Raw genomic sequence first — 570,772 nt, forward strand, 5'->3', positions numbered from 1 at the left:
AGACCAGCTTCGCAATGGTCGACCAAATTAGGTGACAACTCCAGAAATGTTAAAGAAAATCCTCAAAGCGTTACTGGGTGATCTTCGATTGAAAATGCGCTAAAAGACCTAGTATGAATTTCAAAAAGTGCCGTACACTTTCAATGCCTACCGTGACCGTACTCTTATCTATGAGGTGCCACCGACACGCCTGCTGTGTCCTATCTTCTAAAAATTATTTCGGGTTGGGAATTCCTGGATAACGCGGATAATGATTTGTTATAGGTCCGGTCATTTAGTCTACGCATTGTAGTAATAAAAGTTGTACGTAGATTTTCATAGTTGTTGAAATCACACGTGTTGGTTTTAACGAAATAGTAGGGCAGTATTTGACGTCCATTTTGTTGGCTATGGAGGATTGCTGTGAACCATCCACCTCGAAAAAGAGAAAACCTGTTAAACTAACTGACGAAGAGTTGTTAAGAGCTTTGGAAGATTCGTATGATTAGTTCTAGATTGACTCAAACGAGTCAATCTAGTGATGAGGAGTTATCAAGTGTTGAAGAAGAAACTATGGCACAAGATGTTGATATTCGGCAAGATCGTACTACCACAGGTGGATGTTGCCCAAGGACAAACTTGGTCAACAGTGGCACCAAGAAAAGAACACATACTATTTGTAAAATTACCAGGTTTGAAAATTAATGTTGAAAATAAGACGCCTGTTGAATATTTTAACATTCTCGCCACGGAAGAGTTTTATGAATTCATTATTGAGAACAAAAACAGCGGAAAGATGTTACTAGAGAAGATTTGAAACGTTTTCTCCCACTTTTATTTCACATTGGTACGATAAAACTAAACAGACTTAACGATTATTGGAAAACCAATTGTCTATTCCAAATTCCAATATTTGGGAAAATTATGAGCAGAAATCGATTTCTTTTGATTCTTCGTGCCTTACACTTTAGTAATAGTGACAATCAACAAATCAATATAGATAAAATTACGCCATGGATTCATTTCTTTAACGCAAGAATGAAAGATGTATATAATCCACATAAAAAAATGTCCATCCATGAATCAATGGTGTTGTGGAGAGGTAGACTTAATTTTCGCCAGTATGTCAAAGGAAAACGCCACAAATACGGTATAAAATTATACAAAGTGTCCAAAAAAAGTATCGGCTATTTGTTTTCGCGCCACATTCGAAACGGCGCGACGAAAGGGAACGGGGAAGGGTTCTTGGCGTCCGCCATTTTGTGGAGTTTTAGTCACGATGGAACAGTACTCGGAGACGCATCGCGCATTTTGCGTACGAGCGTATTATCGTAACGGTTATTCAATAGCGAATAATCAACGTTTGTATCGTGCGGAATATCGTACACGCCACGCCACACCCACGATAGCATTAGGAAATGGATCAGGATGTTCGAGAATACAGGTGCGACAGTTAAAATTCAAAACTCTGGTCGCCCTCGTTCAGTTCACGATGAAGAAGTTGAGGCGTCGGTTCGTCGAAATCCATCCGAAAGCGAATCCAAGCGTTAAACATCAAAAAATCGTCCTCACATTTGATTTTGAAAGAAGATTTGCATTTAAAAGTCTATAAAATTCAATTGGTTCAAGAATTGAAGGGTGCGGACTATGCTAATCGATTGAATTTTGCGAACGAAATGATGCAGCGATTTAACAACTTTGAAAACATACTGTTCAGCGACGAAGCAGAATTATCGGTACTGGGCAGTCGAGAATCCGAGACGAAAGCATGAATGAACCCTGCACAGCCCAAAGATCGTTGTTTGGGTCGCTATGTCTGCTAAAGGAATTATTGGTCCTTATTTTCATGAAGATCAACGAGGCCGAGCAATCAAATGTGAATAGTGACCGTTACTGCGATAAGCTGCGAAATTTTTTGGTCCCAGAGTTGCAGGAGTTTGCAGGTTTCAACTCAAGAACGTGGTTCCAGCAAGATGGGGCCATTTGCCATACCTCGAATGACTCGATGGAAGTTGTGAATGAATTATTCCCTAATAAAGTCATTTCGCGAAGGGGTAACATCAACTGGCCTCCCAGAAGCCCCGACCTTGGCCCGCTTGACTATTTTGTATGGGGATACCTTAAAAGTAAGGTTTATCAAAATAATCCAACGAAACTAACCCAATTGGAGGAAATCATTAGGTCAGAAATGGCAGCAATATCAAGAGCTTTGTGTCGACGTATTATCGTCAATCTTCGTTCCCGTTTAGACGTAACGGTCATCATTTGGATAACATCATATTTTCCAAATAATTTGCCAATTCATATGGTATCAAAAAACAATAAAAATTTTTATTGCTTATAAATATTTTTTGTTTACTTGAACTTACAAATACCCGATACCCTTTCTGAACACCTTGTATATGTTGGTAGAAAACGGAATTGCATATAATATTTTGGTATACGGAGATTCCACTGACCAAAATGTAGGCGGAAGAAAACACGTTCCAAAGGTGGTATTAAAGCTTCTGGAGGACAAAATTAATATGGGTCCCTCGATTTATTTAGATAATTTTTATACTAGCGTCGAATTATCTAAAAAAAACTGTTGCAAGGTCAACACTTATTTGACTGGAACTTTACGACCAAAACGTGTAGGAACTCCTTTAACTGTTACAAACAGGCAAAGACCGTTCCATTGTCAGGCAATATCATAGCGTCAGTTTTTTGCGCGTGGGATAATTTCCATTATCTTGAAAAAGGAAAAACTATCAACTGCGACTATTACGCGAACTTATTGCAGCATTTGAGCGAAGAAATCAAGCAAAAACGGCCGCTATTGGCTAAAAAGAAAATGTAGCTACATCAAGATAATGCACCAGTTCACACATCAGTTATTGCAATGACCAAAATCAATGAATTAAAGTTTGAATTGCTACCTAATACACCCTATTTGCCAGATTTAGCTTCCTGGTATTATTTTCTGTTATATTGACGATTCTTATTATAAAACTACACTGAGAAAAGTGTAAGGAGCTGAAAGAAAATTCCGTTAACTAGTAAATACATCTGGAACCATTCTCGTATATACTATGATATAATAAACTATACGGGTGTATATAAATAAACTTGTCTCATTAAAAATTTATATTAATTTTCAATTATATCTTTATCTGATTCCAATTAATTGCGAAGATGAGGTATAGAGATATATGATATCATAATTATGGAGGTTCAATGCATTCATCTGTCCCCTATAGTAATAAAAAGATTTTTACGTGTATACTTTATGCAGGCGGCTCTGTACATTAGTTAAAACGTTGTAAGATCGATGTAAGAAGTTTGTTGTAATACTTAATAATTATATAACGTACGGGGTGACTAATTAGAGTGATAAAGTTTGGTGCTTCTTCTCTTTTTTGAGGAATCAATTTGAAAATTCAATTGATTATATCTATCATTTGTCTTCACATTTCAAAATTATTCCCAATCTTACAGGGTATTCCAGAATGCTGTATTTGGAAACATCTTGACTTCCCCATTATAATAATGGGTTTTAATCGTTCATAATTAACTGCACCCGAGCGATTGATCCGCTCCATCGATCTCTACAAGCTTGCTTTGTAGGTTGTCGTCTTCCAGGAAAACTTTCTTGGTATGTTTTGATAATATAGTTCTTCCAATATCAATTGCAGATTATAAAAACCCTTGTCAACAATTTTCTTTGATATACCATAAGCGTAGAAACCTCATTTTATAAATTTATATAAATACTTTTAATAATATTATACCTTTTTAACTTGCTACAACTGAATATTGAATTATAAAACGTAAATAGACGAGTAAAATGTACCTGCCTGTAAGGGCGTTTGGCTTAAACAGGGTACCAGACGTGATCTGACGCAATGTTTCTAAACTGGTATAATTTTATTCTGGATAATCTGCTACGTTTGGCTGTATTACTTCTAATGTCTCTTATTTAAACTATAAATTGTCCTACATATAAAATCATTAGTACATTTGTCAAGTTGTCGGTCTTGTGAATGATCCACAGCAACTCTTTTCGTGGATAAATGGAAAATTTATTAAGATTGCATTATCAGATAGCTGAATATTTTCCTTTTTTTAAACATTCGAATAAATTTAAAATAACTTGTATAACTAAATCTTTATTATTAAATCCATACCTGTCTTTATTTTCACTATACTGTGCAATTTCTTTGTCTTCATTCGCCCATAGTCTAAAGAACGCCATATTTCTATTTATTTAAAGAAATTTATGAATTAACTTAATCTCACAAAGCCACGCCACTGCTTATCGCAGACCGTCGAAGAAATTGTGTACAGCTTCGGCCAATAGAAATGCATTTATGCTTATGATTCGATGTTTTCGTTGGTAAACAGTGAAGAGGATGAGTTCACGTGGACTGAGGGTTTGTTAACGAATTTTATACTAGGAGTAAAAATTATTTTTCATTTCTTAATTTGGTATGAATGCCGTGCGTATTTATGAAATATTGATTGTTCCTCGTATAACTGTCTTCTGCAATTGATATTGAAGGAACTATAAATGAAGTAGGGGTTAGATTAACTTTAAAGCATCATGGAGGATGGCTATTCAATACCTAGCCAGAAAAACACGTCGAGAATCTTAAAAAAATAACGTTTCTAATAACATCAATCTATTGAAAAACCAGTTGAACTTTATACTGAAATGGATACAAATGAATCAATCCTCAAGCCCAACAAAAATTTATTGAAGAAATATTACCATCAAGTATAATATTTAATTAATTTGGAATCAGAGTCTTGGAAGTGATATCCACTCTATTTTTTGTCATAAAAAATGAAAAAACTGATATTTTTTTCATTTTGTTCATTTTTGGTGCATTTAAGATAGAATTAGACCCACATTAAAAAAAACAAACAATTTTTTGGTTATAAATCAAATTATTAATCGTATTATTCGTAAGAAACAAATTTCGATACACTCAAATCACTGGGACATTTAAAAAGGGAATCCTAACCTAAAAAACTTTTAATAATTAGTAAAAATTGCTTAAATTATGATTATCAATTGTTTTTATTCCATTTCTTCATTTTTCTATGTACTTTCCGGAAAAAATACGACATTCTTTAAAAGAAACTTCTAAGTACAAATAAATCGGGGAATTTACTGTTTTTGGATTTTTTGTAAGCTAGAAATAGACTTAAATTTAAAAACAAAAACGGTTTTTTGGTTGACGAAAATATATAAATCAAATTATTAATCGTATTTTTCACAAGAAACAAATTTCGATACACTTAAATCAGTGGGACATTCAAAAAGGGAATCATAACCTAAAAAACTTTTAATAACTAGTAAAAATTGTGTAAATTATGATTATCAATTGTTTTTTTTTTGGAATTGTTAATTTTTTAGATTTTTTTTAGGCTAGAAATAGACATGAATTTAAAAAAAATCGATTTTTTGGTTAACGAAAAATGTATAAATCAAATTATTAATCGTATTATTCACAAGAAAAAAATTTCGATACACTCAAATCACTGGGACATTTAAAAAGGGAATCCTAACCTAAAAAACTTTTAATAATTAGTAAAAATTGCTTAAATTATGATTATCAATTGTTTTTATTTCATTTCTTCATTTTTCTATGTACTTTCCGGAAAAAAATACGACATTCTTTAAAAGAAACTTCTAAGTACAAATAAATCGGGGAATTTACTGTTTTTGGATTTTTTTTAAGCTAGAAATAGACTTAAATTTAAAAACAAAAACGGTCTTTTGGTTGACGAAAATATATAAATCAAATTATTAATCGTATTATTCACAAGAAACAAATTTCGATACACTTAAATCAGTGGGACATTCAAAAAGGGAATCATAACCTAAAAAACTTTTAATAACTAGTAAAAATTGTGTAAATTATGATTATCAATTGTTTTTTTTTTGGAATTGTTAATTTTTTAGATTTTTTTTAGGCTAGAAATAGACATGAATTTAAAAAAAATCGATTTTTTGGTTAACGAAAAATATATAAATCAAATTATTAATGGTATTATTCACTGGAAACAAATTTCGATACACTTAAATCACTGGGACGTTCAAAAAGGCAATCCTTGTCCAAAAAAGTGTTGAATTCTGATGTTTAAACTTCGGTCTCATTTTTATTTTAAATTCATAAATTTGAAATTATTGAAAATATCAATTTTCCGTTTTCTTGTGAGCAATAATATAACCTCAAATTTATCACCAAATAATCTACTACGATTATTTGTATTATTATTAAATAGTCCATTCTTAACACATATAATACGTTCCATGTTTACTTTTCCACTGAATTTCTTCTAGCACATTTTACAAATACACCTCACTAAAAATACATACAACGGAAAGCATAACCCCGAAAAAGAAATAAACGAAATCAACACTAACCCCACACCATAATCATCACGTTAGATGCGTCGTCGTCGCTGCCCTAAATCTTCGTGTTAATACAAACCAAGCCATCAACCTACATCACATACAACACGCACGCAAATGATTTAAGAGATTGTTGGTTACCATGACAACGCCCATATTTTAATAGCGATGTTGTCGGTTATGTGAATATTTACCAGCACTTGGAATATTTTTTTTAATTACCAAATATTCATATATTTATTTATATTTAGTCGTAGTAATATTTGTAAACGAATTTCGTAAAACTTTCAAAATTAAAATTCAAAAAAGGGAGAAAGTGAAAAAAATTATCGTCAGCCAAGTGGTTTGAACGAACAATTTCAGCCTCAAATTAATTAATTGAGTGATCAACTTATCGATTTTCCCCATATTATATCATGAGATAATTCTTTAAAATATAGTTTATATTTCTACTTACACATTTGATACTGTTTCGATTTTAATAATTCGGAAACATGGTCTGTCGTTTCTCGACGAATATTGAATCATGTCTTCTCGAATCGATCAACTTTTTTGTTGAAATCAGTTATTGCAAATAGTTGCGTTTACCGGTTTCGGCATCTCATCAGAACATACCAACATAATTTTATATCTAGTATAGTTAAATAATCTCAAACAGACGTCCTCATGTAACTTCCTTAATTCTTGTGGAGAAATTTGTTGATTAGATATGATATTATTTGAACTTTACAAAACAGAAAAATCGAGGGAAAGTAATCTGTCATTTTTTTGACAGTACAAAATGACAGTTGAAGTTTACGATCCATAACAACATATACACCTCTCGATTTTGTTTCAATACTGATAAGTCAAATACTCTAAGGTGACGAAGAGGAATAGTTAATTTTATTATGTTGAATTGGAATTCGTATGTTCTTGAAGTTTGGCAACACGGCTGCAGTAACAATCAGCTGTACCTTAAATGCGTACAGGCTGTTTTTATATCTAAGAAGGTCCGTGCTGTGACGTTTTGACCGGTATTTTTGAACATCTGTGTGTGTGTGTGTGTGTATACATATATATATATACGTCGTTCTACGATCTATTGCGATAGCCTGCAGCGGAGAGGCAGGTCGGCAAGGCGGTTTCGGTTGCCCCTCTCGTTTCGATTTCTTTGTCCTTCAGATTGTAAAAGAGAGAGAGAGAAAGTCTGCCATCGACCCACTCCTTCGTTCGTTTGTTTCCTAAATACAGTGGCGTAATCGGTTTATGAAAAGGGAAATTTGGAAAATATATAAAAAAAAGAGGGATCGGATAGTATTGTCGCTTTCTTTGGGTTGAATTCGTTGAAAGTTAAATTTTCAATTAACAATGTAATCACCCTCGTTATCAATAACATTTTGCTCTCTTTGTAAACCATCTAATTTTTTTCCAAATAAATAGAATAAATAGAAATCCAATAGTACGAGGTAGGGCGAATATGTTCGACTGAAATTTATTTAAATAATCAATTCTTTTGGTATTATTTTACACACGTACCCGTTAAGAAAATAATATTGAAGTTCTAAATATATTTTTTACCTTCGCAAATTTATTTTTGTGCTACACTGATCCCGCTGTGGGCTCAAATGCCAACTGCCAAGTGTTTGTTTAGGGAGACTGAGAGATGGGTGAATGGGTGGTTGGTAAGGGGGTGTGAAGAGGTAAGAGGGGGGAGGTGAAAATGCTGGTTCAAGTTTCAAGTTGAAGGACAGGCCCAAAACTCTGAGCGGTCCGAAATTTAGAATCTATATTGTTGAAGATTGTGTTTCTTTCTTTTGTGTTTTTTTTTTCGGAAACTTGCGATTTATACAGAGTGAATTTTAAATAAGGAAATTTTAATGTATTATTAGATATTAAATCTTGTAGTACATGGTATATACTTCCAAAAACCATTTCGTAGAAATTGCATGATGTTTTCTAGCTTTTTAAAATGATCGTTTCTTTTTTGGGAAAGATATTTCCATTCAAATAAAATCTGGAAAAGATATTTTGAACAAAAAATATGGAAAAACAATATTTTGTCCAAATTATGTCCAATTAACGTTGGAAAATTTATTTTTTGATTTAATTGAATTGGGAAAAGCGAATTTGTCCAAATTAAGTTTGCAACAACAATTTTTTCCTTAATATTTATTGATACTGGCAAATTTGTTTTAACTTTAACCGAAAATGAATCAAACATTTGACGAAATCCAACCCAAACAACCACTTTGCATCCAAATATAATCATAAACGCCCCCTTTTGATAATATTAGGTCTGCAGAAGCCGTTTTTTCTCAAACTATTCTAGAAAAGTCATATTTTGTCTAAATTGTGTTTGGAAAAGCGTGGTTCTCGAAATCAAATTTGGAAAAGTTAATTTTTGTTAGATTTCATTAGAGAAAAGCTTTTTTGTCTTAATTATATTTGGAACCGTCGTTTTTTGTCCGAAATCAAATAAACAAATAAATTTGGAAAGCAACTTTGTCCAAATTGGATTTGGAGAAGTTTTTTTTGGAAACAAAATTTAAAAAATTCACTTTTCATAAAATTAATGGAGGAAAATTTGATTCAACTGAAACTGTACTAAGAGAAGTTACTTTTTGACCAAAATTAAACCCAAAACAACCACTTTGCGTTCGAATTTATTTTGAAAAAAACTATTCTGTACAATTTATATTTTGCCCAAATTGGGTTTGGAAAAGGAAAAATTTTGTGTTGGGATAAGCTTTTTTTCGCATAAATAAATTTAAAAAACACGAAAACCTATTTTTTGTCCAAATTTAAATACGCAAAATCGAATTTTTATCAAATTATGGTTCGAAAAAATATTTTTTGTTCGAATTGATTCCGTAAAACACATTTTTTGTTTGAATTGATTTTGGAAAAGACATTTTTTGTTCAAATTTGATTTGCAAAAGCTGAATTAGAGCAAATTTGACCAAATTATATTTGGAAAAGCTTTTTTGTGCAAATAAAATTCGATTCGACCTAGACTGGAGCAAAAAAAACTATTTTCTGGCAAAATTAAATCTGAAATTACTATTTCGAGTCCAAATTAATTTTGAAAAACCTTTTTTTGTATAACCAAAATCTGAAAAAGTTATTTTTGGACAAATTTAAATCTGCAAAATCCGTTTTTCTCTCAAACTATTCTGAAAAAGACATTCTTCGTCTAAATTGGGTTTGGAAAAGCAAGGTTCTCCAAATCAAATTTGGAAAAGCAAAATTTTGGATGATTTAATTCGCAATAAGACTTTTTTCGCCTAATTAACTTTGAAAAACCTAAAACCCATTTTTAATTGTGGTTCGAAAAGAGATTTGTTGTTCAATTGCATATTTGGAAGAGTTATGTTTTGATTTAATTAATTGCGGAAATGCCATATTTTATCTAAATTGAGTTTGAGGAAGCAAATTCGTCTAAATCAAATTGGAAAATCCAATTTTTGTTCAAGTTAAATTTGAAAAATCCATTTTCTATATTAAAATTTAAAATTTTGACATAACTGAATCTAAACCAAGAGAATTTATTCTTATCTCCAACTGGAAAAGCTCTTGTTTGGCCAAATTTAATTTGGAAAAACCTTTTTTTGTCCAAAGTAGATGTGTAAAACTAAAATTTGTATAAATCAAAATTAGAAAAACTATTTTTTGTTCAAATTAAGGTGTATCGCCAGATTTAAATATGAAAAGTCATATTTAGTCCAAAATTTGGTGCGGAAAAGTCTTTTTCCTTTAAATTGATATTAGATGGGACATTTTTCTGTAAAACTGTAAATTGGAAATTTATTTTTTATGCCGCAGACTTTGGCCGCAGACTTTGGAAACGTTATTTATATCCAAACTTGATTTTTAAAAGCTAATTTTTCTTTGGAAAAGCCATTTATTGTCTAAATTAATTTGGAAAAACCCTGGAAGCATCATAGTTTGTCAAAATAATGATTCGAAAACGTCTATTTTTATTAAAAGATACATTTTTTGTTCAAATTATAATGGGAAATTTATGTTTATGCAAATAAATTTGCAAAATACAGTTTTTGTCCAATTTAAAGAAAATGTTCAAAATATATTCTGGAAAAGTCATTTTTTGACCAATTTAAATTTGGATGGGCCATACTTTGTTCAAGTTAAATTAGGAATTGTCATTCTTCAATTTAAACTCTGAAAATAAAATTTTGACCGAATCTAATTTCGAAAATGCATTTTTTATCAAAATAACATTTGGAAAAGCAATTTTTGACCATTAAAAACTTATTAATTGATGAAATTCAATTAGGAAAAATGATTTTCAGTGCAACTATAATCTGAAAAAGCCTTTTTTTTCCACAAAATTAAACTTGTATGTGCCATACTTTGTTCAAGTTAAATTAGGAATTGTCATTCTTCAATTTAAACTCTGAAAATAAAATTTTGACCGAATCTAATTTCGAAAATGCATTTTTTATCAAAATAACATTTGGAAAAGCAATTTTTGACCATTAAAAACTTATTAATTGATGAAATTCAATTAGGAAAAATGATTTTCAGTGCAACTATAATCTGAAAAAGCCTTTTTTTTCCACAAAATTAAACTTGTATGTGCCATACTTTGTTCAAGTTAAATTAGGAATTGTCATTCTTCAATTTAAACTCTGAAAATAAAATTTTGACCGAATCTAATTTCGAAAATGCATTTTTTATCAAAATAACATTTGGAAAAGCAATTTTTGACCATTAAAAACTTATTAATTGATGAAATTCAATTAGGAAAAATGATTTTCAGTGCAACTATAATCTGAAAAAGCCTTTTTTTCCACAAAATTAAACTTGTATGGGCCATACTTTGTTCAAGTTAAATTAGGAATTGTCATTCTTCAATTTAAACTCTGAAAATAAAATTTTGACCGAATCTAATTTCGAAAATGCATTTTTTATCAAAATAACATTTGGAAAAGCAATTTTTGACCATTAAAAACTTATTAATTGATGAAATTCAATTAGGAAAAATGATTTTCAGTGCAACTATAATCTGAAAAAGCCTTTTTTTCCACAAAATTAAACTTGTATGTGCCATACTTTGTTCAAGTTAAATTAGGAATTGTCATTCTTCAATTTAAACTCTGAAAATAAAATTTTGACCGAATCTAATTTCGAAAATGCATTTTTTATCAAAATAACATTTGGAAAAGCAATTTTTGACCATTAAAAACTTATTAATTGATGAAATTCAATTAGGAAAAATGATTTTCAGTGCAACTATAATCTGAAAAAGCCTTTTTTTTCCACAAAATTAAACTTGTATGTGCCATACTTTGTTCAAGTTAAATTAGGAATTGTCATTCTTCAATTTAAACTCTGAAAATAAAATTTTGACCGAATCTAATTTCGAAAATGCATTTTTTATCAAAATAACATTTGGAAAAGCAATTTTTGACCATTAAAAACTTATTAATTGATGAAATTCAATTAGGAAAAATGATTTTCAGTGCAACTATAATCTGAAAAAGCCTTTTTTTCCACAAAATTAAACTTGTATGTGCCATACTTTGTTCAAGTTAAATTAGGAATTGTCATTCTTCAATTTAAACTCTGAAAATAAAATTTTGACCGAATCTAATTTCGAAAATGCATTTTTTATCAAAATAACATTTGGAAAAGCAATTTTTGACCATTAAAAACTTATTAATTGATGAAATTCAATTAGGAAAAATGATTTTCAGTGCAACTATAATCTGAAAAAGCCTTTTTTTTCCACAAAATTAAACTTGTATGTGCCATACTTTGTTCAAGTTAAATTAGGAATTGTCATTCTTCAATTTAAACTCTGAAAATAAAATTTTGACCGAATCTAATTTCGAAAATGCATTTTTTATCAAAATAACATTTGGAAAAGCAATTTTTGACCATTAAAAACTTATTAATTGATGAAATTCAATTAGGAAAAATGATTTTCAGTGCAACTATAATCTGAAAAAGCCTTTTTTTTCCACAAAATTAAACTTGTATGTGCCATACTTTGTTCAAGTTAAATTAGGAATTGTCATTCTTCAATTTAAACTCTGAAAATAAAATTTTGACCGAATCTAATTTCGAAAATGCATTTTTTATCAAAATAACATTTGGAAAAGCAATTTTTGACCATTAAAAACTTATTAATTGATGAAATTCAATTAGGAAAAATGATTTTCAGTGCAACTATAATCTGAAAAAGCCTTTTTTTTCCACAAAATTAAACTTGTATGTGCCATACTTTGTTCAAGTTAAATTAGGAATTGTCATTCTTCAATTTAAACTCTGAAAATAAAATTTTGACCGAATCTAATTTCGAAAATGCATTTTTTATCAAAATAACATTTGGAAAAGCAATTTTTGACCATTAAAAACTTATTAATTGATGAAATTCAATTAGGAAAAATGATTTTCAGTGCAACTATAATCTGAAAAAGCCTTTTTTTTCCACAAAATTAAACTTGTATGTGCCATACTTTGTTCAAGTTAAATTAGGAATTGTCATTCTTCAATTTAAACTCTGAAAATAAAATTTTGACCGAATCTAATTTCGAAAATGCATTTTTTATCAAAATAACATTTGGAAAAGCAATTTTTGACCATTAAAAACTTATTAATTGATGAAATTCAATTAGGAAAAATGATTTTCAGTGCAACTATAATCTGAAAAAGCCTTTTTTTCCACAAAATTAAACTTGTATGTGCCATACTTTGTTCAAGTTAAATTAGGAATTGTCATTCTTCAATTTAAACTCTGAAAATAAAATTTTGACCGAATCTAATTTCGAAAATGCATTTTTTATCAAAATAACATTTGGAAAAGCAATTTTTGACCATAAAAAACTTATTAATTGATGAAATTCAATTAGGAAAAATGATTTTCAGTGCAACTATAATCTGAAAAAGCCTTTTTTTCCACAAAATTAAACTTGTATGGGCCATACTTTGTTCAAGTTAAATTAGGAATTGTCATTCTTCAATTTAAACTCGGAAAAGAAAATTTCGACCGAATCTAATTTCGAAAATGCATTTTTTATCAAAATTAAATTTTGAAAAGCAATTTTTGATGATTTCCGGTGCAATTATAATCTGAAAAAGACCTTTTTTCACATAATTATATCTGTGGAAACTTTTTTGTTCAAATTAAATTTGAAAAAGTCCATTTTGCACCTATTTCTATCTAATCTATAAAAGAATTTATGCCCAAATTGAATTTAGAGAAGTTAAGCTTGTTATTATTATTAAATTAGCAAGAAATATTTTTTTGAAATAAGTAGATTTTTTAACTATTTCTATATAAAGGATTATAGGAGGAATTTTTTTACGAAAAACAGTAATTCATTGGTAATTAATTATTCTCGTTCATAATTTCCTTACAAATCTGCCATAATTATTTTCCAAAATCTCTTGGACGAAATATATCTCACAAAGGTGATATTCATATGTTTTTATATAAAAAAAAAACAAAGTAATTCACCCTAATTCAAATTGTACGAAAAGTTTTTTCGTAATTTTTAAGTTTTGAAATGTTTTTTTCTCATTTTCTAATCACCACAAGAAGAAACGTGTATGATGGGATTTTTTTTCAATGGTCCTGCAAATGCCACACCCTTGCATTTAAAAAAAAGTGAGTAGGGATGCAATTAAACTTTTCTTATCAACCAATACGTCCAAAGTAAAATGTGTCAAGTTTTATCCAAACTTTTGCACATCTCTGTATAAAGTACATTGAAAGTTGTCAACTGTGAGAGTTAGAGTTTTATAAGTTTTTCGGTTTTAGATTAAACAATTTTGTCTCATATAAATCTACAATTTATAGTAGTACGTATCTAGTTAATTTACTGAAAATACTTTGGAATACAAAATAACAAACAAAGAAATCTGATCTTTGACTTAATTAACAGGAAAAAGAACGTAATTAATATCAAAAAGGTCTTTTGATTAGACTTTGAGTTGTCACGTTATCCCGAATTCTGTGCCTCCGGATATTTCGAGGTCATTCTAATGATACTAATGGGCTTGTTTTTTTTTCTTTCCAGTGGCGAAATACGCAATTTTCATTTATTTTTAACGAATTCGAATGGAAAACTGGAAAAAAGCGGACGGAACTCCTCCTTATCCTTCTTGTAAATTACCGCCGAGAAAGAGATTAAGACAAATAATAATGAAAACGATCGTGGATTTGCAATTAATTTCATTCTCTGGTGTAATCTGGGGGTGAAGTTATTGTCGTTATGACGAACAAAGATGAGGGGCATTTCAAGATTGATTACACTGGTCAACAGTGGTTTTGGTGCTGAAGATTTTGGAGGTGATTTCTTATGAATTTGAATATCAACATTTTTGTGAATTATACATTACACCATTTTAAAAGAAAAACTATGGCTTAAAGAAACAAATTAAACAAGGAATTTTTATGATATTACTCAGATATACAATAGGAAACAGAAAAAATCATCATTCAAACCAATTACTCACTAAACATTTCGGAAACTTCTTTTGCGTGACATTCTTGAACGTATTTTAGAACAATCTGGTTTTAAAGACCAGCAGTAATCTGCCATCATGTGAGTATCCCATCTTCCTCGATAGCGATCCTCCATACATTTTATATGTCGCCTAAAATATCAGGAAAACGGTCCGAGTGGCTGTGTAAATAGTGCACCTTAATGCTCATGTTACACCCAAATGATCTGAAATTATTCAGCATCTCATTGACTAATTCAACATAGTTTTCAGCTTTGTGGTTACCCAGAAAAATTTGGACAACTGAAACAAATGAATTCCAGGCTTTTTGATCAATCTGAATCATTGAGTTTATCAAATATTTCTGATTTAATTCTTTCTTTACTCAGCTGTGGCATTTTTTTTCCCCATATATGCAAAGCATGATCCATTCTTATCAAGAGCTTGTACAAACTGTTTCATTAGACCCAGCTTGATATGCAGTGATGGAAAGATGATTTTCTCTCGTGGAACTAAAGGATCCCCAACATCCATGTTTTCTCTCCTAGGCTACTCTGTTCCAACCCAGTGTTGCGTTTTGTCTTTGTTATCCCAGAGGCACAAGAAACAAGGATACTTGGTGTGGCCACTTTGCTGTCCAAGGAGAAAGTTTACCATTTTTAAGTCTACACAAATCACCCATTGGTGTTCATGATACTTTATTTTTTTCCAAAACCAAAGCTATGATGTCATATTGCTCTTTCATTTTCGTTGAATGAGCGATTGGTATTGAGCCATATTTGTTCCCATTATGTAGATGAACACATTTCAAACTTCGTTTTGAGCTGGCAATAAATAGGCGCCAATCATCCGGAAAATACTCAGGAAGACCCATTTATACCAAGAGTTCTTTAATAGCATCGCCAAATACAAGATTTTGTTCTTCAAAGGAAAAAGGTAACAGATCTTTCTCCCTTGTGCGATAAAATGTAATTTTCGTTCCTGGTTCAGGCAAATTTTTTTCCTTTAAGCTCCAGAAGCTTCTTTCGATAGGTTGAAATCTCTAGTGAAGTCATTTAATTCATCTTGGTTCAAACAATCACTGTAACCTTCAGTAATGTCAGAATTCTGATCAAAGAGACAATATGTGTCCTCATAGAGTTCTGGTATCTGGTGAAAAGTTGGAATTGGCACTTCTTCTGAGTGAGGGATGAGGCGTCTTGCAGATACTAAATCTGGATAAGTCCACTTGTTACGGTTCTTTCGATTGATTCCATTGAAGTGATTTTTTGGTTCTCTCCAAACCATTGGTACTTCGAATTTCAGACTTTTCCTATTCCTCACTGTCGTAAATGTTCTGTACAAGTTTTACGGACAATATGTGGTGCCCAGGTTTTATCCTGATCACCGAGCTTAACACCAAAATATCCTAGATAAGCAAGGCTCTCTTTACAAAGTCGCTAATAATTTTTCTGTTTTCCAGTATTCTCTGCATATGTAGCAAAAAATATCAGGATGATGTACACAGCTTCTTCTACTTGAACTCATTTTATTACTATTCAAGAACACAAATACAGCAATTCACATTAACAATCTACGTTTTAGATTTACTTTTCAACAACTCCTTACTATCTATCTGCACCGCGGGAATTCACAAACTAACCTCAACTCTCAACAACTGCAATTGAAGTTTTGAAGGTCACTTCAGATACTGGACAGCTCCGTCTATCGGATTTCTATGGAACTAACTGGATGACACTAATAAGTAGGATTAAAACCCACTTGTTAACAGTTTTTCAACCAATCAGTTATATATTTCATATTGTTAGTCTTTTTGTAATAAATGAATTAATATAATAATTATTTTTTAACATAATAATAAGTTATTTCATAAATTTCTTTATTTTAAATTAAATTTGTTACAAAAGAAGACTGTAAATAAGGAAAATATACAAGAATCTATTCCCCTGTATAAATTTTACAATACTCATACTTGAAAGTATTAAATAGAAAAAAGCATTGATAGATAAGTGAATTTATCTAAAAATCTAGAGCTGATACAGAAAAACTGCTTTCATATTTAGATTCAGCAATAAAAATATAGTTGAAATCAAATTTTTTGTTGGCTTGTGTTACAGATTATAGTAATACAGAATAACTGAACATTCCGTACGTAAATTGGATGCTTCAAGTAAGGGATGAATCAAGCAGAACCACGGGAATTTACACAATTAGCCTTAAAAACAAATCAAAAATATTGTGAGTTATCGCGAGACATTTTCCTAGTTCCATGAACACTGGTGGGAAAACCAAAGCATTTTATATTTATTACTTAATGTATAATAAACATAACCTTTCAAATATATCAAAAAACATTATAACGTAAAACGAATTGCGCTGCCAGCATTTTGATTTATAGGTAAATTTTTCTTCTTTTCCATCAACTTCTGGTATTCGAATGAAACCCATCCACATTCGTACTGAGGTCTACCATTTTCCAAAATACGTAGCGTACATTCAGTTACCAAAAACCTGCATATTCGAAAAACAAATTGTTATTTGTTACTTGAAAGATAAATCTTATAAAACATGATTTCTAACTTTACCTTTATTAATTTCAATCAACCTCAACCGTCAACCACCGTGAAAACAATTCGCAGTTTTGTTATAGTCTTAGGTTATCTTATTATTGCGCCGGATCGTAGCATTTGCGAACTACGCCTGCGCCCAACGTCCCACCATTGTCCATGACCTAAAGCTACTTTTACATTTGACAAGTTTATTGTAGTAACGACCACTAAACTTGCTTAACAATTTGTGTTTACATATTTTCAAGTACATTTATTTGCTTGGTAATGAAATAGAAATCTCCAAGGACCGTGGTCCGTACTGCTGTCGAAGTTGTTGCAAATGAAATTACCAGAAGTTGGAGTTAAACATTGGATTAGACGCAAGTACTTTGGGTGTTTCAGAACTACTCTTAAAGATGTTATCAATTGAGGATTCCGATTCCTATACCATGTTGTTTATCTTTTCTTGTTTATGATCATGATCATGATCATGGTTGCTTGAAAAATACCACAGTTTATACAGCACATGTTCCGAGTTCGAAGACGCCACGTTGTTTAGTATTTCATTAGCAACCATCAATAGTGAACGTTTGGTGAAGACTCCAGAAATGTTGAAGAAAATCCATGAAACGGTACTGGATGATCGTCGACCGAAACATAGTAAGCATTTCAAAAAGTACATTACATCGCATATTAACTGAAAATTTGGATATGAGAAACCTAAGCGCAAAATGGGTGCCGCGTTTGCTCAATTTAGAACAAAAACATCGTCGAGATGATGATGTTTCCAGCGTTTGGCAATGTTTTAAACAAATAAAGCCTTTTCATAACCATGGATGAAACTAGGGTCTATCACTCAACAGTCAAAACAACAAGAACCGACTCCAAAGATGGCGTCGATTTTAAGAGATGTGCGTGGGATAATTTTCATTAAAAAAGGAGAAACTATTTTGTGAATTTATTGCAACGTTTGAGCGAAGAAATCAAATAGAAATGGCCGCATTTGGTTAAGAAGAAAATGTTGTTTCATCAAGACAATGCACCAGGTCACACATCCGGCCAAAATTAATGAATTGAAGATTGAATTGCTACCATATGCACCCTATTCGTCCCCCTTGGATTATTTTCTGTTCCCAGACTCAAAGAAATGGTAAAATATTTTCCAACAATGAAGAGGTGATGTCGGCAGTTAATGACTGAAGATTCCTATTATAAAAAGGGTATTGAACTATTTGAAAATCGCTGGGAAAAATATATGGAGCTGAAAGGAGATTACGTTGAAAAATATTCCAAAATTTTTATGTTTTCTTTGTCGGGTCAGGTACTTCTGGAACCATCCCTGTACTGTGATGTATTTGACAAAATGGACAAATAATTATCTCCAAGAACAGTCGTACGAAGAAAAAATTTTTTAGTTCTTTATACAATCCAACATCCTCACTTTTTACCTATTTGACGTGTTTCTTTTTTCATTTTTTTTATAATAAACGTCTTACGTATATCACACCATTAAACTTGAAATGTCTAAACCTCATTTAATATGAAATGTTCGAAGTTACGATTTATTCCTTCATTCAAACCTGATCTGGTTCTATCTGATTATTTTCTATTCTCTAATTGAGCGTATGTCAAGTTATTACGGACAAATGAAAAAGTTAGGTTAGGTTAGAATAATTTAAATGTTCTTATAAATATTTTTTTTCTCATAGTGAAACTAAATAAATCCCTTCAATATTTGTATTCCAAGCTGCAGATACATATTTCGAACATCTGCTACTTTTTTACCAAATTTTTCATCTATCACAACAGTACATCGTAATAACTTGTGAATTCCCTATATATCTAATTTTATATTTCGTAAATTGCATAAAGGGGCAGGTAACAAACACCCAAAATGACATCCCCTGCATCCTAAAACACGATAATGCAATATCGTCTGCTTTCTGAACTGAATCGTACAATCCCGTAATAAATCGGTAAATGTTCGTATGTAGGTCATTGGCCCCTCACAGCTGATCGATTGTGATTCAGTTCTCTCATGAATGTTTCAAGTTAGTTGGGACGTTCGGCGGAGGTACAACGATGGCAGAGAGAGACACGACGAAGAAATTTAAACTTTGTTTAATAGATATTTTTTGTCAGCTGTTGGTGTGCAACGTTTATTAATATGATTCATTTCTGTGATTAGTGATGATATTTTGGATTATTATCATAAATAAAAAAAATTGTGTGTAGTTATACAAGTATGTATTGAGATAGAAATCGAAACAAATTCAAAATGGAAAGTAAACCTGTATTGATTGATAATTATCTATTATCTATAGGTAATTGTCAATAATATGATAAATTTTGTTTCCGATCTTTTGTAATTTGGGTATAGTGAAGTTTTACTGAAAATCTAATTCTAGTTGTAACCAGAATTATTCTAATCGACCTTAGAATTGATTTAGTGACGGAAAATATTTTATTTCGAACGATAAAAATAATTAAATGATTTTATTTTTCAACATTTCGTATACCAGCATACCCAGGCTGGATTAGGTTAGGTTAAATTAAAGTTATATTTGTACTTAATTCATACACTATTTTCGTTACTATTATATTCGTACTATAATATTGATAACCTAACTTTGAACTGACTTAATCTAACCTAAACAAACAATATTTTTCGTAACGTCGATATGAATCGTGATGTACCAATACGATTATTTCTTTTTGAGTTGTTTACTAAAGTTAGGTTAGTTTGAGTTAGTTCAAAGTTAATTATATTAGAATTTGTACATAATTTATTTTTAATGGTAAAGAAAAGAGTGTATAGGAAGTTGCAACGATACAACCAAAAAAAAGGGGAATGAATTGAGTATAGCCCCCCACATTTTGCACTCAAAGTGCACCACTAGAAAGTTAGGTTAGGTTAGGTTGATATATACAAATATTAAATAAAAATAAATTTGTCAAACTTCAAGTATCGATATCTCGAAAACAAAGCGAGATATCGAAAAATTTTATTTTTCATTTTCGACTCATTTTGGGTCGATTTACAAAATGGCAAATCCGGGCGCCACGGAAATTGTCCTCGTGTCAAAAATCGATTCTTATCGATCGTAATGCAATATTTTCCGAGACCAGATCGATCGGAGAGAAGCAACCGCGAAAATTCAAAATATTCAATCAACATTTTATCAACATCATCACCACTATAATTATTTTATCTTAAATTCTCATTAGTTCTTGTCTATATAAATGACGTGCTCACCCCTTGATAGAGGGCGGAATCCTAAAACGTGTACTTGTAGCTATTTTCCGAGCCATTGCACAATTCAATTTCCCAAAAAGTACTAAATTCAATATAAGATCCTCGTCATACTATCGGTAATGACACTACATCAGCAAACATAAATCTTAACGGAAATTAACGACGTCAATAATTTCTTAATCTGAGTATTATTCATATATGAGGTAAAATATTGATCGTAAAGAAAGTTGATGATGGTGGAATTTCATTATAACGAATAAGACTTATATCAATATATCGAATTTATGTTATCTGACATCAAGGGACACCATTTCCTACTAACAACCCGCAACTTGACTTCTGAATTTCTTCAAGAAACCACCAGTCATCTTTCCTTTCCTCAGTTCCTCCCTTCCTTAGTTTTTTATATTCATTTTGTGACATATTTTCCAATTTTCTTTTGTTTGCAACATTATATATATACAAGGCTTCGCATTCTGTATATTATCACTATTTAATTAGAGCTTAACACATGTTTTTGAAGCATCGAATATTATTCTCCATTACTTTGAGTCCTGCATCTGTTTGTTCCAGTCAAGTACTCCTGGATTTTTCATATCTTGTAAAATCTGATCTTATTTTCTTGTTCGTTCTCTATTCTGTAATTTTCCTTGTACCCTGCCGTGTTTCCATTCTTTTAACGTGTCCAAACCATTGTATTATTTTAACTGTATTTATATTTACTTCATTTTCTAATATATCTACTTACTACCCATCAATTTAGGTTTTAATTTTCTCTGTCTCAACGTTCCTCCTGTTTTGAGATCAGTTTCCAAAGAACTGAACTTATCCACATCCTTAACACTTTATTAAGCCCTTATTGAGTCGAATCTCCGATATACCATTCCCTTTTGGGGTACCTGTGGTGCCATTCAATTTGAGCTAATCTTGAAACTACAAAATAGAGCTGTTAGATATTTGGTTAGGTTAGGACTAAACAGCAGGTCCCACTTTATGTATGAAGTCTTCTTCTAACGGTCCATTCACTAACGTTGACGTTTCTCACTTCTTCCAACTGATTTCGCTTAGTTGCTGTCCTATTCCGCAAACTTGTGGACACCAAAAAACGGTCATCTCGTTGAGTGGTAACACTTTTTCGCCCAGACCCTGGTCTTCTAGCGATCAGGCCAGTTTCCGGAAAGCTCTGGTACACCCTTTGCACACCACAAAGACCAGCACCAACAATTCTTGCAGTTTCACGTTACCCCCGACCATCTGGTAGCAGCGCAACAATTCTTGCCACAACAATCGGATCTAAAGGCATTAAGGGCCTGTTGAATCATTACACTTTGCAATCGTTAGGTTTTACACAAAGAATCAACAGTAAAATGGAAAACAAGCAAAGGAAATGTGAATGTTCAATTAGCGCAAAGGCACTTTTTCCATCAAAGTCGTACTCTAATACATCGAATGACAGTTAATGATAGTTGTCAAGTTTCGGAAAAAATTTGCTTCAATGCCTACTAATCCTTATCAAAGTTGACGCTAAAATTATCAATTATCAATTTTTAGTTGTAGTTAGGAAAATTGCTATTTGCAGGATGATTCTCCAGTTGATTGAAGCCTTGCTCCTACAACAAACAGCAGATAGATACCCAAAAGAGATTCTCCGAACACTAATTGTTCTTATGCAGATAAAAGAGACCAGAGAAACTAATTTATTTTGGCAAATTTCTAATCTTTAGTTCCTCATTATCTCCCCGAAGGTAATAAAACCAGCAGATCTATCATGTGCGACGTATGAGAGTCATTACTTAAGTTTTGATACAACCCAACCCATAAATTCGATGTTTTGAGTGTTCAAAAATGGTTCGACGTCTTTTTTGAGCGATTGCTAAATTATGCGGTATGCAACACGAACAAATCTTTTTGACCACTAAATTTTGGTGCAGTATTGACTGAATGCTAGTGGAACTAATGCCCAAGTATGCCAAAACCTCACCGTATGTTCATGACGATCTTGCGATATCAGTTTAAGCACAGCATCGATGTTTTCTGGCATAACGGCCGATTTTGGCCGGCCTTCACAATTGCACTCGTATGGCAACACGTTTTGAGTACGTTCACCATTTAAAATGTCACATTTGACATAGTGACATATCTCAAAGTACCAAGTACTTAAGTACCAATCCTCGTGCTGCTCCAACTGAAGAAAGATATTTGTTGACAGCTCAATTTTTTCCTCACACAATGCTCAAACAAAAGCTAAATGACTGAAAGTGCTGACATCAAGTTGTATTTGGTTCAATCAACCCTCGTATGGGAGGAATTTTGTCCAAATGATCTTATTACATAAAAAAATTTATAAACTTCGATTATCGCTTCCTACCACTTTTATTTTATTGATGCTTCCCAATGTTTTTTCCGTTTTTAAAATTTGGGGGTGCATAATTTTGTTTTTAGCAATAATTTGATATAAATATTAATTTTTCAGCACCCTCCATTCCCTTAGATTCTAATAAAGAGAATTTGGGCCTAGCTATGATAATTTTACAGGGGTTGGAAGGTATCAAAGGGCAAAATTTCAACAAAACATCCCAAAAAAAGTTTTTTATTACCGGGTTTTTATCATTAACTTAATATATTTTATTTTGTCGAATACGCAATATTTAAAACTTTGTATGACACGTCCGTTTATAAACGAATCCACTTCAAATTCAATATTCCTATCAAATGCACACACCCTTTTAGGTATTTTTGAATAAGAAAGGAACGTGGGTATATTTTATTCCAAAGGGCATATTGATGACGTGAGTGTTTTCTATAGAAAAAAAAATCGAAGAGGGTGAACATTAGCGAAACGTTGAGTTAGCAGATTGATGCCTTCTTTGGTTAATGATGTATAACACCGATAGAATTTTGTACTGAAAAAATCTAACATTTGAGAATAAGGTTTTCATTTACAATCGTAGAAGTTTGAACGCGACACACATTGAGCTATTTTTTTTAACATCTATTAGATTGTGCAATCTGTTAGACCAAATAACATTTAACAAAATAGTATGACTTGAATAGAAACATGGAGGTCAGTAACCCATTGATTACTGCTCTTTTTAGTGTTAGCTAGAGATCCGGCATCATATTTTCAATATACTTATCTAACACATAACTAATTAAGTCGTGTGACTAAATAATAAAAAGATTGAGATTAGCGAAAAGCCAGTAGTCATTGGCGGCCAGATCTGGACTATACGGTGGATGAGGAAGCATTGGAAGTGTTATACGTTCAATTCAACCATCGAATTGTGCACCGTTGCATTGTCTTGGTGGAACAGCGGTTTTTTAATCGACATATGAGGCCGTTTCTCGTTAATATTTGCATCCAAACATTCCAACAAACTTTTGAAGATAATCGATGAACAATCTTCCATGCGCATCCCAAAATACTGAAGCCATAACTTCCCCAGCTGACTGTTGTGCCTTTGGACGCTTTAGACGTGGTTCACCGGTTCCAGTCCACTCAGATGATGATCGTTTTGATTCTGGAGTGAAGTGTTTAATCCATTGTCACATATCGACGCGAAAAACCTGATTTATTACGTATAAACATCGCCAAATAGTACTCTGAATCATCAATACGTTGTTGTTTTTGATCGACTGAGTAAACGCGACACCCATTTTGAAAAAAGCTTTCTCATGGTCAAATATTCTTGCATAATTATAAACATACTGGCTTCTGGTTCTTTTCGACGTGTCAGAGTCTGGATAATACTTTTGAAGCCATTGCTGAGCTTGTACAGTATTTTTTCATCAAGAAGCAACACACGAAATTGTTTTGAATCCAATTTGACACATAGTCTTTTGAAAGTTGGTACTTCATAAACGTCATATGGATTTGACAATGACAGCGCCATCTGTGTGTCAGTCACACGACTTATGGAGTGATGTCTTAATTTGACAACATTTATTTAAAGTTATTTTAACATTTACCCAAATCTATGAACTAAATAATGTTTTTTTACGCGGTTTAGTTTATGTTATTCCTGATTAATGTCTAGTAGAATGATTCGAGTGTAGTTCTAGCCTGCTAACATAAGTAGCCCCGGAATTACACTCTCATGATCTCGAAATGTTCGCACTCCAAATTCTAACATTCTACGTTTGCCAGTAGCACATCTAACGGTCAAAAATGGTACTAAATCCTTCAACATTCTCTAATAAATTATCTTCATTCGAAGATGTATGAAAAATTCAAGGTCTTTTTAAAGAATACACTTATCTAAATAAACATTTATCTACGTATCCAATTATTTATTTGCTTTCATAAATCAAATTACAATTGGATGTGTCGTTTCCATTATTCCCAGAAATATCAGAAATAACACATTTTGCAATGAGAAGGAAACTAACAAGTGATTATCGGTAATCCGAAACACATTTCTTCTTATTTTTCTCTACAACAAAAACCGAGAACATTATCATCTTCGGCCAGTCGTGTTCCTAATGATTGTACGTCGACTTTGAGAAATGCCGCTAGCCTACAATACAGGGACGTCTTTTGCGTAATGGAAAACAATGGAAATATGATTGGAACAAAATATTTTCTGTTTGAAATTTTCCTAATTCCAATAATTTCATGTGAATCATTATACAAACGAGAACGGTTCCAAAAATACCCGGCTCAACAAAATTTTGGAAAAAATATATTTTTTTTCAACGTAATCTCCTTTTAACTCCTTCCCAGCGATGCTCAATATCTTCGATATCGTTTTTATAATCAGAATCGTCGAGCTTCTCAAAAAAGCAATTATCTGCCGATATCCAACTTTGTTTTGAGAAAATTTTTGTCTACCAAGCAATTTTCTTTAAATTTGGGAACATAAAATAATCCGAGGGGGCTAAATCTGGCGAATAGTAGTAATTCAAACTTTAATTCATTAATTTTGGCCATGGCAATAATGGATGTTTGAGCTGGTGCATTGTCTTGTTAAAGCAACACTTTCTTCCTAGCCATACGTTATCGTTTTTGCTTGATTTCGTCGCTCAAACGTTGCAATAAGTTTATATAGTACTTGCCGTTGATAGTTTTCCCTTTTTCAAGATAGACAATGAAGATTATCCCACGCGTATTCCAAAAAACCTACGCCATGTCCTTGCCGGCAGATGGAACGGTCTTTGTCTTCTTTGGAGCTGGTTCTCCATTTCCAGTCCATTGTTTTTCCTCTTTTGTTTCGGGTGTGAAGTGATGGAACCATATTTCAACCATGGTTATGAAACGACTCAACAATTGAGAATGAAACATTACCAAACACTCGATGGAAACATCTTCACGACTCTGTTTTTGTTCTATTGTGAGCAAAGCGGCGCATAACTTTCTCGTGATCAAATTTTGAGTTAATATGCGATGTACAGCATGCCTTCTATGTCTACTAGTTCGCGCACTTTCTGTCGATGATCATCCAGTGGATTTTCTTCAACATTCCTCGAGTCGTCACCTCATTTGGTCGACCAGTGCGATGCTGGTCTTCGCAGGTCGTAAAGGCCTCGTTTTAACTCCACCAAACAATATTTTATGTCGATAACGAAGGAGTAGTCTCACCCAAAGTAGAATCTAGTTCAGCTTTTGTATTGGTTTTGCTAACGTCTTTCAAATAAAAGTTATTGTATCACATATATCACTATTGATGGTTGCTAATGAAATACTAAACAACGTTGCCACTTTAAACTTGACACATATGCTGTAAATTTATGTAAATGTAAATTACGACCTCATTAGCACCAGGATTTTGCTATGCCATTTTGTAAATCGACCCAGAATAAGTAGAAAATGAAGAATAAAATTTTTCGATATCATCGCTTCGTTTTCGAGATATCTTTGCTAAAAATTGAGAAAACCTAACCTAATCCCGCCGGGGATTCGCCTTTGAAAAGTACTTTTTTCTTGATAAACTTTTTTCGCTACATGTACAGACCGTCATCGTTGCAGAACTCCTTCATTGGTTAAATATTGAATTGAATTGAATATTTGAACAGAGCCCGTTTGCGTTAGACCAGGACTTAATAGTAATGAGATTTTGGCCCTTGGTAGAATGTAAACCTAACCTAACTAATCCAATTCGTTTAACCTAACTATCGTTTGGTTGGGACTTCAAGTATCGATATCTCGAAAACGAAAGTCTAATATCATCTCTTATTTTCAATATCTAAATGATTGCTTTCTAATACTATATCTTCATTTCATATTATTGATTGCTTGTTATTTTCACCCTCGATTAGTGTACTAAGTAATTTTGTTTAAAAATAGTTGAACGTTATCAATTATTTTAGAAATAAATCACTAAAAAAAACGATAATTCTGTCTTAAATAAGACTGATAGTCGTCTTACCAATACACCCACCCTATCTATCATTCTTATCATGGTTGTCACTTTAAATCACTGTCAATTTATCCAATTGAAAGATTAAGCTGAAAGTAAATTACATTTTATTTAACTAGCTAGTTATTTATTTATCCAAAAGCGACATCGTTCGAATTTCATTACGAATAATCAAAATACTTCGCAAATCTTCAATACGCCGCCTGTTAATACGATAACGCACATATTTGGCACGTTGTCCTGTGCTGTAGATGTTTTCCGGGCACTTGGACGTGGCCCATCGAGACGGCCACCATCGGAGGAAGAAAGTCACAGCATTCAAAGTCCGATCCTACGGTAGCCGTTTACTAGAACTGGGGAAAAGGAAGTAGTCCACGCGCGAAACTGCGACGAAAATGAGGACCCGTCCAAATGGCAGGAGGTGGTGCAATCTCCTTCTTCGCACCCATCCGCGGATTTATCCTTGGATGCTTAGAGTAATATGAAAATTAGAAAGGCACTATCCAGAAGATGATATCGATTTGATTTCAATTGGCAAGTGATTGTGCATTTTTTGCCTCGTACAATATTGAGCCGTTAACTAATTCTGAACGTGGAGTAGGTAGGTAAAAGTCGTGCTCTGCGTTCCTAAGTGCAAAGACCTTTCTGAAGCGTGCTTACAAATTAGGCAAACGGATCCAAAGATAAATAAGGAAGAGTCAGAATTTCTAATCTCTTAAAGAAATTCCTGTAGTTCCAGAGGGTAATGAACTCATAAAATTGGCCTCTTACATGCAGTACTTCAGTACTTATCTTAATCCATCATCTGGGGTAGTTTTTAATATTCTGCTAAGAAAATCTTTCGTATAAACCTTTATTTTGAGTCAACATGTTTTCGATTGGATTTCTTTCAGTCATTCCATTTATTTTTTTGAGTTTATATCCAGCTGTATATTTTTTGATTATAGATATTTTCCAAATTTTCATTTTAGTTTGCTTTTGTTACAACTGGAAGAAAATAACTTTTAACAATTACAATTTGTGTTCTTTTAGGTTCGTCGTCTGACTGTCCTTCTTCGAGATAATTTTTCATACCTTGGACTTTCTCATACACACCAGAACAGTTCGTAGGATATAACAAAAAATATTTTTTTGTACAAAACCTCACAAGCCTTTAATATTTTGATGAATTCATCATGTGAGCTTCTCATTTTCCAACTTTTATTGTAATTGTTTCCGTTTATGATTTTAGTATCATTATTTTAACTAAATTTGCATCTAGCGCACTCTGTCTGTGTCGAAACAACGAACGTTTTTAATAATGATTATCATTAAGACAAAACGAAAAACCATCATCAACATCTAAGATTTTTAAAAATAAGCAAATATTGAACAAAAATTGATAGAAAAAATGATTTTTTCTAAGAATGAGTGCATTTTAGGTTAGGTTAGGTTAGATTCGTTTAGTTTAGGTTAGGTTAGATCAGTTTAGGTTAGGTTATGTTAGAAAATTTGATTTGAGGAAGTGAGTCCAAGAGATGAGCAAACGTACGAACCTTTTTAATAATTATTATCATTAAGACAAAACGAAAAACCATCATCAACATCTAAGATTTTTAAAAATGAACAAATATTGAACACAAATTGATAGAAAAAATGATTTTTTCTAAGAATGAGTGCATTTTAGGTTAGATCAGTTTAGGTTAGGTTGGGTTAGAAAATTTGATCTGCCGAAGTGAGTCCAAGAGAAGAGCAAACGTACGAACCTTTTTAATAATTATTATCATTAAGACAAAACGAAAAACCATCATCAACATCTAAGATTTTTAAAAATAAGCAAATATTGAACAAAAGTTGATAGAAAATATGATTTTTTCTAAGAATGAGTGCATTTTAGGTTAGGTTAGGTTAGATTCGTTTAGTTTAGGTTAGGTTAGATCAGTTTAGGTTAGGTTATGTTAGAAAATTTGATTTGAGGAAGTGAGTCCAAGAGATGAGCAAACGTACGAACCTTTTTAATAATTATTATCATTAAGACAAAACGAAAAACCATCATCAACATCTAAGATTTTTAAAAATGAACAAATATTGAACACAAATTGATAGAAAAAATGATTTTTTCTAAGAATGGGTGCATTTTAGGTTAGGTTCGATTAGTTTAGGTTAGGTTAGATCAGTTTAGGTTAGGTTAGATCAGTTTAGGTTAGGTTATGTTAGAAAATTTGATTTGCCGAAGTGAGTCCAATAGAAGAGCAAACGTACGAACCTTTTTAATAATTATTATCATTAAGACCAAACTTAAAACCATCATCAACATCTAAGATTTTTAAAAATAAGCAAATATTGAACAAAAATTGATAGAAAAAATGATTTTTTCTAAGAATGAGTGCATTTTAGGTTAGGTTAGGTTAGGTTCGATTAGTTTAGGTTAGGTTAGATCAGTTTAGGTTAGGTTGGGTTAGAAAATTTGATCTGCCGAAGTGAGTCCAAGAGATGAGCAAACGTACGAACCTTTTTAATAATTATTATCATTAAGACAAAACGAAAAACCATCATCAACATCTAAGATTTTTAAAAATAAGCTAATGTTCAATATCGTATAAAATAATGATAGAAAATTGATAGAAAAAATTATTTTTTCTAAGAATGAGTGCATTTTAGGTTATGTTAGATTAGTTTAGGTTAGATTCGTTTAGTTTAGGTTAGGTTAGATCAGTTTAGGTTAGGTTAGGTTAGCTTCTTCTTTTATTTACTGTAATGAACATTTCAATCTAAGTACAGAGATTGAAGATATCGTCTTTATACCTGAAAGTATGCCCTTGATGCACCCTCGAATCTAATCTGTGCGCTCGATGCACGCATTCGCTTTAATATTTCGTTTGCCATGAAATTGCCACTTATATAATGGAAACTTTTATTTTTTCCTGACGCGGCAACGTTCTGGAAACACCCCGAGACGAAATTTATGTTGTGTTTTGCATCTAGCGCCGAGTTTCCTTAGGGGGGCAATTTGATTGGAAGTGGGAACAATACGAAAATGGACTCGATACGAGTTTAACCATTTTGCTGTGGGTCATTTAAATGCCATGCTAGATTTTGGTGCCAAAATTGAAGAAAAAAAGCAAATTTATTAATAATTGCGATCAATTAATATTATAAATTCGTTAAACTAGACCAAAATATCAAGTGGGTTTTTGGCGTCGTCAAATTAATTTCCCTGATGCAGATCGCAGGGTCCGAGTGGCCCCCGAATGATTAAAAATTTGGATAACAACGCATCTGAGTGATGGCACGATTTCGTGAGGAAATAACTCGATGTGGATTTAGTGCTATAAATGATTTACTGGTGAAAAAAAGGAATTATCTATATATAATAGAAAGGGGAGACTTAAGACTGGAACAAACCAAATTGGAACCTAACATAAAATATTTGTGCAGCAAGCTGCAAAAGTAAGGGACTCACTAAATTTTATATATCAAATTATTATAGAAAAAAATCTTTATTAAAATCATTTCGAATTTGAATTTTAGTTTTTCATTATATCTTTTGAAAATTTGGTTACTGCGTAAATATTGAAAATTATGTGTATGTGACACAGAGCTATATAAGAATTTTAGAAGGGCTTGGGTGGGACAAGTTGGACTCCAAAGTGTTTTTCATATTTATTAATAATTGTGGGTTTTTGGCGTCGTCAAATTAATTTCCTTGAGGCAGATCGCAGGGTCCGAGTGGCCCCCGAATGATTAAAAATTTGGATAACAACGCATCTGAGTGATGGCACGATTTCGTGAGGAAATAACTCGATGTGGATTTAGTGCTGTAAATGATTTACTGGTGAAAAAAAGGAATTATCTATATATAATAGAAAGGGGAGACTTAAGACTGGAACAAACCAAATTGGAACCTAACATAAAATATTTGTGCAGCAAGCTGCAAAAGTAAGGGACTCACTAAATTTTATATATCAAATTATTATAGAAAAAAATCTTTATTAAAATCATTTCGAATTTGAATTTTAGTTTTTCATTATATCTTTTGAAAATTTGGTTACTGCGTAAATATTGAAAATTATGTGTATGTGACACAGAGCTATATAAGAATTTTAGAAGGGCTTGGGTGGGACAAGTTGGACTCCAAAGTGTTTTTCATATTTATTAATAATTGTGGGTTTTTGGCGTCGTCAAATTAATTTCCTTGAGGCAGATCGCAGGGTCCGAGTGGCCCCCGAATGATTAAAAATTTGGATAACAACGCATCTGAGTGATGGCACGATTTCGTGAGGAAATAACTCGATGTGGATTTAGTGCTATAAATGATTTACTGGTGAAAAAAAGGAATTATCTATATATAATAGAAAGGGGAGACTTAAGACTGGAACAAACCAAATTGGAACCTAACATAAAATATTTGTGCAGCAAGCTGCAAAAGTAAGGGACTCACTAAATTTGAAATATCAAATTATTGTAGAAAGAGACATAGAGGGGTATGAGAGTTTTAGAAGGGCTTGGGTGGGACATGGTACAAAAAAGTTGGGAAAAAATGATCTAGCGAAATTATAATTGCAAGGAAATTACACTCCAAAGTTTTTCTCATTTGATTACTCCTTTTTTCCAAATTTCTTCTTTATTTGATTATTTTCCTACACTTTTAGCACCATTTTCGACGTGAATGTATCATAGTTACAAACTTTACTTCAATCTAGGTAGAAGAATGTAGTTTGGTTACGGATTTAAGGATTTTTACCTGCCACTAATTCAGAATTAGATTATATCAAAGTAGATTTTATTGTTGACCATTTCATTATTTTTTTTTAACTATAATCCTTTTTCTTTATGTTTTCTTTCTTACTGGAAACGACGATCAAATAGAACTTTTTCATTCTCAAGTCACGATGTTAAAAATTAGTTCTCCTTTCTTTTCCTCGGGTTTAAATCCTAATCAAAATTTTAATTAACTTTTACTTACTTAAAAATTCTTTTATACTAAATTCTATTTTAAATATCGTGCAGGAAATAAGGAAACTTTCATTTAATTTGTTTCTACACAGGTACCCCTTAGTCGGTTGAGAAATTTTGATGCTACACAACGTGCCAATATTTTTTGAATTTATATTTCTTCATTTTTAATCAACACGTTCGAGGGTTTCATCATCTTTCTACTTCAAGTCAAAAATTTAAGGTTAGGAAACAAGTTTTGTGCTAAATACTTGATGGTACCAACAGAACATACTCTAAGAAGAATTGCAAATATTTTTTCGGATTTTCGATGCCAGTGCCCTCCTTGATACGTGGTAGAACTAATCTATTTTCGCGGTTTATTCAAATTTACAACACAGAATATTTAATTAATGAATTCTTCCGTTATATTATTTGAACTATCTTCTATACATTCAAATGTTCAAATTTAATTCAATCTCCTTCAATGTCTTTCACTGCTTTTTGTTATTCTTCAAATTGCTTTTCAATTTTGATATTTTGGCTACTACATTCCGATGAACATATGATAAATGTCACAACAAAGTTTCTAAGCCTTAGATAGTTATTAATTCGTATTGATTTCAATTTTTCTATGTTTAAGAAACATTTTTGATAGATGGCGGTAGCTTCGCCGTTTGCATTAATGCCCAATATCACTGATAAATTGTTGTTCTGTTAGTAAAATTTCATAAGTACAGATCTGGAAGTATCCATAAATTCAAAGATTCTTTTCTTCAGATGCGTTTTTTCTAGGAAGTTCGGCTGGTTTCTTTCGTCCCGAGGATCGTAGTCGTTGGGGAAAGTGATTAGGGAAATTGCAGTTAATGAAAGTGGGGTGGTAAAATTTGTATAAAAGGGCTTCGGAACCTATAAATTAACCGCCCGGATTGTTTCCCTTCGCTTAAGTACTTTTCGTTTAACTACATCACTTTTTTCGATGCCAAATCCTTTTTTATTTTATCTTCAAGGTTCATTATGAGTGATAATAAAAAAATAGTCGGCGTTGTCACATTTATAAATCGATCTTTACGCGATAATTGGTTTCTATAGACGTAAATTTATGTAAATATTCTTCGTGGGTATAAAAAATACTGTTCAACACTTCCCCACCTCTCCTAATTTCGAAAATCTTAAATAAGTCATCTCTAAATGTAGGGAAAGACATTCCTAAACCCAACAATGGGTCGAAAACACGACGTGCCGGGGCTTCTCCCCCCTTCGGCCTTCGCCGCTATCGCCAGAACAATAAAAAACCCCAGGTAGTCGAAAGCCATCATGACTAGACGATTCTTAAAATGACATATGGCACCACAGGGTCTTCTTTTCTTTACGTGGTGGTTTAGTACGTCCTCTTCTTTTAATGGCCTTGAAAAAAGGAATTTCAAAAATATTTTTAGTTGTTGCGAATTAAGAAAAAATATAAATATAAAATTCGTTTGATGAGTATCAGTATTTATTCTTTTCCTGGTACATTTATGTATATTTGTTATGCTGATGACATAATATTAACTGCAAATTCAGAGGATTAGTAAATATATGAAATATAGTCAGAAAAAAACGAATATTTTGAAATTGGTATAGACGAATAATGTAAATGAATCAACAAGGAATATTTAGACACATAAAGGAGGTTGCCATACGAAAAAAAAAGCAAAGAAGATGCAGCAAACAATGAATAAGGTAAATGAAGAACAGTGGACGATATGAAAATTGCATATGCATGTTGAGTTTTCTCTCAAATTCACGGGTAAAAATGAGGATAAACTTCCGGGAAACGCCAAGAGGAATTGGAAGGTAAAAATTATAGGGAATGGTCACCATCGAATAAAGACTAAAAAAATATACCTGGGATCGTGTGCATGCGCGGAAAAGTGGAAAAGAAAAGAAAAATAACCTATAGCAATTTTATTCCACAAAAATTTAGTCACTCTCTTCATCCTCTTCCAATGGAAGTAGATCATACTTTCCAGAATACAAAAATTTTATATCTACAATGATTGCATCGAATGGATCCACATTTTTTCGCCGGACTCGCCGTCTCCAGAGAAATTCACTTAGATGCAGGTCCAAGTTACTTCTGATTCCCCTCCTCGATATTCTTCTTCTCATTTGCCTCCAGCTAGATTCAATATTTTGGGCGTAGGCCCCTGCTTCAAGGTCAACAAAGTGCTTTTGATGGTTAACTGTAAAGCTCTGGTAGCCTTCACTTTCTAGCGTCAAATATCCTTTCCAGCAGTCAGTATAAATGATAGGCCCGACTTTGACATGCTTCTTTATCAGCTCCATCGATGTTTCGGCATTTCTAGAGTTATCACACCATATTTCCAATCGGTAGCCGTCGCCGCCATGCTCGATCATTCCTAATATCCAATGAACCTCGACCATGTGCCCTTTATTGTATTTTCTTCGTTTATTTCAACGACGCAACCATCCCCACCTTCATCTTCATATGCTCGGTCTAAACTGGCCATGCAAACTTCACGGGCATAGTTGAAGACGTTGCTCAATGATTTTGAGGAAACTGTTGTTCCCAAGATTGAGGCTTCTTTTATCCTCTGTTCATATGAAAATCCTTTTGAAAAACAATAGGCGATAATTATTCTTTGACGGACTTTAGTGTGCAATCGTTCGAACCAAGTGTCTTCTGCCGCTGAATCTTTATGGTCGAACGATCTGCCTTTGATTTTTCCGAAACATCTGAAGTGGCCATCATCATACCATTTAGCAAACTGGTTGTGCTTGCTGCACCATCTATTGACTCGCCCAAGATTATTATTAATGGCCCAAATTTTTGCTTGAGTCTATGTTGTTGCTATTTTAAAAAGGTTCCATCTTTTTGGGAGGATCTGTATTTGGTATGATGTTATTTGTGAATAATATGAGAGCCTAAAAATGAAAAATTAATCATCAATTGACGAAACATTGGATTATTTAATAAGTAATTACATTTTTGAAAGTATTCCTTTTAATTTTAACTCAAAAAACCAAACCACAAAAAATATCTTAAACTTGCAATGGAGAAAATAGTTTTTAGTTAATTTATTTACATGAATCTAAAAGTTAGTTAACTATCTTTTTGAACTTTGCATCCATATTGTCTTACTATGTGTTCCAAGCTCTAGGTTCTTACGTGGTAAGCTTTCCTTTAAAATTAATACCGAAACAGTAGATTTGTTGTTCAATAAACAAACCCTCCTTTGGCATCCTCTCTATTCATTACCTTCTCCAAGTTTTTCCTTAGTCAATGTTTAATACGAAGCGGAAGCAAAACCTTCAGTCGTAACCATATAAAAATGGCAATCAGTAAAATGGTTGGTGAGGTCTCGTTATACCATTTGAACCCCAAAACGCATTTTTCTTCTCTCCAATAACAAGCTACATAAAAGTATTCACTTCAAAAAAGGCTGTTTTTGATTTGGATGGGGATATTATTCAAAGATTCAAAGATTGCTCTGCAGAGCATTCCAAAACTCAAATGTAACTATATAAGATGATAAGTAATCCACAGTATAGAACCTTTCTACTTGTATCTACAAGTGGAATTACGAGGTCCCAAAAGTACCTGGCTTGATCCAAGAAGACTCCACGTTGTTTAGTATTTGTTTGGCAACCATCAAAAGTGAACGTTTTTAGTAAATTTGTACACAAACCAATATAAAAGCTTGACTAGATTCTACTCTGGTTGAGTCTGCTCCTTCGTTATCAGCAGTAAAATATTGGGTAGCACAGTTTAAACGAGGTGGTACGATCTTCGAAGACCATCATCGCAGTAGTTGGTCATATGAGGTGTACACTCCAGAAAATCCAGTCCACTAAAAGTGCGGGAGCTGAAAATTTGAACATGGGAAAGCTGTGCGTAAGATGGATACCACGATTGTTCACAATGGAATAAAAACAGCAACGTGAAGATGTTTGGCAATGTTTCAAAGAAATGAAGCCGTTGCATAACCAAAGACGAAATAAAAAAACAATCCAAACAATGGTCTGAAAAGAGAGAACCGGCTCCAAAGAAGACAAAGATCGTCCCATCTGCAGGCGAGGTCATGGCGCCTTTTTTTAGAATAGGCGTGGGATAATTGTCATTAATCGTTTTGAAAAAGTATTAAGTGAATTTGTTGCAATGTTTGAACGAAGAAATCAAGCAAAAATAGATGCGTTTTGTTAAGAAGAAAGTGTTGTTTCATCAAGACAATGCACCAGGTCACACATCCGTTATTGCAATGACTAAAATTAATGAATTAAAGTTTGAATTGCTACCTCATGCACCCTATTCGACAGATTTAACTCCCTCGGATTATTTTCTGTTCCCAAAACTTGAAAAAATTGCTCGTTGGTCAAATATTTTACAACCATGAAGGGAGTTAAAAGGTATCGAACTTATTGAACAATTTTATGGAGCTAAAAGGAGATTACGTTGTGATTTTTTTGTCGGTCCATCCTGGTACTTTCAAAATCCACTATTAAGTTAAACTTTACTATTATAAACACTGATCTATAATGCGATAAAGTTAAAATATTAAAAATATCAAAATTTCAGACCAAATTACACTTGGAAAAACTAATTCTTGATAGAATGGATCTTGAAAGGAGCAAATTTTCGCCAATTTGAATTCGTAATGCCAATTTTTTACCTATTTAAATTTAGAAAACCTGAAGAAAACCAATTTCTGACCAAATTGAAATAAATAAATCAAATTTCAGACCAAATTACACTTGGAAAAACTAATTCTTGATAGAATGGATCTTGAAAGGAGCAAATTTTCGCCAATTTGAATTCGTAATGCCAATTTTTTACCTATTTAAATTTAGAAAACCTGAAGAAAACCAATTTCTGACCAAATTGAAATAAATAAATCAAATTTCAGACCAAATTACACTTGGAAAAACTAATTCTTGATAGAATGGATCTTGAAAGGAGCAAATTTTCGCCAATTTGAATTCGTAATGCCAATTTTTTACCTATTTAAATTTAGAAAACCTGAAGAAAACCCATTTCTGACCAAATTGAAATAAATAAATCAAATTTCAGACCAAATTACACTTGGAAAAACTAATTCTTGATAGAATGGATCTTGAAAGGAGCAAATTTTCGCCAATTTGAATTAGTATTGCCAATTTTTTACCTATTTAAATTTAGAAAACCTGAAGAAAACCAATTTCTGACCAAATTGAAATAAATAAATCAAATTTCAGACCAAATTACACTTGGAAAAACTAATTCTTGATAGAATGGATCTTGAAAGGAGCAAATTTTCGCCAATTTGAATTCGTAATGCCAATTTTTTACCTATTTAAATTTAGAAAACCTGAAGAAAACCAATTTCTGACCAAATTGAAATAAATAAATCAAATTTCAGACCAAATTACACTTGGAAAAACTAATTCTTGATAGAATGGATCTTGAAAGGAGCAAATTTTCGCCAATTTGAATTCGTAATGCCAATTTTTTACCTATTTAAATTTAGAAAACCTGAAGAAAACCCATTTCTGACCAAATTGAAATAAATAAATCAAATTTCAGACCAAATTACGCTTGGAAAAACTAATTCTTGATAGAATGGATCTTGAAAGGAGCAAATTTTCGCCAATTTGAATTAGTAATGCCAATTTTTTACCTATTTAAATTTAGAAAACCTGAAGAAAACCAATTTCTGACCAAATTGAAATAAATAAATCAAATTTCAGACCAAATTACACTTGGAAAAACTAATTCTTGATAGAATGGATCTTGAAAGGAGCAAATTTTCGCCAATTTGAATTCGTAATGCCAATTTTTTACCTATTTAAATTTAGAAAACCTGAAGAAAACCAATTTCTGACCAAATTGAAATAAATAAATCAAATTTCAGACCAAATTACACTTGGAAAAACTAATTCTTGATAGAATGGATCTTGAAAGGAGCAAATTTTCGCCAATTTGAACTCGTAATGCCAATTTTTTACCTATTTAAGTTTAGAAAACCTGAAGAAAACCAATTTCTGACCAAATTGAAATAAATAAATCAAATTTCAGACCAAATTACACTTGGAAAAACTAATTCTTGATAAAATGGATGTCAAAAGGAACAAATTTTCGACAATTTGAACTCGTAATGCCAATTTTTTACCTTTTTAAGTTTAGAAAACCTGAAGAAAAACAATTTCTGACCAATATAAAATAAAATTATCGAATTGCAGACCAAATTATAGCTGGACAAACCAATTCTTGACAAAATGGAACTGAAAGAAAGCAAATTTTCGCTAATTTGAACTCGGAACGCCAATTTTTTACCAAGTTAACTTTAGAAAAGCTGAAGAAAACCAATTTCTGACCAAATTGAAATAAATAAATCAAATTTCAGACCAAATTACACTTGGAAAAACTAATTCTTGATAAAATGGATCTTGAAAGGAGCAAATTTTCGCCAATTTGAATTCGTAATGCCAATTTTTTACCTATTTAAATTTAGAAAACCTGAAGAAAACCAATTTCTGACCAAATTGAAATAAATAAATCAAATTTCAGACCAAATTACACTTGGAAAAACTAATTCTTGATAAAATGGATCTCAAAAGGAACAAATTTTCGACAATTTGAACTCGTAATGCCAATTTTTTACCTATTTAAGTTTAGAAAACCTGAAGAAAAACAATTTCTGACCAATATAAAATAAAATTATCGAATTGCAGACCAAATTATAGCTGGACAAACCAATTCTTGACAAAATGGAACTGAAAGAAAGCAAATTTTTGCCAATTTGAACTGGGAAAGCCAAACAATGGTCTGAAAAGAGAGAACCGGCTCCAAAGAAGACAAAGATCGCCCCATCTGCAGGCGAGGTCATGGCGCCTTTTTTTAGGATAGGCGTGGGATAATTGTCATTAATCGTTTTGAAAAAGTATTAAGTGAATTTGTTGCAATGTTTGAACGAAGAAATCAAGCAAAAATAGATGCGTTTGGTTAAGAAGAAAGTGTTGTTTCATCAAGACAATGCACCAGGTCACACATCCGTTATTTCAATGACTAAAATTAATGAATTAAAGTTTGAATTGCTACCTCATGCACCCTATTCGACAGATTTAACTCCCTCGGATTATTTTCTGTTCCCAAAACTTGAAAAAATTGCTCGTTGGTCAAATATTTTACAACCATGAAGGGAGTTAAAAGGTATCGAACTTATTGAACAATTTTATGGAGCTAAAAGGAGATTACGTTGTGATTTTTTTGTCGGTCCATCCTGGTACTTTCAAAATCCACTATTAAGTTAAACTTTACTATTATAAACACTGATCTATAATGCGATAAAGTTAAAATATTAAAAATATCAATATAATATATAATATCATAATATAAAAACTTTTTATCAAAATATAAAACTTAAAAAAAAGTCCAAACGTCAAAATTTATATTTCTTTTAAAAATTATCGAAAAAAAAACTAATTTCAAAACAGAAGAGATTTAAAATACTATATTCTTATCTATATATGTTTTTCAAAATATAAATATCAACATCGATCGTATTATTTTCATTTGTAGTATACAACAACTTTTTGACAGGTAGTGTATATAAAATGAATAGGGCTTTGTCGTGAAACGGTCAAGGCTTTATACAGATAACCAAATGGCGATAACGATGAAAAATATTTGCATCTTCTTAAGCTCATATTGTTAACAAACTCATTTTTAGTGCCTTTCTCTCATTCGTGCTTAGAACCTTTCTAAACACATTCTTAGAAACGAAATTTTCAAAAGCTCTTTGTGTGTCAAAGGCACTGCGTGCTATAAAAGCTTTAGTGCGAAAGTAAACATTTGTAGGCGTTGTAAATTTCCTTATTCACACTGAATTTTATTATTTCTAAAGATAGGTCAAATTTCTTTTGGTATTTAAACAGAACTTTTATCAAATTTTACTATTAACAAACCAAAATATCAAAGTGAAATGTGTATACACATTATATAACTCAAAAGAATTTCAAAATTAACTTCTGGTAAAGAACAGATTTGACGTGATACGTTCCTATTTGGGAGGGACAATCAGATCCCGATGTCTCCGATAAATGGTATACGGAAGGATCAAAATCAGCAGACGGAACTGGAATAGGAGTCTACGGGCTCAGAATCAAACACTCTGAAAACCTGGACAACGCACCAAGCATTTTTCATGCAGAAATCTATGCAATTGACAAATGTCTTCACAGGAACTATTGCAAAAAGGAGATCATCATTCTGGTCGATAGTCAAGCAGTCATTAGGGCTCTAAGCCTCAATAAAATCACAAGACAAGCCCTTCATGAGACCCGAACCCTTCTGTGGAAAAGAAGGTGGATAGGAGCAGGCCAATTATTGGGACAACCTAACCTACAAGGGCTGAGACAGGCAAATACTTATCTGGGAAACTATAACCAAAGTAGATCTGCTGAATGTATCAACCCAAGTTAGAACAATCACAAAGGAAGTCCAGAGGACTAGAAGACGAAGATTTCTGGTATTCGAAGCCGACCCCCAAAGGAATGGGATTGATAGATCAGCTCTAAACACTGGGTTCTATAGTATCGCCGCAAGAAAAGGGGACATAATAGATCCTTTGGGTGGCAGTCAAATATATACGTACATATATTTAAATGGAAATTGGTAAAGAAAGTAATTGGTTTGTTTATAACTCAAAGATTTATTAGCAGTAGCAGTTTTTGCTTGTTGTTTATAACAATCTAATTAGAATGCCGATGAGAACAGTTCGTTGGAATTATTTCATCTCTTCTTCTGTGTCATTTAATGTGAAATTAAAGAGTTTTTTACGTAAATTAGTAATAGAAGATAGAAGTTAATTATAAACAACATCGCAAAAACCGTGTAAAAATGTTTTATTGAATTGAAACAATCGAATAACGAAACAAATCACGTCTTGTTCCATTTTGCAATTAAAAAATTTCAATAAATAATCTAAAAGGTAAAAACCAGAAGTTGAATGATCATAAAATATGAGAAGAATTTTTTAATAAAGTAATTTTTTGCATTTACGTAAATTTTTTCTCAAAAGTCTCCTTTTATTTGTGCCCTTACTATTTCAATCAGGTTTAGTTCACTATGATATGGTGTAAATCCAGCCACCAATTTCGCCAATTTAAGATTTTTTGAAAATTTCCATAGTGTGTAGAACGTAGATTTCTCAACACAATTCTTGACAAAACTGAACCAATTTATAACCAAATTGAACTCAAAAAGTTAATTTTTGACCTAATTAGGATTAAAAAAAGCCAACGAAAACTAATTTTTGAATAAATAAATTGTTATTTACCAAACCAGTTCTTGACAAAATGGAACTCAAAAAGAGAAAATTATCGCCAATTTGAACTCGGAAAGCCAATTTTTGACCTATTTTAGCTTAGAAAAGCTGAAGAAAACCAATTTCTGACCAATATAAAATAAAATAATTGAATTTCAGACCAAATTATAATTGGACAAACTAATTCTTGACAAAATGGAACTAAAAAAAGCAAATTTTCACCAATTTGAACTCGGAACAATAATTTTTTACCTATTTAAGTTTAGAAAAATTGAAGAAAACCAATTTCTGACCAAATTGAAATAAGTAAATCAAATTTCAGACCAAATTTTACTTGGAAAAACTAATTCCTGATAGAATGGATCTCGAAAGGAGCAAATTTTCGCCAATTTGAACTCTTAATGCCAATTTTTTACCTATTTAAATTTAGAAAACCTGAAGAAAACCAATTTCTGACCAAATTGAAATAAATAAATCAAATTTCAGACCAAATTACACTTGGAAAAACTAATTCTTGATAGAATGGATCTTGAAAGGAGCAAATTTTCGCCAATTTGAACTCGTTATGCCAATTTTTTACCTATTTAAGTTTAGAAAACCTGAAGAAAAACAATTTCTGACCAATATAAAATAAAATAATTGAATTGCAGACCAAATTATAGTTGGACAAACCAATTTTTGACAAAATGGAACTCAAAAAATGCAAATTCTGCCAATTTGAACTCGAAAATACAATTTTTTACCTATTTGAACTTAGAAAAACTGAAGAAAACCAATTTCTAACCAAATTAAAATAAATAAATCAAATTTCAGTCTGATTTGTAATTGGAAAAACCAGTTGTTGATAAAATGGAACTCAAAAAGAGCAAATTTTCACCAATTTGAACTCGTAATGCCAATTTTTTACCTATTTAAGCTTAGAAAAACTGAAGAAAACCAATTTCTGGCCAAATTGAAATAAATAAATCAAATTCCAGACCAAATTTTACTTGGAAAAACTAATTCTTGAATAAATGGATCTCGAAAGGAGCAAATTTTCGCCAATTTGAACTCGTAATGCCAATTTTTTACCTATTTAAGTTTAGAAAACTCGAAGAAAAACAATTTCTGACCAATATAAAATAAAATAATCAAATTTCAGACCAAATTATAATTGGACAAACTAATTCTTGACAAAATGGAACTAAAAAAAGCAAATTTTCACCAATTTGAACTCGGAACAATAATTTTTTACCTATTTAAGTTTAGAAAAATTGAAGAAAACCAATTTCTGACCAAATTGAAATAAGTAAATCAAATTTCAGACCAAATTTTACTTGGAAAAACTAATTCCTGATAGAATGGATCTCGAAAGGAGCAAATTTTCGCCAATTTGAACTCTTAATGCCAATTTTTTACCTATTTAAATTTAGAAAACCTGAAGAAAACCAATTTCTGACCAAATTGAAATAAATAAATCAAATTTCAGACCAAATTACACTTGGAAAAACTAATTCTTGATAGAATGGATCTTGAAAGGAGCAAATTTTCGCCAATTTGAACTCGTTATGCCAATTTTTTACCTATTTAAGTTTAGAAAACCTGAAGAAAAACAATTTCTGACCAATATAAAATAAAATAATTGAATTGCAGACCAAATTATAGTTGGACAAACCAATTTTTGACAAAATGGAACTCAAAAAATGCAAATTCTGCCAATTTGAACTCGAAAATACAATTTTTTACCTATTTGAACTTAGAAAAACTGAAGAAAACCAATTTCTAACCAAATTAAAATAAATAAATCAAATTTCAGTCTGATTTGTAATTGGAAAAACCAGTTGTTGATAAAATGGAACTCAAAAAGAGCAAATTTTCACCAATTTGAACTCGTAATGCCAATTTTTTACCTATTTAAGCTTAGAAAAACTGAAGAAAACCAATTTCTGGCCAAATTGAAATAAATAAATCAAATTCCAGACCAAATTTTACTTGGAAAAACTAATTCTTGAATAAATGGATCTCGAAAGGAGCAAATTTTCGCCAATTTGAACTCGTAATGCCAATTTTTTACCTATTTAAGTTTAGAAAACTCGAAGAAAAACAATTTCTGACCAATATAAAATAAAATAATCAAATTTCAGACCAAATTATAATTGGACAAACTAATTCTTGACAAAATGGAACTAAAAAAAGCAAATTTTCACCAATTTGAACTCGGAACAATAATTTTTTACCTATTTAAGTTTAGAAAAATTGAAGAAAACCAATTTCTGACCAAATTGAAATAAGTAAATCAAATTTCAGACCAAATTTTACTTGGAAAAACTAATTCCTGATAGAATGGATCTCGAAAGGAGCAAATTTTCGCCAATTTGAACTCTTAATGCCAATTTTTTACCTATTTAAATTTAGAAAACCTGAAGAAAACCAATTTCTGACCAAATTGAAATAAATAAATCAAATTTCAGACCAAATTACACTTGGAAAAACTAATTCTTGATAGAATGGATCTTGAAAGGAGCAAATTTTCGCCAATTTGAACTCGTTATGCCAATTTTTTACCTATTTAAGTTTAGAAAACCTGAAGAAAAACAATTTCTGACCAATATAAAATAAAATAATTGAATTGCAGACCAAATTATAGTTGGACAAACCAATTTTTGACAAAATGGAACTCAAAAAATGCAAATTCTGCCAATTTGAACTCGAAAATACAATTTTTTACCTATTTGAACTTAGAAAAATTGAAGAAAACCAATTTCTAACCAAATTAAAATAAATAAATCAAATTTCAGTCTGATTTGTAATTGGAAAAACCATTTGTTGATAAAATGGAACTCAAAAAGAGCAAATTTTCACCAATTTGAACTCGTAATGCCAATTTTTTACCTATTTAAGCTTAGAAAAACTGAAGAAAACCAATTTCTGGCCAAATTGAAATAAATAAATCAAATTCCAGACCAAATTTTACTTGGAAAAACTAATTCTTGAATAAATGGATCTCGAAAGGAGCAAATTTTCGCCAATTTGAACTCGTAATGCCAATTTTTTACCTATTTAAGTTTAGAAAACTCGAAGAAAAACAATTTCTGACCAATATAAAATAAAATAATCGAATTGCAGACCAAATTATAATTGGACAAACTAATTCTTGACAAAATGGAACTAAAAAAAAGCAAATTTTCACCAATTTGAACTCGGAACAATAATTTTTTACCTATTTAAGTTTAGAAAAATTGAAGAAAACCAATTCTGACCAAATTGAAATAAATAAATCAAATTTCAGACCAAATTTTACTTGGAAAAACTAATTCCTGATAGAATGGATCTCGAAAGGAGCAAATTTTCGCCAATTTGAACTCTTAATGCCAATTTTTTACCTATTTAAATTTAGAAAACCTGAAGAAAACCAATTTCTGACCAAATTGAAATAAATAAATCAAATTTCAGACCAAATTACACTTGGAAAAACTAATTCTTGATAGAATGGATCTTGAAAGGAGCAAATTTTCGCCAATTTGAACTCGTTATGCCAATTTTTTACCTATTTAAGTTTAGAAAACCCGAAGAAAAACAATTTCTGACCAATATAAAATAAAATAATCGAATTGCGGACCAAATTATAATTGGACAAACTAATTCTTGACAAAATGGAACTGAAAGAAAGCAAATTTTCGCTAATTTGAACTCGGAACGCCAATTTTTTACCAAGTTAACTTTAGAAAAGCTGAAGAAAACCAATTTCTGACCAATATAAAATAAAATAATCAAATTGCAGACCAAATTATAGCTGGACAAACCGATTCTTGACAAAATGGAACTGAAAGAAAGCAAATTTTTGCCAATTTGAACTGGGAAAGCCAATTTTTGATCAAATTCAATATATAAAACCCAATTTAATCAAATAAAAAAATTTTTTTTCAATAATTCGACATAACAAAAAAATTCTGACTCCATCAAAAGCACTCAAGTATACGGTGAGCCAAACAACCAGAACTCAACATAGGAAGTCATAAAATGCTGCAATTAATTTTTTTCAACCACCTACATGTCCCAAAACAATACAATCTGTTTTATTTCGACGCGAATCTTGATAGTTATCCATATATTATGTGACAGTAGATGCAATTTACCCCTCAATTAATATGCCATTATTTTTTTCTCTTTCTATGCACACAATTTAAACCCTCACCTAAGATCCACCAAAACGTAGTCCCGCCTACATAACCCTGACGTCTTCTAAATATCTCATCAGAAAAAAATGCTATTAAACAATACATTCCATCTTTTTCTATTCCTTGACGAAATAAAATGAAGACCCAGTTTGTGTACGTACTTAGTGTGTGTGTGTGTGTGTGTGTGTGTGTGTGTGTGTGTGTGTGTGTGTGTGTCGGCCATTTTTAATGATCTGCGTTTAGAGAGCTTGACAAGGGTTCCAAAAATGATTAGTATGTGTGCGCGCTTCTCTTTACTCCACTGCTCCCCTCTGTGAACAGCGTATCTAATTCGGTCCTTATGTATGGCCTCTCTTCGGAGGGATGGGAATTTATGTTCTTTTTTACAATATTCGGGCAACGGAAATAGAAAAAAAAAGTAACTTCGATCGTTTTTTAGTTGTACAAATGACATGTGCGAAAAAAAGAAAGTACAAGTGATTATATTACTAATTACTATAACTTTCAATTGTCATCTTTTATCTATAAATCGATATGAAGTACGCCGAGGGAAAAAGCTAAAAGATTTTGAAATTGATTACAATAGGGGATAACCGTCGAACCATGAAAAGTTCTAATTATATTTTGAATTCATCTGCTACTACGGTTTAAACTTATTTTTGAAAATTCACTTTATAAGAAGTAGATAAAGTTTTTTTTTACACTACTAACTACAACGAGGAAAAATAATTTTCGACCTAATTAACTTGGAAAAGCCAATATTTAACTCAATTAACCCAATTTTCAACTAAATTGAACATAAAAAAGTACTTTTTCAAAAATATATATTTGGGAAGTTGATTATCAATTAGATCAGCCTTGGACAAAGCAGAAGACGATTTTTGAGATAATATGTTTTAAAAATTTAATTTTTGATCATATTGAACATGGAAAAGGCATAAAAAGCCAACTACCGTTGAGAAAGCTAACATTTGACTTAATTAATCCTAGAAAATTCGGTATTTGTTCCAAATCTATTTGATTTTTGACCTAACTATGTATATAAAAGAAAATATTTTACCAAATTGACGTCTAAAAATCCATTTTTAATAAAACATTCATTGGAAAAGCCTATTTTTATTTAATTTACCCTAAAATAACCTGTTTTTCACGAAATTGAACTTATAGATACCAAAGTTTTAACCTGGAAAAGCCATTTTTTTAAGAAAATGAATAAAAAACGCCTTTTTGATGAAGCTGTAATTGGAAAAGTCAGTTTTTGACGAAATTCAAGAATTAACAGCTGATTTTTTTCCTAGTTAAGTTTAGAAAATTCGGTATTGGGAAAAATCTACCAAATCAATTTGATTTTTGACCTAAGTACGTATATAAAAGAAAATATTTTACCCAATTGACGTCTAAAAATCCATTTTTAATAAAACATTTATTGGAAAAGCCTATTTTTATTTAATTTACCCTAAAATAACCTGTTTTTCACGAAATTGAACTTATAGATACCAAAGTTTTAACCTGGAAAAGCCATTTTTTTAAGAAAATGAATAAAAAACGCCTTTTTGATGAAGTTGTAATTGGAAAAGTCAGTTTTTGACGAAATTCAAGAATTAACAGCTGATTTTTTTCCTAGTTAAGTTTAGAAAATTCGGTATTGGGAAAAATCTACCAAATCAATTTGATTTTTGACCTAACTACGTATATAAAAGAAAATATTTTACCCAATTGACGTCTAAAAATCCATTTTTAATAAAACATTCATTGGAAAAGCCTATTTTTATTTAATTTACCCTAAAATAACCTGTTTTTCACGAAATTTAACTTATAGATACCAAAGTTTTAATCTGGAAAAGCTATTTTTTTAAGAACATGAATAAAAAACGCCTTTTTGATGAAGCTGTAATTGGAATAGTCAGTTTTTGACGAAATTCAAGAATTAACAGCTGATTTTTTTCCTAGTTAAGTTTAGAAAATTCGGTATTGGGAAAAATCTACCAAATCAATTTGATTTTTGACCTAACTACGTATATAAAAGAAAATATTTTACCCAATTGACGTCTAAAAATCCATTTTTAATAAAACATTCATTGGAAAAGCCTATTTTTATTTAATTTACCCTAAAATAACCTGTTTTTCACGAAATTTAACTTATAGATACCAAAGTTTTAATCTGGAAAAGCTATTTTTTTAAGAACATGAATAAAAAACGCCTTTTTGATGAAGCTGTAATTGGAATAGTCAGTTTTTGACGAAATTCAACCAATAACAGCTGATTTTTTTCCTAGTTTAGCCTAGAAAATTCGGTATTGGGAAAAATCTACCAAATCAATTTGGTTTTTGGACCTAACTATGTATATAAAAGAAAATATTTTACCCAATTGACGTCTAAAAATCCATTTTTAATAAAACTGTCATTGAAAAACCTTATTTTTATTTAATTTACCCTAAAATAATCGGTTTTTCACGAAATTTAACTTATAGATACCAAAGTTTTAACCTGGAAAATCCATTTTTTTTTAAGAAAATGAATAAAAAACGCCTTTTTGATGAAGCTGTGATTTGAAAAGTCAGTTTTTGGCGAAATTCAAGAATTAACAGCTGATTTTTTTCCTAGTTTAGCCTAGCAAATTCGGTATTGGGAAAAATCTACCAAATCAATTGGATTTTTGACCAGCTATATATATAAAAGAAAATATTTTACCCAATTGTCGTCTAAAAATCCATTTTTAATAAAACTTGACGAGGAAAAATCCATTTTTTAAAAACTGTCATTGGAAAAGCTCATTTTTACCTAAGTTGGCATAGAAAATGCCGATTTTTCAGAAGCAGTCTTTTTTTGATAAAGCCGTAATTGGAAAAGTCAATTGTGGATCTAGAAATTACCGACTCTAAACCAAATTCAATTGAAAAAACTTATTTTCAGTCAGTTGCTCCCAGAAAAGCTGGTTTTTGACAATACGGAATATGGAAAAGCCGTTTTTATAAAACTGTATTTCTCCCAATCAACCATAGAAAAGCGTAATTCAGTCAAGAAAATTTAATTTGGAAAAGCCAATTTTTGACCAAATTAAATCCATTGATACTCAGTTTTACTCAAATTGAATATTGAAAAAAAAACTACCGTGGTGAAGCTAATTTTTGACTATTCAATCTAATTAAGTCTGAAAAAAAATAAGTTTTTGATCTAATTGAGTCTGAATTTGCTGATTTTTGATATAACTTAGTCTAGAAAAAACAGATCAAAATGCAATCAAAAAGCGAATTTTGGATCTAGTTACTAGCTGGAAAAGCTCATTTTCAATCACATTTAATGTGAAAAAGACTTCTTTACTAAATCTTTCAAAACAGCTGGGGAAACTTATTTTAGACTTTATAACCTAATTAGATCCAGAAAAGTCAATTTTTAAGGAAATTCGATCAAGAAACGCCAATTAATGATCTAATTGAGCCTAGAAACGCCAATTTTTGATACAATTAAGTGTAGAAATGACATTTTTTCCAAAGTTCAACCAAAAAATGTGATTTTGGAGATATTTACTTCCGTAAAAGCTCATTTTTGAAAATATTGAATATGGAATAGACTTTTTTAATGAAACGTGTTCGAAAAGTTAATTTTTGTCATAATTAATCTTAGAAAAACCAGTTGTTTTATAAAATTAATACCAATTTTTGACTAATTTGAATAAGAATTTTTAATAAAACTACCCTGGGCTAATTTTCCACATACACAGATAAAACCTGATTTTTGACCTAATTAAGTCTTGAAAAGCCGATTTTTGATTTAATTAAGTCTGGAAAAGCCTTTTTCGATAAAGCCATAAAAGGGAAAGTTAATTTTTGATCTAAATAAACATATAAACTACAGTTTTAGACAAAATTTAATCAAGAAAAGCTAATTACGTCTGGAAAAACTAATTTTTGACCAATTATGCCTATAAAAACCAATTTTTGAGGTAATAAAACCATTTTTTGAAAAAATTTATTCCAATTTTTGACTAATTTGAATATAGAGAATCCTTTTCTAATAAAACCAACCTCGAGAAAACTAATTTTTCACCCAACTACGCAAGTAATTGCCGATTTTTGACCTAATTAAGTCTGGAAAACCGATTTTTGATTTAATTAAGTCCGGAAAAACCTTTTTCGATAAACCTATAATAGAAAAAGTTAATTTTTGATCTAAATAAATCTAGAAACTACAGTTTTAGACAAAATTTAACCAAGAAAAGCTAATTTTTGACCTATTATGCCTATAGAAACAAATTTTTGAAGTAATAAAACCAATAAAACTCAGTTCTTATTATAATTATGTCTGGAAAAACCAATTTTTGAAAAAAATTATACCAATTTTTGACTAATTTCAATATGGAGAGGCCTTTCCTAATAAATCTACCCTCGGGAAACCTAATTTTTTACCTAATTATGCACGTAAATGCCGATTTTTGACCTTATTAAGTCGGGAAAACCCGATTTTTGATTTAATTAAGTCCGGAAAAACCTATTTCGATAGAGCTATAATTTAGAAAGTTAATTTTTGATCTAAATAAACGTAGAAAATACTTTTTTAACAAAGAAAATCTAATTACGCCCGGAAAACTTAATTTTTTACCAAATTGGCCAAGGAAATACTAAATAAATATAAAATTAAGTTTAGAAAACGGGAATTTTTGACCTAATTAAGCCAAAATAAAACAAATTTTGACAAAATTCAATTAAGAAAGCTAATTTTAGATCAAATTCAAACTTGAAAAGCTACTTTCAATAAAAATACCAAGGGGGACTTTTTGTTTTAATTAAACCCAGAAAAGTAATTTTTTTACCCAATTTAAGCCTGGAAAGGTAATTCTTTACTAAATAAAGCTACTAATTGTTAACTGAATCAAAATTTGAAAAGTCAAATTTGAAACAAAATTATGGTTAAAAACTATTTCTCCACAAAATTCTTTGGAAAATACAGTTTCTGACCAAAATAAGCTTAGAAAAACCCAGATTTGACTAAATTGAACAAATAAAATCTGCAAATACGAAAAAAACCTAAAAATGTATCAATAAATTATAGTCAACTCACAATTAATTATTAGACATAGGTACATATAAAGGGTGATTCATTTGAAACAAACCGAGATAATAATGAATGAATGAATTTTGATTCACCCTGTACCATATTCAAGGAATATTAATGATATAAATATTTTTACTACTATTCGAATACTTTGACCGCAACAGATCTTCATTTTTGAATTTCCCTTACATTGTACAGGGTATTGAACTTTTCACGATTTTCATAGAAAATTTGTTATAACTTTTTGAATACCTCGTAGAACACTTTATTATTGCGATGGGAAATTCAAGCTGATTCCAAATATGCAATAAAATATAGGGTGTTTAATTTAAAAAAATGTAACTACGATAATGTACAGAATTCCGGAACATTCTTTAAGATTGCAAATAAGTTTAAAATGTGACTATAGTCCCTTAAATTTTCAAATTGTTACCTCTAAGGACAAAGTTGGCACGGAGCTTTATCACACTACTCAATATTGTATATTGCTTTGATTTGACCAAAAATTAAGTTTCTTAATTGAATATGGTCAAAATTTGTTTTATCTTGCGTTAATTAGGTCAAAAATCCGCTTTTCCAAGTTTTATTTAGTCAAAATTTTGCTTTACAATTGTAATTTTATTAAAAATATTATTTTCTTGGTCAATTTGGTCAAAAATTAGCTTTTCCACACGTAATTAGCTTTTCTTGGTTAAATTTTGTCTAAAACTGTAGTTTCTAGATTTATTTAGATTAAAAATCAACTTTCTCTTTTATAGGTTTATTCAAAAAGGTTTTTCCGGACTTAATTAAATCAAAAATCGGTTTTCCAGACTTAATTAGGTCAAAAATCGGCAATTACTTGCGTAGTTAGGCGAAAAATTAGTTTTCCCGAGGGTAGTTTCATTAGAAAAGGATTCTCTATGTTCAAATTAGTCAAAAATTGGAATAAATTTTTTCCAAAAATGGTTTTTCCAGACATAGTTATGATAAGAACCGATTTTTATTGGTTTTATTACCTCAAAAATTGGTTTTTATAGGCATAATTGGTCAAAAATTAGCTTTTTAGACGTAATTATCTTTTCTTGGTTAATTAAATTTTGTTTAAAACTGTAGTTTCTAGATTTATTTAGATCAAAAATTAACTTTTCCTATTATAGCTTTATCTATACTTAATCAAAATTAAAAATCGGCTTCTTCAGACTTAATTAGGTCAAAAATATGGGGTGTGATATAAGAACAAAGTTGGTACGGAGCTTTATCGCACTATTCAATCACCCTGTATATTTCTTATATGAATTTCGTGTCAACTTACACCTTAATGTAAAGCAATCAAAAATATGGAAAGCTAATTAAATACGTAGTGGCACCGATTTGAGAAGGCCTTGTAAATTTTATTAAAAAAAAAATGGGAAATAATTCGATAAAATATATGCAAAATAGCTGCCATATAAAACGAGTTCGATGCCCACTAGCGGTCGATAAGGTCCCAATTTCAATCTATGCTTTAATTAAAATTTGATCCCGCGTGCAGGAACGCATTTTGATTGCTATCTAACGGTCTGGGTCTGGATTCCAAAGGCGTAGTAGCGGAACGGTCCCACGAGAGCGATCCAGAAAATTTGAAGGTAAAAAGAATAGGGAAATAAATCATAGAATAAGACTGTAGATACAGATAGTAAATACACTGCCTGTCAATATCCATAAATCACGTTTATATTGTTTTATGAAACAGAAAAGCAAGAAGTTTGTTTAATTGAGAATTTTTAGAAACTTGATACCTATTTCAACAGGACAATCTGTATTATATTTTCTTATTTATACAGGGTGTTATACGACCGCTCGTTTCTGAGTTATACGCCTTCAAAGATGCGAAATCAGAACTTATTTTCAAAGTATATTTTCTAAATTATACATTCGAACATCTGAAGACCAGGAGCGGCTCAAGCTCAATGGTTGATAATTCTGTAACTTTTACAAGGACAATCTGTACAATCTAAAGATAATTAAAGTAAATTTTTCAATCGATTTTTTTGACAAAAAGTTAATCTTTATTTAACTCGACGCCATAAAGATACATTTTAAAGAAAATTAACATAAATTCTAATTATTTATTGAACGTACTTACAGGAGGTAAGCACTCCAAGTCTTTAAAGACCTATAACTCAGAAACGAGAGGTCGTATGAGTAATTTTTTTATGTCATCTACTCTATTCTGAATGTTTTGCATCAAATCCCGTAACACCTTGTATAATAATACAACGTAAGTCAATAATTTATGAAAAAACATAGAATTTCTTAAAACAATTTTTGTTCAAAAAGTTATTCTAAAAATGTACTGTACAAATTCCAAACCTACACTTGTACGTTATGATACACTTTGTACTCAAATGCGTCTTCCAGTAGCCTCACAAATAAATCCATGGGAGCTAAATCCGACTATAGAACATCTAGGGTTTATCCGAGTCTATTATTATTGATTTGGTCCATTGAAACAGGCACTTGGCAGACTACGATTCGAAAGCAATGCGAAGATTCCTTTATATTTGAACCACCCTCGTAGAATTGGGCGTTAATAAATTCGGCGAGATAGTAGGTAGATGTATGTGTACACTCCAGGACAAGAAATATTCTAAACGAGCAAAGAATTCATACAAATATAACAGAAAGTTTGAAAATAACGTAAGACATTGTAAAGTACATGGTGAATTATAATACTGAGCAAACGATTTTTCGAGAGTGCGCCAAATCGCCATAAAATTTCTATTACAATGTGATCGTGGTTGTCATGAAGATTAGACAACTCGTGACAGAAGATTATGCAGCTCGGGATTTTAATTATGAAATGAACCTAACCTAACCTAATTTACCTACCTCGGTGTGGCACTTCGCTTACTTATTATTAATGCCTTTTTCAACTTGTCATAACTGTTTGTAGAATGAAGAATGGAGCAAAGGGTAGTGGCAATACTGGTGGTAGAATTTTAACCAATCGAATTATAGATTTTAAAAATTATGGCTTCCATAAATTTTAAAATTTCTTCTCTCTATTGTAATTTGTTTAGTACCTATTCAATGTTATAATGCAATTTAAAGTATTTATAAATTGTATGTTTTCGATTTTCAAACTTTACAAAGTGGTTTAGGTCCTAAATTCCGGGTAATACTCTCAATGAGTCCGTCAGGAGTTGAGTTAAGTACTCGGGCTGCCTTTTCGTTTACCTGAAATATCCCCGGCCCGAGTCGATCATCACGAGTTGTAGCGCACCCGATTTCTCGAACTGAAACCTAACCTAACCTGAATTTACATCCCCCGCTAGAAATTTGCGACTCACGCAGTATAAATTGCCTGGTAGTATCATTCAACACTCACCAATATTTCATAGCAGCTCTTGTAATTTCAAAACCATACCATCTTTCAATGATCGATAAACTATTTATATCAATCTTTCATTGTTCCCACTCCCTGCCTCCGCTCTCCCTTTCGTCTCCGACCTTCAGTTCAAAAGAATGAGTGTCTCTAGGGCGAAAGAGATAAGAACCAAGCAACCAGAGTTTAATGACATATATATTCATGAACGTACGTCAATAATTTAGAAGGGTTTCTCATTAATACCACTAATAATTTTGCCATGGATTTTTGGAACATAACTATGTAGACTTCTTCTTCTTTTCTCTCTTTCTTCTTCTTTCTTAAGACTAAAGTGTTAATGATATCGTTGATTCGAGAATAAGCACGTGAAATGTTGTTGAGAACCTTCAAAAATTCATCGCGTTTGGTGTATGAAAACAACTGTCTGAAGAAGCGAATCGGTTCGAAACAAGACGTGAATCAGTAGAAGATGATTCACTCCCATCAGCAATCGAATCCATACGAATATCGATCGTTTGAGCATGCTGATTACATTATCAACCGTGCTTTGATTTAGAAAGATGCTGAATGTTTGCACAGAGATAATACAAAATGTTCTGCAAGAATTTTTTGTAACGCAGATGCTGGATGAATTATTTAACACGTCGAGCCCCAACCAAACTTGATAAACTTTCCCATGAGTTCAAAAAAGTTTCATCATAGTTTTTTGAAATTTCATCCTATTCGTAGTATTGAAAAACGAAATTTAGTTTTTTATCCTTTGAACGACGATTTATGCTTTTATGGATTAAGGATAGAGGATCAAGGTAACGTGAAGGTGACACAGATGAAAAATTTTAGTCAAATTTGATTCGAATTATGTTGTTTTACAATGGAGTTGAGAATCATGGAAAAAAATCAAATGGGACCAAGTGTAGGGTAATGTTTCAATAGCACATTTAAATACAGTCCATTTGGCCAAGGAACAAGTTTGAGAAAAAAAAATACGTCGTGCAGTCCTTAGGACAGCTCTGGGGAAAGTTCAGTTTCGGGTCTATGGACCGCACCGGGGCTCAAAGTATTAATATATAAGAGCAGTTAGCAGTGGGTAGCGATTAATCGAGAAGGTCTAAAAAAGACGTCCAACTATAGTCAATGTTAATTTTTTTTCGACATTCACGACATAGTTAATCATAAATAAGTTCCCGATGGTTAAACATTGACTTAACAAACCTGTTTCAACGTCTTGGATACCCACCTATTCTTAGTCGATTGTGGAAAAAATATTTGGTAAAAAAATATCGATATTGCCAATTGCAGCTTTTTTTATTTACCCTGACGAAGTTAAACCTCAAAAAAGCTCATCATGGTGATATAGAGGAGGTCACAGAAACTGTGGTTGCGGTTCTAAACGGGTTAACTGCAAACAATCACTTAAGGCGCGCCGGGAATCATGGAAATAAACAGTTAATTTGTTGAAAAAATTAAGGTCCTTCTCCACATGGATGCGGTTGGTTTTATAAGTCATAGTTTGAACTCCCCTTTAGTACGCCTTTGTAATTTCGTTGTTTGGGTGAAAGGCCAGGTGCAGATTCGCCGATGCTGGCTCCAGTATTGTGGCAAATTTTACACATAAAATGGGGTCGTATTTGGCAAAGATTATGGATGGATTAATATTATTGGAAAATGTGTCAATAGTTCGACATAAAGGGGTGAGAGGTTTCGATATTCAATATAATAATAATAAGAGGTTGGTTTACAATAATGGAATAATTTCTATCGATTTGTTCTAATGATTGTGACGCCGTTTACTTAGGACAGATATCTCAGTATTTAGGAAAAAGTTTGAGAGATCATGAAAAAAATGGAACTGACCAAGAAATATCAAAAAAATACATTCCAAAGTAGTCAATATCAAATCATACTTTGATATAGATCGATATAGGTGGTAACGTCAGGTTTATTACCTTTTCAAAAGGTAATTTTCAATCAGAACAGTCCTAAAAACAAAAACATATAAGAGGGTGAAAGAAATTAGATATTTATTGATAAATTGTGCGGACCACGTGATATACTTGAATTTACTAACAAAACCGCGTTGTTGATATGAAGATTTATCTCAAAAATTCACCATTTTTTATCAAATTTTACTATTATTAATTGAATTAGCTATAATTTCTTTCAAGAATTTATTTGCTCAATGATTTATAAGAAAAATGCGTTTACGGTCGCGTGGTTAGGTCGTCGCCTTGCAGTCCAACAGTTGCGGGTTCAAATCTGACTTTTAAATGTGAAATTTTGTTTCCACTTTTTCTCTTATTCTTCAATCGTTTAACATCACTCATTTCAGAAGAATTATTTTTCCTTAAAATCGTATTTAGCTAGCAATGATATGGTGGAGATCTAATCACCGCCCTTCCAAGAATGAATCACAATATTTTAAATTGCAGTACTACGGTTTCGGGGGAACACCTCTCGCAGGGTTTAAATCATACCTTACCAACAGAAATCAGCTTGTAAGGATTGATACAACGATGTCTTCTTGTAAACCAATATAATGTGGAGTGTCCCAAGGTTCAGTACTAGACCCTATTTAGTTTATAAACGACATCGGCTAAAATATGTTTATTTGCAGACGACACTTGTTTCTCTTGGAGGAACCCTGATCTCACGGCACTTCATTGAACCATATCTAGTGACCTAATCACCTTTGGTGCGATTCTAATCTTCTGTGTCTCAACGTTTCTAAAACTAACCATTTAAAAATACATTCCTGGTTTTTTTATTAAATAACACCATTATTGACGTTGTTGAATCTGTAAAATTCTTAGTGGACAATATTCATGAGATCAGTTTCCAAAGAACTGAACTTAACCACTTACATAACTACTCCACAATCAAAATAAATTAAGGGCTCAATATTTTACAATGTAAAAAAATGCACAATCACTTGCCAATTGAAATCAAATCGATATCATCTTCTCCCTCATTCCGCAATCATTTAATGGCATATTTACTGAAAATTGCTTTGGAATTGACTATCTTTTTCCTCTTCTTCTTCTAATGTCTTGCACCTGCAATGCTTTGGCGATTATCTTATGGTCTTTCCTTCGATCTTTCCTTGTATGATCAATTGGGGTATTGTATATCTTTCTCCTCTAAGAACGTGACCCAAGTATCCAACTTTTCGCACCTTGATCAGGTTGAACAACTCTCTATCAGTCCCCGCTCATTTTAGTACAACCTCGTTCTTCACCATGGTAAACGCAACATTCTTCGAAAGGTCCACATTTCGTAGGCTTCTAGTTTATTGATAAACGATATCTTTAATGTCCATGTTTCCATGACTTGCAGTGAAATTGACCACCCATAACATTTGACCATTCTCTAAACAAGGTCTAAGTAATTATCCCTAGATATTCAATTGTCTTCTTATATCTCTGCTGTCGATGTTGGCGCTCTGCAGCTTTTTTATCATAGTGTCATGCTTGACGGTATCAAACGCCTTCTCGTAGTCGATGAATGTGATGTAACCGTCTTTTCGTTGGTCAATACAGTTTTGAACGAGGGTATTTAGGTAGAAAACTGCTTCGCGTGTACCCATACCGCTTTCGAAACCAAACCGGGTCACTCCACTTAGTTCTTCTACCTTTCTGAACATCCTTGTATGAAGGACACGGAGGAATAGCTTGAGCATATGACTCATTAAACTAATCAGTCGATGATCTTTGCATTTTACCGCTATTGATGTCTTAAGAATCATTATAAAAGTTGAGTATAGCCAATCGTTTGGAATGTGACCTGTGCTATAGCTGAAAAAGGTTTACCAACATGTCAATGTTATCGTCTTCGAATAGATGTATAATCTCGGTGGGAATGTCATCTGGTCCAGTAGCTTCATCCAGCTTTGCTACATTTATGGCGTGTTCTATCTCACTTCGGATAAGGGGAGGACCAGATAAGTTTTGGTCCAGGATGTTTTGGTCTCTCAACCCTAAATAGAAATGAAGCGCAATACTTCCATGTCTTAGCCAGTTCCTCCTGGGTATTTATAAAATAATTTTCTTTTTCAATTCAACCATTATTTAACCATGGAGTAGTTGCACCAGGTCTATTTGACCCAGACCTTTTAGTTTGTACTGTAGTTTAGATATCGTGGAGCGTGTCTCTCCCTCTACCTTCCTAACTTGAGGCGGACACTTGAGCCTCGTTGTGAATATTTGACGACTCAACGCGAATAATATGACACACTCGCATTGATTCGAAAGATATTAAATTATTTTGTAGGAAACTGCCAACACCATCTCTGAATGTAGACTGTAGATGAAAAACTTGAGGCATTCAGAGAGTATTGTCCTAGGAACGATTCAACCTATTTCTGGAACGGAAAGAAATAATTACGATTGATTACTGGTTTAACAGCTGCAAACTCGTGGATGTTTTGTTAGAATCACACTTACCGATGAATCTGCATAGGAAAACGATTCAATATGACCAAAACGACCATACTTGACAAAAATCAATGCGTGACTACCTAAGCTAAAAGCAGTAGCATTCATGTCCTCATGTGTACTATTATCAGCCTGCGCCCCACCAGTAGATAAATTTGTCGATCTCGAAAAGGTCTACGACACGCTGTTTGATATATTGAAGAAATCTGACCTCGGCAATGTTTATGTTCGAGGTATTCACGACATATTCAGAAAATCAAAAGGTGTAGTCAAACTAGGGAGTATCAATTGAACCAAGGGTGCAGTTGAAAGTTGAAAGATACATTTAGGAAGCTCTGAGTAGTCGGAGAACTAAAATTGCGAGAATGGTAATTGAGATAGAGTATTTCGCAGAAGACTAAATTGTTTTAGATTGTGACGAGGACGATGCCGACTATATGCAGAGAAAATTGGTCGACGAATATGCAAAATGGGATTTGAAAATGAATATGGTAGGAAGCAGAAGACCCCGAACTGCAAATAAATAGAGTTAGACGATGTTGACAATTCAAATAACTAGGAAGCATAATTTCCGAAGTAGGAACGAGTTCAACGAGGAAAATAAGTTACATGGATTCTGAACTCGTTGCTTCGGACAAAAAAAATTAACCTAAACATAAAAATGACAATATACAAAGTCATAGTGGAGTCCATTCTAACGTATGGATATCCAAAACGAACAATGAAGGATAAGAGATCGAGTACACACGACTTCGGGGATATTACAGACTAAACAACTGCTCTGGTACGGACATGTGATGATGATGGAGCGGAAGAGGTCTTAAGAAAGCATTGACGTATGAACCGTAGAATAGAAGACCACGGGGAAGACCCTTAAGGATCTGGAAGAAAAATATTGGACGGACCATGAAAGAATTTTTATAAAATAGTTTATCTTCGACTTTTAAGAAATATTTAGATTATTCAGTATCTCGTACGTAAAAATAGACTATAGAACCCTTTCCATATTTATTTTCACGAACAAAATTCGATATATGCAAATTCTGGCGTGAATTGTGTGTAAATGACGCTGTCTTTATAGAATGCATCTTTTAATCATTCTCTATGTGTTGTCGTCAAGGTAGGGTCACACACATCCATCTCTTCTTATCTCTTAATGGCATCGATGTTCCTTTTTGCTCAGAATTTATTATTTACTCAAGAATTTCGAGCATCCCGTACTTTAGATTGTGTTTGCTGATGCCTATAGGTAATATAATAGATTATTTAACATTTATCTTCTGATATACAAAAAAATAATTCGTATTAGCTATAGGGAATTCACAATAAGTCCTTAAGGATGAATTTAGGTAATTTATTACTCCATATTTGAGGAGTATCAAAGAAATTACCAATTAAATAGTGACAGAAGAGATATTAGTCAAAAAAATGTAGAAAAAAGAATCTAGACCAAAAGTTCCTACTTTTTGAAAAGAAAACAAAATAATATTGACTACGGATAAATTAAAAAAATGACTGTAATACGGGGTCTTTCAAAACGAGTTATATCACTGCATTAAGCGACAAAAATCGATCAAAAATCACCAAACAATCACAAATAATCAAAGCTTCTGGAACGTTTAAGTTCCTCCCTATCGAGCGGTCGAGAGAGCCATAAAAGTATTTAGATGCTGCCGCATTTTTGAACTTGTGTGATTGTTGGCCGTATATATGGAGATGGAAAGGGATCTGGTTAACCTCAACCAATTGAAAGTGACGACAAAGCAAAACAGGGAGTAAAGATTTGATGAAGTCCCAAAGTTCGAATCCCTCGGAGTGACAAACAAAGATGGTAAAACCAGAAAAACCGACAAGAGAATGGCGAGAGGACAAAACGTTTAGATCCCTAGCAGAACTATTCAGATCCAAAGAATTACGCATTTATAAGATTGTTATACAACCAACGTTATGTTAAACAGGAGCATAACAAGTGGAGAAGACTAAACAACTGGCGCCATCAACATTAAGAGATGTAGGAAAGCAGTAGAGCCTTGTCTCTATGAGGTCTTTTGAGCTGTTTATATAATTTTATTATGCAAACAACATTCAGCAAAATTTCAGACAAAACTTATCTTAGAACTGATTCGGACTTGAATGTCTTATGTGACAAATGAAACATATTTCTTTTGACCCACGATTAGTTTTACGAAAGAGACTTGTTAACTTCGATACCTCATTTATGCGACTTTACAGCATAACTTATTCCATTTAAGGGTTTGTAAAGTCAATTGTGGAATCGAATGACGCACAGCTACAGGTAAACGGACAAACTATTCAAAGAGTGTCCAGCTTCAAATATCTTGGTTGCTACATTACTAAACAGCCGGATTACTCTTCTCCAATGCTAATTTAAAATCCGGAAACGGATGATCAAATGTTCAGTTCTCTTATATGGTGTCGAAGTATGGACTTTGAAATATCTACAATTAAACGCTTAGAAGCTTTTGGAATGTGGTTATATAGACGCATGCTCAAGATATAGTGGACAGCTATGCAAACAAACGATGCAGTCCTTAACACAGCAAATGCCTTTCGTGAGTTAAATGCAGGAAAATAACTTATTTGGGACACATAATCCGTGGTAACCGGTTTAATATCTTCCAGTTGATTACGATAGATAAAGTTGAAAATCGTAGAGGAATTGGAAGGAAACAAGCCTCTTGGTTAAAGAATATTAGAGAATGGAGAAGAAGAGAGCAGCAAAACCACCACATTCTTATTATTATATATCTCAATCATCTATTTGCAGTGATGTCTAGACACACATGGATGGGTCTAACCAATAAATTGCTCCACTGGCGTTAAAGTGGACTGACTACACGTATATTGAGCTGCGGAGGTCATTTTGGAGGACACGTTCCGGACTCGGCTCAAAATTTGTTGCTAATTTTTCACTTGATAATTTATTCTGTAGCTACATGTCAAAATAACTGCGGTAGAATATCTGAGATATATCGAAAGCGCGATGAGCTTGTTTGGCGAAATGACGCGGGTGGGTTTGTCAGAAGTTTCTACAGAATCTCTCGATTAAGCTGTCTTATACCAACAAAATATTCTGAGGAGAAACTAATTTGACTCTCGAATTAAAGCGAATGGCTGCCGCAGCTTAATATCGCAGTAGCAAAGGTAGTTTTGATTGGCAGCGAAAGTTCCTGAATGTTCCATGTTAGATCTGCTGGAAGCAACAAATTGGCAAGCAAAACATGCCGTCTGATTCATCCGAGATGTCGCAGTTGGCTCACTTAATATTACAAATAAACAAAAAATAGAGTTATCAAGAGAGAGAGAGAGAGAGAGAGAGGGAGAACTGCTTTATTGTCGAAAAATTATTACAATTTGTAGACAAAAGCAAGAATTAAACCAGTATGCAGCATGTTATTATTCGAATAGAAGGTGTTTACAGAGTAGAAGGCAATTGGCAAGTGATTGTGCGTTTTTTGCATTGTAAAATATTGAGCCCTTAACTGAACGTGCAGTAGGTAGCGTTCCGTGTAACGAAGAGTCAGAATTTTTAATCTTTTAGAAGAAGTCTCTGCAGTGATCCCTGCTCTCTTTTGTAGTTTGAAGATTCGCTCAAATTGAGTCGCACTACACGTACCCCGGAAGGGACATGCGACTCAATAAGGGCATAATAGACTGTTAAGGAGGTGAATCGGGGAGTATTCCTGTAAAAAATATTAAACCACGCCCGTATATTACGACAGGGGACCACGAAATTTATTGTGAGCGTTTGGAGCGACAAAATCAAATGTGAGCCAGATCTGCAACATGCACTCCAAAATGGCCTCCGTAGCTTAATATACGTACTGACTACTGACTTTGAAACAGGTCACGGTCATCTCAGGTATTACAGACGATATGGAATGCCACTGGTGCAAGAAGAAACTGCAGACAGACGTTATTGGTGGAAGGTTCAAGTGCAGTTGAAAGATTTACAGTTCTCTTGGTGTCTGAGTTGCTATACCAGTGGACTTATAAGAAATCTTCGTCCCTCATCGTCCGTTCAGTTAACTATGAACTCGGAAACCAACGTTTGATGCGTGATTGCTTAAATACAGCCTGTAGTACTGCACATAAGCGATAGTTTTGGCTACTACATACCAGAATACATATTAAAGTGTGCAGAAAATGATCTTTTTTTATACTAAAAAGATATATTGATTCAAAGTCAATTTGAGGTATAGAAAACTTCAATATTTTTATTATCAACTCCTAAAGGAAATCAAGTTATATAAGCAATATGATACTCGCTACACATTTTTTATTTCAACCGAAATTTACTAATTTATATTCATACTAGAAATTTTACTAGAGTACGTGCTTTGAATGCGCTCCATCGATATTTGTTTTTTTTTTAGAATTGAGCAAGAGTAATAAATTGTATAAGAGAATATCCCAAGGAAAATGTCAAAGTTTTGCCATGTTTTTTTTTCGTAACGGTATCAAGAAAACTCTAAATAGGATTAGGAAAAAGAGGGTTGTAAATAATATTATAAGGATTTTCCCCTTTCAAACATCCATGTTAGGGGAACTACTGGGGATAACTTTTGTCATACGTATAGGATAGTATACAAGGGAGATTTATCGAAAACGTCCAGTTCTGAAGCGAAAAAATTTATATTTGTCTAGACTGGTTTCAATATCTGTTTGTAGAGAAGCAGACAATTAGGAATTCCTTCCTAGAAGGCAGTATATTTTGGTCTAGTTTTCTCATAAAATGAATTTATACGCCATCTATTCATCCAGGTGTTTTGTAATTTCTTCGTGGACTTTTCCAACGTCTAATATCATCAGCAAACGTTGTAGTTATATTTTGATCCAAAGTTATTAAAATAGAAAGCGAAAAACTTGATCACCTCAAATTCGCCAATGCAATTGTACTAATAACAAACCATGTCGAGGTCAGAAGTCTGCTTTTCAGAGCAACAAATAGAGGATATGCTTAGGAGGTTGGTGACATTTCGGAAGATGATTTAGAGTCAGATGGAGAAGATATTCCTTATTACCCATCTTTAGGAGCCTTAGCAGCTGAATTAGAGGACGATGAAGACGTTCTTACGGAACAGGACAATTCAGAAGATTTTCTGGAGCCTCCATTGATTCAGGATGAACAGCTTGTGCAAGGCGCACAGTCGTTGGAGCGAGTGGAAGTACAACCGACTGAATCTCTCATGAATTTGAGGAATTTACTGTGGAGAAAACAGTCTTTTCTATTTGATGAGAATAACATCAAATTTAGTGGGTCTGAAGAGTTACCTTCATATCAGATTTTTACCTAATTTTTCACAAATCCGTTTATGGAAAACATTGTTTCTGAATCAGCACGCTATGCTGTCCAGAAACAACCTGACAGACCTGGGTGAACTTCGCAAAAATTTTGGTATTTTTATATTTATGTCTGTTACCATTATCCGAGCACAAGGTTGTATTGGTCTAATAAATTTGGCTTCAGTCCCATCAAAGAGGCAATGCCAGTAAATAAATTTGCCAGTAGACCACGGGTAGCATGTCAGGCTTCATAAATTACGTCCTATAATCACCCATGACCATCGAGCAGCAATTATCCATAGATGAACAGATGTGCGCCACCAAAGTTGGACAATATCTACTCAATAAACCCCACAAATGGGGTTTTGCTTATAGATTCATAATCTACCCTGGGAAAGAAGCTAATGAAGGTTACTCAAACAATCAAAACCTGGGAGTTGTGGGAAAAACAGTTATGAATTTGCTGAGTGTGGTACCCAGGCAAAGAAATCATATCACATCTTTGCCATTGATGGGTATACTTGCTAAGCAAGGTACACACTCACTAGGCACCATTCAAAGAAGCTGATTGGGAAAAACTTGCAAGTTGCCAACTAAGCAGGATGTTATGAAGAGTTTAATTCCAAGAGGGTCTTATGAAGAGTATGTTGCAAATTTTGAAGGCATTAACATGACAACAGTAAGTTGGAAGGACAATAAGCAAGTTGTGTTAGCATCGACATACGTTGGAGCATGTATGATTCGATAAAAAAGAAAAAAAGAGGATTCACGTCCCCAAAGCAGGGAATGTAACATGCACATGGGTGGTGTAGACCTCATGGATTCCTTTTTAGGAAGAAATAGGATTCGAAGGAAGAGCAGGAAGTGGTACATGATTTCACTGTAATAAATTCCTGGGTGGGTAAAAAAAACGACCTGCTTTAGTCCCTTTGGTGCAAGGATCCTGGAATTGCGTTGTACCGTACTAATCCCAGTTTCATTTATATTTATATTGAATCAGATTTAAATTTGTATTTAATCATTAAAGCTTTCAGATTCACAAAAAATATATCGGTTTCTTCTTAATTTCATTAAATGCAGTAATTCTATTTATGGAAGTAGCTTCAGGCCTTCGAAGTGATGTATTTGGTGAAATTATGTTTTATGTTGTTTGCGGTGGCAAAATCGAAAGCTTTTCTTCTCAGAGTTGGTATTGTTATCCCAAAGAAAGCCTTACATGACTTCAAAATAAAATCAACCAGTTTGTTTTCTTGTATTTCGTTAAAAACAGATTTTTTATCTATCTTTGGTATTGTAGAATCATTTGGTCAAACAAAGTAGCTCTAGGAATCTATCTTCTGGTCTTTTATTTCTTGCACAGCTTTTCGTAATGATTCGATGGTGTATTAATTTCATAATAGTTTATTGAATTAGGGGTAATTGCGGACGTCCGTATTTACCCCGCAAGGCTTGTCCGCAATTAACCCAACTGGGTATTTTTAAATCAAAGAGAGAAATTTGTAGGTTATGAAAACGTTCCATAGTAAATAAACATCGGCGATTCAAATTCCATCGACAAAGCTATCCATAGAAAATATCACTTTTTACCATCACTTAGTATACAGACCTGTCTCTCGACTTAAAAAACACTAAAAATTAGATCAATATACACTTTTTTTTTTTAATTTTTTTTTGCATGGCACTAAAATGTCGAAAAGAACTAGATGACAGCACCGGGCTACCGTGAGGGGGGGAATGAGTAGATACTTGCTAGTCCCCCACTCTCCCCTAGTAAGAGAAAAATTCAAAGATCTGTATATAGAAACGGATCCCATTGAGCTCTTGAGCAACCGCAACCTGAGCGTTGGTACCTTCGGTAGAAGACGGCATTGAAAAGAGGGAATTTTCCCGGTGAATAAATCAAAGCCAGAAGCTTTTTCGGTTCGATATTTTCTTTAATCAGTGTGGATGTTTCTTTTGGAATAGTTAAGTTAGATTTTGTATCATCTGCTCCAGTTTCTTCTTTTTCGGTAACTGTAAAAGTGTGTGCTAGATGTTCTGCTAAAATATTTGCTTTTTGCTGATTGTTTCTAGCTACCAACTTGATTTTTGATTGGAGGATTGTCGTTTTTCAATTCATTTAAACACTCACTTTATGGTCTTACTAAAAAATGATGAGGAAATATAAACAGTAGAAAAAATTCCTTTACATTTCTGTTTGTATTAACCTCAGTAGTATTATAGAATTCTAGTCAAATACAATTTGGAATGTTCATATTCCATTTGGATCTAGTCGTTCACGTATCCAAAATGATAAAATTGGGACCATTGAAAGGTGCCAAATGGCAAAAATGATCAAGTGAAAACTGATAATATTCCACATTTCGACGGCATTTCATTTTCTTGGATATCTCTCAATAGGGCAGATTATGGGATCTCAAAGCATGGGGGATCAAATGACATATTCCGTATAAAAGTAATAACCAGTCTCGAAATTGAAGAGAGATCGAAATACGGAATAAGGGGGTAAATATACCCGAAGGATGCCTCTACTTGTCGACGTTTTCTTACCCTTCAGGATATATGCAGAACCGTACTCAATGAACTTTTATTTATATGAAATAAAAACGATTAAGAACTTAATTAAAGTACTTAAAGTATCATTTTGAATAACTATATAAAAAATTTACTAGTTTAGAATACTGTTTAGTTATAGTCCATTAATTTGGCGCGGTCTGAAAGCAATAACAATAAGGCGACACGGTCTCTTTTGAATAAATTTGTAATCGCACAATATGTGGTATCTTAGCTCAATATTTCAAAATTTTGCATATCTTTCATCAAAATTTAATCTTCTGGTGGCGGGGTAATAATTTTAGAACCTCCTAGAACCATTAAAGAAATATACGTGCAAAGTTATGCAAGATCTTTACATCTTTTAGATATTTTTCCACTTAATATCTCGATCGAAATAGCAGTCCATGTAACTGTGTTTGGTAATCGAAAAAACCATCGATGGCTTTCGATAGTTTGAGTAAACAATCGATTAAAAACTACCCATACAAGAAGAAACAACGGGGCCAAATATGGATCAACCTTAGCGCTAATCTGTGCAACTTTGACCCACGTTTGTAAGTCTGGGTTGGTCCAGCCGTGGTAAAAGTCTGGAATGATAACAGGATGCTAGGCTCGATTACTACCATTGGTCCTAGCATCACTGCCAAGGTTGATCCATGCTTGGTTACTTTACTTGGGCCATTTGTACTAGTCAAGACTGGGCCAAGCTTTTAAGCCCTTCTTGGTACAACCTTGGCTAAAGATTGAAATCATAACAGTGTACCGGGCTTGGTTGTTATCACTAGCCCATTATTTTTCCCTTACTGTCCGTTTTGGTTCAATTCTGCTTCTACATTTTGAGGGACTTCATTTGGGAGCATATCATCAATGTCATTTTTATTGTAAATAAATACATTGTCATCGTTAGAATCACTAACTAAGTAACTAATTAGTAGTATCAGTAAATCAAAATTATTGTCACAAAGCGGTGAATCACATGGTTTTGAATCAGAAGAATCACTATTGTCACTAACAAAAATGTTATTAATAGAATCATTTCTTGAATTTATTTCATTTACACCTGAATTATTTTCTTCGTTTTCTTTATTTTGTTTACAAAGAATTGAATTATGAATTTACTCAACTAAGCTAATTGAAATGCAGCCGATGAAAAGACGATTTATCTTGAAAATATAGAAAGAAAACATATTAAGCATGAAGTTGGGGACTTAAACTTCTATGCTAGGTTACCCAGATCTGGCACAAGTCTGGGCTCCCATTGAATTGCCCAACTTAGGCTCGCCTGTCTTGGGCCAAGGCTGGGAAATCACAGGCAAGTCCAAGACTGTGTTACCCAGATCTGAACTAAGTCTGGGTTCCCATAAAACGTCCAACGTTAGGCTGGCCTGTCTGGGGCCAAGGCTGGGGAACCACAGACACAGCCAATGCCTGCCGCAAATTGAACCCAGCCCACGCACAGCACACGCGAGAGCCCATGTCCATGTTTTTTAATAGTAACGCATATTGAACACAGCCCACGCCCGCGATTTCTAACCAAATCCCCATTAGTATACAAGATGACAGCGAGCCAGCAGGTTCTTCTCGATCTGGAGTCTGAATCTGAGGATGACAAAATATTTATTAACTACAAACAATAAAAAAAAAAAGAAAAAGAATTAAAACAAATGAGTATTTGCGAAAAAGAGTGAGTTACGGAGAGCTCAAGTTATCTGGTGAAAATCCAGAAAATGTGTTCAAGGAGGCTAGCTACAGACTACCCACGAAAGTGTGTTGCAAGTACAACTCGGTACCACACGAATCAGGTTGGGTCGAAACTGGCCGTGGGATGGGTTCAATATGCGCCACTCCATTTGAAACAACGTTCTACAAAATAATCCACGCGTGTGCTATGCGTGGGCTGGGTTCAATACGCGGCGGGCCTTAACATCGTCTGCCCAGAACTAGCACCGTTGTCCAACTCTGGGGGGCTTCTGTATGGGTAATCTAATATTCTTTTATAGATATATAAATTTAAGTACAAGGTTCATGTTTTTATATCGATTTTTACCGAATGAAATCGATATTAATCGATAGTTTTCAACAACCAACTTACGTCATGAATCCGAGACCATTTTGCACTAGTATACCGCCATATTTTTATAAAATCGAGTATAGTCGTACAAGATTGTTTGATATTAGTCCTTTTAGATCTTTTGCCAGTTTCTAAAGTTGCAGTCTAAGATTAACTCAAATCCACTCACATACTGATTTAGTGAGTCAATCTGTATATTTTGCATGCAGTATGGATATGCCTGTGGATATCGATGTTGAATTTCTGTAGGATGTAGTGTTCGGAAAAGACGTGCCTTGGTAGCTGACTCCACAAGCTTGCACTTCTCCAAAGAAAGGATAGATTGCAGGCGAAGTCGGTGTCCATGAGTTACGTCTGCCTGTTAAGCAGATTTTGTAGATTCTGCTCTAGGTGGGATTATGTTTTATCGATTTGCTCTTTTCTTTATTAAGTCAAGCATCCTCAGGATATGCTTGGGAGCCGAACAACTGTGTTTCGCTGGTATAGCGCCGATGTTTATCCATTTATAGTAATGAAAATATCATTTTTCCTTTCTGAATGTGTGTGATTACAATTTAGAATTCATTTAAATAAATCGGTACGGTTTATGAAGGTTTACCTTATTTTTATTGCTTTCACTCATATAAAACGCTTTCGTACTACTATAGGCTTCAAAATTCACTTTTTATTGTTGTTCTAAATATTTATCTTGTAATATTGATAAGATTTTGAATTCGTTATTGGCTCTAAAACTTGTATAAAACTACAAAACGATGATGTTAGATTGTTATTGGAGTTAATAGTTTTACAAACGGCTTGTCAATAAAGTGCATTCAAACAATTAAAATGGGCGAAACAAGACGCGTTCGGAAGGTTATTCAATTATGTCTAACGGTCTTCTCCTAGTTTTTTTCCAAGTTTCTAGGGCTTCGTTGTACATAATTCAATTATATCCTTATTCGTTGCCCCCAAAATTAAAATTCCTTTTAATGGCATCCACTTTACTTCATTTGCTTCGAGATTTCAGCAATTATTTATAATTAAATTTTTCCTTAAGCGCGGAAAGTTGGCATTAATCGAAAAAACATTAACGTTGTCGTATGAAAAAATATTAATTTGTATTTATCATACAGAGGGAAACTCCTTTGAACTTCCAGCAACTGTAAAGACAAAATGGTTTCGAAATAGGTCACAATAGGTCATAATTGGTATTAGGTTATAGATTACGTATGACAATCATAGTGTGAAACATTCAAAATTTGCTTTTTTTCTTTTTTTCCTTATCCATCCCGAAAAGATGATTCCTTTACCGATTTATTATCAAAATTCAAAAGAGTCACGTGTCAGTATCAAAATGAATCGTGTCTAGGTTGTATTCAAACTGACCATCGAAAGTTTAGAGGTTAACTGAGTCAAAAACCTGCATATATTACGTAAGGCAGTCTGATACAGATCAAACGATTTCTTTCTACGTCAGAATATCTCATGCGATAAATCTTGGACGTTGTATAACATCAAGCAAGGCTCTTTCCATTACATTATATCTGACACTAACCATGTTTCCTTCAGTTACTTCCCCTTTGTCTAAAAAGATGTACCAGAAGACTGAAAAGTTCTCCAATAAATCAACTGATCTGATTGATATATTGTTGTTATTTTCAGTGGGTTTGGGTTCTTTGTCGAGAAATGATGAAGTCCAAAGTTGACAAAATGTTCAGTTTATTGGACAGAGTTTTGGCGTGTCGCGACAAGATTTGAATACAAAAATAAAACTTAATTTGATACGAAATGTACATACCTTTTGAATCGTTTGACAATACTTGTTTTTATTAACAAAACTCTTGCTAAACAATCGTCGGATTGTTGCTCAATATTTAACAATTCTTGTGATTACAAATTGGAGCACGTTTGCCTGGCGCCATTTCATTTCGTTTTTTCAAAAAGTGCTTATCGTCTGCCAACTTAACCAAATTAAAAATTAACATGAACATGGTTACCAACTTTGGTCAAGGTTGGGATAGGTCGGATCAGCTGTCAATTTGATCAATTCTCAACATATTTGGATGGTTTTTTCAATGAAAACTAATTAGGTTTTTATCTTTAGAAGTATAACTTACAACAAGAGAAGCTTAACTTCAAAATTTGTTTATTCAAACATTAAAAACTTCCTAATTTTGGAAGCTAACTCGTTTTTTGTTTACCAGTTGAATAATTACCATGATTCCTAGATGTTCCACCTTCCTACTATTCATGAGGATGAATAAATTACATTTCCAAAAAAATACTAAAAGTGTGGATTTGTGAAAACTGGTTTGGAATTATTTTTTAATTCTTTTGATTCGAATAAATTCCATTGAGATTTCCATATCATTGACATGGTACAAATGATGGTTCACTCACCTCTACTTGCGTTTTAATAACATTTTGGGGATTGATACGGAGCTGCAGGTGATTTAATTTTCTGGGTATGTTTTTCACATGATAACTCAGCCCTCTTCCAACAAATTTTTTTCTACGTTATAAGGAATCCCTAGTTCAGGCCACGTTTTTTTGTGCCTCTCATTCTTCCAGTCACATATTTTGTGGAATTAAGTGGATATCATTCTAAAAATACCGTAGGTATTAGATTGTAGACTAGAATTCACAATGGAATGCACACTTCATCTAATAAGTTGCAATTGAAATGTTAAGAAAGCACAACTTGGACCTTTTTACAAAATTTCTAGCCATTATTGACAAATAGGGCTTTTGGCCTGTCCAAACTGTTTTCTATAGCTCTGTACAGCTTATGGTTACTCTGCAATATGAGCGGTGATTAGATCTCCACCATATCATTGCGAACTAAATCCTATTTTAATAAAATGTTCAGGGGGGCCTCAAAAATCACCACCGCCGAAGATAAACGTATTTTGTTGATCAACGACTCACGAGTCCAGAGACCGCAGCTCAGATCAATGAATCTGTGGTCAAAGAAAGAACGGATGTTAGATCCATGTGTAATACCGACTCGGTGATGTTTTGGGGATGTTTTGGTGGAGGGGTAACTGTAGACTTGTAGAATTTATAAAAAATATGAAAGGAAAATGTAGTACGTTCTAACCAGCGCCTTATAGGCAGAATAATTAATCATGCAGCGTGACAACGATCCCGAACATGCATCGAAGCTGTGCAAAGAGTATTTCAACGAATTGGAAAGGAAGAATGTACTTAAAGTAATGATATGGCCGTCACAGTCGCCCGATCTCAACCCGATTGAGTTATTGTGGGATAAACTGGACACGGAAAACTCCTACTTTCACCTCAAATATTTGAAATATCTTGAGAAAAGAACGGAATCAAAAAGACGTCTATTATTTGTCGAAATTGCTACAGAGGAGGTCAGAATTGTGTACCGAAATAATAAAAGCAAAAGAGGGTTATATGAATGAATTATAAATTCAAATATGTAACAATAACTGACCGTAGTTTTATTATAACTGTAGGGAATCGTATCTTTTAACTCAATCCAAATTTTTTAAATTTCCAGTTTCGTTTCTTTTTCATTTAGTTATCGTTTTTAGTTTTCGCCCATCTCTATTCTTTTAACTTCGACTAAGTACCCAAGTGTTTTTTGTATCAGCCGACTAGACAATATTCCGACGAACCCATTGTAAGAGGGATTCTGTGAATCCGAAAAACGTACAGTGTCCAGAGGAGACTCAAAAGTGTTGAGCACTCACTGTTGAAGATATTCCATTTTTATGTGTTGTGTTTCACGCAAATATAGGGTGAGCAAAAACTATATATCGGTTATGTATATAAACAAAAACTAGACTCAGTAAAAACGACATAACCTCATTTCTAACATTCCAGTTAGGATGTTCTCGTGGGAAGCTTCAACTAGCTGCACGGTGTCTCCTGGTCAGTTTAGGAGTAGTGTCTAGATAGTTGATGTCGTTTATAAAGAAAAGAAACAAATTAGGCACCAATACTGAGCCTTGTAGCACTCCACGTTCCATTGTTTCTATACGCAGAAAATGATTCAATGTGCAATTGGGCAGGCTCGAAAACATTTTTAATATAAGTCCATCATTTCCAGATGAGTATTTATTTTTAAATCATCAATTGTATTGCGAAAATCTGCTAAAACTACGGGCATAAAAAAGAAACTGTGTAAGTTAGCATTAAGGAGATATGAAAGCGGATCTTGAGAAGAAGTTACAGCATTTCTTCTTCTTCTTCTTCTTCTTATTTTAAGACTATGTCTTGTGTTTTCAAAGTTCTCATACCAGCGCTTTGGTGGTCTTCCAGGCGGTCTACTTGTATTGGGTCTCTCTTCCTTTGCGATTTTCGCCAGTCGATCGTCGTCCATTCTATTGACATGATCTCTCCATGCTCTTCTTCTAGTTCTGGCCCATCTCACTATATCCGGAACGTCACACATTCTTCTAATTTCATTGCTCCTTATTCTGTCTCTTAGTGTTTTCCCTGTGATTGAACGTAATGTCTTCATCTCGGTCGTTCTAAGAATCCGCTTAGTAGGTGCAGTCTCCGCCCTCGTTTCTATGGCGTATGTCATTACTGGTCTGACACAAGTTTTATATATCCGTGTTTTGGTTTCGATACTTAAAAATTTATTCCTCCATATCACGGTTCGAAGGAATCCTGATATCCTAGATGCTGCTGTTGTTTGCGTTTTGACTTCCTAGTTGACAAGTTCCTATTGCTCGTGATGTTAACCCCTAAATATTTAAAAGACATAACCTGTTCTACACTTTTATTATAAATTGCCAGTTTGCATCTTCTTGGTTCTCTCGCTATTGTCAAGGATTGTGTCTTTTGTATCGATATGATCATATTGAATTTTCCTGCAACTGTTTCAAATCTGTGTAGCAGTTTTTGCAGATTATCCTCATCTTCGGATATCACAACCGCGTCATCAGCGTAGCAAACTATCTTAAACTCATGTTTTCCCATTCTGTATCCTCTGCCTGCCGTTTTGACTTCTTTTATGATTTCGTCCATTATAATGTTGAAGAGTATTGGGCTGAGACTATCTCCTTGTCTGATCCCTGTTGATACTGGCATTTTACTGGAGTCCTTTGTTTTATCCTCGTTCTTTTAGTAGCTCAATGACGTCATGTAATCTCACTCTGTCAAATGCTTTTGTTAAGTATATGAAGCACATAAACGCGGTTTTATTGTACTCTATGGCCTTTTCGGCAATCTGTCTTAAGATGAATATAGCGTCTATGCTAGATCTACTTTTTCTAAATCCCTGTTGTTCTTCGCTCATGCCGCTACTTGAGATTTCTTCTGCAATAATTTTTGTTAGTAATTTTGAAGTCGTGCTTAGGAGGCTGATCCCTCTATAATTATTTGGATCTTTCTTTTCCCCTTTTTTAAAGACGGGGATCGTTATGCTTACTTTCCATTCCTCTGGTACTTTTCTCTGGTCGTATATCTTGTTGAACATGACATGCATTTGGTCTATTAATTCATTGCCACCATATTTAAGAAGCTCGTTATTAATGTTATCCAGCCCTGGTGATTTCCTGTTTTTCACCTTGCGCATTATTGCTTCAATTTTGTCTTTTGATATCAATTGTTGTTGGATGTCTTCTCCTTCCCCAGATATATTTTCTTGTTTCTGTTCTGTGGATTGGCTTGTTATTGTGTCACCGTAGAGTTCATGGAAATACCTTTCCCATTCTTTTAACGTTATTGTTTTCGTGTGGATGTATTCATTGATTGGTCTTTTGATGTTCCTTATCATATTCCAGATCTTATATTTATCCCCCATATAAGTCGTTTCCCATGTCTGATGAGTATTTCTCCCAGAATTGTCTCTTAATCGTTTGTATTTCCATATTTGTCCTATTCCTCACGACTTTGTAATCAGCGTATGTAATTGTTTGACTTCTATATTGAAGATACGCTTTTCTTTTTTCTTCCGCAAGTGATTTGATTTCGTGTGTGAACCATGGTTTCGTGTTGGGCTTTCCGTTTAGGTTCATCTTTCGTTTGCCTAATGCCTCTTCTGCAGCTGTCCTTATATTAGTACTTAATCTTTTCCATGCTAGTTCTACGGTATCATCTTTCAAGATCTTGTTTTCATTTATTGCCTTTCTTAGTCTTTGCTGGTAGAGGTATTTTGTGGTGTCATCGCTAAGGCTTTCTATGTTACAGAATTTGATAAACTTTTGTTATCATTAGTAGAGATTATGTTCGATGAATAATCCTGATTTATCAAATTGTTCACAATGGACGTTTTAGGTAATATGAGAAAGGCAAAATCAACCGAAGACTTTTTTGATATATCAAGACAAGGCATTAGCTCACAAATATGTTATTTGTGAACCAGATGTTAATGTTATTTAAATGCCAGATTTAACCGCATTTTTTTGGTCTCAAACTCAGCAACATGCCTCTATAGTCAACAATTTAGAAATAACATCGGCGATTATTTGTACGTGAAATGTATATTTTTTTCTTAATTCTACAAAGCAGCAGCAGCAATCTGTTTTTAAGTAAGCTCTTAGTAGGTACATCAAATTCGTGTGCGTTTTCCCCCGGCTAATTCCTGCCGAATTTAGAGAGTCGGGGATGGAAAACAGAGCGAGAGCTGCCTAAATGCACACGCAATATCGATTTTCTAGTTTCACTCTGAAGACGGATAGCCTTGGAAATGAAAGGAATTTCCGTTAAATTTTTTAGGATTAAAGTAGATAAAATCAACGGGGAAGAAGAGTACGTCTCTTATAAATACAAAAATAAATCAAAGCCCTTCCAATTTATTCCGAGTCGATAGAAGAAAGACAACTTCAATTTATATAGACAGTAATGAATAAATTTTCTCCTACACATTATTTTGCCTTGCACAAGACCTATAACGACAAGACAACTTCAACTGGAGTTAGATGGAGCTCGAAATGTAACAATAACTTTACAAATCGTTTTATTACATGCTGGACTTAGAGCCAAAGATGGTGAAACTACTCCTAAACTGACCAGGAGACACCGTGCAGCTAGTTGAAGCTTCCCACGAGAACATCCTAACTGGAATGTTAGAAATGAGGTTATGTCGTTTTTACTGAGTCTAGTTTTTGTTTATATACATAACCGATATATAGTTTTTGCTCACCCTATATTTGCGTGAAACACAACACATAAAAATGGAATATCTTCAACAGTGAGTGCTCAACACTTTTGAGTCTCCTCTGGACACTGTACGTTTTTCGGATTCACAGAATCCCTCTTACAATGGGTTCGTCGGAATATTGTCTAGTCGGCTGATACAAAAAACACTTGGGTACTTAGTCGAAGTTAAAAGAATAGAGATGGGCGAAAACTAAAAACGATAACTAAATGAAAAAGAAACGAAACTGGAAATTTAAAAAATTTGGATTGAGTTAAAAGATACGATTCCCTACAGTTATAATAAAACTACGGTCAGTTATTGTTACATATTTGAATTTATAATTCATTCATATAACCCTCTTTTGCTTTTATTATTTCGGTACACAATTCTGACCTCCTCTGTAGCAATTTCGACAAATAATAGACGTCTTTTTGATTCCGTTCTTTTCTCAAGATATTTCAAATATTTGAGGTGAAAGTAGGAGTTTTCCGTGTCCAGTTTATCCCACAATAACTCAATCGGGTTGAGATCGGGCGACTGTGACGGCCATATCATTACTTTAAGTACATTCTTCCTTTCCAATTCGTTGAAATACTCTTTGCACAGCTTCGATGCATGTTCGGGATCGTTGTCACGCTGCATGATTAATTATTCTGCCTATAAGGCGCTGGTTAGAACGTACTACATTTTCCTTTCATATTTTTTATAAATTCTACAAGTCTACAGTTACCCCTCCACCAAAACATCCCCAAAACATCACCGAGTCGGTATTACACATGGATCTAACATCCGTTCTTTCTTTGACCACAGATTCATTGATCTGAGCTGCGGTCTCTGGACTCGTGAGTCGTTGATCAACAAAATACGTTTATCTTCGGCGGTGGTGATTTTTGAGGCCCCCCTGAACATTTTCTATAGCCGAAACATATTTTTTAATGTTGTAGTCGAGGTATTTCTAATTTGGCCGCAATGATACGGTTACTTTTACCTAGAATATGAAGACTACTCATCAATTTGGGTTTTTAAGTAACAAATGCACAAATGATGCTATATTCTCCCTCCTAAATAATGTCTAATCTAGCCTAAACAGCCATCACTCCACTGCAACAACTTTTTGTGATTTTTCTAAGGCTTTCGATTTTGTAAATCATATTTTAATCAACAAATTGCAGTACTACGGTTTCAGAGGAACACCTCTCGCATTTTTTAAGTCATCCCTTACCAACAGAAGTCAGCTTGTAAGGGTTGATGTGTTCTTGCAAGTCAATAGAATGTAGAGTTCCTCGTGTTTGCGCTGAAATTAGTTTCCAAAGAACTGAACTTATCTACTTACATAATTACTCCACGTTCTGAATTAGTTCAGGGCTCAATATTTTACTGTGCCAAAAAATGCACAATCACTTGCCAATTGCATTCCGCAATAATTTGAGGGCAAATTTACTGGAAAATGCCTTGTGGTTTTCTTCTTTATATTGAAATTTTATTGTTTTCTTAGTTTTTACAAGCCTTTGTCTACAAATTGTAACAATTTTTTGACAATAAAGCATTTCTCTTTCTCTCTCTCTCTCTCTATGAAGACGATAGCTCTTGCACAAAAAGATGTCTTGGTCCAAAAACTACTAAACTACAATCATAAACACCGAAGAAAACAATTTACAGTTGAAGAGTAATAAACAAATCAGCTGGTATTCGCAAGTTTTAACTTGTGGTGCTCTTAAATAGATTTGGCCAATTTGAGATATGATAAGATACATTTTGAATGTATTTTCAATTCATGTTAATTAATTATTATAAATATATGATTACATAACAAAAAATGAAATTTATACGTAGATGTTTTTTTATGTGGTCATCTTTTATTGTTTCAGATTTGAAGAATAGACGAAGAACCCTTAGGAATTCGAGGTGCGCCGTTTGCTTAAGGCCGACAGGTAAAGTCCGTACATTTTTTAACCTTTTGGCTTTGTTTAGTCAACTTGTTACCACTAAGTTATCACTGATTCACCCACCATAAACTGTTACGTGTGAGATGAAGGGAATTTGAAAAAATTTCCCATAAAAAATCCTTTTATTTCTTTTGCATTTATTTTGATTGGTAATTGGATACATTTGAAAAGTTTTTTCTCTATTTTCATCAATGATTTTGGTTGAAATAAAGTGAGGAAAGTTACCGGTGCACACACGATAAACAACGTAGCAAAATTAAGAAAAGAATGTAAAAAATCATATTTTGTAAAGAAATTATATTTTTTGAGATAAAATATGTTCAAACTAATAGAGATTTAAGTTTAGAATATTTACTTTGTTTCTATATTGAAAGGAACATCTGGTTTGAGTGTCATTTTGATTGAGTGACAGCCACTAGCCGGCGACCACCCAAAATCGTTTCAGATTTTACCCTTTTATGTCATCCCTCCACCGTTTTATAGACTAGGGCAAAAATAAGAAATTTTAAAGCCAATTAAACTAATATTAATTTATTAGCAATAAGACGGATGCAATATAAAATGAAAATTGCATTTTTGCATCTTGAATACTGCATCTCGAATGGTTTGAAAATGAAAAATTCATAACCCCGAAAATATTGCCAGAAATGAAGTCAATGTTACTATTCGGGTATTTTCGAGGTCGTAGTACACGAACATTACGACGGCGATGATCTGAAGGGTACCAGGTACCCTTAGGAAGTGGTTTATGCATCGTCTCCTGAAGTCTCGAGGAAATTCGTTATGAAATTGTCCAAATTTATACATCGTAGTGGTTTTTTGAGGTCATCGAACACGAACATCACGATGAGAAAGACCTGCAAGGTATCTGGTGCCCGCGGTGTCTGGTTTATACGTCGTATCTTGGAACCCCGAGAAACTTCGCCATGAAATTGGACGAATATATACTTCCTGTGGGTTTTTGATGTCGCTGATCATGAATATCACGACAGCAAAGGTACCTGGTGCACTGGGTGGCCGACATCTACGTCATCTACTAAATTCCCGTGGAAAATCGTTATGAAATTTACGAAATTTGTACTTTCTGGGAGTTTTTGAAGTCGTTGAACACGAATAATATGACGGTGATGACCTACAAGTGACCTAGGTGACCTAGTGCCCGAGGTGGCTGGTTTATACTTCGTCTCTTGGAACCCCGAGAAACTTCGCCATGAAATTGGACGAATATATACTTCCTGTGGGTTTTTGATGTCGCTGATCATGAATATCACGTCAGCAAAGGTACCTGGTGCCCAGAGTGGCCGAGATCTTCGACGTCTACTAAATTCCCGTGGAAAATCGTTATGAAATTTACGAAATTTGTACTTTCTGGGAGTTTTTGAAGTCGTTGAACACGAATATTATGACGGTGATGACCTACAAGTGACCTGGTGCCCGAGGTGGCTGGTTTATACTTCGTCTCTTGGAACCCCGAGAAACTTCGCCATGAAATTGGACGAATATATACTTCCTTTGGGTTTTTGATGTCGCTGATCATGAATATCACGTGAAGTCCCGTGGAAATTCGTTCTGAAATGTGCGAAATAGGTACTTGATGGGAGTTTTAGATGTCGCTGAACACGAATATTATGACGGTGATGACCTGCAAGTGACCTGGTGCTCGAGGTGGCTGGTTTATACTTCGTCTCTTGGAACCCCGAGAAACTTCGCCATGAAATTGGACGAATATATACTTCCTGTGGGTTTTTGATGTCGCTGATCATGAATATCACGTCAGCAAAGGTACCTGGTGCCCAGAGTGGCCGAGATCTTCGACGTCTACTAAATTCCCGTGGAAAATCGTTATGAAATTTACGAAATTTGTACTTTCTGGGAGTTTTTGAAGTCGTTGAACACGAATAATATGACGGTGATGACATGCAAGTGACCTGGTGCCCTAGGTGGCTAATCTATACGTCATCTCTTGGAACCCCGTAGAAATTTCTTATGAAATTGAACAAATATATACTTCCTGTGGGTTTTTGATGTCGCTGATCATGAATATCACGTCAGCAAAGGTACCTGGTGCCCAGAGTGGCCGAGATCTTCGACGTCTACTGAAGTCCCGTGGAAATTCGTTCTGAAATGTGCGAAATAGGTACTTGATGGGAGTTTTAGATGTCGCTGAACACGAATATTATGACGGTGATGACCTGCAAGTGACCTGGTGCTCGAGATGGCTAGTTTATGCGTCATCTCTTGGAACCCTTTAGAAATTTGTTACAAAATTCGATAGATATACATTTCCTGGGGATTTTTAAGTTGGATCATGAATATCGTTATGAAATTTTCGAAATTGGTACTTGGTACTTTCGAGATCGCTGAACACGAATATTACGACGATGATAACGTGCTAGGTACCTGGTACATGGTTCATACGTCGTCTCCTCGGAGAAATTCGTTATGAAATTGGCCAAAATCACATCCTGGGGGTTTTTGAGGTCTCATTTTTCATTATAAAAATCAATTATTTTTCACATTTGCCAATGTTTATTATTTGCTGCATTAATATAATGTTTCTTCATTTTCGTCGCTTCCCATTTCATTTTCTTCGTCTGCTGTTTCTTTGGCAGAATATTTATGATACTCGGCGGATCAGGCAATTGTGTCATTTTGATTGGGACTAAAAGCTGTTCTTTTAGTTCCACATTGATCCACGTGAAGCAACATCTTCACTCTTTCCAAACTTATTAAAATGATCTGGTGGGCCATCGTGGGACGCCAAAGGACGACGTAGATATCGGTCGCCATGGACACCAGGTACTCGAAAACCCCCCGGGTACTGACATTGACAAAATGAACTTTTCAAAATACATTTTTCTCCTACACAAAAGTAATTTTCATTTGTGATCTGTAATTTTTGTCACAAATTTTTCTGAGGCTCTTCCGAATCGAATGTACTTTGTTGCACTTGATTCGTGTTACTACTGAGCAACTCCTAGGTTTGTTACTGTAAACCAATTTTTTTATTATTATTCTTACTATAATAATATGCAGCGCCAGGTCTATAATGACCGAAAAACCGACTAAAACCATTACCTACAACAAACTTTATCGCATCGACCAATCGATATGATATTTCAGTCATCGACATCGTCGTTTTTCCCATCTTCAACCGCGTAAATCAAACCCTCACTTAGATACATCAACGGACCCGCTTTGCACTACGCCGGCTTCGGTTTTACGTAATGCGAGTTCATAGGCAGCACGAAATGATAAAGAAACTTCAAACGCCGGCGGTTATTCCCTTCTATGAAATTATATGAACATTTTCACACTTTTATTAATTTGACCTGTTTACCCTTTTCATGAATCTCAGCCATTCGAGGTACCTCCAAAACTTGTGATTTGAACGCATCATCCGCTACTTCAGGTGCGGTTATTTTTGATCTGCGATCAATTCGATGTTTTAACTGTTCAAAAACGTTTTTGTTTGAACTGATGTGTGAGAGCTCGCATTGTCGTGGTGTACCATTCAGAATTGCCCGTTCCACGTCGAAGTTTTTCGAGCGCGAACAACTTTTGTTGAATTTAACTCGATTTTTGCTTAGTTCATATGCATAGATCCATATGTCACGATTATATCGATGTCTTTTGAAGCTTTCGAGCGATTGTAAAATAATATTTCATTTATTCAATATTTATGAACATTTTGTTAGCCAAATGTTTATAAAATATTGAATGTATGCGAGTGGAATTAATGCCCAAATATGCCTCAATCTCACGGTATGTAACATGACGATATTGCAGTATCAGTCGAAAGTCATAGTAAAAAATCACACGAAAATGTCTTAATTCCAATTTAAGGGTGAAAATTATGAGAAAATACAAAACATAGACATCAGGAATCAAAAGTTTCGTAAAGGATTATTTTACTTTCTTGGTTGAAATGCATTAAATCTAACAGATTGACGCTTGGCGACTCACTGATTGTTTTTATGTATTACACGATGTTATAGAAAAACAAATGAGTCTAATTATGTTCACCAACGTGTCCCCCGCTCCCCAGCAACCTTTATATTAGCCTTTCTTTGGATCGTTTTTTGAATGTGTAAATAAGCTGATTTATTATATCCCTACACGACATACACTTTGTATTGCAACTTCTAAACAGAAGATTCTTCGTAGTTTTAATTTATATAATAGATAAATATTGTGGAAAAATTTATCTAAAATGATAGTTTAATTAAAAAACAACATATGTGTACTCAAATTCTATACCCATTCTTCAATTCACCACGTAATGTACTTGTCGACAAAATAATTTCGGTTTTGTAGAACACTTTTTTTTTAATAAAGAATAGTTTTTAATCAATAATTTTGCTCAATGACCTTTTGCCACCTTTATTTCAGCTTCATGATTACGCGCCCATAAAATTTGTAGACCTTATCAGCAAAAAACAGAACCAGGTGCGATTGAAGGTCATCGTCATTTGTGAAAGTTTGACCATTCAATGAATTCTGCAAACTTCAAACTAAATGATAATCAGATGGTACCAGATCAGGGCTGTATTGGGTATGTGGCATCAGTTCCTAGCCGAGCTTCCCACGAGTTGCCAAATATGTGTGAGGCCTTGCATTATCATGGAGGAACTCTAAATATTTCCGATTTCACAATTTTTGCCGTTTTCTTTGATTGCTTCATCCAGTTTCAATTATTGTTGACAGTTAACATCAGAATTGATCGTTCGGTTCCTAGGAAGCAACTCAAAAAACATCTTTGTAAACCCACTAAACTGACAGCATGAGCTTTTTTGTTGTTTTTCAGCTTTCGATGTGGTTTGTGCTGGTTCATCATGTTCACTCCATGATCGTTTTCTAACTATATTACTTTACAGAACCCATTTTATATCTATAATCGATATAAATAATCAATATCAATAATCAATATCGATAATCAATATCGATAATCAATATCGATAATCAATATCGATAATCAATATCAATATCGATAATCAATATCGATAATCAATATCGATAATCAATATCGATAATCAATATCAATTATCAATATCTATAATCAATATCGATAATCAATATCAATAATCAATATCGATAATCAATAACGATAATCAATATCATTAATCAATATCGATAATCAATATCGATAATCAATATCGATAATCAATATCGATAATCAATATCGATAATCAATATCGATAATCAATATCATTAATCAATATCGATAATCAATATCGATAATCAATATCATTAATCAATATCGATAATCAATATCGATAATCAATATCGATAATCAATATCGATAATCAATATCGATAATCAATATCGATAATCAATATCATTAATCAATATCGATAATCAATATCGATAATCAATATCGATAATCAATATCGATAATCAATATCATTAATCAATATCGATAATCAATATCGATAATCAATATTAATAATCAACATCAATATCGATAATCAATATCAATAATCAATATCAATAATCAATATCGATAATCAATATCAATAATCAATATCAATAATCAATATCGATAATCAATATCGATAATCAATATCGATAATCAATATCGATAATCAATATCGATAATCAATATCGATAATCAATATCGATAATTTTTAGTTTGCCATGGTGATGGTTCTACACCAACAGAAAGTAGCGATTACAGCGAGCAAAAATTTTGACCGGGAGAATTTTCGTTTGAAATTTCGGGTGCTTTTACGATATTATGTCCAAATAACGTGACAGTTTAAATGGGACATAAAAAGATAATTTTTCACAAAATTTCGTGAAAAAAAAAGTTGTAAAAGATAAAAATAAATAACCTAAAACTTCCTTTCGTTATTTCAAATTTGCACATAAATTTCTTATCACCTACAACATTGCCATCTACCGTTTTTTCCGTAGCACTTTAAAAAACTTAAAATTAAAAATCAGGATCGTCTTCATCTAAAAATCTAGAGTCAGTAATGTTTGGATCCGGAATTAGAAACAAGCGAATAAAAAACTTTTCAGAAAGAATAAAAATTATTTAAAGAAAGCTTTAAATTTAAAGTTTCCATTAAATATAGTCGCGCTTCTCATAATTGCCATTTAGTCTAAATGTTGTTCTAATTTGAACTTTAAGAAAAAATCAGAAATTTTTCACTTTAGCACATTGAAGTCAAATGCAAACATAGGCTATGTTTTAATTCTAAGCTCACCCAGGTCTCTCTTTAATAAGTTTAAAAAAATAAAAAGTTTATGGCAAAATGGCTAGATATTGTGCTACATTAAGTTCGAGTTATATAACAACTAGTATTTTTTCGAACGATTTCGAATTACGAATAGCCAATTTCCCGTTAACAATAGGTGCAATAAATTGCAATACTTATACAATCAACAGGCGGCGAAGACGAAAAGGCTTTTTTGCATTAAACCTACAAATTGTGTCCGATATTCAGCTTCGTATTTGTAACATTAGGTAGCTGCATTGACAGAACTAGTTCAAAAAGTGTACACTAAAGCGTTCGTTGTAGTAGAACCAGCGCGGTTCTTAGTAGCAGTTCAAGAGAACTAGTTCACCCAGCTCACTTGCACTGGGTCTAGAGTCAGTTCATTCAGTGCAGTGCAAACTATCAAAAAGTACTAAAGCGTTTTCCATTATCGTTAATACTACAAGGCCAGAATCACATCAAATAACCTCAAATACAACAATCAACAAAATGTTTGTTCTTGGTGGCTGCTCTGGCAGAACTAGTTCAAGAAGTGTACACTAAAGCGTTCGTAGTACTAGAACCAGCGCGGTTCTTAGTAGCAGTTCAAGAGAACTAGTTCACCCAGCTCACTTGCACTGGGTCTAGAGTCAGTTCATTCAGTGCAGTACAAACTATCAAAAAGTACTAAAGCGTTTTCCATTATTGTTAATACTACAAGGCCAGAATCACATCAAATAACCTCAAATACAACAATCAACAAAATGTTTGTTCTTGGTGGCTGCTCTGGCAGAACTAGTTCAAGAAGTGTACACTAAAGCGTTCGTAGTACTAGAACCAGCGCGGTTCTTAGTAGCAGTTCAAGAGAACTAGTTCACCCAGCTCACTTGCACTGGGTCTAGAGTCAGTTCATTCAGTGCAGTACAAACTATCAAAAAGTACTAAAGCGTTTTCCATTATTGTTAATACTACAAGGCCAGAATCACATCAAATAACCTCAAATACAACAATCAACAAAATGTTTGTTCTTGGTGGCTGCTCTGGCAGAACTAGTTCAAGAAGTGTACACTAAAGCGTTCGTAGTACTAGAACCAGCGCGGTTCTTAGTAGCAGTTCAAGAGAACTAGTTCACCCAGCTCACTTGCACTGGGTCTAGAGTCAGTTCATTCAGTGCAGTACAAACTATCAAAAAGTACTAAAGCGTTTTCCATTATTGTTAATACTACAAGGCCAGAATCACATCAAATAACCTCAAATACAACAATCAACAAAATGTTTGTTCTTGGTGGCTGCTCTGGCAGAACTAGTTCAAGAAGTGTACACTAAAGCGTTCGTAGTACTAGAACCAGCGCGGTTCTTAGTAGCAGTTCAAGAGAACTAGTTCACCCAGCTCACTTGCACTGGGTCTAGAGTCAGTTCATTCAGTGCAGTACAAACTATCAAAAAGTACTAAAGCGTTTTCCATTATTGTTAATACTACAAGGCCAGAATCACATCAAATAACCTCAAATACAACAATCAACAAAAGGTTTGTTCTTGGTGGCTGCACTGGCAGAACTAGCTCAAGAAGTGTACACTAAAGCGTTTGTTGTAGTAGAGCCAGAGCTGTTCTTAGTAGCACTTCAAGAAAACTAGTTCACCCAGCTCACTTGCACTGGGTCTAGAGTCAGTTCATTCAGTGCAGTGCAAACTATCAAAACGTATTAAAGCGTTTTCCATTATCGTTAATACTACAAGGCCAGAATCACATCAAATAACCTCAAATACAACAATCAACAAAAGGTTTGTTCTTGGTGGCTGCACTGGCAGAACTAGCTCAAGAAGTGTACACTAAAGCGTTCGTTGTAGTAGAACCAGCGCGGTTCTTAGTAGCAGTTCAAGAGAACTAGTTCACCCAGTTCACTTGCACTGGGTCTAGAGTCAGTTCATTCAGTGCAGTGCAAACTATCAAAAAGTACTAAAGCGTTTTCCATTATTGTTAATACTACAAGGCCAGAATCACATCAAATAACCTCAAATACAACAATCAACAAAAGGTTTGTTCTTGGTGGCTGCACTGGCAGAACTAGCTCAAGAAGTGTACACTAAAGCGTTCGTTGTAGTAGAGCCAGAGCTGTTCTTAGTAGCACTTCAAGAAAACTAGTTCACCCAGCTCACTTGCACTGGGTCTAGAGTCAGTTCATTCAGTGCAGTGCAAACTATCAAAAAGTACTAAAGCGTTTTCCATTATCGTTAATACTACAAGGCCAGAATCACATCAAATAACCTCAAATACAACAATCAACAAAAGGTTTGTTCTTGGTGGCTGCACTGGCAGAACTAGCTCAAGAAGTGTACACTAAAGCGTTCGTTGTAGTAGAACCAGCGCGGTTCTTAGTAGCAGTTCAAGAGAACTAGTTCACCCAGCTCACTTGCACTGGGTCTAGAGTCAGTTCATTCAGTGCAGTACAAACTATCAAAAAGTACTAAAGCGTTTTCCATTATTGTTAATACTACAAGGCCAGAATCACATCAAATAACCTCAAATACAACAATCAACAAAATGTTTGTTCTTGGTGGCTGCTCTGGCAGAACTAGTTCAAGAAGTGTACACTAAAGCGTTCGTAGTACTAGAACCAGCGCGGTTCTTAGTAGCAGTTCAAGAGAACTAGTTCACCCAGCTCACTTGCACTGGGTCTAGAGTCAGTTCATTCAGTGCAGTACAAACTATCAAAAAGTACTAAAGCGTTTTCCATTATTGTTAATACTACAAGGCCAGAATCACATCAAATAACCTCAAATACAACAATCAACAAAAGGTTTGTTCTTGGTGGCTGCACTGGCAGAACTAGCTCAAGAAGTGTACACTAAAGCGTTTGTTGTAGTAGAGCCAGAGCTGTTCTTAGTAGCACTTCAAGAAAACTAGTTCACCCAGCTCACTTGCACTGGGTCTAGAGTCAGTTCATTCAGTGCAGTGCAAACTATCAAAACATACTAAAGCGTTTTCCATTATCGTTAATACTACAAGGCCAGAATCACATCAAATAACCTCAAATACAACAATCAACAAAAGGTTTGTTCTTGGTGGCTGCACTGGCAGAACTAGCTCAAGAAGTGTACACTAAAGCGTTCGTTGTAGTAGAACCAGCGCGGTTCTTAGTAGCAGTTCAAGAGAACTAGTTCACCCAGTTCACTTGCACTGGGTCTAGAGTCAGTTCATTCAGTGCAGTGCAAACTATCAAAAAGTACTAAAGCGTTTTCCATTATCGTTAATACTACAAGGCCAGAATCACATCAAATAACCTCAAATACAACAATCAACAAAAGGTTTGTTCTTGGTGGCTGCACTGGCAGAACTAGCTCAAGAAGTGTACACTAAAGCGTTCGTTGTAGTAGAGCCAGAGCTGTTCTTAGTAGCACTTCAAGAAAACTAGTTCACCCAGCTCACTTGCACTGGGTCTAGAGTCAGTTCATTCAGTGCAGTGCAAACTATCAAAACGTACTAAAGCGTTTTCCATTATCGTTAATACTACAAGGCCAGAATCACATCAAATAACCTCAAATACAACAATCAACAAAAGGTTTGTTCTTGGTGGCTGCACTGGCAGAACTAGCTCAAGAAGTGTACACTAAAGCGTTTGTTGTAGTAGAGCCAGAGCTGTTCTTAGTAGCACTTCAAGAAAACTAGTTCACCCAGCTCACTTGCACTGGGTCTAGAGTCAGTTCATTCAGTGCAGTGCAAACTATCAAAACGTACTAAAGCGTTTTCCATTATCGTTAATACTACAAGGCCAGAATCACATCAAATAACCTCAAATACAACAATCAACAAAAGGTTTGTTCTTGGTGGCTGCACTGGCAGAACTAGCTCAAGAAGTGTACACTAAAGCGTTCGTTGTAGTAGAACCAGCGCGGTTCTTAGTAGCAGTTCAAGAGAACTAGTTCACCCAGTTCACTTGCACTGGGTCTAGAGTCAGTTCATTCAGTGCAGTGCAAACTATCAAAAAGTACTAAAGCGTTTTCCATTATCGTTAATACTACAAGGCCAGAATCACATCAAATAACCTCAAATACAACAATCAACAAAAGGTTTGTTCTTGGTGGCTGCACTGGCAGAACTAGCTCAAGAAGTGTACACTAAAGCGTTCGTTGTAGTAGAGCCAGAGCTGTTCTTAGTAGCACTTCAAGAAAACTAGTTCACCCAGCTCACTTGCACTGGGTCTAGAGTCAGTTCATTCAGTGCAGTGCAAACTATCAAAACGTACTAAAGCGTTTTCCATTATCGTTAATACTACAAGGCCAGAATCACATCAAATAACCTCAAATACAACAATCAACAAAAGGTTTGTTCTTGGTGGCTGCACTGGCAGAACTAGCTCAAGAAGTGTACACTAAAGCGTTTGTTGTAGTAGAGCCAGAGCTGTTCTTAGTAGCACTTCAAGAAAACTAGTTCACCCAGCTCACTTGCACTGGGTCTAGAGTCAGTTCATTCAGTGCAGTGCAAACTATCAAAACGTACTAAAGCGTTTTCCATTATCGTTAATACTACAAGGCCAGAATCACATCAAATAACCTCAAATACAACAATCAACAAAAGGTTTGTTCTTGGTGGCTGCACTGGCAGAACTAGCTCAAGAAGTGTACACTAAAGCGTTCGTTGTAGTAGAACCAGCGCGGTTCTTAGTAGCAGTTCAAGAGAACTAGTTCACCCAGTTCACTTGCACTGGGTCTAGAGTCAGTTCATTCAGTGCAGTGCAAACTATCAAAAAGTACTAAAGCGTTTTCCATTATCGTTAATACTACAAGGCCAGAATCACATCAAATAACCTCAAATACAACAATCAACAAAAGGTTTGTTCTTGGTGGCTGCACTGGCAGAACTAGCTCAAGAAGTGTACACTAAAGCGTTCGTTGTAGTAGAACCAGCGCGGTTCTTAGTAGCAGTTCAAGAGAACTAGTTCACCCAGTTCACTTGCACTGGGTCTAGAGTCAGTTCATTCAGTGCAGTGCAAACTATCAAAAAGTACTAAAGCGTTTTCCATTATCGTTAATACTACAAGGCCAGAATCACATCAAATAACCTCAAATACAACAATCAACAAAAGGTTTGTTCTTGGTGGCTGCACTGGCAGAACTAGCTCAAGAAGTGTACACTAAAGCGTTCGTTGTAGTAGAGCCAGAGCTGTTCTTAGTAGCACTTCAAGAAAACTAGTTCACCCAGCTCACTTGCACTGGGTCTAGAGTCAGTTCATTCAGTGCAGTGCAAACTATCAAAAAGTACTAAAGCGTTTTCCATTATTGTTAATACTACAAGGCCAGAATCACATCAAATAACCTCAAATACAACAATCAACAAAAGGTTTGTTCTTGGTGGCTGCACTGGCAGAACTAGCTCAAGAAGTGTACACTAAAGCGTTCGTTGTAGTAGAGCCAGAGCTGTTCTTAGTAGCACTTCAAGAAAACTAGTTCACCCAGCTCACTTGCACTGGGTCTAGAGTCAGTTCATTCAGTGCAGTGCAAACTATCAAAACGTATTAAAGCGTTTTCCATTATCGTTAATACTACAAGGCCAGAATCACATCAAATAACCTCAAATACAACAATCAACAAAAGGTTTGTTCTTGGTGGCTGCACTGGCAGAACTAGCTCAAGAAGTGTACACTAAAGCGTTCGTTGTAGTAGAACCAGCGCGGTTCTTAGTAGCAGTTCAAGAGAACTAGTTCACCCAGTTCACTTGCACTGGGTCTAGAGTCAGTTCATTCAGTGCAGTGCAAACTATCAAAAAGTACTAAAGCGTTTTCCATTATTGTTAATACTACAAGGCCAGAATCACATCAAATAACCTCAAATACAACAATCAACAAAAGGTTTGTTCTTGGTGGCTGCACTGGCAGAACTAGCTCAAGAAGTGTACACTAAAGCGTTCGTTGTAGTAGAGCCAGAGCTGTTCTTAGTAGCACTTCAAGAAAACTAGTTCACCCAGCTCACTTGCACTGGGTCTAGAGTCAGTTCATTCAGTGCAGTGCAAACTATCAAAAAGTACTAAAGCGTTTTCCATTATCGTTAATACTACAAGGCCAGAATCACATCAAATAACCTCAAATACAACAATCAACAAAAGGTTTGTTCTTGGTGGCTGCACTGGCAGAACTAGCTCAAGAAGTGTACACTAAAGCGTTCGTTGTAGTAGAACCAGCGCGGTTCTTAGTAGCAGTTCAAGAGAACTAGTTCACCCAGTTCACTTGCACTGGGTCTAGAGTCAGTTCATTCAGTGCAGTGCAAACTATCAAAAAGTACTAAAGCGTTTTCCATTATCGTTAATACTACAAGGCCAGAATCACATCAAATAACCTCAAATACAACAATCAACAAAAGGTTTGTTCTTGGTGGCTGCACTGGCAGAACTAGCTCAAGAAGTGTACACTAAAGCGTTCGTTGTAGTAGAGCCAGAGCTGTTCTTAGTAGCACTTCAAGAAAACTAGTTCACCCAGCTCACTTGCACTGGGTCTAGAGTCAGTTCATTCAGTGCAGTGCAAACTATCAAAACGTACTAAAGCGTTTTCCATTATCGTTAATACTACAAGGCCAGAATCACATCAAATAACCTCAAATACAACAATCAACAAAAGGTTTGTTCTTGGTGGCTGCACTGGCAGAACTAGCTCAAGAAGTGTACACTAAAGCGTTTGTTGTAGTAGAGCCAGAGCTGTTCTTAGTAGCACTTCAAGAAAACTAGTTCACCCAGCTCACTTGCACTGGGTCTAGAGTCAGTTCATTCAGTGCAGTGCAAACTATCAAAACGTACTAAAGCGTTTTCCATTATCGTTAATACTACAAGGCCAGAATCACATCAAATAACCTCAAATACAACAATCAACAAAAGGTTTGTTCTTGGTGGCTGCACTGGCAGAACTAGCTCAAGAAGTGTACACTAAAGCGTTCGTTGTAGTAGAACCAGCGCGGTTCTTAGTAGCAGTTCAAGAGAACTAGTTCACCCAGTTCACTTGCACTGGGTCTAGAGTCAGTTCATTCAGTGCAGTGCAAACTATCAAAAAGTACTAAAGCGTTTTCCATTATCGTTAATACTACAAGGCCAGAATCACATCAAATAACCTCAAATACAACAATCAACAAAAGGTTTGTTCTTGGTGGCTGCACTGGCAGAACTAGCTCAAGAAGTGTACACTAAAGCGTTCGTTGTAGTAGAGCCAGAGCTGTTCTTAGTAGCACTTCAAGAGAACTAGTTCACCCAGCTCACTTGCACTGGGTCTAGAGTCAGTTCATTCAGTGCAGTGCAAACTATCAAAAAGTACTAAAGCGTTTTCCATTATCGTTAATACTACAAGGCCAGAATCACATCAAATAACCTCAAATACAACAATCAACAAAATGTTTGTTCTTGGTAGCTGCACTGGCAGAACTAGTTAAAGAAGTGTACACTAAAGCGTTCGTTGTACTAGAACCAGCGCTGTTCTTAGTAGCAGTGCAATAGAACTAGTTCTCACTGTACTGCTTGCACTGGGTATAAAGTCAGTTCGGCCAATGCGCTGCAAGTTTTTCTGAAAATCAAGATAAACCGTTTTTTATCCCAAAATCTAAATTATTTTTCCTGTCATTTTTATTATACATATTCTCTTCCTTATCCAATAGGTTTCATCCTACTATAAATTTTTTTCAATTTTTATCATTTTTAAAATCTAGACTTTCATCACCACTAACTTTGTTTTTAATATTTCGCTTAAATATAGTCACCAATTAAGAAATGGTTTTAGCGATCGAAGCGAAAGATAAAGGACGAATGAAGGGAGAAAAGAAAAAAACAACAACACACTATTTATTGGTCACTACCTAAATTAAAATTAAACCGTGCGTGAAAAATGAAACCGGAGGACATACAGATAAAAATAGAATTTGTAAAGGTCGGACGACCACGACAAGTTTAAAAATTGTAGAGATGGAAACGACTGGAATTATTAAAAACAATGGTCATATTCAGCGAAACTACTGCTACCTATCGGTTTATAGTTTTTTCTCTTTTTTAGTTAACCTTTCGTCGGGCGCGACTAGAATATATTTTGGTCTACCGAAGTTTCTTTGTATCACAACAGAGAGTAGACCTTTTAACTATCTTCCCAATCGCTTTCCAAGAGTTAGAGACGCTAAACCTACAGAGGTAGCTGAATTCAAGGAATTTGTCCGATTACTCTATCTGGCTGCGGTACTAAGGAGTGATCGGCAATCCTTGGAAGAACTAAGAGGTTACGACGGATATTGAGTGAAACGGAATAATTGGCAGTCCACCAAATGGTCCAATCATTTGCAAATAATTAGATAAAATTTCCCCCATTATTTGGATCTGGAAATGACGAAATTAGAACCACTGACATACAATCGAATCCAGTGGGGGTTTTCTCGAGGCCAGTAGATTTACTGTACCACTTGAACATACTACTGGATTTAGATAATTTGGATTTTCATCACAATGCCTTATGAATATTTCACAAAATTCCTTTCTCAAGAGTACGTGAACGAGTGGAATTTTGTATGGATACAGTTTTTATACCTTAAAAAACTTTACTACAAACGATATTTTATTGCAAGGCAATTTCTGTCGCGTTCTCTTCTATTGACAGCAAAATATCAAAATTTTCATCGTCGCTTAATCCTGGTCTCGTTAAATGAAACTTATACTTCAAGTAACCCACCGTCATTAAAACTTCTATCCTCTCTTTTTCGGTTAAAGGAAACATAATAAGAAATGTACTTGATCTCTCAGATGAGTTGCGTCCATTCAGGTTACGAATCATATTGCGCCTGTCAGAGGGTTAAAGCTTCTTGTGTAGCTTTATCTACGAACATGTTAGTGTTTCAGTGACACAACAAATATTCTAAACTTCATTTTTTTCTCTTTAGCTAGAATAGTTACACATCCTGGTTCTTTTTCATTTCCAGAACTTTATAATGACATCTTCAAAGACAAACACCTTCGTTTAGTTGAAAATTTTTGGAAACATGCAGTAGAGATACTTGAAACATGGTCCGTCTCTAGCTAAAGCCTTCACAAATTGTTTTATATGGCTCACCTTTGGATCTAGGATTTGAATCTACAAGATTTTCACACCAAGATCCTCAGAAACCAAGCCTGCAAGAAACATATTTCATAAAACAACTTTGCTAACCAACTAGATAGTTTTAAACCAGCACGTTTTACCAACCATTCATCAGTTTCAATACTCTCATTGAGAAATAACTTTACTAAATTCGTCTTGTTACGGATTATCAGGATTTTTTTGGTGTGTAGTCTTCCCCAGAGAGTAGTTCGTCAGCTTCCTAGTCCAGAACTTCCAGAATTCCATATCTTCTTAGTGGTCTTGAAATACCAAGAGCGCTCACTGCTTCACAAGACTTTTTAAAAGTTTTGTGTGCGGCATTGAAGTTTGTATCGCCGGATGGGTGCTCCTAGTAATAATGGCTAAGGAGCTGTTGGTTTAAGAGATATCCGCAATATATAAATTGTAGGGCATCTTTGGGTACTTGTATCTCCAAAAATTCTGGTTCGGATCTAGTCTTACAGTTTCCTTTATCTTAAAGATCAGACCATTCGTACCATACGAATAAAATGTATTATTCGAGAATATGGTTTCAGTGGATTGGCTCCTGTAGGATCCTTGGGTGGCGCATTCAGACTTCTGTTGTACCGAATCCGAACTATTTTAATCCCGATTATATCTGTTCCTTCTAATAGTTTCTTCATAGCGACATCTTGTGCTATCTTATTCGTCTTTAAAAGGTCTACAGGGTTTTTCGCTTCTTTCACAGTATAATCGTCATTATTGGTTTCAATTGATTGATGATACTTGGATATCAGTTATCCTTTGATGATATGTCTTTTTCGTTTACCTGAAGTTAACTTAAATAGATGATATCCTTCCTTTTTCATTGGATATTAAACTGAATCATCAAACTAGAAACATCTGAGCAACACAAAATTGGGAAATTGTTTTTTACTGTCGCCGTTATTAGGTAATTAGTTTATTAAAAACGAAACCACAGATAGGTTCCAAAAGAACGCTATTTCAACATCTCTACTTGAAATATTTAGAAGCAACACCATGCGGCATATAAAGACGCCGAACCCCAAACGTCGAGGTGCAGAGAACCGAGAAAAGGAAAAGGGCCAAAACCGAGGAGGACCTACAGGTGTTTTATACGTTTTTAGCACGTTGTCGGGCACATCCGGTCAACCCTATCCTACTTTCCGGCTTCATCGAACAACAAACCAGAAGTTTTTAACGAGTTACGCTTGCCTGGGTGGCATTTGCTAAAGTTAAATCAAAGCCATTTATGAACATTTAGCATTAATTAAGGTTTAGATTTTTATTTTCATGGTAGGGTAGTTAGACGACGGAAATTATTCTCTGTTTAAGCAATTTGAATACTTACAACATTATCATGTTTTGTCTAAAATAATTTATTGTCATCGATATTTGTTATTTCATGATATTATCACGAAAATTGATACGAATTTAGTTTAAAGCATGTATGTATGTATGGATTTGGGTTCTCGTATACATTGTGACCCAAAGGATCTGTTGCGTTCCCTTTTCTTGCTGTTATACTGAAGATCCCAGTGTTCACAGCTGATCCATCAATCCCACTTCTTTGTGGATAGGGATTTCGTCCTCTGCCTTTGCCTGTCTCAGCACTCGTAGATATTTTGTTTTCTACATTAAGACAAAGGCACTATATACGAGTGCCGTTTTTTTTTTCAACCTCCGATAGGCTATTAATAGAAGATAAGTTCATATAAAAGAATAATTTTATCACCAAAAGATTCGTACTTTCATATATGTGGACAAGGTTTTCAATGCAAGAAAGTTGCCGCCAATGAATTTAAGTAGTACTGGTGAATCAGCGGTTTTCTTTAATCATTCTGTCAGATCGTTGTTTCATCATACACATCATGACCGCCATCTTTAAACTTTCGACACCATTCACGCACACCATTACTCAAGGTTTCCCCATACACACGATGTATTTCTGCAGTACTATGGACTGTAGCCTGTAGAAAACGAATCACACTTCGCAATTGGCGAGAGCAACAATAATGGCGGCTTTAGCACAACGCCGACTGACGCCTGAATGTCAACAATGGCGGAGAGTGTAGTGAGAGAGCTTCGCAGTCGTTTACAGCGCATGCCCGCGTAGCGTCTGCACGGAGCGATCGGAGGTTGCACAAAAAACCATAGAATCTGGCGGTCCACAGTATGGTATGGTATGGGCCCATTTTCAGATACGTATTTGAAAAACTCAATATATGCGCATAAATATGCAAATCATTTAGTCAAAATATGCTTAAAAGTGTTAAAAATATGATAAAAATATTCTCGAATATCAATTTATTGATTCATTTAGCAATAAATAGACATTTTAGGATCCTAAAGTGTTTTTATTATAAAAAGCAAATTGTATTTAGTTATTAAACAGTAAAACAGTAGTAAAACAATAAAAAAATTTTGTCCTTTAAAAATTGTAAACGGAAACACTGAGGAAAATGAGGAAATCATGATCTCCAGGAACAGGCTTAGGAAGTTAAAATTGTTGAAAGAGTCTCTTGTACAAACATGACCACTATCAATGCAATAAAGTCCCTTCCATACTTTTTTTTTTCATAACTACGTTTAATATATCGTTCCCAATCACACACTATTGTTTAATTTTTTTAAACGGTATATTAGTTCATAAAAAATAAGTTTAAATATTTAAATGACGCGCCAAAACGCATTTGTTGTCACATGACTGAGTGTGACGTTGTATGACGTAGAAAGTAAGTAAACAGACTTAAGTGAGGTTAGAAGTAAATACAGTTTAAACAAAGTTATTTAAAAAACACACGCACGGCTGTGAGTATTCAATTTTGTTAAATACAAGACAATGTATTGTTGGTGCATTATACCAGAATGTACAAACTCTAGTATAAAAACACTAAAATAAAATTTTCGTGCAAATCCCTCGAGAGGAAAAGCGACAAAAACAATAGTTTCGAGCTATAAGAATGGATTATGCCAGCTTCAAACCTGCTAGTTCAGTGAAGACCATTTCAATGTAAGTTTTATCTATTGGTATTTGAAAAATGTTGACTAATTGTTATTTTTAATGTAGCTTGTAACATATTAGGAAAATTATATGATGTGGAAACTAACACAATGCAAAAACATTCTAAAAAAACTGCTGATTGGACCAAATTTGATTGCCAGAAAGACCTGAAAAGGGCATTTTGTTAAAACACCTCGTCCGTTGGCCTTGAAACTACAAAAAACCTTCAAATTTCAGCCGAACTAAATAATTGATTATTAGCAAAAGACGTAGCAACCATGAATGTATCTACCTTAGGTAGATTGTCCGATCTTGCTTCGACAAATCCTATTTCGAACAATCATTTCAATTAGAATAGTCTTTGAAATCCTTACAAAAACACAAATCGCTCTAAACAACCACTCACAACAACAAAATGGCGTTTGAAAGGAGGGACGCGGCGGCCACGTTTCGGTATTTACTTACTTTCTACGTCACAATCGCAGTAACCGATAGAAACATGTTTTCTGTCACGTGCTATTATTCAAATTATCATCAATTTATATTCGCGATTTATAATATTTTTAGTTATAATATAATACAATTCAACCTAAATGCATAAATAAATATAAAATTGTTTGTAAAATACTCAAATTACCGACCATTGCAAGGACCTTGGTGGTGTTTCTAACTCTTTTTCCCGTGTGAAGTTATCCAAGGATTTATACCACGAATATTTTTTTACAAAATAAACTGAATTTTGGCAAAAAAATGTTAATAGAGGAGACATTATAAATAAATTGAAGATTAAGTGGATAAAATATTTTTAATCCACGATTCTGAACATATTTTTTCTATATCCAAACGCAGTTCTTTACATGGCTTAATCGATACTGACGCATAACTTGTTTTCGATATTTTATAAAAATTAGTAAAACACCACAACATTACAGTATACAAATCGATGTTATCTCTTCAAAAGCACAAAATAAATAAGAGCCGACACAAATTGGTCTACACCCTATAAGGATCCCCCAACGGAACACAGGGTTTAAAGGTTTAAATCGACTTAGTTTGAATTTCAGACTTACTTTTTCTTTTATCCGTTCGATTAACTGTTCCAAGATTAATTCCTTGGAAAGTATAATTGCTTTATAATATCAGATTTAAAGAATTTTGTCTTGAAACGTCTGCCAAAGCTCTACATCAAATATAAGCAAAAGATTACGAAGATGATCCAGAAAGTACAAGGAAAATACAAATATTTTGGAAAAAAAATATATTTATTTGTCATCTTAACACCATATTAACTCCAAACACTTTTTCCAGCGATGCTCAATATCTTCGATATCGTTTTTATAATCAGAATCGTCAAGTTCCTCAAAATAACCATTAACTGCCGACATCACCTCTTCATTATTGGAAAATCTTTGACCACCGTGCGATTTTTTCAGGTACGGTAACAGAAAATAATCCGAGGGAGTTAAATTTGTGTATGGGATAGCAATTCAAACTTTAATTCATTAATTTTGGCCATTGCAATAACGGATGTTTGAGCTGGTGGATTGTCTTGATGAAACAACACTTTCTTTTTAGCCAATAGCGGCCGTTTTTGCTTGATTTCTTCGCTCAAACGTTGCAATAATACTCGCCGTTGATAGTTTTTCCTTGTTCAAGATAGTCAATAAAAATTATCCTACGCAAATTCCGAAAAACCGACGCCATGACGTTGCCTACAGATGGAACGGTCTTTGCCTTCTTTAGAGCCGTTTTTTCCTTTTCAGTGCATTGTTTTGGTTAGGGGTGAGAAGAGATGGACCCATGCTTCATCCATGGTTATGAAATGGTGCAAAAATTCGGCTTTATGTCTGTGAAACAATGCCAAACATCTTCAAGTCGCTGTTTTTGTTCCATTGCGAACATTCATTTTGCGCAGAGCTCACTCATGTCCAAATTTTCAGTTAATATGCGATGTACCGCATTTTTTGAAATGCCTTCTATGTCTGCTAGCTCGCGCACTTTCAGTCGACGATCATCCAGTGGATTTTCTTCAACATTTCTCAAGTCGTCACCTAATTTGATCGACCACTGCGATGCTGGTCTTCGCAGGTCTTACGGTCTCGCTTAAGCCAATACCAAACAACGTGGCGTCTCCAAATTTGAAACATATACTGTATATATTGTGTACTTTCTAACGCAGTGATATTTTTCAAGCAACAACCACCACCTCTAGACTAGGAACCATTCTCCTATGGTACAGTCGTCACCGTAATTGAGGTTCATGTCACCCTGTATGATAGATTAAAATATTTAATCACAAAAAAATGCTGTAACATTATGTTAGTATCGCCATTGCAAGACATTACCGTTGCTTGATACTCATTTAAAACCACCTTTGTAGATAAAAAGTTGACGAATATGCGGGCGAGGAGACTACGCCTCAAAAAAGTTATTACGGGCATTAAGCCGTTCATAATGGTCCGTTTCTGGAGTCTTTTCTTTTGATGACGTCTCCTTAAGTCGTCGTAATCCTCGCGTTTTCAACCCACTTTGCACGTGATGTTCCCATCAAGTACTCGACGAAAAAAAGAAGCGAAAGGATAGACTTAGAAAATGAGAGATTCGTTTTTTGTGGAAAAAATATTACTAATGTGCAACTAGAGGAAATATTAAGAAATAAATCGAAATTATAATCCAGCGCGCTTTCCATCTCACGTGGAAGTTCATTTTCTACTCGTTCCTGATGGTAGAGTGGACATTTTTGTTGGTCTTTCTTCAATAGGTGCTCATGGGTTAACTCTACTTCTTTAGTTGCTACGCTGACTGTATTTAGGTCCATCCTCGATCAGCAGTATGCTAAAATGTTGAATCATTTCATGTGTAGTTATTAGCTGTAGCGATGTTTTGGTATTTTCATTTTAATAAGAAATTTCCATGTTGCACTACACTTCCACCCTCCCCTCATATTATAGAGATGCTCTATTTGTGAGCTTACAAATAATCCCCATTCAATTACTGCCTCGTTTAGTTTGGGAAATTTCTTTTTCAAATATACAAATCCAATGTCATCATTAGGCACAGCTTTAAAAAAATTTCTAATCGGGCTCAGCTTGAGCACACGTTGAGCCCCAACCAAAATTGATAAACTTTTCCATGGTCCAATTTTTCTTTACTCTTCATATGGGGTGTGATTCCTAGGAAAAACGAAGTAAAAAATTGCGAAAAAATGATATTTTTTGTGTGCGGTCCGTGAGCCAACTCTGGGCCCGAGTAAAAGATTTTTTGCCCTTTTAAATCGAAATAAGTCTTGCCTTTATATTTCTTTGAAGTTACACCTATTTGCAGTATGGAAAAACAAAATTTTGTTCACTTCTTTATCCTTCGAATTTATGCTTTTATGTAGACTGTACAAAAATGGACAAAGGGTTTTTAAGGATTCCATACGAGATCAAAAATAATGCTTTTGGGTGAGATAGTGTGGATAGTCCTCACAACAACATATTTTTCCTTCGGGCCCTGGAGAAGATTTCATTAAAATACGCCGAGTGGTCCATAGGACCGCTCTGGGCTATGCGGAAAATTCAACTGCGGGCCTATGGACCGCACTGGGGCTCAACGTATCGGTGGTGAAAGAATATTAACCGGGTTAATTAAAGAATCATTTTTGACATTTTTATGACTTGGAAACGTTTAATCTAAATCCCAAAAACCTGTTTTTTAGATACATTCAAATCACGCAGGTACTAAATCGTTTAAATCGCTTTGACTCATTAAATGCTGACGGTTTATAACTTGAGTCAATGTATAACTTGATGACTTTGATGACAATTTTCTCAAGAGAATCTGGATATTATGATCGATTTGGAGGCTTTGGCGCAGGCGGTATGTAGGATCGGTTTGTGGGTAAAAAACAAGATTTGATACTGGATAATGTATTTTGACTTAAATTTCATTGTCTCCATTCACCAAAGGTTTAAACAACGCCCATATTTCTATTTATTTAAAGAAATTCGCTGTCTGGCAAGTATATTTCGAAGAAATTGTGTACATACGCCTTCCGATAGCTTCGGCCAATAGAAATGCATTTATGTTTACGATTCGATGTTTTTTATTGGTAAACAGTGGTGATGATGAGTCCACGTGGACTGACGGTTTGTTAGACGTTTACCGAATTATATACGGGGTGTAAACATTATATTTCATTTCTTAATTAGGTATGAGTGTCGTGCGTACTTGAAATATTGATTGTTCCTGACTTCTGCTATTTATATTGAAAAAATTATGATTTTTTTGTTTACTAATGTCTTTTAAACACCCTATCCGTTCACTTTTCAACCCCTAATAGTACGTTTTTATTAGTAACAAGATTGAATCACTATTTTTAGATTTTAGATATTAATTAAATTCAAAACATTGCTTCAACGTTTTTATATTCTATTAAATTATAAGTTTAGCCCTGAGTTCTTTCTATTTTTGTTTTCGTGGTCCATTCTTCTTTATTTTCGACGCTAGTTTTTAGTTGGTGCCTTGGGTCACATACGAATTGCGTCCCGAAGATCTTCCAAGTAATGTGGTACTAAATACTTTTGTAAACTAATTACTTATACTTCCAAGGATAATCGATATATAAAGATTGAGTTCTGGTTAGACATTGTCTTACCTGTAGCTAAAATACATATTGCCAACTTATCAATCATAATACTCCCTCTCATGTTGGGATAACTACCATGAATGGGGATGAATTTGAAGTACTTGGTTGGAATTTTATGACCAAAAATATTTACCTTTAAAAAGTTATGTACTGTAAAAATTCAGTGAGGGTCCGTTGTTGTAAATGTGTCCGAAATGTTAAGTGAAACGGGAAAAGTCTTTTATATTGTATAGATTTAAAAAAATCTTAAGTTGTGAAGTCAAAGTCCAACGATGGACATGTACAAAACCAACGTGTGAAGCTTATATTGAAAAACAAAATGAAATAATTGTGAACTCCATTTTAGAACCTAACCTAAACTAATCAACTCGGACGCAACTAGTATAGGGCCCAATCTAAATGGATTCACTCAACAAAATCGTTGTTTTCGATATTTTGCAAACTTTGGGAAATAATATATATTCATTTTGAAAAAATATGGCCATTTTTATTTTTTCGAAAAACGTTTTTCGAACCCTGTGGTGCCATGTGGAAGTTTACGTCGTGAATACGCTGTTTGAGCAATTCAAACGGTCGCCATTATGGCCGAAATTGACCTATCGGGACCAATTTTTTTAAAAATGTGCGTTATTTACTCTACTTTCAGTTGGTGTTCTCAAAATTAACATTGAATCAAATATTTTTCGGGAAATCCTAATCTAAGCTAATCAACCCGGACGCAACTAGTATAGGGCCCAATCTAAATGGATTCACTCAACAAAATCGATCTTTTCGATATTTTGCAAACTTTGGGAAATAATATATATTCATTTTGAAAAAATATGGCCACTTTCCTTTTTTCGAAAAACGTTTTTTGAGCCCAGTGGCGCCATGTGGAAGTTTACGTTGTGAATACGGTATTTGAGAATTTCAAACTGTCGCCATTATGGCCCAAATTGACCTATCGGGACAAATTTTTTTTCAAAATGTGCGTTTTTCACTATATTTTCAGCTGGTGTTCTCAGAATTTACATTTAATTAAAAATTTTCCGGGAAATCCGGAAAAAATAAAAAATAACTTTTTTCCAAAAGCGATTTCTCAAAAACTCAACTCTTAATTTGCACGAATTTTGGATACGTTTTTCAGGAACCCCTGACGTACTTTTTTGCCGAACGTAAGTTAACCGGAATGCTCCGTTCGGAAAATATGGTCCCTCATCGAAAATGTCGGTTTTGACATATCTAAAACTCACATACGTTGTTTATTTCACTCTCAGCGCTTATAAAGTGGATTTTACCGTAAAACTAACAATTCCATCGTATTTTACGTGAAAAAATACATAGAAAACATACGAGGCGCCTTGTAGGCATGCACTGTAGGCGACTGCGAAGCTCTCCCACTACATACTCCACCATTGTTGACATTCAGGCGTCAGTCGGCGTTGTGCTACAGCCTCCTAAACATTATTGATGCTCCTGCCAAGTATGGATTGAGAAGCGTGATTCGTTTTCTACAGGCTGAAGGCCAGAGTGCAGCGGAAATCCATCGGAGAATGAGTCGCGTGTATGAAAATCGACAGACTCTACAAATCCCCGGAAAAATCCAACATTATTTCCAAAGCTTGTAATAATATTTTCGATCATTTATTGTGCAGAAAAAGAAATAATAGAATGGCAAAAAGATACGTCGGGGATTCCTGCAAAACGTATCCAAAATTCGTGAAAATCAAGGATGGAGTTTTTGAGAAATCTCTTCTGGAAAATTCATTTTTTATTTTTTCCGGATTTCCCGGTAAATTTTTGATTCAATTTCAATTCTGAGAACATCAACTGAAAGTAGAGTGAAAAACGCACATTTTGAAAAAAAATTGGTCCCGATAGGTCAATTTGGGCCATAATGGCGACAGTTTGAAATACTCAAATGGCGTATTCAAAACGTAAACTTCCACATGGCACCACAGGGTCCAAAAAAAGTTTTTCGGAAAAATAAAAGTGGTCATATTTTTTAAAATTGAATATAGATTATATCCCAGATTTTGAAAAAAACCGAAAACATCGATTTTGGTGGGTAAATCAATTTAGATTGGGCCCTATACTAGTTGCGTCCGGGGTGATTAGCTTAGATTAGGATTTTCCGAAAAATATTTGATTCATTGTTAATTCTGAGAACACCAACTGAAAGTAAAGTGAATAACGCACATTTTGAAAAAAAATTGGTCACGATAGGTTTATTTGGGCCATAATGGCGACAGTTTGAAATACTCAAATGGCATATTCAAAACGTAAACTTCCACATGGCACCACAGGGTCCAAAAAAAGTTTTTCGGAAAAATAAAAGTGGTCATATTTTTTAAAATTGAATATAGATTATATCCCAGATTTTGAAAAAAACCGAAAACATCGATTTTGGTGGGTAAATCAATTTAGATTGGGCCCTATACTAGTTGCGTCCGGGGTGATTAGCTTAGATTAGGATTTTCCGAAAAATATTTGATTCATTGTTAATTCTGAGAACACCAACTGAAAGTAAAGTGAATAACGCACATTTTGAAAAAAAATTGGTCACGATAGGTTTATTTCGGCCATAATGGCGACAGTTTGAATTGCTCAAATAGCGTATTCACGATGTAAACTTCCACATGGCACCACAGGGTCCAAAAAAAGTTTTTCGGAAAACTAAAAGTGGTCATATTTTTTAAAATTGAATATAGATTATATCCCAGATTTTGAAAAAAGCCGAAAACATCGATTTTGGTGGGTAAATCAATTTAGATTGGGCCTTATACTAGTTGCGTCCGGGGTGATTAGCTTAGATTAGGATTTTCCGAAAAATATTTGATTCATTGTTAATTCTGAGAACACCAACTGAAAGTAAAGTGAATAACGCACATTTTGAAAAAAAATTGGTCACGATAGGTCAATTTGGGCCATAATGGCGACAGTTTGAAATACTCAAATGGCGTATTCAAAACGTAAACTTCCACATGGCACCACAGGGTCCAAAAAAAGTTTTTCGGAAAAATAAAAGTGGTCATATTTTTTAAAATTGAATATAGATTATATCCCAGATTTTGAAAAAAACCGAAAACATCGATTTTGGTGGGTAAATCAATTTAGATTGGGCCCTATACTAGTTGCGTCCGGGGTGATTAGCTTAGATTAGGATTTTCCGAAAAATATTTGATTCATTGTTAATTCTGAGAACACCAACTGAAAGTAAAGTGAATAACGCACATTTTGAAAAAAAATTGGTCACGATAGGTTTATTTCGGCCATAATGGCGACAGTTTGAATTGCTCAAATAGCGTATTCACGATGTAAACTTCCACATGGCACCACAGGGTCCAAAAAAAGTTTTTCGGAAAACTAAAAGTGGTCATATTTTTTAAAATTGAATATAGATTATATCCCAGATTTTGAAAAAAGCCGAAAACATCGATTTTGGTGGGTAAATCAATTTAGATTGGGCCCTATACTAGTTGCGTCCGGGGTGATTAGCTTAGATTAGGATTTTCCGAAAAATATTTGATTCATTGTTAATTCTGAGAACACCAACTGAAAGTAAAGTGAATAACGCACATTTTGAAAAAAAATTGGTCACGATAGGTCAATTTGGGCCATAATGGCGACAGTTTGAAATACTCAAATGGCGTATTCAAAACGTAAACTTCCACATGGCACCACAGGGTCCAAAAAAAGTTTTTCGGAAAACTAAAAGTGGTCATATTTTTTAAAATTGAATATAGATTATATCCCAGATTTTGAGAAAAACCGAAAACATCGATTTTGGTGGATAAATCCATTTAGATTGGGCCCTATACTAGTTGCGTCCGGGGTGATTAGCTTAGATTAGGATTTCCCGAAAAATATTTGATTCAATGTTAATTCCAAGAACACCAACTGAAAGTAGAGTGAATAACGCACATTTTGAAAAAAAATTGGTCACGATAGGTTTATTTGGGCCATAATGGCGACAGTTTGAAATACTCAAATGGCATATTCAAAACGTAAACTTCCACATGGCGCCACTGGGTCCAAAAAACGTTTTTCGGAAAAATAAAAGTGGTCATATTTTTTAAAATTGAATATAGATTATATCCCAGATTTTGAGAAAAACCGAAAACATCGATTTTGGTGGATAAATCCATTTAGATTGGGCCCTATACTAGTTGCGTCCGGGGTGATTCGCTTAGATTAGGATTTCCCGAAAAATATTTGATTCATTGTTAATTCTGAGAACACCAACTGAAAGTAAAGTGAATAACGCACATTTTGAAAAAAAATTGGTCACGATAGGTCAATTTGGGCCATAATGGCGACAGTTTGAAATACTCAAATGGCATATTCAAAACGTAAACTTCCACATGGCGCCACTGGGTCCAAAAAACGTTTTTCGGAAAAATAAAAGTGGTCATATTTCAAATTAAATATAGAATGATATCCCAAACCGAAGACATCGATTTTTTTGCTTGGTGAATCTATTTAGAATGGGCCATAGAATATTTACAGGTCCGGTAGATCGCGGGACGCAACTAGTGTGCAACGTTTCCTTTTCCCCAATATTTCTGTTATCCCTTCATTCCACAATTTGTTAAATCTATTTTACTACAATTTGTTACTTCTCATGCTTAAACTGGTCTCTTATTTGTCAACTATGTGCCCAAATCATTTTAGCTTGTTTTTTCTCGTTTTAGCTATTGATGCAATACATCTCCTATTCTGTCATTACCTGTCAAGTACTTCATTTCCCGTAATCTGCTTTTTTTCTTTTGGTTAGTACCCAGTACACCGTCTTATATACTTATATCATTTTGGTTTCTTAAAAATGATTTTCTATTTGAAACTTTTTGTTTTTCTCGAGCTTCACCTTGCACTTGGTACATTTTCATTATTTTTTTTTGCTATAATTAGTTGAGTAATCTTCTACTTTATCAAGAATGATTTATTTGCTGGATACACCCTGTTTATCATCCTGGTTGCAACAGGTCAACTCCTTGAAAACGTTGGGGTATCAAAACCCACTGAAACGCCATAAGGAATTAGTCACGTTGAAACGTTTTTACCGGATTTGCGACATCGAGGGTAAGAAACTGTAAAATAGAAAAAATAGCTAATAAAAGAGATTATCGTTTCAATTCTCCCTTCGCGATTTTCTTCATTGCTTCTCGTCAACATAAAAAATGTTTAGTTCTAACAAACTCGATCTGATAAAGCCATTTTGAACATCGATATGACAACTCGCTCACAGTCGAGGGGAATTAAGAGGATTTGTCCTACCGTCAGTTATATATCGACATTTTTAAGTATTCTCGTCATTTCCGATTATTTATACTTCCGTTTACGAATCTGTGTCACACATAATTATTTTAACGTTTAACAATTAATGTAAAAAAATGGGTAATACCCTTGGTACGTAATGGTAGTACCTCTATAAGATGTGGTTCCAAACTCTGATTCGAATCTACGTAGACCTCAATATTATTTCTCTGGGTCTTCGTTCCTGTTATTCCTATAATTAATATAATAAATAAAAAGTCGAAAAAAATTTAATAGTAATAAAAAATGATAAAGGTAGACAGTACTAGAGATGGCAATAGCTCTAGCTTAAAATGGATGAATCCTGTGGGTATCACTGGGTTTGATGAGAGTTTCTACCTCCTAATCTGAAAGTTTTCTCCCACGTATGAAGATTTTGGTCTGCCTGCAGCTATATGGCCGAATATTAGCCTCTGTTGTCCCACAGATTAAATCACAAGTAATGTACTGCAGGTTTGAATCTTATTAGCTATTGAATGGCTCTAAGCTTCAAAATCAGAGAGCAGGGAAGTGAAGGGAAGCACAAAATATGACGATTTGGGGTGATGTACCTCTATAACAAAGCTGCATCCCCGAGAAATTATAATTTTTTTATGTAAAAGCAAGTACAAGAATCGTTAGAGTGGTGTGAAGATGCCTGTGGATAATGATCTTGATCTTCTGTATTGGTTGTATTGTTCGAGAAAGACGTGCCTTGGTAGCTGATCCAATTGGGCGTCTGCAGATGAACTCGGTGGTCATGAGCCACGTCTGCCTGTCGAGTAGATCCTGCCAAAAACTGCTCCAAGCAGAACTTTGTTGGAGAGCTCGGAAGAGCATCTGCTGTAGTAGTATCGCTAAAACAGATCGGCGATCTTTCTTCTATGTTCTAAGCTGTTCAAGTTTCTGGTCAACTCTGGATTGAGTCGAGCATCTTCAGGGTATGCTAAAGTCAAAAATTATAGAAAAATTAATTTCTTTGCAATCCTATACCAAATTTGGTTCACTGTATTCATCTGTTAAGTACCAGGCAATCGAAACATCATGAGAGGTTGATTATGTCTCTAAAAATCATAATATATTTGGTCAACTTTGATCAGTTTTTGCTGAACTTTCTTTCTAGTGAATGATCTTCAGCATTTCTGCTTGTAAATCGCGATAAATGGTAGAAGATGGAATTAAGTTTATTGTTCAATTTGATTCATAATAGCGTATCCTCAATGATGTCTGTTTCCTCATCTTAGGCACTTATGACATTTTTAAACAACTAAATGTATAAAAAAAGTACGTAAAAATAATAATAAAGATACTAAGTACTTGAAAACAGATTTGTGGAGTAAACAAAAGCCTCCTTGTGTGTAACTCTCCCTTAGGGTCCTTATCAGAGGGAGTGAAGCAAGATTTTTTCTCATTTCCTTCCATCGAGCGCAAGCACTCGGCAAAGGAACCTTACCGATCACATAATTCCGATATTACATTCCTGTTGTCAAAATACAGAACCGGCTTACGATAATCCCAAACCTCATATTAAATATTTTGTTTTTGTACATAGGATTAACTACAAAAGAGTTTCAACAAAAGTTTCCTCTTGAAACCAGAAAAGTATTTTGATAAAAAAGCTTTTTTTTAGATATTTAAGTATGTTGAAAGATACACTCATGAAACTAAAAAAAGTATCACACGAACCCTATCAATTTTTTTTATTTTTTAAACACGGCCTTCACGTTGACAGCACTCAAAAACTTCTTGAAAAGTGGTCGAGGAATACTCCTGATCTTTTTATCAATGTTGTTTCTTAAATCTCTAAAATTCGTGGATTATTCTCGTAAGCCCACAAGAATAAATCGGATGGGATCAAGTCGGGGCTCCGAGGTGGCCATTCAATATCACCTCTTCGTGAAACAACGTGGGAACAACTCAACGTGCAATGCAGCTAAAGAGTTGTTGGCGGTGTGCTATGTGGCCCCATCCAATTGGAACAATGTCAGCCTGTTATAATGCAGTTGAGGCCCGAAAAAATTACGTATCATGTCGACATAGAGTGCAGAAGTTCAAGTCTCTGCATGTCCACTATTATCTTTATAAAAGTAGGGCCCAAAAATGCAATTCGCCGACATAGCGACCCACAAGGTGACTATTTTCTTCCCAAAAACGACAATTTTGGCAATTTAGATGAAAACTCTGAAGAACATGTTGGTGAAATTGTTAAATCTCTAAAATTGCATTCAATCCTATTTCATGTAGAGCTTGCACAATTTGAATTTCAAGGTGTAATCAGATCGGATTATGCTTTTGATGATCCCAGTTGAGTCTCACGCTTTCTGACGCAGAGTCGAGGCTGTAGTCTTACAGAATCTGCTACTGACTGAATGTTTCCAAGCGTTCTTGCTGTACTTTTTATTTCATAATTGGTGAATTTTCTCAATTTTGATTTTGTCTTTTAACAAAATACAGATATTTTTTGTCTCAATTGATCCCACCACCATCTATAGTGAAATCAGTTTGTACGTTTTTAGTACTTGATCTAATAGTCAATTTGTTTAAATAATTCGTTTTTATATATAATATTATACAAAATAACTATTTTAGACGACTCCATCTCAAAGTTGTCCGTTCTGTATTCATTTACATACCGAAAGTTGCGTTTTGAGTGTTCCATGTAGTTAAAGTGACAGTTCCGTACTGCAAAACACTTTCAGGACGCTCTGGAGTAACTACCTTAAATGTGACTCTAGCCACTTCAATGTTGACAGTTGACAGTTGGAAGTTGACAGTTGGCAGTTGGCAGTTGACATTTGACAGTTTCGATTCGATGATTTTACATAACCTTAAAGTTTTGTCTAAATTAATGAATAACGATGAATGATGATGAAAAAGAAAACATCAGCGATGAAGAGTTACTCGAATCCACGCCACCTGGTGTTTATAATTCTCTATTATTTATTTTCTTTCCTCAGTGTAATTGAAAAAGTTTTGGATATTTTGCGTCGTCTAAAAAATGTTGTGTACGGCGCGGCTGAAATACAACTTTGTTGGAATAATAACATACCGCAATAATTGCATTAGAAATTTCATTAAAAATTTCCAATGTTGGAAAATAGGTCACCACAAATCAGATTTGTAGTACAATCTTCGAAATGGAAGCTGTCAAATTTTGGATTAATTCCTTTCAACAGGTCGTTCGTTTGATTTATGAATAACCCTTAAGTGTTTTAAGCGATTTATATCCAATTTTTAACAATTCACACTATTTTAACCAAAGAGGATACCTGTGGAAGAGAGCTTTATACATTCCTGAGCTTAAAACTTTTTTCTTTCTATTTCTGATTTTAGCGATTAGTCTTGGCTTTATAATGAGTGGTCCATGTTGCTATTGAGTTGAAATTAACCTATCAATATGTAGCGTTCTCTCCCCTAGCCCTAATAACAGTTTTTACATGGATCAAATAAGTTTCTTTACTCGAATTTGTTCGATATTATCCCATTATTCAATGAGGCTCGTTTTGAGGTCCGATTTCGTGGATGGTGCAGGTTTCCTAGACCGAACTTTTCTCTTAAATACCTCGGTGGGCTCTGGTTAATTTAGGGTGAGTAGAGAAACTTTTTGCCTTAAATCTGGGCTCTTGTTGGACTTGACATCTTTTGGTAACGACGGTGAACTTTGGAAACAGCGAATTGACTCATGTTCAGGGTACTTGTCACTTGCTTCTGAAATTAAGTTAAGCCTTCAAATTACTGCCATCCCATACTATAATATCTCTACATCTGTTCCTTAGTTTTCTCTATTCGATATTGATTTATGTTTCTCTATGTCTCTGATGATTATCTTTCGACCGAAATTTCCTTCGTTTTTCGAAAAATTTTGGAACGAAATAATAACTGGAGAATATGCAACGTCTGAAAGAACTTGGTAGCTTAAATAACTTACGAAGATGGACCCAGAAGTACCTGGTCCAACAAAAAAAGCACAAAAATTTTGGAAAAGAGTATATTGATTTTTCCTTTGATCACGAGCCATTTTTTTCAAGTCTGGAAACAGAAAATAATCCGAGGGGACTAAATCTGGCGAATAATGTTCATGAGGTAGCCATTTGAACATCAATTCATTAATTTTGGCCATTGCAATAACGGATATGCGAGCTGGTGTTCTGTCTTTCTTCTTAGCCAAATGCGGCAACGTTTTTGCTTGATTTCCTCGCTCAAACGTTGCAATAATACTCGCCGTTGATAATTTTTCCTTTTTCAAGATAGTCAATAAAAATTATTCTACGCAAATTCCGAAAAACCGACGCCACGACCTTGCCTGCAGATTTTTTTTGGAACGCGCTTTCAGTCGACGATCATCCAGTACCGCGATGTAGATTTTCTTCAATATTTCTGGAATCGTCACCTCATTTGGTCAACCACTGCGATGATGGTTTTTGCAGGTCGTACACCCTCGTTTAAACCCTGCTATCCAGTATTTTACTGATGATAACGAAGTAGCAGTCTCAACCAGAGTGGAATCACCTTCAAACTTGAAACACGCTTTATACATTGTGTACTTTTTAATACAGTGGTATCTTTCATGTAACCACCACCATCTCTAGTTCAGGCCAGATACTTCTGGAACCATCTTTGTAGTTGTTTAACAGAGTATGGCAATGTACAATGAGTAATTCCAAACTTTCGGAAATTTCCAATTAATTTAATCGCTAAAACGACTATAATCATTATTAGAAGTATATTCCAAGATATGTTATCATTTCCTTTAATCTATCTAGTGATGTAACTATTAAAAATGATTTTGTAAGCAATGTTGCCATATTTTATTGATGGTGCCATACTATTTTTAGCGTAGTGTATATAATTATTTGCGAATGTCGGAAATTCGGTTCTGCAAATGCGTGGAATATCGATCTCCGTGAAATTTCCGAAAGTAAATGCCCCTCGAGTTCGCCCAATAGAGTAGTGCAAGCAGGAACAAACCCGGTGGGGTATAGCGGGACCGAAGCCGCGTAAGTTGGACAAGGAAGGAAAGCGAAAGAGACAACTATGCATTCCAGCTGAGTAATTACACATCCGGTATGGTGTTCGTAATTCCTTCTCCTACAAGAATTGGCCATCGCTGAGAACATGTAGAAGGGAAAATAAGCGATGATATCCCTTATTCGAAGCTAATTGTTTTCATTTATTCAATTTTAAGTGATTAGAAATTCATTCTTCAGTGGTAGAGGTAGAAAAATTGTTTTGTGTCGGGACATCCTGTATATATAATCATCATATTTCATTCATGCACAAACTTTCTTATCACTTTTTTTATATCCTCTATCCACGTTTACTAAAATTTCCACAATTTCATTTTCCCAAGATTTCTTTTGACGTCCTCTTGTCTTGGATTCTGTCTGGTGTTCAGATGTAACTACAAGGTGTCTCAAAAGAAAGTTCATCTTTGTATTGATTAGCGCATGAATGCCAATTAGGGAATTTAGTCGTTTCTCGTGATCGGCGCCTCTAATAACTTCAAGTATAGAGAATACTTGATAAAAAAAGAATTATGTTGATGGTACTTTTCAATATTCACATAAAAAACACGGTGATTCATTTGAAAAAACAAATAATGTATTAGTATTTTGATTCACCCTGTATCAGAACGCCATAACATTGTGGAACACCCTGTAAATGAAATGTGAAGACTAACGATGGCTACAACCCCTTTTCAATTTTCAAATGGATATTTCAAAGGACAAAGAAGGCACTGAACTTTATAATAATAATGAATCACCCTGTATTATATCACATTAAACGTATTCCGTATTGCCGTATTCGAATAATTTGCAATTTCAATTATATTTCACCGAGGTATATACCGTCTCCTTTGAGGTAGACTTCGTAAGTAATCTGGGCGGCAACGCACGCATCTCAGGAGGCGGTTAGCCCAGCGGGCGGTGATTGATGCTTTCTCTTAATGATGTTGCGCCTCGGAACTCGTATAAATACTTTTGACGCCGGCGGTATTGAGGATATCAAAGCCGACTCGGAGCCCATACGTGTGTTGATAAAATGATGAAAGTTTCCTACAATTTCTAATCGCGTGTCGTTCCCTAAACCGAGGAAAATTATATTATATATATCATTGTCAAATGTCAAATTAGAAACGTTGGAAATTATTCTTGGAAAATACGAAACTAATGAATATGAGAAAGTAACATATTATGAGTTCGAGCAACAAGGATTAATTATCCGCCTTAATTTTTTATGTTTACCTGATGCAAAATTTGATGCAAATACATTAAAATCATAAGATCAAGAAACGCCAGATGCAAATATTACGAAAAAGTCCGCGATATGTGCCCTGGAGCCGGTCCTGTCCGGTTGTAGTAGAATTATAAAATTCGGCAAAGGCGCGGCACGTTTGATATACCCGGAATTCGTTTGATGTTTGTTATAGCACTTGATTTATTTACATTGTTTCTTTTGCACTAATTTCTCGAAAGTTATAGTAATTTATTTGTTTTATTTTCTAGAACTTTTGAGAATTTTATTTTTGATTATATAAACGAGTTTGTTTAGTTTATAATAAATAGTCATAGTGAACAAAACGAGGTAAAAAGTAATAGAAAAATTTGAATAAATTATATAAGTTAGCGATAAGTTAGTTGAGTGTAGTGTAAATTTTTTAAGAACCCCACGAATAGAAAGAGTTAAATAAATAAGAAAAGCGTTTTGCAGATCAAATTCAGAACGTTTTGATTTTTTGTTCGTTCGGTAAAAACCTGAAAAAGAAGTTGTGCGTTTTGATCTCCCTATTAATACGAGGGCTGCTACTAAAGTGCATGTGATTTGAACGCTCCTTCGGGTGTAGAAAAACGTTGACCTCTCAATTTATTTTTGATTTACGAGAATAAAAAGAAAACATTAGATTCCAAACAAAGACTGTATCGCGGATGATCCATCAATTCGTTTGATATACCCGGAATTCGTTAGATGTTTGTTTTTTAAATAATTTTTCGTCATAGAACGCGATTTGTTTCTTTTGAACTAATTTCTCGAAAGTTATATTAATTTATTTGTATTAATTTATTGATTTTCTAGAACTTTTGAGAATTTTATTTTTGATTATATAAACGAGTTTGTTTAGTTTATAATAAATAGTCATAGTGAACAAAACGAGGTAAAAAGTAATAGAAAAATTTGAATAAATTATATAAGTTAGCGATAAGTTAGTTGAGTGTAGTGTAAATTTTTTAAGAACCCCACGAATAGAAAGAGTTAAATAAATAAGAAAAGCGTTTTGCAGATCAAATTCAGAACGTTTTGATTTTTTGTTCGTTCGGTAAAAACCTGAAAAAGAAGTTGTGCGTTTTGATCTCCCTATTAATACGAGGGCTGCTACTAAAGTGCATGTGATTTGAACGCTCCTTCGGGTGTAGAAAAACGTTGACCTCTCAATTTATTTTTGATTTACGAGAATAAAAAGAAAACATTAGATTCCAAACAAAGACTGTATCGCGGATGATCCATCAATTCGTTTGATATACCCGGAATTCGTTAGATGTTTGTTTTTTAAATAATTTTTCGTCATAGAACGCGATTTGTTTCTTTTGAACTAATTTCTCGAAAGTTATATTAATTTATTTGTATTAATTTATTGATTTTCTAGAACTTTTGAGAATTTCTTTTTGGTTATATAAACGAGTTTGTTTAGTTTATAATAAATAGTCATAGTGAACAAAACGAGGTAAAAAGTAATAGAAAAATTTGAATAAATTATATAAGTTAGCGATAAGTTAATTAATATAAATTAGTTGAGTGTAGTGTGAATTTTTTAAGAACCCCACGAATAGAAAGAGTTGAATAAATAAGAAAAGCGTTTTGCAGATCAAATTCAGAACGTTTTGATTTTTTGTTCGTTCGGTAAAAACCTGAAAAAGAAGTTGTGCGTTTTGATCTCCCTATTAATACGAGGGCTGCTACTAAAGTGCATGTGATTTGAACGCTTCTTCGGGTGTAGAAAAACGTTGACCTCTCAATTTATTTTTGATTTACGAGAATAAAAAGAAAACATTAGATTCCAAACAAAGACTGTATCGCGGATGATCCATCAATTCGTTTGATATACCCGGAATTCGTTAGATGTTTGTTTTTTAAATAATTTTTCGTCATAGAACGCGATTTGTTTCTTTTGAACTAATTTCTCGAAAGTTATATTAATTTATTTGTATTAATTTATTGATTTTCTAGAACTTTTGAGAATTTCTTTTTGGTTATATAAACGAGTTTGTTTAGTTTATAATAAATAGTCATAGTGAACAAAACGAGGTAAAAAGTAATAGAAAAATTTGAATAAATTATATAAGTTAGCGATAAGTTAATTAATATAAATTAGTTGAGTGTAGTGTAAATTTTTTAAGAACCCCACGAATAGAAAGAGTTAAATAAATAAGAAAAGCGTTTTGCAGATCAAATTCAGAACGTTTTGATTTTTTGTTCGTTCGGTAAAAACCTGAAAAAGAAGTTGTGCGTTTTGATCTCCCTATTAATACGAGGGCTGCTACTAAAGTGCATGTGATTTGAACGCTCCTTCGGGTGTAGAAAAACGTTGACCTCTCAATTTATTTTTGATTTACGAGAATAAAAAGAAAACATTAGATTCCAAACAAAGACTGTATCGCGGATGATCCATCAATTCGTTTGATATACCCGGAATTCGTTAGATGTTTGTTTTTTAAATAATTTTTCGTCATAGAACGCGATTTGTTTCTTTTGAACTAATTTCTCGAAAGTTATATTAATTTATTTGTATTAATTTATTGATTTTCTAGAACTTTTGAGAATTTTATTTTTGATTATATAAACGAGTTTGTTTAGTTTATAATAAATAGTCATAGTGAACAAAACTAGGTAAAAAGTAATAGAAAAATTTGAATAAATTATATAAGTTAGCGATAAGTTAGTTGAGTGTAGTGTAAATTTTTTAAGAACCCCACGAATAGAAAGAGTTAAATAAATAAGAAAAGCGTTTTGCAGATCAAATTCAGAACGTTTTGATTTTTTGTTCGTTCGGTAAAAACCTGAAAAAGAAGTTGTGCGTTTTGATCTCCCTATTAATACGAGGGCTGCTACTAAAGTGCATGTGATTTGAACGCTCCTTCGGGTGTAGAAAAACGTTGACCTCTCAATTTATTTTTGATTTACGAGAATAAAAAGAAAACATTAGATTCCAAACAAAGACTGTATCGCGGATGATCCATCAATTCGTTTGATATACCCGGAATTCGTTAGATGTTTGTTTTTTAAATAATTTTTCGTCATAGAACGCGATTTGTTTCTTTTGAACTAATTTCTCGAAAGTTATATTAATTTATTTGTATTAATTTATTGATTTTCTAGAACTTTTGAGAATTTTATTTTTGATTATATAAACGAGTTTGTTTAGTTTATAATAAATAGTCATAGTGAACAAAACTAGGTAAAAAGTAATAGAAAAATTTGAATAAATTATATAAGTTAGCGATAAGTTAGTTGAGTGTAGTGTAAATTTTTTAAGAACCCCACGAATAGAAAGAGTTAAATAAATAAGAAAAGCGTTTTGCAGATCAAATTCAGAACGTTTTGATTTTTTGTTCGTTCGGTAAAAACCTGAAAAAGAAGTTGTGCGTTTTGATCTCCCTATTAATACGAGGGCTGCTACTAAAGTGCATGTGATTTGAACGCTTCTTCGGGTGTAGAAAAACGTTGACCTCTCAATTTATTTTTGATTTACGAGAATAAAAAGAAAACATTAGATTCCAAACAAAGACTGTATCGCGGATGATCCATCAATTCGTTTGATATACCCGGAATTCGTTAGATGTTTGTTTTTTAAATAATTTTTCGTCATAGAACGCGATTTGTTTACATTGTTTCTTTTGAACTAATTTCTCGATAGTTATATTAATTTATTTGTATTAATTTATTGATTTTCTAGAACTTTTGAGAATTTCTTTTTGGTTATATAAACGAGTTTGTTTAGTTTGTAATAAATAGTCATAGTGAACAAAACGAGAGAGAAAGTAATCAAAAAATTTGACTCTATCGCGGATGATCCAACAATTCGATGTTTCGACTGTTCAAAAACGTTATTTTTCAAACTAATGTGTGTCGCATTGTCGCTGTGGAGGATGATTCGTCTTCTGAGATTGGTTTCCATGATTTTTTCTAACACTTTTGGCAAACAAATGCTGGTGTTACAATTAAAAATTGATTGTTGGTACAATAAACAGAAGTTGTCGGATGTGGTAGTTGTACACGGAAAACCAGATGCAACAAACGATGGAAGGTCAAAATGGTCTTCTAAGATTATCAATCGTCGACTTGAGCAACATTGACGAGCAGATGTTGTAGTTATTGTCTAAATTGCAAGGTTGTATCGTTGGACTTTTGTTTGTTATTAAAACTGATGAGAAAGTTTTGGATTGGAAGAGAAAAGCTCTTCTTTATTCTTCAAATGCTGTCGCTTTTCTGCAATTTCAGCTTTACTTTTAGAAGCAACAGTAGGTGTCACTTTTCTGGTCGACGAAACCGTTTTTCCTCTTTTGGAAACGGACCACCTACAGTATTCACCGGATCTTGCTCGTAGTGACTTTTTCCTGTTTCCTAACCTACAAATTTCACCTACAAAAGAAAGATGTAAACACCTATTTTGAGGAGATAGATGGCAACTGTTAAAAAATTGTGTTATTGTTTTGTTCGGTCGAATACTTTTCGAAAAACCGTCGTATTTTCGTTAATTTTGCTAAATAACTTTAACGAACTGATAATAGAAACGATTTCGTGTCACTCGATTTCATATTTTTCAATTAATCATTCGATCAATACTTCCCCCAATTGAAAAAATAGAATCATCAATTATCGAGGCAATTACATCTGCACAATACCGCAATGAAAAACGAGTTAAACAACATGTTACAATGAGTATCTTCTGAAGATTACTGAATCGTTGATCTAAAGCAAAGGTACCGCTTTTTTTATATAAAATTACCTTTCAGGATTTATGTATATTTATACGAGAAAAACGTTTTTTTTTTATTCGAATGATGAAGTGTGATGTAACACCTATGAAATCAAAATCTGTTTTTGTCCTTTATGATTATTTTATTCGACTACTAAAATTTACTTCGACAAAACCGAAAACATAATAATAAAGTCCTGGCATACGCTGATAACCAAAACAAAACAGTAACTACAGAAAATATTTCAACTGATTGAAAAAACAGCAAAAGGATATTGCCTACGTGGAATGGTAGCGACAACCAGAGCAAAACAAAGAATTTCTATACCTGTGACAGTCTAAAGGTGACGAAATTAAAGATAGTGAAACAGTTAGAGCTCTTAGTCCAAAAGTACTTCCCAACATAACTGACCTTAGTACCTCTTCATTACTGGTATGTGCAGTCCAAGGAATCTTGAGGATTTTTTAATATCACAACATCTCGAACGCTTCGAATGCTCCATACTTAAACCGCGTCTGAGTTTTCAATTAGTTGGTTTCCATTTACTGAATACCCTACGTGTCATTTCAATCCTCGCCCTTACCTCTTCGTCTATATTCAACCAGCTACTCAAATATTTTATCAGTTCAATATGAATTGGAACGAAATCTTTGCCAGCTAGATTATAAGAGTTTAACTAGTGGGATTGTGGCAAAATTAAACACCAAAGTGTACTAATATATTACCGAACTTTCGATTACTTATGTATTCATCGTCTGGAACTGAAATTATAGTCGAGTACAATGTAAAATTATAACAATAAGATAAATTACTACATCAATTGATTGAACTGTGTCTCTTGACAAGACTATCAAATTCAGAAGTTTCAGAACTCAATATTCAAGTGAGAATTCGACATAAATATGGAGTCTATTGATTGATTGATTCGACCAACCTCATGCGCTTTGTCCAACAGCATTGACAATCCTTCCATATTTTCTGCAATGGTGGCGGTATCATCTGCGGACCTTACGTTGTTTTTTTGTCATCTATCTTCACTCTAGCTGACTGCTTTCGATGGGGCATATAACTAGAATTGTGTTTTAAAAATTAAATGTATTATCGTTACCAATAATAAATAGGACGAAGACACAGCGAACTAACCAAATATATTCCGTTAGACAAAGAGATTGAATTGAGAAATGGAAACTAATCAAAACGCATCTTCCTGAGTCACGTAAATGCGAGTAGTCTTAGTAAATCCATTACATGGGGGTTTTATAATGGAGGGGGATAATAAGAAGATATTAAATACAGCTCAACCTTGATCTTTCCCTCTTTATAGTAATGTAAACTTTCGCATTTAAGATTTTATGGGGTGTTCTATATTCTACTATGCTATACCCAATTCAGAGGTGTCTAATTGATCTACAATTGAAATACATGATTTCCACCATCAAATGAAATAATTCAACTACCAAAGACGACCCCTGGATCACCACTAGACAGTCCCTTTCTTCTAAAACAAAGAGGAAACTTCCCTTATAGAATTTTACGATGGGCCCACTTTAGGCCCAGACTTGTCGGCCAAGTATGTACAACTCTGGCCTTAGCTTGGAAGCCATTATTGGCCCAGAATTGGTGGGACTCTCGGATGATAATAATGTCCCTCGCTTGGTTTGCAAACCAGGTCTGGTTGCCTAGATAAACCCGAGACTGCTCTGCAACCGTGGGCCTTTTAATGTTGAGATATCTATTAAGGATAAGATATTAGCACAAAACTTTATATAGTTATTAAGAGTTCTGCCAAGCCTAGCTGACTATAAAATTGCCAGGGCTAAGTTACCCAGACTTCTACCAGGCTTGGGCCATGATTGGTTTGTCTAGGCAGGGTTTCCTAGCGTTAGCCCACGCTAAGCCTCGTCGTTCAAGTCTAGGGGCTCCTACATGGGTTCCTTATCCCCCGTATCGGCAGCTAATCCATAAAATTACTTTACCTTCATCGATAATCCTCCCATTGTCATTACGTGAAGACCTTTCCTAAATCCCATCGTGTAGATCGGTTTTCCTGTATGTTGATGAACCTGTCGAACCGTTTCAACAGCCAAATGGCCGAAGATAAGAGATAATACAGTCGTAGCTGTGTCCGTATTTACTTGGAATAATGATTCCTTGTATCTCAGCCCTGTAGAGGAAAATTCTCCTCTATCAGTGCCATTCGTGGCACCTCTGCATGAAAATCCTCCAAAATAAATCAGTCTCTGTCTCTCAATCTTCTGCAGATGAACAACTCATCACTTTAGTGACTTTATCGTTGATTTGTCAGACCTCGTATATCATTAATTTCAGTGTTGAGGATAAAATCTCTTTTCAATAAATAAGATGCTTTTAATCTATGAACTCAATTTGAACGAAAAATTGATATAATACAGCACAATGTACTTTATTAATTCATCAATTAATTCTGAAGACCCTCCGAGGTAGTTGGTAATCCATTTAAAATTTTCCTTTCGTTCGTAGACGTCGTTTTAACGCATCGCCTTTTTTTCCTCTCCCGATTTCCTTTTGTGCTTTTCGAGGCAATGGCCAAATCGAAGTTTGGCTCAATCAGCAATTTCCTATGAGAAATAATGAGGGGCGAGACGAGCGCGTACGTGATCTACCAGACCTGGGTTAACAAGATTAACTGACAAAATTGGAAAAAAAATTCAACAGAAATCAAAATTCACGTCCAATTGATTCATACTTAGAACATCCGTGTCTTAACCCTCTAACGCTCAGGTGTGTAATCATAAATAGTAAGGGGTGTCGGTTCCGACCCATCTGGGGTTTTCTTAAAAAAAAATGGTTGAGAATCAAGAAAAAAATTTTATTTTCTATAGAACAATACATCAGTCGAGTTACCACATTCATATCCATTTTCCACCACCAATCTGATGAGATTACTTTTGGTGCAGTAGCTAACGATTGTGGTGGATCCCTGCCCGAAATGGCTCCTATTGCGAATCGCAATTCTCTCGAAACGCGTTGATTCTTCATATATGGTTCAACCAGTCCAAAAGCGAGGCGTTTGAGGAACCGAGAATGCATTTACACCTGCCATCTCCAGCTCTTCCTTTTTGTTGTTTTATTGTGGCGAAGTTTGTCCAAGACATCTACACCACCTTTTGTTGAGTTCACCGTTCTCTTCCCCCCTTTGGTGCATCGTTGACAGAAGCGGAACCTTTTTTTCGGTTTTGGTGTATCATGAGCAAGAATCTTTTTGTTATCTTGGTATATGTGTTTGGTAGAACCCTGTGCAGCAGCAGATAATAATGAAGGCGGTATCTGTGGTTTATTTTTGTGTGGTGTCAGTTTTCGTTCAAAAAGGACTTCTGTCAATTCAAAGGAAGTGAACCAGTTATCAGTGGTTACATTCCTATTAGTTCCTGTTATCGTTGAGGTGAGCTTTAGAACATATTGAGCAGGAATTGGCGGATCCGACCCAGCGCCTACTGTAGGCGTGAGAACTAGCTCCAATTAGTGAAATATTACTTACCAGTACAGTGCATCTAGTTCCGAGCGTCCCTCGAGGCCGACTGATAAGATTTCTTCGGCTCTCGTACTACAAATAGTTGGTGGGGGGACGAGGCACTCAATATGGAAGGAAGTGGGTCGGGTGTGACCCATATATAATTTTTCTGGGATCTTGTTTCGTGTCCAGATGAGTTGATGAGTTGGTTTTTTTTTCTTATTTGTTCTCCTCCGTATTTCAACAGCTCAGCCGCTATTCCAACTCCTCCAGGAGCTTTACAACTACGCAGTATTTTATACCTTCTATTACAACAGTTTTCCTTGGACATTTTGCTTCTCCCTCTTCTTGAAATTCATTCTGCATATTCGACACGAATTTTGTCGATGTTCTTGTTTTGACACAAACTTCTTTTTCTTGGTATTGTCATTCACATTGTCAGGGCTTGATATGTCCATTCTTCCCACACCCATAGCATGTTTCTTCATTCTGGTTCTTTACCTCTGCCTTAAACGTAACAGGTTTTTCTTCTTTGTGCATCTTGTATTTATCTTCTTCAAGTGTCAGTCGCTGCATTAATTTTTCTATGGTTTGCTCAGTTTTTGTGATCGAGTCCTAAGCTGTACTGTATTTTACTTATGTTCATTTGAACATCCTTTGATGAATCAAACTTGAAGTTGTAGAATTCTTGTAGCAGCAAGCATTTTTCTCGATCAGTATCTTGTTCCATCCACTATGACCATAAATTCTTTGGTTTGTTATACTTGCCACATCACTATTGTCTATGCTGTTGGCCTTGTTTTGATTTATAAGAGATCTCTAGAGGAATAGGCTACAAGCAACACCAGGGGATTAGGCTACAAGCCACAGGGGAATAGGCTTCGAGCCACACCACCAGGGGATTAGGCTACAAGCAACAGGGGAATAGGCTACGAGCCACACCACCAGGGGAATATGCTACGAACCACGCCAGGGGAAAAGGCTACAAGCCAAACCAAGGGATTAGGATACAAGCCACAGAGGAATAGGCTACGAACCACATCAGAGGAATAGGCTACAAGCCACACCATTTTAAGGATAGATTTATTTCCTTTTTCACTACCAGATGTGGTAAGAGATTTCTGTGGACACATACAGGGTGATCCAACGAAAAGTTTACACCTAGCTTTTCTCTTTTTTTTTTGTAATTAAATTCAAAATGCTCGCACACGACGATTTTGCTTTTGAGGGGGACACTTTTTAAACATATTAATCGATCTGCGCCTTTAACCCACTAGCGGGGATGAGTAACAACCCTAAAATTCTAAATAAAAAGTGGGGTCGACTGATACATCATTTGATAAGGCACAAAATTGTCTTTCTAATGATACACTATTTGTTGAATTTTACAAAAACAGTTAATGCGTAAACGGCTTTAAAGACATTAAGCCGAAAATTTTGGTAATTAACGAAAAATACAAATAAGGTATTTAATTTGAAGGAAAACGGGATTTCAAAAACACGACAATCCAGAACGAGTTGAAACTTCATTTTCAAAATAATAGTGCCTTCATTTGCAGCAAGATGGAGCACTTCCGCACTATGTGGCTCCTGTAAGACAGTTCTTAGATAACCGGTTTCCTGGACGGTGGATTAGAAGGTGGGGTCCAATTGAATGGCCTGCCAGGTCACCGGATTTATCGCCTTTAGACTTTTTTCTTTGGGAACACTTGAAAAATAAATGTTTTGCCACGAAGACCGAATCCATAGAAGATCTTCTCCAACGGATTACAGCAGAGTGCAGATACATAACACCTGATATGTTACAAAATGTTAGAAATAAATTTGAACAAAATCTTATTATTGTATGGAATCAAATGGGTCACAATTTCAACATTTGTTAATGTAAGGTGTAAATAAATCAATTTCACGGCCAGTTTACATTTTTTTTTACAAAATAACAAACATTGGAATGTACTACGACGTGTCCGAGCATTTTTGAATTTAATTAAGGACAAAAAAGAGTAAAACTAGGTGCAAACTTTTCGTTGGACCATAGTTAAACTATAAGATAAGATAAGATAATGGAATTTTGATATTGGTTAAGTTATTGGGGTGACTATTAGACTACACCAGATTCTGTAATAAATTGAAGAAACTTAACCTTGAAACCCAAAATGCAGTTGGTCATGTCTTGGAGATTGTAGATATAGAATTTGTTTACCTTGGAGTATCATGGCGATGCTATTATGGTTTAGTTAAATTCATTCGCCCGAGACTATTAAAAAGTGAAGAAAAACTACTACTCGAACGCTACTTACCATCTTGTAGGTTAGAGGTGAAAGCGTCGATGTAATTTCGAACTAGCAAGTAATAATATGGTAGAAGAAGTAAAAATACCCCTGTTGAGGTTGGCTGGTTGCCTGGGACGTATAAATACCGATAAGATCGTGTTTCCATGATTCCGAAACGAATTTGGAGGCAGACCCAAGTCAAAATGGTTTCTTCGACCAGGACAAGACATCGAAAGTGATAATAGTTCAGGTACATCTTGTCCAACTCTTTTATATCTGATATTTCTGCTCAAATCTATTGGTTATTTGGGATATACCAGCTCGATATTAGAATTTTAATCTCGTATTTTTGATTGATGAAAATCCCACTCTCTCTCTCTCTCTCTCTCTCAGCTGTAAGAAACAAGAAAAGTTATATTAAAGTATCCCCAAGAGGTCTTGGAAAATATCAGATTAGATGCGGTTTTCTTTTGTTTTTTCTTATAGATGTAGAGTTTTTCTGACATTCTTTGTACGGCTGTGCTTTCGTGGTTTTTCCTATAAGTTTTTCTTTGTTGGAATCTCGTGATTGACAGTAATATTGTATCGTCGATTTCTATACAGCACAGCTGACGGAAATATCCAATACGGCACGCCATCTTAATTTTCGAGGTAAAGACAGGACAGGCTTTATTAGTTTATTCAATTGTTTCAAAATGTATTATGAAATATTCGTAATCCGTCCACTTATTTTAGTAGACATTTTTTTGTAGTTAAACCTCGAGTATTTTCGTATGAAATATATTTATATGAATATGATATATCGGGTATACAATTAATATTTACAACAAATTATAACTTCCAAAAAGTTAAAGGTGGAAAAGTCCAATTTTTTTAAAAATGTTTCGTTTTTTTATTATGTCAAACTGTTTATATAGGTATAAGGGATTAAAATTTTATATTCAAAACAACCTTTACGTTTATAAAGCGTTCAGAACAACTTTTATTAGCGAATAGTTACTAATATTTAATATTCAGGGCTTTTGGCCTGTCCAAACCTCTTTCATATAGGATCTGCGGCATATTTGGAATACTAGTTTGTTTTTTGAGGATAAATTTAAGGATAAAACGGGATAGATGAATAAAAATTACATAAAATTATTGACAAACAAATAAACTTTGATAAGGAAAGTAATCGAATGTTATTAAAACTAAAAACCTTATCAAAATGTCTACTTTTCTCCAATTTCTTATTTCTTAGACCTTTTGATATATTAATGCAACTAAATGCTCTTGATTTTAAGTCTCATTTGTTTTAAAATTAGTTTTTTTTTGATAATTTTTAAAAGAAAGATTTGACGTTTCCACTTTTCTTTTAATAAAGACCAGGGCCGGATCAAGATTTATAAGTCTCGGGGCTAAAATAATGACGGGGCCACCTTAAGGAATTCGAAAATCCGAAAAAATTCACAAAATAATATCAATACTTTAGATTCGTTGTATCAACACATTAAAAAATACAGAATGATTTCCAAATGATGGGGCCCTCTTGTACCTGGGGCCCGGGGCTATAGCCCCCCCAAGCCCCTCGCTTAATCCGGCCCTGATAAAGACTTAAAGAAAAGTAGAAACGTCAAAATTTATCTTTCTTTTGAAAATTATCAAAAAAAATAATTTTAAAACAGAAGAGACCTAAAATTCCCACATTCTGTCATAGAAAAACCATTCGACGTCTTCGCCAGCAAGGGCTGCAATATCAGCTCTCATTGCTACGGAGTTTTTTCCAGATTCAACCCCAAGATATATGTCGCATTTCTTTTAATGATCTTTTTTGTTGTTTTCTTCTTATTTTTCTTCAATATTTTTTTCATGTGGTCTTTACCAGACTTTTTGAGTTGTGCATGCTCATGGTCTTTTTTACAACGAGAACTTAAGATGGATCTTGGTGACTTGCCTCTATTGCTAGTTCTCTACGTACCACACGACTCTAACTCTGTGTCATCAAAATTTCTTTACCAAAATAGGATCTTAAGGGTCCCATAAAAGTGCAGTCCAGCAATTGAACTTTATGCGTTTAGTAGTGGTAGTGGTAGGGTCTTGATGTGAGTGTACTGGCCATCGAAAATCAAGAGCTTGATTCTCGATGGCCTGAAGATGCTTGTCACACGGGATTATTATCATGGAATGGACAAATGAAGGATTCATACACATTCCAATAGTTATTGAAGACCCCCGTTCGGCTGACGTCAATACTCTGATTGGTTTCTTTCGTTTTCGAGATGTAATTGGATTATGGAGAGACCACTCTCATCAATGCAGTAGGGAAAGACTTATCAGCCCGGATTCTTTCAAGATTGTCGTAGTATTCGTCCATTCTTTCCTTGATAAATCTAATAGCTCGTGCTTGAGAAGTTCCTTGTCTTGTGGTCACCAGTATCTGCCAACAACCCCATACTTTTGGATAGCCAAACGGCGCAGATCCATTGTGGTCAATCCACCAGTTTTCAATACCTGAGCTTTGACCAACAAGTTATTTATTCAATCGGACACTCTTTATTGTTGACCTGGGATCGTTGAACTGCTTAGCTGCTTCCAAGTATCCCATTCTCTCACAGCGGCAACAGCAGTGGACATTTTCTCCTTGTCCCAAGTTATGTTTGGGGTATAAAAAGTTGGATGATGGTTAACACGTTGAGCCCCAACCAAACTTCCCCGGGGTCCCGAGGATTTGGATCCAAAGAAAAATAATAAAAAGATTTATTTCGAAAAAAAAGTGCGAAAAATGATGTTTTTTATGTGTATTATACAAATTTGGAGTTAGCCGGAAAGCTGCAAGGAAACCAAACCCATTTATGGTTGACGTTGCTAAATAGAAGTGATGTAGACGAGACAATAAGGCAAATCTATACTTAGATGGCAAGCTACAACAATTCTTTGACAAGGACGTCGAAGGGGCATAGGAAAATTGCCATTGAGCTGTTATTTGGTAGAGAAACAGCAATTACTGATTCTCAAATCAGTGTAGCAAAGAAGAAACTAAGAGACGCCAAAACTTGGTGAAAAAATAAGGTCCAAGTAAGAAGAGATTGTGTAGGCTACCCAGGACGGTTTAACCAAACTATAAAACACATTTACATGCGGTCCCTTGGGCCGCGGAGAAGGTTCCGAATAAAACACGTCGTGCGGTCCATAGGACTGCTCTGAGTAGTGGGGAAAGTGCGGATGCGGGTCTATGGACCGCACCGGAGTTCAACGCGTTAATTTTGATATTAGATAGTATTCCAAATTACCTGTAGTATCCCAACTATGCTGCAATTCCTCCACAGCTTATGATTTGTTTTAGATCAGGTACATTTATGAAAATTTATATTATTTATATAATTATAATACATTCTGAATGTATATTTTGGTTTTTTTTTTCTTAGATATATGATAAAACTAGCTTGTAATTGAAATAAATCGTTTGATTAAAAGCAGGTTTGAAACAATTTTCAATTATTCGCTATAAAACAGTTAAAAGTTAGGTAATTAGACACTTTCGCGGTCACCTGGTTTTTTGGCTCTAGAAAATCGAAAAATGGATGGATTTTTATGATCTTGGTCACAAAATGTTCCATTTTACGGCGGATTTATAAAAAAAATTAGTAGAAATATCTGGAATGAAAATTTCTCATAGTTTTACTGTTTTAAATCGTAAAAAAAACGGTTTTGCAAAATAATCCTTTACAAAAAATTATGGTAATTATACACTTTCGCGGTCACCTGGTTTTTTGGCTCTAGAAAATCGAAAAATGGATGGATTTTAATGATCTTGGTCTCAAAATGTTCCATTTTACGGCGGATTTATAAAAAAAATACAAAAATTAAAAAAAAATAAATATTTTTTACAGTTTCATGACTTTAAATGCAAAAAAATGACTTTCTACATATAATCCTTCGTAACTGTTTCTGACGTCGTGGAATCAAGTTCGTATATTTTTTTTTCGCCATTTACATAAAAAAATGAATATTTTGAAAAAAAAAATTTCAAAAAAGTTAATTTTTCGGTATTTTACAGCCTAAAATGTATTCTATTAACAAAAAGGGTAATTATACACTTTCGCGGTCAATTGGTTTTTTGGTTAGGTTAGGTTAGGTTAGGTTAGGTTAGGTTAGGTTAGGTTAGGTTAGGTTGGCTCTAGAAAATCGAAAAATGGATGGATTTTAATGATCTCGGTCTCAAAATGTTCCATTTTACGGCGGGTATATAAAAAAATACGAAAATTAAAAAAAATAAATATTTTTTACAGTTTCATGACTTTAAATGCAAAAAAATGACTTTCTACATATAATCCTTCGTAACTGTTTCTGACGTCGTGGAATCAAGTTCGTATATTTTTTTTTTCGCCATTTACATAAAAAAATGAATATTTTGAAAAAAAAATTTCAAAAAAGTTAATTTTTCGGTATTTTACAGCCTAAAATGTATTCTATTAACAAAAAGGGTAATTATACACTTTCGCGGTCAATTGGTTTTTTGGTTAGGTTAGGTTAGGTTAGGTTAGGTTAGGTTAGGTTAGGTTAGGTTAGGTTGGCTCTAGAAAATCGAAAAATGGATGGATTTTAATGATCTCGGTCTCAAAATGTTCCATTTTACGGCGGGTATATAAAAAAATACGAAAATTAAAAAAAATAAATATTTTTTACAGTTTCATGACTTTAAATGCAAAAAAATGACTTTCTACATATAATCCTTCGTAACTGTTTCTGACGTCGTGGAATCAAGTTCGTATATTTTTTTTTCGCCATTTACATAAAAAAATGAATATTTTGAAAAAAAAATTTCAAAAAAGTTAATTTTTCGGTATTTTACAGCCTAAAATGTATTCTATTAACAAAAAGGGTAATTATACACTTTCGCGGTCAACTGGATTTTTGGTTAGGTTAGGTTAGGTTAGGTTAGGTTAGGTTAGGTTGGCTCTAGAAAATCGAAAAATGGATGGATTTTAATGATCTTGGTCTCAAAATGTTCCATTTTACGGCGGGTATATAAAAAAATACGAGAATTGAAAAAAATAAATATTTTTTACAGTTTCATGACTTTAAATGCAAAAAATGACTTTCTACATATAATTCTTCGTAACTGTTTCTGACGTCGTGGAATCAAGTTCGTATATTTTTTTTTCGCAATTTACATAAAAAAATGAATATTTTGAAAAAAAAAATTTCAAAAAAGTTAGTTTTTCGGTATTTTACAGCCTAAAATGTATTCTATTAACAAAAAGGGTAATTATACACTTTCGCGGTCAATTGGTTTTTTGGTTAGGTTAGGTTAGGTTAGGTTAGGTTGGCTCTAGAAAATCGAAAAATGGATGGATTTTAATGATCTTGGTCTCAAAATGTTCCATTTTACGGCGGGTATATAAAAAAATACGAGAATTGAAAAAAATAAATATTTTTTACAGTTTCATGACTTTAAATGCAAAAAATGACTTTCTACATATAATTCTTCGTAACTGTTTCTGACGTCGTGGAATCAAGTTCGTATATTTTTTTTTCGCCATTTACATAAAAAAATGAATATTTTGAAAAAAAAAATTTCAAAAAAGTTAGTTTTTCGGTATTTTACAGCCTAAAATGTATTCTATTAACAAAAAGGGTAATTATACACTTTCGCGGTCAATTGGTTTTTTGGTTAGGTTAGGTTAGGTTAGGTTAGGTTAGGTTGGCTCTAGAAAATCGAAAAATGGATGGATTTTAATGATCTCGGTCTCAAAATGTTCCATTTTACGGCGGGTATATAAAAAAATACGAAAATTAAAAAAAATAAATATTTTTTACAGTTTCATGACTTTAAATGCAAAAAAATGACTTTCTACATATAATCCTTCGTAACTGTTTCTGACGTCGTGGAATCAAGTTCGTATATTTTTTTTTTTCGCCATTTACATAAAAAAATGAATATTTTGAAAAAAAAATTTCAAAAAAGTTAATTTTTCGGTATTTTACAGCCTAAAATGTATTCTATTAACAAAAAGGGTAATTATACACTTTCGCGGTCAATTGGTTTTTTGGTTAGGTTAGGTTAGGTTAGGTTAGGTTAGGTTAGGTTGGCTCTAGAAAATCGAAAAATGGATGGATTTTAATGATCTTGGTCTCAAAATGTTCCATTTTACGGCGGGTATATAAAAAAATACGAGAATTGAAAAAAATAAATATTTTTTACAGTTTCATGACTTTAAATGCAAAAAATGACTTTCTACATATAATTCTTCGTAACTGTTTCTGACGTCGTGGAATCAAGTTCGTATATTTTTTTTTCGCAATTTACATAAAAAAATGAATATTTTGAAAAAAAAATTTCAAAAAAGTTAATTTTTCGGTATTTTACAGCCTAAAATGTATTCTATTAATAAAAAGGGTAATTATACACTTTCGCGGTCAATTGGTTTTTTGGTTAGGTTAGGTTAGGTTAGGTTAGGTTATGCTAGGTTAGGTTAGGTTAGGTTGGCTCTAGAAAATCGAAAAATGGATGGATTTTAATGATCTTGGTCTCAAAATGTTCCATTTTACGGCGGGTATATAAAAAAATACGAAAATTAAAAAAAATAAATATTTTTTACAGTTTCATGACTTTAAATGCAAAAAAATGACTTTCTACATATAATCCTTCGTAACTGTTTCTGACGTCGTGGAATCAAGTTCGTATATTTTTTTTTCGCCATTTACATAAAAAAATGAATATTTTGAAAAAAAAATTTCAAAAAAGTTAATTTTTCGGTATTTTACAGCCTAAAATGTATTCTATTAACAAAAAGGGTAATTATACACTTTCGCGGTCAACTGGATTTTTGGTTAGGTTAGGTTAGGTTAGGTTAGGTTAGGTTAGGTTGGCTCTAGAAAATCGAAAAATGGATGGATTTTAATGATCTTGGTCTCAAAATGTTCCATTTTACGGCGGGTATATAAAAAAATACGAGAATTGAAAAAAATAAATATTTTTTACAGTTTCATGACTTTAAATGCAAAAAATGACTTTCTACATATAATTCTTCGTAACTGTTTCTGACGTCGTGGAATCAAGTTCGTATATTTTTTTTTCGCAATTTACATAAAAAAATGAATATTTTGAAAAAAAAATTTCAAAAAAGTTAATTTTTCGGTATTTTACAGCCTAAAATGTATTCTATTAATAAAAAGGGTAATTATACACTTTCGCGGTCAATTGGTTTTTTGGTTAGGTTAGGTTAGGTTAGGTTAGGTTATGCTAGGTTAGGTTAGGTTAGGTTGGCTCTAGAAAATCGAAAAATGGATGGATTTTAATGATCTTGGTCTCAAAATGTTCCATTTTACGGCGGATTTATAAAAAAAATTAGTAGAAATAGCTGGAATGAAAATTTCTCATAGTTTTACTGTTTTAAATCGTAAAAAAATGGTTTTGCAAAATAATCCTTTTCAAAAAATTATGGTAATTATACACTTTCGCGGTCACCTGGTATTTTGGCTCTAGAAAATCGAAAAATGGATGGATTTTTATGATCTTGGTCACAAAATGTTCCATTTTACGGCGGATTTATAAAAAAAAATACGAAAATTAAAAAAAAATAAATATTTTTTACAGTTTCATGACTTTAAATGCAAAAAAATGACTTTCTACATATAATCCTTCGTAACTGTTTCTGACGTCGTGGAATCAAGTTCTACCCCCGAGTTTTTCATAAATTCGTCGTAAAATGGAACATTATGAGACCAAGATTATTAAAATCCATCCATTTTTCGATTTTCTAGAGCCAAAAAACCAGGTGACCGTGAAAGTGTATAATTACCAAAAGTTTTTTTCAAAATGTTATAGTTTTGATTGATGACGAAATACCAATACAAGGAAAACTAGGCATCTAACCAATCTCCCATAGGATACGAGAAACCCGATGGTATAACGTTATCTTATCAAATGAATATCTCCCTCTCTCTTCCGTTTTGTTTCCTCGACGATAAGTCGCCATACGTTGAAAATATACCCTACACCGCGTGTTTGGGAACCATTCGCCATGATTAACTCGAAAATCCTTGAAAATAGCATGGCAGACCGTCTCGTATCGCCGACTTTAAACTTTTTCAGTTATCAAACTACGCTCCCTCCTGTCCCCTCTAAATCTACCACAGCGTCATTTTCCACTGTCAACCAATGGCGCAAATGGAAGGGAGAAATGCGCGTTGATTGGTCCGTCGAAGGACGACCAGTAGATTTTAGGAAAGGCAGCGCAGTAGTTCCGATAGTTCGAACCCGTGAAGGTGGTAATGTAGGAGAAGGGATTTTTTTTGTTTTCAAAAAGTGTGTGAACATTTTTTGTGTGTGTATTTGGTGTGTTTGTGCCTTTCTAGTGGATCATAACAACCCCTCTTACTTTTTTTCGTTCTATGATTTCCGTTATTTGGTTTATGTGATATGGAACGGAGAGGTTTTGGTTTTTTCACTAAAAGGTCAGTTTTTGTTTGGTTTTTCATTTATTTTAAAATCTTTTTAAATCCTACGGAGTGGTAGTTGGGAAGAGGAATATTCTATCTATCTAGATAAAACGGTACGTTAGACATTAATATTTCATGTTATTTTATATATGTATACAGGGTTACTTGAAAATATTATCTATCCAAACGACATCAAATCTTACCCAAGATTTTATCTTTTGTGTGGGCGTGATCACAAAAACTGGTAGGAGTGGTATCGGGCTTCTAATAAAAATTATTATTTTTATTCGAAATTCTAAATAACACAATTTTTTGATGATTCAGGATAAGTTTATTTATTTTCCATTACGTATTCTACACTCGAAATTTTAATGAACTGAAAATAGCAATTTGGAACTATACTTCCCCGAGTAGTAAAATTTTTGTGCTATGAAGATTAAAATCGGGGCACTGACTAAGCCATTGTGTAAATCGACTCAAAATAAGTCGAAAATGAAGAGAAAAATTTTTCGACATCGCGATTCGTTTTCGAGATATCATAGTTTCTAACATTCCATTAGATTTGTTACGCCCTTTGTTCACTTATTGTCACTTTTTTAACTGTAAAGTTTTTGAAAGAAGAAATTTATTCGAAAAATTCATTAAAACCTCCGTGTCGGTTCTAAAACGTCCTCTAGTTAAATGTTACAACCCCTAATGGTAATTTTATGACCTTGTTTCTTATAGGTATGACCTAGAAAGTTTTCCTGATAACTTTTCAACTTTGCGTTTTATATATAATGTCCACAAAATTTCGATTATCTTAAATTATTTCTTTTTACTCCAAAGTTTGTATGCCTTTTCTAGGTGTCTCCATGATTATATTTTAAAAAATAATAAATGCCATTTTGTAAATCGACCCAAAATAAGTCGAAAATGAAGAATAAAATTTTTCGATATCTCGCTTCGTTTTCGAGATATCATAGTTTGTAACATTCCATTAGGTCTGTTACGCCCTTTGTTCACTTATTGTCACTTTTTTAACTGTAAAGTTTTTGAAAGAAGAAATTTATTCGAAAAATTCATTAAAACCTCCGTGTCGGTTCTAAAACGTCCTCTAGTTAAATGTTACAACCCCTAATGGTAATTTTATGACCTTGTTTCTTATAGGTATGACCTAGAAAGTTTTCCTGATAACTTTTCAACTTTGCGTTTTATATATAATGTCCACAAAATTTCGATTATCTTAAATTATTTCTTTTTACTCCAAAGTTTGTATGCCTTTTCTAGGTGTCCCCATGATTATATTTTAAAAAATAATAAATGCCATTTTGTAAATCGACCCAAAATAAGTCGAAAATGAAGAATAAAATTTTTCGATATCTCGCTTCGTTTTCGAGATATTATAGTTTGTAACATTCCATTAGGTCTGTTACGCCCTTTGTTCACTTATTGTCACTTTTTTGACTATAAAGTTTTTGAAACAAGAAATTTATTCGAAAAATTCATTAAAACCTCCGTGTCGGTTCTAAAACGTCCTCTAGTTAAATGTTACAACCCCTAATGGTAATTTTATGACCTTGTTTCTTATAGGTATGACCTAGAAAGTTTTCCTGATAACTTTTCAACTTTGCGTTTTATATATAATGTCCACAAAATTTCGATTATCTTAAATTATTTCTTTTTACTCCAAAGTTTGTATGCCTTTTCTAGGTGTCTCTATGATTATATTTTAAAAAATAATAAATGCCATTTTGTAAATCGACCCAAAATAAGTCGAAAATGAAGAATAAAATTTTTCGATATCTCGCTTCGTTTTCGAGATATTATAGTTTGTAACATTCCATTAGGTCTGTTACGCCCTTTGTTCACTTATTGTCACTTTTTTAACTATAAAGTTTTTGAAACAAGAAATTTATTCGAAAAATTCATTAAATCCTCCGTGTCGGTTCTAAAACGTCCTCTAGTTAAATGTTACAACCCCTAATGGTAATTTTATGACCTTGTTTCTTATAGGTATGACCTAGAAAGTTTTCCTGATAACTTTTCAACTTTGCGTTTTATATATAATGTCCACAAAATTTCGATTATCTTAAATTATTTCTTTTTACTCCAAAGTTTGTATGCCTTTTCTAGGTGTCTCCATGATTATATTTTAAAAAATAATAAATGCCATTTTGTAAATCGACCCAAAATAAGTCGAAAATGAAGAATAAAATTTTTCGATATCTCGCTTCGTTTTCGAGATATCATAGTTTGTAACATTCCATTAGGTCTGTTACGCCCTTTGTTCACTTATTGTCACTTTTTTAACTGTAAAGTTTTTGAAACAAGAAATTTATTCGAAAAATTCATTAAAACCTCCGTGTCGGTTCTAAAACGTCCTCTAGTTAAATGTTACAACCCCTAATGGTAATTTTATGACCTTGTTTCTTATAGGTATGACCTAGAAAGTTTTCCTGATAACTTTTCAACTTTGCGTTTTATATATAATGTCCACAAAATTTCGATTATCTTAAATTATTTCTTTTTACTCCAAAGTTTGTATGCCTTTTCTAGGTGTCTCTATGATTATATTTTAAAAAATAATAAATGCCATTTTGTAAATCGACCCAAAATAAGTCGAAAATGAAGAATAAAATTTTTCGATATCTCGCTTCGTTTTCGAGATATTATAGTTTGTAACATTCCATTAGGTCTGTTACGCCCTTTGTTCACTTATTGTCACTTTTTTAACTATAAAGTTTTTGAAACAAGAAATTTATTCGAAAAATTCATTAAAACCTCCGTGTCGGTTCTAAAACGTCCTCTAGTTAAATGTTACAACCCCTAATGGTAATTTTATGACCTTGTTTCTTATAGGTATGACCTAGAAAGTTTTCCTGATAACTTTTCAACTTTGCGTTTTATATATAATGTCCACAAAATTTCGATTATCTTAAATTATTTCTTTTTACTCCAAAGTTTGTATGCCTTTTCTAGGTGTCTCTATGATTATATTTTAAAAAATAATAAATGCCATTTTGTAAATCGACCCAAAATAAGTCGAAAATGAAGAATAAAATTTTTCGATATCTCGCTTCGTTTTCGAGATATTATAGTTTGTAACATTCCATTAGGTCTGTTACGCCCTTTGTTCACTTATTGTCACTTTTTTAACTGTAAAGTTTTTGAAACAAGAAATTTATTCAAAAAATTCATTAAAACCTCCGTGTCGGTTCTAAAACGTCCTCTAGTTAAATGTTACAACCCCTAATGGTAATTTTATGACCTTGTTTTTTATAGGTATGACCTAGAAAGTTTTCCTGATAACTTTTCAACTTTGCGTTTTATATATAATGTCCACAAAATTTCGATTATCTTTAATTATTTCTTTCTTTTCACTTCAAAGTTTGTATGCCTTTTCTAGGTGTCTCCATGATTATATTTTAAAAAATAATAAATGCCATTTTGTAAATCGACCCAAAATAAGTCGAAAATGAAGAATAAAATTTTTCGACATCGCGATTAGTTTTCGAGATATCGATACTTAAAGTTGGACAAATTTATTTTTATTTAATATTTGTATATATCGACCTAACTTAACTTAACTTTTTCGTGGTGCAATTTGAGTGTAAAAAGTTAAAAAATCGTGAACTTTTTACAGCCAAAATTGTCTAAAAAAAATTTCTTCGCGTGAGAATCTGATTGTACAGGGTCCTTCACGACGAGCTGAATCGATATGTATATGGGAAAATACTGCGACTAGTGTTCTGGAAATATGGTTTTTATCAAATTTTTGGAATCTACTCTAAATTTCACTATAACTTTATATAAGGCATCGTATACCTAAAGTCCATCATTTTTTAATTATTTCACATTTTCGAAATTTTTGAACACATGCAGCCATCTACTAAAAAAATTATATTTCCAAGTTGAAGTGGGTCAGGTGCAATATTTTTGGGATTTGGATAAATAACACTCACAGTTTTCAAAATCTGTGAAAACCTTGTCTAAAAGTTATATAGGGTGTTTAGAAAATGTTGTCGAATTTCGCGATCTAATAACTTCGAAGTGTTATTTGTCTAAATCACAAAAATATTAGATCTGACTCACTTAAACTTGGAAATATAATTTTTTTAATGGAGGACTGCATGTGTCCAAAAATTTCGAAAATGTGAAATAATTAAAAAGTGGTGGACTTTAGGCACACGATGCCTTATATAAAGTTGTATTGAAATTTAGCGTAGATTCCAAAAATTTAATAAAAATCATACCTTTCCGTTTGAAATAACGAAGTTTGGGTCCACTTCCGGTATAACCGGAAGTTTCAGAAAACTAAAACTAAAACCCATGCAAGCAAACTTTCAGAACACTAGTCGCAGTACTTTCCCATATACATATCGATTCAGCTCGTCGTGAAGGACCCTGTATATATATTCTTGTCCTGGATATCACTCCACGGACCACGGACTTCCATGGTATTCAGATCATTTGTTACTTGACTTTTTGGTTTACCATTCTGTTATTCTTTTAACTTTATTTTTCATTTTTTTTGTGTCCTGGTCATCTTTGTCCGTCATCCACCTCTTTCGATCCATATATTCTTCGTATTAGAAGATTTTGAGATTTTCTTCGTCAGCTTTTGTTAAATTCATCGTTTCTCCTCCATAGGTTACTGTTGGCCTTATTGCTGGACTATTTATTTTCATTTAAATACGTCTAAAGATTTTTTTGTAATTTCTGGTATCTTTTCGTTTATTTTAGGTGCTTCAAAAATATTGTTTTCAATTCTTGACGTCTCGAATGTTTCTATTTGATATGAAAAAACTCCTCGCCAAAGAAGAACCCCGTAGCTCAATTCTTAGGGGTCGCTATTTGTATTTTAGTTTCCCATTTGATGATGAGAAAATTTCCTTTTTAACTGAAATTGAATTTACACGTAGTTCGCTCAATTTTCTACAAAAAAAAAAACCGTTTTATATACTTAAAGTTGAGTTAATCGAATGGGAAACTAAAATAAAAATAGGGACCGCTTAGAGTTGAGCTACAGGGCTCATCTTTGGTGATGATTTTTTTTATATCAAACAGAAATATTTGTAACGTTGAAAAAAACATTTTTTTGAGGCACCATAATACTAAATCTTCCCTACGTTCTAGATAATCTGATTACATTTTTTAAAAAAAGAAAAAACTGCAACCAACCTGTATCAAGCTTCCATATCAGTCTTGGTTTTACCTAGGAAACCAAGCCTAGCCCAGACTTTTTAATAGTCTACGGTTTATCTAGGCAACTAGGCCTGGAACAGGCTTGCAAACCAAGCGAGGGACATTGTGATTATTCCACCAAATCTAGACCAATAACGGCTTCTAAGATAGAGTTGTACAAGACCCAAGTTCAGACCTATACTGGACCCATCGTAAAATCCCAAGACCAAAACTTGAAATATACAAAAATTGAGCAAAACCGCAAAACAAATTTATGAATTAACCAGTACATTATGATTACTTGGAATTAAACAGTTACGTTGCAATTTTCGTCGGAGGTTTCAAGGATCTACTTCACCTAACGCCATTTGGTACAACATTCAGCTTGTAGCCATCAATTCTAGGTTTTTGTTTTCGATACAAGAATTACAAATTTTTCTTCAGAATGTGCGTTATCTATAACGATGATAATACAAATTGTAGAAAGTTATCAACAAGAAGGTAGATCGGAAAATACAAATCTGATACCTAGTCGCGGTAAAAAAAGTTTTAGATACGCTGGGATAATGTGTTTTGCCTTAATTATAGACGAATTTGTTTCTAAATAAAAACAAAAGTATGTATAGCAAATTTATTATACAGAATTCTTCGTTTCCGAATATTTAAAGATATACTGGTGCCTTTTAAAAACCGAGGTCCTCGAATCTTATTTTTTGACTGTACCTTAACCTCCAAAACTTTTTATCTCAATAATAGTTGATAAAACAACTTGGTAAACCAACTATTTTGTTCTTTTTCTTCTTTTATAAACATTTGTGAAGAAATTCACAAAATTTGGTTTTTGTATCGTCGCTTCTCAAAAGCTCTTCGTACCCTTCGTAATTATTTTTAAAATTTTCTGTACATACAGCCCAACCCTTTCCGAGATATATCCCTTAGAAGGTGGTGATTAAAATCGAGTTTTTATTTTTTTTTTTCTAATATTCCACTAAAAATACAAACTTGAATTTTAGTATTTCCAAAGAACTAACCACGGGTATTTATTCAATATTATGCGGTGGTGAAAATAACAACCCTTGAATGGAAAACAATATAGATGTAGAATGTAATACCTCTTGCCGTATGCAGCAAATGTTTGAGGTGTAGATTAATGATTTGAGGTAACCCCATAAAAAGAAATCACAAAGATTTAACTCTGGAGATCGAGGAGGCCAAATGTTGTCTAGCACTCTGACTGAAGTTTACTGGAGCATCATCGTGCATGTCTTTGACTTAAAGGGTTTATTTAGGTCAAATTATAGGTAGTCAATGAAAAGAAAAATATTTTTTAGTTAAAATTTTGTAGTGTATAGTCCTAGTCCTAGAGATGGGCAAATATACGAACCGACACAACGAAAAATCATCAGCAAGATTTTCCACGTTCAATATTATATAAAATATTGACCAAAAATCTCGTACGGTATATAGGTATGCCAAGTATCATCGAAAAAACGTTTTCTTTTTGTATAGTGCTTTTTTTTATTTTTTCATTCTATATCTCTAGCCCTGCAGAGGAGTAATTCCTACATCAGGGCCAAATCCGATATCTAAATGCTTTCCTTAACATGAAAAATCTCCTGAATCCATCCAAAAAAACCAAGGAACCCTTGAAATAGGGATTTAATTTGAAAATATAAAAAATTAGCAATTATTACATCGTACAATTTGTTACGCGTTTTTCTATGAATAAGTTGGGAGTTTTTTTGATAATACAAACACAGGTTTCACTGATAATTGATATACTATCAATTTTTCATCTTGTAACTCAAATATTATTTTATGAAAACTAACCAATACCTTTCAACGTAAATTGCAGTATGCACTTACAACAAACATTTTTTTATAATAATTTTGCGTAACCCTGTATACATTTGCTTGATGTACATTTTATTTGTTGCTTGGGCACGACTCGATGTCACGTTTTTTTCTTTATTGTGCACCTAGTTATGCATATTTCATACATTAAACGAGGTTGTTTGTAAATGCCTGCTAAATGAATCATCAATAAAAAATTCTTTTATTCTGCTTCACTAATTTTGAAGAACTTCATGTATATCTTGTCAAATGAAGGAAGATCCCCAAAATACCCAGGAGATAAACGAAGAACTGTGTAAAGGGTACGAAAACAATCTTATAAAAAATAACCGATTTCAATATTCAATTCAAATCGTTCCGAAAAATTTTTCGCGTATTTGGGGTTGTTTCTAAGGGTACAAATAGTAAATTTAAGGCGGGGGAGACATATTATTTCAATTATTTTAGACATTACATGGTACAACTTACATATTATAAATCAATGAAACATAACCTAACCAATTCTAAATAATTACCATATTGGTTAGGTTAGGTTAGGTTTCATTGATTTGTAATATGTAAATTGTACCATGTAATGTCTAAAATAATTAAAATAATATGTCTCCCCCGATTTAAATTCACTATTTGTACCTTCAAAAACAACCCCAAATGCGCGAAAACTTTTCTGGAACGATTTTTGCCTGTAGACCCAATTCTAAATAATTACCTAATTTTTTTCTGCTTCAGTGCGTAAATTAGATACTGTAGACACACTTTCCAGTGCATAAAACTTTACTCTACGCTCTAGTGAGTAAAGAAACATATTTTAAGCAGTAGTGCGTGAAGAAAATTATTATTAAGGTCTCCGTAGCGTAGAGGCTAGAGCACAACGCTCACAAGCGGGAGGTGCCAGGTTCAAGTCACGTTAATCCCAATTTTTTTTACTTCTTCTTGATTAACATGTTCAGAATATGAATTAATAAATATTAGTAGTCTTAAGAAAAACAACATAGACTATAAGTACCAACGAGTCATTAAAGAATTTTATACCAGTACCAGAACAAGAATTGAAATTAACTCTCCGAAGAAGTTCGACAGGGAGACAGTCTTAGCCCTATTTAACATCATAATGGATCAAATGCAGGATACAGAATGGGTCACCGCCTTTAACAAGACATAATCAGTGGTAATATCAAAAAATCCTATTAGATGCAAACTGGCAATCGATAGCGCAATAATACACCAGAATCTATGAAACCTGTGTGAGACCTATTCTTACATATGACTCAGAAACTAGAGCCGAAACCTCAACAACTAAAAGAATAATGAAAACCACAGAAATGAAAATACTACGAACCATCCAGGGAGTTACCATCAGGAATAGAATAAGGAGTTAAGAATTGGGCGTACAGGATGTGGTGAGATGGGTCAGGGCACGAAAGAGATTCTGGAGGGATCACGTAGAAAGAATGCCAGAAGTCAGATGGGCTAAAACCCAAGCAGACCACCAAAGAGGTGGTACGAGAGCTGGAGTTCAGCTTCTCAGGAAGATCCAGGAAAAGGGCCAAACGTACAGGATTGAACAGGACCTGATTCTATTGAAAGAGGAAGAAGAAGATAATATATTGTATATGGAATTTATAAAATTGTTATAGTTTGTTTTAACGAAAAATTAAACTTACTTTACGCACTGTGTGAAGAAAATTACCATTATCTGTATTTTGATAAAACTTTCGCTACAAGATAAAAATTTGTGTGTAGTTAGAGTGTAAATGCCTTTTTTCGACTCATGTGATTGTCGAAAAAAGGCTACTTTACACACTTGTTTCATAAATAACTATTTTGAGCATTTTGTGTCAGTTATTTTCATTTCCATTGAACAAATTTGTCGTTTTTTTGAATACAAATATTATATTTTCTAGGCATTTCAATCTTGGTAATCCCTATACAAATAAAAATTACAACAACGACAGATTATTCTCAAAAAGTCTTCCATATTCCATTTAACCATCAAAAATTCCTTGAATGACACTAGAAGCGGTGGATCTTGATGAAACGGGCGCTTTTTCCATTTTTATTTTGGTCCTTAACTCATAATTTGGTTAAGTTAACTTGGTCCGGAAGCTTTTGATATTCCCGCGAGCATTTCCTCATCCAATGGTCTCAGCAATAATCCAATCAAATAGGATTTTAGTGCTTATGAAGCGGCGCAAGAGATTCTTGTCAAGGAGAATTCTAAATTAAGCTTCTAACCATCCTAAATTCCTTGAATGACTTGTTTCTTTCGAAGACCTCACTAGAAGCGGTGGATCTTGATGAAACGGGCGCTTTTTTCATTTTTATTTTGGTCCTTAACTCATAATTTGGTTAAGTTAACTTGGTCCGGAAGCTTTTGATATTCCCACGAGCATTTCCTCATCCAATGGTCTCAGCAATAATCCAATCAAAAAGGATTTTAGTGCTTATGAAGCGGCGCAAGAGATTCTTGTCAAGGAGAATTCTAAATTAAGCTTCTAACCATCCTAAATTCCTTGAATGACTTGTTTCTTTCGAAGACCTCACTAGAAGTGGTGGATCTTGATGAAACTGGTCCTTTTTCCATTTTTATTTTGGTCCTTAACTCATAATTTGGTTAAGTTAACTTGGTCCGGAAGCTTTTGATATTCCCACGAGCATTTCCTCATCCAATGGTCTCAGCGATAATCCAATCAAAAAGGATTTTAGTGCTTATGAAGCGCAAGAGATTCTAGTCAAGGAGAATTCTAAATTAAGCTTCTAACCATCCTAAATTCCTTGAATGACTTGTTTCTTTCGAAGACCTCACTAGAAGTGGTAGATCTTGATGAAACTGGTCCTTTTTCCATTTTTATTTTGGTCCTTAACTCATAATTTGGTTAAATTAACTTGGTCCAGAAGCTTTTGATATTCCCACGAGCATTTCCTCATCCAATGGTCTCAGCGATAATCCAATCAAACAAGATTTTAGTGCTTATGAAGCGGCGCAAGAGATTCTTGTCAAGGAGAATTCTAAATTAAGCTTCTAACCATCCTAAATTCCTTGAATGACTTGTTTCTTTCGAAGACCTCACTAGAAGCGGTGGATCTTGATGAAACGGGCGCTTTTTCCATTTTTATTTTGGTCCTTAACTCATAATTTGGTTAAGTTAACTTGGTCCGGAAGCTTTTGATATTCCCGCGAGCATTTCCTCATCCAATGGTCTCAGCAATAATCCCATCAAACAAGATTTTAGTGCTTATGAAGCGCAAGAGATTCTAGTCAAGGAGAATTCTAAATTAAGCTTCTAACCATCCTAAATTCCTTGAATGACTTGTTTCTTTCGAAGACCTCACTAGAAGCGGTGGATCTTGATGAAACGGGCGCTTTTTCCATTTTTATTTTGGTCCTTAACTCATAATTTGGTTAAGTTAACTTGGTCCGGAAGCTTTTGATATTCCCGCGAGCATTTCCTCATCCAATGGTCTCAGCAATAATCCCATCAAACAAGATTTTAGTGCTTATGAAGCGCAAGAGATTCTAGTCAAGGAGAATTCTAAATTAAGCTTCTAACCATCCTAAATTCCTTGAATGACTTGTTTCTTTCGAAGACCTCACTAGAGGTGGTGGATCTTGATGAAACGGGTCCTTTTTCCATTTTTATTTTGGTCCTTAACTCATAATTTGGTTAAGTTAACTTGGTCCGGAAGCTTTTGATATTCCCACGAGCATTTCCTCATCCAATGGTCTCAGCGATAATCCAATCAAAAAGGATTTTAGTGCTTATGAAGCGGCGCAAGAGATTCTTGTCAAGGAGAATTCTAAATTAAGCTTCTAACCATCCTAAATTCCTTGAATGACTTGTTTCTTTCGAAGACCTCACTAGAAGCGGTGGATCTTGATGAAACGGGCGCTTTTTCCATTTTTATTTTGGTCCTTAACTCATAATTTGGTTAAGTTAACTTGGTCCGGAAGCTTTTGATATTCCCACGAGCATTTCCTCATCCAATGGTCTCAGCGATAATCCAATCAAACAAGATTTTAGTGCTTATGAAGCGGCGCAAGAGATTCTAGTCAAGGAGAATTCTAAATTAAGCTTCTAACCATCCTAAATTCCTTGAATGACTTGTTTCTTTCGAAGACCTCACTAGAAGCGGTGGATCTTGATGAAACGGGCGCTTTTTCCATTTTTATTTTGGTCCTTAACTCATAATTTGGTTAAGTTAACTTGGTCCGGAAGCTTTTGATATTCCCGCGAGCATTTCCTCATCCAATGGTCTCAGCAATAATCCCATCAAACAAGATTTTAGTGCTTATGAAGCGCAAGAGATTCTAGTCAAGGAGAATTCTAAATTAAGCTTCTAACCATCCTAAATTCCTTGAATGACTTGTTTCTTTCGAAGACCTCACTAGAGGTGGTGGATCTTGATGAAACGGGTCCTTTTTCCATTTTTATTTTGGTCCTTAACTCATAATTTGGTTAAGTTAACTTGGTCCGGAAGCTTTTGATATTCCCACGAGCATTTCCTCATCCAATGGTCTCAGCGATAATCCAATCAAAAAGGATTTTAGTGCTTATGAAGCGGCGCAAGAGATTCTTGTCAAGGAGAATTCTAAATTAAGCTTCTAACCATCCTAAATTCCTTGAATGACTTGTTTCTTTCGAAGACCTCACTAGAAGCGGTGGATCTTGATGAAACGGGCGCTTTTTCCATTTTTATTTTGGTCCTTAACTCATAATTTGGTTAAGTTAACTTGGTCCGGAAGCTTTTGATATTCCCACGAGCATTTCCTCATCCAATGGTCTCAGCGATAATCCAATCAAACAAGATTTTAGTGCTTATGAAGCGCAATAGATTCTTGTCAAGGAGAATTCTAAATTAAGCTTCTAACCATCCTAAATTCCTTGAATGACTTGTTTCTTTCGAAGACCTCACTAGAAGCGGTGGATCTTGATGAAACGGGCGCTTTTTCCATTTTTATTTTGGTCCTTAACTCATAATTTGGTTAAGTTAACTTGGTCCGGAAGCTTTTGATATTCCCACGAGCATTTCCTCATCCAATGGTCTCAGCGATAATCCAATCAAACAAGATTTTAGTGCTTATGAAGCGCAATAGATTCTTGTCAAGGAGAATTCTAAATTAAGCTTCTAACCATCCTAAATTCCTTGAATGACTTGTTTCTTTCGAAGACCTCACTAGAAGCGGTGGATCTTGATGAAACGGGTCCTTTTTCCATTTTTATTTTGGTCCTTAACTCATAATTTGGTTAAGTTAACTTGGTCCGGAAGCTTTTGATATTCCCACGAGCATTTCCTCATCCAATGGTCTCAGCGATAATCCAATCAAACAAGATTTTAGTGCTTATGAAGCGCAATAGATTCTTGTCAAGGAGAATTCTAAATTAAGCTTCTAACCATCCTAAATTCCTTGAATGACTTGTTTCTTTCGAAGACCTCACTAGAAGTGGTGGATCTTGATGAAACTGGTCCTTTTTCCATTTTTATTTTGGTCCTTAACTCATAATTTGGTTAAGTTAACTTGGTCCGGAAGCTTTTGATATTCCCACGAGCATTTCCTCATCCAATGGTCTCAGCGATAATCCAATCAAAAAGGATTTTAGTGCTTATGAAGCGCAAGAGATTCTAGTCAAGGAGAATTCTAAATTAAGCTTCTAACCATCCTAAATTCCTTGAATGACTTGTTTCTTTCGAAGACCTCACTAGAAGTGGTGGATCTTGATGAAACTGGTCCTTTTTCCATTTTTATTTTGGTCCTTAACTCATAATTTGGTTAAGTTAACTTGGTCCGGAAGCTTTTGATATTCCCACGAGCATTTCCTCATCCAATGGTCTCAGCGATAATCCAATCAAAAAGGATTTTAGTGCTTATGAAGCGCAAGAGATTCTAGTCAAGGAGAATTCTAAATTAAGCTTCTAACCATCCTAAATTCCTTGAATGACTTGTTTCTTTCGAAGACCTCACTAGAAGTGGTGGATCTTGATGAAACTGGTCCTTTTTCCATTTTTATTTTGGTCCTTAACTCATAATTTGGTTAAGTTAACTTGGTCCGGAAGCTTTTGATATTCCCACGAGCATTTCCTCATCCAATGGTCTCAGCGATAATCCAATCAAACAAGATTTTAGTGCTTATGAAGCGCAATAGATTCTTGTCAAGGAGAATTCTAAATTAAGCTTCTAACCATCCTAAATTCCTTGAATGACTTGTTTCTTTCGAAGACCTCACTAGAAGCGGTGGATCTTGATGAAACGGGCGCTTTTTCCATTTTTATGTTCCTTAACTCATAATTTGGTTAAGTTAACTTGGTCCAGAAGCTTTTGATATTCCCACGAGCATTTCCTCATCCAATGGTCTCAGCGATAATCCAATCAAAAAGGATTTTAGTGCTTATGAAGCGCAAGAGATTCTTGTCAAGGAGAATTCTAAATTAAGCTTCTAACCATCCTAAATTCCTTGAATGACTTGTTTCTTTCGAAGACCTCACTAGAAGCGGTGGATCTTGATGAAACGGGCGCTTTTTCCATTTTTATTTTGGTCCTTAACTCATAATTTGGTTAAGTTAACTTGGTCCAGAAGCTTTTGATATTCCCACGAGCATTTCCTCATCCAATGGTCTCAGCGATAATCCAATCAAAAAGGATTTTAGTGCTTATGAAGCGGCGCAAGAGATTCTTGTCAAGGAGAATTCTAAATTAAGCTTCTAACCATCCTAAATTCCTTGAATGACTTGTTTCTTTCGAAGACCTCACTAGAAGCGGTGGATCTTGATGAAACGGGCGCTTTTTCCATTTTTATTTTGGTCCTTAACTCATAATTTGGTTAAGTTAACTTGGTCCAGAAGCTTTTGATATTCCCACGAGCATTTCCTCATCCAATGGTCTCAGCGATAATCCAATCAAAAAGGATTTTAGTGCTTATGAAGCGGCGCAAGAGATTCTTGTCAAGGAGAATTCTAAATTAAGCTTCTAACCATCCTAAATTCCTTGAATGACTTGTTTCTTTCGAAGACCTCACTAGAAGCGGTGGATCTTGATGAAACGGGCGCTTTTTCCATTTTTATTTTGGTCCTTAACTCATAATTTGGTTAAGTTAACTTGGTCCAGAAGCTTTTGATATTCCCACGAGCATTTCCTCATCCAATGGTCTCAGCGATAATCCAATCAAAAAGGATTTTAGTGCTTATGAAGCGGCGCAAGAGATTCTTGTCAAGGAGAATTCTAAATTAAGCTTCTAACCATCCTAAATTCCTTGAATGACTTGTTTCTTTCGAAGACCTCACTAGAAGTGGTGGATCTTGATGAAACTGGCCCTTTTTCCATTTTTATTTTGGTCCTTAACTCATAATTTGGTTAAGTTAACTTGGTCCGGAAGCTTTTGATATTCCCACGAGCATTTCCTCATCCAATGGTCTCAGCGATAATCCAATCAAACAAGATTTTAGTGCTTATGAAGCGGCGCAAGAGATTCTAGTCAAGGAGAATTCTAAATAGAGCTTTTAACCATCCTAAATTCCTTGAATGACTTGTTTCTTTCGAAGACCTCACTAGAGGTGGTGGATCTTGATGAAACGGGTCCTTTTTCCATTTTTATTTTGGTCCTTAACTCATAATTTGGTTAAGTTAACTTGGTCCGGAAGCTTTTGATATTCCCACGAGCATTTCCTCATCCAATGGTCTCAGCGATAATCCAATCAAAAAGGATTTTAGTGCTTATGAAGCGGCGCAAGAGATTCTAGTCAAGGAGAATTCTAAATTAAGCTTCTAACCATCCTAAATTCCTTGAATGACTTGTTTCTTTCGAAGACCTCACTAGAGGTGGTGGATCTTGATGAAACGGGTCCTTTTTCCATTTTTATTTTGGTCCTTAACTCATAATTTGGTTAAGTTAACTTGGTCCGGAAGCTTTTGATATTCCCACGAGCATTTCCTCATCCAATGGTCTCAGCGATAATCCAATCAAAAAGGATTTTAGTGCTTATGAAGCGCAATAAATTCTTGTCAAGGAGAATTCTAAATTAAGCTTCTAACCATCCTAAATTCCTTGAATGACTTGTTTCTTTCGAAGACCTCACTAGAAGTGGTGGATCTTGATGAAACTGGCCCTTTTTCCATTTTTATTTTGGTCCTTAACTCATAATTTGGTTAAGTTAACTTGGTCCAGAAGCTTTTGATATTCCCACGAGCATTTCCTCATCCAATGGTCTCAGCGATAATCCAATCAAAAAGGATTTTAGTGCTTATGAAGCGGCGCAAGAGATTCTAGTCAAGGAGAATTCTAAATTAAGCTTCTAACCATCCTAAATTCCTTGAATGACTTGTTTCTTTCGAAGACCTCACTAGAGGTGGTGGATCTTGATGAAACGGGTCCTTTTTCCATTTTTATTTTGGTCCTTAACTCATAATTTGGTTAAGTTAACTTGGTCCGGAAGCTTTTGATATTCCCACGAGCATTTCCTCATCCAATGGTCTCAGCGATAATCCAATCAAAAAGGATTTTAGTGCTTATGAAGCGGCGCAAGAGATTCTAGTCAAGGAGAATTCTAAATTAAGCTTCTAACCATCCTAAATTCCTTGAATGACTTGTTTCTTTCGAAGACCTCACTAGAAGTGGTGGATCTTGATGAAACTGGCCCTTTTTCCATTTTTATTTTGGTCCTTAACTCATAATTTGGTTAAGTTAACTTGGTCCGGAAGCTTTTGATATTCCCACGAGCATTTCCTCATCCAATGGTCTCAGCGATAATCCAATCAAACAAGATTTTAGTGCTTATGAAGCGGCGCAAGAGATTCTAGTCAAGGAGAATTCTAAATAGAGCTTTTAACCATCCTAAATTCCTTGAATGACTTGTTTCTTTCGAAGACCTCACTAGAGGTGGTGGATCTTGATGAAACGGGTCCTTTTTCCATTTTTATTTTGGTCCTTAACTCATAATTTGGTTAAGTTAACTTGGTCCGGAAGCTTTTGATATTCCCACGAGCATTTCCTCATCCAATGGTCTCAGCGATAATCCAATCAAAAAGGATTTTAGTGCTTATGAAGCGGCGCAAGAGATTCTAGTCAAGGAGAATTCTAAATTAAGCTTCTAACCATCCTAAATTCCTTGAATGACTTGTTTCTTTCGAAGACCTCACTAGAGGTGGTGGATCTTGATGAAACGGGTCCTTTTTCCATTTTTATTTTGGTCCTTAACTCATAATTTGGTTAAGTTAACTTGGTCCGGAAGCTTTTGATATTCCCACGAGCATTTCCTCATCCAATGGTCTCAGCGATAATCCAATCAAAAAGGATTTTAGTGCTTATGAAGCGCAATAAATTCTTGTCAAGGAGAATTCTAAATTAAGCTTCTAACCATCCTAAATTCCTTGAATGACTTGTTTCTTTCGAAGACCTCACTAGAAGTGGTGGATCTTGATGAGACGGGTGCTTCCACTTATTTACGATAAACTTTCAGTCTATTTGATTCACTAACTGAAGACACAGGTGATAAAAGTTCTTTCTTCATTTGTAGATGTTTCAGTTTCGTCGGAAAGTACATCAATAGCCGATAAACCAGAATATTCATCATATTCGCTGCTATAGGTGTTATATTTTTATCAGAATGACTATTCAAATTTATAATTAAATCTTTTTTTTCCCATAAGTTTTTTCTTGAAACTTCCATTGTTACTTTATAAGGCAGAAAGATCTTCCAAGCTCAAAGAAATATCTTCGGAAGTGTATAAAAGTGCAAGGTGTCCTCGAACATTCATTGTAGTTTTTTTTTTGTTTTTATTTGATAAGTTGTGAACTAACCGACTATATTTTTCTACATTTCAATTTTTTCCTTTTGTAAGTAATTAGAAACGTGAATAAATAATTACAATTTATAATAATTTTCTTAAGAATGTCTCTTTATGGTGAACGGTTTTCTAAAAATCTACACATCTCCTAAACCATAAATTCTATCAAACTAAACAAAGAGTAACTTTTTGTTAAATAATCATTGAAATATCCATTTTTGCTATCTTTAGATTATACAGGTTGTCCCCGTAAAAGTTACGGTTTGTTAAACATTGGACATACGTAATTATCGATTAAAAATCCATAATGTTCGAATGTATAAGTTAGAAAATATACTTTTAAGCCCTATAATTACAATTTTTTTTTGTAACGGCGTTATTTTCACGTCATTTACTCAATCTCGAAGTTTTTGCATCAAGTCCCGAAACACTACATCAATATTTATTTTAAATATTAATGTAATACCACAAATTGCATCTAAAATATGTTCCTACCATTTCCGACGTGGTTCGATGACCTATTCTTCGCCTTTCTGTATCTTACCTGCTGAGAGCAGCTGATTCTTTGGGTGGAAGTCGTTTGGTTCATATAATTTTTGAGAAATGCTTTCATAACTATTCATTTTACTTTGTCAGGTAAAAATTTATCACTGTACAAAGTATTTTCAAGTTTAAATATCGTATTCACAATGTTTTTTAATCATTGTATATTATACAGAGTGAATCACAAAGAAAAAGTTCATTCGTTCACTTATTTAGGTCTTGGACCACTTATCCATAATTTTCCATAAATTTCCTCGGATTTTACGTTATCTTCATCCAAAACTCCATTGAATTTCCCGTGAGTTCATTCCAAAGTTTCGATTCATATTCGAACTACCCTCGTAAGATTATTCGCTTTGTTTTCCCTAATTAATGAAGGAAATAGGAAACATTTTTGCCTCTTCACAGTCTAACAATATTAAAATAACAAAAAGTACATTAGACGGTGACATTTTTACTCATATTATATAAAATACCCCCCCTATCCCACATATTTTGCCTAAAATTCAAAATGGCGCCGGCCGTTGGTTATACGCGCTTTGCCCTATTAATAATAATGGTCCAGGGGGTGTAGACACCCTTCGCTACCCTTACCCACCCCAAGTTTTCGAATGTATCGGAGGGATGGGGTGGCCGATATACAATTACACAATATAATAATCATCGGAAATGTGCAAGGAGTGCGTGTATTCGTGCGGGGTGCATCGATTTCAAACCGGGGATGAAAAATAATGAATGGCGTATAGAAAAAGTTTTTATTTGTGAAATTTTAATTGGATAAAACCCTTTCTTCTTCTTCTTTCTTCCGCAATAGGTTTAACGCCTGTTCCTTCATCGATACCTTTCATCATCCTGGTTCTACATTGTCTCTCCACCCCTTTCGTGCTCCAATCTTTCGTCTGTTGTTGTTTGATGTTTCTGGCGTTATCTCTGATGATTTAATTTTCTCTGATAACCATTTTCAATTCAATCTTTCATTTAGTTTCAATAAGAACCAATTCCTTCACAAGCTATGAGTTCCTGCTGGCATGGAATAACTACATTCGTCGATGGTCTCCTCGGAGACTCTTCTTTAATGGTTTGAAGGCTCTATCCTACTGAATATTGAGATCATTCTTAAGCTACACTAGTATTTTTGGAAGATACTTTAGCAACATTTGAAAGGAGAAGGAATCGTCGTCTTCCTGAAGATAGATCATCAGCTTCAACGTTGAAGCTGACAACGAGATAGGAAATAAAAGCACCAGAATCAAAAAGTGGTGTTCTGAACAGAGTTCGATAACTTGGAACGGATAAGAGTTGTGTAAACCGTAATTTCGTCGGAATCCTATTGAAAATGTTGTAAAATAGATTTAGAATTCTTTAAACAAAGTCAAATACTGAAAAAAGATTTTAAAAAATCATATGAATACGAATAAAAACAATGTTTGTATAGATAAAACAGAATCGCGTCAAGCGACACGAGCTGATTAGATATTTGCGCTGAAAAAGGAAAATCCCAACGAAAATTTACGAAAATTTCGTGGATTTACGGTAATCCGCAGGTATGACTAACATCTGATGTACATGGGTTCCTCACGATTTCAACGAAATGTCTGAAACTTCCCTATAATAAAAAATGAAGCTCAGAACGAAAAATCAATATTTGTAGGTATAATTTGAAATATTGGAGAGGGTAGTGATTGTAGTTAAAAGAACATTTTTACCTGTAAACTATTATTAACAATACCTTTTGGTCGTACAGGTAAAAAGAGCTTAACCAATCCCTAAAAGTATTACCGCCATTTTTAGAAATGCAAATCGGTATTTTCCTAGAAATATATCAAAATTGTTATAGTTTTGGAGGGGATTGGGGAGCAAAGGAAACTTTGTTCTTAAAAATCTTCTCTAATAAATGTGTCGAAAATTTCTTCATCAATAATCATGATGTTTTGCTGAGCAATTGGTAATTTTATACTTTCGCAGTCCCCTTGTTTTTTTTTCGGCTCTAGAAAATCGAAAAATTGTTCGATTTCGATGAATTTCTTTTTAAAATCTTCGTTTTTACGGCGGTTTTACGAAAATAATTATGGGAATAAAACAAAATCAAAACTTATATTGGTTTCAGGGCTTTAAATGTTCATAAAAATGCATTCATTCACGTAAATTTGTTGATAACTTTTCTCCAAATAACCAAATGAAGTTGGTATATATTTTTTCGTAATCTACACAAAAAAACGAACAAATTGAAAAGAAAAATTATACAAAAATGTTGATTTATCATGTTTTTACAATTAAAAATTTCTTTTAAAATTGACCTTTTCTCAAATATAATCGTTCATATTTTTTTTATTGAGTAATCGTTAAAGTTATATGAACAAAAACATTCTTAAAATCATTTATTGTAATTAATTCCGCATTATTATAAGTTAACTTTGACAAATTGAAAATTTTCACCATTTAAAAAATGGTATAATAACTAAGGAAACAAAAATTGAATACAAACATTTTTCATTTTTTTTTCCAAAATGTTCGTTTTTTGTGTATATTAAGAACGAATTATCGAGCAATTTACTTGCACCCAGCAAGAATAATAAAAATAATCGTTTTTTGACATTTCGGATCTGGAATAAATTTTTCGGAATTTTGAAACATAACCTTGTCAAAATTGACCGGGCTATAAGATACGAAAATTTAACTACAGTCGAACTTTACTTTACAGCTACTAATAAAAACATTTTGATAAATAATTCTAAATAATAATTGCCAAAGAATCGTAAATATATAACACTTTGAAATACAATTGTCGTTAAGGCATTTTCTCGAAAACGTTCTCTGAACAAACGGAAAAAAACTCAACGTAACACTAAAGAAAACACCTCATAAAAACAAACGACGTCGATATTAGCAGTTATAAGAAAAACAGAAAATCGTATCGAAGACGGGACGACCATCGTCATAACAATCGCGTAATCTTGAAAATTACCTAACAGTTAATCAAACAGGCCGATATCTCGAACAGTTGTTCTGCGATGGGTTGTATTCCTTTAGTTTATGCGTGCAAGGGAGATAGAACGATTGTTTAGTAAGGGGGCTTAACGAACTATTACAAATATTGTACAAGATTATAATTTTTACAAATTCACATCTAGTATTATCAATATTAACTTATAAATAACCCATAATAAATATCGAGGAGAATAAAATAACAATAACATCAAAAACATTAAAATATTATTTAATGTTCCAGTAAGTATTTGTGCAAATATTCAAAATTACAACAGATTGATCACTACATCGATCAGTTATTATATAAAGGACGAAAAAAAATTGAATAAAACCATCGACCACAGGTGAAATTGAAAAAATGTGTATAATAAAAAATTGTATAAGCTACCATACTAACGGAGGGCAACAGCTAACAGAGTCGGTCGCACGGCACGGCTGCTTGCGAGTAAGCAGAGTAGCGCCGGTTTAAAGGAGATAGACTGGAACCGGTCGAGCTTCTCCTACCTCCTCGGCGGTTCGACTTAAAGGAGATAGACCGTTCGGCATGCGACATGGGCTTTAAGTTGCGATAGTGCCAGTTCCACCGAAATATATTGAATTCGAAAATAGTGATAATTAAACCAAAAAAAAAAAAATAGACGTCACGTTTATGCTCTGTCAATTAAGTAGTTAATATGTGAACTCAACTAGTCTTCTTGATTACATCTATAAAAATCGATTTATTACATTATTTATTAATAGATATTTAATGAAAACAATTCTAGGTATTAGAGATGGTAACGTAAATGCTAGTCAATATTTTCTATTCTGTGTAAATCGTTAGGTAACTTTTTAATTATTTGTATAATTAGATTATTGAATTATTGATTTTGTTTATATTAAATATTCAATCGGTAATGATGTCGTTACTATAAATATGGCAACTACGCACGGAATCAAATTGTTTTCTGAATTTAGAAAGTTAGTAAAAAAAAATCGTTCGGATTTCGAGTTTTTGAATTCAATTGTAGACTGTTCAAATATAAATTCAAATGTACCCTGTGAGGTTAATATGGTTAAATATCTAATATACAAATTTTGAAAATATTTGTAAATAATTATTTAGTACAGAGTGAAATCTAGAAATTTTAGATGTATTTGGATAAATAAATATGAACAAAAAGTTGTATATACATCAACATGTTTGGTCATGAAATTGGTGGAATACATTTAAAGATTATTATTAATGATACAGGGTGGGATAAAAAAATTGTAGGCTTATTTGGATGAATAAATTATATAAATGTACACATAAACACGTTTATAAATTGTTTTTGTCGTGAAATTGGTAAAATATATTCATAGAGAGTATTATTAAAGATATAGGGTGGAAATAAAAAATTGTAGGCTTATTTGGATGAATAAATTATATAAATGTACACATAAACACGTTTATAAATTGTTTTTGTCGTGAAATTGGTAAAATATATTCATAGAGAGTATTATTAAAGATACAGGGTGGAAATAAAAAATTGTAGGCTTATTTGGATGAATAAATTATATAAATGTACACATAAACACGTTTATAAATTGTTTTTGTCGTGAAATTGGTAAAATATATTCATAGAGAGTATTATTAAAGATACAGGGTGGAAATAAAAAATTGTAGGCTTATTTGGATGAATAAATTATATAAATGTACACATAAACACGTTTATAAATTGTTTTTGTCTTGAAATTGGTAAAATATATTCATAGAGAGTATTATTAAAGATACAGGGTGGAAATAAAAAATTGTAGGCTTATTTGGATGAATAAATTATATAAATGTACACATAAACACGTTTATAAATTGTTTTTGTCGTGAAATTGGTAAAATATATTCATAGAGAGTATTATTAAAGATACAGGGTGGAAATAAAAAATTGTAGGCTTATTTGGATGAATAAATTATATAAATGTACACATAAACACGTTTATAAATTGTTTTTGTCGTGAAATTGGTAAAATATATTCATAGAGAGTATTATTAAAGATACAGGGTGGAAATAAAAAATTGTAGGCTTATTTGGATGAATAAATTATATAAATGTACACATAAACACGTTTATAAATTGTTTTTGTCGTGAAATTGGTAAAATATATTCATAGAGAGTATTATTAAAGATACAGGGTGGAAATAAAAAATTGTAGGCTTATTTGGATGAATAAATTATATAAATGTACACATAAACACGTTTATAAATTGTTTTTGTCGTGAAATTGGTAAAATATATTCATAGAGAGTATTATTAAAGATACAGGGTGGAAATAAAAAATTGTAGGCTTATTTGGATGAATAAATTATATAAATGTACACATAAACACGTTTATAAATTGATTTTGTCTTGAAATTGGTAAAATATATTCATAGAGAGTATTATTAAAGATACAGGGTGGAAATAAAAAATTGTAGGCTTATTTGGATGAATAAATTATATAAATGTACACATAAACACGTTTATAAATTGATTTTGTCGTGAAATTGGTAAAATATATTCATAGAGAGTATTATTAAAGATACAGGGTGGAAATAATAAATAATTTCATCAATTAAGCCTCTTTACTAGGTTCGTAAACATTTTTGTTGATAAAAAAGTTTGAAATTGAGACATTTTAATGACGGATTATTCAAATAAGGAAATTTAAAGTACTGAATTTATTTTTGCGTTTTGAGACACCCACTTTTTGTCGTAATATTCAGGAAGGACCAAAACACGATATATAGAAACAAATTTCCATGAAACAATTCGAAACGAAACATTCCAAGTGAAAGTAATGATAAACTGGATATTATAGAGAAATAAAATGAAAAAAAAAACGACACCCCCTCCAATTTCTCTAGCAAATACTACCGCATCTCTGTCTGTTATCGTTACGTCTTTTTCCTTTTCATCTCGTATTCCCTCTTCCCCACCTCCACGCCCCGCTGCGTCGAATCGGTCCCTCGTTATTTTCCTGTCGGTCGCACCCGTTGCACGCAACCTTTTCAGCGGCGTAGGGGAGAAGGTTAAGGGGCTCATTGACCAACCCCTGTTCATCAACTGTCGAATCGTACCCATTGGCTTATACCGAAGGGGAGATTATGAAGTTAGAGTGCATGCACTGAATAGGAGGGAAGATATAGGCTACGAAAAGGGGGTGGTGCATGGGGAAAGAGAATATTCCGTTCATTTAAATAATTGGTTAGAATTATATATAAATTAAAATGGCCCCTAATTAAAAAATAAATAATTTTTTAATTATAATGAATATTTTATAGGATTAAACATTTTTTTTATAGATTGTATTATCAAAACGTACGTACAGGAATAGTTTTGTCAAATTACAATTAACATTATACAGAGCGTTTAGATATAAGAAATCCTGGGTAAATTAACTGTCATTTTTGTGTTTATATTCGACGAAAAATCGAAAAAACGTCTTTGATATTCACAGTACAACTAAAGGTAGAAAAGCAGTATCGAATTAGAGGCTTAAATATTGTAAATTATATACATAACCACAACGTATTATAACCGTATAAAAGAGAAATATTTTATAGCTTAAAATATTGAAAGAAAACCGCGTATTTTCTTTATAATCCTATGTGGGAAACAACCTAAAATTATCACACGTTATCCTAGTCAAATCTTCTAGTTCTTCAATTGGACTACAGCCCAAATTGTACCTTGACCTTTCTCAGTGGTTTCTGCCCTATTCAAATTCTATTTCGTAGTTGTATAAGCTATAATTTGAGTAGATTAATAAGAGATGTTGACAGAGGCTCTATCTTTCGAATTCAGCACAAACTTTTTTTATGTTAACGTCGTTTGTGTCGCTCAAATAGTTTGAGATAAAGTAGACTGTACAAAACAAGTCTGCGACATTTTAAAAGTCCCCCGTAGCCGGAAATATATAATTTCGAGCAAATTTCTCGCTTTCTACTTTTTTTCCATAGTCAATATCGTCAGAAAAACATTTCGCGTCCGAAACAAACACAGTAATTGAAATATGCCGCTTCAACTTCACATAAATATCAATTAAAAAAAAAAAAGAATGTTATCGATTAGATTTACACACGCTCTTCAGATCCACCAATCAGAGTGAAATATGACAATTATTAAATCGTCTAATATATCGTCGGTGTTGCAGGTTTTCTGCGGTTTCCCTGTAACCTGGAGAACCGGAAAAGGAAACACGCAGTCGCAGCTGTACCCGCCCGTTCCCTTTTAAACTTAAAATTAACAAAAAAAATGAATAAAATTTATCAAAAATCGAAAAAACTCAAAACGAGAAGGACCGTTTTTGCTTGCTACCTCTCTTTTCGAGTTCTTCCGGTCAAAAATCGTGAATCACCGCTTTTCCTCTTCTAGGAAAGTTAACAAACACAACCCCGGCGCTGCAGAGGAAAATAAATTCCTATATCTGGGTTTTGTTGGAACCCAATGAAAATTTTCATCATCCAAACTCTACCCGACGAATCTCTCTGTCCTTAAACGACTATCACATTCTCCTTGCAGTTTTTGAATCAATTTTGGAGTTAAATAATATAAATAATTGTATTCTATAGAATTATCCCAAAGTTCGGCAAGATCTTTGAGATCTTGGTAAAACCATTCTTTGACTTATGTGCAAAAGACTATTATTAACAGTACATCGCAGTGGTCGACCAAATGAGGTAAGGACTCCAGAAATGATGAGGAAAATCCACAAAATGGTACTGAATGATCGTGGTAGGCATTTCAAAAAGTGCTAAAAGTGTAAGTTTGCGTTTGCTCACAATGGAACAAAAACATCGTCGTGAAGAGTGTTTGTCAATGTTTCACGGAAGTAAAGCCGAATTTTTGCGCTGTTTCATAACCATGGATGAAACGTGGGTCCATAACTTCACACCAGAAACAAAAGAACAATCAAAACAATGGATTGAAGAGGAAGAACCGGCTCCAAAGAAGGCAAAGATCGTTTCATCTGCAGGTAAGGTCACGGCGTCGGTTTTTTGGGATGCGCGTGGGATAATTTTCGTCTTGAAAAAGGAAAAACTATCAACGCGAATTTATTACAACGTTTGAGCGAAGGAATCGAGCAGAAACAGCCGCATTTGGTTACGAAGAAAGTGTCAATCCACCAGCTTGCATATCCGTTATTGCAATGGCCAACATTGATTAATTAAAGTTTGAATTACTACTATTCGCCAGATTTAGCCCCCTTGGATTATTTTCTGTTCCCACACTTGAAGAAATTAACAATGAAAAGGTGATTTCGACAGTGAATTGTTATTTCGATGAGCTTGACGATTCTTATTGAACATCGATGGGAAAAGTGTATTTTTTTCGAAAATTTTTGTGTTTTTTTGTTGGGTCGGGTACTTCTGGAAACATACAATGTTGCGAATTGTTTGAAATCACTCGTATGTGGTTGTGATAAAACAAAATGAAACGAGTTTCTATTTCTGATTACCAACATCCAGACCCACGAACGGATTCTTGTTAATTGAAATTTGATTATACATTCAGGACAACAAAAAGAGAATAATTAGATGAAATTAAAGCGATGTTCGTAGAATTAGGGTTTAGTTTTAACAAGTTACGACATGTTTTAATTGAGAAATATCAAAACTGTGATTACTTATGAGACATTCCCTGTACAACACGTTTACCGATATAAATATGTTGAGATAGCGTCATCATTACAAAATATAAATATTACATTTAAAAAAATGTCGCCTCGGTCACATGTTGTTTCTAAAAAACACTTGGCATTCTCTCAATTCATTAATATAACTAAGTATAATCTAAGTTCTACATTATTAAGTAGCTTCACGCCGAAATTTTATTTTTTTTTTTTTAGATATTTTTGAAGGTATCTAAATGAAAAAGAAGTTTAGTCTAAAAATATCTAATCCGACGGAAACTGTTCTGTACGACAATATATTTTTCCCTTTAGAATATTATGTTGTTTCAACCGTTGGAATCTTTTACCTTAAGGCCCAATTTTTCAGATAAAGTTTAAACCTCGGTTTAAACTACAGATAGATATCGTTTATTCAAGCTTTACAAATGGCGTTTACCTACAAACTTTCGTTACCAGCGATCTGGGGGTAGTTTAAACTCCAGTTTAACATGAAACGGTTGATCCGAACCTAACTTTTCCAAATTGTTTTACAAGGGTAGGTAGGATGATTGAAGATTCACACTTTGATGAATCTTACGAAGATGATAAAGAAATTACCTCACTTTTTAAAAATTGTTATGGTTCTATCGAAAACATATAGTGTATTCCAGCGCAAGTTTGTTCTTACTGTGTTACCTTCAAAGTACTGAAACCAAGAACAAAACCAAATATAACCGCGGTCTTTCCAAGTCTTTCTCTTGAAATTATGCGAGAAACAATCAATATTTAATAAATTTGAACCGTCAGTCCACGTGGACTCATCATCACCACTGTTGACCAATAAAAAACATCGAATCGTAAACATAAATGCATTTCTATTGGCCGAAGCTGTCGGAAGGCGTTTGTACACAATTTCTTCGAAATATACTTGCCACAAATGTTATGATTGGTAACCACCCTTTTTATGCTTTTCCACAAGTGCTAATTATGGGTAAATGATCTTTATAAAAGGTTATTTACCTGACCAATCACTATCAGTAAGTCATCAAACGATGCACACCTCCGTTGACAAGAATTCTACTTGGAAAATGGACACAACAAGTGATAAAGTTGTTCAAGATTAAGACCAGACTTAGCGAGAAGTGACCAGTGCGTTGAACATGAATCAAACTGATGTTGATGATCGATTAAGTATTCAAGTCTAACAAGAGAAGTTCCTTTGAGTGACTAGACAGTCAGAATAAGACTTAAGGCAGCTAACCCTTTGCCAAAAAGGCCTCAAAAGAATCCCAACCCCTCTACAACATGGTAGCGATAATTGAGGACGAGTTTACAGAAGATTACAGAGATTCCTGAATGGTTTGGGAAGGCATTTCAATGGAAGCAAAAACCGAGTTGGTTTTTATTGAAATTGGCGCTACATGGGGATGATACATGGAAGGGATTTCGTCTTTCCCTACGTCTATTTCATCGGGGGAAACTTCAGCCTAATGCAGTACAATTCCCGTCCACATACTGCAGGTTCTATACGACAGTATTTGAATGATGTCGAATTTGCTCCTGTGGATTGACCGGCGCGTAGTTCGGTCTAAAAAGTTTACCGCATGTCGTCTGTATTCCATAAATTTTGTAACTTTTTCCAAATTGAACTGTCAGCAGAAGCAAAGACGGTAAGTATCATATTCGTTGATAGATAATGAAGAAACCGAGGAAAAATTATGTAAACATTATCTTGAAAGAGCTTGATTACTAAAAATTCAAAAGAATATTTGGATATCTTCAAACGCAATCCAGTTGAAACCATTATACTCCTGTAAGTGCTATCAAAATAGCAAAAAACTATTTTTTCACTTCTTTTAGCTCCATGTACATTTCCCTGAGATGTTCAATAAGTTCGATAACATTTTTATAATAAGAATCGTCTAATCACCTTTTCATTGTTGGTGAAACTTTGACCAGCTAGAAATTTCTTCAAGTTTGGGAAAAAAATAGAGCGCATGAGGTAGCAGTTCAAGGTTTAATTAATTAAGCTAGTGCATTGGTTAAAGACCACTTCCTTCTTAGCCAAATGCGGCCGTTTTTGCTTGATTTTCTCACTCAAACGTTACAATAAGTTCGCATAATACTCGCCGTTGATGGTTTTTGCTTATTTCAAATAATCAATGGAAATTACCTCACGTGCATCCCAAAAAAACCAACTCTATGACATGGCTTGCAGATGGAACGATTTTTGTCTTCTTTGGTGCCGGTTTTCTCTGTTCAATCCATTTTTGTGTTTATACTGTGAAGTGATGGACCCACGTTTCATCCATGGTTACGAAACATTGCCTAAAACTCGATGGAAATATCTGTTTTTGTTCCATCTTGCACACAGCTATCTCATGTCCAAATTTTTCAGTTTATAAACGTTGTCCCATACTTACTATATCTAGTAGCTGGCCCGCTTTAGGCCGACGATCATTGACCAAGCCGGGTACTTTTAGGACCAACCTCGTACTGTTAGTCCAGTCATTTTAGGTAATCCACCTAGGAAAAACGAGATACCCAGCTATAAAGTCGTTTAAACTTGTCCATTTGACATCCTAAAACTTTTATTAAAACGCACAAATAATTCGATGTGAGCAATTTTAAAAATCGGGGGTCAAAAGTCAAAAAAATCGATTTGTTGCACTTTTTTTGCAAATAATTAGTTTCCTATAGGTTTTACGCTATTTGTATTTATTATCAATATTGTAGAGCATTAAATTCTCTACAAATTTTGTTTGAAAAATTTTTTCATACGGTGAATCGTTTCTGAGATAGAGGGCAGAGAAATCAACTGGTAGTCCCCATCAAAATAATAATAATCAGAAATGTATCGAATGACATTTTTTAATAAACATTAATGACATTTTTATTTGTTTCCTATAATTTTTTAGTTATTTAAGAATAATTACTATAAACACGAGTAAGATTTGAATTATAATATTAAAATTTTTCTTTTTATGATTTGATACTACACGGGCAGGTAACTGCTATTAAATGAATTTATACTTGGAAAGGAAATGAATAATTAAGCAAAAAATATTTAAATATAATGTAATTGTTGATAATAAATGAAAATTATTTATAATTATATATTTAGCAATAATTTATAAACTTTTAAAGAGATTATTTTGATCGGGATTTTAACCGCCCTCTATCTCAGAAACGATTCACCGTATAAAAAAATGTTTCAAACAAAATTTGTAGAGAATTTAATGCTCTACAATATTGATAATATATACCATTAGCGTAAAACCCATACGAAATGAGTTATTTGCAAAAAATGTGCAAAACATCGATTTTTTTGATTTTTGACCCCCCGATTTTTAAAGTTGCTCACATCGAATTATTTGTGCGTTTTAATAAACGTTTTAGGATGTTAAATGAACAAGTTTAAACGACTTTATAGCTGGGTATCTAGATTTTCTGAAATTCTTGCCTAAATCTACCTAAAATGACTGGACTAGTCTGTCAAATAAAATTTTGTATCACCAATTTTACAAAAGTATTTTATGGTACTTCTGGTACCATCCCCGTAAATCTAAATTATTCTAAACACAAAGAAGAATAGTACGAGGAAATAAAATTGGGTAATACCACACAATTTTACGTTTAAATTCTCTATTAGTACAGAATTTAACAACGTTTTCATTTTAATGTAGACTAAATTGAAAGTTACAAGTTTAAAATGAAATAAATTGCCGCGTACATCTTGTTCAAATAATCAAACAGTCGTTAATCCCAGTCATTCATAGTAGGAAACAATGGCAGTGTATGTCAAATAGATTAACTAACTTTAAATGTTGATACAAGTCGTAAAATTTCACGAAACTTTAATGTTTTCTATGAATGAGTCAGTAATATTTAAAAAGCGATAAGAAATCGTCACATCCTGTATATTTTTCTAGTATAAGTCAGTTGTAGAAGAGGCAGTTTGTGCTGCTGCTGTTCAGCTACTTAATTTAACGCGTACATCGCCGCTAGATGTCGTGATAGATTTTTGATATTATCCACTTCATTGTCATTTCCTTCTACACAACTATTAGAAGGAAAATCGGAACGGATGAAACGACAGATGGTTTCAAATTTATTTTGTCTGGAGTTTAAATTTTTGTACGCGAAATTTGGGGTTTTTATTATGATTTTTGATACAAATAGCAAATTTTTCTATTCTGAACTATTTGTCCTATAAAATTACGTAACCATGTGTCCTCTTCAATTTATTCAACTGAGGTATTGAAAGAAAAAAGTTTGAAAAAAATTCATATTACATGTTTTATAAGCTCACTCTAACTAGTCGTATTAGTACTAATTAAACTTTCTTAATTAAGACCACGATGAGGAATTTCTAATCTACTTGTTGAAGAACCAGAAATGGAATTACGTAAAGTAAGTCAATAGGGGATTTGTTTGTAATGGATGTTTCCTCGTTTTGGAATGTGAAGAATACAACCGTAATCGTTTTACTGCTTTAAATACTTCCTGATTTGTTTCTGAAATTCTATTTTCCTAATCCTTCAATGGATTTTACTACATTTAGCACAAATTTGAATAAATCTTCCTTCTCTGTCCACTACTTTCTCAGTTGTCCAGCCCTAATACTCTGTAGTACTTCTTTGAGTACTTAAACATCGCTTAGAGCCAAATTTCAACAAATAAGTTAATAAATTTTGCCGTCGTCAGTAATTTTCAAAAGTTTCAATATAAAAACGACACCAAATGATTCAGTAACGAAGATATTTCAGGTAAACGAAAAGGTAGTCCGAATACATAACAAAACTCGTAATAGATTCATTAAAAATATTACCTAGTACCTAATTCGCTTTGAAAAGTTAGAAAATCCAAATATTTAAATCTAGAATTTCTAAATTTTTTAGGTTAGGTTAGGTTTCCTAACCTAAATTCACAATTTCATAAATAATACATATCTTTTGAAAACTAATATTTTTTATTGGACATTTTTTCTAACTAGATCTGAAATAAATTTAAATTGTTTAAAAAATTCAGTTCGCACTTTTAAATACTGTCCAAAGTACTTTTTCCAGTTGTTAACCATACATGGCGTTCACGATCTTTTGCCTTTTACCGTATAAACTTTCAATAATGTACATAATTGAAATCCCAAGCTACGTAATCTTCCGTCACGAGTTGTCTAATCTTCATGACAACCACGATCACGAGCTGGCACATTGTAACAGAAGTTAAAATATTATGGCGGGTATTGAAATTGTTGTTGTTGGTGCACGTCTCTTATTTTTTAGAGATTTTGAATTTTCTTTGGTATTTTTTACTTTCCTGTGTTATCCTGACTTTCTTTCAATTGAAATACTTGCCTCAACTTGCCGACACATATCGTAAATTTCAACAATGTACATAATTGAAACCGCAGGCTACGTAATCTTCCGTCACGAGTTGTCTAATCTTCATGACAACCACGATCACGAGCTGGCACATTGTAACAGAAGTTAAAATATTATGGCGGGTATTGAAATTGTTGTTGTTGGTGCACGTCTCTTATTTTTTAGAGATTTTGAATTTTCTTTGGTATTTTTTACTTTCCTGTGTGATCCTGACTTTCTTTCAATTGAAGTACTTGCCTCAACTTGCCGACACATATCGTAAATTTCAACAATGTACATAATTGAAATCCCAAGCTACGTAATCTTCCGTCACGAGTTGTCTAATCTTCATGACAACCACGATCACGAGCTGGCACATTGTAACAGAAGTTAAAATATTATGGCGGGTATTGAAATTGTTGTTGTTGGTGCACGTCTCTTATTTTTTAGAGATTTTGAATTTTCTTTGGTATTTTTTACTTTCCTGTGTGATCCTGACTTTCTTTCAATTGAAGTACTTGCCTCAACTTGCCGACACATGTCGTAAATTTCAACAACGTACATAATTGAAACCGCAGGCTACGTAATCTTCCGTCACGAGTTGTCTAATCTTCATGACAACCACGATCACGAGCTGGCACATTGTAACAGAAGTTAAAATATTATGGCGGGTATTGAAATTGTTGTTGTTGGTGCACGTCTCTTATTTTTTAGAGATTTTGAATTTTCTTTGGTATTTTTTACTTTCCTGTGTGATCCTGACTTTCTTTCAATTGAAGTACTTGCCTCAACTTGCCGACACATATCGTAAATTTCAACAATGTACATAATTGAAACCGCAGGCTACGTAATCTTCCGTCACGAGTTGTCTAATCTTCATGACAACCACGATCACGAGCTGGCACATTGTAACAGAAGTTAAAATATTATGGCGGGTATTGAAATTGTTGTTGTTGGTGCACGTCTCTTATTTTTTAGAGATTTTGAATTTTCTTTGGTATTTTTTACTTTCCTGTGTGATCCTGACTTTCTTTCAATTGAAGTACTTGCCTCAACTTGCCGACACATATCGTAAATTTCAACAATGTACATAATTGAAATCCCAAGCTACGTAATCTTCCGTCACGAGTTGTCTAATCTTCATGACAACCACGATCACGAGCTGGCACATTGTAACAGAAGTTAAAATATTATGGCGGGTATTGAAATTGTTGTTGTTGGTGCACGTCTCTTATTTTTTAGAGATTTTGAATTTTCTTTGGTATTTTTTACTTTCCTGTGTGATCCTGACTTTCTTTCAATTGAAGTACTTGCCTCAACTTGCCGACACATGTCGTAAATTTCAACAACGTACATAATTGAAACCGCAGGCTACGTAATCTTCCGTCACGAGTTGTCTAATCTTCATGACAACCACGATCACGAGCTGGCACATTGTAACAGAAGTTAAAATATTATGGCGGGTATTGAAATTGTTGTTGTTGGTGCACGTCTCTTATTTTTTAGAGATTTTGAATTTTCTTTGGTATTTTTTACTTTCCTGTGTGATCCTGACTTTCTTTCAATTGAAGTACTTGCCTCAACTTGCCGACACATGTCGTAAATTTCAACAACGTACATAATTGAAACCGCAGGCTACGTAATCTTCCGTCACGAGTTGTCTAATCTTCATGACAACCACGATCACGAGCTGGCACATTGTAACAGAAGTTAAAATATTATGGCCGGTATTGAAATTGTTGTTGTTGCTGCACGTCTCTTATTTTTTAGAGATTTTGAATTTTCTTTGGTATTTTTTACTTTCCTGTGTGATCCTGACTTTCTTTCAATTGAAGTACTTGCCTCAACTTGCCGACACATGTCGTAAATTTCAACAACGTACATAATTGAAACCGCAGGCTACGTAATCTTCCGTCACGAGTTGTCTAATCTTCATGACAACCACGATCACGAGCTGGCACATTGTAACAGAAGTTAAAATATTATGGCGGGTATTAAAATTGTTGTTGTTGGTGCACGTCTCATATTTTTTAGAGATTTTGAATTTTCTTTCTATTTTTTACTTTCCTGTGTGATCCTGACTTTCTTTCAATTGAAATACTTGCCTCAACTTGCCGACACATATCGTAAATTTCAACAATGTACATAATTGAAACCGCAGGCTACGTAATCTTCCGTCACGAGTTGTCTAATCTTCATGACAACCACGATCACGAGCTGGCACATTGTAACAGAAGTTAAAATATTATGGCGGGTATTGAAATTGTTGTTGTTGGTGCACGTCTCTTATTTTTTAGAGATTTTGAATTTTCTTTGGTATTTTTTACTTCCCTGTGTGATCCTGACTTTCTTTCAATTGAAATACTTGCCTCAACTTGCCGACACATGTCGTAAATTGTTTGTCTGGATATTCCCGTCTCAAAAAGTGATTAATTTTGATTATGTTCATAATATTTGACATCGTTCGTTTTCTTTTCAATTTTCAATACTTGAAACTAAACTTTTTACAGAGACGTAATGTTTATACTTTGGACATTTGACAACTTCCAAATCACGATTTCCAACCAAGGGAAATCAAGTTCTTTACAAGAGGAAAATGTTTAAAAGCGTTGGCTAGACATGTTACGAGTATTAAGTTGGGCTAACAGATTTTGCCCGCCTTTTTCTCTTGTACGCTGCTGCATCTGACACATTGAGCAAAAAATCATCTTCAGGGGTAGGGAAAGGAAGAAAAAATGATGGAAAAGTCTTTTGTACAAATCTGACCACTGTTTGGCATTTGTTTTTTGTAATTCTCTAGGAACAATGTGCTAAAATTTTGACAGAATGTCGTCACTAACAACACCTGTTAATCACCTCCCACCTCGACGAAATTCTGCAAACCAATTGTAATCAATCTTCTTTGATTGTGATTAGTTACCAAAAAATGCTTGAAGCTATTCTAATATCTTAAAAAAACAATCCAACTCAGTCAGTTTCTAAATCGACATGGTTTTCGAAATAACAAACGTCAATTTTCAAAATGCTAGTACAACTCTTCAACGCCATCTATTGTTCGATTGTTTAAACAATGCTCTGGTTGGTTTGTAAGGAAACAAATCGAAATTTTTGCCAATTTTTGCCAAATTATAAATAAGTTACTTCAATTGTTGTTATTTATTTATTTTTTTTTTCAATATAAAGAACTTGGATAAGGTAAACATTGTCTAGATAGAAGGATTCAACACATTTGTCTTTAGATTTTATATGCCGAATCCTGTTGATATCCTTAAAAACCCAACTCAAACAAAAACTGCAATGGCAATTTCCCGAAGATAACAACTCCATCCGGCTCGAAGGACCAATTTCTCAATTTTACATTTTCGATGAACGCCAAGGCGCCAAGGTAATACGTTCGGTACATAAACGTAAAGAGGGCTGTTTCTGAAAGTGTCATTTGCATGTACAACGCCAAGAGATCAAAGGATTCGCCGCTAAACAAAATTTGTATGTGATGTGTAGGTGTTTTGTGAATACGGTTAATTTTCGTCCGGGGAAATCTTTATGAAAAAATTCACTTTGTAGAAATGTATTACGGGAAAATAAAATATTTTTTTCCTAATTTCTTTGATGTTTACCATCGGAAAGCGTTCCACTGTTTGTATAATGATTAAAGGAGTAAAAAGGAAATTGAATTGTGGTAAATACGGTTTGTATTTTTGAACGTTCTTTATACAGAATGTCCCTAACGTGAATAACATAAGAAAAAAATCAGGATCAAGAATCTAATCAGGATTATTAAATATTACCGTCTGTTTTTGACACTAGTGCAAAGTTTAAATTAAATTTGATTGATCAAAGTAGACGAAAAAAATACAAAAAAAGGCAGTGACAAACATACAGCGTGTTAGTATCGCCAATTCAAAAACTTTTTTGAAAATAAATCGATTTCGTTGTAATTCTAACGTTTAGCACGCGAAGTATTCAAAATAAGCGGCTAAGTGCTACTACATAAGCTTATTAATAAGCGAACAGCCAAAAACTTACGTAATAGAAAACTGTGTCAACTGTACAAACATTTGAATTAATCTAATTCTTTAAGTGCAGTCGGGATTGAATACTGGGCAAGATATATCCGAATTTGACATAAATATTTGGTAAATACACAACAAAATGTCTAACTTTCTAGTTTTTAATATAAAAACGTCTCTCAACGCGGCAATTTAAGATTATTTGTGAAATGTTTTCATCAGTTCATTAATATTTCCAACGATTCGCAAAATTCAAACAACTAGTTAACGATGCCGACTCGACAAAGTTAGTCTCTTTGATCGAATTGTGCTTGGCAGTAGCCCCAAGTCTAGTATTCATTGTTAAAAGGGCGCTAACGGTATAACACTTTCCGGTTAGTTACTCCCAATTATTAACGGAGCCTTGTTGAAACAATAACGGGCGACTTGCCACAATTTTCACGTACCTATAACGATTCAGAAAGTATAAGAGAGGGAGAGACCTCGTTATCATCTTCTCAGATACAATTCGGAATGCCAGTGGTCGCGGCTTTCCGCCCCCTTGAAACGTACTCGTGATGGAAGCAACCACCAATCACACGTTACGGAATAACTCGTAGAAGGTTTTCAATTCAATAATTTCCACATTTTTTTCTTAATTTTGCTTATTGGGTTCTTCGTTTAGTGACTTCGTGTTTATCACAACTCAATCGAGTTGAAGTTAAACCGTAATTGAATCTTCGCCATGTGTTACAGTCGGAATTACACATGGATCTAATATCTGTTCTTTCTTTGACCTGACACTCTTCTCTTAGATCCAAAAACCTCAAACGTTGACTCAACACTCCATAAAACTCTCACTCCCTCTTCATGCGCCGAATTTTATGTTCTTTGGCCCACTGCAACCTCTTAATTTCATTTGGAAGTCTTAAGAGATGCCAATGCCAAAAAGTCCAGCTTCTTTCGATCTTCTTTTCACTGCAGAAGTACTCAAAGGTAGATCCTTAGATTCATTGATCTGAGCTGCTATCTCTGTGCCAGTCGATCACGTTTATCCTTCGGAGGTTTTTCGAGGCCGTTCTGAACGTTATCTATCGCAAAATCTCCTGGTGTTGATGCATGTTTTTTCACGCTGCTCTGATCTAATTTTATCCTTTGAAAGTTATAGATAAAGAAGAGTATCTCTTATGGGATAAAAGTTGAAGATATGTCCAGCTGCATAGATAAATAACACTTTCCAGAATTGCAATTGGAGATATTGATATATATATACCAAAAATCTCTATTTTTGCACTTATTTCACTATTTTGCGAGAAAATATGCGTCCCAACGAAAAACTTAACCCAGACAAGATGTAGATAATTAAATTTCCTCCAACTTTACCATTGATCATTTTGTCGTACGTCGCATAGTAGAGCCGCTAGAGGGCGCGCAGAAGATTTCAAAACTCATTTCTTGCATTTTCTGGAAAACTATGCTTTTTCGGGGAAAATAGTAAATAGCAAAGTTGTAGCGTACAAAATTTCCGACAACTTTTGTCCGAAGCATTTTTCTGAATAACGCATATTTTCGCCGCTAGAGGGCGCGAAAAAATTTTGTAATTGAAGTTTCGAGTTCTTCAGCGTGGCAAAAAATATCCTCAATATCAGCAGGTACGTCGACTTTTTCGCAATTAATGCAGTTGCCAGTTACCGATATACAGGATGAGCAGAAACAATTCTCAGAAGCCTCTATATATACAGTGTGACATATATAGTCGAATACACGATTTTTCCAGTCCATCCAGCGGTGAAACTAAGTTGAATTGAAAAAAATGTTTCAGACAAAAGTTGTCCGGAGTTTTATTCTCTATAAGGTCGCTATTCAGCTTTTTTCCCTAGGACCCATAGTTTTACCGGAAAATCGGAAAAACTGATTTTTAAAAAGTTTTCGCTCACCCTAGCGGCGTTACTATGCGTTATTCATAAAAAAGCTTCGGACAAAAGTTGTCGAAAATTTTATATGCTACAACTTTGTTATTTACTATTTTCCCCGGAAAAGCGTAGTTTTCCAGAAAATGTAAGAAATGAGTTTTGAAATCTTCTGCGCGCCCTCTAGTGGCTCTACTATACCACGTACGACAAAATGATCAATGGTAAAGTTGGAGAAAATTTAATTATCTACATCTCGCCTGGGTTGAGTTTTTCGCTGGGACGCATAGTTTTACCGAAAAATCGGAAAAACTGATTTTTAAAAATTTTTCGCGTCCCCTAGCGGCGTTACTATGCGTTATTCTTAAAAAAGTTTCGGACAAAAGTTGTCGAAAATTTTATATGCTACAACTTTGCTATTTAGTATTTTCCCCGGAAAAGCGTAGTTTTCCAGAAAATGTAAGAAATGAGTTTTGAAATCTTCTACGCGCCCTCTAGTGGCTCTACTATACAACGTACGACAAAATGATCAATGGTAAAGTTGGAGAAAATTTAATTATCTACATCTCGTCTGCGTTGAGTTTTTCGCTGGGACGCATAGTTTTCTCGCAAAATAGGAAAATAAGTGCAAAAACAGAGATTTTTGGTATATATATGTCAATATTTACGCCCCCTCCCCATTTTCGGGACTGCGGTGGTCTCGTTGCTGCGGGGGAAATTACTCTAGAAAATGTCTAATTTGAGTGGATTAAAAGCGACTGTCAGATGTTGCATGTATTGACGAATACAGTGTTGTCAATTTAGAGTTGTGAATGTTTTTTGAAAGATCCTGTATATATAGCCCTAATCGAAGTTAAATATAGCCGTAACTGTAAATAGTGTGATGGCTTGTCCCACCTTTATTCTTCACCCATCATATATTCACACCGTTTTTCGCGATTTCTGAAGTTACATCCTGAATATTATATCGATCCATTTCATCTTTTTTTTTTCGAAACTACGACGACTACGGTTTTTTTTATCCCGAGCACATACATTATTTATATTGTTTACATTCCTACGGTGTTGAAAAACGGCGATTTAAAAAAAATATCTAAATTATAGTCCTTAATTGGTTGCAGTAAATTAAATCGATTGCTACGAGCAATTTCATTAATAATGCTTTTTGTTTCTGTACTCGATGAGCTTGTAGACGTTTAAAAATAATTTGATAGCTTCATTTGATACATAAAAGTTTGATAAAACATTGATGAAAACGAATAAAATTATAAATTGTTTTATATTGATAATAATTTCATATTCTGTCTGTCAAATAGACCTGGTACGAGTCGTTTACAGAGAAGAAGATACTTTCCAGTAAATATGCCCTCAAATGTAAAGATGATATCGATTTAATTCCAATCGGCAAGTGATTGTGCATTTTTTTGTATTGTAAAATATTGAGCCATTAAAGAAGTCCCTACAGTGAGCCCTGCTGTTTAGTCCGAGTAAATATCTAACAGCTCTTTTTTGTAGTTTGAAGGTTCGCTCAAATTGAGTCGCACCACACGTGCTCTAGTTAAGTAAACTGTAAAGGCGGTGGATAAGTTCAGTTCTTTGGAAACTGATCTCAGAATTTTACAGATTCAACGGCGTCATCGGTGGCCGCAAACCATTTTTATATGATGAAACTCCAGTTTCAGAAACGTTGAGACACGGATGATTGGAATCGCGCCATGCTTTGCATGTCCTCTGCAAATAGACATGTCTGCCATTCACGTCCAATATCTTTTGAAAGAACCGTCAACGGAACCCTGGAACCCTTCTCAGCCAGCAACCACACTCAAAAAATCAGCAGAAAAAGAAGACGCTGTTTTCTAGTGTTTTTTATGGTGTGTTCGTAAGTCGTTTAGTAAGTTGACATTTCTGGAACCCTTGGTGATATTCATAATGAACACACTGTTAACACTACCACTACACTAACACTCGCGATTACACCATTCGGCGCGCGTTTCGATAACCAAGTTATCGTCTTCAGACTCAATTTACCTGAGTTGACCTTCAGTGTAATTGTGGGTGTTGGTGTAGTGGTGGTTTAAACAGTGTGTTCAGTATCGTCGTTAGTCGCAAGATTACTAGAATAATAGAAGGTTTGTGACAATAACAAGATGTGCAGTAGACAAGTGACGTCACCGGTTCTTCACAGCTTCATCACATGTCACAAACTTTCTATTATCCTAGTAACCTTGGTTAGTCGTATGTCGAAGTCTTTCTGTCATCGGTTTGTCTGTCATATATTGTACAGTCATTAATTAAGTACTTTTGGTCTCCGCATTTTTCGTTTATATCGTTCTTAGTTTATATGTCCGCGTCTTATAATAAGTTGACTTGTCTTCTAAGTCAGTCTTGGTTGTGGTCTTCGTACATTTTCGAAGATCGCGAATGTTTCGCGTTCCGTGTCTCATTTTTCTTGCCATGTTTTCAGTTATAGTGTATTTTTGTTGTTGTTGTCGGGTATGTCGAGGTCTAATCTGGGTATGTGTGTGTTTATTTTGTTAGTTTATCAGTAAGCTTCTTGTCCGTACCTACGGTTTATTCTGTTTGTGATAGTTTCCAAGTTCTCTTTAATTTTTATTATTAATTTGTTGGTTGGGTGCCCGCCGTGGAATCAAAGTTAAAGCGTATGTGTTTGTTTTAGTATTTTAGCGCGTTTTCACTTTTAATATCAGTTGCTGTCATTAGTTTTTAGTTTGTTTATGTCAATTGTAGTGTTTATTTCGTATTCTTAAGTCTTTTTTCTCCAGTTTTGTCTCGATTGTTTTGTCATTATCTCTGTCGCTTGCGTCTGTGTATACCGGTATGTCTGGATTATTGTTATTGCGTACTGGATGCTCAGATCTTGAAGAATTTTTCTGTTTTCGTTTTTTAAGTTTTATATATTGTCCAAGCGTCAACGTCTGGTGGTATAACTTCTTCTAGTACATGGAGCGCTGATGTTAATGCGCTCTTATACGCTTTGGTTATTGCTAGCAACTTTTGTTGTATTTGGATCGTCTTGAAAGACCCTTACAGTCGATTGTTGTTTAATTTTGATCTTATAGATCCTTTTTGAAGCACCGCGATCCATTATTTTCTACATTCCTTGGCACCAATTGACATGAACTTTTTTTGTCAAATCATGCGGTATCCAAATCTTTTCGACAGCCAAATGTATAAAATATTGAATGTATGCAAGTGGCAAAACATCCTATAAGTCGAGTTACCTAGGCTTGGGCCATTATTGGTTTACCAAGACGGGGTTTCCCAACGTTGGCCCAAGCTAAGCCCCGTCGTTCAAGTCTGGGACTTCCTTCTTGGGTATATCTCCATTGTTTTTTAACCTATGCTCAGAAATCTTTAAATAAGCTTTATATAAACAAAAATTCGTGGTCAAAATCAACGGTGAAGTAGTTAATATCATTAGATATGCTTAAGATATCGACAAGTTTATGGTCGGCCGCCAGCCATACTACAACGCGTACAAAAGTCAGTTTTCCATCATTACTGATAAAAGTGATTACGAGAAACGAAACTACCTCCCGTATTATTTATAAAACGACATCCCGTATCATATATTATCTTATTTTATCGTTAATCTCTTTTTTACTGGCACGAAGTAAGAGAAAAAAAAACGAAGTTGCTCAAAATGTAGATTCGTTCGAAACACCTGTCGAAACCATAAGGAGAAAAAGAAACGTTGTAATCCTTATATAGACATTATAGAAATTTCACATACATTAACATGATCCGATTGCACATGCTAGTACAGGACAGTATCTAGGACAAGTATTTTTACGACAACCAACCAGTAGCCTAGCCAGTAGAAAAGCTAGTGATACCTAATTACATCATGCAACGCTAAATTGATTTTATGAAACAAAAAAAAAACAGAAAATAAAGTGAACAAATCCAAGAATTCAACGGTAAAATACAGGGTGTCCCACGACGAGTTAAAACTATTCGATTGTACCGAAAGTCGACTGTAACTTTATTATTTTAAATAGAACATCCTGTATATTAATACATTTTTGAAATCTACGTAAAATTTTAGTAAACTTTTGTCTAAAAACTTTTTTCGAAAAATGCGTACTTTTTGAGTTATAAATTTTTTTGTAAAAAATTTGACCGTTGCAGACCCTTATAAATTATTTTTTTACGAGAATACCCCCAAAGATATGGAAATGGTTTTTATTCGATTGCCTTTAACAAAGTCAGACGTATTTGAATCTATCTTCAAAATTTTTTCATTTTATACAGGGTGTGTATTAAAAGTGTTCAAAGTTTAACTTCATAAATATCAAATTTTTTTATTTTTTTAAATAGAACCACTCGGTTTTTTCTATTTTAATGCATTCAGGGGTGAAAAATGTAAACTTTCCTATACCTAAATCCAGATATTAAATATTTTCTGTAAATTTTTGGAGAAGCAGGTGTGGTTTAAATTTTATTTATTCATTAGTTTTAATTTTTTATGTATACTTTTAGTAGGATTTGTAATAAATAACACTTATTTAACTGTCATTAGTCAATTGATCAGTTGATACTTTCGAAAATCGTTCAAATGTTTCGTTCTCTATTTAATAACGAATAATTAAAATTTAGACCACACCTGTATCTCTGAAAATTTACAGAAAACATTTAATATCTGGATAACGGTGAGGTTTAGTTGTGGGTAAGTATTCATGAATTTGCCTTATTTTTCACCCTTGAATGCATTAAAATAGAAAAAACCGGGTGGTTCTATTTGAAAAAAATAGAGAAATTTGATATTTATGAAGTTAAACTTTGAATACTTTTTATACGCCCCCTGTATAAAATGGAAAATTTAGATACATAGATTCAAATACGTCTGACTTTGCTAAAAGCAACCGAACAGAAACCATTTCCATATCTTTGAGGGTATTCTCGTAAAAAAATAATTTATAAGGGTCTGCAACGGTCAAATTTTTTCCAAAAAAATTTATATCTCAAAAAGTACGCATTTTTCGAAAAAAGTTTTTAGACAAAAGTATACTAAAATTTTACGTAGATTTCAAAAATGTATTAGTATACGGGGTGTTCTATTTAAAATAACAAAGTTACAGTCGATTTCCGGTAGAACCCATTTTTGAAAATATTTTAGTTAAAAAGATCGTATCCGAAAACCCAATCGTAGAAATTTTTATGATTTTACTGAGTATTTTGAATTATACAGATAGTTTCAATTCGTCGTGGGACACCTTGTATAGTGATTAATTTCTTATATACGAGGAAACGTCCGTAATTTTTATAATGAAACCCAAAGTAGATCTGCTCGATAATAAGTTTTTGATTCTTTGTACCAATGTAGAACTGTAATGTTTTCTCATATAAAACGTAAATTTTTCTTGTACATATTCAAAAATTTGTATTTGGACCTATAAAGTCGAAACACAAGATATAATAGCGTACCTAACATGACTTAGTTGATAAAATAATTACAGCATGCTTTATATTCGATGTTTTCATTGATAAACAATGGAGATGATGAGTCCACGTGGACTGACGGTTTGTTTGCCGAATTTTATACGAGGAGTAGAAAATATTTTTCATTTTTTAATTTGGTTTCGTGTTCCGTGCGTATTTATGAAATATTATATGAATATGAAGAATACGAAATCTAGTAAATTCTCTACTTTTGTATTTTTGTATTTTGAAAACCTCTAGGAAATAGATATAATTGAAAAAATTTTCGGAGTTTAAAAACTACTGAAATGTGTCGTGCGAGAAGTGAATCGTACGGAAGGGTCAAGGGACATTAAGCTGACCAAGGAGGCGGATCGCTACTACTGGCGACCCGGGACACTGTTTTGAAATATTCAAAAGGGATCGGCGCGGTCGACAGTCCCTGCATCACTGCGTTGGACACACACACGTCCGATATTATCTATATGGAAATATTATTTATTTCCGACGAGTTTGTCGGTGTTTTTGCGACGACGACATTAATTTTTTTTAATTTTTGGAATCATTGGCTTATAAACTGCAAAAATTTACAGGGTATTTCAATGGAATTGGTTTATATCTTAAAATAATGAATAAAACAAAAACGTTAATTTGCTAAATTAAATGGTAATGGTCATCACTTCTTCCACAAATGGAGATAACTTTGTTTTTTGTATAGAATAAGGAAATTTTTATGGAAAATAAGAATTGATATCAATGATTACTCTTCTAGTCTCTGGACAAGTATTGTCGTGTAGCATCTTCTCATGGTACAAGTTTACTAAGACAAAGGTTGGTGTTCGAATATCGGTGTTTGCTACTAAAAAAGACAGTTTTGCTTAATAAAAGAAAGGAATATAGACGAATAACACTTTGCTTTCGGAAAAGACGGAATTATATGATAAATATCGGTGTGCGGTTCGAAAAACGACAAATTTATAAGATAAAGTACCGTTTACTTTTAGAAAAGACAGGTTTCTAATACAAATATCGCTTTGAAAAAGACAATTTTCTAATACAAATAACCGTCTACTTTTGGAAATGACAGTTTTCTAAGAAAAATAACTGACAAATAAGAAATAACCTTTGGAAAAGACATTTTTCCCAGAAAAACATCGATGTTTGCTTCTAAAAAGACAGTTGGAAAACTGTCTAAGACAAATGTCGGTATTTGTTTTCCAAACAGATAATTTTCTATATCAAATAATGGCTTTCATTTGAAAAAGACTGTTTTATAAGACAAATGGCGGTTCGCTTTTATAGACAGTTTTTCTAAGACAAATATCGGTTTACTTTTAGAAAAGACAGGTTTATAAGACAAATATCGCTTTGAAAAAGACAATTTTCTAAGACAAATAACTGAAAAATAACAAATAACCTTTGGAAAAGATATTTTTCTTAGAAAAGATAAGACAGCGTTTGCTTCTACAAAAGACAGTTTTCTAGGATAAACGACGGTTTAATCATAAAAAAGACAGTTTTTCATAAACAAATGATGATTCATTAGATAATAGAAATAACAGTTTCCATTTAAAAAGTACAGTTTCCGTAAGCAAATGGAAAAACATTTGAAAAAATATGTTTTTTGTACAAATAACACGTTGCTTTCGAAAAAGACGTTATTATAAGACAAATATTGGTGTGCGGTTCGAAAAACGACAAATTTATAAGATAAAGTACTGTTTACTTTTAGAAAAGGCAGGTCTCTAATACAAATATCGCTTTGAAAAAGACAATTTTCTAAGACAAATGTCGGTGTTTGTTTTTCAAACAGATATTTTTCTATAACAAATAATGGTTTATATTTAAAAAAGACAGTTTTATAAGACAAATGACAGTTCGCTTTTATAGACAGTTTTTCTAAGACAAATATCGGCGTTTTCTATGATAATCGACGGTTCACTTATGAAGAAGACGGTTTTTCATGAAAAAAAGATGATTTATTAGCTAATGGAAATGACAGTTTGCATTTGAAAAATACAGTTTCCATAAGCAAATGGAAAAACTTTTGAAAAAACATTGTTTTTATACAAATAATACTTTGCTTTCGAAAAAGACGGTATTATAAGATAAATATTGGTGTGCGGTTCTAAAAAAGACAAATTTATAAGATAAAGTACTGCTTGCTTTTTAAAAAGACAGGTTTCTAAGACATACATCGGAATTTGCAAAAAAAAATTTTTGGAAATAAATAACGTTTTACTTTTAGAAAAGACAGGTTTATAAGACAAATATCGCTTTGAAAAAGACAATTTTCTAAGACAAATAACCGTCTACTCTTGGAAAAGACACTTTTCTAAGACAAATAACTGACAAATAGCAAATAACTTTTGGAAAAGATATTTTTCTTAGAAAAACATATCGATGTTTGCTTCTGACAAACACAGCTTTCTAAGTCAAATATTTCTAAGACAAATGTCGGTATTTGTTTTTCAAACAGATATTTTTCTATAACAAATAATGGCTTACTTTTGAAAAAGACAGTTTTATAAGACAAATGACAATTCGCTTTTATAGACAGTTTTTCTAAGACAATCGACGGTTCATTCAAGCAAATGGAAAAACATTTGAAAAAATATGTTTTTTGTACAAATAACACGTTGCTTTCGAAAAAGACGGTATAAGATAAATATTGATGTGCGGTTCTAAAAAAGACAAATTTATAAGATAAAGTACTATTTGCTTTTTAAAAAGATAGGTTTCTAAGAATAATATCGGAATTTGCGAAAAAAAATTTTTGGAAATAAATAACGGTTTATAAGACAAATATCGCTTTGAAAAAGACAATTTTCTAAGACAAATATAACCGTTTACTTTTGGAAAAGACAGTTTTCTAAGACAAATAACTGTTTTGGAAAAGGATGTTTTCTTCTGAAAAAAACAGTTTTCTAAAACGAATCTCTGTATTTGTTTTCCAAACAGATATTTTTCTATATCAAATAATGGCTCACTTTTGAAAAAGACAGTTTTATGAGACAAATGACGGTTCGCTTTTATAGACAGTTTTTCTAAGACAAATATCGGCGTTTGCTTCTACAAAAGACAGTTTTCTAAGATAAACGACGGTTTACTAATGAAGAAGACGGTTTTTCATTAAAAAAAGATGATTTGTTACCTAGTAGAAATGACAGTTTGGATTTGAAAAATACAGTTTCCATAAGCAAATGGAAAAACTTAAAAAAATATTTCTTTTGTACAAATAACACTTTGATTTCGGAAAAGACGGTATTATAAGATAAATATCGATATTTGCATGTAAAAAAGTTTTTTGAAATAAATGACGATTTACTTTTAGAGAAGACAGGTTTCTAAGACAAATAACTGTTTTGGAAAAGGATGTTTTCTTCTGAAAAAAACAGTTTTCTAAAACGAATATCGGTATTTGTTTTCCAAACAGATATTTTTCTATATCAAATAATGGCTCAATTTTGAAAAAGACAGTTTTATGAGACAAATGACGGTTCGCTTTTATAGACAGTTTTTCTAAGACAAATATCGGCGTTTGCTTCTACAAAAGACAGTTTTCTAAGATAAACGACGGTTTACTAATGAAGAAGACGGTTTTTCATTAAAAAAAGATGATTTGTTACCTAGTAGAAATGACAGTTTGGATTTGAAAAATACAGTTTCCATAAGCAAATGGAAAAACTTAAAAAAATATTTCTTTTGTACAAATAACACTTTGATTTCGGAAAAGACGCTATTATAGGATAAATATCGATATTTGCATGTAAAAAAGTTTTTTGAAATAAATGACGATTTACTTTTAGAGAAGACAGGTTTCTAAGACAAATAACTGTTTTGGAAAAGGATGTTTTCTTCTGAAAAAAACAGTTTTCTAAAACGAATATCGGTATTTGTTTTCCAAACAGATATTTTTCTATATCAAATAATGGCTCAATTTTGAAAAAGACAGTTTTATGAGACAAATGACGGTTCGCTTTTATAGACAGTTTTTCTAAGACAAATATCGGCGTTTGCTTCTACAAAAGACAGTTTTCTAAGATAAACGACGGTTTACTAATGAAGAAGACGGTTTTTCATTAAAAAAAGATGATTTGTTACCTAGTAGAAATGACAGTTTGGATTTGAAAAATACAGTTTCCATAAGCAAATGGAAAAACTTAAAAAAATATTTCTTTTGTACAAATAACACTTTGATTTCGGAAAAGACGGTATTATAGGATAAATATCGATATTTGCATGTAAAAAAGTTTTTTGAAATAAATGACGATTTACTTTTAGAGAAGACAGGTTTCTAAGACAAATAACTGTTTTGGAAAAGGATGTTTTCTTCTGAAAAAAACAGTTTTCTAAAACGAATATCGGTATTTGTTTTCCAAACAGATATTTTTCTATATCAAATAATGGCTCAATTTTGAAAAAGACAGTTTTATGAGACAAATGACGGTTCGCTTTTATAGACAGTTTTTCTAAGACAAATATCGGCGTTTGCTTCTACAAAAGACAGTTTTCTAAGATAAACGACGGTTTACTAATGAAGAAGACGGTTTTTCATTAAAAAAAGATGATTTGTTACCTAGTAGAAATGACAGTTTGGATTTGAAAAATACAGTTTCCATAAGCAAATGGAAAAACTTAAAAAAATATTTCTTTTGTACAAATAACACTTTGATTTCGGAAAAGACGGTATTATAGGATAAATATCGATATTTGCATGTAAAAAAGTTTTTTGAAATAAATGACGATTTACTTTTAGAGAAGACAGGTTTCTAAGACAAATAACTGTTTTGGAAAAGGATGTTTTCTTCTGAAAAAAACAGTTTTCTAAAACGAATATCGGTATTTGTTTTCCAAACAGATATTTTTCTATATCAAATAATGGCTCAATTTTGAAAAAGACAGTTTTATGAGACAAATGACGGTTCGCTTTTATAGACAGTTTTTCTAAGACAAATATCGGCGTTTGCTTCTACAAAAGACAGTTTTCTAAGATAAACGACGGTTTACTAATGAAGAAGACGGTTTTTCATTAAAAAAAGATGATTTGTTACCTAGTAGAAATGACAGTTTGGATTTGAAAAATACAGTTTCCATAAGCAAATGGAAAAACTTAAAAAAATATTTCTTTTGTACAAATAACACTTTGATTTCGGAAAAGACGCTATTATAGGATAAATATCGATATTTGCATGTAAAAAAGTTTTTTGAAATAAATGACGATTTACTTTTAGAGAAGACAGGTTTCTAAGACAAATAACTGTTTTGGAAAAGGATGTTTTCTTCTGAAAAAAACAGTTTTCTAAAACGAATATCGGTATTTGTTTTCCAAACAGATATTTTTCTATATCAAATAATGGCTCAATTTTGAAAAAGACAGTTTTATGAGACAAATGACGGTTCGCTTTTATAGACAGTTTTTCTAAGACAAATATCGGCGTTTGTTTCTACAAAAGACAGTTTTCTAAGATAAACGACGGTTTACTAATGAAGAAGACGGTTTTTCATTAAAAAAAGATGATTTGTTACCTAGTAGAAATGACAGTTTGGATTTGAAAAATACAGTTTCCATAAGCAAATGGAAAAACTTAAAAAAATATTTCTTTTGTACAAATAACACTTTGATTTCGGAAAAGACGGTATTATAGGATAAATATCGATATTTGCATGTAAAAAAGTTTTTTGAAATAAATGACGATTTACTTTTAGAGAAGACAGGTTTCTAAGACAAATAACTGTTTTGGAAAAGGATGTTTTCTTCTGAAAAAAACAGTTTTCTAAAACGAATATCGGTATTTGTTTTCCAAACAGATATTTTTCTATATCAAATAATGGCTCAATTTTGAAAAAGACAGTTTTATGAGACAAATGACGGTTCGCTTTTATAGACAGTTTTTCTAAGACAAATATCGGCGTTTGCTTCTACAAAAGACAGTTTTCTAAGATAAACGACGGTTTACTAATGAAGAAGACGGTTTTTCATTAAAAAAAGATGATTTGTTACCTAGTAGAAATGACAGTTTGGATTTGAAAAATACAGTTTCCATAAGCAAATGGAAAAACTTAAAAAAATATTTCTTTTGTACAAATAACACTTTGATTTCGGAAAAGACGCTATTATAGGATAAATATCGATATTTGCATGTAAAAAAGTTTTTTGAAATAAATGACGATTTACTTTTAGAGAAGACAGGTTTCTAAGACAAATAACTGTTTTGGAAAAGGATGTTTTCTTCTGAAAAAAACAGTTTTCTAAAACGAATATCGGTATTTGTTTTCCAAACAGATATTTTTCTATATCAAATAATGGCTCAATTTTGAAAAAGACAGTTTTATGAGACAAATGACGGTTCGCTTTTATAGACAGTTTTTCTAAGACAAATATCGGCGTTTGCTTCTACAAAAGACAGTTTTCTAAGATAAACGACGGTTTACTAATGAAGAAGACGGTTTTTCATTAAAAAAAGATGATTTGTTACCTAGTAGAAATGACAGTTTGGATTTGAAAAATACAGTTTCCATAAGCAAATGGAAAAACTTAAAAAAATATTTCTTTTGTACAAATAACACTTTGATTTCGGAAAAGACGCTATTATAGGATAAATATCGATATTTGCATGTAAAAAAGTTTTTTGAAATAAATGACGATTTACTTTTAGAGAAGACAGGTTTCTAAGACAAATAACTGTTTTGGAAAAGGATGTTTTCTTCTGAAAAAAACAGTTTTCTAAAACGAATATCGGTATTTGTTTTCCAAACAGATATTTTTCTATATCAAATAATGGCTCAATTTTGAAAAAGACAGTTTTATGAGACAAATGACGGTTCGCTTTTATAGACAGTTTTTCTAAGACAAATATCGGCGTTTGCTTCTACAAAAGACAGTTTTCTAAGATAAACGACGGTTTACTAATGAAGAAGACGGTTTTTCATTAAAAAAAGATGATTTGTTACCTAGTAGAAATGACAGTTTGGATTTGAAAAATACAGTTTCCATAAGCAAATGGAAAAACTTAAAAAAATATTTCTTTTGTACAAATAACACTTTGATTTCGGAAAAGACGCTATTATAGGATAAATATCGATATTTGCATGTAAAAAAGTTTTTTGAAATAAATGACGATTTACTTTTAGAGAAGACAGGTTTCTAAGACAAATAACTGTTTTGGAAAAGGATGTTTTCTTCTGAAAAAAACAGTTTTCTAAAACGAATATCGGTATTTGTTTTCCAAACAGATATTTTTCTATATCAAATAATGGCTCAATTTTGAAAAAGACAGTTTTATGAGACAAATGACGGTTCGCTTTTATAGACAGTTTTTCTAAGACAAATATCGGCGTTTGTTTCTACAAAAGACAGTTTTCTAAGATAAACGACGGTTTACTAATGAAGAAGACGGTTTTTCATTAAAAAAAGATGATTTGTTACCTAGTAGAAATGACAGTTTGGATTTGAAAAATACAGTTTCCATAAGCAAATGGAAAAACTTAAAAAAATATTTCTTTTGTACAAATAACACTTTGATTTCGGAAAAGACGGTATTATAGGATAAATATCGATATTTGCATGTAAAAAAGTTTTTTGAAATAAATGACGATTTACTTTTAGAGAAGACAGGTTTCTAAGACAAATAACTGTTTTGGAAAAGGATGTTTTCTTCTGAAAAAAACAGTTTTCTAAAACGAATCTCTGTATTTGTTTTCCAAACAGATATTTTTCTATATCAAATAATGGCTCAATTTTGAAAAAGACAGTTTTATGAGACAAATGACGGTTCGCTTTTATAGACAGTTTTTCTAAGACAAATATCGGCGTTTGCTTCTACAAAAGACAGTTTTCTAAGATAAACGACGGTTTACTAATGAAGAAGACGGTTTTTCATTAAAAAAAGATGATTTGTTACCTAGTAGAAATGACAGTTTGGATTTGAAAAATACAGTTTCCATAAGCAAATGGAAAAACTTAAAAAAATATTTCTTTTGTACAAATAACACTTTGATTTCGGAAAAGACGCTATTATAGGATAAATATCGATATTTGCATGTAAAAAAGTTTTTTGAAATAAATGACGATTTACTTTTAGAGAAGACAGGTTTCTAAGACAAATAACTGTTTTGGAAAAGGATGTTTTCTTCTGAAAAAAACAGTTTTCTAAAACGAATATCGGTATTTGTTTTCCAAACAGATATTTTTCTATATCAAATAATGGCTCAATTTTGAAAAAGACAGTTTTATGAGACAAATGACGGTTCGCTTTTATAGACAGTTTTTCTAAGACAAATATCGGCGTTTGCTTCTACAAAAGACAGTTTTCTAAGATAAACGACGGTTTACTAATGAAGAAGACGGTTTTTCATTAAAAAAAGATGATTTGTTACCTAGTAGAAATGACAGTTTGGATTTGAAAAATACAGTTTCCATAAGCAAATGGAAAAACTTAAAAAAATATTTCTTTTGTACAAATAACACTTTGATTTCGGAAAAGACGGTATTATAGGATAAATATCGATATTTGCATGTAAAAAAGTTTTTTGAAATAAATGACGATTTACTTTTAGAGAAGACAGGTTTCTAAGACAAATAACTGTTTTGGAAAAGGATGTTTTCTTCTGAAAAAAACAGTTTTCTAAAACGAATATCGGTATTTGTTTTCCAAACAGATATTTTTCTATATCAAATAATGGCTCAATTTTGAAAAAGACAGTTTTATGAGACAAATGACGGTTCGCTTTTATAGACAGTTTTTCTAAGACAAATATCGGCGTTTGCTTCTACAAAAGACAGTTTTCTAAGATAAACGACGGTTTACTAATGAAGAAGACGGTTTTTCATTAAAAAAAGATGATTTGTTACCTAGTAGAAATGACAGTTTGGATTTGAAAAATACAGTTTCCATAAGCAAATGGAAAAACTTAAAAAAATATTTCTTTTGTACAAATAACACTTTGATTTCGGAAAAGACGCTATTATAGGATAAATATCGATATTTGCATGTAAAAAAGTTTTTTGAAATAAATGACGATTTACTTTTAGAGAAGACAGGTTTCTAAGACAAATAACTGTTTTGGAAAAGGATGTTTTCTTCTGAAAAAAACAGTTTTCTAAAACGAATATCGGTATTTGTTTTCCAAACAGATATTTTTCTATATCAAATAATGGCTCAATTTTGAAAAAGACAGTTTTATGAGACAAATGACGGTTCGCTTTTATAGACAGTTTTTCTAAGACAAATATCGGCGTTTGTTTCTACAAAAGACAGTTTTCTAAGATAAACGACGGTTTACTAATGAAGAAGACGGTTTTTCATTAAAAAAAGATGATTTGTTACCTAGTAGAAATGACAGTTTGGATTTGAAAAATACAGTTTCCATAAGCAAATGGAAAAACTTAAAAAAATATTTCTTTTGTACAAATAACACTTTGATTTCGGAAAAGACGGTATTATAGGATAAATATCGATATTTGCATGTAAAAAAGTTTTTTGAAATAAATGACGATTTACTTTTAGAGAAGACAGGTTTCTAAGACAAATAACTGTTTTGGAAAAGGATGTTTTCTTCTGAAAAAAACAGTTTTCTAAAACGAATATCGGTATTTGTTTTCCAAACAGATATTTTTCTATATCAAATAATGGCTCAATTTTGAAAAAGACAGTTTTATGAGACAAATGACGGTTCGCTTTTATAGACAGTTTTTCTAAGACAAATATCGGCGTTTGCTTCTACAAAAGACAGTTTTCTAAGATAAACGACGGTTTACTAATGAAGAAGACGGTTTTTCATTAAAAAAAGATGATTTGTTACCTAGTAGAAATGACAGTTTGGATTTGAAAAATACAGTTTCCATAAGCAAATGGAAAAACTTAAAAAAATATTTCTTTTGTACAAATAACACTTTGATTTCGGAAAAGACGGTATTATAGGATAAATATCGATATTTGCATGTAAAAAAGTTTTTTGAAATAAATGACGATTTACTTTTAGAGAAGACAGGTTTCTAAGACAAATAACTGTTTTGGAAAAGGATGTTTTCTTCTGAAAAAAACAGTTTTCTAAAACGAATATCGGTATTTGTTTTCCAAACAGATATTTTTCTATATCAAATAATGGCTCAATTTTGAAAAAGACAGTTTTATGAGACAAATGACGGTTCGCTTTTATAGACAGTTTTTCTAAGACAAATATCGGCGTTTGCTTCTACAAAAAACAGTTTTCTAAGATAAACGACGGTTTACTAATGAAGAAGACGGTTTTTCATTAAAAAAAGATGATTTGTTACCTAGTAGAAATGACAGTTTGGATTTGAAAAATACAGTTTCCATAAGCAAATGGAAAAACTTAAAAAAATATTTCTTTTGTACAAATAACACTTTGATTTCGGAAAAGACGGTATTATAGGATAAATATCGATATTTGCATGTAAAAAAGTTTTTTGAAATAAATGACGATTTACTTTTAGAGAAGACAGGTTTCTAAGACAAATAACTGTTTTGGAAAAGGATGTTTTCTTCTGAAAAAAACAGTTTTCTAAAACGAATCTCTGTATTTGTTTTCCAAACAGATATTTTTCTATATCAAATAATGGCTCAATTTTGAAAAAGACAGTTTTATGAGACAAATGACGGTTCGCTTTTATAGACAGTTTTTCTAAGACAAATATCGGCGTTTGCTTCTACAAAAGACAGTTTTCTAAGATAAACGACGGTTTACTAATGAAGAAGACGGTTTTTCATTAAAAAAAGATGATTTGTTACCTAGTAGAAATGACAGTTTGGATTTGAAAAATACAGTTTCCATAAGCAAATGGAAAAACTTAAAAAAATATTTCTTTTGTACAAATAACACTTTGATTTCGGAAAAGACGCTATTATAGGATAAATATCGATATTTGCATGTAAAAAAGTTTTTTGAAATAAATGACGATTTACTTTTAGAGAAGACAGGTTTCTAAGACAAATAACTGTTTTGGAAAAGGATGTTTTCTTCTGAAAAAAACAGTTTTCTAAAACGAATATCGGTATTTGTTTTCCAAACAGATATTTTTCTATATCAAATAATGGCTCAATTTTGAAAAAGACAGTTTTATGAGACAAATGACGGTTCGCTTTTATAGACAGTTTTTCTAAGACAAATATCGGCGTTTGCTTCTACAAAAGACAGTTTTCTAAGATAAACGACGGTTTACTAATGAAGAAGACGGTTTTTCATTAAAAAAAGATGATTTGTTACCTAGTAGAAATGACAGTTTGGATTTGAAAAATACAGTTTCCATAAGCAAATGGAAAAACTTAAAAAAATATTTCTTTTGTACAAATAACACTTTGATTTCGGAAAAGACGGTATTATAGGATAAATATCGATATTTGCATGTAAAAAAGTTTTTTGAAATAAATGACGATTTACTTTTAGAGAAGACAGGTTTCTAAGACAAATAACTGTTTTGGAAAAGGATGTTTTCTTCTGAAAAAAACAGTTTTCTAAAACGAATATCGGTATTTGTTTTCCAAACAGATATTTTTCTATATCAAATAATGGCTCAATTTTGAAAAAGACAGTTTTATGAGACAAATGACGGTTCGCTTTTATAGACAGTTTTTCTAAGACAAATATCGGCGTTTGCTTCTACAAAAGACAGTTTTCTAAGATAAACGACGGTTTACTAATGAAGAAGACGGTTTTTCATTAAAAAAAGATGATTTGTTACCTAGTAGAAATGACAGTTTGGATTTGAAAAATACAGTTTCCATAAGCAAATGGAAAAACTTAAAAAAATATTTCTTTTGTACAAATAACACTTTGATTTCGGAAAAGACGCTATTATAGGATAAATATCGATATTTGCATGTAAAAAAGTTTTTTGAAATAAATGACGATTTACTTTTAGAGAAGACAGGTTTCTAAGACAAATAACTGTTTTGGAAAAGGATGTTTTCTTCTGAAAAAAACAGTTTTCTAAAACGAATATCGGTATTTGTTTTCCAAACAGATATTTTTCTATATCAAATAATGGCTCAATTTTGAAAAAGACAGTTTTATGAGACAAATGACGGTTCGCTTTTATAGACAGTTTTTCTAAGACAAATATCGGCGTTTGCTTCTACAAAAGACAGTTTTCTAAGATAAACGACGGTTTACTAATGAAGAAGACGGTTTTTCATTAAAAAAAGATGATTTGTTACCTAGTAGAAATGACAGTTTGGATTTGAAAAATACAGTTTCCATAAGCAAATGGAAAAACTTAAAAAAATATTTCTTTTGTACAAATAACACTTTGATTTCGGAAAAGACGCTATTATAGGATAAATATCGATATTTGCATGTAAAAAAGTTTTTTGAAATAAATGACGATTTACTTTTAGAGAAGACAGGTTTCTAAGACAAATAACTGTTTTGGAAAAGGATGTTTTCTTCTGAAAAAAACAGTTTTCTAAAACGAATATCGGTATTTGTTTTCCAAACAGATATTTTTCTATATCAAATAATGGCTCAATTTTGAAAAAGACAGTTTTATGAGACAAATGACGGTTCGCTTTTATAGACAGTTTTTCTAAGACAAATATCGGCGTTTGCTTCTACAAAAGACAGTTTTCTAAGATAAACGACGGTTTACTAATGAAGAAGACGGTTTTTCATTAAAAAAAGATGATTTGTTACCTAGTAGAAATGACAGTTTGGATTTGAAAAATACAGTTTCCATAAGCAAATGGAAAAACTTAAAAAAATATTTCTTTTGTACAAATAACACTTTGATTTCGGAAAAGACGCTATTATAGGATAAATATCGATATTTGCATGTAAAAAAGTTTTTTGAAATAAATGACGATTTACTTTTAGAGAAGACAGGTTTCTAAGACAAATATCGATTTGAAAAAGACAATTTTCTTAGACAAATAACTGTTTACTTTTGGAAAAAGACATTTTTCTTAGAAAAACATAGATGAGTACTAGCAATACGGTTTATTATGTAATAAAAATGATGTTTTGCAAATAACAGTCTTCTGAGAAAGAAAAATGACGATTACCAAAGACAAAAAACATCTTTTTTTCTTAAAAAACAAACATTTCACATCAATGGAAAGTTTTTCCATTAGGATTAAGTTTCTTTTTACATTTAACAGTTTTTTTTTTAAATTTTAAAACACGCCTCACTTATGAATAAACTTATTTTTATTACACATATTTCGAAATTTAAGTGTAAGAACTCTGCTGTGTTGTGTCGCTCGGGGCAGTCTTTTACAATAGTTATAAAAATATAAAATGTAGCCGTTGCACAATAAAAATCTCGTAAAGTTTTATTTGGGACATAGACCCGAATCCAATGCAATAACCCTTTTCCTCTGGTATCTCCAAAAGACTATTAAACATTATAAATATGATTTTTCTAATACAGAATATCCTTAAAGTTTTATACAACCGAAATTGATAAATTATGATGGCCAAATAAAATTTAAAAAAAATTGACAACAACAACATCAAATTCTTTACCTAATTATACTCATATTCCAAAAAAAAACAAACCGTAATTGAAATTTTACAAATACCACGTTATTTTTTAATTGTATTTCGTAATTATATGTCTATTACCCACGTCACTGACGCCTATTAAGGTGGAAATTAAAATAAAAGGAATACAGTAAAGATACAATAAAAGAAGATGTTAGTTTTAATGTTTTTTTTTTAAATAAAACATCGACAGTGAATTTTTTTATTACGTATATATTTATAGCTTTATAATAAAATTATTTCAATTCCCTAAATATTAAAGATGTGCATCCAATATTGAACAAATTACACCGCTGGGGTCCCTCGAGGATCTATACTGAGGCCGGATCTATGGAATAGTCTGCTTAGACTGGAATTGCTTCTTGACGCACTTCTCGTTGCTTACGCAGAATTAGCGCAGCTCAAATTGAACCAGACAAACTCACTAAGGAAAAAACTACAGACAAAACTGCCCAAAGAGATCAGAACAGACGAAATCGAGTCTAGACGAGAAGTAAAGTATTTGGGAATGACCCCCACAAACGGAAGACAGTTGGAAAGGCGGCCTCACTCAATTCTTCTGTATGGGGCGGAGGTCTAGTGGCACGCTATGATAATGAAGAGACTGGCGGCTATAATCCCCGCGGACCTCTTGGATTTCGAGCGTAAGAGGTTACACAGAAACAGCTCAGATATAACACGCCAGGATGCGGCAATCATCGAACGCACTACAACAGTTCAATGGACGCGACAACTAATAAAAGACCTCAGACTGTGGACTGAAAGGAGATGTGAACTTCTGCATTACCCAGCTTCCGACGGTATCTTCCCAAAATGAGAAAAGTACAAATACGTATTGTAAAGACGACTTAGATGTTGCCGAACATCTTCGTGTGCAATCACTGAAGGGGTTTGAGATAGGAAATAGAGAAGACTATAGGCAACATAAACCCTCTAAATATCGTCCTGGTGATGCTGCACAAAGTAGAATGGTGTCAACTGGTTGCTACCTGCACAGAATGTAGTCTTAGGCAAAGTAATGTAGAATGTGTAGGGTCTTGATTGGACGGAGATGACAGAAGATGGCGGTTTAGTGGATAGGCTGCGGGAGTCCCACATATCCATCAGTTTTCCTCGTGGAAACCGTTGCTTGGATCTTGTATTGTGAAAATTTTAATATGAAACTATGAAATTAAAATTAAATAAAAATTTATATACAAAAATAAGTCTTTTCTCTCCAAAATGAGGTTTAAATAAAGCTGACAAGTTTGTCAACTTCCTGACAGTCCCAAGATTGGAAGGATAAGATTTCTTTCTATTGATTCTAATGTTATGTTTCAAAATAAATGTTTTACTTGGATTTAACTTGAAAAACCACTGCCCTGGTGGCTTCTCCAGATCTTGTGTAGCCCTCTATATCAGTCCCAACATCATCTACGGTAACATACCTTTTCAAAACTTTGATGTAATCTCCTGGTGAAATCATAACACAATTCTCAATATTGGCAATTATTTGGTCAGGAGGTATCTAGACTGCCTTTTGAAACTGTTATCAATACTATTGCTATCAACACCTCTAATTTTGCTAAACTACCACATTTTTAAAAAGAACCATAGAACCATAGACCAAGAGCCGGATTTTTTTGTAAAAACGTACGGTAACAGGTATTTTTTTTTTTCAATATATTTAGGGGTGTCCCCTGAATGTAAATCCAAGTGGGTGTCATGGAGGGGGGGGGGGCTTAACTTCAGCCGTCATCTTGAAAAACTCGTTTTATTAAATATCTTTCGAACCGCGCATCGTACGACAAAAATTTTAGAAATCATTATTGTAGATAATTTTATGCTCTACAATTCAGTTACCACCATTTTTAATTTATCATTGAACATTAACTAAATATTTAGTAAAAACTATATTGAAAAAAGTTTGGAGCTTTATAATTAAAAACCTATGCGTTATACAAAAAAAAGTTTAAAATAAAAAAGATGACAAATATTATTATCTACAATAATGATCTGTACAATTTTGGTCGTACTATGCGCGGTTCGCGAGATATTTAATAAAACGTGTTTTTCAAGATGGCCACTGACGCGTGCGGCCCCCCGTGACGACCACCTGGATTTACATTCAGGTGTGAACATATTCAACGTTTTTTTCAGAACCTACTTTTTTGGTTGGAGCTCTTGGACTATAAACCTTATATAATATTTCAAATTTTAACATTCTACAAATATATTCGTGTTGACCGCTACTGAAACTAGACGATTCATATGTCATTAATCACAAAAAACTAAATAACTAATTCTATTTGAGTTTATAGTCCCTGACCTGACCATCCACAGGCTCCAGATACCTTAAAAAACGCCATTAAATTCTTCAAAATTTATTAAATATGTTGAACTGAAAGATACCCTTCTTTGCTTTGTGTAAAAGACTAAACACAAACCTGCTAGTCATATTTTATCTCTCCACATAGTTGAGTTCCATTTCTAAAGACGCCAAAACCTTCATCAGTGTATAGAATATCCAAAGAGGCAGGTCAAAACTAAAGAACCATATTCGATTTAACTATAGCATTCCAGAGACGAATCGAGACAATAACTATATTTAATAGAATCTATTTTTTTATTAATACAGCCATAGAAAACCCTATTTTTTATTTTGTTTCATGTAAACTGTAAAAAATACAATTTACTATATTTTTTTAACCATAAAAAATAAACTTTTTTATCTTAAATTTGTATTCATCTTATGAATTTAACATAACCTAAAAATAGTATATTTTTACAGTGACATAACAGTTTTAAACCTCTTTATAATCGGAGAAAATTGAGGAATTCATGTTCAGCGACCTCAAAAGCCGCCAGGAAGTATATATTTAGTCAATTTCATCACGGAGTTCCAGGAAACGATGTATAAACCATCCACCCCGAGCACCAGATCTCGAAAATCACTAGGATGTATAAATTCAATCAATTTCATATTGAATTTCTACGAGACTTTCAACTATTCGATACGCACTTTTTAAAATGCATTATTTGTTTCTAGACTCTCCCGAATCGCTCTTTGTTACGTCCTGATCCGATTTACTGCTCAGAAATTACCGGTTTTTGCCCTTTTTGTGCTTTATATCTCGACTATGGCGATTTTATCTATTTAAAAATAATTAATTTAAATAAAATGCATATTAGTCTACTTCTAATAAAAAAATAGAAATATATATATCCATTAAATAAAAATGTTTTATTATAATTAACTAAAAATCTAGTAACAAAATATTAGAATACAATAAAAATACTTTAGTCCCTCTCTGTGTTAAAACCACCATATTCGTAAAACGTCACAGAGAACCCATAAAATTCATTTTCGATTCCGACCCTCTCGATAGGCACAGCCTAACCTAACTTTTATTGGTTCTCTGTTTTAACCGGGCAGGTCTTTTCGAAGAAGTTGCACTCGTGATTTTTCTAACAACTCATCGTGGTTCTAGATTTTTTTAATAGTTATTAGTAGTTTGAACACATTCAACATGCGGATATGTGAGAGTCAAACATACCAAATGAGACGCTTTTTTGTTTTAGAACAAAAATATTTCAACGTTTTTTCGATTTTCGTAGAATCTAATTGTCGAACTAAAATGATCGTGGTGCGTAGTATTTGTTAAACCGGCGTGTAAATGCATATATTCAATTTTACTTATTTCAAAACAATGTTAGTGTTATTATATTTGTTAATAGTGATTTTTTATATAAACGATGAGAATGGACCAGGACAATAAACGTAGTGTGAAAGCAGTTTTTAGAGTGAAATATAAAACACCTATGAGAGTTAAAACTCTTAAGGAATATAGAGAATCTGTAGAAAGACGCAAATATGGGGACATTCTGGACGGACACGGGATGTCGTATTCCAAAAATTACTCGTAAGAATAATCAAGTTTTATTATTCAATATATATATATATATATATATATATATATATATATATATATATATATATATAAATCAAATTATCAAACGATTCACGTACAGGTTAGATTTCGCTGATAAATCGTTAGTTTTGTTTAATTATTTTTTACTATTCAAAGCTATTACACTATAAACAATAAGGTTATTTTGCAAGTTAGGTTAGATTACGCTATTTTTTAAATATTTATTAACAAAAAAGGTTTAATAGCTTTAGAAAGATTATATTATCAGTCATTAATATAAAAGTTTTTTGAAAATATAATAAAATTAATATGTAAATGTTGCAATCGAAATATTTTAAACAATGTTGCCAACATCACTGAAAGTTCTGATAAGCTTCAACCGATGTATATATTTTATAATTCAAAATTACTTTCTACATTAATTTTAAATATATATAAGTAGTTTTCATTACTTGAAAATATAAAATTACAATAACATTTATGTACATTCTATTTATATAATAATAAAATTAAGTGTATCTTCTTCTGTACTTGTAAATAAGGCAACGCTGCGCGAATTAACTTTAGTGCTAATTACTGTTATTAAGTATGAAAAATATCTAGTACCTATAAAAACGTTTTTATTCCCACATAACGAATAATTATGTTTTTAATAATAATTATTACATTTGAATAAAATATTCTTTAATAGAGCTTGCATATTCATTACACTAAAAAGTAAGGTTAGGTTGTTTATCAATTTGAATTACAGTAAGCAGATAACAGTTTTTATCATTTAGGCTTGTGTAGTGCCTTTTGATCTTCAATAAAGAGATTTCTTTTCCAAATTTTCCTATTTCTCTCAATTTTATTTCCGATAATTCAGTTTTATATACAATTTTTACGACTAAATAGTTTATAGTCCCAAGATGAGTTCAATATTGCTGGTTGCAAGTTTCAACTAAATTAGAATTACTGAGAACGTTTTTTAATGGAGTTTGAGTTTACTATTATCTATGTAACCTATACTTGTTCAAAGTCTTGTTCTTTCTTAAATTTTTCATGTGGTTTTACGATATGGGTGAATATTGTGGAAGATATAAATCCTATTGTAGTTTATGGTTATTTTTGACTACCCTTAGGGTATGAATGAATAAACAAATGACGTGTATAAGTTAAATAACTCATCCTTCCTTCCACTCTCCCTGATCTTTGGAATGTAGTAACAAAGTAAACAAATTTTAATGACATGCCTTCGTCATCCTTGGTGCACGTGCTTTCTTAAGATTCTAGGGTTCGATACCGGATGAATGTCTAGCCTGTGTGTCTTTTTTTTTTTCATTAAAATTTTGTTATTTAATAAAATTTTATCCTTGTGACTGTCTGAAACTGATATTTTTTCATCAACGGGGTTTAATATTACTGCCATAGAAGTGATGTTAGTTTTATTTTATGCCTCGATGGGGGCTTCGATAAAAAGGTGCACTTAGCACATAACTTCCGGTTTGGTTAAGAATGCACATTGTTGTAATCCGAGTGAAAAGAATGCTTAATCCCAATGCACTATGCAGAATCATAGGGATAAAAACGAGGAAGTTTCGAATTTTGAATAAATTAAAAATGTACATGGAATGTACAGGGTATATGAATCGAATCTATGTACCTATATCCATATTTTGAATCATAAAGATGAAAATTTTCTGGAAACCAAGAAAGGCAAGTCAAAAATTTGTATGAATGATGCTTTATACGTCGTAAATCTTTGAATTTTTTTCAGAGAAATTATACAGGGCGTATTTAAGATAAAGAATGACACCTAAGATTGAAAATCATAATTTTAACACGTTTTTCTCTCCGAAAACTGTACTTACAATTTGTGTTTCGGCGAGATCTATTTTTTTTCGGAAAGTATGAACCAAAACGAACAATTTGAGAAAAAAAAACAATTGAATGTCATAATTTGAACAATTTTTAGAATTTATTACAAATTTTTTAGGTTAGGTTAAGTTTCTCATGTCTTCTTTGTAACGTTGCGTGGATTTCACATTAAAAATTTCTTTCTTGTCATTATACAGGGCGTATTTAAGATAAAGAATGACACCTAAGATTGAAAATCATAATTTTAATACGTTTTTCTCTCCGAAAACTGTACTTAGAATTTGTGTTTCGGCGAGATCTATTTTTTTTCGGAAAGTATGAACCAAAACGAACAATTTGAGAAAAAAAAACAATTGAATGTCATAATTTGAACAATTTTTAGAATTTATTACAAATTTTTTAGGTTAGGTTAAGTTTCTCATGTCTTCTTTGTAACGTTGCGTGGATTTCACATTAAAAATTTCTTTCTTGTCATTATACGGGACGTATTTAAGATAAAGAATGACACCTAAGATTGAAAATCATAATTTTAATACGTTTTTCTCTCCGAAAACTGTACTTAGAATTTGTGTTTCGGCGAGATCTATTTTTTTTCGGAAAGTATGAACCAAAACGAACAATTTGAGAAAAAAAAACAATTGAATGTCATAATTTGAACAATTTTTAGAATTTATTACAAATTTTTTAGGTTAGGTTAAGTTTCTCATGTCTTCTTTGTAACGTTGCGTGGATTTCACATTAAAAATTTCTTTCTTGTCATTATACAGGGCGTATTTAAGATAAAGAATGACACCTAAGATTGAAAATCATAATTTTAATACGTTTTTCTCTCCGAAAACTGTACTTAGAATTTGTGTTTCGGCGAGATCTATTTTTTTTCGGAAAGTATGAACCAAAACGAACAATTTGAGAAAAAAAAACAATTGAATGTCATAATTTGAACAATTTTTAGAATTTATTACAAATTTTTTAGGTTAGGTTAAGTTTCTCATGTCTTCTTTGTAACGTTGCGTGGATTTCACAATAAAAATTTCTTTCTTGTCATTATACAGGGCGTATTTAAGATAAAGAATGACACCTAAGATTGAAAATCATAATTTTAATACGTTTTTCTCTCCGAAAACTGTACTTAGAATTTGTGTTTCGGCGAGATCTATTTTTTTTCGGAAAGTATGAACCAAAACGAACAATTTGAGAAAAAAAAACAATTGAATGTCATAATTTGAACAATTTTTAGAATTTATTACAAATTTTTTAGGTTAGGTTAAGTTTCTCATGTCTTCTTTGTAACGTTGCGTGGATTTCACATTAAAAATTTCTTTCTTGTCATTATACGGGACGTATTTAAGATAAAGAATGACACCTAAGATTGAAAATCATAATTTTAATACGTTTTTCTCTCCGAAAACTGTACTTAGAATTTGTGTTTCGGCGAGATCTATTTTTTTTCGGAAAGTATGAACCAAAACGAACAATTTGAGAAAAAAAAACAATTGAATGTCATAATTTGAACAATTTTTAGAATTTATTACAAATTTTTTAGGTTAGGTTAAGTTTCTCATGTCTTCTTTGTAACGTTGCGTGGATTTCACATTAAAAATTTCTTTCTTGTCATAATACAGGGCGTATTTAAGATAAAGAATGACACCTAAGATTGAAAATCATAATTGTAATACGTTTTTCTCTCCGAAAACTGTACTTAGAATTTGTGTTTCGGCGAGATCTATTTTTTTTTTCGAAAAGTATGAACCAAATCAAACAATTTGAGAAAAAAAAACAATTGAATGTCATAATTTGAACAATTTTTAGAATTTATTACAAATTTTTAGGTTAGGTTAAGTTTCTCATGTCTTCTTTGTAACGTTGCGTGGATTTCACATTAAAAATTTCTTTCTTGTCATTATACAGGGCGTATTTAAGATAAAGAATGACACCTAAGATTGAAAATCATAATTTTAATACGTTTTTCTCTCCGAAAACTGTACTTAGAATTTGTGTTTCGGCGAGATCTATTTTTTTTTCGGAAAGTATGAACCAAAACGAACAATTTGAGAAAAAAAAACAATTGAATGTCATAATTTGAACAATTTTTAGAATTTATTACAAATTTTTTAGGTTAGGTTAAGTTTCTCATGTCTTCTTTGTAACGTTGCGTGGATTTCACAATAAAAATTTCTTTCTTGTCATTATACAGGGCGTATTTAAGATAAAGAATGACACCTAAGATTGAAAATCATAATTTTAATACGTTTTTCTCTCCGAAAACTGTACTTAGAATTTGTGTTTCGGCGAGATCTATTTTTTTTTCGGAAAGTATGAACCAAAACGAACAATTTGAGAAAAAAAAAACAATTGAATGTCATAATTTGAACAATTTTTAGAATTTATTACAAATTTTTTAGGTTAGGTTAAGTTTCTCATGTCTTCTTTGTAACGTTGCGTGGATTTCACAATAAAAATTTCTTTCTTGTCTTTATACAGGGCGTATTTAAGATAAAGAATGACACCTAAGATTGAAAATCATAATTTTAATACGTTTTTCTCTCCGAAAACTGTACTTACAATTTGTGTTTCGGCGAGATCTATTTTTTTTCGGAAAGTATGAACCAAAACGAACAATTTGAGAAAAAAAAACAATTGAATGTCATAATTTGAACAATTTTTAGAATTTATTACAAATTTTTTAGGTTAGGTTAAGTTTCTCATGTCTTCTTTGTAACGTTGCGTGGATTTCACAATAAAAATTTCTTTCTTGTCATTATACAGGGCGTATTTAAGATAAAGAATGACACCTAAGATTGAAAATCATAATTTTAATACGTTTTTCTCTCCGAAAACTGTACTTAGAATTTGTGTTTCGGCGAGATCTATTTTTTTTTCGGAAAGTATGAACCAAAACGAACAATTTGAGAAAAAAAAACAATTGAATGTCATAATTTGAACAATTTTTAGAATTTATTACAAATTTTTTAGGTTAGGTTAAGTTTCTCATGTCTTCTTTGTAACGTTGCGTGGATTTCACAATAAAAATTTCTTTCTTGTCATTATACAGGGCGTATTTAAGATAAAGAATGACACCTAAGATTGAAAATCATAATTTTAATACGTTTTTCTCTCCGAAAACTGTACTTAGAATTTGTGTTTCGGCGAGATCTATTTTTTTTTCGGAAAGTATGAACCAAAACGAACAATTTGAGAAAAAAAAAACAATTGAATGTCATAATTTGAACAATTTTTAGAATTTATTACAAATTTTTTAGGTTAGGTTAAGTTTCTCATGTCTTCTTTGTAACGTTGCGTGGATTTCACATTAAAAATTTCTTTCTTGTCATTATACGGGACGTATTTAAGATAAAGAATGACACCTAAGATTGAAAATCATAATTTTAATACGTTTTTCTCTCCGAAAACTGTACTTAGAATTTGTGTTTCGGCGAGATCTATTTTTTTTCGGAAAGTATGAACCAAAACGAACAATTTGAGAAAAAAAAACAATTGAATGTCATAATTTGAACAATTTTTAGAATTTATTACAAATTTTTTAGGTTAGGTTAAGTTTCTCATGTCTTCTTTGTAACGTTGCGTGGATTTCACATTAAAAATTTCTTTCTTGTCATAATACAGGGCGTATTTAAGATAAAGAATGACACCTAAGATTGAAAATCATAATTGTAATACGTTTTTCTCTCCGAAAACTGTACTTAGAATTTGTGTTTCGGCGAGATCTATTTTTTTTTTCGAAAAGTATGAACCAAATCAAACAATTTGAGAAAAAAAAACAATTGAATGTCATAATTTGAACAATTTTTAGAATTTATTACAAATTTTTAGGTTAGGTTAAGTTTCTCATGTCTTCTTTGTAACGTTGCGTGGATTTCACATTAAAAATTTCTTTCTTGTCATTATACAGGGCGTATTTAAGATAAAGAATGACACCTAAGATTGAAAATCATAATTTTAATACGTTTTTCTCTCCGAAAACTGTACTTAGAATTTGTGTTTCGGCGAGATCTATTTTTTTTTCGGAAAGTATGAACCAAAACGAACAATTTGAGAAAAAAAAACAATTGAATGTCATAATTTGAACAATTTTTAGAATTTATTACAAATTTTTTAGGTTAGGTTAAGTTTCTCATGTCTTCTTTGTAACGTTGCGTGGATTTCACAATAAAAATTTCTTTCTTGTCATTATACAGGGCGTATTTAAGATAAAGAATGACACCTAAGATTGAAAATCATAATTTTAATACGTTTTTCTCTCCGAAAACTGTACTTAGAATTTGTGTTTCGGCGAGATCTATTTTTTTTTCGGAAAGTATGAACCAAAACGAACAATTTGAGAAAAAAAAAACAATTGAATGTCATAATTTGAACAATTTTTAGAATTTATTACAAATTTTTTAGGTTAGGTTAAGTTTCTCATGTCTTCTTTGTAACGTTGCGTGGATTTCACATTAAAAATTTCTTTCTTGTCATTATACAGGGCGTATTTAAGATAAAGAATGACACCTAAGATTGAAAATCATAATTTTAATACGTTTTTCTCTCCGAAAACTGTACTTAGAATTTGTGTTTCGGCGAGATCTATTTTTTTTCGGAAAGTATGAACCAAAACGAACAATTTGAGAAAAAAAAACAATTGAATGTCATAATTTGAACAATTTTTAGAATTTATTACAAATTTTTTAGGTTAGGTTAAGTTTCTCATGTCTCCTTTGTAACGTTGCGTGGATTTCACATTAAAAATTTCTTTCTTGTCATAATACAGGGCGTATTTAAGATAAAGAATGACACCTAAGATTGAAAATCATAATTTTAATACGTTTTTCTCTCCGAAAACTGTACTTAGAATTTGCGTTTCGGCGAGATCTATTTTTTTTTTCGAAAAGTATGAACCAAATCAAACAATTTGAGAAAAAAAAACAATTGAATGTCATAATTTGAACAATTTTTAGAATTTATTACAAATTTTTTAGGTTAGGTTAAGTTTCTCATGTCTCCTTTGTAACGTTGCGTGGATTTCACATTAAAAATTTCTTTCTTGTCATTATACAGGGCGTATTTAAGATAAAGAATGACACCTAAGATTGAAAATCATAATTTTAATACGTTTTTCTCTCCGAAAACTGTACTTAGAATTTGTATTTCGGCGAGATCTATTTTTTTTTTCGAAAAGTATGAACCAAATCAAACAATTTGAGAAAAAAAAAACAATTGAATGTCATAATTTGAACAATTTTTAGAATTTATTACAAATTTTTTAGGTTAGGTTAAGTTTCTTCATGTCTTCTTTGTAACGTTGCGTGGATTTCACATTAAAAATTTGATTCTTGTCAATAGGAATAATAATATGAATTTTTTATCGACTCATAAAGTGTTGAAATTGTGGTTTAAATACTTGTGTCTTATTTTTGTCTCAATTGCGTCGAGAAAAGAACAAAATAGAAAATTGAAAATAACAATTTTTCTATGACCAAAACTAGAATAGACCCCACTTTCAAACACCGATGTTTCTATTCATATATAGGGTGTTTCAAAATAGTTACTCGTCTCTAGAATAGTTACAACAATAAAAAATAATTTACTTACAAAAAACGTTAAAGAAAAAAAATCTAAATTTGGTTTAGGTTCCTTCACATAGTTTTTATGGTTTGAACATTGGAAAATGTAAACTATCTTGAATAATTGATATTTTGCAAATATGTAAACATGTAGACTATGTTTTAACACACCTCCCCCCCCCCCCTCCCCCCCCCCTCCCCCCCCGACCCCAATCTTCTCAAACATTAAATATAATTAGTTACGACTAATGTAATGACACAAATCAATTTCTAACAATAATCATTTATTTACACGTACAAATAATCATCGATTTCTATTGGATAGATTCTTCAATAAATGCTTCAATTCTATTTTAATATAAATAATGTATTTTAAATAGAAATTCCCCAAAATATTGACGATAATGAGATCTAGTTCTTCCTTAACGAATATGTCGCCAAAGTCGCTCAATATTTTGAGTATAAGCCTAACCTAACCTAACTTATCTAAATTTTCAACCTCGAAAAAATATGTCAAGGAATAATTTCCGCGCCACACACACATATATATATATATATATATATATATATATATATATATATATATATATATATATCTTCTTTTTCAGCATAAAAAACTGTCTAACATACTAAAATTTCAAGGAAATCGGGCGTCTGCAACCTAAACTAAATAATTACCCAAATTTTTTACGATTACGCCGAAACTACTGGCAACATTGTAATGTAATTTTTTACGAATTTGTTTTGGGAGCCTGATACATCTCATTATTTTGTTTTTATATTATATTTAGAGGGCGGTAGTTATACGATTAGTACTTACCAAGTATTGACCAAATTATTATAATTAAAACTTTTTCACGAGGGTAGGTAATTCACAGTGAATAACCCTATAGATTTCCTCGTATCCTATTTATACGACAATAATTATTCTAATCTCGTATTCGCATACAGATAGACAGCGATGCGTTGGTCCAAAAGGCAATTACATTTTCTATCCGCTGTTGCCGCCTCGGGGACCACTTTCGTTTTTTTCTTTTTTTTTTACTGCACCCCTGCAGCGGATAGCGAGATAGCGTCGGAAGCATAGGACTGCGTTAAATCTTTATTAGATTTTTCCACAGTAGCGCGAAATATGAGCAATACAATTTTTTTTTTCGAATCTGATTACTAGTCCATTTCAAGGTTATAAAATCCCCTACGTGAAGTTCAATTGAAATGATTAATTTATTCTTAGTATTTTGTTTTAATGACTTGACGTTTATTCTTTAAATAAGTACCGTGTAGAATCAAAAATTAGGTAATTATTTAGAATTGGGGCTCCAGGCAAAAATCGTTTCGAAAAATTTTTCACGCATTTGGGGTTGTTTCTGTGGGTACAAATAGTAAATTTCCATGATTTTAGACATTACATAGTACAACTTACATATTATAAATCAATGAAACCTAACCTAACCTAACCTATTCAAGTTGGTAATTATTTAGAATTGGTTAGGTTAGGTTGAATTTCAAATTTTTCAAAAAAGTGACTTTGTAATGTTTGTCGTGTACCACAGAACATTTAAGAAACTGCATTTCGATAATTCGATAACATAAATGAATCAATTTGCAACAAATACACGATGAAATGGAGGCAAATGACACATCACTTAATAAGTCGTGTGACTAACTAAGAAAAACACCTTTTTGCCAAAAGTAGGCTTCAGTTTCAGCCTTTCCTTCTTCATTTGAGCTGAATTTCTTACCGTCGAGAATTTTTTTGAGATCAGCGAATAACTAGTAGTCAATGAAAGCCAGATCTGGACTGTACGGTGTATGAGAAAGCAATTCGAAGTATAATTCGTTCAATTTAACCATCGTTGCAATCAACTTGTGAATCAGCGCATTGTCTTTGTGAAACAATCGTTTTATCTTCGACTATGAAACCGGTTTTCATTATTTGCTGCATTCGAACAACTCTAGTACTATTCGCTATTGATTGTCTCCCCATTTTGAAGATAGTCGATGACCAATATTCTATGCGCATCCCAAAATACTGAAGCCAGCTGATTTTTGTGCCTTTGGACGCTTCGAACCTGGTTCACCGGCTGCAGTCCACTCAGATGATGATAGTTTTGATTCCGGAGTGAAGTGATGGCTAAACACTGCTCCGAATCATCAACACTTTGTTGTTATTGATCGACTGCGAGTAAACGCTGGACCCCCTTTGAAAAAAGCTATCTTATGGTCAAATGTTTATGTATAATTGTAAACACACTGCCTTCTGATACCCCTACTGCCTCAGCTATCTCACGCCATTTCAATTTACGATTAGATATAACCAATTTGTGGACTTTTCTGATGTTTTCTGGAGTAACCACCTCAATTGGACGACCAGAACGTTCACCATCATCGGTATCTGTACAACCACGTTTAAATTTAGCAAAATAAATTGTTGTTTCCGATAGGGTGGAGTCCGGATAACATTTTGAAGCCATTGCTTAACTTGTACAATATTTTTTTCATCAAGAAACAATTATAAATTTGAAAATAATGAAAGTAGCTTCACTCAAATAGCTGTTACTCCCGTGTGAACGAAACCCAGGAAATTCTAAGTAACTAGGACGTAATACCTGATACATTTTTTGGGAAAAAACAATACCTTCTACCAGCTCGTTGTTCTATACTTACACGAACCCAAACGAGTTGCTTGCAATCGAGGAGAAATTCGGTCTTGAGACATCGAAGCGATCAAATCTCGAATGTCTCAGCGAAGCTACGCCGTTTCTAGAGACGCAGCTCGCGCGACTTAGTTTAATCTTTCGTTATATTTATTACTCTGTATATTGTTTGTTGTACTTGTATTTGATTTGTTTTTAATGCTCAAAAACGAATGATAATTCGCTGCGCAACGGCAGTCGGCACATGACGTTCACTCATAGTCGTAGCACGCGCGTGAAACGTGCGTTCGCGACAAAAAAAACATACAGCGTGAGTCTCGATCATGGATCGCAAAATATGGTACTTGCATACTTACATCAGTTTGAATATTAAATTATTTTTCGTTAAAATGATGTAGAAAAAATATTAAAATGTACCGCCTCTGGTGAACTGCCTTAAATCTTTATTAGGTTGCCAACATAGTACGCAGCGCATCTATATAGACTATTTATTTTAAATCTCTTACAGGTCGTTTTCAATTTGGATCATGTCCTTCGGAAAAGTAACGGAAATTGGAGAAGAGGATCCTTGAAATTTATTGAGTTGTTGGGTAGAGATATGAACATAAAAATGACAAAAGTTGATTTAGAATGAACGATTTTTGCTATTCTAGATTACGGGGGTTACCCTAAAAGTTTCCGACCTCAATCTTAGTTTAAGCCACTTATCTAACAAATCGCCAGAACCGGTCCTGGACTATTAGTCATGGCGATTATGGTTTACACAAGATAAAACAATATATGTATAGAGGGTTAATCAATTTCTATGATTCTAATTCAAACTACTATAAGCATATTTGAATAAAAAGAAGTCATAATATTCAAAAACTTGTCAAGTTCAAGTCAAGTCGTTAAAGCAACTTTTACATCCCCCTATTGAAGATGGAACCAACGTGTGACGTACCACTTCAGCAGTTCAAACGTATAGGAATTTTTTGACTTGTAAAAATCGCTGGGATCGAAATAAGTGTTATAAGGTGGATGATCAAACACCCACCGGACAAATTCCATCAAAACTGCTGTGAGTTAAGCCCTATGAGGTGGAGAAGCACAACACTTGCAGTAAGCAGAATGCTTTATGCATTCAAGAGGCGTGACCTGTCCGGCTGGTATATGATTGATACGACATAGATATGTCACGATTGCGCAATTGACAAAGTTAATTACGTTTACTCAAACAGTTTGATCCTTGGCTAATTTCTTGGTGATCTGGTTAGCAATCTTTGGATGATTACTGAGTTGATTACTTTCGTGAATCCTCATACTTGGATCTTATGTCCATACAAGCTTGAGTATCAGGTTATGAAGCATATGTAGAGTTTTTTTCAATTATTTAGTACATTTACATGCATTTCAGCCCAATCCCTTATCTTTTTAACATTCACTTTCCATTGAACTTTGACGCTAATCTATATGTGATTGAAAGTTTTTTTCTGGATGATTTGCAAGTTTTTTGCTCATTATTTCTAGCCCATTAACCGTCTTACAGTTGTTCAGTAATAAATTTTTAATCAAACGCCTTGTACATATTTTGGTTTAATCGAATTTTATTGTGGTTCAGATAAAAAAAGTAATATCCGTTTCACGACATGAATATAATAACAGCTGTGTTCGAAAAGGAAAAGTTTAGCAATAAAAGGGCCTATAAAGGTCTTCAATAATTTAGTGCTGGCACATATTAAATCCCTACAGGGTCATTCAAAACACACTATATTAAGCTTTCCCCTTTTTTTTCCTTCGGAGAAAACGACTACGATGTAATCTTGAATGTTGGAGATGTGTGTCTGAAAGTGACACGAATTTATTTAATTAAGAAAATTTTGAAAGTACTTTCGTTTTAACTATACGTCGATTCTTAAAGGACATCGGATTTCGGTAACGTCAAGTGGGGCGCGACGGGCCTATCTGAAGGCCTACGACACGAACTATGAACTATACGCCGATTCCTTGGCTTCTCCTTTTAGATTGAATCGAACCGAACCGAAAGGTAGAGTTAAGTTTGAAATAAAATCCTTCTATCTTTACAATTTAATTTTATGATAATTCTGTGATAATTCTGTGCGTAGTTGCCGTTTTCAAGGTCATAGCTCAAGACTTTATCCACTTCCTTCTATTGTTCAATTGATCAAGTATGAAAGTCACTTTACAGAATTACTTTGAGCGTATTCGTTACACAAGTTTCCATAATCGAATTGTTGACTATAATTAAACTTGACAACGTCGCACATAGTTAAATTTATTAGTATACAGCAGATGGCACAACTGTATCGCGGTAAATTTAAAATTACATATTTTTTTTATTAAATTCAGCGAATTAACTAATCCGTAATGGTAAAGAAAAAAGAACCTTTTTGACTTTGTAATATCTAAAGAATTATTAGCGTACTACGTTGTTCCATTTCTAAAAAGCTTTCTAGATAATTATCTTGGAAGAGGCAAAAGGAATAAAATATATCGGAGAAAGTTCGGTATAAAGTAATTTGAAAGGTCTTTTCACTCTGGTTTGTCTCCCTCGATGTACAACAGATGTAGAATATTATCTCGCGGCTTTCTACAGGGACTCTACTGCCATCTAATATAAATTAAATACAACATCTACGGAAAGGATTATTAAAATACGTTCATAATTTTATTCCAAAAAAAAGATAATAACTAAAATGTCATAAAAATACAAAAAAACCTACGAGAATCATAATAATAATGAATCAAATGTTATAACATATAGTTTTTCTTTAGTTTTAATATGGTTTACTTTATTTATCTTTAGGTTATGATGTCTATGATATATCTGTCATGGATGTCACAAATGTCACTGTCACAAATGTCACTGTCACAAATGTCACTGTCACAAGTGTCAATTTTGATTAATTAGAATAAGATAATAGAGGTTAATTAATGTAGGTGAAGAAATATTGCTAATTTAAGAAAGAGTTGAAGAAATAAACATTAAATGTCGTTTCTTTGTTTTTTAGGCGACATTTAGTTATGTAATATATCAATTAATTCGAAAATCATCTCATATATATATACATTTCTATATTGCAGTTTCGACATCATCCAGGCCTTTGACACAGTATTTAATCTTCTTATAAGTCTCATAAACTTCCCATATCCCAATGAAATAAACTTGTACATTTAAATATTTCTTCTTTGTAATATAAGTACGATAATATCTTGGAGAAAGACTGAAAGTTAGATGTAGATAGTCAAAAATTAAGAAAATTTGGTTTCGTAGCGTAAATTTCAGAACATAACACCACAGGAAAAATCAATAAGTGTTAAATCATGAATGCGTTGTGGCCAACTTATGTTAGTTCTCCTGAGATAAATGTTTTTTCTGCAGTTCAGGCAAGAAGAAGTCGTCTAACTTCTACAAGTAACGCTGTGAATTCACGGTAACTGTCCAAACAAGTAAAAACCTCGCGCTGACATCCCAGCCAATTCGGTTACTTTAGACCAGTCTCTCCCAAAGTGGGCGATAACGCTCCTTTGTGGGCGCTGACCGCCTAAAAGAGACCCGGAAAAAGAACATACTAAATACTGATCCATTGAAAATCCCACAAACTCATTGTCGCTTTAAAGACTGTATCCAGATAGGAAAAAAAATTGCTCGAAAAGACAAACTACACAACATCGAGGAAGATCTAATTTTGCCACCAATCAAGGAAGTACCTACCGGCGGCAGATATTAACCGAAAAGGTAATAATTCTGTACAAAGACGAATTGATGAAATGACTGAAAACGTTAAAGAATCATCGTGCAATCATTTGAGGACTGGTCAGTTCTCAGATGACAAGACAACTTCGTTGCATTTGGAAAACCTCTACATTAACGTTTTCAAAATGTCAACACAGCAATATCACTTCAACTGGAAGGAGAAAATGTTTATCAAAAATGTTGGCTACAAAAACCGAAACCGCAATTGTACCCTAGATTGTGGACCGTGGATTAAGTGCTGTGGCAACGCTGTTTACCGAAGAGAAATCGTTTGCACGTTACCGAACGCGGCGACTTGCGTTCTTGAACAAATTGGAACGTGATATCAGCGTCAGATTCAATCTTCGCATTAGTTTTATAATTAAAATCGATTCTTTGTGTTATTTTGAAATATGTCTAAATACGATGAAGCCAGCTAGAGTTAACATGAGACCTGAGAGCCTTTGTATACTACTTACTGCGCTCAGGTTTCAAATAGGAAAGAAAATAGGTAAGGCCCTGAAAATAAGCTTCTGACTCGCGTCCTAAGGCTTCAATTCTTGCATTTTGTAATGAACTACAAACGTTTAAAGCAACAGCACGCTTCCTAATTGACTCCGAATAGCTGCGTCACGCAATGTGCAGTAAAAAGGCGAACTTCCTTTTGAGATACCTTGTATGAGATCGACAAGTGTCCTGATTTCATTATTTTAGCTTCGCGTTTCCATTTTTGTGAAACCAAAAGCTTCACATAGAATTTTTTAATGCTCATTTGAAGAAAACTGTTTTCATTGGTGGCTACATATGCAAAAAAACCGGTTTTTTTCACGTGTACAAACCTTCTAAGAAAACGAGGTAAAACTAAGTAAATATTATCCTCGAATGGTTCCGTTTCGTGGTTCTCTGCATTTAAAAAATGTCTTATGTTCACACGGATGATGTTGAACGCCTGGAAACGTTATTAATTGTAAAAATGTCACAATAGATGAAACTTGGATGTAAAATTATACCTCAGAAAGAGTAAATACGTATTGGAATTTCGTTTGGTTTGGGTCATGAACCCAAACACTTTACTTAAATTATTTGACGCCAATCTTTGAAAAAAACTTATCGCAAAAATATCCTTATACATATATAATGTTCGTTTTGCATGCCGCTTTATTAATGTCGTGTTAAATGATCGGTAACATTGGAAAACATTTGAATATTTCGAAATTTGTTCCAGATCTCAACATTACGATAACCTCCAACAAGCAGACAGTCAGAAGCAACCACTAAAAGACACAACAAATACACCATCGAACGCAAAACACGAAGACAACAATAACCAAGAACCAGAATCGACACAACAAGATAACGAAACGCCAAATCATAATAACGGCCAGCAGCAACATCAGCAACAACAAGGTAGCAGGTCGTTACAGTGTTTGGAAACGCTCGCACAAAAAGCAGGAATTCACGATATCACGCCGGATGATTGTAAATTCGATGTTGCCAATACATTGTTGAATTTGGATAGAGGACACGAATTTATTAAGCAAAGTGTTGACGGTGAGTCAATTTTCTATAGTCAGTTCATATGTTTTCATCCAAAATTATAGTCTGTTATTATATACGAAAGAGTAATAGACCAATAAAAATAACAATTCCATGATTCCGTCGAAAATTTAGTGACAAATGTAAGCAAAAACGAGAAACTTGGAAGGAGACTTTTACAGCGTCCAAAAACAAATATGGAGAGTGATAAGGCAACAAGAAGAGAAAGAAGACATCTCACACAATAACTTACACAAAGAAGACGAATGGATAGACTACTTAGCAGAGATATTTAAAAGAGAAGATAATAGTAAGAAAACTGCACATACTGCACGTAATAAATAACGTGGAAATCACCATTCAAGATGTCGACCAAACCATTATCACCTTAAAAAACAAAAAATCTTCAGGAGTTCGTAGATGAACCACGGTGGCCACCATCTCACGCAAGAACTCACCCAAGAAATTCTGCTACATTGTAGAATACCAGACAAATGGCAAACCACTACAATTATTTTAGTGTTTAAAAAAAGGAGATGAAAAAAGATCCGTCTAACTACAGAGGAATACAAACAAAACAAACAAAAAAAATATTTCGATCACAACACTAGAAGATGAGCAACAAGGATTCAGATCAGGAAGATCTGTATAAATCCATAGAATATAAATCACAATTCCTATGCTTTATTGACCTCAGAAAAGCCTTTGACAGCGAATTGATCAGTTCAAATGGTTTTGTTAAAGGTGTGTTAAAGGTTAAAGACAAATCACCTTTCTCAGAACTGTATTATAGTATTAATTTTCAAAGACATGGACATGATGACAAATCTTGACCTTGTTATAAATAGGAAAGACACTGTACGCTCGGGTCTATACTAAACCTCAGGTTTGCTACTCAACGGATATCTTGAGTAATCCCAAATTAGACTGTGTATGAAGGACTATATGAAGAGTATCTAATCGGCAAGGAAAACCTACGATTAGACGGAGACGATGGATGGAAATGGACTTTCGAAATTCCGAATTATTAGAGCCACTACGATCGCCTGGACTTACAGTCTCTAGAGTTAACTGGAACGATGGATGAAGTGATTAGGGTGGAAAATGTCGAGTTTTGACGATGTCGTCGGAAAGGTTGACTCAAAGTTAATGGACATGAAGATCATCGCTGCCTAGTGGTAAACCTGTTTGCAAGTGGACTGCTGAAATTGCGATACTTAGAGCCACTACGATCGCCTGACTTACAGTCTCCTAAAACTCTTCCTATCTGTCCAGATCAACTAATTTAGCTATTAATGAAATTAAAAAATGAGTTAACAGGGCAAATTATCTATTATACGCACGTGTCTAAGAATAATCATCGATCTCCTTGTATATCTAGTGTCTACGATGATCCAATGATTAATCTTTCTCCCATCGCCCGCTAGATCCAGATGAACAAAAATTTATATATTTAAAACAACATTTTCACGTGGAAACTTTTTTAATTTTATTATCAATAAATTTACTCAAGGTTCGATATAAATATTATTAAACTTTTGACTGTTCCTCTAATAATAAAAAAAAATTTCGTGCAAGGAATATTAAACTACATTTCCTTTGAAAAACGTGACACTGATTGGCATTCGTTATTCGATCAATAAATTCTTCTCAGTTTTTACATGCTACCATTTCGTTATATCCATCAAATGATTATAGAATCGTTGAAAACGTTAATTAAATTCGAAGCACTACCAAAACGTCATTTGCTTAATCTAAATGATCAATGATACATTACGTAACAACAGCAGTTTCAATACATTTTCATGATAATTTTATCTAGGACAATTGACTATCACAATGAGCGATTTAAATAAACAGCAAATGGATGCTAACGCGCAGGCTCAAGCGCAAGCTCAAGCACAGGCACAAGCGCAGGCGCAAGCACAGGCTCAAGCTCAGGCACAGGCACAAGCTCAAGCCGTTCAGCAACAGCAGATGCAGCAGGTTGCGCTTCAACAACAAGATCAGCAACAGACTTTAGTACCCGCTCAGAGTCCACACATGCAACAGGTTACCGTTGGAAATTCAGGTGAGAACTCCCAATTTTTCTGGCAAATTATTTTTTTCCAATGGATTTCTTCTTCTCCAGCCAAAATATCCTTTGATTTATCCTTCTATAAGATTCCAGTTAACTAGGACTTGATCTTCTTGATACCTTCATTGACATATTTAGATGAGAATCTTCTGGTGATTTGGTGAAACCGAAGATGTTTTAAGAGGCTCACTTGGTTTCGTAACTAGAGTTTTGCGAATCTCTTCTGTAGATTGTTCAATTTTTAGGCCTTCCAAAAGATTATTTAACTTGAGTGTTACAAATAGAAGACAAATAAGTAGATACTCTAATATTTTCTGTGAACTGGTCCGATTCAAGATATTTGATCTTCAAATCATACTAATTTATAACCAATTCTCTAAATTCTCAGTAACTTATTAGGGAATTCTTCAACGGTTAACCTTCAACCAGGATTTTATTTACTGCACTTGGTTAGAATTCGTTGAAGAAGCTTCACAAATAATTTTTTGGTTAACCACCTACTACAAGGAGAATATGGTGAACGTCTTCTAGCCATCAACGTCTAGCTTTAGCCCTAGAGGAAATCAAAATAGCAGGAATTGCATTCCCAGTTGTGCTTATTATGCCCTTTTTGTGCTGACCCTACTTGTTGATCACCGTTTTTAGCCACAATTCTTGGAAATGGTAAAACAATGCATATAACCGACTTTTTTAAGTTGTAAATGTTGTTAGAGGTGGAGATTTTGTTCAAAAAGGGCTATGGTGGGATTTCTCTTTACAAAACAATCCAATATCCTACTTATAGACCTTCTTTTCCCGTTTTACGTACACTTTTCAATGGTTTTTATTAAATAATTTCGTTTTGCAGGTGCCCAGTGCGCGGTAACGTCCATGGGTCCGCCCCAACATACAGTTTCGATGCACCAACAAGTAGCCCAACAAGGCCAAGTACTCCAAACACAGAACGCTCAAGTTTTGGCCGCTGCTCAACAAAGTAACAGTACCACCATCACTACGATGTCACCACTGCAACAGAGCCAAGCTGCGCATCAACAGCAACTCAGCGCCGACTGGAGTCACGGGAGAGCAGTACAAGTAATCCAACAGCCTATCGGAAACATCCAGAATCCCACTTATCTTCAGCAGCTTTATAACGGACAAGGACAGTTGTTGATGCCTGGGAATATCAGTAACATTGCTTTACATCCCAGTATCAATCCACAAATTCAGGTTAATAATTTTGAATTGTTGGTATTCTAAGGGAAGGTTAGTTGATTTTGGGGAAAATATTTATTATAACCGTAAAAAGAGTTGATTAAAGATATAAAAAGTATTTTTTTAAATGGCGTAGCTAAAATTGGAGACTCTTCAAATTTGGAAATCTATTGATCAATACTCAAATAATGTACATTGTATTTAATTGTTAACCAGCTTAGACTCTATTTTTTCATTTTCGCGTTTTGTTGTCTTATTATTTGTTCTAAACAACACCTCCAATGATTTTTCATGATTTTTGTCTGAAAAACTCCTTTTAAAACCAAACACCAGTCATCATCATGAGGAAGATATTCTCAGGAAAATAATCTAGCAAACATAATCAGCTTTTTCTTCAAGTTTTGATTCTATTTTTTCATTTTCACTTTTCAGTGTCTTATTATTTGTTCAAAACAACACTACCGAAGGTTTTCCGAGACTTTTTGCCTAAAAAACCCTTTTTAAAGCAAAATACCACGTCATTAAAGTAAGGAAGATCTTGTAATGAGCATAACCAGCTTCTTCTTCAAGTTTTTGACTCTATTTTTTCATTTTCACTTTTTGTTGCCTTATTGTTTTCTCTAAACAACACTACCAAAGGTTTCCCATGATTTTTGCCTGAAAAACTACTTTTAAAACCAAACACCAGTCATCATCATGAGGAAGATATTCTCAGGAAAATAATCTAGCAAACATAATCAGCTTTTTCTTCAAGTTTTGATTCTATTTTTTCATTTTCACTTTTCAGTGTCTTATTATTTGTTCAAAACAACACTACCGAAGGTTTTCCGAGACTTTTTGCCTAAAAAACCCTTTTTAAAGCAAAATACCACGTCATTAAAGTAAGGAAGATCTTGTAATGAGCATAACCAGCTTCTTCTTCAAGTTTTTGACTCTATTTTTTCATTTTCACTTTTTGTTGCCTTATTGTTTTCTCTAAACAACACTACCAAAGGTTTCCCATGATTTTTGCCTGAAAAACTACTTTTAAAGCTAAACACTACGTCATCATCATTAGTAATATCTTCTAGCAATCATAATCAGCTTCTTCTTCAATTTTTTGGTTAGATTTTTCCATTACACCTGACTATACGATGACTGGAATATCTATCTAGATACCAATGGTACTACTGCTCATCGGCAATTAACATAATATCGTTACAAGGCAATTTTCAACATCATAAATTATGTTTGACAATGAATTTTAGCCCCAAGTACTCCGAACATTATTCCAAGTGATTTTACTTTCAATAATGAAAGTTTACTTCAAGGTCCTTCGAATTTTAAATCGATATGAAAGTTAAAATTTAAATTTCTATTATAACAGGTAATAGCTAAGCCGTTTCAAGGAAACCAATTGGCTCCTCATATGATTACCACGGCCCAAGGGAAGCAAGTTCTTCAAGGTAGTCAAGCGGCAACTTTTCCAGGATACACGACCCTTGGTCCCACAATTCCCACCACGCAGAATCAACAGACGTTAGTTTTTAGTCAATTGGGCGTCATCAGTTCGCAGCCCAACATATTACCCAATCATTCCCAGGGTAACGGACAAGTAACCCAGCAAAAACCCCAGGAAATGCATAAGGTAAGTCAGGGGGATATTTGCTGAGGGTAGCTGCTTTGTTGGATGTTTTCATTTATTTTTTTGATACTTTGTTTGGTGTTTGTTTACCGAAAATTATTTATTTGTAAATAAAATGACGTAAACGAGTGATTTTCTTCTAAAACTACCCCTCTAAACGACAAAATATCCCCTATGATGACTTTTAAGAAAAATAGCAGAGGTTTTTCTGAAAATTTCAAATTATATAATTCGTATTTTCTGATGTGATTATACTATTGAAAAATTATTTTCACAGCACTTTTTATTCATATCTAAACTTGATAATCAAGTTTAGATATTTTAATTAAAACACCCTATATATATGTTTATAACAAATAATAATTTAAACTAAATTGAAAAAAAAAGTCAGACCACCCTGTATGATCCGTAATTAACTGACAATTATTGTTATTCAATTATTAATTTAATTAATTCTGTATACTTAATTTTTTAAACATTTTATTTAACTCACTCTGTATTTATTTTCATGAAATTTACTATTAATATGTAACCAATTTTCTATTAACTTATCGATTTGAAATTTTTCATATTTTCTTCTTTTTTATTATAATAATAAAATATTTTCTATATTTTAGTTCTATTCACATTTGTTACCATCAACTTTCGACCCAATTTGAACCCAAATTTTGATTTTTTTTGTGCACGAGTTTTATAACATTCACGTATTGCATTAAAAATATCATATATAGGGTGTTTAATTGAAAATACTTGGAAAACTAAATGTGCTGTGATGGTATTAATGAACTGTACCCCTAATACTTCTTCTTCTACTCTAGAAACCTTTATGCCCTTTGATTTGATAATTCTCCATTTATTGACCCGAATCTTAAATGTTGTGGTAGTATTCCACCCAATAACCTAACCTAACCAACAAAGCAAATGCGCTTGGTACTATTTGCCCAATAAAAACAGTTTGAGTAGTTAGTTACACCAAAAAGTTAATTTTCAATCAGGATTATAATAAATTATTGGAGCTACACTGAAAATTATTTCACCTTTACTCTTTAGGATGAAAAAATTTATTATTGCTGTTGTTGTTAATTGAAAAAACAGTTATAATATTATGAAATATAAAAAAAATCAAATTTTGTTATAGATTATACTAAGGGTAACTTTATAACGTAACTTCAGGCTCTTATCGCATCCCTCCATCATACTTGCTCTTGTCAAAGACAATTTACAACTCGCTCTCCAACTTCAGAGTCCGTATGAACTCTTTTATATGAGGTGGAGGAGATCACACTCTCTCTTCAACAAATTTCTTTTCGAAATCATATTCTTCATGGTATTCTGTTCCATTAGATCCTTCCTGTTGTCTTGTGAGAAGATTTGGCATATTTTTTCTTAGATTCAGATTTTTCTTGGATCACAATACATTAACGTTCCAAGTGCTCAAGTCCTGAACTTGTTCTGCACGTCAATTCTCTTTCGGTTTCTTCCTTCTCTTGGAACCTTTTCTTGTAGGGACACTTTCCCATTTCACGGAAAGTTTCTTATGAACTCATTTCATCAAATCTACCATACAAACCATTTTGTGGAAGGAATTCAGTATTTAGGTGGTCTGTAGATTCTTCCTCTTCTGTCTCTTCCTCTTGCCGTTGATAACTTCCAAAGGATCTAGTCCTGGACACATCCGATTCTTCCTTTTGTGGTAGGTGCAGTATTCTATATTGCAGAAAGATTTCTGAGGTGTAGTTACAAGTTAATGATATGGGAGCTGAATGCTTCGATAGCAAATACCTTCCCATGGCAAGTAATTTACCTGCAAGGTGCTTGTACAGGAGCCTCGTGGTAGTGAGTCAGTCAGTACTAATTGGCTTTCATAGTGGTTTTAGAACAATCTGTATAAAATTTGATGTTTAGCATCATGTTGAAAGCCTTTTCGATACCTATTTTTATTATTATATTATAATCTGAACTTGTATGTATCACCAGTGCCCTAATTGGACACGTTTTCATAGCTCCAGTGATGCATATTATTAGCAAGGATTTGTACTTTATGTACTAGGATGCTACTCTGACTTACTTTGCTCAATATTTTATGGTGACAGTTTTTATTCCTTTACCGACATGTTTATTCCAGACAAGATTGTTGTCAAAGGTTATTCCCAGATATTTGACTTCAGATTTTCACTTTGTGGTAAATCCATCTAGAGAATTCAAATACATAAGTTGATTTTCCTAGTAAATGAGATAACAGTTGTCTTGGTTTGGTTTTTTTCAAGCCTCATTGGCTTTGTTAACGTGGGATAGGTTTCCAGTGGGACAGTAACTTACAAAAAAAACCAACTTCTGGTTACTATAATCACATTTCGTTCGTTCGTACTCTAGATCCTTGTAAAGGTGTTCAAAATGTAAAACAAAGTTCCTTGAATATAACAAATTAATCCTGACTGAATGATTGCAATAGTTAATGTTTAAGGTGTAAAAAATATTGACGGTTAAGTTGTTGTCCATAGGTGATGGGAACTCAAAAAGTGCAAATGCAAAAAGTGGCTAGTAGTACGAGCGCAGTTGCTCAAACACAACAGCAGGGACAATGCGTCCAAGTATCTCAAGCTTTGATCGGTACTCAGCCCACTGCGCAAATTATCAATTCGATTCAAGTAAGCGTTTTATCAAAAAGAAAATTGTAGATTTTTTTTTGGTTGTAGTTAGAGCATCATCCATCTCCATGGTTTTTGTTTTGTTCATGTTTCGATAGTTTCTCATAGCGTCTTCGAAGTGTGATACCTAGAACTAGATATCAGAATTGTTCATGGAAAATAAACACCCTCTATAATGAAGAACAAACCGTTTGAACCAATGTAGTAATTTGTGTGGAAAGTAGATTTCTGTTTTCGCGGAATAAGCTATTTGGTTTGGTATTTCTCATAATTGGATATACTCTTATATTTTTGTCATTTTGACAGCTAAAAAAGGGTATATCATTTACATGTTGCTATAAAAATTTGAAAAAAATATTTAAATAAATTTGTTTAACTTGAAATTAGTGGAAACAACTCAAAATGTATTGGGAATCACTCAAAATTATTTGAAAATACTAGAAATAAATAAAAAGTAACTCAAAATATCTCCAAATATATTGAAATAATTCAAAAACTTGAAAAAAAGAACTGAAAAACCTTGGAATAAATAAAAATTTCTTAAAACATCTGAGGAGTAATTTGAAAAATCTTTAAATTCATTATAATCACTCAAAAAAATTAAAATTAATTGTGATAACTCAAAATTACTTGAAATAACTGGAAACAACTAAAGTATAATCCAAAGTGTCTTCAAATATATTAAAAACTTTAAGAAAAAATTTAAAATAAATTGGATGAGTCCAAAATTACTGGAAGTTAGTAATAAATGACGCAAAGTCAATTGAAACATCAAAATTTATTAAAAACGTTCAAAAAGTTCTGGAAAATAAATTGGAATCACTCTAAGTAAGAAGGATAAACAAAGGAATAATTTGAAAAATTAGAATCACTTCAAAAAACATTCATATAACTGTAAAAAGCTAAAAAATAACTAAACATATATTTAGAATATATTAGAATCTTTCAAAACCTCCCAAAAACAAATTTAAAATCAATATGACTAACTCAAAATTACTGAAACCAACTAAGAAATGACTTGAAGTGTTTTTAATATATCAAAATAACTTAAAAACCCCAAAAAATTTGAAAAATATTGGAATAACTCAAAATTACAGGAAATAACTGTTAAACAACTAAAGAATACCAAATAATATATTAGAATTATTCAAAAAATACAAAACAATAATTCAAAATCACTAGAAATAACTATAAATAATTAAAAAATAATTCAAAATGTCTTTAAAAATATTAGAATCACTCAAAAAATCCGAAATAGTTGGTGATAATTCAAAGTTACTAGAAATAACTATAAATAGAAACACTAAAATCAGCTAGGGAAAAACTCAAAATGTCTTAGAGTATATTAGAATCACTCAACTAACCAAAATAGTTGGAGATAACTCAAAATCGCTGGAAATAGCTATTAATAACTGAGAATTAACTCAAAATGTTTTTAAATATATTATAATTTCTCAAAACCTCTTCAATAAATATAAAATGAATTGGAACAGGTCAAATTTATCTGAAAAAAACTAAAAACAGTTAAGATATAACTCCAAATATCTTTAAATATATTAGAATCACTTAAAACAAATATTTTCCAAAAACCCATTTTTTGAGAATAAATTTGCAACAAACTGGCCTCCGAAATCACCAAATTTATCCCAAAATGATTTTTTCCTGTTTCTATGAACTAATTCAGCGGCAAATAATCCAATTTTGTGGTAGAATTACAGCTAAACAGTTGGGAGACATTACGCTTAACAAATTTGATCCCTTATCCCAATAAGACTTTGTTTAATATAGTTCGTCATCTCTACTTCAAATTATCGAGTTTATTTTTGAAATTCTTTCCCCCAAAACAACTTTTTTATGACAAAAAAATGATCATAATTATTTGTTTCGAGTTTTGTCACAAATAACTCTTTAAATTCAATAAAAAGATTCATTTTTGTGGATTCATCCAGTTAAACATTTTTCCACGTATAATTGATGGGCATTATTAAATTAAATATTTGCAGTGCAGCTTTCACCATCATCTATAATAATCATTCAAATGCTTTGATCATTTTAATCATTTTAATTAAAATTTCGATCTATATATATATATATACATATATATATATATATGTTTTAAACTTGTCTATTTTTCCAGCAGAGCGGTCAACCGATGCAATTTGCAGCTCCGTGGCAATTCACAGCCGCAAATGGACTTCAACAAGTTTGGACTACAAACGGACTCCAATCTCAAGCTCTACAGATCGCTCCTAATCCAATTTTTATTAGAGGTACACAAGCTGATGGTACTCCGGGTGCCGGGATGTTCATACAGCAGAATCCTCAACCTGCCACTATTCAAACCCAACAAAATCGTAAGCATACTCCATTTTTTCATTTAATGTTATTAAAAATATTATTATTGCGTTTTTTTGGCTCTAAAAAATCAATCAATTGAAAGATTTTTTTTATATTTTGTTTTTATAGTGGATTTAAAGAAAAAAAATAAAGGTATATTAGTTTCAAGGCTTTAATTAGTAATAACTTTTCTATAAGTAATGGAATGAACGATTTAAATATAATATTCAAACAAAAATGTTTTTTTTTATATTTTTACAATTTAAAATTAATAATCATCAAATTAATATAAACAAAAAAATCTATATCTAGGTTAGAATTTCTTAAAATTATAGGAAATGATTAAAAACAACTAAGGAATAGTTCAAAATGTCTATAAATATATTAGAATCACTCAAAACCCACGATATTTGCCTAAACATATCTGCAAATGCTTCATAAATATCAAAAAATAAAGTTAGGTTAGTTTATAAGGTTTAAAACCATTTGAAATTTTGATACATTTTTCTAAGTTACCTTAACTTATTTTCCCTTCTGTCGTGTAAACTTTTGATAACAAAACTGATTTTCTCTAATATTCTAGTAGATTCTTGTCAAAACAATCTAGAACACTCTAGAATATTCGATAACTACATAGTCATATCGACAAAGGTCTTGATAAAAATGAAGAAGCAACAGTTATCAAATATTATAATTTTCAAATTGAAATTTTGAATTTTCTTAAATCGTTTGTTACTTTCTTTTCCTTTTATACTCAATTTTATTTTTTCTGAATAATCTATCACTTTATTTTCTCTCCTGTCATATTCTTCTTTCAAAGACAATCCAATTGTCTTTTGAGCATTCTGGTACTCTCTTGAATCAGTGAGTATAATCTGGAACATTTCAGATTGTTCGATAACTTCGTAAATATAAAACCAGATGCCTTCAAACAACTGTTTATTGAAAATTTTGACGTTTTTCTAAATATTCTGTCACTTTATTTGCTATCTTGTTATATTCTGCTTTCAAAAACAATCTAAATTTTTTTCAAATGTGTTCTGGTATTTTCTTAAATCAGTCAGAACAATCTAGAACATTTCAGAATGTTCGATAACGTAATTATATAGGTTACGACCTTAAAACAAATTGGGACCAATAAAACCCAAAGTTTATGACTTTTTACTGAAGATTTTAAAAGTTTTTCGAAAAAATATGTCACTTTATCACCTGTCCTGTCATATTCTGTTTTCATAGTCAATTCAATTGTCTTTTAAATATTCTGGTACTCTCTTATATCAGTCAAAACAATCTTGAACATTTCGGAATGTTCGATAATAACATGATCATATTGCGAAAAGTCTTTAAAATCAAGGATTAAAAGCTTTAAGAGCTATTTAGAATATTAATATGGACAACAAACTTACCAGACATTTATCTTGTTGATTATGACACTTCAAACTTGGTGGTTCCGAAACCTAAATTATTCTCAAAATTATCAATTCTATCAAAAATTTGAAATTTAAATAGATAAATAATGTGTTAATTAATTAAAACTGAAAGTTTAGTTATTTTTGTTCACATTGTTTATAATTCTGTACTCTTATCTGGTTTTTTATTTTATTTCAGAGACTATAGCAACACAAGGAACCGTCCAACAAATATCTAAACCTAGACCTGCCAATGAGAACATTCAACCCAAACAACAAACAACTCGACCATTAAATATATTACCTTCCAATGCTGCTAATATAAGACCTGCAAGCTCAGTTTCTACACAGACTATTGGAGCTCAAACTCCAGTGAGTTTTAACTTAATCATAATTATATTAAAATTCATTATATATGGATAGTTATGGAAATTTGATATCTTTTACTCTCCTATAAACTGTTGAGTCGAAGTATATCAACAATTTCCTAGATAATATCCGATGGAGATCTCTGTGAAATAGTTGTAAGTTTAAACTATTTCTTCGTTCCCCTCCCGACATTTCATTTGTTTAATTTATATAAAATGTTGAAAATTTAATTACACCGCAAATCAAAATATTTTTTTGCTCGAATTTAAATTTTTCATCTAGGCTTCAATGGGGGGTAAACAAGTGGCTAAAATTCGCACAAAAGCTCCTCAAATTCGTACCTCTCCTGCACCAAAAGCCGATGCAGCAAATCAAACTCAAATTAAACCGTATTCTAATATCCAACAGCAGCAGCAACAACAACAGCAACATCATATCGTTGGAAATAAGTGAGTCTCGCTTGTTCTTCTAAATGCAGAAATAGTTTATCGATATTTTTAAAATTAAATTACATTTTCAGGATGTTAGTTATGAGTACGAATGGTATGACGATGACTCCCGGTTCTCCGATGACGGCTGAGAAGGCTCAGCAACTGGCGAACCAAAATAAAAACCAGCAACAGCAGTCGCAGAATAATCAGCAATCGACGCAACAGCAACAGGCTGTTATAATGCAACAGCAAATGCAACAACAAGCCATGCAACAATATCAACTTCAACAACAGAGTCAACAGAATCAACAACAACAAGGGCAGCAAACTCAACAACATATTCAACCGAAGCCTATGATGAGTAAGCAATTTAAATTAAAAAAAAAAGAGATTTTAAAAACGGTTGAGAGTTTCTTATTTTAAATAAAGTCCAACTTCAACTTACTACTTTTATTTCCAACTACAGTGGGTTAATAGATACAGTGTAGCCACATAAGAGTGGACGCTATGTTTAACCCAAACTACGACACAAAATAAATTATTTTTTTAGTTAAAAAGTTATTATGAAAAAAAACAAATGCTAAATTTTTTAATAAGGTCACTAAAACATTTTTCTTAACAAGACAACCGGGTAGTTTCAGTTTATTTATCCATAAAAATTAAGTATTTTTCTAATTCATTTATTAACTCGCTTTCCCTCTCGTCACGTTTTACTCTTACAACCAATTCTGTCTTCAATATTTTAGTTCATTATTCAAACACAGTTAGAAGTGTCCTGAGCATTTCAGAACAATCGATACCTGCGTAATCATATAGGTAAAGGCATTAATTAAACACAATTGAAATTATAACACGTTTTACTGAATCACCTCCTGAGGTGCACTGCTTTTACAACTGATTATTTCTCGAATATTCTCGTAGATTCCTAAAAAGTAGTCAGAACAATCTAGAACACTCTAGAATATTCGGTAACTACACAAACGTATTGGCAAAGGTTTTAATACAAATCAACGATTTATAAAAATAATTTACTTTAAATTTTGACGTTTAATTCAATTATTTACCACTGTCTTTTCCTTTTTATCACATTTTCTGCTTTTATAGTCAATCTGATTTTTTTCGTGAAACAGTTTGAAACGTTTAACACACTTCAAAATATTCGGTTTATAACTTTTTACTAAAGATTTTAATATTTTTATAATGTTTATAATTTTTTATTGACGTTTTTCTAAATCTGTCCTTTATTTGCTCTCCTGTTATATTCAGCTTTCATAATCAATCTCTTCCAAATGTTCTGATACTTTCTTAAATCAGCCAGAACAATTTGGAACATTTCAAAATGTTCGATAACTTGGTATTTACATAGATAGTATCCTTAAAACAAATTGGGACCGATAAAAATCAAAATGTTAAACTTTTTACTAAAGATTTTGACGTTTTTTTAAAATTAATTCATCAGTCATCTTATTTCCTTTTCTTTTTATATTAGATTTCCTCGAACACAGAATATTCATTAACTACTTACTTATAAAGGTGAAGATCGAGCTATAGGAAAAAGAAGAATAATCTAACGGATCAAACAACACAAACTAACCTCATTACAATGTTTTAAAAAATTACTTGTCATTATAATATAATAATTTGAATAACTAGATAAGAATTTTTTGCTGCTGTCCTGTTTTTGTAACAAAACGACTTGATAACCCTTGTATTTACAAAAATCAATTTTGATTATTCGTTTATACCCTATAGTGACCTTATCCAGATCTATATTTACGCCTTAACTCATCTAATCTATCCAGATCTATTTTGGTTACCACCAGTCTCCCTACATCGTTCCAGTGCTTGATAGTTTAACCCAAAATACCCAAGTAACCATTTTATATATACTTACCCTCCAAAGCTACTCAGTCAAATAGGTTAAGTTAAATGATGACATGAATTTAATGTCTTTTAAAAACTTTTGACAGATATTTACAAATAATATGGTTCTCAATTCATCCCTTTGAAGAGTATCCTTATTTTTGGACGTCGTATCAGCTCCAGAAATTAATGTACATAGTTTTTTTTCTACCTTGCATATTTCAATAAATGATATAATAACTTCTCATATCCAATAATTGAAAAACAATTAACTCTAGTGAAAAATATTTTTTTTTTAGTCCAAACGATACCAACGATTCCCTCCCAACAGCTCCAGATGGCTGGAGATAGACCAATAATGCCCGTTGTTTCCATGTCACAAGCGAATGCTCAACAAGTTCAACAAATGCAGCAGCAGAACATCGGAACGTTACAACAGGGGCTTCCCTTACAGTCGAATCTAGCCGTTACCCAACAGCCCATGCAAATGAATATGCAACAGTTGCAACAGGTGATTTACTTCATAATTTTAACAGTTTTTTAATAATTGAATAATAATTATCTTCTATCCTATTTTGATCTAACTCTAAACTTGAAAATAGATCACCATCTTCATCTTCTTAACTGATTGGTTTCTTGGACAAGTTGGACATTGTCCAATATTTCCGTATCTGCCCTTTCAAAGATCATAATAAAAAATTAGTTACTTTAGCTTTAATTTAGATTCAATTAGGTTAGGTTGACTTAAGCTTCGATTAGGTAAGGTTTACTTAGGATCATACTAAAAACACATCAACTTGGCGTTTTTGGGATCGTATATTCCATTTATTTAGGGATACTCCTGGTTTTAGCAATAATTGGTTGACTTCCGGGTCGACTTTTTGAACTAGATTTATTTAATTAAATTAAAAGTGTCATTTTGGGAATCCAGTTTTAGATGAAGGGGTATTTGGCTGGAAATGGAAAAGATTTCCAGTAAAGAAAAAGTCAAAAAGAATTATTCGTATATCCGTTGCTTTTAATAACTCAAAAACAATCAAACATGCTTCTTTAATTTGAAAATTATTTTTGATTCTTTTATGACGATAAAAAACAAAATTTTAATTGTTTTAGAACAACCAGAAATTATATTTTTATCAAAATTGATTATTAATTCCTATAAAAAAACAAAAAATATTTTCCTATTCGAAACGCATCAATTAAAAACGATTTAAAAAAATTCCGTTTTCAAAAAATTTCCACTGATTAACTTTAGTCCTAACAGATGGCTTTCCATTTTTCTATAACTGGTAGTAACAATTCTTGTCACTGTACAGTCGACAAAATGACATTCTTGAGCTTTCGCTCTACACCAGCGCCTCTAGTAGCAATATCTCCAATATAGTAATCTGTCATTTGTCATTTGTGTAATCTACATATTATCGTAAAACCCTCGTATAAAAAACGTTATCGTACTCCCCGGTTTTTTTATTGGTTGTTTAAATAATAATATCTTCTTTGAAATCAAAGTTATTCATAGGCATATTTAGTTTTTTTTTTAATCTTTATGCTCGTTAGTCATATTCTTATCAAATATTAAATAACAAGGTTATAGTTTATTGTTTCACTTTAAGTGCCGAGAACGTCAGGAAGTAGTGTTGTTTATTTATAATCGTTTCTTTGATAATAACAAACTTGAATCTTAAATTATTGAATGTGATTTTGTAGGAAATTAAACTTATAATAATTTTAATATAAACAAAATCATTTTTAAGCAATGGAGTTTTCAATTCCAAGGTTAGTATTTATAATTACAAATTGAATAATTTATTTATCCACGGTTTTTAAAAAGTAAATCCTAACCTAACCAAGTCTTAACGAAACCTTACTTAACCTAACTTAACATACTAAAATTTTAATGAAATCGGAAAGTTCGGTTAGGTTAGAATCCTTTCAAGGTACTTTTTGTCGTTTGAAGAATCAAAAGGGATGACGGGTGGTTGTGTTTTTTCAGACCGATTTTTTCCACTGTCCTATTTTGTTCTCTTTCATTTCTTTCAACGATTAATTTAATTATTAAAATCACTGAAAAATTATTACAATTATTTGATTGGTCAAACGAGAAAAAGTACCTGAAGGGATCTCAGCCTAACCAAATCTAACCTAACATACGAAAATTCTAACGAAAGTATAGGTTAGGATCACTTCAGGTACTTTTTCTCATTTGAAGTATCAAAAAGGGTGGGGGGTGGGGTGTTAAAACTGCAAGTGCAAACGGAAAAAAGTTCCTGAAGGGATGGTTTCCGTGCTCTATTTATATATTGGTGTTCACCGTAATTTTCTCTACAACATACTGAAATTTTAATGGAATTGAAGGGGTGTAACTTGATCTTGATAATAACCATAAATTCTCCACCATATATTGTAGCTTCTTGATATAATTTTTTTTTAATAATTTTTCCGTAGAAGTAATTCATTTTCACTTTAATTTATGTAATTTTTGATTCGATGTAATTCATTACGAAAATCGTTTATTATTGTAGTTACAACAAATGGCACCACCGGGTACGATAATCGGTCAAATTCAGACAAGTCCTGCTCAACAATCGTCGATTCCGCAGGTATCGTCGAGTCCTGTGCAAATTCAGCAATTGCATCCCACAGCTACACAGCAAATCGCTATTACACAACCTCAGCAGGTTCACCTACCTCCTGCTGTAAGTGTACAGAAAGAAGTCCCATCCGAATCCAACTCTAGCGACAACAACGCCGTACAGAATAGTAATTTATCAACAGATGCAAAGGAAAACACAGTTGATGGTAAGTTAATATTAATGCGAATGAAAATGAAAAATATAGTTGCATCCGAGACCATTTACGTATGTTGTATCTTGTTTTCGTGTAAGTAGATTGTAATGATACTCACATTTTAAATTTTTATTATAATAAAACGACAAATAATAAAAAGATAAAATAAATTCTGATACATTTTAACTTATTAGCGTGTTATATGTTGATGTTTGTGCGATTTCGAGGGTGGAAACTTTACTCTTGCCACTCTCCGGCGTACAATTTTGGCTAAAATTTATCTGTACTAAACACATCTCATATAGGAAACATTTTTATATACAAACAAGAAAATCTGGCATCAATGTTGTTAATTAGAATGTTTACATGGCTCTAGATTTTACTGGTGACACGTAATTGAACCAGGAAGATTTATTTTCAAAATAAGAATGAGCTTGTAGGTTTATTTATCGAATTTCTAAATATATATACCAATTTCTTTATGTTAATAAAATTTTCCATAATATCCTGATTATATGCAGGTGAGTTTTTTCTAGTCTCGATTACTGTTTCCGTTAGTTTTTCTCTACATTATATTTCGTTTATTCTACCCTTTTTTTCTCTGCTCTATTTGTTTCTAAAACTTTTCTTTTAGATCTTATAGTTTTACTTAAGCTATAAAAAAATAAATTTTTTATTACAGACCTGAAATTGAATAATTATTGATTAAAATGATGGAACTTAATCTACTTACCTCGTATGTAATTTACACTAATAAATCTAGTTTGTTTATTTACTGGTATTTTTATGTTTAACACGTACCTGACTCAAAACCAATTTTTTTATATTTTCCGAAATGACTAGTTGGCGAATTTGTCAAAAAAAAATATAATCGCGTCAATTGAAATTGGATTTTTTCGTGATTGTTTCCTTTTTAAAGTGTTTTATTAGAGGCGACGAAATTTTGTTGAATATACGTATTTACATTATTGCTATCATGAAGATTATTTTATTTCTGCCTACAGGTCTGTATTTTAGTGCTACTAATTTTTTTTCTTCATTTTTTAATATAGTTTGAATTCATAATTGTCTTACCTAACCTCACAATAACTGCACTGACATTAGGTTCGTTCCAACCTGCTAGTCTCACCCGTCTTGGATGATATTTTCTGCGCAATCTCTACACGGCTCTTGTAACAGTACTTGTCATCGATGAAGTATCGAAAAGAACGTTCCAGTGATATTACTGTCAATGTCAATTGTCAAAATAAATAATATGTTTAAAATTCCCGAACGCTTTTCTGATGTGTATTCTAAATAGGAAGAATTTTGTAAAATTCAATGCTCAACAGCAAATTATCGTTGGTGTGGAACTTGTTATCTTCCAAGTATTGAAAAGAAAATTCCGGAAACGGTTCACAAATGATACCTAAGTCAGTTGGAAGCACAAAACAGAATTGTTCGTATAACGGCAAGAACACGTAACCTCCATTGCGCAGAATCGTCATCGTACCAAAGACGGTTTTTTTGATGACCAAGGTCGATAATTTTTGAAACAAAAAAAAAATAGTAGGATGGAACCTACTGGAAAAGGAGGAGATTATAATAAAATTGAAGGGAGAAATAATTTACGGACGATGTGAGGTCGGGAAGGGAAAGGGAGTGAGTTTTTAAGGGTAAAAAACGGTTTATCTCGATTTCCGGCAAAACTACAAGTCCTATGAAAAAAGTCGAATAGCTTCTATGAAATTCTCTTTGTTTTTCGAACTATATTATGATAAAAATAAATAAGTAAACAATTTTTATATTCCAGCTACTTCTACACAACCGGAATCGAAAGAATCTCCCCAAATCGCCGAAACTAAACCAATACAAAACGGCGTGGAACCCTCCGTAGTTCAACCGACGCCTATCCCGGGTACGGTACCATCATCTCAACCGACAACTCAATCGGATAACATTCCCGTCGCTGTTACGGCCGAAGAAGTTAAAGAAAGGTGTCCGCCGAAAGCGATGGTCAAACCCCAAGTGCTTACGCACGTTATCGAAGATTTCGTTATACAAGAATCGTCGGAACCGTTTCCGGTTATCAGAAGTAGTCTCATCGGTGATATTAAACCGACACAATCTTCCAATGATAAAGAAACAGACGAACCGCCAAGTGAGTATGTCATTGAAAGACATGTTTGAGATGAGTAATTTTAATTTCTTCTGGTCAAGGTTAAGACAACTGTCAAATATTTAGGTTTTTCTCTTCTTCTGACATTCACTAATGGGAGTGATGTCGTAAAAATTATTTATTATTAAGTTTTTGGGGTACAACATGATCCCCTTCAAAGTAATTTCCTTCCACACTAATATTTTCCTCGTCATAGTTGACTGAATGTCTTTAATCGATTCAAAATTTACGACGTTTTTGATTTTGGGGTAAAGAAAGAAATTTTAAAGCGATAAATCCGGCGAATAGGGTGGCTGTGATACTACTAGAATCTTTCTAGAAGTTAAAAACTTCGTCATTCTGAAGGCGCAACGACAAGATTTATTGTGAAGCACCAACCAATTGATACGAAGTTGGGACGCACTCTATTGGCCCTTTTTCGAAGTATATTATACAATACAATACGCGATATAATACTTGTTTCACGATGGAACGAATTCACGGTGGATTGCTCCATGGTTATCAAAGAAGCAGATGAGTTTCATTTTAATTTTCGACTTGCTTGCGCCACATTTTTTTGGTTTTGGATCATTTGGTGTTTGCTACTGTTAACAATACTTGATTCACGATGGAACTAACTTCTTATGGACCACCACACGGTTTAAAAAGAAGCAGATGAGTTTCGTTTAAATTTTCGACTTGTTCGTGCCACAATTTGTTACAACGAACACTTTATGGACCATTGAAGAAACAGAAGGGTTCCGTTTTCACTTTTGACTTGCTTGCGCCACATTTTTTTGATCTTGGATCATTTGGTGTTTGCTACTGTGGATAATACTTGATTCACGATGGAACGAAGTTCTTATGGACCACCCCACGGTTATCAAAGAAGCAGATGAGTTTCGTTTTAACTTTCGACTTGCTGGAGCCATATTTTTTAGGTCTTGAATCATCTGGCGTTCGCCATTATTGACTCTGACGTTGCGATCCAGGGTCGTACTAAAACAAAAACAAGTTTTTTGGTTCCAGTATTGCACTAGGTTCATTTAGTTTGTTTGCTATCATTCTAACCGATGATTTTGGTCGGATTAGGGCACTTACAAGCCGCGCGTTTGTGTTTGATCGGTTTCCTTCCTCTTGAATCGTCTTCTACGCTTTCACCGTTTTCCTTGAACGTTTCATAACAACGTGTATAGCCGATAAAACCATCACCAAACATTTTTAATACTTCACCGCTACCAAGTTGGAATTTATGGAACCTTTGGTGAACAAACTAGCTTTACAATTACACTGTCTGACGCGCATTTCGATAACCAAGTTATCGTCTTCGGGGACTGAAGGTAAACTCAGTTTACTCTCTGAAGACGATAACTTTGCTACCGAAACGAGTGTCAGCAGTGTAATTGTGAATGTTGACAGTGTTTTAGTTGACGAATCGCTCAAAATTTGATCGCTACGTGTTGCACGAAATTCACACACAAATAGACAGAGCAATGTTGCCACATTATGCTGTAGAATTTTCGTTGTTCCTGGATTACCACAAGCTCGAACTAAAAAATCAAACGGAACGTTAAAACTGGGACATCCTTTACATCTGATCGGTAATCCGCGTCATTCGTAAACACAAACAGTCGTTCAAATATTTAATATACTCGTCATGACCTTCCCGATATCGATTTTCGTATTTTAACGTATTTATTTTATTCCTCATTAGGAAAGAAAAGAGCTTCGTCTCCATTTAATGTTAGTTCGGGAGGAAAAGGCGATATGGCTAAATGCGAAGCATGCGGTATCGTCGATCTCAAGGCCAAGTTCAAAAAGAATAAGAGATTTTGCTCCGTCGCTTGTTCCAAAAGGTAGGATTTCATTTATTCTTTCTTTTTTTATTATTTATTCCGATACAATATTTTCGACAATCAGATGTTTTATTTACAAAAAAAAACTCCAAAACTATTTGAAAATGTTTTGTTAATGTCTGTAGTCGTTCTCTAGGTGGCGCACTTTATTACCCACTCACTGTATACTCAATTTAGACTTTAATTCGTTAATTTAAAGTTAGGTTAGGTTTAACTGAAAATAATACTTTTATATTCAAGCCTACAATGTTCATCATCAGTCAAATCTATGTGCAAATTCTTCCCTTACATCGATCAGTATCTTGCTACTCCTATATTTTATAGGTAGGAGGTACATAGAAACGATCTTTTATTAACCTCCAAAGAAAACAAACCATGAAAAATAAGCTATTAGACCTTTTTGGGGTCAATCCAGTGACGTAAAACCATATTTAGATAAGCCAGCGAAGTGGTGTACCGTCTAACTGATAACTGAAGCTCTTCGGCTCATCTTCTTTTAACTAAAGAAAGAACCATGGTCATGGAACATCAAAACAACTACCAATTATAGTTACTTTACCAAAACAGAAAGGTTCATGTACTTTCCGATGGGTTATGGCTCAAAAAACGTTCAATTTAGGGCAGTTTCCTCATATCTTCAAAGTAGGAATATCACCTGTCCACTAAAGTGGATTATCGAAGGTTATGTTAGTACATAACCATGGTCTATAGATTTTAGTGTCTTCGCAAAGGATAAGGACCTAGTAGATGTGACTATACAACTCTCCAAATAATAATTACAGGTATTGCTAATTCAAGAAAGGATTTCTTTGGAGACAAGATTCTTGTACAAACTCAATGGTTTTTTGGTCCTCATCTTTCCTTTACAACTTCATTATGCCATCTCTGGAGGTTATTATCACCTGGTGATTCAGTGAATGATAGTTTGTTTATATATCTTGGTCTGTAGATTAGGGAGCCTTCTCAAACGATAAGAATATAGTTGTAGACCTCACTATACAACTCTTCAAAGAAAAGGATACCTTCCGATACAAGTTCCTTGTATAAACTCAATGGTTTTTTGGTCTTCACATCCTTTTCCCTTTAGGAACTTATGATACCATCTACAGAGGTTATTAACACTTGGAAGTCATAACCTAACTTTGTACAGTTACTACATATTCTGTTTTTACAGACTTTCAATTACAATAATTTATTTTATTAAATTTAAAGTAATAAAAATATTAAATAATAATTAAAGTTTCCTCGTTGAGTTGAGTCAATTTGTTTTGTCGGTGTCCTGTAATTTGCTGTAGTCGTCGATAGGGATTCTTCTTCTCCATTCAATACTCCTCCAAAGTATTGAGTCTTTTTTTTTCATGTGGATCTACTAAAAGCCTCCCCCTTACCTATTAATTGAAACTTATGATACAAAACTTAACTGGTGGTTGTGTTTATATTAAATGATCCAGAAATTTAAACCAAGTTTTTTTATATGTATTTCAGTGGGAAGTATAAAGGCGACGATAAAAAGAAATGGGATAAAGATGGTATGGAAGTTGATACGGAATCTGGAGCTTCAGGTGCTGAAAGTAGTCTCAGTCCCTCAGCCGTTGAAGATGAAACACCGAAAGTGGATCCCATCAGATGGACTGTAAGTATTTTTTTCTTCATCTATTTTTGTCATCAACAAAATTTGTTAAAAACCATTGTAAAGGTATATCTAGAATAGTTGGGTTAGGTATAATTTTTTTACAGAATTTAAGAAGGAAAATGAAGATTTGTTCACAAGATTATTTATTCAAAATTAATGTTTTTAATGTTTTTCTGTCAATTTATTTTCCCCCAATGTTTTTTTTTCGAATATGCTTCAAATATAGTCCAGGATATATGATATAGGCGAAGGACAAGTTATAGGGTGGAAGCAATATAACCTAACTTATATAGAATCGTTTTTATGTCTTTTTTTTTTATTTTTTAGGTTCAAGAAGTTTTCGAATTCATTAAAAACCTTCCCGGTTGTTCCGATTATGCGGAAGACTTTTTAAGAGAAGAAATCGACGGTCAGGCTCTCATGCTCCTTAAAGAAGACCATCTGATGACAGCGATGGCCATGAAACTTGGACCGGCTCTTAAACTCGTCGCGAAAATCGACGATATGAGAATCGATAAGGAGCCGCCTAAACAAACGTAAATTTCGTTGGAAAATATTTATAGAGTTGTTGAATAGTTTAAGGGATCGAATAATGTTTCCGTACTTTCATTTGTATCCATGGGTTACTAGACACCTTAAAAATATTCCGACCAAATATGATATCTCAATTTTAGTATTTTTTATTTTTCTCTCAGTCTAATAGAAAAAAAGTCATACCTCGTAATTACTTGGTTGTATAGGAAAATGTTCTTGAAGGATTTTGTAGGAAATTTGATGCTTTACAAAGAAGGAATCTTATATTTTTTCCTAAACCTCACCGTTTGAATGATATTTAAGATTTAAGTTTGTTATTTTGAGACAAATTCCATTTTTGTTTATGAATTTTAAAATTCGATGATAAATGACGTACAACAAAATACGAAATATGAATTTTTATAGGAATTTAACTGCTCTATAAGAATGGCATCCTATGATTTGGTGATTAAATTAAACGTTCAAAAGATATTCATCATCAAACTTTCATGTATACTGATTTTAAAAGTTTCTTATTATATAATCGAAAAATTGTAATTTATAACCTAATTAATCTCTATCTGAAACCTTCAAGTGCTTCTTCTGCCACTTTTGGCAATGTTTTGGCAGCCTATCTCACAAGAAGCATCAATTACCACGTTCAGATATTAAATGAAAAATTGGGATGCCATGATGTACCTTTCAACTTGTAATTTTTTCATTTCTATTTAATTCCTGTTTGTTATTACCAGTACTTATGTTTTGGATCCTATTAGTCTCGAATTGAGTCCATACACCCATCCAAAATGAAATGCATCTCCTCCAGGTGCTTCTTCTGCCCCTTCTGATGATGTTTTAATTATCCATCTCGTCAGATAGTCCACAAAAGATATAATAGAGCCTGAGGTAACCTTCAAGTGACTTTATATTCCATACTAAAGGATTCTGATGAAGAAGTAACTAGCTATTATACTACGTATCCTGGCATAATTAGGTGCTTCTTCTGTCAATGTTAATTCCAGCAGACCATCTTAGATGATGTTACTCAAAAGAGGATCCAGTACTGGGCCTTCAAGTGTCACTCTAGTGATTTTTTATTCGATCCTGGCACATTTAGGTGCTTCCTTTGTCAATGTTAATAGAGGCTGAGGTCGCCTTCCAGCTTATTTGGAATTTAATCAAATCTCAAAATCAGTACTCATGGAAATGTGATGGTGAATATGGTGCCTAGCAGCCCGTGTCACTTGTTAGAAAATAATTGGCTTTTTTTGGGCCACTCTATTATCCTCTATGGTATTTTATCATTAAATCCGGTTTGATTAGTGTATTTGGGGAGTGTTATAACCATCGGAGCTAGAATTTATGATGAAGTTCTTTCTTCTCATATGTTTTGAGCCACTTGTTTTTTTTTGGTACAATCTGTATGAGGATATTATATAAATTGAGCTTTGTGTGTGTTTTAAGTACACAATTGTGTATTGGAAATATTGTCCGGTCTTCTTTTTTGCAAAGTGGAGCGTTTTAAGTTTTTATTATTTTGATTTTTATTGTAAATAATTTAATTTATCGATTATTTCGTAAAGACTGCTGATGAGGATCTATTATATTAACATTATAAACAAAAAGAAATTTTGTTATAGAAAGATTTAGTTTAAATAAGGACTGTAATTAACTATTCGATTTTTTAAAAATAATCATCGCGCGTTCTTCATTATGTTAATATAAGTCATGTAAATATTTGTACATTTGGCATTTTATATTAAAATGGTTACACTAGTAGTTTTAACATTGTACAGAAAAAACAAAAAAGTATATTAAGTTTATATTAGCAAATATCTTTGATGTGATCAAAGTAATAGGAATTTTTTTTTCGGTAAAAAGAAGGGAAACCTGTTATTTTCCCAAAATTGGATACTATATTTATTTAATCGTGCAATGTTCTCTTTTCCAAATTCGTCTAAGGTTATAATATGGATTAATTTGATATTTGTTACTATACTGCCACTAATGATAATAAATTTGTAATTTGTATTGTTGTTTTATCATTTTATCAATAACCTCAATATAAGCAGCGCAAATATACTCTTGGAAAGGAACCAATACGGTTTCCAGAGACCCCACTTCGACTTCTATGCCATTGACTTCGTCGTCAACACAACTTGGAAGCGATCTCGGGAAGTAATGTCTCATGGTGACATTTGATCTAGAGAACTCCTTCAATGGATCGAGATAACACTCCACCACATAGGAAAAAATCTCGGGATGTCTGATAGTGATTTTTATTTGAAAAACTTCTTCAACTCAACCAGATAAGTCTGGCATGATACTTACTTCATCAACAGAGTTGTCTAGTTTTATCCAGAGAACAATTTCATGGCGTTCAAAATCACTGGAGTGGCACTTGAAGGCTCAGTGCTAGGTCCTCTTTCAAGTAACATCATCTAAGTTGGCCTACTGGAAATAACATTACAAGAAGAAGCATCTGATTGCACCAGGATACGTATAAAATACAGTAGCAAGTTACTTCGTCATCAGAATCTTTTATTATGATCCAGAGAACAATCCCATGGGATTAAAAATCGCTGGAGTGGTACTTGAAGGCCCAGTACTAGATCCTCTTTCGAGTAACATCATATAAGATACATATAAAGTGCAGTAGCTAATTACTTCATCAGAATCCTTCAGTAAGAAATATAAAGTCATTTGAAGGTTATCTAAGGCTCTCTTGTAACTTTTGTGGACTATCTGACGAGATGGACTGTTAAAACATTGCTAGAAGAGGCAGATAAACATGAGTCGTTATCAAAGGACATGGAACATCTCAACCATAGAAAGGTGAACTCACCATCTTATGTTGTGAGTAGATATCTGGATCAGTCTCCATGGAGAAGTGAATTACTACTACACCCAAATGCTATCTAGACATAAATACACATAGATCCTAAATTTGATATTGCATGGAAGAACCTAACCAAAAATGGTGAGTACGTCTTCTTCATATGTTCTGCTTCGTATTACCTTGGCAAACGCATTTCTAGGAATAGTTACAAATAGAAAAATGGTGTGGGGTGTACTCTTATTAGAGATTACGTGAAAAGCCACGAGCACATTCACAGGTGGGGTGTTTAAAGAAGTTCATAGGGAAGAAAAGTGAAAATTGAGATAAAGGAAGGAATTGGAGAAAGGAAAAACCCTTTCCCTCCCTCAAACGATGAACTTATGGGGGTAACAGCAGTTAGAAGTATTGAAAATATTATCGAGACAGAATTTAAAGTTTTTATTATTAGAAAATCTTTTGTCACCTAACCTATAAGAACAAACCACAAATTTTCTCCAATTTTAGTTATTTGAGGTCAAGGGGAAAACGCGACAAAGAAATAAATAAGAATTATGAGTGTGTTGGGTGATTTATTTTAGCATAAAAATATCATTTACAAGGAATAATTTTATTATTAATTTGAAATATTAAATACAATCAATTAAATACATCTATACTAGTTAAAAGGATATGATAATGTATAATAAAATCCCACAACCGTAAAATCCACAATATCACAGCTAAATTACTAATAGTTATTTACAATGTACATTTTCTTTTTATAAAAATTTCATCCGATGTTTAAAATTTAGTTTCACTCTTAACCTTGGTACATAAGAAAATCTTAAATGGAAAGCTTCTTCGAGGGAATTAAATCTACATTTCAAATTACGATTCCAGGTGTAAACCAGGCGATTTTCCGATTCCTGTTTTCTGTAGTACTGTAAGAGTATAGAAAATACTTAAAATTCGTCAAATCAAATCAAATTTTTTTGATACGAAGATTACAAGAGTTCCATCAAGATGGAAAATAATGGGGTACTAGGAAGCAATGAACTAGAAAATAATAAGTGTGACGACACAAATTCAGTAATTCAGTACAAATTTGTTTGTTGTGTTAAAAGAACTGAGCGAGTGCTCAATAGTGAGGTTAGGATGCACAAACCAATTGAAAAATTGGAAAAAGAAGTCGTTTCAGCAAGTAGATGAAAGTAAACTTAAACGGATCACCCAAGAGTCATTCAAGTAGTACCTGATTCCAGTGGAAAAAATGGACTATGAATACAAGACTTTACAAGAATTGATTCAGTTTATATCCAATGTTTTCGTCGAACAACAAAACAGATTGAAGGCCTTCACCAGAACTAAAGTCTACAACGAAGGTGAATACTTCAATATGGGATAGAGTTCTAATTTTGGAAAGGAAATAAGATGAATAAGAGGTGAAGGCACCTAAGCACCTTATCTTTCAAAAAATTATAAATAAAATAAAAGAAACATAAAGTTGGAGATAATTGAGTAACTAGACATTCATAAACTAAGAAAACATAAGAATGACCCAATATTGGTGAGTATTAGCGATGTAACCACGAAGAAAGGAGCAATAAAAAGAGTTCGAGACTCTAGGGGAATAATGGTCTCGAAATTTGTTCACTAGGGAAACAATAAAAGGATTTATATAAATGGGGATGTGTTAATGGAAAAGTAAGAAGCAAGATTAGGGAAAATAAGGTCGGAAAGGGACTTATTCTACATGGGCGTTTGGAATCTTATATAAAAAAATAAAAACTTTAACAACAGAGGGGGTCAAATAAGGTTTTAGATGAATATAAAGTATTCATCAGAGGTAAATATTTTTGACGATGTTTCGAATACTAATTTAATAAGATCAGCTCGTAATATTCAAGGAATGTGTTCAAAAAATGTCAGGAACTCATTTTATTTATAATTAGAGATAGTCCAGATCTAGTAAATAATTGTCCTACTAAGGATGATGATAAGTATGGGATATAAGTGAAAAAAAAAAACTCCAAATTGTGGTAATAGTGAAGTAGAAGCATATTTTTAAGATTTTCCTGCACCAGGACAAGATTTATAACAAAATATGTTTGTTGAAACAATTAAATCATGATGAGGAAAAGCTTTATCTTGTTTGTAATAGAACTTAATCAAAATTAATTCACATTTTCATGTAATTGAGAAATAAATATTTTTGTTACGATCTTAGACCCATTCCGTTGATCATGATATTCGCCAGGGCATTTCTTCGTTTCCTCCATGCTCCCATTCCTTGAGCGTGGTATTGAAGTTGTTTGTACCATATACTCGTTTGATCTTCATCTTCCGCCTAAATAATAAAAAAATTATTCAAAATAGAAAATGTTTACTGAACGTTACTCTTCTTTTTGTGTTTTTATTGCATTGGATTACACCGTATTTTTAGTGACGAAGAGAATCAAAAAATATCTTTGCAAAGATGAATATGACAATTAATCCGATCTTAACAGCTTTCTATAATCTATCTGCATGTCTTTTTTTCGAAAATACCACTAAAAACTGAGCTCATCTCAATACCAAACCAAAAATTATTTCCTCTAGTTATAATTTTGGCAACTAAGTACTTTCGATTTTTACCGATAGAGAGCGTTGCTTTATTTTTCGAATAACTTATGTTAGTGCTGTACTTTGCCATTTGTCACGCGATACTGGTAACAACGACGTAACTTTATAAGCAGGTCGTGTGCTATTTTTATTCCTAAAGGAAACAAAGCTGCTGCGGCTCACAAAGAAATATGTGAAGTTTATGGTGCTGATCGCTTAACAAACTACACGTGTCAGAATTGGTATAAAAAATTGTCTTCTGGAGATTTTTCTTTCAAAGATGAGCAACGTTGCGGTCGGCCAACTGAAGTTGATGATGACCAAGTCAAAGTCATTATTAAAGAGGATAACTATTCGAGAGGTTGCTAAGAGGCTACATGTATCGCACACAACAATTGAAAAACACTTAAATGTCTTGGACTAGTTATAAAGCTTGATATTTAGATACCTTACGAATTGAAAGAAATTCATTAACACAAAGAATGGACCTTTTCTTCAAAAGAATCATCACTGGTGAGGAAAAATGGGTCCTGTACAGTAACATAGTTCGAAAAATATCACGGAACAAACACGATGAACCAGCACAAACCACATCGAAAGTTGAAAAACAATATAAAAAGTTCATGCTGTCAGTTTGGTGGGATTGCAAAGGTGTTGTGTTTTTTGGGCTGCTTCCAAGGACCCAATCGATCAATTCTGATGTTCACTGTCAATTTACTGTCAACATTGAATGTAATTGGATGAAGCAATCAAAGAAAAATGGCCAGTATTGTCAAATCGGAAAGGTTTAGTGATAATCCCCATACATCTTTGATAACTCGTGGGAAACTATTGAATCTTGGATGGGAAATGATTCCATATACCCCATACAGCCCTGATTTGGCACCAAGTTTGCAGAATTATTTGAATGGTTATACTTTCACAAATGACGTTGACCTTCAATGTAACCTGGCTCAGTTTTTTGATGATAAGGACCAGAAATTTTATGAGCGCGATATCATGAAGCTGAAAGAAAAATGGCGAAAAGTCATTGAGCAAAATGGGAAATATATTATTGATTAAAAACTATTCTTTGTTAAAAAAAGTGTTTTATACTACAAAACTGATTTTGCTCACCTTAAATATGAAAGTGTCCTTTCCCATTAACTCCTGTACTTCAAAATAGCTATGCCACGCCGGATCTGCTGCTATAACACATCGATCCAAGTAAAGAGGATCCCTTAACAAGGTATATCGCCCGTTTTTATCTCTCACCAATAACAACGCTGCTTCTCTGATTCCGTTCTTCGCAAATACCAAGCCATTTTCTTCTGATCTTTCGGAATTTTTATTAACACAAGGCTGTAATTAAAAAAATTGTATATATATTTAAGAAAACCGTACTAATTCTTCAAAAAATCTCTTACCTTTCCGTTAATAACCAGCATGGCATTGACGGGTGTTAACTTGATGGTACGACCCTTTCTCCAATTGTTATCTGTGGGTTGCGTGAACAACAATTTTCCTTCTAGAGCGAATTTCGCTTCTTCGTGATTCCATTCCAAGACGTCCACGGCGATTTTTCTCAATTTTATATTCACCAAATCCATTTCGGTACTAGATCTTCTACCGGAGCTACTCCCTATTCTCCTCCACAATTTACTTGGAACGTCCTTAGTCTGCGAATTCATATGATTCAAATGTAATTCAATCTTGTGCTGGGCGTCTTTAAGCTCTTCTTTATTATCGTAATGAGGAGGTGTCACTTTATAGAGCCTCGCTAATAACAAGGGATACTTGGTGACTCTCTGTACAGGTACCATCAGGAATGAGTTGAGATTCATTCTTCTTAACATTGTGTTTTCCATCTGGGATACTCTTAAAAATATCCTGAGAAGTTCCTTTTCTTTTTCTAAGCTAGCTAATAATAAACTAGCCGCCCCTTGGCGAACGCAGTAGGTTTCAAAAGCGTGTAACATGGGCATGGCTTCTAAAAATAACTTTCCGGTATTGACGGTTAAGAGATCTTCGTCGCCTTGCTCTTGAGCTATTTCCACAGCGTCTCTCAATCTCTCCGCCAGCGCCTGACTATTTTCCAATAGTTCTTCCACGTTAAGGAAGATCGCAGATAATTGATCAGGTGTTAGTAATCCGGCTACTAGCATCGGTTGATAAAATTCTTCTAGAATAATTTGTAAATCTTTGCTGTACTTTTCTTCGGTTTCTACTATTTCTGTGATTATTTCTTTCCGTTCCGATCGTTTTTTCACGCACTTTCTACAAAGCAACGATGCGTTTCCTGTGGCGTTTTCCAAAGTAGTTTCACAATCTTCGCACAGAGCGAAAATTTCTTGTTTCGATCTGTATTTACTCAGGGAACTTTTGCTCGTTTCGGATCCTACACCGGAATCGTTTCTTTCGACTTCCGCTCCTTTTTGTATAATCGTTTTTTCGTCGATGATGGATCCGGATATAATGAGAGAATTATCTTCGCTGGAGTCGCTCACTGTGCTCAATTGAGAAACGGGAATATCATCTTCGTTGTTTGAATTTGTCTGAAAGTAACCGTCACCGTCTTCTTGAACCAAACCTCTTTCTTTCGCGTCTACAAGATAGCTCAGTATGTCATATTTGGATGCTCCTTCAAATATAGACCTAAATAAATGATGAAAAAGTAAATATAACTATTATTTTCGATAAATATTAGATTAAATTGATTGAAAAGTCAAACTTCAAGTATCTGTTATTGTTTTTGAGATATTTTATACCCATTGTCATTATCAACCGTCATTTATGTGAACAAGTATCTACGTTACGTCCTTTTGTCTTAAGCCGATACCACACGATACGTCCAATGCTTCCAACGTTGGACGCTGGTATGATTAGACGCATCGTCGTAGTAGTGCAAGTCAAAGAAGCACCCAGCATTGGAACGTAGCTGGAACTAACACTTTTTGTACAACTACAGAAACTTCTTGTCCTCTTGGATGCATCGTGTAGTTGCAGCCCTGCAACCAGTCCAGTCTTCCTTCCAATGTTCGGCCGTAGGTTGGAACGCGAATGTTGGAGGCATCGTGTAGTACCGGCTTTAGCTTTGGTAGATCACTAATTTTTATTTATGGGTTCTGTAATGGTAATGGTAACTGTTGCTAGAGAATATCACAAGAGATGTTCTGATCGTTGAATTCCCAGTCATCTAACATTTGAGATTGGCACTTTTCCTAGTGGAATAACTGAACGGCAGATAGATGGAGTGTAGAAAAGAACAATTTTTTAGACAAATTATGAAGGAAACGATTTGATTTATCAACAAAACAATACTGATGACTCTAGCATGGCCCGACGTATAAATACCATTTAAAATTTATGGGGGTGGTTGGTAAAAAATAGGAATTTTCGACCCAGAAATAAAGAAGAGCTAGGGAAGCCGTCGAAACGGAAAGCTCTATTAAATTACTTACTTCTATTCTGTATTTTCAAGTTTTATTATGGTTTCATTGATAACTGACTCACTTATGACCTGTGGCCTGTAAAATAACAAGTCAAGTACAGGATCTATCCGCCAAATCATTGTCGAAGTCTCTATCAGACCACCGGAAAGCAACCAAATTCGCTGTTCTAGTATGAACCAATATGATTTGTTTCAATGTTTTCATTCTGTAGCTCTGTTTGGTAATAACATCAGAAGACCTCATCGTTTTACCTTCCTTCTTTCAGTGTAGATCACTATGAAGATTTTTCCTAATGCCTAAGGAATACAGTTTTTGGCCGGGTATCCATATCAACTCAAGTTCTTTTAGGTTGATTCAGAGATGGAGTAGAAAGACTATTTGTTGTTATAGATACAACGGTAAAAAGAAGTTTAGGCGCAGTAATTATCAAGCATACCTGGTAACGAGAAAATGGGTTTGAATGGTAAGGATTTACCCGCAACATCAAAACTCTGGTCCTTCGAGCCGGATACGAACCAATAACCTTCTCGAAGGACCGTATAGTGTAATTTTGAGTGTAGTGGTGTTAATAATTGAAAATATATTTACCTCGTGGTGAATTCCTTGTCCAGATTAAAATCATCCAGTATATTCGCGGGAGGTGGAACGCTCGGTAACGGAGGCGGTACTTCGATATCCTCATAAATAGGATCCGCATTAACTTTGATAGATTCGTAGATGTGATCGTCATTTTCAGTAACTTCTATGACGCCGGAATCCGCCAACAATTCATAAAATTTCGTCCGATTCGCCAATTCTTCTTCGGTAACGGAACTACGATTACTGTGATCGGTATAGCAATCCGATCCCTGATCGATCAGTTCGTATTGCGTAGAAGAACTGTGCTCCGAAGATAAATCGTCGCATAGAGATTCGTAATGTTTCGATCTCGTAAATACATCTTCGTACGTCGATTCCGGTAAGGTTTCGGATAATTTGCCGTTGGGGAGTTTCTTGTCGCGTCGTCGCCTAGACACATCTGATTTACCACAGACGTGCGGGACTAAGTTACGTCGAACTGCTTCGACTGGATCTTTGAGGAGTTCCCTCAGCATATCCGAATCTTGTTCTTTCTCGATGGTTTCTTTGGTATCTTGCGATTTTTCTAGAGGAATGACGGTGGGGACGAAAGAACCTGTTATGTAGACGGTGTTGCATTTTTTTTCGGTTTTATCTGACACGGATATAATACCAACTGAATCTTTAACGACTACTGATGATTGATATAAAGGGATGTCGTCGTTTACGTTAACGGTCGAGTAGCAATCGTCTCCGTTGATCATTATGGAGGTTTTCCTTTGTGTGTTCTCTAATATGTTGATATTTGGTTGATTGGTCAAATCGGAAAATTCGTTCTTGATTTGGATTTTATGTACGGCTGGTGGTGTTGTTATTTTCACTACGGTTTTATTTTTAATTTCTTTATTAACCGTTTCTATTTTTATTGAATTAGTTAGTGAAGGTTGTTTGTTGTTACTTCTTTTTCTAGGTGGCGCTGATGGTGGAGTATCTGACGTAGTAGTAGACGTATTTTCCTTTATACACTCGTCTAATTTAGCTAAAGCCAATTTTTCGTTAGGTTCAGTATTTATAACTTGTTTCTGTTTTGGTAATTCTGTTATATCTTCATTATTAATATTAATATCGATATTTGTTGAAGAATTCATTTCAATTTCTTCTTTTTGTATTAAATTATTCAAATTATTTAAAGATAAATTTTCTTTTTCGTTTGAGGATTTCGTTGGATTATCTTCTTCAGCTGATACCTGCGATTTCGATACTAATTTTTTTATTTTTCGATTCAGTCCATCTAATCTTTCGAGATCGGAGAAGTCAAGTTTTAAGCCGGTTCGTTGTTTGAGTTGTCTGATTGCCATCGTGTCGGAAAAAAGCATTTTGGATTCTGCCTTCTTGATACGATCACTAAGACTTCTGTACAAGTTTATGTTCTTTCTTGGCTTAACTTCGACTGTAAAGATAAAGAAAAGTGAAGAAAACCGTTAAAATCTGATGTAAAACATTAAAAATAACAAATTAGAGGGTTCTCAAAGGTTCTATGAAAGAAATCGTAAATGCTATACAGCAGAAGTTCTTCAGAAAACGTTGTACACAATTTTCAATTGCATCTTTTATATGGGTGACATCAGATTTTAATTGGGAATCGCTAAACTTTAAAATGAATAAAATCTCGCTAGTTCATACAAATTTTATAAATTGTGTTGACCAAATATCCCATAAATGATATTTATGTAACATTTTTTTTTTTTCTATTGAAAGTTTTATGTACCATTGGAAAAGAAAGAAAGAGTATCAGTTTACCACTCTCTATCTCTCTATTTACTCACTATTAAAACCAACATTTTTTATTCTCCATTCCTACGAAATCAAAAGAGGAATAGTAGCAGTTCGGACCTGCTATCTTTAGTATATGATTTTAATCCTAAATAATTAGTTTTTAAGTTGGTGCCAAAAACACTTTTTGTTTCTGGTCAATGTTAAAGATAAAAACAAAAGCTTTGAGTCTTCGTGTTTCGATACAGAAGAACAAATCATAGTATTATTGATAAATCGATAAATTAGATAGAATCGATGTTAGGCTTTTCTTTTTATGAGCAAACAAACACCATGTAAAGTTCAAAGATCAATTGCTTCGAAATTATAAATGAAAATATCATCATCATCTGCTATAAACTTGGAAATATCATAGTTTGTAAATCAAAGAGAAATGGAAATCATACAAGTGGATTGGAGATAAAATATTAATTTTTGAATTCTATTCATTTTGAAGTTTGAAAGACGCTAATAAAATTAGTTTACCAGAAGATTCAACTATTGAAAAATGTACCAGGTGCTTACAGATGGAAATGACGAAAAACTAGTTTCGTATGAGTCTTAAAGCCGTATTTTAACCAAACAGTTTAACATTGCTTTTTGTTATAAAAGAAAGGATGCATGTAATACTTCTGGTGCTTATTCAGACAATGTGAAGGTTTTTAAAGAAAAAAAAGTGAATTTAAAATATTTCGTCCAAAAGCTCAAGTATTTTATGTTACAAATAAAAGAAAATCAAATAACCAAATAAATAACAGCCAAAATTTATATTAAAAAAGGCAGTTATCTATGTACAACTAAATTGATATGCACATGGGAAAGTACTGCGACTAAAGTTCTGAAAATTTGCTTGCATGGGTGTTCCGAAATTAAACGAGCCTGCGATACTTTCCGTTTGCGATATCGGGATAGACCACTACCCACCACTGAATTAAAAACCATGAAGATTTTAATTTTTTCAAGTTTCTACCAAATCCGTTAATTTGAGATATATGAATTTACTAGCGAAATTCGGCACCATTTTCTGAACACCCTATATGTATTTTAGTCAAGGTTTTCACATATTTTGCCAGCTGTAAGTGTTATTTGTCCAAATACCAAAAATATTAGTTCTGACTCACTTAAACTTGGGAATATAATTTTTTTAGTGGAGGGCTGCATGGTTCAAAAAATTTCGAAAATGTGAAATAATTAAAAAATGGTGGACTTTAGGCATCCGATGCCTTATATAAAGTTATGTTGAAAAAACTGAAATTATTTTATTTGAAACAAGTACTTTCCCATAAGCATATCGATTCAGCTCGTCGTGCAGGAACCTGCATAAAGTTAATAATCATCGTCCAAATACTGGACAGTTGTTTAATTTTACTTTACCAAGACAGACATATTTTGCGATTCCTGTGGATGACAAAATAAAAATTATAGTATCAGTTGGGCTGAGAAGATGGAGCTACTAGTCATAAATCCAAATGATTTTCAGTTAACCATAACCTCCAAAAGACAGTTGTTCAATGGCTCTATAATTTAATACCGGAGTCAGCAGAGAGGACTCCGACGAAATTGGGAAGAAACAGTCAGATTTCATCAAGACAACGCACGAATGAATGAAAACGTTGAAAAAATTGGCTGGTCTCCAGCGACTTTTTCTTATTCTCAGTTCAAGAACGAACCCATCATCTTCTGAGGTTACTAAAATTGCTCAAGGAAAAGTTGTAAGAGAATGGGCCAAATATTTGACTGGAATATTCATTAAAAAATCTTGCACAGAGAAAAATTTTATGGATTTTAAAAAAAAACTATCACTTTTTTATAAAAAGTACAAAAAGTTGATGTATCTGATGCAGAGAATAGGGGACACCAGGTAGTATTGATACTTTTTTTAAAAAAAAAACACTAAATAATCACGTGAAAGAATTGAATATTTAAAAAATAAGTACTTTCAAGTGCTATATATAATATTTAATAATTAGTCTCAAATACATTTTAAATTAATCATTTTTTTGTGATGGAATGAGTGTACAAAGTCTCCTAAATTGATCGAGGGTTCATAAACCCCACGGAAGCTTTGACGCAACAACAGAATTATCGATTTTTTAATATATTTAGCGTTTCATAACTTTCCTAAATGTTGTACCAACTTTAAAAAAACTATTACAAAAGTTAAGAGTGTATATTGATTTACCTGGTATACTTTCCATAGGTTCGACTGTTTCTGTTTCTATTTCGCTTTCAGAAGTTCTAGGAGATGCCTCAAAGACGTTATCATCGTCATCGTCGTCAGTTTCGTAATTATTTATATCTTCCACGTTATTTTCATCCTGCTTGGAATCGTTACTGACAAGAAATTGTACTTTTTTCTTCGAGCTCGGTAGGGGTATGTAAAATTGAGAACCCCTTCGATCCGTAGGCGATGGACTGCGTTCTGAAGATTTCTTCAATATCGATTTGAATCTTTGTTTGAAATGTTTTTCTCGAATCTTTACGGATTGAGAATCACTTTTCGCTCTTTGTTTCGCTGTGTCGATCTGAAATAAACGACATTTTGAAACAAAAATGTGAAAATTGATGTTTAATTTGCTTACCCCGTTTGATAATTTCTTATCTTTCAAAACCGGCGACGTACACTTCGAGATACCTTTCAAACTCAACTTTGCGGATTTCGTTGTAGACTTAGTTGGAGTTGACAGTCTCAGCTGAACATCTTCGTATTCGTTATCGATCACCGACGGTCGAACTCTTATTCTTTGGCCGTTCACCAAAGTTATATTGGACGAATCGGTATCTTTAGACACTGAGGTTTCCGTCGATACAAGCTCATAAGGGTTTATGTCGCACTCTAAAATAGATCGACGACCAATCGTCAGGTTGTAAGATTCGATTCTTTTCTCAGCTGAAATAAAGAAAATGATATCGATAGAGTTGATTTTGTATTTAGCAGTGTTGATATCGTTAAGGGGATAAAGTAGGCCCCAAAATACAGCGAAAACAAAAACTACGGGGATCAAATATAAACAGGAATTTTGCTATGAAGAATCTTATGATTAAGTTACAGAGCTGGAAAATCACAGTCCTCTTTCAATGGACCAAATAAATAATAGTTTTCGAACCCAAAATTCGTGGCAATAGATAAAAATTAAGCGCGATTATAGTATCTCACCTTTCGATTTTCCATTTCGACTTCTATTTTCTGCATCTGATGTTTTATTTGGAGACACAGAGCGTGTCCTGAAAGAACTACCATTTTCTTTCACAGACAGTCTGGATTTTCTTACTAGATCGTAAGGATCACCGGGAGATGGCAGAATGGATGGTCGGTTCGAAGACGTTACTCGAACCGTTCCTCCTCTAATTGGAGTAGAAGAGGTCGGAACGACCTCCGATGGATAATACCTGACGGTTCCATACATAGACTGATCCACCTGAAGAAATTATCAAACAAATTATACTCACGAATATCAAATTCGAAAACAATGTTGGTACCAAATACAAGTTGACTTACCGATGACAGTGGTAGTCTAGCCCCCTTACATTTTTTGCATTGAGATGGGGATTTTTTGCTGGATTTTTTTGTACCATTGATGTAATCCGGGCAAGCGCAGAGCACAAAGGCGGGCGTTAGAAAAATACCTCCTGGTGCTCTTATGCTACCATATAACCACGGATCTGCGTACCGCATCGAACGCGAAAGTGCGCTCTCTCCCTCTACCCTACTATTTTCACCCTAAAAACAAAATTTTCAGTTTCAATGAGATTTGCAATACTATATTGATATAAAAAGCTTGAAACATTTACAAATAGGTATATAATTTGGTATCTACATCCATTGTTACTAATAATGCGAAAAAATCTCATCAATACTACGCCGGTAAATATCTTTTCCAGTTTCCCTTTTCAATTATTTGTCTTATAGTCACAAAACTATCTTACGATACGATATAATGAATTTAATTTCATATTTTCTGCATATTTACACCAAATCTTCACCAATTTCCGTTTTTAGCAGAATTCAATCACCAAGCATTGCTCGACACGAGCCATTTTGATGTATGTGTATATTAAGGTACCATATATACTACGACCCAAAGAATCTATTGTCTAACCTTTTTTTATGCCACTTTTTATGCCAGAGATTTTCGTCTTCTATTTAATACGCTTCCAGGTGTAGTGCTTTGGAGTTTCGTAGTGTCTCACACTTCAAGAGGATGTGCATTATCGGCTTAGCGTCTTCAGGTGCCCCAAAAGGACTCCTGTTAGTATTCGTAGGCTGTTCTTATTTATTCTGATACATTCTGCAGATCTTCTCTGGTTATAGTTTCCCAGGAGAGTCTTTACCTACCTCAGCCTCAGCAGATTGTTCCAGTAATTGGTTTTACCTTCTTCTCCTTCTCTATTCTTCTTTAACTTATACCACGGAAGGGTTCCGGTCCTATAAAGGATTAGGTAGCCTCCACTTTAGCGAGTGTGTTATCTATTTCGTTTCCTTCTACTCCGGTGTGACCAGGAGAACCTAACCTTTCCGCACTTAGCTCTTTTAACTCTTCCAGGTATTCCTAAACCAGCAAAAGATAAAACCACCCGTTGTCTTTTATTGTTTACACTACTGACGCCGTTAGATGGTGTGCGGATGTGTACCAGTCACAGTATTGATATAATTTTACACTATCTAATATAGAATAATACGGTTTAAGCGGTTGTGTTTTATAGATTACGAAAAACTGAAAAAATTATACAGGGAAATCGTAATTTTAGCAAATTATTTTAGTTTATGAACACACTATGTAACTTACCCGAAACGCATACGACGAATACGAAGTATCCGGCGGTGTTGTTGGGAACCGTCGCATTGCATGGCTAACCACAGCAGCCATTAACGTACTTGTAATGTGGCATCACTGTAATAAGAAAGCAATCATTTAATAAAATAAAACTTGTATAAATTCAGTGTACAGTGTACCAAAATTTTTTGTCAATTATTTTGTATTTGAGTATTTGAGTATTAGTCGATAAAAAAGTGATTGGGTTCAAATAAAAAATATTTAATATTTTGCCCGAGACCAGCTTTGTTAGATTGGGTTAAGTGCCTTGCCAAAGAGGATCGGATGGAAGAGGCTGGAAGTGATTCACCCCTAATCTTCCACGCTAATATCCGAGGATTGTCCACCCGACACGGCGCCTCCCAATGACTCAAAGGGTGTATCCAAGAGGACTGGTCGGTTATGGGATCCGTTTTCCTTGTAAGGGACGCATGACCGACCAACCAAAAGGATAGGTGATGGATAAGTAACGGATGCGTTTCCCCAAAAAATCGCTCGCGGATCACATAGGACTAGAGGAGTAAACCTCGATAAAAGAATCCGTAATCTTGCGTTGTTAGAAATCGTGACCAGAGGATGAATGACTGACGCGAGGTCAGTCGTAAACGGCGACCTCCTGGAGTATCTTGCTTTAGCGGGGTAAGGACGCATGTCCTCGCCGGATCTTTCTTTCGTCCCAACTCGTGGGATTTCATGGAAGAAGATATAAAACAAACACGAACAAAAAAAGGAGAAGGGACAACTTAAGCACTGAGGAAACGGCCGAAACGAACAAGGAAATGATGGAAGCTACAAGGAAGAGGAGAGAATCAAAATCAAAAAAAGCTAATTCAAAAATACAAGGAGATGGTGAATAAATACTTCATAACATACAAAAAAAAAAGAATTAGGAAGATGAATTCGATTTTACTAAATCTGAATTGTTCTCTATACTCCTTGGGATGGAGAAGAAAGTCTGCGACGATTACTGGTGTTAAAGTAGCCAGAAGAGGAAGAAAATGGTCGAAGAGGAAGAAGAAGAAATGGAGAAACGAGAGTATCGATGGAGAAAGCGAAATCGAAGGAATCATGCGAAAGTTAGGGGAGTGGAAAATCTCGTAGAGATCAAAATTGAGGATTGTGAAATAAGGAGAAAAATCGGGGAGATGAGGTCACTAGGCAAGAAACTGCTTAAAAATGAGGCCCAAATCAAGTTTCGGACGACACTAAATGTGAAAACTGCAGGAGAAAGGGACGAAAAGGAAAAGAACAGGAAACCCAAAGAAAATAATGAACTAGGGGGGAGAATACAGAGACTTCCAGAAGATATCTGAGGAGAAGTGGGACGAAGAGGTTTTCCAATGTACTTAAATGGGGAACATCAGCACAGATCAGGCCATGAACAAAAAAGACTGCGTGGTGTTGGTTAATTCCAAGGAAACACCATATACTAGCAACCTCAAGGAGAAAAAACCGTGATAGGGATAGTGGAATCCTTACAAAATGGGGACGTAGATTACCTAACAAATTCCATTACATCAAAGAAAATAAAGAAGAGTTGGGTACATTATGTGGCTAGGTTGAAGGAGGACTGGAAAACAGCCGGATTTTCAACATGATGAAGGGGATTGGGGTTGGAGAAAGGGAACATCCTACTCCCAGAAACCGCCGACGAAAACTATTATGATGATTATGGAGTTTGTAGGAAGAGGCGTCGGGACCAAATACAACTTTACGAATTTTTAAATTTTTACAAATGCTCCAGTTTGGAATAGAATTTTTATAATCCCATTTATTCAATGTATACACCTTGTATAACAAACTTCCGTGCTTATTTGTCCGTTGTTTTTTTACTTAAAGTACCTAATTAACGAGTAAAGCTCTGTATAATGAACGTAATGTCTTGTTGGTATCTTTGTTATCCCTCGAAACCGTCTTTTTTCTGTCTTATAGAACATTTCGAATTTCCAAAATTCCGCAAAAGCTCCAGTTTCAGATAGAATCTTCCCAACTCGACAAATTTAACGTACACACCTTGTATAATGAACTAAGGAGTTTTCTGTACGGTTTTCCTAATGTCAACCACACAATTAACCAACACGACTCTGTATAATGAACGTAATGTCTTGTTGGTATCTTTGTCATCCCTCGAAACCGTCTTTTTTCTGTCTTATAGAACATTTCGAATTTCCAAAATTCCGCAAAAGCTCCAGTTTCAGATAGAATCTTCCCAACTCGACAAATTTAACGTACACACCTTGTATAATGAACTAAGGAGTTTTTTTTACGGTTTTCCTAATGTCAACCACACAATTAACCAACACGACTCTGTATAATGAACGTAATGTCTTGTTGGTATCTTTGTTATCCCTCGAAACCGTCTTTTTCTGTCTTATAGAACATTTCGAATTTCCAAAATTCCGCAAACGTTCCAGTTTCAGATAGAATCTTCCCAACACGACAAATTTAACGTACACACCTTGTATAATGAACTAAGGAGTTTTCTGTACGGTTTTCCTAATGTCAACCACACAATTAACCAACACGACTCTGTATAATGAACGTAATGTCTTGTTGGTATCTTTGTCATCCCTCGAAACCGTCTTTTTTCTGTCTTATAGAACATTTCGAATTTCCAAAATTCCGCAAACGTTCCAGTTTCAAATAGAATGTTCCCAACTCGACAAATTTAACGTACACACCTTGTATAATGAACTAAGGAGTTTTTTGTACGGTTTTCCTAATGTCAACCACACAATTAACCAACACGACTCTGTATAATGAACGTAATGTCTTGTTGGTATCTTTGTTATCCCTCGAAACCGTCTTTTTCTGTCTTATAGAACATTTCGAATTTCCAAAATTCCGCAAACGTTCCAGTTTCAAATAGAATGTTCCCAACTCGACAAATTTAACGTACACACCTTGTATAATGAACTAAGGAGTTTTTTGTACGGTTTTCCTAATGTCAACCACACAATTAACCAACACGACTCTGTATAATGAACGTAATGTCTTGTTGGTATCTTTGTCATCCCTCGAAACCGTCTTTTTTCTGTCTTATAGAACATTTCGAATTTCCAAAATTCCGCAAAAGCTCCAGTTTCAGATAGAATCTTCCCAACTCGACAAATTTAACGTACACACCTTGTATAATGAACTAAGGAGTTTTCTGTACGGTTTTCCTAATGTCAACCACACAATTAACCAACACGACTCTGTATAATGAACGTAATGTCTTGTTGGTATCTTTGTTATCCCTCGAAACCGTCTTTTTCTGTCTTATAGAACATTTCGAATTTCCAAAATTCCGCAAAAGCTCCAGTTTCAGATAGAATCTTCCCAACTCGACAAATTTAACGTACACACCTTGTATAATGAACTAAGGAGTTTTTTTTACGGTTTTCCTAATGTCAACCACACAATTAACCAACACGACTCTGTATAATGAACGTAATGTCTTGTTGGTATCTTTGTTATCCCTCGAAACCGTCTTTTTCTGTCTTATAGAACATTTCGAATTTCCAAAATTCCGCAAACGTTCCAGTTTCAGATAGAATCTTCCCAACACGACAAATTTAACGTACACACCTTGTATAATGAACTAAGGAGTTTTCTGTACGGTTTTCCTAATGTCAACCACACAATTAACCAACACGACTCTGTATAATGAACGTAATGTCTTGTTGGTATCTTTGTCATCCCTCGAAACCGTCTTTTTTCTGTCTTATAGAACATTTCGAATTTCCAAAATTCCGCAAACGTTCCAGTTTCAAATAGAATGTTCCCAACTCGACAAATTTAACGTACACACCTTGTATAATGAACTAAGGAGTTTTTTGTACGGTTTTCCTAATGTCAACCACACAATTAACCAACACGACTCTGTATAATGAACGTAATGTCTTTTTGGTATCTTTGTTATCCCTCGAAACCGTCTTTTTCTGTCTTATAGAACATTTCGAATTTCCAAAATTCCGCAAACGTTCCAGTTTCAAATAGAATGTTCCCAACTCGACAAATTTAACGTACACACCTTGTATAATGAACTAAGGAGTTTTTTGTACGGTTTTCCTAATGTCAACCACACAATTAACCAACACGACTCTGTATAATGAACGTAATGTCTTTTTGGTATACTTTCATTTATTATAAGAAACAATTATACTGATGTTTCTGTCAAGATCGAGTCGAATTGATGTCTACAGTAATAGATTGTAAAAAAACTTTCGCCAATCAAACGCTATCTTCCATTACTTCATAAGTAAACGTTCAGCATTTCATTTATCAAATTGTGAATAAATTATTATAACATATATATAATTTTCGATCAATTATAAACACTCCTTTACTTACTAAAACGTTTTAGCTGGCTTGCGTACACCATCACATAAAGAGACATTATTTGCTTTTGTTATTAATTCCCAAGAAAAATATTTTTTATTCGTTCTTTGTTCATGTCAAACCCAGCGATTTAATTCAATGAGGAAACATCAATTAAATGCGAAGGACAAGTAACAGACGAAAGGCGGTGCATTTTTGTCTTTAATAATTATAAATGAGGTATGATCTAAGTCAATCTGGGTATATTTTCAACTTTATTTGCAGTTTTGAGATTTTTCTTTTATTCGGTATACGAGGGTTGCTACTTAAGTTTCGAGATAGATAAATAAACACAAATATTTATAATTTGATATGGATTCATTCTTCATTAAGATCAAAACACTTTCCCAGGACTGTACGGCGAATGACTCGATGTTTTGACTGTTCAAAAACGAATGTTTTCTACGATTGGGTCCCCCAACTATCTTTTGAAGCACCGCTATTGAATTTTTCAACATTTCTTCGCACCAATCGGCACGAGCTTTTTTTTTGGCGATTGTGAAATTATGCAAACAAATATTTTTGACAGCCAATGAATATTGAATGTATGCTAGTGTGATTGAATGATGGCCAATATCAGTTTAGGTAGAACAGACATTTTTGTACGACTATTCATCCTGTAGTGAAGTGAGACCACGATTGAATTCGAAAAACCAGGTGGCTCGAAGCGAGTTGATTGGCATATTGCTGTTGGTTTAATCTACGTCGAAAAACATAGAAAATCATGTAAACAACTCGAATAGCACTCGTATTACAACACGGAGTACGTGCACCATTAAAAATGTCAAACTTCATGATGACAATATCAGATTTGACATATTCACGTCAGTGTTACTATATCTCAAAACTTAAGAAGCAACCCTCGTACGAGAGTGATTTTGCAGAGCGATTTGTGTTAGTTTTTATCATATTTTTTACGTTAAATGTTAAATTTTTACAAAAATAAACTTTGAAGTGTTAAGTCAGGTAAAACGATTTAGAGAAACCATTTTTCATATAACGAGTGACAAAGTTTTCCAGAAAATTTCTATTTTCTATTTAAGTTTTGTTTGTTTTACTTAATCATATTAGTAAACATAAAAATTCCGAGTCTAAATGACCTATAAGTCCGATATGTGATTCACACCATCGAATCCTTTGCCGACATCTACTTTCCTCAAAGTCCAAAACTTTTCTACCCCCTTCGACTACTATCGGCGGCCTACAGAGTCCTCCAGCAAATTGTTTTCCTTGACAATTCTTCCATTTTAATTTGGCGAAACCCTCTCTTAAGGCGTACTTTTCCTCCAGTTTTCCTGTAACCTGGTGGACTGGTTTACCAGCCAAATAGCCGACCCAACCCAACTCTCTCCTCATTCAAGATGTAACTTGACGCGGTGAGATGGATCGATTGCTATGGAACTTAACAATACCTTACCCTACCACGCCCTGTGTGTTCCTTGACCTCCTCAACAAGGATAAAAATGGAATAATTTACCAATGGAATCCGATAAGCAAAGAAATAAATATAGTATTATAAATGCATTAGGGTGCAATGAATATGGCCACCCAAAGAATCAATTGTGTTCCTTTTTCTTGCTATGACCCTGGGGATCTTCAGTATTTACAGTTGAATTTCATTCGCAGCCAGGAGTAGTGCTCAGGAGTTCCGTTGTGTCTTGTCTCACATTTAAATGATATATGCCACTTGAATCACGTCCATTTTATAGTAGACTTGGCGAACAACGGAATGAATCGAGAGTGTGGATATCTAGCATTTCTGCAGCCTCACTCGGCCAAACTTGTATTGAGAACCTCTAGGGGTGTCGCGCGAGAGTCTGGAGCTGGTAATTGGGTATACAGTTCATCGAAATAAATGAATACGTCTATGGAACGTGGAGGTGGAGGTGGAATAAGTCATCTAGAACCCAATTTTAGTGTTCTTCGATCATTGGTATTCAGATTATCGAGGTGAGGTTGTCGGTGGTGTAAAATTATATTTTTTATTGTTAAAAGAAACCCAGAAGGATTTATCTACTAAAATGGTACAAAAGAAGCCCGAGAAGAAAGTGGGAAAAGAGTAGCTGCAACTCCATTAGCAGTTAACAAAGTCTAAGTAAAGGAAGAAGTTAATCCTCTTTTTGAAAAGAGACCTAGAAACTTTGGAATTGGTCAGGATATCCAAGCTCCATGAGATTTATCTCGTTTCGTTAAATGGCCCAAATACATTCGTATCCAAATGCAAAAGGCCGTTTTCAAACTATCGATAAACAAAACAGCTACACAACTGTTCAAAGTGTTGGAAAAATACAGGCATGAAATTGTTCTCTAAAAGAAGAATAAGTTGAAGGCCAAAGCTGAAGCAAAGGTTTCCAAAAAGGAAGAGGCGCCTTCGAAGAAGCCCAACACTTCAAAAGCTGGTACACATATCGTTACCAAACTTATCGAACAGAAAAAAGCACAATTGGTTGTTATTGCACACGATGTCTACCCAATTGAGTTGGTACTACTCCTACCAGCTCTTTGTAGAAAAAAAAGGTAAAGCTAGTCTTGGACTTTTAGTAAGAATAAAGACTTTTACTGCAGTTGATTTAGCTCGACGATTCTGGAAACAAAACGAACTTTAACGATCGTGTTGATGAAATCAAGAGGTACTGAGGTGGTGGTTTACTGGGTTCTAAATCCACCGCTCGTATTACTAAGATAGAGAAAGCGAAAGCTAAGGAATTGGCTCAAAAACAAGGTTGACCTTTCCGATAATTTTAACAATGGAACTTTTTAATATCTTGAGATATGCTACAAATCGCTGTCGAAGAATGAAAGTTTTTAAAAGATGGATTGGATGGATTTGTTTCTTTTCCTGCTTTATCGTGTTTAGAGGTAATTCAATTTGAAATGAAATATTCTTTAAATAAACTTAAATAAGGATCAACTCTATGTAGATGTTCGTAGCAAGTGGATCCTTGTCGTGGAAGTACTTTCGTTATCCTTGCTAACGTTTTAAAAATAAATCCATTATTAGTACACATAACTTTCTAATTCTCACAAAAAATTAATTATTATTAAGTACTTTCGTGGTAAACGTTTTAATTTCATCACACGAAAGAAATTTTTTTTTAATTTGATATATACCTGAACGTGATATAAACCCTTGAGTAAAAAATTGATCTTCATGTAATAATGACTTAAGACATATTGAGATATAATTTGTAATTGAATATTTTTTTAGATTATCTTCAACTAATTTCGATTTTCGTAACAAAACCTCGTTTTAATTTCAATAACAGATATGTAGAAACTGAGACAACAATGTCGTAGGACGTTGCGAAAAAAGCAGATGTTAATTTTTATGTTCCTGTTTATAATTATTACTTTATAAAAAGGCTACAGATTTTTTTCAAGGTTTCTCATTTCCTGTATATATATAATTTTTAATTATTAGTCAGTTTTAACTTGATTTCAGTCATAACAAAAATGATGACGTTTATGGAATACACAAACAAGTAAAAAACTCAATATCAAAATATTATTGCCTTTAAAAAAACTTTTTTCGCTGCCACAGATAGACGAACAAAACGCTAAAGTCTAAAATAGTAAACCAAAACAATGACCAGTGCGTGATCAGCACGTGAACAGCCCAGGCGAAACGCGGCGCGTCATCGTTATTGGTCCAAATCATAATATACCACAAATAAACAGCCACGAGGGTGGGACGAACAGTACACCGCCGTAGAAGCCACTAGATCAATTATTTGAAAGAAATACTGTAATAAAGGCGCGAATTCTACGAATTTATAATTTCATTGTAGCTGGACAGGTCGACCTAAGGACCCATTTTGTGAGCTTGTTCGCAACAATATATTAACTCTTCGTTTCTGCGATTGTTAAAAGTGAAATTGCCGTTTAAAGTTTTCCCTAGCATTTATTTCTGGTGCAATGTTTCTTTCGATTGCAAACATCAAATTGCAATTGTAAATAAATATCTTTTAACATTGATGAACAAACAGATACTACTTTCAATTTATTGTAAGATTAATGTTCCTAAAAGTGGAGACAAATATTGAAAAGTCCGAATCAATGAAAGTAAAAACGAATGCATTTCACATTTAAGGGTAATGTAAAAGGACCGCCTCGAGGCAAACGATTCACTTTCGCTGCTTGATCAGGTGCAGCTTCTTCATTTGGAATTGAAAATTGCCCCGAGGTCGAGAATCTCTCCAATCAATGACATACTTACCCATATCATCGAGGTATCATTAAATTTTACGTTTGTTATAGGATTGGACGTATATTAGAAATTTTATTAAATCAACTTCTACTTGCATAACTTATTTAATTATTAGTTTCAATTTTACTAACATATTATTAAAAAAATTAAGGGATAAAGCTGTAGGGAAAAAATTGACTTTATAATTCTGTAACGAACAATTTAATTATTCATTGTAATTACGATTCCAAACGTAGATAAATAGTAAAAGACAGAAAACCATGAAGACGCAACTTTCGTGATATTTTAATTAAGAAGACGTATGTAACAAGTTTAAGATAAAAATAAATATTAACTAAGTCAAAAAATCAGCTCGTTAGTAATCATTTTTTATGACCTTGTACATGCTGGAAAGAGATTTAACAAAAAAGTCCAGTTAGTGATAAATTTTTTATAATTATCAAATCGATTCATTTTATTTCTGCCTTCTCGTCGAAACGAAGCTACTCACAGAAAATTAGCTTGATAGTAATCCTGGAGCCAGAAATCCTGGACTATTACATTCAATTCTAAATAACTATTTGCCATAGAAAACACAGATTTTAAAATTTTCCAATTTATGTGAAATTTTAACTCAGTTATGGCGTACAAGTCAAAGATATCCAAAAAAGTATATACGAGGATAGTTCCAGAAGTACCTAGCCCATTGATTTATCAACGTAATCTCCTTTCAGCACCATAGACTTTTCTCAGGGATGTTCAATACCTTTGATACCCTATTTATAATAAGCTCCTCAAAATAGCCATCAATTGCCGGAATTACCTCTTCATTGTTGGAAAATCTTTGACCACCAAGCGATTTTTTAAGGTCTGGGAACAAAAATAATCCGAGGGGGCTAAATCTGTAGAATAGGGTGCATTAGGTAGCAATTCAAACTTTAATTCATCAATTTTGGCCATTGCAATAACTGTTGTATGTGCTGGTACATTGTCTTGATGTAACAAAACTTTCTTCTTAACCAAATGCGGCCGTTTTTACTTGATTTCTTCGCTCAAACGTTGCAAAAAGTTTGCGTAATAGTCGCCGTTGATAGTTTCTTCTTTCACAAGATAATTAATGAAAATTATCTCACGTTCATCCCAAAAAACCGACACCATGACTTTGCTTGCAGATGGAACAGTCTTTATCTTCTTTGGAGCCGGTTCTTCCATTTCAGTTCATTGTTTTTATTGTTCTTTTGTTTCGGGTGTGAAGTGATGGGCTCACGATTCATCTATGGTTATGGAACGACGTAAAAATTCGGCTTTATTTCTATTATACATTTTGCATCATGCATTGACTACATCTTCCCATCCAGTTCTTCTTTTGGACCTTGGGAATACATATATCTGATGAAAAGATAAACTTATGATCCCAAGAATAAGAGCATCTGCGATCTGGTAAGATGGAAGACGATTTTTATTTCGAATTTCTATTCGAAATCATTTTTGCGCCAAAATAGATCCTCTGCAACAATTTAAATAATTCATGTTTTCCAAAATAGGTAAGTAGATAAGAATAAATTTCAGAAAATAAATAAACAAAACATTCTTATTGATTTTATTTACGGAGTAAATCTATCAAAACAAAAAACGTGACAGATTCGATTATTACGATTGTGATAGACGTGGCAACCTTGCTAACGATTGTGATGACGTGTGTGCGAAAAAAGCGAGTACAACTCCCTACGAGATAGAAACTTCGTTATATATGATATTTACGCATGGAGCGAAAGAGACATAGCTTCAAATTCAAAGAGCCTCACGCTGCTGATCCCTGGCCTAAAGCTTTAACTAAGCCCAGTCAAATAGTTTGGTGGAATGTGCTAAAGACTGGTTGGTTCGCTGATTTCGGGTCTCCCAAATGACCATAAGTCGAGAATTGAAGAGAAAGAGAATGGAACATCAAAAATAGAAGGAATATCCAAAATATACTGAAGATCAGTTGCGTAGAATTACGTGCATTAAGAGGACGTAACCTCGAAGAGAACAGAGCTGTTATATTGGATGATATTTCATCTTATCACATTCAGAAATTAAAGACAATGATTTATTTTACACGAATGACATAGAAAATTGTCCTAATGAAGTTAAATATAATTCCAAAAAGAAATTTGAAGATAAAGTGTTGGTGTGGTGTACCATATCCGAAGTAGACATTTCACATCCTTAAGTCGGGTATGTGAGGGTGAAGCGGTGGATGCACATATACACCCCACAAAAATTATCGCATCACTGGTATTTTAGGATATTTTTAATACTTAATTTTAGTTTTTTGGGACAATCCGTATATGTATTAACTTAATAGATATTTTTGGTTTCTTGGGCAAAAAAATATCACAATATCTTAGAGAATGCATTGAGATCGAAAACTTGTGTTATTGTATAGTGGAAATTTAAATTTATTTTGTTAATAATGGATGTGCCTCAACGTTTAACAAGACATGTGACGAATGAAGAAGCCACTAGACTCATCGCGCTCATACAAGATGGCCGCAGTCAAAGATACGTCGCCGGGGTAATTGGAGTTCAACAAAGCACCATATCCAGAGTTGTTATTCGCTACCAAGAAACAGGGTAGCTAACCAGAAGACTCGGACAAGGCCGCGGAAAGGTAACTTCGGTAGTACCACCGCTCGAAGGCTGCAAACAGATCTGTTGGCTGCTCGTAATGTCCGAATAAGTCTACAAACAGTTCGAAATAGGCTGAGAGAAGCAGGTATAAGAGGAAGAGTGCCAGCTAGAGGTCCACTTCTTCAGAGAACATCGAGTAGCAAGATTGTAATTTGCTCGAGAAGACGCAAATTGGAATATTCAAGATTGATCCAATATTTTCTTCGCGGTTGAATCAAGATTTTGTCTTTATTTATCATATAGGCGTGCACTAGTATTTAGGCGACGTGGTCAACGCCACGATCAGGTTAATTTTTGTCTAACTGAGAGCGTTGGTGGGGGCTCTATAATGATTTGGGAAGAAATTTCTTTCGAGGGTCGCACGGAGTAGGTACCAGCGAATGATGGAAGACTTAATGCTGACAGGTACATAACCAATATCCTAGAAACCCATGTAGTGTCCTATATGCCTCATATCGGTGACAACTCTGTGCTAATGCACGATAATGGTCGTCTACACGGTAGAGTGGTTCGGCAGTACTTAGAAGAGGTCGAGATACCCACCCTGAATTGGCCTGCACGTAGCCCGGACCTTATCACAATAGAGCATGTCTAGGACCATCTAGGATGGCAAATTCAGCAGCATCCGGCACCAATAAGAACACTAGATGATAATCAAAAAGTTGTTTTTAACTCCTGGGAAAACATGCCGCATGGATACGTCCAGAACCTGTTTAGAAGCCTTTCAAGACGAATGGAAGCTGTAATTAGAGCGAGGGGCGGCAACACACTCTATTACTCTATTACACTTTTTTGTATAGATGTTTTGTACAATTTTTTTGATATTTTCTGTTTTGGCAAATCAAACTTTTTGTCCTCTGTAGATTAAACTGATATAAAATGAATGTTGCCGAAGGTGTTTTAATTCGTAATAATAATAAAATTCGAAAAACAGGCAACACATTTAAAATATTTGTGGGGTGTATATTTATACAGAGAGATGTCTTTCAAAATTGATTGATTTTATTGATACACAATATTCCAATGACGAAAGAAGATAATCCCTCCAGGTTCGCTTTATTGAAGCATTTTGGTCGATAATTAGTAGAAAAGTTAGGATTGGGAAGCCGTAAATTAGCAACAGCTTCGACGTAGAATATTTCAAAAAATTTGCGAAATTGACAATAACGTCGTCCAGCATATGACACGTTAAGACAAAATTACGCTTAATTGAAGAAAACTTTTTTTTATTTGAACCAAACTATAGGGTGGGCAAAAACTTTTGACGAATATGCTTCTTTAGGTTATAAAGAATATTGAAAATTATTTCTTTTTTTTTTCTAATAGTAAATTTTAATAAAGTATAAAAAAATTGTGTGTGTGTGTGTGTCAGCTCCGACGCACGACTGGAGTTTACTCCTTAAGTTTGATAGTCTAACCAGACGCAAAAAGAGTTTATTTAACTTGATTGCCAGAATATTTTGGGGTTCCTTCATTAATTTTTTTTTTAATCTGTAAGCTCGCTGTCTCTCGGCTGGAGTGTTTGGAGGTTTAGATTTTTTCCTAGTCAAAAAATATAAAAAAAATTAGAAAATTTATAAATGCATAATTAAAAAAATTTTAACCGACTTTAAGAAAATTGATAAAAAAAGGTTTTTATAAACATTTTTTTTAAATTATGATAATTAATTATTTATTTAAAATGCAGGGTGCGGCAGCATAACTTCCTTTTTTCAAAAGTTAATAAAACTTATTGTATGAATCAGAAAATTTTTATTCGTTTTTTATAATACAGGCACATACATAAAGTTTTGTTTTACTGAGTTTTGAAGATCAAATCAGTTAGGTGACGTCCCCCATTCTCCATACACTGAGTAAACCGATTTCTGGCGTTTGTCATGACTCTTGCCAGCATAGCAGGCGTTATGTTGGCAATTTCTTCCTGGATGTTCGTCTTCAAATCTTGTAGGGTCCTTGGACGGTTCACATACACACGGGATTTCAAAAAACCCCATAGGAAATAATCACAAGGGGTCAAATCGGGAGAGCGGGCTGGCCACTCCAAATCGCCCCTAATTGAGATAAGGCGCTCTGGGAAGTGTTCCCTCAAAACAGCCATCGATGTTCTTGAAGTGTGTGCCGTTGCTCCGTCTTGTTGGAACCAAGTGTCCCCTAAGTCCAACTCATCTAGCCGTGGGAAAAAAAATTCCTGTAACATGTTTACATACCGGTGCGAATTCACTGTCACTGTGACTTCATTTTCCTCAAAGAACCAGGGACCAATAATTCCACGTGAGTAAATTGCACACCACACTGTGACTTTAGGTGAATGCAAAGGCCGTTGATGCAATTGTCGAGGATTGGTATCAGCCCAGTAGCGCATGTTTTGTTTGTTTACGGATCCACACAAATGAAAATGGGCTTCATCACTAAAAAAAACAATAGCGTCCTCAGGAACGACTTCCAGAAAAACCTCACACGCGTTCCTCCGAGAATTGAAGTCACGTTCAGAAAGTTCCTGCACAATTGCCATCTTGTATGGATGAAAATGAAGATCATCATGAAGTATTCTCCTCACAGAACGATCGGAAAGTCCAAGGGCAGACGCATGTTTGCGCGCAGAACGCCGTGGTGATCGCAACACTGAAGTTCTAACTAACTCAATGTTCTCCGGTGATCTAATGGGCCGAGGGACTCCAGTTCTTCGTCTTGTCACACTTGCAGTTTGTCTGAACGTAGTGACCCACGTAACAATTGATTTCCGGTCCGGGACAGGGGCCAAGGGGGCTAAATTAAAGCGATTCCGAAAGGCGCGCTGGGTTGCGATCACAGAACATCCGCTCGAAAAGTAAACCTCAACGGCAAACGCACGCTCCTCACTGTTCCAACGCATGATGGCGACTGAACTGTGCCGGGACAAAACTTTATAGTCCCCCCTCTCGAACGAGACCACTAGCACTCCGTTACGACATCTACCGACTAAATGGCGAACTTTTTAAAAAAGGAAGTTATGCTGCCGCACCCTGTATAATATTATCTTAATAATTAACAAAAATGGTTATAAAAAGATAATTATGTCACTAAATCTTTTACAAACAATAATAAATAGTACATGAAAATTATTTAAATAAGCTAAAAAATAACTTTTCGGAAGAAAATTATATAAAAAAATTATTGTCGATTTTTCTGAAAATATTATCGAATTATTGACTACAGTTATTAATATTTAAAAATTATTTATAAGATAAATCATAATAACGTGGAAGAATTTATAGACATCGACAAAAAAATTAATTTTTGGTTAGGTTAGAAATTTTCTATTTTATGTGAATGCGCTCGATAAATCATATTGGGTTGATTATCTAATTTTATGTGTTGTTTTCAAATATATATATTTATATGAACTACATCGATAATTATTAAAATATTAAAATAAATACAAATTGCACATGCTCATACATATAATACGTGAATTATAACGTACCTTGCAACCACGTGTTTGTTAGATGTTCCGGCAATATCATCTACACCTCTTTCTGCCATAGTTATTTGAAAATACTTTCAATTCACTTTAGCGTAACACAATGATAAAAATTAAAACTTCACAATGACAGCAATATAAGTATGTCGACACTGACAAATTAGAAAGTTGCGCATCATAAGGTGCGCACCAAAAACGTAACGAGGTCATTCATCGATAGATTTTACTCCTCACATTTTTCTCTTATATATGCAAGTCGATTCTTAAGGAGTAAACTCCAAAAACCAAAATACAACAAGAACATATGCTTGCTAGAGTAATCAATTTCTTTAAAAAAATCTCTCATTAGACAATAATTCATAATTAGCATTATTAACATAATTATAATACATTAGAGTTGAATAATGTGGAGGAATTCTTGACAACGGTACTTGCTAATTTAAACGGTATAAATTAAAAATAATAATAAAAATGAAAGTATTCAAAATACTCTACATATACCACCTACACACGTACTTTCACTTTTAATTCTATTTAATTAGTCGTACCATTTTTGTACAAACGAGTGTTATAAATTAACAATCATTATTTATTCGTTCTGCCTGCAGTATTTTTTTCAAACAACACATGTCATGTATTTATATACATGTCATATATATATAGAATCATAATTAGTAGTAACTAAAAAGGTAATAGTTGATAGCTGTGTTACTATTACGATTTCTAGTACCTACCTTTATCGGAATCAATGAAAACCATAAATAGAACAAAAAATAATATTGTAGATCAAGCAATTTATTATTTTATACCGATAATAATGGGATTCATTATATACTCAGCGTTACATTTATTTAATATTCGATAAATTGCCTATTTAGTTATGCTAACTAAACAGTTAAATTATTTAGTTAAAGAGTCATCAATAACAATAACAAGTTCGAGTTGCATTTAATCAGATAACTTTGTGAATACTAAGAGAAAAACTAGATGTTATTAAAGATAATAATAGAGGGAATATGCTTTATTGCCATAGAAAATTTCACAATTTCATATACGAAGCAAAAAATAAATAAATCCATCTAAAATTATGCAAAAAATTTGTTAATAATAGGATGTATTTAAATTATATATCAATAATAACAAAATATATAAAACATTCATCTGTATAGAGGGTGTATCAAAAAAAGATGATTCCGACTATAGGATAGATAGAAAACTGAAAAATATTTGAAGAAAAAGACGTTTTTTACGATTTTGTCACAACTACTGGCAACATCGTATTTAAATTTTATATGTTTTGTAAGCTGATACATCCAATGAGTTTGTTTTTATTTCTGACCCTCATAAAGGGCGCTAGTTACACGGTTCGTACCAAGTAGTATTGAACATAACTTTTTAATCAATATTATATACAGTTTTCGGAATATTTTGATTTGAAAATTATGAAGTAATATCCGATGCTGATATAAAGTATTTATTATAAACCGCATCGATAAAACGGATACTTTAAAAAAAAGCTCCGACGCACGACTGGAGTTTACTCCTTAAGTTCGATAGTCTAACCAGACGCAAAAAGAGTTTATTTAACTTAAAAAAGATTGATACTGTATAAAAGGGTAAATTTGTTAATTAATGAAAATAATATACATATATAAATACATTTTTATTCATTTCATATACATTTATTATAACTAATCGACGAAATATTTTACATTAAACTTTTTACAGTAGTCAATAATCTCGATAATTCATATTGGGTTGATTATCTAATTTTATGGGTTGTTTTCAAATATATATTTATATGAACTACATCGATAATTATTAAAATATTTAATAAATACAAATTGCACGTGCTCATACGTATAATACATGAATTATAACGTACCTTGCAACCACGTGTTTGTTAGATGTTCCGGCAATATCACCTACACCTCTTTCTGCCATAGTTATTTGAAAATACTTTCAATTCACTTTAGCGGAACACAATGATAAAAATTAAAAATTCACAATGACAATATTAATTATTGATATTTATAATAAAAACAGCAATATAAGTATGTCGACACCGACAAATTAGAAAGTTGCGCATCATAAGGTGCGCACCAAAAACGTAACGAGGTCATTCATCGATAGATTTTACTCCTCACATTTTTCTCTTATATATGCAAATCGATTCTTAAGGAGTAAATCCAAAAAATTGGGGTTGATGGCTTTCGTTTCTTGTAACGTTTCACGAAAATCCAGTCTAATCAGTAAAAGATCATGTTTTTCACAGTTAAATAAGTATGGGATCTCTTGGAGGCCTTTGTATGAAACAAACATCTATTGCGGTCTGGGACTCAAACTGTTGTTTGTGTCACATTAAGGCCCCCAAAATCTGAGTACCCGTAATTATTCAACTTTGAATTTTACACGGCAACAGCATGCGTGGAGTCAATAATAATTACATTTCTTAAATCTTATCCTGTTATATCCTGTTAAGGAAAAAGTTTATGCTACAGAGGTAAATTCAACTCAAGAATTGAAAGGCCTTTAATGACTTCATAGCCGATTTCCAACCGTTTAGAAGATTAAGGGAGAGGTCTAAGTTCCAGTGCCTTCACCAGTTTATGGTGTTCAAGCAGTTCTGAAAACGAAAATATTGAAACAGGATTTACGGCTTCTGTCAGTTCCCAAGCACCGCATTTGATTAACCAATTAGAGTTTAATGATTTGGATTTGGATTTGCCCAAATAAAAAGTGTTGAGTTCAAGACTAAAACCGTAGAATCTGTTTCCGTGTAAACTTTACAGTTCACATGTTGATATGTTTTCTAAAGGGGGGCTTGATGTTAAAACATCACCTTTCTTATTTATTTTTTTCTGTAAGTATCACGAATCACAGAATCTTATCCACAGGGAAATATCATTAACTTTTTTGTTGCCTAGTGTAATCAGATCCATAAATAAAATATGAAATGGCTATTGATATGCTGAAATCAGAGCGATCGGATTACTAATACTATTCCTTATTTTTATTCTCTTAATTTGTATGGAATTTTTAAGCTAGATCCCCATAATTAACCCCCCATAATGCTTCCATCGCTTACTAATTACCATTATTCAATACCCTTGATAGTTTCATATGGTGTACCTAATTTGGTATTTTCCAATTAAAAATTTAAAGGGCCGCGATAAAATTATTATTATCGCAATTTAGCGCCCTACTTTGAGGCTCTACGACTCCTCATGGATCCACCTCGTTATTGAGAACACTTTTCCCCCCATCGTTATATTTTAGGCTCCCCTATAAGCTTCTGTTCTCTGTCGGTTCGTGTGCGGGACACCTTGTATAACTAAACGAAAGTTTGTGAATAAACCTCGTATGTAAGATGTTTAAATAACGCCGTTTACGAATCGCAGACACGTGGAAGCAAAACAACATCAGAGATGCAATTAAATTAAATGGAACATGAACAAAAATCGACAATTTATCTTATTCTATAATAGTACCTTCACTTGCTATACTTTTTATGGTTTTTCAAATGATTTAATCCTACTTTCTCATGTCTTTCCTGCAGTACTGGTTAATGATCTTTACATCGAAACGAATCGTAGAAAGTGTAGTTTAAAAAATGTCGATTATTGTTCGAAACCTTTACACACTGAATGATTATTCTAAATATTTTTTATTTTCTGGATTCTTCACGGGAAAAATCTAACTCGGGTTTTCGGAGATGCGTGATTTTTTGTTTATTGTTACTTTGGTGTTTTTTTATTGTACTAATTCAACCTATAGATCCATTTGCCCATTAGTCTCCCGTGTGTCCTATAGTCTTCTCGCGCAAGGTTCCTTAATTTGTCGGTTGGAAACTCTGCTTACATCCTATACTTATTGTGATCTCGTTTCGAGGTATATCCTTGATTGATTTTTTTCACTGATTAATTCGATTGATGGTCCACTATGTTCGTTAGAAGTGAGTCTTTGATCCATTGTCACGCCCAGCCATTTGGTCTTGTTTTTCTACCAAATTTTTTCGTCGTTTTTTATGTTTTGCGCGGATTGATGGTTTTTATTTTCTTGTATCTCCATTTTCCACGTATTAAACTATTGATTGATTTCGCTTCCGACATTTTGGAGTTTTTTCGAGATGTTATTCGATCTCAGTCATTGCAATTGCTGTGTCATCCGCATAAACCGTCATTTTGGTTTGATTGAAAGCTTTGCTTATATCGAGGGAAATTACTTCTGTCGCATTTGTCTTTAGAGACTGCCCTAAACATAACTGACGGTTTGCCAAACCATTAGATGCATGTGTTGGAAGATTGTCTTTTACTAAAACTAATCGTTACATGTGTAGAGATTTTTTCTAAAAAACGCCGACGTTTTTCATTAGGCACTATCCTAAAGACAAATAACGGCTGGTCAAATCATTATATTTCTTGGGAGATTGTGTTAAGAGACTGTTTTTCTGAAAATAAACCGTAATATGTGTTTAGAGAGTGTCTTCCTTAAAAAGAACCCAACTTTTGTCTTTAGAAACTGCCCTGAAGACAAATGTCGGTGTGTAAAATCAATATATGTCTTAGGAGACTGTCTTTTACTAAAACAATCCTTCATATGTCTTTAGAGAGTGTCTTGAATACAAATGAGATCATTATATGTATCTTGGGACTGCCTTTTACCAAAAAAACCATTATATGTCTTTAGTGACGGGTTTTTTCAAAAAGAAGTCGATATTTGTCATAAGGCATTGTCGTAATGACCAAAGACAGTTTGCCAAAACATTATATGTCTTTAGAGACTGTTGTTTCTAAAAACAAACCTTCATATGTGTACAGAGAATGTCTTTCTTGAAAATAAGCCAACTTTTGTCTTTAGAAATTGTCCCGAAGACAAATGACGGTGTGTAATATCTTTATATGTCTTAGGAGACTGTCTTTTACTAAAACAATCCTTCATATGTCTTTAGAGAGTGTCTTGAATACAAATGAGATCATTATATGTATCTTGGGACTGCCTTTTACCAAAAAAACCATTATATGTCTTTAGTGACGGGTTTTTTCAAAAAGAAGTCGATATTTGTCATAAGGCATTGTCGTAATGACCAAAGACAGTTTGCCAAAACATTATATGTCTTTAGAGACTGTTGTTTCTAAAAACAAACCTTCATATGTGTACAGAGAATGTCTTTCTTGAAAATAAGCCAACTTTTGTCTTTAGAAATTGTCCCGAAGACAAATGACGGTGTGTAATATCTTTATATGTCTTAGGAGACTGTCTTTTACTAAAACAATCCTTCATATGTCTTTAGAGAGTGTCTTGAATACAAATGAGATCATTATATGTATCTTGGGACTGCCTTTTACCAAAAAAACCATTATATGTCTTTAGTGACGGGTTTTTTCAAAAAGAAGTCGATATTTGTCATAAGGCATTGTCGTAATGACCAAAGACAGTTTGCCAAAACATTATATGTCTTTAGAGACTGTTGTTTCTAAAAACAAACCTTCATATGTGTACAGAGAATGTCTTTCTTGAAAATAAGCCAACTTTTGTCTTTAGAAATTGTCCCGAAGACAAATGACGGTGTGTAATATCTTTATATGTCTTAGGAGACTGTCTTTTACTAAAACAATCCTTCATATGTCTTTAGAGAGTGTCTTGAATACAAATGAGATCATTATATGTATCTTGGGACTGCCTTTTACCAAAAAAACCATTATATGTCTTTAGTGACGGGTTTTTTCAAAAAGAAGTCGATATTTGTCATAAGGCATTGTCGTAATGACCAAAGACAGTTTGCCAAAACATTATATGTCTTTAGAGACTGTTGTTTCTAAAAACAAACCTTCATATGTGTACAGAGAATGTCTTTCTTGAAAATAAGCCAACTTTTGTCTTTAGAAATTGTCCCGAAGACAAATGACGGTGTGTAATATCTTTATATGTCTTAGGAGACTGTCTTTTACTAAAACAATCCTTCATATGTCTTTAGAGAGTGTCTTGAATACAAATGAGATCATTATATGTATCTTGGGACTGCCTTTTACCAAAAAAACCATTATATGTCTTTAGTGACGGGTTTTTTCAAAAAGAAGTCGATATTTGTCATAAGGCATTGTCGTAATGACCAAAAACAGTTTGCTAAAACATTATATGTCATTAGAGACTGTTTTTTCTGAAAATAAACCGTCATATGTGTTTAGAGAGTGTCTTCCTTAAAAAGAACCCAACTTTTATCTTTAGAAACTGCCCTGAAGACAAATGACGGTGTGTAAAATCATTAAATGTTTAGGAGACTGTCTTTTATCAAAACAATCCTTCATATGTCTTTAGAAACTGTCTTTGAAGACTGTCTTGAATACAAATGAGATCATTATATGTATCTTGGGACTGCCTTTTACCAAAAAAACCATTATATGTCTTTAGTGACGGGTTTTTTCAAAAAGAAGTCGATATTTGTCATAAGGCATTGTCGTAATAACCAAAAACAGTTTGCTAAAACATTATATGTCTTTAGAGACTGTTGTTTCTAAAAACAAAGCGTCATATGTGTATAAGAGTGTCTTCCTCGAAAAGAACCGAACTTTTGTTTTTAGAAACTGTCCTGAAGACAAATGACGGTGTGTAAAATCATTATATGTCTTAGGAGACTGTCTTTTACTAAAACAATCCTTCATATGTCTTTAGAAACTGTCTTTAGAGAGTGTCTTGAATACAAATGAGATCATTATATGTATCTTGGGACTGCCTTTTACCAAAAAAACCATTATATGTCTTTAGTGACGGGTTTTTTCAAAAAGAAGTCGATATTTGTCATAAGGCATTGTCGTAATGACCAAAGACAGTTTGCCAAAACATTATATGTCTTTAGAGACTGTTGTTTCTAAAAACAAAGCGTCATATGTGTATAAGAGTGTCTTCCTCGAAAAGAACCGAACTTTTGTTTTTAGAAACTGTCCTGAAGACAAATGACGGTGTGTAAAATCATTAAATGTTTAGGAGACTGTCTTTTACTAAAACAATCCTTCATATGTCTTTAGAAACTGTCTTTAGAGAGTGTCTTGAACACAAATGAGATCATTATATGTATCTTGGGACTGCCTTTTACCAAAAAAACCATTATATGTCTTTAGTGACGTTTTTTTTTCAAAAAGAAGTCGATATTTGTCATAAGGCATTGTCGTAATGACCAAAGACAGTTTGCCAAAACATTATATGTCTTTTGAGACTGTTGTTTCTAAAAACAAAGCGTCATATGTGTATAAGAGTGTCTTCCTCGAAAAGAACCGAACTTTTGTTTTTAGAAACTGTCCTGAAGACAAATGACGGTGTGTAAAATCATTATATGTCTTAGGAGACTGTCTTTTACTAAAACAATCCTTCATATGTCTTTAGAAACTGTCTTTAGAGAGTGTCTTGAATACAAATGAGATCATTATATGTATCTTGGGACTGCCTTTTACCAAAAAAACCATTATATGTCTTTAGTGACGGGTTTTTTCAAAAAGAAGTCGATATTTGTCATAAGGCATTGTCGTAATGACCAAAGACAGTTTGCCAAAACATTATATGTCTTTTGAGACTGTTGTTTCTAAAAACAAAGCGTCATATGTGTATAAGAGTGTCTTCCTCGAAAAGAACCGAACTTTTGTTTTTAGAAACTGTCCTGAAGACAAATGACGGTGTGTAAAATCATTATATGTCTTAGGAGACTGTCTTTTACTAAAACAATCCTTCATATGTCTTTAGAAACTGTCTTTAGAGAGTGTCTTGAATACAAATGAGATCATTATATGTATCTTGGGACTGCCTTCTACCAAAAAAACCATTATATGTCTTTAGTGACGTTTTTTTTTCAAAAAGAAGTCGATATTTGTCATAAGGCATTGTCGTAATAACCAAAAACAGTTTGCTAAAACATTATATGTCATTAGAGACTGTTTTTTCTGAAAATAAACCGTCATATGTGTTTAGAGAGTGTCTTCCTTAAAAAGAACCCAACTTTTATCTTTAGAAACTGCCCTGAAGACAAATATATATAATTTGAATACAAATGAGATCATTATATGTATCTTGGGACTGCCTTTTACCAAAAAAATCATTATAAGTCTTTAAAAACTATCTTCTTCAAAAAGAAGCCTACTTTGTTTTTAGAGATTATCTTGTAGACAAATGATATCCATTAGGAAACTATATTTTACCATAACAAACCATTATATGTCCTTAGGGATTGCCTGTTTTAAAAACAAACCGTCGTATTTCTTTAGAGACTGCCTTGTTCGAAAAGAAGTCGATATTTGTCATTGGAACTTAAATTCATGCCTTTGTTTCTTATTTTAAGTGTTTGTTTCTAAAGATATCGAGCAACCTTATTGCCTCTGGCTACTGGTCCTCTTCCCTCGTCATCTCTATCTATTTTGCTGTGAGATTAAAACTAGTTAATAATCTTCAAAGATTATCTTTAATTTCAGCACATATCACTATTGGCCTAGTACAGAATTTCGATTTTTGTTTCAACCATTCCGTAACTTTTATTATAATTTCATCCATTATTACTTTAGGATTACGCAGAAAATTTTCGATTACCCGAAATAGTCATAAATTTCATAAAAATCTGTATCTTTCGTCAACTGTCATATTTGAGGAGCATTAAATATTCCACCTTTTAACTTTTCCATCACCAGTTCATCATTTTCACTAAAAATATTAAATCATTTTCTTGCCTTTTGTATATTATAATTATTACCGTTAGTGTCAATAAATTTTTTCTTTCAACCTTGAAACTAACAGTTCGGATCCTTGTTTTGAAAAATTGAGATCATTAACAGTTCCAAAAAAATAATATTCGAGAAGAGGCGCCCATGGAATTTTTAGCATTATAATAAAACTTAACTTCGATAAATTCTAAAAACAAGCGTCCTGCCATTGTACGAGGGTAATTAAAAATTGGTTACTTTAAAATAACATACCCATAACAAGATTACCCTCGTAGAATTTTTAGAAAAATAGATGTTCCAGTCGTTTAAGACCTAATGAAAAATATTCAAAGAAAATTTAGTTGAGGAACACGGACGCCTCCATTCGGTTTGAATAATATAATTTTTGTCAGTTAGTAAGTCATTAATTATGGCAAATAAGAAAAGTGTCATTAAAGATACTTATCCAGATACATGATAACCTTATATTTCTGTAATAATATGGAACTAATCGGGCCCCCTTGACTAGTATCAGTTTGGTTTGTTTACCAATAATAATGAAAGCATGAACTTTACTGTATGCTTAATATGTTTTCTCCAAAAAAGAAACGAAATTTGTCATTAGAGACTGTCCTGAAGTGAATTGTAGGTTTGTTTTTTTAAAAAGACAGTCTTTAAAGATGCAGCAATTTGTTTAACTCACTAATAGGTGATTGTTAGTAACAGTTACTGTGAATTTTTCATACTAGTCGATGCTATAAACATTATTAAATACATAATTTACGTTTTCATCGTGCTGGTGTAAAAGCACCTCTTACTTTCAATTGCAGTAGCTTGTCTAGTAAAAGTAAAAGCGAAACTAATCTAAGTTAATGGGTGTGTGATGATGATCTTGAAAAAATAATAACTTTATAAGATCTTTGAGAAAAAAAAGATAACGAAAGTGATAGGTGTACTATTGTTCGTTATTTTTTTTTGGGTGAAGGTGAAAGATGATGTTACATTTAGTTAAGCGATGTCGATGACTCCGTTTTTAAATTTTTTACTTTCTTTTCGTAAATCAGTTTAAAGGAAAAGTAACATGTAATGTATGTCCCAATAGCTTTGGTACAAAATATTCAACTATATATTTCTGTAATAAGCATCTTTAATGACACTTTTGTTATTTGCCATAATTAATGACTTCGTAACTAATATTTATTCAAACCGAATGGAGGCGTCCGTGTTCCTCAACTAAATTTTCTTTGAATATTTTTCATTAGGTCTTGAACGACTGAAACATCTATTTTTCTAAAAATTCTACGAGGGTAATCTTGTTATGGGTATGTTATTTTAAAGTAACCAATTTTTAATTACCCTCGTACAATGGCAGGACGCTTGTTTTTAGAATTTATCGAAGTTAAGTTTTATTATAATGCTAAAAATTCCATGGGCGCCTCTTCTCGAATATTATTTTTTTGGAACTGTTAATGATCTCAATTTTTCAAAACAAGGATCCGAACTGTTAGTTTCAAAGTTGAAAGAAAAAATTTATTGACACTAACGGTAATAATGATAATATACAAAAGGCAAGAAAATGATTTAATATTTTTAGTGAAAATGATGAACTGGTGATGGAAAAGTTGAAAGGTGGAATATTTAATGGTCCTCAATTATGACAGTTGACGAAAGATACAGATTTTTATGAAATTTATGACTATTTCGGGTAATCGAAAATTTTCTGCGTAATCCTAAAGTAATAATGGATGAAATTATAATAAAAGTTACGGAATGGTTGAAACAAAAATCGAAATTCTGTACTAGGCTAATAGTGATATGTGCTGAAATTAAAGATAATCTTCAAAGATTATTAACTAGTTTTAATCTCACAGCAAAATAGATAGAGATGACCGTGGAAGAGGACCAGTAGCCAGAGGCAATAAGGTTGCTCGATATCTTTAGAAACAAACACTTTAAATAGGAAACAAAGGCATGAATTTAAGTCCCAATGACAAATATCGACTTCTTTTCGAACAAGACAGTCTCTAAAGAAATACGACGGTTTATTTTTAAAACAGGTAATCCCTAAGGACATATAATGGTTTGTTATGGTAAAATATAGTTTCCTAATGGATATCATTTGTCTACAAGATAATCTCTAAGAACAAAGTAGGCTTCTTTTTGAAGAAGATAGTTTCTAAAAATGTATGATACTTTGGCAAACTATCATTTGTCATTAGGACAGTACTTAATTACAAATGTCGACTTCTTTTTGAAAAAGACAGTCACTAAAGACTTATAATGGTTTTTTTGGTAAAAGGCAGTCTCATGATACATATAATGATCTCATTTGTATTCGAGACACTCTCTAAAGACAGTTTCTAAAGACATATAATGGATTGTTTTGATTGGACACACCGTCATTTGTTTTCAGGACAGTTTCTAAAGACAAAAATTCGGGTAATCGAAAATTTTCTGGATATCAAATTATATAAAAATTATACAAAATATACTGACAAACTTTTTGATTCTAGTAGCAATCATTTGAATAAATTTTAGGATAATTTGATAAATTATAGTGACCAACAAAGGAAGTGCTTCCATTAAGGCTCCAAAGTGATGAACAAAAAGTATCAGTGTTAGTGGGAACATGACATGATGTAAAATGACAGATTAATCATTTAATTTTTTGCATGAAAAATTGACGAAGAAAAGTTGACAGAAGGCGTTTTATAACGTGTTTCAAAACATTGAAAGCAGTTATTTTATAGTTTTAGATGTTTGTAATATGAAATGAAGATAAAGATAAAAAAATCAAAGCAAATATTACAAAATAATCGATAGTTTGATAAATTTAGCTATTAATATAGTCTTCGAGGATGATCCCAGAAGTACCTGGCTTGTCCTAGAGATGGCGGTAGTTGCTTGAAAAATTCCACTGTATTAGAAAGTGTACAATCTATAAACAAGTTTGAAGACGCCACGTTATTTAGTATTTGTTTGGCAGCCATCAATAGTGAGCATTTTCAGTGAATTTGTAAATATGGAAAAAATTGGTCATAGTAATGTGACACAATACTTTTATTTGAAAGGTCTTAGTATGACCAATATGAAAGATTAACTAGATTCTACTCTGGGTAAGACTGTTCCTTCTAATCAACAGTAAAATATTGGGTAGCAGTTTAAACGATGCCGCACGACCTGCGAAGGCCAGCATCGGATTGATCGACCAGAAATATTGAAGAAAATCTGTATGATCGTCGACTGAAATACTGAATTAACTGAAAATTTGGACTATGCGCAAGATGGGTGCCGCGATGTTTCCATCGAGTGTTTGGCATTGTTTCACAGACATAAAACCGAATTTTCGCGCCGTTTCATAACCATCCACGAAACTTCACACCCGAAACAAAAGCAAAATCAAAACGATGGACTGAAAGCGGAGAACCGGCTCCAAAGAAAGCAACGATCGGCAGTCAAAGTCATGGTGTCGGTTTTTTTGAGATGTGCAAGAGATAATTTTCATTGACTATGTGGAAAAAGGAAAAACTATCAACAGCGAGTATTATGCAAACTTATTGTAACGTTTGAGCGATAAAATGAAGCAAAAACGACCGCATTTGGCTAAGAAGAAAGTGTTGTTTCATCAAGACAATGTACATTATTATAGTTTACATGTTTACATTTTTTTAAGTGTTAACATAACTTTATACTTATGTCATTTATCAAGCAAAAAGCATAGAAAAAATATGTTGCGGTGCTGGACGAAGAAGTTTTTTTGTGTCATAAAAAATACGTGGTTAGGTTAGGTTAGATGCTAGAAATACTTTTAAGTACAATCATCTAGTGTGTAGCCTTTATCGCACCCTATACTTGTTTGCTTATTGCTTTTTTTCTTCGAAAAGTATCCAAATCCTGCAATGACAATGACAACTATATCAATTTGGTATTTTGGGATGTTCGTGGGATAATTTTCGTTGAATATCTCGAAAAAGAAAAAAACTACAGTACGGCAAGTATTATGCCCACGTATTGCAACGTTTTAGCGAAGAAATAAAGCAAAAACGGCCGCTTTTGGCTAAGAAAAAAGTGTTGTTTCATCAAGGTAATGAACCAGCTCAGACATCCGTTATTGCCATGGCCAAAAGTAATGGATTGAAGTTTTAATTGCTACCTCATGCGCCAGATTTAGCTGCTTCGGATTATTTTCTGTAAAAATCTGAAAAAATGGCTCTGTGGTTAAAAATTTTTCAACAATGATGTCGGCAGTTAATGGCTATTTTGAGAAGCTTGACGATTTTTATTATAAAAAGGGTATCGAACTTATTGGACATCGTTGGTAAAAGTGTATGACGCTACGTTGAAAAATAAATCTATTTTTTTAGTGTTGAATTCAAGAAAAGTTCTATTTTGAAACAAGAAAATGAAATAATCAAATAAACTATTTATAATCAATTTTTATATCAAAGGTAAACAAAGAGTTATAAAGCCAGTAATGCTCATTTTTGTTCTTTTTTTGAAAGTCGTATTGCTATTTAGTGCGATTAAAAAAGAATGAAAAAAAAAACATAAAAAAGTGTGTTATATTCTTTCAATACAAAATAAGGTTGTAGAGAGCTTTTAAATCGACGTGTATTGCATCTTATACAAAACATTTTGATCATGACCATCCCTAATATTCAGTGATTAACCTTGAAAAATTATTTTTAGCACTTATTTTGGAAATTTGTGAACGCAACTAACAAAAAAATCACTCTGAAATCGAAGAACCAGGTAAAAATTTTCTTTAGCTTCGACTGATTTGCATTTTTTCCTAACGCTCGTTTTTAAAAATTGAGATTAATTATACCTGCCCCTCAACTAAGCATAAAACATTTTTTATTATGTGTTTTCTATTCCATTTCATACAATTTAGAAGATAATATTGTCCTAAAATCTTCAATTGGACGAGCCTGAGGTAAATTAGGAAAGTTATTTGTTTTTGTAGAAAAGATTGAGTTATCCCCACATAATGGCAGGACTCTAAGTCCGTCCAAAGCGGTCCTACGTAGTGTTGACATACTAAATCAACTAATTTAGTAAAGCAATTATCTACAGCTTGCCCTTTACTCGATCCAAGTAAGGTGTGGATATCCCCTTGTCGAAATCGCATACCAGATCAAAACTTTATCAGCAAATTTTGTTTTTTCTTTATAATCTACATTTTTAATGCACTATTCTATGTTTGTCGTATAAAAACCATCGTTTCCTTCGATTCGCGGATTGGAAAGTGTGAAGAATTTTTCATCGTCCATAACAAAGACCCTCTCAGTCGCAAACAGCATCTACCTTAGTTGACGACGGCATCTTGGTATCCGTGCTAATTGGTTTGAGGTATATTTAGGACACTTTCGACTTAAACGGTATTTTTTGCTAATTCCCGCGATATGGTACACTTTGAAGTATGGTATTCACGCGCTAATTTTCTTATAGCAACCCCGACTCGGTCTTTTGATTTTCTCACCGGTCTTTCTGCTTTTTCTTGGGTAAAACTTCTTGGTTTATCACATCATATGCTATAGCACAATAAATGCTTCTTTGTGGAAGGTTTTGGTTTCAAAAAATACGAAATATATTACAGCAAATATTTGTGCGCACAATGGTTTTCAAATTTTGTCACGTTGAAACCGAGTCTAAGTCGTATAAGTCAAGATATGACAATCACATATAATTATCAACTTGCCACTTCAAAGAACATCAGTAGTTAATTCAAAAAATAAAAAAGAGCCCCCCAAAAAACATAAATAATACTTCCATACTTCATAAGCAAGTTTCGAGTTATACATCGACAATAAGTGTAAACAAGGACTCTCGGATTGGATTCTGGAGGCAGTGAAATTAGGACTACCAGACAACCACAAATATAAGGGTTTATAGGCTCTGGGCTAACCATAAATAAGACCAACAGACCTCTCGAATATCTCATAGAACTTAGTGGAAAGGAAGAAGACTACGCGCGAAACCGCGACGCAAAATACGATAAGCGCCTGTCAGAATGACAGGGGGATGGTGGAATATCCTGTTTAGAATTAATTCGAGGATTTTTCCATGCGTGAATAATTAGCGCGGCGGGCGTGGGTGTGCGTCAGTATTTGAGGTAAACGCTTATAGCATAAATTGCTCGAAATTACTAAAATAGCATTTTTGAAAAATAATTTTTGAGTAAAAACTTTCATTTTTAGTTTGAGAAATATCCAACGCAATTATATGTTACGAAATCAATTGCTAAAAGTCGTTTTAATCGTGATAACTCAAGTGAAGAAATTAAGGATACATAAATAAACAGAATCTGATGATTTCTGTTGCTCCATTCATGCAAATCCGCTAGATACTGATTCGTTTTAAATAATTTTCATTTATTTTTCTTCAAAACCGCTTTCTACTGATTTAAAGATGAACAAATTGCGAAATTGAAACTATTAAGATGATACTTTTTATTGATATCCATCAATAACATTAGGTAGTTGCGTGTAATTTTTTATTAGCTTCGTTTCTATTTTGATGTGTTAGATAAGAATTCCTAATTTCACTTTCACTTAATTTGATGAAGATGAAACAGACAAACAAATTAGTTTATTAAATTAGATGGAGATGAATATATGTGAGGCAATTATAACAATTAAAATAACGACGTTCAACAACAATTATATTAATAAGATGCAAGGATAAAAAAAACGACACAACGCTAGCTGAACAAAAAAAGTTGGTTCCAGTACAGAGTACGGAACTTATTTCGAACAAATCAAGTCCTACTTGTAACTGAGTATGAGCTTGCTCAGAACTTCTGGAACGAATTGTCGTGCCGTGGGATAAAAAATAGTTTTTTTGTAAGTTTGCTACCTTATGAGCCCGATTTAGCTCCTTCGGATTATTTTCTGTAAGAATCTGAAAAAATGATGTCGGCAGTTAATGGCTATTTTGAGAAGCTTGACGATTTTTATTATAAAAAGGGTATCGAAGTTATTGGACATCGTTGGTAAAAGTGTATGACGCTACGTTGAAAAATAAATCTATTTTTTTAGTGTTGAATTCAAGAAAAGTTCTATTTTGGGTAATTATACACTTTCGCGTTCACCTGGTTTTTTGGCTCTAGAAAATCGAAAAATGGATGGATTTTTATGATCTTGGTCACAAAATGTTCCATTTTACGGCGGATTTATAAAAAAAATTAGTAGAAATATCTGGAATGAAAATTTCTCATAGTTTTACTGTTTTAAATCGTAAAAAAAACGGTTTTGCAAAATAATCCTTTACAAAAAATTATGGTAATTATACACTTTCGCGTTCACCTGGTTTTTTGGCTCTAGAAAATCGAAAAATGGATGGATTTTAATGATCTTGGTCTCAAAATGTTCCATTTTACGGCGGATTTATAAAAAAAATTAGTAGAAATATCTGGAATGAAAATTTCTCATAGTTTTACTGTTTTAAAACGTAAAAAAAAACGGTTTTGCAAAATAACCCTTTACAAAAAATTATCTCATTATCAGATAAAATTCTTATATTTTTTTTGTATTCTACATAAATTAATAAACAATTTAAAAAAAAATCCAAAAAGAATGATTTTTTCAGTTTTTATATCTTAACATGAAATAGATGAAAAATAATCAATTTTCGTGAATAGTTTCGTACTATATTCTTCAATGTTAATAGTTTTTTAAATATTAGAAAACCTTTTTTTTTTCCAAAATATTCATTTTTTTATGTAAATTGCGAAAAAAAATATACGAACTCGATTCCACGACGTTAGAAACAGTTACGAAGGATTATATGTAGAAAGTCATTTTTTTTGCATTTAAAGTCATGAAACTGTAAAAAATATTTATTTTTTTTTAATTTTCGTATTTTTTTTTATAAATCCGCCGTAAAATGGAACATTTTGAGACCAAGATCATAAAAATCCATCCATTTTTCGATTTTCTAGAGCCAAAATACCAGGTGACCGCGAAAGTGTATAATTACCATAATTTTTTGTAAAGGATTATTTTGCAAAACCGTTTTTTTTTACGATTTAAAACAGTAAAACTATGAGAAATTTTCATTCCAGCTATTTCTACTAATTTTTTTTATAAATCCGCCGTAAAATGGAACATTTTGAGACCAAGATCATTAAAATCCATCCATTTTTCGATTTTCTAGAGCCAACCTAACCTAACCTAACCTAACCTAACCAAAAAACCAGTTGACCGCGAAAGTGTATAATTACCCTTTTTGTTAATAGAATACATTTTAGGCTGTAAAATACCGAAAAATTAACTTTTTTGAAATTTTTTTTTTCAAAATATTTATTTTTTTATGTAAATTGCGAAAAAAAAATATACGAACATGATTCCACGACGTCAGAAACAGTTACGAAGGATTATATGTAGAAAGTCATTTTTTTGCATTTAAAGTCATGAAACTGTAAAAAATATTTATTTTTTTTTAATTTTCGTATTTTTTTTTATAAATCCGCCGTAAAATGGAACATTTTGTGACCAAGATCATTAAAATCCATCCATTTTTCGATTTTCTAGAGCCAAAAAACCAGGTGACCGCGAAAGCGTATAATTACCATAATTTTTTGTAAAAGATTATTTTGCAAAACCGTTTTTTTTACGATTTAAGACAGTAAAACTATGAGAAATTTTCATTCCAGCTATTTCTACTAATTTTTTTTATAAATCCGCCGTAAAATGGAACATTTTGTGACCAAGATCATAAAAATCCATCCATTTTTCGATTTTCTAGAGCCAAAAAACCAGGTGACCGCGAAAGTGTATAATTACCATAATTTTTTGTAAAGGATTATTTTGCAAAACCGTTTTTTTTTACGATTTAAAACAGTAAAACTATGAGAAATTTTCATTCCAGATATTTCTACTAATTTTTTTTATAAATCCGCCGTAAAATGGAACATTTTGAGACCAAGATCATTAAAATCCATCCATTTTTCGATTTTCTAGAGCCAAAAAACCAGGTGACCGCGAAAGTGTATAATTACCATAATTTTTTGTAAAGGATTATTTTGCAAAACCGTTTTTTTTACGATTTAAAACAGTAAAACTATGAGAAATTTTCATTCCAGCTATTTCTACTAATTTTTTTTATAAATCCGCCGTAAAATGGAACATTTTCAGACCAAGATCATTAAAATCCATCCATTTTTCGATTTTCTAGAGCCAAAAAACCAGGTGACCGCGAAAGCGTATAATTACCATAATTTTTTGTAAAAGATTATTTTGCAAAACCGTTTTTTTTTACGATTTAAAACAGTAAAACTATGAGAAATTTTCATTCCAGCTATTTCTACTAATTTTTTTTATAAATCCGCCGTAAAATGGAACATTTTCAGACCAAGATCATTAAAATCCATCCATTTTTCGATTTTCTAGAGCCAAAAAACCAGGTGACCGCGAAAGTGTATAATTACCATAATTTTTTGTAAAAGATTATTTTGCAAAACCGTTTTTTTTACGATTTAAGACAGTAAAACTATGAGAAATTTTCATTCCAGATATTTCTACTAATTTTTTTTATAAATCCGCCGTAAAATGGAACATTTTCAGACCAAGATCATTAAAATCCATCCATTTTTCGATTTTCTAGAGCCAAAAAACCAGGTGACCGCGAAAGTGTATAATTACCATAATTTTTTGTAAAAGATTATTTTGCAAAACCGTTTTTTTTACGATTTAAGACAGTAAAACTATGAGAAATTTTCATTCCAGATATTTCTACTAATTTTTTTTATAAATCCGCCGTAAAATGGAACATTTTGAGACCAAGATCATTAAAATCCATCCATTTTTCGATTTTCTAGAGCCAAAAAACCAGGTGACCGCGAAAGTGTATAATTACCATAATTTTTTGTAAAGGATTATTTTGCAAAACCGTTTTTTTTTACGATTTAAAACAGTAAAACTATGAGAAATTTTCATTCCACCTATTTCTACTAATTTTTTTTATAAATCCGCCGTAAAATGGAACATTTTCAGACCAAGATCATAAAAATCCATCCATTTTTCGATTTTCTAGAGCCAAAAAACCAGGTGACCGCGAAAGCGTATAATTACCATAATTTTTTGTAAAGGATTATTTTGCAAAACCGTTTTTTTTACGATTTAAAACAGTAAAACTATGAGAAATTTTCATTCCACCTATTTCTACTAATTTTTTTTATAAATCCGCCGTAAAATGGAACATTTTCAGACCAAGATCATAAAAATCCATCCATTTTTCGATTTTCTAGAGCCAAAAAACCAGGTGACCGCGAAAGTGTATAATTACCATAATTTTTTGTAAAGGATTATTTTGCAAAACCGTTTTTTTTACGATTTAAAACAGTAAAACTATGAGAAATTTTCATTCCACCTATTTCTACTAATTTTTTTTATAAATCCGCCGTAAAATGGAACATTTTCAGACCAAGATCATAAAAATCCATCCATTTTTCGATTTTCTAGAGCCAAAAAACCAGGTGACCGCGAAAGCGTATAATTACCATAATTTTTTGTAAAAGATTATTTTGCAAAACCGTTTTTTTACGATTTAAAACAGTAAAACTATGAGAAATTTTCATTCCAGCTATTTCTACTAATTTTTTTTATAAATCCGCCGTAAAATGGAACATTTTGTGACCAAGATCATTAAAATCCATCCATTTTTCGATTTTCTAGAGCCAAAAAACCAGGTGACCGCGAAAGCGTATAATTACCATAATTTTTTGTAAAAGATTATTTTGCAAAACCGTTTTTTTACGATTTAAGACAGTAAAACTATGAGAAATTTTCATTCCAGCTATTTCTACTAATTTTTTTTATAAATCCGCCGTAAAATGGAACATTTTGTGACCAAGATCATAAAAATCCATCCATTTTTCGATTTTCTAGAGCCAAAAAACCAGGTGACCGCGAAAGTGTATAATTACCATAATTTTTTGTAAAGGATTATTTTGCAAAACCGTTTTTTTTACGATTTAAAACAGTAAAACTATGAGAAATTTTCATTCCAGATATTTCTACTAATTTTTTTTATAAATCCGCCGTAAAATGGAACATTTTGAGACCAAGATCATTAAAATCCATCCATTTTTCGATTTTCTAGAGCCAAAAAACCAGGTGGCCGCGAAAGTGTATAATTACCATATTTTTTTGTAAAAGATTATTTTGCAAAACCGTTTTTTTTTACGATTTAAAACAGTAAAACTATGAGAAATTTTCATTCCAGCTATTTCTACTAATTTTATTTATAAATTCGCCGTAAAATGGAACATTTTCAGACCAAGATCATTAAAATCCATCCATTTTTCGATTTTCTAGAGCCAAAAAACCAGATGACCGCGAAAGTGTATAATTACCATAATTTTTTGTAAAGGATTATTTTGCAAAACCGTTTTTTTTACGATTTAAAACAGTAAAACTATGAGAAATTTTCATTCCAGCTATTTCTACTAATTTTTTTATAAATCCGCCGTAAAATGGAACATTTTGAGACCAAGATCATTAAAATCCATCCATTTTTCGATTTTCTAGAGCCAAAAAACCAGATGACCGCGAAAGTGTATAATTACCATAATTTTTTGTAAAGGATTATTTTGCAAAACCGTTTTTTTTACGATTTAAAACAGTAAAACTATGAGAAATTTTCATTCCAGCTATTTCTACTAATTTTTTTATAAATCCGCCGTAAAATGGAACATTTTGAGACCAAGATCATTAAAATCCATCCATTTTTCGATTTTCTAGAGCCAACCTAACCTAACCTAACCTAACCTAACCAAAAAACCAGGTGGCCGCGAAAGTGTATAATTACCATATTTTTTTGTAAAAGATTATTTTGCAAAACCGTTTTTTTTACGATTTAAAACAGTAAAACTATGAGAAATTTCCATTCCAGCTATTTCTACTAATTTTTTTTATAAATCCGCCGTAAAATGGAACATTTTGAGACCAAGATCATTAAAATCCATCCATTTTTCGATTTTCTAGAGCCAACCCAACCTAACCTATCCTAACCTAACCAAAAAACCAGGTGGCCGCGAAAGTGTATAATCACCATATTTTTTTGTAAAAGATTATTTTGCAAAACCGTTTTTTTTACGATTTAAAACAGTAAAACTATGAGAAATTTTCATTCCAGCTATTTCTACTAATTTTTTTTATAAATCCGCCGTAAAATGGAACATTTTGAGACCAAGATCATTAAAATCCATCCATTTTTCGATTTTCTAGAGCCAACCCAACCTAACTTAACCTAACCTAACCTAACCAAAAAACCAGGTGACCGCGAAAGTGTATAATCACCTTAATTTTTTGTAAAAGATTATTTTGCAAAACCGTTTTTTTTACGATTTAAAACAGTAAAACTATGAGAAATTTTCATTCCAGCTATTTCTACTAATTTTTTTTATAAATCCGCCGTAAAATGGAACATTTTGAGACCAAGATCATTAAAATCCATCCATTTTTCGATTTTCTAGAGCCAACCCAACCTAACTTAACCTAACCTAACCTAACCAAAAAACCAGGTGACCGCGAAAGTGTATAATCACCATATTTTTTTGTAAAAGATTATTTTGCAAAACCGTTTTTTTTACGATTTAAAACAGTAAAACTATGAGAAATTTCCATTCCAGCTATTTCTACTAATTTTTTTTATAAATCCGCCGTAAAATGGAACATTTTGAGACCAAGATCATTAAAATCCATCCATTTTTCGATTTTCTAGAGCCAACCCAACCTAACCTATCCTAACCTAACCAAAAAACCAGGTGACCGCGAAAGTGTATAATCACCATATTTTTTTGTAAAAGATTATTTTGCAAAACCGTTTTTTTTACGATTTAAAACAGTAAAACTATGAGAAATTTTCATTCCAGCTATTTCTACTAATTTTTTTTATAAATCTGCCGTAAAATGGAACATTTTGAGACCAAGATCATTAAAATCCATCCATTTTTCGATTTTCTAGAGCCAACCTAACCTAACTTAACCTAACCTAACCTAACCAAAAAACCAGGTGACCGCGAAAGTGTATAATCACCATATTTTTTTGTAAAAGATTATTTTGCAAAACCGTTTTTTTTACGATTTAAAACAGTAAAACTATGAGAAATTTTCATTCCAGCTATTTCTACTAATTTTTTTTATAAATCTGCCGTAAAATGGAACATTTTGAGACCAAGATCATTAAAATCCATCCATTTTTCGATTTTCTAGAGCCAACCTAACCTAACTTAACCTAACCTAACCTAACCAAAAAACCAGGTGACCGCGAAAGTGTATAATCACCTTAATTTTTTGTAAAGGATTATTTTGCAAAACCGTTTTTTTTACGATTTAAAACAGTAAAACTATGAGAAATTTCCATTCCAGCTATTTCTACTAATTTTTTTTATAAATCCGCCGTAAAATGGAACATTTTGAGACCAAGATCATTAAAATCCATCCATTTTTCGATTTTCTAGAGCCAACCCAACCTAACCTATCCTAACCTAACCAAAAAACCAGGTGGCCGCGAAAGTGTATAATTACCATATTTTTTTGTAAAAGATTATTTTGCAAAACCGTTTTTTTTACGATTTAAAACAGTAAAACTATGAGAAATTTTCATTCCAGCTATTTCTACTAATTTTTTTTATAAATCCGCCGTAAAATGGAACATTTTCAGACCAAGATCATTAAAATCCATCCATTTTTCGATTTTCTAGAGCCAAAAAACCAGGTGGCCGCGAAAGTGTATAATTACCATATTTTTTTGTAAAAGATTATTTTGCAAAACCGTTTTTTTTTACGATTTAAAACAGTAAAACTATGAGAAATTTTCATTCCAGCTATTTCTACTAATTTTTTTTATAAATCCGCCGTAAAATGGAACATTTTCAGACCAAGATCATTAAAATCCATCCATTTTTCGATTTTCTAGAGCCAAAAAACCAGGTGGCCGCGAAAGTGTATAATTACCATAATTTTTTGTAAAGGATTATTTTGCAAAACCGTTTTTTTTTACGATTTAAAACAGTAAAACTATGAGAAATTTTCATTCCAGCTATTTCTACTAATTTTTTTTATAAATCCGCCGTAAAATGGAACATTTTCAGACCAAGATCATTAAAATCCATCCATTTTTCGATTTTCTAGAGCCAAAAAACCAGGTGACCGCGAAAGCGTATAATTACCATAATTTTTTGTAAAGGATTATTTTGCAAAACCGTTTTTTTTTACGATTTAAAACAGTAAAACTATGAGAAATTTTCATTCCAGCTATTTCTACTAATTTTTTTTATAAATCCGCCGTAAAATGGAACATTTTCAGACCAAGATCATTAAAATCCATCCATTTTTCGATTTTCTAGAGCCAAAAAACCAGGTGACCGCGAAAGCGTATAATTACCATAATTTTTTGTAAAGGATTATTTTGCAAAACCGTTTTTTTTTACGATTTAAAACAGTAAAACTATGAGAAATTTTCATTCCAGCTATTTCTACTAATTTTTTTTATAAATCCGCCGTAAAATGGAACATTTTCAGACCAAGATCATTAAAATCCATCCATTTTTCGATTTTCTAGAGCCAAAAAACCAGGTGACCGCAAAAGTGTATAATTACCATAATTTTTTGTAAAGGATTATTTTGCAAAACCGTTTTTTTTACGATTTAAAACAGTAAAACTATGAGAAATTTTCATTCCAGCTATTTCTACTAATTTTTTTTATAAATCCGCCGTAAAATGGAACATTTTCAGACCAAGATCATTAAAATCCATCCATTTTTCGATTTTCTAGAGCCAAAAAACCAGATGACCGCGAAAGTGTATAATTACCATAATTTTTTGTAAAGGATTATTTTGCAAAACCGTTTTTTTTTACGATTTAAAACAGTAAAACTATGAGAAATTTTCATTCCAGCTATTTCTACTAATTTTATTTATAAATCCGCCGTAAAATGGAACATTTTCAGACCAAGATCATTAAAATCCATCCATTTTTCGATTTTCTAGAGCCAAAAAACCAGATGACCGCGAAAGTGTATAATTACCATAATTTTTTGTAAAGGATTATTTTGCAAAACCGTTTTTTTTTACGATTTAAAACAGTAAAACTATGAGAAATTTTCATTCCAGCTATTTCTACTAATTTTTTTTATAAATCCGCCGTAAAATGGAACATTTTCAGACCAAGATCATTAAAATCCATCCATTTTTCGATTTTCTAGAGCCAAAAAACCAGGTGACCGCGAAAGCGTATAATTACCATAATTTTTGTAAAGGATTATTTTGCAAAACCGTTTTTTTTACGATTTAAAACAGTAAAACTATGAGAAATTTTCATTCCAGCTATTTCTACTAATTTTTTTTATAAATCCGCCGTAAAATGGAACATTTTCAGACCAAGATCATTAAAATCCATCCATTTTTCGATTTTCTAGAGCCAAAAAACCAGGTGACCGCGAAAGCGTATAATTACCATAATTTTTTGTAAAGGATTATTTTGCAAAACCGTTTTTTTTTACGATTTAAAACAGTAAAACTATGAGAAATTTTCATTCCAGCTATTTCTACTAATTTTTTTTATAAATCCGCCGTAAAATGGAACATTTTCAGACCAAGATCATTAAAATCCATCCATTTTTCGATTTTCTAGAGCCAAAAAACCAGGTGACCGCAAAAGTGTATAATTACCATAATTTTTTGTAAAGGATTATTTTGCAAAACCGTTTTTTTTACGATTTAAAACAGTAAAACTATGAGAAATTTTCATTCCAGATATTTCTACTAATTTTTTTTATAAATCCGCCGTAAAATGGAACATTTTGAGACCAAGATCATTAAAATCCATCCATTTTTCGATTTTCTAGAGCCAAAAAACCAGGTGAACGCGAAAGTGTATAATTACCATAATTTTTTGTAAAGGATTATTTTGCAAAACCGTTTTTTTTTACGATTTAAAACAGTAAAACTATGAGAAATTTCCATTCCAGCTATTTCTACTAATTTTTTTTATAAATCCGCCGTAAAATGGAACATTTTGAGACCAAGATCATAAAAATCCATCCATTTTTCGATTTTTTAGAGCCAAAAAACCAGGTGAACGCGAAAGTGTATAATTATCATAATTTTTTGTAAAGGATTATTTTGCAAAACCGTTTTTTTTACGATTTAAAACAGTAAAACTATGAGAAATTTTCATTCCAGATATTTCTACTAATCATCATTAAAATCCATCCATTTTTCGATTTTCTAGAGCCAAAAAACCAGGTGACCGTGAATAATTACCCTATTTTGAAACAAGAAAATGAAATAATCAAATAAACTATTTATAAGCATTCATGTTTTATCAATTTTTATATCAAAGGTAAACAAAGTGTTTTAAAGCCAGTAATGTTCATTTTTGTTCTTTTTTTGAAAGTCGTATTGCTATTTAGTGCGATTAAAAAAGAATGAAAAAAAAAACATAAAAAAGTGTGTTATATTCTTTCAATACAAAATAAGGTTGTACAGAGCTTTTAAATCGACGTGTATTGCATCTTATACAAAACATTTTGATCATGACCATCCCTAATATTCAGTGATTAACCTTGAAAAATTATTTTTAGCACTTATTTTGGAAATTTGTGAACGCAACTAAAAAAAAAAAAATCACCCAGAAATCGAAGAACCAAGTAAAAATTCTCTTTAGCTTCGACTGATTTGAATTTTTTCCTAGCGATTGTTTTAGTGTGATTTGTGATCTTATTTGATCGATTCTAGACCTTATTATTTCTAATTTTATTGCGAAACTGCTTTTCAAAGAGTTGCTACTAAAATAAGTGCGAAATTTCTTTCCAAAAACGTGAATTTGTCAGTTTTCCCCCTATGCTCAAAGTAAGCAAGCATTAAATATAGTTTGAAGAACAAGTATATTGGAAACTTGTGAAAAATGAACAGGATTCCGTCTAAAGTTCTTCCCATCTAATCAAAAGGGGTTAATTCCACCTGAGGTTTAAAGTTTGTACTTTTCAATTACCACTGGATTATCATTTTGTAAATTACTCATGTTTGATAGATTTGAACACAACAGTGGAAACTAATGTCTAAAAACTGCTGTAATTTACGTAGAAAATAAATACAAGCGCATTAAAGTTGTAAATTCCTTAGAAGTTCACCAACCAAGAAAAACTGACAAGGGAACATAGGAGATAATCAACTGGTCAATCCGCGGCCGCTAATTTGAAGTAGATCAGATTGCGTAATCAAATATTTTTCTTTTCCATAGATTAACATTTTAATCATCATCATTTAGCAACCTATCTTGTCCACTGCTGGACACAAGCCTCTCTCAATCTAGATCATTCTGCTCTTGAACATGTTGGATCCACTGTAGTAGTCTCTTCGTCCATCTATTATCTGACACCCTTGCGATATGACCAGCATAGCTTCATTATAAACGTGTGACTCTTTCGGTTGCATCCGTAACTTTTGTCTTTCTGTAGACATCTCCAAAGGTCGTTGAATGATTCATATTTCATTCACAAATTGTTGGGTCAATGTTAGTGTTTCCGTACCATACCTCAATACTGGTCAAATACCTTCTTTCGTTTGAGACATGTCGGTGTATTTGACTTGAATACATGTCTCTGCCTAATGCAGCTCAAGTCAGGTCTCTCCTTCTGTTTAGTTCGCTGGTTCGATTGCCTCTTCCCATTCAGATCTAATGTCCCAGGATGTTTGGTATTAGATCTGGAGGCACGGCAGTTCAATCTACTATAATTTCGTTGTGGATTAAATTATATGGCCAAGTGATTCAAATTCATTCATGGTCATTATAAGATGTTAGATTAGTTAATTACATAATAATTTAAGATAGAAAGTCCCTTAAGTAGGGACTGAATGAATCAACCGACTTGGTATTACATGGATCTCATTATTTTTTACGGTATTCAAGAATTCTTTAATGCAGCACCGATTTATTCGAAATTTTGATTTAAATGTGTAAAACTTCAGAAATCGAAAGACCAGCAAAGTTAAAGTCAAAAATGGCATGTAAAGTACGATTTTTCGTCAAAAAAACCGCATTTTTCAATAGTTTTTTACGTATAACTCTGTAATGATGCATTTTATCGAAAAAAGTGTGATAAACAAAAATGAAGCTTATAATGAAACAAAGAAATTAAGATGTATTTTAAAATATTAATGTTCTAACTAAATCAAGTTATAGATACTTGAATAGCTTTTGTTTTACGTAACTGACCATTTAACCTCAATTTACGGGAAAAGGGTTCATTTTTCAATAAAAAGTCATGGAATACTTTTCAAAGAGCTTAAGAAGACCTTCCGATTGACCACGATAAAAGTCGTTTCGACTGAAATTTCAGTGAGATATGATGTAAAATAGTTGAAGCTATAAAAAATTGCACTAAAACTATTGCTATTTCACTGAAAATCAAAATTAAACTTATTCCTTGTACAAAATACTTTATTTGGATGTTATTTATGACATCTGAAAGTTTGGCTGATAAGAAATGCATAATTTTGAAAAAAATTAGCGTTAAATATACTTTTTTTTTGATTTTTGAAAAAAAATATTTTTGTCATTTTTTCTCCATAACTATAAAAGATACAAAAACAAATTAAACCAGTCAAATTAAAGCACATTTTATGACGATTATTTTGCTTCTTTAATTTTTGTTGTAGCATAAAAATTGACCGAGTTATAACCAAATTAATCTGTCACTATAGTGCGAGAGTTGCTTATCCACAGCCCTTTGACCCTTTATTAATAAAATGTGGAGGGTCTCAAGCCATTTTAGCATACAAAGGATTTTAGCCCTGAAAATTACCCTTAAAATGGTTTTTTGTAGGATGTGATAGCTTCAAAATTAATGGAGTTACATAAAAAATAAGAATTTGAAATTTTTTTTGTGAATTATAGGATAGAAAAATGTATAATCAAAACAATGAATGTAATTGAACACTACTTTTTTATTGTATTTTTGGTACAGGGGTTCTTGAGGGGTGTCAGGGTGTAGAGAATACCTAAAGAATTCAAATCAAAACATTGACAGTCATTAAAATTTTTTATTTTTTATCAAAAGGATGGTTCTTAAGGTTTGACAGGGTATAGACAATTAAAAATCACTTCAAGTAGCGACAAGAAACTTTTTTATTTCATTCTCTGCAAAAGGGGTAGTTTTTAAAGTTTGAACTATAAAAATTAATAACCAATTAAATTTTATTAAAATTCTATGAATTTTTCACAGTAAAAAAGAAATTGCAATGCTTTAAATTAAAGAAGGGTAGTTTATGAAGATTTTTAAGGGTTTATACTTCAAAATATATAAATTTTCTATTATACAATAGGTTAAGAAATTTATGCTGCATAAACAAGAAACATTTGAATTGAAAAAAAGTAGGAAAAACTATAATATTGGTATTTTTCGATAAGGGGTGGTTTTCACCACTTAGAAACAATTTCCACACCTTGCGACCATGTAGATTTTGATATAGAGGATAAATTAAGCTTAATTCTAAATTTTCAGGAAAATCGGAGCTACATTAAAGAATTCGGAGAGGTTTGACAATATTTTGGGCTTGAATACCTGCACTATTTTTACAAGTTTTGTTTTTGATAGTATTTCTTTTCCTCCTAGCATTAGGTTATAAATTGGGAAGCTGTTCATAGTTCTGAGATCATGTTTTTATAGTCCAGCTCTCCTTCGTTCAAGTTTATGTCCTAGTTTGGTCAAAGTTTGTGAGAAATTGCGTGGACTAGTAGGACGCCCTTTTCGATTCTGAACCGATCTGTTTCTGCAATGTATTTTGACCTTTGCTGTTACATGATGACATAAATTCCATAATATAGGTACATAGAAGTGTTTTATACGATAGTTTTGAATAATCAAATGCCTTTTCATAGTCGTCGAATACTAATACTAAATGCTTGTTATATTCTACATTTTTTTATTAATGATTTTATTCCTGCGGATAATTCATGCATTTTCAAACTTTTATAACTTTTAACAAAAATATATCTTATCAAAATTCTATTCTTCTTCTTCTTCTAACGTTCTAGGTCCTGTATTTTCATCAAGGGTTTGCCAGGAGTAGTTGGGATGCTGAGGACCAGCTTTCATACCACCTTAAAGGTGGTCGTCCAGGAGGTCGAGTTGTGTCTGGTTTCTTTTCCTTTGCAATTTTTGCTAACCGTTCATTTTCAGATCCAACGATTTAGCCGCGGAAAATTCTATTCCTAGAGTATTATGTCAAATGCTCAATCAACACCATCTACTGGAGAATAATCAAGAAGATACAAAATGAAAATATATGTGTAAAATGTACTCAGTATTATCAAATATTTCTATCAACACCTGTTGATTTTATTTTGGTTTTAATCGACATTTTCTACTTGATAGAAAGTGATTGTAAGCAAGTCTCGTGTATATAAAAGACATAAATCTAATAAAACTTATCCTTTATAATTATTGAAGATAACCACACCTATTATTGAATAATAATACTTAAATTGAACTTGGTCTATTAGAAAGTGGTTAAATTCACTTTTAACATAAATCGCTATAACCATATTTGTTCTTTAGTATTACTGTTTTAGATAATTTGATAATGAACAATTTACTAATGCCGATGCTCCCTCAATGGCGATTCCAACAGGTTATTTCCCGTTTATTTGAATTTACATAAACGTGTCTTATTTATTTTCCCCCAAAGCGTGGACTGCGAGTTGTTATTAATTTTTTTGCAGGCAGAAGGTGACAGTGCAACGAAAAATGATTCAAATATATGGGGACACCTTTATGAGCGATGTAATTCAATATTTGTCGATGCATTAGCCAGGAAAGTAGTTGTTTTCCCTTATGCAGAACGTTGAAATATCAAATTTCGAAATTATTTCAGTGGTGAATCATAGAAATCCTTTATTTTGATACATTCTGCACACCATCGAAATATATATTATCGGTGACTACGCTAGATTTCTACCTGACCAATGGTTCGCAGTTGGAAGTGGAGACGGCGCTACTTAGTGTCCTATGGGAAATGTTTAACTACATGTACCAAATGTGACTCTATTTGACGTAGTTCGGGTCTCAAGCCCGAACGAGAGTTGTTATACCACTCTGATGAGACGTAATAACGTCGAAACTAGTCAGTAGTTACACTCTCTCCTTGCAATTGCGAGCCATTGGGGGTGTTAATGTCGACAAAAAGGTTAATTTACATCACGCTCTTCAGAGGGGTGTTGAAATTCAATATTCGTCGAAGCATTAGCCAGGAAAGTAGTTTTTTCCCCGGAATACATTTGATTGAGAGGTGAATAGTATTAAGGCTGTGCTAAGAAGAATTAGGTGACTGTGCCATGGAAGATGAACAGATGAAGAGACAACAATAAGAAGAGTGTGGAGAGGTCAACCAAAACTGAGGTGCCCACTGGGAAGACCAAGAGCAAAATGGAATGACCAAGAGGGTGAAGATGTAAAGAGACTTGGTGGAGAAGTAGACATGGCTGAGGATAGAAAATTATTGACGCAACTTGTTGTTGTTGTTGCCAAACATCAACTTGGATTGGAATGGCCACAGTAGTAGTAGTATATAAAGATTCTGTTTCTTAATTTTTGTTGCCATCATCTCATTTTCTTTATCTGCAGTTTCTTTGGTAGAATAATTTGTACAATTGATGTCTGCACAATTTTTGCAAGCGAAAGTGCAGTGTAAAACATGCTTTCTGCATCCACATGCATTACCAAAATATGTTTTACATCCTCAAAATGTCATATTCATGATATTCGGCGAATCAGGCGATTGTGTCATTCTTATAAGGCGCTGATCATTGCCTTGCATGTTCGGCGATGTCGAAGACCCCCAGGATCCGTAGATTGCTCCAATTTAATAACTAAGTACCACGGGACTCCAAGAGACGATATATAAACCAGCCATCATAGGCACCAGGTCATCGTTTTGCGCAGGTATTTGGCTTAAGGTAATGTCTTCGAAAGCTTCAATCATCCTCTTGATATCTTTCCTTCATCGATATCTTGGTGAAAATGTTTTCCTTTTTTCTCACTATAACTTTTTCAAGACTATAAACGCTTGCACCAACTTACAGATTGGTTATATACAATTAGATAGGGAATCAACTTCAAGTACCTTGGCTTCGACATTACCAGAACAACTGAATAACCAACAGATGAAGATAACGATAATGTTAGATTGAACATTCAGAGAAATGACCATGCAGGTCAATTAAGAACAAGTAAAATCCACAAAACTTGTGTGAGACTTGTTATGAACTAGTTTATCATTATTTTTCATTATAAAAATTCATTTATATACTACAAAAAATAGTCGAAATATAAATCAATGTTTATTGCCGCATTTTGTTTCTTCATTTTCATCGTCTTCCATCTCATGTTCTTCGTCTGCATTTTCTTTGCAGGATAATTTCCGACCTTTGAACAATTTTTGTAAGCGACAATTCCTGTTCCTACATTACCACAATCGGTTTTACATCCGCAATCATATTCATAATCCTCAATGGGTGAGGTCAGGTGAAGTCAGAGTCAGCAAATCAGAAAAAATGCTTTTAGTCTCCAATGAGTAGAATTTATGCTGCATTTATCCCCGTAGAAATACAGTTATATTTGTAAATAAACTCTTTTCAAGGTTTTAAACATGACCTCGGTACCTAACCGTCGTGATATTCATGTTCAGAGACCTCGAAAACCTCCAGGATGTATTTGTTCGGCCTAAGGGACTCTAGGAGACGACGTATGAACCAAATCATGAGGGCAAAGACGGCAACTATTATTTAACTTCGACTTTGGTTGAAAATTAAAATGATTTTGCAAAAAAAAACTAGTGAAAAGTCGTGACTCTATTTTCGATCTTGATGTGTGTTTTTTTAATCTGATATACATTAACCAAGAATGCTGAGGCCACCAAATTCGTGCTGAATTATGTTATAATAGTGAAATCATATAAAATTTCTATGTTTTCACTATAATTTTAAAGAATTGTGTTGCAATTAATTTTTTTTACTCAATCAACACAAAACAATGTTCAATTCGTCATTTCAGCTAATCTGTTTATAAAATTTTGCAGAAGGAATAGTGAGAAGGTTAAATTTATTATAATTAATCGCGACCTTTTATTAAAATTTACACTTGTTTAGATTTCAGTTGATAGGAGACATCATTATTCCTAGTTAGAACAATGTAAAATTTTTAATTAAATTCTTAATACACGCATACATTCCTAATTCAGACGTTTGAATAACTGATTCAGACGTTGAAAAGTGGGCGGAAATTAATTTAAAAGCACACAGATTAAATTGAAAAAAACGTTTTTAGTCCAGGTGATGTAGTCAAAATTTTACTAAAAGCTGACATTAAAACAACCAATAATGTAATTATTTTTGGCACACAAGTATTTTATCATCATCATCATCATCATCATCATGGCCATACCCATAGAGGAAACCCCAGCCTTGACTCCCCCAAGCCTGGGCCAATCCTGGGAAGCCTAGCTTCGGCGTATCTGTATGGGACAAGCTACTTAACTCAGCTTCGACCAAACCAATGATTACCCAAGCTCGGGAAAAGGCCGGGTATCCCAGCCTTGGCCATTTATTGTCAACCCAGGCTCGGGCCAAGGTTGGTTGACCTAGCCTTGGCCATACCAATGATTACCCAAGCTTGGGCCAAGCCTGGATATCCCAGGCCTTGGCCATTCGTTGACAACCCAATCTTGGACCAAGGTTGGGCCAATCCTGGTTTTTCCAGCCTTGGCCATTCTTTGGGGACCCAAGCTCCGGCTGTTCGGTCACATACGATTTGAGTATTTTCGTTAAACACCCGTCGGCAGTCATACTTTTTTTATTATTGGTCTGATCAATTCGATCTCTAGTTTATTCAGTTTTTATATTTCTTATCACATTTTTCAGTTCAAAGGCTTTGAACGTGCATCGAATAGAGAAAAAAACTAACTCAATTGTGAACGGGCAAAGCTTAAATAATTTAAGTGTGAACATCAGCTCTGTGAGTGAGGTTAAGGAAAGTGGATTGTGCAATCTACAAGCGTTTAATAATCATTTAATAACTAATTAACTGATATTATTATGATGTTAATTATAATAAGAGTAAGATCAAATATAGAAATTTATGTTTGCTAATTTTCAAAATCAAAATAATCATATTGAATAAAAAATAAATAAGGAAGAGAAAGTTATGTAATGAATAAGTCTTGGTATTTAACCTTGGCCCAGTCTTGGCAACCAAGCTTAGCCCATCGTTATCACTCCAGAGTTTCACCAAGACTGGGCCAAGCCTGGCTTACAAGCTTGGCCCAGAGTTATACATGGTTGGGCCAAGCTTGGCCCCTTGGAACTTTCCTCTATGGGTATCTCATTTGTTCAATTCTGACCTAGTGAATCTTGTAATTCTGCTAGTCGAAATAATCCTGATAAAAAATATGAAAAAATTGTAAAATTACATTGTTTATTTGTTAATCAAAATTATTCAGCTTTGGATAATAAATAGAAACCACTTTTGACGGCACTTGACGGAAGTATATACCAATTACTGAATGATTTTCCTTCTAAATTCTATTTTTTAGGACTTTTCACTCAAAAATATAAAGATTTTAGTCGAGCATCACGACAAGTTGACGTGTAGATCTGAATTTACTAAATATAGCTCATTATCTCGTAAAGGAAGCATTTTTCTCAAAAATATGTAGAGACCTTTTTCGTGCAGATTTTCACGTTCTACAAGTTTGTTCATATACATTGTATTGAAATTTTCAACTCCTTCCACGTTATTGACAAAAAACCAATTCACCGGGAGTTTTCTACAATTTTCATGGTAATTTTTCTTAAAGTAGTATTCGTATACCAAAAATCATTTCTGGTTTTAGTGTCAAGTTAAAACAATTGCTTCCAGGACTATTTAAAACTGTTATCCAAACTACACATACCACACCTAGTGGGCAGTTTTCTTTAAACTCATTTGTTGATTATTCCTACGTGTATTATTTATCAAAAGCTTCCTTACTTTATATCTGCCAATAGTCGAGCTGTTTTGTAAGAATTGCATCAATGATTATGAAAAGAGCAATTCAGGTATGACGCAATTAACCAAAAACCTTGATTATTTGCAGTATAATACGCGACATTGTTCTATAAAAAAAAGTACCGAATCATAATGAAAATATATCTAACCTTAAGTAATCGATGGTTGTTTGGAGAGTAATATTCGAAAGTGAACCTTGTACCAAATCATAAGATGAATGTTTGTCAATAAATGAAAGCATTGAATAACAAAAAAAATATTAACGACTTATTAATTTTATTGATATACCTGGGACATTCTGTAAACAAGGCAGATTAAAATTATTTTTTAATTAATCTAAGCATTATTCCATTTGTTTGATTACTGTAAACAGACTTTAAATATAAGGAGTGTCATTGATTAAACTAGATATTCCTGTGTTTATTTCTTGGTGGATTATTAATTTTTAGTTTTTGTCATGTGGTACAACTGTCTAGTTTCTTATATAGTCCAGTCAATGAACATTTACTCGTGTATTTTAGCAGCAATTTTTGTGAAAATTATGGATGTCCTCTCTTTTAAAATCTACCCTGTGCCTTAGCTTATTTTTCCCTGGGGATGGACCTCACCCCTTCTCGAGGTGAGCAAGTTTTTTCTGAATACTTTCCGACTTAAAATGTTGGTTTCTACGTAAGAAAACTACGTTTAAATACGGCTTTTTTGCGAATAACTGAAAAAATATGCATTTAATCGAAAAACTTTTGACAATTATAGTTTATAAAAAAATTTGAAAAAATCTTATATTTATAATTTATGCAGATCTAGCATCTTTTTTAAAGTCTTGAAAAAAATTATTTCTGTTCCAAAAGTTCCTAGCCATTGAGCTAGTTATGAAGAGAATAATGTCGAACTATTTTTTCGTTGGAAAGAAATATTGAAAATCTCGGTATCCTTTCCACCCAATTTGAAAAAATCATTATCACTTCCCCATTCACTTTATTTAAATTGATACTAACTAAGAAAAACACATTTTTTTTTGCCAAAAATGAATTTTATCCTCCATCCAACGCTTCTCTAACTTCTCGATGACTTTCTTGTGGAAGGATTTGTCTTTTGCCTCAAAATAGGCTTCAGTTTGAGCAAGTGCTTCTTCATTTGAGCTGAATTTCTTACCGGCAAGCATTTTTTGAGATCAGTGATAACCAGTAGTCACTAGGGATCAGATCTGGACTATACGGTGGATAAGGAAGCAATTTGAAATGTAATTCGTTCAATTTAACCATCGTTACCATCGACTTAGGAATTGGTATATTGTCTTGGTGAAACGGTGGTTTTTTTCTTCGTTTTTTACATTCAAACGATCCAAAAACTCTATATGGTATTCGATATTGATTTGGAGATAGTCGATAAATAATATTCCTCACGAATCCCAAGATATTGAAACCATAACGTTCCCAGCTGACTGTTGTCTCTTTGAACGCTTCGGACGTGGTTCAACGGCTGCAGTCCACTCAGATAATGATAGTTTTGATTCCATAGTAAAGTGATTCCTCCATTGTCATGTTTCGATGCAAAAAATCTGATTTATTACGTGTAAACTTGACCAAACAATGCTCTGAATCATCAACACGTTGTTGTTTTTGATCCGCTGTGAATAAACGCGGCAACCACTTTAAAAAAGGCTTTCTCATGGTCAAATGTTTATATATAATTGTAAACACACTGCCTTCTATTATCTTTACGGCCTCAACTATCTCACGCAAGCTCAATTTACGATTAGATACAACCAATTTGTGTTATCTAACCACCTCAGTTAGACGTTTACCATTATCACCATTATCAGCGTCTGTACGACCACAAATCAATAACAATGGTTCTTTTCAATGGGGCAGAGTTCGGATAACACTTTTGAAGTCATTGCTGAGCTTTTATGGTATTTTTCTCATTAAGAAGCAATAATAAATTAACACAGGTAATTATTTTTAATCCTTTGTTTTGAAACTAACGAAAATAGTTTTACCTAAATGACTGTAACTTTTTTCTTACTAATCGAAATGAGATTTCACACATAGTTTTTTCAAAGTTGGTACTTACTTAAACGTCATATGGATTTGACAATTACAGCGCCACCTGTGTGTCAGTCACACGACTTTTTGAAAATAATTCAGCTTGAAGAGAGAAAATTATTTTCGCACTTTGGCATTTTCTTCAATACGCAAAATGTTGTATAGGGTAAAAATTGGCCTTTCAAAGTTTGCCTTCATTCGCGCAAAGTACCTTTTTTGAATCATTTGAATATTTTCGAAAATATGATCCGAATAATAATTTTATTTTATTTATTTTTATTTGTTTTAGTTGATCTTATAGCCTTGAAAAACCCACAAAATGTTTTTTAACAATTTTATTACATAAAAAATAAGAAATTTTTTCTAATTTTTTTTCAAATAGGGGTGGTTTTTACCATTAAAATGCAACGCTCGACACAGGGTACGTTTTTAAATAGAGGGTAATAACAACCTAAATTCAAACTTAAAGTTTACAATTTTTTACCGTCATTGACTGGACTAATGGCGCCTTTTCGTAAACCTTATATAGTAGGGTTATTATTAGTCATAAAAATGAGGATATCAAGATTTATCCTTCATCTAAAATAACTATTTTCTTACTTAATCTGTCAGAAGCAGAAAATTTTGTTTCGTGGTGTCATTGATCATATATATTACCGTCAAACCGCGCATTTGAGTGAATGGGTTTGATGCAACAAGGACTCTATCTGAATACCCAGAGGGTTTTGCGAAAATTGCCCAATGGTATTCCTCTAGAAGTAGAACGATTTATTAACTAAACTCTTACGATCATTACGACAAGGTGGACCGTGAATTTCCACACCCAGAAAAAACAGAGGCTGCAAATAAACCCATAAAACAGTATCATTGATCAATCTTCTTCAGAAAGTCACATTATGAAATGATAGATGCAGAAGAGAACGACGCGCAGCAATCATTGCCTACCCCACAGGACGAGGTTTAGCAAAAAGTACCATCCGACCGTTCTGATGAAAGAAAACAGAAATCATTAACGGAATTAACCAAAGAAGGAAAATATATCCTCTAGTTATCCACATATTTATATCTGTTGTATTACCAGCATAATATCAGATGAAATGGAAGTTCTAGAATTCCGATCTTTCGTAAAAATGGACAGACAAAAATTTAGGAGGTGGATAGTGAATATGGGAAAGTCATAATGAGATTTATACGTGAATTTGTTGTTGTTTTCTCCCACAACTTTATTTAACCTTTCTTATTTTATTCCTTTTTATTGATTTATTGTCTAAAGTGTTTGCCCATCATCTTCCTTGCTTGTAACTACTTCATATATTTCGTGGACGAAGACCTCATACAAACAGACGCTACAAATATTTTAATTTAAAGATGTATAGCTCATTTCACACGAGATTTTCGACTTATAATTTGAGATTTAGATTAAGATGATAGGGTAGAACTTGAACATATATAATCTGTACAATTTTGTGGAAACAAACACTGAGAAAACTCCAACATTTGTTTTGTACAATTTCTCAATTTAATCTTTGCAATGTGCTCTCGATTTTTCTCTGGTGCTTTTTCATCTGATTTGTTTCCTAATTTTTTTTAAATCCTTCATACCTTGGGATTTATTTATACTCTTCTCTTCTTTTCTGTTAGTTATTCTATTCAAACGATTTGCTCTTCAATAACTTAAATTTTGTTATCAGTTTCATCTTATTTCCCTCAGTACATTCGATAAATCTCCTGATAATCTGCGTTCCTCTTCTTTAATATCAAATCTTGTTCACCTTCATGGACTTAGGGTCTTGATATAATACAATTGTAGTAAAAATAATCCGGCTAAATAAGCAGGTTCCATCCATTTCATCTAATGTTTGTTTTCACATGAAAAGAGTGGAATTTAATGAGGTCCAAATACTGATTTTCCTAATGAATATTCATTTACTATTTCCTATTATGTATAAATCGCAACATCACCGGCATCAATATGCATGGGTGGAGTGCAAAGTGATTGTAACGTAACTGTAACAAGCCCACTCATAACCCTGATCTGAGTTTAAATGTCTGAGGTCAGTCTCCGCCCCCAGTAACTCACACTAATGAACATCGTTGCAAAAATGGTTTCAACCATCGCCGTCGTCTTGATATATATTTTTTATGTAAATAAAATAGTTGATGTTGATGTCTTCCTGTCTTTTATTAACGCCAGCGCGAATCACTTTCGTGAGAGAGACGCTTTAAACACAACAACACGTTCAATAGACAAATTTTCTCTAGCATTGGATAATCTAGTTCTTTTTCTTCAGTCTCGTCATTAACATGTTTAAGCGTTTGCACATCCTAACGATCTACCTTTAACAAGCTTCTTCCTGGCATAATTAAACTAAAATCGTATGAAAATGTGAAAAAAATAATGATAACCAACAGATACAACTTCGGTTAATAGTGCAAGAGAATCTGACAACAACGCGGTTAGTTAAGAATATTTAAATGTCAGTATTTTACGACATATAAAATATAATGAAATATATATAAATAAAAAATGCATTGATCTGTCTAAAAGGTGACTCACCAATCGGATAACCTCTCACAAAAGTGATTGAAAATTTTATGTGATGCTAGCTGGCATCACACGTTTTTTATGAAGGGCATTCCATTATTTCTTGGAAACAAGACATACTGCTCAAAATGATCAGTATATCAATTAATAATCTGATTTAAATTACTTTAGTGTGAACTGTGCATATCTTTTAGATTATGAAAAAATAAAATCTATAAAAAAATCACTGGTATCAAGTAACCTTACCTAACCTTTCAAATTTAACTTGACTCTTAAGGACCTGACCTAATCTAACCAATGAAAATTCTTTGAATATTGATTTTTGAAACTTTGACCGTAAGTTTGGTTCCCGATGAATTTTTCTGTGCCCCTTAGAATGATAACGCTACTGAAATTTCAAGAGTCATTCATAGCCACAAATATTTTTCTTTAAAGGCGATAATACGTTAAAAGCGCTGTAAACATTTGTTTTACACGGTTTATCACAGCTGGTGATAGTAAATGATACATAAGACAATTTTATTTGTTTTTACCATCAAATTCCATATGTTATCTCAACAAGTATATAATTATGAAGTTTATGTACTTTCTAATAACGAGAAAGCTTTAAAAACTTCTATTGTATATACATTTTCTTCAATTTTTCAGATAGCTCTGGCATTCGAATCAATATGTAGCATGGATTAATAAATAATTCAACCCAGTGGCGGCTGAGAGCACTCAAAGAGTGGATCGGTTATTTTCCGATTCACGCTACTTATTATTCGTCCGGGAACGTGTTCCATGCGGTCCCATCATGACATTTGTTGACCACCACCCACCGTATTCACCAAATCTAATCCTTAAAATGGTATCGCATACATAAACGCTTAAATGGAGAAGAAAATGTTACAGCATCGTTGGACTAAGTACGACGATGGTACCAGAAGTACCTGGCCCAATAAAGAAAACACAAAAATTTTGGAAAAAATATGTTTAATCTCCTTTTAGCTCGATACTACGCGCATCCCAAAAAACCGACGCCATGAACTTGTCTGCAGATGGAACGGTCTTGGTCTTCTTTGGAACCGGTTCTCCTTTTTCAATACATTGTTTTGATTGTTTCTTTGTTTCTTGGTGCGCAAAAATTCGACTTTATTTATGTGGAACATTCGATGGAAACATCTGCACGACGCTGTTCTTGTTCCATTGGGCAAACGCGGCACCCATCTTGCACAAGCTTTCTCATATCCAAATTTTCAGTTAATATGCGATGTACCGCACTTTTTGGAATGCCTACTATATCTGCTAGCCTGCGTACTTTCAGTCGATTATCATCCAGTACCGCTATGTGGATTTTCTTCAACATTTCTGGAGTCGCTACTTCATTTGGTCGACCACTGGTCTTCGCAGGTCGTACTAAGGAACAGTCTCACTCAGTGTGGAATCTAGTTCAGCTTTTATATTGGTTGGACTAAAACCTTTCAAAGTTTTGTATCACATAACGATGACCAATTTTATCCATGGCTACAACTTTACTGAAATCGTTCACTATTCATGGCTGCCAAACAAATACTAAACAACGTGGCGTTTTCAAACTTGAAATATATGTTGTATACATTGTATACTTTCTAATACAGTGGTAACTAACGCCATCTCTAGGTCAGGCTAGGTACTTCTGGGACCATTCTGTCTTCTTTAACAAACTCATATCTTCATATAAGACAAGGTATGACATTACACTTGAAATATACGTTGGATAGATTCGTCTAAGGAACGTTACGCTCAAGCTTCGTGCTTTAATCGTACTGGGTGGACAGACAATGTTATTGTTTATTTTTTTAGAAATAATTGTAGATGTAATAAGACCTAACCACACAAATGCAAGAAAAAAATACAGAGATACTTTAACAAAAAAATTAAGAGAACAGACAAAGTCAAATGATATACAAACGGAGTGGGTACAAATCAAAGACTGTATAAAAGAAGCAGCAGCAGAACATGTCGGAATAAAAGAAAAAACAACAAATAAAGGCTGGTATAATGAAAATTGTCATGAAATACTAAATAAAAAAGAAACGGGGCAAGACTAAAATGGATCCAAACTGGCAAGCAACACGACTTACAAAAATATAATGAGTTAAGAAAAGAATCAAAAAGCGTTAATACAAGAGCAAAAAGAAATTGGATAGACAGCAAAATAAAGGAAATAGAAAGGGAAAATATAAATATAAACTCGAAGAAGTTCTATAAGAGCATAAATGAACAAAATGAGGTAAATAAAGGGAAGATAAAAGGCATAAAGGATAGCAACGGAAAAGTTACGGAAGATGAACACCAGTACAGAATGACATGGACGCAATATTTTAAGGAAATACTTACAGATAAAGAAGTACTCCAAGATGAAAAATATCAACAAATAGAAGATCTAGAAAATGCAACCGAAAATACGGATGAACCAACAAGAGAGGAAATCTATGAAATAATCAATAAAAGCCGCAATGGAAAAGCACCTGGATTAGATGGCATTTAATATGGGGCTAATAAAATATGGAGGCTTTGACCTCCAATATCGGCTATATGAATTGATCAAAAAGATATGGATCGAAGAAAAAATGCCTGAGGATTGGGAAACTGGTGAAATTATTACTATACACAAAAAAGGGGATCAACAGATATGTAAGAATTACAGAGGACTCACGCTGCTAAACACCGCATACAAAATACTGTCAACACTCATACAAAAAAGAATTTCAAAACAAACCAAAACCATAATTGGACAGTACCAAACCGGGTTTACATCTGGAAAATCTACAATAGATGCTATCCATACAGTCAAGCAGATAATGGAGAAAGCGCATGAGTATAAAATGGAAGTGGAAATACTCTTCATAGATTTTGAACAAGCGTTTGATTCGATAAAAAGAAGTAAGCTCATGTCGGCACTAAAAGAAGTGGGAATACACCCCAAACTAAGAAAACTAATACAGTGTACAATGAAGAAAACAACAGTCACAGTAAGGACACAAGTGGGGAACACAGAAGAATTTGAAATAAATCAGGGTGTAAGACAGGGGGATGCTTTATCAACGACGCTGTTCAATTTGGCACTGGAATATGTGATGCGTAAAATAGACAAGAGAACAATAAAAACTAGAAGTGGACAAATAGTAGCATATGCAGACGACGTAGCACTTATCACAAGAAGTCGAAACACAATGGAAGAAATGCTAAAGGAAATAGTACTAGAAGGAAGTAAAATGGGTCTCAAAATAAATGAAAAGAAAACAAAAATAACGAGGCTAGATAAACGTATTATAGGAGGTAAACAGAAAATAAAAAATGGAAATTTTGATTTTGAGGAAGTAGATACATTCAAGTACTTAGGAACAACCTTAAGTAGTGACGGAAATAAAGAGGCAGAAGTCAAAGAAAAAATAACAGCAGCTAACAGGGCATATTACGCTAACAAAAAACTACTGCAAAACAAAATACTAGGAAAAAGTACAAAAATGAGAATATATAAAACAGTTATTAGACCGGTCATGATGTAGGCTGCAGAAACTATGACTATGACAAAAAAGCAAGAAGAAGACTTAAGAATTGTTGAGAGAAAAATATCAAGAACAATATTAGGACCAGTAAAACTAACAGAAAATGAGTACCGAAGAAGAATGAACCATGAAATAGCACAAGAAATTAAAGAGGACATAGTGAGAAAAATTAAACAACAAAGAGCAAGATGGCTGGGACATGTATGGAGAGCAGGAGAGGAAACAGTAGCGTACTCAATATTAGATTGGACCCCTGGAAGTGCTAGAAGAAGAGGAAGACCAAGGTCTACATGGTGGCAAGAGGTAAAAGACGACCTTAAGAGAATTGGGATGTGGAACTGGCAAGAAAAAACGAAAGATAGACGAGCCTGGCAGGATATGTGCCACAAGATATAAACAGAAGAGAATGGTGACTGATCTACCCCGAAACAAAGAAGAAAAAAAAAGATCTAGAAAGCTCGTAAGAGCGGCGTTACCCCACCTGGGGTGTTCAGCCACCATATATAATAAGACGAATTAGCATGAATTTATCATTATATATAACCATGATTACTTTTTTTCGTTTATACCCAATACTTTTTCACTAATTCTATATTTTAATTTCGATTATGTATGTTGATAGGTTGTTTTTTCGTAATATAATTAAATTTGATGAATCTTACCTTCTGTTTGTATTTGATGGCAATTATGCTTACATCTCTGTTGATTTTCTGTAACAAAAATAGTCACATTAGAAGAAGAAATTATCAATAAAACGAACAGGATTTTAATCTTCAAGAGGAGAAAACAAAAAATAAAATTTGAATAAGATCAGTTTCATATTTACTTTTCAAAATTTACTTGCGTTTATTGTATTATATTGTTTACTATAAAACAGCATACATTGGAAAGCATGCTTCTACCAATTTAATGTTGAATCTCGAGATGGTACAGCATCGCCAACCAAATAAATGTGTTGTACAGTTTTTAGATTTTGATAAAAACTATATAATCATTCTCAAAATATTGTTGAAATTAAAGAAATGGCCAAAGGAAATACAAATTAAAGTACTAATACGAAAATTTCAGTAAGATAATAATATTACCAACCTCGAATAACTGTATTTTGACAAAGAAGCTTCAAACAGACGACTTACTAACGTCAATCTCATTCCAGAGACCGAACGCTTCATGATGGCTACCCAGGATCAAGTTATCAACTCTAATAATATTAAGAAAAATGTTCGAATCCGAAAAATGCAGAATATGTCAACAAACACTAGAGACTATTCAACATTTGTTTGTAGTTTATTAGCTTATAGCCTTAGAAGGTGCTTGGAAATGATAATTTTAGACTTTACTACGATAGGTCCATTATCACCGATAGACAGGTGACGAATAATAGACCTGACATCGTTAATAGAAGAGTCAATTAAGATTAAACAGAAGTGACACAGCGAAAATGTAGAAATCATCACAGATCCTGCACGATAGCCGCCAAACTGGGAGTCTGTAATGCCAAACAGTGCGCGAGCTTATTATGTGAACCGAGCTTAATACTTTTGATACTTTGTAACCGGGATAGGTAAATAATACCGGCTCTAAGTTGAGTGGTGCCTAAGTCTTTCGCTTAATAATAACTATTCCCTTACAAAAAGGACTTGACATCACTGAAATTAAGTACAGAGAAATTGTTGAATGGAAAGAAAGATCCCTACACGGAAAACTGATAACAGCCATGGAGAACCTCCACGTAGACCAGAAAACCTGTTAGAAGGACTTGAGACCCTCCACATTTTATTAATAAAGGGTCAAAGGGCTGTGGATAAGCAACTCTCGCACTATAGTGACAGATTAATTTGGTTATAACTCCGGCAATTTTTATGCTACAAAAAAAAATGAAAAAAGCAAAATAATCGTCATAAAATGTACTTTGATTTGACGGTATATTTGTTTTTGTATCTCTTATAGTTATGGAGAAAAAATGTATTATTTAATGCCCATTTTTTTCAAAAATTATGCATTTCTAGCCAGCCAAATTTTCAGATGTCGTGAATAACTTCCAAATAAAGTATTTGGTACAAGGAATAAGTTTAATTTTTATTTTCAGTGAAATAGCATTAGTTTTAGTGCAATTTTTTTAGCTTCAACTATTTTACATCATATCTCATTGAAATTTCAGTCAAAACGACTTTTATCAGTAGTCATTTGGAAGGTCTTTTTAAGCTCTTTACAAAGTATTCCATGACTTTTTGTTGAAAAATGTACCCTATTCCCGTTATTTCAGGTTAAATGTCCAATTACGTAAAACAAAATCTATTCAAATATCCAAAACTTGCTTTAGGTAGAACATGAAGATCTTTAATTTTAGCTTAATTTCTTTGTTGTTCCAAAAGCTTTATTTTTGTTCATCACACTTTTTGCGATAAAATGCATTATTACAGAGTTATACGAAAAAAACTATTGAAGAATTCGGTTTTTTCGACGAAAAATCGTACTTTTCAAATGCAAATAACTCAAAAACTATCGATCTGGCGAAAAAACTTTATATGACATTTTTTACTTTAAATTTACTGATCTTTCGATTTCTGTGAAAAATTCTCCACCTCCGAAAAGGGGTGGTATCATCTGTCAAAATTTCAAATAAATTGGTGCTGCATTAAAGAATTCGGAGGGGAAATGCTTGAATACCTGGCCTATAAGTAATTTACACAAAACTACTATGAAAATATACAAATACAAAATTCAGTAAATACTCAACATAAAGCACTACAATTTTTTCTCTTCACTGTTGCTCAAAAAGCTGTTTATATTTATTTTTAAATATATTGCGGCATAACAGATAATTGGAAATATCCAAATATTTACTAAATGGGGACACTTGGTATGAAGAGTAACGTTTATATATTTCTTTATGATGTATATTTATTACATTTCTGCGTCTCAAATTTTAGTGTGTACTTACCTTAAACACATCCCGATCTTAAACTTAATTTAACAAATATCTGTTGATGAAACACTTAATTTTCACGTTTACTGAATCGCTAAAAACCAGTACCAGTACACACTATTTGTTAATAGATTGAGTTTAGTGAAGGATAAGCTTCGATTGCTATTTGCACTTTAAAAAAATCAGATATTTGAAAATTTTAGAACTTAATCAATTATTATTTTGATATTCGTTCATTTTTTTTAAATAATACAACAAACGTCTTCTTCAATGTCTAAAGGCATTTTAAGCGCACAAATTTTGAGTTTAATTTTAATTATTATATAATTTCAAAAAATTCACTTACGTAAACTATGGATAAACACAAAAATTATACACCGTATACTGTATAAAATTTTTGAAATGATATTGAAGTAAAATTAACACCTAACTCATCCATACTATCAGTCGAGCATTTTAAACAGGTATTGTAGAAGTTTGTAATAGTTAAAAATAACTTGTCTAATTATTAAATATTTTACAACTAATACGAAACACGTGATTAAATCAAACTGTATTTTCTGAATAACTGCTGTATATTTATTTTTGTATTAAATCATTCACGTAAATTAGGGTTGATTTTTATAAAATCTTATTTAAGTATTACCAAGAATGAATCAAATCAATGTTTGATATAAACAGATCAATATATTAAACAAAAATTACACTTACAAATAGTATATTATAATATATACGAGGCTATATTGAAAAATTCTTAGCCTACTATAGAACCAAACAAAATTTCAATGTCAAAATATTCCATTACTCAACATATTCTCTTCTTAATTAGATACATTTATTACAGAGAAAATGAAACGTCTCTAGACCTTTAAAAAAAAATATTTCCTCTTGCTATGCAAACCAGACCTCCACAGCTTTTATTACTTCCTCGTTGGAAGAAAATTTACGACCTTTTGAACTTTGCTTCAGTTGAAGAAAGAGATGATAGTCGGACGGAACCAAATCTGGTGAATAAGGAGGGTGTTCTAGTAATTCAAACCCTAAATCACGAATTTTTTGCATGGCAGCATGAGATTTGTGTGCAGGGGCTTTGTCCTGCAAAAACAAATCACCTTTAGATAGATTTCCGCGTCAATTTTTAATCTCAAGTTATTGTTCTACCCTTATCCAAAGAATCAATCAGGATTACTCCATGGCAATCCCAAAAAACTGGAGCAGGAACTTTTCTAGCAGATTTTTGGACACTTCTTAGGTCTTGGAGAACCAGAGTGTCGCCATTCCATCGATTGTTACTTTGTTTCTGGATCGTAGAAATGTACCCAAGTCTCATCCATAGTAACAATTCGGTTTAAGAAGTCTACATCGTTTCCAAATCGAGCACAGATCGAATGTGATGCTTCTACCCTTTGCGCTCTTTTGGTCAACATTCAAACATTTGGGGATCCATTTTGAAGCCTTTTTCTTATGTCCAAATTGACTTGAACTATATGATGAATGCGTTCGCATGAAATATTCAGTGCTTCATATGTCCTTTTTATCCTAATTCGGCGGTTTAATGAAATCATGTCATCGATATTTTCGGGGACTGACACGGAAACTGGTCTTCCTGATCGGTCATCATCTTCAATGGAAAATTTGCTTCTTTTGAAGTTTGTAGTCCAATTTTTCACAATCGCATATGAAGTACATTGATCACCAAGCAAATCTTCGTAAATCTGCTTACCTCTTAACCCTTTTAAATACAGGTACTTCATGATGGCTCGATACTGCACTTTTTCGATTTTCACAATTTCGGTGGACATCTTTTTTCTTGTCAAACTTTACACTTACACTTCTAATAATTTATTGTTCGTTGCTATGGTAACGCAATATTTTGTTTATGCGTGGAACTGGTCTAGGATAACTAGATATCAATACGTCCTCGTATACAAAAAATACAGTTATTTAATAAGTTGATCAGTTGAAAGATCCACAAAAGATCCATAATGAGCCTTTAGCCTTAGTATCAAGCAGTAAAGACTACGTGTCATAAAATTTATGAGTGAATTTGAGAAAAGGGGGATAATGACAAAACTAAGTGGTCACTGCCCCCATAAACATCACCTTGACGCGATAGGCATGGCTGAGGACGCCAACTGCAGATTCTACGAGCAAGAAATAGAGACAGTATGCGAATGTCTTGCAAATTTTAGCTAAACGATTGAATACCTCGAATGAGTAGTGCTAAAACTTTATCATTATCATTACTTTCAGTACATCTACCTGGCCAAAACGTATTAAATTTGCTTTGGATATTTTCTTTCTTGCCACTTTTCCAAAAAGGCCGGTTACTCTCAAAGGCAGATCTCTAGATTCATTGATCTGAGTTGTGGGCACTTGTGGTTTTTTTGGCCGCCCTGACTACTTTCTATCGCCAAAAACTCCTGATGGAAGCATAAGTTTTTCAGGTTGCAGACCAAGTATTTTTAAGACTTAGATTAATGCACTAGTTTCAACCCCTAGCTCCTCGGTTTTACCCATTTTAAAACTTAAAAATCTTAATTGGCGAGATCGAAAACAATTCGTAAATATTTACAATACCTCTTTATATACAACGTTGGACTTTGGTTTGGGTTTGGGATGTATATAAATAATATATTTGCTTGACTCACTCTTGAAACAGTAACGTATAGTTGACCCTGTGAGAAGCTTACATTAAGGTCCATCCCGAAACGCGTAGAGTCTACCCCTGTTCTTTGTTGATAGTCACAGTCAATTTCGTTCAAGGTGCATTCAATTATGACTTTGATTTGGTCATCATCAACTTAAGTAGGCCGACCAGAGCGTCGTTAATCTTTGAGAGAAAAATCTCCAGTACGGAATTTTTCATACTTCACATATTTCTTTGTGAATCGCAGCAGCTTTCTTTCCTTTACGGAAATTCAAAAAATAAAGGAACGCTGTCTATCGGTAAAAATCGAAAGTACATAGTTACCAATTTTATGTATTATGGTGTCATTGATTTCGACAATAACGATGCCTCACCGCGATTCGTCCGGGATGTTCACGTGCTGATCACGCACTGATCATTGTTTTGGTTCACTATTTTTCTTCTATAAATAGTCTTTAAAACGATATCCTGGTTTACATTATATTTTGATCTTTTTACCTTTTTACTCAGATACATTTCGGACCATGGAAGCGTAGATCCTGCTTCATATATCTTGTTGGTGTGTACACGGCAATCGTGAGATTGATACTACATCATAAATGTTGGAATGAGGAAATTCATAAATTCTAATTACATTTAAATTGTTTACATTCATTTATTTAACTAATTGAAAATAATAATTTTCCTTATTTTCTTAAGTGTCCAAGAGGTCGTTAACGACTTACGGTCAAAATCATAAACTTTTTTGGTCATATTTCAAAATTTTTCCACACAAAACATTCACTTTAATCATATTTATTTGAGAACTTCAAAAATCGTGAGATTGTGGATTAACTCACAAATCAACAACGAAGTTAAATAAAAATTAGAAATTTGAATCAATTTTCTATATAGCTTCTGAAATTTTGTAGGCATTTGTTCAGTTTCAAATTTATTCATAGAAGGTTGCCACTTGTCTTTTCAATCCTAAGCTAAGTAAAGAACAGAATGTGGAGCTAAACAGTTTTCGAAGACGGTTATTTTGAACAAGGACTGGACTGTAATCGAAGACAGATGACGGATTTTTTGATAACGAGAGTTTTAAAAGACAAATAACTGTTTTTGAAATAGAAAGTTCATGAAACACTGCGATTTTGTGATAAAATGTTCACGTCATTTCATCACAAACTTCGACTTTTGATATTTATAACCTTGATGTGTTAATGTTACTTACTCTATGATTAAACGAAAACAAATAATTACATAATGTGGAATTTCTACTTTTAATTGTTAAATTTTTTTCAATGTATACTAAATTATCAATCAAATTATTCAAGTAATGGAATTTAAATAATAATAATTGTCATTGGACTGCTTAGGTCTTACAAGTTATCAATAAACTTCTCGTTTTTATGAACATACACTACCGAACAAATATTTAAACTTTTTATTTATCGATATAACCCCCTTTGGGTCTTATTATTTAGGTGTACCATTCTGGAATTTTTAACAATTTCGACAAATAATCGAGGTCTATTTGGGTCTATTCCAAATTCGATATTCCAATTCCTTCCTGTCATGTCGAGGTCGGGCGACGGTGACGGACGGCCAAATCATTACTTTGAGTACATTCTTCCTTTCCAATTCGTTCAAATACTATTTGCACAGCTTCGAGACTGCTTTTTTTACAGTCGGGATTATATCTAGCATCCGTTCTGCACATAAATACTTTTCTGTTCGATCCAAACTTTGAGACATCACTCCAACTATCACACACCTTTAAGCTTCAAATTTTTATGTTCTTTAGGCCACTACAACCTCTTAATTTTATTTCGACGTTTTAAATGAGGTTTCTTCACTATCACCTTTTCAAAAAGGCCAATTTCTTTCAATCTCCTTTTCACTGTAGGAGTACTCAAAAACAGATTCTTAAATTCACTGATCTGAGCTGCCCATAAGTCTTCGATCACGTTTGCTGATCCATATTTAATATATTCGGCAATTGTGGTTTTTCGAGACCGTCCTGAACGTCTCCTATCTCCAAAACTCCTGGGGGATGCATATTTTTTCACGTTGTAGTCCACGGTACGTCGAGGTATTTTTAATTTGGTGGTAATGGTACGGTATTTTTTGTCTAAATTGGATTATAGGGTAGACAAAAGCTTTTGGCCGGTAGTGTATATCATTATTTCATTTTAAAGATCTCGTTAATCGTATTATTATATTTATTTTTGATATCAAAAGTATATTTTCAAATATTCCATATTTTTAACCTTATTTTTCTATAACTCATTTTACGCGAGTAGAATATTATACTTTAACCACGACTACCAAATATTTTTGTTGGGAAATTTTGTGTCATTTACCATATTATATGAATTCCTCGACTTTTCCGGCAATAAATTTGATTATACAACTCCAGCAGCTTCTTCAATTTCTGGTGGTGCTAAAGAAAATTCAATTTCAATTCCTATATCCATTTTTAGTTGTTTTTCAAACATAATTTTACATAAAATATTAAAGCGCTGAGAAAACTCAACACGTGGTAATCTTGACAGTTTTGATTAGAATTTATTTTGTTCCAAAAAGTTTATAAACTGTTTCACAAACCATTAAGAAACAGATATACGTCAAACACATTCATGACGTTGACAGCTCGATGTTTATGTTCCATGGTTTCAAAATGGTGGTACCATTTTCAAATCTATTCTAGTAATATTTACTTTCTCAATTTTTTTTATGTGGAACTAAATTGAAACTATTTAGTAGTGTTCTACAAGATAAAATCATAAAAACCGATTATTTTGTAACAAAACAATATAATATAGCATCTTACAGCTGTGTATAATGATTAATTAATCACTGCCTTGACTAATGTGTATTATTAAGGTCGAGTGGGCACACGTATAATGGGTACAGACGTCTATAAATATTGTTTGTCGCAAAAATGCAATTTCTATGGTTTTCTGCTGGATGGATCCAAGAGATTAGAGAGCTATGGACTACCAGATTGATTGGTAACGTGAGGTAGTTAATGAGGTTTCTACCAGGACATCGTTAATACCTGTAGGTACTTATATATGTTATAAAACGTAGGATGAGGTAAGAAAACGATTGGTTCGAAATAATACTTGTATACTACCAAATGAGAAAAATAGAAAGTTATCGATTTTGCTTCATTGAATTTTATTCTTTTTGGAAATATTTCATATTGAAAACGACGTTTCGTTAACATTCCTATATCACCTAAAATCTGTTATTAATTATTCTAGACAGTAATACGTTAAATAGAACAATAGGCAATCGTTAACGAGACAACAATGCTTGCGTGATATACCGAATTATTTCGACATTGTTTGTCTTCGCTTCACTTGAGGAAATAACACAAAATCGAGGTTATAATTATAAAAATCCCAAATTGCTTTTGAATAGTCACATTATTATAATAGTTTTGTGCTGAATTATAGAGAAAAATTTGTTTTTATTACTTGCAGGTAAGTGGGTTAGAATCATTAATAAAACATTATACATTGTATCAATTTGAAAATATATTTCGGACACAAAAATAACCTCTGCACATTTATTATAAACGGACGGAATCCTTAAAATCTAGAGCAACAAACCGCCGCCATGTTACGCTCAGTACTCGATGTCGACGTTTGACACATGACAAATAACATGTAACTTGAATGCGCGGCGCCATCTACAAATTATGGTCCACACCTAACTATTTCAGCTGCTGCAAAATAATCTCTAATGTAAATAGGGGTTGAGTAATAGCTCAAAATTTGTTTCAATCTACTACCCTTCCCATTCAAGATGTTAATAGTTGCGCCTCCCTTCGCTAAGAGTTAAGGGTATTCAGTTAAACACCAACTTAAAAACTAGTTTGATGAAGTGTATTGTCCTGCCCGGTCGCCATCTCTTTTCCGGCCGATGAAACCGTCTTTGCTTTATCCAAAACACGTTCGGCCTTTTCTGTCCGCCATCTACAAAACATCTTCTTTCCAAGCTAACAAGAATTTCGGAACTAAAGTCATGATTACTTTTAGTATCAAATCATCGGTGAATCTCAGATGATTATTGACGAAACTAATTAACTTAGTGATTAATTATAGCTTTGAGAGAAATTCGTTACTATTTAATTGTTTTGTCACTTAATTAACATATTATAATAATTATTAGATTGCAAATGAATGGGGTATAAAGTTGATTCCTCATCCTTTATTTCCGTTTGAAAATTTATTGTTGTCTTGAAGCAATAGAACTTCTAGTCAAAAAGAAAAACCAACGATTTATGGTTTATGGTGAAACGTGCATTTCAGATCAATCAAGAGTACAGTTACGTAATGTCACTAGGGCAAGTCGGCATGTAAATCAGTAGAGTGAACAACTCCAAGGAGCGGTCCGCCAACGCACGTCTGGCATATACACATTAAATCCCGCTCTTTATTTATAAATAAAGCCTCATAATTAGTGACTCAACTGTTGATTTCTATAAGGTTTTCATCAACTGCCCTTTAGCGACGAACAAGGAAATGATTTAACATTTTACGTAGGAATTATCTGAATTCTTGTCAGGAAGTAATACAAAATTAAAGGATAATATTTTAGCACGATATAATTTTTTAATTATATTCGTTAAGCATTATTTTATTAATAATAAGATGAAAGGAACTCAAGAAAGATTGAGATTATAATATAATTAAGAGCCAAAATCAAATCGACACAGAACGTTCTGAGAATGAACGAAAGAGATTGAAGATTCGAAGAAAGCCACTACAACGAACAATAAATAATGGTTGAGGGAGATGCAAATGGACCGTCCATAAAAAAGGAAGAATTTAATTAAGCAATTCTGCTATAGAACTCTTTTTGTCCTTCCGTATTTTTATTCTCCGTTTTACAACACTTTCCAATTATTTGCTACTTCATTCATTCGTTCCTGGACCTGCCTTTTAACTTCAGTTTTCTTATTAGACTTTATGGTGTTCTTCTCTTATGTGTCCCTACCAGTTTGAATATATTTTAAATATTTTGTTTCCTATTGGTTCCTGTTTATATCGTTATCCCATTTTTTATTTTATTTAACCTCGTTTTCCCAGCTATTTTTCTTAGTTGTTTCTTTGCTGTTACTATTCTATTCTATTCCGTTGTCCCTTTTGTTCAATACTAAGATTTCACTTCGACATATTAACAAGTTATTGGTCGTATACTTTTATTTTAATGTCTTTTAGTACAGTCAATCAAGCTTAAAATCGACCGAAACCTCGTAATTTCAAAGACCTTCATCGATCTTCTTGAAAATTTGGAATTAAGTTCACCTTACCCTCTTCTTCAAATCTGAGTTGGTCGCAAAGTGTGCTTTTTACTTTTAAGGGGTGAGAATCACCCCTAACTCCAATAAATTTGAAACTAATGAATTAAAGCGATAATGGGGTAAAGTTATGTTGAAATATAATAAATGTCGATTGTTCTGTATCATGACTTTAATATTTTGATATTTTACAGTTAACCTACCCTTAAAAACAACCCCTTATACAAAGATTATTTGAAAAATGTGTTAAAAAACATGAAATTTCTTCTATTTTGGATCGTGAGAGGAGAATTTTTTTCTTCAAGTATGAGAAATCTGACCCTCAATATTTTTAATAATGCAACGACCAAAAACCACCCCTCAGAATGGAAAAAATTGCAAATTACTAAATGGAAGCAGATATAGGGCTCATTATGTTCAAAAATGTAAAAAAATTGTTGTTTTTTTATAATGCAAATAATATTTCTATTTATTATATGTAACTACCCTTAAAAACTACCCTAATACAAGTATAAAATCATTTTATTCTCGATTTTGAGTAGAAAAAATAAATATAATTTGAATATAACAAACCTGATTCATAAGTTTTTAATTAAATTCAACCCTTATCACAAAAATTATATAATATAATATAATATAATGAAATATTTCTACAATTTTTTACCCCCTTTAAATATTAATCCTTTTAAACTTCATGCACGTTAAATTAAGTATAAAATTAACATGATTTTTAAAGTGTATATCAATAATTTAACTTTAAATTTCTAATTCGTCTATTTCTTCTTCATCAACTTCCTTTTCTTCTTGGTCAACAGGAGGACAATTTTGGCAGCTATCACCAGAGCAAATATCGCAAGTTTGATTACAATATAATCCAAGTTTGCGAAGCCTGCAAGTTAAACTAGATCCTTTTTTACAATAGCAAAATATCATTTTAAGTAGCTCTTCTGGTGCTGGAGGATCCTTCATTTTGTTTGGTACCAAGGTGCAATTAATTTTGGTCCATCCCCAATCAATTTATACATGTGGGAATCCAGATATATAAATACAAAGGAGACACAGGATGTATAAAAGAATAACTACTCCAAAAAGATCATAACTTTTCGTGATTCTCCAGCATTATTTCTAGAAAAATGTATTCGGTTTTTTGATAATAACTCGGCTTCCCTTTGAGTTTTTTGTATTCGTCCATACATCATTTTGTAGGGAATTTCATAAGCTACAATACCATGAGAGTTGCAACCCTTTTAGGCCTTTTTCTTCAGAGAATTTTGATGTTAAAAAGTAAAAAAGTCTCTTCCTTAGCATTGAAATCAATTCTTACAAACGTTTGTATCTCGTTTAATTTTCAAGCTACGTGAGTTTAAAAAAAATGTTCAGTAAAATAAAAGCTTAATTTAAGTTACAAAATAATTCTTTCTTTGGTCCAATTTTGAATAACGTTTTTCTTAAAAAAATCGAAAAAAAAATTCACATTAAACAACTTTTTTCAAAATATACGTGTTCCAAACCAATCAAACTTTTGGAACGTGTTGTTAGGGCTTAAAAAAAGATAATTTTACATTTGCTACGATTAATTTTAATTTTGCCGCACATGGTGTCAAATTTAACATTTTTTTTTCAAGCTGCTTAATTATTTTCGTCATAACTCTCTTACTTTTCATGCTAGACGGTTTTTTAAAAGCTCATTTTGAAGTTGTGAAAAAGTACTTTGAAAATGTTTGTTACAATTTTTTATGAAAATTGATCGTTTTTTTCGTTATTTGAGCTCAAACCTCTGCATAAATTTACGAAAAAGAAAAAGTTGGCTTTCAATTACTCAGAAGTTGCTGAATATTATTTAAAAAATTTAATTTGAACTGACTAAATTCATTGTTATTTTATAAGCTCTAATTTTGATAAGAATAATTTTTTCCAGAAAATGCATAATTTTCGAGTTTTTCGTGAAAAAATGTTGAAAAACGTGTTTTTTTTTAAATTTTCAATCGCGAATAACTCAGAAATTATTGAGTTAAATAAAAAACTTCATTCCACATTTTCTTCATTAAATTCAGTTCTCTATCGATTCTTGGTATTATTTTGAGATTTTAAATTTCCACCCCCGAGTAAGGGTGGCATTCACCCCTGTAGTAGAAGCATACATTGGCACCTAGTCAGGTGTGTTATTTGAATCATTTTTGAGCTTCTATCAAAATTTCAAACTAATCCGAAGGTCTTTAAAATTGCGAGGTGATTTGCTTGGTTCACTGTACTATTTCCTATTTATTTTTTCCCCAAATTTCGTTAAATCTTTTTAATATATCTTCTGTTAATATGGTCTAATATCTAATATTTTTCCTTTCATTATTCAATGTTTCCCATGTTCTCTTTTTTGATTTTTAGTTCTTCCAATATCAATTGTAGATTATAAAAACTTATAAGAAAACCCTTCCCCACCGTTTTGTTTGATCTACCATAGGCGCAGATACCTCATTTCATAAATTTATATAAATACTTTTAAAAATATTATACTTCGTTAACTTGCTGGTGGATATAAAATTATAAAAAGTAAATAGACGAGTAAAATGTACCTGCCTGTGAGGGCGTTTGGTTTAAACAGGGTACCAGACGTGAACTGAGCTCTTTTTGTATCCCATCCGTTTTTTATTCCGAAAAACGAAATTTCAAAGCAAAAACCATAAAGGATATTCTTTGCAAATGAAACAAAAAAAAACATTTTACTTCCAAAGTATCTTTATAAATAATACTGGTAGTCATTCTTATTTTGATTCTTATTATGATTGTATTATCAGATTGTAATTTCATTGACTTTATTTACCCATGGTCTAAAGAACGCCCATATTTCTATTTATTTAAATAGAGTTATTGATTAAATTAATCTCATCAAGCCACGCCACTGCTTATCGCAGAGTTTCTTGCAGGAACATTTAGAAGAAAAATGTGTACATACGGCTTCGACCAATAGAAATGCATTTATGTTTACGATTCGATGTTTTCATTGGTATACAGTGGAGATGATGAGTCCACTTGGACTAACAATTTGTTGGAAGTTTTATACGGGGGATAAATATTGATTGATCCTAGCAAAACTGTCTTCTGCATTTGATATTGGAAGAGCTATACCACCAACTTTTCGCATTTCTTGGTATTTACTTCCAATATCAGGTATTCTATTGTCATTATCCATATTTCTATCTTTTTCTGCCTATTTGGGCTTTCCTTCTTACTTCTTCTTTTTTTGTCATGTCTATGGCTGCTTCGAAAAATTCCTATCAAATTTTTTTGATATTGTTTTTTAATCTCTTATTCTTATTATTTTCATTTTTCATTTTCGTAGCTCTGATTTTGTTCGCATTTTCTCATTATTATGTCGGTGGGATTAAAAAATATAAAATATTTAATATATAATAGTTTAAATTATTAAAACAAAAGAAAATTCTTAAAAAGAAAAATATTAATGTTAATCAATATAAAGTTATTATTTGTGGGATTAAAAATTATCAAATTGTTTATTTTAGTTTGCCAAAATAATGTTATAAATTAACTAAATTTTTCATTTGAAATGTACTTAACAATATTATTAATGATTTAAAATTCCATTGCTTACTTTCAGCCATCTAATGATAATTCAATTATTTTAATAATTCATTTAGAAAAGTTATTTGTATGACAAGGGCTGAAAATGCTACTTTGTTGGACGAGTCTGAAAAAACAGACGAGGCGTACACAACATTTTTTAGACGACAAGAATTCTATCATATTTTCTCTGGTTAAAGTTTTTGATTTTTTTGCAGTGTACACTTTGCTTTGTTTCTACAGGAGATGAGTTTTGGATATTTGTTGATGTGGACATCTTGTTTTATTGCGAGGGTACTTTTAATCATCGAAAATGTAAACCATAAGGTAGAAGTTTTCCAGATTTTGGATTTTTTCATTGTTATTAATTAATTTAGACAAAACTTCGGATAAAACAAATAATTTCAGAAAATTAAAAATTTAGGGTTATGCAAAATCATCGAAGTGAAACTGTCAACTGTCAACTGTCAACATTGAAGTGGCTAGAGTCACATTTAAGATAGTTACTCCAGAACGTCCCGAAAGTGTTTTGCAATACGGAACTGTCACTTTCAATACATGGAACAATTAAAACGCAACTTTTGGTATGTAAATGAATACAGAACGAACAACTTTCAGATGGAGTCGTCTAAAAAAATATTTATGTGAGATTCTTTCAATAACAATTGGTATAAATCTGTGATTAGATCCACAAATTTCCGATCATTGACCATAAAATAATCCTGATAGATTAATTGAAAATCTATTTTGATTTAAACGTTCTGGAGTTCCATCAATATTTACTCCTGGGGAAGAATGAATTACATCAGCCGATGTAACCAATATTCGAATATTTGATTAAAAAAGAATTTTTACTCGATTGTCAACATCCAAAAGTCGAAAATTAAATGAACTTATATCATTAATTGGGATTGTGTAAGAATCAAATTCAATAGTTTTAAAATTGGAGTATTCATAAGATCAATATCATTGATTTTGTATTTAAATATAAATCCTAAAACACACTAAGTACCGAGCAAATCAAGTAGCAAATTTTTAAACTAATCATTTGACCAGTAGACGTACCATCGAGGTGGAGGACTTTGTTAATGTGCAGTACAAAGTCTCTTCAGAAAGAATTAAAACCTAAGAATGAATTATCGATCTTTATATAATCCTCTTGCTTTATTTTTCGTCACTAATACATAATTTATTATTATTTTGAATAACCTATAGAAATATTCAAAGTAGAAAGATTTCATTGTGAAATTTCTACATAGCAATTTGAATGCTATCAAACTTATGGAAAAGAAAATTGGGACGATCTATTGTTTGAAATATATTCAATAGTTAGACTTAATAGATATTCTTGTTAGATAATATCAACATCTTGTAACATCGAGTGATTAAAAAAATTCCATGGCACGTTTTTATTGTTACTGTTTGACATCATTGAACCAAGGATTTATATAATAATTTATTCCACTTTATGAGATCATACCTTTGACTATACACCTCGGGCAGTTGATTCAACTTGACTAATTTTATAAATTACAACGAAAATATGAATAAATTTGCGATTTCTGTTCATCAAACAAATATTTTGATACTAATACGATACTATATAGATTCAACTTTAGGAATAATCAAGCAGGAGGCGAATAACCTTTCTTCGGGTGTTTTCTTGTTAATCTATTTGTAGGTTACACATCATATTGGGGATCACCTTATTTCAAATGTTACTTCGTAGTAGTTTTGGCAGTCATAATGAGTTTTCTACTAGATAAAACTACAGTGGTTGGTGTCCCAGGTATTTTGTTTTCAATCTCTTAACGTCATTAGAAAAACCCACCCAGTAACCGGCCACCTAAACGAACTAGATCTTGGAATTATTATTCACCGAGCGATGTAAGGACTTTTCAGCATTTCAGTACAAGCTTAGAGAACATCAGGCTTCCATAGCAGCTCTGTTGACTGAGCAAATTGTAGATGGTAGCGAGAAAAATCTTTGGAATGTTGGCTCTAACCAAGATATTGATCCTTGTTGAGTATACGGGGTCCCCGGTTAACTGTTTGTGTCAGTAAACTTTTGTCCTTTTATCAAGAATAGATTGGGAGCTTTAGCTCTTATGCATCACATCAATCCATCGCTTACCGAAAATCTGAATCTGTATTTTCAATACTGTCGATTAGTTGTTTTAGCTCTACTGAAATGTAGACAGTCGTTTTTAAGATTTGTCTTTTTTATTATATTGATCGACATTTTTTTTAATTGACGTTATCGTTTATAACAACTTCATTAGTTTTTGGATTTTAGCATCAACTTGTATGAAAATAGGGATTAAGCTTGTAACAAGCTTTTTATTAAAGCACGACGTGTGCTCCATGCTCTTTAGGGAAAACTACCACTTCTCATAAAAACAAAGAAATAAACGTATTTCATAATACAAATTATAATTTGTTCAACTGATAAACCCTTATAGTCCGGGAGCCATCAATCCTAGAATCGCGGATTTGAACATTTTTATGAAAATGAAAACTTTGATTCAGGAAAAGAAATGAGTTTGTTAGATTTTGATCAATCTTAAATTAATTTGTTCAAAATTATATACAGATTTAAAAAAAAGGGAGTTTCCTCCTCCCCCACATCTCATCGTGTCCATTCTGTGCCCATCAACCTTGTATTTCATACATTTAGGCTCAGCTTTAGGCAGTTTAGACACTGCCTAGTCCTGTTTTTGCAGGATATCTTCTCCCTCACCCTACACGCCGACCATCCGACCTTAATGGTCCTAAACTTCCTCATCATGTTGGCGTTTATCGTAGGGACCGAGACCAGGCACATCTGCTCCCCGTACCCGGTCTTCTTCATTGATTTTATTTTGATCAGATCTACTAATCCTGCCTGCTTCTCCACCTCCTCAGAGGTAACGACTGGGTCGAGGTCAGATATATTAAAAATTGTCTCTGTCCTTCGTGTAAAGACCGTGACTTCCTCCAGTTGCTCTTTAATGGTTTTTTAGGGTCTGCGCCTGACCTTTACTCTTTAGACGGTTGATTATGTCACCGTCGTCGGTTTTTTAACCTTGAGGTTTTCAACATTAACATTCTCCTTCATTTGTTTTAGAACTTCAGCGTATGGTCTGTCACCTGTTCTCGTTATCTTGGGTTGTGCTATTTTATATGTTCCTTTTTTGGTAGCAAGCTCCAGCATATTTCTTGCTAGCGCTACCTCCCCACCAAGAATTAAGACATATTTCTCAAGGTTGGGAAGTGCCATTAGAGATTCCGTGAGCTCCCTGATTTCCGGGGTGTGCGTCCGTCCTTCGTTGTCTGGATAGATCAGAGCCGTACAGTCCTTTCTCTCCAGAGCCTCGTTATCCTTTATTGGGGCTAAGCTGGTCTTTGAGAAGACTTCCTTCTCCCAGTGTTTATCGGCGATGCTTGCAAATCCTCAAAAGAGCCTCCTTTCTGTAAGGCTTCCTTTATGGCTTCTATTTTCTGGATCTCTTTTCTGCACCCCGTGGATTTTATATAACTGCAATTAGAGTTGCTTTTATTCATCGATCTGTCCATTTTTTTTTGGTGAGGGTCTTCATCTCAACCATTCTTCTCTTGATTTCAGGGTCGATCGTTGAGTTTCCTCGCTTATAGTTTCGTCCTTATTATTTGTATTTTCTTTTGGAGTTTCCTACATAAAAAGTAAAGCAAAATATATGAAATTAGATTTCCGCTATACCAAGTGAACCCGATTAAATTGGTATGGGTACAAATAAAAGAAGTTTTAAGAAAAAATAATTCTTTTGAAATGAGTGATGTTCAACAGTTGTTATAAACAGGATAATTAGGTGAAAATATGTTTTACTTACCCTCTCTATTTAAAAAAATACCCTGTGCCGAGGGTTACTTTTTTATTTTTAGAGGTAAAACCACCCGTATTTCGAAAAAAATTTTAAAAATTTAGATTGGTGCATGTAATCAATTGAAATCATATTTACATCAATTAACTGAATTTCAACTGAAAATTTTCAATGTAATTTATGATTTATTAACCACTTTCGCCCCTTAACAACCACCCCTTATGACAGATATCATTGAAAAATGATAATTAACTTGTTATTTATTAATATACTAATATGCATGTTCTATCTACAAAAATATTTTTTTCGCTTTTTTCCTATAACTCGCTTTATTTTTAAGTAATCAAGTCGTTGAAAAAAGCATTTTGTAGAATTTTTTTAAAGTTATAATCTCATCTAAATAAAATTTTTTCCAGATCTTATTTTATCAATAGTTTGCTAATAGGGTACAAAAAAGGTAGTTTAAACTTTAAACGGCCACAACTCACTCAATTTTTACATTATAATAGAAAATGAAAGGCCAAAATTTTCAAAAATGAAAAACCTTCAATTTTGTAATCTACGAAATTTTACATATAATTAATAGTTTTTAAGTTATTTTGAGGAAAAATCGAATTTTCGCTAAATTAATGATTTTCTTAATTCAAGCTCAATTTTTTCAAAAATTATTACTAGTAAATCACTCAAAAAATTATATAAAGACATCAATAAAGTGTTAACGATTTTTTTCACAATTTTTTACCAACGAGAAAAAAAAGAATCGACATAATTCTTTTAGTTTTGATGCTAGGAACTTCTGTAAAAAATAAAAATGAAGTTTTTTCAAAGTACTTTCCAAAAAGTTTTATGAGTTTTCCACGAAAAATTCGGTTTTTGGTTATTGTACGTCTATTTTGGCATTTGAAAATACCAATCAACCTTTAACAACTAATAATTCCCTTTGTATTAAGTCTGAAAACATCACAAATGCACGATTTTTTTGGTTTTTTTATAAGGTATAATTTTGATCTGCACAGATTTTTCGATTAAATGAATATGTCTCCAGTTATTCGCGAAAAACCGTCTAAAAACGTGTTTTTTATACTCGAAAATCGACAATTTCAATCCCGAATAACTCGAAAAGTATTAATTTTCAAAAAAAAAACTTTATAGAACAAAAGTTTCTTAGAATGAGTCAATTTATAGATTGATTTTCAATGAAAAATGTTTCAAACCCGAGAAAGGGTGGCATCCACACCTTCGGAGCACAGTAGATTTTTAATTAGAGGGTAAGTAGGACCTGTATCCTAATTTTTATGAATGGATAAAAAGTTTACATCCGATATATTAATTATAGTTTAAAATTAGTTTTTTCTAATAGATTTTTGAAAGAAAAATAAACATTTTTAGCTCTATATTGCAAATTCTAATAAAACAAATAATTTAATTAATTACTGCTACATATTTGAGATGTAAGGACTAAGGAAAGAATAAATTTCCATTTTGATTTTATTTTTATTTTGATGTTCATGATGCAGGTACTCTGCGCGAACGCACGTAAACTTTAAACGGCCACAACTCACTCAATTTTTACATTATAATAGAAAATGAAAGACCAAAATTTTCAAAAATGAAAAACCTTCAATTTTGTAATCTACGAAATTTTACATATAATTAATAGTTTTTAAGTTATTTTGAGGAAAAATCGAATTTTCGCTAAATTAATGATTTTCTTAATTCAAGCTCAATTTTTTCAAAAATTATTACTAGTAAATCACTCAAAAAATTATATAAAGACATCAATAAAGTGTTAACGATTTTTTTCACAATTTTTTACCAACGAGAAAAAAAAGAATCGACATAATTCTTTTAGTTTTGATGCTAGGAACTTCTGTAAAAAATAAAAATAAAGTTTTTTCAAAGTACTTTCCGAAAGGTTTTATGAGTTTTCCACGAAAAATGCGGTTTTTGGTTATTGTACGTCTATTTTGGCATTTGAAAATACCAATCAACCTTTAACAACTAATAATTCCCTTTGTATTAAGTCTGAAAACATCACAAATACACGATTTTTTTGGTTTTTTTATAAGGTATAATTTTGATCTGCACAGATTTTTCGATTAAATGAATATGTCTCCAGTTATTCGCGAAAAACCGTCTAAAAACGTGTTTTTTATACTCGAAAATCGACAATTTCAATCCCGAATAACTCGAAAAGTATTAATTTTCAAAAAAAAAAACTTTATAGAACAAAAGTTTCTTAGAATGAGTCAATTTATAGATTGATTTTCAATGAAAAATGTTTCAAACCCGAGAAAGGGTGCCATCCACACCTTCGGAGCACAGTAGATTTTTAATTAGAGGGTAAGTAGGACCTGTATCCTAATTTTTATGAATGGATAAAAAGTTTACATCCGATATATTAATTATAGTTTAAAATTAGTTTTTTCTAATAGATTTTTGAAAGAAAAATAAACATTTTTAGCTCTATATTGCAAATTCTAATAAAACAAATAATTTAATTAATTACTGCTACATATTTGAGATGTAAGGACTAAGGAAAGAATAAATTTCCATTTTGATTTTATTTTTATTTTGATGTTCATGATGCAGGTGATCTATTGATTAAATAAAAGTCGAAACGTCAATTTTTATCTTTCTTTCATAAATTATTATATATTATAAGAGACCTAAAATCAAAAACATTGAGAAGCATGAACATATCAAAAGGTATAAGAAATAAGAAACGAGGTATAACTTGAAAAAATATCATAAACTGTCTATTTAAAGAAGTGATATGTATTACGAATGCTTCATCATAATATTACTCTCTCACTTATAAAAATAGACTATAGTACTTCTAGAGATTCCATATTATTTTGAAATTAAGCTGAAAATCCCTGAGTAATAAATATGACGGTTGTGTTTCTTTATGTTCCAAGTGTTCACCTAGACGAACCACCGCAGATATCCAGCTACTGTTTTATTTCAACATTTTATTATCATAATACAGAAGTCATGTAAAGTCATAAACATTTCTTTTTATCATTGTTAGAAATCTCTCGTATAGTAGAAAAGTGGTTGATTTAAAAGCAAATCATAAATCGGACGAGATGCGTCCAAGATGAGTTTACGCATTATTTAAAATAATCATGTAGACATTTACATTATCATGCTTACGTTGAGTCTTGTGAACGTTGTGTGGAATGAGAATCGACTAGACAATTTCGAAAAAACGCATCTACTGGGCGAGTAAAATACTTACCTACTTCATAACTTGAAAACAAATTATTTATTAATCACATATTATGAAAGATACGTTGAGACGAGTTTGAGTTTAAATATCCGCCGCACTTGCGATTTCAATATCAAAAAAAATATCAAAAAATTTCAGTATCTACATTACCAAAAGTTTTTGATTAAAGAATTTTTTAAAATCATAAAAAATCATCCAGCGTAATCTTTCAAGCGTGTTTTGCATTTTTGTATTATAAAGTCGCTTCTTTTAAACGTTAAACTTAATCTACGTATATAAGACAAACATCATAATATTTGGATAACAGATTAAAGATACAACTGTTTGACAAACAAATAAATGATTTATATACATTTATATTAAGTATACGTTGAAAAGTAATAATTTGACATATTGTCTGATGAAAATCCCTCTTTTGCCAGTGAAACTTTAAGGAAAAAGCCGTTAGGAAACATATCTGTTGAATAAGGAAAATTTTCAACCAATTCAAAGTGAAATTCGTGAATTTAAGCCGTGCACTTTATCTTTTTCAAATGCAGATTTTCCCTTTGCAATCAACTGTCTTGTGGTGTATTGGTACATCTAGGTTCAATCTACTGTTATTAGTTTAGGCAAAAAATCGGAAAACGGTCATTCAGGTGCACTTTTTGTTCGAAAAATATCCGATATAATATTCGAAGGCATTGTGAGAAATGCAGAATTACAAAATAAGAACATTAAACAGGCATACGCAGATGATGTGACTATCAAAGCAAAAGGACAGAGGGAGTTAATAAAGGCGATCAACAAATTAGAAGAAGAAGAAGCAAACAATTACTGACTGGAAGTAAATGCAGAAAAAACAAACTATATGGAAACAGGGGGAAAACCAGAAGAGAGAACAAACCAACCGAAAACTATCAAATAAAATTGTGAAACAGTATCGACCTTCAACTATCTATGGACAAACAACCAGGATAAAGAAAAGGATATGGAAGAAACAAAAACCTATTGAAAATATAACCAAACAAAGCTAAATAAAAATGCTCAAAAGAAGAGCTTAAAAGGACTAAGAGAAAGATGATGAGAACTGTAACAGGTCCAAACACAACACAGGAGTGAGAACGGGGAGCAAAGAAAAACGAAGAGATGGGGAAGGAAAATATAGTGAGATACAGAAAAGCACGAAGAGTCAACTGGGTTGGGCATATAATAAAAAGAAAATCAACTGAAATGATCAAAAGAATAACGCAATGGATGCCGAGAAATACTTGGAGGACATGCCGGAACCGAAAGGAATGGAAAATAATAACAAAAGCAGCCAAGACAAACGATAGACTATAAAGAAAACAAAAATAGAAAACGAGAAGTAATTCGCTTCAACAAAGATTTTTGAAGTGCCATAATACAAAGGATTGAAGGACTTGATGATGATGATAATGATGATAAGATATTTTTTAGAAGTTGAGGTTTGCTGTAAAGTCAATTAAGGGTCAGATGGATGTTTCGTAGGTATAGGGATTCGACTCGACACTACTCCATTCTTCGGAATAGCGTTTAGGTTGTGGCAGAAGTTTTTCTTTCTAGTTCTTCGGATTTTCGAAGACGATGACTTGGTTAGTTAAGGTTAGGTTAGGCTAGTACCAAAAACAGAATGTTTTATATTGTGAGGTACTATAATAGTTTCCAAAAAACAAATTTACTATAATTATTATCAAATATAAAAAGTTTAGTACTGATATTTGTACCACTATGTATGCAGATGTGTATTTACATATTCACGTATGTTATTGTAATAATGTTTACATAATAGTAAGTTCATGATCACGGACACACATCTTCATTTATTATTGATTCAATGTTTGACCTACAATTTATTGTTTGTCATTTCTTCTTTAAAGAAATGTGTGTTACATACCCGCATAGATAAATATATTCTTCTACAAACTTTAATGTGCTTTACGTGTGGGAAAATGATGATACGTGATGATAATGTGATATAAAATGTAGAAATTACTTGGATAATTTATGAAAAAAAGTTATTTTCAGTTTTCTTTAAATTCAAATTAACAAAAGAAATAAAATATTTAAACGAAAAGCGGGGTAATTTTTGAAATTTCATAGATGATTAGAGATCGAAATATTGAACAAAAAAATATTCAAACCAATAAGCTGGATACTAAGTAAATGAATGTGAATCGGAGTTTGTTCAAAATTCATTATACAGAGTGAGTTTTATGTATGGAACGCCACAATTATCTCGGAAACAGCTTGTTTATTAGTACTTATTATTTTTCATGTAATTTTTTATATACCTAATGCCATAATTTCGGCGTTATCTCCACCAAAGTAAAAATAATAAATTTAGGTAGCTACGATTGCTACAATAACAAATTTAACGTTTCAATCAATTATTATTGTTGAAGTTTGTCGAAAATTGAAACGTGTAACATCTTTAATAATTTATATCCTAACCGAAATCCCATAACAAGATCTACTGTCAGTAAATAAGTAAAATTTAACGTAACTGGATCAGTAAAAGATTTATACAATTTATCCACTTAGACGCGAAAACAGTAATAACGAGAAACTGAGGCAGACCAAGGAAGGTCTGGGTAGACAGAAACAACAAACCCCCTGAGAACAGAGGGAAAACTACATTACCGGTCAAAAGTTTTTGCCCATCTTATAGTTTGCGTGATACATAACAAATAAAAACCATTCGATCGATGTTTTGATATTTAAAATCCCTTCGATTTGCACCAGGACTCCAGTCGTACTTCCTCCAAAACATCCTCAAACCATCACCGAGCCTCCGCCGTGTTTTACAGTCGTGACTATCCGTTCTTTTTGTGACATACTTACAAATTTTTTTCTGTTAGACCCAAAAACTTCAAACTTTGATTTATCACTTCATAAAACTATATGTTTTCAATTTTCAAGTTCTTTAGCCCAGTTCAATCATTTGAAATATCCTACTTTCCAAAAAGTCCAACTAATCTCAATTTTTTTTTCTTTGTAGATTCATTAATTTGAATCGCTATCTTTGTGCCAGTAAGCCGTCGATCGCGTTTACTGATTAATATAATATGTCTATCTTCGGCGGTTGTGGTTATTCGAGGTCTCCCTGAACGTTTTCTATGGCCAAATCTCTATCTCTAGTGGATCTATATTTTTTTATTTTGCGTCGAGGTGTTTCAATTCGGCGGCCAAAGTACGCCTAGTAGATTATGTACAAGTTTCAACCGATAGTTCCTTGGTTTTACTCATTTTAAAACAAAAAGTATGAATTACGGCGCGTTCTTCTCTCGCAGGAGTAACTGGGACTAAACTACAATCATGAACACCGAAGAAATAATTCAAAAGAAATTAACCTTACTTGCTAATTTTAACCGTTTGGACATTTCGACAATACGAAAGAGAATTTTGTTGAAGTACATTATTTTTAGACGACGCCAACTAAAAGTTGTTCGTTATGTATTCATTTACATACGGAAAGTTACGTTTTGAATGTTCCATGTAGTGAAAGTGACGGTTCCGTACTGTAAAACACTTTCGGGACGTTCTGGAGTAACTACCTTAAATGTGACTCTAGCCACTTCAATATTGACAGTTGACAGTTTCACTTCGATGATTTTGCATAACCTTAAAGCTTATATAGATGATTCAATAACAAACAAGATTGAAATTGCTAACAGAATACTTTCTTCCACCACAAATACGAATCAATCGACAAATTCTATTGAAGACACAAATACATCTACAAATTGTATCGAAATCACAAACACATGTATAGAGATTCCATCAATACACATTCCATCTGCATCCAATCCATTTACATTGCAAATATCATTAAGTATATTAATATTGTTCAATAAATAAAAAGTTTATAATTCTCTATTATTTATTTTCTTTCCTTAGTGTAATTGAAAAAGTTTTGGATCTTATGCGCCGTCTAAAAAATGTTGTGTACGCCGTGGCTGAAAAACAAAAATTAGACTCGATGAAAAAAAGCATCCCAGTCCCACAACTCACACCCGTAAGGGTATATACAGATAAAGGCCGATTCATAAACTTGACTCCGTTTGATTTCGCCTTTTAATATAAACGAATTTTATAATTTCCCCTCGGAAAGCAACTTTCGTAGTAATATAAAAGAACCAATCGCATCCGTTTGCGTTTGACTTTTGACATATGTTGGGGTTATTTTTTTTTTCTGTTTGTTTGTTTATGGTGATATTTTGCCTTTACTTCTTTTATTTCGTCCATAAATATCTGATTACAAACAAAAATATCACGATAACAAAAAACAGTATAATCATCGAAGAAAATAACAAAATTTGTAGATTAATAGGCATCAACGTAAAGTTTATGAATCGGATGTAGAATTTAGAACGTCAAACGTCAAACGTCACTCGCGAACGGCAAACATCTGTTGTTTTCTTATAGTAAATTGTTGAAAATTAGTTTTTTATTTATTGCATATAATATTATATGTTTCCTGCAATTTAAACTCACGATACTAATTTTTTAATACTTTTAGTTTTGTTTTCGAATACACGAATGTCGATGGCTGTAATGACTGAGTTATAAAACTAGCAATAGATTCCAAACGGAACGAGTTGAAGGAACGACAGATACTGCGAGTGTTTTCATAAAAAGTGCACTTAACTACATTCCAAGCAAGGGTATATATGCATTTCTGCACCACGAAAGTACATTATTATTTTTTATATTGCGAGTTTAATACAGACGACGCTAACATCACGACGCATTGACGTATCTCACAGAAAATTCCACCGGGAATATATTCTAAAATTATATTTGAATAGCAAACCAGTGTAGCGTAGACCCGTTAAGCCCAGGACTAGGTTAGTTTTTATAAAAAATTTTCTATGAAATATACACTGAAAAAACAGTTAACTTGACTTGCGAGATAAAATTTTGCACCAAAAACGTTTCTAGATTTGTGTAAATTTTTTCTATTTTTAAAAATAGTTTTCTCGATTCCAGGTTTTTTTACTTGAATTGAGTTAACAGTTTTTCAGTCTATTATAATTGAATTCATAAATTTACTTCTTAATTTGTAGGTATGATGTTAATTTTTTAATAAATCAATTATAGTTTTTATGTAGTAATGTTCTTGGACAAAGGATTTCGAACTTTTCAAATTGAAGATGCTCATATGTCAGGTATATGTATATCCAGGGTGACGGGAAGATTGACGTCAAAAAAAAATCGAATTCGAATCACTCCCATATATGTTCTGCGATTTTTCACGGTTTTCAAGTTGAGATTTTTCGATTTGACCATCTTAAAAATAATCTACAAAAAAAGTATTAGACTTTTCCGATATTTTTTTTGGTAACTAAATCGTCATGAATTGTACTATTATACGTGAAATAACCAGCTTCGCAACTTTGATCAAAATTATGGAAATGTTGGTCTCAAGAGAAAAAGTTGCGTATTTTGAATTATGATCTGAATTTTCAAATTTAAATTAAAAATCTAAACAGGCTACTTCATGGTTTCTTAGTAGGCTTAAAAAGTGCGCTCAACACTCAGCTTTCAGAATCATCAATAAAAAATATCACTCAACAGTCGACTTTTGCTAGAATTCGCTTTAAAGATAGCGAAGTGGGAAAAAATCAAACAATTGGTTTAAAATAAATTCTTGCTATTCTATGATTTTTCTGATCAAGTTATGATAGAAAATGCTGCAAAGTAATAAAAACTAGCTTTAGAGGCAATAAATCGCACATCATAATGTAAATAAAAAGAAATTTATTTATGAAGTTTTCAAAGTGGCCGCCTCCAGCTGCAATGCATATTCTACACCTTGAGACCAACGTTTCCATTAGGAAGCTGGTTATTTCACGTATTATTATTTTTAAGATGGTCAAGTCGAAAAATCTCAACTTGAAAACCGTGAAAAATCGCAGAACATACATGGGGGTGATTCGAATACCCCATGACACGATGGACCTTTTTTTTTTTTTGACGTCAAGAATCAAAACAATCCTTTAGGAGATTATATCCCTTGTGCTGTCCATTCTGTGCTGTTGAATCGGTAACAGAAGCAATCGACTTCTTTTCTACTCTACAAGAACTATGCAATTTCTTTACTATATCTATTCATTGTTGGGATCTTGATGCAGTGTACTTATTTAAGAGTTAAGACTCTTTCTTAAACTCGTTGATCTGCTCGACATGCTTCATGCTGGGCATTAGAAACAGAGTAGTCTGCAATAAATGACGCAGTGGACTTCATGCAGAGATAAAAAGCGAAAATTACAACATTCAAAAACAGTAATTTTATTCATTGTTTGAATTGTAATTTTAGATAATATATTGCTGCTAGTAAGAAGCTTTAACAATCTCAAATTTATTTAGCATCCGTTGTACAGATCTATAGTTTTCTGGCCTTATTAGCATTATCAAGAGCTCATGATTGTTATCTTCATCAAAATCATCGCAAAAAGTAGGAAAATTCAGCCAGATGACTCACGAGTAAATGAAAGAACTTTTTCTGGATAAGAACATTTTCGACAAAAGTTTCATACCATCCTCGTATATTTTTCGTTGGTTCAAAACTATGAAAAAATGTTTGAATAAAACTTTTTCTACGTCCGCTGTAATAGTTTTTTGAACTTCATTTGCATTCATAAAGAATTTCTTGATATTCGTTCAATAAAATCCGTTTTATGTCTAATTAAAAGAAGTGTAGTATCATTATTAGTGATGAGAAGTAATAGTGAAGTGAAAGTGTAAACTGCACATCAGATGTTGTTGTTGGATCGGCAACTGCAGCGACTATGAATCTTCTTCCTGAGAAATCCAGGGAACAGTATTTAATATAATTCTTTTATGGAATGACGTACTAAAAAAGGCATAAACACCTTCACAGAAAGAGTGTTACTAGCTTACTTTGAAACTAAATCCAAAATGTGGAAGTCTTCAACACGTTGGTGTCGAGTTATTCAAATCTGAAAGGGCACCCTAATGGTAAATAACGACGTAAATATCAGTAAATACTCGAAATTCATTGCATATTTGAAAGATAAATCAGTTGGCTATAGATCCAAAAAATCTCACAAATGTCAAAATAGATCATTTCTAATTGCAGTATAGAAACGGAAAATGCAAAATCCAAGTTATAAGTATCAATACCTTTTCAAAAATTCCGTCGTTTATCGTAACATATTTGAATTTACCTAATCCCAAAAAAAACACGGCATACATTTCGACGCTCTACGCCGTCTCTATTAGTGAATTCCGGTGATGATATAATTCAATTAAAGAAGCACGGTGGGTGGAAATCCAACACAGTTGCGGAGGGTTTGTGACGTTTTCACAGCTTGCGTAACTTTTGTTGTTATAAAAATTATTAGATATAAATCTACCAACTTCTTTTTGTAAATAATTATATTTCAAACCTCTTTTTAAGTTTTGTATGTGCTTATTTGGTGACATACTGGGTTCCTGGAATTTAAGTTATTTAGCACAGTCTAATTTCTCCTTTTGTCGAACTATTTTTATATAAACAAATTGAATGTTTATTTTCTTTTGAGGTTAAGTCTTGGTCTAAAGGAGGCAAGCATTATTCGAAATTTGCCAGGTATAACTGGTTGCAAAATTATGTTGCTTGTAAAAGCCAAGTTGCTTCCCGTTAGAAGGTTAGAGCCACATCTAATTAACTGTTCACGAATTAAGTTATTCCGTCCGTTGAAAGGTTGTTTTGATGAGTGATTTATTAGCTGGTGTTTTGAAATTGAGCTATTGTTGCACCTGGCTGGATTATCGTCATGACGTGTGATACGATTTTGCTCAAGAAGTCTGCTGCTAAACTTCATTCATATTTTCCTTTTGACTGTCAACCGATTTTTAAATTTGGCTCCAAATTCTATATTCGCGGAAGTCGTGATATTTCCGCCTGAGAATTTGTCGATTGGAGAGGTAGTTACTCGTCCAAAAATTGTGGAATATTAATAGTAGGACGTTTGTTGGGGTTTAAAACTTAGACGACCTTAATTTGGATTTAACGTCAAACTTGGACTCTTAGAACTACCTAGTCCGGGACGATTGACTGAATGAACTTCTTTGGTTCCTGATCGCATCCCAGGGATGTGGTCCTGTTTGTAGTCTCCTGACAAGTAGGGAGTCTCATGTGTTGTTAAAGGTCAGATCGACTCCTGTTATTAGTTTTTTTGTAAACCAAAACTCATGAGTTTTGCGGGTAACTTTTTTAACCTGTTTTTTGTATAATTTCAAATAATAAATCATTGTATTTTATTTTCAACAAGTAGCTTTATTCCTAAAGATACCTAAACCTATTTCCATACTTTTCTCAGTTTAGGTTAAAAAACTGAGTGGCGCCCCATTTGGAACTTGAAAGTATACAAAATTTCTGTACATATTAAACACGCAAAATTTAGCAACGAACCCTGACAACATACATTAACATGATGTGCTTAGTCGGAGCCCAAAATGTGACCTTTTAGGCTACAGGTTACGTAGACGACTCAATAAAAAACAAAATGGATTCCGCAGTGAGAATTTTAACGGGAACAATTAGTTCGACTTCAAACAACATTGTAAATGTTCACGATACTTCTTTTGACTTGTTAAATGTCCCCAATTCAAGTACCAATAGTAATGTAACTTCTTCTTCACTTCTCCACTTCAAATTAATAATGCTCGCAGTTACAAAATAAAAATTGATAAAAGTTTTGTCGTATTTTTTTAAATCTACGAACGTAGAAAAAATTTTGTATGAAACTCGTTGGTAAATTAACTTTTTTTCATTCGTAGGAATTGCTCAAACCGTCCTACTCGTGAAAAAAAGTATCACTTGTTGCATAAATAAGTATTTTTACCCGGAGACGCCAAAAACCCTTTTTAGATCTAGTGCGTGTTTGTCCATTTCGAACGCCACTGAAACCACGCAATTAAATTAAATTATAGTTTTCCTAGAAAGGTAATGAACTCTACAATTATTGTTACTACAATATCAGTCATCAAATTACAAACACCTCCAATAGTCTTGGTCCCCCTTGTTTATTTGTCATGTTTATTTTAATTTCAGCATGTTTTGTTTACAAATACCTTCTTATCTTATCACGCAAATAAAAGCAATTAGGAAGCAAAAACTTGTTTTCGTATGAAACAACAATTTTTAATTGTAATGTGTATAGAAAGTATTCGTTGAAGTTTGTCTGAGATGCCAGGAAATCCGATTTCTCAATTTGATCGAGCAATAATTGTGGCCCTACACCAAGAGGGTTTCAGGGCTTCAGAGGTTTCAGAGGCTTGCACGAAGGCCAACAGTGACTTCAGAGAGGGAAGATCAGTATATGGCTAATTTCACTCGAAGAAACCGAAGAATAGCGGTAACAGTCCTTCGAAGTCATTTTTTGCATACCTACCGAAGAGTAATTTCGAGAAGTACCGTAAGAAGGAGGTTACGTTCCGTAAATCTGAGGGCAAGAATACCTTTAAGAGTACCTAGACTTCTACCTCGATATAGAGCTGAACGTCGCCAATGGGCCGAAGAGCATCGGAATTGGCTTTCACCCCAATGGCGCGTCTTATTTTTCTGACGAGTCACGATTTGGCCTACAGAGTGCTAGTCGCCGGGAAAAAATTTGGAGAGCGAACAATGACCGGTGCCATATACGCTCAAAACATTATCCAAGCAAACGAGCAACCTTTGTGCAACGAATATGGAGCAAATTTCATTTTTCAAGATGATAATGCCAGACCACATCGCGTACCAAGGGTACAGAATATGCTACAAGAGGGAAATATCCAAAGATTAAACTTGCCAGCAAACTCGCCAGACTTGAATCCTATCGAACATGTATGGGATTATCTTGGCAGAGCAATATCCAATAGAGAAAATCCCCCTTTAACTCTCCGGGACCTTACTGCTGCTGTTCAAGAAGAGTGGAACACAATGCCCAATAATGATATTGATGAGGTAATTCATTCGTGGCATGCCAAGACACGTTGGAGAATTAATTACAAGAAGAGGTGGAAACACAAATTTTTTTTTTAAAAAGATTTTATTTTGTTTTTTGCAGATTTATTTTACAAAATTCTGCTTATTTTTGCAAACAAAAAATCCTCAAATTAAAATAAACTTGCGTAAAATTACCGAGGGGGGCCAAGACTTTTGGAGGTGTGTATATTATAGTGCATAGATTTAATTAATATAAATTCAAAATTAAACACTCATAAGCGTTATTATTCAGTTCTATTATGGAATTTTCAAATATGTGATAATAAAAAAATACAAATTGCTTTTTATGTTCCAAAAAAAAACTGTTAAATGTTACTTTCCCAAGAATAGTAAAGACAACAATTTTATGTTCTTTGAAGTATCCGCCTCATATTTTAAATATTTCGTTTGTTGTTTGTTCAAATAAAAAATTGTATTTTAAAAAACTTATTTTGTGTAGAATGTGTTATGTTTTGGAAGTAAATACAGTCGGCAATTCTCTCTTAGATGACTGTGCAGAATTCCTATATATGTAGATATGATTTGACCTCCTCAACATTAAATATACGAGGTCTGGTTATTAAATAATGAGACTGCGCGCCTAGAGGGCGCCCTAGACGGGTGGGGTAAAAAACGAATAGTGCGTTGGGTATCTAAATAAAAACCATGTATGACGAAAAACAGAAGCAACGTATCAATCTCAAAATTCTCGTTAAATTGAAAAAACCTCCGACAGAGTGCTATAAATTGTTGCAAAAGGCCTATGGGGATAGTTTTCTATCTCGTGCTTGTATTTTTGAGTTGTGTAAGCGCTTTAGTGAAGGCTAAGAGAGCACTGAAGATGACCAGCACCCAAGTGACTGTTTCAACTCCAGAAACAGTGTCCAAAATCAACCAAATTGTGCAAGCAGATCGTCGATTGAATCGTTGCGAATTTGGTGCCAAAAAATCTGTCTCCTGACCAATAACCCTTGCGTCAACGGGTCTGCTCAGATTTCTTTGAAAGTTTAGAAAGAACTGCTTTGAAAAGGACTCGATTTGAGTCGATGGAAGTGGTAAACCAAAAAACGGCAGAGGTCCTAAAGGCCCTCACCAAAGAAGATTTTCGATCAATGGAAAAAACGTATGAAGGTGTGTAGGGAGTATATTGAAGGGAAACATGATTTTTATAATAAAACCCTTTTTCGTAACCAGTCTCGTTATTTAATAGCCAGACCTCGTATTACACAAGTCAACTTGAATTTTGACTTTGATAAGAAAGTGATCGAGAGGCTTATCGATAATTTGAAAGAAAAAAAATATGTATATCGCATGAGAAAATTTGGTTTTGTCTTCAGGAGATTCGTTAACCAATATTTTAGAAAATTCATAGTTTAAATTTTTTTTATAAAAAAATTGAAACAAATTAATTTATTAAGGTGTAATTTATTATCAGCTTTTTATATAATATCAAATAATAAAATAGAAAAAAGGTTAAAAGTGAATCCTACTATATTTTCTTCTATATATATAAGAAGTTTATTTTACTAAACTCCAAATGTAATCGCCCATCATATTTTCTTCGTATTGGCCATGAAAACGTTCTTCGGGTAGCCCCCAAATACGCCCCCATGTTGTTTGTATATTTATCTAAATGAGCATAAACATATGTACATTTGAAAACATTCTACAGCTCATAGTTTTAAAATATTCAAATTTTTGATTCCCTAAAAACCAAAAAGTCTTCGATTTTGTACCTGCTTCATGTATATTAATCTATGATTATTGATTCCGAAACATTTTTGTTTCATAGACAACTTCTACAATGGGATTTACATAAAATATATAATTTTAATGAGAGGGATGTACTTGATGGATTGACCTCAAATTATGAATTGGAATAACTGCAAATCTCCCCGTTCTGTGATTTTGAATCTGCTCCTTTTTTTTGTTAATAAGTTTGTACAAGCCCTAAAAGTATTTTCGACCACATATTACAAGGGAAACGCGAAACCTGGACCAAAGAAATCACGGGTCTAAGAGATATATGATTTTAATGTTGCTAGGAATGGTTTGGAGGGTTACCTTTAGCGTATAGGGGATGGGAGTTGAAAATGAAGTCGCGCACGTGACAGCTGTCAGCAAGCCACACATTAGAGATTTCATTAGTTCATGATTCATTAGTTCATGAACACTAAATACAAGAAGATACGTATTTTTGCACGAGTACACCAGGTAAGCGATTTATATCTCGCCATACAGCTCTCTGTATTGATCAAGATGTCTTCTTGAACTACAAAATGTCTAATGTGCTAGTTGCTGACAGGTGTCATGTCACGTGAGTGTCTAATATGTCAGTTGCTGACAGGTGTCATGTCACGTACAAGTTTTTATTTTCAACCTGCATCCTGATTGTTAAAATGATGTCACAGTTAGTTTATTTTTTATTTAATTTTGAAATGCTGATAGTTGAGATGATATTTGATTTAATATCAACGGCTGGTTTCGATAACCAGGTACTGGTGGCATTAGATTTTATAAAGATGGCGCTTCTGCTTATTAATTTTTTTTGTTTTCATTTCCTGGTTGACGGTTTTCTAGTCTTTCATTACCTAGAAGGTAATCTGGTCCAGGGTTATTACCATGACTTTTAGATTTTTCTTTTGTAGAACTTTCTCTGGTCTACATAGTTCAAACAATTATTTTGATAATGCTTATAGCAATTAACAGAAAAAAAATCTTCTTAAAGCCAAGTACCACCTTTTAATATATTGTTTAGATCCTTCTAGGTTTTAGATAGCAATTTTTATGAAGGACAATTGAATGGCTAATAAAATTTTCATACGCGCGCCGCAGATGTAAAATTTCTTTGGACAAGTTTTGTTTTATTGTTGATGAGTTATGGTGAACTCAGTACATTTTATGAAAATGTAAGAAAGGTTTATTTAATGTGTTATGGTGTTGTAATTGTAAGACAAATAGTAGGCTTTCCATACATCAGCTGTAGCTTGTTATTGGTACAGAAGGAAAGAGGAAGGATGCCTTTTACATTTTGAATTATTACAACAATTTTTGTATAACAAATACCGAAGAGGAAAGCCACGATTTCTTGTTTTTTATTAAATAACTCAATGATGTGTATCTGGTGGATATATTACGTTTTCAAGATACTTGGGATTGACATTTTTTTATTAAAAAACTTCAATTGTATCAAACTATGATATTCCGTTTTAGTATTAGTCATTTTATAAAGAATGTTTTTTCTGTCAACCACTTTTTCATCGCCAATTTAATAACGCAATTTTTAGGAAAATGAACTATTTCCTTAATAATTTTATCATAGTTTTTGATATTAATTTCGTCATAAAAATCGCCCGAACAAACTATGAGGTTATGTTATGATATTCAGGTATCGCAGTGATTACTTTTAATTCAAGTGATAATTTAGATATGGCAATTAACAAAACTAGCGATTAAGAAATTCCGTTCAAACTAACGCAGCTATTTAACACAATAATTAACACCTCTCTAATGTGTGTCTAATTAAATATGATCAATCAGTAAGAATGTTGTCCTAGAATGTCATTTCGCTTCATTAGCATTTGTAGGCGATCCCTTTCAGTCTCATTTATAATTCGAAAATATTTAGAATACCTATAATAATTGTTTAACGGTCTTTTGTATTGGGAGTTCTATATACCTACTTACCTAAGAGCTCCGATAATGGTAGCAGCCTTGTGCATATTAAAAATGGGTGGTACGGGAGCGGCTTTTGTTTTTACTATTCAAGGCATCATCTAGATTCTAATTTATTATATTTAAGTAGCCCACGCACTATGGATTTTTATTTATATCTACTAAATGACAAAGTAAAACACACTATATATGTTAATCATGCTAAAGTTATTAAGGATTTTTTGTATGACAAACTTTCGTGTTATAGTTCTTTCAATTTCAATTGAACGTAGTTAAGCAGAAAAAGTTCAACCCACAAATGATAAATTTTGATAATTTGAACTTAAAGTGTATCGATGCGCCCTTTAAACCTAAAATAATTAAATTAAATATAAATAAAAAAAAATATCTTTTAAGGTACAAAAAAAAGAAACAAAAATTTAAAGTCCATCTGGCTCTATATCGAAGTCTAACTCATTATTGAATCCATCAATGTCTTCTATGATTCTTGGAAAGCTCGTAAAATTCGTATAAAAGGGTTTTGCATCGTCTGGTATAAGATGCAAGTAGCTTTCAACGTGAAAACATCGAATTCATCCAAGAGGTTTGGATTCTTTTCGAAAAATTAAACATTATAGAAGTAAAATTGTAAGGAAAAAAAGTCCAAGTTGGAAAAAAAAATTCGGTAACCATCTAACAAACTGTCAGTCCACGTGGACTCATCATCTCCACTGTTTACCAATGAAAACATCGAATCGTAAACATAAATGTATTAATATTGGTCAAAGCCTTATGTACACAATTTCTTCGAAATAATCCTGCCAGAAACTCTGCGATAAGCATCGGCGGGCTTGGTTTAATTAATTTACTTCATAAATTGTTTAAAATAAATAGAAATATGGGCGTTCTTTAGACCTTGAGCGAATGAAGACAATGAAATTGCACAATGCAGTAAGAATAAAGTTATTTAAAATATATTCGAATGTTTAAAAAAGGAAAATATTCAGCACTCTGCAGGTTTTTCCTTTGAAATTTCGTTTTTCAGAAAAAAAAACGGATGGGGTACAAAAAGTATTCAGTTCACGGTACCCTGTTTAAACCAAACTCCCTTATAAGCAGGTACATTTTAATCGTCCCTTTACGTTTTATAATAATTAAGTGTATCTGCTTAACTAACGGCGTATAATGTCGTCCAATTTATAATGATTCGATTGTCTAAAATATACATAGTTTTAAAAGTATTTATAAAATTAATAAATTTATAAAATAAGGTATCTACGTCTATGGTAGATCAAACAAAATTGTCGGCAATGGTTTCTAACAAGTTTTTATAGTCTGCAATTGATATTGGAAGAACTATAACTTGTATTTCTATAAATGAGAGAGTATTGAAATAATTAAGCAATTGAAATCCAGAGGCGTATCACGTATAAGGGTTTGAACCTTGACCTTTAAACAATGTTTCATAATAAATAATAATTTTAATATAAAAAGTCACTAGTGGGACTCACAGAACCGGGAGGGATCTTAACTTATTAATGCCCAAAACTCCGGGATGCATCTTAACCTATTAACTTTTTTTTTTTAAATGTTTTTGAACCTTTTTGTTCTAAAATGATCTTGAATAAATAAATAATAAATCGATGTAATTTCTCCCAAGCTACTAAAGTTGCTTCTGAACACTTAAGGAGTAATTTTTTCCAATTCAGAATTTAAATTAAGATAATGACATTACATAGTTTTGAAATTATATTCAAGTTATTACAAAATTGTCAACCCCAGACAGAATTAGTTATATTTTATGGTTGATAGTACCGAAGTTGGAGTGAAAGATTGCATTCATCACATAAGTTTGGTTTCCCTTTTCCTCCCCTTTTCATTTCCCAATCATGACTATTATTCTGAAGATTGTACAGAGAAAATTCCCTCTGGAATAGAAAAAAGTGTTTGAACCTAACCACTTATGCAGTATCATCCCTCGACCATACAAATGATTTATTACACGAGGCCACTCCTTTTTTGGACCTTATTCCAATCCTATATGAAGGGATGAATTTATCGTTCAAATCGATTTCTCCCATTTAAACTAGTGTCATTTTGGGGCCCTTGAACACAATTTATCAAAACTGTACTGACATTATTGTCATTTTATTAGACCCTATTTAATTATCCATTGAAAATATTCTGACATTTACCCCATACTTCTCAAAAAATCAATATTTATCTTTTAGGGGTAGTTATCTATAACTTACTTCACGCTCAGATGAGGGAAAGAAAGAAATTCCTAAAAAGCGATTGAATTTAAAGAAAGAGAAATGACAAAACAATTCGGTGGTTAAAACTCACGAATTTCACTTCTAATTTGTGGATAACCCACCATATTCACCAAATATGGCTCCCAGCGACTCTCCCTGGTTCCTAACCTCAAAATTTTACTTGAAGGTTAACGAATGCGTTACTGCATACGCAAATATAATATTTTATTTAGAAGGGTTAAAAATAAAAAATAAAAATGATTAAGACACATTTTAGTCAACCTTTTGTTGTAATCTTTCTTACTTGTTTTACAAAATACAATTCCAAGACGATTGACTCGAATAATATTCATTAAAATTACGGTTAGAAGAAGATTAAAAAGAAAATGTACGTTCCACGCAATTGATCACATGAATTTGTTGATCGACCAATAAAACTATAGTTCTTTGTCTATAAAATTCACATAGCATATCAAACCATTACATCTTCAACTCTATTTCCTCCCAGCTAAAGAATAATAAGTGAAACGGAAAGTATAATAGAAACAAAGGGGCCGAACAAATCCGATAATATTCGGGTCCATGAATTTTTGACACTGATTTTCACTAATAATCTTCCTGGAGCTTGAATTTTTCGCGAAAATGTCTTCGAAGTGTGAATATTCATTAAAAATAATTCAACATCTGTTATTATGACATCTGCACTTGACAGCTGTCAAGCCTGGGAAGTTATCATTTATTAATTTGGCAGTTAGGTCACGCGACCGAAAACTTCAGGCTGTAACCTGTCAAAGTAAAGACATTTCATTGGCTCTAAGTGACTGGTATAAAATGTCCGTCGATATTACCAGAGATTCTAAAAATTTAAGTGGAAAAATCATCGTTATCCACCCGAAAGAAATTTGTATAGAAATTTAGTAAAACGAAATTTATAATGACATCAACAACACTTCTTAAATTCCGTAAACGCAGTTTGTTCATCAAGAAATGTTGCAAAATCGTTTTTATTAGATAATATCATCATCTGAAAGTTGATGGAATTCAGCGTGTAAGCAGTTGTCAATGATATTTCAATAGTATCATTAATTTCTAATAGCCGATTTAAAATTGAAACTAGCTAGTCATTTAAATAATTTTACATCATACACTTCGTGTATGCAAATGTTTGAAATACCATATTCGGAGGAGGAGGTTGAATGTGAAGAAAAAACGTTGAAATATATAGAGTGTCTCATAAAAAATGTTTATTAAATGAGCATCAAAAAAGAAAGCTTCTATAATCGAAATGTAGCCCATCGTATTCTATGGCTTCAACCCTTCATTTTCATTATCTCCTTCGGATTCAAATTTTCTAATTTCGCTATGGATCTGAATAAATAGTAATCTGATGGTGTTAGGTTTCATTTTTTATACATAAAAATCTATCGAAGATGTCATAGTTCAACAAGAAAGAGCTAAGTTGTATTGAAACCATATTCATGGCAATTTTTGTTTCAGTCCCACAAACTTGAATTCACTATTTAATACATAAAAGTGTTTTAAAACGATATTTTGTTAAGTAGAAAACCAAATAAATTCCTCAAAAAGCTTGCAATGATAAAATTGCATCGTAGTGTGGTGTTAAGGCAATAAAAATATAGGCCTTATATAATTTTTCAACAGAGGTTTTTATGAAAGTAACTAGGGGGTGTCAAAATGCGTAAAAATGTTCATATATGAAATATATGAAAACCGACATTACTTATGAGACACCCTCTGTATAAATCGGTATATAAATGACTGTTTCAAAATTAGTTTTTATAAATAATTTTTGAAATATAGATAAAATTAACGTTACGACTTTTCTTATTAAAATATGAAAATGAAATATACAAACAAATTGATGGTTGTGCTATGGGGGCTTCGATTTTAAGTGTTATTTGATATAAATATTCCATTTTTTTTCCTATATGTAGATGATTGCATTACTGCTGTACCAAAGAATGAAATTGAAAACATAAATAAAGAAATCAATTCCTATCATAAAAAACTTCAATTCACAATCGAGGTCGAGCAAAATAATAGAATCAATTTTCTTGATGTCACACAATGGTATACGAAACCAACTTGGTCCTCAAGATATTTAAACTTCAATTCTAGATTTATCCAAATATCGGATCCTGAATTTAGATACTTAGTTATTCAAAAAGCAAAAGTTGCATTGAAAGAAAATACTAATTAAAAAGTGAAACAGAAAAGAAACATCCAAACATAAAACATTTTCCTTACCATATGTACAAGGACTTTTCCAACAACTATCGTATTATTTTAATAACTTTGTTATTAGTATAAGTCATAAAGGTCATGATACATTATCCAAATATTTCACTAAATTAAAATCTAAAACACCAAAAATCAAAAGAAGTAATATTATATTAAGTGCCTTGTACTAATTGTGAAGCTGTCTACATAGGGCAGACATCTCAGTATTTGGAAAATAGACTAAACGGTCATCAATACGATAAAAAATAAAAATGTATTAACGAACCGTGGAATATCAATAAAACAAATTCAATTATAAAGATTCAAAAATTTTTGAAAATGGTTCACATTTGAAAATGGACAATTTAAGTAATGAGAGAAGGATACTGTGAAATTAAATCTCAACATGATTAACTTGGAAGTGATTCTTTTGCGTACTAGAAGGTTTCGCAATTATTTGACTGGAAACTCATAAGTGAAAGAATAGTTTTAGAAATAAGAAATATCATTAATCGCGCATTGTTGAGTAACAGAAGTAGGTATACTGCAGGAAACGAAAAATTTCACTTTACAAATTCAACAATCAGCTGACTAAAAGGAAATCGTACGCAATGTATATGCTATCTTTAGATCTGTTCTGTGATGGGTAGTGGTCTAGAAATATAACTAACTGTATGCTCTTCTTTTCAGTGAATTAACAAATGTTCATATCATTCACGAATACATACTTACATTCATTTCCATCTGATTATGTAATTTGTGGAATTAATTGCTTTTTAATAATGTTTGCGTCTTATTTCTCAATACTATTATCACTAAGATGTAATGTAATAAAGAAAATTTTTTGCTCCAGTAGAAATCTGATGGAATCAATTAATTTAAAGTCATCTGATTGGAGCCAATCGGTATAACATTATACTAAAATCGGATCTCGCGGGATGTTTACACATTATCCCGTTGCCATGGGATACATATTTTTTATTTAGATTAAAAAGGGATAGTTTTTGGTTGAGGCATTTTCTAAATACCCGGAAAATGTGCAAATAATCCAGGTTCTTTAATTCCATTAGCAGAATCACAACAAGTGGATTTTTTGGATTGAATTCAAACGGATCTCGCGGGATGTTTACACATTATCCCGTTGCCATGGGATACATATTTTTTATTTGGATTGAAAAGGGATAGTTTTTGGTTTAGGCATTTTCTAAATACCCGAAAAATGTGCAAAAAATCCAGGTTCTCTAGTTCCATTAGCAGAATCACAACAAGTGGATTTTTTGGATTGAATTCAAACGGATCTCGCGGGATGTTTACACATTATCCCGTTGCCATGGGATAGATATTTTTTATTAGGATTGAAAAGGGATAGTTTTTGGTTTATGCATTTTCTAAATGCCCGGAAAATGTGCAAATAATCCAGGTTCTCTTGTTCCATTAGCAGAATCACAACAAGTGGATTTTTTGGATTGAATTCAAACGGATCTCGCGGGATGTTTACACATTATCCCGTTGCCATGGGATAGATATTTTTTATTAGGATTGAAAAGGGATAGTTTTTGGTTTATGCATTTTCTAAATGCCCGGAAAATGTGCAAATAATCCAGGTTCTCTTGTTCCATTAGCAGAATCACAACAAGCGGATTTTTTGGATTGAATTCAAACGGATCTCGCGGGATGTTTACACATTATCCCGTTGCCATGGGATAGATATTTTTTATTAGGATTGAAAAGGGATAGTTTTTGGTTTATGCATTTTCTAAATGCCCGGAAAATGTGCAAATAATCCAGGTTCTCTTGTTCCATTAGCAGAATCACAACAAGCGGATTTTTTGGATTGAATTCAAACGGATCTCGCGGGATGTTTACACATTATCCCGTTGCCATGGGATAGATATTTTTTATTAGGATTGAAAAGGGATAGTTTTTGGTTTATGCATTTTCTAAATGCCCGGAAAATGTGCAAATAATCCAGGTTCTTTAATTCCATTAGCAGAATCACAACAAGCGGATTTTTTTTGTATAAATTCTTCTCTTTCGAAAGCCAAAGGTCATTCTGCAAAATGAAATTTTTTATCTTTTACGCCATTGCCATTCAATAAATGTTTCAGGTATCTGTAAACGTCCCAAATAGTACTCAAAAATAGCAGCCCCCGTACACGGTATTAATAAAATGTCAGTGAATTATTTAAGCTTATAAATATTTGTTTTAATTATACAAATATAGGAACGCGGAGCGCGACCTTTAACTACCTACTCCACGTTCAGAATTAGTTAAAGGCTCAATAGTTTACAATGCAAAAATATTCACAATCACTTGCCAATTGAAATCAAATCGATATAATCTTCATCAGTTACATGAACTGACACGTCTGGATTTTCACTAAACTTCTCTAATTGTTAATTGCACGATTAAATAATTTATTTGTGCTTTGCATTATTTCTATGTGTAGCAAAACGTTTTGTGAATAACCGTCGAACATGGATAAATGCCCAAAAATTTATAACAACTTCCGACGTCGTAGGCACCAACCAATATTTGATGCAAAACCAAATTTGAATTAATTTTTCGAATTTCTAATTATGTGTCTAGTCCACAAGTTCAAAACGTTACACCTGTTTCATTGCATCGAAATTTTTTATGATAAGAATTGAATTTTTTATTTATGTTTTCAAATATTCTAGTCATTAACTGCGCCTTAAGATTTGCGAATAAATAATAATCGGACGGGGCCAGATCAGGGCTACGTGGTGGGTGTTCAATCTCTGTAGTCCCACATTCGTATACAGTAGCCTTGCAAAGCGAAGCAGTGTAAACTGGAGCATTGTTGTGAAGGAAAAATACACCTCGGTTTTTGATCCAACTTCCGTTAGTAAATCAAAGCAATATGCCGCGTTTATTGTTGTATTTGATTGCTTGAAGGCAATCGAAAATCCCAAAATATTGTAGCCAACACTTTTTTGGTGGTTTTCGTGACTTTTTTTGTTTACATTTCTGATGCCACTCGATACAATCACTTATGGATCATGATTGTTCGATTAGCCGATATAATAGGGTCCTTGCAGTGGTCGGGTATTTAGAATATTCAAAAATTTTTATGAATTTAGGTTGTATTATATTATAACGTAAAATATTATAAATCTCAAATATAAATTGATGATAATTTGATTAATAGCACGGGACAGAAAACACGTTTCAATTGGTTACTGCGGTTGTGACGTAGAAAGTAAGTAAATACTGAAACGTGGTCGCCGCGTTCCGCCTTGCAAACGCCATTTTGTTGTTGTGAGAAGAGGCAATTTGTTGTTTATTGCGATTTGGATTTTTGTAAGGATTTCAAAGAGTATTCTAATTGAAATGATGATTGCTACGTTCTTTGCTAATAATCAATTATTTACCTGTCATTTAGTTATTTAAATTTATTTGTTTTATCAACTAATATACCGGTTAAAGAAAATTGAAAAGTAGTGTGAGATTAAGAACGATATACTAAACGTAGTTAAATTATAAATTAAAATATGGAAGGAACCTATTGATGCAATTACAGTTTCTTGGTTTCTAATTGTTAAAATGGACACGAATCACCACAAACAGCCTCCATTTTGTTTTCGATTCGTGTTGGTGTTGATATTTCTTTAGTCAAAAGTTTTATAACAGCGAGAAATTCATTTTTCAAAACAACTCGACTAAATTGTCGTTCGAGCTCTATTATAATAGAATAGATCGAAGCTGTTGGAGTTGAAACTTTGTGTAAAGTTTGTTGAAACTTATCACTGAAAAATACATTAAGATTTTATTTATCTATTTGAGGTAATGAACTTATGGACCGCACTACGTATATTGTTTTTTACAATGTGTATTGACTTCTGACCCGGTCGCATTCCTTTTTAAGTATATTTATATCTAAATTACATAAAAAACTGTTTTGTCAACATTTTGTAACGCTGATGACATATTATTTACAAACAATATATTTTGTGTAAATATTATCTAACGACTAGTGGGCACATTTAATTCAATAATAACCTACTTCGAAAAATAACAGTCAGATAAAGTTTTTCAATTGGTATTTCTCAATATATGAATTTTAGGTATCGTATACGAAAGTTGTTATTAAAGGTTCGAAATAGACAAATCAAAACATGCGTTTGAAGCATTGTTTCCATTCCGATTGATTTGAACGCATCAACCGCTTCTTCAGGTGTCGACTAACGTTGACCTCGCAATTTATTTTTGATCCAAGATTATCAGAACAAATCAAACATCAACTGTACAGCGGATTACCCATCAATTCGATATTTTGACTGTTAAAAACGTTTTGTTTCAACTGATGCGTGAGAGCTCGCATTGCCGTGGTGGATGATGATTCGTCTTCTGCGATTGGTTTCCCTAATTTTTTCGAATACTACTGAAAAAAAAACGCTGGTGTATCATTTAGAATTACGTTACTTTAATTGAACGGTGGCGATATGTCCAGTTATTCCAAAGAAACCTTTGATTCGAAGTGCTTCGTGCGCGAAACTTTTGTTGGATTTGGCTCCATACAGTCGATTGTTGTTTAATTTCCAGTTCATATGCATACATCCATGATTTATCGCCTGTAACTATCTTATAGAAGCATTGCAAGTGATTTTTTACAGCATTTATTTGCACCAATCGACACGAGCTGTTTTTAATTATTGCCAAATCATGCGGTATCCAACAAAAATATTTTTGAAAACGTTCATGCTATATCAAGTGCTATATTGAGTGGAATTAACGCCTAAGTACGCCTCAATCTAACGATATGTCACATGACGATATTGCAAAATCAGTTTAAGCACTGTATCGATGTTTTAGACAACCACTGAAACGCGGTGCTTCATCGAGTTGTTGGCTTAATCTACGTCCAAACAACTCAAATATCTCTCGTATGACAACACGTTCTGAGTACGTTCACAATTTAAAATGTCAAATTTTATGACGGAAATGACAGATTTGACATATTTACATCAGTGTTGCCATATCTCAAAACATAACTAGCAAGTTATTAATCTGATATAAATATGAATTCAAATTTCTATCGAAAACTTATTCACGAGTTATTATAAACGAGTAAATCTCGTATAGTTACAATTCGGAGATGACGTGATTAATATTTATTGCAAGCCACTGATTTGTTTTCGAACCAACCGAAAGCAATTTAAATACCTTGCATAAACTATTCCTTTTAAATAGTTAAATTCACTTTCTCTACAGTAAAAATACAATATAATTACTTTTAATTATACAGTGTTGTTAACACTACATGTAATTAATTAACAGTACTTGTATTTGAAGAACTAATTACGTGTCATATGAGTTTTAAAACAAACTCACATAGACTTGTTTACAATTGGGACAGTTTTAAGTTACTATAATATTATTAGGGGGGCTGAACAAATAGATGGCGCCACTACTATTAAATCCATATGATTTTCAGTTACCTATAACCTTGTAAAGACAGTTATGGCATCAGTACTTGAGGATGCTCATGAAATAATATTCATTGACTATCATAAAAAGGGAAAAAACCTTTAGGAAAAGATTACACTTTTAGTAGTAATCAAACTAAAAAGTTATAAATAATTTTCGAACTAACGTAGTGTTTTGGAATGTGGAACGAGGATTGTTACGTGACCAGTATCTACAATTGTGCCGATTTATGTTTTCATTAATACAAAAAGTTGCCTCAATACTTGAAATAGTCCGGTCAAATTAGACCAAAAAACAAGGTGAATCTACATAAATTCCCATCAAGCTGAAAATCAGTAAAATTGTTTGAAATACAATTGAAAATAATATTTGAATGTTCCCCATAATTTCCGTGTTTAAAAGTTTAAAAAATGGGTTTTTCGTGATTATCAGCGAAACGGTGAGTTCTGTCATGAAATTACCTCAGACGAAAATTGTAGATCATAAAATTATCTACAAAAAACGTGGTAACATTTTTTACCTACGAGCCACCATTTCTGAGATATAATGATTCAAAAAGTTGTAAAAGTTATAATATAAAATATAACCACATCGTCGAACTTTAGCAACATTTTCGTCAATTGACAATTTATTTGATGAACTTATGACAGTTCAAACCTGTCAACAGAAATTTCTTACAAATACTGACAAGTATCGGTTCATTTCAATGTTGCAAGAAAAGTTTATCGCTGAAAATATATTGGTGAAACCATTAAATACGACAACTTTTACAATTTTTTGAATCATTATATCTCATAAACAGTAGCTCGTAGGAAAAAAGTATTAATACGTTTTTTGTAGATAATTCTGTTGTCTACAATTTTTGTCTGAAGTATTTTCATCATAAAACTCACCGTTTTGCTGAAAATTGCGAAAAACTCATTTTCTTGACCTGTGATCTTGAATAAAATTTTTTCCATACACAGAAATGATGGGGGAACATTCAAATTCTATGTTCAATTGTATTTTAAACAATTTTACCGATTTTCAGCATGATGGGAATTTATGTAACCTCGAAATCGTCATCTGATAACTCTTGAACCAACGTTACTTTGTATGGAGGGAATTTTCATTAGGGATGTTTGCGAAATATCAAGTTCCCTGTATATTTGTCCAATACTCAAGTGTGGATCGTCTTCTAACAGGACACAAACATCTAAAGATTTGTTTAAAGTTGATGCAGTTTTTCTGAAACTTGATTTGGATAAATCTTTTACTGAATCAGTTTCGTTAAACTTTTTTACTAATTTACTGATCTTGTCTTCGGTTAGGATATAAATTATTAAAAATATTACACGTTTCTCTCAATGAACTTCAACAATAATAATTTCACATTTCTTAAGGATTTCTAAGGATACAAAATATACAGGGTGATCCATTTTAAATAACAAAGTTCATTGTGTTTTCGGAAAAGTCGTCCAAGCCGAGATAATTGAGGCGTTCCGTACATAAAACTCACTTTGTATATATAAATGTGTCAAAATAATGAAAAGTCTTCTTCATACTGTGTGTTTTAAAAAAATGAGACGTCTTATTGATTTTTTGAAAAAATCGAGCTTAAAAAACACATGGTGTTTATTATAATCAAAAAGGCACATTAAATATGGTTAATTCGATGTATTTTTTTATATAGATGGCGTTAATTCTTCAATGTAGTAACTAAAACAAGAAATTAATTTAAAAAGTCCACAACAGAGTCCAAAAATTTGTTATTAATAAATAATTTTATCATTAATATTTGGAAATATTTCATGTATTGGTAAAAAATTCTCTCATAATACATTTCCCAGCATGTAATATATTTATTGTAATTAATTATTATTGTGTACGATTTAATAATTATTTAAATACCAGTTGTTTGCAAAAGTATTGAGAATTGTGATGCGATTTAAATTGGGGTCAGGTCAAATGACATTTCACTTTCTTTTTTTCATCTCAGTAACAAACAACAAAGACGATTCATAAATTTCTGTATTTTTTCCATTATTCGATAGATGTTAGTAAAAGTGGAGACGAAACAATGACTGAAGAACAAAAAAAAATTCACATGTTCAATTTAATACGAAAAAAATCGTTAATTACAGTTTGTGGGATTCAAAGCTATGAGAAATTTCTTATTGCATTATTTCTATTGATGACGATTTGTTTATATGCTATTTTTCTGTCATCATAATAATTTAAGCAAATACAGAAAAGAAACAAAGGCCATTATAAGCTTTAGTGGTATAAAGTTGCATAATTACGTTAGAAAATACTAGAGGGTATGATTTCCAGTTCCCCTCAAAAAATTTAGTTATGAGACACCCTCTATAAGAAGATCTCTTAAATGTCTGAACATGGGGATTGAATCATTTATTGTTGCTAAAATGAACAAATTATTCTTAATATAAATTTTCCTTTCTAGAGTCCAAGGCTGCTTTTCTAAAGAATTTTTTTTCTTCTACAAAAGTTGTTTCACTTATTTGGGGACACACCATATATATCGAGTGTTTTTGATGGAATTGCTGTAAAAGAATAACGAAATTTCTGGTTTTTTATCCACATCTTCTACAAAAACCATTTTTATTAAGGAAATTAATTGAAAATTACTATTTGAAGTACAAAAACTAGAGCAGAATTTATTTTATATATTCAAATAACAAAATTTTTGATTTTTTATTGCCATTTTCTACAAAAAACCATTTTTTTTTTCAACATAATTAGGCAATAACTTACTTTTTGACATACCAAACATAAAATAAAATTTATTTTATATATTGAAATAACAAAATTTTTGGTTTTTTATTCCCATCTTCTACAAAAAAAAACCATTTTTTCAACGAAATTAGTCGAAAACTCACTTTTTGACGTACCAAACATAAAATAAAATTTATTTTATATATTCAAATAACAAAATTTTTGGTTTTTTATTCCCATTTTGTACAAAAAACCATTTTTTTTCAACGAAAGTAGGCAAAAACTCACTTTTTGACGTACCAAAAATAAAATATCATTTAGTTTATATATTCAAATAACAAAATTTTTGATTTTTTATTGCCATTTTCTACAAAAAACCATTTTTTTTTCAACATAATTAGGCAATAACTTACTTTTTGACGTACCAAACATAAAATAAAATTTATTTTATATATTCAAATAACAAAATTTTTGATTTTTTATTCCCATTTTCTACAAAAAACCATTTTTTTTTCAACATAATTAGGCAATAACTTACTTTTTGACGTACCAAACATAAAATAAAATTTATTTTATATATTCAAATAACAAAATTTTTGATTTTTTATTCCCATTTTCTACAAAAAACCATTTTTTTTTCAACATAATTAGGCAATAACTTACTTTTTGACGTACCAAACATAAAATATCATTTAGTTTATATATTCAAATAACAAAATTTTTGATTTTTTATTCCCATTTTCTACAAAAAACCATTTTTTTTTCAACATAAGTAGGCAATAACTTACTTTTTGACGTACCAAACATAAAATAAAATTTATTTTATATATTCAAATAACAAAACTTTTGATTTTTTATTCCCATCTACAAAAAAATATTTTTTACAACGAAATGAGGCAAAAACTCACTTTTTGACGTACCAAACATGAAATAAAATTTATTTTATATATTCAAATAACAAAATTTTCGATTTTTTATTCCCATCTTCTACAAAAAAAACCATTTTTTCAACGAAATTAGGCAAAAACTTACTTTTTGACGTACCAAACATGAAATAAAATTTATTTTATATATTCAAATAACAAAATTTTTGATTTTTTATTCCCATTTTCTACAAAAAACCATTTTTTTCAACGAAAGTAGGCAAAAACTTACTTTTTGACGTACCAAACATAAAATATCATTTAGTTTATATATTCAAATAACAAAATTTTTGATTTTTTATTGCCATTTTCTACAAAAAACCATTTTTTTTTCAACATAATTAGGCAATAACTTACTTTTTGACGTACCAAACATAAAATATCATTTAGTTTATATATTCAAATAACAAAATTTTCGATTTTTTATTCCCATCTTCTACAAAAAAACCATTTTTTCAACGAAATTAGGCAAAAACTTACTTTTTGACGTACCAAACATGAAATAAAATTTATTTTATATATTCAAATAACAAAATTTTTGATTTTTTATTCCCATTTTCTACAAAAAAACCATTTTTTTCAACGAAAGTAGGCAAAAACTTACTTTTTGACGTACCAAACATAAAATATCATTTATTTTATATATTCAAATAACAAAATTTTTGATTTTTTATTCCCATTTTCTACAAAAAACCATTTTTTTTTCAACATAATTAGGCAATAACTTACTTTTTGACGTACCAAACATAAAATATCATTTAGTTTATATATTCAAATAACAAAATTTTTGATTTTTTATTCCCATTTTCTACAAAAAACCATTTTTTTTTCAACATAATTAGGCAATAACTTACTTTTTGACGTACCAAACATAAAATATCATTTAGTTTATATATTCAAATAACAAAATTTTTGATTTTTTATTCCCATTTTCTACAAAAAACCATTTTTTTTTCAACATAATTAGGCAATAACTTACTTTTTGACGTACCAAACATAAAATATCATTTAGTTTATATATTCAAATAACAAAACTTTTGATTTTTTATTCCCATCTACAAAAAAATATTTTTTACAACGAAATGAGGCAAAAACTCACTTTTTGACGTACCAAACATGAAATAAAATTTATTTTATATATTCAAATAACAAAATTTTCGATTTTTTATTCCCATCTTCTACAAAAAAACCATTTTTTCAACGAAATTAGGCAAAAACTTACTTTTTGACGTACCAAACATAAAATAAAATTTATTTTATATATTCAAATAACAAAATTTTTGATTTTTTATTCCCATTTTCTACAAAAAACCATTTTTTTTTCAACATAATTAGGCAATAACTTACTTTTTGACGTACCAAACATAAAATATCATTTAGTTTATATATTCAAATAACAAAATTTTTGATTTTTTATTCCCATTTTCTACAAAAAACCATTTTTTTTTCAACATAATTAGGCAATAACTTACTTTTTGACGTACCAAACATAAAATATCATTTAGTTTATATATTCAAATAACAAAACTTTTGATTTTTTATTCCCATCTACAAAAAAATATTTTTTACAACGAAATGAGGCAAAAACTCACTTTTTGACGTACCAAACATGAAATAAAATTTATTTTATATATTCAAATAACAAAATTTTCGATTTTTTATTCCCATCTTCTACAAAAAAACCATTTTTTCAACGAAATTAGGCAAAAACTTACTTTTTGACGTACCAAACATGAAATAAAATTTATTTTATATATTCAAATAACAAAATTTTTGATTTTTTATTCCCATTTTCTACAAAAAACCATTTTTTTCAACGAAAGTAGGCAAAAACTTACTTTTTGACGTACCAAACATGAAATAAAATTTATTTTATATATTCAAATAACAAAATTTTTGATTTTTTATTGCCATTTTCTACAAAAAACCATTTTTTTTTCAACATAATTAGGCAATAACTTACTTTTTGACGTACCAAACATAAAATAAAATTTATTTTATATATTCAAATAACAAAATTTTTGATTTGTTATTCCCATTTTCTACAAAAAAATAAATAAAATTTTTTGATCGGAACTTGTCACGTCAAAATATCGGCTTATCTCTACTTTCCGATGGTGTAAAAAAATAAGCATTTCTTTGGAAACTTGTCTCAAAAAAAGCATAAATCCGAAAAATTTTTTTTCAGTATGTATGTAGAAGAGTGAGAAAAGTATTTCTCTCACATGTTGCACACTATACTTTTTCTACAACTGCACAAATTAAAAGAATTAAAGTAATGAAACTTAATATTTATTTTATAACATAACATTATTTAAAATTGTAGTTTATTGTGATATTTTCACAATTTTTTATAGATAAACCCGGAACGTCATTTCTTTTTATTAAATTTTCTATTTCTGTAAAGTGTTTGAGTGGTTTTACAATGGAGTTGTATACAAATATTTATCTACAATAATTTAAAATAGAATTTTTAATGGTTATTTAATTGTTTTTATCTACCAAAAAACTCACTAGTTAGAAAAATATATGTTAACTCAAGGAAATAATAAAATAAAATTCTAAAAATAGTTCCTTCTAAATAATTTTTATTAGTAGATATTCCAGGTCTGGAGCCGGCAATATGTAAGTCTAGTTTTCGAAAAAGATTTTATTTTTGTATTTCTTCTCCATTCCATATATTTCTAGTATGCTAATTCATATTTTTTTCTTGAATTTTCCGACTTTTTTTCGATATCTCTGGTGGAGTATTATCAAAATCGTCATTACTGTGAGTATCCATATCCATAGTTATAATTATGTCCTACTAAAATAATATTTAATGGAAATTGCGATTTTTATCGAAGCACGAATGAAAACTACCTTAAGAATTTAAAAAACTTCTACAATCTGAAAATTGTGTCAACTATAATAGCCAACTAAGTTTTCGTCGATTTTTGTCGATTCTCGATATAATTGTTCGAAATTAAGTTAGCCATGAGAAATACGTCACTTTTCATAGCAGTTGTAGAAAAAATAATGTTCTTAACACGATCGCAAACGTTTTTTTCTTACCCAAAGACTTCCAGAACTCGCCCGCGGCGCTCCCTAGCACCTAATCTACTCGTCTGAAAAAATATTACTTTCCGGACTTGTTTAGTAAACAACAATTCCAGTTGTTTTGAAAATGGTAAATTAGAAAGTAGTTTAGATGAAAATTTCGTAACCATAATGAAATTCCAAGTACACCACTAAATGTTCACGTTTTCTTGATAAATGATTTCTCGCAGTAACATCTCAGAGAAAATATACAAAACAAGAAGAATGCGTTAGAAAAAAAAAACGACTAACTATCATCAGTTATCCTCGTTACTACTTATCTGCTAATGATATATAAATAACTATTCCGGTATATCTTGATAGATTAGAGATATCGTTAAAAAAGTATCACGGCTTTTCACATTATACTTCACAACGGTGATAAATCAACGTTGTCGTTTCGTCGAGAGGATTCGCGATTCGTACAAAATAGGACATTTTATAGTCAACGCACATTTGAGGAAATATCGGTAATTGATTATTTGATATGTCGTTTAAATCGTATTATAAATCAACAACACGTGCAAATGAATGGTATTGTTCATTCAAATTTGTTGTATAGTCCAGGTAAATTAGACTTTGGAATGAAAAAAATTTCAACCTACACTATAACAATTAGAAATGGTTTATATGCAGAGCGAGTTTTATGTATGAAACGCTTCAATTATCTCGGAAACGATTTTTATAAATTTTTGTATACAAAGGACTTGTGATATTATGGTGGTATTTACATTGTTGTCAGATATTTCCTTTTTCTAGAAAAATAATGAACTTTTTTATTTCAAATGGATCACCTTATATATTTTGTATTTTTAGAAATCCTTAAGAAAGAATTTAGCTAAATATCATTGTTTATTTGAAAAAATACTCTAGGGTCAAATGTGCTCCATGTTAAGCTCCTTTTTCAAAGGATTCGTTGATTAGAGAACATAAAACGTTGATAATCACTTCAAAAATAACTCAAACCATCGATACCGCAGGAAGTCTTGTTTTGAACTCTGAGTATGGTTTGCTCTAGCTCAAATTTATTTACAGGTAAGGAAAAGACTGTCAGTGATTCTAAAAGAACGAGAAAAGAAAGAGCATCTAGTATATCGCACTCCAAAAATAGAAAATTTCACCGGATAGCCAAAAAATGATAAAAAACTTATTTTGTAAAAGACATTATGTAAATCCAAAAACTGTAGAAAATAATGGAGTGAAAACAGAATTATAAACATATATTTGAGACAAAAAAATAAAATTTTATAATCTACATAACATAAAAACTTATTTTAATTACTCAAATTAATATTTACAGTGAAATTACGATAATTGTTTATATTACGAGGTCCGGCTATTAAATAACGTAACTGGTTAATACGAAACAGGGTTTTATTATAAAAATTATTCTACAATCGAACGCTCCCCTTCAATATAATCCCCTCCCCTAGACACACACCTTTCCATACGGTTTTTTATCGATCGAAGCAGTGCTGGAAGTCTTCTTTGGTCAGTGCCTTTTGGATTTGTCCCGTTTTTTACTTTACCGCTTCCATCGACTCAAATCGCGTCCCTTTTAAAGCAGATCTTTCTCTTACCATTCTAACCTTTCAAGAAAATCTAAGCAGACCCATTGACGCAAGAGCTTTTGGTCAGGAGTCAGACTTTTGTCACGTATAAATTTTTTCTAACCGTTTCTTTATCGGCGTTTACAGCCTCGGCAATCATCCGGATGCTCATTCGACGATCTGTACGCCCAATTTGGTTGATTTTGGCCACTGTTTCCGGAGTTTAAAACAGTCACAGGGCGACCTTGGCGCTGGTCATCTTCAGTGTTCTCTCGACCCTCACTAAAGCGCTTACACCACTCAAAAACCCGCGCACGAGATAGAGAATTGTCCCCATAGGCCTCTAGCAACAATTTATAGCACTCAGTTGGAGTTTTTTTCAATTTAACGAGAAATTTGTTTTTCGTCACATATGGTTTTCGGCACGAGAAAAAAGCGCGTCCGTTTCAAATCACTAATGCACAAATATTGTAATAGTGACAGAACGTGTTTTGCGACGTGTATAGACAAGTTATCTGGATACCAAACGCACTACTCGTTTTTTATCCCACCTGTTTGGGGCGCCCTCTAGGCGCGCACCTCGTATTATTAATTATATTTGGTATTTTTGGTTTTTTCTACTAAAAAATTTTGAGGTTATAGCTTCTATTTTTATGGTTGAAGGCGTCCCAGTATCAAGAAAATCGATAAGTGTCGATTTGGGCTCTGGCTCCTCCAGTGTAGAAGTTTGTACTCTGGGCATATCTTCAAATTTTCGTCTTTCGATATTAAAAAATTTATTGACCGTCTATTTTTTATTGCTGAGAGTATTTTCGATGTAGCCTTCTGCGACGGCGAGTAAAAAAGCGGACGGTCGCCTAAAACAGTGACCCGTGTAGACCTTGGGGTTGGGCAAATTTAAATATTGTGTTATAATGGAATCTTCCAATTCTGGTTAATACCAACAAGTTGTTTGGTACATTTATTCCGGCGATATGTCAAATTCCAACGTTTACGTCTCAAGGTCGTAAAGACACATATTTTTTGTAAATATCTATGAAACTTGGTTTATGGGTCTTTGATCATCGTTTTATGAAATTTATTTAGATATATCAATGTTTAAATTGAGATTTATGGTAGTTTTCAACATCGAATAATGGGATCATTATTGCATTGACTTTTTCGAGAAATATACAATAAGAACAAACCAAAAAATCGCAATATGACTTCATGTATAAATTTTTTTGACTTTGGCGTAGAATTTGAGTTACATTGCACGCAATTCTTCTTCCACGTTTATTTAGCTTGACAATCTCAGTGTTTTAACAATCAACATTTGAAAAATATTTCGCAAAATGACGATGATTTTCACACTTTTTTTTCGCGCGCTTCTAAACGTATCAATAATATGTAATTACACGTATTTTTATGAGTTTTTTAAGTGGTGGTCGTAGATAAAATACTTTATTTGATTCAATAATAGTAGTATTCGTACATTTTGGTACAATTCTAAAACTAAAACGAGATGATAGGATGGTAAAACAAAATAGCGTGGTGTCGGACGAAACTTGGTCGGCGCTGGTGACGTAAGCAACTGATTAGCACTTTAAAAATTCTATATCTGCTTTAGTGAGTGCTAGAAACAGGAAAATTCATGTTATAGCGTGCTCAATCATTTAAGCCCGACTTAGTTTTCATATCCATCAAAGCAATAGATTTTAGAGGTCAATTTGGGGTCAATATACATTAAAATTTAGTGAATCCGGCACTGCTAGATACTGTAGACGTACTATCGGCAACAGTGATTATTCTTTTTAATTCTGATCTGTTATAATCAACGTTGGATTTTAATTGAGTTCAATTAGAAGTTTTGAAAACAATAAACATAAATTTGCAACGTTGTATAATGCAAGTTACCGTTATTATTTATTGCAAGAATTATAAATTATTGCTTAATGCTTAATGAAAAAAAAAATTATTACCGTTTGTTTATATAAAAACTAGGTTATACATCATTTCAATTTTTATAGAAAAAAAAGCAGAGAAAGAGAGAATCAATTTTCCCATCTATGATATTAAAATATATGTAATATTATACGAAGATATTTAGTTTTTTGACACTGAAATGTTTGGGTGTTTCAAAACTTTCGCGTGCAAGTTATATCACTGCATCAAACGAAAAAAAAATCGATTAAAAATCACCAAACAATCACATATTTATACCGCATAGATTAATCGCAAATTAACAATTAGGTTTAGCCAATAAAAGCTTCTGGAACGTTTAAGTTCCTCCCTATCGAGCGGTCGAGAGAGCCATAAAAGTATTTAGCTGCTGCCGCATTTTTGCATTATAGACATGTGATTGTTTGGTGATTATTAATCGATTTCTTTCGCTTAATTCAGTGATATAACTCGCATGCGAACGTTTTGAAACACCCGATATATATTTTTTTCACTTATACATTATTATATTGGTTTGTACGTTTAAACTATTTGAAAATATTTACACTGACGTTTAGAAACGATTACAGCCTCATACAATGTTTTATATTGATGTTATTGTGTATATTCATTGAAGAAAACCAAGTGGCTTTTGCGTTGCCAATCCATTATACGAGGAAAGTGCCAAAAGTACTTGACCCGACAAAGAATACACAAAAATGAGGTGACGACTCCAAAAATGTTGAAGAAAATTCACGAAGCGGTACTGGATGATCGTCGACTGAAAGTTCGCGCGCTAGCAGATGTAGCAACCATTCCAAAAAACGCAGTACTTCTTCTTCTTTTTCTTCATCGTACTTTAGTCCTGTGTTGCCTAGCTGCAGCTGGGATGATGAAGACCAGTTTTCATACCATCTTGTAGTTGTTCGGAATATTTCGGTTTTTCTTCCTTTGCAATCTTTGCCAACCTTTCATTCTGTCCACGTGGTCTTTCCATTCCCTTCGCCGATTTCTCGCCATTTCATCACTGAAAGCCGCTTAGTTATGATACTCTATGCTCTGGTCTCTATCGCGTATGTCATTACTGGTCTCACACAGGTCTTGAATATTCTGACTTTACTTCTGGTAATCATATATTTATTCCACCAAATTACATCTCTCAGGTACCCTGATATTAATGACGCCTGGTTGTTTGAGCTTTCACTCTTTCATTCTCTAGATTTCTATTATTTGGTTTTTTTCGGGGATATTTGTACGCTAAAAGCTTTCACTATTTGTTTCCCATCCAGTATCCTCTTCCGGTTTGCTTTACCTCGTTTATAATATCATCCATTACGATGCTGAAGAAGATCGGGCTGAGGCTGGACATGAGAAAGCTATGCACAAGATCTGAGTCATGTTTGCTTACAATCGAATAAAAACATCATCGTGAAGATGTTTCCAACGAGTGTTTGTCAATGTTTCACAAGAAATGAAGCCTAATTTTTGCGTTTTATCAGAACAAAAGAAGTCAAAAGACCGTTCCATCTGCAGGCGTCGGTTTTTTGGGTTTAGATTGCTACTTCATGCACTCTATTCTCCAGATTTAGCCCTCTCGGATTAGTTTCTGTTCCCAGACCTGAAAAAATCGCTCGGTGGTCAAACATATTCCAACAATGAATTCACTTTCCAAAATCTTTTTGTTTTCTTTATTGGGCCGGGTATTTCTGGGACCATCCTCGTATGTTGTGATATTTTTGACTCATTGAAAATACTACGTGGTGTTTTTATTCAAGTGACTCTATGTAACGTTCGCTATTAAACATGAAGATATAATATTTAGATTAAGAACTAACATTGTGAGAGCCAATCTACATCGTTAATCTACATTGTCTATTTAAAAATGAAAGTTAAAAACTTTTATTTTTACTTTCCTGACATTGCTACTAGATATTTACAATATTAGTGACAAATTCTCGTTTCTAATGTACATATAATTGTATATGAATAATGTAAAAATATGACATTAATTCAGTAAAGTCTACTTACATACTTGGGAGTCGAATTTTGAGGTTATGTACACGTACCTGAAAAAACAAATATAATACAATGTGATTCAACAAAAACATAACCGGCAAAAAACATCAAACAAATATCTGCCAAAAAAGTATCGTATTGAATGATTTCTGAGGTACATAGACAAAACATTGAACATTACAGTCCTCAAGTTCGAATCTTAACCTAGCACTGTGTTTCTTGGTTAGATGGCTAGCGTCAGCTACTCTGGGTCTATTTTGAGCATTTCTTTAATAATTTCTCGCGATTTGTGAAGCTACTTTTCCATATACAGCTTAAATTAACTCTTGTTAAAGCTGTTTTGCCGTTCGTAAAACTTGCAGTCTCAAAAATCTATTGACTACAGTTGCTGACTCTGTCACTGGCCTTCTATCACATTCTTTCGATATCTTGTAACTACCCGTGATTGTATAACAAACTAAACTTGAATGTAGTCAGCTACATTATCAGTAAAGACAATCATTGGAGGGATCGAGGTGGAGGGATTTGTCTGCTACCATTTGAAAGACCACAGTTTGTAAGCGAAGATCACTAGCGAAATATTTGTTGTGGTAAAAGTTGTCAAGTACAAGTTTAGCGTAGATCCGTTAAAGTGCTCTCTAGATTTCTGGAAGATATAGATACTGTTCAAATGTGAAATCATACTCAATCAACCTTAATAATTTTAATAATGCTGTATTTGATAAGGAAAAAAGAAATTGCTGAAAGAGGTCAAGATTTTGATGGACATAGTGACATGTTTGCCTTTGCAATAAAACTTAATAGATTGAACTAACAATACGTTTAATGATTCCTGTCTTGTATGGATGGAAAGTCAAGATTTTGATCTTCCACATATTGATTTTGGGAATTACGAGTTATGGAAGACAAAATTTGTGAAGCTAAGGCTAAGGAGAGTTTTTGGATGCTGACACTGCTGTATTTAATGGAAAAATTACTTTCCTAAACAATAATTTGCTGAAAGGGGTTAAGATTTTGATAAACATGTTCACAAGCTCCCTATCTTCCTAGATAGAACCATATTTGATGGATTGAACAGCATTACATTCAATGATTCCTATCTTGTATGGATGGAAACTCAAGATTTTTGATCTTCCACATATTGATTTTGGAAATTACTAGTTATGGAAGACAAAATTTGTGAAGCTAAGGCTAAGGAGAGTTTTTGGATGCTGACACTGCTGTATTTAATGGAAAAATTACTTTCCTAAACAATAATTTGCTGAAAGGGGTTAAGATTTTGATAAACATGTTCACAAGCTCCCTATCTTCCTAGATAGAACCATATTTAATGGATTGAACAGCATTACATTCAATGATTCCTGTCCTGTCTTGTATGGATGGAAAGTCAAGATTTTGATCTTCCACATATTGATTTTGGGAATTACGAGTTATGGAAGACAAAATTTGTGAAGCTAAGGCTAAGGAGAGTTTTTGGATGCTGACACTGCTGTATTTAATGGAAAAATTAATTTCCTAAACAATAATTTGCTGAAAGGGGTTAAGATTTTGATAAACATGTTCACAAGCTCCCTATCTTCCTAGATAGAACCATATTTGATGGATTGAACAGCATTACATTCAATGATTCCTATCTTGTATGGATGGAAACTCAAGATTTTGATCTTCCACATATTGATTTTGGAAATTACGAGTTATGGAAGACAAAATTTGTGAAGCTAAGGCTAAGGAGAGTTTTAGAAGTTGACACTGTTGTATTTAATGGAAAAATTAATTTCTTAAACAATAATTTGCTGAAAGGGGTTAAGATTTTGATAAACATGTTCACAAGCTCCCTATCTTCCTAGATAGAACCATATTTGATGGATTGAACAGCATTACATTCAATGATTCCTGTCCTGTCTTGTATGGATGGAAAGTTAAGATTTTGATCTTCCTCATATTGATTTTGGAAATTACGAGTTATGGAAGACAAAATTTGTGAAACTAAGGCTAAGGAGAGTTTTTGGATGCTGACACTGCTGTATTTAATGGAAAAATTACTTTCCTAAACAATAATTTGCTGAAAGGGGTTAAGATTTTGATAAACATGTTCACAAGCTCCCTATCTTCCTAGATAGAACCATATTTAATGGATTGAACAGCATTACATTCAATGATTCCTGTCTTGTATGGATGGAAAGTCAAGATTTTGATCTTCCACATATTGATTTTGAGAATTACGAGTTATGGAAGACAAAATTTATGAAGTTAAGGCTAAGGAGAGTTTTAGAAGTTGACACTGTTGTATTTAATGGAAAAATTACTTTCCTAAACAATAATTTGTTCTAAATAGAACCATATTTCATGGATTGAATAAAATTACATTCAATGATTCCTATCTTGTATGGATGGAAACTCAAGATTTGAGTTTCCACTTATTGAATTTGGGAATAACGAGTTATGAAAGATAAAATTTGTAGAACTCAAGTTTTTACCCATACGATAATCATTTTGAATCCATATAAATTTAGTGGCGTGTGGGATAGAAAAGTTTTCGCGAGAAACACAAGGACGGAAATAGTTTTAATCAAAATGTTGTCTCATATAAAACCTATTGTTCAACAGCACGTGACATGTTTCCTTTTTGTTTAAAAGAGGTACATGGACACCACTTTGTTGGATGATTGCCTACCTCTAACTAAAATTGTTGTAGAACTTTCATCCACCTAAGACAGAGCACCGAAGAGGTGATAAGAACAGTGGATCTCGGCTTTCCCAAAACGAAGCGGAAATGTAGATTCAAAAAGGATTCAATTTGAAAAAGGAGGAAGAAGAAGAAGAAGAGGAAACGAAACTATTAGATTGTTAACTGAATAATTTAATTGCCTCATTATTTCCGATCTTTTCAATATAATTTTTAATCAATCAAACGTCTTGTTGATAAAAAACTTAATCTTATAAAAAAAGTAGGATGTAAGCAATTTAGATATGTGTCGAATAGCATTAATAATTTCTTCGACTACCACTGTTAGCATTCAATAATTTACCCAAAGGTATCATTAAAATGTTTATAACAAATTGCATGTGTGTCTCAAAAATAGTACTTATAAATTTTAATTCATACTTTTGTAGTATCTATTTAGTTCTTTCTGCGTTTATAAAGCATTATTAAAGATAATTATATTACTATATCAATTATTTATGCGAGTCATTAGTAGTTTTTAATGATATTATACGAGGGTGGTCCCAAAAGTACCTCGTTTAAACTCTGCTACCAAATATTTTACTGTTGATAACTAAGTGGCGTCTTCAAACTTGAAATATATACTGTAAAGATTGAGACATTTGTTGTATCTAGACAAACTTTTCTATACCCTCTTTAAAGAAAGTTGCCGCCAATGAATTCAAGTAGAGTACAAAAAGACCTTGAAACTTCTGGAAATTCTGTAGACAAAGCAGTAACGGTGAATCTGCGGTTTTCTTTAACCATTCTGTCAATTTGTTGCACCAGGTCATCTGAAACGACACATTCGCGTCCTTGGCCCCTTCCATCATGTCCATTATTACGGCAAACTTTCAACACAATCACCATCACTCATGAAGTTTCCCCATACAAACGAATCACACTTGGCGAGAGCATCAATTATGCTGTAGCACAACGCCGACTGACGCCTGAATGGCAACAATGGCGGAGAGTGTAGTGCGAAAGCTTCGCAGTCGCATGCCCGCTTTCTTCTGCGCGCGTAGCGTCTGCACGGAATGAAAAAAAAAACGGCCCTCGTAGTAATCCATTAGAAAAGATACTTTTGAAATAAAATTCAAATTTAACAACAAAGTTATTCATTAACACTCAAGATGTATCTTACTGAAAGTACAGTTCTTGAAGTGTAACTAGTTTATAAATAGGATAGGACTGTTTGGTCATTATCTAAGAATCAATCTTAAAACAAACCAAGCGTAGAGGTGGGTATTAACTAATTTATTTATTTAATTTTAAGATTTGAACAAAATGAAATCACTTGACACAAATGTCATACAATGTTTTTTGTATAACTGCCACATTTTAGAATGACATTAAATTAAAAATAGCTATTTACGTTATAAGTCGGGGAAGTGATTTAATACGGTACGAGACAGATCTTTAAGGACGAGGCGACGAAGGAGCCGAGTCAAGAATATCTAATCGGGCACCGTAATTAACTTCTTGGACGTAAACGAGGTCTGGCTATTAAATAACGAGACTGGTTACGAAAAAGGGTTTTGTTATAAAAATTATTCTACATTCGAATGCTCCCCTTTAATATCCTTCCTTCCCCTCGCCACACACCTTTCCATACGTTTTTTTCATTTATCTAAGCAGTGCTGGAAGTCTTCTTTGGTGGTGGGAAAGACTCAAATCGGGTTCCTTACACAGCAGAGCTTTTCCTAACCTTTCAAGGAAATCTGAGCAGATCCATTGACGCAAGAGCTTTTTTTATCGACGTTTACAGTCTCGGTAATCATCCAGAGGTTCATTCGAAGATCTGCACGCACAATTTGGTTGATTTTTGGTCACTGTTTCTGGAGTTCTAGTAAGAATGTAGTCTGAAGCAGATCGTCGACAAACAAACCAAGTATACATGGACAATTCTTTCTGAAATAAGACAACAATTTGATAAACCATTTCAAGACTTTAAAATCATATTGATTGTGGTACAGTTCGTCAACTCTCCCTTTGTAGAGATCCATGCAGAAGATTTTTCAGCTTGTATTCTAAAACATTTTGGCGAAGATCAGGCTGCAGTTGAAATAGAAGCTGTTGGTTTTCAGAATGTACCTAAAATCTCTCTCTATCACTGAAAATGTCTGGCCTCTAGTCCCCAAAGAAAAGTATCAAATTGTGGTTCAAGTTGCATTGAGATTGAAAGCTTCAGTTCTACATATCTATATGAAGCATCTTTTTCAAGTTTGAAATTCATAAAAAACAAATATAGAAACATTTGTACAACTGCATCAGAATGGCGGCTACAACTTACTCTACAATCTTCAAGAAAATACTTGATGACCAAAAAGAGTTCATTTAAATGAACATTTAAACTTTTTTTGTTACACTATTTGGATTAATAGTAGAAATAAATGTTGGTTTGTGATAAACTGGTTTAAATTCCATTTTGTGTAATTTCTTTGGTCCAATAGTCCTAGGTAGCTCACCAAAAGGTTTATAAATGCTAGGATGGCTTACTAAGTCAAAAATTTGGCAAACACTGGTCTACAACTTCCAAACACAAAAATAAAAGTCAATTGTACTTTCTGTATCACTGCATTGAAAAGTTTCCCAACCTCGAACAACTCATCAGATTTTGTATCGTCATCATCCAATAGTATTTCCGGTTTCTACTAGTACTGATGGTTCTGTAGTAAAATGTGTCACTTTTAATTGGCAGTTGTACAAAAAAACTTTAGGAGAGAGGTCACAAAAATAACCGAAATTATTCAATTCTGCCCCTCTGAAATAGTCTTAATACTTACAACTAATACACAAGATTTTTAAAAAGATGTTTGCTCTAATCTTAAAAAAGTCCGATACTATGCGCCGATCGTATAACTAGCGACCTCTATGAGAGTCAGATAGAAAAACAACTTCATGAGATGTATCAGCTTTCAAAATATAAAAATTAATTACAATGTTGCCAGTGGTTTCGACAAAATCATAGAGAATATTAATAAATTCATCTTCTTTATCTTCCTTTATCTTTATTATGATTTTTTTGATGACAATTGACATTTTCAAATAGCAAATTATGAGCGAAGATGTCTGTGTATAGGTCCATTGTTATGGTATAAAAAACCAGCATCAAATCGAATTTGTTTTCACGAAAACAGTTGCGCCAACTTATTAACAATTTCTAATAAAATAATTACTCGACGGTATCTGTTCTTATCGATTAATGGATTGTCATTGTTAATAGATTGATTTAAAAACAGACAAACAAGCATAAAGTGTATTAAAAATAATAAACTAAACAAAAAAATAACTTGCATAAGTTTGTTAATTGCCATCTCTACAGTATAATTCTTCTAGTAAGAGTGATCTTTCGATCGGTCATCATCCTGCTCTTTGTTTGTACCAAGTCATGCAAGGAGGCAAAACAACCGTACTACTCGGTGCGCGATGGATGAATTTGACCTATGATGATTGCGATTCAGGTCGTCGGTCGGTCGGCGCGGTCGCATCTTCTATGATGTAATAATCCTCATAAAAGGTCGTCAAGAATCGTAGTAGACATAAATGCGGATGCACATACTGAACGTTTATTTCATACAAATAAATAATTAGTAAATCAAATGAACAAATAAGCATAATAAATTCGTATTACGACATCCAAGTTATCATCTTCAGAGATCTGACAGCAACCTCAGGTAAGTCTACAACCAACTGCTTATTCTTGGATGACTCGGGAAAATTTGATAACAAATCTCACCAACAACTCTTTCTGCTACGCGAATAACTAAAAAATTTCGATGTCTGACTATTCAACCAATAGCTGTCGACAAGTGTGTACAGCCACCGGAGTTAATCGCTAACAAAAAGACCTCCCGGAAACTTCCATAGAACTAAGGAAGTGGAAGAAAACTACACTCGAAATTACGACGCGAAACTCGATGAGGACTTGTCTGAACGACAGGAAGTGGTGGTGAAATGTCCTGTTCAGTATCCAGTCGTGGACTTGGTCTGAAGGTGGATAGCAGACATAATATATTTACTGCCGAAATGTCTGCAGAAGGTAAGTATCACGAGTATTAACAGAAGGGCAAAAGGAGACAAAAGTCATGCAGTAAAGAGAAGAGGAAGAAATTGTCGTCGATAGATTGGTGAAAATAGATGAGTTATGGATCTATCAGTGTGGTGTATGGACCAAAATGAAGTCTTATTACATATTATAAGACATTGCAAAATATTTTTTGACATTGTAATCAAATCTAAGAGAATCACAAACATTGTGAGAACTTAGAAAAAATTTCAATGCTGTTGTAAGATGTTGTAAGACATCATAGAATGTCTTAAAATGTTTTAAGATCTTTTTTCTGCATTCTAAAGCTTTTTGAGGCACTGTAAGATTCGTAAAACCGCCTCAAATAATTGTGTGACGCATCAAGACGATGTTAGAAGATGGAAAACAGTTGGAAAACTGCTGTAGGATCTTGTGATACATTACAAATCATTGTGAAACATGTCTTGACATTTGGAGTTACGTTAATGGAAACTAAGACATTTAAAAACATTGTAAGACATTAGAAAACATTTTCAAAGCCACTGTAAGATGTTGCAAGACATCATAGAATGTCTTAAAATGTTTTAAGATCTTTTTTCTGCATTCTAAAGCATTTTAAGGCACTGCGAGATTCGTAAAACCGTCTCAAATAATTGTGTGACGCATCAAGACGATGTTAGAAGATGGAAAACAGTTGGAAAACTGCTGTAGGATCTTGTGATACATTACAAATCATTGTGAAACATGTCTTGACATTTGGAGTTACGTTAATGGAAACTAAGACATTTAAAAACATTGTAAGACATTAGAAAACATTTTCAAAGCCACTGTAAGATGTTGCAAGACATAATAGAATGTTTTAAAATGTTCTAAGATCATTTTCTGCATTCTAAAGCTTTTTAAGGCACTATAAAATTCGTAAAATCGTCTCAAACGATTGTATGACACATCAAGACGATATTAGAAGGTGGAAAACAGTTTGAAAACTGCTGTAGGATCTTGTGGTACATTATAAAACATTGCGAAACATTTCTTGACATTGGGAGTCACTTTAATGAAAACTAAAACATTTAAAAACATTGTAAGATATTAGAAAACATTTTCAAAGCCACTGTAAAATGTTGCAAGACATAATAGAACGTTTTAAAATGTTCTAAGATCATTTTCTGCATTCTAAAGCAATTTGAGGCACTATAAAATTCGTGAAATCGTCTCAAACGATTGTATGACACATCAAGACGATATTAGAAGGTGGAAAACAGTTGGAAAACTGCTGTAGGATCTTGTGGTACATTATAAAACATTGCGAAATATTTCTTGACATTTGGAGTCACTTTAATGAAAACTAAGACATTTAAAAACATTGTAAGATATTAGAAAACATTTTCAAAGCCACTGTAAGATGTTGTAAGACATCATAGAATGTCTTAAAATGTTTTAAGATCTTTTTTCTGCATTCTAAAGCATTTTAAGGCACTGCGAGATTCGTAAAACCGTCTCAAATAATTGTGTGACGCATCAAGACGATGTTAGAAGATGGAAAACAGTTGGAAAACTGCTGTAGGATCTTGTGATACATTACAAATCATTGTGAAACATGTCTTGACATTTGGAGTTACGTTAATGGAAACTAAGACATTTAAAAACATTGTAAGACATTAGAAAACATTTTCAAAGCCACTGTAAAATGTTGCAAGACATAATAGAATGTTTTAAAATGTTCTAAGATCATTTTCTGCATTCTAAAGCTTTTTAAGGCACTATAAAATTCGTAAAATCGTCTCAAACGATTGTATGACACATCAAGACGATATTAGAAGGTGGAAAACAGTTTGAAAACTGCTGTAGGATCTTGTGGTACATTATAAAACATTGCGAAACATTTCTTGACATTGGGAGTCACTTTAATGAAAACTAAAACATTTAAAAACATTGTAAGATATTAGAAAACATTTTCAAAGCCACTGTAAAATGTTGCAAGACATAATAGAACGTTTTAAAATGTTCTAAGATCATTTTCTGCATTCTAAAGCTTTTTGAGGCACTGTAAGATTCGTAAAACCGCCTCAAATAATTGTGTGACGCATCAAGAAGATGTTAGAAGATGGAAAACAGTTGGAAAACTGCTGTAGGATCTTGTGGTACATTATAAAACATTGCGAAATATTTCTTGACATTTGGAGTCACTTTAATGAAAACTAAGACATTTAAAAACATTGTAAGATATTAGAAAACATTTTCAAAGCCACTGTAAGATGTTGTAAGACATCATAGAATGTCTTAAAATGTTTTAAGATCTTTTTTCTGCATTCTAAAGCATTTTAAGGCACTGCGAGATTCGTAAAACCGTCTCAAATAATTGTGTGACGCATCAAGACGATGTTAGAAGATGGAAAACAGTTGGAAAACTGCTGTAGGATCTTGTGATACATTACAAATCATTGTGAAACATGTCTTGACATTTGGAGTTACGTTAATGGAAACTAAGACATTTAAAAACATTGTAAGACATTAGAAAACATTTTCAAAGCCACTGTAAGATGTTGCAAGACATAATAGAATGTTTTAAAATGTTCTAAGACCATTTTCTGCATTCTAAAGCTTTTTAAGGCACTATAAAATTCGTGAAATCGTCTCAAACGATTGTATGACACATCAAGACGATATTAGAAGGTGGAAAACAGTTTGAAAACTGCTATAGGATCTTGTGGTACATTATAAAACATTGTGAAATATTTCTTGACATTGGGAGTCACTTTAGTAAAAACTAAGACATTTAAAAACATTGTAAGACATTAGAAAACATTTTCAAAGCCACTGTAAAATGTTGCAAGACATAATAGAATGTTTTAAAATGTTCTAAGACCATTTTCTGCATTCTAAAGCTTTTTAAGGCACTATAAAATTCGTGAAATCGTCTCAAACGATTGTATGACACATCAAGACGATATTAGAAGGTGGAAAACAGTTTGAAAACTGCTATAGGATCTTGTGGTACATTATAAAACATTGTGAAATATTTCTTGACATTGGGAGTCACTTTAATGAAAACTAAAACATTTAAAAACATTGTAAGATATTAGAAAACATTTTCAAAGCCACTGTAAAATGTTGCAAGACATAATAGAACGTTTTAAAATGTTCTAAGATCATTTTCTGCATTCTAAAGCAATTTGAGGCACTGTAAGATTCGTAAAACCGCCTCAAATAATTGTGTGACGCATCAAGAAGATGTTAGAAGATGGAAAACAGTTGGAAAACTGCTGTAGGATCTTGTGGTACATTATAAAACATTGCGAAATATTTCTTGACATTTGGAGTCACTTTAATGAAAACTAAGACATTTAAAAACATTGTAAGATATTAGAAAACATTTTCAAAGCCACTGTAAGATGTTGTAAGACATCATAGAATGTCTTAAAATGTTTTAAGATCTTTTTTCTGCATTCTAAAGCATTTTAAGGCACTGCGAGATTCGTAAAACCGTCTCAAATAATTGTGTGACGCATCAAGACGATGTTAGAAGATGGAAAACAGTTGGAAAACTGCTGTAGGATCTTGTGATACATTACAAATCATTGTGAAACATGTCTTGACATTTGGAGTTACGTTAATGGAAACTAAGACATTTAAAAACATTGTAAGACATTAGAAAACATTTTCAAAGCCACTGTAAAATGTTGCAAGACATAATAGAATGTTTTAAAATGTTCTAAGACCATTTTCTGCATTCTAAAGCTTTTTAAGGCACTATAAAATTCGTGAAATCGTCTCAAACGATTGTATGACACATCAAGACGATATTAGAAGGTGGAAAACAGTTTGAAAACTGCTATAGGATCTTGTGGTACATTATAAAACATTGTGAAATATTTCTTGACATTGGGAGTCACTTTAGTAAAAACTAAGACATTTAAAAACATTGTAAGACATTAGAAAACATTTTCAAAGCCACTGTAAAATGTTGCAAGACATAATAGAACGTTTTAAAATGTTCTAAGATCATTTTCTGCATTCTAAAGCAATTTGAGGCACTATAAAATTCGTGAAATCGTCTCAAACGATGGTATGACACATCAAGACGATATTAGAAGGTGGAAAACAGTTGGAAAACTGCTGTAGGATCTTGTGGTACATTATAAAACATTGCGAAACATTTTTTGACATTGGGAGTCACTTTAATGAAAACTAAAACATTTAAAAACATTGTAAGATATTAGAAAACATTTTCAAAGCCACTGTAAGATGTTGTAAGACATCATAGAGTGTTTAAAATGTTCTAAGACCATTTTCTGCATTCTAAAGCAATTTGAGGCACTATAAAATTCGTAAAATCGTCTCAAACGATTGTATAACACATCAAGACGATGTTAGAAGGTGGAAAACTGCTGTAGGAGAGGAGAAACATTTCTTTATATTGGGAATCACATCCACTTAGTTCCAAAATAACTTGAAGCGAAAAAAGTTCCAAAAAAAAAGTACATAAATGAAATATTCCTATAACGTGTATAAAAAATTATATATTGAAGAAAAAAAAACAAATCAGAAGATGTTTTCCATTTGCATCTTCACATTTGAAATGTAACCTGGTTCTGATTAATAGTTAACCATTAAAAAAATATTTTTATTGCTGTTTAATCTCTTAATTTGTTTTGTCTGAAGCTCTAAAGAATATGACCTTGTCACTTTATTCTAGCTAATTTATTTAAACACTTAGTCGATATGTTTTTAAAACCAAAAAAAACTAGTAAATCAACGCTCCGTATATTATTGTAACCTGAAAAAAATAAATTATTTCACCATGTAAAATTTTATAATATGATGCAATATCTTCAAATTCCATTGAATTTTAATTCAAATCAAATCGAAAGACTTTTGCATTTCATTCATTTTTCATTCATTTTGCAATCATTTGGGGATGATTATCTCTAAAAATCCTAGTAGGACAAGTGGCAAAAGATACTTTGAGATGGCAGGGAAAAGGTCGAAGACACAAAATGATATCAGCGTCATAGTCCAGCTCTGACATTACCTTGTCAGACTTCTTCATGTTCTCTCGGTTCAAGATATCGCTGAAAGGACAATACTAGGAGACTTTGGACAGGTCGAACAAGGATTTCTACGTTGAAGCTTTCCAGGGATCCTGTAAAGGTGTTTCGAAGAATATTGATATTGACTTTCCGTATATTTCTTGTATATTAAATCCGTTTGTATATTTTCATAGCGATTGAGTTTAAAATGAAGTTATGTAAAGTGCAAATTTACAATTTCTATTTTCTCCATTACAAAAAACTATTGTTGAATCGAGCCCGATCCGTATCTGAGTATAAACCTTCACAATCGACCATCGCCATCAACTTTCAACGATAAAAATTACTCAATTTTTTTATATTAGTACGACCTTGATAAATGAAATGTTTTCAAGAATTTTATCTCATATTCCATGTTCATTCTGCAGTTTATATAGCTGACCTACAAAATAGTTGTATCTATATCGATATATATATATAGTTACATATCTTAACCAGGATGTGTTTCTAATTGTTACGAAAAAAGTGGTTGAAGGTTGCCGCTGGTGGATATTTGCATTTATAAAGGACATCATAAAAAAAACGTGAAAAACACACCCGCATAATTTTTTTATTTTTATTTTAAACTGATCCTCAATTTATTTTTCACTATTAACTGTTACTAGCAGAGTATAAATATGTAAAATTAGATAAATCCACACTTCCGCGGCTAGTCCAGTGAGTACAGTCCAATTAGAGCCAAAACCCACACCGTTAACATGAAAATTTTGGCCGCTAAGCGATATATTCTCAAAATTTCGAATTTTGCAAATAACTCGGAATCTATGCCGAATTTCGAAAAAAATGAGGGGACCAAAAATGAAGTTCAAAAAATTTCCTACAAAAAATATTCCTTGTGATTTTTCCCTAATCTCAAAATTACTTTCGCAAAAAGCGAATTTTGTGTTACTGGATTTTCTCAACAGTGCATTTTTTGCGGATAACTCAAAAAAGACTTGAAATTTAGAAGTAAATTAATGAAAAATAATGCCGAGCAGAAAATTACCTTCGATGAAACTCAAATATAATTTTTTCCTAGCCTCCAAAAAACTCTAAGATGCCGGAAATTCTCTTCTAAAATCTTGATTGTTGTAAGTATTCTAAACTCAAGTGTGGGACAGGGATAAACCGTAAAAACGCAGTTCTTGTGAGAACATTTATCAAAAATAGAGAAAATATTATAAATCGGATGAGAGAAATCAATTGCAATTTAGTCGATTTCATCATCACTCTCGAGAATTTCTTTCAAGAGGCTTATCAAGATCATGGTTTAACATTGTATAATCCATAATTAAATTATAAATATATAGCAGCTCCTTGTTCTCCAGCATGCCTGTCCGCTTAACTAAACTGCTATCCTAATCCAAAATTTTATTTATTTACTTCAGATTCATAGAGAAAGTCTTCCTCATTCTCATATTTATCGAATAAAATCGCGATAAAAACAATTCAACATTTCACTAATCAAATGCTGACATTTACGACACTTTACGTACTAAAAAAGAAACACAATTAATGTTTTACCTTGAAGCACTCCCATTATGTTTTTTTTTCTACCATTTTCATTATTTTTTTCACAATTTTCATTCAACAATTAACGTTAAAACTTTACAAGTTGTCGTCAGTCTGTTTTGCTCCTACGGCGCCCTCTACACCCGTAGAATCTTCGGCTGATGTATTGAAGAAACTCGTCCAGTACAAAGAGGTTTCTTTTTTGTAATGGACCTCTATATAGAGGGTGACTGTACTCATCCGATTTTCTATCACGTAAGCTTTCGTTGCGTTAAAACCAAACCCTCGAAAATCGCAAAAAGTTTTAAGAAATAATCGCCGTTTTGGAGCTCACAGAGTGAGTTCAAAGGTATAATTGGTCTTATTTTAAAGGTAATCGTCTAATTGACGACCTCAAGCAAGGGTTCGGTGCTGGGTGTAGCAAAGTCACAGACAAATGTGTTTTAAGTTCACCCAGGCAACCAGCAAAAAACAATCCCGTTCGTGTTGTTTTGCAAGAAAATTTTACAAGTCTGAATTTTTTTGCAGATGCAGTTGAAAAGTAGAGACTTTAACGAGTCCCGAAATGTTGAGTTTTCTAGGTGATACAGCAGTTTCTTCTTCAGCCGGGGTACGTCCCCTCAGATTCTTCGGGGCGCAAAAACTTCTTAGTAAGATGCAACTCCGAATTTTGAGCGCATTTTACGAAGAAATGACAGCTCTTAGGGAAAAACTACAAAGAACCTTTTTTGTAGAAAATTTCTTAAACTATATTTTTGATCCCTTCACTTTTTCCGAAATTTGGCGTAGATTTCGAATTATTCGCAAAATTCGGAATTTTAAAAATTTAAACAAAATATATATCGCTTAGTGGCCAAAATTTTGATGTTAACGCTATCTTTAGGCTGTACAGGTTGTCCTTAGAAAAGTTACGGATTATTAACCATTGAGTATGAGCCACTTCTGGTCTTCAGATGTTCGAATGTATAATTTAAAAAATAAATTTCTTCAATTTCTTATTTCTTAGACCTTTTTATATATCAATACTTCTAAATGTTGTTTTATTTTAGGTCTCTTCTGTTTTAAAATTAGTTTTTTTTAATAATTTTTGAAAGATTCCTAAAAAATTGACGTTTCGACTTGACACTAACAGTCTTTATCGAAATATGATATTGACAGAAGAAACCTAAAATCAAGAACATTTAGAAGCATTAATTTAGAAAATATACTTAAATATAAGTTGTGATTTAGCAAATTTAAAGACCTATAACTCAGAAACGAGGGGTAGTATGATGACATTATTTATGTCACATCACATTATCTACTCACTTCCTAATTTTTTGCATCAAATCCCAGAACATTCTATATAATGTCTACCTAACATTGTTTGGGTTAAGTTGGAATTTCTGAAACCGTTGGTATGCTGAACACACTGTTTATACCAACACACACAATCACACTGTCTGACGCCCGTTTCGATAACCAATTTGTCGTCTTCAGAGACTGAAGGTTTACCAAAACGCACGTCAAACTGTGATTGTGTGTGTTGGTATAAACAGTGTGTTCACTATTGTTTGGGTTGTATAAATGGATTGTAATACACTGGGAAGTTTCTCAAATTACATTGTATATCTTGTGAGCGAAGTGAATTTCTCTAAAGACGCCCTAGTTAATAGAACAATTCGATCCTAGTAGCATCAACTATATTTTGATTTTGTTTCATTTGTTTTCATGTTCACTCTAAATATTCTTAAAGTTTGAAATTAGTTATTATATCATGTACGAGCAGTTTAATGGTTTGTAATAAGCAAGTTATTACAAAATATTTTTAAAAAGTATCGTGACTCATGTGAAAATAGTTGTTTTTCGAACCCACAATTTACCAGAACTTGTTTAACAAGAATACAATGAAAAGAATTCGGTTTGAACGGGCTTAATACCTACGCGAATAAAGACAAAAAAGTATTTCGTGTAGGTTGACAATCTTCAAAAATGAAAAATGAAATGAAAAAAATTTTTTACAGTTTTTCATTTCTTAGACCCATTGTCATGATTTTAAGTCTCTTCTGATTGACAGCTTTCTCTTTTCTATGTAAGTGAACTATTTTTAAAAATTCCCTTCATTCGTATTCGATTTTGTTCATTTTTTTATCGTATTCATGGCCTATTAATCTATTTGGTAAATACTGAGATGTCTGTCCTATGTAAGTAAACAAAGTCACAATCATTACGAAGTACTTGATTTATAATTTTACTTCTTTTCTTATTGGATCTTTTAGATTTGAATTTAGTGAGGTATTTCGATTATGTATCATGTCCTTTTGAACTTTGAACATTTTATAATTTGATAGTTATTGTCCTTGTACATATGGCAAAGGATTTTTTTTACGTTTTGATGTTTACTTTATGTTTTGTTCTTCAGTTGATTATAGAATTGATATTGATATTAGAATTGATAGTAAATAGCTCTGAAGATGTTATGCTGAAAAAGCTAGATAGAATCTAGTGCCTTAAGGAGTCCCTACACTATCAAGCGGCTCGAACAAATGCTTGAGGCTCCAATTGATAGGAGCTTCAAGCGTACTTCAATCTTTTGATCAAAACTCTCAGTCGAAGCTGAGATATGGAGGAATGTGGAGCGTATAATGGTGTCAAATGTAGATTTGGGCTTCCTGGCCTTAACTTTGGTTGCTGTGAAGGGGAGAAATCACAACTGGTCTATTATGAAGTGCAAGTCGTTGTAATATCAAAGCGAAGTTTCAGGGATGTCGTTTGTAGTTGTCCTTGATACTTTTTTACCCTTCTGAGAACATTAATTTTTTGTTTCAATTGTATCACACACATTCAAACTCTTTATCAATCACCGTCAATGCTTGCTACAAGCTTCAAACTATCAATCAAGCTTGATACGATCAATTTGCTCAAGCATTTGATCAAGCCGCTTGATAATCTAGGCTCTACTTTAGCAATTAAAAAACTTGTAAAAGTATAGTCAAAGAATTTATACCCTGTTCCCGATAAATATCACATGAAGATGCTGCCACCTAGTCACTTCCACGCCAACAACCAATGGTACGAAACCTGCCATGGGCAAGTACAGTTTTCTATATGGAATTAGAAACAAATCTTCAGTTTTTGAATACATCACGCATCACTGATTTCAAATATATAAAATTCTTTGCGTGTCATTGTCATCAGCGTAAATATAATTATAAGTCATTATCTAAAAAATGTTAATTTTCTGCTGTATAGACTGCGGTTAGCTTTCATTCAAAATTTCTTCATGCAGCTGTAAATAGAATTCAACGAGAGACATTGTGAAAGTTTAATTTTTTTTTCACATTAAATATTTGTTGTAATATTCTGACTACTTATTCAACGAAATTAATTTTATGTTACATGAAATGATCAATTTTATTACCTTTTGTGTACATTGTGTACATTATTACCGAGTACGAGTACCAAATAATAATTGTGGGGAAATGCCAGATCAAAGATTCACTCTTAAGACGATAGAGCAGAAAGGGTCATTGAAAAGGGAAAAGTAGCATACAAGAAGAATAGGAAGACAAAAAAGAAGTGTTGAAAGATATATAATCGAATTGCGGTGCAAAAGTACAGAATTGTACTGTGAATATATATTATTATACGAGAATCGTCCTAGAAAAACCTTATCCAACAGATAAAACACAAAAATTTTGGAGAAAATATATTTATTCTTCCACGTAATCTCCTCAGGATCCTTAGATTAACTGGCCACATCACTTCTTCATTGTTTAGCCGCCGTGCCATGTCTGTGAACAGAAAATAATCCAAAGGAGCTAAATCTGGCTAATTTGACTGACTTTAATTCATTAATTTTCGACATTGCAAGCACGGATGTATGAGCTGCGTTGTCTTGATGAAAAACTTTCTTTCCGTATTCTAGGTATAGAAATTTTCACGATCTAAGAAGGTGGCTGGCCTTCAGTTAATATATGAGATGCAATAGAATAGCCTCTACCTTTATATTTATATCTGATCCTAAACTCAATCGGATTATGTATGGATCCAACGTCTTTGTCTGTGTCAGTTCGTTTCGAGCAATAAAACAGTGACTTCAATTAACTGGCGACATTACTTCTTCATTATTGGAAAATCTTTGATTACCGAGCCATTTTTTCCAAGTCTGGGAAAAGAAAATAATCCGAGGAGGCTAAATCTGGCGAATACGGTAGATGAGGTAGCAATTGTGTGAGCTCCTCTCAGACAAATACTTAAAACGTATGCTTTCTACATTATGTACTTTCTAATGTATTTTTCAAGCAATTACAGCCATCTCTAGATCGGGCCAGGTACTTCTGGAACCATCCTCGTGGTTTAACTGTCTACTAAAAGACTTGATGCGCATATGGATTACGAATGTTTCGTTATTTCATTACTCTCTCATTATAAAGATAGACTATATAATCTGTTTGGTTCCGTCAATTATACCAATTGTTCTGAACATAACTGATTGTAAATTATGATGAATTAGTAGTATTTTATGGGATTATAGCGGATTTGGCATAAAATTACGTCGGGAAACATCTGCCAATTCCCAGAATAAAATGTAACAGAATAATTGATTTTTATTAGTTAAGGAAACGACCGCAACATTAACGACAGTTATTTGTATTGGTTTTATAATCTAAAATCTTCGTTATATAAATTTAATTAGAGCATATCGGATAACGCTAAATTATCACCAATCGGCAATCGATGAAAATAAAAATTTATTAAAAATTATTAAATAATAAACGCATAATCGGATTATGATTGTTAGAAATATATACATATGGGTACAGTTATTGCAATAAAGAAAAGAATAATCTGCAATTGATTGATCAATAAGATTTTGAAATATCTAGTGTGGAAGTTGTTCGTCTATCGAATACGAAACTAAAAACACGCAATTAGTACCAGATATAGAATTTTCCATGATCTGAGAAGGTGACTAGCCTCCAGTTAATATATTAGATGCAATTGAATAGCCTCTACCTTTATATCCATATCTGATCCTTAATTTAGTCGGATTATTATGGATTCAACGTCTTTGTCTGTGTCAGTTCGTTTCGAGCCATAAAACAGTGAGTAATATAAAGTTCTTTAACGTCTTTTGAAATATCACACCAAATAGCGCGAATGTTTGCCACTTGAGGCAAATGATAATTATAGTTCTTTCAATATCAATTGCAGAAGACATTTATGCTAGGATCAATCAATATTTCATAAATACGCACAGTAAGAAAATGAAAAAAAGGTTTACTCCCCGTATAAAATTCGGTAAACATCTAACAAACCGTCAGTCTACGTGGACTCATCATCTCCACTGAATCGTAAACATAAATGCATTCCTATTGGCCGAAGCTGTCGGGAGGCATATGTACACAATTTCTTTGCAATATTCCTGGGAGAATAGTGAAATTGCACAGTGTAGTGAGAATAAAAACAGTTATTAAATTAATAATAAAGATTTAGATATACATACACAGCAAGTGATTTTAAATATATTTCAAAATATTCAGTAATCTGGTAATGCAATCACATTGATAATTGCTGAATTAACTAGAGTAAATAAATTTTAAATTTATCGATTTGTCACGAAAAGGGTTGTTGTGGATCATTCACAGAACCGAAAATAATAAATTTATGAGGTAACTACGCCTATGGGAGACAAGGCTTTTTAAAACCTGCAATTGATATTGGAAGAACTATAAAAGTGTTTGCTCAAAGTTGATAGAGCTGAATTTTCTAATCGATAAATAAATAATAAAAGTTTGTACTCTATAAAAAACTGTTGATAATAACAGTGTCGTCAACAAAGAAATTGGTAAAATGAAATGACTGATGCGATGAAAAGGTTGAATTTGGTTATTATAAGCTACCGTCAAGAATAGCGGTATATTTCGGTGGAATTTGAGAGATAAAAAACAGTTAGACCAAAATTAACGCCTTATGTGTTTCATCTGTATGGTATAATGGATGAATATGCCTTTGTTCTAAATATATATAATGGTAAAGTGAATAACGGGTCATTGTGTAGAAAAATATCAGTTTTCAATATAATTCACATTGACTCAATTTATTGCTTTGCCGATTGACAGGAAATGTGATTCGTCATGATTATTAAATAAACAGTTTCTACAATCTGAATTCGTACAACTAATTGTATTTCAATAAAGTTTATAGTGATTTTTAAATATTTATCTAGTCTTACTAATGTTTGTGTTGATGAATCGTATCGATTTTAGGTCTTTTCTGATTCATTCAGTTTTATTCAGTTTTAAAACAAGTAAAAAATTGGGGGTTTGACCTATATCAGTTTTATTAAAAAATACTCAATTGAAGCTGTTTAATTTTCCTTTTTTTATTTCGCTTCATTGATTTTTGGACAATTTACTATGGATATCCATAGTAAACACTTCGAGTAGATTCTACTATATAAAAAACGTGTTATGATTATGATCATAAACAGGGCAGTATTTTTGAAATGTTATACAGGTGAGGTTAATGGAGGGTGAAGATTTTTGTTAAAATTTTTGTCGAGACTCGTTCTTGATTAGAAAAGGTAATCCTTAAAAAAATTTCCGTTTGCCCCCCAGCCGCCTATGAAAATTATATTAAAAATATCGGAAAATATTGATTTTGAAAAAAAAGTTTCAAACGAAAAATAAAGCTCAAAAGAAGCTCTAAAAAAAAGCTTATCAACATTTTTTTCGTAAACCTATTCGTTTGGCTGTTACGTCCCAAAATATCATGAAAAATAGTCGAATTTAATACTATCGAGATATTTTGGGCCGTAACCGCCAAAAATATAAATTTACATAAAATATTTATGGAACCTTTTTGGTAGATATTTTCATTGTCTTCGATTTTTGTCTGAAACTTTTTCTTCTAAAATAAATATTTTCGGAGATATTTAGTAAAATTGTTATAACTTTGAAGGGAGCTGGGGGGCAAACGAAACTTTTTAGGTAAAAATCCTTTATAATATTATTTTATCCAGTTTAGAACAAGCTTTAGTAAAAATTTTGGCGAAATCGGGGGCTTTACTTTTTTAAAACTACACTTCGAGTAGATTCTTCTATATAAAAAACGTGTTATGATTATGATCATAAACAGGGCAGTATTTTTGAAATGTTATACAGGTGAGGTTAATGGAGGGTGAAGATTTTTGTTAAAATTTTTGTCGAGACTCGTTCTTGATTAGAAAAGGTAATCCTTAAAAGAATTTCCGTTTGTCTCCCAGCCGCCTATGAAAATCATATTAAAAATATCCGAAAATATTGATTTAAAAAAAAAGTTTCAAACGAAAAATAAAGCTCAAAAGAAGCTCTAAAAAAAAGCTTATCAACATTTTATTCGTAAACCTATTCGTTTGGCTGTTACGTTCCAAAATATCATGAAAAATAGTCGAATTTAATACTATCGAGATATTTTGGGCCGTAACCGCCAAAAATATAAATTTACGTAAAATACTTATGAAACCTTTTTGGTAGATATTTTCATTGTCTTCGATTTTTGTCAGAAACTTTTTCTTCTAAAATAAATATTTTCGGAGATATTTAGTAAAATTGTTATAACTTTGAAGGGAGCTGGGGGGCAAACGAAACTTTTTAGGTAAAAATCCTTTATAATATTATTTTATCCAGTTTAGAACAAGCTTTAGTAAAAATTTTGGCGAAATCGGGGGCTTTACTTTTTTAAAACTACACTTCGAGTAGATTCTTCTATATAAAAAACGTGTTATGATTATGATCATAAACAGGGCAGTATTTTTGAAATGTTATACAGGTGAGGTTAATGGAGGGTGAAGATTTTTGTTAAAATTTTTGTCAACACTCGTTCTTCATTAGAAAAGGTAATCATTCAAATAATTTTCAATCCAATAATTTCAAAATTTGAATAATCTGCAGAAGAAAGTTCTTTTTACTATAATTTTCTAGTTTTTAAGACATTTTATATTCTTTCTTTCGATTCGAAATTAGTTTTTAAAGCAGACAAAGACCCAAATAGGTAGAAACGTCATGTTTTAAAAAAGATTTTCAAAAAAATAAACTTGAATTGAAATAGATTTAGCAACAAAAAACTTACTATAATTTATATTATTTATTTAATAGTGTTAGTTTACTGAGACGTCTTATTATTTCCCTATTTAAACAAAATAGTATTTCATATAATAGTTCGGATGAAACATCTGTTCTTTCGAGTGTCAACGAAAATACCAAATAACCAAATACCTAAAAACGTTCTGCTTCGATTATATTGTTATATCACAATCCGTTACGCTCTGTAGAGAACTGCTTTTTTATTATTTATCTGTCTGAATGATATTACATACTTTGTAGACGTATAATATTCAGTAATATGCTAGAAATTCAACCAGTGCCTCGTCGATGGATATCAAATACGGGGACTGTACCAAAAATCAACGTTCCCATATTTTTTACATCGTTGAAAAGCTTACGCTGTTGTTTATTCTAAACATATTTTCCATTTTTTGCGACACACTTTTGAAAACAGTGCTCAAGTTTTTATAGTCCTAAGTCGAAGAAGTCTCCCATCAATCCATTGAGGAATCGTATGACCTCTACTCGTTCTTCATCGTGGCTCTTGAAGCGTTGTAACATTCCTTTAACTTGTGGAATGTATGGGTAAAGGACATAACTAAATTTTTATCAAAAGATCCTGTGAGGGGTCGAGCGTTGTCAGCAAGAAGGTCCGTCAGTCGACTTCTCCGCCGATTCTAGATTATTCACAATATCTGTATAAGTTTATTGTCCCAGATTGCTCGAAATCAACTACAGAACATACTTAACTTTTCCTGCCAACTACGTTTGTTTGAATTCCTTGGGTAGCGCTGAACCAGAGTGACGCCTCTAACGATACTTTTGCTTCATTTCGGGTGTGTTACATCATCTGTGATGATTAAGTTCAACAATTTTTCCTTATTATCTACCCTCTTACATTGTTGAAGAAACTTGCACAGTCAAGGCTTTGCTTCTTGTATCCGTCAGTCGTCATCTGGAGCACGCACCTTGCCGGATGGTCACGAACAGTGTCAGCATGACCCCTGGTTCATTTAACGTTTCTATTGAAGTTCATTTAATTGTGTCATGGAAAGCTTGAGGGATGCGTTTAACAAGTTTCCGAACAGTTGCTCTCGGATCTTAGAGCAGCTCACTGTTGATTTCCTGGCCAATTCCAATCTAAACCGTAGGTACTCGTTCTTCATTTTGAACTTTCATGGAACCTTCGGCAAAAGACATTTCCGATTTGTTGAACAAACACTCATAAATCTCAGTCAGCTGGCGATGAATCTCCACGGGAGGGCAGAAACCGAATTGAAACTTGACATCTTTGGTTATTCTAATTTGATAAATCAAGGATCCAGACGTCGATTTCGAGTTATGTATACACAGTCTCTAGCGTTAAACATTTTCTGTTTAATCATATTGATTAATTAACTTTCGAATGTTTTTGTTCATCGAATTCATTGTAAATGAAGTGAGTAATTCTTGATGTTATTTATTTAAATAAAAACCAGGTAGTGGTTTTGTTTTTGTCGATGTGGGAAAATTAATTCTGCGGGTTGTTCGCTATAAATTGAGATCTTCATAATACAGTAGAAAAAAGTGAGAATGAAATTCGATATAAATTGTTGATTTTATGCATAGGGTTTTTATATTCGTAACAGATTATTGTGAACAAAGTCTTGGTTCGAGATTTATTTACTAAAATTGAAGTACAACTGATTTAAAATATTAAGTAGACCATTAGAGATTGTCCTAAAAAAAATGACGGTTTACCAAACTATAATATGACTTAGACTGTCTTTTATATAAAAAAAATCGTCGTTTGTAGTTTGAGACTGTCTTAAAAAAACGACGGTTTGCAAATTATAAAACTTGTTTTAGAAGACTGTTTTCTACAAAATCCAAACTATCATTTGCATAATGGCATTTTTTTGTAGAGACTGTCCCAAAAACATGGGATGGTTTAGAAAACTGTCTTCTATATATAAAAATCGTCGATTGTTCTAAAAAATGACGGTTTGCCAAATTATAAAACTTGTTTTAGAAGACTGTTTTCTACAAAATCCAAACTATCATTTGCATAATGGCATTTTTTGTAGAGACTATCCTAAAACATGGGATGGTTTAGAAAACTGTTCATTTCTTAGAAAACTGTCTTTTACATAAAAAAATCGTCATTTGTAGTTTGAGACTGTCCTAAAAAATGACGGTTTGCGAACTATAAAACTTGTCTTAGAAAACTGTCATTCACAAAATCCAAACCATCATTTGCATAATGGCATTTTTTTGTAGAGACTATCCTAAAACATGGGATGGTTTAGAAAACTGTCCATTTCTTAGAAAACTGTCTTTTACATAAAAAAATCGTCATTTGTAGTTTGAGACTGTCCTAAAAAATGACGGTTTGCGAACTATAAAACTTGTCTTAGAAAACTGTCATTCACAAAATCCAAACCATCATTTGCATAATGGCATTTTTTTGTAGAAACTATCCTAAAACATGGGATGGTTTAGAAAACTGTTTATTCCTTGGAAAGCTGTCTTTTATATGAAAAAATCGTCGTTTGTAGTTTGAGAATGTCCTAAAAAATGACGGTTTGCAAACAATAAAACTTGTTTTAGAAAACTGTTTTCTACAAAATTCAAACTATCATTTGCATAATGGCATTTTTTTGTAGAGACTATCCTAAAACATAGGATGTCTTAGAAAACTGTTTATTCCTTGGAAGGCTGTCTTTTATATGAAAAAATCGTCGTTTGTAGTTTGAGAATGTCCTAAAAAATGACGGTTTGCAAACAATAAAACTTGTTTTAGAAAACTGTTTTCTACAAAATCCAAACTATCATTTGTATAATGGCATTTTTTTGTAGAGACTATCCTAAAACATGGGATGGTTTAGAAAACTGTTCATTTCTTAGAAAACTGTCTTTTACATAAATAAATCGTCATTTGTAGTTTGAAAATGTCCTAAAAAATGACAGATTGCTAAATTATAAACCTTGTCTTAGGAGACTGTCTTTTATAAAATCAAACCATCATTTATTGCTAGAAACTGTGTTTTACATAAAAAACTATCTTTTATATGAAAAGACGCGTGATAATTTACAAAGCCATTTATTCCTTAGAAGACTGAAGTTTACAAAAAAAAAAACGTTATTTATATTTTAAGACTGTCTTTCACAAAAACAAAAAATCAATTGTCTTTTTTAAAACAAATGATGGCTTGCCAAACTATCACATGCCTTAGGAGACTGTCTTTTATAAAAACATCAATTGTCGTTGGATACAGCCTGTTTTAAAAAGAAACTGTCATTTGTTGTTAGAGCCTGTCTTCTACGAAAGCCAAATGGCGTTGGTCATTAGAGATTGTCCAAAAAAAAAATGACGGTTTGCCAAACTTATGTTTTAGAAGACTGTCTTTTACAAAATACAAATTATCATTTATTGTTAGAGACTGTGTTTTATATAAAAAACTGGCTTTTATCTGAAAAGATGGTCCTAAAGACGCGTGATAGTTTGGAAAACTATTTATTCCTTAGAAGACTGTCTTTTACAATAAAAAAAACGTTACTTATAGTTCAAGAATATCTTTCTCAATAACAAAAATGATATCTTGCCAAACTATCATATGCCTTAGGAGACTGTATTTCATAAAAACTTCAATTGTCGTTAGATACAGTCTGTTTTAGAAACAAACTGTCATTTGTTAATAGGGACTTTGTCTTCTACAAGACAAATGACATTTGCAATTAGAGATTTTCCTCAAAACAATTTATGATTTACCAAACTATAATAAGCATTGGAAGATTGTCTTTCACAAAATATAAACCGTCATTTGACACAAAATGATTAGCGATTCTAGTGATAAATGACATATGACAGTCAGCACTGGTGACAAATAACGCTTCAAGATGGTGGACCTCATCCTCACCTCACTTCCATTCTGGGGATGTATTTACTTGTTTCCACTTCCTTTTCGATTCTAGTTACATTTTGTTATTCAATTTAGTGTCAAGGAAACGATTATATGTGCAAAATAGCTAGGAATATATTGACAACATGTTTTTTGTAGTTTTTGTTTACGGGATAACAAATAATTTTTCAAAAATATCGTTATGTCAATTTTAACAAAGCAAATAGGCAAATTAGAATTGAATTTTTTATATGGGGCACTCGAGTTTAACAAAGTAGGACCTAACAGAATTAACTTCACATTAAACGTAATTGTTACAATGTATAACTTGGAGATAGTGTCAGATTGACATTAAACGCTTGGGAAATACGAGAAATATATTTTTTTTAAACATATTTATTTACAAAATACTTTCCGTTACAACTGTACGTGTTTTCGTGGAAAGAAAAATTTCGCAGCTGCACTTTTTCCATTTTGCATCCCAAAAAAGGATACAAAGACAGAATGAGCCACGTCCTTATCATAGATGGCACTGAACTAGTAATTTTACGTTTAAAAAATGCGTCCAACCACGGCAATGCTGTAAGTACTAGTAAAGTAGGATCCTTATGTTTGACCAGCTGTACATGATCGTTAAGTTCTGGTGAGGTATTATCCGTATATGTTTGAAAATGGTTAAAATAGGGTTGGTCGACTCCAACAATATATTGAAATCATGCTAACAGAAAACCCTGTTGAACTGATGAACAATTGCATCTTTGTAGTTCTATAATGTGGAGCTGGAAAAGCGAAAATCCGAATGGCTTCTTTTTTCAGAATGTGGGACTCGCTAGTCAACTTTTCTTGCGACCACTAGTCGTTGAGCAATTATAACTTTATTTATTTGAGAACAAAAACAACTGATTTCATTCAAGATATTCATTTGAAAAGATGACAATCTAATATAATTTTAGAAATCAATATCTTTATAAACTGTAACAATCTTTCACCAGATGTTTCAAAATGATATGAAATTTTTGGTGTTTTTATGTAGTCGAAATGTTTAAAAATATATATATTTCGCTTTCCAATTTTATTAATATTTAACTTTCTTTATATCGATATTTAATAATTAATAAATCTCTACGAGGGAAATAGTGTTTTACATTTAGACATAATTTTAAATTTATTTAATTCAGATTTGTGTCATTCGATTTCACAAAAAAAAAGTAACCCAGCGAATCTCTTTTTACCATCATCTAATTTGATTTTTGAATAAAACGACGTATCCACTGAACTATCAACACCTCAGATCTTTAGCCAGTGTTCATATAGTTTCTTACTGATGATATTAATAACTTATGATATTTTTCATCATCGTACACGATAACAAACAATATCATCGAGTACATCGAGCAAGACGGCGATGAATCTAAAAGCCTGTGGACTAAAGAACTGGTTCCTAATATTGATGGAATGTATGACCCTGACGATACGTTCCGTTTTTGTCTCCTGTTCTTTCTCAACACTTTTAGAGTTATCTCTTCTCAAATCTGATGCTACTTCTCCTATCTATTTGTTTTTTAGCCTCCCTCTTGTTCTTCTGAATCCTTCTCCTTAAATTTTTGCTCTTTCGACGATTCTGGTTGCATGCATTCTGTCCAAACGCATCAACCACCTCCAGTATTTTTGGAAGCACTTCTATTTTTCAGCACTCTTCTGGATTAGTACCAAAGACTCGCATCCATACAGTACAATTGACTTAATCATTGTTTTGTACTAACGTATCTGATATTCCTTTTTCAAAATAATATTCTTTTGAAAGGTCTGTTTTTCCTGTTTCTTCCTTTACTGTTCCATTTCTATATATTTAGTCTTCTCGCCATTTATCCTGGCTAGTAATAAAATATCATCTGCATGTGCTAGAAGTTGATTCTTCCAATGGTAGATTACTTACATTTTGAGGTTAAAAAGTAAACTTCTTTTCCTTGAAAGCTTTCTTCAATCTCAGTCCTATTGTACACCTAAAGTTTCAAACAACTTTGTCTTCTCTTTCATTATTAGTATCGTAAGCTTGCTTATAATCTATGATCTGTAGATTTGCTTTTAGATTTTGGTCTTGGTTATTGCTTTGAATTGTTTTTAAGGTGAAAATCTGATCTACCGTATTTCGCCCCTCCCTAAAGCCTCCTAAATTTCCTTGGTTATACATCAATATCAGTTTGTTTCTTATTATTCTGGGCATAACTTTGTCTTTATTTGTGACACATGGCACTGTCATCAGTATATTGGCTTGCGCGTGGTACAGTATTCATCGACTGTCTAAAAAACTAAAAACCATACATCATTATTTGAAGGACTAGATACTCATCGAGATACTGAGTGTCATAAATCCATGAACCCGTTCTCAAAATAATTTGATGTATTGGACTTCAAATTGCTTCCACATCCACCGTGTTATCCACATCTAGCCCCCAGCGATTTATTCTATTCTCAGGTCTCAGACAGAAATTGTACACCGATAAAGAGGTTATTAAATCAAATTCTATACCAGCTCACTAACTTTGAGATCATCTGTTATCTTAATAAGAGATGCAGGTTTTATTTATTTGTGTTTTTATTTAAATTACAAACAAGTGTCGATAATTCATTCATTATTCGATAGATGTAGTAGCTCGCACGGAAGTACAAATAGTATCAATTTCAATTTACAATTTTAATAATTATTATTCATAGTTCAAGTCTTCCGGGGACTTTCAACTGTGATGTTAATGACTTAAATGCCAAAAATAGACGGAATGAAATCTCGTAGCTATTTTATTAACATAAATATTAATCAAATAAAACTAAATTTGAGAAAAAAAAAGCAACAACTACATATCGTTGACGTTTTGCTTTAATATTTCATAAATCAAATTTAACCACTATGATTAATAAATTTTTATAGAAACCAAATAAATGATGAAATTTAACTATTACCAATATCATTTTATTTTTGATTTTGATGACATTCATATTCAATATTTATCGTCAGTAAGTACATTAAGCAATTAAAGGACGAATTTGAAGTCATAGTTGATGTTGAAAACAAAAATAAGAAGATTTAAAAGTGCGAAATACAGCGTTAAATGCCAATTGAATCTGTGTTATTTGCAAGTGAACAATCGACAATATATCAGTCTGTTTAGAGAATCTGGTGTATCAAAATGGTCCCAGAAGTACCTGACCTGACCTAGAGATGGCGATAGTTCCTTGAAAAATACCACTGTTTGTAATCTATAATCTAAACAGCTTAGTCCAACCAATATAGAAGCTGAACTAGATTCTAATCTGGGTAAAACTGCTCCTTCCCTATCAACAGTGAAATATTGAGTTGCAAGAATTTAAACGAGGCCGTACGACCAATGGATTATAGTCGACTGAAAGTGTGCGGACTAGCAGACATAGTAGGCATTTCAAAAAATTCGGTACATCGCATATTAACTGAAAATTTATACATGAGAAGATGGGTGCCGCGTTTTTTCATAATGGAACACAAACAGCGTCGTTTTACAACCAAGGAGGAAACTTGGGTCCATAACTTTACACCCGAAACAAAGAAACAATCAAAACAATGGACTGAAAAGGGAGAACCGCCTCCAAAGTGGACAAAGACCGTTCCAACTGCAAGGTCATGGTCAAGTATTATGCGAAATTATTGCTACGTTCGAGCTACCCTATTCGCCAGAGTTACCCCCTCGGATTATTTTTTGTTTTGGTCAAAAATTTTCCAACAATGAGTCGGTGATGTCGGCAGTCAAAGGCTAGTTTGAAAAGCTTGACTATTCTTATTTTAAAAAGGGTATCGAACTTATTGAACATCGCCGGGAAAAGTGTATGGAGCTAAAAGGAAATTACGTCGAAAAATAAATATATTTTTTTCCAAAATTTTTGTGTGCGGTCCAGAAGTTCTCACACTATCTTAATTATTTTTCAAAATATTATGATGCATCTTAAGAGTTAAAATTTTCGTTGTTTAATTTCGTTTTTGTTGTTAAATCTATCATCTTTTAACTCGACCATCAGCTTTGCGATCAAAAAATGGAAGCTAGATCAGGTATATATGGTGGGCGTTTAATTTCTTATCAACTAACAGACGTAGACAGGTGCGTACTGAGGAGAGTGGGGGGCAAGCTAACTTCCAGAAGATCAACGGGCAGACCTCTAAAGATCGAGACTGAAGTTATTTGGATACAGGATAAGACTTAAAATACGTAGAAGAAGAAGTAATTTGTGAGATAAATTATATACTGAGGCTCCAGTAAAACATTTAATGAAGAAAAATTTGGAAAACTTGTTTTTTCAATAGAGATATAAACTAGCGCCGTTCAAGCTTGATCCTGCATATGCATAGTCTTAAGTATGCCAAATATAAAATGATCTTCACTTGTAAAATATAAACCTAGACATTTTTTAACAAAAATACCCCATTCCATTCTTCCACAGGCAAATGTGGTCCATAACCACTTGAATTCTTATTATTTTAGAGTGGTTTATATTTATTTTCTAGGTAATTTTTCTTTTTCGATTTTCCGTTTGTCTATAAGTAATTTTTTTGAAAAAAAAGTCGATATTTGATGATACTTTTTAACTTACTGTTCGATTGAGGTGTTCACAAATTTATTCATTTCACAAAATGAATAAAAATAGTAAATAAACAACTTTTCTTAATCTAAGTGAAGTAAAGGATGAGTAAAATGTACCTGCCTGTTGGGGCGTTTGGTTTAAACAGGGTACCAGACGTGAACTGAGTCCTTTTTGAACTCCATTTTTTGGAAATCGAAATATTCATCCTTGCATAGCTATCTTCTGCAATTGATATTGGAAGAACTATAATATAAAATCAATGTTAAATTTACACTTTTACGAATAGTTATACAGAATAACCCCATAAGCGTCAAAAATTTATAAAATTTCATTGATGATCTCTCAATGCATAAGCAAATACATTTTCAAATTGACATCTTCAGATAGAGATCAGGAACTCTCTAGATAACCCTCGTATATAATGAAAAATAAGAAATTTTTCATCATCAAAATTGAAATATATAATTTTAGATAAATATGATTATCTTCAGCATATGATAAATCTGATATAATAACTTGATTTTAAAATAAAACAAACAACTAATAAATCAATGTAATGGTACTTCCATGAATCTTTAGTACCTTTTAAACCAACAATATTATTTATGATTCTACGAGAGTACTACTTTTAATAATAAATCTAAATACGTACGGTGTATATAGGTTATAAGAGTTCAACGAACTTTAGATCCGAGTACAGAGAACTTAGACAAGAAACAAGAAGTACTGTTTACAAATTTAACTTTCTGAACTCGGTAGGTGTTGCTAAATTTGGTCATATTTGAAGCGTCAATTATCAAATAAATACTAAATTCTTACATATGTGGGTGTGTGTGGAAACCAGTGATTTTTTTTATAAGTTTTTATTGTATTGGTTACAAATTATCAATTTGAGAAACCAGAAACTAAAGAAAATTATCAATAAATTGATATCATAAGATATCTAATCCATTTACCTCGACATTTAGCGTGAGTCTTCATATTTGTGGCATCCGAACTAAACATTTTTAATTGTTACTTGCTTGGCACATATACCACACTCACTAGTATTTCTTTATTGGAAAATAAACGTTGATTAGTCAATTTAATATTACCTATCTTCAGTTTTTACAACAGTCATTCGTTTGACCATCTCACAGTTGTCCTAATTCTCCAAATTATTTTTCAAAATATTCTCAATTATGATCAATACACGTTTGAACTGATTGTCGTTTTTCCATTCTCAACCGTTTCTTCAGGTGTAATAAAACGTTGACCTCGCGATTTATCTTTAACTGATAGAATAAGAAGAAATCATTGGCTGTCTAACGAAGACTGTACCCATCAACTTGATGTTTTAACTGTTCAAAAACGTTTTTGTTTCAACTGATGTGTGAGAGCCCGCATTGTCGAGTCTAAGTGCTTCGTGCCAAATTTTGTTGGATTTGGTTCGTTTTGAAAGACCCATACTGTCGATTATTTCCCGATCTTATAGACGTTTTTTGAAGCACCGCAATTTATAGACGTTGTTTGAAGCACCGCAATTTATAGACGACGTTTTTTGAAGTACCGTAATTCATACACGTTTTTTGAAGAACAGCAATTTATAGACGTTTTTTGAAGCACCGCAATTTATAGACGTCCTTTTTTGAAGCACCGTAATTCATAGACGTTTTTTGAAGAACAGCAATTTATAGACGTTTTTTGAAGCACCGCAATTTATAGACGTTGTTTGAAGCACCGTAATTCATAGACGTTTTTTGAAAAACAGCAATTTATAGACGTTTTTTGAAGTACCGTAATTCATACACGTTTTTTGAAGCACCGCAATTCATAGACGTTGTTTGAAGCACCGCAATTTATAGACGTTTTTTGAAAAACAGCAATTTATAGACGTCGTTTTTTGAAGCACCGTAATTCGTAGACGTTTTCTTAAGCACCACAATTTGTAGACGTTTTTTGAAGCACCGCAATTTATAGACTTTTTTTGATGCACCGCAATTTATAGACGTTTTTTGAAGCACCGCAATTTATAGACGTTTTTTGAAGCACCGCAATTTATAGACATTTTTTGAAGCACCGCAATTTATAGACGTTTTTTGAAGCACCGCAATTTATAGACGTTTTTTGAAGCACCGTAATTTATAGGCGTTTTTTGAAGCACCCCAATTTATAGACGTTTTTTGAAGCACCGCAATTTATAAACGTTTTTTGAAGCACCGCAATTTATAGACGTCCTTTTTTGAAGCACCGTAATTCATAGACGTTTTTTGAAGAACAGCAATTTATAGACGTTTTTTGAAGCACCGCAATTTATAGACGTTGTTTGAAGCACCGTAATTCATAGACGTTTTTTGAAGAACAGCAATTTATAGACGTTTTTTGAAGCACCGCAATTTATAGACGTTTTTTGAAGCACCGTAATTTATAGACGTTTTTTGAAGCACCGCAATTTATAGACGTTTTTTGAAGCACCGCAATTTATAGACGTTTTTTGAAGCACCGCAATTTATAGACGTCCTTTTTTGAAGCACCGTAATTCATAGACGTTTTTTGAAGAACAGCAATTTATAGACGTTTTTTGAAGCACCGCAATTTATAGACGTTGTTTGAAGCACCGTAATTCATAGACGTTTTTTGAAGAACAGCAATTTATAGACGTTTTTTGAAGCACCGCAATTTATAGATGTTGTTTGAAGCACCGTAATTCATAGACGTTTTTTGAAAAACAGCAATTTATAGACGTTTTTTGAAGCACCGTAATTCATACACGTTTTTTGAAGCACCGCAATTTATAGACGTTTTTTGAAAAACAGCAATTTATAGACGTTTTTTGAAGTACCGTAATTCATACACGTTTTTTGAAGCACCGCAATTCATAGACGTCGTTTTTTGAAGCACCGTAATTTGTAGACGTTTTCTTAAGCACCACAATTTGTAGACGTTTTTTGAAGCACCGCAATTTATAGACTTTTTTTGATGCACCGCAATTTTTAGACGACGTTTTTTAAGTTACCGTAATTCATAGACGTTTTTTGAGGCACCGCAATTTATAGAAGTTTTTGAAGCACCGCAATTTATAGACGTTTTTTTAAGCACCGCAATTTATAGACATCGTTTTTTGAAGCACCGTAATTCATAGACGTTTTTTGAAGCACCGCAATGGAATTTTCCATTCGACGCCAGCTTTTTTTGAGCGATTGTCAAATTATGCCGTATCCAACTCGAACAAATCTTTTTGACAGCCAAATTTTCATAAAATATTGAATGTATGCGAGTGAAGCTGATGCCCAGATATGCTTCAATCTCACGGTATGTCAATACAACGTTCTGTTGTAGTTTTTTTTTTTTTGTTTTCTAAAGATTCCTCGTATGTTTAGAAGTGTCGTAAATTAATTCCTCTTATAATATAATGCTACTATTACAACATAAATTATAATAATGTGAGAAACAAGAGTTTCGTTAAAAATAAAATTAAAAAATAACAAACACAATTCACGCACACTGCGTCAGAATATAAATAAAAGGTTAATTGCAGTTTCATATAAAGTTAAAAGTATTGAGTAAGATTATAATGCATTTAATGAAGTTATTAAAATAATGACGGTACAACTTAATGGCAACACTGATAGTAACTTTCATTTTTTTTTTATTTTCCATGAATTCATAATTGAGTTATGTGCTTAGATCACCTAGAAAAAGATTTATCGTGAATTACGTTAACAAATCATTCATAAAATTCATTTAGAATTGATTAGTTATAGAGGGTGTCTCATAAATAATTTCGGTTTATAATTTTTACTTTGCATCGTACAAAATATAAGTATTTATATTCAAAGTCGTATTCAATGGTTTTAATCCAACGTTCAGCAAGCTTATAAATTATCCATCTATATTCTCAACATCTCCTTTGGATTAAATTTTTTTCTGGTTGTGGGATTTTGATATAATAGTCCATTTTGAAAAGGGTACCTTTTGTCAAAAAGAATCCTTGGTTTGAAGCATCATTAATACCTTTATCCTGAAGTAAAAATTCTCTCAGTTAATCCTTTAATTCTTGACGTATTTCGTTTGTATTTCCACAAGAATTTCTCCATGGATCCTGGATAATAGTAATCTGGACTAAATGCTGGATATGATGGAATTTCAATACCACCAAGTTCTTCGGATATTTCTTCTATAAAACCTCATACATTCGCTTCTGTTATCCACTATATACCTCGGCATTGATAGTTCGATCACCTGGAATGATTCCGAATGGCAATAAACCTTCATTATTCCACCAGACAAACAAATAGACTTTCTACTAGAATCATCTTCTCTTTGCGGCTGGTTCTGGTAGTTGTCCGTATTCGGGTCGCTTAGAACAGGACCAAGAGCTGTTTACACATGACGTTTCGTTTGAATCTCACTATAAGGATGGTCCAACAAAGGAATCACAAGAATTTTTAAGAAAAATATTTATTTTCTCTTTTTAGAATAATCTTCTCAAAATAGCCATTATCTGACAATACTACCTCTTCATTGTTGGAAAATATTTAACCACCCAGCGATTTTTTCAGGTCTGAGAACAGAAAATAATCCGAGGGGACTAAATCTGGCGAATACAGTTTATGAGGTAGCAATTCAATATTTAATTCATTAATATTGGTCAATGCAATGACGGTTGTGTTGATTGTGTTTTCCTTTTTCATGAATGTCAATGAAAATTATCTCACGCCCATTCCAAAAAACCGACGCCATTACCTTGTCTGCAGATGGAACTATCTTGGTCTTCTTTTGGAGCCGGTTCTACCTACTCAAACCATCGTTTTGATTATTCTTTTGTTTCAAATGTGGAGTGATGGACCCACGTACCATCCGTGGTTATGAAACGGAGCAAACATTAGGTTTTATTTCTGTGAAACACTCGTTGGTAACAAACATTTCACAAACTTTCTCGATTTTGAAGATAATTGAATATTAAAAGATGCTAAGCATATAGAAAGTTTTAATTTTTCATAAAAGTAATCTTCATTGAATCTTTCCTTTACTGAAGTTTTCTAGTAATACATTTTTAGAGCTACATCGGCTTCGATTTTATGTATTTCTAAGCCAGAGAGTCGATACCGCTTCGTATGGTTTCTGTATAGTTATTAATAATTTTTTAATCTTGAGGCCCCTTCGAGTACGAGGACCCACTGATGCACATAATCCTTTCTATCCTTAGATTCAATTTACTTATGAAAAAAACAACAATTACCCTAAATAATATATAATATGAGGGTTGATAGTGATTGGGTCGGATACATTATTTATTATGGGGTGAGGAATATTTTTGGTTTGGTCCTGATGTAGGTAAGATTCAGTCTGAACTAAATATAAAAACCAACGATATATTGAAACAATGAATATTATTTAACTTATAAAATTCGATGCTACTGGTGAGTGTTTTGAAAGCTTATCGTTTACAAAGAGATATTTATTGAAGTTATTAAGATTCATTGTTACCTATAGGCGGTTTATGAACATTACTCACTTTGACAAGGATATCCCTTGTTAGGTAAGTAGGATTTATAAGATTTAAAGTAAGAAATTTACATAAATGTTGAGTATGAACTGGTTCAATATTTCCTGCATGATTACTTCACCATTATTTTCATTTTAATTATCACCTTTTTTTAAATACGCTTCTCGTACAAATTAACGCGCAATACAGTACAGTACAAACACTATTATTTTTGTTTATACGAGGGTTGTCCTTCAATTAGAGTTCTCAAGGAGTTGCTGACGCCTGGTATGTAACTTGGCTCTCTTTATCCCAGTTCCCGCCCCGGCGAGTTGTCTAAACGCTCATTCTTGTCTTGTAGGCCGTAATATTTCTTTTCCTCACAGTCCAACAGTATATTATGATCTTTTTTATGCTTGTTTACTGTTGGTTATCTACCTGACCCACAACTACTTTAGCCCTTCAGAGGAGCTACTCATTTATCAGGGCCTACTCAAACAAACCACCTGCCTCACAAAAACCCTCCTCATCCTACCCAACTTTAACCAACGATACACATCTCGGTTAACAACGAACAAGAATTCTACCTGTAAATTAGCACAACAAGTGATAAAGCCGCCCAAGCGGTCACCCTATTGCGACAAGGTCAGAGTCAGCGAGAAGCTGAATATAAGTCAGTCGTTACCAATAAACTGCTAACTTTCATCGAAGATGCGGTTCCAGAAGGATATCATTAAGAAATCGGTCACTCGCTGGTGTTCAAGTCGGATAAGAGTACAGAGAAACGAGAGGAGTGGCTGTGGGTAGCTGGACAGTTAGAAGACAGACTTGAGGCAGTTAACCTCAAACCAAAAAGGCCTGATACTGGCCTCAAATGAACCCCAGTCCAACGAGCAGTCCCTTTACTATCCCAAGGAACACGTCAATTGGTCTGACTAACATTGTAGCTCCGTTCTCTTCTCAGACGAAGGCAGGGAGTGCCTATATGGTAGTGGTAGAAAGGAATGAGTCTACAGGAGACTTGGAGAAAGATTTTCTTAGTATTGCATAAAAGAAAACGTGGCTTTTGGAAGGGATTCCTGAATGATTTGTGCAGGCATTCCAATGGAATCAAAAACCAGGTTCGTTTTTATTAAAATAAGTGTTGTACGGAGGAGAGAGAAATTTTATGGGTTTACGACGTTCTCTACGCCAATTACATCGGCGTAAATTTTCTCTTAATGCAGAACAATGCCCGTGCACATGCTTCAGGTTACAGGATGTCGAATTTGTCGCTATGGATTGGCTAGCGCGAAGCCCAGACTTGAATCCTATCGAGCATTTATGAGATGAACTTGAGAAAACAGTTGCATCATGCACCAGTCACGAAATTGGACCATTCTCATCTTTACTGTTAATTACAACGCTTTTTCGTGATTTAAAATTCCTTTTCGTTTTATATTTCTTACTTATCAAGAAGATAACTCAATAACAACATAGAGCGCTCATTATAAAGCGAAGACTAATCGATTTGAGATGCTAAAATCATAAAAGAAAGGACCTGAGTCGATATTTATGATCACTAGTGGAGATAATTACACCACTGTACTGAATTTATTTTCGTCGAAACACAGGTTTTTATCCATGTTTATGAATGAAATATCCCAAATCCGGTTCTGTCTCTATATAAATATATATTTAAACGTTCTTAAACCTTCGAAGTATACTTATTGTTGCAGTTTAAATTGACCTACTTACAAAACAGTTGTAGACGGTAATATTTTACGTAACTAGTATTTATAACATTGACCAAAAATAGTGAAAACCAGTCCAACGGTACGATTAAAAGTACTTATCATATTAATTTGTGGTACGATCTAGTCCCGCTTAGACTATTCATGGAAGAAAATTAAAAATGTCGTTTTGAAATGAAAACAATCACCGTAAATAGCAAGTTTGCGACTGAAAGGTTACGTGTGCGGGTGACTGAAAAAGAAATTGCAACAAACACGCTATAATACGGAATAGCTATTACTACAATAATAATTATTAGATCTTATGACAAGCCATACGACCTTTAGCAATAAAAATTTCCATTAGAACTAAATTTACGTACTGTTTTCGTAGTTGAAAAGCACACAACAATGAGTTTTCGTTTTTTTCTAAACAAAATGCTTTAAAATGTTTTAATTTGAATATGTATATCGTGAAACAACATTATATACATTTTGTTTATTGCATGATCAAATTGTAATGTTTTTCTTATTTATACACACTCTTTCTATTCGTGAGATCTCTTTCTTTCCTTATTATTACCTTCCTAGAAATTATTCAAAAGAAACAATGTAAATAAACCGCTTGCTATAAAAACTGATACAATATATAAAGATCAAACGAATTCCGGGTATTTTATCAAAGGCGGCGCCTTCGCCGCATTTTAGAATTCTACTGTATCCAAGCAGGACCGGTAAAAATATTCATAAGGGTAAACTAGAACTACTAGTTTTGTCAATTATTGAGTTCAGATAAGATGAACGACCAAAGATCCTGGTCACAATTTATATCTATTAAATCTAATAGCGGGTTTTCCAATAAGAGGTGTTATTTTGATATTCAAAGAAAAATGCCATTTTTTGAGATAAATGATCGGATGTTTATTTCATTATAAAGAGAAAGGTATGCCGTTAATAATGGAATACAACCAAATTGCAAAGCGGCTGCCCTATGTCCTCGATAGCCTCACGAATTCCATCTTTGAGGTCTTGAATCGATGCTGGACTGTTGGCGTAGACCTTATCTATCACGTGGCCCCAAAGGAAAAAGTCGCAAGGTGTTAAAACACAAGATCTCGGCCAATTGTGATAACCTCTTCGAGAGATAACACGGTCCGGAAATTTTTCCCGTAAAAGATCGATGGTTTCGTGGCTTGTGTGGCACGTAGCGCCGTCTTGTTGAAAGTAAACGTTGTCCAAATCAATACCATCCAATTCCGGCCATAAAAAATCATTAATCATCTTTCGATAGCGCAATCCATTCACCGTAACTGTTGCTCCAGCCTCATTTTCGAAAAAGTGAGGTCCAATGACACCGCCAGACCATAAACCGCACCAAACAGTCACACGTTGAGGATGGAGAGGATTTTCAACAATAACTTGAGTTTTCCGAGCCCCAGATTCGATAATTTTGTTTATTGACGTAACCACCAAGGTGGAAATGCATTTCAAGGACCCAATCAGCAAAGACACGACGTTGTTGATGATCGACCGGCTTGAGTTCTTGTGTTAATTGAACTTTATAGGCCTTAAGACCTAAGTCTTTATGCAAAATACGGTGTAATAACGTTTGTGGAATGGCTAATTCCAAAGAACGACGAGGAATGGACAAACCTGGGTTTTCTTCAACACTTTGGGCTACAGCAGCAATATTCTCAGTTGTTCTTGAGCGACGCGCACGGATTTTATTCTTCACATCACTAACTTGTCCCGACAGCTCAAATTTTTCCATCAATTTCTGTATTGCGATCCGAGAAGGTGCTTCACGTCGACCCAAAAATGTTTTAGTTTTACGAACCGTCTCTTCCAAACTTTCACTATTTTTATAGTGAATTTTAATAATTTCAATGCGTTGTTGAAGCGTGTATCGTTCCATTTTCATTAATGGCGTAGTTTCTACTTGTCAAATGTCAAAAAATGACAGCTTCAAAAGTGACATTTACCGAAATAGCGGGCTGTTAAAAATAACACCTCTTATTGGAAAACCCTATAGAAGACATGCTAAACACGCTTTTTTGAATGTTTTTCTGATTCATTTCCAGAAACAATCTATTATCTAAGAATTATTACCTACCTAGGGAATTTAGAAACATTTTATTCGATAAAAAAACTGATGGCATGCTCTGTAGGTACAGATTGAATCTGCGATGTGGTCTACTTTGTCTGTAGATGATAAAGTACTAACTCCATCATGTCTCCTATTTTTTTCATTCAATAAAGGGCTATTTTTGGTTAGGGTTAGGTATATTGAAATTCCAAGTTTTAAAGGATTTTCGAAATACTATAAATATTGGGGGAAAATTATGGAATATATCAAATATATGCGGGGAACATGCACAAAACATTGAATTTTCACAATTTTGATTAGAATCCGTCATATATTTCCCAGGATTACCAAATTATTCGTAGATAGTTGTTGAATTGTATTCACAGGACTTTTTTTTCGTCCTAAACTCCCATTTCCAAAGGACTTCAAAAATACTATAAATAATTGTGAACAATTATGGAAAATATCAGTAAATTCTAAAAAATGGTGAAAAATGTGAAGAAAACACTGAATTTTCACAATTTAGATTAGAATCTGTCATATATTCGACAGGATTTACGATTAATTCGTAGAAAGTTGTCAAATTATATTCACAGGACATTTATTTTCGTGTTAAAACACCCATTGCCAAAGGACTTCAAAAAACCTATAAATAATTATGAAGAATTATGATAAATATCAGAAAATTCTAAAAAAATTGCGAGAAATGTGTAGAAAACACTGAATTTTTACAATTTAGATTAGAACCCGTCATATATTCGACAGGATTTACGATTGATTCGTAGAAAGTTGTCAAATTATATTCACAGGACATTTGTTTTCGTGTTAAAACTCCAATAGCCAAATGACTTCACAAATACTATAAATAATTGTGAAGAATTATGATAAATATCAGAAAATTCTAAAAAATTGCGAGAAATGTGTAGAAAACCCTGAATTTTTACAATTTAGATTAGAATCTGTCATATGTTTGACAGGATTTGCGATTAATTCGTAGAAAGTTGTCAAATTATATTCACAGGACATTTGTTTTCATGTTAAAACTCCCATTGCCAAATGACTTCACAAATACTATAAATAATTATGAAAAATATCCGAAAATTATAAAAAATTTTGAGAAACGTGTAGAAAACATTGAATTTTCACAATGTAGATTAGAATCTGTCATATGTTTGACAGGATTTGCGATTAATTCGTAGAAAGTTGTCAAATTATATTCACAGGACATTTGTTTTCATGTTAAAACTCCCATTGCCAAATGACTTCACAAATACTATAAATAATTATGAAAAATATCCGAAAATTATAAAAAATTTTGAGAAACGTGTAGAAAACATTGAATTTTCACAATGTAGATTAGAATCTGTCATATGTTTGACAGGATTTGCGATTAATTCGTAGAAAGTTGTCAAATTATATTCACAGGACATTTGTTTTCATGTTAAAACTCCCATAGCCAAATGACTTCACAAATACTATAAATAATTATGAAGAATTATGATAAATATCAGAAAAATTCTAAAAAATTGCAAGAAACGTGTAGAAAACATTGAATTTTCACAATTTAGATTACGCAATTATTCATAGATAGTTCTAAAATTGTATTGTTAGGACGTATTGAAATTCTAATTTCCAAATTACCTCAAAACTACTATGGATAATGGTAGAAAATTATGGAAAACATCAAAAAATTTCAGAGACAAATGAAATATATAGGAAAACACTAAAATATATTAATTAATTAGTAGAAATTATAGAGCAAAACCGACTAAAGCATATATTGAAAATATGGAACCAAAGGGAATAAAATGAAAGAGAATAAAAGAAAAAAGTTGTGTCATAACCCCCAATCTCACGATAATTTGGCTTCGGATAGAAAGAAAAATTTATAAGATTTATAATATCTACAATTAACTTAAGTAGCCCTTCTTGGGTTAAATTTAAATTAAGAACTTTTGATAATGTAATTAAAAAACGACTAATTATATATAATCAATAATATGTCAATGTCAAAAAAAAATAAAAAGCTACAGAAATTGTTTTGACCAAGTACGTAGGTAGATCCAACAGCCCTTGACGGTTTTAGAAAGTGTCAAAATTCACTTTTCTCATAATTTATTATATTGTATACGAACCCTTATTTTCAAAAATAATCTAGTATCCTATCGACATTTTATTTGCTCATTGGAAAGTCGTTAAACACAAAAAGAAATAAAACCAATAATAATGATTTCACTGTTGTTGGCCTAGTTGTGCTTACGAAAGTAATGATATGGCCAATAATTTTTCCACGTGAAATAATAACAGATGCCGAGTACACCGACCATTCATTTTACTTTGTTGAAATTAATCAACGACATACACCAAAGATTTCCAACGATATATTAAATAAACAGAAAGTTAATGCCAAAATTTTCCATCGATATTTAGCTCGTTTCAAGAATAATTTATTGATTTTACTTCCATGCATTTATACAGAGGGTGACTTAATTTAAATATGTCCTTGTTCAGATTAGTATCTGATTCTGTGTACAGGGTGTCAAACCCATATACTTTTCTCAAAAGCGGTAAGAGTTTACCAAAACATTTTATTACAAAAGTTTTTTATATTTAAAGGAACTTCTGGATTATACCAGTTCTTCAGTATCGACATCAACTTTGAAATTTTAAATGGAACACCCTATATATTCTCGTTATTGTTTGATTTAGTGGTAAAAACAAATGGAACTTCTATAAGACCGAACTACCGAACCGAAAAATCATTAAATAAGGAAAATTTTCCAAAATAAACTTCATGCTAATTGGCGTCATTTGCAAAACGAATTTTTAAACACAAAACCTAGATTTATTAAATTTTTGTGATTTTCTAGTCTTGTATCATAACTGCTTGTATTTTTTTACTGCAAGAGTTTCGAATTTTGTAAATAACAAATTTTTTTTAAGTAAGTTTTTGTCCGTATTCCTTGATTAGTTAGCGTCAATGTACTCCGAAAAGTAAAAAACCTTTGGACTCTTCTAGATTTAGCCCACAGAGAGATACCATAACCCAGATGACTGTGAATCAAAGCAAAGTGCTAATATAGGACCGAAATTTTCTCATTGTAAAAAGCTGCCATAAAATTTTTAAGCATAATTAGTCTATATGCTCTCCCCAATTGATACCGGGGCTCTAATGCAATTCCCAACAATTCCACAGACTCCCGCCAGAACTGAATGTTATTTTTTTAATTTTTGTTCATTTAATTTTAAATTTAACTACCCTTAGATTAGGAATGTAGCATAGTCGGTAAATAAAACTGATCGAACTACGATGAATCGTTCATATATATCAGAAACAACAATGGTACCAATACTGAACCCTGAGGAACTCCATCGCTAACCTATGCCAGACTAGATTCACAAGACCTTCATCGATCTTTTTGAAAATTTGGAATTAAGTTCATCTCACCCTCTTCTTCAAATCTGACTTGGTCGCAAAGTATGCTTTTTATTTTTAAGGGGTGAAAATCACCCCTTACTCCAATAAATTGAAACCTAATGAATTAAAGCGGTAATGGGCTAAAGTTATGTTCTAATATAATAAATGTTGATTGTTCTGTATCGTGACTTTAATATTTTGATATTTTACAGTTAACCTACCCTTAAAAACAACCCCTCATACAAAGATTATTAAAAAAATGTGGTAAAAAACATGAAATTTCTTCTATTTTGGATCGTAATAGGAGAATTTTTTTTTCTTCAAGTATAAGAAATCTGCCCCTTAATATTTTTAATAATGCAACGACCAAAAACCGCCCCTTAGAATGGAAATTGCAAATTACTAAATGGAGGCAGATATAGGGCTCATTATGTTCAAAAATGTAAAAAAATTGTTGTTTTTTTATAATGCAAATAATATTTCTATTTTTTATATGTAACTACCCTTAAAAACTACCCTAATACAGTAAAAATTACGATGGAAGAAGCGCACCTTTATTTTCTATCTTTAACTCATAATGGGAATCCAGATATATAAATACAAAGGAGACACTGCAGGTATAAAAGAATGAATACTTCAAAAAGATCAAGACTTTTCGTGATTTTCCAGCATTATCTCTAGAAAAATGTATTCGGTTTTTTGGTAATAACTCGGCTTCCCTTTGTTTTGTTTTTGTATTCATCCATACATCATTTTGTAGGGAATTCCATAAGCTACAATACCATGAGAGTTGCAACCCTTTTAGGCCTTTTTCTTCAGAGAATTTTGATGTTAAAAAGTAAAAAAGTCTCTTCCTTAGCATTGAAATCAATTCTTACAAACGTTTGTATCTCGTTTAAGTTTCAAGCTACGTGAGTTTAAAAAAAATGTTCAGTAAAATAAAAGCTTAATTTTAGTTACAAAAAAATTCTTTCGTTGGTCCAATTTTGGAAAACGTTTCTCTTAAAAAAATCGAAAAAAAAATTCACATTAAACGACTTTTTTCAAAATATACGTGTTCCAAACCATTCAAACTTTTGGAACGTGTTGTTAGGGCTTAAACAAAGATAATTTTACTTGTACTACGATTAAATTTTTAATTTTGCTGCACATGGTGTCAAATTTAACGAACAATTTTTTTTCCAAATTCGAGTTACTTAACTTATTTTCGTCGTAACTTGCTTAATTTTCATGCTATACGATTTTATTAAAGCTCATTTTTTAGGTCTAAAAAAGTACTTTAAAAATGTTTATTACAATTTTTCATGAAAAATTGATCGTTTTTCCGTTATTTGACCTCAAGTCTCTGCATAAATTTACGAAAAAGAATGACTCAGAAATTGCTGAATATTATTTAAAAAATTCAATTTAAACTGACTAAATTCATTGTTATTTTATGAGCTCTAATTTTAATAAGAATAATTTTTTCCAGAAAATGCGTAATTTTCGAGTTTTTCGTGAAAAAATGTGGAAAAACGTGTTTTCTGTTTCTAATTTTCAATCGCGAATACCTCAAAAATTATTGAGTTAAATAAAAAACTTCATTCCAGGTTTTCTTCATAAAATTCAATTCTCTATTGATTCTCGGTGTTATTTTGAAATTTTGAATTTCCACCCTCCGAGTAAGGGTTTGTTATTTGCATCATTTTTGAGCTTCTGTCAAAAATTTCAAACTAATCCATTCAAGGTCTTTAAAATTGCGAAGTGATTTGCTTGTTCACTGTACTAAATCCATAATATTCCATTTTAAGCAACGAAATATCTGAGTTCACGTGGTCAAAGGCCTTAGTTAGGTCACACATACACATATACGTGTTATTACGTATCATCAAGACCTTCAACTATGCCCTCAATAACGTCAAAATTGCGTGAATGGTTGCTTTGTGCTTCTGAAATCCAAAATAACATTCAAATAAGTTATTTTGTTTTAAATATGAAAGATGAAATGAAACCCCACTAAAAATCCATACATCGTTTCAAATTCATTCCAATTTATAAATCCGATCGTTAACATAAATCAACTTTTCTTGTATTTACCATCGCAACGGATATTAAAATCAACAATAAACTTTTTTGAACGTAATCTACAATTCCCATATAATAAGAACGATTCAGATACATCTCTGATATTTTTTCAGAACTAAATCGGTATGGAAACATGACAGACCGATAGGTCTTGTAAGAGTTGTTAAACTTCATCGTAAGATGAACGCCTTGACATTTATATAGCAACAGATACTTAATCGTGACTGCTTTGACTTTAAAGAATGGATTTTGTGAAATGTAATCAGCAATTCCTCGTGAAGGAATACATATAAAATAGAAATATTGAAGGTACATTGTATCGGTATAAAATAGAATGAACAACCTAAAGTAAATAATACACAACATAAACGACATGGTAAATTATGAAAACTTGAAGAGAGTGTCATAAAACATATGGTCCTCAATACTGTTATGAATATTTTTAAAAAGAAATGGAAAAATTTAGAAAATCATTAATTTCTTCGCAAACTTTCAATTTAAAAATAAAAAATGTGGTACACTGGTAATTTACAAGTGATGAGCCATTCGGACTACTATATTGAAAACGGAAAAAGCAACTTAACGAATGGATTTAGGCCTCGAATTAAGTACATTAGACTTTTATTAATCGATAGACTTTTGGTTATGGAAATGGAGTATTTAGTGCACTCCTTTCAGTTCAGGATGTGGAATAGCTGTAACTGCCACAGATCTTCATTTTCTTTTTCATCTTTCACCATAATTCTCTATATGAAAGCTTAACATACCATAGTTCAGCTATCTATCTGTCTATCTATCTAACAAGGTGCTTGGAAATACTTGGTGTTATGCTCAAGCTTTTAAAGTTTTTGCTTCTGGTCCCGTACACTTCTAAACAGCTCTGTCTGCTGTTTTGAATCCATTCATGTATCATTTGGAAGCATTTCTATCCATTTTTTGATCCTATTTACTTCTGTAGCTGAGTTTTGTCTCAATGCTTAACATTTTCGGTACTTCATCCTGAGTCTTACCGTCTTACATTCCAGTTATATATGGGAACTTGGAAGATTGTATCCACTTCTACTTACAACCGTTGGACACTTTGAGTTTTTAATATTGTTCAGACCAGTTCCAGTTTCCTTTACGTGATAATAGGTTTCACTGTCTTCACTTCAACAATATCAGAGTTTCATTTCTCATATTTTAACCAGAGGAGTTTACTATCTATGGTGAATCTTTGATATTTCTCACTCAATGACTTGCAGCTGAGTTTTGTCTCAATGCTAAATTTTTTCGGTATTTCATCCCGAGTCTTACCGTCTTACATTCCAGTTATATATGAGAACTTGGAAGACTTAAATCCACTTCTATTTGCAATCGTTGGACACTTTGAGTTTTTAATATTGTTCCGACCAGTTCCAGTTTCCTTTATGTGATAATAGGTTTCACTGTCTTCGCTTCAACAATATCAGGGTTTTCGTAGCTTCATTTCTCATATTTTAACCAGAGGAGTTTACTATCTATGGTGAATCTTTGATATTTCTCACTCAATGACTTGCAGCTGAGTTTTGTCTCAATGCTAAACTTTTTCATTATTTCATCCTGAGTTTTCCCGTTTTACATTCCAGTTGTATATGGGAACTTGGAAGACTTAAATCCACTTCTATTTGCAACCGTTGGACACTTTGAGTTTTTAATATTGTTTTCTTCGCTTCAACACCATCTCCTTAACATTCTCGTACAGTGGACCAAATTTGGTATTTTTAAGTTAAAAGGTTGCAAATAATTCAATTTGTTTCGAAATTGTTGGCCTTACTTTGAGACCCTATAACATTTCAGGGATGCAGATTGCTATAGAGATAAATTGTCCCCAATCTTCATACTTCACATTCACACACACATTCACACGAGTCGGGAAAGGCCTTTACACACGAATTACATACAATATTTTTTCTACTAGTGAAATTTTTTTCAAAAGACAGTTGAATACTAATTTTCCTTTTGAAGTATATTATATATTTATTAATATTTTGAACATTTCAATCAAGATTAGATCAAATTAATAAAACAACAGTCGAATTTGCGCAGTTATGAATACCATCTTAAAATAATTATCCCTGCATAAGTAGAAAAATAAAAAATGGCATCAGCGCGACTTGAGCCTGGGAACTCACGTGCGTGAGCCTCGTATTATACGTACGGAGACCTTAATAATACGTTTTTTACGTAGTATTGCTTAAAGTAGCTTTCTTTACGATCTAGTGTGTAAAGTAAAGTTTTAAGCACTCGAAAGTGTGTCTAATATACTTTACGCACAGTAGTAGAAAAAATAATTATTGACAAAGTGAATGTTTAAGCCGTTTTCATACATAAAAACATGGCATAGGCGCCATGTAAGTAATTTACGCGAAAGAATTTATTGAATTCATCCTTATGACTCTAAACGAAAGGAATTAGTGTACTTAAATATCAATTAAACATTGGTTCTGCTAGATAAACGTCCTTGACAAGTTATTTAATGAGAAATCAAGTGATTAGTTATAAATTTTAGTTTTAATTTACCTGAAGACGATAATTTGTTTATCGAAACGCGCGTTATACAGTGTAATTGTGAGTTGTAGTGTAAACAGTGTGTTCACTTCGAGTATTCAAATAAACAAACAACTTTAATGAAATATGGCTGAAAAATTAATTTGGCACATTCTGATTCAGTGATCACTGCCTACATATATTATTGTTAATAACGGATTTCATGTAAAAAAAATATCCGTACCGATCATCTAATTGTATGCTAATTTAATGTATCAATTTACATACAATGTCAACTGAAATTACAACTGTTTATTGAATTACAGTTTTTCTAATTATATAACTATTTATTATTTTCTTGAATAAAAGATCTTGATGATCTATTCTATTAAATAATGCATTTTTCGTGAAAATTATTCATTATTAGGTCACTCTAAATGAGGAAGTTTTTATTATAAAAACAACGTTTCGCTTTATTCAAACGGGACTGACATGATATGTCATCAAGTAATAAAATCAGTTAGTCTAATTATCGTGATTCAAATTGTTGCAGTAATATTATTCATTTGGTATACAGGAACGTATTCTGCGCTCTCTTTCCATGATTTACGATAACCCACGTTATATTCCAGGCAATTTCAAGCAGCGACCTCCGGTGTGAAATGCTAGAGCCGTGTTTAAGCCAATTTCGAATATCGATGCAAAAATTCAGGTTTAATACTGCATTCAATTTGAACAGAACTTTCTCAAACCCAAATATGACGTCTGTCAGGTTAGCTGGACAAAAAAATTAATTCTGATAAGCTCAAAAACTACCGTTTTCATGCCGTTAAATTCCTGAACCGAGGCAGCAATTATCTTTGATTTAAGTTTGAATATTCGTACAAAAGGAAGCAATATTCCAGGTCAGTTAACTTAACTATTAATTTAATGAGTCATCCCCGCAATATTGCTTTCCCCTAAACAATAAGTGTAACGGTGCACGTATATAATTGCCGCGTGAATTGCCTTCCACGAAAATGTAATTGTCGGCATCGGGACACATCAGCATCCGGGATAAAACCATTTCTACTCATACAGTCCGGAATGATTTAATGGGAATAAATGGGCTTCTCTCGTTTTACCCCAGATACCAATGAGCCCCAAGGTCGCCAATGACATTTTTATGAACGACAAATCAAGCGGCAATTATATACGTGCTCCGTTACACTTATTGTTTAGGGGAAAACAGTATTGAGGGGGTGGCTTACCATTATCCAACCATTGGCATAGCCTCTTTTATTTGAGCGTTGAAACTCACCCTCGGGGTTCATATTTTCTTAAATGGCAATTGATCAATGATTCAGCCCCCAATATTGCTTTCCCCTAAACAATAAATGTAACAAAGCACGTAGATAATTGCCGCGTGAATTGCCGTTCACGAAAATATAATTGTCGACATCGGGGGTTGTTGGCATCTGGGGTAAAGCGGGGTAAAGCCATTTCTTACCATTATTACCATTAAACCATTCCGTAGAAATGGTTTTTTCTGGTTTTTCCCCGATGTCGGAAATGATATTTTCTTGAACCGCAAACCACGGCAAAAAATCTTGTCAGATTTTATTATTTTTTGACCCGCTAACTTAATAGACCTCCAAATATTCATTAACGATGTGTCCAGCACGCTTCTTCGATAGATTTAGGGTCTTAATGATCTCAATCTGCTGCGAGCATCGTCCTCAACGGTTGAATTTGCTATGGCAACGTCTGATTAATCTTGTCCTCAATAGAATTTTTGGAAAAATTCCATAATATTCCTTTTACTAATAAGTTTTATTTTTCATTATAAAAATGACAATATGACAACATTACATAAGTTCAATGGAAGTATTGTTGAATAAAATAACGTCGAATCAAATTTTTGAGTGGAGCAAAATTAATATTAAAATTTTTCCAAACTAAAATTAATATCTGTTATTTGATATTATACGTAATAAAAACGAAAATAGCGTCATCGACCTCACATAAATTAAGTTAAGTAGAATAATATTCTAAATTCAATTAACATCAAAACTAATTAGCAATAAATTCAGAAGAATGTGAGGTTAAAGTGATCTTCACTATAAAAAATCTTATGCTAATTTTTTTACCGTTTTGCTTTACTTTAAGCAGGTATTGGTACTTAATTGTTTTTCAATGGGAAGTATACTAGTAAATAGATATAATAGACTGTTGGAGAGATATTTTTGAAGCAGTCCTTAACACAGAAAAGCTTAAAAAGAAGAAGTAGAAGAAAATGAAGAGCTAGAACTAAAGAGAAATTGGTCGAAGCAATGAAAATCCAAATCCAAATGTCCTGTATTTGTAACGCCTACTTAAGGTGGACTTTATAGTCAATTTTTTGAAATTTGTTTATAAAATAATAATAAATTTTCCGAATTTAACTTTTTGATATAAAAGGTAAGTGGAGCAGTGCCGATTTTACCACCACAAGCGACCTACGCGAAATTTCTACGGGCAGAGGATAAAAGTTTGATAAAATTTAAAACAAAAGCAGAGGTAACCACATTCTGATCAGATTATTAATAGTTCGTTAAGTTCATCACATCGTATACCACCATCTACGAAGATGGTCCCAGAAGTGCCTAGCCTGGCCTAGAGATGGCGGTAGTTGCTTAAAAAATACCAATATTGGAGAGTACACAATCAATACACCATATGTGGGTCCATCGCTTCACACCCGAAACAAAATAAAAATCGAAACAATGAAATGAAAAGGAAAAACCGGCTCCAAAGAAGGCAAAGACCGTTCCATCTGCAGGCAACGTCATGGCGTCGATTTTTTATGATCCAAGTGAAATAATTTTTAATGACTATCTCGAAAAAATAAAAACTATCAACGGAGAGTATTACGCGAGCTTTTGACAACCTTTGAGCGAAGATACCAAGCAAAAACAGGCGCATTTGGATAAGAAAAAAGTTTGAATTGATACCTCATGCACCGTATTCACCAGATTTAGCGTCCTCGGATTATTTTCTGTTCCCAAACTTGAAACAAAGGCTCGGTGGTCAAACATGAAGAGGTGAATTTATTGAACATCGCTGGGAAAAGTGTATCGAATATATTTTGTTCCAAAACTTTTGTGTCTTCTTTTTTGGGCCACGTACTTCTGGGACTATCCTCGTATGTATTGTTTTTTCAAGCATTACGAGTCACTCAAGTTCAATTATCAATCAATTTCCACGGAACCTTCGAAATTTTCCGTTTTCAAATTTATATCAACTTTTTATTTATGTAGAAATCACTCACACACAGAGTGAATTGATGTGGTTGTCTATTTGAATAAATAAACATGACCTACTTGATCCATCAGAATGTTTGATAGTTGATTGTTGTAAAAAAATTTGTTACCAAAAAACTCAACACCGAAATCGGCAATAAAATTTTTTATATCTGTAAATTGACATTCCCTGTCAATTAACATTACATGGCCCAACCGTAATCCAGATTTGACGTCTCTTGACTCCTTAGTAGGATACCTCAAACAGTATACAGTGATAATCCGGGTAACATCGATTAGCTCAAGGAGAATATCCGTGTTTAAATAACAGCAATTACGAGGGCCGTTTGTTTTTCAACCTCCGATCGCTCCGTGCAGACGTTACGCGGGCAGAAGAAAGCGGACATGCGCTGTAAGCGACTGCGAAGCTCTCGCACTACACATTCCGCCATTGTTGACATTCAGGTGTCAGTCGGCGTTGTTCTACAACCACGTAAACATGTCCGCAAGTGTAATTCGTTTTCTACAGGCTGAAAGCCTACAGAAATCCATCGGAGAATGAGACGTGGGCATGGGGAAAACTTCGTGAGTGATGGTGTTGTGCCAGAATGGTGTCGGCCCTCGTAAATCTGCATTAATGAAGTAAGTTCTCAATTAGATTTGGACGGTGTTATTTTTAAAATATAAACTTCAATTATTATATTGCAATCATTTGTTTTTATTCTCACTATACCTTTTGTATCCATTTGTTTTATCTATTTTTAAAATACGCACGTTCTGTTGCGCCACCCTGTATATTTAATGAATGAAAGTAAGTGTTAACGCATGCGAGTACCATCACTAGAGCCCTATGAAAATGGGATTATTAAATTAACACCAACCGGAACCATGTATGTATATATTTAAGCAAGACGAAGCCTAATAAAAGAATTTCCGTTAGTCTACATATGGTTTTATACGTGACTCTAGTTACAAATACAAAATAACCACGTCAGTTGTTAACGAAATATACGAGGCTAATACGAAATGTATATTGTCCGCTTAACAAAGTCGGTGTGCGCAATTAGCGATTAGACTCGATGGTTCAAAAGAGACACATCGATATGCTCAAATACGATGACTAAAAAACGCTACATTGAACCATTTAAAAGGTTACGCGACGCAAATTCGCCCACAGTTTGAGCTTCACCAAGATAATCCTTCAGAGCAGTCATTGAATCTTCAGCAACACCAGGCAATTTTAAGCCACGTTGGTTTTATAACTGTGTTTTATAGGCCTAACTTAAAGGCCCTTGAAATATCTTTTGATCTCAAAAGTTCTGCTGGGGCTCCAAACGTTTTGTTCCATCTCGTCAATCTTTTGTTTGCTTCTACACTTTTCTCCCCATATGTTTATTTAGTTTTCTTCTTTTTTGTTCATGGTCCAACACTCGCTGTCATACAGCACCGTTGGTTGTATAACTGTGTTGTAAATGCGAAACTTGATGGCCCTTGAAATATCTTTTGATCTCAAAAGTTCTGCTGGGGTTCCAAACGTTTTGTTCCATCTCGTCAATCTTTTGTTTGCTTCTACACTTTTCTCTCTATATATTTATTTAGTTTTCTTCTTTTTTGTTCATGGTCCAACACTCGTTGTTATACAGCACCGTTGGTTGTTTAACTGTCTTGTAAATGCGAAACTCGATGGCCCTTGAAATATCTTTTGATCTCAAAAGTTCTGCTGGGGCTCCAAACGTTTTGTTCCATCTCGTCAATCTTTTGTTTGCTTCTACACTTTTCTCCCCATATGTTTATTTAGTTTTCTTCTTTTTTGTTCATGGTCCAACACTCGCTGTCATACAGCACCGTTGGTTGTATAACTGTGTTGTAAATGCGAAACTCGATGGCCCTTGAAATATCTTTTGATCTCAAAAGTTCTGCTGGGGCTCCAAACGTTTTGTTCCATCTCGTCAATCTTTTGTTTGCTTTTACACTTTTTTCCCCATATGTTTATTTAGTTTTCTTCTTTTTTGTTCATGGTCCAACACTCGCTGTCATACAGCACCGTTGGTTGTATAACTGTGTTGTAAATGCGAAACTTGATGGCCCTTGAAATATCTTTTGATCTCAAAAGTTCTGCTGGGGCTCCAAACGTTTTGTTCCATCTCGTCAATCTTTTGTTTGCTTCTACACTTTTCTCCCCATATGTTTATTTAGTTTTCTTCTTTTTTGTTCATGGTCCAACACTCGCTGTCATACAGCACCGTTGGTTGTATAACTGTGTTGTAAATGCGAAACTCGATGGCCCTTTAAATATCTTTTGATCTCAAAAGTTCTGCTGGGGTTCCAAACGTTTTGTTCCATCTCGTCAATCTTTTGTTTGCTTCTACACTTTTCTCTCTATATATTTATTTAGTTTTCTTCTTTTTTGTTCATGGTCCAACACTCGTTGTTATACAGCACCGTTGGTTGTTTAACTGTCTTGTAAATGCGAAACTCGATGGCCCTTGAAATATCTTTTGATCTCAAAAGTTCTGCTGGGGCTCCAAACGTTTTGTTCCATCTCGTCAATCTTTTGTTTGCTTCTACACTTTTCTCTCTATATATTTATTTAGTTTTCTTCTTTTTTGTTCATGGTCCAACACTCGTTGTTATACAGCACCGTTGGTTGTTTAACTGTCTTGTAAATGCGAAACTCGATGGCCCTTGAAATATCTTTTGATCTCAAAAGTTCTGCTGGGGCTCCAAACGTTTTGTTCCATCTCGTCAATCTTTTGTTTGCTTCTACACTTTTCTCTCTATATATTTATTTAGTTTTCTTCTTTTTTGTTCATGGTCCAACACTCGCTGTCATACAGCACCGTTGGTTGTATAACTGTGTTGTAAATGCGAAACTTGATGGCCCTTGAAAGATCTTTTGATCTCAAAAGTTCTGCTGGGGTTCCAAACGTTTTGTTCCATCTCGTCAATCTTTTGTTTGCTTCTACACTTTTCTCCCCATATGTTTATTTAGTTTTCTTCTTTTTTGTTCATGGTCCAACACTCGCTGTCATACAGCACCGTTGGTTGTATAACTGTGTTGTAAATGCGAAACTTGATGGCCCTTGAAAGATCTTTTGATCTCAAAAGTTCTGCTGGGGTTCCAAACGTTTTGTTCCATCTCGTCAATCTTTTGTTTGCTTCTACACTTTTCTCTCTATATATTTATTTAGTTTTCTTCTTTTTTGTTCATGGTCCAACACTCGCTGTCATACAGCACCGTTAGTTGTATAACTGTGTTGTAAATGCGAAACTCGATGGCCCTTTAAATATCTTTTGATCTCAAAAGTTCTGCTGGGGTTCCAAACGTTTTGTTCCATCTCGTCAATCTTTTGTTTGCTTCTACACTTTTCTCTCTATATATTTATTTAGTTTTCTTCTTTTTTGTTCGTGGTCCAACACTCGCTGTCATACAGCACCGTTAGTTGTATAACTGTGTTGTAAATGCGAAACTCGATGGCCCTTGAAATATCTTTTGATCTCAAAAGTTCTGCTGGGGCTCCAAACGTTTTGTTCCATCTCGTCAATCTTTTGTTTGCTTCTACACTTTTCTCCCCATATGTTTATTTAGTTTTCTTCTTTTTTGTTCATGGTCCAACACTCGCTGTCATACAGCACCGTTGGTTGTATAACTGTGTTGTAAATGCGAAACTTGATGGCCCTTGAAAGATCTTTTGATCTCAAAAGTTCTGCTGGGGTTCCAAACGTTTTGTTCCATCTCGTCAATCTTTTGTTTGCTTCTACACTTTTCTCTCTATATATTTATTTAGTTTTCTTCTTTTTTGTTCATGGTCCAACACTCGCTGTCATACAGCACCGTTAGTTGTATAACTGTGTTGTAAATGCGAAACTCGATGGCCCTTTAAATATCTTTTGATCTCAAAAGTTCTGCTGGGGTTCCAAACGTTTTGTTCCATCTCGTCAATCTTTTGTTTGCTTCTACAATTTTCTCTCTATATATTTATTTAGTTTTCTTCTTTTTTGTTCATGGTCCAACACTCGTTGTTATACAGCACCGTTGGTTGTTTAACTGTCTTGTAAATGCGAAACTCGATGGCCCTTGAAATATCTTTTGATCTCAAAAGTTCTGCTGGGGTTCCAAACGTTTTGTTCCATCTCGTCAATCTTTTGTTTGCTTCTACACTTTTCTCTCTATATATTTATTTAGTTTTCTTCTTTTTTGTTCATGGTCCAACACTCGCTGTCATACAGCACCGTTAGTTGTATAACTGTGTTGTAAATGCGAAACTTGATGGCCCTTGAAATATCTTTTGATCTCAAAAGTTCTGCTGGGGCTCCAAACGTTTTGTTCCATCTCGTCAATCTTTTGTTTGCTTCTACACTTTTCTCTCTATATATTTATTTAGTTTTCTTCTTTTTTGTTCATGGTCCAACACTCGCTGTCATACAGCACCGTTAGTTGTATAACTGTGTTGTAAATGCGAAACTTGATGGCCCTTGAAATATCTTTTGATCTCAAAAGTTCTGCTGGGGTTCCAAACGTTTTGTTCCATCTCGTCAATCTTTTGTTTGCTTCTACACTTTTCTCTCTATATATTTATTTAGTTTTCTTCTTTTTTGTTCATGGTCCAACACTCGCTGTCATACAGCACCGTTGGTTGTATAACTGTGTTGTAAATGCGAAACTTGATGGCCCTTGAAATATCTTTTGATCTCAAAAGTTCTGCTGGGGTTCCAAACGTTTTGTTCCATCTCGTCAATCTTTTGTTTGCTTCTACACTTTTCTCTCTATATATTTATTTAGTTTTCTTCTTTTTTGTTCATGGTCCAACACTCGCTGTCATACAGCACCGTTGGTTGTATAACTGTGTTGTAAATGCGAAACTTGATGGCCCTTGAAAGATCTTTTGATCTCAAAAGTTCTGCTGGGGTTCCAAACGTTTTGTTCCATCTCGTCAATCTTTTGTTTGCTTCTACACTTTTCTCTCTATATATTTATTTAGTTTTCTTCTTTTTTGTTCATGGTCCAACACTCGCTGTCATACAGCACCGTTAGTTGTATAACTGTGTTGTAAATGCGAAACTTGATGGCCCTTGAAATATCTTTTGATCTCAAAAGTTCTGCTGGGGTTCCAAACGTTTTGTTCCATCTCGTCAATCTTTTGTTTGCTTCTACACTTTTCTCCCCATATGTTTATTTAGTTTTCTTCTTTTTTGTTCATGGTCCAACACTCGCTGTCATACAGCACCGTTAGTTGTATAACTGTGTTGTAAATGCGAAACTTGATGGCCCTTGAAATATCTTTTGATCTCAAAAGTTCTGCTGGGGTTCCAAACGTTTTGTTCCATCTCGTCAATCTTTTGTTTGCTTCTACACTTTTCTCTCTATATATTTATTTAGTTTTCTTCTTTTTTGTTCATGGTCCAACACTCGCTGTCATACAGCACCGTTGGTTGTATAACTGTGTTGTAAATGCGAAACTTGATGGCTCTTGAAAGATCTTTTGATCTCAAAAGTTCTGCTGGGGTTCCAAACGTTTTGTTCCATCTCGTCAATCTTTTGTTTGCTTCTACACTTTTCTCTCTATATATTTATTTAGTTTTCTTCTTTTTTGTTCATGGTCCAACACTCGCTGTCATACAGCACCGTTAGTTGTATAACTGTGTTGTAAATGCGAAACTTGATGGCCCTTGAAATATCTTTTGATCTCAAAAGTTCTGCTGGGGTTCCAAACGTTTTGTTCCATCTCGTCAATCTTTTGTTTGCTTCTACACTTTTCTCTCTATATATTTATTTAGTTTTCTTCTTTTTTGTTCATGGATCAACACTCGCTGTCATACAGCACCGTTGGTTGTATAACTGTGTTGTAAATGCGAAACTCGATGGCCCTTGAAATATCTTTTGATCTCAAAAGTTCTGCTGGGGTTCCAAACGTTTTGTTCCATCTCGTCAATCTTTTGTTTGCTTCTACACTTTTCTCTCTATATATTTATTTAGTTTTCTTCTTTTTTGTTCATGGTCCAACACTCGCTGTCATACAGCACCGTTGGTTGTATAACTGTGTTTTAAATGCGAAACTTGATGGCCCTTGAAAGATCTTTTGATCTCAAAAGTTACTCTGGGGTTCCAAACGTTTTGTTCCATCTCGTCAATCTTTTGTTTGCTTCTACACTTTTCTCTCTATATATTTATTTAGTTTTCTTCTTTTTTGTTCATGGTCCAACACTCGCTGTCATACAGCACCGTTAGTTGTATAACTGTGTTGTAAATGCGAAACTTGATGGCCCTTGAAATATCTTTTGATCTCAAAAGTTCTGCTGGGGTTCCAAACGTTTTGTTCCATTTCGTCAATCTTTTGTTTGCTTCTACACTTTTCTCTCTATATATTTATTTAGTTTTCTTCTTTTTTGTTCATGGTCCAACACTCGCTGTCATACAGCACCGTTAGTTGTATAACTGTGTTTTAAATGCGAAACTTGATGGCCCTTGAAAGATCTTTTGATCTCAAAAGTTCCTCTGGGGTTCCAAACGTTTTGTTCCATCTCGTCAATCTTTTGTTTGCTTCTACACTTTTCTCTCTATATATTTATTTAGTTTTCTTCTTTTTTGTTCATGGTCCAACACTCGCTGTCATACAGCACCGTTAGTTGTATAACTGTGTTTTAAATGCGAAACTTGATGGCCCTTGAAAGATCTTTTGATCTCAAAAGTTCCTCTGGGGTTCCAAACGTTTTGTTCCATCTCGTCAATCTTTTGTTTGCTTCTACACTTTTCTCTCTATATATTTATTTAGTTTTCTTCTTTTTTGTTCATGGTCCAACACTCGCTGTCATACAGCACCGTTAGTTGTATAACTGTGTTTTAAATGCGAAACTTGATGGCCCTTGAAAGATCTTTTGATCTCAAAAGTTCCTCTGGGGTTCCAAACGTTTTGTTCCATCTCGTCAATCTTTTGTTTGCTTCTACACTTTTCTCTCTATATATTTATTTAGTTTTCTTCTTTTTTGTTCATGGTCCAACACTCGCTGTCATACAGCACCGTTAGTTGTATAACTGTGTTTTAAATGCGAAACTTGATGGCCCTTGAAAGATCTTTTGATCTCAAAAGTTCCTCTGGGGTTCCAAACGTTTTGTTCCATCTCGTCAATCTTTTGTTTGCTTCTACACTTTTCTCTCTATATATTTATTTAGTTTTCTTCTTTTTTGTTCATGGTCCAACACTCGCTGTCATACAGCACCGTTAGTTGTATAACTGTGTTTTAAATGCGAAACTTGATGGCCCTTGAAATATCTTTTGATCTCAAAAGTTCTGCTGGGGTTCCAAACGTTTTGTTCCATTTCGTCAATCTTTTGTTTGCTTCTACACTTTTCTCTCTATATATTTATTTAGTTTTCTTCTTTTTTGTTCATGGTCCAACACTCGCTGTCATACAGCACCGTTAGTTGTATAACTGTGTTTTAAATGCGAAACTTGATGGCCCTTGAAAGATCTTTTGATCTCAAAAGTTCCTCTGGGGTTCCAAACGTTTTGTTCCATTTCGTCAATCTTTTGTTTGCTTCTACACTTTTCTCTCTATATATTTATTTAGTTTTCTTCTTTTTTGTTCATGGTCCAACACTCGCTGTCATACAGCACCGTTAGTTGTATAACTGTGTTTTAAATGCGAAACTTGATGGCCCTTGAAAGATCTTTTGATCTCAAAAGTTCCTCTGGGGTTCCAAACGTTTTGTTCCATCTCGTCAATCTTTTGTTTGCTTCTACACTTTTCTCTCTATATATTTATTTAGTTTTCTTCTTTTTTGTTCATGGTCCAACACTCGCTGTCATACAGCACCGTTAGTTGTATAACTGTGTTGTAAATGCGAAACTTGATGGCCCTTGAAATATCTTTTGATCTCAAAAGTTCTGCTGGGGTTCCAAACGTTTTGTTCCATCTCGTCAATCTTTTGTTTGCTTCTACACTTTTCTCTCTATATATTTATTTAGTTTTCTTCTTTTTTGTTCATGGTCCAACACTCGCTGTCATACAGCACCGTTAGTTGTATAACTGTGTTGTAAATGCGAAACTTGATGGCCCTTGAAATATCTTTTGATCTCAAAAGTTCTGCTGGGGTTCCAAACGTTTTGTTCCATCTCGTCAATCTTTTGTTTGCTTCTACACTTTTCTCTCTATATATTTATTTAGTTTTCTTCTTTTTTGTTCATGGTCCAACACTCGCTGTCATACAGCACCGTTAGTTGTATAACTGTGTTGTAAATGCGAAACTTGATGGCCCTTGAAATATCTTTTGATCTCAAAAGTTCTGCTGGGGTTCCAAACGTTTTGTTCCATCTCGTCAATCTTTTGTTTGCTTCTACACTTTTCTCTCTATATATTTATTTAGTTTTCTTCTTTTTTGTTCATGGTCCAACACTCGCTGTCATACAGCACCGTTGGTTGTATAACTGTGTTGTAAATGCGAAACTTGATGGCCCTTGAAAGATCTTTTGATCTCAAAAGTTCTGCTGGGGTTCCAAACGTTTTGTTCCATCTCGTCAATCTTTTGTTTGCTTCTACACTTTTCTCTCTATATATTTATTTAGTTTTCTTCTTTTTTGTTCATGGTCCAACACTCGCTGTCATACAGCACCGTTGGTTGTATAACTGTGTTGTAAATGCGAAACTTGATGGCCCTTGAAATATCTTTTGATCTCAAAAGTTCTGCTGGGGCTCCAAACGTTTTGTTCCATCTCGTCAATCTTTTGTTTGCTTCTACACTTTTCTCCCCATATGTTTATTTAGTTTTCTTCTTTTTTGTTCATGGTCCAACACTCGCTGTCATACAGCACCGTTGGTTGTATAACTGTGTTTTAAATGCGAAACTTGATGGCCCTTGAAAGATCTTTTGATCTCAAAAGTTCTGCTGGGGTTCCAAACGTTTTGTTCCATCTCGTCAATCTTTTGTTTGCTTCTACACTTTTCTCTCTATATATTTATTTAGTTTTCTTCTTTTTTGTTCATGGTCCAACACTCGCTGTCATACAGCACCGTTGGTTGTATAACTGTGTTGTAAATGCGAAACTTGATGGCCCTTGAAATATCTTTTGATCTCAAAAGTTCTGCTGGGGCTCCAAACGTTTTGTTCCATCTCGTCAATCTTTTGTTTGCTTCTACACTTTTCTCCCCATATGTTTATTTAGTTTTCTTCTTTTTTGTTCATGGTCCAACACTCGCTGTCATACAGCACCGTTAGTTGTATAACTGTGTTTTAAATGCGAAACTTGATGGCCCTTGAAAGATCTTTTGATCTCAAAAGTTCCTCTGGGGTTCCAAACGTTTTGTTCCATCTCGTCAATCTTTTGTTTGCTTCTACACTTTTCTCTCTATATATTTATTTAGTTTTCTTCTTTTTTGTTCATGGTCCAACACTCGCTGTCATACAGCACCGTTAGTTGTATAACTGTGTTTTAAATGCGAAACTTGATGGCCCTTGAAAGATCTTTTGATCTCAAAAGTTCCTCTGGGGTTCCAAACGTTTTGTTCCATCTCGTCAATCTTTTGTTTGCTTCTACACTTTTCTCTCTATATATTTATTTAGTTTTCTTCTTTTTTGTTCATGGTCCAACACTCGCTGTCATACAGCACCGTTAGTTGTATAACTGTGTTTTAAATGCGAAACTTGATGGCCCTTGAAAGATCTTTTGATCTCAAAAGTTCCTCTGGGGTTCCAAACGTTTTGTTCCATCTCGTCAATCTTTTGTTTGCTTCTACACTTTTCTCTCTATATATTTATTTAGTTTTCTTCTTTTTTGTTCATGGTCCAACACTCGCTGTCATACAGCACCGTTAGTTGTATAACTGTGTTTTAAATGCGAAACTTGATGGCCCTTGAAATATCTTTTGATCTCAAAAGTTCTGCTGGGGTTCCAAACGTTTTGTTCCATTTCGTCAATCTTTTGTTTGCTTCTACACTTTTCTCTCTATATATTTATTTAGTTTTCTTCTTTTTTGTTCATGGTCCAACACTCGCTGTCATACAGCACCGTTAGTTGTATAACTGTGTTTTAAATGCGAAACTTGATGGCCCTTGAAAGATCTTTTGATCTCAAAAGTTCCTCTGGGGTTCCAAACGTTTTGTTCCATTTCGTCAATCTTTTGTTTGCTTCTACACTTTTCTCTCTATATATTTATTTAGTTTTCTTCTTTTTTGTTCATGGTCCAACACTCGCTGTCATACAGCACCGTTAGTTGTATAACTGTGTTTTAAATGCGAAACTTGATGGCCCTTGAAAGATCTTTTGATCTCAAAAGTTCCTCTGGGGTTCCAAACGTTTTGTTCCATCTCGTCAATCTTTTGTTTGCTTCTACACTTTTCTCTCTATATATTTATTTAGTTTTCTTCTTTTTTGTTCATGGTCCAACACTCGCTGTCATACAGCACCGTTAGTTGTATAACTGTGTTGTAAATGCGAAACTTGATGGCCCTTGAAATATCTTTTGATCTCAAAAGTTCTGCTGGGGTTCCAAACGTTTTGTTCCATCTCGTCAATCTTTTGTTTGCTTCTACACTTTTCTCTCTATATATTTATTTAGTTTTCTTCTTTTTTGTTCATGGTCCAACACTCGCTGTCATACAGCACCGTTAGTTGTATAACTGTGTTGTAAATGCGAAACTTGATGGCCCTTGAAATATCTTTTGATCTCAAAAGTTCTGCTGGGGTTCCAAACGTTTTGTTCCATCTCGTCAATCTTTTGTTTGCTTCTACACTTTTCTCTCTATATATTTATTTAGTTTTCTTCTTTTTTGTTCATGGTCCAACACTCGCTGTCATACAGCACCGTTAGTTGTATAACTGTGTTGTAAATGCGAAACTTGATGGCCCTTGAAATATCTTTTGATCTCAAAAGTTCTGCTGGGGTTCCAAACGTTTTGTTCCATCTCGTCAATCTTTTGTTTGCTTCTACACTTTTCTCTCTATATATTTATTTAGTTTTCTTCTTTTTTGTTCATGGTCCAACACTCGCTGTCATACAGCACCGTTGGTTGTATAACTGTGTTGTAAATGCGAAACTTGATGGCCCTTGAAAGATCTTTTGATCTCAAAAGTTCTGCTGGGGTTCCAAACGTTTTGTTCCATCTCGTCAATCTTTTGTTTGCTTCTACACTTTTCTCTCTATATATTTATTTAGTTTTCTTCTTTTTTGTTCATGGTCCAACACTCGCTGTCATACAGCACCGTTGGTTGTATAACTGTGTTGTAAATGCGAAACTTGATGGCCCTTGAAATATCTTTTGATCTCAAAAGTTCTGCTGGGGCTCCAAACGTTTTGTTCCATCTCGTCAATCTTTTGTTTGCTTCTACACTTTTCTCCCCATATGTTTATTTAGTTTTCTTCTTTTTTGTTCATGGTCCAACACTCGCTGTCATACAGCACCGTTGGTTGTATAACTGTGTTTTAAATGCGAAACTTGATGGCCCTTGAAAGATCTTTTGATCTCAAAAGTTCTGCTGGGGTTCCAAACGTTTTGTTCCATCTCGTCAATCTTTTGTTTGCTTCTACACTTTTCTCTCTATATATTTATTTAGTTTTCTTCTTTTTTGTTCATGGTCCAACACTCGCTGTCATACAGCACCGTTGGTTGTATAACTGTGTTGTAAATGCGAAACTTGATGGCCCTTGAAATATCTTTTGATCTCAAAAGTTCTGCTGGGGCTCCAAACGTTTTGTTCCATCTCGTCAATCTTTTGTTTGCTTCTACACTTTTCTCCCCATATGTTTATTTAGTTTTCTTCTTTTTTGTTCATGGTCCAACACTCGCTGTCATACAGCACCGTTGGTTGTATAACTGTGTTGTAAATGCGAAACTTGATGGCCCTTGAAATATCTTTTGATCTCAAAAGTTCTGCTGGGGTTCCAAACGTTTTGTTCCATCTCGTCAATCTTTTGTTTGCTTCTACACTTTTCTCTCTATATATTTATTTAGTTTTCTTCTTTTTTGTTCATGGATCAACACTCGCTGTCATACAGCACCGTTGGTTGTATAACTGTGTTTTAAATGCGAAACTTGATGGCCCTTGAAAGATCTTTTGATCTCAAAAGTTCCTCTGGGGTTCCAAACGTTTTGTTCCATCTCGTCAATCTTTTGTTTGCTTCTACACTTTTCTCTCTATATATTTATTTAGTTTTCTTCTTTTTTGTTCATGGTCCAACACTCGCTGTCATACAGCACCGTTAGTTGTATAACTGTGTTGTAAATGCGAAACTTGATGGCCCTTGAAATATCTTTTGATCTCAAAAGTTCTGCTGGGGTTCCAAACGTTTTGTTCCATCTCGTCAATCTTTTGTTTGCTTCTACACTTTTCTCTCTATATATTTATTTAGTTTTCTTCTTTTTTGTTCATGGATCAACACTCGCTGTCATACAGCACCGTTGGTTGTATAACTGTGTTGTAAATGCGAAACTCGATGGCCCTTGAAATATCTTTTGATCTCAAAAGTTCTGCTGGGGCTCCAAACGTTTTGTTCCATCTCGTCAATCTTTTGTTTGCTTCTACACTTTTCTCTCTATATATTTATTTAGTTTTCTTCTTTTTTGTTCATGGTCCAACACTCGCTGTCATACAGCACCGTTAGTTGTATAACTGTGTTTTAAATGCGAAACTTGATGGCCCTTGAAAGATCTTTTGATCTCAAAAGTTCCTCTGGGGTTCCAAACGTTTTGTTCCATCTCGTCAATCTTTTGTTTGCTTCTACACTTTTCTCTCTATATATTTATTTAGTTTTCTTCTTTTTTGTTCATGGTCCAACACTCGCTGTCATACAGCACCGTTGGTTGTATAACTGTGTTGTAAATGCGAAACTTGATGGCCCTTGAAAGATCTTTTGATCTCAAAAGTTCTGCTGGGGTTCCAAACGTTTTGTTCCATCTCGTCAATCTTTTGTTTGCTTCTACACTTTTCTCTCTATATATTTATTTAGTTTTCTTCTTTTTTGTTCATGGTCCAACACTCGCTGTCATACAGCACCGTTAGTTGTATAACTGTGTTGTAAATGCGAAACTTGATGGCCCTTGAAATATCTTTTGATCTCAAAAGTTCTGCTGGGGTTCCAAACGTTTTGTTCCATTTCGTCAATCTTTTGTTTGCTTCTACACTTTTCTCTCTATATATTTATTTAGTTTTCTTCTTTTTTGTTCATGGTCCAACACTCGCTGTCATACAGCACCGTTGGTTGTATAACTGTGTTTTAAATGCGAAACTTGATGGCCCTTGAAAGATCTTTTGATCTCAAAAGTTCCTCTGGGGTTCCAAACGTTTTGTTCCATCTCGTCAATCTTTTGTTTGCTTCTACACTTTTCTCTCTATATATTTATTTAGTTTTCTTCTTTTTTGTTCATGGTCCAACACTCGCTGTCATACAGCACCGTTAGTTGTATAACTGTGTTGTAAATGCGAAACTTGATGGCCCTTGAAATATCTTTTGATCTCAAAAGTTCTGCTGGGGTTCCAAACGTTTTGTTCCATCTCGTCAATCTTTTGTTTGCTTCTACACTTTTCTCTCTATATATTTATTTAGTTTTCTTCTTTTTTGTTCATGGATCAACACTCGCTGTCATACAGCACCGTTAGTTGTATAACTGTGTTGTAAATGCGAAACTTGATGGCCCTTGAAATATCTTTTGATCTCAAAAGTTCTGCTGGGGCTCCAAACGTTTTGTTCCATCTCGTCAATCTTTTGTTTGCTTCTACACTTTTCTCCCCATATGTTTATTCAGTTTTCTTCTTTTTTGTTCATGGTCCTACACTCGCTGTTATACAGCACCGTTGGTTGTATAAATGTCTTGTAAATGCGAAACTCGATGGCCCTTGAAATATCTTTTCATCTTTATAGTCCTGTTAGGGCTCTAGTCTTTTGTCAATTTTCCTGGCTTCACCTCCTTCGCAAACGAGAATTGGAGGACTAGAGAAAATATATAAATATAAACTTTTCTCAATGATTGGAAGACTATAAAATATGTACAAGTTTTTTTTAGGAATGAACGTTGCTGGTATTTTTGCAATTGATAAAAAAACTGCAGAATCGATTTATCAGTTTTTTTGTGTAATGAAACAACAACTTTTGTTCGCGCTGTTCAAGTTGTTAATTAACCAAGTATAAAATAAGATTGGTCTTATAGTATTGACATAACTTGAACAGCTGCTAGAAGACAGATGGTCTTATTCATTGACAAAAATAACGATACACCTGATTGTTCTGCTTAGTGAGCTCTGTACGTTTAATTTAACATTAAAAAAATGTAAGTTTCAGTATAAAATCCTTATAAACAGAATCTGATAATTGAGAGATTGACGTTGAGAAATTCTAGCTAAAATTTCAGTGATTTTAGACGCTAATTTTCTGTTTGACAATCATATAAGTTTGCTGTAAATTCTTGGCCATCATGACAATGTCCCTTTTCACATTTTGGTGATCATTATGGCTAAAATCACGTATTGCACTTCGAATTGGTTGAATACCAACTGTAATCACTAGATCTGATCCCCAATGACTTTTTCTTGATTCCTAACTTTATAGTTTCATATGAGGGGAAAGATTTGAGCGAAGTGTGTAAATTTAAAAAATAAAATTGTGGAAAAAGTCTTGTTTCTTCGTTGCCAGGAACATTTCGAACAAACCCAGTAGATTTGATTAAAGTAATCGGAATTGATTTATTGACATAACCTTAAAATTCCAAAATATGGTGAATTCGCTATGTATGGGTTTGTGTTCTGATGCAAGATTGCAGTCTCCCAATAAACCATTTCACCCTCTCCATTTAATCGATATTTTTCCCTATATAAAAACAGTTTGAAATAAAAAGCATTTTCAAATAGAATTACCTTTAATTACCTTTTTGTACATAATATATAGTGTGTTGTATATTCAATCTAATTTTCTCAACAAATTTTCGAATGCAATGCAAAATTTAACATTTATTGAATATATTAAACAGAGAAAACAGACCGAAAAAATGTAAAAACTGAAAATAAGGAAGAAGCAGGGAACAAAGAATATTATAAAATATAGAGAGGAAATACAAGTTAATAAAGCAAAAAGTACTAATGGAAGAAAGAAGCTTCAAAAATAAGAGGGAAACCATAAAGAATATATACAGGTCCTCAAGACCATTAGCCTCAATCTTCTTCACTATGTTTCTCCATTTCCTTCGGTCATTTGCTACTTCTTTCCACTCGAACGTTCCTACCTCATCTATATCCCGCTTGACTTCTTCTGGAAGCTCTTTGCACACCTTCTCTTTCTTCCAGTGCCATAGTCACAATTCTCTGATGTTGAATTCTAGAAATTGTCTCGACCATCAAGTTTTTTGTGCTCTAACTATCTATATCACCATTAGTTCTTCTCCAGATACTTTCTGGACATTTTGACACCGTCATACAATGTCCAGAGGACTTTTTTTTCAATATTTGTAATTTATTTTCGTCTTTCTTTGCAATTGACCATGTTTTTGATACATATAGAACTGCTGGTTTTACGATTGTTCCACACTGCTCTTAGAAGTATTTTTGATAATGATCCCACCACTCGGTTCTTTGTCGGAACTCTTATCTCTTTCTCATAGAATTGAAATTAAAGATACAGAGCTGACGTGTGACTGAAGATAAAGAAAAAGCATCAATTTACCGTTTCTCTATCTCCCTTTAGTCGCCAATAAAATCATAGTAGAGAAAGATACAAAGTGGTATACTAATGCTCTTTCTCCCTCTATCAGCAGTTCAGATCCACTTGAAAAACTTGATTGAATTGGTGCGTATTTATCCAGTTTTTTTAAGAACTCGATCTTTCAGATAGTAAGGGACTCTGTAGTGTTTGGTAAGTAGCTCTATCCCTTTATGATCACAAAGTAACTGTTTTCTAGAATGTCCTGTGACATTCGCGGTCACAGGACCGGGCTTATGTTGGGAAACTTGAAAGGCCGGTTAAAGTAGACATTTTTGACCTTCTGGCGTCAGTCGGCGTTGTGCTACACCCACGTAAACATTATTGATGCTCCTGCCAAGTATGAATTGCGAAGCGTGATTCGTTTTCTACAGGATGAAGGCCATAGTACTAAAGAAATCCATCGGAGAATGAGTCGTGTGTATGGGGAAAACTTCATGAGTGATGGTGCTGTGCGTGAATGGTGACGAAAGTTTAAAGATGCCGTAATGATTTGCATGAAGAAGGGGGCCAAGGACGAAAATCTTTCATTCCAAATGATCTGGTGTAAAGAGTTGATAGAATGGTTTAAGAAAACCGCAGATTCACCATTACTACTTTATCTACCGAATTTTTAGAAGTTTCAAGGATTGTTTTCTACTCTAATTGAATATATTGGCGGCAACTTTCTTTGAGGATGGTATTGAAAAGCTTGTCCACAGGTATTACAGTAAGTGTACGATCTTTCGATAATACAATTATTGTTTTATATGAACTTGTCTTTCATTTATAGCCTATCTAAGGTTGAAAAAAAAGCGGACATAGACAGACAGACAATACTGACGACAGACCCGATAATGACGTTCTACAATCTTATGACTCAGAGTCTCCCGAGTAATTCATAACAAAGTTTTACTTCCTTGTTCTTCGATGGAGTAGTGATAATAAATCTGATATGAAACTCAAATCCAAATGTTTTGACATAGATTCACTGCCCTATGCTGTGCTGTGCTGGCCAAACTGCTAAGTATACGCCTGAGCTAATTATTTGTTGTTGTAGTGGTAGTGTCAACAGTGTTTGCAGTATACTTTTTCAAATGCTTGAAATATTTTTTTCTGTGTGTTCACAGAAATCAGTGAAGAGAAGATGTAGTCCTACTTTTATTCGTAACTATTGTACTAATTAAAAAAAATTAAAAAACGAAAAAAGAGTAATAACTACCGAAGACAAACTTTCTTGAGTAGAAGATTAAAATTTGCCACATCCTCCACGAAATACAAACATTTGAGTGGCTGAAAAACACTTTTTTGCACACCAATTATATAGTAAAAAAGAAGATTAGTTCAATTAGATAACCTTCACACAAAAACAATTTTATTACAATTATTTGTTGATTACATCGATAAAATCTACACGCATTTTTTTCTCCTCCTATGCCGTAGTTGAATTAATAGAGTCGATCTTTCATCTCCGATAGATCGGAAAGATAATTCTACAAAATAAACCAGCGAATTTTCCGTAGACTTTATTTTCAAATTACATACTATCGTCTAAATATGTAATCTCGACGTCAAATCCGACAATGGGATCTATAATCTTCAATTTATTCAATAAATATTATTAAATCCGTGGAAATAAAAACTTGGAATCGTGAGTTACATTACAATGTATTTTTCCATCTATCAACTGGAGGGATTTTTGTTTGATTTAAGTTTGATTCGTATGGCCAAAATTAAACCAACTTTCCTTGTGGTAATTTTTTTATTTATGCAGTAAATTAAGGATAATTATAACCTATTTTGTGCTCATAACCTCAAAAAATCAAAGAGTTAAACTAAGAAGTTAAAATTTGACGAACTTTTAGTTTAATTTTACTATTAATAATAATTCTACAATTCAATCGGATCCAATAGCTTTGTTCGCGGATCTAATTCCGAATCAGTTTAGGCGTGCTTTCAAAATTTACGGGTATCCCTTCGCGAATGACAATTTGGCAATTGCGCATGCGATCAGTTCTTAAACTGATTCGGAATCAAATCCGGGAACAAAGCTTATGTTAATCGCAAAGAAACTGGATCGATTATTTGTGAAGGAATCGTAGATAGACGGATTTAAAGAAGGAGTCTCATTAATAACGTCGATTTACAACGTTCACTTTGTTTATAGAATTCTCATACAAGAGGAAACCTTCAATATTCGAAGTATAACTCATTGTATTCTCTGGAACGTTCACCAAGTTCTTTGAGACCTTGAAAAAATCATTCTTTGACTTAGATGCAATCTCCATTGCAACTAACAATTTTTCCAAGCAATAATTTCATTGTCTTATCGCAAGACAACTTTTATAGATCTTACGGAATGATTTTGAATGGGTCCAGGAAGGGTCCGTGCCTGAATTTTGAAAGTTTTGAGAAACAACGTGCAAAGTTGAAAAGTTTTAGAACTGATAGTTTCAATGGGGTGTTTAAATGGTAGGAAGATGTATGGATAGCGGCCTACCTAATAGGTTCGATCTTCAGGTAACACAAATTAGAATATATACATAAAATAGGGCTTAAAAGGTGCTCAATCGAATTCTAGTTACAAAAGAAATTACTTACGAAGAATAGACTCGAAATATTCTAAAAACTATAATTATACGGAATATTTATAATTAGATATATTCAAGAAATAATTTTTGTTTCTGAATATTCCAAAGATTTTACTTTAACTTTAGTTTTCATGGTTTAATCCTTGAATTTACTTCTAACAGGTTTGTGAACTTTTAAATCTTAATTGTTCTCAGAAGACTGAGATTATTTGTATTTGCACTCGAAAGAAATATAAGGGCTTTCAGTAGAACAAACATAATAAAACGAAGGACGATATTAGATAACTGAGAAAAAGATTATGTTAGGGTAGATTCGAAAAACAGGGCGGTGTGTTGAGTTTTTAAGGTAGTCATGCCGAATAGGTTTTCAATTGAGCATGATACCGTTGAATTTATTCATTTATTATATAATTTTTGACAAATTTGGGCTTAGAAGAAACAATTTTGGAACAACCTCATTTACCTACGTCCATTTTTGAAAAAATTCTTTAGGACTATCTATTTTTAGATATAAATTAAGCCAGAAAAGCCTATTTGTGATAAAATTCAACCATAGAAAGACAATTATTTGATAAAATTAGTTTGGAAATATTCATTTTTGGACAAAACTAACCAAAAAACCCAATTTTCGACAAAGTTTAACCCAGAGTAGCCTTTTTTGACAAAATTCAATCCAGAATTGTCATTTTGACAAAATTTAAAAATGAAATGACAATTTTTATCGAAATTAGTTTGGAAATATTCATTTATATACGAAGATAACCGAAAAAGCAATTTTCGACAAAATTGAACCCAGAAAAGCCTATTTTTGATAAAATTCAACCATGGAAAGAGAATTATTTGTTAAAATTAGTTTGGAAATATTCATTTTTGGACAAAACTAATCAAAAAACCCAATTTTCGACAAACTTTAACCCAGAGTAGCCTTTTTTGTCAAAATTCAATCCAGAATTGTCATTTTGACAAAATTTAAAAATGAAATGACAATTTTTATCGAAATTAGTTTGGAAATATTCATTTATATGCGAAAATAACCAAAAAAACAATTTTCGACAAAATTCAACCCAGAAAAGCCTATTTTTGATAAAATTCAACCATGGAAAGACAATTATTTGATAAAATTAGTTTGGAAATATTCATTTTTGGACAAAACTAATAAAAAAACCCAATTTTCGACAAAGTTTAACCCCGAGTAGCCTTTTTTGACAAAATTCAATCCAGAATTGTAATTTTGACAAAATTTAAAAATGAAATGACAATTTTTATCGAAATTAGTTTGGAAATATTCATTTATATGCGAAAATAACCAAAACCAAAAATTTTCGACAAAATTGAACCCAGAAAAGCCTATTTTTGACAAATTTATTTTTAAATAAAGTTTAACGAAAAAAAGGCCAATTATTAACAAGATTTAATCAGGTAAAAAAAATTTTTTCATAAAATTGGGTTGAGAATATTCATTTCAAGGAAAAATTAACCAGAGAATCCAATTTTTGAGAATATTCAACATAGAAAAGCCTACTTTTGCCAAAAATAGTTTGATAATAACTATTTTTAGGCAAAATTTAAATGAAATAAGGCCAATTAATGAAAAAATTCAACTCATAAAAGATTGGTTTTGACAAAATTGAATCAAGAAGTCTATTTTTGATAAAATGAATTTTAGACTAAATTTAACGAAAAAAGGCCAATTATAGACAAAATTTAACCACGTAAGAAATTTTTTTCCATAAAATTAGATTGAAAATATTCATTTTTGGGCAACATTAACCGATAAATCCAATTTTCGAAAAAAATCAATCCAGAAAAAGCTATTTTTGAAAAAAGTAGTTTGAAAATATCTGTTTTTAGACAAAATTTAACAAAAACAAGCTAATTATTGATAAAATTCAACCCATAAAAGCTCCTTGTTGACAAAATTAATATGGTAATATCTATTTTTAGACAAATATTAAACACGTAAGGACAATTTTTGATAAAACTAGTTTGGAAATATTCATTTTTAAGCAAAACTAACCACAAAAAGCCAATTTTTCGTCAAAATAGGTATGGGAATATCCATTTTTAGGCCAAACTTGAGCAAAAAAAGCCATTTTTCGGAAAATCTATTTTTAAACAAAATTTAAACAAGAAAGGGCAACTTTTGAATAAATTAGTTTAGAAATATCTACTTTTAGACATATTTCAAGTAAGAAAAATCAATTTTTGATAAATTCTAACTTGGAGGAGGCAGTTTCTGATAAAATTAGACTTGAAAACGACTTTTTTCAGTACATTTAGAAATATATTTTTCATTTGTTGTGAACATAGAAATGTCAATTTTGGATGAATTAACAGTGAAAAATAATTTTTACAAAACTAAAAGCAAAAAATGGAATTTTTAACAAAATCAAACTTTGAGCATCCAATTTTCAACCGAATGGTACTTGAAAAAGGAGTTTTTTGGTTGAAGTGAAATTTGAAAAGCCAATTGTCAATAAATTATCTATATAATGACCAATTTTAGACAAATTTAAACTCAAAAAAGGTCATTTTTGACAAAATCAAACTAAGAGTACTAAATTTTTGATCAAACAATATATGAAAAGACATTTTTAATGAATTGTGTCTTAAAAAATCAATTTTTGTCAACATTAGATTCAAAAATGCAATTTTTGGGAAATTAAACCAACAAGGATCAATTTTTGGCTAGATTATTCATAAAAATATTTGAATCTGTCATTTCGAATTCAAAATTTGACTATTTTAAACAAAATTTCACTTGAAGAAGTTAATTTTTAGCGAAATTGAATTGAGAAAATGCGTTTTTTTTTTATGAAATTGAGCTCAAAGAAGTTGAATTTTCACGAAATTGGAAAACAAAGCCAATATTTTTTCAAATTAAGCACAGAAAATAAGAATTTTATCAAACTGAAATCAGATAATTCATTCCTTGACCAAATTAATTTCAGTTAATCAACATTTTGATTAAATTGGAGTAACAAAAACAAACAATTTTTCCACATTATTAATTCCAAAACAGCCATTCAAAATGAATGAGTAAAACTAATTAGAAATACTAAATATTGATAGAAAAAACGATTTTTTAACGAACTAATTTCCTTTTTAGACTAGATTAATTCCAAAAACAACCATTTTTCGACAGATTAGAACTCAAAAAAGTTTTGCTTTAGCGAAATGAACTTAGAAAAACAATTTTTTAACAAATTTAACTCGGAAAATCCATTTTTTGTTGGATTGAACCAAAGAAGCCTTTTTTGGAATAAATTAAAAGAAGAGAAATCAGAAACTGCCGATAAAACAAACAATTTATTTAAAAAATAGCCATTTTACGACAAAATACATACCAAAACTGCCATTTTTTGATAGAAATAAACTTGAACAACTTATTTTGAACATAATATATTTATAAAAAATGAGTTTTAGAAGAAGAAATAGAAATAATCGGGAAAAGCTGGGAATGGAAATAAGTAAAAAGGTTCTAAACCGATAATTCAATAGATATACAATATTTTATATAAGTTGAGAAGTATATTTTCAACAATATATCACTGTTGATATTTCCAATCAAATCTTAATATTTTCAATTTTTGAGAATTTCTTATTTTTGTATATTTTTAGGCTGTTTTTAAAAGTCAGTAACATAAAGACCATTAAAACTATCCTTACCTTAACGGCAAAAAGCAATCCACATAAAATCCAGTAACGCCACTGAAATTCCAACAAAGGATTTCACTCAAAAAAAAATATCTATTCATATAAACCCACAAAAATATGCACTACAACTCGCGCTACGAATAATATCCTAACAGTATCTAGGCGGCGTGAACGTTCGCGACAGAATGAAGAAAGAAGAAAGCGTTAGCGGGTTCGCGGTCACGTGACTTCGCCATCCACTTCTTGCAGCAGTCGGCGGAGTTGAAGCCAAACGTCCAGCGAAAGAGTACGTCGACCGGACATCCTCTTATCGACCCTTTATTTGGATTCTTCTTCGCAACACGATCCTTCTTACTCATATTTTCCCATTGTTTCATCTCAAGATATTTCTTGTTTCAATATATACACTGTAAAAAAAGGAACCATCAAAATATTATATTTAGGAAGCGCTGGTATTGATAGTAACATTTAAGTTTAGTCCCTTCGGTATTTCATTGTTTAGAGCTACAAATGTTGAAGCAGACGCAACTAACAAGGGTTGAACAATTTTTGTGATATTCTTTGTATGGATTCTTCTATGTATCCTTTCATTACGTTGGAAGAACGTCAACTTCCGTGTTTTTTCAGAGTGAGCAAATCAGCGCCGCTTTCCACCAACATAGTTTCCGAGACGCCGTAGCCCATCAGGTATATCCTTCGGGATTTTTTAGTTTCGCGTATTTTGCGTCAAGTTTCGGGATAGCATTGATGGTATGGCATCCAAGATGTTGGGCGTAACACCTTCTGCTATTCATATTTGTAGGCCGTAGATCTGCATATTCATGGTGCACGGGACTCGAATATAAAATCAATTCAGCCAACCAACCCACCAAATAATTACAAAGATTCAATTTTTAGGCCAATCAGTAACAATAAAGTTATCAGAAGAGTAGACGAAACTAGTGAAGATATTGAAAACCAAGGCTAAGGCGGGGCATGGCACAAAAAAATTAGTAAAAACTGGTCTAGACACTATAGTGTCGGTGATTTAGATATTGTCCGGCCCCGATGTTATCCATTGTCCAACGATGGAATACGAGAAACACAACTAAAAGGAAATCATGGACATATAAGAGGCTGCCATAATCCAGTGAGGTATTTACGTGCGTTATAACGAAAATTTTCACCTGAGAAAGTTTGAATTTATTTCAAACTTTACAACCACACCATATAACAAAGCATATGACAAAATTGTATTTGTAATAGCTTCAAACTACGAAAAAATCACATTTACAATAAAAAAAAGAAAACTAGGTACTTGAATTTTTTTATTATCCTCACCATAACGTGATTTTAGTTTACAGGTGTTTAGAAAACTGATTCTTGGAAAATTGGAAATATCATAGCTTTTCTGATTCGGATACGAAATCGAAACATTCTGGGACAAACGCATTTCGTGCTCAGTCGTTTCATTGCAAATATAATTTCACTAAAAGAATCCGTCACAAATAGTGAGGTTATGTCACAAATAACAAGAACAAAAAGAAACTGGACGATTGAAACATTTTGATCACTCGAAGATTGAAAAAAATGCGTCTTCTGTTGGTTATAGGTATCCCTTAATCTTTCTCATTATACACTGTCATCCAACTCTAAATCATCCTCTTAATAAAGTTAGACCAGCGTGTCGATGAACATCCTCTGCTTCTAAGGGTGCCGTTTAAAGTTATTCTTATTGCCGCGTCCATCAAACCTGTTGCGTAATGTTACATTACACACAAGTTAGAGTTGCAGCACCTCTGGTGCTGCATTGGAGGAGCACCTTTCTCTTCAAACAAACAGGAATTTCGGATATGAAGACCCGATTAAGCTTACCAAAGACGGCCTATGTTAAACCTATCCAAGGTTTGTCATGTATTCTGCTTTTTTTGTTTATGTTCAACCTATTCTTTCGGAGACTTCATTTAAATCTTAAAACATACTTCCGACATCGTCCACACGCTTTTCTCTATGAGCCTTTTGGTGAGTACGAGCATTCTGGGTCCGACCATAATCAAATAAGTGAAAAATGCATTTTTGAATCGATAAATCGGTGTAGTGAGTGCGAGACTGCAGACCAATCCGAGGGGAACCCTACTCAATCGATTAAGACAGAAGGTGGCCTACGCAGACGATGTTGACCTGCTTAGCAGAAGGGATATAAAGCTTACGGAGGACTTCTAAGATCCAGTGAAGAATTCGATCGAATAGGGCTGAGCCGAGACCACGCAGACACCGTTTACGTTAGATAACTACACCTTCGAGGGTGTTAACTTCAAATACCTTGACTCTCTCGTAAATGAAAGCAACGGGACTGCACTGGAGATACAGGAGAGAGTAAAAGCTGGAAACGAGGTTTATTACAGTGCCTAGAAGATGCTGGAATCTCGCCTACTCAGCAGAAGCAAAAAAGAGAAGATCTATCGTACAGTACTGAGGCCAGTTATCATGTATGCTTCTGAAACCTGGCCAATGACTGTTAGGGACAAACTGGGTCTCAACCCGTGGGAGAGGAGTGTACTTCGGCGCATTTATGGTCCAATCCAAGACCAAGAAGAATGGTGCATCCATACTAACTAAGATGACTTGGTCACGTCGAAGGGTTGAAGAGTCGTAGCACGATGTAGAGCGGGACCTAAAAGAACTAAGCATTCGAAACTGGCGCAGAAAAGTACAACATCGAGAAGAATGAAGGACGGTTATCTGGGAGCCTAAGTTCTTCAAGGACCCTAGTGACGATTGGTAAAGTAAGGTAGTGAGTCAAACAAAGAATAAATATTAGAACAATAAACATATTGCATTACTTTTAATTAATGTTACTTAAATTATGTTCAGCCTTTGTATAAACAAAACGTCCAAGTGCAATGCATCTTTTTCCTACTTCTTATCTTCAATTTTTTTCTTTGGCCTTGAAATCAGTTACAATTTATAAATAGCAGTTACAGTTGTAACATAAAACTATTGAAGTTCATACTTTCGTTACGAGCTTTAGAAACAATTTTATATTTTATTAAAAAATTAATTGCCTTTAGAAATGCGGATACAATTTTTTTGTACTTGAAATGTCGATTTTGCCTTATACGCTTTTATTTCAGTTTCATACATGGAATACATACTATTATAATACAGAAATTTTAAGAAAGTTTTTTGTTTCACGGAGAATCTATTTCGTTTAGGAAATCCTTATAATTATATCTCATATTATTTAGAACAGTCAAAATGATAAAAAAATCATAGAACCAGATAGTACGATGGGAAAACACAAATAAGTAATTCTAATTAATTGAATAAAAAACTGAGTATTGAAAAATCATAGTTTCACAATTGTGAAAAATGTGTAGTATTGTAAAAAAAGCAACCATTGCATTGTTTTTCTAATCATACACAAATTCCTATGACTATTTTTTGTGTAAACAAATTTTGAAAAAAAAAATGTAATGAAAAATCTAAATATATGCAATATAAAATACGCACGATATTGTGCAGGCAACACGTAATACATCCACGTGGAAATTAATCGAGAAGTCGAACTATCGATTATGGAATTAAATGTACTTTTATTTCATATCCAAAACATTTTTTTCTTTGTATATAGTATAGATAGTAGAATCCATGCACATTTTAGTTATAAGGAATATAGCTACTGAATTAATTGTGTTTAAATTGTTTTTTATAATCGATTTTTACGTACAAATACATAATCGAGTCATGATGTCGTTTCTTTTTACTGTCATATGTCATTAGTTTGTCGTCGTTTTTTATCTATTTCCTGAAATTAAGTGGGTGAAAGAAAATATTTTATTGCATAACTCTCAAAAAAGACGTTCGAATGAGCCAAATTTAAATGTCTATTAACTGTTAGGTACATAATTTGATTCAAAAAAATTTCATAGTGCTAGTGGCCTTTGACCTAAATATTAACTATAGGCACAAAATGGCGCAAAGTTAGATTGATAAACATCACTGCCTTTTTCTAGTATATATTTTTTAGATTTTTAAGCGTTAAAACATAATGAAAGATTACTTTTTGGCAGCTTTCTCAGTTCTTGCAAGTTTTATTCTTGTTATACTCTTTATTTTATGCGGTAAAAGCTACTGACGTGTTTTCTTTGTAGTAAGTATTTTACTTTGTCTTGTTTTAGGATGGTTCACAGTTTGGAAGCTTATTCTAAGTAGATTCCGTTTCGTAAGGGAACTGATAAAGGGAGCCGAATTGCAATTTTCCAGAAATAAATTGAGACCGAGAAGAGACTGAATCTGTAAAAAAAATGAATATTCGTTGTGCAAAGCCCGAAGATTTAATGAACATGCAACACTGCAACTTGTTGTGCTTGCCCGAAAACTATCAAATGAAATATTATTTCTACCATGGCCTCAGCTGGCCACAACTTAGCTACGTAGCAGAGGATGAAAAAGGTACTTTCATTCTTTATTATTTTTTTTATAAATTTAATAATGTTTGAAGCTTTTTATTATATCAGAGATTTAAATTATGAATTATGTTAATTTCTGTAGTGTTTATAATAAATTAAGCTTTAGATACATATATTTTGGACCCTGAATTACAGTGAAATCTAAGTAATAACTTTGTTCTGTCAGAATATATTTAAGTCTATTTGGAATTGAAAAGACAAATTAAAGACTGAGTTGAAAAGGAGGCCAAAGAATTACTTATACAATAAAATTTGTAGTCCTGTGGAAAATAACAAAAATATTTACTAATTTTCACATCAAACCCTAACTATTGAAGTTTTTATTGAGCTTTTTGGTCAGTAGTGACGTTAGGCTAGGGGACTGTCTAGGGTACTAGGTATAAAGAGGCGCTATTGGCGAGATTTTTGAGAGGGGCTTATTTACCCTAAAATTCCCAAAACATTCGTTATATTGGCATTTGGTTAATTTCAAGGAGCATATCCTATTATAGAGGAACATTCATTTTTAATATAAACTTCCAAAACAAAGAGCTGAACAGGAAGGACTACAGATTAATTCAAGACTGTATCATATTGATGAAATTTTGTTTCCTTTGTTATACCAAAAATGTTCTTGGAAATTATGAAAGAATAACTTGCAAATTAAAAGTCTTAATCTCAATTTTAAGAGGTACTAAAGTGCAAATTTCCATTCTCTGTAACTCACATTGGGAAAGAGATTTTGGAATGGTCAAGATTTATTTCATCATTTTTGGGACAATCTTTGCAATGACTGAATTGTCAGTAATCTTGGACTAAAAACACTTTTTTACACTCGCATCTTTTAGTTAAAGTCCTTGGGTTAGTAACCCTGCGACATGGTGACACTCGTCTCAGATTTTCCAGGCACTCTTTATACTAATTTCTAACTTGGAAGTATATGTATAAAAAATAATGATAAAAATCCCAATTTCTAATCATTAAAAGTACATACGTAACAAAGCAAAGGATAATCGCCCACATAGTACTGTATTATTATGTGGTAAACGCCCAGAATCAAAGCCAAATCACCTAAGAATTCTAGAACTGTTGAAGCAAGAAAACAGTGACCAACCAATAGACCAAATGCTTGGCATGATGGACAAAGATGTCCCATTCAAATTCATTATTTATGACCACAATCATAGGTCAATAAAAGACTCTCTCTGGTACACAGACTATTCGAAGCTAGTGAGTGGATAAAGAATCATGTAGAGTCTCACTGGAGAAACACTTCCTAATAATATCAGCTAAGAAGTCTGAAGAACTTCAACATCAAATTAGTGGTTGGTTTTCTAACAGATCACTGCCCCGTCAAACATCACCTTAAGACGATAGGCGTGGCAGAGGACGACAATTACAGATGTCTAAGGGACACTTGGAATCACTTATCTAAGACGTTGATTCCCATTAGGAGAGGCCAGCATATAACTTTGCTTAATAATAAATCTTAATGAATACAATAATAACTAGAACTTAGGTAGGAAAATTTGTGGTCCTTCATAGTCACCTTAATGTAAGACATAAATTAGGTTATCAGAGACGACACGTTAATGGAGGGTAAAATATGATTAACAGATCCTTATGGTTCCCATTAGGAGAGGTCATTGTCCAAGCTGTCTTAAGTACTAAATCTTATCATATACAATAAAAACTATAAATTCTGGTAGACAAGGGACATTAATATAAGACAAAAATTAGATACTCAGAGACCATACGTTAATGGAGTGTAAAATAAGGGACACTTTGTTTCACTTATCTATATAATTAACAGATCCTAATGGTTCCAATCAGAAGTGGTGAAATAATTCACACAAGAATTTTATATCCCGCCTGGGTTACATTCGTGCAAAATGCCCAATTTTAAATAGGAATTTATTATGTCAGAACAGTTGTTTTTATAAAATAATTTTTTGTAGCATTCCTTTTTTCTTCAATAAAATTGTTGCTTTGGATAAGCAATAGTTTCTTTTTGCATTTAATACTAATTTTTTTCTAGCTTTCAAACTGCCTATTAATGAATATTTTATTTCCGTTTTTTTTTCAATATAAGAGTGGTTTTAAAGTGGCTACGTCATTTCAGGGAACATTGTTGGTTATGTCCTGGCAAAAATGGAAGAAGACCAAGAAGATCTGAAGCACGGACACATAACGTCTCTTGCTGTGAAACGATCCCATAGGAGATTGGGGTTAGCACAAAAGTTGATGGATCAAGCATCTGAGGCGATGGTAGAATGTTTCGATGCGAAATACGTTTCTTTGCATGTTCGTAAAAGTAATAGGGCCGCTTTGAATTTATACAAAAACTCTCTAAAATTCGAAACAGTAGAAATCGAACCGAAATATTACGCAGACGGAGAAGATGCGTATTCGATGAGGAGAGACTTATCTGAATTTGCTAAAAAAGTTAAACCTAAGTCTGAAAATAAAAACGAAGAGTAGCTTAATTATTTCTAACTTTTTATATTTAAACTAAATAATAACAATAATACGAAAATTATTTGCGTTTTATTTAAATAGGATATGTTTGAATGGAGCTATTATTTCTTATTTAAGAGTTACCGTAAATATATTAATTATAATTGTATTTTTTTCTGTTAGAAGAAGATCTGTTAAGGAATCGACTCCACAACTGTCAAGATCTTATTAAAACAAGAAGGAGAATCCTGGAATTTGACCTAGTGGAATAACTACTACTATGTCTTCAATTGTATGATATCCAATAACGTTTTAATACTTTTTATAATGTTTTTGGTACATTCACATTACCTGCAATCATACATTTAAATTTTTATTTAAACTAATATTATTGATCCTTAAATTTAATGAGTTTTGTGTTTACTAGTGTTCTAAGGTTGTGACAGACAATCTCTTCTAAGGGAAAAAAGTTACTTTTACAAGTGAAGTTAAAACCTCAAATGTCACTTTAAACCACAGATACCGTTTTTTTCACGTGTTATAGATGGCGCTTACCGAAAAACTTCGGTTTAAACGATAACATAAAACGGAAGATTTGAACATAATTTTACAAATTGTTCATATTTGTCTAGTTTTCTTTTTCTAAAGAATTATGGTGTTTATTCAGCATTCAATCACTTTTATATTTATATGAAAAGATACATTATAATTAAAAATTCAACTTAACGTTTGATCACAAAACAAAGTTGATGTAACAAATTTATAGTCTGGTTCTATCTCAATTTTTGTACACTTTTTTCACGTTTCAGCTTCGCGAAACAACAAATCAACTCTTTTTCGTCAAAATTCACTCTAGCCAGTAGCATTTTGTCAAACTGACCTGTCGCTCTTCTACACAATCGGCGCTGATGACATCACACAATAAGTCGTATAACTGACACACAGATGGCGCTGCCATTGACCAAGCTATGTGACGTTTATGAAGTACCAACTTTCAAAAGACTATGTGTCAAATTTCATGATATTTCGATTAGTTAGAAAAAAGTTACAGCCATTTAAGTGAAGCTACTTTCGTTATTTTCAAAATAATTTCGTGCGTTAATTTATCAATGCTTCTTGATGAAAAAAAAACTGTACAAGATCAGCAATGGCTTCAAAAGTGTTATACGGACTATGCTATATCGAAAAGAACCATTTGTTATTGGTTTGTTGAATTTAAACGTGTTCGTACAGATGATGGTTAACGTTCTGGACGTCGAATTGAGGTGGTTACTCCAGAAAACATCTAAAAAGTCCACAAATTGGTTATATCTAATCGTAAATTGGAATTGCGTGAGATATCTAAAGCCGTAAAGATATCAGAAGGCAGTATGTTTACAATTATGCAAGAATATTTGACCATGAGAAAACTTTTTTGAAAGTGGATGCCGCGTTTAGTTACAATCGATCAAAAACAACAACGTTTTGGTGATTCAAAGCAGTGTTTGGCCATGTTTACACGTAATGAATGAATTTTTGCATCGATATGTGACAATAGATGAAACATGGATCCATCACTTCACCCCGGAATCAAAACGATCATCATCTGAGTGGACTGTAGCCTGTGAAATACGTCTGAAGCGTCGAAAGGCACAACAGTCAGCTAGGAAGGTTATTGCTTCAGTACTTTGGAATGCGCATGAAATATAGTTCATCGACTATCACCCAGAGGGAGAGAGAATCAATAGTGAATACTAGATAGATTTGTTGGATAGTTTAAATGCAAAAATCAAGGACTCATATGTCGAAGAAACTACTGTTTCTCTAAGACATTGCACCGATTCGCAATTGGATGGTAACTATGGTTAAATTAAACGAACTACACTTCGAATTGCTACATCATCCACCATCCATCTAGCCCTCAACGACTAATAGCTAATCGCTAATCACAAAGAAATACCAATCAAATTTCAACAAGCAATTATTCCGTTTATACTGAGTCTGCATAAATCGTAAATATAAGGTTTTTTAAAATTTTTTTGTAAACTCTAATTTTCCTTCCAAAGGTTTTTCGATTAAATCCATATTTTTCCAGTTAAACGCGAAAACGTGTTTTATTCCTAGAAACCAACAATTTAAGTCGAAAAGTATTCAGAAAAAAAAACAAAATTGGTTTAGAATTGATCAATTTATTGATTGCTCACCCAGAGAAAGGGTGAGATCCATCCCTAGGGAAGTTTATTATAAATATTTGTTTTTATGTGTCTTCTATCAAAACTTAAGTAGCAACCCCCGTATAAGAACGGAGACTAACTTGAATCAAGTTACCAGCAGAATCATATTTAATAAAAGAAGTGTGAGTTCAAAAAATAAAACACTAGATAAATTAGTATCAATAATTTTATTCGAATTTGAAAATACATTTTGGGTTTTTCATACTTTTGTTATTGAATAAAAATCAAAACTATTCTGCAGACGTAAATGTACAATTATTTGCGCCACTTAAAAATATTTACATTTTTGTTACGACTATTCAAATAAAATTATAATACCTTTCTAATCCAATAATTGAATTTTTCACTTTTTAATATGTTCAAAAACATGGAAAGATGTTTACTAATTCTTAGTTTACAGAATATGTTGTAAAACACTCAATTTTCTATTAGATTTAAAATTCTACTTCAAATATTGAACTTTTCTTTGTGTAATTCCAATATACAATTTTCAAGCCAGCACTATGAATTTTACACTGAGAAAACTAATTATTTTAAAACAATTAATATACTTTGATGACTGGAAAGGATGAGAAACAAATATGTGAAATAAATTCAAAACTCACAACTATTTGGATTTAAATTTTTGTCCATTGTGATTTCCGCCACTTTTCAAAACGAAGATGAATTTTTAATCTAAATTTTTTGGATGAAAAAATGAAATTTTTCAATAGAAACCGAGTTTAGGTTCATTTGAAAAATTGATTGACGATCTATAATTCTTAATTTCCAATTGATAGATAAACATTTGAGCTCATAGTGAATGAATGAATGAATCTGTCCTGAGAATGCGTAGAACTTGATTTTTACTTAATTAATTACATAGTGAGATGTCTATTGGATTTGTTTGGGGCGCGAATTCTCCATATTGGGCTGAAAATTCAACACAGATTCGATTTCCGATTATGACGTTTTAGTTTAGCACCTTTTATTTCATTTTTGAGACACACTACTATTTTTTGAACAGGTTTATACACTGAGAAATTTTGTTAGGGATGTGGTCAACCTTAAATTTGGAAATTGAAACTTTTTCTTATAATAATATTGAATGAATGAGTAAAACTTTTCACTTAACACGTTAACCATCTAAATAAATGAAATGAAACATGTGGCGCTTCACCCGGCAATTTAAGAAATTACGTTTATGTGTTTTACTATGAAATTTGACACAATATATTAGCAATAGTTTATATTTATATTCGTTTCACAGTGGCGTCTGGATTTTTATTGCCAGAAATTTGAAAAATATTTCGTTTTATGTCTATTAGGCTCTCTAAATCGTGTGATTCAATATGGCGTTTGTGGGCAAACAGTTTTCCGAGTTATAAAACACTTCTCGAGATGCAAAGTGATTAATTAAAAGACAGAAATGCAATAAATAGCGTAGTGGCGTGAACTAGATGTTTAAAAAAATGCTGGGTTACCATTTATTCACATTTTTCATATTGATTTATTTTACATTTGAGAGTATTAAAGCTTATGCACGTGTGAAAATACGAGTTTGGTTAAGAGTAATGAAAAATCTGACCCAGATTATTGTGACTAACATTTTGTTAGTTGATCTAATACGTGATAATGAAAATCTTGTTTGCCCACAAACGCCATATTGGAGAAATTAAAACCTTCTAATTTGACTAAAATCTAATTTTCTTCATTATTAAATTCATAATGCGATCTTCTTACATACATGAATGGAACATAATAAAAGAAAATATTCATAATGGGAAATAATTTTTATTAAAAAATATTTCCACACGTCTGTGTATGTTTCAAATCTTATAAATATAGATGAGATTGTTGAATTATATCAAAATCTTGACGTGTGAAGAATTTTTTCAATACTTCACTTTAGTGCGACGTAGAAAGTCAGTTCCCGAGTTCCAAAAAATCAACTTTAATAATTTTGGCGCCAAAAAATGATCGCCATCAATTTACAACATCTGGGGATTTTGTTGGATACAACTTCCAATGTAAAATGATGACGTTAGAAGTCTGTTAGATTATTTGAGAAGTATGAAATAACCTTAAAGTGTTTGAAATGGCTATGGAGCGGCGCTGTTATTTAGAGATGGGTGTGGGTAGGGCACGATTACTTATGAGACTCCACATCGTCCAGACCTGTATGTAAAACCGTGCAGACGCTACATATTGTCTTAGTTTCTAATTGTTGACGACGAATGTAGTGCGGCGTTGTCAAACCTACGGTTCACACCAGAAAAAATAAAACCAGACGAAGTCTTACGTCAAAAAATGATCGATATCCGAATTTAAGCAAGTTTCACCGTCAATTTAAGGATAAAATTTAATAAATTTATAATGATTCGAAGGAATTTAAATGAAAGGTTTTGTTTGGAACTTGGTACATTTGAAAATGGCGATGTGACGTCTTCACTAATGCGTCGTATGTGGTTTTTGTATAAAAATATGTCAACAATATACATTGTGTAGTCTAGCAAAATAAAAGTCAAGTCACATGTAAATTTAAAGCACACCAATACGTATAGACAAAGTAAACACGTATGCTGCATTGAAATATTTAAAACCACGATCTTAACATACATATCGTCACAAACCTTTTTTTTTAAATCAAAATCTTGACAGACACCTACCATTAGATACATAATTTCTGAACGCATTTAACAGAAAAACACGTGAGGTTTAAAAAAATTCCGATACAATTTAAAAGTCTAGCTTGTAAACGTCGCAACTCCAGACCCCCATTTTTTTTAAAGTTAACTACAATCCGTATTAACTTATTGTACTGTTTTTCTTCAATTATTTTTTTGAAATATGATATCTGGTTACTATTTCTATCCTTTATAAAAAAATAGGTCAAATTTCCACTCAATTTTTCCCTTCGTTTTGCGTCTACTGTAAAATTTGGAGTTATGAAGTTACGAAGTTTGCGATTTAAGCCGACGATATGTAAGACCGTGTCTTAACAATTCATATCAGCTTTAAAATATAATAAACCAAGTCATTACTTCAATGAAAAACCAAGAAAATAATGACTTATATCGTGTTTTTTGGTAACCGATGAGTTTTAGAATGAATGTAATCAACGTCTGTTCACTTTGATTAACGAACCAGACGTTCATTATTTTTATTTTGCTAAACTGTAGTTCAATTTCTGTCAGAATTAAATTCACTAAATACATCTTATAATCCATTATAAATAGAAATCATTCCGATATCTTCATAGATATTTCTACAATATTCACATAGTGTTAATATTAAGTCGGAATTTCTGGAACCGTTGATTATATTCATACTGAACACACTGTTTACACTTCAACTACACCAACACTCACAATTACATTAACTAACGCGCGTTTCGATAACCAAATTATCATCTTCAGTAAATAGTTTACGTTCAGGCTCTGAAGACGATAACTTGGTTAAAGAAACGCGCGTTATACAGTGTAATCGTGAGTGGTGGTGTAAATAGTGTGTTCAGTATAGTGTTGATATTGGAATATTACCAACACAAGGTTATTTTGTCATACTTTTACAAATTTTCAAGATTTAATTGGTCATTAGCTGAAAATCAATTTTTTCCATCGATCCGCAGTTTCTCGACGTACACTACGGTTCAAAAGTTTTTGACCACCCCATAATCCAAAAATAATAGTGTCCTTTATTTATTCACTTTATACGTGACTCGAAAAACCACAACCAACAACAAACGTGATTGATTATTACTCAGGGGCCCAGAGATAACAGCTCAAATCAATGAATGTCTTTGGGTGCTTCTACAGTGGAAAAGGAAATTGAGAGAAATTGGTCTTTTTGGAAAGGTGGCAATGAAGAATGAGATGTTATAGTAGGCCAAAGAAAATAGAAGTTGGACGCATAAAGATTCTTCTAGAATGATGAGTCAAAGTTTAAGGTTTTTAGGTCTAAGAGTACAATGTTTGTCTGCAGGTCAAATGTGGAACGGTTGTTATATTTATGTGTATTTTCGACTGTATAACAGAGTAGAAGCTCGATTTGCGTCTGATCGGCAGAAAATTCATCTTTCACCATGACAACAATTTCAAACATTCTTCTAAGCTATGCAAAGAGTCTTTGAAAGAATTGATTTGGCCTAGAACGTTCCTTGCGGTTTAATTGTTACCTGGCGATCGTGTTCATCAGCAAAATGGTCGACCATATGGAATAATCCAGCCACAACTCTTCTAAGATTTCTGGTAAAAAAAATCTCGACAAGTTTTCAATGGAAACACGTAAATTTGATTATGTTAAAAAACGCCATCTTCTCCACAAAACCTACAATCGTCGATGGTTTTTATTTTTATTCTCTCAAGGTATTTATATACCTAATTACAGCGCTCCTCAAAAACCCTGTGAGGTTATTCACATTTAGGTTGATTTTTTACGGTTTTCAAGAAACCAAAAGTATTAAATCACCATTCGACTGCGGTTTTTCTCCAGATCGTTTGCGTTTTTGTCCCCCCTGTGTGCTAATAAACAGATTAACAGAACGGTGCTTTCTAGGCCTAGTTCATTTTGTCGTTCTATAATATAATTATTTCTGATTTTATCTTCGATGAATCTGCCTTTTTATAGTTAGAATATCCGATTGGAGAGTACTAGGATAGGTTTCTATTGAAATATTTAGGCGGGTTACACACGGTTATACATCTCTAGCATTTTTCTTGCTATTAGTATGCAGCTTAAAGACCAGCTTATGTTAATCGCGTGAAGCTTGCGAACATATGCGACTAGCATCACGCAGCTCGTGTTCTAGTCGCTTGCAGCGTGCAGCGCCACTAGGAAGCGACCGGTCGGCGCTCACTAGGAAGCGCTGATAGCCTGACGCTCTCGTTTCCACGATGAATCGCTTGAGTTTGTTGAGTGGTTAGTTGTAATACCTCTTCCGGATGGCAAACAAAGAAATATTGAATTTGTGTTAACTTTGGAAGAAGCTACAGCCTTATAGAAATAATATAGTAACAGAAATAAGCAGAACTATGAACTTGCAGCGTGCATGCATCTCGCACGGTGCTACTGGCATCAAAAATGCAATTCGCACCTTGCGCGAGGCATATGTGTGTAACCCGCCTTAGTTTCGGGTCCTTATACACCTATCATTGATCATGCTGCGGTTTTGGAGGGTGTCTAACGTGTTATTGTATGATTTTTGACTGAGTTAAGTCTATCAAATGGTAAAATAGACGGGACGAAATTTAATCTGATCTATGAGAGAATTTGTAACCATATTGATTACAAATTTTATAGTTTCAAACTCGAATCACGGTGGTGATATTTATTGGAGGTTAATTGGTCGTTTCCACCTTCGTGAATAATCAAATTTTGTCTCTTATTCGATGGAAAAAAAATGTTTCTCCGATATTGGATTCAAAAAATATCGATTGAATAGAAAACTTGATTTTAACGATTATTTCCAGACTATCAAACCTTGTATACCACGACTTAATACTATTTGAATAATTATTAATATGAAATAATTATTTAAACGATTTAATAACAAATAAACATAGTAAAATATATGAATAATGTGTAATTTGAATTTCAACGCACCGATATCACACAAAATATGTTTTTAATGCATATTTCAATCGACAGTTACGGAAATTAAAATATATCTATAAATATACATTTTATATTATAAGAAAAGTTGAAATAAATACATAGGCTGATTCCCTTTACCTCAAATGTGACAAGCAACTTAAAAAAATTGAGCTCAACGCAAATTCAAGAAGATTTATTTTAGGGGAATCCCACAGAAACTAGAAAGCGGTTCAAATATGATCGAGACAAACGCGCTTGTATGTTTTATTGAGTATGTGTTAGCTGGGTCATTTCTTAACAGCACTTGTTTCCCAATTGCATAATTTGAGCACATGGGTGCTCAAAACTTCAAATTCCAAATTGCCGGTTTTGAGATTTGTGTATTAAACACAGTCGCGGTTTCCCCTTGATCCTCAAACACCAGATGAATGTTAGAGCTTCGTGAGCTTCAGAATTGTGCTTTAAAGTGCTGCTCAAAAATATTCTCCAACATATTATTGTAGAATCAATTCGGTAGTGAGTGTCTAAGCAAGTCTGCTCTATTTAAATGAGCAATGACAACTAATTTTAGAGGATTGTAGGATGACCGAACTCGGTATTAGTGTTAATAACGTAGAATCTGTCATCCAGGAACACCTTCAATATCGGCGCGTTGGGTTTCCAAAGTTCGAGCAAAAGTTCATGCGGTTGGAACTTCGTCGTCTCTTTCTGGCGCAATACGAGGCGCAGGGGGATGGTTTTTTCACGCGAATCTTCACTACAAACAAAACATGGATATACCATTACACTCCAGAAAGAAAGGTGTCGTCTAAAGAGTGGAGGAAGGGGCGCCAGTAAAGACAACCAGGAGGTGCATTCCAGCGCGAAGTGAACTGCGGTTCTTCTCCACGACAACGCGCGATCTGAACTAGATTGGGTGATTCTAGACATCCACCCTACAGTTCGGACTTATCACCCTGCAACCACCACATGATTGGACCACCTGGAGAAACTGTAAATATTTGTATCACCCTTGTAATAAAATTGGGTGTGGGCGTTTGGAAATATGGTTGAAGATATATTGGTCTCTTATACCATGTGTGTATATAATATAGAAAATAAAAAGAAAATTTTGACAATTTTTTTTGTAAATTAGTTACGAGCGAAGCAAAGGGATCGGCCTTTCAACTTTTTGATGATCAATTCTTTTTTGAATATTTATTTTTTCAAAAAGTTATAAAAATACGAACTACCCACCTTCGATAATACAGTAGGTTTTTCATATTTTCTTTTTTTAAATAAAATCGTGTATGAAAAAATCTACTCATTAGATTTTTGTAAGAATATATCTGGTAGAACACTGAAAATTATTATATCTATCTTATATATTAAAAAATATTTCAAATTCACTCACTTTTTTACAAAAACTTTCACGAAAAGAAGAAAATATTTCAACTAGATCTTTTTTTAACGCTACTTTTCATTCTGGTTGCTTTTTGGCCAAATCAATAAACATCCAAATGGGGCGAAGTTGGTTTATGCAGGTGGATGTTTGCAAGTTACCATCAATATCTATAATGCTGACCAAAGAGGTCTATACTGGATGATAATGGCAACAAGATATTCAGTTCGAAGAAAGAAATGTCAGCTTCTGGTTTTGAGGAAGAAGAATCCCATATCACTGCAATTCAATGTGAACTTGGAACCCATAGAAAACCTTCGATTGTCATAGAGAGTTAAGCTAAGAACCTCCGTTGCTTTAAAGGAATTTTAAGTTACCAAAAGAGCTCGCTTATAATGCTGTAGAATCTTGGGATTGCGTCAAGTACACCGAAAGGAAGTTTTGCTCTTCTGAGAAATTTATTAATCGATCTCCTGGAATTGAGGATTGGGATCATGGAAATTTTCATGAATGAGTTGATTGTGATGAAGTAGACACTGTATAAGAAGCTCACGTTTAATGAAAAAGGTGAGAAAAAGGTGATGAAAAAGACCTTTCCTACGAAATTGCAAATGTTCTATAATTAGCATAAATTAAATTTTAATTCATTAAATTATCGTCTAGAAATTCTTATTTTTGTGGACTCGATATTCCATTCCCTGTTTTGATACTCATAGATTTCGGTTCTAAAAAGTAGTTGGAATTTGTTGCACCGGTTAAATTTGGCAACGTTCTATCGAAGTAACGGTTTTCGTTAAAATTTCTATATTCCATAAAATGTTTTCCAATATTAGTTTTATGTATTTGGAGCCAAATTTAATCTTGGTTATTTTTTTATCGAAACAAGCATCTTAATTATTCCTTGCCTTTCACTAAACATTGTCAAGGCACTAATTGTGCGTAATAAATTGTTGAATTTAATTATTATTATAATTTGCAATCAATGCTTCGAATACAAAGAATATTATTAGGAATCATTGTGATTCCTGTAAAATGATATATTCAGACTTTTTTGTATTTCAAAACAAAAATATTTCCCTATTTTAAGCAATTAAAAAACTGATGTGACAACATCGGCTAAGAGCCGGACGTCAGTAAACTAGACCCACAATTTTTCTAGCTAGGTTAGGTTAGGTTTTATGAAAAAAAGTTATTCTTTATAAAAAGTTTTGCTTGGTTCAAAACCCAAAATAAAATCATCAAATAAAGAAAATTTTGAACTATGTGCCGGGTATGTCCAAAGATATGAATATGATAATTGAAATTGGAAATATTTAATCTTAATAGGAAATTATTGCCAGATATTCAATATTATTCATTTGTCATAAAAAAATCATATTCGGTATCAAAAATTTATACTAACAAAGGATTCTTTCCAAAAAAACCAAAAGAATAAAAAGATTCTAAATGATTCTGAATTAATTGGTCACACTGTATATTCCTGTCGTCACAATAACCCAGCTGTTGTGACATTTGTTAATGAAGAAATATTTCCAAGTTTTCAACAGTTTAAAAATTGATATGGCAACAACGACAAAAAGCCGGACGTCCGTAAATTAGACCTACAATTGCACTAGTTAAGTGGAAATCACGTGTGTATCTTGTTTATTTTTAGTTTTATGAAAAAAAGTCATTCCTTATAAAAAGTTTTGCTTAATCCATCATAATAGGAAATTTTTGCAAATAACTAAAAGTAAAAAAGATTTTAAATGATTCGGAATTAATTGCACACAATGTATATTTTTGTTGTTACAATAACCCAGCTGTTGAGTCAATTATTAATGAAGAAATATTTCCAAGTTTTCAACAATTTAAAAATTGATATGGCAACATCGACGAAAAGCCGGACGTCGGTAAATTAGACCTACAATTGCACTAGTTAAATGGAAATCACGTGTGTATCTTATTTATTTTTAGTTTTATGAAAAAAAGTCATTCCTTATAAAAAGTTTTGCTTAATCCATCATAATAGGAAATTTTTGCAAATAACTAAAAGTAAAAAAGATTTTAAATTATTCGGAATTAATTGCACACAATGTATATTCTTGTTGTTACAATAACCCAGCTGTTGAGTCAATTATTAATGAAGAAATATTTCCAAGTTTTCAACAATTTAAAAATTGATATGGCAACAACGACAAAAAGCCGGACGTCGGTAAATTAGACCTACAATTGCAGTATCTGGCACGAACTAATAGAGAAAAAGTTTTTAATGTTATTCAGACTTCGTATGTTTGAATTACAAGTCTTGGTATTGAATTTGTGCTTAGACATATGTTTAATTAAAGTTATTTTAGGACAATTTATACGTTGTGCGTGTTACTTGACATACGTGCGTTATCAACTACTCGATTTCTTACATATTTACCATGCCCATTATTATTACAGTATCTTAATTAATTTTCTTCGATTTTGGGATATATAAAACGAGGATTCAAATTGCTGAAATTTTTCAATTAAATTTGATTCTACCATACTTTCAAAGTATCTATCTATATCAAAAAATGCAGATACGCCTTTTGGATAGCAATTTGAATGATTTTATAGTACCCCAATAAAAGAATAGTCAATATTTTATATTAAAATATATTATTTAATATTTTCATTTTGCTTGAAAATTCTCGTTTAATTTTAACTAATGCATATCAATACATTTCAATCTTACATAATTTTATAACCAGAAAAGGTTTAAAACAAGCAAAATCTCAGTTTTCACGCGCCAAAACGTGAATGATGAACCGATTTTCATATTTTCCGCGGGGTAGACACAACAGACTTTCCGTCAAGAAGAGCTGTGTTCAAACTTCCTTGATTTTATTGTTTATTTCGTTGTGCAAATTTACCTTGTTTTGTGTAGCAACAATTTAAATGAATACAAAAATAAACTGACCTCTAGTTTCTGAGTTATATGCCTTTGAAGCTGCGAAATCAATTTTATAAATGATACATTCGACATTAACAATTTTTAATGGATGAATCGTAGTGCGTTTGACGGAGTAAATAATTATACACTACCATCTGAAGGCCAGGGGCGGCTCATTTAACAATTCGTAACTTATACAGCCTGTACAATCTAAAAATAACAAAAATGAATTTTTCCATCTAATATTTCACCAAAATGTACTCTTTGTTCAAATAGATAGAATTTATGGTTTAGGAGATATGTAGATTTTTAAATTGTCAACCGTTCGCCATAAAGAGACATTCTGAGGAAAATTGTCATAAATTGTTTATTAAAAATACTTACAGGAGGTATTAAAACACATACACTGCATACTGTTGAAAATCGTGTTATTCACATAAGGAAAAAAATTTTGTAGGCTAAGCGACAGTTTATCGAATAAAACAAATAAAAAACTATGATAAATGCTCAAAGTGGGCACCTTGGAGGAGCATTCCAAGATTCTGCCTTATAACGTCACAATGGAAGTTTATTCTATCGATCATTTCGTTCCTTAGGTTTACCGTAGTTGCAGTTTTTGAGATATCCCAAAAAAATATTAAATTCATGGGAACGTATATATACAAATGTTTATTTATTTATTCATTAACTCTCCAAGAAAGCTCAAATGTGTTTCAATACCTCCTGTAAGTATTTTCAATAAATAATTACAATTTATGATAATTTTTTTCAGAATGTTTCTTTATAGCGAACGGTTTTATTGGCATGTACAACGATATAAAAATCTAGATAACTCCTAAACCATAAATTCTATCAAACTAAACAAAGAGTAACTTTTTGTTAAAAAATCGTTTGAAAAATCCATTTTTGCTATCTTTAGATTGTACAGGTTGTCCCTATGTAAGTTACGGATTGTTAACCATTACGCATGAACCGCCGCTGACCTTCAGATAATGTAGAATAGTGTAGAATTATTTATTCCGTCAATCATACTATATGGATATACGTAATCACTCATTAAACATTTTTAATGTTCGAATGTATAATTTAGAAAATATACGTAAATATAAGTTTTGATTTCGCGACTTTAAAGGCCTATAACTCAGAAACGCGGAATTTTTTCATATTTTTACGTCATCTACACGCTCCCGAATTTTTGTATCAAGTTCCGGAACACCCACGTATTATCTCGATCATGGAAATAACCGTAGAGGAAATGGAAACAAACAACAAAAAAATAAATTTCGACGAGCGTCCAGATACATAAAACTGAGATTCTCCTTGGATTAATTGTGCGTTTTTGACCATAAGCGTAGAAAAACTTTTCCATCTTTTTTGTTATTTTCTTTGTCAAGTACGTTGGGCAGAGAAAAAAATGGCATAATCATCGTAATCCCAAATTGATCAAAGGATTTTTGATGTTTATAGAAAACGTGTTTATATAGATTAAGCTAAAATAAAGTGTTTTTAAAATTTTGTTTTTTTTTTAAATACTTTTCATAGACAGAGACATGGGGATCCAGGGGGGCACGAAGAATTTAAGAGGATCTTCAATAGAAGAGAATCTCAGACTTAGTTAGTTTCAAGGTCTAAATTAGAGTCGTTCCATAGCTCAGGAATGCGACCTGAAGTTGAGGTGCACCGCTGGTGAATTTCGCGGCGAGTGGCCTTTCAGGCGAAAATTTAACAGAGGAAAATGTTGAAGATAGATTTCAAAAATTTGATTCGGCCCAGATAAACGTAACCTCTTGGATTTATATTTGTTAATGTTGTATTCTAATTTGTTGTTTAAATAGGGCCGGATTAAGATTTATAAGGCCCGGGGCTAAAATAATGACGGGGGCCCCTTAAGGAATTCGAAAACCCGGAAAAATTCACAAAATAATATCAATACGTTATATTTGTGGTATCAACACATCAAAAAATACAGAATGATTTCCAAATGATGGGGCCCTCTTGGACCTGGAGCCCGGGGCTATAGCCCCCCCCCCCCAAGCCCCTAGCTTAATCCGGCCCTGAGTATCATATATTATTATAATAGAAAGACGTTTCGACAAAGAGCGGCACCGAAGCCTCTCAAAACGTTCACTACAAAGTTTTTTATCCGAATTTCATAGTATATTACGTAACAAGGTTTGTAAGTAACCCATTACGAACGAGAAGTGAAAAATTTTATGCACGAACGTACTATACTTTTTCTACGCCCATGCCATGCGTGCTACTCGACAAAACGTGTCCTATTTTTAAAGAAATTGCATAATGTGCTGCCTACATTTAGGGGCATCACTCTTTCAAACCTGAATATATGTCGTTAATGCTAAAAGTTTTTATGTTTTTTAATTGACTAAATTTGTGTAAATATACCAAATAAAGTTTTACGTAAATAAAAATTTGATTGTAATTTAATTAAACCAAGAAGTTTAAGTTATCTTCTCAAAATGCACGTGTATTGTTATTGTTAAATGTCATTTACAAAAAAAATGTTGACAGTGCGATTTTTGACGTTTACAGACATGGGCGTAGAAACGGGATTTTAATGTTAAGATGTTAACCTGCCTATTTGGATATGTTCTTTGCAATCTAATTAGGTTTCAAAATCTTTTTGGGTGTAGGGTTAATAAAAATTACTTATACAGTAAAAACTGGTTAAGTGGGACCTGACCTCTATTATTGAGAGTTGCAGTGAGGTCCCGGCTTTTTCATTAAATCACCTCTGTTAATGGGACTTTTTGAACCTTGTTAAATGAGATCTGAAGACTTTTTCGAAGTTTACCTCTATAATTAAGACTCTGTACCTCAATGATCTGTATAAATGAGACAAATTAATCAGGTTTTAACACATTTTGACATGTTTGTTTACGTACATTTCGCGCCAGCTTTGTTTGTCAGTACTATCTCAGGTTTTGACCTAAGAACAAGGAAATAAAAGTGTACAAAATGTCCAAAAGTAAAAATGAAACTTTTATCAGATTATGATTGTGGAAAACAACCATAGTCAACCTTGTGTAGAATTAATAATAACAACGAGAAAATTCAATCTCAGTGTATTGTTGGAAAAGGAAAACTCAAACGAATACGACTATCCTGAAGTTGGAAAGTGTCTCTGAACATGGATAAAGCAGGTACGGAATAATAACATTCCAATTATTAAAGAGAAGGCTCAAGAATTTGCAATTAAGCTCCATAATGATAATTTGTCTGGTAGTAATTGGTGGTTGGAGGGATTTAAGGGAACAAACGATATCGTATTCAAAAATGTTTGTGCAATTCTGTGGACAATAACGAATGTAATGAGTGGATTAAAAACCCTCCAGCTTTATTAGAAGATTATTCCCCCGATGATGTAATCAACGCCGATGTGTCTACCGGATAAAACATTTACGTTCAAAGGTCAGCCTTGCCATGGTGGTAAATTGAGTAAAAATCCGGTTACTGACAATCTGCCACTTCTTTTAATTGGAAAATCCAAGAGTCCAAGATGCTTCAAGGGTATTAAAACGTTGCCTGTTCATTATCAAAACAATAAAAAGGCCTTGATGACTTCTGAACTATTTGTAGATTGGTTAAAAAAGTGAACGCCGGTATGAGGGCCCAAAAACAATATGCCCAAATTAGACTATGTTATCAGGGTATTATCAACAACTTTAAGGTTTACTAGAAGAAGGAAGTTGTTCAGTATGTTCTTAAATCTACAGAAGAAGATAAAAGCCCCGAAATAAACATCCTCCAGGCCACGAGGTTTGCAAGAAAAGCTTGGTTTTCTGTTATCAAAACCACAATTAGTCATTGCTTCAGCTGGATTCCAAGTGACGAATGTATCTGAACCTGAGAGCTTACAGGAAGAGCTGGAGATATGTGCAACGTTTCCAGCAGGCGACTTTTCAGGATTTCGTTTCCTATGGATGATAGTATACTCATATATTTACTTTGTATTCTTCTTTGGACACAGAAGAAGAAAAGGAAGACTGTGAAGAGACTTCAGTGAAAATTTCAAAGCGTGAGGCAATGGAAGCTTTAGAAACTTTACACACAAGTATTTCGAAATGTCAAATTTTTGATCAAATTTATTCTATCGAGAAACAGGTTTCAGCAACTAGCAATCAAGTACAAACAAACATAACTGATTACTTTTAAGTCATAAACACCAAAAATTTCCACCTCTAAAAATGGAATAACGGCAACGGATTATTGGAAACCCTCAATAATTGGTACATATGTCTTGGTCCCTTGAGATCCCAATTAACCAGGTTTCACTGTAACTACATGAGACTATTTGTTAAATTATACGGTTTCATTCTTTTAAGACGCCGGTCTTCACTACTCCGATTAATAGTCCAGGCGCTGGCAGGGGTTCCCGTCTCCCTGTAAGGGAAAACGGCAACCAGCCGTGCTCCGAAAATCGGCTATAGTTTATTAACCAATTGTCATGGAATTTCAAGAGGGAACTTAAAAATTGTCTTTTACTATGCGAAATAAAATAGCGCTGTTTTTATTTCGAAAATGCTTAGTCTACTATAAACAATCATTTTTCTATTAGAATTTTGTCTTCCAAGTGCTATAAAACTGTTCCAAATGCTTGAAAATGTACGTATGAGGGCTCGTTTTGAAGGGAAAAGTGAAATGGACCCTAAAAAAACTCAATTGAATTTGCCCAGACCGAAATACGATCGATTGATAAATTTTCAAAAACGGAAATATTCGTTAGAAGATTTGCAGCCAAACTGTTTCATCATAACTATTGTAGATAATAAATTATGGCCGTTTAAACAATTAAATTGTTAATAACAAAAAACAGTCTAGGGTGCTGGCCTCGGAATCGATTCTCCGGGCCAAAAAACATAAATATCAATCAATTTTTTCGTGGCGACCCATGAAGGGCTACGGGAATCCCTGCCAGCACCCGGGCTATAAATAACCGTTGACCTAATTCGTTTGGATGTACTGGCACTTTGTAGCTGAATTGAACAATCACTTCTTTAACTGATTTAATTTGGATGTTTCGCGCTATGTCATTATTGGACAAATATCTGCGAGCGTTGCCAATGATACGCAACACCTTGTTCTGGAATCTCTATGGTGGAATTGCTGGCTGTCCCCCAAAGCTGAATACCTTAATGGCTTGAGGATGCTTTTCTACAGTAACACTTTGTTTTCAGTTGATAATTGGGATTTCCTGCCTATTAGCCAATACATTTGTTTTGGTTTTAGACCTAACTGCTTTCGCTTAGTGTCAAGTCAGCCTTCGGTCTAAGTGAAGTCCTAAGTATTTAACGCTGTTAGCTTCATTAATTTCTACGGGTGGAAATGTTTCCTTTCGAAGTGTAGACTTAACATGGATGGACTTTAATACGCCATATTTGGATCTGGTTTAGATTTAGCTGCAAGTTCCTTGAAGCAGCTGTTGTTTTGGTAGGTCAGCTGTGTAGATTAAATACAGAAACGGTCCTAAGACGCTTCCTTGAGGGACTCCACATAAAATTGGATAGAGATCTATAAGTGTGTTATTGTATATTACAAGGAAAGATCTATTGGTAAGGCAAGATTTCAGTAATTCTTAGTGAGGATAAAGTGGGTATTTTTTCAGTTTGTAGTATAATCCTTCAAGCCCAACTTCGTCAAAAAGCTTGTGAGATGTCCAGGAAGACTGCTGAGCAATATCTTTTAGCTTCAAAATCACTATTTATTTCGTTAATTGGTCGGTGTACCTGTTCTATCGGAATTGGTGTTGTCGTATGACTTTTGTTTCCTTTATGTAGATTTTTTCGAATGCCTTGGACAAGATGGGGAACAAGCTAATGGGTCTGTAAGAGTTCTCGATATATTCAATAATAGATCCTCTGGAGTAGCACGAAATAACGAATAATGAATGCAGATTAATGAAGAAGAAAGTGCCATACAAAAAAGAAAGTATGAGACACAGTAGAGAAACATGTGTAGTGACGTAGTAAATAAATTCTGCCCAACGTACTTATGATTTTTGTTAAAATATTACATAAATTGTGCGTTTTTGACTCAAGTTATTAGAACTAGACGAATGAGTGTATTTTTTCACAGCCTAAACTTAAGGATCCCTCGACAGCCACAAAACCCACAGACATTAATCAAATTTTTTACATTGTATGGTAAAAAGACCTACAAATTAGATGGACTGAAGAGTTCGTAGAGCGACACATAGATAGCGCTACTAGTATTAAATCCATACGACTATCTGTTAGTCCTAACTTTCAAATGACACGTGTTCGAATTTGACAATTGTCGTACTATTTGTTAATACATTGTGAGTTGAGTTGAAAAAATGGACTTTTCCCGAGGAGAATCAACCGATGAGAAGTGGTTTGCTAAGTTTAAGCAACTCGAAATGAGCACCGAGGACGATGCACACCCCAAAGAGGATGTTACCGACGAAAACATTAGAAAAATCCACAAAATAATCACGGATGGCCGTAAAATGGAGTCGATTGGGATAGCTCAGGCCCTAAAGATACCAAAGAAACGAATTGGTGATTCTGAGCTGTTTCGTCATCCTAATAAATCCATGTTTTTGCGTTGGTATATGACAATGGATGAAACATGGCTCTATCATTTCAGAAGGGAGCCCAATCGACAATCTGTTGATTGAACTGCGCGTGGTGAACCTACTCCAAACGTTATTAGAGTCTTTGAAGGATAAAATAGCGGAAAACAACCCCATTTTTAGAAGAAAAAAGTTCTGTTTCATCAATATAATGCACCATGACACGCATCAGAGAAGACCGATGGTAAATTGCATGAATAGGGCTTCGAATTGCTCCCACATCCACTGTATTATTCAAATCTGACCACAAGAGATTTTTCCCTGTTCTCAAACCTCAGGAGGATACTCGTTGGAAATAAATTTTGCTCCGATGAAAATATTATCGTTGTATCGCTAATTTTTCAGCCCATCGTTAGATTAGTCGTTTCAAATGTAGGCCTGCTTACCAGCGAAATCAAAATTTGACAAATGATCAGACAATGATTAGATACATACATCGCAATATTAAAATATAAAATTTTTCGATATTATACAGGTTGTCCCTGCTCAAATTACGCATTACTAACCACAGGACACACATCTATAAATTATGTATCTTAAAATCGTTTTTCTTTTTGGTTTTCATGTACACGCCACCCCAAACTGCATTCTGAGGTATTATCCAAATAATATTATTGTATATCGTACAAAAATAATCGGTTATCTAAACATTATTTTCTGATTTATTGGTTATAAAAGGTCTCAGTTAAACTTTTCTAACGCTGCTTAGCTGCTTATTGGTTAATCGGAGCTTGGATTCCAATGGAACAGATATATCAGGTTAACAGAAATTAGAGGCGTAAGGAAAAATCAAGGAGATAATTTTCTGTCATCTGGTATTTGTGTTTGAAAGACCAAAGTTGTATCAAAATGTTTAGTTTAAATTAAATGGATATTAAGTCGCCCCAAATTACCCCACCAAGTCATAATTACTATTTTTACAACCATGTCTTTTAGTGTATTGTAGAAATTGCACAGTTCGGTTCTATAACAAAGCTAGAAATGACCCCCAAGAAGTTGGCACCGCACACGTTCTAGATTCGATCTAAAATTGAATTGGGCTGAAGCTGAAGTTTTTAAATATTCTTAGAATTTCTAAGAAATAATTTATTTTCGAATGTTATATTCTAGAGCAACTACCAGATTCTCAGTACCTTGGAAATACGATGCCAGCTCAGAAATGTTTTTATTGCTAGTTCTATGCCGTTTTGGAATAAAATACAACAACCCGGAACAACTATTAGTTTGATAATTGAATAGAAAAAAGAATGGGGATGCATGGTTTTTGAAAAGTTGATATCCCGTTTTTAAAAAGGCGAATCGAAAATCACCACGGGTTTGGTGGATAGGGAAACTGAGAAAATCTATGGAAAGTTACATTCTAAGAAGTAAAACATTGAATTCATAAGAGTTAGTAACTTGGAGCGTGAAGTTTAGAGAATTGAGGCCGAAAAACACAACTTTAGGCAATAAATATGTGTCTGTCATTAAGATAAGGATGTGCAGACATTAGGCAAAAGTGAATTGAACGATTGTCGTCAATCCTAAATCTTTTTATGATCATTTCATATCGGAAAGTTCCATAAAATGAGAGAAACTCGACGAAAATATGCTTCAAAGTAAGATTGCAAGCTGCGTCGCAAGCTTCAGGATTCAGAAAAACAATTAGAAGTCGATGAAGGATATGAAAACCAGCTTCTGTATGGTTTCCAAACTTCCAGTTGTTGTAGAGGCGTCAATTCTAAATCTTTTTATGACCATTTCATATCTGAAAGTTCCATAAAATGAAAGAACTTCGACGAAAATATGCTACAAAGTAAGATTGCAAGCTGCGTCGCAAGCTTCAGGATTCAGAAAAACAATTAGAAGTCGATTAAGGATATGAAAACCAGCTTCTGTATGGTTTCCAAACTTCCAGTTGTTGTAGAGGCGTCAATTCTAAATCTTTTTATGACCATTTCATATCTGAAAGTTCCATAAAATGAGAGAAACTCGACGAAAATATGCTACAAAGTAAGATTGCAAGCTACGTCCCAATCTTCAGGATTCAGAAAAACAATTAGAAGTCGATTAAGGATATGAAAACCAGCTTCTGTATGGTTTCCAAACTTCCAGTTGTTGTAGAGGCGTCAATTCTAAATCTTTTAATGACCATTTCATATCTGAAAGTTCCATAAAATGAGAGAAACTCGACGAAAATATGCTTCAAAGTAAGATTGCAAGCTGCGTCGCAAGCTTCAGGATTCAGAAAAACAATTAGAAGTCGATTAAGGATATGAAAACCAGCTTCTGTATGGTTTCCAAACTTCCAGCTGTTGTAGAGGCGTCAATTCTAAATCTTTTTATGACCATTTCATATCTGAAAGTTTCATAAAATGAGAGAAACTCGACGAAAATATGCTACAAAGTAAGATTGCAAGCTGCGTCGCAAGCTTCAGGATTCAGAAAAACAATTAGAAGTCGATTAAGGATATGAAAACCAGCTTCTGTGTGGTTTCCAAACTTCCAGTTGTTGTAGAGGCGTCAATTCTAAATCTTTTTATGACCATTTCATATCTGAAAGTTCCATAAAATGAGAGAAACTCGACGAAAATATGCTTCAAAGTAAGATTGCAAGCTGCGTCGCAAGCTTCAGGATTCAGAAAAACAATTAGAAGTCGATGAAGGATATGAAAACCAGCTTCTGTATGGTTTCCAAACTTCCAGCTGTTGTAGAGGCGATCGGTATTTTCGTTAGCAATAACTATGGAGGTATATATCTAGGTATATATATACTAAACTAGCCAGTCAATGTAAGGATGAAATGAAGTGTAAATATTACTTAAAAAGGGTATCTAAACGGATCTGGTGCTTTTTAATGTTCAGATTGTTGCGGAATCAATTTGGAGGCGCCAAGGGATAAAATTTATTGAGTATGAGATTAAATCCGAAGAAAAAACTGTGCAACACTACTTTTATTAGATTATGATCTTATCTGTCACTTATCTACTATCATTTTAACATTATCGTTTGTGCGTTTCGACAAAAATATATTTCATTTTGAAATGTTTCTACCTTAGAATGCATTCTGAGGTAAATATTCTGTGATGGAAAGTCTAAAACAGATCTAGGTTAGTGAACATTGGTTCTATATTTGCCTTCAAGAAACCAGTGAATTGGATCGAAAATCTAAACCAAAAGATTATTCCAAGTGCTAATGCGAATAAGGTTTAAAGGATTTTCCAGTGAATTTTTAGGATGAAAGGAATGTATCGTTAATTTTTACAATACTGATTGATAGTTCTGGAGAAAAACTTCAGAAGAAATATCTCGAAGGACAAAACAGCCATTGGACAAAGGAATAATTTATATGAAGGATATAATATGAAGCAAAATTTCGAATGCATATGAAACAAATGAAAGTCTTATAGATGCTTGGAAAAAATTAATAATTGTAGATGTTTGTATGTCAAACATTGACCAAACGACCCATGTCTGCATTGAACCCATAAATCAGATGAGAAATCATCTTAATCAGGCCATCAACATGGAGATATTGGAGCTTTTTCCTGCACGGTTTTTCCAAGAGTTTGATCGGTAGTTATGTTAGTTATGGATGCATATTTGAAATGAAACCGGACTGGCTGAGTCGTAAGATCGTCAAACAATAATGGATGAAGAGAATACTTGAATGGCGTCCCAGGGATGAAGCAGAAACAGTGGACACGATGGACGGTTAATTTTGGCCTAAGACCAAGCTCAATGGTCTAGGTTAAAAGAGGTTATGTCCAGTAGTAGACGAAACAAACTGCTGAATGATGATGATGAGGAAACAATAAAAAAAACGTTTTTGATCATTTTCCTAAATACATCATGCCTTTAAGTGTATGCTGTTAAATTTTATACAGGGTGTCCCGCAACTAGTTAAAACTATCTGTATGTGGCAAATGGTAGAACCGGAAGTCGACGGTAACTTTGTTATTTTAAATAGGACACCCTATATATTAATACATTTTTGAAATCTACGTAAAATTTTATTATACTTTTGTTGGAAAACTTTTTGCGAAAAATGCATACTTTTTGAGTTATTAATTTTTTTCTAAAAAATTTGACCGTTGCGGACAATTATAAAATATTTTTTTACGAGGATACCCTTAAAGATATGAAAATAATTTCTATTCGATTGCATTTAGCAAGGTCAGACGTATTTGAAACTATGTTGAAAAATTTTTCATTCAATACAGGGTGTGCATAAAAAGTGTTCAAAATTCAACTTCATAAATATCAAATTTCTTTATTTTTTTAAATAGAACCGCCCGGTTTTTTCTATTTTAATGCATTCAAGTGTGAAAAATAAGACAAAGTCATGTATACTTTCATATACCTAAGCCTCGCCGTTATCCAGATATTAATTGTTTTCTATAAATTTTTAGAGATGCAGGTGTGGTCTAAAGTTTATTTTGAACCTTTGATACAAGCACTAAGAAATGAAAGAATATTGTTCTTTATCTTGTCAAGGTCTGTAAAAAAACCCAACTTTTAGTCGTTTCCGAGATATTGGAGATTTTAAATTATTATTGTATTTTTTAACAAGTTTTAATTTTTTTTATATACTTTTAGTAGGCTTTGTAATAAATGACACTTATTTAACTGTCATTAGTCAATTGTTGTAACTTTCGAAAATCGTTAAAATGGCTCGTTCTCAATCGAATAAGGAATATTATGTAAATTTGCTTTCAAAACATGGTGCATGTGACAAAAAACATGTACTTTATTTGCTGCTATTTTAAACACTTTCTATACACACCCTGTATAAAATAAAAAGTTTTTCAGCATGGATTCAAATACGTCTGACCTTGCTAAATTCAATCGAATAGAAACTATTTTCATATCTTTAAGGGTATCCTCGTAAAAAAATTATTTATAAGGGTCTACAATGGTCAATTTTTTTACAAAAAAATTAATAACTCAAAAAGTACGTACGCATTTTTTTAAAAAAGTTTTTAGACAAAAGTATACTAAAATTTCACCTAAATTTCAAAAATGTATCAATATACAGGGTCTCGGCAATCTTTGAAAATATTTTAGTTAAAAAGATCGTATCCGAAAACCCAAACTTAGAATTTTTCATGATTTTACTATAAGTATTTTGCCACATACAGATAGTTTTAACTGGTCGTGGGACACCCTGTATATTGGTGATACAATTTCATTGATTCTACTTTACCTCAGAATACAAATTCCATTGAACAGTTGTGCGTTTTTGACTCCTTACTACCTATACCTTTTAATCCTTTTTTCAGAAAAATATTTATTCATACATTGAGATTAAATTTTTGTTCTTTTAAAGAAAATAACGATTTAGAAAGTTTACGGATCAGAATCGGGTACAAACTTGGACGGATGGGGATAGGAGTACCGGAAGCATCTACACGCCAGACTTCCCCAGGACTCGAACTGAAATGAAAACAAGATTTCCGAAAACCATGGACCAGAATCAACGCACGGAAAACCGAAGCAGCGTTCTTAAAAAAGATATCGATTGACAACGTTCATGGTGGGTGATTACTTCGATACATCCTGGATCAAGGACTAGTATCCAAGTCAATTACCTAGTAAAGAAGACAAGACGACAGCGTGAGAATGTACTAAAAAAAGTCGCTATAAATCCAGAAGAAGGTGCACTTAAGACAAGCAGTGAACGTTTCTTGGTATATCAGGACTCAGTGGTACCAGAAAAAATCATGAACGATGCCACCAGGGAAAAATTAGAAGACTTATTCCGGCATCCAGATGGAGCTGATGTATTACAAGAAGAAAGACTACGCACCTAATACCAAGAAAGTTGCTAAACCACTTGCAGTGAAGACACCAAGAAAAAAAAGAACAGGAACCGCCTATTAGAGATCTTTGTATTTGTACAAATTGCCAGGTTTTCGAGCTGGGATAATCTCAGCAAAATAATTTCTAATCGAAGTAAATTGGATACGATTTTGCCTCTTTTGGAGGCTGCGAAGGTGGGATTGGAAGACGAATTGGGTGTATGGAAGAAGAGATACACTTTAATTAAATCCATCGGATGAGATTTGGGGTTGTATGGAGGAACAAATTTGGACTAGTATATATGGTGTTACGTAAAATCGGTAGATGCGTTTTGCGCTTTACAAAGTACTAACTCAAGAGTCTCAATTGCTTAGATTGTATTTTGTTCTATTTTTATGTAGATGTGATATTTATAATCATTTCTTTTCTGTACATGTACTGTAAATAGAACAAATTAACTTTTCAAAGTCAAATATAACGAAAAAAATTGAAATATTCCATCAATATTTTTCTGAAAATGACTTTTTTACCACTCCGCTTCAATGAGGATTGAAAATCTAGATATTTTTTGGTAATTTCACCTTTTTTTTGAAAACTTAGTTTTGTGCGTTTATATAAATTTTGTGCTTAAATATATCCTTGCACTGTTAGACCATAAGTATGGTCAATCCAATAACTACATAAATTTAATCCCTTCGAGACAATACGGTAGTACCCGCTCACCGAATACACTCGATACTAAACTATAGCGAATGTTCGTAGAATTTACTCGTGGTCGATTCTTATTTTAAGAAACGTCACGTCAATGATTAATAATATCGGGTAGATAAAGTGTAGAAGTTCGAAATAATATCTAGACCGGTTTTGGTGACTTTGCACCTCATCTGTACGAAATATATACTACTTAGGAGTCATTGATCTAAAAGAGTGACAGCACACACCACATAGCAGTTAACGACTGAGCTGTTTCTATCTGAATGTATCACAAATAGACGTTTTTTGATGATTCTCGACCAGCTAAGAAAGTAATTATTTTCTATGGTTTGTAAGTGCGAGAAGAACTGTCTCTGTATTTAAAAATTGTTCGTGAAAATGCTGAAAATCAGTATAAAGTTTTTGAGGTTATATTCATCAAATAATTCTAAACTACTGGGTGTGTATACCTTGATGTGTCTTCTTTTATATCTGTAATAGCGCCATTCTGGAGGGGTTTTTGAACTTTAATTGACTGGATACAGCTGGACGACTGGTTCTTCTACCGTGACAATGCGCCTGCACACATATCCATATCCGTTCAATAGTTTTTAGCGACAATGCTGCCACAAGCGCCACAAAATTTCCCTGATTTGACCACGTGTTACTTTCTGTTACTTCAATGAATGGAAAGAGCCATGAAAGTACCCCAACGAAAAAGGTACTGTCGGTGGTTTCAACAGATGATTTCAGTTGTAATGAAGGGGATAACGTGATTTTGTGAAGAATTTTTAGTTTTTCCCTTGTATTATGGGACATATCGTATAAGTTCTATGTATTCCTTCATAAGCTCAATTAGTTTTATGTCGTCTATATTCGTTTTGGTGTTGTAACAAAAAAAATAAATTGATTCGATAGATTCGCGGTTGATTCGTGGTAGATTCGCGAGAATGTTCGCTTTAATGCTCGGTGAGCGTGTATTACCGGCTTAACATTAATATTTGTGCGTTTTATTTTGTGCTTTTTTTTGTATAAACAAATAAAATAATCAAATATGTTTCCCTTACTGCTGTTTTGCGTTAGTTCTTTACAATTTGAGATATAAAATTATCTAATTTTGAAAATTATTCCGAATTTCGTTGTTTTTCTGATTTAAAATTGTCCTTTAATAGCAAAAGTGATTGATTAATAAACAGTTTCTTCTAAGATATTTCGCCTACAAACGAAAAAAGGAAATTACACTGATAAACATTGTTTTTGTCACACGAAATTTGTGATGATTTTGAATTGTTTTGATGTAACCTCATCAAAAAAAAATTATTATTTTGTCTCAGTCACATCTAGTTTTTTTTACAACGATTTTGTCCATCGTTTTCCATGAACCTGCATCGTGTTTATTGAAATTTTGACAGCGTGTAGGAATACCTATACAATCACCACTTTTCGAACCCTTCAAACGTTGCCCTATAAAGAATAAAGGGCTAAATAAATTTACAAACTTAAAGGTTATAAAATCCCCTATAAATTTACGTTTTGAGCGACTAATTTGCTTGAAAATTAACCGAGATATGGCAAGAAAACGAAATATACTTTTTTTAAATTTTGGAGCAGGCGGAAAGAAATTATCAAAATCTATTAGTTTTTTGTTATGATTGAAGTTCCCAAAACAAAATTATAATTTTAAAAATTAAAAAAAAAATTGTTTGAACGTTATTTGTCACGACAGCAATTTTAGTAAATTCAATTTTTCGTTAATTTAATACGTACACCTACTTAATTTATCCCACAACCATTCAAATCACAATCATATTCGAGAATAGCAAAAGATTTTTTATTTTTCTGAGCAGTTCTTGCAGAAAAACATTTTGATGATCACATTTGTTTTTGTGTCATCCATATTTTACGTCACACGTTAATATGGAGGGAAGGTATCACCAAAATGTGACAATGTGTGACCATCGAATCGAACAACTCCGCTACCAAAGGAATCCTATCCGCCCCTCCGGTTGCTAACAACAGCATACGAAGACAGTTCTCCCCTACACAACTCAAACTTCGTCGATTGTCAAGGTTGCAGATTTTCTGCGGTTTCCCTGTGAACTAGTGAACAGGTCCATCAATCAAATGCCCTACGATAGGGAATAATGCAGCCGCAGCTGTACCCACCCGCCTCCCTTTTAAATTGAAAATAAAAAAACGAAAAGTTTGTCAAAAAACAACAAAAAAGTGAAAAAGAAAAGAAAAAAAACAGAAAACCTACCAAATATATCCCCCAATGGTCGACGATAGGGAATAATGCGGCCGCTGCTATCAACCGCTCCCCATTTAAATTAAGAATAAACAAAAAAACAAAAAAATTGTCAAGGAACAACAAAAAAATAGAAAACAAATACAAAAACGAAACAAAAACTTACCAAATTTATCATCAAATGGCCGACGATAGGGAATAATGCAGCCGCAGCTTCCCATCGCCCCCCTTTTAAGTTAAGAATAAACAAAAAACAAAAAAATTGTCAAGGAACAACAAAAAAAAATGGAAAACAAATTTAAAACCAAAACACAAACAAATTTATCATCAAATGGCCGACGATAGGGAATAATGCAGCCGCAGCTACCCACCGCCCCCCATTTAAGTTAAGAATAAACAAAAAAACAAAAAAATTGTCAAGAAACAACAAAAAAATAGAAAACAAATACAAAAACGAAACAAAAACTTACCAAATTTATCATCAAATGGCCGACGATAGGGAATAATGCAGCCGCAGCTTCCCATCGCCCCCCATTTAAGTTAAGAATAAACAAAAAACAAAAAAATTGTCAAGGAACAACAAAAAAAAATGGAAAACAAATTTAAAACCAAAACACAAACAAATTTATCATCAAATGGCCGACGATAGGGAATAATGCAGCCGCAGCTACCCACCGCCCCCCATTTAAGTTGAGAATAAACAAAAAAACAAAAAAATTGTCAAGAAACAACAAAAAAATAGAAAACAAATACAAAAACGAAACAAAAACTTACCAAATTTATCATCAAATGGCCGACGATAGGGAATAATGCAGCCGCAGCTTCCCATCGCCCCCCATTTAAGTTAAGAATAAACAAAAAAATTGTCAAGGAACAACAAAAAAAATGGAAAACAAATTTAAAACCAAAACACAAACAAATTTATCATCAAATGGCCGACGATAGGGAATAATGCAGCCGCAGCTTCCCATCGCCCCCCATTTAAGTTAAGAATAAACAAAAAACAAAAAAATTGTCAAGGAACAACAAAAAAAATGGAAAACAAATTTAAAACCAAAACACAAACAAATTTATCATCAAATGGCCGACGATAGGGAATAATGCAGCCGCAGCTACCCACCGCCCCCCATTTAAGTTAAGAATAAACAAAAAAACAAAAAAATTGTCAAGGAACAACAAAAAAAATGGAAAACAAATTTAAAACCAAAACAAAAACTTAACAAATTTATCATCAAATGGCCGACGATATGGAATAATGCAGCCGCAGCTGTACCCACCCGCCTCTCATTTAAATTCAAAATAAAAACAAAAAATAAAAAAATGTCGAAAACCAAAAAAAAAATGGAAAACTAACACAAAAAATTACCAAGTATATTCCCAAACGGCCGACGATAGGGAATAATGCAGCCGCAGCCGTACCCACCCGCCTCTCATTTAAATTGAAAATAAAAAAACAAAAAGTTTGTCAAAAAACAACAAAAAAGTGAAAGAAAAAAGAAAAAACAAAACAGAAAACCTACCAAATATATCCCAAATGGTCGATGATAGGGAAAAATGCAGCCGCAGCTGTACCTACCCGCCCCCCATTTAAATTCAAAATAATAAAAAACCAAAAAAAATGTTTTTTTTTTGGTTATTTGAAATATTGGACTTTGTGTTGAATTTATTAGATTATTCAATAAATATCTAAGTGAAAAATATTTTTTCTTGATTATTTTTAGAAACATGGGTAAATTTAAAAAATGTATCACGTCACATCAGTAGGGAGGATTATGAAACTCTGACAACGTGTGACAAGGACAAGTGGAAGGATTCGAAAGTCTCGAAATTCGTGTGACGTAATTTATGGATGATCCTTTTTCTACAAAACGACAGCGTTCGATATTTCTAATCACACACACACACACACACACACACACACACACACTCTACAAAATAATTTCCTATAATTTGTGCGTTAAAGTGTTTGAACATGTAATTTTAGAATATGGGTTACGCCTAACGATAAATGTAAGGTTAAGATTCTATAACTATGAGTTTGGGTAAAAAAATCGATCAAAATATCGATATTTCAAATCTCGGAAATATCGATTTTTATATCTGAGGTATCTAAGTTTTCTGAAGGTTAATATTTTCAAAATGGCTTATACTTTAGTGATGAAAAGTTAATGTACATTGTCAGCACTTGAAATTCCGCGACAGCTGGCTCTAGAAGAATTAGCATCTCTGAAGTGTCTTCTCAAAGCTCAAAAATTAGTTGAAAACGAAAAAATAATATGGGGATATACAGCGTCGGTGCTACTCCAAAACTGTTTCTAGCCCAAAGTGATTTCTGGAAGCTGAAACTTTTCAAAATAATAATAATAACAATAAAGTCAGACTCCATTGTGATAGAACCACTCCAGTTAGCAGTCAATAGAAGAACTTTATCCACAAAGAAAAAATTGTGTCTTCTGATGGCGCTACTGTCGAAATCATTGATTTTTTGGGGTCGGCCATTGGATGATTAGTTTATTTTAATTTCAATCTTGGACACTTGAAGAAGATACTCCCGAAATATTTGGGCGTTTTGGAATTAACATCATCAACGTCCCTGTACTACATCTGATCTAGCGGCTTCTGCAGCGATGCGCCTATTTGTCACGGAATGTTCACGTGCTGATCATTGTTTTGGTTTAATTTTTTCCCAAAAAAAATTTGCCGGTTAGGAAATAACGACTTCAACAGTCCTGTTACTATTTTCTTGCATTCCATTTTTATAAATATTCACAACCATTTGTTTTTCGCGAGCGTTTAAATGAAACTTTTTATCTCTATTCTTAGACGGAGTATAGCTAATGTCAACTTCATCATCTCTACCCGTAGCAGACGTGTTTAGAATAGAAGAAATATAAACAATCTCACTGCAGTGCTATGTGCCTTCCCTGTACTATGATTTAGCGGCTTCTGCAGCGATGCGGCGCTCGCGTTTTTATTTGCCAGGGGATGTTCAAGTGCTGATCAGTTTTGGTTTAATATTTTTCATCAATAAATAGACTTAAGTTGCCCACCTGGTACAGTGGAAACTTCGAAAGTAGTAGTAGAAAAGTGAATAACTGAGAAAATTTCCATAATAAGCGGGAAATTGAACAGGAGCCTCCAATTTTTTTTCAAGCAATCGCCACAAGTATTTTGGAGTCATAGTTGTTCAATTTTGGATTTTCAACACGATAAATTCTAATTTGTTTTTTGTACTTTTGGAAAATTCATGGAATAAATAATTTTTTATAATTATCGTGAATGATGAATGGAAAATAAAAATAAGGAAAAACAAAAAAAAAACATGAAAAATTGAAAGATATTTATTAATATAAAATCTGTAAAATAAAATAAAACTTTGATGTATATATATATATATATACAAATTACAAAATAAATATTGCAAATTAATATATAGAGTGATTCATGAACAACTAGGAAACGGTATGTCCAAGAACTTGATAAAAAAAATATGAATTTCTTCAATTTCTTAAACCTTTTGATATGTTTATGCTTCTAAACGTTCTTAATCTTTGATCTTTTCTGTTTTTAAAATTAGTTCCTTTTATAATTTTTTGATGAAGATAGAAAAATTATTAAACAGACTAATTTTAAATCAGAAAAGATTAATAACATTTAGAAGCATAAACATATCAAAATTTCTAAGAAATAAGAAATTAAATAAATTTGTTTTTTTATCAAATTTCTTGGACATACCGTTTCCTAGTTGTTTATATATCACCCTATATATTTTTTGTATCGAATTTCTTGGACATATCGTTTCCTAGTTGTTTATGTATCACCCTATATATATTTTTTTCATGCTTCTAAAGTCCCTTGATTTTAAAACTCTACAGATTCAAAATTAGTTTCTTTTATAATTTTTTGAAGACAGATGAAAATTTAGTCTATTGAAACGTCAAATTTCCATCTGTTTTCAAAAAATTATAAAAGAAACTAATTTTGAATCTAAAGTTCTAAAATCAAGAACCTATAGAAGCATGAAAAAAATATTTATAGGGTGATACATAAACAACTAGGAAACGATATGTCCAAGAAATTTGATAATATATATATATATATATATATATATATATATATATATATATATAGGGTGGCCTATAAACAATTAGAAAAGAGTATGTACAAGAAATTTGATTGAAAAAAAACTCGAAGTAGGTAAAATCAAAAAGTTTTAAATAATTTAAATTATTTATCATATATATCACAAATTGACAAACGTAATATATTATAAAATATATAGGGTTACTCAGTACTAATTTAGACGAGAAAACACCGATATCTTTGGAATATAGAGAAAAATTATCTATGTAATAAATTGAGAAGCAGAAATATTAGTTTCTAACATCAATGAAGATCAATTTCGCGTCGTTTAACCATTTTTTTTCTTAAAATCCTTTGGCTCTAATTTGTTTCGGAAAGTTTTGAAGACATACCGTTTTATATATACGAACCATCCTGTATATGAAATTGAAAAAAAAAAGAAAATAAGATGATTTTGTGCTAGATTTGTTTAAATATCATACGAAGCCGATAATTCATTTTATATCATTGAAAATTTCAAGTCCAGCGTTTCAACGAACGAATTTTCACCGTATATTCTATAAAAGGAACAAACAGAATTTTTTCTATATATTTTCTTCTTTTTGTGAAAGTTTAATTGATAAAATTTCGACTGTTTCAAAAGAAAATTTGTACCAGAGTATGTTGTTTCCGAATTAGTCACTTTTCTTGTGAACTAATTAAAAAATTTTGAAAAAAAAAGAGCAATTATGAACTTGATGGATCAGAAACTATAAATACACATCAGATAGTTTTTGAAATAATAGAAAGAACAATGAATAATTCACATCTTCTTCTTCAGCATCATCATCTTCTTCTATATCAGATTTGTTGCTTCTACGTTCTATTAGAAGTAGAAGATGAATGGAAATGGATGAAACGATATGTTCTTTGTCAAATTGTAGGTTGTGATCCACGACATTTCCTCCATTTTCGGTTATCTTTGTCATCTCCTCACTCTTTTTCTTCTTATATCCATCTTGGACGTTATGCACGTCAGTTTCTTTTGCAATATTACAATTTTTTGTAATCTCCATTGAAATATTGGTATTGGAACGAACCTTACATCCTATTTGGATGTAAGTTTCGTCTATTTTCGATCATCTTTGATTTATTTTCACTGTTTTTGTTCTTCTATACATCTAGGTTGTGTCTAATGTCAGTTTTTTTCGGTTCCATTGAAATGTGATAGTTTCTTCTGGTGTTCATTGAAATATTGGTACTTTTCTCCTCTTTAGATGATATTTCGTCCGTTTTCGATCATATCTGGCTTGTTTTCACTGATTTTCTGCTTCTATCCAACTAGGAAGTGGTCCACGCCAGTTTCTTTTTTTCTCCAGTGGAATATGTCAGTTTTCTCCAAATTTCAATTAAAGGTTGGTACTGTCCATCATCTCGAATATTAATTTAGTCCATTTTCGTTCATTTCTCTCTCATTTCCTCTATTTCCGTTTATCTATGACATCTTTTCACTCTTTTCCTTCTTCTATCCATCTTGGAAGTTATGCACGTCATTTTTTATCTCCATTGAAATGTGAAAATTTCTTGTAGTCTCTATTGAAATATGACAGTTTCTTCTGGTGTCCATTGAAATATTGGTACTTTTCTCCTCTTTGAATGTAAATTTCGTCCATTTTCGATAATCTCTGGTTTGTTCACGGATTTTTTGCTTCTATCCATCTAAGAAATGATCCACGGCAGTTTCTTTCGGTCTCCATTGGAATATGTCAGTTTTCTCCAAATTGCAATTAAAGGTTGGTACTGTCCATCATCTCGAATATTAATTTAGTCCATTTTCGTTCATTTCTCTCTCATTTCCTCTATTTCCGTTTATCTTCGACATCTTTTCACTGTTTTTCTTCTTCTATCCATCTTGGAAGTTATGCACGTCAGTTTTTGTTGATATCCATTGAAATATGACAGTTTCTCCTAATATCCATTGAAATATTGGTATTTTTCTCCTCTTTGGATGTATATTTCGTCCGTTTTCGATCATAGCTGGTTTGTTTTCACTGTTTTTGTTCTTCTATCCATCTAGAAAGTGATCCACGTCAGTTTCTTTTGGTACCCATTGAACATTTGGTACTATCTTCATCTTTAGACGTAAATTTCGTCCACATTCATTCATCCCTTACTTGTTTTCACTGATATTCTGCTTCTTTCCATCTAAGAAATGATCCACGACAGTTTATTTTGATGTCCATTTAAATATGACAATTTCTTGTAGTCTCCATTGAAATACGACAGATTCTTCTGGTGTCCATTGAAATACTAGTATTTTTCTCCTCGTTGGATGTAAATTTCGTCTATTTTCTATCATCTCTGGCTTGTTCTCACTCATTTTCTACTTCTATTCATTTAGGTTGTGTCATTCCTCCTCTCCTGACGTAAATTTCTGATATATTCTTTTATTCTTTGGCTTGTTTTCGCTGTTTTTCCGTTTCTACCTATCCGGGATGTCATCCACGTTAGTTTCTTTTGACATCTATAGATATGTGTCAGATTCTTTTCATCTCCATGGATACATTAGTCCCATCCTCGTCTCTGGATGTATATTTCTTCCATTTTCCTTCATCTCTGGCTTGTCCTCACTGTTTTTCTTCTTCTACCCATCCGGGTTACGTCCCATGTCAACTTTCTTTCGGTTTCCATTAAAATGTTGGTACCACTCTTTCTTCTTATCGCTATCTATCTATTTCCATTCGATTTCCATTCCATTTCCACGAATCCGGTAGTCAAAAATTTGAAAAAAAAACTTTTCGATAAACAACATACTCTGCCGACAAAAAATATAAAAAACAAAACCAAAAACCGAACATTTTAAAACGAAACTGCAGCTTGTACCAAACAAACTTTTAAATCTTTAGCCGAATGTGAAATATCGACAACGGAATCGACCATCTCTTGAACGGCATTAACCGAAGGAAATTGCAACGCCGCCTGTTTAGTTTTATTGACGCTAGTAGCCAATGCGTCCGATAGAGCGTTGGAACAACTCAAAGATCTCTCTTTAATTTCCCTACACGTTATATTCCTGTGAACGGTATCGCCGATAAGGACCAATTTGTGAGCGCTCAATACGACGAATTTTCCGTGAGCCAAAAATATCTTCGGCGGTTGATTGTGTTCGACGGTACGTAGAAAAGCGTCGATGGCGTGCGTCAAATTTTCGTGATGATTGACGACTTGAGCGGCGTAAAACGTCAATAATTGCTTATCGTCCGGATCTAGACCGACGGCGGTTTTGGGATCGACGTCGAAGGCGACGTCGTCGGCGTGTTTGACGCAATTATCGTAACCTTTTCGTAAATTTTTCGGTAGGGTTTTCATTATATCGGCGTGATTTTTCGATACGTTTTCTTTGGAATCCAAACTAACGTAATCGTATTCTTCGTTCCAATCGTTGGTCGGATCTTTTTTGAATAACAACAGACCGTTGCCTTGTATGAAAGACGCGATTTGTCGTATGTCTTCGGTCAGAGCGCGCGAACAAGCGACCAATTGCTCTAATTCGTCCGGTTTTTTGACGGTGTCTTCCTCTTCCGGTCTGGCTAATAGATCTATCGACCAATTGTGCGTATTCAATTCGTCGGCGGCTTTTTGGACGAGGGCGTTCGATATCCTTATGGCCGATACTAGAGGCGTCAATTTCCCGGCTAAATTTTTATCGGAAGCCCTAGCGGCGTTTCCGAGTGTACCTTCGCCGAAATCCGCCAAATCGTGTAGGGACGTCCGTAATCTGGTAACGGATAATTTGATTTCCATTATGGTTTGTTCTAATTTTTCTTTTGTCCTCCATTGTGGTCCGACGAATCCTAGAAGTTTCGATATTGCGCTCGTTGTATCAGTCTGTAATCTCTCGAGATTTTCGAGAGCAGAATTCAATTCCAACGGTAGTTCTTTGGAAATTTGCGAGGGAACGTCGTAATTGGACGTTGTCTGTAACACTAGTTGGGGTCCTCGGTTATGGGGCTTCGGGACGTCGTAATCGGGCATATTCGCCAGACTGCTGCGGTTTGATGAACTCAACGAATCCGCCGTTAAGGAACTTGCTGAACTGGAAGGGGTCAGTTGATTCGGTACTCCTATAAATAAACATTTCATATAATATTGAGAAAACTACTTTTATATTATAAGTCATTAAACACGCGGTAAAACATTCAATATTAAAAATTAATGATTTTCATAGTCTATAAAACTAAGTGTATTGTAAGGCACTAAAAATTCACAACGATAGAGAAAATTTTTTTCCGTTTTACTACTTAAGGAACTTAGTATTATGATTATAAAATACGCGATCCAACAGTCAATATTGAGAAAAAAATTAACGATTTTATAGTGTATGAAATTTAGTGTAGTGTAAATCATAAAGCACGCTGTAAAACACTAAATCTTCTGATGGAAATTCGCGGTGATAGAGAAAATTTCTTTTTGGTTTTACTGCTTAAGAAACTAAGCGTTTTAATTATAAAACACGCGATCAAACACTAAATATTTGGAGCAAAATTCACGTTTTTAAATGGCCTACGAAACTTTTTGTATTCAAAGTCATAAAACACGCGGTAAAACACTAAATCTTCTGATAAAAATTCACGGTGATACAGATAATTTCTTTTTGGTTTTACTGCCTAAGAAACTTAGTGTATTCGAAGTCGTAAAACACCCGATCAAACACTCAATATTGAGAAAAAAATTGACGATTTTGATAGTGTATGAAATTTAGTGTATTGTAAATCATAAAGCACGCTGTAAAACACTAAATCTTCTGATGGAAATTCGCGGTGATAGAGATAATTTCTTTTTGGTTTAATGCCTAAGAAATTAAGTGTTTTAATTATAACACACGCGATCAAACACTCAATATTTAGAACAAAATTCACGTTTTTAAATGGCCTACGAATCTTTGTGTATTCAAAGTCATAAAACACGTGGTAAAACATTTAAAATTGAGAAAAAATTAACAATATTTATGATCAATGAAACTTATTGTTTGATAGCAGGCAGCAAAAAATTAAATCTTCAGATGAAAATTCACAGTTATTGAAATTTTTTGTTGTTTTACTGCCTAAAAAACTAATTATAAAACACGCGATCAAACACTCGATATTTAGATCAAAATTAACGTTTTTAATGGTCTATGAAACATACTGTGAAAGTCGTAAAACACGCAGTAAAACACTCAAAATTTTGATGAAAATGCATAATTATAGAAAAAAAGTCTTTTTACTTTTGCTGTTGGAAATGTTTTAAATATTAAACGCGCGATAAAACACTCAATAGTTAGATTAAAATTAAGGGTTTATAGATCTATAAAACTCACTCATAAAACAAGTAGTAAAACACTTAACATTGAGAAGAAAAGTAACGATTTTTATGGTATTTAGAACCTGTGTATTGTAAGTCATAAAGCACGCTGTAAAACACTAAATCTTCGATGTTATAAAAAAAATTTTGTTTGTTTTAATGCCCAAGAAACTTAGCGTTTTAATTATAAAACAAACGATCAAAACTCAAAATTTAAATCAAAATTACTTTTTCGATTGCCTAAGTGTATTAAAAGTCATAAAACACGCAAGACATCACTCGATACTAGGATCAAAATTAATGGTCTATAAAACTTTTATCTAATAAACATGCAGTAAAACAATCAAATATTAATTATAATCAATATTTGGATCAAAACTTTCAATTACACTAGAAATTTGTTCTTTCTTGATCAATTAACTGTAGTTGTGAAACACTCCATAAAACACTAAATATTTAAATCAAAAATTAGAAGAAAAAAATTGTTGGAGAGCATTTTTTTTAAACATCGACTATACAGGGTCATAATACAATTAACGACGTCCTTTAATTGCCTATAAACATTAATAAACGATAAAACACGCGATAAAACACAAAATAAAGGTTCTAAAAAAGTAGAAAAAAAAATGAGGGGGAAATTTAGTTTAAGTGAAACAAAATTAGATTTTCAGATACTTGGCATTCATTTGTTGGTTAACGTTAATATTTATATAAAAAATGGAAATTTATTTGTACATAAAAATGACTATTTTCAATTTTGTTTCTAAATTTTGGAAAATAAACTTGTAATTATTGATATTAATAATAGTAGTAAAAAATGAGGTTAGAAAATTTTTAAAAATCGTTTGTGAATCCTGAAAAAGGGTATAACTATAATGGGGTTTTCGGAAATATTTGAAAAAATTATTATTTCATACAAAACTAAAGATCCTTAGGTAAGTTTTGAATTTTTTATTATTATACTAACTATTTATATCGAAAAAATGATAATATAATAAATGTAGATTGAAAATAAACGAAATTTTTTTGGAAAAAAATATTTAAAAAAAATGAAAGCATCAAAATAAAATTATAAAAAATAAAATAACAAAAAAAAATACCTAAATGTTGTCGCGGAATGTCATACGTTTCACCTGAATCTCTACTAATCGGTGAGGCGCAAGAAGGGGCGGGAGAACATCTAGGACAATTCCTAAAATTTTCATTACCTACGGGGATAGCGCGGGGAGGGACGTCGTAACAGTCGTTGGTCTGATCCCGGGTATTTAAGCCCGGACTCACACCCGATGACACCGGCGAACATCTCGAAGGCGGCATGTCGTATAAGTAGACATCGTTGAATTTTTTAGGCGTTATGACCTGAAAAATAAATAGGACAAATAAAGAAAGGGGGGATGGAAATGTGATGTCAAACACATTCAAATTCAACTGCCAAAAATTCCATATAAAATTTTCAAAAACAATCATCCGATTGTCAAACATAGATTAAGCGTTCAAAATGGCTAAAGTTAAAATTACATATATATATAGCGAAAATAATTTTGTACCGTATGCATCGAAAAAGTTATCTTCAATGCTACTTGGTACGAACCCTGTAACTATCGCCCTCTATGAGAGTGAGACATAATAACAAATTCATCGGATGTATCAGTTTCCAAAACATATTCATATAAAATTTCAATACAATGTTGCCAATAGTTGCGAGAAAATCGTAAAAAATGTGTGCGTGTGTATATTTTTTTCTTCAGCACCCTATATATTGAATACGTACGAAAATTTTTTACTCAGCACACCCCTCATATTTTTCAGTTTTCTAACTATCCTAGAGACGGCATCATCTTTTTTGAAACACCCTGTATATGTAAACAATTTGAAAATTGAACACATAATGTTCCATGAACAGACAATTCTGCCGAGGTACATTATCGGGGAAGACCCTGTATATTTTTAAATAATTTTGAAATACTATACAGAATGTTTCATAAAAAATTTATTCTGCCGAGTTACCTTATTGAGGAACACCCCGTATATTTGAAAATTATCTTTAAATAGAATACAGAATGATCCATAAAACGGGAGCACCCTGTATATTTGAGAATTATTTTTAAATAGAATACAGAATGATCCATAAAAAAAGAATCTGTCGAGGTACATTATCGGGGAAGACCCTGTATATTTTTAAATAATTTTGAAATACAATACAGAATGTTTCATAAAAAATTTATTCTGCCGAGTTACCTTATTGAGGAACACCCCGTATATTTGAAAATTATGTTTAAATAGAATACAGAATGATCCATAAAACGGGAGCACCCTGTATATTTGAGAATTATTTTTAAATAGAATACAGAATGATCCATAAAAAAATCAATTCTGCCGAGGTACATTATCGGGGAAGACCCTGTATATTTTTAAATAATTTTGAAATACAATACAGAATGTTTCATAAAAAATTTATTCTGCCGAGTTACCTTATTGAGGAACACCCCGTATATTTGAAAATTATGTTTAAATAGAATACAGAATGATCCATAAAAAAACAATCTGCCGAGGTACATTATCGGGGAGGACCCTGTATATTTTTAAATAATTTTGAAATACAATACAGAATGTTTCATAAAAAAATCAATTCTGCCGAGTTGCCTTATTGAGGAACACCCCGTATATTTGAAAATTATTTTTAATTAGAATACAGAATGATCCATAAAAAAACAATCTGCCGAGGTACATTATCTGGAAAGACCCTGTATATTTTTAAATAATTTTGAAATACAATACGGAACGTTTCATAAAAAAATCAATTCTGCCGAGTTGCCTTATTGAGGAACACCTCGTATATTTGAAAATTATTTTTAATTAGAATACAGAATGATCCATAAAAAAACAATCTGCCGAGGTACATTATCTGGAAAGACCCTGTATATTTTTAAATAATTTTGAAATACAATACGGAATGTTTCATAAAAAAATCAATTCTGCCGAGTTGCCTTATTGAGGAACACCCCGTATATTTGAAAATTATTTTTAAATAGAATATAGAATGATCCATAAAAAAATCAATTCTGCCGAGGTACATTATCGGGGAAGACACTTTATATTTGTGAATAATTTTAAAACAGAATACAGAGTGTTCTATAAAAAAAATTATTCTGCAATGTTAAACCGTTTTCTGAATAACGTATTTATATTAAATACATCTGGATGTTTCTTGTAAACATACTGTATATATTTGTTAGTCCAGACTTATATTTTACACCTGCACGTCAACGTTAACCAATTTAACTACTCTCGTAAATTGAGCACAACGTAATAAATTTAAGAAAAAAGAAATTGCCGCAATTACATGAAACAACATATTTTTTTCGCGAAAATGAAAAATTATACTAAAATTTCGAAGTAAAAGTCGACCACACGCATACATATCTTATTAATACCTATAGTCTACACTAAAAAAAATATTTCGATTAACGTATCGTACACTAATATTTTAATTTAAAACAAAATGTGTTTTTGAAACTATTTTGAAGATGTATAAGTATTCATTTTGGGGCTAATACTTCTCGAATTAATCGGGACAAACATCTTTTTCTAGTCTATAAAAATATGTCACCTTTACCCCTCAACTCGGCATTCAGATTTGCGATCATAGAATAATCGGACGGAGCCAGATCTGGGATATATAGTGGGTGTTCAATCTGTATAATTCGGAAAACCGGAAAACGAAACAGAGTGGACTGGAGCAAAATAAATTGCGAGTTCAACGTTTTTATACACCTGAAGATGCGTTCAAATCACATGTTTTGGAGGTACCTCGATCAGAATGGGAAAAACGCTTCGATAATCAGTTCAAACGTGTATTGTTGAAATTGGAGAATATTTTGAAAAACAATAAAGCCATATCGACTCATAAATATTTGTCTATTTGGAAAATTGAATATAAAAAGAATCTTCTATTATAATTTTGAATTATTTTCACAATAGGACGTCCCTAAAAACGGCAGAATCCTTTGTTATTTTCTACATTTCGATCAAATAGAATTATTATTATTTATAAAATAGAAAATTTTTGGTTTGCTTTCAAGTTAAAACTCTTAAAACGTTTTCGGATATAGGAAAAAATATTTATTTTTGTTGACCAGTGTAACAATTAGACAATTTTCAATGGAAAAATCAATAAATTGCATCAACTACGAGAGTATCGATTGGGCCCTCTCAAAATGCATAATTACAAGAAGAGAATTTACGTAGGGTAAAAAACAACACCTAAAAAAAAACTACTTACGTTTCGAATCTCGTAAACAACAAGGTGAAATGATTTACGAGTTGAAATGACCTTATAGCCTGTTGACCATATTCGGGCACTAATACGCTACTACTCGATAAACCGCATCATCACCTACGTTTTAATTTCTTTTTTGGATCGATTTCGGCAGCCTTTGTAAAGATGCGAGGTGTAAAATGAAAATTAGATTGGATTAATTTAAGGGATTAAAGCACAGCTGCAGTTGTGAACTACGTGAAAAACAAAATAGGTCTGGTTGGATGGGGTCGCGAAAACTGCGTTCCGAGTTGCATTTCTTCACCGTCAGGGGCGGATTGAGTTGCGAATGAGGGTGTCTAATGAAAATCGACAATCAAACTCCCTTCTATTTGGAAATTTCGTGAATTCGCTAAACTTTTATTATGATGAATAATTATTTTTGTAAATACGAATATTTTTTTAATTTTACAAATTCTTGCTCCACTGCTGCACTTGGAATCACTTAACTGCGAAGTTGGTTCCCATTAGGAGTGTCCAACCTGACTTAAGTACTGAATCTTATCATATACAATAAAAACTATAAATTCTAGTAGAAAAAGGAGATTAATAAAAGACAAAAATTAGGTAATCCCAAAAGATACGTTAATGGAGAGTGAAATAAGTAAAAAAAACATTATGAAACCCTAAAATCTTCAGCACTTAGGAGTGCAATTACAAAAGAGGTTCAACATGTTGAATCGATGCGATTTTTGAGATCAGTCGGAAGGGTTTTGAGCTATACCAACATCAACTTTCTCTGTCCGATTGGCTGAAAATCCGTTTATTAGATAATTCTCGTTGATTTCCAGGTTTTTCTAGTCTTTTTTCGGTTTTCAAGGCTGCGTAACTTGTAGTTGTGTTGTAATTGAACCTCATCAGTACGAAATACATATTCTATAAATCGATGTAAAATACAATAATACCCATGAATTCTGAACAAACATAAAGGTGGTGGAAGTTGAATGTATGTGAAGCCACATTCGTGCACAGTGAATTTTCCCGCCCCTTTTTTTGGATAATTTTTTGACGAAACTGCTTTAGTAGTTAGTCATTGTAATATGCCGCGTTCCCGGTTATATTTGATCCCTAAAAACCAATCAAGAAGATACCCTCGCCGTCCCAAAAAATATAGCCATCACTTTTTTTATTTGCCATGGGCTCTCTGTTCCCTGGAATCTCTTTCGGACGTCGGATGTACTGCCATTTCTTTTGTTGATCATTTAGAACGGATTTCTTCCACTAATTTAACTTTTCCGGAGTAATCATCAAAGAGGGATCATAAAGATTACAGCTTAGCGACCAAGAGGTAACAGTCGACATGCGATTGACGTATACTACGAATTTGAACATGAGTCACTAGGTATAGACGAAAATAGGTGATGAAGTTATGGTGTCAGATTTTGCCTTCAACTTCGGCAAAGTCCGATAGAAATTTTGTCAAATCTATGAAGAATGAAGACGAGAAACATCGATGGAAGATCAATCACGAAGCGGTAAGCATTCAACTGCAAAACCGATATCTAGAGGTTCAGATCAACGGTTGATGATCAAATTGATCGGTTGAATTCGAATCACATCATCGTTCATCAGATTCTGACTAATTGGAGATGGGAAAGATCTGCTTTCCAAAAAACTTGATTGTCTCATCACTGGTAATGGAAGTTGAGAGTTGAGAGCATGGAATGACGCACCCTTCGATGTCTATGATGGTAGTTTAGTCTCGGTTAACCCTTTGAGACGCAATTAGTGTTGAGTTTTATACTTTATGGACCAAGACAAATTTTTGTGAAGTTCGTATACGAATTATTTTCGTCTGAAAAATTCAGACTTGTAAGTTTTAAAATGGATCAAATCAAGGTTGTCTTCATAGTCTAGACTAAGTACCATTGGCGCCGAATTAACAATATCTAGACGTACCGTGGACAACAACAACAAAATATGCATCCACCAGGAGCTTAAGCGATGGAAAACGTTCAGGGCGGCCTCGGAAAACCATAACAGAGAGATCTGTCTTTGAGTACTTTTGCGGCGAAAGGAAGTGTTAAAGAAGTTGTCAAGTGGGCTAAATAATACAAAAATTGGACGCATGAAGAGTTAGAAGCAATTTTATGGAGTGATGATTAAAAGTTTGGGGTTTTCACCACCATCCATAGAAATAATCAATTTGTTGGTACTTGAGACCTTGAAACACCCTTCCTACATGACTCATAATGTTTTTTTTTGGGTTGTGTAACACGGTGGAGTCTCGGTGATGGTTTGCGGCCGATCGGCAGAAAATGTATCTTCCAGCATGACAACGATCCCAAGTATTCCTCGAAACTGCGCAAAGAGTATTTGAAAGAATTGGAACAAAGGAAGGATAGACTAAAAGTGGTCCGATTGAGTTGTTGTGGGACAAATTGGAGCAAAATTCAAAAACTTCCACTACACAACTTTGGAATTTCCTGAATAACGAATGGAACCAAATAGACGAAAATGTTGTTGAAATTTGTTGAAATTGTGACAAGGATGGCAAAATTGTGCACCGAAATAACAAAAAACAAAAGAGAGTTACTTCGATGAATCAAAATCAAAAAAGACAATGTATCTCGTAGAAAAAAATGATTATAGCTTTCAATTTTATGAAAAATATCGAATTTCATTTACAAAACCTCTCTGATACGTAGCTGTTGACTTCGTCCTAGGTTTAGCCAGACGAATCGATCGGACTGGGCCACCATCGGGTTGCTATAGCAACGCAGACATCCCGGCCGTTAGGCATGACTGATACGAATTGAACGACCCGGAAAAGTGGTCGGTTATTTCTGGATTTTCACGGCCACTCCTCAATATATAAAGTATTCGTATCGAAAAATGAAAACTCTGATCGAATAGCAGCAAAAATCGATAATCTAATGGAAGGCAAATCGAGTAACTATGATAAACGACATAATAAATATATAGTTATAATTATATTCGAAACGTTTCGATTTATATTCGAAGCCATCCTCGGAGTGACCAGGTGCGAGCGGATAATTCCAATCGTGGATTCAACCGAAGGTAACACTTTGAAGAAGATTTATTTCTATTTATCTCACTTTTTTATCACGTCTCGTTCTTGAATTTGCCGTCAAAAAAATCGAATAATAAAAAATGTACGTTAAATAATTTAAAGAATATCAGTGAATAAAAAAATTGTTGGTGCTAGAGGTTTCCACGAATTCGAATTTTTTTTCAAACCAGTTTAGATTATTAAGTCGGAATTTTTGGAACCGTTGGTGATATTCATACTGAACACACTGTTTACACCAACACTCACAATTACATTGTCTGAAGCGCGTTTCGATAACCAAGTTATCGTCTTCAGAGATTGAACGTAAACTATTTACTGAAGACGATAATTTGGTTATCGAAACGCGCGTCAGACAGTGTAATTGTGACTATTGGTGTAGTGGTAGTGTAAACAGTGTGTTCAGTAGTTTAGAGACCTTATACGACCTTAATTCCATAAAACGAGACGCAACAGAAACACTGGTCTCGATAATAGACGGAATCTAAACTAAAACGAGATTTTTCCATTCTCGTTTCGTGTGATACCTTTGTGAGTACTTGTGGAGTCATAACTCTTCGGCGTAACAAAGGAAAAAACAATTTATTATGGTTATACAGCACATCACCGAATAACACACTCCCTCAAGTTCATAGGGTTTAGCTTGTTAATGCAGCCGTATGTGGTTTTCATCATCAGCCAGCTGGAGAACTTAAAGTTGGGATGTTTGAGCAGCTTTTCTTCTTATCTTTTGGAAACTATCTTCATTTCATTTAGAATAGATTCGACTAGGAAGATGTAGACCTAGTTTTGTAATGATCCTTAAAATTTAATTTTGAAACGTTTCTAACGATCCGCATTCATAGTTACAAGTGGGACATTCGATTCTATTTCGAAGCTTGAGAGAAGCCACAGAATTAATTCTGCTCCAAAATACATTGCCACAAGTTCAAATGATTCAATTTCTTAATGCAGCCGCATATGGTTTCGATCATCAGCCAGCTGAAGAGCTTGGAGTTGGAATATTGGGGTTTCCAAAGATCTACGAATGCTACAACACCATAGTTTCAAGTGGGATCGATTTCGGAATCTGCTAGAAGATGAATTTTGCTTCACAATACACTCCCACAAGTTCAAATGTTTTAGTTCCTTATATCCTTCTTATTTCGTTTTGATCATCAGCCATCTGGAGTAAGGATGTTTGCGAAACCCTTCTCCGTATCTTCTGGGAACTATCTTCATTCCATTTGGAAACGATTCGACTTGGATGACGTGGACCTAGTTTTGTTATAATCCTTAATATCCTTCTTATCTCGTTTTGATCATCAGCTATCTGGAGTAAGGATGTTTGCGAAGCCCTTCTCCGTATCTTCTGGGAACTATCTTCATTCCATTTGGAAACGATTCGACTTGGATGACGTGGACCTAGTTTTGTTATAATCCTTAATATCCTTCTTATCTCGTTTTGATCATCAGCTATCTGGAGTAAGGATGTTTGCGAAGCTCTTCTCCGTATCTTCTGGGAACTATCTTCATTCCATTTGGAAACGGTTAGATTTGGAAGACGTGGATCTAGTTGTGTTATGATCCTTAATATCCTTCTTATCTCGTTTTGATCATCAGCCAGCTGAAGAACTTGGATGTTTGCGAAGCCCTTCTTCGTAACTTCTGGGAACTATCTTCATTTCATTTGGAAACGATTCGACTTGGATGACGTGGACCTAGTTTTGTTATGATCCTTAATATTTAATTTTTAAGGGTTTTTAAGAATATCCGAATGGTACAACATCTATTCCGAAACTTTTACGACACAGAATTAATTCTGATTCACTATACACTTTCACTAGTTCAAATGATTTAGTATCTTAATGCAGCTGCATCTGGTTTTCATCATCAGCCAGCTGGAGAACTTGGATGTTTGCGAAGCCCTTCTCCGTATCTTCTGGGAACTATCTTCATTCCATTTGGAAACGATTAGATTTGGAAGACGTGTATCTAGTTTTGTTATGATCCTTAATATCCTTTTATCTCGTTTTGGTCATCAGCCATCTGGAGTAAGGATGTTTGCGAAGCCCTTCTTTTTATAATTTGGAAACTATCTGCATTACATTCGGGATTAATTTGACTTGAAAGTTTATATCGACTAATACATATATGATTTAAGTTGTGAATCCCAGATTCACACACAGATTCTCTCAATAGATACAATACAGTTATTTAGAGTATTTGAAAGATAATTCATCACCTTCCTGTTAATAAATACCAACAATGTTTATATTTATAAGAGTCGTACTGTAAATTTAAAGTAATTTCAATGTATGTAATTGTGAATTGTGCCAGATTTTAAACCAATTTGACTTTGATTCCGAGCTGGTTCATTTAGTTAACTAGCACAATTTAATTAAAAAATAATAGATGATAATATTGGTGTTGATTTGATGAGTTTTATGGTGCAAAAATGTATGAAAAGACGACGTTACAAAATAAATAAAATGTTATAATAGTGATATACCATAATTTCACCAAAAAAAAATATCATATTCAACTGAAAACTAATACTTATTATTTTTTTTTAGACATAACGTTAAAATATGCTGAAATTGGACTCACCTGATTTGGTAGAACGTGCCAGCTTCGTCTTTTTCCTTGTCTTTGTAGAGAATTGAAATCGCCTTGTTCGGAAAATTGGTGAGGAGAGACGCCCCTAGTAATCTGCCCGGTATCTTCATAGACACCGGGTATTAACCTTAATCTATTTGCGGGGCAGATTCCCTGTAAAACAATTTTTTCATGGATATTGATAAGTAAATTAAAATATTGTAATAAAGAGTAGAAAAAATTAATAAACCAGACGGATAAGTTTAAATACGTAAATGAAACTCCCCATGGAAATAATGAAAAGATACAGAGAAGTAGAAGTTATGGAAGTTTTGACGTCCGAAGTAGAAGTTTCCTCCTCGTAAAAAACCATACAGCAATGAAACAAATGAAACTTTCCATAGAAATGATGGAAAGAGAGAGAAGTAGAAGTTATGGAAGTTTTGACGTCCGAAGTAGAAGTTTCCTCCTCGTAAAAAACCATACAGCAATGAAACAAATGAAACTTTCCATAGAAATGATGGAAAGAGAGAGAAGTAGAAGTTATGGAAGTTTTGACGTCCGAAGTAGAAGTTTCCTCCTCGTAAAAAACCATACAGCAATGAAACAAATGAAACTTTCCATAGAAATGATGGAAAGAGAGAGAAGTAGAAGTTATGGAAGTTTTGACGTCCGAAGTAGAAGTTTCCTCCTCGTAAAAAACCATACAGCAATGAAACAAATGAAACTTTCCATAGAAATGATGGAAAGAGAGAAAAGTAGATGTTATGGAAGTTTTGACGTCCGAAGTAGAAGTTTCCTCCTCGTAAAAAACCATACAGCAATGAAACAAATGAAATTCCCCATGGAAATAATGAAAAGATACAGAGAAGTAGAAGTTATGGAAGTTTTGACGTCCGAAGTAGAAGTTTCCTCCTCGTAAAAAACCATACACCAATGAAACAAATGAAACTTTCCATAGAAATGATGGAAAGAGAGAGAAGTAGAAGTTATGGAAGTTTTGACGTCCGAAGTAGAAGTTTCCTCCTCGTAAAAAACCATACAGCAATGAAACAAATGAAACTTTCCATAGAAATGATGGAAAGAGAGAGAAGTAGAAGTTATGGAAGTTTTGACGTCCGAAGTAGAAGTTTCCTCCTCGTAAAAAACCATACAGCAATGAAACAAATGAAACTTTCCATAGAAATGATGGAAAGAGAGAGAAGTAGAAGTTATGGAAGTTTTGACGTCCGAAGTAGAAGTTTCCTTCAAGTTTTTTCAAAATATACAGTAATTATAGAACTGAAATGAATAGAAATAGAAAAATGATAATAAAAAATATTCTCCCAGTTGTTTTAGTCTATTTAATATCCAAATTTCTTCACTCAAAGCCTCAATTAAGCTTCCTTTCGTATTTTCAATGACTTCTCTTCCATAATCATCTATTTTGTTATTTTTGTCCTTCATCTTTTGTAAACAAATCGTACTACAAAATTTTGTATAGTTGCAAATCATACGGCAGTTGATTTTCGGAAATTTCATGATATGTCTTTCCATCAAAAATATTTTCTCTTTCTTAAATTCCATTATGGTACTCAATGAAAATGAAATTGTTCATTTTGTCTATTGTTTAACCTCAAATACGCACCGTATGTAAGATTTACTAACGATCTGTAGTACACAATATTTTTTTTAAATAAAACATACAATTCATTTTTTAAAGAAAAATACTTTGGAAACAATTGCATAGGAATTGATGAAATTCCATAAACCTTGTTGGCCAACTTATCGACAGAATTTTTTTTTGCCTTCAAAGGAAACGTCCAACGCATACGCATTCGGTATTTTCTGAGCATTTTCATCAAAATAACTCATACGTAACTGCTCTCAAACGAATAAATAGTCCTAATATAGAATAAAAATTGAAGCATGAGCTTGAATGACGATGTATATTAATCCATAACCTAAAATGATAACAATCCCCTGGTATAATTTTTTTGAAACGAACACGTCATCGCTGACAGCTGACATATACATCAATCTCCATAATTTTATGGTAAACTTTCGTCATAACTTGTCACGAAATATATTTCAAATGGAACTCGAAAATTGTCAACGTGAAGAAACTTCAACGTACCCAAATTTACAAATAGCCCAATTGAAATTTACTTTAACTTTAGCCGAAGATGAAGAAGATGAAGCAAAAAAGGAGGAATTGTACAATGCCATCGTCGAGGCAGATATGGCTCCTTATTACGAAATCGTTTGCAAGGATTTAAAATGGAAAATTGATAAGAAACTTTTAAAAGAAATGAAATTACGTAACACGTCCGTTTTAAAAACGCTAGATGAAGCAATAGAAGAATCAGCGAAAGGTTTAGACCTAACAGAAATAAGAGAATTATACATGAATAAAGTTAATTACTTGAATCAAATAGGCGATAAAGAAAACGCCATTGAAACGCTAAGTCACGCTTATGATAAAACCGCTGTATTGAGGTACCAATTAGATAATTTGTATCTGTGTATAAGAATCGGTTTCTTCTTCATGGATTTAGGATTAATCGAAAAGAATATACAAAGAGCCGAAATTGTCATTGAACAAGGCGCTGATTGGTACAGTAGAAATTGCTTCAAAGTTTTCAAAGCCTTTTATTCAATACTAATTAGAGACATGAAAACGGCGTCGGATTTGTTAATAAACTCGATATCGACGTTCACCTGCACCGAAGTAACTTCTTACGAATGCTTCATTAGATACACGCTATTAACTTCTCTATTAACCTTGAACAGGTCAGACATCAAACGGAAATTAATAAACAATTCCAGTATGTTGCAGATATTGCACGACGACGATACTTTTAGAGAATATCTCTTGTCTCTATACAATTGCGATTACAAATTATTTTTTCAACGGCTCGCCGATATCGAAGTATTTATGAAACGAGATATGTTTCTCAATTCCCATTACAAATTTTACGTACGAGAAATGAAAATAAAAGCGTACGATCAACTACTTTCCACTTACTTATCGGTTAAACTGTCGTTCATGAGCCAACAGTTCGGCGTATCTCAGGAATATATTGAAAACGAACTGAGTAAATTGATTGCGGCTGGAAGACTCAACTATAAAATCGATAAAGTTAGTGGTATTATAGTAAACTGCCGTAGATATGGTAAAACTGAAATGTTTCAGGCAGTTTTGAAACAAGGTGACCTTCTTCTTAACCGCATACATAAACTTAGTCGGGTTATTAACATCTAATGTTTATATTATCGTGCAATAAAAATAATTTAAATAACTATATACTTTTTGATATACGAGGTTCTTTACAATACCGCGACGCCCGTGTTGTTATAGTTCTTTCAATATCAATTGCAGATTATAAAAACTTGTTAGAAACCCTTGCCGACAATTTTGTTTCATCTACCATAGACGTAGATATTAATTTATTATTTTTATAAATACTTTACGTGAGAAAATATTCGTTGAAAGCCAATCGAATAATTATAAATTGGAAGGCATTATACGCGGTTATTTAGAAAGATGTAGTCTTACTTGGAACTTGGAAAAAAATCAAATTATAAAATTATAAAACGTAAATAGACGAGTAAAATGTATCTAAATGTAAGGGCGTTTGGTTTAAACAGGGTATCAGACGTGAACTGAGTCCTTTTTGTACCCTATTCGGTTTTTTTTCTGGAAAATGAAAATTCAAAGCAAAAACCGTAAAGGAAAATTAATCCTTTGCAAATAAAACAAAAAAAAATCATTTCAATTCCAAAGTATCTTTATAAATATATAATAATGGTAATCAGAATCGTCTGAGATGAAATCATAAAACAAGTACGCAAACTAAGAGGATACAAAATGGGAAATAAAGAAGTCAAAATCCCGTGCTATGCAGACAATGCGGTACTGTTGGCGGAGAACGAGGACGATCTGCAAAGGCTACTGTACCAGCAAAGCGGCAAAGACAAAATCAATGGTTACTTCCAAGACACCTATCAGATGTAAGCTTGTGGTGGATAACAAAATAATACACCAGGAAATGAAATTTAAATATCTGGGAATCGAAATAACTGGACACGGGGACGTGGAGACGGGAGTAAGAAACCAAGCTACAAGAGCCTCAAGAGCAGCAGCATACCTAAATGACACAATCTGGCGAAATAAATATATTCGAACTGAAGCAAAAGCCCGCATTTACAAGACCGCAATCAGACCTATATTATCCTATGCAGCAGAGACCCGACCTGAGACCTCTAAAACGAAACGGATATTGGAGACTACAGAAATGAAAATAGTTCGAAGAATAGCGGGAAGAACACTACTGGATAGAGAAAGGAGTGAAAACATAAGACGAACATGCGGGATAGATAATATCAATGACTGGGTACTGGATAGAAAGATAAAATGGAATGAGCACATTGACCGCATGACGGAAGAACGAATTATGAAAATATCAAGGGACAAATCACCAGCAGGACAAAGAAGCCTTGGAAGACCTAGGAAAAGATGGAGTGACAACCTCCCAGGTGACTGAGCAGAGGCAATGACGTGAAGAAAAACAGGCAATGATGCCTATACACAGCAGGAAGAAGAAGAAGAAGAATCGTCTGTATTAGAGTTATCATTTGATTGAATTTTGAACGGTCGTAAAGAGGGTGATACCACATACTCTTCTTTGATAAGACAGTTTTTCCAAAGCTCTTGGCGGTCTGCTGCTAGAATTTTTTCCATAAATGGAAAATTTATTTACTCCAGTTAATTCAGAAATGCGTATTATGTATATCTTAATCTTTATTATTACATTCCTACCTGTCTTTATTCTCACTACACAATTTCATTGTCTTCATTTGCCCATGGTACAAAGAACGCCATATTTCTAATCATTTAAAGAAATTTATGAATTAAATGAATCTCACCAAACAACGCCACTGCTTATCGCAGACTGACTGGCTAGAATATTTCGAAAAAATTGCGTGCATACGCCTTACGACAACTTCGTCCAATAGAAATGCATTTATGTTTACGATTCGATGTTTTCATTGGTAAACAGTGGAGATGATGAGTCCACGTGGACTGAGGGTTTGTTAGATATCTACCGAATTTTATACGGGGAGTAAACTTTGTTTTTAATTTGTTAATTTGGTATGAAATCTATGAAATATTGATTGTGTTCTGCAATTGATATTGGAAGAAGTATATGCCGCAAGGGCATCGCATTAGGAACTGGTTGACGTAGTTTTAAGTAATATATATATACTACCGGTCAAAAGTTTTTGCCCACCTCATAATCCGTTTGTGGGAATATTGAAGATTGCACAATGATTGAACAACAATTTGAGCGAGTTTAATTTTTGTCGCACCATACTTTTCCATTGCATTGTGTAGGGTCAGTTTTGCGCATTATTTTTTAGTCTGTGTCTCGTCTCGACAAGGACTACACGCGCACTTGCATAATGGCGGGAAAATAGAATGGAAATGTTAAGGAAAGAGTATTTATCGTCGAATTTATCCCATTGCACTTATGGAGAAATAGAACAATGAAACTTCCAGAGTATTTCCAGTCGCTCAATTCCGTAATGTTATTGAAAGCCATTGAAAAGGTCATGATTGTATTTTTTTTCTCAGTCAATGGCGTGACCAATCCTAGTGGATTTTGAAACTGTTCCAAGTTCAGTCTGCTTCCTCAGGTATCATCAAACCTTTTAAAAGATTTTCGTAACTGTATTTCTGCTTTTTGTTGTACCAATGGACGTGTTTCGTTTACGTTTAGCCACAAGCAACACAACTAAAGCAGCAGCTAAATCTTGTTCGGACATGTTGCTTTACGCAAAACATTGCGCAGCAGTTCGTTCATTGTGCAATTTAATTGATCGTTCGGATTCTAAACGCCTTTCAATCTTATTGTACAATAAAATATATCGTACATGGTTTCAATATGATTTGCGAAATAAAGTTTCCTACTTTAAAATATCCGTTGAGCACATTTTAACTTAATACATTTTGGTATTTCCAAAATAAAGAAAAAAAGGTTTTCGAGCTATAGTCCAAAACATATCAAATTTAGGAAGTAGGTAGTTTAGTTCTCTCCGATCCTTAACATTGTAAGGACATACCTCCGAAACTCCAATAGAAATGAAATAATTTTCAAATTGAAGACGTAATTAGTTGACATATTTCTCTTTCGTAGACCTCACAGGTCTACGAAAACAAGATTTTTTTCAACTGCGCGAGATGTTTTTGCTGAATTATATATCCAAAAAACACTTTTAAATTTATACACAACGTTGTTGAATTTTTTCTTCTTTTCTTTGATGCTCCTCTGAATCGTTTTTAGTTACCTTCTTTGATTTCTCGCAACATACTGACATCCCTTTTTCTCTAGATATCACGTACATCCTGGTGAAATTTTTTCACCTTGTTCTTCACAATAGGCAAGCAAGTTTCCAGGCAAATATTATTATATTCGGGGTCCTTCGTATTGACCAGAAACTTCTGAAAGAATCCCATGCTTCTTTTCAGATTTCTCCCATTGATTCAGTAAAGAGGGGATCAGACAAAAGTTTTTTTATGTTGGGGGCTAGTGAAAGCTCTTTTTAATTTTAGTTCAGACAATTCCGGAAATTTGGAACATATATACCATCTCTCAATAATTCGTGTGACTGACCACCCACAGATGGAGCTGCCATTGTCAAATCCGTATGACGTTTATGAAGTACCAACTGTCAAAAACTATGTTGATGATTCAGAGCAGTGTTTGGTCATGTTTACACTTGATAAATCAAATTTTTCGCGTCGATATGTGACAATAGATGAGACATGGATCCATCACTTCACTCTGGAATCGAAACGATCATCATCTGAGTGGACTGTGGCCGTTGAACCACGTTCGCAGCGTCCAAAGGCTTTAGTATTTTGGGATGCGCATAGAGTTGTTGGATGGTTTGAATGCAAAAATCAAGGAAACACGGCCTCATATGTAGAAGATAAAAACACTGTTTCCCTAAGACAATGCATCGATTCACAAGTCTATTTCAAGTATGGTTAAATTGAACAAATTGCTGCCTCATCCACCGTATTGTTCAAATCTAGCCCACAGTAACTACTGGCTATTCTCTTATCTCCAAAAAATGCTAAAATGAAGGAGCAATTGCTAGAACTGAAGCCTATTTTGAGGCAACAGACAAATCCTTTTACGACGACGATATATATAAATAAATCCATATCCATGGCGACGTGATAAAGTAAAAAAGAAAGCCCATACTGGAGTGAAAAATTTTCTATATAACGTCTTTGAAAAGGTTTATCACGATCAGGAAACTCAAACATATGTTTGAATTTTTACTGCGAGATAGCTTTTCATCAGCATTAAATAGTCTCGACACAAACTTTACAATTAACTGTTTCCTATGTAACTTATATATTCGGTATATAATATTGGATTTTTGTAAAAATGAGAAATTTGTTATAATAATAAAATTCGCATATGCTTATGATAACGTTATCATTAATAATACGAACAGAACTTTATCTAATTGAAATAATAAACAGATAAAATTTATATTACCAAAAATATCACGTAAACATAAAACCTTTTCTGGTTAAATTAGTAATACCACAAAATTCCACAGAAAAGTAATATTGAGATTATAGATATCGAATGTTGACAGGATAATGAGATATAATGAAATTTCTATTTTGTCTGAACAAATTCCTTCTGCAGCAAACTCAACGCAAAAGGCAATACGCCTACAAATGAATGAGAAACATACGGAGACTCTGCACCATCATTTACGACCCATAAAATTTTGAACGTCCGCCGACTGACGCACGGCATTCGACCAGGCAGCTAGTCGAAAGGACAAATTGATAAACCATGGGCTGTACAGCCCCAATTTTATCTGTAAACCGTATATTCAGCATCTCAATTGAAATGGAAAAAGTAGTTACTAGAATTGGTTGGGAACGTGGGATATTTTTAGACAGATACGCATCGTTTTGAATTTACTTGAGCCTAATGTAGAGAAAGGACACATTTTTTATGTAGATAATTGGTATAAAAGAACTTTTTTAATGTCCTACACATTGTTAAAACGATATGCTATACGAGGATGGTTCCAGAAATACCTAAACTGACCATATGTTTACAGACGTCACGTTGTTTAGTATTTCTTTGGCAGCCATCAATAGTGAATGTTTTCAGTGAATTTAAAAACATAGAAAAATTTGGTCATTATGGGATACAAGAGTTTTATTTGAAAGGCATTTGCCCAACCAATATAATAGCTGAACTAGATTCTACTATGGATGAGACTGCTCCTTCGTTATCAACAGTAGCAGAGTTTAAAGATGCCTTATGATCTGCGAAGACCAGCATCGCAGTGGTCGACCAAATTAGGTTAGGACTCCAGAAATGCTAAAGACAATCCACTAAGTGGTACTGGATGATCGTCGACTCAAAGGGCGCGAGCTAGCAGACGTAGTAGACACTTCAAAAAGTGCGATTTGGACTTAATATACCCGTGCGCAAGATAGGTGCCGCATTCGCTTACAGTGGAACAAAAGCCGAATTTTTGCACCGTTTTACATTCATGGATGAAACATGGGTCCATCACTTTAAACCCAAAACAAAAGAACATTGAAAACAATGGATTGTAAAGAGAGAACCGGTTCCAAAGGAGGCAGAAACCGTTCCATTTGCAGACAAGGTCGTGGCGTCGGTTTTTTGCGATGCGTGTGACATAATTTTCATTGATTATCTTAAAAGAAGAAAAACTATCAACGGCGTGTATTATGTGAACTTATGGCAACGTTTGGACGAAGAAATCGATTAAAAAGGGCGGCAAGAAGAAAGGGTTGTTTCATCAAGTCAAAATTAATGAATTAAAGTTTTAATTGGCACCTTATTCGTCAGATTTAGTCCTTTCGGATTATTTTCTGTTTCCAGACTTGAAGAAATGGCTCGGTGGTCAAAGATTTTCCAGCAATGAAGAGGTGATGGTTATTATGAAGAGCTTGATGGTTCTTATTATAAAAAGGGTATCGAACTTACTGAGCATCGCTGGGAAAAGTGCATAGAGCTAAAAGGTGATTACGTTGGAAAATAAACACACTTTTTTCTAAAATTTCTGCGTTTTGTCTGTTGGGCCAGGTACTCCTGGGAGCATCTTCGTACAGCTATTGTAGAGGCACAAAATATAGGAATCAATTAGCCTTTATCAAAGTGCAGATCAGTTTTGTACTGAAAACTATAAGCAATTTAAAAAAATACAAAATGTCTTCTACAGAATACATTAAAATTGTTAATTTAAGGAAATTATTTCAAAAGTTTCAGGTATTGGTAATTAAATAAATAAAAACAGCGACTCCAAACCCCTCGAGAAAATTTTAAATGAAAATTTTTGAAATTGAAGAACGTATAGAATTTTCAGATTCAAGTCCAATCAAATATGCTCCAAATTCCTCGGCAGATGTTGAAAGGACCTTTTAGAAATATATAAAACGCACAATTTTCTGATGGATAACTTGGAAAAACACCTTGTCACAAATTATAATAGAATATTTGTCGGAAAAATATACAAATTTTCTATTCGTAAATATCTGCAGCTTTCTAAATAAATCTGGAAATAAATTGTATTCTTCTAAATAAAAGATATAAAAAATCAGAATTTTTTTCTTATTTTGAGCATATTTTTTAGTGCATGTATATAAGCGAACTTGTTACAACTTGATTAAGCAAAAACGGCCGCATTTAGCTAAGCAGAAAGTTTTGATTCATTAAGACAATGTACCAGCTCATACATCCCTTATTACAATGTCCAAAATTAATGAATTGAAGTTTGGATAGCTACCTAATGCCCCCTATTCGCCAGATTTATCCCCCTCGGACTATTTTTTTAAGCAGACTTGAAAAATAGCTCAAAAATTTTCCAAAAATGAAGAGGTGATGTTGTACAAAGACAAACGCATAATGAATATGTTATTTACGACATATTTTTTATCAAACAAATATCCAAATCCAAAATGAAAGTACAAACTACCCAACCTTTCCTTTAATTGCCATACATATTAATTTGACAGAGGAAATAAAAAAAAAACTAAGAATATATGTTACAAATTTTGTTATGATCCGGTCAATTTAGACATTCGAATTTACAAAAGTTCCCATTAAGCTGAAAATCAGTAAAATTGTTTAAAATACAATCGAACATAGAATTTGAATGTTTCCCATCATTTCCGTTTATGGAAAAAATTTTATTTAAGCTCAAATTTCAAAAAAATGAATCGTTATATATCAGAAACAGTGGCACGTAGGAAAAAAAGTTGATACGTTTCTTGTAGATAATTTTATTATCATTATCATCATTTTTTTCACCTTTTTCCATTTTTTCCATACACGGAAACATTCAAATTCCATCTTCAATTGTATTTCAAACAATTTTACTGATTTTCAGGTTGATGGGAATTTATGTAGCATCACTTTTATTTTTTGGTCTAATTTGTCCGGACTATAATTTGTTTTTTCGTTGTAGAGATAGAAATATGACTATCAATTCTTTTCTTATTTAAAAGCCCAATTTCGATTAAAAAAAACAATGCAAACATATTATTTTATAAATATTTTAATCACTACGTCAGCAATCTAAAAAATATTAGTCATCCTTTTACTATTTCATCTGATCAAGTTCGAAATGTGAATTCACGTTGAAAATATCCACAATTCAACAACGGTGCAATATGGTAAATATTTATATAATCCTAGTGAGAGTCTAGTGGATTTTTTTTAGAAATAATGTTTAGGATCTTTACCTGTTTCCCTCGTAACGAACAAAGCCACCACCCTTCGATGTTCGCCGTATTCTGCTCGAGGACAATTAATGTGTCACCTTTCCGAAATTGGAGCTCGTCAGGTGTATCAGGAACGTTGTCATATAGGGCTCTAGCTAAACAGTGCTGAAAAAAAAATTAATAATTTATTCAAATAAAACAGAAGAAATTACCGCCGACTGCGGTTACCACCAAAATCACATTCAGCATTCTAAATCAGATCAGATTCAGGGTGGAATTTTTACGTAAGGAAAATTTTTGTAATAAGAAAATACAGTTCGACAATTTTTTGAATCTAAGCCCAATGAAATGGATCCTCCAAGGTCTCAACGAGCTCTGTAATATCAAATTATGTTCAACATTCGGGAATAAGATGTATTAACCTTAACAATGACTGAATTTGGTGGAATGTTTAGTGGAAGTTGATCGGTTAAACATTTTTCAAATAATTCCGCGTTTCGTAAAAATTAGTCTAGGATTTTCGGAGGAGAGTTTTGCTACAGTTTTAATTTTCCCATTCATGTTTTCGGGCAAGAATTTGGCCCAGAACTTCATTTTTTCATCCCTTTTTGACCAAATTTTGACACTTTTTGGCATATATCTCAGAACGAAATTAAAGTAGACTTAATTTCCTACATTTTCCAACTAAAAAAATTATAATTTTTTCGGAAATCGCCCCCTTGCTGTGACACTACGTTTCTCCAACCATCTACTCTCCTATACACGTTCTGGAAAACGAATCTATTGAACCATATTTTCACTCTGAGGCAAACGCGAAGAATGGGGTATGGATATGATCTGCCAATTTACTCAATTTTCATAGATTTCAAAAAAAAAACTTACGTTACTACCAATAGAAATTATTTGTAGAGGGATCTTAACATCCCAAAAGGGTTCATGAGTTTCACCAAAATGACAATCGAACATACAAAATCAGAAAACGAGTTTAAGGAAATTTGGAGAACAATAAGCAAGTTTTTCGATACAACCGTAAACAATAAACAATTGGGAGCACTGAATCAGTTCCAAAAAAATCTCCTACAAAACAATAATAAGACCAAGAGTGAGCTACGAAGAAGGAGATTCTTAACGAAGAGAAACTAGATATATTGGAAAGGAAATTACTCAGGAGGATACTAGGGAATAAAAAAGAAAGAGAATTATGGCTGGGAAGAACAACAAAAAAAGATAGAAATAGAAGAAGATAGAGCAAGAAAAAAGACCTAAGAAGAGGTGGTATGCAGAGTTGATGGAAGACCTAATATAAATTACTTCAAAGCTATTGCGTTTACCAAACCAATTTATGATAATGTCACGAAATTAACAGACTGTAGATTATATTTAGGGCATTTTTTGTTGCAAATCGGCAGCACCATCCAACCAAGGGAAACTGAAGTTTATGAAAACTCTCACCAGCAACCCGTTGTTGTAATGTGTTAAAAAATCCTAAGACAAGGATTGCAGCAGTAGGGGAGATATTCCTGGTCATCGTGTACGGGTACACAGGAAATACCGAACCGTCAGATAAACCGTATGAGGCACATAAATTATAAAAAGGCAGTAGCTGCAGCTACACGACACAATTATAGGGTGTATCACCAGGTATAACAATGACTGGGGGGTCGCTCCGTCTTGTTGGAACCAAGTTCTCGTATTAGCTCTTTTTGATCTCGCAAGTTCTGGAGTCAAATATCTCTCTAACGCAAAGAAGAAAGGGCCAATAATTCCTTTGTTTGAGATTGCAGCCAATTGGATTTTTTTCGGTCCAATAACGACAATTTAGTTGGTTTACGAACTCTTTTATTGAAAATGAACTTCATCTGAAACAAGGATGTCGGTATCTTTTAACTCCAGTGTTAACTGGAGCTTAGAAGGACGCAGTTCAAGATCCACCTTCAAAATTCGCTGTAAACTTCGTCGGAAAAAGTTTAAAGCCGCCGATCGCTTCCGAGTAGACACATGCGGATTTTCTCGTAATGACTCTTTGTCTGTGGTCCTAGACCTTCTTGGACGACCTTTTGCTGGTGGTTTAAACGTTAAACCGGTCTCTTCAAAACGCTTATTCCATATTTTAATCAAATTTGCACGAACGTTCGTGCGAACACAAAAAGCGAACCGTTTACCTAGCGGAAAAACATGATGCACGTTCTATTGGGCCACCCTGTATCTATAAACTGGACATTTTTTTTCTCAAACTTCCAACTCATAAAAGTAGCATTTCAAATATCTGCATTCTATATCCTAACAAGATTTGATGGGAATTATTTCGAAACACATGTTTCATTCATCGAAATTGTAAACCAAAAACACTCGTCGGTTTTAAGAACATCCTGTGTTCAATATTTGTAGAATACAATGGTGGAGCCAGACATACGATAATTCCGGCTATAAATAATCTAAAACAAAAGGCAAGACAGTAAACAGCGTCGGTATATTGTTGTCACAATTAATAACAACTCCTTTGCATTATTTATAATTTTAATTAAACTCAGCTTCCGATTACTTAATATCACACATAACCTAATTACGCTACATCTCAATTCTAGGAAAATAATTACTGATATATACGGGGTAGTATTCATACTTTTGGTATTGTTTTAATGAAGTACAGATACACTGAGTAAAGTGAAAAAAAATGGGCGATAATTATATTGAACGACAACTGATAAAGGGAGAAAATACTATAGGGGAAATGTATAAAAGACAATCAAATGAAGAAGAACAACATAGAAATGAACGAAACAAGGTGTTGACACTTTTAGTTACTGCTTTAGAAGAAATGGTTGACTTGGGGATACACAGAAGAAGAAAGGAATTGAAGCAATTGGAATGAAACATTGGAGACGAATAGAAAGACAGAAATAAACCAACAAAAAATAAGAAAATTGAAGCAATTGGAATGAAACATTGGAGACGAATAGAAAGACAGAAATAAAACAACAAAAAATCACAAAAAATAAGAAAATTGGAGCAATTGTAATGAAACATTGGAGGACGAATAGAAAGACAGAAATAAACCAACAAAAAATAAGAAAATTGAAGCAATTGTAATGAAACATTGGAGGACGAATAGAAAGACAGAAATAAACCAACAAAAAATAAGAAAATTGAAGCAATTGGAATGAAACATTGGAGACGAATAGAAAGACAGAAATAAAACAACAAAAAATGACAAAAAATAAGAAAATTGAAGCAATTGGAATGAAACATTGGAGACGAATAGAAAGACAGAAATAAAACAACAAAAAATGACAAAAAATAAGAAAATTGAAGCAATTGGAATGAAACATTGGAGGACGAATAGAAAGACAGAAATAAACCAACAAAAAATAAGAAAATTGAAGCAATTGTAATGAAACATTGGAGGACGAATAGAAAGACAGAAATAAACCAACAAAAAATAAGAAAATTGAAGCAATTGTAATGAAACATTGGAGGACGAATAGAAAGACAGAAATAAACCAACAAAAAATAAGAAAATTGAAGCAATTGTAATGAAACATTGGAGGACGAATAGAAAGACAGAAATAAACCAACAAAAAATAAGAAAATTGAAGCAATTGGAATGAAACATTGGAGACGAATAGAAAGACAGAAATAAAACAACAAAAAATGACAAAAAATAAGAAAATTGAAGCAATTGGAATGAAACATTGGAGACGAATAGAAAGACAGAAATAAAACAACAAAAAATCACAAAAAATAAGAAAATTGGAGCAATTGTAATGAAACATTGTAGGACGAATAGAAAGACAGAAATAAACCAACAAAAAATGACAAAAAATAAGAAGAAAATTGAAGCAATTGGAATGAAACATTGGAGACAAATAGAAAGACAGAAATAAACCAACAAAAAATGACAAAAAATTACAAAAAATAAGAAGAAAATTGAAGCAATTGGAATGAAACGTTGGAGGACGAATAGAAAGACAGAAATAAAACAACAAAAAATCACAAAAAATAAGAAAATTGGAGCAATTGTAATGAAACATTGGAGGACGAATAGAAAGACAGAAATAAACCAACAAAAAATGACAAAAAATTACAAAAAATAAGAAGAAAATTGAAGCAATTGGAATGAAACATTGGAGACGAATAGAAAGACAGAAATAAACCAACAAAAAATGGTAACGAAGATAATTGAGAATTGCTAGACCAAGGAAAACGCAACCAAAAAAGAAAACGTTGATTTAATTAGATTAAGAAACGACATAAATAAGATAGTAAAACTACTAAAAATCATATTCTTTTGTGATTTTCAGCTTATAACATGCAAAGCAAACTATTTTCGCAAAAATGTTTTAATACTAAAATAAAGGGGAGGAAATTTGCTATAATTTATGTCTAATATTTTTTCGTATGACGTATGGTTTCCACGCAAAAGTGAGCTGAAATATGGGAGAAATTATATGAGAAAAAAAAGCAAAAAATAATTAATAAAACAATTTAATTTTCCCTTCAAGAAATAGAATTCATCTGCGGCGCCTTGCAGCACAGACCATTCGATCCGACTAGGCTGGCTTGAGGCGGCATGCATCAAGATCAAGTCTTCATACAACAACTCTTCAAAATATCCAATGCTAACTGTTTTATTTGTGAAAAACATTAGAGTGAGAATCCAATGAAAGTGGTAAAGGAAAAATGAATAGAAACTTTACGTGATGATGACAAAAAAAGAAGCACAGCAACGTTCTTCGAAAGTTTACTTTTTGGTACAAAAATGGCTTGGAAATGAAAAAAATCCAGAACAATGAGGTTGGAAAGTAAACAAAGGAGGTCTGCAACCAGTAACAACATTACAGCCACCAGCACCAGACGCATAATAGCTCGCAAAAGCTTAACTGTTGAAAGTTTGCCGCAATTGTGAGAACAGAATAATATGCCTATTGCAGAAATTGATGAAGAAGTCGAGGATGATCCTTGAATCTACTCGTTATTTAAGTGTGTGTCAAAATATGTTTCTACTACTTTCATATCTATTCAATAAGTTGACAAATTTGGTGTCTTATTTGTTTCAGACGTTGAAGAACTGGATGTCTGCCCTGAGGAAAGCATGGAACCTGCATCTTAGCTTGCTTTGGAAACCACCAAAAAGCATGATAGTTTTTTAATGGAATCTCTTATTTGCCTAGCAAATTTTTCTTCGACAACTTCAGATTCGTGTTCAGCATCCCAAAAAAACAGAATAAACTAATCAAAACAATTATACCAAAATTTAGGCATGTGTGCTATCATCTGCGAAGCTATAGATCGGGTTCTGCAGCTTTGTCGAGTAGATCGTTGATGCATCCCTGGGGAACACCAGCGTTGACCTCGAACCTTTCTGAGGCATGTCCATCGATAGCAACATGGATGACTTTGACTTTGGGAAATCTACTAAGCCAGTCAATAACCGACAAACCATACGATCTTGCTTTATTTGGGAGGTTTGTATGACACCTTTTGATTGGACCCAAAAGGGTATATCTGGTACTTGGCATGGACAGAAAAGGGTGGACTCTTTTATATGTTTAATAAAATTGAACTTATATTCAAAAGCTTTAGATAGCAATTTGTATTTCTAATTTGATTGGACTATTATAATCCCGAGATAATCTAGAACAACTTGGCGTGATTAGAAGGCGTAATTTTTAGGAATTGAAGAAATGTTATGAATTAGAATAAAACCGCCTTCAGAAAACAACTTTCTTCAATTCCAGAAATCCATCGAATGAGTTCACACATATAAGCAAACCCACGATAGTACATACAGTAAAAAAATTATTAGTAGTGCAAGTTTTTTTTTTATTAATACAGTTTTCAAATAAAATATTTTATAAGTAATTTACATAATATTCAACATCAACGCGCGTGCCGAAATCTCAAAGGGCAGCGTAGCTCCGCAGAGACCTAGGCGTTCGAATGAAGGTAAGGAACAATGAGAAGGTAGAGTGTTGCAGTTTATTGGTTTTCCTAAAACGTGTACCAAGTGTATCGGAGAATATTAAGTTAATTGCAAACAACGTTTGACTAAACCTTCTATGCTACTATGAAAATTTGATCTTATGCAACATGTACGTACACTGCCTGGTTAATTTCAGCGTCGCTGTTGAATATTTTATCCCTTGGACTCTCCTTCAGTGCATTTGAACGAGAAGGAAGTGGAGTGCATCACAGTCATGAAACAAACGCACTTAGAACAATTTTTTTCACTAATTTATTGTTTTCTGGAGTAGTCACCGTCGCAGGATATCCCGCATCTTCTAATGATCCCCGGCGAATCAATCTAGACCAGTTTTTTAATTGGTGGAAATGATGGTAACAAGTCGTGGTAAACAGCCTCCATTCTGTTTTTGATTAGTGTTGGTGTCACTTCTTCTTTAGTCAAACATTTTTCAACTCAATTTGAAACATTTTTCAAATCAATTTGATTAGGTGGAACTGCAAGTTGAATCTTGGTGTAAAGCTTGTTGCTTGTGAATAAAAATTGTTGCGAACGCACTCTACTGAATTGAAAAGAACAGATACAGAAGAATTAACCCGAAAAGTCCAAATAGGAGCCAAAATAAAGAGTTCATACAATAAAAGCTGTGGAAAACTGTTTGTCCGCGTTTGGAATTCGGTTATTATTATTAGAAATTGATTTCGGTTCAATTGATTAGCGTTTCTCTAGAATGAATATTAGAATAATGTTTTCAACATGAATTCTTGTGGTGATAAAAAGTTAAATATGCAGATGGCAGTGTCAATGATATATAATTTTCACAAGATTGCTCAACTATTTATGCAAATATGACGAAAAAAAAAAATAATAAAACGTAAACGAATTCGACCTTGATAACTTAACAAATAATATTAAAATATAATTTGAATATTTAGAACCTATATTTTGATTAACTTTCATTTAAATGGTTGTTTTTTACAAAATTGTGCGTATAGACCTGAATAAAACACCGAACAATCTTTAGAACTTTTGTGTTGGTATAAATACGCGGTTACCAACTCTTGACTGGCAAATTTCTGGATCTACCTCAGCCAAAACCTTCACTTCCTTTGATGAGTACACGGCAACTCAAAATTAAAGTAGTTTTGATGGCCAAAGTTAAGCCAGAACACGATGAAGATCTTCTTTTTTCCATAATAGGTCTAACGCCAGTTTCTTTTTAGTTACCTTGACTCTATATTGTCACTCCACCTCTTCCTTGGTCGACCTCTACTCCGTGTTCCAATGTAGATTTATCCTTTGTTATTTTTACGCTATCGTCTGTCATTCGATCGATTTCATTGTTAATTTTGTCTGCGTCCGATGTTCTGGGTCTAGTAGTGTTTTTCCCGAAATCAGAGAATTTCAATTTCTCTAAGATCTATTTAGTTTTTGGTGTTTGTGGTCTTGTTTCTTATGTATAAGTCTGATGGTCGCTTTGTAAATTCGTGTTTTTGCATCTTGTCTTATTAGTTAGTTACACCATACTACGTTCTGAAGACATCCCGAGTTTGCTCTAGCTACTTGACCTCATCTACTACGTCTCCATATCTGGTTAGATCAATTCCTAGGTATTTGTATCTAATTCTTTGATCTGACCTTCTAGTTCGAATTTGCATCTAGTGTTGAACCAGATAATAAAACATTCGAAAGGAACACGTTAAACAAAGAAGTATTGCTTTATCCATACCAAGATGGGACATTTGAAATTACAGAGTATGGTCAACCGATGTACAAACACAAGCAAGCAGGGATGGGTTCATGAACAGTGGGGCATCTCGACATATGTGTAAAGCAAGAGGTGTGAATTGAAGACCCGAAATATGTAAAGATAGGTAAGTTGAGGTCATGGCTTACAACGTTCATATTGTAACTTCTTATGATGTTGTTTTCGCTCCACAATTAGATTAAGTATTTTCCCGAGGAAAAGCTGTTATTATCATCAAACATTTTTGAGTTCCGCCAAAATGCAGTGCGACATTTTTGGATTTAAATCCAAAGAATTTGCTGAAATTTGAAATATAAATATTGAAGTTTATGAGACGCCCTCTATATTTTCGAAAATAGTAAAAACTGATAATTATCTATTGTCTTTTCGAAAACAAAATCACTAAAAAATATTTACTCTAATATTTTCAAAGTCCGTCATAATTTTTGAATGTAATCGCGTTACGTGGCCTCCCAGAATGTTAATTTATGTAAATCTGACATATATAAAGTGTGTTTTCATAAAATCGGCATGACATAATCAAGCGGAAATATAAAGTAGAATGAATTTAAAAGAATTCAAGTTACACTCGTGATATATTATATGTATTAACTTAACTGATATAATCTTCTTACTGACGAAGATATTAAAGAATTTCCAGGGGTAGAGGTTATAAAAACGAAGTTTATATTGATGTAAGATTAAAAACAAATGGACGTATTAAAAAAAATCCGTAAAATAACGTATAATAATATAGTACGCGTTTGTTAAAGACAGGAATTCCCTCGTAGACCCTGTCGAGTCTTTCGTGGACCGCTGTAGGTTCATCTGGACCTCTTTGGCAATCAATGATTCAAGACATGATTTTGATCGATTAATTTTGAAAAAAAAATCATGTAACTGTCAATTTGTTAGCTCATAATTCCACCACGAGCAGTTATTGCAACTTCTATCCAGTTTTTCATCAAACACGTGATTTTGATCGATTGAATACACGCAAGTTTTAAGTCGCGTTTGATGATACGCAGGGGTTAATTTAGCTGGTAATTGAGGGTATAATCCACTTACAGACGTACAGTTACACCAAGGTTATTACGAAGTCACTACAAGAAATCGATTGGTAAGCGCCATCTCGCTCTAAATTCGCCGGAACTCGATGGTCTATTGAAGAACCTTCATGGATCTAAATAGATAATAATCTGACGACGCAAAATCCGGACTAAATGGGGGATGTAGTAGGAGTTCATTACCACAAAGTTCTTCGATCTAATCTGCGTAACTTTCGAAATATACGGTTTGGTATTGTCTTGTAAAAGAACCCGCTTCTGGTTTACTAAGCCTGGAGATATTCTTTGATGAAACCTCATAAATTTGTATCAGTTATTCATTATATACCTCGGTATTGGCAGGAAAAGGATATTTTTGAAGATATCGTAGCTCTTGAGACGACTAGAAGATAAAGTATGGACAACCAAAGAGACTATAGCGTCCAGAGCAACCAACTTAGAAAGGATCGAAGCTTTATCCTCCAACGCATAGGATCAGAAAACGGATTTGTCGATGATGGTTTGTTGTGTTATGATGACCAATGGATTTATACCACCTAAGTACTTTCCGAATGAGCTACATACAATTGGTAAAGAAAACTATGAGCTAAGTAAAGTATAATAGTAAAATATCCTATCAGGAAAATAGTTGGAAATAATTTCAAAATAATAAAACTGACAGCACACATATAAAAAACAAGATTATTCAATATTGCTCATTGCGTGATCATAGCTATTCGGAAGGGCGAGGAGGTACCTCAATCTGTAACCTGGCTCTTGGGAATTTAGTCGCTAATGTGTGAGTTTTGCTGAAACTGTAATGTTTGTCAGTTAAATAATAGACCAGGTGCCCAACTGATTAAAAAATGCGTCGAGGAGTTGGAAGAATCTGGATAAACAAAAATCCTGTCGTCCAAGGTCTTCTGGAACGATCGAAAACGTGCTGTTGCTTTAAACTTGCATAGATCATCATGATTTCGAATTTTACACAAAAATTTTGGGCTGTGTCCTTACAAAATTCAATTGGTGCAAAAATAGAGCCCTCCGGATTCTGATTCGCGGCTTGACTTCGTAAACCAGATGATTGCCGCTACTGACCAGCGTCCAGGTTGTCTTGTGACTCTTTCAACTCCGGAAACAGTGACCAAAAACCAAATTGTGTGTGCAGATCGTCGAATGATCATCCGGATAATAGCCGAGGCTATAAACACCGATAAAGAAACCAAAAAATCTTACTCCTGACTCTTGCGTCAACGGGTCTGCTCAGATTAGAAAAAGATCTGCTTTGAAATGGACCCGATTTGAGTCCAGGACTGCTTCGATCAATGGAAAAAATGTATGGAAAGGTGTGTGTCGAGGCTATGGGAGTATATTTATGGTCCTAACCAAAAGACAAGCAAATTTGCACATGTCACTGCCACGAGTTCGTGAAATTTTTACTCGGCCTTCACGTAGTTTCGATTTAACACCTGACAGATCTAAAGTTTAGACTAACAAACCGATTTTCCTGGCATAAAAAAAATCGACGATTTTAGTGTTCGATTAAATGAAGGCCGTGCTCGGATTTACATTTGGACGATGTTATTTTTAAGAAATAAATTGTCATGTATAATCAACTGATGAAGAATAACTTCAGTAATTTATGTGGTAGAATCGATTAAACCGCAAACCACGGTAGCAGGCGCCATGCGATTTATAACCACAATCCTATTTAAGGATTGGATTTTTTAAAAAGAGTCCTACTTAAGTAATTTATATGTAAATTTATTTATGAAATTAAGTAGTACAAAAAAGAAATAAGCAGTGAGGTTCATTAGAACTACTGCAATACTGAAAGTAGTACTCAAAATTATCTAAAACGGTTTTTTTCAATTACCGAGACTGCTGGGATTTTACATGGAATTTAACAATAAAGTATATACAGGGTGTTTCTATATTCGACCGACAACGCTCTACCACAGAGAGATCTCAATAAATGATTCATTTTGATATAGGATTACGAACCCTTAAGGCGTCTAGTTACTGAGATAAATCAAAATCAAAAATTTGCCATAAATCAAGAACGCCTTTAAATTTTTTTTTTCAAATTTGATGACCAATACGCTCCTTAATATAGTAATATTTTGACATAAACAAATTTTGGAAAAATTTAACCAGAGTCAGGGTTAGTTGCCACTTTTATCACCCTATTTTGGACGCCACTGGAGCAAATTATTTTTTTGATTTTTGCCTGTAAACAAAAGTCTACAAACACGTGAGTAATTTACAAATTAATTATTCATTCAATTTCGAATAATGATTAAGCGGTTATTACACCGTTTTGTCATTGAAAAACGTGTTTTTAAAAATAAATCTGGATGGGATTGAATGATTTCTGCCACAGCTTGAATTCTAGCGAATAGATCTTGTTCAGATTCGATGATTGTTTCGGACACTAAGGACATCATGTAGCCCCATAAAAAAAATCAATAGGACTTAATTCAGGTGATCTTGGAGACCAACAATTGGGTCCACCCAGACCAATCCATTTCTAAAACGTCTGTTTAAAGTAATTTCTTACCGCTGCAGCAAAACTAATAGATGCCCCATCGTGTTGAAACCACATGTGTTGTCTAATATTTAACGGTACATTTTCCAACAATTCATCCAACAAAATTGTCGACAAGCCTTTTTATAATCTGCAATTGATATTAGAAGAACTATAACTGTTTATATATTTATATTGATACGCCTATGGATTACGAATGCTTCATCATTTTAATACTCTCAAATTCGTAAAAATAGACCACAACAAGTTACGACTTGTTCAAATTGAGGCGTAGGAATTTGTAACATATTAAAACCTATATTATTTATGAGACACCCTCTGTATTTTGGGGAATTCGATGAATATAATAATTTTTTTTTCGAAAATCAATAGAAACCCGATACGGTGCGGTGTATTAATGAATTTCTTAGTGATATATAAGTTTTATGTTTCCACTTGAGCGCTAGATAAATTAGCGGCTTTACTTTTAAAAAGAATCACATGTTGAAGACATTTTTCATCCCTCGTAATTTGAGACGTGATGGCATTAAATTATTCGCAGGGTAATTTACGTAATGACCACTACTTGGTCACTCGAAGATACACTCAGAAAACAAAATAAATGAAATGATATACGACGTTATTTTTATTGAAGCGAAAATAGTAAAAAAAATTAAATAGATCGATTTCTTCTGGCTTTTATGGGCGTGTTGATACTTTTTACGACAACTTTATTTATTATCATGAATGAACTTTCTTCATGACTCACTTTTCTAACCGTTTTCAAATATTGTGTGCTAGGTGAGACTGTGAACCCCTCGTATCCGCCAATGCGCTTCCTTATACAGTCACATTCTTATCGATTTATCTGCGAGTTCCAAGAACTTGTCGGTAGATAAAAAAAGTTCTCACAAGTGGTATAAGTACCCGACTTGTGTGGTTAGAATATTAAGATATATACCATATGATGGATCTGGTCACGGTCTTCAAAATGGTCTCGTTGTTGATGAAAAAACAATTTTTTAACACTACGTCCGTTAAAAATGGCAAAAACAGTTACAGGAAGTGCATGTGTTTAGAGTAAATATATTTTTAAAAATAATTTATTATACGAGGGCTGTCGAAATTTTACGTAAATCGGTCTATAAAGAAAATTGTTGATGTTTACGTAAATATGAGTAAAAAAAGTCAAAGCGCTCTTTATATTAAATTGGAATTTCTAGAACCGTCGCTGATATTCAAACTGAACACACTGTTTACACCAACACTAACAATTACACTGTATAACGCGCGTTTCAATAAGGTGAAGGTGAACTGGTTCAGTTTACCTTCAGTGTCTGAAGACGATAACTTGGTTAACGAAACGCGGGTCAAAAAGTGTCATAGTAATATAAACAGTGTGTTCATTATGCTCAATATCAACACAATTTCTTTCTCGATTAACTGTTGGAAATTGGAATTGGAGACAACGCTCAATATCCGCCCTTCTCGAGCGCACGATAATTCTTAGGGTCCCACTACCCCCAAAGTATCGGTTTCTACCGATATCGAAGCTTTAATCTATGTTATTGACAAGATCCGAAAAAGGAGAAGGAAGGCCGAGATTACCAAGTTGGCCCAGGGTTCAACGGTACCGGATCCTTAGGTTCACTCGGCCAAACCCTCCCGACACGTGGCTTCCAACCTGGAAGTCCAGGTAAAATCTATTAAGATGACAATAGAGCCATTGAATAACGAGTTGGTTCCAAATGTTGGTAAACTGCACTCGTAGTAAGACCGGTGCTAGTTACGCGGAATCGGATGATTGAATCTGTGATTCGAGTCGGACAATCTGATACCGGTTACAGGGCAGAATAACTGCTAATAGATTCGAGCTTCCATGCGGTCTCCAATCTGCAGTGGAAACATGCTGATTTAAAAGGGGCCCTTGGTCGCCCAATATTGTACACTGAAGCCACTTTTGTCAAACTTTTTTCATAAATTTATTACTTTGTTTTTGGTTTTTGCTGATTATTGTAAATAATTAATAACTATCGTGTTTTCATCTTCTTTTATGTAGGGAGCTCAATGTAATTGATACCCATTGGTATTTTGTCTATTACTTAAAAGCCATATTTTTTAATATTAATTTAGGAAAACGTTGCCAAATTTTTCGGTGTATTCAAAATAATAAAGAAAAAGATCGTTTTTCATGTGGTTTTAGAGGAGAAACTAAATCTCAATAAAATTATAAGAAAAGAAGAAATTAAATACGTATATCGTAAGAAAAAATAATAACTTTATCCAATATTGTGATTTATACGAAAAAATAAGGAAAAAGAAGATTTACATGTGACTGTAGACGATAAACAAAAACTCAATAAATATGTAGGAAAAGAAGAAGTTAGAAACGTTGTCAAATCGTCCAATACATCAGAATATTGTAGAGAAAAGAAGAAGAAAATTCCAGCAGTGACTGCATACGATATAAAAGACTTTAAAGTTAGCTTATAAACAAAAAAAATAACAATAACATTGTCAAATCCACGTATTTATCTGAATATCTTAGAAAAAAGAAAGAAGAAAATTCCAACTGTGTCTGTAGACGATATACGAGACCTCAATGTTAACTTAAGAAAAGAAGAAAATAATAACTTTATCCATTATTGTGATTTATACGAAAAAATAAGGAAAAAGAAGATTTACATGTGACTGTAGACGATAAACAAAAACTCAATAAATATGTAGGAAAAGAAGAAGTTAGAAACGTTGTCAAATTGTCCAATACATCAGAATATTGTAGGAAAAAGAAGTTATCGGAATATTGTAGGAAAAAGAAGAAGAAAATTCTAGAAGTGACTGCATACGATATGGAAGATTTCAAAATGAACTTAGAAACAAAAAAAAACATTTCCAAATCGACATAATCATTTGAATTTCTTAGGAAAAAGAAGAAGAAAATTCCAACTGTGCCTGTAGACGATATACGAGACCTCAATGTTAACTTAAGAAAAGAAGAAAATAATAACTTTATCCAATATTGTGATTCATACGAAAAGATAAGGAAAAAGAAGATTTACATGTGACTGTAGACGATAAACAAAAACTCAATAAATATATAGAGGAAAAAAAAGTACACAAATCATCCAATTCATCCGGTATAACAAAAAAAGAAGAAAATTTCAGCGGAGACAGTAAGAAAGTTTATAATTTCTAAAAAAAAACTAGTTTTGAACCCTTCGGTCGCTTACAATTTAAATTTGAAGATTTCGAAAACTAAATATCATTTTTTTTTATACACTTGTGAGGATAATTTTCTAACATCCCCGGTAACACAACTCGCGTTATTTTATGAAATATACTTTTGTGACAAATGGACATATTAAACTAGATATAAATCTAAGGAACGTCCTTTGTTCTGCCACTGTCTTTATTTGTATCTAGTTGACCTGCCCTTATTAGGTGATTTGTTAATGCATCTTCAGGGATAGAAGATATAAGACAAAAAAGGAAGAAAACCAGATACTATTTATAGAAATAAATTTTTTTATTTCGTGCTATTTCAAGAATAAAAGGTATCTGGTATTTTTATGTGGAAGGGTGAGGTTGGCATTTTCTTTTGTACGACTTTTACGAAGTTCTTTTTTTCGAAAATATAGAAAATCAAATATTCTTGAATGTAACTAAAGAATTTTTGATAAAACGAAAAAATTACTATAGAATTATAGTCACTATAGTCTATTTTTATTAATAAGAGAGTAATAAAATGAAGAAGCATTCGTAATCCATAGGCGTATCACTTCTTTTAGTAGACATGAAAGAAGAAAATTCCAGATGTGACTGTATACTATATACAAGACGTTGAAATCAACTTAAGAGCAAAAAAAATAACAAAAACGTTGCCAAATAGACAGATTTATACAAAGATCTCAGGAAAAAGAAGAAGAAAATTTAAAATTCGTCTGTAAACGATATAAATGACCTTAACGTCAACTTAGCAAAAAAAAGAAAGAAAATATTTTCGAATATTGAGATTCATTCGAAAAAATAAATCAAAAAAAGTTATATATGTGCCTCTATATGATAAAGAGAGCCTCTATAAATATACAGGACAAGAAGAAGTTGAAAACGTTGTCAAATCGTCCATTACATCAGAATATTGTAGGAAAAAGAAGAAAACAATACCAGCAGTGACTACATACGATATAAAAGACTTTAAAGTGAACTTAGAAACTTAGAAACAAAAAAAAATAACAAAAACATTGCTAAATCCACGTATTTATCTGAATATCTTAAGAAAAACAGAAGAAAATTCCAACTGTATCTGTGGACGATATACAAGATTTAAATGTTAACTTGCCAAGTTGCCAAATGATCTGATTCATCTGAGGATCAAAGGAAAAACAAGCAAATTCCATACTCGACTTTTAAGTAAACTTAGAAACTACGTTGCCAAATCGACCGGTTTATACGAAGGTTCATATATAAATTATGTTTTATATAGGTACAGAAACGACAAATTTACAGCACAAAGAAACGACTTAAAAGTTCAATCGAAACTAATCTAAATTGTACGGTTATAAATAGCCTTTCACGATTGCTGACATTGCAAAAACTTTTTGAGGTTATGTCCTAATATAGCCTATTACTTTTATTTATTTTGTATATTGTCAAGATTTTGAAAACTTTTATATTTTAATACGTTGACTGCAAAATACTAAATAACTTCCCCCCATCACCCCACAGAGATTCTTATTACATAATTCAACTAAGAAATATATATTTTTTAATATTCTACATTTTCTATATTTTTTGGCGAAACTTTTTATTTAAATTAGAATTTAAAATTAAGTAAAAAAAAATTTAAAAAAATTGCTTCGGCAGTCAACGTGTTAATTTTTCATTATCTTTTTTTCCTTCCAATTTTTTTATATAAAATATATTGATTTTATCCATATCTTGATGAATAAATATCTTTTTGACTTTTCGGCGTAATCTTTATTAAAATTTTTATAATTTGAAATATCTAAATATTTCTAGTGAAACTTGCAAATACAGACTTTGAAGAAAAAGCTTAAGAAATTAATAAATACTTCGCTGAGACACTTCGAAATAACTTTCTTAAGGGCGTATATATTAGAGGTTATGTTATTGTATTACATATATCATTATTCCCCTTAGAGAACATCTGGAAACACACAGGATTTCCGCCTCAAATTTCAACTCGAATTATTACAATTTGCTTTCAGTCAAATAATGTTTTCTTTTCATTTTATTTTAATAATACGAGGGCTGCTACTTTAGCTTTGAGATATGGCAACACTGATGTGAATATGTCAAATCTGACAGTGACATCATCAAGTTTGACATTTTCACTGGTGAACGTATTCAGAACGAGCCTCATACTTTCCACGTTGCCAGCTTTAACTCTTCTATGAAAACTAGAGTAGCAGCCCTCGTACTTTTGCATCCTACCGTTATTTTGTATTTTTTTTTATTGAACAAGCATATTTCTTAACATAATTTAAAAAAATGTACATCTGTGATTGTGTGAGAACTCGAAAACCATAACAAAATGTAATGTTCAACTATGTTAAATAAATGGCAGCAAACACATTTTCAAACTACCTACTTGGTATTATATTTCACTAAATATGCTATGTAGCCATTGTTTGGAATATTTCTCCTTAACTGTTAATAAATAACAGCCGGACACGTTTTTATTTCTTAGAAACTAATTTAAAACAAAATGTTTCGCCTTTCAGATGCCTTGAGGTCTAAAATTTCTATGTAATTATAATTTTTAATTTACGAAATATTGTTAAAAATAACTTACATGATTATGAAGAGTTGTTCAGTCAGTTTAAAGATAATTAACACACATAACCTCACAAATACACTAAACAAATTTGGAAATAGTTAATAATAGTAACAATTTAAGTAAAAACAATCAAAATTCATATCTAATTACTGCAAAAAGTAACAGGGATTCTTAATATCTATACACATTTGAGTAATCAAAAACAACTACATGAAATTTGATCGTAAAGACTCAAATATTATATAGAAACATAACCTATACACCCAAATAGATCACTAATTAACCATTCCAGTCATATTTGATAGTTACGCCATATTTGCTGGGTGGCAAGCAATTTCATCATGGAAAACTTGTTCAATTTGTAAACATTGGCGAATTTTTAATTTTGAAATCATTAATCTCAGGCAAATTTATTCAAAAATGTTATATGGAGTCTTAAAACTATGCTTTACGTACAAAAACAAATTTACAATACAAATCAATTCCTCAAAAACCATATCGGAAATAGCAAAATTGACTTTGTTTATACAACAAGGACTTTTTGAGGTTATGTTCTGAAATAATCTATTATGTATATACGCAGGCATAACCAGCTATATAACAGTGGACAAGAAAATTAATAATTAAAAGAAAATAGTAAATTGAAGATTTTTATAAAATAAAAATTTATGCACGTTGTGGAAGGAACATGTCATAAGTAAACAGCGCTGCCAGGCATTCAAATAAGTATGGAGATCAAAGAAATCAATAAACTTTTTGCGTAATGCCCTAATTTTCTGTGTGAAATAATTCTACAATTAGAGACATATTTTATCGAATGAAAAGACATTTTTTGTGAAATTTGGGGCCATAATAAGAATTCCATAACTTTTATAAAATTTACAACTAAATACTAGAAACAGGAACGAATGGAAAATAGGTTAAGAGCAAAAACTTGCTAAAGCTATACAAAAATGCATGATGAATCAATTCCAAAAACATACGTGAATTTCATAAATTTCTTTATCATAAAAACATAAAATAAGTTGTACTATGACGCCCTCCGGTCTATAAAATGTCTGATAAGAAAATATCTATGGAATTTTAGTAGTTGATTATAATAACTATTCAAAAAACAAAAGTTGTATTAAGCAATATTTTTCAAGGCAAATTATAACATATTTTCTAAATTAACTCTTCCCGTAAACCTCTAATTAAATTTTATACGTATGTTTAGATCTAATAATTTGAATATAATTAATCTTCTACGAAGGATTTAAGCTATTCCACATTTCAAGTATGTCTACTAATAATCTTTGTATAAATTTTTAAAATTAAATTAGAAAAATAAAGTTTCAAATCGAATCAGATGATCGTGACAATTTATCATAACCAAAAACGTAATAATTTCTTAGAAATATACCGATATGACTTACGTCATGTAAAACATTATAGCTAACTCTTACCTGGGAAGGAATATCCATTTGTTGAGGCATGGCAAACAGTTAACTTAATAATACAACAAATAAAATCTTAACCAAACATTTTAAGTACACAAAAATTCATTTAGAAAGGAACGAAAAAACACCTTTTGGCGTATACCCACCAAAGCTAACAACCGACTAAACTAAAACCAAACATTGGAGTCAGCTTATCCAATAGCTTGGAATTAAAGAGGGACGCATCCTTGCGACTAGTTATTTTGTAACGTTATTAGAAATATTTGTGAAAGTTATTTGGAAATATTGTTTATTGTTAATTATTTCGAATTATTGATCCAATAATGCAGAAATCTCCATATTATTATAATTTTAGGATTGATTTTTATGTGTAAATTTTCTATTATATTTAAATAACAATCAGTAGCTTTTTAAATAAAATAATATAATTAAATAAATGAAAAAATAATATGCTTCGAGCGGATTTGATTTAATTTTTTTCGTCTTTTAAACTCTAGCTGTTTATCTTTAGAGTTCATTACTATTTCACTTTTTTTTTGTTTTAAGCTTAGAGGCAGTTACAATAGAAGTCCCACCTCTACTTTTTCCCCCAACTAAATGAATCATTTGATCATTTCTCGTGGAGTCGCAGGTCGCAGCATCACATGGCGCCGTACTGTCAGTTATACATCCTTGGAAGGGCTGAAAGTTGAATGTGCCATTGATTCATATGAATTTCTACACACCCGCAACAGATTCTATTCATCACCATCCCTTGAACTTTCATGAATTAAAAGCGCATGTGGAAGTTACAATTAATTCAGTAACTTCCAAAAAATCTGTGGGAACATATTTTGATTATTATTAGATTAATTTTAGAGAATCCAGAATCTTTATATTGATTGATGCAAAATTTTTATCGTTGTCTAATGTTGAACTTGGTATGTTTACATTAAGAAACCTAACCTATCAGAAATCATTGTATTTACAAGTTAAATCGTAGTAATGAAATTTTATACTTATATTAGAATTAAATAGCATTTCTACTTAAGATTATTTTTTTCACAACTACAATTAATCTCTATAAACGAATTTTAAGTTGAACATAGTGACAGATGTTTTACATTGTTGCCACGTTGAGATTTTTTGCATAAAAGAATATAAATTAAAAGTTCACCCAAACATTTAGTCGCTATAACTGAAATGTATTTGAGTAATAATATATTAAAAATATTAATTACTTTCAATTCTGACAAAAGTAATTAGAATTAGCAGCCCACCGTGGTCAGTTACGTCATCTGTGAAGTTACCATCTTGCAACTATCTGATTAGACATTGCAATTCAATAGTAGTTATTTTCTTCTAAATATTGATGATAATAACAAATTATATCTTACATAGTTCTTTTTTTACTTATATAATGTAAATAGGAAACTGAAATTTTGATAACTGTCCAGTTTTGACCCATGTGACACGTCTGCCAACCTGTATAATATAATTTTCTCTTATACATCAGCAAATATGTCCGAATATATCAAAATTTGGCTAATGAACCCGAACTTTAAGCATTCATAAAATCAAATTTAATTTGTATCAAATACTTTCCGTATCAGCTTATTACTTATTTTACAGAAGTATCTAATGGAGGCTCCATAGACCTGACAACGTTGCATTCATAACTAGCAAAATTATTTACCATGGATAGATTTAACTTAAACGTTTTAGTGAGGTTAATAGAGTTTCGATGACCATTTCAACACTAAAAAACGTTTTTTATGCAGTGAGAAAAGTTTTTACACTTTTGGATATATAGCTTAAGGACAAATTTTCACCATGCGTAATTTGATTAAGTACTTTTTAAAGTCGGTGCAAATGAACTACTCAAGCTCTTCATTGCGCTTAAGGATTCTATATCAACGTTTGTGCAATTGTGTCTTAGATTCTGCTCAGTGGCTACCAGTGACAAAAAAAAGTAATTCTTAATATAATAAATTGGTATAATGGACATACTATAATGCACATACATCCTTAATGATGTAGTAGATTTGAAAAAACTAATTTTACCTAGTGACAGGCTATTTACTAGTCTTTCAAGGTAGGAAAATATATTTTACTCTATTTGTTTAACCATTCATCTATATGTATATATAAAATTGAAGAAGTATAATTTTTTATATAATAATTTAAAAAATATATAAGATATCTATGAAAGCAGTGTTCAAAATTTATCAAACTTTTTGCAATTGAGAAAAACAGAATCGAGAAAAATTGAATTACTTTGACGGGTAGACAGCCGCACACCAGCCTCCGGTCATAATGTAATCGAAACCATAAATCATGGCAGACAGCTCTGTTATTGAAAAGCCATGAACTATGGTGAACTTCTAGATATGTCTAAATAGGTTAACTGTAACTAGACAGGACTTTGTAAAAAGAAATTGTCCATTACAAGACACTTTTTACATTACTACTATGTTTTTCAGTGTATTAATGATGTTTTATTTTTCTTATACAATTTTATACTCAAAGTCCTTTGGCTCATCAGGCACTTAGGTTTGAACCTTTCAAGTCACCAGGCAAATTATTAGGCTTGCCCAAGTTTTTGTGAGTTTTGAGCGCTCACAGATGACGAGGTGTACAGTTACTTCCTTTTCCAGGCACTAGCGGCAGTCCTGGTCGTCCATGATGCCCATAGTGTACAAATGGCGTTTTAGATGCTTATGAGTGGTTAAAATTCCAGTTACTAGTCCAATTCCGTGCTTATTTAAGTGGAGCAGTTGCTTGGTAAGACACAAAAGGTGTGCCTTGGCTTGTCGCATCCAAGGTGTCTCTATTCATCTTTTCAGGGCCTGCCTTGCAAGCAGACCATTGAGAGAAATAGTAGTAACACTTTTGGCTTCACCAAGAATAGGTTCTGGGCTTATTGGTGGATTTTCTTTTTGCTCTTTGCAACAAGATAGTCTGTTTCATCATTGCCCTAATCTTTTAACCTTTACCAGAAGAGTCCCAACTGTATCCTATTCACAGTTGTAAATGTTTCATTTTTTCATCTAAAAATTTTTACATCATCTTATATGGGTAAAATAAAACAAATAAGATCTAAAATGACCCTAATTTTATTCAATAATATCGGAATAATATTAATACTAAATTAAAACTTATAAAGTACATAATAAGTGTATAAAGTTACATAAATGCCGTTATGTATAATCACCAAAAGAGAATTACATTTATATAGAATTACAAAGCGGTTTTAAAACGTTTATTTCTTTCTATCTCACGAATGTCTCGTTCAATTTCAAATCGTCTAACATCTGTTCTTTGCAAAAAGTCTTGCCTCTCCAAATACCTAAGAAAAGTTGAAAATTACACTAATTTCTGCTTGTATTTGTTCAGAATAGAAGAAACAATAATAATGACAATGACAGAATTAATGATTGTCGATTGATAAACTTTTTTAGAATCAGGAGTACCACAATACAAAGTGACATAATGTAATTGGTACAATAACTGTGGATACAACAGATTTCCTCCACTAATATGAAAGTTTGCCAAAAGATCTTGAAGATGTAGTCTCTGAGGTAGTCTGGGATTTTTGGTGCAGATGGAACAGCACCCAGGAGTACTTTGATGTTCCTGCATTGTAGACAGCAACTTCTTGGTTTGCTGGTTGTTGCTGGAAAACCTATTGAACTAGTCCATGACTCTCAGGAGTAGGGTTCTGAGGACGACTTTGAGGAATGCCGAACACAATTGAAAGTGAACAAATATTGCTTCTTTCATTAGTTTGTGTTTCAGTGAAACAACTAGGAATTGACGCCATAGACGAACAAAGTTGACTGATATGTGGTTTCTACATATGTCCAACATCTAGTTTCACCATGTAATAGCATGAACAAGGCACTCATTTACAACACCAAATTGATAAGTCTCTTTATTATTGAGGTAAAGGCGCACCTAGACCCTCTCCACCACTGAGAAGGAACATTCAGGAATTGTAGCTGGCTTAGCAGAAAAATAGCATCCAGTTTGAACTGTAATTTAGACACTGGTAATCTGAACTTCTATTTGTTAAAAATAGATTGAACAATAATAATATGACAGTGAAACAATGAATAAATTAATGATTGCTAAGCTTGATTAGAATCAGGAGTGCCACAATACAATGAGACATACTGTACTTGCCACAATAACTGTAGATACAACACAGCGTGAGTCACATCAAATGATATATTAAAGTTTGGTATGAAAAAAAAATCAACTCACCCATCTTTTCCTTTATTGAATGTTTGTAATTCTTCTTCGATGTTGTTGTCTTTTTTATAACTATCCCAATCTAACTTTGTTTTTTCTAATGTGCTAATTTTCTGTTTTTTAGTCAATTGATTAAGAACATTACTAATACCACTAAGTCCAGTAGCCCGTTTTGTACCATGTACTTGTTTGTCCCTACTGTTACCCAATAATCGAGCCTCAGCAGAATCTAGAATATGTCTAAATAAACAACTTTTATCATCAATTAGAAGTTTCTTGAAAATTACATTTTACATGTACTGTATTGATATTTAAAAAATATAATGTATATTAAATAAAATAAGTATTACCTGCACTAACTTCTTTTTCAACTTTAACTTCTTCTCCAGCAAATTCAAAGACTTGTGTAACTTTGACTTTATTTGGATGTTTTATTTCACTTGTTGATGTTTTCGAGGTTGTTGCTTCTTTACTAATATTTTCTCTGGGTTTCAAAGAATCTGGAGTATTAGTTTTCACGCTGGATTTTGATTTAAACCCAGTATCTTTTACAAAATCCGCCCAAAGATCATCAATATTAGATTTTTTCTCGTTTTCTGTTTCAATAATCGTTTTTACTTCTTCCTCATTTTTCTTCCGAACTTTCTTTTTTCTCTTTTTTTCTTTCTTTTCAGAGTTTCCAGAACATTTTGTATTATCTTCCTCTGATATAGGGTCATCTTCATCGATCTCTGACGGTAAGTCATCGGTTTTTTCATTTGGGATATAATCTTCGTCACTAGAATCACTTTCTTCTGGTAAATCTGAATCGTTCACGTTCATGACGGCGCCGAATAAAGGTTTTATTTAGCAATGGTATCCAAGGTTTATACCAATTTACCGGTCTTTCATAAATTATAGAATACTGCACCTGGTATATTCGTTTATGTAAGTGTAGGAATTTTAAAATTCGAATGATATTTAATACTGTTCTGCATTACTAATTTCCTAGATAGATAGGAAATTTAAAAAATATATATAATTGTCGATTATACAACGAAATATTCAATATTTTCTATAAGACGACTTCACAAATGTGTGGTATGTGACATTTAATGCCATTGTGACAGATGTCAATGATGCCAATAGTGATTTTCTTTGTTTTGCTTTTACGAGATATTTTATATACTAGGCATTTATTCGAAAATTACCATTAAATTTTTTATTCCAGTTACTGATTACTAGATTTATTCTTCTCTGCAATTTCATCATAAATACTAAATACGTAAAATTTATTTAATTAGCTATTTATTTATAAATAAAATTTATTTACTTAGTAAAACATGTAATATAAATGACTTGGATTTAAACAATGTAATAGTAATCTTTTAGAAAAATGCCTGGAAAACGATAGTAGGGAAATAATAAAGTTCTGTTGGTAATATAAAGTCATAAAGTGTTGTTTGTCGTGCGAGGGGAGAGTGGTGAGGCGGCCATAATCAAACAAAAGTGTTTTTAGTAAAATGACGGATATTTGATGCCTTAATAACGTTTTTAAGTCATTTTAGTGGCGATTGTCAAAAAAAGGTATACAAATGAGCGCTAAATTGGATGTAAACAGACGTGTCTTAGCTATTCAAGCTAAAAAGAAAAGACACAAGCCTGCTAAAAAGAAAGGCAAAAACGATATGAACGGACATGCTGGAGAAAATCGACATAACTCGAAAAATGAACCGTCTCATAGCTCCAGTAATGAAACTATAGAAGATCCAGACGATCCTTACACGAGTGAAGAGGAAGAACAGGAAGATAGTACGGATTACCGCAAAGGAGGTTACCATCCTGTCAAAATTGGCGACCTCTTCCTTTCCAGGTATCATGTAACTAGAAAACTAGGTTGGGGTCATTTTTCTACAGTGTGGTTATGTTGGGATCTCGAAGATAAACGATTTGTTGCCCTTAAAATTGTCAAATCTGCCGATCACTTTACAGAAACAGCTCTTGATGAAATTAAAATTTTAAAATCAGTTCGTGAATCTGATCCAGCAGATCCGAAACGTAATAAAACCGTTCAACTTCTAAACGATTTCAAGATCAGTGGTATCAATGGAGTACACGTCTGTATGGTTTTTGAAGTTTTAGGTCATCATTTATTGAAATTAATCATAAAATCCAATTATAGAGGAATTCCATTAACAAATGTACGTACAATAATGAGGCAAGTACTAGAAGGCTTAGACTATCTACACACCAAATGCAAAATTATTCACACAGACATCAAACCGGAAAATGTTTTACTCTGTATATCTGAAGAAGCAATCAGGAGATTAGCTTGTGAAGCAGCTGAGATGCATCAATTGGGTATGAAATTGCCAACTTCCTTAATTAGTACTGCCCCAGTTATAGAAACTAAGATGAGTAAAAACAAAAAGAAAAAACTAAAAAAGAAAGCCAAAAGACAAAATGAGCTCTTGAGAAAACAGATGGAACAAATTATCGAAATCGAAGAACAGAAAAAGATTAAGGAAAATGGTGATGTGAATATTAATGGTGGCACAGAATTTCATGACAGTCCTCCAAGTCACAGGTAACTAGTTTTTTGTATAGTCCCACTACTGGCTTTTAACTTTTATTAACAAATGTTGTTTCCAATAAAAATTTTGGTTTATATTGAACTTTATTTTAAAACAAATTTGTTAAATGTGAGATAATTTTTATTCAATGCTGAATGTTCATTTTAAAATGTCCAAATCAGGTTACATTTGAAACATTATTATTTAAAACTTGATCTCTAATTCTTTTTCCTAATCAATTCATATGAAAACAATTTTTGAACCATAAAGGCGTTGAAAACTGTTTTTGGTTCTTTTAGACTCATCAAAGATCCTTTCAACTCCAGTCCTTTTAGATATTTTACCACTTTTTTGGTCATAGTAACATTATTTGGTGTAAAATTTAATCAAAACATCTATTAAGACTAACATCAACTAGTAGTGGTTTCCTTAACAACAATTTTCCAAAAAATCTTTTTCAATTCATGCATTTTAATTATCATAATACAAACATTTCTATTTGATTCGTTGATCCTTTTTTATAAGAATTTATCCTTAAAAGGATCTGATTCTTTCTAAACAATTCTTATGAAAACAATTTTTGAACCATAAAGGCATCGAAAATTGCTTTCAGTTCTTTTAGAGTCACCAAAAAACAATTTTTGTCTAATAATATCTTTATTAGGTTCTCAAAGAGCTGGTTTGTATGTTTTTTTTGGTAATATGATTGTTAGGAGTGAATGCCTGACGTGTAAAATCAAGAAACTGTTTCAAAAATATAATCATATATAGGGTATGATATTTAATACATTACAACAAAATTTTAATGTGATAAAACCCATATGGAATAGAACTTTGGAGTTGCACCATTAAATCAAGTATTGGTAAATTCCAGATGTCCAAATCTAAGATATTTCGGGCAATGATGAATGCATCTTTGAAAGTTTTACCTAAACTATGAAAGGCGTCAATAAATTTAAATATATCTGAGAAAATATAAACAATCAAATGAAACCAAGAACTGTCATACAAGAAAAAGTACAAAGTGGTTATACATCTCTTTAAAAACAAACTAATAACAAGAAGAATGAAGTTAAAAATCTACAGGATTCTTGTAAGACCAAAAGTAAATTATGGCAGTGAATGTTGGATGATGACACAAAACGACAAAGAAAGATTAAGAATATTTGAGAGAAAAATCATCAGAAGATGAAGAGACTGGAGAATCTGAAATAATAGAGAAATCAATGAAAGACTTAGCAATTAAAACATCGTCTGATTTGTTAAAGTCTGAAGGTTGAGATGGTTTGGCCAGATTCAAAGTATTGAGGATAAGAGAATCATGAATGCCAAAATATACAGCAGGGGGAAAAGAGGCAGACCCCATATCAGATGGACTGATCAAGTTCCAAAAGACTTCCAAGCAATGAATGTTAGAGGATGGGGAACGTTGGTGAAGAACAGACATGTTTAGAAGCGAATTATAGAAGACCCCAAGTCTCACACAGAACTGTACTGCTGGTGAATGTATCTTGGTGTGTATCGAATGATACTCTGCAGAAATATTGTATCAAATGTACATCACAGAAGAAATCCACAAACATAGCAGTAAATATCATGAATATGACACGAGACTCATCTAATACAACCATTACTTCAACAGCAAAGGAAAAGAGGACTCCTTATAGATCTTAAATGAAATTTAAAAGTCCCTTCACTGGAAGAGTCCTAATGAACTTGCAGATACTAAGTTCTATCTTCTATGCTAGCCAATTAGCTTATAGAATAACTTTTTGCTTCTGATTGCTGATTTATGTACAATTAAAAAGAAATATTCATATATTAATTAGCAATTAAACAAATTGGGTAGTTGATTATCAATATTTTGGAAGATATAAACAGGCCCTTTTGGTACTGTTTAATTTGTATGCAGAAAAAATAAAAAATTAGGCCCCCTTGATACCCATTACTAGTGCTCGCTAAATGAACTTGTGCTGTTGGTTTTTCTTGATTAATTGAATTCCAAAACACAAATTTCTAAAAATTTAATTTTAACTTGCAATTAGTCAAGGTTGAGTCATAATGAGAGGTTATTAACTTTTACAAGTTTATCTAGTTCTATAGAATTTATTTCAGAAAAGTCAAATAGACTTGCATCTTTATATCGTGCAAATACCTAATTCTGAAAAGATTTATGATAACATTTTAGATAATTGTGGAAATTTATGAAACAACTACCTCTTAATATATTTTATCTTACACTGGAAACTGTATATCTGAGATCTTAGGCAGTAATTATATTAGTTTAAAGTAAACTAATGAGAATAGAATAAATAAAATTTGAAAAATCCAGTTTTTTTTTCAATCTCTTTTGAAAAATTATTTAATTTGTTAACAGAATATTAGAGATAGAATAATAATTTATTGAATTGTCAAAAAAAAACTGTTTTTATGTGCTTTTTTAGAATATATATGGTACAGTAAATTAGGTAGTTATATAGAATTGCTAATGATTTCTTTAATTTCTTATTTCTTAGACCTTTCGATATGTTTATGCTTCTAAATGTTCTTGATTTAAAGTCTCTTCTGTTTTAAAATTAGTTCCTATTATAATTTTTCAAAGACAGATAAAAATTTGTCGTTTCGACTCGACTATTTGGTAAATATGATCAATTATTTCATAATTATCAAATTTATCGTTTATTTTATAAAATCTCCGACTCGTAATGGAAAATGTGATAAAAGTCCCTAATTTCACGAAAATTCGTTCAGTTTTCGCAACTGCTTGGCACGTGACAACCACGTGATATAAGAAGTAGTCCTAATTTCGTTGCATGTAGACGTTTTTGCGCCCCCCTCTCGTAAAAAATAAAACATTGAATAATGGCTGGTATGTTTTGAGCGTATTAATTTCTAAATATTATGGATACTAGGAAAACCATATATTTAATACTTCTATATGGGTAGTTTCTATAAGTGGAAGCTGTTCCGACTAAAGAAGAAATAATTACAACGATTTCTCTATCCTCCGAAGTTTCAGCTCAGTTCTGCGCATTCTCAAGCATGCGCAGTATAGATAAAGTGTCTCGAACGAGAGAGAGAGAATGAATATTGTCTACACCGTAACGTAGGGACGTTTTTTCCCATACCAACTGTCCATATAGGAGTATTACATATAGTATAGGTTAGAAAGTAACTATTCAAAAAAAAACCTGCATTTCAACACTGATCATCCATCAGTGTTGAAAATTATGTTATACTTATAAAAGGCGTAACAACTGGCATGAAATTAACTTCAATTATATTTTATGCTGTATTAATTTTACAGATATAAAGTAATGACTAATTATAAATTTGAAGACTTGTTAAAAAAATCACGTCCACGTGCAACGAAATTCCGAAATCACGTGGTTCTCACGTGCCAAGTATTTGCGTAAACAACGAATTTTCCTATAGTTAGGTTATAATTATGAAATAATTTATCATATTTACCAAATTCAGTGGTGATTATATATAATCACCGATTTATCGTTTTTACTTTAACATATATTAAATATTTATAATTAATATGTCTTCTATGTACACCTAAGTAACTAACTATTTAAAAAATGTACAGTGAATACTCAATACTGACACCGTTTCATACATTAATCCATAAAAGGGATTACCTCGATAATTCTCATTATCTGGGTCTATGCGGTTTGACCATTATATGAAAAAAAGTTGATGAGTGATGCTCTGAAACACTAATCAAGGTCAAGGATATGTTATTTATTACTATTCGATGTAAATAGGATAAAGAATTAATGAAACGTTATTGTGAAAAAGATCAAACTAAGACAAGAGCGCAAATTGGGACACGTACAGCACGTGTGAGGTGACGTAGCACAGCACGCGTGAGCTCACAGACGTGTCCCGCTGTAGTTCAAACACAGTCGGTTGTACCATACGTACGAAAAAAGCTTTGGAAGGAATAAAACAACCTTTTCCCCTCAGCATCATCCGATTCTGATTCGGAATTTAAGTTCGGACATTTTTTTATGCCGGCTTGTCGCGAACTGTGTTATCTCACACCTGCTATATGTGCCCCAATTCGCGCCTTACCTAATGCAGTGAACATTTTTGTACTTGACGACAGATGAATATCGATGTATTGAATGATTTATACTGTTAACATCTATTTTTGAGAGATATAATTCATTAGTACTAATCTCCCGATTTTTTCTTAATCAGCCCCGAGACGACTCCCGAAACCGAAGTAAAATTAGACAATGGATGTATCGACGAAATTGGCGGTGGAGAAGCCACTCATCCAGATAATTCTATAATGGAACAGATGTCTGAAGATGATTCTCCACCTCTAAACTCGTCCAACATTACAATGGAAAAAATAGAATTAGATCCGGCTTTTGTTGAGTGCGATTTCGATGTTAAAATAGCCGATCTCGGTAATGCCTGTTGGGTGGATAAACATTTTACAGAAGATATTCAAACCAGGCAGTACAGAAGTTTGGAAGTTTTATTAGGTGCAGGTAAATAGTATATTTTATTCGAATATTCGCCGATAATTTAGTGATTGGTTCGTTTTTTGTAGACTTTCTTCAAATTTAAACATGTATCTTATACTGACGAGAACCGGCAAAACCGAAACTGGTTTTTGAGTTATAAATTCCTCCTTTTAATTTACAAAATGTAGAGTTGTGTAAAAATTCTCCTTTATATATATCTAGAGAATCTTTAAAGTGTAATAGCTAATCTTTCATATTCCAAATCAATCTTCTCAGCCCTCAAAATAAATACAGGGTGTTTCATTAAAAATAGAACGGTTCATAATGAAATTCAAACTTTTAACGTCTTCCAGTTTTTTTCCATTTTCTAAAATTAAATAAAGATACTGATGTATTCGCCTTTCATTGACCCATTCTTTGCTGTGCTGTGGAACAATGGTTTCGGAAGAGGGAGGAGACTGAAAAAGTGTCATTTGGGGTTGAATTACTCCAAAAAAGTCCTTTGTGGAACTTTGGTACTTGATACAAATAAAGTATTTGGATCTCATCAAAAACAAACTGCATCTCCTCGCCTACTTTATTACAGGGCACTATTACTTCGGGAAGCAGAAATAGATGATTATATTAGGAGGATGAAATTCCAGATCATTTAGTTCTAGAATTCCAAGCAAATGCTTCGAATATGACAGCTGTAGCTGGTACAGTACTAAAGTCCAACTTTAATTCAAAAAGATGGAGAGTTTGGAGCTGCATTGTTGCTTTCCCAAGCAAATACTTTGGACATGACAGTTGTAGCTGGTACAGTACTAAAGCTCAACATTATTTTTAAAATGTGGAGAGTTTGGAGTTGCATTGTTTGCATTCCGAAGTAATTTTTAAAAAAGTTATGAGAATGGGACAAGTAAATAGCTTTTTAGGATCCATTTTTTCATATAAATATAAAAAAATATCTCTATAGTCTTTAGAATTGAACTCAATAGAATTATAATGGAATTAGCTTGACAGCTGGCACATAAATGTTACCTTAAATCGCAGGTATAGTTACTGAAAAAACTGCAACTTTCAAAATTGATGATTATGTTTCCGAAATGTAAACTAAAGCTTGTTCCACACTAAAGCACCTTTCAGCAAAAACTGCAAGATGTATGTCAGATACTAAACAGGGCTATATTGGGAAAATTGATTATTAGGTTTCCCAAATTATTTCTATCTCCTTTCACTGACACTCATATCACCACTATGGGGTTTGATGGTGTGTGGTGGAAGTTTATAATCACAACTTTTCTTCTATTTTGTTAAAATATATGGTTTGATGGAATTTTCAACACTTTTTCTTCTCATTTTTTTTAAATATGTATTATTCAATTGGATGTTCTTATAATTAAGTTACTATGGTAACATCAATATTCAGAATACACAATCTGAAGCCTGTTTCGATAACCAAATTATCATCATCAGAGATCAAATGTAAACTAAAGCTTGTTTCACACCAAAGCACCTTTCAGTAAAAACTGCAATATGTATTTCAGATACTAAACAAGGCAATATTGTAAAAATTGATGATTAAGTTTCCGAAATAATTTTTATTTCCTTTCACTGACACTCATATCACCACTATGGGGTTTGATGGTGTGTGGTGGAAGTTTATAATCACAACTTTTCTTCTATTTTGTTAAAATATATGGTTCGATGAACATTTCAACACTTTTCATTTTTTGCAATGTGTAAAGTTCAATTGGATTTTATAAAACTTGAGTTACTGTTTCGATAACCAAATTATCATCTTCAGAGATCAAAACTGAAGTAAAGCTTTGTTCCCCACTAATGCATCTTCTTTGGTAAAATTTTTTTTAGTTGGAATTAGAAGTCATATTGGGTCATTTTGTATTTAATTTTTTATTCAATTATTTAATGAATTAGCAATTTTAAAATGAATAATTGATTTGTATATAACGTTACAGGCTACAATACATCTGCAGATATCTGGAGTACTGCTTGCATGGCGTTTGAATTGGCAACTGGCGATTATTTATTCGAACCCCATTCCGGTGAGGATTTTTGTAGGGACGAAGATCACTTAGCTCACATAATAGAATTATTAGGAACGATACCGAGAAAAATAGCCCAGAGCGGAAAAAATTCCAAACAATTTTTCAACAAAAAAAGCGAACTTCGACACATAACGAATTTGAAACCGTGGGGTTTGGAGGACGTCCTGATCGAAAAGTACGATTGGAGTCGACAGGACGCCGAAGATTTCGCGGCTTTCCTCAAGCCCATGTTGGATTTTGATCCGAATAAACGCGTAACGGCATCGGAATGTTTGAAGCATCCATGGTTGTCGCAACAGTGAGCCGATTGCTCTCTAGGTGACTGAATCCAATTTATTTTTGCTTTGTTCTTTCGGCGATAGTGCGATTTTTTTCCTTTTTTTTTTCTCTCTTTTTCAGTATGCAAAATTCATTTCGCGATGCATTATGTCCAATTAATTTATTGATTAGTTCAGCTGGGCCTTCATTTAATGTACATAGCATTTGTAATAGAAAAAAATTGTGATGTATGTGTTTTATAGACAATATAAATGTCCTCCATAGGTTTCTGTTTCATTATATTTCTGTTGGTTAATTGGTTAAATAGTGATAAATATAACGAAATAATTAAAATCCTTAATTGACCAATCTTAATTATAAACCTATTGTAAGTTTTCCTTTTCAATTACATTTGATTCAGTTTTCTCCCAGTTTTCCTCTATTTTCCTCATCGAAACTCCTTTTTTTGTACTTTTTATTTGTAGTATTAATCATGTCTTTTTGAATATTTTTTTTAGTCTTGTTTCACTAAATTTTACAGAACATTATTTACTATTGTTACTTTTTATTGAATGAGATTTTATATTCGTTCTAATCGTTGTTTAATTAGTTTTAAATCTTTCTGTGCTATATTTTTTGCATTATCGATAAATATATAGAGCTGTGGTAATTGTTTCCCAAAATTTGTGTGATTTTGTACTAAGACACACTTTTTGGTCCTTCGAGCTGGAAATAGTTGAAACTTAGTATATATAGATTTATCACCACTAAAGGATTTTTTTCTAATGTTCTTTTTTTATCAGACGGGCATAAATAATCGTCCCAGTTGATAGTTAACTGGTTTTTTATTATTCCAATATTGGATTTTCTTCTTTATGAATCATAAATATATAAAATTGTGTTTGAATATTCCAGAGATTTTTTACAAAAACACATTTTTTGGTCCTTCGAGTCGGATAAAATTCAAAATTGGGTATAAATTAATTTATCACCACTTAGTTTCATAAAGGATTCTTTTCGAATGTTCTTTTTTATCAAACGGGAATTTATAATCTTTTCAATTGATGTTTAACTAGTTCTATATCCTTACATAATGGATTTTCTTCTTTATGAATCATAAATATACCAAATTGGGTTTGTATATTCCAAATATTTAGTGCAGAGACATTTTTTGGTCCTTCGAGCCGGATATAGTTGAAAATTGGGTATAAATTGATTTATTACCACTAAATTTCATAAAGGATTCTTTTCAAGTGTGGTTTTTTATCAAACGGGATCTCATAATCGTTCCAATTGATGTTTAACTGGTTCTATATTATTCCATATTAGATTTGTTTCAATATAAATCAAATATACAAAATTGTGTTTGATTATTCCAAAGATTTTGTACCAAAAGATATTTTTTGGTCCTTCGAGCCGGATATAGTTAAAAATTGGGTATAAATTGATTTATCACCACTAAATTTCATAAAGGATTCTTTCTTTGTTCTCTTGTTCTTTTTTATCATATAGACTTTTATAATCGTCCCAGTTAATGTTAAACTTGTTTTATATCGTTCCATGTTAGATTTTTCATTATAAATAATAAATATATAAATATGTGACTATTTCTTTAGTGATTTATTACAAAGAAACGTTTTTTCAGTCCGTCGAGCCGGATATACCCCTGCAAATTAACAAATAAATCAATCCACATTGTAAAATTTAAGCTTTAACGCAATTAAATTTTCTTTTGAAGCATAACTTTCGATCAAATTTACTTTCCGGTCAATTTAATAAACGTTCAATCTTAGAAACTTTTCAATATAGATGATAAAAATGTAAAAAGATCATTTTTATTGGTCAAGTTTTAGAAATTATCATGTTATTTGATCTTTGTCCTCGACACCATCCTCACCAATTCCCATATTTTACATAATCGATCGCTTATTTGCACTTTTTTCGAAATTTGTCGAATATTTTTTCAAAATTTCTCATTTTGTTCACTTATATCCATAAAGGGTTGAAATGAACATAATTATATCACTATTTGACCATTTTCCATAGGTGTTACAGCTTTGAAACCATGTCGATAGGAATATCTGTGAAAAATTTTTAGAGGGGGAACAAATATAGATCGAGTTAATTGTAGACATATGCGGTGATTACAGAGAAATTCTGATTTTCACCGTTGCGACTATTGAAATTTTAGTTATAGAAATTATTAGACGCAATGACGCAAGTGTCATAAAATTCCATACTAGAAGCACCAATATTTATATGAAAAACCTATTGGAAATATATACAATATACAATGTACATTGAATCTCTGAATAATTATAAGCGAATTCTTACAAACCGTTGTTTTAATTATTTTTTTTTTTTTTTCACCGAAACCGATTTATACCGATGAGAAATATTTTTGACCTCACCCGGTACGCCCAAGAACGAGAAGTTAAAAACTGGTTTGTTGAATCCTTGATGTAAAATATAACCTTAACGGGCTGGTTTGAAATGAAACTCTGTAGATGCGGCAAATATGCTTTTATTAATTAAAATACTCATAAAATGACTTATTTGCGGCCTCTGATGATTATAACCTGCTCTCTAATCGTTTATGAGGCAACAACACACCTCCAGTTCCTGAAGATGATAACTATGTTGCCGAAACGTGCGTTAGACAACACTCAGTATCTGAAGATGATAACTCTCGTTATCAAAACGTGTGTTACACTCTTTTTCTTATTTTTGGAACCAAACTAAAAAATTAAAAACAAGAAAAATTTGCTCTGATACCTTTCAATCCTGTTTATACAAAAGGATAGAAAGGAATATTTAACAGAGGGTATATAATATGTAACCAGCTGTGATGATTGTGACGGGAAGTATATTGGGCAGACTAATAGATCCGTTATTGTCCGGTTTAAAGAGCACATAGCTCATTTATAATATGGACGGACTGGAAAATCGAGTAATTGCTGATTAAGCTGGGAGTTTTAATTACGACAAAAGTATTAATATTGTAAAATTTGAAAGCATTGATGTAAGTTTAGCTTAAATAGGAATAAAAGGACAATTCCTTACAGCCCACTCTATAGTTTAGTAGCCAAGGAATGAATGTGAAGATTGCCGTCAAGGAGGTTTCCGCGGGAGAAGGTTTATTGGTGGGAAAATTTATTATAAAACAGGTAAGTCAAGTTAATAGGTTCCAGTTTATCTTAAGTCTCTGAAGACGATAACTTGGTTATTAGTCACACAGTGTAATTGTGAGTGTAGCTGTAGTTGTAGTGTAAACAGTGTGTTCAGTATGAATATCACCAACTTATATAACTTCTGTTCACAAAACGTGTGTTTGGCAACAAATTATTGAGATTTAAATTCAGTCTCTGAAGATGAGAAATTTCGTTATCAAAACGTGTGTTTAGACAACAAATTATTGACCTTCAAATTTAGTGTCAAACGTATGACAGGAACTTTGAATTCAGTCTCTGAAGATGATAACTTTCGGTACCAAAACGTGTGGGTAGACAACTTATCGTCGAGCTAGATTTAAAAAAACTAGAGGCAATAAAAGGAACTTTTTTGTTGAGTATAGTGAATTTTATGTTCTTCTATTAATTTTCCGTTACAATGAATTATTTTCTATAAACTTTTTTTTAATGTAAATATTATTACTTCTTCTTTTATATCAATTTAAGACGAGCTAAAACATATGGCCCATTAGCTCAGTTGGTTAGAGCGTCGTGCTAATAACGCGAAGGTCGCGGGTTCGATCCCCCCATGGGCCAATTATTTTTTTCAACGAACACACTTATTTTTTTCAACAAATAAAATCAGAATTGATGATATTATTAAAAAAATGTTTAATGATGTATGTATATGTACGTCTTTAGTCGACTAATTTATAATACAGGGGCTTTCATAATGATTCCTATTCTTTTCCAGATCAATCTTAAAGCAATGTTTCTATCCCCTTTTTATAAATGAAATACAAAAAGAATAGAAATACATCAATTGGAATTGGCTTTTGGAAAATTGAACTTTTATTATTAAGAAAGTAAATTGAAAATTATCTCTGGTTGTCTTTGGTCCTAACAGATGTTTTTCCACTATCCTTTTGTTGTTGGAGAATAGAAGGAGTAGTAGTACTTGTAATTTTTTAACCAAAATTCTCGCCTATTAATAAATTTAAAAAAAATAATACATTTTACTTGCTATGGATGATGTAACAACATTTGTATATATCCGATATGGTCTAGTGGCTAGGATACCTGGCTTTCACCCAGGAGGCTCGGGTTCGATTCCCGGTATCGGAATCTTTTTTTTTAATTTAATGAAATCTCAAAAATTGTTTTTTTACAAAACAATATTGAAATTATGAAATTTTTATAACAAATTTCAGCCATTTTCGAAGAAAGAAAGAGTTGCATCCATCCGTGGATTTATACGGGGGTTGATGCTTAGAGGGACGGGCTTTCTCACGCGCGTGAGTGTGTTTGGTTAACTCACACGCGCAATTCTGTATCTCATGTTTTTTCTATATAATACACTCTTCGTTTTTCATCTCTATACGACTTTATTATTTTAAAATTTCCATTTCCAATTAATGATGATTTGGACAGGCAAACTTGAAACCGTATACCTTCTCCGGTAAACCGTAGCGTGTGTGCCTTGCATTAGACACTAAAATATTTATTACCGGCAGAAATGATCGAAATTAAAAAGGGGTCAGCATCTGTTTTTGACCTTGGACGTAAAATTAAAGACATCATAAATATTTACTATTTATTTTTAGATTTTAAAGTAAAAATACAATATTGACTTAGGCGTGACAATTTTTTACTTAACCTAAACATTTGGATTTATGTACAGTGCGCGATATATACAAAATAATAAGTCTAACTAGTGGCTTACTTACATAGTTGATCACTTTCATAGTATATATGTATAAATAATAAAAAAATCTATAGGTAAAATCTATACATTATTTCACGTAGAACAAACTTCAACTGTAAAATTTGAAACAAATATTTGCAGTAAAAATGTCAATTGCAAAATCACGAATCGAATCAAATGGAAAAATTTCATTGTAAATTATCTGTTTCGAAACTCACAAATTATTATACCGAACTAAATAAAAAGTAGTCAAGATTAAATGTATTTCCAATTCTAACACTCTTTTATTAACTTCACCTTTATGTATACATCTATCTACGAGGGCAGTCCGATAAGTCATCACCATCCAGGTAGCTACTCAGTTTTTTATGAACCAAATACGGGTGACCCAAAAACGACTCCCACGGAGAATAACGTGACAAAGGGCACGTTTTTTGCAAATCGCCAATTGAAGGTGCGCGAGCTAGTAGACATTTTATATGATCATGTGGATAAAAACTCCACGAAAGTTGTGAAATGAGAGAGCTATCGATAAGAACTCATTCGGGAAAAGTGCAACCACGATACCGCTCCAGAACAGTGCTTGACATTATTTAAACGCAATCAGAAGGAATTTCTGCTTTGTTTCGTGACAGTAGTCGAAATATAGTGAATGAACAGTCAAAACAAGCAGAAATGGTCACCTTTTTCTGGAAGGTTTCATTTACTATTTGACCAATGCCAATTAAACGCCGAACTTCAGAAAAAACTCTTCAACCAGGATAACACACCAGCTCACATCAGTCAAATTGGACTACGAACTACTACTCTATCGACTGTATTATCTAGTTTGGGTCCCACGCGATTCTTTTTGTTTACAAACTTGAAAAAAGTTACTCACCGGACAGACATTTGGATCGAATAAAAAAGTTGTCGCCGCCTCAGAAGTTCACTTTGCAGAATTCGAAAAAACGCTTTTTTAGGCGAGTGAAAGAAGTTGCTAGATTTGGTGTAACGTAGTTTTAGCTTCCAATGCTACCAGCTTCAACCTATTCGCTTGATCCATCACCCTAAGACTCTTTTCTCGTCACATTCAAACGAATGTGGTGATGAAAGTTCCAATCGAAAGATTTCCGGAATTGTTAAAACGATGGGGAACATGACTTGAGACGAAAAACAATTACTTTAAAGAGTTATTGATGAATAATTTTAGTTTTGTTTGTTTACTTAAAGAGTAGTAGGACAGATATTCCTCTCATTTTTAATTCAACTTTAATACATCAATTTACAACCGAGCGTTACATTTCAACTGCAATACCGTTTCAAATTATTCAGCTGTGGTTTGATCTAATTGTTATACATTCCCATTAGCACCATCACATTTACCAGTAAAATATTCTAATTTTTAATTCAGTAGTTGTTTTGAAACGTTGTGCAACTTTTGGGGGAAACTGTCATTCTCATAAATTTAGTATAAATGTATTGGTCGTTGCTAAAACTCAAATAGACTATAAGAAATTTTATTTATACACATTATATCAATTGTAGCCGATAAAAAAACAATTCTTATTATTCATTTTTGAATTATTTCCAGGTTTTTTAAACTAATCACTGAGAAAACTGGTTGAATAATGTGTTGTGATCCCCAATTCATTATAAAATCATACTTAAAGCCATCTATAACTTCTAGGGATACTTTATTTCAAATGAAATCATCTTCATGAGAAAGCACTGCCATATCTGTGGAGGATACTGCTACTTCACCATCCCCCAATCAATAAATTCCCAGAAAAGTTCAATTAAAGACAATCAATTGAGCAATCTTGATCCCCAAAGGCTATAGATTCTTTAGAAACATGGTCTTGTATGAATTGGAGGAATTAAACCCCATGCTGCCACGTAGACTGTTATAGAAACTGGCTACCATATTGAACAGTGTCTATACAGTCTACTATAGTGTATTCACAGATAAAGTCGATGAAGATGTTATGCTTGTTTCACTGAATTCTCTTTCTACACCAGAGCAAGCTGATAAGATGACGATCAGATGTAAAAAAGCAACACTCAGTATATATAACTAGAAAAACTTCGTATTTGATCATTAAAAATTCATTATTCAACACCGAGAAAACAAAAATGTAGATTACGGAGCACCAATTCATCGAAATGTGACTATCTGTTAATAACCATGTTTTTATAGGTAGTAGATCACTTTTTGAATTTATTTTTCTCTTATTGAACTCTAAAATGTTTTCAGTAGTGTCTCAATACAAAAATGTGTCAAAAAAACAATTTAGTCTACTCATAAAAATTAATTTCAATAATCATTTTCATCTTTTATGTCTTTATTTACTTTATATTGATAATAGGACTTAAAAGAGTTAATAAAAAGTTCATTGTTCAACACTGAGACAACAAAAATATAGACTACGCAGTCCCAATTCATCGAAATGTGACTATTTGTTAATAACCATGTTTGTAGTGGTGTTCAATCACTTTTTGAATTTATTTTTCTCTTATTGAACTCTAAAATGTTTTCAGTAGTGTCTCAATACAAAAATGTGTCAAAAAAACAATTTAGTCTACTCATAAAAATTAATTTCAATAATCATTTTCATCTTTTATGTCTTTATTTACTTTATATTGATAATAGGACTTAAAAGAGTTAATAAAAAGTTCATTGTTCAACACTGAGACAACAAAAATATAGACTACGCAGTCCCAATTCATCGAAATGTGACTATTTGTTAATAACCATGTTTGTAGTGGTGTTCAATCACTTTTTGAATTTATTTTTCTCTTATTGAACTCTAAAATGCTTTCAGTAGTGTCTCAATACAAAAATGTGTCAAAAAAACAATTTAGTCTACTCATAAAAATTAATTTCAATAATCATTTTCATCTTTTATGTCTTTATTTACTTTATATTGATAATAGGACTTAAAAGAGTTAATAAAAAGTTCATTGTTCAACACTGAGAAAACAAAAATATAGACTACGCAGTCCCAATTCATCGAAATGTGACTATCTGTTAATAACCATGTTTGTATAGGTAGTAGATCACTTTTTGAATTTATTTTTCTCTTATTGAACTCTAAAATGCTTTCAGTAGTGTCTCAATACAAAAATGTGTCAAAAAAACAATTTAGTCTACTCATAAAAATTAATTTCAATAATCATTTTCATCTTTTATGTCTTTATTTACTTTATATTGATAATAGGACTTAAAAGGGTTAATAAAAAGTTTATTGTTCAACACCGAGAAAACAAAAATATAGACTACGGAGCACCAATTCATCGAAATGTGACTATCTGTTAATAACCATGTTTGTAGTGGTGTTAAATCACTTTTTGAATTTATTTTTCTCTTATTGAACTCTAAAATGCTTTCAGTAGTGTCTCAATACAAAAACATGTCAAAAAAACAATTTAGTCTACTCATAAAAATTAATTTCAATAATCATTTTCATCTTTTATGTCTTTATTTACTTTATATTGATAATAGGACTTAAAAGAGTTAATAAAAAGTTCATTGTTCAACACTGAGACAACAAAAATAGGGATTACAGAACCCCAATTCATCGAAATGTATCTATCTTTTAATATAAGCCAGTTTCTAGTAGTCCTTAATCTTTTTTTTTTAATTTTTTCTTCTTTTTTGAAAGCCCAAAACAACTTTTTCAACTTTCTCAAAAAAATAGTAACAAATATTGAAAACAATGTAAAGTATATTTTTAAAATTTGGAAAATGAACACGCATTTGGTAGGCACTAAAATAACTATACATTATACACAATACTTCATCCAATGAAAAAATATACTTTACACGAAATTTTTTTTATTTTTTTGAAAATTTAAATAGAAAATAATTGTTAGAATATGAAGAAATGTTTTTTTAGCATACAATCCAATTTTAAAAAAGGGGCTACAAACAATTCTCATATATTTTCACTAAAACGTGAAAATTACGTTTGTTGTCGATTATTACGTTTCCTTGATATTTCATTATTGCGAAAATATGAAAAAACCCTCAAAAATAATTTGTAATTAAAACAGAACAAGTACATTTAAACTAAGAACAAATGTTATGCACATAACCTCAACTATAGTAAAAAAACGTGCATCGAAATGTACACAATTATATAATTTATTTTATATTCGTGATTTTTTATTATAAATAATTTATTGAAACAACTACAAAAATTATAATATATTTGTACAGGTCAGCAAATTTTTGGTCTTCCTGAATTTAAAACTGATTTTATGTATACAAAATTATGTTCATAAAAAATTGCATATTGTACCAAATCTTCTCAAACAAATATGAAACATCCGGTTCCGTACGTGTTATACACTACACTTTTTCGACGACTGACTAGAAAAATATTCTTGTACAACTTTCTAGTTGATAGAGCACACAAATAGAAAATATCTAGTGTCTCTACGTGTTGTACATTATACTTTTCCGACGACGTACACGAAAAATATTATATTTAGCTCTATGAACAAGGGAACGATCAAATTTCTACTCTTGTTCGTAGGGCGATATGTTGGGTATGTTATATGAGTTTAGAGTGAATCAGTTCCAAATATCCAAGCACCAAAATATCTGCTGGCCTCTGTTATAACTTTTCATAAATATTACAAGTATATAATCTGACATCGGCGTCTACCCCCGGTTAGTTGGTACAGGAAAAAATCATTGAGATCGACTTTCGGTTAATTTCCACGAATTTTGTAGGAAAACTCACGAAGATGGCAAAATTCTAGTGCACTAGATCTGCTCTGATTCTCGTTGATTTTGGAATTGAGAAGAGAGGTCGAAAAATTATTTGAGACAGTTTTCGTTTCGTTTACGTGAATTTAGCAGGAAAACTCATGAAGATGACGTCCAAATTATGGTGAACTAGGTACCTGGGGGAGGCAGCTAATAAGCGAAAACATCATTGATAAACTAATTTCACAAATTTTATGAAACAAGTTCCGGGAAAACATCCAAATTCCAAATTAGTAGCTAATAAGCAAAAAAGTCACTGATATACTAATTTCATCTAGTTTGGGTGAAGTTTGTAAAACAAGTCCCAGGGGGATAACTAAATTCTGCAGCACCACATGCTTGGAGGGTGATCGGCCGTGGCAGAATCGATAACGGTAGAAAAACTCTCGAAGATGACGCCCAAAATTTGGTGCACCAGGTACCTGGAGGTGGTAGGTAATAAGCAGAAACCTCATTGATATAATTTTTTCTAGTTTTCACAAATTTTATAAAACAAGCCCCGGAAGGACATCCAAATTCTGCAGCCCCACATGATTGGAGGGTGACCGGTCATGGCAGAATCCAGAAGAACGGTAGAAAAAATCATCAAGATACGATTTTCGTTGTGTTAACCCAATTTTGAGGAAAACTCATGGAGATGACGTCCAAAATTTGGTGCTTCATGTACTCGAATGTAGTAAACCATTAGATTTTATAGGAAACCTCCCGAAAATAACGTCCACGTTCAAATTCTAGTAGATCATATACTTGAAGGGTATTCGTTATTGCCAGAATTATGTAGGAATACTTCTGTAGATAACGTCCACCAAGTACTAGAAGGAAGTCGGTCGATTCGAGAAGAACGGTCAACACATACTTGAGATACGATTTTAGGTACAGTCGGGTGAAGTTTGTAGACAGGATATAATGCCCGGTCTAGATTCCAGTGCACCAGGTGCCCGGGGGGAGGTCACCATGTTAAATCTGATATACTTTAGTGGCATTATTCACTCATTTTCTGCATTTTAAAGTCGGAAAAAATCGTTAAAAATTATATGTACTCAATAATATTATGAAAATGTATCAAATTTTTTCTTTGATAGTGGTAACTTTTACAAAAAATCTTTCAATAAATGAAGATTTGTATATCGAAAATCGTAAAAGATTCTCCAAATGATAATTCATTTCAATTTAAAAACAATTTTGAATAATCTTGAATTGAATACAGTGTGAATCATCAGCATGGTGGGACTAGTCATTATAAATTGTTAGACCAGGAGCTAGAGAACTAAAAGTACAAATATAATATTTCAGAATTTGATTATATGGAAAACTTTCTTATTATTAATTTTAGGAAAAAATATTATTTTTCATAAAACGTTTGAAATAATGTGAAACGGAAATTTCAGTTAACAGATATTAAAAATTTTTATTCGTATACGAGGTAATTCAAAAAATATGATTATGCTCAAGGGTGAAATACCTTTACATTTAACAATATCGAAAATTGGTAATTAAAAGAAGACTACGCTCAAATATGAATCATTTTTTATTTTGTTGTAATGGAAAAATTATTTTAAAGTAACAAAAATTAAATTTCAATTCAATTGTATATTTGAACGTAGTTTTTAGTTGTGATCAATTTTTTCCAAAAACAATTCTCGATATTGTTAAATACAAATGTATTGCCAGAAAATTAAATTTTTATTGATACACATTGTATATAACAAAAAAATTCTATATACGATAATTCTATTTTACATTTTAGAACATTCCGAACTTTCTATTTTCATATAGTTCCGATTCAGGGGGATATAATAATATAATTGATTATTTTATTGAAAGTAATTTTAGGTAAAAGTTAGACACTATAATTCGTTAACACCCTATATAAAAAAACGTATATCACAGTAAAAAACGACACTTTAGTATAAAGTATTTTTCAGGTAACGTATTAACAAAAAAATAATGAAATAAAATAAAAATAAACAAAATTAAAGGAAAACACAAAATTTAAATCCACAAAATGTTATCAAGTAATTTATGTTTCCATTATTTAGGTAGGCAGAAGATCTCATTGAAAAAATATTAAACTTCCCAATATCCTCATTCCAGTACAATCATAGAAAACCACATAACCAAGAAAAGCGACGAATTTTCAGGAAAATTTCCAGTGATGATGTCCTTAGAATATGATTTTTAGTTCGTTATTGTGAATTTTGTAAAAGAACTCTGGAGATGATGTCCAACGTCGAGTGCACCAGGTACCCGGTTAATGGTCTATGCCGATAGAATCGAGAATAGCGAATGAAAAAATCCCTGAGATACGATTTTTAGTCCGTTACCGCAAATTTTGGGACATAACTCCTGGAGATGATGTCCAAATTCTATTGCATCAGATAACTGGGGGAAGGTTGCCGTTGCCAGAATCTAGAAGCGCGGTCGAAAAGAATAATTGAGAGATGATTTTCAGTGGGATTGTGTTAATTTTGTAGAGTAACTCCCGGAGATTATGCCCAAATTATTAAGCTCCAGGTGTTTGAAAGTGATTGTTTATGACCAAAGACCCTTGTGATATGATTTTCGGTTCGTTTTGTGCAAATTTGGTGAGAAAACTGGCTGGAGATGACGTCCAAATTCAGGAGTAACAAGTACTCGGAGGTGGTAGCCAATGGCCAAAAAACCATTGAGATACGATTTTCAGTTGTGTGAATTTTGGGGTCAAACTCCCAGAGACGACATCCAAATTCTGGTGAATCGAGTATTTGGGGGTCTTTGCCAGAATCAAGAATAACTGTGGAATTATATACAATTTTCGTTTCTTTTTTCAGCTAATTTTGTAGCAAACCTCCTGGAGATGATGACCAAAAATTAAGAAAATGATATTAAGACAATGTGAACAGAAGTTCTACTTCACAAGGACATATATAGTGCTAAAACTAGAAACTAATTCTCCTGTTTTTCTGATGAATTTTGTATGACAATTCTTGAAGATGATGTCTAATTCTAGTGCATCAGAAATTCGAATAATGATTGCTAATATTAGGATTAGAAACAGCCTCCAAAAAAATCAATGACAAACGATTTTTAGTGCATTTGAACAAAATTTGAAAAAAAAACTCCCTAGAGATGATGTCCAAAAACAAAGATAAAAAACTTTATTCAATGGAATTTGGACAAAATTTCTACTTCACAAGGATATGTAGTGCTAAAACTAATCAACAAGGAAAATGATACATTTGAATCTAAATTTTTTGATATTTTCATTGCATAGTTAAATTAATTACTGTACCTTTAAACAAATAATGGATCTTCTTTTCTCACTTATATAAAATTTAATAAAAACCTCTTCAATTATACAATATACTGAATAAAACAAAAGTAGTTTTATTACGAAAAAGGTGCACAATGCTTCAGTTATTACCTATTAATCTTCCGGACTTCTTCTTATTAACCTAATGAATTATAGTGTTGCCAATATTCTTGTGAAACCCATGCACCCAGTTAAAAATGTCTGACCACAACCCCAAAATAGAGCGTAAAGTGGATTCATTGGTAAACTCGATGCTCTGTATACAAAAGCAATTGCCGCGCTACTTACTACGCCTGTTACAGCTGGCGTTATCACACCCATGACTAGTATTGCAATTGGAAAAAATTTACCGAACCTGTGTTTTCTAAGGGTTAGGAATGCTATTAATCCAGCTATCTACAACAAAAAATATAACATATTCAAGGTGATAGCATAAAACTGAAATTTCTTCAAACAATTTATGAAAAATAAGATTTGAACAATATCTACATCATAAATATAACAAAATTGATTATTAAAACCAAATTTATGAACTACAGAGATCACACAATAGCATTAATGAGTACAAATAATAAATTACTTTTTTATAAAATAAAAAAGTTTCATAAATATTGTAAAAAGTTCTAAATTTAATTGGAAATTATCTTATTGCAAAATTATTAATTTCAGAATCATTAACAATGAAAAAAATAAATAAAAGTATGGTATTAATATCAGTATTATGAAAAGTATCACTTACTGTATGAACAAATATAGATGAAAAAAATGCCCACAGGAAGACATGGTACCACATTTTTGTAAATGTATTGAGTGCATCTGCTTGTTGAAGCCAAAGCACCGTGCTAACTGAATCCAATTCAGAACTTTTGGACATTGTTTACTAATAAAATTTCATGTTACACTTTCAACTTTACAGTCTGAATCTTCCATCTTAAACTGTTTAAGTCTTCTACTAAAATTAATATATAAATATTTGTTTTTGTACCGACAATCTATTTCTGTATTTATAACTTTTATTGTTAATTATATACTCAACCTTGATATTAATTAAAGTCCAAAATACAAAATAAAATAAACTTCGTTTATTACACTTTCGTAAGTTTTAAATAAATTCTCGTAAATGTAAATTGTATATCGAAAATTAGGGTAAATAAAAATTTTTATCAGTTATTGAATGAGTAATTGCTCTAAATATTTTATCTATTTAAAAATTGATTTGACAGGCAACTCTTTCTGTAGATAGATAAAAATAAATTGATTTTAATTTTTTAGACTATTATCGTGTAAAGCTGATTAGGTTAATTTTGCATTTGTACAGAATTTTCAAATCTATCATTTTATCACAAAGATTAGAGATCACTTATATGTATGTAAGTTAATTTATAATTCTTACCTTTTAAAACATTTATTTGTGTCATGAATATTCATCACATATTGGTTGTCTGAAATTATATTTTTTAATTCAAAATATATTTTTATTGTTCAAAATAAAAATAAACACACTCTATGGAAATTCCTCACTGACATTTAAAGTTCAGGATAATAAGTTGACAGTAGCTTACTACCAACTGGAATTGATTTTAAAGAAAAGGAATCTATTTTTTTAATTAGTGAAATTTAGTTTATTCTCCTTCCGTTGGTACGACAGTTAACTAAAATAAAACAAATAATACCATTATTTAGAATTTTATAGTGTTATATATCATGAACAATCACATATATTCTTTAATTTTAAAATTATTAAATCATATTTGAAATATTATTGGGTATTTAAAAATCCCTTCTCGAAAAATGGACTAAAGTTATACTGACGTTATTGTCAGATAATTTATGGAGGGAAATCGAACTATTCCATCAACCGTCTTTTAGAGTTAGGTGTTGTTTACATTGTGCTTGGACCTTTAAATTTTTAAATTGTTGATATTTAATTACGTATATTTTAATAACATGGCTCAACCTTCAGTTGCATGTTTTTTTAATGCAAGAAAACGGTCAGCAGCCGAAGATATTAAAATAAATCGTGCAAAAAAAGTGTTATTACTGGACAATGAAGACTCCTGTGGTGAGTTGGCTGAAAATGATAAAATAAATGTAGTTAATGCAGAGAGTGTTATAAAAGATGTATTATGTCTTCAACAATCGAATGAATTACAAGAAAAGGAAAAAAATTATCAATCTAATAAAATTGTGAATAACAGAATTGCTAATAGAGTACAAAATAAAAAAGTTATTGCTGTAAGAAATAAAAACTTGAAATCGACTTGCAAACAACCAGATATTCAAAATTTTTTTAATAAAATGAAAAACGATTCAAACAAAGTAATTGAAACGACCGTAACCGCTATTAATGAAGAGAAATCTCACGTCACACCACCTAGAACTCCAACAAAAAATATAAACGCATTAGATAAAGTCGGAGAAAAACCAGAGGGGCCTTCATTGAAAGAAATTAAACGAAAATTGACAAGAAGCGCTCGCTTAGCTGAACTGAAAGCCTCAATATCCAGATTTCAAGAAAATTCTAATAAATTAAAAGATATTGAGAAAAAGACATCTCAGATTCCAGAGTCTCCCAAATTGAAGACTTTCAAAACAATTGAGTTGGAAGTAGAAAGCAGGTGAGTTTATTCTAATAGTAGCTAGATTTTTGACTTTACAGAACAATATTCAATAGTATATTGAAAAAAACAAAATATTTTCTATTATGGGCATATGTTCAAAAAAGGGCAAATATTTGTCCGGTATTTATCGATTTTTGTCTAAAAAATTATCTTTAACGCCTTCTTAAAGTTTTTCTGTCCTTTACTATTTGGAACTTATTTTTTTCATCAGTGAAATACTATTTTTACCTTTAAAGATATGAGGTGTGATAAAAAATATGTATTTACTTCATCTAGTAATTTCTGGCATAACAATAAAGAACAAGTACTAACTAGTTTTTTTGCTTTGTAAATTATTCGAATATGTTATAAAATCCAGTTTTATATCAAATTGAAAAAAAGTGCCAAATAAACTTACAAAATCTGTCTATGGTGTCTAACTCATAAAGACAGTTCACCACTGGAATTAGCAATTTAAAAGTGAATTTTGTCAGTCAAGGATAAGGAATAGTCGGGATGTCCTTGGACCTCAAAAACAGATAAAAATTTGTAAAAACTAGACAAACCCTTTTGTTTAAACAATGATTGATGTACTGAAGCGTTTGCAAAATTATATGCGAAGAAAAGACCTAAAAAATAGTCCAACAATTATTTTCTCTTCATCACAAATAAGCAATATGCCACAAATTGCTTTTGGATCGTGGTTTTGGGCTGGTAAAAGTTCTCTTTCTCTTTTAATTACAGGGGGAGTCCACCCTTTATTTGAAAAAATCGAAAAATTAATGTTTTTTTAGGTTAGGTTAGGATCCCTTTCTTCATGCTTTGTTGTTGTTAATAAAAGTTATAATACAATTAAATAATACGATTTTTATTTTTGAATAATACAAAAAAAGGGTTGAAATTTTGGTTTTTAAACTTAAATCTCATTTTTGTTTCAACAATAGAAAAAAATTATTGAAAATGGTAGTTTTTCGGATATCTATCAGTTGGGCAATACAAGAAAACATATCGACGCAAAATGGCGGCCGTGGGGTAAACAATTGATTTTCTTGTATGTACCCATGTTAGCTATTCTTGGGTTTTCAGTTAATCTGCAAGTAAGATTTCCACTGATACGTTCATAAGTGATAACCTAGTGGTTGCTGAAAGGTACAAGGGCAAACTTTAGGTCACGTTTCCGGGAGGAAATCTGACACTTCTGGTAGCAACTCTTTAAGAAGCGATTTTGCAAAATCACTCGAAATAATAAGGTTTAAATAACTTCACCATCAACATCGAAACTTACGGCAAAAGCTTGTATTTACCCCCACGGCGGCCATTTTTAAATGGACATCTGCCAAATTTCGAGAAACTTACACAAAAATGAATTTTTAGAAATTTCTAATATTTAAAAATTTTTTGAATTATGATTTTCAATTGTTTTTTTTTTCTTAAATAGTTCATTTTCGTATTTTCTCTCCGAAAATAACGAGAATGTTTTAAAAAAATTTTAAGTACGGTTTTCATAAACAAATCGGGGAATTAATGGTTTTTGGATATTTTACTGTACAAAAAGGTTTTGGTATCCAAACTTAGGTCTCATTTTTATCTCAAATACGCCGAAAACGAAATACATGAAAATAGTATATTTTCAACGCTTGTTGTACACTATATTTTTCTGACAACCACAAAAAAAGGCAGTCTCTTTCCATGACCTAATAATAATGAAACTTGTATTTTCGTATTTAAATTTAATAACTATCCAAAATAATAAATGATATTAGAAATAATCAACATCATCATTATTATAATGACTTTTTGAACGTTTGAAAGTTTCATTCCATTGATGATTAGATGTATTTTTCGTCTGTGAATTATTTTCCAATTTTTAATTTATTTTGTTATTAAGATATTATTGTAACCACAATAGGAAACAAATTTCTGTCAAGTCTGCATTTAAAAAATATGTCACATTGAAGTAGTTCAAGGTTGTCTATTCCAAAATGTTTATTTTCAATCAAGTAGGTATTTATTCAAACCAAACAATTGCCTCCAAGAAGTTTGTTGTTTTGTGTTGACTCAGAAGGTGATTTGAAGAAAGATAAATAGTTTATTCCATTTATTAATAATTAAATGAATTACAAATATATCTGTTTATTTATATATTTGAACAAGGAATGTTTCTAAAAATTCTTTTCTATTGTAGGTTATTTTATGAGGCACTTGTTGCATATAGGGAATCTTTGCAACCAAAATATATTTCAAATAATCGCAAAAAATGGTTTAATTGAAAAAATATTTGAATGTTTACTGGGTTACAGCAGGAAAAATTCTCAAAATTATCTTTCTAATTTTAAAATCTATTATTTTTAATTAATTTTGAACTACGAGGATGGTTTAATAAGTACCTGGCCTAATAAAGAACACACGAAAATTTTGAAAACAAATATATTTATGTTCAACATAATTTACTTTTAGCTCCATACACTTTTCCCAGCGATGCTCAATAAGTTCGATACCCTTTTTATATTAAGAATAGTTAACGTCATTAATTGCCTACATCACCTCTTAATTGTTGGAGAATATTTGACCACCGAGCTATTTTCGAAAGTTTGGGAACAGAAAATAATCCAAGGGGGCTAAATCTGGCAAATAGGGTGCATGAAGTAGCATATCAAACTTTAATCCATTAATTTTGGCCATTGTAATAACAGATGTGTCATGAAACAACACTTCTTAGCCAAATGTGCCTGTTTTCGCTTAATTTCTTCGATTAATTATTGCAATAAGTTCACCAAATCCTCGCCGTCGAATACGTTCACTATTGATGGTTGCCAATGAAATATTAAACAACGTGGTGTCCTCAAACTTGAAACATATGCTGTATAGGTCAGCCCAGGGACCATCCTCGTATTATATTTTAAAGTGATTATCTCAGTTATGTATTTACGAAAACTATAAATATATTATCGTTGATTTACAGCCCCCAGAAAGTATTCTCCCCCGAAAAGCAGTACCTGAGTCCTAAAAAAGACCTTGGCGCTCGACGGAATCTATTCAACCTACAGAGCCCCACCAAAAATGCCGTTTCTCTTTGGACAGAAAGTTACGCCAAACAAATATTGGAAGATACTTCAAAACCATCACTTACACTGCCCTACAAATATAGGTATATAGCGGAGATGTTCCGTTCTATAGACGTAGTGTGTCAAATTATGTTCAACAGAAAGGAAACAATCACATTTAGGAAATTGAAACCCGCCGTCGAAGAAATGATGAAGAGAAATTTGTTGGAAAAACATTTGGCGCAAATCAAAGAAGTTTATCCCGGAGCTTTCAAAATTTCGCAGGAAAAGTTGAAGGTAAACAACGTTTTTTAGTCCAATGACCGTTTAAAAATTTATTTTTTCTATTAAAGGTCTTTGGAACCGGAATGAAAACGGAACAATGGGAGCTACTAGTAGTACCCAATATTGGAAACGTCGATCACATGACATCCGAAATCCTCCTACAAAGAAGACGTACCCTATTCAATATTTTAATCAATAAAGTTAAACATTACCACGAAGAATTCTTACTGTCTTTGGTACCACCGATGGTTGTGAATAAAAACAACATTTCCAGATGGCATCCCGCTTTTGATATAGAGAAAGTACCAGATATCGAATGTAGTCCATTGCCTCAACCTCCGGTCGAAGATAAACTTTCAACTGGAAAAGACGTATTGGACAAAGCTATGCAAATGTTTAATTGCAATAGTAGGATGGAACAAGCTTTGAAAAAATTAAAGGAAATGAAAAATGCGCAGACTAATACGGAAGAAAAGAAGGAGGAAGTACTACCAGCTTCAGTATTGAAAGGTAAATTTTTTCATGTTTAAAAATGTTTCTTCTTTTATTTGCAGTGTCAAAGTATTGGGATTTTAGTTTTCATTCTCCTTGTATCTATTTTTTCCGCTCTTTGCTACTTAATTCGTCTGCTGTATTGTTTCTCCATTTCTTCCTCTTTCCTGTGCAACTTTCTGCAACTGGGATCTTCATTTCTTCATTTTTTTTATTTCTTTTTGCTTCTGTCATAGAAAATTATTACCAGGTATTCAAATGTGGTCACTCTATCCTCTATTCTTTCATCTAAATCTCTCCATGTACCCTTTTGATTTACTACCATTCCTTTGAATTTCTTGATGTTTACTTTCATTCTGATGTCTCCTATTGTCTTTATTATCCATATATCTACTTTTCCTTCCATTTTCTTAAATGTATCTGGTGTTGCCAATTTATTGTTCTTTTCTTTTTATTGTCTTTGTCATCCCATTAATGACAAGTATTGAGTATTGAGTCAAATGCAGTTTTCAAATCGATGAAAATGCATCCCTCTATCCTATTTTCCTTTTTCCATTTTCTACATGCACTTTGCTCCTCTTTTATTTCCTCATCAGTGTATTTCCTTATCTATGTCTCTATGATTCTTCTATATCTTTTTAAGACACCTGAAGATAAGTATATGTTAAAAGGAATATCTTTAATAGCATCCCATTCCTGTTTACCCCAAATATTTCTTCCATGTTGTCACCTCCACTCGCTTTTCCTATTTTGATTATCCTTATTGCTTTATCCACTTCCTCCTTTGTGATTTCCTCTCTTTTGACCTTCTATCTTCTTATAATTCCTCTTCATTTTCCAATTGGTCTTTTCATGACACATTTCTGTCTCTGTGACTGAATTTTTCTTCAAAATATGTATTCTTTATTTATTTTTATATTATTTCTTTTATCTCCTGTTCTTTATTTTTCTTCCTCCCATCGGTTCGGTTTTTTTCCAAAAAATTCTTCTCCAAATTGTTGTTATGTTCTTTCTTTTCTTTTTTAATTTCTTTCTTAACTTTGTTTCTTATGTATGCCTCTTTATTTTCTTTACTTTTATTTTAAATATAATATAAATAAATTATTTTGCTGCATAATCATTTTTTTATTTCTTTTATCCTTCTTTGAATAACTTCCATGTTTCTTTTAACTTTATCTCTTGTTCTAGTTAACTGAATTTTCTATCTGTTGCTTTTCAGTATTTCCTTATATTCTTTTTTGTTTACAACTTATGTTTCGAAATACACCACTCAAAATAAAAAAAAAATGGCAATAGAACAATTTCCAAAATATACGAGGGTTATTTTAATTTTAACAAAATGACTTAAAGAGATGTCGAAAGGAAGTGAGTTTATTTGTGTTACTTTCAGGTATACCTAAAGCCCTATTGGAAAAGGTACGACAAAAACAGGCAGCGAAGGCGTTACTATCTATGACAAGATCAGAAGATAAAGAAAAAGAATTAAAAACGTATTCGCGTCTACCTGAATTGGCTCGTTTAACCCGAAACGTTTTCGTATCTGAAAAAAAGAGCGTTTTGCCATTAGATGTCGTTGTTGATAAATTGGGTAATTGTTATAGATCACATCTGACCAAAGTCGAAATGGAGGAGCATCTTAGAATTATTTCTAAAGAGTTTCCGTCTTGGTTGGTGTTCCACGTCGTTAGGAACGCGGTTTATTTGAAGATATCCAAAAGTGATGATTTAAGTTTGATCATACAGAAACTGGAAGATTTAGTTAAGCAAAAAAGTGAAATTTAATATAAAATTTTCGATAACTCGACTGATATTTTTGAGTGTATTTTATTTATTATTAAAATAATTGGGTTTTTTCATTTCATTTTGGTAAGTACAAAATACTTGTACTGTAAAATAAATAATAGAATGAATAATTTGTGTTTGTACTTACAATTTACCCCTTTACTATACAAGGTGGTCGATTTATTCGACAAACCCTCCTTATATCTCTTATTAAAACATACACCAAATTGTAATTGTTTTTCAAATGAAACACCCCATATTTGAAACTTTATACGTAATTATAAACAAACTATTACAGCGCCTTGTATTATTTAAAAGCTAGCAATGACCCCCATAACAACAATTAAAGGGGCTAGATGAAATAAACTTCTGGAAGGACATCAAGGAGATAAGGAATGAGAGAGGAGTCTTTTGGAGAAGAACTTTGACTGCTATTACTGACAAAAAGAACTAACGAGCCTTTTACCAACCCCTACAACAACATTAAAAGGGGACAGATGAAGTAAACTACCATAAACTACTTCGAGGATATCAAAAAGACAGTGAATAAAAGATAAATCTCATGCAGAAGAAGTTTGTGAGTGATGGTGACAGCAACAATTAGAAAGACCCTTTACCAACCCCTATAACGACAATAAAAGGGACCAGTTGTAGTAAACTACCATAAACTACTTGGAGGATATCAAGGAGACAAGGAATGAGAAAGGTTTATTTTTGAAAACAATCTTGACTGGTATTGCCGACAAAAATAACTAACGAGTCTCTTGGAGAGCCTCTTCGAAGTGCTACTGACAGAAATAAAAGAAGAACTCTAATAAAACCATAGTAGAAGAGGACAAATAAAGGAAATTACTATACAATATCGGCAGGATAAAATCATGGAGGTTGTGAATGGAAGAGGATTCTCTTGGGAAAGAGTCTCAGTGAAGAAGATTCTTTTGAGAAGTTTCACGAGTCTCTTTTAGAGCCTCTTTCAAATGCTACTGGAAACCATGGAAGAAGAGGCCAAATACAGGAAACTACAATAAATTACTGAAAAGACAAAGTCATGGAGGTGGTGATTGGAAGTGGATTCTCTTGGGAAGGAGTCTCAACTGACAGAGGATTTCCTCAGTTACAACTATAGTAGAAGAAGCCATATAAAGTAAACATCAAATTGGAGACATTGAATTGCAGAAATATAAAGCGAGTTCTTTGCTAGCCCCTACAACTTGGGTAGAGGTAGTTAGATAGTGAACCAGCAACTACTGAGAGGACAATGTCATGAAGGTATTGAAGTGTATCTACAAGAATCTTGAGTATTGTTGCTGACAGAAATAAGCGTGGAATACTCTGCCAACTGGGTCCACTGATACAATCACATTAAGTGGAAAGAAACAACTATAAACTACTGGAAAGATAACATCCTGGAGGTGGTATTTGGAACGGTGTCAACTGACAGAATGAAGAACACTTCTTCAATTACAACTATAGTAAAAGAAGCAATATAAAGTAAACATCATAATGGAGGCATTGAATTACAGAAATATAAAGCGAGTTTCTTTGCTCCTACAACTTGGGTAAAGGTTGTGGGAGAAAGACATAGCGAATTGTGTCATACTTTAAATTATTTACACTTAACCAACAAGGGTCCTTCAAAGGGAATTAGTTATTATACACGTTTTTACAATTTTTTTCATTCACGCTCCTCTCCAATTTGTTGTAAGGTGATGTTATACAATCTTCCTCGATAAATGGACTACGCAGTCCAAAAATATTACTTTAAATTGTTTAAATGTTATGAAAATAATAATTTAACAATATTTATTATATAACTCACAAATCTATATATCAAATGTAACAAATCTATAAGAAAAAATCCCCGTTAACGGTCTGCTCTATTTCTGAAAGTGCGTTGTAGAGCCTCTTCTTCGTTTCGATATCCGGTGCCGTTCTCGGTTTACCTTCCTCACTTTCTGGGTTAGCGCATTGCCTGAGAAGGGATGCTAGCTCGGAAGGCGTGTGCTGGGACATCAAAAGTCCAGGAACTAATACCGTATTTGACATTCTCCATCCTACAAACAAAATCTTATCTATAATTTTTTTTTTGGGGGCGGTGCTTTTATTTTTTATTACTTCACTTAATAACTATAATTATTATTGCAAATATTGTTTTTTTAGTGGATATATTCAGTTTTGTAATACTCCTTTCGATTTTACCAACGCTATGTTCACAAATAATTACAATTCCGTCTTTTTGTTAGCTTCAAGTTTCCGTTCTTGATTGTGGGATTTCCTGTAATTGTTGTTAAATTTAATAACAATTATTTAATAATTCATCAAACTATCAGTTTCTATTATTTTGGTAAACAATTGTTTATAATGAACAGACAGTTTAAACTACCACTACACCAACACTCACAGTTAGACCTTCTGACGCGCGTTTCGATAATCAATTTATCGTCTTCAGAGACAGAAGGGAAACTAAAAAACTCGCGCCAGACAGTGTAATTGTGAGTGTTGGTGTGGTGGTAGTGTAAACAGTATTCATATTACCAACGGTTTCACAAATGCCAACTTAATTGTTTATAATGTACAACTTTTTCCCTAAATATTGACTGACTGAAGATAAACTGTAAACAGTATCTCTGAAGACGATAACTTGGTTATCGAAACGCGCGTCAGACAGTGGAATTGTGAGTGTTGGTGTGGTGGTGGTTTAAACAGTGTGTTCAGTATGAATACCACTAACGGCTCCACAGATTCCAACTTAATTGTTTATAATGTACAACTTTTTCCCTAACTCTTCAAGATAATTTTAAAAAAAATGTTCTTTAACTGGATCATCCCCTTGTCCACCCAATTAAGACGGTTAAAACCTTTCAGAATCCCCTTAAGTAGCCTTTTGACCTTGACGTTGAAGAGGTGGTCCAACGCCTACGGTGCTAAGGACAGTTCATTTTTATGAGCTTAATCCAAGGCGGACGCAATCGTGCCATCGTATCTGATCTCTAATCTATCAAATTTGCAAGTGCTCTGCAAAGGCAGGTACCATCACAAAACCTCTTCTTCTCTCCGAGGGCTTCGACCAAACAGGGATCACAGAACCCATTATCGCCAAAGCATGGGTTTCTAGGAAATTGCCGGGACGTTTAACAGCCTCGGATCCTAAGGTTGCTTCGATCTCTAACCTTCCTCCATCTAGAGCTTCAAACTCTGAGGTCCAGTTAAAGCCAAGAATCCTTGGTGCTATGTAGTAGTAGCTACGCTAAATCGGAGGGACGACCGACTGGGAAAACTCCATAATGTTTTCCAGTCGGTTGGTTAGGAATCATATCCTACTTCTCCAAAAGATTAACTCCAAAGTGGGGCCTTGTAGCTCACGCTCAGGCCATTGTCTTCATGGTATAGAGCACTATCAGGATAATATTTATGTAACTTTTCCTTGGATTCTTTAACTCTTCCGTCAAATCGTAATCGTAATTTGCTTTGGAATTCTTTCATAAGACATTTGGATGATTTGAAAATAGACTTGTCAGAATTCAAATAAATCATGATAAATCACTAATTTATTGGATTTTTTTGTAAATATTAAAAAAATCATCTTTTACAACGCTGTTGTAGCTATTCTTGATGTCTGTTATATATTCTGAATCGATTTAAAATGCGTTCCCTTTACAAAATTTCTAATTTTGGGGTGGAAAGTGATATATCTGACTAATAGAAGTGCTAGAATCTTCCTGGAAGCTAAAAGTTATTGTGAACCCATTTTCCTCATCGCAAAATGTTGAATTTAGTACTAGCGTGTGTCGAAACGAGGATGGCGATTATAACACGACAAACTTCGATTAAATTAAAGAATAAGGAGAGAAACGTAGGTATGTCGGTTATATCTGAGACGTGCTACAAGGAATATTCGGCAGGGTTATATTAATTGCATATGGAAGGTTATAAAAAAAGCAAAAAAAAAATTTGAGATTCCATAGAACAATCGGGGGGCGAAGGAACATTGTTTTATTGAGATAGTTGTCAGGGAAACAGTCGAACGATGAAAAAGTCATAAAATAAGATGTACGTATAACGTATTTTTAAATGAGTAGGTCGGAGTGGTAGCTACAAACCTACCAGACGTTCCTAATTAGTTGGTTTGCTATCATTCGAACCGTTGATCGACGATATTGGCGGTTTGGGGTGCGTACGCGCGTGTTAGTATGCACTTCGACCGGTCTACTATCTTTCACGCTTGCATAACCCTCTTTGAACATTTTATGCCAACGAAAACCTAGTGAACGACTCAAACAATCATTACCACACACTTTACGAGTAAATTTCAGTCGCTGAATCGACCAAGTGAAAAAAATTTGTATAGTTGGAGCAGGTTAGGCACTACATTAGAAGTTTCATTGTTTCAGAGTTACCGAAAGTGTGGTTTAAATATCAGTCATTGCTTGTCATACCTCGTGTAAGAATCATCGCGAAAAAACGACTAAGTTCATAACCTAAATTTAGTTGAAGGTACTCGCCATTTCTGAATAGTACAGATATGACGACACTCTTAACGTTAATTTCAATTTCGTTCAAACATCACTAACGCACAGCCGAGAGGGAACGAATATTCGCAAGTGGGGGGGGGGATATGTATAGTTACAGAAGAGTTACGAAGTTAAGCGTCACAAGTTACGTTATAGAGATATGACGATATAAAATGGAATAAACAAATAATTAATATTAATAAAAATGCTTACCTAAAAATATCTTTTCGCAAACAATTTGCAAATTGTCATTAGTCACATAGTTACTACATTTGTTTCCTGTTTCGCATCTCGAACGGCAATCAATAAAATCACAGTCATTATCACTTTTACAATAATCAACATCTCTGATAATAGAATTGACGACGGATTTCGGTAGTACCCCGTCTAAATCGATGAACTTGAGTGCGTTTTGATTCTTAATCAAACCGAAATGTTCGATCTTAAGATCGCACAAGTGAAAGGGCTCGCGAAATTTCGTTTCTAGTTTTTCTAAAAGATCCAGTATCAAAACGCCGAGTTTTAAGCGTTTTCCCCAGTTTTCCATACTGTCGCTAGCCGTTAAAAATGACGACATCGCTGGTATCGGTTCTAGATATTCTACAGCATAATAAGGACCGCAAGTACCTAAAATTACGATACATGATTGCGTATTGATTACAAATTGTCAAATGTTCCAAGCAACAGAGTATTTAGAGCTTTTCGGAAACTATGACCTTGGATCAGATAGATCAGTTATCAGCTGATTGAGCATCCCAGAACTGGTTTTTCAGTGGAAATTTCGAATGTACATAACCTCCAAAAACCGATTTCTATTACTTTTTTCGTGCGTTATTGTTGTTTAATACATTGTAGATGTTTAATGATTGTTATCGAACGAATTACGCACTAAAGTTCAATAACTATCAGCTATTTTTATGTTGAAATACCAAAAAGTATAAAAACTGCAAGCCTCAGTAACCTATCATGCTCATGAGAACTAATCATAGACAATTAATTAAATAATTTTTAAAACTTATAAAACAATAGACAGATAAAACAACCTGTCAAACTGATAGCATCAATCCATCTGATTAACTGTCTAAAAACATCAGTGAATTGATATCCGAACACTGACAAATAGATTTGATAGTGAGCCGTGTGATGGGATTGTATTCTTTATTAGAATTGGTCAGACATGGCGTCAGATCAGGAGATCGTGCTGGCCGTTCTATCGATCCGCATCTCCCTATCCACCGATTTGGGCTTCTCGAAATCTTTTTAATCGGGATAAATCTGAATGGAAAGAGGATCATCCCAGCGTTATATTCGGAAAGAACTTTGCGCATCCACCAAGACAGCTAGATACTCTAAATACGATTGGGGATATCTGATATCGATTACATCCTTCTCGTGGTGACTCTGTTCACACAAAATGTATCTGATCTAGACCGAGATGTCCCGAGGCTAAGTTAAAAGACATCGTGGCGACGGCTGAATGGTAAGGGCACTAGGTCGTACCCCACTGAAAACAGATCTTGCTCTAACACGCTTAGCTCTAACATTTTTCTTAGCTATTTGTGGAAACAACCATGGATAGAGAAAAAATAAAAACGAAAACAGCCTCTCAAATGAGAATACCTTACGAGAAAGGGAAAACTGTAATGGAATGGAAAAACCGGGAAGTAGAGACGACCTACCGAGTAGTGGATTCAGTGGAGCAGAATGTCTACCTCAGCAATGGGCTTTCACGGAAGAGGCAGTAACCAAGACATCGGAGCCCAAATACAAGGGCTAGTAAATGCTTGTGAACCAAGCTATTCTACGAAGGCATCTCTTGAGACGTGCGCACAAGCAAACTTCGATGTAGGAAGGATTGGAGAAAGAGATGTTTTCTGGATGGAAGCATGAGATCCAGTTCAGAGGCATCCACTTTCGGCCTGGAGGCTGAATATTCTACTGGAAGGGAGCTGAGCTAATGACGTTTGAGGGAGAAGCCCACACGCCCATATTTAGCCCTATAGCACTTCTGGAAATTTTTAAAAATAAAAAAAAATCATTTTATGATACGGACAGTACCTAAAAGTTGAGGAAAAACGTCCTTTTCCGCAAATAAAGCCGAAAGAAGATACTCATTATCTTGTAGCAGCATCCACAAGTTGTCCATTTCCTTTCTTCTCTTCATTTTATTTTTTTCCTCGTAAGTGGGCTTGAGTCTGGACAATCTAATGGCTGTATCGTAAGCTAAGGTTAAATTAAACTTGTTCTTCACTATAGTTCTTATAGTTTGTAGGAATTCTTTTTCCGAGGGATATCTCACTAGACCATTGTCGAACCAATGGATGGATTGGATATTTTTCGGAACTGATTTAAATACTGAAAAAATAAATTTTTTTTATTGAAGTTATTTATAAGATATAATGTTTGTTTAGTGGTTTCAAACTTGTTTCGACGTACTTTCCATTCTTAATAACGCCTTTCGAATGGATATCGAGCCATCAGAAAATATCAGATCAGCAAGAGATAACACGCATCCTCATAACTCGAACATAATGTTAGTGAGGTTCAGTTTGACATAAAAATATAAACAAAATAAAAATGTAAAAATAATGACGTAGCTGGTGTTCTAGCAGCTGATCGTTTGTTTACAAAAGTGTGCGCGTGTCACAAACCTTCTATTATTCTAGTAACCTTGGTTTAATCGACGACGAACATTCGATGTTGAAGATTTTCGTTCTGAGTGGTTGACGGCCCTGCTTATGTCATTCTGTGCTGTCATCTTGACTTACGTCAAGTTACTTCACGTGTTCCGATTTGGTTTGTTTTAAATTCATTTGTCTAGTAGTTAAAACTCGTTGAAATCATGAATCCTGTCCGTTTGAGTCTATTTAAATTAGAACATTAAAATTACATCATTCCGGACGGTTAAAAACTGTGACAACTAGTGGTAGAGGTACTAGACGATTGACAGATTAAGATTTTAAGGTTAAAAAGATAGAAGGCTATCGGCGTATCAATCAATGGAACATACCCTGACTGTTTGTTTACTTTGGACTAATAGCGCGTTCGAAGACACATTTCCTAAAACGGTTTCATAGGTCGTGAAAGTAATGTCGACCGTTTTTGGGAATAGCCATAGTATTATGTTCATCAACCACCTTGAATTGTATTTAAAGAAAACGAAAGGACGGTGCATCGTCTCACATTTCAGTGTCGCCGTGTCTAAAATTCAAGAACCGCACTTCGAATTGGTTGACCATCCACCGTATTTACCAAATCTGGTCTCCAGCAACTTTTTTCTGTCTCCTAACATCAAAGTTTCAGTTGAACAAGAGAGATTTTCATTAAACGAGGACATTATCACATAATTTTTTGTTGATAATTTTGTTTGTTGCGGTCGTTCATTATTCGATACTTGTTTTAACGCCAGACAATGCACACAACAATTTTTAGTCTGTATACTTCAATTAGCGCAGACCTTCACTTTTATTAATACAATTGTTTCATTAATACCAATAAATTGATGTAAATGACAAAATTACCTAAACGTGTGTCGTGCCATTCGGCACTGAAAACCGCTTCTTTAGTTGCTTCGAAGGAATGGCACGTCAGGGAGTGAATGTCTCTTGTGATACATAATGGAGCGCATAAAGAACCAATAGCAACACCGTTTTCATAGAGGTTGCACTGAAAATTAAAAAAAAAGAAAACTAATTATTTATTAAATAGTTTTATTATCAAAAAATTCGGAAACAAAATTCATTTGTATATTTTGATGTATAAATTACACGGCAAACATCTCACATTATGTTACTCATCAAACCAAATAAGTAAAAAACGTTGAAAACCCCGATCTTAATCTCATTGTACTTGTTTGTACGTATCTTGAACAGAACGTTGCAAATAAAAACACCACGTTACCAGGTGGAACGAATTACTAGATGTAAATGAAAGAATACATTCCACGATCTTACATACAAGCCTTCAAACGAAGGACTTTGAATTGGAACGCACGTGACACTTTAGGTTGTACGGTTCATGTCAAAATTTTCGTCCCTACCCTACCCAGATAGCAGCGCCACGCCATGGCTATTTACAACACTTAAAACCAGGACAACATGAGAACTACTACGCCGCTCTGTACAAATTGGTCTTGCTGTCAAAATCTATTTGTTAGAATCGTGTTATAATCACAAACACGTAACGCCATCTATTACCATTCTAGACAGACGTAAAGTTTAAGAAAATTTGTTTTATGACAAGATCTTCTGGTATGTTTGCCTATAACTGTTTGTAATATTACAACGTTTTGCAAACTAGTACAATATGTCGAACTCATTAACGATATAACTTTTTTAATAACCCAGTTTTGTTCTTACCACATTCTCACTATTTTCAGGATTTCAGTTTCCTTTGTGCGTAAATTCTGATTTTTAATTTTAGAAAATCACACGAATAAACGTGATATATACAATCGTCTAAACAAGTATTCAAGACTAGTTCACGTTGATAAAAGTGAATAATGGATTGATTTAATAGCTAAATATCGTCAAAAAATATAGGTTAGGTTAGTAAGGATAATCTCGACTTATATAAGTCGTGAATCATTCGAATGACATACAGTTTTATCCTTTATTTTGTACAATTTGGAAATTTAGTTAAGTACCCTCCCATCTTTCATTTAAACCTTATTTTCAAGCGTTTCCAACACAGAATGATTCATTTTTCCAAGTTCTAATTCTGTTATTTTTTCGAGAGAAACTACTAAGTCCGTCCTCCAGCATTTGACGTCGTTTTTTCGTCAAAGCAAAGCAGATACTCGATATTTTCTTTTTCGTTACACTCTTTGCAATAGTTGTCCCCATTTCTGGAGTCTTGTGACATCAGTACATTGTTCAGTGATGACTCTATAGTCTTCGAGAATCTTTTTTGTTTTTCCTTCATTATTCCTTGACCAAATCGCTTTAAAAATCTTGCAATCACTCATGTTTAACCAATGTCCCAATATCCTATATCAATGGCTTGCTTAAATAGTTCTATCGGTAATAACTGCCCCCTAGTTTGGAGTGACCAAACGTCCCGGTTTATCATAAAAACATAAGGTGTCCCGAAAAATTATCCCGGGACGCAAAAAAGTCCCGGATTTCAATTTTGCTTGGTTACTTTTGACTCACATCTGCAGTTGATTGGCTGTGGTGCTACAATCACTACACCTGTTGTCAATCAAGTGAACTAACAACGTCCACTAACCTAGTAGCCAAAATAATAATGTGTGACGTTACAACTGACAATGTTGTTCAATAGTGATTGAGGTTATGTTAGTGCAGTCAAATGTCAGGTAAAAGTAATACCAATACCGGTTTTATTGTTGTTTATTAATAGTGATTCATCGCAATTCCAAATGGTGCGTGCAAATTCAGTGACTATTATTCTAACTTTATCAAGAGAGGTCGTTGTACCACAGTGAAGATACCGAACTTACATTAACCTACCACACGGTAAAACATCACCAAAGTTTCACATCTAGTGGTTGTACTAATAAAGTTTAATAGGGTGACGTTTGATGATTCATCTATTCCAAAAAAGTTTAGTTTTAAGGAAAGTCTTGATGGTAATCAAAAAGTCTGCTTTTTACGGAATTTCCACTGATGCCAGCGACCATAAAGCTGCAAAAATCTTTCCATTCGTTGTTCATTATTTCGATATTACTGAAGGAATTCAGTCCAAACTGTTGAGGGTGAGTTCCCTAACAAATGAGACATCTGATGAAATATACACCGTTAGAACCGGAGGGCTTAAGGAGTTTTGTGAGTACGTAGCAGTTGAACGAGTCATCAAGCTGTTTGAACCCTTAAAAGAATTTTTCCTAAATGAAAAAAAAAGCCCCAAACAACATATTGGTTCAATACGAAAAGTGTAATAGAGATAGTGGTAGTCCTGGACAATGTTACCAGGAGAAAAGAGGAGAATTTCATCCCTTTTAATGTTAAATCAGTTCTTAAAAAAGCAGAAGTATCACAATCAGTTGAACAAAGTTTTAAAGAGGAAGTTGACAAGTTTTATGGCACCTGCATGGAATATTTAAGCAAGTGGAACATTTCATTTTCACCATTGTTAGTTTTCGATCGAATGTTATTGAAAAAAGTGCCAAAATGGGAAAGTCTTGAAAATACAGTTGCTTATTTGAAAGATAAGCAAATTGAAATTGGCGATTCCATTCTATTTGATCAGTTTGGAATACTAAAAAAATTCACTGAAGAAAACCTTGAAAAGTGGTATGAAGAAAAGGAATCGCAAACAACGCAAACGTAGAAAGAATTTTTTCTTTCGTGACTATACAATGGACTGATGAAAGAAACAAGATGGAAGTGGAGTCCCTTGAGTCAATCTTACAAATACTCTACAGCTATAAAATGGACTGTGTTTTGAAGGAAAAGGAAATGATTAGGAAGGCCGGAAGCAGTGCGAAATACCCTTTCCTTCAAGATAGAGATAGAGCCACTCCATCTATTGGAAGTGATTGTTAAGAGAACCCAACATTTTGTGTCTTTATTTTTATTAAAAAATATTCATAATTACGAGGCGATTATTATTATTTTTCATGGATATATGGAACCAGGAAAATGATTTGGTCACCCTACCCTAGTTCCACTTTTGGCAAGCCTATTCCTTGCATTTCACAGTGTCCAGGAACCCAGCAGATCCTTGTGATTCAGCACTTTTCCTTAACAGTCTTTTCTATTACGTCGATTTTTGGTTGAAGGATATTACTTTCAGTTTTTAATCTGTACGGCTTCTACAGATGTTTAGATGTCCTGTTCCATTTATTGCTATCGTTTGTTTTCATTCTCTTGAAATCCATTTTGGTGATTTTAGTACGTGTTTTGTGCTAATATTCTTTCTTTTTCTCTATCTATCTAAGCCAGAGTTCGGTTTTTGAGACTACAATTTATACAGTGGGAAGTAAGGTTAGGTTTGTTTCTAGTGCTGCTTTTGCAGTACTTATCATAGCTCCGATGATTCCCAGTGATGCTATCAATTGCAGTTTCGAACAAACAACAAAAAATATAAGAACAGACAACTCGCACATGATGTTTTCCTCAACTAGTTTTTAACAAAGTTTTCATTATATATTATGACCTCTATAGTAAAACAGAAACGATTTTGAATCTAATAAATTAGCACATTATGAGTGAAAATGCACCGAAAATATATTGTATCACTTTCTGTATGGAACTATTAAGAAATTATTTACCTTACCAGTTTCGAAACATGGCTCCAAGCTTGTAAATTCACGCACACAACATTCAATTTAAATAATAAATAAAAGCACGTGAAGATAATGAGAAATATTGAATACAGTTTGTATTTATGTGAGTACAAAATCCCCGGTATTCTTTTCAATAAAATCATAACCAGAAATGCGTGAGGAATAAATTATTAAAACGGAAAATTAAAATCATAGCAGTAGAGAGGAGCGAGGAATCGACCGAGTTGGCATCAGAATAGTTTCCTTACTGCAGTAGAAATTCTGATTATGGCTCAACTGCCATCTGATGGGAAAATAAGCAAGTCTCAAAATTAACGGTTCTTTTCGAATAGAAAGTATTTATTTTGAAAAATAGATAATTCACAGTTTATTTAGAAAAAAGAGCAGTGCAAGAAAGTTCTACAAGAACTGGTAAGTGATGGCTGTAATATCCAGTTCGTTTTGATACCAGGCAACGAGTCACTCGCCAGACAGGGGGCCTCAAATCCACCAATGGGTTTAGAGCCCATACTTGGTGTAGCCAAAACTGTTGCTATCACCCAGGGTGGAATCGGCGGACATGGATAGAAGCACTTGGTATGTAACAAGCTAAGGAATACAGATGGACCTTCTGCCTCTTTTACCAAACCACTGCTCTACTTAAATACTCGCGTAATTCGATTGGTTACTGGATTTCTAGCCAGATGCGATTGTCTAAGCCGCTATCTTTATACTATGGGCATCAAGGACGACCCGGAGTGTCACTACTTCATGGGGGAGGCCTTTGGTGGGAGACGACGCGCCTATCAGTAATCCCACGTGCTTAACGCCTTTTGGCCACTTATTATTCTATTATGAACTTTATCAATGATTTATATCCACCCAAAAAATAATTAACAATACTCAAACCTTGTAGATTCGTGGTGTAGATTAAGTGGCGTCATCGAGACCTCTACTTCATTTCCAAAATCATGGTCATTTTTTGGTAACCGATCCCCACTTCATTTGAGACACATCTTTATGGTGAAGTTCTCCAAGAAGATGTCTTTTCCCATTGAAACATGAGGAGAAAACTGCCCTATTTACACCACTCTCCACGGACTCTGAGGCCTGGTTAATCCACAAACCTTAGCCTCAACCAACAAGCGCGTATTTTCAAAAAACAACTTAAAATTGACAAATAACATGTCACTGGTGGTCATTAACCGATTATAGGCGTTATAATGGTTCTGGGACAGGTAATCAAACAGATGTTGAAGTCTAATGTTAAAACCAAATTAAGCTGAAATGAATTAAAAAAAATATAACGATCCAATGCACTACACCCTTATATAAAAATTAGTTTTTGGTATCATATCATACTGAAAATCCACTAAAATGCAATTGGATGGTTTTCCTCAATCCACCTTATAGTCCTGATCTATATTTAAGTCTTACAATTTGTTTCATAATTTTGTAGAAAAGTATATGCTTTTTGAATAGCCCTCGTATTGTTAGATGCTTAAAAACTTCTCTTTATTCCACATTTTAGTGCGAATTATAATTAATTTTGATTTTCCACTGAATTTTTGATGTTAAAAATCTGTTGCTGTAAATTTAACCACTGCCAACTACCTTTTGCATAAATTGGATACGCATGCGTGTTTAGTGGCGTTCAATAATCTGACATTATCATTCATTTAAGAAAATTTTGGATTAATGTAATTATAGATTCGAAACAATGGCACATAGCAAAACTTTAGATATAGGGAGAGCTAATAATAATGTTCTACACTGCTTATGGGGCGGTGTTTTTGGTATTGGAAAGACTTCAGTACGTCTCATTATATTTATTTTTCAGTGATAAATCAGATCATAATATATTTATATCAAAGAAGTGACAAGCAGTATTGCAAAATTATTCCAACAGATACTGTCCCACCTGATCAGATCTGTCAAAAATAAAATTCTTACATAGGACAAAACAATCGACGTACTCCCGTCAGTGCAAAGAAACATTTGTTGTATGTAACAAATCCCGATAGTTCCTGCAACCCATTCCAAATTTTGTAGAATGTAGAATACAGAAAATTAAAATATCCCGAAACTTCCCGAAAAGACTAACTCCTCAAATTTGATACTCATTCTGCTGATAATACTTAACAAGCGCCCTTTAATAGACAAAGGTCACCATTAGGTCTTCTGTTTTAACATGAACCAGGTGCCAGAGATTACCGTCAACCTTTTTCATCCTAAAACTTCCTGAAAAGATTTCCTCCAGAGATTTCATACTCATTCTGCTGATAATACTTAACACGCGCTCTAAAAAGACAAAGCTCACCATTACGTCTTCTGTTCTAACAGGAATCAGGTGCCAGAGATTACCGTCAACCTTTTTCATCCTAAAACTTCCTGAAAAGATTTCCTCCAGAGATTTCATACTCATTCTGCTGATAATACTTAACACGCGCTCTAAAAAGACAAAGCTCACCATTACGTCTTCTGTTCTAACAGGAATCAGGTGCCAGAGATTACCGTCAACCTTTTTCATCCTAAAACTTCCTGAAAAGATTTCCTCCAGAGATTTGATACTCATTCTGCTGATAATACTTAACACGCGCTCTAAAAAGATAAAGCTCACCATTAGGTCTTCTGTATTAACATGAACCAGGTGCCAGAGATCACCGTCAACCTTTTTCATCCTAAAACTTCCTGAAAAGATTTCCTCCAGAGATTTCATACTCATTCTGCTGATAATACTTAACACGCGCTCTAAAAAGACAAAGCTCACCATTACGTCTTCTGTTCTAACAGGAATCAGGTGCCAGAGATTACCGTCAACCTTTTTCATCCTAAAACTTCCTGAAAAGATTTCCTCCAGAGATTTGATACTCATTCTGCTGATAATACTTAACACGCGCTCTAAAAAGATAAAGCTCACCATTAGGTCTTCTGTATTAACATGAACCAGGTGCCAGAGATTACCGTCAACCTTTTTCATCCTAAAACTTCCTGAAAAGATTTCCTCCAGAGATTTCATACTCATTCTGCTGATAATACTTAACACGCGCTCTAAAAAGACAAAGCTCACCATTACGTCTTCTGTTCTAACAGAAATCAGGTGCCAGAGATTACCGTCAACCTTTTTCATCCTAAAACTTCCTGAAAAGATTTCCTCCAGAGATTTCATACTCATTCTGCTGATAATACTTAACACGCGCTCTAAAAAGACAAAGCTCACCATTACGTCTTCTGTTCTAACAGGAATCAGGTGCCAGAGATTACCGTCAACCTTTTTCATCCTAAAACTTCCTGAAAAGATTTCCTCCAGAGATTTGATACTCATTCTGCTGATAATACTTAACACGCGCTCTAAAAAGATAAAGCTCACCATTAGGTCTTCTGTATTAACATGAACCAGGTGCCAGAGATTACCGTCAACCTTTTTCATCCTAAAACTTCCTGAAAAGATTTCCTCCAGAGATTTCATACTCATTCTGCTGATAATACTTAACACGCGCTCTAAAAAGACAAAGCTCACCATTACGTCTTCTGTTCTAACAGGAATCAGGTGCCAGAGATTACCGTCAACCTTTTTCATCCTAAAACTTCCTGAAAAGATTTCCTCCAGAGATTTCATACTCATTCTGCTGATAATACTTAACACGCGCTCTAAAAAGATAAAGCTCACCATTAGGTCTTCTGTATTAACATGAACCAGGTGCCAGAGATTACCGTCAACCTTTTTCATCCTAAAACTTCCTGAAAAGATTTCCTCCAGAGATTTCATACTCATTCTGCTGATAATACTTAACACGCGCTCTAAAAAGACAAAGCTCACCATTACGTCTTCTGTTCTAACAGGAATCAGGTGCCAGAGATTACCGTCAACCTTTTTCATCCTAAAACTTCCTGAAAAGATTTCCTCCAGAGATTTCATACTCATTCTGCTGATAATACTTAACACGCGCTCTAAAAAGACAAAGCTCACCATTACGTCTTCTGTTCTAACAGGAATCAGGTGCCAGAGATTACCGTCAACCTTTTTCATCCTAAAACTTCCTGAAAAGATTTCCTCCAGAGATTTGATACTCATTCTGCTGATAATACTTAACACGCGCTCTAAAAAGATAAAGCTCACCATTAGGTCTTCTGTATTAACATGAACCAGGTGCCAGAGATTACCGTCAACCTTTTTCATCCTAAAACTTCCTGAAAAGATTTCCTCCAGAGATTTCATACTCATTCTGCTGATAATACTTAACACGCGCTCTAAAAAGACAAAGCTCATCATTACGTCTTCTGTTCTAACAGGAATCAGGTGCCAGAGATTACCGTCAACCTTTTTCATCCTAAAACTTCCTGAAAAGATTTCCTCCAGAGATTTCATACTCATTCTGCTGATAATACTTAACACGCGCTCTAAAAAGACAAAGCTCACCATTACGTCTTCTGTTCTAACAGGAATCAGGTGCCAGAGATTACCGTCAACCTTTTTCATCCTAAAACTTCCTGAAAAGATTTCCTCCAGAGATTTGATACTCATTCTGCTGATAATACTTAACACGCGCTCTAAAAAGATAAAGCTCACCATTAGGTCTTCTGTATTAACATGAACCAGGTGCCAGAGATTACCGTCAACCTTTTTCATCCTAAAACTTCCTGAAAAGATTTCCTCCAGAGATTTCATACTCATTCTGCTGATAATACTTAACACGCGCTCTAAAAAGACAAAGCTCACCATTACGTCTTCTGTTCTAACAGGAATCAGGTGCCAGAGATTACCGTCAACCTTTTTCATCCTAAAACTTCCTGAAAAGATTTCCTCCAGAGATTTCATACTCATTCTGCTGATAATACTTAACACGCGCTCTAAAAAGATAAAGCTCACCATTAGGTCTTCTGTATTAACATGAACCAGGTGCCAGAGATTACCGTCAACCTTTTTCATCCTAAAACTTCCTGAAAAGATTTCCTCCAGAGATTTCATACTCATTCTGCTGATAATACTTAACACGCGCTCTAAAAAGACAAAGCTCACCATTACGTCTTCTGTTCTAACAGGAATCAGGTGCCAGAGATTACCGTCAACCTTTTTCATCCTAAAACTTCCTGAAAAGATTTCCTCCAGAGATTTGATACTCATTCTGCTGATAATACTTAACACGCGCTCTAAAAAGATAAAGCTCACCATTAGGTCTTCTGTATTAACATGAACCAGGTGCCAGAGATTACCGTCAACCTTTTTCATCCTAAAACTTCCTGAAAAGATTTCCTCCAGAGATTTCATACTCATTCTGCTGATAATACTTAACACGCGCTCTAAAAAGACAAAGCTCACCATTACGTCTTCTGTTCTAACAGGAATGAGGTGCCAGAGATTACCGTCAACCTTTTTCATCCTAAAACTTCCTGAAAAGATTTCCTCCAGAGATTTCATACTCATTCTGCTGATAATACTTAACACGCGCTCTAAAAAGACAAAGCTCACCATTACGTCTTCTGTTCTAACAGGAATCAGGTGCCAGAGATTACCGTCAACCTTTTTCATCCTAAAACTTCCTGAAAAGATTTCCTCCAGAGATTTGATACTCATTCTGCTGATAATACTTAACACGCGCTCTAAAAAGATAAAGCTCACCATTACGTCTTCTGTTCTAACAGGAATCAGGTGCCAGAGATTACCGTCAACCTTTTTCATCCTAAAACTTCCTGAAAAGATTTCCTCCAGAGATTTGATACTCATTCTGCTGATAATACTTAACACGCGCTCTAAAAAGATAAAGCTCACCATTAGGTCTTCTGTATTAACATGAACCAGGTGCCAGAGATTACAGTCAACCTTTTTCATCCTAAAACTTCCTGAAAAGATTTCCTCCAGAGATTTCATACTCATTCTGCTGATAATACTTAACACGCGCTCTAAAAAGACAAAGCTCACCATTACGTCTTCTGTTCTAACAGGAATCAGGTGCCAGAGATTACCGTCAACCTTTTTCATCCTAAAACTTCCTGAAAAGATTTCCTCCAGAGATTTCATACTCATTTTGCTGATAATACTTAACACGCGCTCTAAAAAGACAAAGCTCACCATTACGTCTTCTGTTCTAACAGGAATCAGGTGCCAGAGATTACCGTCAACCTTTTTCATCCTAAAACTTCCTGAAAAGATTTCCTCCAGAGATTTGATACTCATTCTGCTGATAATACTTAACACGCGCTCTAAAAAGATAAAGCTCACCATTAGGTCTTCTGTATTAACATGAACCAGGTGCCAGAGATTACCGTCAACCTTTTTCATCCTAAAACTTCCTGAAAAGATTTCCTCCAGAGATTTCATACTCATTCTGCTGATAATACTTAACACGCGCTCTAAAAAGACAAAGCTCACCATTACGTCTTCTGTTCTAACAGGAATCAGGTGCCAGAGATTACCGTCAACCTTTTTCATCCTAAAACTTCCTGAAAAGATTTCCTCCAGAGATTTGATACTCATTCTGCTGATAATACTTAACACGCGCTCTAAAAAGATAAAGCTCACCATTAGGTCTTCTGTATTAACATGAACCAGGTGCCAGAGATTACCGTCAACCTTTTTCATCCTAAAACTTCCTGAAAAGATTTCCTCCAGAGATTTCATACTCATTCTGCTGATAATACTTAACACGCGCTCTAAAAAGACAAAGCTCACCATTACGTCTTCTGTTCTAACAGGAATCAGGTGCCAGAGATTACCGTCAACCTTTTTCATCCTAAAACTTCCTGAAAAGATTTCCTCCAGAGATTTCATACTCATTCTGCTGATAATACTTAACACGCGCTCTAAAAAGACAAAGCTCACCATTACGTCTTCTGTTCTAACAGGAATCAGGTGCCAGAGATTACCGTCAACCTTTTTCATCCTAAAACTTCCTGAAAAGATTTCCTCCAGAGATTTGATACTCATTCTGCTGATAATACTTAACACGCGCTCTAAAAAGATAAAGCTCACCATTAGGTCTTCTGTATTAACATGAACCAGGTGCCAGAGATTACCGTCAACCTTTTTCATCCTAAAACTTCCTGAAAAGATTTCCTCCAGAGATTTCATACTCATTCTGCTGATAATACTTAACACGCGCTCTAAAAAGACAAAGCTCATCATTACGTCTTCTGTTCTAACAGGAATCAGGTGCCAGAGATTACCGTCAACCTTTTTCATCCTAAAACTTCCTGAAAAGATTTCCTCCAGAGATTTCATACTCATTCTGCTGATAATACTTAACACGCGCTCTAAAAAGACAAAGCTCACCATTACGTCTTCTGTTCTAACAGGAATCAGGTGCCAGAGATTACCGTCAACCTTTTTCATCCTAAAACTTCCTGAAAAGATTTCCTCCAGAGATTTGATACTCATTCTGCTGATAATACTTAACACGCGCTCTAAAAAGATAAAGCTCACCATTAGGTCTTCTGTATTAACATGAACCAGGTGCCAGAGATTACCGTCAACCTTTTTCATCCTAAAACTTCCTGAAAAGATTTCCTCCAGAGATTTCATACTCATTCTGCTGATAATACTTAACACGCGCTCTAAAAAGACAAAGCTCACCATTACGTCTTCTGTTCTAACAGGAATCAGGTGCCAGAGATTACCGTCAACCTTTTTCATCCTAAAACTTCCTGAAAAGATTTCCTCCAGAGATTTGATACTCATTCTGCTGATAATACTTAACACGCGCTCTAAAAAGATAAAGCTCACCATTAGGTCTTCTGTATTAACATGAACCAGGTGCCAGAGATTACCGTCAACCTTTTTCATCCTAAAACTTCCTGAAAAGATTTCCTCCAGAGATTTGATACTCATTCTGCTGATAATACTTAACACGCGCTCTAAAAAGATAAAGCTCACCATTAGGTCTTCTGTTTTAACATGAACCAGGTGCCAGAGATTACCGTCAACCTTTTTCATCCTAAAACTTCCTGAAAAGATTTCCTCTAGCGATTTGATACTCATTCTGCTGATAATACTTAACAAGCGCCCTTTAATAGACAAAGCTCACCATTAGGTCTTCTGTTTTAACATGAACCAGGTGCCAGAGATTACCGTCAACCTTTTTCATCCTAAAACTTCCTGAAAACATTTCCTCCGGAGATTTGATACTCATTCTGTTGATAATACTTTACAAGCGCCCTTTAATAGACAAAGCTCACCATTAGGTCTTCTGTTTTAACATGAACCAGGTGCCAGAGATTACCGTCAACCTTTTTCATCCTAAAACTTCCTGAAAACATTTCCTCCGGAGATTTGATACTCATTCTGTTGATAATACTTTACAAGCGCCCTTTAATAGACAAAGCTCACCATTAGGTCTTCTGTTTTAACATGAACCAGGTGCCAGAGATTACCGTCAACCTTCTTCATCCTAAGACTATTTCCTCCACACATTTGGTGCCCATCTTTCTAATACACAGCGTACCTAAAAGAAAAATCCCGCCATTAAGACTCCTGAATTTACAAGGTCTAGCCGATTAACTCATCAGTTTGTTCAGTGATTGTGTCTCCACGGTGTTCTTAATGGAAAACATATTTTATTTTCAGTTTAATCAATATTTTTATATTCACATTTTCTCGTAAAAATTCCAAGGAGACAGATTGAGTCCTTGGGATCTACGGAAAGAGGTGATTCGTAACGTGGAGTGGGTAGATCGAAACCATGGAATGGGATCACTTCTTATATCGATGAATCAATCAATCCTCTTTCTTGATAATGACGAATTGTGAAATTTCGTAGGTTTCAATATTATCTCGATAATGACGAATTGTGAAATTTCGTAGGTTTCAATATTATCTCGATAATGACGAATTGTGAAATTTCGTAGGTTTCAATATTATCTCGATAGTGACGAATTGTGAAATTTCGTAGGTTTCAATATTATCTCGATAATGAAGAATTGTGAAATTTCGTAGGTTTCAATATTATCTCGATAATGACGAATTGTGAAATTTCGTAGGTTTCAATATTATCTCGATAATGACGAATTGTGAAATTTCGTAGGTTTCAATATTATCTCGATAATGACGAATTGTGAAATTTCGTAGGTTTCAATATTATCTCGATAGTGACGAATTGTGAAATTTCGTAGGTTTCAATATTATCTCGATAATGAAGAATTGTGAAATTTCGTAGGTTTCAATATTATCTCGATAATGACGAATTGTGAAATTTCGTAGGTTTCAATATTATCTCGATAATGACGAATTGTGAAATTTCGTAGGTTTCAATATTATCTCGATAATGATGAATTGTGAAATTTCGTAGGTTTCAATATTATCTCGATAATGACGAATTGTGAAATTTCGTAGGTTTCAATATTATCTCGATAATGACGAATTGTGAAATTTCGTAGGTTTCAATATTATCTCGATAATGACGAATTGTGAAATTTCGTAGGTTTCAATATTATCTCGATAGTGACGAATTGTGAAATTTCGTAGGTTTCAATATTATCTCGATAATGACGAATTGTGAAATTTCGTAGGTTTCAATATTATCTCGATAATGACGAATTGTGAAATTTCGTAGGTTTCAATATTATCTCGATAATGACGAATTGTGAAATTTCGTAGGTTTCAATATTATCTCGATAATGACGAATTGTGAAATTTCGTAGGTTTCAATATTATCTCGATAATGACGAATTGTGAAATTTCGTAGGTTTCAATATTATCTCGATAATGACGAATTGTGAAATTTCGTAGGTTTCAATATTATCTCGATAATGACGAATTGTGAAATTTCGTAGGTTTCAATATTATCTCGATAATGACGAATTGTGAAATTTCGTAGGTTTCAATATTATCTCGATAATGACGAATTGTGAAATTTCGTAGGTTTCAATATTATCTCGATAATGAAGAATTGTGAAATTTCGTAGGTTTCAATATTATCTCGATAATGAAGAATTGTGAAATTTCGTAGGTTTCAATATCATCTCGATAATGACGAATTGTGAAATTTCGTAGGTTTCAATATTATCTCGATAATGACGAATTGTGAAATTTCGTAGGTTTCAATATTATCTCGATAATGAAGAATTGTGAAATTTCGTAGGTTTCAATATCATCTCGATAATGACGAATTGTGAAATTTCGTAGGTTTCAATATTATCTCGATAATGACGAATTGTGAAATTTCGTAGGTTTCAATATTATCTCGATAATGACGAATTGTGAAATTTCGTAGGTTTCAATATTATCTCGATAATGACGAATTGTGAAATTTCGTAGGTTTCAATATCATCTCGATAATGACGAATTGTGAAATTTCGTAGGTTTCAATATTATCTCGATAATGACGAATTGTGAAATTTCGTAGGTTTCAATATTATCTCGATAATGACGAATTGTGAAATTTCGTAGGTTTCAATATTATCTCGATAATGACGAATTGTGAAATTTCG

The 570,772-nt window shown here is 32.9% G+C and overlaps 9 protein-coding genes, 2 non-coding genes and 1 pseudogene across 22 annotated transcripts; 7 read left to right on the forward strand and 5 right to left on the reverse strand.

Moving 5' to 3' along the window:
• Positions 1 to 130,327: 130,327 nt before the first annotated feature.
• Positions 130,328 to 230,839, forward strand: LOC130443802 (polyhomeotic-like protein 1). 6 transcript variants are annotated; one of them, XM_056778642.1, is made up of 16 exons: positions 130,346 to 130,544; positions 205,620 to 205,945; positions 207,753 to 208,001; positions 208,855 to 209,216; positions 210,568 to 210,828; positions 213,327 to 213,473; positions 215,611 to 215,827; positions 217,419 to 217,591; positions 217,871 to 218,037; positions 218,109 to 218,380; positions 220,182 to 220,393; positions 222,405 to 222,681; positions 224,462 to 224,809; positions 226,521 to 226,662; positions 228,148 to 228,295; positions 228,623 to 230,839. In XM_056778642.1, the coding sequence occupies exons 1-16, from the start codon at positions 130,510 to 130,512 to the stop codon at positions 228,833 to 228,835; spliced, it is 3,549 nt and encodes a 1,182-aa protein (XP_056634620.1). In that variant the 5' UTR covers positions 130,346 to 130,509; the 3' UTR covers positions 228,836 to 230,839. The 6 variants fall into 6 exon arrangements, with proteins under 6 accessions (XP_056634623.1, XP_056634620.1, XP_056634618.1 ...); XM_056778640.1 differs by lacking the exon at positions 130,346 to 130,544 and adding an exon at positions 190,037 to 190,574; XM_056778641.1 differs by lacking the exon at positions 130,346 to 130,544 and adding an exon at positions 190,037 to 190,574 and having other exon boundaries at positions 215,614 to 215,827.
• A 1,357-nt stretch (positions 230,840 to 232,196) lies between these two features.
• On the reverse strand, positions 232,197 to 431,170 carry LOC130444304 (uncharacterized). 2 transcript variants are annotated; one of them, XM_056779380.1, is made up of 11 exons: positions 304,658 to 304,795; positions 302,045 to 302,092; positions 244,816 to 244,920; positions 243,528 to 243,749; positions 243,186 to 243,447; positions 242,611 to 242,918; positions 242,211 to 242,553; positions 238,247 to 239,666; positions 235,634 to 236,861; positions 235,344 to 235,568; positions 232,197 to 233,973 (listed from the first exon to the last, which is right to left on the reverse strand). In XM_056779380.1, exons 3-11 carry the CDS (start codon positions 244,894 to 244,896, stop codon positions 233,842 to 233,844), a joined length of 4,221 nt encoding a protein of 1,406 aa, XP_056635358.1. In that variant the 5' UTR covers positions 244,897 to 244,920; positions 302,045 to 302,092; positions 304,658 to 304,795; the 3' UTR covers positions 232,197 to 233,841. The 2 variants fall into 2 exon arrangements, with proteins under 2 accessions (XP_056635358.1, XP_056635359.1); XM_056779381.1 differs by lacking the exon at positions 304,658 to 304,795 and adding an exon at positions 430,996 to 431,170 and having other exon boundaries at positions 232,203 to 233,973.
• On the forward strand, positions 251,226 to 251,931 carry LOC130444306 (60S ribosomal protein L7a-like; annotated as a pseudogene).
• Positions 431,171 to 434,720: 3,550 nt separating the features above from the next.
• On the forward strand, positions 434,721 to 437,950 carry LOC130443857 (N-alpha-acetyltransferase 10). 3 transcript variants are annotated; one of them, XM_056778729.1, is made up of 3 exons: positions 434,721 to 434,863; positions 435,144 to 435,417; positions 437,536 to 437,950. In XM_056778729.1, exons 2-3 carry the CDS (start codon positions 435,270 to 435,272, stop codon positions 437,892 to 437,894), a joined length of 507 nt encoding a protein of 168 aa, XP_056634707.1. In that variant the 5' UTR covers positions 434,721 to 434,863; positions 435,144 to 435,269; the 3' UTR covers positions 437,895 to 437,950. The 3 variants fall into 3 exon arrangements, with proteins under 3 accessions (XP_056634707.1, XP_056634708.1, XP_056634709.1); XM_056778730.1 differs by having other exon boundaries at positions 434,731 to 435,086; XM_056778731.1 differs by having other exon boundaries at positions 434,734 to 434,780.
• Positions 437,951 to 470,278: 32,328 nt separating this feature from the next.
• LOC130444207 (breast cancer anti-estrogen resistance protein 1) lies at positions 470,279 to 514,073 on the reverse strand. Of its 2 annotated transcripts, none has more exons than XM_056779264.1 (6): positions 513,911 to 514,073; positions 495,405 to 495,548; positions 484,619 to 484,780; positions 475,889 to 476,039; positions 471,522 to 473,461; positions 470,279 to 471,461 (listed from the first exon to the last, which is right to left on the reverse strand). In XM_056779264.1, the coding sequence occupies exons 1-5, from the start codon at positions 513,938 to 513,940 to the stop codon at positions 472,197 to 472,199; spliced, it is 1,752 nt and encodes a 583-aa protein (XP_056635242.1). In that variant the 5' UTR covers positions 513,941 to 514,073; the 3' UTR covers positions 470,279 to 471,461; positions 471,522 to 472,196. The 2 variants fall into 2 exon arrangements, with proteins under 2 accessions (XP_056635242.1, XP_056635241.1); XM_056779263.1 differs by having other exon boundaries at positions 475,781 to 476,039.
• A 2,908-nt stretch (positions 514,074 to 516,981) lies between these two features.
• Positions 516,982 to 519,254, reverse strand: LOC130443923 (craniofacial development protein 1). Its single transcript, XM_056778822.1, has 3 exons — positions 518,488 to 519,254; positions 518,150 to 518,366; positions 516,982 to 517,232 (listed from the first exon to the last, which is right to left on the reverse strand). Exons 1-3 carry the CDS (start codon positions 518,957 to 518,959, stop codon positions 517,124 to 517,126), a joined length of 798 nt encoding a protein of 265 aa, XP_056634800.1. The 5' UTR covers positions 518,960 to 519,254; the 3' UTR covers positions 516,982 to 517,123.
• A 316-nt stretch (positions 519,255 to 519,570) lies between these two features.
• On the forward strand, positions 519,571 to 527,769 carry LOC130443924 (SRSF protein kinase 1). Its single transcript, XM_056778823.1, has 3 exons — positions 519,571 to 520,703; positions 524,902 to 525,200; positions 527,138 to 527,769. The coding sequence occupies exons 1-3, from the start codon at positions 519,712 to 519,714 to the stop codon at positions 527,527 to 527,529; spliced, it is 1,683 nt and encodes a 560-aa protein (XP_056634801.1). The 5' UTR covers positions 519,571 to 519,711; the 3' UTR covers positions 527,530 to 527,769.
• Positions 527,770 to 531,178: 3,409 nt separating this feature from the next.
• Positions 531,179 to 531,252, forward strand: Trnai-aau (transfer RNA isoleucine (anticodon AAU)). Its single transcript has one exon. It is a non-coding gene; the product is annotated as a tRNA-Ile (tRNA).
• A 456-nt stretch (positions 531,253 to 531,708) lies between these two features.
• On the forward strand, positions 531,709 to 531,780 carry Trnae-uuc (transfer RNA glutamic acid (anticodon UUC)). Its single transcript has one exon. It is a non-coding gene; the product is annotated as a tRNA-Glu (tRNA).
• Positions 531,781 to 532,241: 461 nt separating this feature from the next.
• LOC130443723 (transmembrane protein 170A) lies at positions 532,242 to 541,940 on the reverse strand. 3 transcript variants are annotated; one of them, XM_056778482.1, is made up of 3 exons: positions 541,802 to 541,940; positions 541,148 to 541,360; positions 532,242 to 540,804 (listed from the first exon to the last, which is right to left on the reverse strand). In XM_056778482.1, the coding sequence occupies exons 2-3, from the start codon at positions 541,280 to 541,282 to the stop codon at positions 540,559 to 540,561; spliced, it is 381 nt and encodes a 126-aa protein (XP_056634460.1). In that variant the 5' UTR covers positions 541,283 to 541,360; positions 541,802 to 541,940; the 3' UTR covers positions 532,242 to 540,558. The 3 variants fall into 3 exon arrangements, with proteins under 3 accessions (XP_056634460.1, XP_056634463.1, XP_056634461.1); XM_056778485.1 differs by having other exon boundaries at positions 541,148 to 541,357; positions 541,802 to 541,918; XM_056778483.1 differs by lacking the exon at positions 541,802 to 541,940 and adding an exon at positions 541,445 to 541,564 and having other exon boundaries at positions 541,148 to 541,357.
• LOC130443722 (DNA replication factor Cdt1) lies at positions 541,513 to 548,739 on the forward strand. Its single transcript, XM_056778481.1, has 4 exons — positions 541,513 to 543,026; positions 545,971 to 546,349; positions 546,406 to 546,847; positions 548,220 to 548,739. Exons 1-4 carry the CDS (start codon positions 542,356 to 542,358, stop codon positions 548,609 to 548,611), a joined length of 1,884 nt encoding a protein of 627 aa, XP_056634459.1. The 5' UTR covers positions 541,513 to 542,355; the 3' UTR covers positions 548,612 to 548,739.
• A 1,658-nt stretch (positions 548,740 to 550,397) lies between these two features.
• Positions 550,398 to 560,634, reverse strand: LOC130444525 (divergent protein kinase domain 1C). Its single transcript, XM_056779709.1, has 5 exons — positions 560,362 to 560,634; positions 556,644 to 556,788; positions 555,181 to 555,477; positions 553,336 to 553,749; positions 550,398 to 550,665 (listed from the first exon to the last, which is right to left on the reverse strand). The coding sequence occupies exons 1-5, from the start codon at positions 560,512 to 560,514 to the stop codon at positions 550,457 to 550,459; spliced, it is 1,218 nt and encodes a 405-aa protein (XP_056635687.1). The 5' UTR covers positions 560,515 to 560,634; the 3' UTR covers positions 550,398 to 550,456.
• Positions 560,635 to 570,772: the final 10,138 nt, after the last annotated feature.

Source organism: Diorhabda sublineata, chromosome 5 (genome assembly GCF_026230105.1).
Source record: "Diorhabda sublineata isolate icDioSubl1.1 chromosome 5, icDioSubl1.1, whole genome shotgun sequence".
NCBI lineage: Eukaryota > Metazoa > Arthropoda > Insecta > Coleoptera > Chrysomelidae > Diorhabda > Diorhabda sublineata.

Bases quoted from the DNA above. Each gene is read 5' to 3' on its own strand.
- LOC130443802 (XM_056778640.1), top strand. From the start codon at position 190,408: ATGAGAATGGACCAGGACAATAAACGTAGTGTGAAAGCAGTTTTTAGA. The intron at 218,381-220,181 runs GTAAGCAATTTA...TTTTTTTTTTAG, and splicing joins TCAACCGAAGCCTATGATGA to TCCAAACGATACCAACGATT. The intron at 224,810-226,520 runs GTGAGTATGTCA...ATTCCTCATTAG, and splicing joins AGAAACAGACGAACCGCCAA to GAAAGAAAAGAGCTTCGTCT.
- LOC130444304 (XM_056779380.1), bottom strand. From the start codon at position 244,896: ATGGCTGCTGTGGTTAGCCATGCAATGCGACGGTTCCCAACAACACCG. The intron at 242,554-242,610 runs GTAAGCAAATTA...CGTTTATTTCAG, and splicing joins ATAAGAAATTATCAAACGGG to ATCGACACAGCGAAACAAAG. The intron at 235,569-235,633 runs GTAAGAGATTTT...TTTTAATTACAG, and splicing joins TGCTGGTTATTAACGGAAAG to CCTTGTGTTAATAAAAATTC.
- LOC130443857 (XM_056778729.1), top strand. From the start codon at position 435,270: ATGAATATTCGTTGTGCAAAGCCCGAAGATTTAATGAACATGCAACAC. The intron at 435,418-437,535 runs GTACTTTCATTC...ACGTCATTTCAG, and splicing joins CGTAGCAGAGGATGAAAAAG to GGAACATTGTTGGTTATGTC.
- LOC130444207 (XM_056779263.1), bottom strand. From the start codon at position 513,940: ATGCCTCAACAAATGGATATTCCTTCCCAG. The intron at 484,781-495,404 runs GTAAAGATCCTA...ATTGTTTTACAG, and splicing joins GTTCGTTACGAGGGAAACAG to GGAATCTGCCCCGCAAATAG. The intron at 473,462-475,780 runs GTATTTTTTTTT...GTTTATTTATAG, and splicing joins CATTCCGCGACAACATTTAG to GAGTACCGAATCAACTGACC.
- LOC130443923 (XM_056778822.1), bottom strand. From the start codon at position 518,959: ATGAACGTGAACGATTCAGATTTACCAGAAGAAAGTGATTCTAGTGAC. The intron at 518,367-518,487 runs GTAATACTTATT...GACATATTCTAG, and splicing joins TGAAAAAGAAGTTAGTGCAG to ATTCTGCTGAGGCTCGATTA. The intron at 517,233-518,149 runs GTGAGTTGATTT...AACTTTTCTTAG, and splicing joins TTCAATAAAGGAAAAGATGG to GTATTTGGAGAGGCAAGACT.
- LOC130443924 (XM_056778823.1), top strand. From the start codon at position 519,712: ATGAGCGCTAAATTGGATGTAAACAGACGTGTCTTAGCTATTCAAGCT. The intron at 520,704-524,901 runs GTAACTAGTTTT...TTTCTTAATCAG, and splicing joins GACAGTCCTCCAAGTCACAG to CCCCGAGACGACTCCCGAAA. The intron at 525,201-527,137 runs GTAAATAGTATA...ATAACGTTACAG, and splicing joins GGAAGTTTTATTAGGTGCAG to GCTACAATACATCTGCAGAT.
- LOC130443723 (XM_056778482.1), bottom strand. From the start codon at position 541,282: ATGTCCAAAAGTTCTGAATTGGATTCAGTTAGCACGGTGCTTTGGCTT. The intron at 540,805-541,147 runs GTAAGTGATACT...TTTTTGTTGTAG, and splicing joins CATCTATATTTGTTCATACA to ATAGCTGGATTAATAGCATT.
- LOC130443722 (XM_056778481.1), top strand. From the start codon at position 542,356: ATGGCTCAACCTTCAGTTGCATGTTTTTTTAATGCAAGAAAACGGTCA. The intron at 546,350-546,405 runs GTAAACAACGTT...TTTCTATTAAAG, and splicing joins TTTCGCAGGAAAAGTTGAAG to GTCTTTGGAACCGGAATGAA. The intron at 546,848-548,219 runs GTAAATTTTTTC...TGTTACTTTCAG, and splicing joins ACCAGCTTCAGTATTGAAAG to GTATACCTAAAGCCCTATTG.
- LOC130444525 (XM_056779709.1), bottom strand. From the start codon at position 560,514: ATGATTTTATTGAAAAGAATACCGGGGATTTTGTACTCACATAAATAC. The intron at 556,789-560,361 runs GTAAGGTAAATA...TTTAATTTTCAG, and splicing joins GGAGCCATGTTTCGAAACTG to TGCAACCTCTATGAAAACGG. The intron at 550,666-553,335 runs GTAAGCATTTTT...TTTTGTTTGTAG, and splicing joins TTGCGAAAAGATATTTTTAG to GATGGAGAATGTCAAATACG.